Genomic DNA, 450,013 nt, shown 5'->3' on the forward strand with positions numbered 1-450,013 from the left:
TGCTCCAAGGAAAACAAACATAGTCTCTCCTCAGAGCTGAAGAGGTCCATCCCAAGCAACATCTTAGTAAATTTCCTCAACATTTCTCCAGTATAATCACATCCTAAGATAATGTGGTAATCAGGAAGGAAACTATATAAGGAAAGGAAAGACAAAAGGATGTTGAGACAGCATTCTCTAACTTAAAGCTTCAACAAATTTTTTTTTAGAAGTAGCAGTTTGTGTTCAAGGTACATTTCCTCCACAAAATAAAATGAACACATCATGTTAGCTGTGATGCAGATAAGGTAAAGGGATATCCTGATGTAAATACCTTCAAGTAGATAAAACAGTCAAGTCAATTAAACTGACATCATCTCTATGGAAGTAGAAGAAATATTTGCCTAAAAAAGACTTGTCAGGTCCACTTGAAAAAATTCAGAGATGAGGAGCTATTACAACCAAGAAAATAACCGACATTGCATAGAGCTGACAGTTAAACACCTCGCCATTTACAGTCGTGTAGAACAATCCATCACGAGAGAATCATCACAATGCCGTTGTATATTTATTTTTGTATTATTATATTGTGATACTTACAGGGTCATTTCTCTGTGATCCATAAAATCGTTCTATATTCCATGAGCCTTTAGGTAATCTGTGATCTTTGGGTGAAGTTAAAACTTTATACATAGAAACATAGAAAACCTACAGCACAATTCAGGCCCTTCAGCACACAAAGCTGTGCCGAACATGTCCCTACCTTAGAAATTACTAGGCTTACACATAGCCCTCTATTTTTCTAAGCTCCATGTACCTATCCAAAAGTCTCTTAAAAGAACCTATCGTATCCGCCTCCACCACCATTGCCGGCAGCCCATTCCATGCACTCACCACTCTCTGAGTAAAAAACTTACCCCTGACACCTCCTCTATACCTACTCCCCAGCACCTTAAACCTGTGTTCTCTTGTGGCAACCATTTCAGCCCTGGGAAAAAGCCTCTGACTATCCACACGATCAATGCCTCCCATCATCTTATACACCTCTATCAGGTCCCCCTTCATCCTCCGTCACTCCAAGGAGAAAAGGCCGCGTTCCCTCAACCTGCTTTCATAAGGCATGCTCCTCAATCCAGGCAGCATCCTTGTAAATCTCCTTTGCCTCCTTTCTATGGCTTCCACATCCTTCCTGTAGTGAAGCGACCAGAACTGAGCACAGTACTCCAAGTGGGGTCTGACCAGGGTCCTGCACAGCTGCAACATTACCTCTTGGCTCTTAAATTCAATTCCCCGATTGATGAAGGACAATACACCATATGCCTTCTTAACCACTGAGTCAACCTGTGCAGCTGCTTTGAGCGTCCTATGAACTCGAACCCCAAGATCCCTCTGATCCTCCACACTGCCAAGAGTCTTACCATTAATACTATATTCTGCCACCATATTTGACCTACCAAAATGAACCACTTCACACTTATCTGGGTTGAACTGCATCTGCCACTTCTCAGCCCAGTTTTGCATCCTATCTATGTCCCGCTATAACCTCTGACAGCCCTTCACACTATCCGCAACACCTCCAACCTTTGTGTCATCCGCAAACTTATTAACCCATCCCTCTACTTCCTCATCCAGGTCATTTACAAAAATCACAAAGAGTAAGGGCCCTAGAACAGATCCCTGAAGTACACCACTGGTCACCGACCGCCATGCAGAATATGACCCATCAACAACCACTCTTTGCCTTCTGCGGGCCAGCCAGTTCTGGATCCACAAAACAATGTCCCCTTGGATCCCATGCCTCCTTACTTTCTCAGTTAGCTTTGCATGGGGTACCTTATCCAATACCTTGCTGAAATCCATATACACTACATTCCTTCCTTCATTGATGTGTTTCGTCACCTCCTCAAAAGATTCAATCAGGCTCATAAGGCAGGACCTGCCCTTAACAAAGCCATGCTGACTATTCCTAATCATATTATACCTCTCCAAATGTTCATAAATCCTGCCTCTCAGGATCTTTTCCATCAACTTACCAACCACTGAAGTAAGACTCACTGGTCTATAATTTCCTGGGCCATCTCTACTCCCTTTTTTGAATAAGGGAACAACATCCGCAATCCTCCGATCCTCCGGAACCTCTCCCGTCTCCATTGATGATGCAAAGATCATCGCCGGAGGCTCCGCAATCTCCTCCCTCGCCTCCCACAATATATTGCAATGATACAATGTGTATCATTGCAATACGGTGTTGTGGTGTCAAAGTATAACATGGGTACAACACTGCTAGATGCGTTTCTATTATTATGACTCTAATGACAGTGTGTCTGGGTACAGATTGTCAATCTAACACTGGATTACAGTACAGGTAGGTACAGTTCAGTCACTATAACACAGTTACAGTGCTGCTCATTACATATCTGCCACTATATAACACCAGAATACAGTAATGATGGGACAGGTCAATCGTCACAATAACTGGGAACACTACTGATAGGGATGGTTCTGCCATTGTATAACATACGTATAGTTCAGCTCAGTACAAGTCTGTCACTGTGGAACATTGCAGTATAACCAGTTCCATTGCTACAACACTGGGTTGTATAACATAGGCACAGTACTGCTGGGTACAGGTCTGTGACTGCTCATCAGTGGAGTAGAATACTGTCAGGCACAAATCTCACACCGTATACTTCTGGAATGGAGTGCTGAAGGCTACAGGTCTGAATGTTTAACACCAGAATAAAGTACTGCCAGACACAGGAGTGTCACTATATCATTATGGTACAGCATTACTGGGTATAGGTTCGTAACTATAGAACACTGGGGTGTACTACTAGTGAGTACAGGGCTATAACCTTGATACAGTTATAGTACTGTTTGATTCAGATCTGTTACTATATAATACTGAGATATAATAATGGTTGTGATAGATTAGGTCTGTCGCTATAAAACTGGGGTGCAGTACTGCCGGGTAAAGGTTTGTAGCACTTATAAGGGGTACAGATCTGTCACTTTATCACTAGGATATATCACTGATGGGGATAGGTCTGTATTGTATAATTAGGCACAGCACTGCTGTGTACAGTTCTGTCACTCTATAACACTGGGGAATAGTACTGCTGAGTACAAGTCTGTCACTGTATTACATAGAACCAATAGTGCTGAGTACAGGTCTGTCACGTTATAACATGTGTACAGTACTGCAGGGTATGACTCTGCCACTATTTTATACAAGAATAAAGAACTGTTGGATACAGAGCTGTCACTGTTTAATTCATGGTTACTGTACTGCTGAGTATAGGTCCATCACTATAAAATGGATACAATACTGCTAGATTCAGCTCCGTCACTGTATAGCACTGCGATATGGTACTGGTAGGTTCAGATCTGTTGCAATAACACAGTGGTAGATGACTGATGAGGTCTAGCCTATCACTGTATTACACAGGCACAATTTTTCTGTCACTCAGTAACATTGGGAACACTACATATGGGTACAGTTTGCGGGGTTTAGGTCCGGTCACCAGAATAAACTACAACTCTGGGGTATAGTAAGGGAAGGTATGGGATTGTCACTGTGAAACTGTACTGGTGGAAGCAGACCTAATACTGCAATCCAGTAGTGATTTGAATTGGTCTGTTGCTGCATAAGATTAGGGAACAGAACTACTGGTAAAGATCTGATAGTGAATAAAATTATGGTACAATATTGCTAGGCATTGGTTTGTCACTGAATAACATTATAGTGCTGTTGAATACAGGTCTGACACTATATAATGTTTTGATACAGCACTGCAGGTGACAGGTCTGTCATCATACAATACGAGGATGCAGTTCTGGTGGAATCAGATCAATCACTATAATAGTGGGATACAGATGGGAACGAGCATGTCACTAAAACTACTGATGCATACAAGTATGCCACTGCATAAAACTGAAGTGCAGAACTGGTAGGAGCAAGTTTGTCACTGTATAAAAGTAAAGTACAGTACAGGTCTGCCAACATATAAAACTAAGGTACAGTGATCATGGAAAGTGGTCTGTCACTTTATAACACTGGAGTGCAGTACTGCTGGGGCTGGTCTATGTCTATCCAGCACACCTCTGCTGACTAACACTGGGGTAGAATACAACTAAGTTGGTTGTCTAAGGCTACAGCAGGATATAGATCAGATGGAAAGTTGGTCAGAGCATTGGCAGATGGAATTTAATCCTGACAAGTGCAAGGTAATGCAGCTTGGGAAGTCAAATAGGGTTAGCACATATATAGTAAATGGCAGGGCACTAAGGAATCATAGAATCATACAGCATAAAAATGGGCTCTTTAGGCCCACCTCATCCATACCAACCATGATGCTTATCTACACTAATCCCATTTACCTGCAATAGGCCCATATCCCTTTGCCTTTCCTATCTTAAGTACCTGTCCAAATGCCTTATAAATGTTGTAATTGTATCTGCCACTACCACCTCCTCTGGCAGCTTGTTCCAGATAACCACCACCCTCTGTGTGAAAAATGTACCCCTCAGATCTCCTTTGTTTCTCTACCTTAAACCTGTGCCCTCTAGCTCCAGACTCCATGACCTGTGAAAAAGACTCCATCTCTCCCATCTTTGCCCCTCTTAATTTTAAAAACCTCTATAAGGTCAGCCCTCAGCCTCCTACTTTCCACTGAGAATAAACCCAGCCTATCCAATCTCTCTTTATAACTACAGCCCTCCATTACAGACAACATCCTGGTGGATCTCTTCTGTACCCTCTATTGCTACCACATCCTTCTTTCAGTGTGGTGACCAGAACTCTTCTGTACTACCCTATCCACCTGTCTTGCCACTTTCAGGAAGCTAAGTACTTACACCAAAAGATCCCTCTGTACATCAACACATCTAAGGACACTGCCAGTTACTCTTTGTGTCCCACCAGAATTTGACCTCCCGAAGTACATTACCTCACATTTGCCTGGATTAAATTCCATCTGCCACCACCCCACACAACTTCCCAGCTGATCTGTGTCCTACTGTATCCTTTGACAACCTTCTTCACTATCTACAACCCCATCAATTTTCGTGTCATCTGTGCTCTTACTGATCAGACTGCCTACTTTCCCATCCAAGTCATTTATATACATTATAAACAACAAAAGTTCCAACACAGATCCCTGCAGTACACCATTTGTTACAGACCTCCAATCAGAAAAACACTCATCCACTACTACCCTCTGCCTCTTACCACCAAGCCAATTTTGGATCTAGTCTGCCAACATGCCTCGGATCTCCTTTGCCTTAACCTTCTGCACTGGCCTACCACATGGGGCTTTCTCAAAAGCCTTACTGAAGTCTACGTAATCCACATCTATCACGCTGCCTTCATTAATTTTCTTTGTTACCTCCTCAAAAAACTCAATCTGATTTGTGAGGCATGAATTCCCTTTCCCTTGTACAAAACTATGCTGACTTCTAATCAATCCCTGCCTCTAGAAGTAAATATAAATCCTGTCCCTCAGAATCTTCCAACAACTTCCCTACTATTGATTTAGGGCTCACCGACCTGTAGTTTTCAGGCTTATATCTACTGCCCTTCTTGAATAAGGGGACCAGAGATATCCACCAGTCTACTGGTACTTCACTCATGGCTAACGAAGATGTAAAAATCTCCATCAGAGCCCCAGCAATCTGCTCCCTTGCTTCCCTTAGTATCTTAGGATAGATCCAGTCAGGCCCTGGGGATTTATTCACCCTAATTTACTCCAATATTTCTAACACTTCCTCCTTCCTGATGCAGCTATGGCCCAGAGTATCAGCATATTCCTCCCCTAATCTCCAGCCTCCAAATCCTTCTCCCTGGTGAATACCAACAAATATAAATGTTGATGAATAGAGACCTAGGGGTCCAAATCCATAGTTGACTAAAAGTGGCAACCCAGATTGATAGGGTGGTGAAGAAGGCAAATGGCATTCTTGCCTTCATAGGTTGGGGCATAGAATATAGGAGTTGGAACATTACATTGCAACTTTACAAAGCATTGGTTAGGCTCACTTGGAGTATTGTGTGAAGTTCTGGTTCCCACAATATAGGAAATATATGATTCCCCTGGAGAGAGTGCCAAGATTCACCAGGATATCGTCTGGCTTGGAGGACTTTGGTTATGTGGATAGGCCTGTCTTGTTTGCCCTGGAGCAAGGGAGGCGGAGAAGTGACCTGATGTAAGTATACAAGATTATGAGAGGCATAGATAGGATAGATAATCAAAATCTTTTTCCTATTGTAGGGGTATTAAAAACAAGTGGGCAGAGGTTTGAAAAGGAGTTATAAAGGAGATCTGAGGGGTAAGTTTTCTTACACAGAGAATGGTTGATATCTGGAATGTGCTCCTCGAGGAGGTGCTGGAATCAGATACAATTACGACCTTTAAGAGGCACTTAGACACTTAAATAGGCAAGGCGTAGAAGGATACAGTCCTAATGCGGGCAAATGAGAATAGTGTAAATGGACAAAAAGGTCCACATGAATGTAGTGTGCTGAAGGGTCTATTTCTGTGTTATATGATTCTATGACTCTAAGTAGAGGTGTGTCATTGTAAAGCTGTGGTGCAGTGATAGGATAAGTCTGTCAGTATAACACAGGATGCAGTCATGTTGAGGACATTCCATAACTGGTCCATATAGATATGTCACAGTACCTCAGAGGTACAGTTCTGGCATAGACAAATCTGTGGCTTTATCAGTAGGAAACAACATTGCTGTGGTTGGGTCTCTCTGCATATGATGGAGATAGTACAGTTCGGTACGGGTTTGTAACTGTATAATACTGGGATTGGTACTGGTAAAGTCTATCACTGTACATTGAAGTACAGTAATTCTTATGACAGGTCTGTGATCAATTCCTGTATAACTTACATGTGGTACCGCGAGATATGTGTCTATAACAATGGAGTACAATAGAATGGGAAATTGATCTGTCAATGTATAACATGTCTGCATTTCTGCTGGGTACAGGTCTATTAATATACACTAGGTTACAGTAATAGTGAGGATAGATCTGTCATAAAAGGCTGGGCAACAGTATTGATTGGGACTAATCTGTCTGCATAACAGATAAAATACTGCTGGGCATTAATCTGTCACTATAACACAGGCACATTACTGCTTGTAATAGATTTGTTACTATGACAATGGGGTACAGTACTGGTGGCTATAGCTCTGTTACTTTAGAACATTAAATTATAGCACTAGTGTGGACCAATCTGCCACTTTTCCATTGATAAACAGTACTGATGAGGTCAGGTCTATCTCTGTGTAGTAAAGTTTGGGGAGAGTTGGAGCAATAACGCAACCTCATTTGACACTAATCTGCACAGAAATTGGGTCTGCTGTGGACCCACAGATTAAGATCCTGGCAAGCATGCCATCATCTAGAAGATATAAAATAAGATGAATTTCTGCAGGCAACTGAATTTCAGAAGAATGCTCCAGTCCCTCTCAACTGATGGAATCAAAAGGTTTTGTGAAGCCAAAAAAGGCCACATATAGTGATTAAATTAAAGCTGCTTCCTGCATTACACTTGGAATGATGCACAGATTATGTTCATTGTGCCTGTGAATCTGTGGAATTCAGAGTGCAATTCGGGGAGTCGCTCTATCTATGTGGGTGTGTTAACACTGGAGTACACTGGATACAGGTCTGTCATTCTATCATGGGTATAGTAATGGTTGGAATCGGGCTGTCCCTGTCACACCAGGTCACAGCAATGGTGGGCAGGGCTTGCTACTGAATAATTGTTGGAACAGGTTTGTCACTGTATAAGACTGGGCACAGTACTGCTGGGTACAGGTCTGTCAATGTGACAATGGGGAACAGTTATGCTGTGTTTAAATCTGTCACTCTATGACACTGGAATATATGACTGAGGGTCCATGACAAAGTACCAGAATGTTGTTAAAATGCAAATCTCCTTCACTAATGGAAATATGCCGTTCTTACTCAGTCTGCCCTATATGTAACTCCACAAATGTGGCTGTCTTATCACTTGCAGGCAGTGCGTAATAAATGCCAGCTATGCCAGTGATCTCTCATCCTTCCATGTTTCCATGAACAAATGTGCTTCTTGCAGCAGGTGGATAGGACCTCATACCCCAGTCCTCTCTGCTTATTTTTTACTTTTTTACTACCTATTAAATACATTAACGTAGTTGCTGTTATAATGTAGAAAACAGAGCAGTCAATTTGTGCACAGCTGCCTCCAACAAGCATCAAAAGAAAAATAATCTTCCATAGTGCCTTTGACAACTATAAATATTGACATACCTTTGAAGTATCGGCCCTATTGGAATATAGAAAAAAGAGGAAGAGCAAGCTCTGGAAAAACAGCAATTCTCTAATGACCTGATCATTTCCTTCTTTTATTGGCATGAATAAATACCAACTTATGGAAGATTTCCCACCTTTTCTTCAAAATTGTGCCATAGGATCAACACAAACAAGGAGAGTATGAGGTTGCATTCGCAGTAGCTATTCCATTTCAGTAAGAAAAATTAAGAGAAATACAAGCTAAAGGGTTCAATATTAAATTGGTTACACTAAACATATAAAATCATTAGTTTAACTCCAAATACAATTAGCAAGAGAACTAGAAACAACATAATGGAAAACTACTTTTATGGAATTAGATATTAGTATTTGGAATGTACTCCCTGATATGGTGATGAATGCAGATTTAATAGTCGCCTCAGTTAGGAATTTGATAAATATCTGAAGGAAATAGTAAGTGCAGGGATATAGAAAAAAGTGGGACTAACTGTTCTTCAAAAGAGAACAGACTTAGAATCATAGAGTTGTATAGCATAGAAACAGGCTCTTTGTCCCACCAGTTCCATCTATTTTGTGCATCTACACCAACCCCATTTGCCTGTATTAGATCCTTATCCTTCCATGCCCTGCCTACTTAAGTGTCTGTCTAAATGTCTCTTAAACATAGTGATAGTATCTGATACCATCAGCTTCTCTGGCAGCATGTTCCAGATACCAACCACTCTCTCTGTAAAACACTTTTCCCTCAACTCCCCCTTAAAACTCCTTTCTCTCACCTTAAACCTATGCCCCCTTGTTTTTGATGGCAATACCATGGGAAAAAGATCCTGACTATCTACTCTATCTATTGCTCTCTTAATTTTATTTACCTCTATCAGGTCACCCCTCAGCCTCCTTCAATCCAGGAAAAACAAGCCTTGCCTATCCAATCTCTCCCCATAACCTAAGTCCTCCAATCTAGGCAACATCCGGGTGAATCTCTTCTGCACTCTCTCCAGCACAGTCATATCCTTCCCATAGTGTGGTGATCAAAACTGTGCATAATACTCTGAGTGCAGACTAACCAGTATTTAGTAACATAACATCCCAACTTTTATAGTCTATGCTCTGACCTATTAAGGTAAATGTGCCATTTGCCTTCTTCACCACTTTATCTACTTATATTGCTGCTTTCAGGGACCTATGGACTTGAACCCCAATGTCTCTCTCTGTTCATCAATGTTCTTTAGTGCTGTCTCATTTACTGTATATGTCCTACCCCTATTTGACTTCCCAAAATGCATCACATTGCACATGTTGGGATTAAATTCCATCTGCCAATGTTCTGCCCAACTTTCCACCTGATCTTTATTCTGCTATAGCCTTCGGAGGCTTTGTGGGTTTTGCTTCGTAAGACTTTGGAGCAGATAATTTTTTAAGTTTTACTTTTTTATCTATTTTTAATAGGGTTTTAATTATAAGGGTTAGTTTTTAATAGGGTTGTGATTATTAGGGTTAGGATTTTTATAAGGTTCTTTTTTAAGTGTTTCTATAAGTTTTAGTCAGGAAGAGTAGGGGCTGGACTGCACAGGCGTGGCGCAGGCATTTTAAAAAGCAAACCGCCATATCCAGTGGGCAGCGTTGGAGCGGGCAGCTGAGTGAGAGTGAGCAGAGTGGTCGGGCTTTGGCTTAAGGGGCTTTGGCGTAAAGGGGCAAGGCAGGTGAGTAGCTGGTAGGTAGGTAAAGGTAAGGTTTACCTGTTATCTGTGATAATTATTTAAGTAGGAAAAACTAGGGGGGAGAAAAAAGGAATTAGTTCAGATGGAGGACAGGGTGGTGTGCTGCAGCTGCTTGATGTGGGAACTCGTCGACCTTGCTGCGGTCCACGATGGCCACATCTGCAGTAAGTGCTTGAGGCTGGAGGAACTTCGGCTCAAAATCGATGAGCTGGAGTTACAGCTTCAAACACTGCGCAGCATCAGGGAAGGGGAGAGTTTTGTAGGTACTGTACATAAGGAGACAGTCACCCCACTTAGAGCAGGTAATTCTGGAGTCCAGGGAGTAGATAGAATGGTGACTGTCAGGGGAGGGAAAAAGAAAACAAACAGGCAGATAAAGCAGAGGACCCCGGAGGCTGTTCCCCTCAGTAACACACTTTCCGCTTTGGAGACTGTGGAGGGGGATGACCTGCTGGGGCCTAGCAGCAGTAGCCAGGTCTATGGCACCGGGACTGGTCCTGCTGCTAGGAAGGGAGGAGAAGAGAAAGGCAGTAGTGATAGCGGATTCAATAGTCAGGGAAACAGATAGGAGGTTCTGTGGCAGTGAGCATGAATCCCGGATGGTTTGTTGCCTCCCAGGTGCCAGGGTCTGGGATGTCACTGATCAGGTCCACAGGATTTTAGAACGGGAGGGAGAACAGCCAGAAGTTGCGGTTCATGCTGGTACCAACGACATAGGTGGGAAGAGGGATGAGGTCCTGAAAAGTGAGTTTAGTGAGCTAGGCAGAAGGCTGAAGGACAGGACCTCCAGGGTAGCGATCTCAGAATTACTGCCAGTGCTACATGATAGTGAAGGTAGGAATAGGAGGAGATGGCAGATAAATGTGTGGCTGAGAAGTTGGTGCAGGAGGGAAGGTTTTAGATTTTTGGATCATTGGGATCTCTTCTGGGGAAGGTGGGACCTGTACAGAGAGGACAGGTTACACCCAAACTTGAGGGGGGCCACTATCCTTGCGGCCAGGTTTGCTAGTGTGGTTCAGGAGGGTTTATACTAGACTGAGGGGGAAGGGAACTGGAGTAGGTCAGAGGAGGAAGGGGATGGGGAAAAGTCAGATCTGACAGGTAGAGAGGCTTTGAGGAAGGAGAAGCAGAGTACAGGCTACAAAAGTAGTAAGGTTGATGGGCTAAAGTACATCTACTTGAATGCAAGAAGCATCAGGAATAAGGGAGGTGAGCTTGGATAAGTACATGGGACTATGATATTGTGGCTATTACAGAGACATGGCTGACATCGGGGCAGGAATGGATATTGAATATTCCTGGTTTTCAGTGTCTTAAAAGGGATAGGGAGTGGGGGGGAGAAGAGGAGGAGGGGTGGCGATACTGGTCAGGGACACTGTTACAGCTGCAGAAAGGGTAGATAATGTAGAAGGATCCTCTCTAGAGTCAATATGGGTGGAAGCTAGGAATAAGAAAGGGGCAGTTACCCTCCTGGGAGTATTCCTATAGGCCCCCCAGTAGCAGTAGGGATAACTGAGGAGCAGAATTGGGAGGCAGTTTTTGGAGAGATGCAAAAATAACAGGGTTATTATAATGGGAGACTTCAACTTATCCAAATATTGATTGGCACTACATTAGTGCTAAAGGTTTAGATGGGGCTGCAGTTTGTTAAGTGTGTCCAGGACTGGATTCCTGACGCAGTATGTTGACAGGCTGACTAGAGGGAATGCCAGATTAGATCTAGTTTTAGGTAATGAACCGGGACAGGTGACAGATCTATCGGTGGGGGACAGTGACCATTGCTCCATAACCTTTAGAATTGTCATGGACAGGGATAGGAGCAAAGAGGATGGGAAGCTATTTCATTGGGGGAAGGTGAATTGAGGCTATAAGGCGAGAACTTGGGAGTGTAAATTGGGGTGACATTTTTGAAGGGAAATGTACTATGGAGATGTGATCGATGTTCAGGGATCTTTTGCAGGATGGTAGGGATAAATTTGTCCCGGTGAGACAGAGAAGGAATGGTAGGGTGAAGGAACCGTGGATGACGAGAGAGGTGGAACCAACTAGTTAGGAAGAAGAGGCAGCATACATAAGGTGTAAGCAGCAAGGATCGGACAGGGCTCCTGAGGAATATAGAGTAGCAAGGAAGGAACTTAAGAAGGGCTGAGGAGAGCGAGAAGGGGACATGAAAAGGCTTTGGCAAGTAGGGTTAAAGAGAATCCCAAGGCTTTTTTCTCGTAGTAAAGAGCAGAAGGATGGCTAGGGTAAAGGTAGGTCCGATTAAAGACAAAGGTGGGAGGATGTGCCTGGAAGCTGTGGAAGTGGGTGAGGTTCTCAATGAATACTTCTCTTCAGTATTCACCAAGGAGAGGGCTCTTGATGATGCTGAGAACAGTGTAGGTGAGGGTAATGTTCTAGAGTATGTAGATATTGAGAGAGAGGATGTGTTGGAGCTGTTAGAAAATATTAGGACATGATAAGTCCCCGGGGCCTGACGGAATATTCCCCAGGCTGCTTCGTAAGGCCGAGGGAGAGATTGCTGACTGTTGGTTAGGATCTTTGAGTCCTCGTTGTTCACGGGATGGTACTGGAGGATTGGAGGGTGGCTGAATGTTGTCCCCTTATTCAAAAACGGTAGTAGGGATAGTCCAGGGAATTACAGACCTGGTGAGCCTTACGTCTGTGGTGGGTAAGCTGTTAGAAAGGATTCTAAGAGATAGGATCTATGAGCATTTAGAGAAATCATGGACTGATTAGGGACAGCCAGCATGGCTTTGTGAAGGGAAGATCTTGCCTCACAAAGCCTGATAGGGTTCTTTGAGGAGGCGACCAGGAAGATTGATGAGGGAAGTGCAGTGGATGTGGTCTACATGGATCTTAGTAAGGCGTTTGACAAGGTTCCGCATGGTAGGCTTCTTCAGAAGGTCAGAGGCCAAGGAATCTAGGGAAGCTTGGCTGTATGGATTCAACATTGGCTTACCTGTAGAAAGCAGAGGGTTGTGGTGGAGGGAGTGCATTTGGATTGGAGGGGTGTGACTAGTGGTGTCCCACAAGGATCGGTTCTGGGACCTCTACTTTTTGTGATATTTATTAACAACTTAGATGAGGGGTGGAAGGCTGGGTTACCAAGTTTGCAGATGACACAAAGATTGGTGGTTGTAGATAGTGTGGAGGGCTGTAGAAGCTTGCAGAGGGATATTGATAGGATGCCGAGCTGGGCTGACAAGTGGCAGATGGAGTTTGATCCAGAAAAGTGTGAGGCGGTACACTTTGGAAGGACAAACTCCAAGGTGGAGTACAAGGTAAATGGCAGGATTCTGGGCAGTGTGGAGGAGCAGAGGGATCTGGGGGTTTCATATCCACAGATCACTGAAAGTTGCCTCGCAGGTGGATAGGGTAGTTAAGAAAGCTTATGGGATGTTAGCTTTCATAAGTCGGGGGAGAGCCGCGAAGTGATGATGCAGCTTTACAAAACTCTGGTTAGACCACACTTAAGAGTACTGTGTGCCAGTTCTGGTGCACCTCATTAGTAGGAAGGATGTGGAGGCGTTGGAAAGGGTGCAAGAGGAGATTTACCAGGATGCTGCCTGGGATTAGAGAGTATGCATTATGAGGGAGAGACTAAAGAGCTAGGGCTTTCTCATTGGAGAGATGAGGGATGAGGACAGTGATAGAGGTTTACAAGATATTGAGAGGAATAGATAGAGTGGACAGCCAGCGCCTCTTTACCAGGGCGCCAATCCTCAAAACAAAAGGACGTGGCTTTAAGGTAATGTGTGGGAAGTTCAAGGGTGATATCAGAGGGAGGTTTTTCACCCAGAGAGTGGTTGGCGCATGGAATGCGCTGCCTGGGGTGCTGGTGGAGGCTGATACATTGGACAAGTTCAAGAGATTGTTAGATAAGCATATGAGGAATTTCAGTTAGAGGGATATGTGGGAGGAAGGGGTTCGATAGTCTTAGGTGTGGTTTGAAGGGCGGCACGACATGGTGGGCTGAAGGGCCTGTATTGTGCTGTATTGTTCTATGGTTCTATGGTTCTTAGACAACCTTCCTCACTATCCACAACACCATTAATGGTCGTATCATCCACAAACCTACAAATCATACCTCCTACATTCACATCCAAGTCTTTACAGTATATCACAAACAACAAAAGTCTGAGCACCATCCCTTCATTTCACCACTGGTCACAGACTTCCAATCAGAAAAGCAACCGTCCACTATTACCTCTGCCTCCTATTACCAAGCCAATGTTACATCCAATTAGCCACCTTGCCTGGGTTTCATGTGCCTTAACATTTTTGACCAGCCTATCATGCAATACCTTGTCAAATGCCTGTTAAGGTCCATATAGATAGCATCTACCACCCTGCCTTCATCAATCTTCTTAGTAAGCTCCTCAAAAACTTCAACTAAATTCGTGATACAGGATTATTGACTGCAATTATATTATTATTTGAATATGATTTTACCGTTGCTGTCTGTAAGGAGTTTGTACGTTCTCCCGTGGTCTGTGTGGGTTTCCTCCGGGTGCTCCGGTTTTCCTCCCACATTGCAAAGACGTACGGGTAGGTTATTTGGGTTTAAAATGGGCGGCACGGACTCGTTGGGCCGGAAGGGCCTGTTACCTTGCTGTAAGTAAAATTTTAATTTTAATTTTAGAAGTCCTTCAAAATATACAATGTGGAAACTCTGAAGGTGATGAGGTCAATATAAAGAGGTCAATGCAAACAAGTGTCTATATTCATAACTATCATTGCATTTCAAACAGCTTCCATGGAAAATCAAACCACTTTCTTCATACCCCCAGGAGCCACCATAACATTGTTGTTCAGGATGCTAGTGGGGAAAGTAGCTTCCAGAGTATGACAAAATGAGATTCAATGTCATTCACCAGCTTCCAACTGTTCTAAGCATCAGTCAAGGTATAGAAAGACCTATCAAAGCAGCAGGCAACAATCAAATACTTTTAAAGACAGAAGCAAGGAAGCTTGTGTGTCACATCCATGTCCCCTTCTTGGTACCTGTAGGAATGGAAGCTGCATACCCCAAAATCTTATAAAGAAATAACATATAAAGAAATAATGCTGGCAGAAGAAACTGCAACAACAACTAAGAAATGTCTGCAGAGCATGGTTATTATGGTGCTTGCAAGAATGAGGTGTTGTTTATGTTGGGCCTCATTGTAACAAGATAGGAGCCCACAAACTGAGAGGTTAAACAGGGAGTGGGATAGAGAATTAAAATGGAAGGCAAATGGACACACAGGTCCACTACTGTGAACTGAGCAGGACAGACAGGAGTAGTAGGTGGGCATGAAGAAGCAGATCAGGGAGTTGCAGGCCTCTGCTGAGGACTGATTGGTGTTAGAGAGGGAAGGTCAGAGGGGATGGTGAAAACATGGCAATCGGTAGGACTGGTGGGGAGAGAAGGGGTCACAGGAAAGCAGAGAGGAGAGAAAGGTCAGGATAAGTATCAGAATTCAAGAGTTGTTGAAGTTTGTGATCTTTGGCATCAGAAAAGAAGGAAAAAGGTCATCTGTTGTAGCAGCGAATGCAGCGGAAAATATAATGGAACTGTGGACCATGAAAGCTTTGAGATAAGCTGGTGATGTTGTAGACAAAGATCAAGATTATGCATTACTTTACAAGAACACAAGAAAATAGGAGCAGGAGTAAATTACTAGGCCCCCTCAAACTTGCCCCACCATTCAATATGGTCAAGTGCTAGTTCCCCATAATCTCAATTCCCTGACCTTTCAAATATTTATCTATCTCCACCTTAAATATATCTGTTGATCTGGCCTCCAACACTCTCAGGAGCAGATTTCCAGAGATTCACTACCTCTGAGAGAAGAAATTTCTTCACACATCAGTTTTAAGTGACTGGCCCTTTATCTTGCAACTAAATCACCTTGTTTGTGACTCTCCCACAAGTGAAAACATCTCAACATGTACCCTATCAAGTTTCCTTAGGATCTTATATGTTTGAATAAGGTCACCCCTCATTCTTCCAACCTCCAAGGAATACAGACCCAAACTGTTACCTCTCTGATAGGTCAACTCTTTCATCCAAGGAATTCACTGATGAATCTCCTTTGGACTGCCTCCAATGCTATCATATTACTTTATAGGTAAGGGGACCAAAACTGTGCACAGTATTCCAGGTGTGGCCTTATCAACACCCGATATAATTGTAATGAAATCTCCCTAGTTTTAAACTCCAATCCCTTCATAATAAAGGTCAAAATGCTGTTGCCTCCTTAATTACTTATTGGACCTGCCTACTAACTTTTCGTAATTCATGCATTAGAACACCTGAATCCTTCTGAACTTCACTCATTTGCAGTCTCTCTCCATTTAGAAAATCATCTGCCTTTTTTATTCCTCTTACCAAAGTGCATGACCTCACAATTGCCCACATTAAATTCTATTTGCCAGTTTTTCGCCCAGTCTCTTGATCTATCTATATCCCCTTGCAGAATCACTATGTCTTCATCACAGCATGCCCTTCCACCTATTTTCGTATCATCGGCAAACTTGGAAACCTTACATTTCATTCCCTCTTCTAGGTCATTAATGTAAATGGTATACAACTGAGAGCCAAGAACCAATCCCTGGGGTTGGATGCAGGGTTTCAACCGAAAATATTGACAATTCCTTTCCCCCCACAGATGCTGCTCAACTCACTGAGTTCCTCTGGCAGATTGTTTGTTGCTCCAGTTTCCAGTAGCTGCAGTCTCTTAGATCTCTGGGGTACCCCACTAGTTACATCCTTCCAGCCTCAAAAGGATCCATATGTTTGGTCTTTCATAAAACCTTGTTGGCTAGGTTTGACTATATTCAGCTTTCCCAAATGATTAGTTATTTCCCCTTTGATTACTGATACTAGAATCTTGCCAACTATAGATGATATACCAATTGGCCTATAGTTCCCCACCCTCTGTCTTCCTCCCTGTTTCAACAAGGGAGTCCCATTTTTCTAATCTTCTGTTATCTTCCTGAGATTTAGCAAGTTTAGAATAATTTCAACAAATGGGTCCACTATCTCTGCAACCATCTCCTTTAAAACCCTTAGGTACAGTACGTCAGGTCCTGACAATTTATCCATCTTTAGCCCTGTGAGTTTCTCTAATACTTTTTCAAGTACGTAAAGGTAGGTCCGATTAAGGACAAAGGTGGGAGAATTTGCCTGGAGGCGGCGGAAGTGGGAGAAGTTCTCAATGAGTACTTCTCTTCGGTATTCACCAGGGAGAGGGGTCTTGATGATGCGGAAGGGAGTGCTGGTAGGGGTAATGTTCTCGAGGTTGTAGATATCAAGAGAGAGGATGTGTTGAGGTTGTTAAATAATATTAAGACAGATAAATCTCCGGGGCCTGACGGGATTTTCCCCAGGCTGCTTCGAGAGGCTAGGGAGGAGATTGTTGAACCACTGGTAAGGATCTTTGAGTCCTCGTTGTCCACGGGGATGGTGCCAGAGGATTGGAGGGTTGCGAATGTTGTGCCCTTGTTCAAAAAAGGTAATAGGGATAGGCCAGGGAATTACAGATCGGTGAGTCTCACGTCTGTGGTGGGTAAGCTGTTAGAAAGGATTCTAAGGGATAGGATTTATGAACACCTAGAGAATCATGGACTGATTAGGGACTGCCAGCATGGCTTTGTGAAGGGAAGATCTTGCCTCACAAGCCTGATAGAGTTCTTTGAGGAGGTGACCAGGAAGATTGATGAGGGCAGTGCGGTGGATGTGGTCCACATGGATTTTAGTAAGGCGTTCCTCATGGTAGGCTTCTTCAGAAGAGTCAGAGGCCAAGGGATCCAAGGAAGCTTGGCTGTGTGGATTAGCAATTGGCTTGCATGTAGAAAGCAGAGGGTTGTGGTGTAAGGAGTGCCCTCAGATTGGAAGGCAGTGACTAGTGGTGTCCCGCAGGGATTGGTTCTGGGACCTCTACTTTTTGTGATATTTATAGATGACTTAGATGAGGGGGTGGAGGGCTGGGTTAGTAAGTTTGCGGACGACACTAAGATAGGCGGTGTTGTGGATAGTGTGGAGGGCTGTCAGAGCTTACAGAGGGATATTGATAGGATGCAGAGCTGGGCTGACAAGTGGCAGATGGAGTTCAATCCGGAGAAGTGTGAGGTGGTACACTTTGGAAGGACAAACTCCAGGGCAGAGTACTGGCTGAATGGCAAGGTACTTGGCAGTGTGGAGGAGCAGAGGGATCTGGGGGTTCATATTCACAGTTCATTGAAAGTTGCCTCACAGGTGGAAAGAGCAGTTAAGAAGGCCAATGGGATGTTGGCTTTCATAAGTCGCGGGATTGAGTTTAAGAGCCGCGAGGTGATGATGCAGCTTTACAAAACTCTAGTTAGGCCACACTTAGAGTACTGTGTTCGGTTCTGGTTGCTGCATTATAGGAAGGATGTGGAGGCGTTGGAGAGGGTGCAGAGGAGATTTACCAGGATGCTGCCTGGATTAGAGAGTATTGAATATGAGGAGAGGCTTAAGGTGCTAGGGCTTTATTCACTGGAAAGGAGGAGGATGAGAGGAGACATGATAGAGGTATATAAAATACTGAGAGGAATAAATAGAGTAGACAATCAGCGCCTCCTTCCCAGGGCACCAATGCTCAAGACGAGAGGGCATGGCTTTAAGGTTATGGGTGGGAGGTTCAGGGGAGATGTCAGGGGGAGGTTTTTCACCCAGAGAGTGGTTGGTGCATGGAATGCACTGCCTGGGGTGGTGGTGGAGGCAGATACATTGAACAGGTTCAAGAGCTTGTTGGATGGGCATATGGAGGAGTGTGGGATGGGGAGATATGTGGGAGGAAGGGGTTAGGTAGTGTGAGGGTGGTTTGATGGACGGCACAACATGGTGGGCCGAAGGGCCTGTTTTGTGCTGTATGGTTCTATGGTTTACCTCTTGTCATTGGAAATTTTTACAAATTTTTCCATGTTATTTGAAATTAATCTATCTGTTATCTTAGAGATATTTGCAGTATCCTCCATGAGAAGTCTGATGCCAAAAATTGATTTAATATACAGTATCTAGCTTCTTTGTTTCCTGTTATTAATTCATCAACCTCATTCTCAAGAGATCCCATACCTTTTGAGAGATCAGGGGAAGAAGGCATACTTAGCTGCCTTCTTCCCATTCATATATCTATAGTTTTCTCTCAAAATCTATTTTCTCCCTTCTTATGAGCTTTTTAGGCTTTCACTGCTGGATTCTAAAAACTCCCAGTCCTCTGGCCTACCACCAGCCCTTGCTACCAATTTTGCTCTGCTTTTCAATTTGACATTATGCTTGACCTTTGTTAACAACAGATTGTGCCTCTTTCTCATGGAATCCCTATTTCTAATTGTGATAAATTCCTGCCTGGTGTTATGGACCAGCTGCCTGAATATTTGCCTCTGCTCATCTACCAACCTGTCTCTTGGCTTACCTTCTCAGACAACTCTATCTTCATACCTTTATAAATGCCCTCAAGTTGAAGACACTGGTTTTGGTCCTGTGGTGTTCACCCTCAAACTGCATCTGGAATTCTATCATATTGTGGTCACCACCTCCTTGGGGGATCTTTAACCACAAGATCTGTAATTACTCCTTCCTCATTACAAACCGCCATGAAGTGCTTTGAGAGGTTGGCCATAGCACACATCAACTCCAGCCTCCCAGACAACCTGGACCCACTGCAATTCGCCTATCGCCGTAACAGGTCTACAGCGGATGCCATCTCCCTGGCCCTACACTCAGCTCTGGAGCATCTGGACAGTAAAGACACCTACATTAGACTTTTGTTTATTGACTACGGCTCTGCCTTCAATACAATAATCCCAAGCAAGCTTTCACCAAGCTCCGAAACCTAGGACTCAACACCTCCCTCTGTAACTAGATCCTTGACTTTCTAACAAACAGACTGCAATCAGTGAAGATAGGCAGCAATACCTCTGACACGATTATTCTCAACACTGGTGCCCCACAAGGCTGTGTCCTCAGCCTTCTACTCTACTCCCTATACACTCATGACTGTGTGGCCAGATTCTGCTCTAACTCCATATACAAGTTTGCAGATGTTACCACCGTTGTAGGCCTTATCTCAAACAGCAATGAGGCGGAGTACAGGAAGAAGATAGAGAGCTTAGTGGAATGGTGTCATGATACAACCTTTCCCTCAATGTCAACAAAACAAAAGAGCTGGTCATTGACTTCAGGAAAGGGGGCTGTGTACATGCACCTGTCTACATCAATGGTGCTGAGGTTGAGAGGGTTGAGAGCTTCAAGTTCCTGGGAGTGAACATCACCAACAGCCTGTCCTGGTCAAATCACATAGATGCCACGACCAAGAAGGCTCACCTACTTCCTCAGGAGGCTAAAGAAATTTGGTTTGTCCCCTTTAACTCTCACCAACTTTTACTGTTGCACCATAGAAAGCATCCGATCTGGATGTATCATGGCTTGGTACAGCAACTGCTCTGCCCAGGACCACAAGAAACTGCAGAGAGTTGTGGACACATCCCAATGCATCACAGACACCAGCCTCCCCTCCTTGGACTTTGTCTTTACCTCTCGCTGTCTTGGTGAAGCAGCCAGCATAGTCAAAGACCCCACCCACCCAGGACATTCTCTCTTCTCTCCTCTTCCATTGGGTAGAAGATACAGGAGTCTGAGGGAACGTACCACCAGACTTAAGGACAGCTTCTACCCCACTGTGATAAGACTATTGAATGGTTTCCTTATACAATGAGATGGACTATGACTTCACGATCTACCTTGTTGTGACCTTGCACCTTATTGCACTGCACGTTCTCTGTAGCTGTGACACTTTACTCTGTACTGTTATTGTTTTTACCTGTACTACATCAATGCACTCTGTACTAACTCAATGTAACTGCACTGTGTAAGGAATTGACCTGTACGATCAGTATGCAAGACAAGCTTTTCACTGTACCTTGGTACAAGTGACAATAATAAACCAATACCAATACCAAATGACAAGATCTAAAACAGCCTGTTCCCAGGTAGGTTCTGAAAATATAATGCTCTAAGGAGCAATCCCTGACACACCTCACAAATTGTTCTTCTACTATACCTTAGTCAGGTTGGTTTGTCCAATCAATGTGTAGATTAAAATCTCCTATGACATCAGAATCAGAATCAGGTTTATTATCACTGACTTGTATGTCATGAAATTTGTTGTTTTGCAGCAGCAGTACAGTACAAATATATAACATTACTGTAAATTGCAAAATGAATAAATAGTGCAAAAAAAGGAATAACGAAGTAGTGTTCATGGATTCATGGACTGTTCAGAAATCTGATGGTGGAGGGGAAGAAGTTGTTCCTAAATCACTGAGCATGGGTCTTCATGTTCCTATACCTCCACCTCAATGGTAGTAACGAGAAGAGGGTATGTCCTGGATAGTGAGGGTCCTTGGTGATGGATGCCACCTTCTTGAGACACTGTCTCTTGAAGATGTCCTTGATGGTGGGGAGGGTTGTGCTCACTACCGTACATCTATGACATACCAAATCTCAAACTCCTAACAAAGTAGGGCTGCTGGCGTGCCTTCTTCATGATTGCATCAATGTGTTGGGTCCAGGATAGATCCTCTGAGATGTTCACGCCCAGAACATGAAGATGCTCACCCTTTCCACCACTGACCCCTCAGTTAGGACTGGTGCACGTTCTCCCGATTTCCCCTTCCTGAAGTCCACAGTCAATTTCTTGCTCTTCCTGACACTGAGTGGGAGGTTGTTGTTGTGACACCACTCAACCAGCTGATCTATCGCACTCCTGTACGCCTTGTCATTCCCATCTGAGATTCTACCAACAACAGTTGTTTCATTAAAAAATTTATAGATGGCATTTGAGCTGTGCTTAGTCATGAATATAGAGAGAGGAGAGAGTAGACATTTGCAGTTTCCTTCAAACATGTCCTAGATATTTCCCTATTTATGCTCAACCCTATTGAGAGGTCACATTTTGGGGGCCAGAGGTTACTCCCACCCACATCTTCTTTCCCCTGCTATTTACGATTTCAACCCAAACTGATTCTTTATTACTATCCACTACCTCTATATCATAGCTCAACACCACTCTGGTACTTCCTTGATTAACAAGGCCTCCCCACCTCATTTCCCTTTTGGCCTGTTCTTTAGGATCATTGCATAACCTGGAATACTATGCACCCAGTCCTGGGCGCAAACACATCTCTGTAATAGCTATTAGATCATTCTCATATGTTGCTATCTGTGCTGTCAATTCACCTATCTTATTGCAAATACAAATGCATTCAATCAAGATCATTAAGCCTTGAGAATAACAGCTTTTACCAACTTTGAATTTGCACTGTGCGGCATACTTTTGTTTATATTTTCTGCCTCAGCCTGTCACACTTTGCTTGTCAATTCACACACCTCCACCACCGCTTCCCCCCCCCCCCCCCCCCCCCCCCACCGTCACTATCCTGTGCCATTTTCTCTTAGTTTATTAAACATACAGGTTTTGGATCCCTCCCCCCACTTTCCTATTCCTGTCTACAACACTATTTTTACAATTCGCCAGGAAACTAGCCCCAGCACAATTCAGTGGAAGCCCATCCCAGCAGAACACCTCTCTTCTTCCCCAGTACTGGTGCCAGTGTCCTGTGAATTGATACCCATTTCTATCACACCACACCTTGAACCACACATTTACCTGTCTAATCCGATTTACCCTTTGTCAATTTGCACGTGGCTCAGGTAATAATCCAGGGATTATCACCGTTGTGGCTCTGCTTTTCAATTTTGCCCCAGGCTCCTCAGCATTCCTCAGCAGAACTTCCTTCCTAATACTACCCATGTTGTTAGTGCCTATGTGAACCATGACAACTGGATCTTTCCCTTCCCACTCTGAGTTCTTCTCCAACCCAGAAGAGATCTCCTTAACTCCAGCACTAGGCAGGTAAAACAGCCTTCAGGACTCTTTGTCCTGAACAGACTTTGTCCTGAAGTACTCTTTGTCCTTTCCTTAACAGATGCTGTTAAGGGAACAGCATCTGTTCCCTTAACTATGCTGGCATGGATCTCAGGATGTGATGAGAACACACTACCTCAAGATACAATGGATAATTTGAACATACTTGTGATCCTGTGTGGATCTGAATTGTGAAGAGTGGAATTTGAGTAAAAATACCCTTTCAGCATTTTAATGGGATCACTCTTTGTGATTCCCTGGTCCACTTTTCCATCCCCCCCATTGTAATAGCACTTTCCCCATGCAACTGCAGTCCTTCCCAGCATCCAGAGACCCAAACAGTCTTTCCAGGTAAGAGAGTGATTCCCTTTCAATCTAGTATACTGCATTCAGTCTTCACAATGTGGCCTCCTCTGCGTTGGAGAAATCAGACGCAGATTGGGTGATCACTTTATGGAGCACCTGTGCTCAGTCACAGAAGTGATCTGAGCTTCCAGTTGCCTGCGATTTTAATTCATCATCGCACTCTGATCTGTCATTCTTGGCTTCCTGTATTGTTACAATGAGACCCAATGCAGGCTTGGGGAAGAACACTACATTTTTAGACTGGGCGCATTACAGCCTAAAGGGACTCAATACCAAATTCCCCAACTGCAGATAACTTGCTCTTTCTTTCTCTTTCAATCAGAACTGGTCATTTGTGTTTGCCATTCCTCTGTCCCCATTTTTCTCACTTTTTTTCTTCCATTTGTGTATTCCGACTTGCTCAGCACATCCCAGTAGGACAGACTCTACAAAATCACCCAGATTTCCCAACATAAGTAACATGCTACACAAAGGAGCTTAGCTGTCCCTTCAAAGGCTACATCATTTCACCCTATTACAGACATTCCCTTTGTTCCACTCATTGCCCTCCCTGACCTTCCTTGCCACTTGGACTAACTTGCTTTCTTTCTGTTGAAGGACCTTCAACCTGAAACGTTAACTGTTTCTCTTTCCACTAATAGAACCATAGAACACTACAGCACAGAAAACAGGCCATTCGGCCCTTCTAGTCTGTGCCGAAACTTTATTCCGCTAGTCCCATTGACCTGCACCCAGTCCATAACCCTCCAGACCTCTCCCATCCATGTATCTATCCATTTTATTCTTAAAACTCAAGAGTGAGCCCGCACTTACCACGTCAGTTGGCAGCTCGTTCCACACTCCCACCACTCTCTGAGTGAAGAAGTTCCCCCTAATGTTCCCCCTAAATCTTTCCCCTTTCACCCTAAAGCCATGTCCTCTCATACTTATCTCTCCTAATCTAGGTGGAAAGAGCCTACTTGCATTTACTCTGTCTATGCCCCTCATAATTTTGTAAACCTCTATCAAATCTCCCCTCATTCTTCTGCGGTCCAAGGAATAAAGTCCTAACCTGTTCAATCTTTCCCTGTAACTCAACTCCTGAAGACCCGGCAACATTCTAGTAAATCTTCTCTGCACTCTTCAATCTTACTGATATCCTTCCTATAGTTTAGGTGACCAGAACTGCACACAATACTCCAAATTTGGCTTCACCAATGTCTTATACAACCTCACCATAACATCCCATCACCAATGTCTTATACAACCTCACCATAACATCTAATGTTTGCATGACCTGCCGAGTTTTTCCAGCATTTCTGTTTTTATTTCAGATTTCAAGCAGTTTTTTTTTTCACCTCTCTATGTTGCATTTGTTGACCTTCAAAAGGCATTTGATATGTTAGCAGAAACAGTATCTAATAGATCCTGTTGAAAATTGCCCGTTCACAAAAAATGTGTTATCCTTTTTCACAGAGATTCGTGAAGGAATGAAGGCAACCATCTAGCATAGAACAAAACATCATCTGAGTACCTCACTGATAATGTTGTCTTAGTGGCTACCAGTCTTGGCACCTTTTCCATTGTCAAATATGCTTTTCAAAATAATCACACTGCCATACTAACTGAATTGATAATGGATCAATGATTGTTCAATGACAAACTATTTCAGAGCAAAAAAATGTCACAGCTCACTCTTTGGGGTCTGCTCATTGCAGATGAAGCTACTTCCATCTCTAACTCATCTGATGAATTCCAAATCTTCATGAACAAGTTCTTTGATGTATGGACCAAATTCAGCATGACAATCAGTAGCAAGAAAACTGCTGTCACGTCACGGGGAACTTACATTCTTTCAACTACTACCCAGCACCAATGACTGATTTAACTTTGTCACATCTCCTTTCACTGTCAAGTTCTGAGGCAGCCTTTTTGTTCACCTGCATTTGATGTCAGCCCATGTTTAATATTTTGGTCTGCAGAAGGATGGTTTGGTATTTTAGGGCAAGACTGCCATAAAAGCAAAAAATGCTATAAGTTCTCAGTAAGTCAGACAGAAACTATTGAAGGAAACAGAGGCAACACATCAATCCCAAGCAAACTTTTCACCTAACTCCGAGACCTGGGACTCAACACCTCCACCTGCAACTGGATCCTTGACTTTCTAACCAACAGACCGCAATCAGTGAAGATGGGCAGCAATACCTCCAGCACGATTATTCTCAACACTGGTGCCCCACAAGGCTGCATCCTCAGCCCTCTACTCTACTCCCTATATACTCATGTCTGTGTGGCCAGATTCTGCTCTGACTCCATCTACAAGTTTGCAGATGATACCACCGTTGTAGGCCATATCTCAAACAGCGATGAGTCGGAGTACAGGGAGGAGATAGAGCACTTAGTGGCATGGTGTCATGACAACAACCTTTCCCTCAATGTCAACAAAACAAAAGAGCTGGTCATTGACTTCAGGAAAGGGGGCGGTATACATGCACCTGTCTACATCAATGGTGCTGAGGTCAAGCAGGTTGAGAGCTTCAAGTTCAAAAGAGTGAACATCAATCACAATCTACCTTGTGACCTTGCACCTTATTGCACTGCACTTTCTCTGTAGCTGTGACACTTTACTCTGTACTGTTATTGGTATTGGTATTTGTTTATTATTGTCACTTGTACCGAGGTACAGTGAAAAGCTTGTCTTACAAACTGATCGTACAGGTCAATTCATTACACAGTGCAGTTACATTGAGCTAGTACAAAGTGCATTGATGTAGTACAGGTAAAACATTAACAGTACAGAGTAAAGTGTCACAGCTACAGAGAAAGTGCGGTGTAATAAGGTGCAAGGTCACAACAGGGTAGATCGTGAGGTCTCATTGTATAAAGGAAACCGTTCAATAGTCTTATCTTATTGTTTTTTACCTATACTACCCTCAATGCACTCTGTACTAACTCATGTAACTGCACTGTGTAATGAATTGACCTGTACGATCGGTATGCAAGACAAGTTTTCACTGTACCTCAGTACAAGTGACAATAATAAACCAATAATAATAATAAATACGAGCAGATGAATTAGGAGGAGGAGTGGGCTAATTGGCTTCTCAAGACTGCTCCATGATTTAATAAGATGATGACTAATCTGAATATAACCTCAACTCCACATTCCCATCTATCCATAATAACCGTTCACTTCCCCTGTTTATCTGGTATCAATCTCTCTATCTCAGCCTTAAAACTATTCAAAGACTCTGTTTCCATTGCCTTTTGAGGAAGAGTTCCAAATACGTATGAGATACAGAGAGAAAAAAAATTCTTATCATCTCTTTCGTAAGTGGGCAACCTCTTATTTTTAAATAGTAACCCTTGTTCTAGTTTCTCCCATTAAAGGAAATATCCTCTCCACTTCCACCTTGGCAGGACTCTTCAGGATTTGATATGTTTCCATCAACACCCTCCCACCAACTCTTCTAAACTCAGGTTTGGGCTAGCCTGCCCAACTTTCCTCATAATACCCATTTCCAGATATTAGTCTCGTAATTTCTCTCAACTGCTTCCAATGCATTAACATCCTTTCTTAAATAAGGATACCAATAGTGTACACAGTACTCCAGATATAGTTGCACCAATGCCCTAGATAACTTAAGCACAACCTCCCTACTTTCTCACTGTTCCCTTCATAATAAAGGGTAATATTCTGTTAGCTTTCCTAATTACTTGCTGTACCTGCATTTGAACACATCGTGAACTTTGCATGACAACACCCAGACCACGCTGCATCTCAGAGCTCTGCAATCTCTCACCATTTAGATAATATATATCTTTTTTTAGGTTTTCTGTCAAAATGGACAATTTTGAACCTTCCACGTTGTCAGACCTTTGCCCATTTAAGTCTGATTTCTCATCAGACTGACCTATCGTCAACCCGAAATGTTAACTATTTTCCCTCCAGAAATGCTGGGACTTACTAAGGATTTCCTGCATTTTCTGCTTTATTTCAGATTTCCAGCAACAACAGAATTTTGCCTTTATCATTAAGTAGATTTATGTGAAATATTTGTGCATGGGCATATTTGCTTGTGGTTATGTGCATACATTCAGTTACAAATAAATATCTGATACATTGTATTAGTGTAAGATAAATATCAAGGTAATTACAAATTCAATAAAAGAGCAAAATAGGTGCGGCACACCTTTACGTTGGTTTTGATATTGATAAGTGACAGTCCTTTGCTTGACATGCTCCTTAACAATTCTTTGAAATTTATAGACATTTATGTCATGCATAAAATCTAAACCTTCTGAAAAATCATCAAACTATGAGGATCATTATGCAATTAAATCTGTTCCTTAAGAAAGATGACAAAATTCAACAAATCATCGAGAACCATAAGCACAAATGCCAGGGAAAATATCTTGGATCCTAAATGGGATTTCCAGGCTGAGGAACACTTGAGCTTGGATATATTTTATTAGATTCAACTGTAGCTCCCCCACTGATATATTAGCCAAATTTATTGGGTTCTCTTTAGCTTAATCTTCCATAAACTAGGCCATCCAAGCAGATATATAATTTAATACAACAGTAACCTATACTTTTATTTAAATATAATTATGCTCAATTTCAGGTGTTGTGGTTTGATTAACATTTTGTGGCTTGATTAGTTTGCTTAACGAACAAAAAGAAAGGCCTGGATTTGCTTCCCAGTGGAGCCTCTAATTTATTCAGACTAACCTTTATCTGCAATTTACAGTGAGGACCTCAGAATTTGGGAAAACAGTGGTGCTGCCTCACAACTCCAGAGACCCAGATTTGATCCTAACCTCCAGAGATGTCTGTGCATTCTCCATGTGAATTCATGGATTTCCCTCAGGTGGTCCCTTTTCTGCCAGCATCCCAAAGACATGCTTGTTGGTGGATTAATGACTATGGTAAATAATGGCTATGGTGATCAGCAATTTTGATACTACAGCCTTATCAATCTGAACCAATAGTGAATTACTCAATCCTGTTCATATTTGTACTCTTTAATTGTAATTTAAACTTTGTATGTTTGGATGTCTGCTTCATTGGAGGTTTGCTTATATATTGGTAGATAGCTGCTAAATCAAAATACCAAAACTAATTAACAACCATAATGTAATATAAATGTAAACTAACAGAAATGATTAAATATTCCCAAAGGCATAGAAGTATTTATTAATGCAGTACTTGGAACAAAATGTACAACTAGGAAAGGAAGTATCAACCATAACTTCCAATTGAATGCTGTCTTGTGACCTGCTACAAAGTACAAATGCATGTAGATATGTAAAAAGCAAATAGAAACAAGATATAGATTTGGCAGTGAATTTACATTTTCCTGGCACATATGTTTATAGATAAATACAAATTACTTTTAATGTGAATGGAAGTATTTGGAGAAAATAAGATTTTGATTTTTAAATTTGCTTTGAAATATGAACAGAAATGCTGCAAATTTCCATAGATACACATTTGATCAATACCATGGTTTCTTTTAAAATAAATTGTCAATGCCTGAATTTGGAGTAAATACAGTTCTGAAGTGAAGGCAATGTAAGCTGAGCACTTCCTTATTTGTCCTGTAGGTTGGCTCCAAACCTGTGGGAAGCTTGTTGGGGCTGGTGTAATACTGCAGCAAAAAAAGATTGAAAAATGTGTAGGAGAGATAACACTGTCACTTCCCTAGATTGGATATATTGTCATGAGGTCTTCTGTTCATCTCTGATGAATCATGGTGTTAGCCATGACAATGAAAATGAAAAAAAACTGCAAATACAAGAAATCTGAAATAAAAACAGAAACTGCCAGGAACACTCAGCAGGTCAGGCAGAATCTGTGGAAAAAGGTTGAAGACCTTTCTTTAGAGTGTTTCTCTTTCCAGTATTTGTGTTTCCAGTATTTTCTGTTTTTGCTTTATGAAAGTCAAATGGATTTTATCATGTGGATTTTATCATGTGGACTCCACTATCCTTTTCCCCATGCCCTCATTGCATTCACCAAAGGTTTGCATCCTTTCTAACTTTGGGACAGGTGTCATACAGAAGAATCAGTTTGTCTCCCTCTAGGATGCAGATCAGTGTGGAAATTCCGCCTTGAACTCATCTTGAGGTTTCAAGGATTGGGACATATATGCTGATAAGTGTAGCATGATAGTTCCTCAAGAGTATGAACTGGAGTATCATTCACTGAGACAACGGACTAGCTCATTCTTGATGGTGAAATCCACCCCACAGCATTCCCCTTTTGGTGCCTTTCCAGAATGTGTATCCATAGCCTTGTATTTTAAGATAGCTTGTCTTTTGCCCATTGTGTTCCACTCAGGGTGACGATACCAATGTCAGAACATCTGAGTCCTAGACTGTGATAGCAGGGTGGTGCTTGGGTTTGTCATTATTGGCGTTGCCCATATGGGTCCTGACATTCAAGGTCTCAGACTTCATATCTGGCAGTGGAAGGTGCTTGTGGATGATTTCATTTAACATGAGGATAGCCATTGCTCACCAGCTATATTAGAGGACTTTGCACAGTCTCCTGGTATGACAATTCCAATGCACAGGAATGTAAGAGGCTGCAGAGAGTAATGGGCACTCCCCAGTCCATCATGGGTACAGCCCTCCCTAACACTGAAAGCATCTACATAAGGCACTGCCTCAAGAAGGCGGCATCTGTCATCAGAGATCCCCACCATCTGGGTCATGCCCTCTTCTCACTGCTACTTTCAGGCAGGAGGTAGAGAAGTCTGAAGACCCACAACACCAAGTTCAGGAACAGCTACTTTCCTACCACCATCAGGTTCTTTAACCGACCTGCACAACCTTAATCCTACCTCAGCAACAGAACACTATGGACCACCTCTAGCACTACCTTGGACATTTGTTTGATTGTGTTTTTTTTGCACTAACGTCTCATTTTGCACAGTAATTTTTCCTTCACTATATTGTATAATTTATGTATAACTTATGTTCTGTATGTTGTTGTCCAAATCTATGTGCCTGTGAATCCATTTTACCTGTATCTTGTACATATGACAATAAAATCAACTTGTCTTGACTTCCTCCCTGCACCCTTCCTGAGACCCCTCATTCTGCATCCTCCCAACCCCAACATCCTCGCATCCTTTCCCAGGCCATTCCCACTCTTCAAAACCCCACTTTACCAATCAGTCCCTGTTCCCCTTCCCTTCTCCAGGGACCTATCACTCACTCTTTTCCCTGATCATCCACTCTCCCTCCATCTCACTGCTTCTATCTTTTGCAGTCCTCCTGATGTCACACTATCACCCTCTTTTGTGCCCTACTCTCTACCCTGAAAATAAACCTCAGCAAGAGTTTGCTGTCCATTTGATACAGTATGATGAAACCCCAGGATAGTTTTCAATTAGCTGTTCAATACTGTTTAAGTAAGTTGAAAACTTCATAAAATTTCCATTTGACCACTTGATGGTGCCCAAAACTAGTCAAATGATGTTTCTAGTGGTCCCAGTGGCCATTTTGTCTGTAGCCTGAGGTCTGTCAGGGATCTTCCTTGAGCTTCTGAAGGAATTGCCTAACGCTGGCACTGTGCAGTGCCCAATGTGCTGCAGGTAGATCACTAGGTCCCAATGACTACTTAATGGGGATAGATTCATCCTCAGTCCAAGAGTATGATTCACAAAGGCCAAGGCTACATAACACTGACAACTTTGGCATTGCTGAGCCCGAGGGCAGGGCCTCATTGATTGTCAAAACTCTTCTGTGAGTGCAGCTGGCTATCTGTGCTGAAACTAAGCTGCACTTACCCATGCCTAAAAAATGACGGCTAGGTTACCAGTAGAAGACTGCACCAGCATGACCCATAGACAGGCGGACAGCGATTTTGGTGCAATGGAAGATCCACTCTTTGATCCAATTTAGAGGCCTGAATGCTAACCAGAAAATCAATTATTATAAATAAACCAAAAACAAGCATTAATTAGGAACATTGGAATATGAGAAGATTATCTAGATCGTCATTTGCACTATCCTATCAGATCATGACTGAATCTTAACTTCATCGCCATTTGGTTCCATAACACTTAAAACGCTTGCTTGTTGAAATCTATCAATCTTGGATGTGAATTTTAAATTAACCTTGAGATTTGATTTTTAAAAAGAACATTGCAGGTTTCCATGATCCTTTGTGTGACTAAGTGTTTTCTCCCCATCACTCTTCATGAGTTTACCTATAATCTTAAGGTTATGTCCTTGTACAGGTTGTCTCTGGGTTCCTTTTTTACAGACATCCATAAGTCGAATCTATTCATAAGTTAGAAAATATATCTGTATGTACACAAAGTCACTCGATATGGTAACCATGTCTCCACGGTACTGAGGCAGATGCAACTGGTTCTAGAGATGCTGCTGAGGTGAAGGCGACTGGTTCTGATTTCCTTTCAAACTTTTTAAGAACCATATCAAGTGAAGATTAAACTGCTGGTTTTCTCTTTTGTCCTAAAATTTCTTTGTAGCATCAAATATTCTCATTGACACTCCTACAAGATTTGGTGTACCTTGCTAAGTTAGGGTCTTACTCTTCTAGCATTGACAAACCTGCTTCTAATTTCTTCAAAGCTGCTGCCAATTCTTTAGCATGAGATTCAACTACTCATTATCTCAAGCTGAAGTTGACTACCAAGGGCCACCACTTTCTCCTTCATATCTTCTACTGTATCGGAAAAACCTCGGAAATCATTAACAAAGTTAGGGCAAAGTTCCTTCTGTACATCTGCAATCTCTTGTGTCACCATTCATACCTTTTTGCTTTACTTCAGCCCAAGCATCTGCAATATTCTTCACTGCATTGTAGATTTTGTATGAGTTTTAAAATTCCCTTAAAATCTTGCTTTCTGCTGCATGGGTTACTTTAACAGCTTCAGAAATTGTCTTCCAGAGGTAGTATACTTTAAAAGATGCAATTACACCTTGATCACTCGGATGGAGAACAGCTGCTGTGTTCAGTGACAAGTACACAACCTTGACATTTGAATGAAAATCATCCAAAAGTGCAAGATGCCCAGGGACATGATTGAGAATCAATAAAATCTTGAATGGCAAATTCTTGGAAGCACAGTATCTCTCCATCGCAGGAAAAAAATGGTTCAAAAACCAGTCTTCAAAATGGGTCAACATCACCCTAGCCATTCTATTGGAATTCCAGATGACTGGAAGAAATGCTTTCCAAATTCCTTCAAGTGCGGAGGCTTCTTGAATGGATAAACAAGCAAAGGCTTAAATTTGCAATCTCCCGCAGCATTTCCATCAAGCAATAGGGTCACTTTCTCTTTTGTTGCTTTATGCCCTGAAGCAGTCTTTTCCTCCCTTGCAATATATGTACATTCAGACAAATGTTTCCAAAATAATCCAGTCTTGTCCACATTGAACACTTGTTTGGCACAATAAACCCTCCTCCCTAATTATCTGAGCCAAAGCATCAGGAAATGCATTTGCTCCAGTATGGTCAGCACTTGCTGCTTCCCCTTGCACTTTAATGTTATGCAAATTAAGCCATGCTTTAAGTCTGTTAGACCACCCTTTATATGAAACAAATTCTTCACTTTCTTAATTATATCTTTTCTTTAAATCTATGAACAGGCTCTTTAATCTTCTTACATTAGAACATAATACAATTGGAGTAGGAGTAGGCCACTTACCCCCTCAAGCCTGCCCCAGCATTCAATATGATCATGATTGGTCTACCCCAGGCCTCATCTTCTCTGTGCCAGTTTCCTATATCCCTCAATTCCCCAATCTTTCAAAAATTTATCTACTTCCTCTTTAAATAGCTCCAGTAATCTAGCCTTCACAACCCGTCAGGTACAGAATTCCAGAAATTCACCACCCTCTGTGAAAAGAAGTTCCTTCAAGCAGCAGTTTTAAATGACCATCTTGTAATGATGTCTCCTTTGTTAAGGTTCTCCCACCAGCAGAAATATTTTGACATCGATCTAGTCAAGCCTCCTTAGTATACAGATTTCATTAAGATCACCTCTCATTCTTCTAAACTCCAAATAATATAGATTTAATTTCTTTAGCTGCTTGCAATAGGACAACCTTCTCATCCTAGGAATTACCCGACTGAATCTCTCTTGGGCTGCCTGCTGTGCCATTAAATCCTTTCTTAAATATGGGGGCCAATACTGTGCATAATGCTCCAGGTCCAGTCTCACCAATTCCACCTGAACAACTGTAACATTATTTCCCCATTTCTTAAATTCCAAACCTCTTAATCTGCCAATATGCCATGTGCCTTCCTAACCACTTGCTTCACTTATCTGATAACTTTTTAGTGATTTGTGCACAAGAATGCCTAGATTTCTCTGTACTTTGCTCATCCTTAATCTTTCTCCATTTAGAAAATAGACTGCCTTTAGATTCATCTGTCAAGTGCATGACCTCACACTTTCCCATATCCACTTGCTAGGTTTACGGCTACTCAGTCAATCTATCTTTATCCTGTTGCAGAATTCAAATATCCTCATCAAATTCAAATGCCCTCCCACCTATTTTCACGTTGTCATTAAGCTTGGATACCTGATACTCCGCCCCCTCCACCAAGTCGTTAATATAAATAATAAATAATTGAGGGCCAAGAAATGATCCTTGAGGCACTCCAGTAGTTATATCCTTCCAGCCTGAAAAAGATCCAACTCTCTGTCTTCCATGTGATAACCAACCTTCAAGTCCTGCTAACACACTTTCCCAAGAGCATGAGCTCTTGTCTGATGCAGTAGCATTTTATGTGGCACCTTGTCCCTCCCTCCCTTTGCAACTGGATCATTGACTTCCTGACGAACAGATCGCAATCAGTAAGGAGAGGCAGCAACACTTCTGTCATGATTATTCTCAACACTGGTGCTCCACAAGGCTGTGTCCACAGCCACATACTCTACTCCCTACACACTCATGACTGCATGGCCAGATTCTGCTCTAACTCCATCTACAAGTTTGCAGATGATACCACCATAGAGGGCCCTATCTCAAATAACAATGAGTCGGAGTACAGGAAGAAGAAAGAGAGCTTAGTGACATCATGTCATGACAACAACCTTTCCCTCAATGTCAGCAAAACAAAAGAGCTGGTCATTGACTTCAGGAATGGGTGCGATGCACATGCTCCTGTCTACATCAATGGTGCTGAGGTCAAGAACTTTGAGAGCTTCGAGTTCCTAGGAGTGAACATCACCAATAACCTGTCCTGGTCCAACCATGTAGATGCCATGGCTAAGAAAGCTGACCAGTACCTCAACTTCCTCAGGAGGCTAAGGAAATGTGGCATGTCCCCGTCGACCCTCACCAATTTTTATCGATGCATCACAGCTTGGTATGGCAACTGCTCTGCCCGGGACAGCAAGAAACTGCAGCTCAGTAATTCATGGAAACCAGCCTCCCCTCCATGGACTCTGTCTATGCTTCTTGCTGCCTCAGTAACTCAGCCAGCATAATCAAAGACCACACACACCCTGGACATTCTCACTTCTCCCCTCTCCCATTGGGCAGAAGATACAAAAGCCTGAAAGCATCAGGCTCAAGGACAGCTTCTATCCCGCTGTTATAAGGCTATTGAACAGTTCCCTAGTATGATACAATAGACTTTTGACCTCACAATCTAACTTGTTATGACCTTAGTGTCTACCTGCACTGCACTTTCTCTGTAGCTGTTGCACTTTACTCCGCATTCTGTTATTGTTTTCCCTTGTACTACTTCAATGCACTGTGTAATGAATTGATCTGTATGAACAGTATGCAAGACAAGTTTTTCACTGTACCTTGGTACATGTGACAATAATAAACCAATTCCAATTCCTTCCTATAGTGTGGTGACCAGAACTGCACACAATACTGCAAGTACAGTCTAACCAACACTTTGTACAATTGGTACATGACATCTCAACTCTTATACTCATTGCCTCAGCTGATGGCAATGAGTATAAGACATCACCACCCTGTCTACCTATGTTCCAATTTTCAAGGAACTATGCCCCAACAATACCCCAACAATACTCCCCAAGGCCCTGCCATTCACTATGTATGTCCTGCCCTGGTTTCATTTCCAAAAATGCTTCACTTCTTCCAGTTAAATTCCATCTGCCATTCCCTAGGCCATATTCCAAGTTGATCTAGGTCCTGTTGTCAACTTTCCAGTACACGACCAATTTTGGTGCCTCTGCAAGCTCATTAATCATGATAGCTATATTCTCTTCAAATCATTAATATATATGTCGAACAACAGTGTATCCAGCACCAATCCGCTGGTCATAGGCCTCAAGTCTGAAAACTAATCCTCTAACCACCATCCTCTGGCTCCTACCACTAAGCTAATTTTGTATCCAATTTGCTAACTCACCCTGAATCCCATGTGTATTCTAACCTTTGGGACCAGCCTACCATGTGAGACCTTGTTAAAGGCCTTGCTAAGCTCTATGTAGACAATGCCCTCATCAGTCCTCTTGGTCTCCTCATCAAAAAACTCAATCAAGTTCATGAGGCATGATTGCCCATGCAAAAAGCCATGCTGACTATCGCTAATCAGTCCTTGCCTTTACAAACACAAATAAATTCTGTCCCTCAGAATCCCTTCCAATAACTTTCCCATCACTGATGTAAGGCTCACTGGTCTGTACTTCCCTGACTTATCCCTGTTGCCCTTCTTAAATAAAGGAACAACGTTAGTTATCCTCCAGTTTCCCAATGGATGAGTTCAAGAGACATGATTTCCCATGCAAAAAGCCTATCACTAATCAGTTCTTGCCTTTACAAATAAATTTTGTTCCTCACCTATGGCTACCTATCCCTCACCTGTGGATTACCTATGGCTAATGAAGTTACAAAAACCTCTACCAAGGCTCCAGCAATCTCCTCTCGTTTCCCCTAAATCCTAGGATACACGTGGTCAGGCCCCAGGGATTTATCTACCATTATGTGTTTCAAGAGCTCCAATACTTCCTCCTTTGTAGTGTTGATATGCTCCAGGATATCACTGAACTCACCAGCTTCCATGTCCTTCTCCATGGTAAATCATGGAATCCCTCTTTCCAACTGGGATAAATTCCTGTTGAACTTAATGAACCAGCTGTTTAAAAATCTGACACAGCTCATTTACTGACCTTTCCCTTGTTCTATTTATCCAGTCCACTCCAGATTACTCTACCTTCAGACCTTTGTACTTGCCCTTATTTAAGTTGAAGGCATTGATTATGGATCGTGGGTGTCCAACTTCAAACTGTATCCAGAATTCTACCATGATAACTAATTACTCGGGAATTCCAAACAACAACATTTTATATTAATCCTACATCATTACACATGTCCAAATCTAAAGTAGCCTGTTCCTGGATAGTTTCTATGACATTCCGCTCTAAGAAACAATCCCCAGCACACTTGAAAAAAACCCCTCTTCCACAGTACCCAGGCCTGTTTGATTAGCCCAATCAATATGCAGATTAAAATCACCGTTATAGCGGCCCGGACCCGCAGGACTTGAACTGCAATCGGTGGCTACGGGCACATGCGCAGGAGTGCAACGTGAACTAACTGCAGGGCAGGCCTTCCGGCGGGGACCGCACGTCACGTCTGCCGGAGAGGCTCTCGGTTACTTTGGCGAGCGCGCGCTTTGTTTCAGTCAGTAAAGTGTGCTCCAGCCCAGCCGCCGGTCTTTGCGTTTTCCTTCCTGCTGCGCGCTGCGTTCAGCTACATTTGGTGACCCCGACGCTCCCAGACAGCATCTGGAACCTGAGACATGAATCCCAACAACTCGCTCAAGCTCCTGACTTTCTGGGCTGCTCAGCCCCACGTTTGGTTCGAGCAGGCTGAGGCCCAGTTCAGCATCAGAGGCATTACAGCCGACGCCACGTGGTACTACTACGTGGTCAGTGCGCTCGACCAGGACATGGCAGCGCGTATCATCGACTTCCTGCACCATCCGCCTATGGAGGACAGGTATATTAAAATCAAGGCACTCCTCCTCCACACTTTCGGACTCTCCCGCCGCGAATGAGCTGCGCGGCTCCTGTGCATGGACAGCCTGGGCGACCGCAAGCCATCCGAGCTGCTGGACGACATGCTGGCGCTCATGGATGACCATAATCCCTGCCTCCTTTTTGAGCAGCTGTTCCTCGAGCAACTGCCAGAGGATATTCGCCTCCTCCTCGCGGGTGAAGATTTCAGTGACCCGCGCAGCCTTGCGGCCAGGGCGGACATTTTGTGGCAGAGTAAGCAGCGGGGAGCAGCCTCCATCTGCCTAACCACGACCGCGCAGCCTAAGGCCAAGACCCCACAACCGAAACCGCCGAGACCCACGGGGGACACAGACGAGGGTTCAGACCAATGGTGTTTTTACCATCAGAGATGGGGGTCAAACACGCGCCGCTGCCATCCACCGTGTGCCTTCCCGGGAAACGCCGGGGCCGGCTGTCGCTAGTGGCTTCGACGGCTGGCCGTCGTGACAGCCTCCTGTTCCTCTGGGACCCATGTTCCGGGTGACGTTTCCTGGTGGACACCGGGGCCGAGATCAGCGTCCCTCCCCCCTCAAACATGGACACCCGTACCACGGCCCCAGGCCCTGACCTCACCGCCGCGAACGGCACCACCATCCGGACGTACGGCTCGCGTACCATCCCGCTGCGTTTCAGCCCCAGTTGTTTTACCTGGACCTTCACAGTAGCAGCAGTGTCGCGGCCGTTACTAGGGACGGATTTCCTACGGGCCAACCGCCTTCTGGTCGACCTGAAAGGCCGGCGTTTGGTCCATGCCAAGACTTTCCAAAGCATCCAGCTCGGGGAAGCCCAGTTCCCGGCCCTTCACCTGGACTCCGTCACGCTCTCGGGTGACGAGTTCACCAGGGTGCTGGCGGATTTCCCCTCCATCATCACCCCACAGTTCTCCACTACCGGCCCCAAGCACGGCGTACAGCACCACATTCCCACACAAGGACCACCGCTGCACGCCCAAGCCTGTAGGCTGCCACCCAACAAGCTTCGCCTCGCCAAGGAGGAGTTCCGGAAAATGGAGGAGATGGGGGTCATCCACCACTTGGACAGTCCTTGGGCATCGCCGCTGCACATGGTGCCCAAGTCCGCAGGAGGTTGGAGGCCCTGCGGGGACTACAGGAGATTTAACGATGCCACAACCGCCGACAGCCACCCGGTGCCCCACATCCAGGACTTCACGGCCAACCTCCACGGGGCGGCCATCTTTTCAAAAATCGACCTGGTCCGAGGTTATCATCAGATCCCCGTGCACCCCGACGATGTGCCCAAGACAGCCCTCATCACCCCTTTCTGGCTGTTCGAATTCCTAAGGATGTCCTTTGGCCTCAAGGACGCCGCTCAGACTTTCCAGAGGCTAATGGACTCAGTTGGGCGAGGCCTGGATTTCATCTTCATCTACCTAGACGACATCCTGGTGGCCAGCAAGTCACGCAAGGAGCACGTGGCACATCTATGCCAGCTCTGCCAGTGCCTGAGTGACCACGGACTGGTAATCAACCCGGCGAAGTGCAAGTTCGGGCTGCCGGAAATCGACTTCTTGGGCCACCGGGTCAACCAGCATAGAGCCGCCCCTCTGCCAGACAAAGTTCAGGCCATCCGCCAGTTTCCCAAGCCCAGCACGGTCAAGGGCCTACAAGAGCTCGTGGGGATGGTGAATTTCTACCACTGGGTCATGCCGGCGGCGACGCGCATCATGAAATCCCTGTTCGATCTGATGGCTGGCAAGGCCAAGGAGGTGGAATGGGATGCAGAGTCCACTGAAGCCTTCGAGCAGACCAAAGAGGCGTTGGCGAAGGCGGCCCTCCTAGTACACCCGAGAGTCGATGTACCCACGGTGCTCACAGTCGACGCTTCCAACATGGCGGTCGGCGGAGTCCTGGAGCAGCTCGTCGAGAGCCAGTGGCGACCACTCGCCTTTTTCAGCCGACACCTGTGACCGCCGGAGGTGAAGTACAGCGTTTTCGACAGGGAGTTACTAGCGCTCTACCTAGCCATCCGGCACTTCCTCAAAGGACGGGATTTCACCGCGTATACAGACCACAAACCCCTCACCTTCGCCCTCGCAAAGGTATTGGACCCATGGTCGGCTCGGCAGCAGAGGCACCTCTCGTTTATCTCGGAGTTTACCACCGACATCCGCCACATCGCGGGGAAGAACAACATGGTCGCCGACACGCTGTCTTGTCCCCACATCCACTCAGTGACCACCTCAGCCCCAGGGGTCGACTACACGGCGCTGGCGCAGGCACAACAAGCAGACACTGAGATCCCGACCTATTGCACCACCGTTTCGGGACTCCGGCTGGAGGATGTCCCCGTCAGCCCTACAGTGGTTAGGCTCCTGTGCGACACGTTGACTGGCAGACCTCGGCCTGTGGTACCAACAGCATGGAGGCGGCAGGTATTCGACACACTACATGGCCTGGCCCACCCGTCCATCCGGGTGTCCATCAAATTGGTCTCAGACAAATTCACCTGGCACGGCCTGCGCAAGCAGGTCGTACACTGGGCCAAGACCTGCGTACACTGCCAGACTGCCAAAGTCCAGCGGCATGTGAAGGCTCCCCTCCAACAGTTCCAACCGATGCTCGGCAGGTTTCAGCACATCCACGTGGACATCGTCGGCCCCCTGCCCGTCTCCCGAGGCGCCAGGTATATCTTCACCATGGTCGACAGGTTCACCAGATGGCCAGAAGCCGTGCCGCTAGCGGACACATCCACGGAGTCCTGCGCCAGGACGCTCATCGCAAGCTGGATCGCCAGGTTCGAACTTCCAGCGGACATCACCTCTGACAAAGGGGCACAGTTCATGTCAGGGTTGTGGACAGCACTGGCACAGCTCCTGCGCACCCATTTACACCACACCACGGCGTACCACCCACAGGCCAACGGTTTGGTCGAGCGTTTCCACAGGAATCTCAAGTCAGCCCTGATGGCGCATCTCAGAGGGCCCAACTGGGCAGATGAACTTCCCTGGGTTCTACTGGGCATCCGCACGGCCCCCAAGCAGGACCTAGGCACTTCCTCGGCGGAGTTGGTTTACAGCACCCCCCTGACAGTCCCGGGCGAGTTCATGCCGAAGGCCCAAGTTCCAGCAGGGACTCCGGCAGAAGTGCGGACGAAGCTGCGGGACAAGATGGGGAGCCTGGCACCGATTCCAACCTCCAGACATGGAACTACACCGACTTTTGTTCCTAGGGATCTCAGGGACTGTATGTTTTCATTCGCAAGGGCATGCACAAGTCCCCTCTGCAGAGGCCATACGAAGGACCCTTCAAGGTGATCCGGCACAACGGATCTACGTGTATCGTGGAGGTGGGGGGCCGCGAAGAGACCTTCATAGTGGACCGCCTCAAATCAGCACATTTGGACATTGGACAGCCCGTGAAGGTGCCCTCACCGTGCCGGCGGGGCAGCCACCCAAGGTGGACATACAGACTGGGGATCCCACGCCCCCGATGGGCAATTCTGGGGGGGTGGGGTGGTGTAGTGGCCTGGACCCACAGGACTCGAACTGCCATTGGCGGCCGCGGGCGCATGTGTGGGAGCGCAACGCGAACTAACTGCGACACGGACTAACTGTGGGGTGGGCCTTCCAGTGGGGACCGCATGTCACATCCACCGGAGAGGCTCTCGGTTACTTTGGCAAGCGCGCGCGCTTTGTTTCAGTCAGTAAAGTATGCTCCAGCCCAGCCGCCGGTCTCTGCGTTTTCCTTCCTGCCGCACGCTGCGTTCGGCTACACCATAATAATTGAATTTCCCTTTCCTTTTGATATTTCCTCATTATTACTTTGTCCTTTTTTGAATCAACACCATGGGACCTATAGTCAACTCCTACTCATGCCTCCTTTCCCGTTATTTATTATTTCTATCCAAATTGATTCTGCATCTCTATCCACTGCATTTTTATCACTACTCAGCACCATGTTGATACCTTCCTTGATCAACAAAGCCACCCTAACTCCTTTCCCCTTTTGCCTGTAAATTTGGAATCTTGAATAACCTGAAATATTGGCGTCCTGGTCATCCTGCAACCACATCTCTGTAATTGTTATTATATCATACGTTACTGCTTATTCAGTTAACTCATCTAATTTGTTACAAATTGAATGTAATTTGGTTAGATTCATGTCAGCATTATCAAGTGTTATTAGATGTAGCAAGGTTATATAACAGGATGTGTATCAGAAAGAGTGAGAGATCAAGAGAATTTTTATGCCACTATCAAGAACTCTTAGTTCTGAATCTAAAGGCCACGAGTTCATATCTCATCCTAAATCCTTTTTCTAGAAAACCAATGTCAACACTTACGTGGAGAGTGTCCTGCACTGTCAGGGATAATGACTATACCATCAGCCATTTTATTTGTTATTTTGTAGCTATCCTCTAGCTTTCAGTGCTTTTTCTCTGAGGTCCCTTAAATATGCCCACTCATCAAAGTTCCCAACATCTCATAATTTAGAAAATTTTCTTCTTACTGAAACTGAAAATGAATAACTTCACATTACCACATTAATCTTCATGTTTCACTCTTCTACCCTTTCAGAAATTCTTTCAATATCCCTTTGCAATGTTCTGCTTTCATCCACATTGTTTATTGTCCTGCTTCAGTGATTTCAGCAAACTTGAAAAATAACATTTTATTCCTTTCAGTGAGTCTCAGATTAGTAAAAAGCCAATATCCTGGAGCAGAACCTATCAGTCATCTGCTGCCAACCTGAATATATAAACTCTATGCCCATTGGCTATCTCTCATGTCCTAAATAATTCTCTTTCCATATCAAAAGATTATGTCCAATTTCCAGTACTTTTGTCTCGTTACTTCTCTGAATAACAGATCTCTGCCTGAACAATAAAGGACACACGGGCAAGTTGGTTACATTACTAGATTAGTAATCCATTGACCTGGGTTTACGACGCAGAGATGTGATTTCAATTTAAATTTAGTTGATTAAACACATCATTAATGTTGTCCATGAAACAACCAGATTGTTGTCAAAACTATCTGGTTTACCATATTCTTTAGGAAAGAGTTTATTTGTTGCTATCCAGTCTGTCTTCCTGATGTGGGCAATAAATGCTGATCTCGATTGCATCCACTGAAATAGTTTAAAACATGGATAATAACAAAATATGATCTAGTTTCTACCCAGTCTGGGGTGACTCCAATGTGGTTGACACTTAACTGCCCTCCTGTATTTTTCTACTTTATTTAATATGTCCGTTCCAATGTTGCAAGTCATTTCTTACCATCTCAGAGGAGTTGGGGAGGTGCCTGACCAACATTCCTTCCTTATCCAATAGGACACCTTTGGGACACTCTGAGGGTGTTATTTAATTTTTAAAGTTTAAGAAATGGACATTATTGTCACTTCATATTGTCACAGGCAGATGGGATTTTGACATCATGGTTGGCACAGACATGATGGACTGAAAGGCCTGTTCCTGTACTGTACAGTTCTGTGTTCTATGTTGCCTTTGAGGAAGGTGGTGGTGAGCCATCTTCTCAGTCCTTCTGGTGAGGGTGGTCCCATAATGTTGCTGGGGAAGGAGTACTACGATTTAGACCCGGTGTTGAAGGATGGGTGATATATTTCCAAATCAGTGTGGTGTGTGACTTGGAGGGGAACCTGTAGGCAGTGGTGCTCCCATGCCCTGCAAAGTGGTGGCACATCTCTGCATGCAGCTTCTTCATTCTCTGTAAATATTGCAGTGTCTTTCCAAAGGATACTGGCTGCTTTAGCTAGAAATGATTCTATCAAGAAAACAATTTTTAAAAATCTAAGTTTTTGTTTCAGGTTGCCATTGTGTTCGATTTCCTCCACTTACTTTGCTGCAAGATGCCCAAGGGGACTAAATCTGCGGGCCGCCAAATGCGAACCATCAATTCAATTTTTATAAATATGATGATAAGAAAACACAGTATAACCGATCGCCCGAGGCTGCCGGCGGCGTCCCAGTAACGGCTCACGGTTCCACGGCCGGAAATCGGCGGGCGAGAGAACCCCGGGGTGGGAGGGGGAGGGCGGGGTTCAGCGAGAACAGGTGCGATGCACCGCCCCACGCCGGAGCGTGTCTCCGCCGGGTCGCGGGCAGTGACGTACCGACGCTTTGCAGCGACCGGGAGGGGGCGTGCGCGTGCGCTCGCTCACCCGCTCGCCCGCTCCCGCTCGCTCCCGCTCGCTCCCGCCCGCCCCCCCTCCAGTTGAACCGTGCGCGGGCACTGATGTGTGTATTGTCAGTAAGATGGCGGATCATTGGTAGACAGTTACTGTGTGTGTCCGTGTGAGGGAGGGAGCAGCACTATCAACGACAACACGCAAGAGCGAACCGGAATCTCGCTCAGTAATGGTGTTTAGTTAGCAGATGTCCCGAACTCACTGCTGGCATTTTTTAAATTTAGAAAGAACAATCTTCCACCAATCATGAAATTTGCCGAACATTTATCAGCTCACATCACGCCGGAATGGCGCAAACAGTACATCCAGTATGAGGTGAGCACCGAGCCGGGCGGGCAGGGGGCGGATGGGTTAATAGAACCGGGGACAGCTCGCGTTCCGGGGGGAGAAAGAGGAGGCAAGCGAGAAACTGAAAGTGATGAAGAGAGGGTGAGAGGCAGGAAGAGAGGAGAGGGCTGTGGAAGCACGGGGATGTTGGAAGGCGGTGGGCATAGACGAACGCTGTGAGGGTGACAGGGAAAGGAGGAAGGAGGTGAGGGTGACGGGTGAGGAAGAGAATGCTAAGTGAGTGGGTGAAGCTGGTGAAGAGGCAGGAAGAAGGGTGAGGGTGATAGGCAGGGGTGCAGTTGAACAGGAAGGGGTGATGGGCAGGAGAACGGGTGCAGGTGATGGGCGAGGGTGACAGATATTGGTGAGGGTGATGGGGTGGGGGTGAAGGAGATTGGTTTAGGATGGGTGAGGTGGTGCAATGGGTAGTGGGCAAGTAGGGGTAAAGGTGACGAGTAGGCGTGTGGGTAGTAATGGGCAAGAGTGGCAGGGTGACAGGTGGAGGCGATGTAGGGGCAAGAGAGGGTGACGTGACAAGTGGAGGAGGGAGTAGGGATGGGTGAGGCTGATGGGTGATGGGGTGGCAAGTAGAGGCAAGAGTGACAGTGGGGGTGAAGGTACCTGGATTGATGCATATTGGGCAATGGTGACAAATGGGTGGTGAATGTGCCTGGGATGATGGGTAAGGGTGAAGATGATGGGCAGCTGAGGGGGCAATGCTTATGGGCCTGACAGGTAGGGGTCCAGGTAATGGAATGAAGGATAGGGCATAAGAGTGTTGGGATGCTGGGTAATGGTGACATGTAGGAGCAACAGTGGTGAATGGTGAATGATGGGAGATGGGATGATAGGTGAGGGGCAGGGGTGATAGGGTGAAGGATACAGAGCAAGGATGTTAGTGGTGAAATGTTGGGAGGGAGGATAATGGATAGGGGTTGAGGGTGGCAGGTGATGGCTACGGAGCGCAGTTAATGGTGGGTAGGAACGGGGTGACGGGCAATGGATAAGGAGCATGGATGACAGGAGACTGGTGGGTTGTGGGTGAGAGTGATAGAGGAAATAATGGGTGGAGAGGCAACATTAAGGGGCTGTAACAAATGGAGGGAGTGAAGGTTACAGAGAGAGACAGCACAGAAACAGTCCCTATGGGCCCACTGAGTCTATGCCAACTGTCAACCCCCCATTTACACTATCTACATTAAAGGTGATGGGAATGACAAGTGGGAGGCGAGACTGACAAGAATGATTAATGGGGGTATAATTACAAGTACAATAGGTAGGCATGCAAAGATAGTAAGGGATGATTTGCAAACTGGGGATGCCAGGAGGATGATAGGTGGGGGTTCAAGGGTGATGGGTCATTGTATCAGGATGACAGGTAATGCTGAGGGGTGTAAGGATGGTGTTGAAAGAAGGTCAATATCATTCGTAATTGCAATAATGTATGTTGTTGGTAGATGAGCCTTTTGTAGTTTTGATACAAGTTGAAAAGATTAGAGTAGTCAAAGTTTTATGTGTAATATTTCTCGGTATTGCAAATATTATATTGTGGTTATATTCTAATATTAGCTGTGTTGTGCATTTGAGTTTTTTGGTGTTTTGCTGAGATTTGAAGGAAAGATAAAGAAAGAAATGATGTTTGCATTTAGATGTTTTTTATTGTGTCCCTTTTAGGGCAACCCAAAGTATTTTATAATCAATTAAGTACTTAAAATGTAGTCACTGTTCTGATACGAAAATTGACTAAGCGTCTCTACAATAAGAGAGAAAAGGAAAATCATTTTGAGTCACAGTTATATTGAATGAGATCAGAGATCTTGTGGTTGATTTTTCCTATCTCCATTTGGGACTATTCAGCCATAGTCCTACTTCTGTTAACTGTGAAATTATGTTCAATAGTTGAATAGTTTAATGGAATTAGATAGCACATTTGGCCCATTGAGCTTGTGCTGGCTTTTTGAAATAGTTGTCCTTCAATCCTATTTTCTCAATCTTTCCTTTATAGCCCTGCAAATCTGATTCCTATTTAAAGTCATTGAATGTGCTTTCAACAGCCTTTTGGGTGGTTCATTTGTTGCGTGGTACAGTGACGAAGCTAGTAGAACTGCTGCCTCTCAGCTCCAGCGACCCAGGTTCAATCCTGACCTCCAATGCTGTCTGTAAGGAGTTTGCATGTTCTCCCTGTGATGACATGTCTCTGGGAGCTCCAGTTTCCTCCCACGTCCCCAAAATGCGCAGTATGGTAGATTAGTTGACTACCATAAATTATCCCTATTGTGCAGATGAGTGGTCAAATAAAGGAGGAAATTGATGGGAATGTGAGAATGACAGGGGTTAGGTTAGTGCTAAATTGTGTGCCTGATGGTGCGTCTGACTCGATGGGCTGAAAGGCCTGTTTCAATGATGTCTCTCTCACTGACTAAAAGAAATAGCATGTTAGAACTGTGCTGTTGATGCCCATAGACTTTACAACCTTTTGAGGTAGTGTGAGTTGGGATTGGGATAGAAAAGGATTAAAAGGGGTGAAATTTGCACATCAGGGCAAATCTATATCCGGGCAAGATATGCAAATCACCGTATAGCATGTAATTAGATTTCACCAAAACAGCAATTGTCAATGCATTTGACTTGATCACTAACTTACATGTATGTGTTAATTAGGTATGCCAGACTTAACCGTGCAGTTATTTATAATTCAGCGACTTATAATGCTATCATTGTTCTAATACTCGGCTCACTTCAGTTTTATGTCACCATTCATAATTTCACCTTCAAAAAATAATGTGAAATTGTTTTGGGATCAATTGCATTGAGTATCAGAGTACATAGCATAAAATTTAAAAAAAACCTAACAATGCAAGGTAACAAAGAGCTTTGTTTGAGACAGATACAAATATTACAAAATAAGAGAATTAGAAGCTGAATGATAGATTCACTTAGTGTTCCCTGCAATTCAGTTTCCTGATCGCAGTGACCACGACCAGCAGAAGGGTGCTTGAAGCATATGCATCCAGCTTGTGTTTTGTTACCATTGCCTTGAGTTTTACAGGCTGATTTCAAACACTTGGGAGTTTTGTCTTGTTTCCATTATTGTAACACAGCTGATATTTTGCATTGGCAGCAATTGTGGCTCTCATTCTATGAGAGTATGCAGAATCTTGGAAAAATATTATTCATGGAAATGTGTCCTGTACATTGCCACTAAATTAGAACAGATATTAATCACTGATAGAAACAGGGATGGGGGAAAATGTTTATATCCTCTTGATTGCCTGTTGTTTTTTCAGTTGTTAGCAACTTCTTTCACCTTACTATGGCTTGCTTTTTCATCATTTAATCTCCTTCCCCTATTTCTTATGTCTGAAATTTGTTCTTCTCTAATATTTCCCAATTTTGATGAAAAATCATTGACATGAAATATGCTGAGTATTCCAGCACTTTCTGTTATTTCATTTCTTCATTAAATTATGTTCACCCATCAACCTTGCAGTGTGATTCGTGTCCTAATCCTTAACTTTCTCCAATCTCTTTCAGTTGGATAAACACTTTCCTTTTATTTTTGTATGCATGCTGTTTATCCATGAATAATGACAAAGCTATCAGATTGTAAACTCTCGAATTCCCTTCCTACACCCACTTAAGTAGAGCCCAGAAATGGGCCCTTTGTCTCACCATGCCCATGCCAACCTTTTTGCCCGTTTGCACTAATCCCATTTGCCCACATTAGGACTATATTCTTTTATGCCTTGCCTATTTAAGTGTCTATCTAAATGCCTCTTAGACATAATAATTGTATCTGATTCCACCACCTACTCAATCAGCATGTTCCTACCAATCACTTTCTGTATGTAAACAAAAAAATCCCCAGATGCCCTTTAAAACTCCTTTCTCTTACCTAAAAACTTATGCCTTGTTTGTAATACCCCTATCATGGCTAAAAGATTTTGACTATCTATCGTATCCATGCCTCTCATAATCTTATATACTTGTATCAGGTTGGCCCTTAGCCTCCAGCTCTCCAGGGAAAACGAGCTCAGTCTATTATTCCCATCTCTTCCCATAACTAAAGGCCTCCAATCCAGGTAACATCTAAGTGAATCTCCTCTGCATACTTTCCATCGCAATCGCATCCTTTGCTCAATTCCACTGAAAAAGCTCAAAATCTGTTATAGTATTTTCCTTCCAGAGAAGTTATTTTTCTGAACTCTGTCAGGTGCTTTTGGACATGTTTACATTGAAAATGCTATATAAATGTTGTTGTTACATTATGGCAATCTACTATTCCAACTATCCTGATAGATTTCAAGTCTGATTTAGGGCTGAATGATAGAATATATAACTTGAGGAACAGAATTATTCAAGGTTTCGATGACAGACAGTAGTGGTTTACACAAAAGGAAACCCAGTATCATGATAATTATAGAGAGGAAGACGCCTTCGTAATTCACCAGGAGCTGGGAAATGAGTGTTTTAGGATGCTATTATCACTGCTTATGAATTGCACGAAGAGTACAGATGATGTCAGCAATTCTGTGAGCTAAGCTCTTGTGGTTTATTTGGCTGAATCCTGGAATTGGATTATTGCCTAGAATCATCACTCTGGTTTGTATTATTTATCTTAAAGGAAAGTTGGTGAATGTTAGTGAAAATTTTGTTTTCATTTCTAAATTTTTGCAGTTTAATGAAGATTTTTTTGGTCATGGTCTTCAGGATTCTTACCACTTTGTTCTGAAAATGTTGCACCCTGGCAGAGATGGTAATTTTGCTTGGACAAGCAACAAAGATCTTTGCTCCATGCTGTATGCTATAAGTCTCACACTTTTACCTGGTGAAACTGCAGCAGTACTGCTGTGTGCACCCTTTTACAAACTGGCACCTCAGCTTTCAAGTCTCAAGTGCCTGAGATGCATTTCTCGAGTGCCTTGTTTATGCATTATTGATCAAACTGAGCTCCTCAACAATGAATTTTCAAAAAAGTTTTGAGACTTGCAAATGGTGATGTGTTTCTATGCTTTAGTCACAGCCATTCAAAACAGTTAAGAGGCAATAACACATTCATTGATTTAATGAAGGTATTGAGTGTGTTTGAATGAGTCATTTAAATTCTTTCTTACTGGAATATGAAATTTTAATTGGTGATGATTCGTGTGAGATGGAAAGTATGGGATTTTAAACGAGTGTTGACTTACCATACCTATTTAACAGGCTATCATAAGTATATTTAAGTTACTTAATGTGCCACCATAAAGGTGCCATTCAATTGAGAACTGGTCCTTAATTGGCATCCCATTGTCCATAAACTGAGCTCAGTCTCTTCATTTCCCTCAGTGTCTTAAAATTCCTCCTTTTTTGTGTTTGGCTTTTAAGGCTATATGCTGCTTATGAAGTGCAACTTGGAGCTTAACACAAGTCATAGAAATTGAACAGTTGATAATACAGCAGCAAAAGCAATATCACCTTTTATTTCAGTTGGCCCTAAATAATTTCTTCCATTGGCTTGAATAATTTAACCAGAAATCATTGTGAAAGGATATTTTAACAGTAACATTGTTTTCAATTCAGGTTCAAAAGTTCAAGAATTTGAGCTCTGTAGCAAATTGCTCCATGTGTACTGTTTTCCATTGTTAAGTGAGATATTTCCCAACATTGTGAATGAGGCAGATAGTGATCAAGACCCATTGTGAAGTGTTGGTTTTGATCTTGGCAGAATGCTACTTAGTGTGAGAAACTGCAAACAAACAGTTTATTCAGTATGAAATTGGGTGCTGAGTACTGTATAACATAGTGTTTTGAGTATTAAAGTAATATTAGAATACAGCAAGTATCACAGTAGCACAAACATGGCATTGATTGATTTAACTAGTTTTGCACTGTAAAATTTTTGTTACATGGAATACTTGTATGCTTACCCTAATCGGTCAGGGTGTTGAGTACAAAACAACAGGAGGTCATGTTGCAGTTCTTTAAATCTTTGGTTCAGCCACATTCGGAAAATTGTGTGTGACTCTGGATGCTGTATTATAGGAAGGATGTGGAGGCTTTGGAGAGGGTGCAGAAGAGGTTCACTAGGATGTTGCCTGGATTAGGAGAGGTTGGGCAAACTTGGATTATTTTCTCTGGAGTGTTAGAGGCTGAGGGGCAACCTGATAGAAATATATAAAATTATGGGAGGCATAGATAGGGTACATAAGAGTTTTTTTCCTCAGGGTGGAAATGTCAAATACTAGGGAACATACCTTTAAGGTGAGAGGGGGAAAGTTTAAAGGAGATTTATGAAGCATGTTCTTTTTACACAGAGTGGTAGATGCATGGAATGTGCTACTAGGGGAAGTGGTGGAAGCGGATATGATAGCAACATTTAAGAAACATTTAGACAGGCACATAATCAGGCAGGTAATGGAGGGATATAGGCCATGGGCAGGCAGATGGGATTAGTTTGGATTGGCATCATGTTTGGCACAGACATTGTGGGTGAAGGGCCTGTTTCTGTGCTGTACTGTTCTATGAATAAATTGGGTTCTTTGCAACATTTGTGATGTAATTGGCTTCAGATTCCTAGTTAAAGAGGAGAAAATAATTCTTCTGTTCCGCTGCTAATATTTGTTAACTTGGAAAATGTAATTGTGTTGATGTTAGGTGAGAATAAAGGTCAGACTCAACACTGAGACATGAGATTCTGCAGATGCTGGAATCTGGAGCAATACACACAAAATGCTGTACTGAGCAGTGGAGTTCTCCATGGTTTAATAACCCACAGCTTTCACTGACTAGGTTTGTAGATGAAGAATGGCTTTCTGGAAGATTTAACAACTGTGGGATTATATTTTACCACTTCACTGCCCTATGAAGAGCTTGGAAGAAATTTAAAAGGTGGAAATAGATAATCACATGACATTATAAAGGGAGCATATAGTTGATAATGGTTATAGGTATCGAAAACTTAGCCTGAGATGGCGGTGAATGTTAGATTGCTTTCCTCCATGTTTCCAAGGTTATTTGTGATGTGTGAATAGTGCTGAGCATAATCAGGTTCTTTTCTGTGGGGGAAGAAATTATTTAGGAAATATCAATGTAGTCATGTGTCACTCAAAACAGCTGATCATGATGAAGTTTCCTGATAGCTGGGGATCTAGCCATCTTTCCTGATAGATGAAAGTGATGAATATTGAAGGCGTAAAGGGCATCAAAACTCAACTTCACCTACGTTCCCACTGTGTGGGGCAGACACTGATACTTGAGCACAGGGTATCACAGGGCTGGCAGATGAATTCTGATTTCATCATTTACCTTGCTGTCTGTTTCCAATTATGTTTAGAAGATGCAGAATTAATCAGGGTCTTGAAATCAGCTCATCTGGTCTCTAGAGAAATGTTAATTCATGAGAGATCTGAAAAGAAAGAAGTAATGGTGAATGCATAAAATGAGAGGAATAAATAAAAGAAGTAATTTGAAATGCTTAATAGGGATCAACTGTCATTAATGGTTCTATAAAAACTGCAGTTCTTAAAGTTTTATACTGAAATTATAATATTGTTAGATGTAAAATTCATTTGATTTTTTTGAACCTAGTTCATTTGGAATTGTGACTAGGTTGGAGAATTTTCCACATCTGGTTAAAAATGCTAGTTAAGGTAATCATTTGAAGAAATTAGTACAATAAGTCATCAGTTTTGTAAGAATCTTTAGGTGTAATTAAAAAAATTACTTCACTGTTTCATATCAAATCCTGCATTGCCAGTTAATGGAATTTCATGGCACAAATCACTGAATAATCAAGTCTGGGAATATTCACTCCACAGTCCCCCTGTTCTACACTTTCTAGTATCCAACCATTTATTATGTATTTCCTTGCCTTGTTTAACCTCCCCAAATATATCAGCATGCACTTTTTCAGAATGAATTTTATTTGCCCACATAACCAGTCTTTTGATACTTTCTTGGCACAAGAAATAGCTTTCTCAGCAGTAACTACACTGCTAACTTTGGTATCATTGGCTAATTTCTTTGTCATAGTCTCTACATTTGCCCGAGTTATGAAAAACAAGGGGTTTACCACTGAGCTTTGTGGATCTCTATTACAGAGAGCCTGCCAGAGCAGATTTTTAGTCCAATTTGTCACTTTCCATTGAATCTCATGGGGGAGGGGTGTTACTTTCCCAAGCAGTCTGGCACATATGTAGGAGTTAATCAAATGCTTTGCTAAAATCCATGCAGGCTCAACTTTTACTGACCCTCCTCATTGCCTCTCGAAAAAGTTTCAAATGTTAGCCACTCATGACTTTCTCTTAACAAATCATGTTGACTTTCCATGAATAACTTGTCTCTTTTAAAACTCATATTTTTAAAGGCTAATGCAATCTCTAGAAACATTGCCTAAATTTTATTTTTCATTTTTTTTTTACAGCTTTTGTTTCCTTTCCCTTATGAACCCATCATCTGCCTTGGAGGTTTGTTTAATAATCCCCTACCATGAGGCTTCTATTACACCTCTCTCTTCTAAACATTGTGTTCCCATATTCCTGCTGTAGCAGCGTAAACTTTCTTTAATATAATTTGCAAGGACATTGATTCTGCCCCTGTTGCAATCCAACCTGACTGATTTGGACATTTTCACCTCACTCAGAACCTGTTCCATTGGTGCAAGAATTCCTAGCGTGCTCGACAGGGTAGATATTTTCCTGAGCTGAGGAATCTAGAACTAGGGGTCACAGTCTCAAAATAAGAGGTAGACCATTTAGGACTGAGATGAGGAGAAATTTCTTTGCTCTGAGTGTGGTGGACCTTGGGAATTCTTTACCCAGAGGCTGTGGAAGCTCAGTTTTTGATTTTATTTAAAACAGGGATTGATTTCTGAATATCAATCAGGGATTCAAGAGATATGGGATTAGATGATATTGAGATAGATCAGCAATGATCTTGTTAAATGGCATACTGGTCTTGTGAAGCTGAATAGCTTATTCCTTCCCATGATGTTCCAGTGATGTCACCACCCTGACATACACCAACTCTATGAAAATTGCCCCTGTTCATCTTGTTCATACAAACAGGTTAATTCCAATTCAGCCGATCACTGGTTAATTCCAATTCAGCCGATCACTGGTCAATTAGTCCACTCTCAGACAGCAGCAAAGTAATGGAAGCTGTCATCAACAGTGCAGTCCAGCAACACTTGCTCACCAGTGATGTCATCAATGCCCAGTTTGCTCCAGACTTTAACACAGCCTTGTTCCAAACATGGACCAAAGAGCTGAATTCCAGAAAGTGTGCCTTTGACTTCATGGCAGCATTTGAGTGAGTGTTGCATCAAGGAATCCTGGTAAAACTGAAGTTGATGGGCATCATGGGGAAGACACTGCAACAGCTCAAGTCACTCTTTGTGCAAAGGAAGGTGGTTATGGTTACTTGAGGACATTCATCCCAAACTAAGACATCACTGCAGGAGTTCCTTAAGGCAGTGTTCTATGCCCAGCCAGTTTCAAGTGCATCAACAAAGACCTTCGTTCAGTTATAAGGTCTGAATTAGGGATTTCCATTCACACCTCAGAAAATGAAACAGACCATGCTTGCATGCAGCAAGACCTAGAAAGTATTCAGGCACAAGTGCTAAGCAATGATGATCTCCAAGAGAGTCTAATCATCAACTTTAGACGTTCATTATCATTGTCCAATATCCCCTCCTTCCGCCCCCCCCCCCATCCCATTAATATCTGGAGATCACTAATGACCAGAAAAATCAACTGGACTAACCACATAAATACTGAGGCTACAAGAGCAGGTCAGAGGCTGGATATCCTGCAGTAAGTGATTCATCTCCTGATCTTCCAAAGTCTTTCCACCATCAGCAAAACACAAATCAGGAGTGCGGTGGACTACTCTCCACTTATTTGGATAAGTGCAGCTCCAAAAACACTCAAGACTCTAGACACCACCAAGATGAAGTAGCCTGTATTCTAAACATTCACTCCCTCCACCACCATTATCACAGTGGCTGCCATAGACCCCAACTACAAAATGCTCTGCAGTAGTCACCCAAGTTACTCTAATAACGCCTGCCAAACCCTTGATTACCACCGAAAAGGACAAGGTTAGTAGGTAATTGGGAACACTATTTCATGCTTGTTCCTTTGCAAATTTACATGCCACCTTGACTTGGAAATATATTGCCATTCCTTCATTGTGTCTGGATCTAAGTCTCTCGGCTCCCTACCCAGCAGCGTTCTGTACTCCAACTATCTTCTGTAGAAGGACTGTAGGAATTTCATTCAGGTGACTTGCTACCACGTGACAAGAGCAGTTAAGAATAGGCAATAAATGCTGATCAAGAAAATGAATAATACAAAAAAGAAACGTATGTTCAACTGCTGCTCAATAACACACTTGACCCTGGTACTAGGGAGTCACATGCGCAGGCAATGAAAACACCCATCATCTCTGCTAACACCTAATCTTTGAATTATTACATCTTTTTACCCCACCCCATATGGCTGAGATCCATAAGATTTTGCCCTGGCTGTACTCTCCTGAAGAACCATCATCTTTTCCATTATTCAGAGACATGAACTTGGTTAGAGAATATGAATCAACTCTATGGACTCCTTGCACTTCCTACCTGGTCCTCCTGGACTGCCTAACAATCAGCTATTGCTTTTCTGTGTACAAACTCATTAGCTGCATGGTGACAACATTGTGAAAAGTCCATGAAAAGTGCTATCCATATAACACTCAGTTTTGTGGATGTGCTAACGATATGGCAGCTGCCACCCTAGGGTGAAGTCTTGAGCTCTTTTAATTGGACTCTTTCAGTTGATGATGCTGCTTGGATGTGTCCAGCTTTTCCCACATGGTGCCATTTGTGCACTTACTCTGCCATGTCTCTGTTTACCAGAATAAGAAATAAAATTCTAAAAATTCTCTCAGCTCAGAACTTTACACCTGGTTGTTTTAATACTTTAATTACTTAAATTATTCTTGTTCTTATATTTCTACTACCAACCAACACCTCTTTCCCCTCTGCCATACTGAACAAATTCCTGACCTTTGCACTCTGTTTAAGCTGTGCTTCTTTTAACTCACACTCTCAGCTCATGGTATGTAGTTTTATCCTTACACACAGAATTAGATTTTTCCATGCCTGTTGTGTAAATTTTTCAACATGAATTAAAAATCTTTAGTTGAATATAAGCTACTGTGGAGACAAGTAAATAATATTTAAGTTCTTCATGTTTACTACACTCATCTGTTGGACTTCTGAATTAGTAGGGGTATATAACTCTACAGGAATCTGTACAATTACAAAAGGAGTGACAATCATGATATAAGTTCCCCAAAGCATCATTTAAAATTACCACATACTACAATGAAAACAAAATCTACTTTTTTTTGGGTCAATGACTATACCTAATACTGTCACAATAAATCTCCAGTGGCAGACAGAGGTTTATAAATCTTAAAACTGTGAAATTGTGTTAAATTATGATGTTGTGGAATTGGTTCACAGTGTGCTCAGAGCAGCCACAAATGATCAAATGATGAATATCAATGTTAAATCTAATGCATGTAACATAAACGAGATTATGACTGTGTTTGAACTTGTCTGCTTTATGCAAACAGAACTTTTATTTACATAATTTGACAGCTGCCTTTTTCACCTTTGATTATAATTTGCCAGTGTAAATCAAATGCTAAATCAGTACTGTTGAACTTCTCAGGGAACTTCTTTCTTTTGAAACTTTACAAAGTGTGTATCTGCAGGGAATTTTGCTAGGCTGAAAAAAAAAGTGTTTGCCCAGTCACACTTGCAATGTCCTCTGCCCAACATCTGGGATCATCGTCCAACTTGGGATAACTGCCTTACAATCTAGATAAGCAACAGCCTGATGTAGTTATACTCGTAGCTTTTCATCATACTTTACAGATAACAACATGTTGGACTCATCCAATATAATCCTTTGGTACATCTTCTCCCCTCGGCAGACAAACTCACCGGGGGAATGGTAAATTTATAAAAACTGGAAGCTGTAGCCCTGGGAGTCCTCAAGCTTGACTTCAGACACCTTGCAGTCTGTCATCAGCTCAAATGTGGGGAAGGCTTCTCCTAATGACCAGTACCACCCTCCCTCATTAATGACTTGGTGATCTGCCATGTTAAACAGCACTTGGAAGAATTACAGAAAGTATCAGGAGAACAGAATGTATTTTGGGTGGAGGTCTTCAAAGTTCATTACCAAGAGAGGCCCTGTAGCACAATCACTGACCAAACTAAGTGGATCCCACAGGAAACAGTTGCCAGACAGGGTATATGGCAAATAGTGGGCAAACCAAAGGAAGGAAACTATCCTTCATGTCATTATCCTCACCAGTGTGCCTGTCAGAGATGGGCCTGTCCATGGCAGTATTGCTAGTAGTCCTTGTGGAAATAAAATCTCACTTTCAAACCGAGGACACCCTCCATTATGTTGTGTAGTAGTGCAATAGTGCTAATTGGAATAGACTTGGCACACCTATGGAGGCTCAAAACTGGGTATCCATGAATCACTGGACCATCAGCACCAGCAGAAAAGTACACCACCACAACTTGGAAGCTCCAAAATATTCTTCACAGTCAAACAGGGAATTAACCCTGTTTCAGTGAGTACAGAATGGCATGCTGAGAAAGCAGCAGGTATATCTAAAACTGAGATGCCAACTGAAATTGCCACATAGAACTAAAGAGCAAAAACAGCATATAGTAGGCAGAGATAAGTTATCCCTAAACAATAGATCGAACCACAGCTAGGCAGTCATGCCACATCAAGTCATGAATGCTGGTAGACAATTAAGCAGCTATAATGGGAGGAGTAAATTCATAAAGCATCACTATCCTCCAAGGTGGAGCTAGCGTGTGCAAAGCTGAAGTACTCAACCATATTCAGCCAAAGTGCAGTGTTATGATCCATCTTAGTTTCTTCTTGCAACCCCCACTGTTTTAGAAACCAGTCCTCAGCCAAGTTAATTCATTTCAAATGATATCAACAAATGGCTGAAAGCTGTAGTTACGGGACATCCCAGCTTGTAGTACTGAATATTTGAACACTGAACTAGCTGTGTATTCAGCTAAGCTATTCCACTATAGTTATAACACTAATGTCTACCAATAGTGTGGAAAATGGCTCAGATATGCACTGTTCATAAAAAGCAGGACAAATACAATCCAGCTTATAGCAACCCAATCAGTTCAATATTGGTCGTTAATAAAGTGATGGTGTTGTTGACAGTGCTGTTAAGCGGTACTTGCTCTCTAATAACCAACTTGCCGATACCCAGTTTGGCTTTTGCACAGGACCTCTCAGTTCCAGACCTCATCATAGCCTACATGATAGAGCTGAATTACTGAGGTGAGGTGAGAATAGTTGCTGTGTACAAAAAAAAAATTTGACTGTGTGTCTTTGAGGAACACTGGTAAATCTGAAATCAATGGAATCAAGAGGAAAACCCTCCAGTAGTTGGAATAATACCTCAGGTAAAAGAAGATGGTTGTGTTTGTTGGAGCTCAATCAATCTAACCCTGGGACATCACTAAAGGAATTCCTTAGGGCAGTGTCTCAGGCCCAGCCATCCTTGGGTGCTTCATCAATGATCTTTCAGCACAGGTCATAAGTGGGGATGCTTGTTGATGATTTCACAAAGCTTAATTCCATTTGCAACTTCCCAATAAATGAAGCAGTCCATGCCTGGATGCAGAAGGCCTGAGACAACATGCATCCATGGGCTGAAAAGAGTTGCCAGGCATTAAGGGAGAGTCCAACTACCTGGCATTACTATCAGCAAGTTCACCAGCATTAATATTCTGGGTGTTAGGAGTGCAATGGAATACTTTCCACTTGCCTGACAAACTGAACACAATCCAGGATAAAGCAAACTTCCTGATTGGCAGCCTATCCACTAACCCAAGGATTCATGCCCTCCACCACCATCACACATCAACAAAATGCATGGCAGTTGCTTGCTCATGCTACTTCAACAGCACTTTTTCAAACCTGTGACCTCTACCACTGAGGGCAAGGGTAGCATATGCATGAGAACACCACCATCTGCAGTTTCCCTTCTAGATTGGAAACTACCCTGACTTGGAAATATATTGCTGTTCCTTCATAGTTGCTGAGACTGAACCTGGAACTATACTCAATAGCATTGTTGGAGGTTTGTTGCACTAGTTGTAGAAGTTGGCTCACCACCAACTTCTCGAGGACAACTAGTGATGAGCAATAAATACTGGCCTACATACTGGAAAATGAATGAAAAATGCAGGTATACTGTAAAAGAGGACTGTCCATTCAATTTTCAGCACCATCCAGCCACTTTACTAGATCTGGGGCTGCAGTTTAGCCTGGCACTGGGTCTCTGCCCCTGATATTGATGATGACAATGATTAGGGTGTTCACTTAAGGAAGCCAGTCACCAAATCTCAGACCTCACAAATGGGGCTAATGACAAGCTGGGTGCCAGAGCTCTGGCCCTAGGAAGGCTAGGGTCAGAATCTGATGGCAAGCTGTCGATATGACTTTTATAAGTATATTATTGGTGAAATGGAGAATTTGATTTGGTATGCCTTTTAAAATATATTTAAAGATTAATGTAACTTCTGGTTACAATATATGTTTGCTGAATTGACTTTATGTTCTGATACACCAAACATATGAAATCAGAAAATTATTTAGAAAAGTGATAATTTTTAAACATTAATTTAACTAAGTTTTCTGAATTAATCTTTCAGTTTAGTGCAAGATTGTTAAGTACCTGATAAGGCTTGGTGCAGTGAAGGTACAAAGGCCAGAGGTTCAGATGCTTCCCAATGGCCATTAACTGAGTAGTCAATTACCTCCATTTGCCAGGGTACAAAATCATTAATATGTTTGTAAATAATGAATTTATGAGTTAACTGCATGTAGTTCACAGGCAAAAAAGGGAAACCTTCCCAACTGATATGGTGCTGACTATGTGGACCAGAATGCTTGAATGCACTTTATGCAGTTAGGCTATTGCAATTGTTTTTCCTGACAGCTGAAATTTCTGCTCCTGATTTCTATCCAGCAACTCGAAGTGAATGGCCCATTGAACACAGTATTTGCCTTGTCCTTTACTCCTGTACTGTTAGCGTCTTTAAGAGAGTAGAAGTAGTTAAATTGTGAGAGAAGTTGTTCACAAACATGATTCCAGAAATACTTGCACTGCAACTTGTACTTCTATAAAAGCATTTATGATAGATATTTTTTTCTGCAATGAATTACAGCAAGCATAGATTTGTATATGTAGTATTTTCTAGCCCTTAACCAGTTCTTTGGGATGAGAGAGAGCCTGGTGCAGAGTGTAGATACCCCACATCAGAGAGGGAAAATTACAGTGGTAATCTGTATAATTTTTGTGTACCTCCACATGTTTAACATGTCCTTCAGATCTTATCAATTGTAGCCAATTTAGTAGTCTCACTTTTACTTACTCTCCTGTTCATGATTCTTTCAGATGCACACTTGTTCTTTCTAGCTTTTTCTCCAATTTTTTGCACCTGACAAATTGGAGTTCATCCAAAGCTTTGTTGCCTGCATTCTATCATGAAACAAGATCTGCTCCTTTATCACCTCTTTCTGACCTTCATTGCCTCTTGATTCCTGAGCACATGAATATCAAAATCCTTGTCTTCATTTAAAATATCCTGTCATCCCTTCTGTAACTGTGTAACTTGGCTCCTTTATGCATTTTGCTTTTTTCTGCTCTTGCTTCCTTCAAGTCACCCTACTCATCCAGACTCCAGCTTCAACAGTGAAACCAAAAGAACTTATCCCCACAGTTTGGAATACTCTTCAACCAACTCTGCCTTGCTGCTTTTTCCCTCTCCTTCAAAAACTTCCTCAAAGTTCTCCTGTTTTAAAGGAGAGGATATATGACATAAGCATTTTACACCTCCAATCAGGTATTGTAAAATGGTTGTTGCTATTCTATTAGTTAAAGACATCTGTAAGTTGCAAGGAGTTGTCCACGTGAATAGTGAGGAAATAATAGAATAGAATAAAACAAATGGAGGAGGAAGGAAACCATAAACTTTCCAGGGTAACTTTTGAAAATATGCTGCGAGTGTGCTTGCGTAATCATTAAATGTCTTAATTTTGATTTTACATATAACTGTATTCCTGCAGTGTTTCACAATAATTCACGTGCTTGGAAAATGCATGACTGATTCCTGAGTCAGGCTGTTTCAGTTACTGGAAATTACGTTAATGGAGTTCCTGTAATGGTTTAGTACCAGATGTGAAGGTTAAAAAAAAATTGTGATGCAAAGGTTATTTTGCACAAAAGTTACTGTGCAAATAAATTGTCTGGAAAAATACTTGGGAAAAATTTACTTCTTATACAATTGGGAAAATTTCACAAGAAGTAAGTTTTGATGAGGGAGGATCTCGCATCTCTTTCATATTTGTTTCTGCTTTGTGCTGCCTTGTTCAGAGTTACACTACGTAATTAACAGCTCAAAGTAACACTTTTCTGCTTTTGAGCCATCCATCTTGCAACTCTGACACTCTTTTTCTCTGAGTTATTCTGAGAAACAATTTAGAATCCATTAGTTTTTAGTTCTGGGAACTTTCAGGGCAAGGTCCTAATAGATCAAGCATTGAAATATCACAGAGGCCTGTCCACATTGACTGAGCCTTTCAACCTTCAGAAGTGTCGGCAAAACCTACCTTCAAAAGATCTGACTGCATCTGGAAACAGAAGCACTGTTGGTTCAAAAGAAAGTAGCTGAATTTATGTAGCATGTTTCAGAAATGCAGGTCACCCCAAAGCACTCCACAGCCAATTAAATGCTTGTGAAGTTGTAACTTATATAAAATAGGAAATCTGGTAGCCAATATGCACTCAGAAAACAGCAATGAGATAGTGAGCAAATGTTTTCTGAAGTGGTTGATTGATGAATGTTAGCCAGGACAGGAGGAGAACCATCGGATCTTCTGCATTCACTTGAGAAAGCAAGCAGGGCCATGACTTAACATCACATCCAAGAGACGGTAGTACATTTTTAGTACTAAATGGAAATGTAGGTTAGATTGTGAGCTCTTTATCTCATTATCACTGTGAAAGGCACTGTAAACAGTAACGTACAAATTAAAGACAGAATTAGAGTAATCAAGACTGTGACTCCACCCCCTTCTAGCCAAAACTCTCGCCTAATGTGTTGCCCCTTTGTAAGGCAGTACTCATCTCTGATGGATGGCATAACTGAGTTATAGTTTACCATATAAGTAATTATGAACATGAACCTCCTTGCTGCCAGAGATTAATGTTACTTAAATTTAACATTTTGCTCTGAAGTGATTTATTGGAAAACAAATTTCCCTCATGCTTATTAGGTGAAATTCAACACATCTGTCTGTCCGTATCTATATACTTAAAAAGAAATATGATATTTAGTACAGAATTCAGAATGAATTGGAATCAATTCCCCTAGAACTTCACCTTCTTAGAAAGCTGTCTTAGTGAGCAAAACCATTGATCTTTAGAAGAAGCAGTTGCATTTTCTCCTATGCAATTTTATCAGTGAGAATATTGCAAGTGAATGTGTGAACTCCATACACCCACCAAGTTATCTGTTGTTTATAGCGGTGTTAAATATTTTCACTGTTTTAAGATTTTAATAGCCTGGATTGTGTGGTTAACGATGAATGAACAGAGCTAGTTAGTATACTTGGCAGTTGCCCACACACTTGACATAGTCTTTTGAAGTGGAACTTGCAGTGATTAGAAACTAGGGAAAATGAAGTGGATGATAATATTGGCAAATAATGATGTTTAACAGCAGTGAGTAATATTGAATTGAAACATACTTGGCTGGTGACATCCACTTTGCAGATCAAATTTTCATACCTGTACATTGAGAAGAGGACATCCAAATCATAGAAAATTTACAAAACAAATCTCTATTTAGCTAATTATGTGTGTGATAAAATACCTAATTGAATCTTACAGACTCGGTCTATAACCCCACAAGTACACATTCATGTACCATTTCAATATTTTGAGAGGTTTTGACTCTATCATTCTGTCAGGTAGTGAATTCCAGTTTAGTACATGTTCTGGATGAAATAAGTATTCCTCATCTTGTCTATCAATTGCTACAAAATGTATGCTTCCTGGTTTTGTCCCTTCTGCCAAGGGAAATGGGTCTTTTCTATTTTGTTCAGGCTCCTCCTAATTTTAACACACCTCAGTTAAGTCTCCCCTCATCTTCCTTTGTTCTTTAGTAAACAGCCTTAATTTATCCAATCTTTACTTATAGCTGCAATTTTCAAGTTCTGGCAACACCCTAAAAAAAAATCTTTGGATCCTCTCCATTGCAATCACATCTTTCCTTGTCACATGGTGACTAAATCTATATGCAGTACTCTAGCAGTGTCCTAACAAATGCTCTGTACAGTTGTATTATTACATCCCTGCTCTTATAGTCTATGCCTCAGCTATCATCCCAGATATCTTTAATCACCTCATTGACCTATAAGGATATATGGATCCAAGATCCCTCTGTTGAACCATATAAGATAAAATATCTTTATTAGTCACATGTACATCGAAACACAGAGTGAAATGCATCCTTTGAGTAGAGTGTTCTGCGGGCAGCCCGCAAATGTCACCATGCTTCCGGCGCCAACATAGCGTGCCCACAACTTCCTAACCCATATGTCTTTGGAATGTGGGAGGAAACTGGAGTACCTGGAGGAAACCCACGCAGACACGGGGAGAATGTATAACCTCCTTACAGACAGCAGCCAGATTTGAACCCGGGTCACTGGCGCTGTAAAGCGTTACGCTAACCACTAATATCCTTCTATTTATTGTATATTCTTTTGCCTTATTGCACATCCTTCAATTTATTATCTTGCACTTCTCTTAATTAAATTCCCTTTGCCATCTTTCAACCAAACTATCCGGATCATCCATTACTTCCTCCAGTCTAAAAGTTTCTTTCTCACTATCAACCACAGAGCCAATATTTGTATCGTCTGAAAACCTCTTCATATCATTACACTTAAATCTGCACCATCAACAAAAATTACCAAAAGCAAGGGACTGAATAGTGAGTCTTGTGGAACCCCAACACACAGAATCACCAATCAGTTTGTTTCCTGTTGCTGAGCCAATTGTATGTCCAGTTTGTCACTTTTTCTTGGATCCCATGGTTTTTTACTTTTTCAGTCAGCTGGTCTTATGGGGCTATATCATGTAGATTGCATTAAATGCTTAATCTCATTGACCCTAAAATAAAAACAGAAAATGTTGGAAATACTCAGCAGGTTGGGCTGCATCTGTGGGAAGAGAAACAGAGTTAACATTTCAGGTCGAAGTCTGTTTCTCTTCCCACAGATGCAGCCTGACCTGCTGACTATTTCCAACATTTTCTGTTTTTATTTTAGATTTCCAGTATCATCAGTTTATTTTTATCTTCCCCTCATCAACCCTTCTTGTTACTTGCTTAAAAACTTCAATTTAGTCAAGCATGACCCTTTTTAATGACTGTTCCTAGTTAACCTATGCCTTTTTAAATAAAACATTACACTGTTCATCAGAATGGATTCCAATAATTGACTCACCAGTGAAGTTTTACTTGCATGTAAGTACTTGGTTTGCCCCTTCCACCCTTTCAAAGCAGTAATACAACATTAGAGTCATCCATAGGGAGAGAGCAAATAAACCAATCAAACTCACTGGTCCAGATGAAAATATATCCGCATTTAAAAAGAATTTAGGGAAGAGATAGCAGAGCCACTATTACACAAATTTAGCCATTTATTCATGATGTATTGATAGGGACAAACATTATGCCAAAACTTAAGGGAGGTAGAACATGTCCAGGGAAGGTGTACATAACTTAAGGTCATTAGTATGGAAAGAAGGAGAAAATAGAAAAGCATCTAAAAACCAGACTTATTGAGCCAAGTTGTCTTTATTTGCAGCCAGCTATCAGACATTCCATGTCCAGGATGTCTTGGGCATCTGTGCATACAGTACCAGAGCATCTGGCGTTGTGCTCCACTGCTGGACTCATTGTTGAGTCCAAAGGACGAACACTAATATGCCAGAGGGGAATGCATTTTGGCAATCATGGCTGGTGTACAAAGGGCAACCAGTTAAATTGAAAAAGATCAGTGCAGGTAATTGAGTCATTTTGTTTTAATCCACTACTAATGTGTTTTTATTAAAACTTATTTTTAATTTTATTTTGTTTTAATAGTTTTTACATGTCCCTGACAGTCAAAAATGTTTCAAAATAGTTCAAAGTCCTTTGACAGCGGCGAGCATTCACAATCTACTTGGGTGCCTGATCACCTCTTGGATACCATTCTGCTTCTTTGGTGTAGTGGGTCAGCTTGTTCTACCATCCCTATCTGGAGAAAGTAAATCCAGAATGGACTGGAATGTAGCAACATATCGCATTGCCTGCAGCATGATTTGGCCCAGAAATACTAATCATCAGTGTGAATTTTAAAGGGAAAGCAGTGTTTGACCAACCTCATTCAATTTTCGGAAGAGTTAGTAAAGAGGTTAGGTGGTAATAATGCAGTAAATGCAATATATCTTGATTTCAAAATAATCTTCAACGAGATACTACATATTAGACTAATGCAGTCGGAGCAAAAATTCATAAAGATTGGAGCAAGGATAAACTATCTAAGCTTAATGAGATGGTTGTTGAATCCTTACTTCAAGTCCATCTTCCTGGCTGATTTGCGCATCCTTTAATTGATTTGAATTTACTTTGTGACAAGCATCCACTTGGCTTTGGGTGGAGAATTACAAGAATTCACAAATTTCCTCATGGGATTACGTAAAATATGTAGGCACGTAAACAGGCCTTTTAAGTCCAATTAGCCTCTACTGGCACTTATGTCTTACTCAAGTAATTTTTGTATTTTCCTCATATAATTTTATCAACAGTCGTCCGTTGCCTTCTCCCTTGAATGCTTGTCCAGCCTCCCCTTTATTAATATTCGCTTCAATCACTCCCTGTTATGGCAAGTTCCAAATTCTCACCACTCTTTGGACTTCTTCTGAATTTTCTGTTGGATTCCTTTGTGACTATATTATAATGATGGTCTATAGTTGTGCTCCTTCACAAGTTGAAATATTTTCCTGCATTTGCTCTAAAAATGTTTCATTATTTTAAAAACATCTGTAAGATTACCCTTCAGATTTTCTCATGGACACGGTCTGTTCATTTTTTTCTGATATGTACACCCTCACACTTCTAATATCATCCATGTCAATTTTCTCTGCATCCACTCCAGTGCCCCTAAATTGTTCTTAGATATACATTTAGAAGTACATGCAGTATACCCAAGTGCTATCTAATCAATGTTCAGTCCTGGTTTAAGTATAACTTTTGTCTGTTCAACTTTACCTTTTTTTGAAATAAATACTAGTGCTTGGTTTGCTTTTTTATGGCCTTGCAAATCTTTGTGCAACTCTTGTGGTAGGTATATTTGTACCCTGAGATCTTTTCTTTAACCCCGACCCCATGTAGACTTGTACCTTCCAATAATCTGACCTCTCTATACTATTCCACATTTATCTTTGTTGAACTTATTTGTCAATTATTTACCCATTCTGCAAGTCCTTCTGTAATTTGTTGCAGTCTTCTTCAGTTTTAACTATGCCACCAATTTGGAATGAGCCACAAAATTTAGAAACAGGATCTTTGATTCCACAGTCTTAATCATTAAAGTAAATTATAAACAGCAGTAGATCCAGCACTGAGCCTTGTATAATATCATCATCCACCCTGTTCCACTGCGAATTACTAGTCCTTCCTCCTACTCTCTACTTTCTGTCCTGAAGCCAACTACATCCATTCTGAAAATTGTTAAAACTGCAGATGTTGGCTATACTGGCTATTTCTCCTCTATCTTTCAGTCCAGATGAAGGGTCTTGACCTGAAAGGTCACGTCAACTATCCATTACCCTCCACAGATGCTACCTGACCCACTGAGTTCCTCCAGCATCTTATTTGTTACTCCAGATTTTCCAGCATTTGCATTCTCTTATGTCTGAGGAAGTTGGAAGTCTGAAATATAAGCAGAAAGTGCTGGGAATTATCATTAGGTTAGACAGCATCTACAGAGAGAGAAACAAGTTAATATTTTGGGTCAATGATCTATTCTGATGAACAATCATCAGTTTGTAACGTTAACTCTGCTTCTGTCTCCACAGATGCTGTTTGACCTGATAGGTATTTCTACGGTCCTCTGTTCTTATTTCCAGCATTTGAATGCTTTACTTCTCCAATTTGTTTCTCTTAGTTCTAGCATTTTGTGTAGTTTTTTTTTGTTCTTCTCTCTTCCTTACTCTTCATTCGCCTCCTACAACTTCCAGACAGATTATCTGCAGTTAACAAGTCTTCACTGTCCTCTACGAGCCATTATTGCTAACACCAGTATCATTCAATCTCTCCAGGTGTCCGTCCAAATGCAGACATTCTTTTTGTTCTCTCCACCCCATTTAAAACATGTTGTACTTCTAAGTTTTTTCAGTTCTGATGAAAGGTCTTCGACCCGAAATGTAGGTGGCACGGTAGTGTAGCGGTTAGCACGACGCTATTACAGTGCCAGTGATTGGGGTTCGATTCCCGTCGCTGTCCGTAAGGAGTTTGTACGTTCTCCCGTGTCTGCATGGGTTTCCTCCGGGTGCTCCGGTTACCTCCCACATTGCAAAGACGTACGGGTAAGTTAATTTGGGTTTTAAATGGGCGGCGTGGACTCGTTGGGCCGGAAGGGCCTGTTACCACGCTGTAAATAAAATGTTTAAAAAAATTTAAAATTTAAACTCTGTTTCTCCTTCGACAGATGCTCCCTGACCTGCTGAGTATTGCTAGCATTCTCTGTTTTTATTTCTCCATGCCTTCGCAGTAGTGATTCCATTGTACCTGTTGGACAGGATCACTCCTTAACCTCTTGTAAAACCCTGCCACCTGTTAGAGCCAATTGAATGAACAGATTTCCCCTCACCTCAAACTGTTCTGTGTGCATTCTATTAACTCATCCGCTCAACTGCTTCTGCCAATTTGATTTGTCCAATCTATATGAATATTAAATTCCTTATGTTTATTATATTGTCCTTGCTATGAACACATCTTATTACTTATTTAATTCTCTTTCCAACCAACATCCATAAACTACTCCAACCGATTTTTATATGTTGCTTTTTATCCCTTATGTGCACCCAATATGACTTCCCTATTTGTTGTGGGACAGCATCATTTCTCTATTCTCCCCTTGCATCATCTTTTATGATCAGTACCCACTCCCTTTTCATTGTCCTTTTTGCCTATGCTTTCTAAACATCAACAACTGCAGACTATTTCCAAACTTGGTTGTCATGCCACCACAGCTCTATTCTGGCCTTTTGTTCACAAGCATATGGAGTCGGGGGTAAGTGTCAGAGTGGACTTTTCCGGATGGTTTAAAAACTATAAAATATTTTAATAACAGCAGCAAAGGATCTACTCTAATGAGCAATAATGTGAGCACACATGCTTGTGTTGATCATGTTGTGACAAATTCAGTTGCACGATCTAAACTTTCTGCTGAATTTACTTGGTATCTTTCATGCAAGTACTTCAACCACAGTTTTCCAAGATATAGGTAGCACAAAGGTTCTTGAAGAAGAGCTTTATCGTTTCCCATGTTTAATCACACATGTAGGACTGGAAGTTGCTGTTTAATAACCATAAATGCTGGCAGCTTCTCAATTATTTCTAATCGCAAAACCTGACCAATACTGTTTCAAGACAGCGTTACCAATTACTCATTATCAAAGGAATTGCACACAAGAATGATTGCAGGAAACGCCACTGAGCTGTTAAACTGATATTGTTTGGCTCTCAAGTCTATTCAAAGCATTTACTTACGTTTAATCCAGGCCTATTACAAAGACTCATTATCTTATCTAATTTTCTGCTCAACTTTGCTTGTTTGGCACAGGTAATTATTCTCCATTTTGTGCAGTGTTTACCTTTTTTAAAAAAGGAATACTTCCTTTTGGTGTAGCTCATGTAGTGAAAATATAACATGTAACAGAAACAGAAAATGCTGAAGACACCCAGCAACTGTGGAAGAAAAAATATTTCAGGTCGAAGACACTTTATCAAAACTGGGAAAATGAGAAAACAAGTTAAGTTTTGAGTAGCACAGAGGCTGGGAGCAGCATGGTAGGACAACTCTGATAGACTGAGGCAGGATTGTCCAGGTAAAGGCAATGTTTATAGAGCTATCTGGTTAACAGATTAATAAAAGTCGTTAAGGAAGGAGACAAAAAGGAATAAAAAGGAAAATGTTGAGGCTTTGAAATGCATGTGAGAGTGTTGCTGAAACTTGAAACCAAAAGGAGAATATTGGAAATATCCAGCAGATCAGGTAGTATCTATGGAGAGGGAAAAAGCTGAGTTAATATTACGGATGGGTAATCCTACTGTGGAACTGGTCAGTTCTAATACTAAATATGGATTATTAGTTTGATGGGTTAAGTAGACTTTATTCTCACTTCATAATTTATTTGCATCACCATTTGTTGCTGTTTTATAGGTGAAACAAACCATGCTTTTAATTTGGTATGCGGTTCGTGCAAATTGAGTGCCGTTTGTAAACTATTTGTACAGCCATTCAGTTTTTTATGCAGAAAAAATCAGATGCAAACAGTTAATTTTAGATTTGATTTTTCCAGTTAGTTAACACTTTATTTATCGGATGTTCGTGCTTACACATTTATCAGCAAATTGCTGCCTTTAAAGTTATCTTGCAATTTGCAGAATGAATGCAAGCCGCATTGGAATATGTTATGCTAATAAGTAATAATTTTATAAAGGACATCAAAAAAAGTCTTTTGTCCACAAAACATTTCACAAAACACTTGGAGCTTCAAGCTTAGAATTCTCATAGCATGAATGAGGTGCTGTATTTTAGCTTGCAAGGATCTGCAGGTATCTGTGACAGAGGTGAGTGAGTGACTTTGAGACGTTATGTTGATTTTATTTTTAAAAGGTTGATTTTTATCAGACTTTTTTCTTTTTACAATATTCTTATTAAATCCATGAAAAAAAATACAGAGTACAAGCATCAAGAAAGAGAGTAAAAGTACTACTGAATACATTGTGTTAAATCGTACTTAGGATTACAATACTCTAAATCAATAATCAGATATAGTAGTTAGTTAATAAAGGAAGAAAAAATTGAAATATTTTATTACAAAAAAAAATCTACCCCCACTACCAAAACCCGAAGCTGTTAGATAGAAGAAACAGCAAGGAAAAACCTTAAAAAACGTAAGTGTCAGCCAATATCTGTGTTTTAGTTCCCAAATCAGAGATTTTGAAAATAATTCAAAAAGGCTCCCCAAAGTGAACAGCGAATCTTCTCTAGATTCAAGTATGACATAACATCCCGTAACCATTGAACATGCGTAGGCGGGGTAGCTTCCTTCCATTTAAGCAATACTGCTCTCCTGGCTATAAGAGAAATAAAAGCCAGAATATGTAAATCAGAAGCTTTCAAAGTTATATCTTTTTCTCCAACAATCCCAAATAGTGCAGTCAAAGGATTAAGTTTAAAATTTATTTTAAAAAGTACAGAAAAAGTATGAAAGACCTCTGTCCAATATTTTTTAAGACTCTGACACATCCAAAACATATGAATTAAGGAAGCCAAGACTTTTTAATCATTTTATGAATCTGGGAATCTGGCAATGTCAGCATTTATTGCCCATTTAAATTGACATCTTGAACAGCATATTGATGAAGATACTCCCAGAGTGATGTTGGACAGAGACTTCCAGGAATTAGGACTGGTCACATATTTCCAAGCCAGGATGTTGCATGATTCGTAGGAGTACCTTGTGTTCCCATGCTCCTTTTGGCCTTGTCCTTGCTAGTAGAGATCATGGGTTTGGAAAGTGCTATGGGCGTAGCCTGAGTGAGGAATTGATGGTGGAAGTTGTGGCAATAATGCAGGCTGCTTTGTCCTGGATGATATTAACTTTCTTGAGTTGTTGATGTTGCATTCATCAAGTGGAGAGTTCCTCATCACACTCCTGATTTGTGCCTTGTTAGATAGTGGAAAAGCCTTGGGTGTCATGAGGTGAATTATTTACAGCTAGATATCTAGCTGTAATCTGTTTTTGTAATCACAATATTTATGCGGCTTATCCAGTTGAATTTCTGGTCAATGGTGAATTCCAACCCTTCCCCCCCCCCCCCCCCCCCCCCCCCCCACACCCACCTCCTCAAAAACCTGGCTTCATCTGCCCACCATCCCCCTCATCTTGTTCTACCTATCACCTGGTAGCCCCTCAGTCCTGCTGCAGGGTCTCAAACCAAGTTGTTGACCATCCATCTGCCTCCATAGATGCTGCCTAACCTGCTGAGTTCCTCCAGCAGTTTTCTTTCCTCCAGATACAAAATCTGCAGTCTCAGATTTGCCAAGATGCCTTGATGTCATACTCAATCAAATGCTACCTTGATTCAAGGGTAGTCACTCTCTCTTCACTGCTAGTATCAGACTCTGTCTTGGTGTAGAATCTCACCCAAAATGTCTTTTAAATCAAAAACTCAGTGTCTGTGGCAGTGCAAAACATGCTGACACTGTGGTGTTTTCAACATATCCTTTATTCAGTTATTTTCCTGAACTTCTGAGAACATATTAATGCACTTTTCTATTTATAATGTTTGAGAGTGTAAGAACAGTTGTCAGGAGTTGTTCTTTGGCAGGTGTTTCTCTTCTTTACACCAGAAAATATTTTTTCACTCAATTACGCTTTTGACAAAACTCATTCACTTGGTTTTGATGATATATATCATCATCGTCGTCTTTGCCAAAACAATGACCTTCCCTTGCTTTCTAACTGAAGTGGTCACATTGCTGCTTAAGACAATATTTTATATTGCCTTCCTTTAAATTTGAAAGGCTATGACTCTTGATGCACATAGTTTTATGGGTGCTGACAACACATGAAAACTTAGGCAATATCAGCAGACTCTTAGAGCACAGAAAGTAGCACAAGCACTTACACTAACTATACCAGTCAGTTGAGGCGATCTTATCAGTATAGACTAGCAATGAAATATGGAAATCACTGATATTTAGTTCCATAGAAATGCAATAGAAGTAAACAAAACTGCCTTATTGTCAGAAGCTCTTGAGACTCTCCTTTTCCACCTCACATGCTGACCAGGGGTTTGCATGCACATTCACATATAAAAACCTTTTCTATGCCATCTCATTTTAAGGTGAACAATTGTGCAGAGCATGATGCAGATTGTGGAAGTGGGAGATGAGATCATCCATGATAAAATAAAAAGAGATTTTGTAATAGGAAGGACTAAGAGGCTCTCGGAAAGACTGGAGCAGAAGAGAAGACAATGAGCGTCAGGGAGATAATTGGGAAGTAGGGAGTCTATTCAAGGGCGTCAAGAGTGAAAGTTAGGGAGGAGAGTTGGGGGTGTTGAATATAAGATCTGGCATAGGAGGGCATTGAATGAGGAGAGATCTGAGCGGGAATGGAGGATGTCAGCAAAGAATGGTGTCCCGTTCTGGGTGAGGGAGGGACCAGATTTGGAGATAATACTGAAAAAAGGAAGATATGTATCAGAAAATCTCCACTGCCAGACTCTCTACCAGTTGGTTCAAATAAGGACAGACCATACCAGGATTAAAAACCTGTTCCAGTGTTTGAGGGCTACACCATTCATGAGTTGTGGAAGCACAGTAGTAATCATGCAAGTAGCATTAATTGTCTTTTCTATGCTGTATGTGCTCATTGGCCTTTCTGTGTCTATGTATTATAAACAGAGAAGACTGGGATACAATTTGAATTATAAAACTCTGTTTCAAGTGAGTTCCAGGCCATAATTCTTTACCGAGAAATTAGGGTTGCAAAACTGTTCCAGTTTAGATGTCATTAGAGGAGGTATGCTGTGATTTGTAACTAATATTGAATTTAGATTTTCAATACCTTCAGTTTATATTTAGAGCAGATATTTGACAATCAAATGTTTTATATTCCAGGCATTCAAAGAGATGCTATATGCAGCCCAAGACCAAGCACCATCTTTAGAAGGTAATGATTTTCATATAATTCTAATGATGAACAAATTTGCATTTCAATACTTCTGACTGCATAATGTTATATAGACAACCCTATTTATGGAATCATTCAGATCCCCATGTCATAGCATCATGGAAAAACAAAATGGAGAGAATACATACATTAGGAAAGGGGAATACATCAGAGCTGAACAAAATTTATCTTTAATAGTTGGAAGATGTTTACTGTTCATAGCAGAATAATTCTGATTAGTACTCCTGCATTAACACATTCTCTCATAAATAATTATTTCATCAGGTAGGACCAAATTTAAAGGAAGCAATACAAGTGTTGGTTCTGAATGGGTTGCATAAGAGAACAACTGTAATGCAATTGCTTTTACACTGTATATTTATGTTTTGGAGCTGAAGGTAGTAACCAGATTCTCAACAATGTACTTGATACCAAGTTGGTGGTTGGTAAGAAAAATTGTGAGCTCCAGAGAAGAAGCAAAGGCAAAATGTCTTTGGAATGGTTGGAAAGTGACTAATAGAGACAAATGTCATATGTTCTGGACAGGTACAAAGTAATGATGCATTAAATTTGGCAGAATAAAAACAGATGAATTTTTTTGAAGTGAGTGTACATATTATGTTTTTGCAACCTTTTGTTCCCGACTTTTGGTACCATCCATATTTTAGCTGAAGTAACCATGGACTTGCACCTGTTCCTTTGTTCTACATCTTCAACTAAGGAAAGGTGGTTCTGATCAATTTTGAATTTTACTTTTGGTTCTACAGTATTTACAATTACATGTGGATGGGGAATTTCCCTAGTCAGTCAAACCAATCTACATTCACATCAGTGTAGCTTGTTTGGCCATAGACAGTAAAGCAGGGCAGACTGACTCTGACCTAGACTGACTCAACCCAATATTTCTGCTTGCTTCTACTTGGGCAATTCCTTGATTGAGGAAGACTTGCTTATGCTCCAGTTCTTTTTATTCTGAGGTGGCTGATGAGGTTAGTATGGGGCCTGCTGACTCTGCCACAGATGATGCAGGAAGTGCTTGATGGTGGAGCCTTTGGGAAGTGGAGCATTCTTTATGCCATTTTCACTGGATTTCTGCATGCTTGCAATGAAGAAACAGGATTCTCAGTGCCATTCTAGATGCCAGGAATTCCAACAGTTTGTTGAGGATGTTACATTTTTTCAAGGACACTTTGAGAAAATCCATGCATTATTTCCTTTATCCTTCAGGTAATCTCTTGCTGACATGATGCACAGAGTAGAGACACAAGAGACTGCAGATACTGGTATCTGGAGCAACAATCAATCTGCTGGAAGAACTCAGCGGGTCGAGCAGCATCTGTGGAAGAAAGAAAGCTGGTCCTGATGCAGGCTTCGACCTGAAACGTCGACAATTCCTTTCCTCGCACAGCTGCTGCTCGACCTGCTGAGTTCTTCCAGCAGATTGTTGATGCACAGAGTAGATTGCTTAGTTCTGGAATTTGATGGTGGGTATGAGACCAATGAGGCCTGTACGTGAGCTGGCTCAGTATGATTAAACAGTAGGGCTGATGGTTTTTGCTTTGCTTATCCTGCCAGTGGATTTGAAAGTTTTTATGGATTCAGCATTGGTCGTATCTCACTATTGCATTAAGGTGTCTTGTGTAGGAAGTTCAAATCTCTGAAGCATAGAAGAGGGTGGGGATCACTGCTGCCTGTGTAACCATGAGCTTTGTGCCAAGTTTGAGGTTTTGACCTATGCACACTCTTTACCTCGGATGGCCAGAATCTGCGACATTGCATTAAAGGTGATGGTGAATTTTTTCATTATTGTCTGCTTTGCTGAGTGGTGGCTCCTGAGTAGTTCATGTTTTCCAAGTAGAATGGAGACACATTTCTGAGGCAGTCAAACTTGAAAAGACATCTTTATAGTCTTTCAGTTGGCAGCACAGAGGGTATGATTCTTGGTGGATGCTGCTTCCTGCATTTTTCTTGGAGTTGTCGCAAGGAGAGGATCATGTCCATTTTGTCCCTTGGTGGAGAAATGCCACATGCATTTCATGGAGCAGCTCTTTGACCACTTGGAGGGCCCTGGTGATGATGTTCACCATGTTCTTTAAAGAAGGTCACAATTACGATATTTCTGAAATCCCTTGGCGTGTCACCATCTTCCCAAATGTGAGAAATAAGGTTGTGAATTTATGACTGAAATTATTCTTTGCTAAGCTTTCGAACTTTAGTAGGGATCTCAAGACCTTGTATTTTTTAGTTGACAAAGTCTTTTTAACTTGTTGATCTGTAGTGGCAGAAAGGCTAGACTGAATAGTTTAGTGTGGGATAGGATCAAAGATAGTCTTGTTAAGGACAGAGAATGGTTGAAGAATTCTACAAAGTGCCTTTTCTAGTGGGTTCTAACTAGCTCTCTGTCCTTGACAAGGTCCCCTCCATTCATGGCTGTTAGTTACAACACTCAAAAATTCACATTTGTCATTGTTGTCAGTGAATTGCTGTACCTCCTGTACTCTTTCCATCCAGTATATGTTCTTTAGATCACTGGTTGCCTTTAGGACCTCAGGCTTCAGCTGCTTGCACAGCTGTTTCTTTTCCCTTGAGTAGTGGTGGATGTTAAATATTAAAAATTTGATCAAATATCCGAATCATTCCATTTTTACCTGTAGCATATTCTAACTTAAAAACCTCTTTCACAAGTAAAAGTAAGAACCAGTAACAGTTGAAATATGAAATGTCAACATTTTGCTTTAAAATGTGAACGTTAGCATCCTTAAAGAGGGAAGAAAAAATAAACTCTTGTACAATATGATGAGATGATTGAACCTACCTTGGTCCATGCACTCAAAACAAAACATATTTGCTGAAACTCTTCTGCTTATTCCGTTCTGGTCAAGGCTGAGAAGTCTGAGCTCTTCGATCTCTTCCCAGAAATATGTCTTAAGTGCCCAGTGGAACCATTCATCCTTTTCTTCTGAAGGACCTTTCCTGATCAATATTCTATAAGTTAATTACAGTTTGTTTAGCTCACCCCAGCATGCTTTCTTATTTCCTAATAATCTAATTTTTAACCATTACTTGAAACCCTTAGCTTAGCTTACAGAAATTTTTATACACGTGACATGGCTCAGTTGCAGGTTAAGATCATCCGAAATGATAACAGAAGCTCAAAGTACACAAGTCTGACTGCAAATGTTTTATGTTATTTGAAAAGGAAACTTAAAAACAAAAAAATACTGGAGAAACAGAACTGCAGATGGTGGAATCTAGATGAAAACAACCACAAGATGCTAGAGGAACTCAGCAAGTCAGGCAGCATCCATGGAGAAAAGCAGATGGTCAACGTTTTGGGTCAGGACCCTTCTTCAGGACCGAAGATAGGAAAAAGGGAAGCCTTTATTGGGGGAGGGGGAACAGAGCACTGATAGGTGGACAAAAGAGGGAAGGCGGGGTGGGCACAAGGTGGTGATAAGTAGAAGGTAGATCTACCTATCACCACCTTGAAGGGTCCTGACCCAAAACGTTGACCGCCTGCTTTTCTCCAGGCATGAATATTGAATTCTCCCACCACCCCCTCCCTTCAAATCGCACCCCCATGCTTTTTCTCTTCTTCCCTTTCCTAGCCCTTTTTTTTCCTCTCTCTCCTTACCTTTTACCCATCCCCTGGTGGATCTGCTCTCCCCTCCCCTGCACCTGCCTATCACTATCTCTTACCTGCATCTACCTGAAGTAGGGTCCTGACCCGAAACGTTGACTGCTTGCTTTTCTCCACGGATGCTGCCTGCCCCACTGAGTTCCTCCAGCATCATAGTGTTTTTCATCTAGATTCCAGCATCTACAGTCCTTTGTTCCTCCAACTTAAAAACAAAAATAAGATGCTAGAAATACTCAACAGTCCAGGCAGTATCTGTGTAACTTTTCAGGTGGATGACCTTTCATTTGAACTATGAAAAGTTAGATTAAAAATGTGTTTTAAGATGCAAGTAAGTGTGTGGAGAAGATTATGTTGTGTATATAACGGTAAGGATGTGTTTTAAGAATTGTGTGCACCATATGTTTTGACCTTGATATGTTGTGCCAAGCATTCTTGGTTGAGAGTTATTGCCTTCAGTAAGGGATGTTCTGTTTCTAGCTGTACCGCTGTCTAATCATCCATGCTTGAGGCAGTAGAAAGAAACTCTCAGACTCTTGAGTTTGAGAGATTGCTGCTTAAGGGAGTAGCAAGACCATAATAAAATGTGAGTGAAATAGAAAATGGGGTTTGCTAACCAGAGTAATGATGGTACCAGGCAGTGGATGTGCTGGATACATTAGGGAGCTCAAAATGTAAAAGCAGACTCAGCCATTTGACCAGTGCATGAAACACAAGGAAATCTCCTTGAAGGCTAACAATATCATCTAGAGAGGACGTAACAAAGAAATGCAACGATACGTGAGGGGAGGAAAGAGTTATTCTTGCTGGTGACATATGTGAATTTACTTAGAACATGAACTGTAGAAAAGGTATCGTGTGAACGTAGAAAAAGTCTTGAAGGGACATGTTAATCCAACAACCTCAGTGACTTCTGAGAGCTACATATTTAGCACATGCAGACTGCCTGTTGATAAAATTCAGACAGAACTAGTTAATATGGCAGGCCTAATATTTGAAGGAACATGATTTGTCACCAGTGTGCCATTTAGGAACATGAAGTAGATTCACTTCAGATGTGATTATAGAGTGTGAGCACTGAGCAAACAGAAATGTAAGATAATGGTGGCATCCTCTTCCTTGTCCAGTGTCAGGTCATGTGGTCAGAGAAAGAAACTTTGTAAAAATTCCTAAATTGTAAGGGCCCAAAAAGCAAGAACGATTGGAACAGTCATGACAGAAGTTGGAGTGACATTCCCCAGACTGGAGTGCTACATACATTATGGACAAACTTGAGAATTCAAGTCAAATCGAGTTTATTGTCATGTGCACAATTACAGTGAAGTACAGATACAATGAAAAGCTTGCAGCAGTATTAGAAGTCCGTAGGTACAGACACACAAAGAATACAAATTGTACATAAATTATACAAGACAGTGAAGAGAGAGGAAAAAAATACATTAGTGCAAAAAAAAGTCACAATCAGAGACAAGTGCATGGTGATGCAAGAGGTGGTCCATAGTGTTCCTGAGGTAGGGTTACGGTTGTGCAGGTAGGTTCAAGAACCTGTTGGTTGTAGGAAAGTAGTTGTTCCTGAACCTGGTGGTGTGGGACTTCTGGCTTCTGTACCTCCTGCCTAACCATAGCAGCGAGAAGAGGGCATGACCCAGATGGTGCAGATCCTTGATGATAGATGCTGTCTTCTTGAGGCAGCGTCTCCTGTAGATGCTGTCCATGGTGGGAAGGGTTATGTCTGTGATGGACCGGGGCTGTGTCCACTACTCTCTGCAGCCTCTTGCGTGCCTGTGTGTTAGAATTATGTAACGAGTCAGGATACTTCCAACAGTGCATCTGTCAAAGTTTGCAGGAGTATTTGGTGACATGCCAAATCTCTTTAAGCTTATTAGAAAGTGGAGGAGCTGGGGCGCCTACTTTGTGATTGTATATATGTGCTAGTCTCAGAACAGCTCATCGGAGATGATAACGGCCAGGAATTTGAAGCTGTTTACTCTTTTCGCCTCTGACCCATGAATGAGAACTGGCTTGTGGAATTATTTGATTATTCATCATCATGGATACAGGCCCATTACACTGTGATTGATGGCAAGGTTAATGTTGTGATAAATAGTCATTCAAAGAAGACAGCAATTAAAATGGGTACTGATTGCTCATGAACAAGTCATAATGCTTATGAGCAGTTACTCAGTGCAGCTCTGTTGGCAGGCTGCAGTATCATCAGTAAGTGCATTCTGGAGAAGTCATGCAGGATCTTGGGGGGCCGGAGGGAAATCATGCATGGTCCAGTACATGGGAGAGAAATAAGAACAGAAAGTGCTGGAAAAACTCAGCAGGCACACAGCATCTGTGAAAAGAGAAACAGAGTGTTGAATACCCTTCATCAGACTGCTTGACCTGCTGAGTGTCTCCAGCATTTTCTGTTTTTATTTCAGACTACTTCATTTGCAGCTTTTTTGATTTTTCAGATGTTATATGGATGCCCCTTTGAGGTAGCTAAATGGACATGCCTTGTTAGGTTGGAATAATCTGAGGAGACACAAGAGACTGCAGATGGTGGAATCTGGAGCAACAATAATCTGCTGGAGGTACTCAGTGGGTCAAGCAGCATCTGTTGGGGGAAAGGAATTGTTTGTTTATTGGAATAATCTGAGATGGGAGTGAGTGTGGAAATCTGACCCTTCTGGAGGAGGCAGCAGAAGGTGCTGGTGAATTAAGAATGATGAAATGTCACAATGGCAGTTCTAAAAGTACGACAAGGGCACCTACTGATGGATGTCCATGTCTACCACGTGCAGATCATCCATATGAAGGTGGAGGCCAGAAGCTATATAAGTTGGCCTGGGATTGATCACAACATTGATGATTTAATGAGGTCCTACTTGATGTGTCAGGATTGTGGGCCACAGCTCTGATGCAAACGTGAAGGTGGCTGGTTGATCACCACCAGGGGTGCATATTCATTTTTTTCAATTGGGATTGAAACATTTCTTGATATCTACTCAGACTGGTTGAATGTGTTGACATTTGGGTTGTGCACCACTACAGTATCAACCATGGAGGCTCTGAGCTTTCTGCAACCTCCTCCTCCTGTGGGCTGTCTATCATCTACTCAGTGCAGATTATTGTGTTGTCTTGCCCAAGTCCTCACCCATAATGGCTGCATCAAAATCACCCTGCAATCCAAATCCATGAGGAACTGATTTCTGATCGTGGTCGACAATGCAGATTGACACGCTATGTCATGTTCCTCCACTTTAATGGCATCCAGTATGGTTTAATTTCTCCATATCAGCCAGTCGCGAAGTCCTATGGTTAAGGAAATAATAAAATGAGAGTTGCTAGTCAAGACTCTGAGTGGTTGCATTGTTTCTTCTTATGAACCGGACCACCCCTCATTCTAAACTATTTCAGAGCTTAGGTGCTGAGTGGTCATCAATAATTGAGGACACAGGTGGAGGAAAAGAAGAGGAGTCAGGAGGTGCTGGGGGAGGTGCTTTCAAGTGGAAAATACTGTGAAAGACCTATTATCATCAGATAGTGAAGAGTTTTCAAGATGGAGCCCTGGAGTGATTGTAAAGAAACTGGGAGTCAGGAACTACATAGTAAAGATGAACATCAGAAGTCAAAAAGCCCACACATATAAGTTAATACATAGATATGGTACAGAGAAGATGTTGATTGAAAACAAAAGGACAAGCATGGATTTGGACTACAGGGTGATTTTGATGCAGCCATTATTGGTGAGGACTTGAGCAAGATAACACAATGATCTGCACTGAGTAGATGATAGACAGCCCACAGGAGGAGGTGATCCACCAGAATTAAAAATACTTCACCTAGAACTTCAGTGATGACAATTGCACTTTTACAATTGAGATTACAAAGGCCAACAAGACCAAATCAAATTTATTGTTGAAACAAAAACAGAAGATGCTGGAAACACTCAGCAGGTCAGGCGGAATCTATGACGAGAGAAACAGGGTTAACGTTTCAGGTTGGAAACTGTTCATTTTGGTTTTAAATTGGTAAATTGGTTCATTATTGTCACATGTACCGAGGTACAGTGAAAAACTTTGTTTTGCATGCCATCCATACAGAACATTTCATCACATCAGTACATCAAGGCAGTACAAGGGAAAAGCAGTAACAAAATGCAGAATATAGTGTCACAGTTACAGAGAAAGTACAGTGCAGGCAGACAATAAGGTGCAAGGCCATGACGAGGTAGATCGTGAGATCAAGAGTCCATCTTATCATACAAGGGGTCTGTTCAGTAGACTTACAACAGCAGGATAGAAGCTGTTCTTGAGCCTAGTGGTACGTGCTTTCAAGCTTTTGTATCTTCTGCCTGATAGGACAGGGGAGAAGAGATAATGTCTGGGGTGGGAGGGGTCTTTGATTATGTTGGCTGCTTTACTGAGGCAGCAAGAAATATAGATGGTCCATGGAGGAGAGGCTGGTTTACATGATGTGCTGAGCTGTGTCCACAACTCTGCATTTCTTGCGGTTTTGGGCTGAGCAATTGCCATAACAAGCCATGATGCATCTGGATAGGATGCTTTCTATGGTGCATCTATAAAAATAGGTGAGGGTCAACAGGACAGGCTGAATTTCTTTAGCCTGCTGAGGAAGTAGAGGCCTGGTACATTTTCTAAGCCATGGCATTGGGGTGACGTTGAAATACTGTATTTCTCCAAGGTCAAGAGATCATTTGGAGTTTTATAACAAGCATGCATTGCATTAAATGCAAACCTTTCATTTTGAATAACTTCATGAATTTCAATGCAATGATTGATTTTAGTGGGATACCTGTAATATGTTGGAGAAAGCCCAAGCTTTTCTTTAGTATGCCACTAAATCTGATATTCTAAACTATGATCAAGTACTGAGGTGACGTTTGGACCCGCAATTTGCTGAGAAAGCTGTTGTGTGACCTTCAGCCTGAGAACCCAAAATGGGACAATAAAAGCATTAGTTCTTAACAGTAGCTTTCTCAGGAGTCAGCAGATCGAGAGTTCGTGTGTTGCTTCAGGACTTGAATGTAGATTAGAATGTCGGCTTTAGAGGCAAATTGAGGGAAAACTATACAATTAGTAGTGTTGTCCTGTCAGTGAGGTGGGAAATTAGATTTCTTCAGTTGAATGTTAAAGATCACGTGGCACTATTTGAAAAGGAATGTGTTCTCCCAGTCCTGATCAGATTTCAGCACTCAATCAAAACAAATTAACTGCGCAATTATCTGTTTTGCTCTCTGATTCCCAGTGCACAAATTAATACCACATATGCCTACATAACTGAATAGTTAATCCATAGATTGGCAAGTGGTTTGAGAAATCCCACGAACATGCAAGGTATTATACAGTATGAATATGAACTTTATTCTTTCTAAATTTTCTGTGCTACTGCATGTTTACTGTTCTGTTGAAAACATATTATTTGAAGGTCACCTACTTGTTCTAAAGTAGTTAGGAATGTCATTGAAGTGCTATAAATACCATGCCATGAGTCCTGCAATCCTTGGTATTCCACTTTTGACACACTGTTGAGAGAATAGTGATGTACTGCAACTTCATTCTTCTGGCTAGATGCAAGCAAATTATTTCATGTCATTGAAATATTTTTAATTACTTTTAATTAAGTAAATTTCTGTCAATGATTTACATTAAATTGATTATTGTTATAATAAGACTTGTGGAGCACATTAATAATACCATATTGGAAAAATAACACTTAAACAGCTTTAAACTTTGTGCAAATGTGATTCTTCTGCAATACTTCAATTTGTCACCTGTTCTTAGCCCTAACTGTTCTCCACATACACCCAAAACTATAATTCTACACTATTTCTCACACTTGGAGTGGACAAAGCAAAAAAGTTTCACACACCCAGCATTAAACTTTGAATTCCAGTGCCAGCAAAAAGAGAATTTCAATAGTATGAACAATAATTAGTATGCAATTAATTAGTATGCAACATATCAATCTTTGACTTATAACTTACTGCATTAAAGTTTTAGTGTACTCCGTGTCATTAGAATCAAAATACATTTTGGTTTACTTTGATGTATGGAAATCATTTAGTGACTTTAGTTGCAGTCACAATGCAACCATGGTGCGATTGTAATCTAGAGAGATTCTCTCCAAGCCCCAAGTCTGTCAGGCTTCCATTATTCATCTTAACCGGATTCAACAGAACCAAGTTAATTGCTAATCAAAAAATTGCAGATGCTGGAAATCTGAAAATGCTGGCAAAGACCTTCAGGCAGCATGTGTAAAGAGAAATAATCAGTGAAAGATTACAGACCCAAAACGTTGACTGTTTCTCTTTCTACAGATGCTGCCTGATATAAGTTTTGCAAGTCTTTTCTGTTTTTATTTTAAATTATTGTGTTACTCTGCTGTATTACTGATTTAGATTTGATCTACCACATTCCCTGTATCCCTTTTCTGGCTTCCAATCGGGACAAAATGCATATTTGGAACAGGTGGCTATTCCTTATTTATGTCACTGATTCCACTAAGCCTACCTAATTTAAACAAGAAAATCCAATGATATGGATAAGAACAGTGCCAACAGTTCCAGCTTGGCCTCCTTCCTTTTCTTAAGTGTGTCAATCGAGAATTGAAATGAGAAGGGGAATTGCATACTGATGCACGAGAATAATGTGCAGTTGAAGCAAACACCTGCAGAAATGCTGGAAATCCAGAATGAAAAAAATGGAAAATGTTGGAAGCACTCACCAGGCACAGTGGAGAGGAAAGCAGAGTTGATTTTTCAGATATAGGTCCCTTTGTCAACATTAGAAAAGTGTTCTTTGAGTTAGATAGGGGAATGGGTAGAGGGAACAGAGAATGTTTGTGGTAAGGTGCAGACCAAAATTATCAACGTAACAATTACTTTAAAAACTGAGAGTTACAGACTGAAGGGAGAAAAAAAATTGAAACAGGTACAGGCACATCCGTGAAAAGAGAAAAAAGAGTAATGTAGAAGGCTGGCATGGTTTGGTATCTGTTCTCATGGAGTTTAGACTATTACAAGCACCTCTGGGAGTCTGAGAGTCAGTGAGATGAAATTGAGCCAACTGCATAAATTTTCATGTGTGAAATTTCCAATACTTCATTGATCTCTTTTGACTGTAATACATCAAGAATTTGCTTCAGGTTAGGTGTGCAAATTACAAAGCACTAATTTCTTTCTTGGGATTTGGTGACATTCTTGAGATTTCCAGGTTTTAGTTTTGCGCTATATATTCTTATCTGAACCTATAATGGAATTTTATCAGTCTAAAATTTTCCTCTGGTGTTGCATTTGTATGTCCTAAACTTAAGATCAAAAGTAATATAGAAACTACATCTGCATTATAGATTTTAAAAGTGCCTTCTATGGAATACATAACCTGTTTTTGAGATGTTAAACACTAGAGCAGCTGAGTGCAAGTTTAAAGATAATATCCAAAAGCCTGACTGCAATCTTAAATGCAGTTGCTGTTTTCAAAAAAATGTAATAGACATTTTCTCCCCAAATGAATACATCTAAAGAAAAGATTAACTGCCATGTATATGTATGTCTTTGTAGAGTGCTCTGTAATTTGTGGAAATTATTTATGGGCCCTTAAGTGGTTGGTAGATTGTGTGTTCAAAAGAAACCCTGCTGATAGTGGCATTTGAATGCCAAACATGCAGGTATTCCCCCAGGGTCTTTTCCTCTTCAATTAGATGCTGGGTTGGTGCAGATGAAAGCATGTGTATAAATTATTCATGATGGTTATCCATTTGAATGGCTCATAAGGGATGACGTTTTTGAAAGTGCTATTCCCTTCATTATAATTGTGTTCATCGAGGTTGTGCTTTTTTTCCCCTGATTTTAAAAATTAGTTGATTCTCAAATTTTCTTGAGCATTGCTTTTCATTTATTAATTTTTGGGGGAGCCAAGGCCAGCATTTTTTGCCCATCCTTAATTGCCCCAGAGGAGATGGCGGTGAGCAGCCTCCTTGATCAACTGTCTTCCTTCTGGTGAAGGTACTCCCACAATGTTGTTGAGAAGGGAATTCCAGGATTTAATCTCAGTGACGATGAAGTAATGGAGGTATATTTCCAGGCCAGGATGGTGTGCAACTTGGAGGGGAGCATGCTGGTGGGGATTTTCCCATGGACCTGCTGCCCTTGTCCTCCCTGGTGGTAGAGGTGGTGAAATACAAGGTGATGTGAGAGTATTTCAGGCAATATACAAGCACATGAATTAGGAGCATGGTAGAGTAGTGGTTAGCATAACGCCATTAGAGCACCCGCGACTGGGGTTCAATTCCCACCGCTGTCTGTAAGGAGTTTGTACATTCTCCCCATGATTGCATGGGTTTGCTCCGGGTGCTCCGGTTTCCTTCCATATTCCAAAGGCGTACGGGTTAGTACGTTAACATATGTGTAATGGCCGGAAGGGGCTGTTACCATGCTGTATAAATAGTTTTAAAGTTTTAGGAGCAGGAGTAAACCACTCGGCCCCTTAAGCCTGCTCTGCCATTCAGTACAAATGGCTGATTCAATTGTAACCTCAGCTGCTGTATACTGTCTGTAACCTTTCAGCCCCTTGCTTATCAGGAACCTCTCTCAAGAATTTTGCTTCATCTTTGTTTTAAATGGGTGACTCCCTTATTTTTAAAAGTAACTATTAGTTCCAGAATCTCCAACACAGGAAATCAGAATCAGGTTTATTATCACTGACTTGTATGTCATGAAATTTGTTGTTTTGTGGCAGCAGTACAGTTCAAAGACATAAAGTTACTATAAATTACAAAATAAATGAATGGCTTTAAAAAAAGGGCTTAACGAAGTAGTGTTCTTGAACTGTTCAGAAATCTGATAGTGGAGGGGGATAAGCTGTCCTAAATCACTGAGTGTGGGTCTTCAGACTCCTGTATCTCTTCCCTGATGGTAGTAACGAGAAGAGGGCATGTCCCAGGTGGTGAGGGTCCTTAGTGATGCACTGACTCTTGAAGATATCCTCGATGGTGGGGAAGAGTTGTGCCTGTGATAGAGCTGGCAGAGTCTACAACCCTCTGCAGCTTCTTGCAATCCAGTGCATTGGAGCCTTCATACCAAGTTGTGATGCAACCAGTCAGAATGCTCTCCACTGTACACCTATAGAAATTTGCAAGTCTTTGGTGACGTACCGAATCTTGTCAAACTCTTAACGAAGTAGTGCCTTCTTTGTGATTGCATCAGTGTGTTGAGCCTAGGATAGACCCTCCGAGATGTTGACGCCTAGGAACTTAAAGCTGCTCGCCCTTTCCACTGCTGACTATCTCCACAACCACACTGTCAAGGTCATTCAAGATTTTACATGTTTCAATTCAGTCACGTTTTGCTCTGTTAATCTACAGCGGATACAAGCCTAGTTTGTCCAACTTTTCCATGTAAGACAACCCATTCATTTCATGCTCCAGTCATGAGGAGAGATTGGATAGGCTAGGCTAGGCTTCTTTTCCTTGGAGCAGAGGAGGCTGTGGGGAGTGGGGGATTGCTCTGATAGAGGTATTCAAAATTATAAGAGGCATAAACAGGGTAAATAGTAAGAAACTTTTCCCCATGGTGGATGTGTCTAAGACCAGAGGGCATAGGTTTAAAGTGAAGCATAAGAGTTTAGAAGGGACCTGAGGAATAACTTTTTCATCCGGAGTGTGGGTGGAATCTGGAACACACTATCTGAGGGAATGATGTAGGCAGGTACTCTCACAACATTTAAGAAAATCAGGACAAGCACTTGATTAGCCAAGGCATGGTAAATGGGATTAGTACAAGTACTTGATGTACATAGTGGCTTGAAGGGCCTATTTCTGTCCTATATAATTTTGAGTCCAGTGAATTTTATAGATGGCACACATTGCAGACACTGTTTCAGTGGAGGAGGGATTAAATGTTCTTAGTTGTGGATGGAGTAGTTTTTATCCTGGATGGTATTGATCTTGAGTACAGACAGAGTTATACTCATCCAGGCAAGAGGAGTGACAGATATTTCATTACACTTTTTTCTGCTTTGTAGATGATGGAATGGTTTTGGGATGTTGGAAGGTGAGTTGCTCAGTGAAGGACACCTAGTCTCTGATTTACTTTTGTAGCTGCGGCATTTATGTGGCTGGTCCAGTTGAGTTTCTAGATAGTGGCGACCCCTAGTATTTTGATAATGGAGTACTCGGCATCAAATTTCAAGGATAGATGATTAGACTTTCCTTTTGTTTAGAGATAATCATTCCTGCCATTTTTGTTACTCATCACTCATCAGCCCATGCCTGAGTATTGTCTAGGTGTGGACAGCATTATTGTTGAGGAATTGCGAATGGAATTGAATATTGTGCAATCATCATTTAACATCCCCAATTTTGTTGTTATGATGGAAAAGCAGTCATTGATGATGCAGCTGAACATGGTTGGATTTCAGACCATGCCCTAAGAAACTATCACATTAATGTTCTGACTGACCTCCAACAATCACAACCACATTCTTTGTGCAAGGTATAACACTGGCCATTGAAGTTTATTCAAAAGGCAAAAAAACTGCAGAGGCTGGAAACCTGACAAGAAACCAGAAATGCTGGAGGTTCTCAGTGGGTCGGGCAGCATCTTTGGAGAGAGAAACAAGGTTGACCTTTCAGGTCGATAACCTTTCAGCAGAACTTGGAAAAGGACAAAACAAATATGTTGTAAATTGCAGAGATGGGGAGGGGTGAAGAGAACAGAGGGGATGCTTGTGTTAAAGTGGACACCAGGAGAGTCCAGTTGACATGAATGCCGTGGTGCTGTCTAAGAGAAGGTGGTGAATAGTTGTTAATTATAACAATCTGTCTGCAAGAGTTTAATAGAGGTAGAGGGCAAAATAGAAAAAATAGCAATGGAACTGTGGGACAGAACTGTTGCTAGAAATCCTGAAATAATACATACATGTAGTCCTGTATCCGTTAGGTTAGCACCTCATTATTAGGTATGCCTGGTGATGCCTTTCTCATTGAACTAGGGTGATCCACTGGCTTGACAGTAATGATTGAGAAAGGGATAAGCCAGGTATAGAGGTTATAAATTGTGTTGGTGTGGTGTACTTTTTTGCTGCTGGTAATGGTCCAACTCATGGATCGTGAGTGCCTCACGGATGCCCAGTTTTAAGCTGCCAGAACTGTTCTGTGTCTTTCCTATTTAGTATAGTGAGAAACACTGAGATCAAATGCAAGGTTTCAGTTGCAGTCTAGTCTTGGGAGCAAATACTATATTAGGCAAATCAGAGAAAGCAAGATAATATACTGTCAAGAGCACTGGAATGTATTAAACACAGACAGCAGAACAACTTAACCAGCAAAAAACAAAGTTTGAACAAAGGGAAAAATAAAGGTACCTGCAATTACAGGTACATAACAACATCAGGAATAGTGGTGACACAGCTGTTAGGTTGCCAGACTGGTAATCCACAGGATTTACTAATAATGCAGAGATTCAAATTCAAGTTCCATTCCAAATTCAGTCAGTAATCTGGAATTTAAAAAAAAATTTCAATAGTAATGATGGCACATCAATTCTGGATTGTCACAGAAACCCATCTGGTTCATGACTATCATTCATGGGAGAAAATCTTCCATACTTTACCCATTATAGCCTCTGTGTAACTCCAGACCCAGCAATGTGGTTGACTTTTAAATGTCCTGTGAAATGTCTGAGCAAGCCACTCAGCTCAAGGGCTGTTTGGGATGGTTAGCTCAGACCCTGAAATATAAATTTTTAAAAACTGGCCACTTCATGAAACAGTGCTGGACTCTGCACTTCAGAGCATTCTCTGAAAACCAAGGTAAGAAGCTGCAAATCTATTTTGCCCAAATTGCTAGCAAATTGTTTTGTACTTCAAACAGGCATCAAAGTATACAGTAAATGAAAATCAAAGATTGGAGATGCTGAAAATTTGAAATGAAAACAAAAATGCTGGAAACACTCAGCAGGTCAGGCAGCATCTGTGGAAAAAGATCTCCTATCAGACTGGGAAAGACTAGTTAGTTTTAAGCTACAGAAAGGGTGGGGCAAGATTAGATAGGACAAAAGGAATACCTTTGATGGAATGAAGCCAGGGTTGTACTGGGGACCTAAAGAAAGAGAGATGGTCGTGGAAGCGAGTTTTGGTCAACACCTATCAAGCACAAGAAACAGAAGCCACTGAGGGTAGGTAAGGCAAAAGAGACGGATGGAAATCCCATCAAAGAGCTAATCTTCTTCAAGGTTACCATTCCTGGAAAAGAAGTGGCAGCAAGTTCAACAATAAACGAAAATCACAAAACTGCAATGATGTTACCTCACTCAATAAGGCTTTAAAAATGTTGTTTACCGTCGTTGGTGCTTTCCTTTCACCAGGGTATTCAAGAAGCTTGACCAAGCTTTATACATTTTTCTATGCCACCATCCTGCAAACTCCTTTCTTCCCAGCCCAACACACAACTTGCCAAAATAATGGCAGGTTTCTTTTGGCTCAGCTTTCTACCATTCACATTCTACTGATTATCTTGTATCACTTATAGGTAACATAATCCGGCCACAAATTTCTTTTCCAATGAAGCTGGAGTTGCAACATTTCATCTTTATACCAGGCACTTTGCAGCTCTCTGGCAGTGATTTGCCTACCTTGTGAGCTTAAGTACATTTTCTTCGACTTCTGACAATGGAAGAGAACTGTGTTTCTTCAAGGCCGGAGGAGGATTATTCATTGGTATAAGTGATGGCAATCTTGTATCACAACACAGTGCTAGTGAGATGGTTTGAACTCTTGTTATCTAACAACTCTAGTTAGGATGCTGTAAACCTGCACCAGTTTACAGTGTTTCAATGACTAGCTACTATATTAAGCTGTTTGCATGATATCTATGACTTTTGTCATCTTTTTGTTTGAGTATATGATAGGATAGTGATTATACTACTGAACTATTAATCCAGAGGCTTGGATCAATGAACTGGACTGTAAAATCCACTAAGGCAGCTCATGAATTTAAATTAATTAAATAAAAGGCTTCTAAGAGACTACCTGAAAACTATACACTTTGCTAATGCCCTTCAAGGGAGCAAAATAATGGCTTGAAAGCAATAAAAATGTGATTTCCTTTATGGATAAAACTATTCCAGTGGTTCAAAACGGCAGCAAAGAGCACTTTGGGATGGGCAGTAAACGTCAACAGCAACTCAAAGTGAATGAGTAAAAGTTTTTTTGATTTCTTTGAATCTGCCTTCTATTGCTTCATGGCAACGTCACTTATGCCACTTAATCATCCCATTTTACAGTTTAGCACTTCACTGGTTGTACCAGTTTTTTTCTGCTTATGCATTTTCTTTTCCTCTTGCTCAGTACCTTTCTGCAATATCTACAATGCAGAATTCTGAACCTTTCCATGATCCAGTATTTTTTTTAATCATTGGAGGAAATTTCACTAATCCTAATGAGAAAGTTGTTATAGAACACAACTTTGAATAAAATCAAGTATGGACAGGAGTTTCGTTGTACGGTGTTGATGTTATATTTAGCTTCTTCCTCAAGTTTTTGAGCTCTTTAATATCTTATTTTCCCTTTTAGAATTTATGTTTCGATGATCATGTTTTCCTTTCCTGACACAGTGACATGTCATAGATTTGGGATAGGATCACTGAAAAATGATTGAAAAAGGAAAAGGTTCTCTTTCTCAGTCTGGGACAGAAGGAAGGAGGGGGTGGATGGGAAATTAAGTTAGTGATGGCAAGATTGCTAGATTTTCTGACAGCATATTTGTAATCCTAAAAAATGCTGCATTAATAATGACCAGGTTTCACCTGGATGCATCCTGTAGTATCTCAGTCTGAATATTTTTTATCCTTTGAATTTGTTCTTCAAATGGATTAACAACCAAAATGCCCCAATCATTCAGAGCATATCCCTGGCTGCGCCTTGCATTACTGATCTGGCGGGTGTTTTACTGTGCAGGGGCAGGATGATATGGCTTCATGCATGTTTCCATAATGCCAATAAAGACACAGTTGTGAAACGCCACCTAAAGTTTTTATGGCAGCCACCAGTGAAGTGAATAAAATGTTATAAGAACACATGAATTTTGGTCACGCAGTCTTCAGTGTGCATTAGTAATATCTATGTGGCACTTATTTCAGTCTGTTATGGGCTGCTGAATTCTACTGAGGATTTGGCAAAATCTGTGAAGGTTGTTCAGTGCTCTATGGCCGTAACTATAGGGGAAAAAAAAATCCAGTGAACTCATTCTCCTTGTGTAGAATGATTCATCAACTGGCTGGAATATTCAAGGATATCTTCAACCTCTCACTGCAGCAGTCTGAGGTTCCCATCTGCTTCAAAAGGGCAGCAATGATTCCAGTGCCCAAGAAGAGCAGGGTGAGCTGCCTCAATGACTATCATCCAGTAGCACTGACATCTACTGTGATGAAGTGCTTCGAGAGGTTGATTATGGCTAGAATTACCTCCTGCCTGAGTAAGAACCTGGACCTGCTGCAACATGTCTACAGCAGGTGCAATCTCACTGGCTCTCCACTCTGCTTTGGAGCACCGAGACAACTGCAAGACATATGTCAAGCTACTGTTTATCGATTGCAGTTTGGCGTTAAACACAATCATTCCCTCAATACTAACAACCAGGCTTCAAAACCTGGGCCTCTGCACCTCTGTCTGCAACTGGATCTTCGACTTCCTTTAGGGAGACCACAATGAGTGCGGATCGGTAATAACATCTCCTCCTCGCTGACTATCAACACAGGCGCACCTCAAGGATGCGTGCTTAGCCTACTGCTCTACTCCCTCTACACTCATGACTGTATGGCTAAGCGCAGCTCAAACACCATCTATAAATTTGCTGATGACACCACTGTTGTTGGTAGAATCTCAGATGGCGATGAGGAGGTGTACAGGAGTGAGATAGATCAGCTGGTTGAGTGGTGTTGCAACAGCAACCTCACACTCAATGTCAGCAAGACCAAGAAACTGATTGTGGACTTCTAGAAGGGAAAGTATGGAGGACACACACCAGACCTCATTGAGAGGACAGCGGTGGAAAGGGTGAGCAGCTTCAAGTTCTTGGGCTTCAACATCTCAGAGGATCTATCTGAGCCCAACACATTGATGCAATCACAAAGAAGGCATGCCAGCTGCTCTAGGACTTTGAGGAGATTTGGTATGTCACCAAAGATTCTTACAAATTTCTATAGATGTATGGCGGAGAGCATTCTGATTGGCTGCATCACAGCCTCCAATGCACAGGATTGCAAGGGGCTGCAGAGGGTTTTAGACTCAGCCAGCTCCATCACAGGCACAACCCTCCCACCATCGAGGACATCTTCAGGAGGCGTTGCCTCAAGAAGGCGGCATCTATCATTAAGGATCCTCACCATCGGGACATGCCCTCTTCTCATTGCTACCATCAAAGAGGAGCTACAGGAGCCTCAAGACCCACAGTCAATGACTCAGGAACAGCTTCTTCCCCTCCAGATTTCTGAACGATCTGCTGTTTGTGAGATAGATATATATATTATTTATAACATATATTTTATATATATATATATATATGTAGATGGGTGAGTTAGCAAGTTTGCAGATGATACAAAGATTGGTGGTGTTGTGGATAGTGTAGAAGACTGGCAAAGGATACAGCGGGATATAGATCAGTTGCAGATATGGGCAGAGAAATGGCAGATGGAGTTTAACCCGGCCAAATGTGAAGTGTTGCACCTTGGGAGATCAAATGTAAAGAGACTGTACACTGTTAATGGCAAGACCCTTAACACTGTGGATGAGCAGAGGGATCGTGGGGTCCAAGTTCATAGCTCCCTGAAAATGGCTACGCAGATTGATAGGATGGTAAAGAAGGCATATGGCATGCTTGCCTTTATTAGTCAAGGCATTGAGTTCAAGAGTCAGGAAGTTGTGCTGTAGTTTTATAAAATTCCAGTTTAGGCCAAATCTAGAGTATTGCATTCAGTTCTGGTTGCCCCATGATAGGAAGATATCAATGTTTTGGAGGGAGTGCAGAAGAGGTTTACTAAGATGCTGCCTGGATTAGAGGGCATGTGTTGTAAGGAGAGGTTGGAGAAACTTTGGTTGTTTTCTCTGGAGTGGCGGAGGCTGAGGGGAGATCTGATAGAGGTTTATAAGATTATGAGAGGCATAGATAGAGTAGACAGCTGGTATCTTTTTTCCAGGGTTTCAGAGGGCATGCATTTAAGGTGGTGAGGGTAAGTTCAAAGGAGATATGTGGGGCAAGTTTTTTTACCTAGAGAGTGGTGGGTGCCTGGAATGCGTTGCCTGCGGTGGTGATGGAGGCAAATATGATAGAGGTGTTCAAGAGGCTCTTAGATAGGCACATCAATGTGTGGGAAATGGAAGGATATGGGCAGAAGGAATTAGTTTAGTTGGGCATTTGACTACTAATTTTAGTTCAGCACAACATTGTGGGCCGAAGGGCCTGTTCCTGTGCTGTACTGTTCTTTGTTCTACCTCCTTATTCCTTTTTGTTTGCACTATTGATTTATTTCTGTAATTTATAGATTTTTATGTCTGTATTGCTGCCACAAAACAACAAATTTCACGTCATATGTCAGTGATAATAAATCTGATTCTGATTCATGGTCATCTTGAGTAGGAGCCTTGGTTGTTTTAACCTTTCTATAAAGCAATGGTATTGTAGCTGATCATGCTATTATTATTAAGTTTGCTGTTGTCTATGGATTGAAAGCAGGGTTTTGCTGGTTTCTATGATTCAAAGAAGGTGACTGTCATTGCACTGACTATTGTTGTGATTTTTATATTAAGAAGAAATTAACTTTATGTCTGCTGAAAGATAATTCATTCTCTTTGAGCCGGCAAGAATGGTTCCTGGAATATATGAAAGCAGATAAACATTTTATTTGTGAAATGCTCTAATATTCTTCTACATACAGTCATTAAATGAAAGTATAATCAAAAATCAATCCATGCTAATTAATATACAGCCATATGGAATGAGAGAATACTCTTCAAATTCCTTACGATCTTTCGAACTTCACAGAACAAAGTAGTAACTCTCAATGTTTTCTTTTACTGTTGCCAAACCAAATGATTGAATTTTTTTGAGTTGTGAGGTTTAGCAAAGTTATTGTACTGATATTTCACCTTTCTTGTCTGACCAGCCTATGGTAGAAATCAAATTGCTTTGATGCAAGGTTTATTTCAGTAGAGGCAGCATTAAGGGAGTTGTTGTGAAGATGACCAGATGAATAGAAAGAAACTACAAGCTAATTTAAATTGAATCTATGTGGGATAGAAGCGTTGCCTAGGAAACCACTTGAGATCCACGTAGATTAGAAACTGAAAGGTTTGGTATTGATACAAAGATGCAGCAAATCTGCTTCACGTGTAAGAATTTGTTGTTTTATGGAATGAAAATTCCAAAGGCTACAACATTTTAAATAAAAGTTATGTACTTCATGACTCTACAAGGTTATAAAATAAAGGGAAAAAATGTAAAACTGAAAATGATAGCAGTACAGTGAGTGCATCTATGTTTGAATGGGATAACATGTTTTGGGTTTTGTTTGACAAAAGATCTTAAACTAAAATCTGTATTTCCCATTTCTGTTTCTGAAAAGTGTGCCATGTATTTCCATAATTTTCTTAAGACTAAGGAATCTTCAAACTGCTAACACAGAACAATTTATGTTATTTGTAAAGTAGGCATTTTATAGTGTGTCACTTTTTGCAATTGTGCATCCTTCATTTATAAATAATGCCAAATTGCAATAGTGAATTAATAGAATGGCCTGAAGGTGTGTTATTTTTACTTGTCTGAATTAAAATTTTCCACTGTCTGAATTCTGAAATGAGATCTCACCTTTTCTCCGGTGAGCAATTTTCTACAATCACGGATAATTGTTAGAAAAGAACCTTGTGTGTAGCGGATTGAAGGACGTGATTTGCTGCTTAGATTTTAGATGTTTTTGCCATCAAACCGCACACATGCAATAATAGGTATAGAACCAGTTTCAAAAGCATTGGAACGATTTGTGACACAAGGTTCCAAGAATTTTGATTAGCTTTCAGCATGTATACACGTCTTCAGCCTGGCGGCTCTTTATAATTTGTTTTCTTTTCATCTACCTTCATTCCCTTCCCCCATCTTTTAAAACCTCCCCCCCTCCTCCCATCAAGCCTATTCACACCTCCCAAGGTTTGGTAGCACAAAGAATCGATTGCTTGCAACTGCACTGTGTCACTTCTTTGTTTGAACTCAATGCAAAGATCTAGCTCTGAATGTTGGTGTTACTTTACTGTAAAGGTTATGATGAATATCATCAGAATATTTTGATATATGGTTCTAGAAATAAAGCAGAAGGTTTTAATTTAATCAAAAGATGTCAGGAAATGGCAGTTTTGCAGCATTTATTTATTGTTATGACCATTATTTTGGTGAATGCTATAATTGTAACACTGTATATATGGGATAAGACCTCAATGCGGTTAGACCATTAAGAAGAAATTCTAAAGGAAAAATTGGTGGTAGAATTACTCTCGTTTGTAAACTGATGCATTGATTAGAGTGCTGTTTCAGAAAATAAGGAGCAATTCACCTGTGCATACATTTTAGAACCATAGAACAATACAGCACAATACAGGCCCTTCGGCCCACCATGTTGTGCCGCCCTTCAAACCACACCTAAGACTATCTAACCCCTTCCTACCACATATCCCTCTATCTTAAATTCCTCCATATGCTTATCTAACAATCTCTTGAACTTGACCAACATAAGTATAGAAGATGATGTGAAGATCAATTCTACAGTGAGAGTAATACAAGAATGTAAATTAGCTATGTATATTTGCAATGCATGTACAGTGCATTATGCACTTTTCAAAAATAAGTAGCATTACAATTAGTGCAAGTCATTATAAGATGATCTCTGGATATCACTGCAGTGATTGAAGGAAACGAGTATGATTTGTTTCCATCTCTGTTTGTCAGAGAGACAGGTCCGAGACCTTGTGGCAATACCCATGATCCAAGGCACAGTTAGATTATGTCATCATTCAAGTGAGAGATCGCAGTGTTGTCTGCATCACCCAAGCCGTGACAGGTACTGATGACTGTTGGATTGGCTACTATCTAATCTGGTCTGTTATCTCCATTACCTTCCCGCCCCCCCACCCCCCCAAAACAAAACATGGGAGAAACAGAACAGAATTTGGACTGCACTAAACTCCACCGTAACTAGCACTTAGGAAGAGACTCTTGGCCTCTCTGTCAGAAAGCACCAGGACTAGTTTGATGAGAATGACCAGGACATCATGAAACTAATTAACCACAAAAACAAGACATTCTTATGGTCACAGAGTTATACAGCATTGATACGGGCCCTTGAGCCTGCCATGTCTATGAGTACCATGATGCCTTTCTGTACTAATCCACTTGCTTGGATTAATTCCACATTCCCTCTATGCCCTGCTCATTCAGGTACCTGCCCTCTGAAATGTTGTTAATGTCTCCAATACCACCTCTGGCTGTTCATTCCAGATACCAACTACTTTTTGTGTGACCTATGCCCTCTAGTTTTAGACACCCTACCATGGGAAACAGACAATGGCTATCTACCCTATTTATGCCGTTCATAATTGTATAGACCTCGATCATGTCACCTCTCAGCCTCCTTTGCTGCAGGGAAAACATACCATACCTATTCAATCTCTCCTGATAACTCAAACTGTCCAGTCCAGTATCCTAATAGCCTGAGCCCTCCAATCCAAAGTAATCTAACTCGTTCAGCAGTGTTTGCAATGTCGTGGAAACTTCTCCATGCCTAAAGACACCTGAAAACTGAGATTCAAGAGAAAACTCATGACCAGAAGAACAGATGGTGGTTGTAAAGAGCACCAAAGGTCTGACAGGTTGCTGATACAGTGGGATAGATCGATTCCTCAGAGCTGTCAAGATGGTCTACAGCCCAGATGCTTCTGGGCATACCCTGCTGAGAGCCAAAACTGTAGGTGAATTTGTGAGGGAGAGGGAGTACTAATGAGATTTTGCACCAGCATGTAGGCACACTTATAAAGGACACAGAGATAACCAGCCTAATCCACAAGATACACTTCAAAGAATTCTCCAACCATCACTCTGGTTTTTGACACAAGCATCCTTGACTCCATCTTACAATAAACTATCTGGTCCAGCCATATAGCCACCCTAGATAGAGAAGAAGTTTCAAAGGTTATTTACCAACTGAAAAACAAGTGGCCTTGGGCCTACCTCTGAGCCCATTCCATCTATTGGTCTAATAAGCCTTCTTTGACTGCTTTCAATGCCATAACATCCTTTCTAAAATATGGAAAACAATACACAGTACTCCAGATGTGATCTCACCGGTGCCCTATATAACTGAAAAATAACTTCTCTATTCTATGTTCTGTTCCCTCAGCAATAAATTAAAACATTCTATAAGCTTTCATAGTAATTTTTCCTGCCAAGGTGAACAATTTTTTTCCATATACTTCATTTTTCAGATCTACTCAGAATTATTCTATATCGTATGGAATCACTCCCTATGTCCTATTCTAACTTGCTATTCTATCTGTCATCGTGTCATCAATAAAGGATACCGAGGAGCAGATCGGGAGGCAGATTTTGGAAAGGTGCAAAAATAACAGGGTTGTTATCATGGGAGACTTCAACTTCCCAAATATTGATTGGCACCTGCTCAGTACCAAAGGTTTAGACGGGGCAGAGTTTGTTAAGTGTGTCCAGGATGGATTCCTGTCACAGTATGTTGACAGGCCGACCAGAGGGAATGCCATATTAGGTCTAGTATTAGGTAATGAACTGGGTTAGGTGTCAGATCTCTCAGTGGATGAGCATTTGGGGGACAGTGACCACTGCTCCCTAACCTTTAGCATTGTCATGGACAAGGATAGGAGCAAAGAGGACAGGAAAATATTTAATACGGGAAGGGCAAATTATGAGGCTATAAGGCTAGAACTTGCGAGTGTGAATTGGGATGACATTTTTGAAGGGAAATGTACTATGGAGATGTGGTCGTTGTTCAGGGATCTCTTGCTGGATGTTAGGGATATATTTATCCCGGTGAGGCAGGGAAAGAATGGCAGGGTGAAGGAACCATGGGTGACAAGAGAGGTGGAACATCTAGTTAGGAGGAAGAAGGCAGCATACATAAGGTTTAGGCAGCAATGATCAGATAGGTCTCTTGAAGAATATAGAGTAGCAAGGAAGGAACTTAAGGGGCTGAGGAGAGCAAGAAGGGGACATGAAAAGGCCTTGGCGAGTAGGGTTAAGGAAAACCCCAAGGCATTTTTCACTTATGTGAAGAGCAGAAGGATGACAGGAGTAAAGGTAGGACTGATTAGGGATAAAGTTGGGAAGATGTGCCTGGAAGGTGTGGAAGTGGGTGAGGTTCTCAATGAATACTTCTCTTCAGTATTCACCAAAGAGAGGGGCCTTGATGACGCTGAGGACAGTGTTGGTATGATTAGCATTCTAGAGCATGTTGATATCAAGAGAGAGGATGTGTTGGAGCTGTTAGAAAATATTAGGACAGATAAGTCCCCGGGGCCTGACGGAATAATCCCCAAGCTGCTCCACGAGGCGAGGGAGGAGATTGCTGAGCCTTTGGCTAGGATCTTTGAGTCCTCGTTGTCCATGGGAATGGTTACTGGAGGATTGGAGGGTGGCAAATGTTGTCCCCATATTCAAAAAAGTTAGTAGGGATAGCCCAGGGAATTACAGACCAGTGAGCCTTACGTCTGTGGTGGGCAAGCTGTTGGAAAGGATTCTTAGAGATAGGATCTGTGGGCATTTAGAGAATCATGGTCTGATCAGGGACAGCCAGAATGGCTTTGTGAAGGGCAGATCATGTCTCACAAGCCTGATAGGGTTCTTTGAGGAGGTGACCAGACAGACTGATGAGGGTAGTGGAGTAGATGTAGTCTACATGGATCTTAGTAAGGCATTTGACAAGGTTCCACATGGTAGGCTTCTTCAGAAGGTCAGAGGGCATGAGATCCAGGGAAGCTTGGCCATGTGGATTCAGAATTGGCTTGCCTGTAGAAAGCAGAGGGATGTGTTGGAGGGAGTGCATTCAGATTGGAGGGCTGTGACTAGCAGTCTCCCACAAGGATCAGTTCTGGGACCTCTGCTTTTCATGATTTTTATTAATGACTTGGATGAGGGGATAGAAGTGTGGGTTGGCAAGTTTGCAGACGACTCAAAGGTTGGTGGTGTTGTGGATAGTGTAGAGGATAGTCGAAGATTGCAGAGGGACATTGATAGGTTGCAGAGCTGGGCTGAGAAGTGGCAGCTGGAGTTCAATCTGGAGAAGTGTGAGGTGGTACGCTTTGGAAGGACAAACTCCAAGGCAGAATACAGGGTTAATGGCAGGATTCTTGGTAGTCAGGAGGAGCAGAGGGATCTGGGGGTTCATATCCACAGATCCCTGAAAGTTGCCTCACAGGTGGATAGGTTAGTTAAGAAAGCTTATTGGGTGTTTGCTTTCATAAGTCGTGGGATCAAGTTTAAGAGCCGCAAGGTAATGATGCAGCTATATAAAACTCTGGTTGGACCACGCTTAGAGTACTGTGTCGAGTTCTGGTTGGCTCATTATAGGAAGGCTGTGGAAGCGTTGGAAAGGGTGCAGAGGAGAGTTACCAGGATGCTGCCTGGTTTAGAGTGTATGGATTATGAGGAGAGACTAAGGGAGCTAGGGCTTTACTCTTTAGAGAGAAGGAGGATGAGGGGAGACACGATAGAGGTGTACAAAATATTAAGAGGAATAGATAGAGTGGACAGCCAGCGCCTCTTTCCCAGGGCACCAATGCTCGATACAAGAGGGCATGGCTTTAAAGTAATGGGTAGGAAGTTCAAGGAAGATATCAGAGGAAGGTATTTTCACTCAGAGGGTGGTTGGGGCATGGAATGCCCTGCCTGAGGTGGTGGTGGAGGCAGGTATATTGGTCAAATTCAAGAAATTACTAGATAGGCATATGGAGGAATTTAAGATAGAGGGATATGTGGGAGGAAGGGGTTAGATGGTCTTAGGTGAGGTTTAAAGGTTGGCACAACATTATGGGCCGAAGGGCCTGTATTGTGCTGTACTGTTCAATGTTCTATATCTTCAGTATCTTCATTCAATTCACTTATATAACTTGTAAAAAGACCCCTGCAATCAATCTATGTTGTGTACCACTCATTGTATTTTGCCAACCAGAAAAAGACCCATTTATTCCTACAATCTGATTCCAGTTATTCATCCAATCTTCTATCCACACCACTGCTACCTCATGAGCTTTCAGTTTCTTGAAAGACCTTTGATGCAGTACCTTATTAAATGCCTTTTAGAAATCTTAGTACGTTCACCAGATCCCATGTATTCACACCACGGTACTACAAAGAAATTCAATATGTTGGCCAATATGATGGCTTTGTGGCCAAGTTTGTGGATGATACAAAGATAGATGGAGGGGCAGGTAGTCTGTGGAAGGACTTGGACAGGATGGAAGAATGGGCAAAGAAGTGGCAAATGGAATAGTGTTGGGAAGTGTATGGTTATGCACTTTGGTAGAAGGAATAAAGGCGTAGAATATTTTCTAAACGGGGAGTTCAGAAATCAGCAGTGCAAAGGGACTTGGGAGTCCTAGTGCAGGATTCCCCAAAGGTTAACTTGCAGGTTGAGTCAATTGTAAGGAAGGCAAATGCAATGTTAGCATTCATTTCAAGGCGACTGGAATATAAAAGCAAGAATGTAATGCTGAGGCTTTATAAGGTGTTGGTCAGAGCACATTTGCAGTATTGAGTAGTTTTGGGCCCCATATTTAAGGAAGGAGAGGATCCAGAGGAAATTTACAAGAATGATCCAGAGAACGAAAGGGTTAACGTATGAGGTGTGTTTGATGGCCGAACGGCCTAATTCTGCTCTTATGTCTTATGGTCAAATGTGGTTTCCATGTTGACTTTATCTGGTTACGTTGAATTTTTTTTAAGTGTTCTGCTGTAATGTCTTTAATGGTTACTTTTCAGATTTTCTCTTTGACACATATTAAGTTAATCAGTTTGTAGTTTCCTTCTATCGCCCTTTTTGAATCAAGGAGTTACATTTGATGTTTTCTGATCAAATGGAATCTTCCCAAAACCTACGGTGTTTTGTAAATGCATTACTATCTCACCAGCTGGTTTGTTCAAGACCCTAAGATTAATTTGTTGAATACCACTTCCCAAGTGATTGTAATCTTCCTAAGATCCTCCCTCCAATCCATTTCCCAGCTATTTCGGGGTGTTACTTGTATCCTGTAAATGAAGGCTGGTGCAAAACATTTGTTCAGTTCATGTACCCTCTGCATGTTTTCCATTATTAATTCCCAGACTCATCTTCTATAAGATTAATTGGAATTGGTAATTATTGTCGCTAGTACCGAGGTACAGTGAAAAACTTGTCTTGCATATGGTTCATACAGATCAGTTCATTACACAGTGCATTGAGGTAGTACAAAGTAAAACACAACAGAATGCAGAATAAGGTGTAACAGTTACAGAGAAAGTGCAGTGCAGGTAGACAATAAGGTGCAAGGTCATAAGAAGGTAGATTGTGAGGTCAAGAGTCCATTTTATCGTACTAGGGAACCATTCAATAGTCTTAAAACAGCAGGATAGAAGCTATCCTTGAGCCTAGTGGTATGAGCTTTCAGGCTTTAGTATTTTCTGCCCCATGGGAGAGGGGAGAAGAGAGAATGTCTGGGGTGTATGTGGCCTTTGATTGTGCTGACTGCTTTACCAAGGCAGGGAGAAGTATAGACAGAGTCCATGGTTTCCATGATGAGATGTGCTGAGCTGTTTCCACAACTCTGTACAGTTTTTTGCAGTCACAGGCAGAGCAGTTGCCATACTGAGCCGTGATGCATCCAGATAGGATGCTTTCTATGGTGCATGAATAAAAATTGGTGAGTGTCAAAGAGGACATGCTAAATTTCTTCAGCCTCCTGAGGAAGTAGAGGTAATGGTGAGCTTTCTTGGCCACGGCATCTACGTGGTTGGACCAGGACAGGCTGTTGGTGATGTTTACTCCTAGGAACTTGAAGCGGTCAACCCCCTCGACCTCAGCACTGTTGATGTAGACAGGAGCATGTGCACCACCACCCTTCCTGAAGTTAATAACTAGCTCTGTTATTTTGTTGACATTGAGGGAAATTGTTGTCATGACACTATGTCACTAAGCTATCTCATTCCTGTACTCTGACTCATCATTATTTACATAAAAAGTTCTTACTTTGAACCATAGAACCATAGAACAATACAGCACAATACAGGCCCTTCAGCCCACCATGATGTGCCAACCTTCAAACCCCTTCCTCCCAGATATCCCTCTATTTTAAATTCCTCTATATGCTTATCTAACAATCTCTTGAACTTGACCAACGTATCAGCCTCCACCACCACCCCAGGCAGCGCATTCCATGCACCAACCACTCTCTGGGTGAAAAACCTCCCTCTGACATCTCCCTTGAACCTCCCACCCATTACCTTAAAGCCATGCCCTCTTGTATTGAGCATTGGTGCCCTGGGAAAGAGGCACTGGCTGTCCACTCCATCTATTCCTCTTAATATTTTGCCAACTCTTTTCTACATATCTATAGAAACTCTTACCTTATTTTTATATTCCTGGCTAGCTTTGTTTTTTACTCTTAATTTTTCCTTTCTTATTGATCTTATAGTCATTCTTTTACTTTTTTTTTACACTAAGTTCACTCTTCCTCCCTGCCATCTGACTTTGCACAAATATATACTAACTTCTTAAGCCTGATACAATCATTAACTGTTTTTTGTTAACTACAGTCCTCCCCTTGGAATGTTTCTTTCTCTTTGGAGTGTATTTATTCCATATTGTCTGAAAGACTCCCTTCAATATCCACCATTGTATCTCGATTAGCTGATCCCTTAATTTGCCTCTTAACTGGATCTGCTTTCTTGCCCTCTCAATTGCTGTTTCTTAATTTTAAAATACTCATCCTAGACCCATTGTTCTCTTCTTCATGGTAAATATTAAACTCAATCATTATTATAATTGTTGCTACTTAGAGTTGCCTTTATGACGAGGTCATTATTTAATCTCAAGTGTATGCCTTGTCACGGATGGTGTTGAGCTACTTGAGCATTTCTCTCAAGGCAAGTGAAGAATATTCAGATAATAGAAAGGCCTCATCAGGACTTGTCACTCACTGCAAGATACCCAGCCACTGACCCATTTTGTAGCCAGTTTTATGCGGCTAATTGAGTCAGTTTGTGGTCCGTCGTGACCGCCAAGATCTTGATGTTGCCATTGAATGTCATGGGTAAGTGGTTAGACTCTCTTTTGTTGAACATGGTCATTGCCTGGCTTTTGCAGAGCACACACACATTATTTGCTCCTTATCAGCTCCTGCCTGAATCCAGGTATGAATGTTTCATTTTCTGAGGAGCTGCAAATGGAATTGAACATCGTGCAATTACCGGTGAACATGCCCACTTCTGATTTTTGTTGGAAGAAAGGTCATTGATGAAGCAGCTCAAGATAGTTTGGTCTAGGATACTGCTCTTTTGCAGTACTGTCATGAGGATGGGATGGTTAACCTCCAACAACCAAACCATCATCTTTTGAGAAAGAAATTACTGCAAACAATTGATTGTTTTTATCAGGGTTCCTTGATGGCACACTTGCTCATATACTGCCTTGATGAGAAGAGTCTCTCCCTTCACTTCTGGAATTCAGTTCTGATAGTTTATCTACTGATAATTGAGAGTAGACTGGGCAGTAATTAACCAGGTTGGTTTTGGATTTGTCCTGCTTTTTATGGACTGAACACCAAACCGTCTTCCACATTGTTAGTAAGGTGCCAACTTTATAACTATACTGAATAGCATGACCAGAGGTGTGGCTAGTTCTGCGGTTATTAATACTACAGCAGTGATATTGTCTAGCCCTGTAACCTTTGCTACATGTAGTGCTGTCAAACATTTCTTTACATCATGGAGACTGTAATCTGGAGCAACAAGCAATCTGCGGGTTGAGCAGCATCAGTGAGGGGAAAGGAATTCTCATGTTTTGGGTTGAAACCCTGCAGCAGGACAGTCCATAATTCTGTGTTCCAGTAAAGCCTGGTTACAGCCTTATTTTGGGTACACGTGATGCTGCAAATGCCTTTCTATTTTATACTGTTCATGGAACCCTGGCTTGACGGTAATGGTAGAGTGAGAGATATGCAGAGCCAACACATATTGGATGGAATAAAATTCATCTTCTGCTAACAGCCTTGTAGTGTTGTGTTCAATTCACACTTGTATTAGAGATAAATCACTGACAAATAGTGAAAGGTATACTGAGATCTTAATTGCAAAGGCAACATGTAAGCATTCACACCTTGCACAGTATGCTACCTGTCAAGACATGAGGTGATCAGTTTTGGTCAGACTCATGGCTTCTCTTTTTTTTCTCTGGGTTTCAGACTTAGCAGAGCTGGCCCCGGGGCTTCTCTGCGATCCCAAGTTCTCTTGATGTTCCAGGGCTGGGAAGGAGTTAAGTTCTGTTTCCATGACCTACTTCCTTACTATTCCATCTGTCTTCCTCCAGTTGTACAGTATCACCTCAACAGTCAAGTCTAGGTCTGACCCATTTCATCCATTTTCCAGTTGCATCTGGGGACTAGTTGTTGCTATACAGGGGTCTTTCAACCAGGTCTCACCACATAAGTATTTCACTGTCTTAACCTAGGCCTCTAGTTATCTCTTATTACTTTACGAACAACTAACTCTGCTGCTTGCTGTTGAGGTCCTGGATACCATTGGAGATATCTCCAATGATCCATTATTCCTAATTAAGCTTTGAGACCTTGAGTCTTATTAAAGCAAGCTAACTTCCCAATTTATAGCTGCTGCTTAGTGAAACTGAGAGGTTAATTCGCAGTATTGTTCCTTATCTTGTGCCTGACTGGTTCATCCTGTGGTTAATCAATCTTTTTTTTATTTACAGCATGGTAACAGGCCCTTCTGGCCCAACGAGTCCACACCGCCCATTTTAAACCCAAATTAACCTACCCGTACGTCTTTGCAATGTGGGAGGAAACCGGAGCACCCGGAGGAAACCCACGCAGACACGGGAGAACGTACAAACTCCTTACAGACAGCGACGGGAATCGAACCCCGATCACTGGCACTGTAATAGCGTAGCGCTAACCGCTACGCTATGGTGCCGTCCTAAGGAATCTTGGAGATTCACTCCTTCAACTAAGTTGTTAACAATCTCATTGCTTATAATTTCTTGATATTGTAAAAGAACTTCACAGACCATTAGCCATTCTTGTTTGTGACAGCCTTCAAATGTTGACTCACTGAAAACACTCTCCATTCTCTTATCCTGGGATGGTTGCTTTTAATCTTCTGACGACCCCCATGGATATCCAGTTTTGATTTGTTTCAGGTCCATCGCTTAACACAATGATAGTGTCACACAACACCACAGATGGTATCCACGGTATGTAGGTTGGACTTTGTCTCGACAAGCACTGTGTGGCAGTCACTTCTCCTAATGCTATCAAGGACAAAAGCATCTGCAACAAGTAGATTGGAGAGAATAATGTCAAGCAAGCTTATTCCATAAATTGTTCTGGTCTGTACCTGCTGTAAATCTACACTCAGCAGAGCTTAAAGTTCAGGCAGCTCAATAACTGGTGGTGCTATGAAGTTGCTTGCGATGATGAACATTGAAGTAACCCACCCAGTACATTGTATACACATGCTCATTTTGAGTTTTTCTAGGACTATTTGGCCTGGACCTCATTACAACCTTAGTCTAAAACAAGGACTAAGGAATGTCAGAGATGAAGAGAAAGTGACTGCCTTTGACGCCAAGATAGCAGTTGACTGAGTGTGATGTCCAGGTGCCCTGAAGTCATTTAAGTGTCAAAGGAAAAACACTCCAGTGGTTGGCTTCGCACAAAGGCAAATGGCTGTGGTTGTCAGAGATCAATCCTCTTAGCCCCTGGAAATCACTGAAAGAGTTCCTCAGGGCAAGCCCCAACCATCTTCAGCTGCTTCATCAATGACTTTCCTTCCATCAAAAAGTCAGAAGTGGGGATGTTCATTGATGATTGCATAATGTACGAGGCATTCTCAGCTCTTCGCAAAATGAAGCACCCATGCCTGCATGCAGCAAAATCTTGACAATAGTCAGGCATGGGTTGATAAATGGCAAATAACGTGTGCTACAAAACTGCCAAGCACTGATCATCTCTTACAAAAAAGAGTCCCACCACCTACCCTTGACATTCATTGCCACTGTCATTGCCAAGTCGCCCACCACCAACCAAAAACTCAACTGGACATCCCACTCAGTCAACTGCTGTCTTGGTGTCAAAGGCAGTCACTTTCTCTTCGTCTCTGACGTTCCTTAGTCCATGCAAGTTAGAAGCCATGACCGAAGGGCTTGTATTGTGCTGTATTGTTCTATGGTATATCTGAACAGCAAATGATGACGTTAATAGCAATGCCCAGACCTTGAAAAAAGAATGGATAAAATAAAACATAGAGGTGCAGTGAATCATCTGCCAAGGAAGGACAATAGGCAGTAATTGGAAGGAGATTTCCTTGCCAATGTTTCTCCTGATGCTGTGACCTTCATAAGGTTTGAAATTGCGTTGAAATCCTTCCTCCCTTGTACCATGTACCTGGCACTGGATGGTTTGTCTTGCTGGAGGTACAGGTCATGCCCAGGTATTGTGATGTCAGAGTAAGGCATGATTTTATGAGTATGACTGTGTAAGGCAGTTGTGTGACTTGCTTTGAGATAATTTGCATACCCTTCTGTAGAAGACATAATATGGTGATGAAGTCAAACATTCTTGTGCCTTTTTTATAAAAAAAACTTGGTTGTTGGTGATCAAATCTCTCTTCCTTCAGTGGGATTTTCAATTCGTAGATCAAAATGTCTATTTCAAGAGGTACATCTGTGTCGTAATAGATTTTATGATGCGATGAATGCGAGTAATTTTTGCACATGAATGTATATCTCCTAGATAGTGTCTTTTTATGATTTATCTTTGCATCAAATGGTTGCTGAAGTTTGAAACAAATGTATTGTTTTACCAAATTGTAATGTGGTTTAAATTGGTTATTAAAGTATGTAATGATAAACTGATAATGTTTTCTTCAACAGAAATCTTGTATAGTATTTTAGAGCTTAGAAGTACAGCAAAAGAATTCCAAACCCGCAGAGGAATCCTGGGTTTTCACAATAACTATGATGGGAATTTAACTTTTATTTCACTCAATATTAAGTAAATCCTTATTTTAACAAGGGCTTCAGGATAGGTTGGAGTTCCCCAATGTTTGTTATCTTATGTGATTTTGTTTGCTATTAAGAAATAGGCATTGTTCGGAACATCTACCTTTTTCTTCCTATTCATATGTAGCTTTACTTTGTGCATGTTAAATCAGTTATATAGAACATAGAACAGTACAGCACAGGATTGTGGAAGAAAGAAAAACATTTCTGATCAATATATATCTCATTTGGTTGCAATTTACTGTGAATAATTTCATGTCCATGAAGATTCCAGTGTGAGGTTTTTCACCTTTGGCTCTCAGTTGAATTAATATTTCCCTACAGAATTTCTAATTGTACGATTGAGTAAACAGTTCCAAGCACATGCGCATATAATTTCACTTTTTGTTGCTGCCTTAGGTTTGAATTTTCCAATGTCATCTGTATTGTACCCATAGCAATGGCCCTTGAAAATTGTGGAACAATTTCAGGTGTTTTGATGTGATAGAATTCAAATATTAGCAAAGGCATGAGAATGTAATACTGTATTTATATTACAACAGTATCTTTGGACCCAATTCTATGATAGAAAAGGCAGCTCAAAGCACAGATCATCATTAATAAGGGATTTTTACTTTCTGCTCCTAGTCAAACTAACATATACAATAAATATAAATGGCTGTTGAATTTTGTCCAGGCTATCTGTTTATTTTGGATGATAGACTCTGAATATAGATGTTGCTGGCCTGTAACAAATCTTTCTCCTAAAATAGCAGTACAGTTATTCTGATGTTGTCATCACTCTTTGCATCCTATAAATGAACTGTAATATATAAACTGGAAAGGACCCCCAAAGATTGACCTGCCTCTTATCAAGCTGATCCAGTCCAGCCACAACACTGACACCTATTCATTAATGGAAGATCACACTGATATGTCATATCCACAAATAGAAAGAAAAATCCAATGCAGTTAATTACTGTCCCATTATTAATCATCATCAAAGTGAAGGAAGCTGCTGTCAACCACAGTTACTCACCAATGGCCTGTTCTCACATGACATTTGGGTTTCACCAGGACTATTCATCTCCAGACCTCATTGCAGCCTTAGCTCAAGTAATAGAGGTGAATCCAAAAGTGAACCAACAATGATAATGAGGTAGCAATTGACCAAGTGTGGCATCAAGAAGCCCTGCTAAAACTGAAGCCAGTGGGCATCATGGGGAAAACATTCCTAATAGTTGCCATCATACCTTGCACAAAGATGGTGAAGATTGTTTAAAGTCAACCGTTTCAGCCCTAGGACATCAGTGCAGTGGTTCCTCAGGGTAGTGTCCTAAGCATAACCACCTTCAGCTGCTCCATCAATGACCTTCCGTTTGTAAGGTCAGAAATGAGGATGCTTATTGATTAGTGCATAACATTCAGTTCCATTTGTAATTCCCAAGGTAATGAATCAAATCTGTGCCTGGGTGAAGCAAAACCTAGAGAATATCCACACATGGGCTAGATGTGACAAGTGATATTTACGCCTCACATCTCCCAAGAAAGGACCATCTTCAATAAGGGAGTACAGCCTTGATGAACTGCATTACCTTCACCAATTTCCCCGTCACTTACATCTTGAGGCTTGTCGTTTAATCAGAAACTTAATTGAACTAGGCTGTTAATACATGGTAAATAGAGCAATCAGGAACTGTGTATTCTGCACTGCAGTGCTTTGACTCCCCATACCTGGATAAATGCAGTTCCAGCAAGAAGTTTTACACAATCTAGAAAAAGCATTCCAGTTTTTTTGCTCCCTCTACCATCAGTGCATCTTGGCTACAATATACTATCTTTAAACTGCTTTACAGCAACTTGCAAGGCTGCCATTTGTAAATGACTTGGGAATATATTGGCATTTTTTCATATAACTTAACAGCATTGTGGGAACATCTATAACATTATTCTGCAGAAGTTCAAGATATTGACTCACCTCAAAGGATGGTTTGTATATGATGACCTTGTCAATGATTCCCATATCCCATGAATGAATAAAACAATCCTGGGATTCATAAGTGCTTATAGTGAGGATAAAAAGGTAGATTATGTACTTGCATTCCAATGCTCTACCAACAGTCAAATGAAAATGTAAATGATATCTGAACAAAAGCAAAACTCTTCCTCAATCAATTCAAAAAATCCATAATAAAATTTAGAGTAATCTAATTTGGAAAAAGTACTGTTTATTTCCTGGCTATCTTGCTCAGGTAATTTGTTGTCCTGCTGAGAATGCTTGCCAACTAGTTTATGATTATGAATGTTAATTGGGATAATGATTTTAAACCTTGACCTTCAGATGTTTGTGTTTCTTGGTATTGCCAATCTGAGTTGAGGACTTTGCTGATTCTGCATTTGGTTTGATAATCTTGCATGTATGTGGTTGAAACAGGGCTATTCAGATATGGAAAATACTTGAGTATTTGTAGATCCTATCTGTGCAGTTTAAAAGCATTGCAATTTTGTTTTTGCTTGAAATCTGTTTGATTAAAAGAACACAAAATCTAATTAATTATTGAATAAAGAATAGAGTTAGTAGCAGTTTAAATTGTGTGCTGATATGCAAAATTAAACAAAAGTTGATGGACATAATAACCCTGGCAGCTGAGTTGAATAAATTCTGCTGAATTTCCCTAACCCCTACCTTTCCTTCCACCATGGATTCTTAAAAAAAAGGCCCTTCACATCTTTCCAAACTTTTCATTTTCGGTGAACTTCGGAGCAGCTAAGTGTTTTTTTTCTCTAATCGGGAATAGTGGGGCAAGACTGCACAGGCGCGTGACGTAAGCTGGCAGTTTAAAAAGAAGACCACCATATCCAGTGGGCAGCGTCGGAGCGGGCAGTGGAGTGAGAGGGAGCAGAGTGATTGGGCTTTGGCTCAACGGGATTAGGCGGTAACGGGTCGTGGCAGGATCCACTTATCTGTCATTCTCTTTGGCATCAAGAGGCAGAGGCCATCTGCAACAACACTGATGAGTAGCTGGTAAGTAAGGGTAAGGTTTACTGTTATTATTATAAATTCTTAAGTAGACTACATGTAGGTAGGGGGAAAAAATTAGTTCAAATGGAGGGCATGGCAATGTGCTGCAGCTGTATGATGTGGGAGCTAGTGGACCCTGTTATGGGGCACAGTGACCACATCTGCCATAAGTGCTTGAGGCTGGAGGAACTTCGGCTCAGAATTGATGAGCTGGAGTCGCAGCTTCAAACATTGCGGATCATCAGGGAGGGAGAGAGATATGTAGATGCTGTGCATCGGGAGGCAGTCACCCCCCTTTGATTAGGTACTTCTAGGGTCCAGGAGGCAGAGAGGTGGTTGACTGTCAGAGGAGAGAAGGAGAAGGGGAACAGGCAGACAGTGCAGAGGACCCCGGAGGCTGTTCCCCTCAATAAAAGGTATTCCGTTTTGGATGCTATTGAGGGGGATGACCTACAAGTATCAAGCGGCAGAAGCCAGGTCTCTGGCACTGGGACTGGTCCTGCTGCTCAGAGGGAAGGGAGGAGAAGAGGAGGGCATTAGTGATGGGGGACTCAATAGTCAGGGGAACAGGAGGTTCTGTGGACGTGAGTGAGAATCCAGGATGGTATGTTGCCTCCCAGGTGCCAGGGTACGGGATGTCTCTGATCGGGTCCACAGCATTCTTGAGCGGGAGGGAAAGCAGCCAGAAGTCATAGTACATGTTGGTACCAACTACATAGGTAGAAAGAGGGATGAGGTCCTGAAGAGTGAGTTTAGGGAGCTAGGTGGAAGGCTGAAGAACAGGACCTCAAGGGTAGCAATCTCAAGGTTGCTGCCAGTGCCACATGATAATGAAGGAAACAATAGGAGGAGATGGCAGATGAATGCGTGGCTAAGGAGTTGGTGCGGGGGCAAGGTTTTAGATTTTTGGATCATTGGGATCTCTTCTGGGGAAGGTGGGACTTGTACACAATGGATGGGTTACACCTGAACTCAAAGGGGACCAATATCCTTGCAGGCAGGTTTGCTAGTGTGGTTCGGGAGAGTTTAGACTAGTTTGTGAGGGGGGTGGGAACCAGAGGAGTAGGTCAGTGGAAGAAGTAAAGTTAGATCTAGCATATAGAGAGGCTTTGAGGAAGGAGAAGCAGAGTAAAGGGTATAAAAGTAGAAAGGTGGATGGGCTAAAGTGCATTTACTTAAATGCAAGTAGTATCAGGAATAAGGGCGATGAACTAAGAGCTTGGATAAATACATGGAGCTACGATATTGTGGCTCTTGCAGAGACTTGGCTGTCACCAGGGCAGGAATGGATACTGAATATTCCTGGATTTCAGTGTTTTAAAAGTGATAGGGAGTGGGGGAGAAGAGGAGGAGGGGTGGCGTTACTGGTCAGGGATACTATTACAGCTGCGGAAGGGGTGGATAACGTAGGAGGATCCTCTCTGGAGTCAGTATGGGTGGAAGTTAGGAACAAGAAAGGAGCAGTTACTCTACTGGGAGTATTCTATAGGCCCCCCGGTAGTAGCAAGGATACTGAGGAGCAGATTGGGAGGCAGGTTTTGGAAAGGTGCAAGAATAACAGGGTTGTTATCATTGGGAGACTCTATAACCTTTAGCATTGTCATGGACAAGGATAGGAGCAAAGAGGACAGGAGATATTTAATTGGGGAAGGGCAAATTATGAGTCTATAAGGCTAGAACTTGTGAGTGTGAATTTGGATGATATTTTTGAAGGGAAGTGTACTATGGAGATGTGGTCTTTGTTCAGGAATCTCTTGCAGGATGTTAGGGATAAATTTATCCTGGTGAGGCAGAGAAGGAATGGCAGGGTGAAGGAACCATGGGTGACAAGAGAGGTGGAACATCTAGTTAGGAGGAAGAAGGCAGCATACATAAGGTTGAGCCAGCAGTGATCAGATAGGTCTCTTGAGGAATATAGGGTAGCAAGGAAGTCCGGGGAGAGCAAGAAGGGGACATGAAAAGGCCTTGGCGAGTAGGGTTAAGGAAAATCCCAAGGCTTTCTTCACTTATGTAAAGAGCAGAATGATGGCGAGAGTAAAGGTAGGACCGATTAGAGACAAAGGCGGGAAGATGTGCCTGGAAGCTGTGGAAGTGGGTGAGGTCTTCAATGAATACTTCTCTTCAGTATTCACCAAGGAGAGGGGCCTTGATGCTGAGGACAGTGTTGGTAAGGTTCATGTTCCGGAGCATGTAGATATCAAGAGGGAGGAAGTGTTGGAGCTGTTAGAAAATATTTGGACAGATAAGTCCCGGGGGCCTGAGGGAATATCCCCCAGGCTGCTCCGCGAGGCGAGGGAGGAGATTGCTGAACCGTTGGCTAGGATCTTTATGTCCTCGTTGTCCATGGGAATGGTACCGGAGGATTGGAGGGTGGCAGATGTTGTCCCCATATTCAAAAAATAGGGATAGTCCAGGGAAGTATAGACTAGTGAGCCTTACGTCTGTGGTGGGCAAGCTGTTGGAAAGGATTCTTAGAGATAGGATCTATGGGCATTTAGAGAATCATGGTCTGATCAGGGACAGCCAGAATGGCTTTGTGAAGGGCAGATTATGTCTCACAAGCCTGATAGGGTTGTTTGAGGAGGTGACCAGGCAGATTGATGAGGGTAGTGGAGTAGATGTGGTCTACATGGATCTTAGTAAGGCATTTGACAAGGTTCCACATGGTAGGCTTCTTCAGAAGGTCAGAGGGCATGGGATCCAGGGAGACTTGGCCATGTGGATTCAGAATTGGCTTGCCTGTAGAAAGCAGAGGGATGTGTTGGAGGGAGTGCATTCAGATTGGAGGGCTGTGACTAGCGGTGTCCCACAAGGATCGGTTCTGGGACCTCTACTTTTTGTGATATTTATTAATGACTTGGATGAGGGAATAGAAGGGTGGGTTGGCAAATTTGCAGATGACTCAAAGGTTGGTGGTGTTGTGGATAGTGTAGAGGACTGTTGAAGATTGCTGGGGGACATTGATAGGATGCAGAGCTGGGCTGAGAAGTGGCAGATGAAGTTCAATCCGGAGAAGTGTGAGGTGGTGCACTTTGGAAGGACAAACTCCAAGGCAGAGTACAAAGTTAATGGCAGGATTCTGGGTAGTGTGGAGGAGCAGAGGGATATGGGGGTTCATATCCACAGATCCCTGAAAGTTGCCTCACAGGTGGAAAGGTTAGTTAAGAAAGCTTATGGGATGTTAGCATTCATAAGTCGTGGGATCGAGTTTAAGAGCCGCAAGGTAATGATGCAGCTCTACAAAACTCTGGTTAGACCACACTTGGAGTACTGTGTCCATTTCTGGTCGCCTTGTTATAGGAAGGATGTGGAAGCATTGGAAAGGGTGCAGAGGAGACTTATCAAGATGCTGCCTGGTTTAGAGAGTATGGATTATGAGGAGAGACTAAGGGAGCTAGGGCTTTACGCTTTGGAGAGAAGGAGGATGAGAGGAGACATGATAGAGGTGTACAAAATATTAAGAGGAATAGATAGAGTAGACAGCCAGCGCCTCTTTCCCAGGGCACCAATGCTCAATACAAGAGGGCATAGCTTTAAAGTAATGGGTGGGAAGTTCAAAGGAGATATCAGAGGGAGGTTTTTTACCCAGAGGGTGGTTGGTGCATGGAATGCGCTGCCTGGGGCGGTGGTGGAGGCAGGTACATTGGTCAAATTCAAGAGATTGCTAGATAAGCGTATGGAGGAACTTAAAATAGAGGGATATGTGGAAGGAAGGGGTTAGATAGTCTTAGGTGAGGTTTAAAGTTCAGCACAACATTGTGGGCCGAATGGCCTGTATTGTGCTGTACTTTCTATGATTCTATGATCAATCTTCTTATTCAACTGTCCTCTCTCCATGAAATGAACACCCCTTTCCTACCTCCATGAGATAAACACCCCGTCCTTCTTTTCCAATCCGCCATTCTCCATGTAAGATAAATTTCTTTCTGTCACTTCCAATATTAGTCACAAATGCTCTTGCCTTCTCCACCTCTTTGAGAAAACTGAAGGGACTATTCTTCTGTGACACCCTGGTCCATCCATCTATCTCCGCTAATGGGAACCACCTGAAGATATTCATGTTTTCTTTCCTATAGAGCGCTGAGCCAATATAGTCTATTGTGGTTTGGCAAAATTTTCTATCTTCCTCCCCTCCTGCTTATTCTACTATAACAACCTTCTCGGATTTTTTTTCCATTATTGTCTGCAACACCACCTCACCTTCATTTACCAATCGCAGACTTCACTACCCATTTTTCCATAGCTTTATTTTGCCTTGTAAGGTGTTCATGTATAGTGATCAAGGCCAAAGGGCAGCATCCTAAATGCCTCTATCTATGTCTGTCACCTTAATTTTAAACACGTCAGTTTTCCTCACAATCTTCTCTTGCTCCAGTAAGAACAACCTTAGTTTCTCTTGTCTGTCCACATTCCAAAGTATCTTGTCGCTTGACTCAATTTTGTAAATCCCATCTGCATCCTCTCTAAAGCCTTTACATCTTTCTTACAGTGTGGTGTTCAGAAATGGACACAATACTCTGTCTGTGTCTGAACTAGGTTTTTATAAGAGTTCACTGATAGAATTCTCCCGGTACTTAACTTCCACCCCACCAGCCTTCACATTTAACATATTATCCTTCACAATTTCCATCAGCTTCAACATGAAACTGTCACCAACTGCATCTTCCTCTGTACTCTTCTTTCTGCATTTTACAGAGTCAGCTCACTTTGCGACATCCTGGTCTGCTCTTCCATCTCCATCTACCACTCTCCATCCCATTGTACCTTTCCATGCAACCAGAGGAGGTGCAACACCTGTCCATTCATCTCTTCCCTTCCCACCACCCAAACAATCATTCCAGATGAAGCAGCAATTCACTTGTACTTCCACTTTAGTCTATTCCTTCACTGTTCACCGTGTAGCCTCCTCTACATTGAAGAAACTGAACGCAGACTGGGTGATCACTTTCTGGAGCACCTACTTTCAGTCTGCAGCGGTGACCCTGAGCTTCCTTTGTGTGCAACTTTAATTTTCAATCTCATTCCTATTCCAACCTGTCTTGTGGTGAATGATCGCAGCCTTTCTGCCAGGGTATGGGAATCTCAAACTAGAGGGCATAGATTTGTGAGAGGAGAGAAATTTAAAGGGGATTGGAGGAGGAAGTTTTCACACACAGGGTGGTGGGTGTGTGGAACGAGATGCTAGAGCAGGCAGTAGAGGTGGGTACAATTACAATGTATAAAAGACATTTAGATAGGAGTATGGATAGGAAAGGTTTAAAGGGATATTTGCCAAAACGTGGGCACTTTGGTCTGTATGGACAAGTTGGGCCAAAGGGCCTGTTTCCATGCTGATAACTACACGAGAAGTCAAAGAAGGGAAGGAATGAATGGAACATGTGAGGTGAGAGCAAGGTAATATAATTAATTAAATCTTCAAATCTGGAGCAAAAGTAAGAAGCACCACCAATATAGTCACTGATAAACCTTTCCATAGATATAACCTCTCATTCTCAGTATTATTCTAGTGAAAGTTTGCTGCATTTCTGATATGGCTCAGAATTGCAAGCAATATTCCAATTGTCTGATTAATGTGTTGTACTGATTTGCTGTTGTTTTCTTTATTTATGCTATTGCTTTCTCTATTTTTATTTATATTTAACTTTTATTTTTAATGCCCTTAAGCATAAAGTGTAGAATTCTATTTATTTCATTGGAATTAAAATCACAAATGGTTTTATATTTATTACAATTTTTATTTTCCTTTATCTTTTTTGATCATGCCTAAAAACAAAAAATAACATCAAGTATTTTTCTGAAACAAAATATAAATGAAAATGATGAATCAGGTTCTGGTATTTTGGAAGAGGAACTATTTATACAGCAAGAATTTGCACTCATCAGTTATTAAGAGTTTTAAACAGAGTAGGAACATAAAGCAGATAAACTATATGGAACTGAAAGTCTAACATTTAGTTCTTGGTGTATGCTAGGTCAGCTTAACTCAGCAAAGATGTCATTAGAAACCCTCAGCTATTATTCCTCTGAACTACAGTTTAAAGAAGGTACCAGCTGGAGTTCTCATTCCTGGTTAGTCAATTGGCTGTGTGTAAAATTTCTTTTTGCAGAGGATGGCGAATCTCTAGAATTCTCTTTCCCAGAGAGTGATGGAGGCTGAATCATTACAGGTATTTAAGGTGGAGGTAGATAAATTTTTGAAAGACCAATGAATTGAAGGCAATGGGGAACTGGCACAGAAGAAGAGATGAGGCCAGCATAGATCAGCCATGATCATATTGAATGGTGGGGTAGGCTTGAGGGGCCATGTGTTTTACTCCTGCTCTACTTTTCTATGTATTCTTTTGTTTGCATGAATGCAGATCCAGATCAGATCTGGCTCAGTGGTTAATCTGGTACCATTGTTTAGAAAGGGCAGCAAAAGCAAGCCAGGAAACTACAGATCAGTCTGTCTGACATCAGTGGTGGGTAAATTGCTGGAGGGGATTCTGAGGGACAACATTTGGAGAGATAGTGTCTGACTTGGGACGGTCAGGACAGCTTTGTGTCTGACAAATCATGACTGTCTGACATGACAGGTCGGGACATGTCTGACAAATCTCTTAATGCTCTTCAAGGAGGTAACCAAGAGGGTAGGGCAGTGGATCTTACCTATATGGACTTTAGCAAGGCCTTTGACAAGGTCCTTCATGGCAGGCTAGTGTGGAAGGTTGGATCACGTGGGATCCAGGAGGAGATAGCGGATTGGATTCATAATTGGCTCAGTGGTAGGAAGCAGAGGGTGATGGTCAAGGATTGCTGTTTCTCAGGGTTGTTTCTCAGACTGGAGGTCTGTGTCTTGTGGTGTGCCACAGGGTTCGGTGCTGGGAACTTTAGTTGTTTATAACTTATATGAACGATTTGGATGTGAGTGTAAAAGGCAATGTTAGTACGTTTGCAGATTATACTAAAATAGGTGGTGGTGTAGATAATGTAGAAGGTTATGAAAAATTACAGGGGGATCTTGATCAGCTTTGTATGTGGGCTGAGGATTGGCAAATATCTTTCAATCCAGATAAATGTGATGTATTGCATTTTGGGAGATCAAACCAGGGTAGGACTTGTACAGTGAATAGTAGGGCCCTGGGGAGTGTTATTGAACAGAGGGACCTAGGAGTGCAAGTGCATAGTTTGCTATAAGTGGCATCACATAAGGTGGGGAAGAAGGCATTTGACATACTAATCTTCATCAATCGGGGCATTGAGTATAGGAGTTGGGAAGTTATGATGCAGTTATATAAGATGTTGGTGAGGCCTCACTTGGGAGTATCATGTATAGTTTTGGTCACCCCATTATAGGAAAGATATTATTAAACTAGAAAGAATGCAGAAAAGATTTACCAGGATGTTGCCTGGACTTGAGGGCCTGATTTACAAGGAGAGATTGCATAGACCATGACTTTATTCCCTGGAATGTAGGAGCTTGAGGTATATGATAGAGGTATATGAGATCATGAGGGGCATAGACAGGGTGAAAGCACATGGTCTTTCTCCCAGGGAGGAGATGCTAAAAACAAGAGGGCATAGGTTTAAGATCACAGTCGAGAGATTTAAAAGGGACATCAGGGGCAATTTTTTCATGCAAAGGGTGGTGTGTATTTGGAATGAGCTGCCAGAAATAGTGGTTAAGGCAGTCACATTGGCAACATTTAAAAGCCATCTAGATAAGTAAATGGATAGGGGTTTAGAGGACTATGGGTCAAATGTGGGCAGATGGTACTCGCTCGCTGGGCAATACAGTCTGCATGGATGAGTTGGGCCGAAGGGCCTGTGACTCTATGACTCTATGGTCAGCCCTACTGGGTAATAGGGGAACAATGTTATTGTGTATTAACAGCTGCTGTCACATAATTTAGCATCCTGTTCATCTCACACATGCAATTAAATTTCCCACCATCCTAGTAATCCAATTCCAATTACTTAGGCTGATAGTATCACCAAATTGTGTAAAGTCAGCCTTACCCTTGTTACAAATAAATTTATTTGAAAGTGACATGGCAGGGAGAGCTACTGCCTCACCGCTTTCAGTGACCCTGGTTTAATTACTGATCTCCGGTGTTGGTTGTGTGGAGTTTGCACTTTCTCTTCTAACCAGGTAGGATTCCCTAGGTGTTCCAGTTTCCTCCCACCTCCCAAAGAGCTAACTGTAAAATATGTTAGATGATTAAGAGAATGGATGGGGGGGGGGTGTTAGTGGGTGTGAGAAGGAATAGGTTGTAGGAATTAAGTGGGGATTGATGGAATGATCAGATAGTTGGCGTAGATTTGATGGGCTGAATGTCCTTGTATAGAACATATGTCGTAAGGAAGGAAAATATAAGAAAATAAAAACAAAATGCTGAAAATGCTCAGTAAGTCAGGCAGCATATATGGAAAAAGAAACAGAATTAAAGTTTCTGGTTGAACATCCTTTGTTAGAAGTAGGAAAGAAAAACAATTTAGCTTTAAATTGCAGAGAAGGTGGGGGAGGGATGGATAGGACAATGGGAATATTTCTGATGCGCAAGGCGAGGGTTGCCGTGGTGATAAGCTGTTGATGAAACCATCTGGTTGATAGGTTAATGAGAGTAGTTACAGAGGGAGAACACAACCAAAAGGAACATATAAAAGCTATAAAATGCATATCAAAACTGTAGGAAATGCCCAACAGATCAGGCAGTGCTAGCGCAGAGTGAAAAAAATAAGTTTGCTATCACAAATTGAACTACAGCAGAATTATCTAGTTCTGATTCAAACAAAGTGAGTGACCTGGAATTGTTGAATTCGAGTCTGAAAGGCTGCAGCATGCAACAGAAGATGAGGTGCTGTTCCTCAAATTTACATCGCGACTCATTATGACAGTGCAGGAGGGCACAGAAAGATAGGTCAGAGTGGTGTGCCCTCCACTACTTTGATTGTTCCCAATTTCTTCATCTCTGTTGAAGAATTTTTGTTCTTATTTTAGATTTTCAGTCCCTGCAGTTTTTTGTTTTTGGTACTGTAAGTTAGTAGTTATGTTTGATGCAGTCCACAGCCTATCTGCAATGCTCTGCCTTGCTTAAGAAATTAATGAGCTTGGTTTATTCATTCAGTATTACTCTGGCCAGAAGTTAAATTATGCGGTCTGCATGCTCTTTCCCCACCAACATAACCTATGCTCACTTTACTCTGAGTTTCAAGGACTATAAACTCAATATTCTTAGTGAGTATAGAATTTCTCCTTCAATGTTTTTGTTTTCATGTTTGAAATCCATGGTTGTAATTGACTGTGTATTGCATTTTTGATGTTGAGAGGTTTAACACATTAAGTCAATGCCCAATCCTTTTCTTAAAAAGGAAAACCAATTATATTTCACTCTGGGATTTTTTTATGATTTGTGACACAGTAATGGAAAAGGAAAGAAATCCCTTATACCGTATGCTAGTTATTCAAAATTACAAATAGTGCATCAATTGCTTATGCTGTGATTCCTCAATGTTTCACCTTTTAATAGTCTTAAATTTAGTTTCATATTCATAGAATAGCTATCAGGTAGTTTCATTTATTGCTAATAATATGCACTGTACTGCACACATATAGACACAGTTTTGTGAAAATGCTTTCCTCTATGAGGTTAGTGGGATCCATATTATGTGGAAGATTGCTGCTGCTTCACAGCAATAGATCAATAATTGAAATCCTGAGGCACTCTAGTGTGTCACTTCAACAGTGTTTTACTAATTGCATTGAGTGGATCCAGTGGGCACAGTCTTAATTAAAAAATATTGCAGAAGCCCAACATTACAATCTGGCCATTAAAATTCCCATTTTGTTTTTGCTTTTGTTTAAGCTTTCTGCTTTTGAAATTATTGACTCTTTTGAAGATGCCATTCCAGGAATGCAGATGGCTTGTCTACGTCTCATCTAAACTGACCCCTTTGTGTATGAAGCTAAAAAGCGAGACTTGGCAGAATATTGAACTGTCAAGGGGTGGGCAGAGAAAGGTTGGATCACATCTGATCCTGTCATGACCCAATATATAATGTTCAGAAACTGGAATACTGATTAATTTCCCCAGGGACACTAACCTCAAATTAGCATTCTCACCATTGCTCAGCTCACATCAGCTAACTCTGCAGAACCAAGGGTCAAATCTAAAAACCCTTTGGTCCAAGTAAATCATTAAACTTCTATGTTTAACCAAACAATCATTATAAGATCACTGCGGAAAATATGATAGGGAAACCAGATGAATGTATAAAATAAGAAAGAGCAAAATGAGACAGTGAAACTATAAATGATGGAATGTAGAGTCATTGATATTGTGATTCTGTGCCGTAACATACTGCAACAACTTTGTTTAACCTGCCTCTCCCCACTTAGGGGAAAAAACATATTTGAAATAATGCTTGGGATTTCTTTTAATTATTGGTATCTTTTGAAACTTTATGGAAAAACATAATGCATACTGTACAAGAGGATTTACGGTAGGTGCCAAAACACTGGCACACAGATGGTTTGTCCTAATGAATTAGTTTCACTTTTCCTAAGTAGATTGTGCACCTGGTGCAAGTGTTAAAAATTAATACTGATTAAGCCATGGTCGGCTGTCATGTGATCGCAGCATGCCATCAGTTGGGTTTATTTGGGCCTCAATGATGTGTACCCAGATATAAATTTTAATTCTTGACTGACGAGCATATCTCCCAAGGCACCCTTCTGGGATAAAGGAACTGGTGCAATCAGAGATGCTGAAATACTTCCTTAGTTGTTAGCTTCACCATGGCAAAGGGCATTTGCTTTGCTATGGATTTAATAATCAAATATTAAGCTCTCAGTTCCAGAGGTTAATAGTGGTATTTTTATATTTTGCTGATCTGTCTGGACATTCCTGTGACATTAAAATAGATGCAGTTATGGTCATTTTAAAAATTAAAGTGTGAACATTAGAATAATGTATTCGAACAAAAAACATCTGAATTTCCTTTAAGTAAATTTGTACTTCTCAACAGTTTATTCACTGAATGTTCTGATTGTTATGATAAGATAACACTGTGCTTTTGTGCTTATACTTAAGATATTGTTGCCAACAATATCTTAAGTATAAATTGGGTAAATTCAGTACCAAGGAAGGCAATGAGTGCATCTGAATGTATTCTTCTGTGTAACTTGAATTTCAACTGAATCTCTCTTTCTTTCCATATGTCCAAATTATATAATTGGTTATTGGTCTTGCCATTCTGTATAACGGGTAGTTGGATTATAATCTGATAAATATAATTAGGGAATGTATTTGCTGATTAATGGATTGCATCCAGTGGGTACTGTTATGCATTATATTTCATTATTCATTTTCCAATTTCTTACAAGGCTTCAAATCTGGACAACTGGTTTGTTGACATATACCTTTGAATCTAATCCTTCAGAGCTGTATTTCCTGTGGTGTAGTGTTTCATTGATGATCATGTGACAGTTCTAAACTATATGACTCTAGTCAGCCTGATTTTTGTCAAGGATTAGATCTAAGAAGAAATTCATTCCAATAACAAAAATTAATCATGCTCATATCCTTGGAGACAACATGAATATTTGAGATAAGTGTGTTCTTTGGTACTGATATTGAAACTTGCAGCCAGCTATGCAGTGTTATTTTGCAGCTTTCAAAATAGAAATTGCCTGGGACAACTGGAAAACTGCAAACACTTGAGGTACTAGCAGGATTTGACATTAATATTTAGTATTTTTTCAGTTAAATTTTTGCAGAAATGAAGAAACTGTAGAATGATATAACATTTACGATAGAGATGGAGGCTCTTCAGCAATTCTGTCTGTGCTTGTCGGAAAATAGCTACCCAGATTAGTGGCACCTTCCAGCACTAGGTCTGTATCTCTGCAAGTCGTGGCTCTTCATTTCCAAAGCCAAGTAGATTTCAAATGTGAAGAGGGTTTCTGCCTCTTTCACCTTTTCAGATAGTGAATTTCAGACCCCTACCTCTTTCTGGGTGAAAATATTTTTCCTCAGCTCCACTCTAATCCTTCTATTTATTGCATTAAATCTCTGCTCTTTGGTTTTTGACACCTAAAAGGTCCTTCCTATTTACGCTGTGTGGGCTCCTCATAGATGTTATATTCTTTTGTTTCCACTTTAGCCTCTATTCCAAAGAAAATAAATGTAGCCTAATATTTCCTCATTATTTTATATCACATCATTCCTGTGATGTGATAACCAGAACTTTTACATAGTATTTAAGCTGTGGCCCAACTAGTCTTTTAGCATAACCTTGTGTACTGTGCTTTAGCTAATAAAGGAAAGCATCACATATGTGATATTAACCACGGCATTGACCTGTCCTTCTACCTTTAAAGACCTTTGATGTAAATCCTAAAGTGACACTGATCCTCCATAATTCATGCAGCCTCCTGTTTATTGTGTATTCCCTTGCCTTATTGCACATCCCCTGGATTACCTCTCATCCCCTGGGTTGAATTCCATTTGCCGTTTTTCTGCCCAACTGATCAGTCCATCAATATCCTACTGCAGTCTTAAGTTTTCTTTTCGCTATCAACTGTACAGCCAATTTTTTTTAATTGTGCAAATTTCACTTAAGTCTAAGTTAATAATGTTTGTTACAAAAAACAAGAGGTCCAGTATCAAGCCCTGTGGAACCCCACTAGAAACAGCATTCCAATCACAAAAATGCCAGTCAACCTTGTCTGCCTGTCACCATGCCACTTTTGGTCAAACCACTCATGTATTTTGAAATGTTAAAATAGCACTAGGGGACAGTTATCTCACATTTTTTTTATATTCAGAACCTCCACCAATAGAACAAACAAATTCAGGGTGAATGTTACTGTCTTTACCATCAAAATAGCATTTGACTAAGTGTGGCTTCAAGGAACTCTGGTAAAACTGAAATCAATGACAAAGAAGAGGAAAAAAAACATTACAATGGCTAGAGTCATAGCTCGTATAAAGGAAAATGGCTGTGGTTATTGGAGGAATTTGAAAATGATGAGAATTTTAATTGCAAAGTGTTATTGAACTGGTAACCACTGTAGGTTGACAAGGTCAGAGGTGGTGGATGAACAGGCCTTGGTGAGGATTAGTACATTGGCAGCAGAATTTTGGAGGACCGGAAGGTCACAGAAAACGAAAATAAAGGGTGACTAGCCAGGTGTCAATTGGAATATTTGCCTAGAGATAAAGTCATGGATGAAAATTGCAGCAGCAGATGAATTGAAAGGCAGGGGCAATGTCTGGCAGTGATACAGCAGTAAAATTAAGTTGTCCTGTCGGTGGTGTGAAGTGACCCAAGTTCTGGGATAGGGTACACTGCCAAGCATGCAAATTGTCTGGTTCAGTGTCAGACAGTTGACTGGGAGGAGCAGTGGTTTGGTCACAGATGAGTGAGGTTTATGATGACACCCAAAATCAGTGGTTTGATTCTTCCCAATATTTAGTGGGAGGAAACTAATGCTAATTCAGAACTGGAAGTTGACAGTGGAACAATCTAAGTTTTCAACCTGAGCCACTGTGCAATCAAAAGAGACGGTGGTGAGTTAGAGTTGTATGGGGAAATTGACCCTCTGCTTTTTGATGATGTCACTGAAGGGCAACACATGATCGTAGACCAAACAAAAGCTGAAGATAGATTATTGGGGATTCCTAAGGTAACTCTGACACAGGAAGTGAAGCACTGGCAGGTGATTCTCTGGGAATGAATAGATAAGAATGGAACTAGGCCAGCACACTTCCAACCAGTTGAATGACAGTGGAGAAGTATTCGAGGTGAGCATTGTGGTCAATATGTTAAAGGCTGCAGGCAATTTTAAAGGATGAAGAGAGAGAAATTGTCTTTACTGCAATCAAAGGATATCATTAGTGACTTCAATAAGAGCTGTTTTAAAACTTCTATCAGATTAGATTAAAAAGTATATGATTTTAAGAGAAAAAGGCCATAGACTAAAGTTTCTGAGTGGAATGGAAATCACAGACAGTTCTGCTGTGAATAGAGAAGAGAGACAAAGGACTGCAGATGCTGGAGTCTAGATGGAAAAAAAACAGTAAGATGCTGGAGGAACTCAGCAGGCCAGGCAGTATCCATGGAGAAAAGCAGACGGTCAACATTTCAGGTCAGGACCCTTCTTCAGGACCGCTGTGTTTTAATACCATGGAAAGTGTGAATGCCCAATTGGTAAAATTTAGGTGAGAAGTTCTAGGAATGGTGGGCATGATTTTGGGCACGGTAGTGTAGCAGTTAGTGCGACGCTATTACAGCGCCAGCGATCGGGGTTTGATTCTCATCGCTGTCTGTAAGGAGTTTGTACGTTCTCCCGTGTCTGTGTGGGTTTCCTCCGGGTGCTCGGGTTTCCTCTGGGTGCTCCAGTTTCCTCCCACATTGCAAAGACATACGGGTAGGTTAATTTGGGTTTAAAATGGGCGGCGCAGGCTCGTTAGGCCGGAAAGGCCTGTTACCACGCTGTAAATAAAAAAAAACATATTCTAAGATACTAGAGAGGAAAGGAAGGTTGGAAGAAAGGCAATAGTTTGCAAGGGTCATTGGTCCAGGGTTGAATTTTGTGGAGAGATTTGAATTCCACACCACCCCCCCCCCCCAAAAAAAATCTCTCATTGTTATTGCATTACATTTTGTTACAAGAATTTCATTAATTCTTGACTAATGCTTTGGTCAATACCTATCTGTATCTGGGGTGGGAGGGGATTCCTACAATTAATTTCCACCAGTGTTTTCTGCACTTTATTATTTTTTATCTTTACCTAAAGTCATTTTGTTTGTCATTTTGAAATATAACATGGAGTATTCAGTTTTCAACCTAAGCCACTGTGCAATCACATCTGCCTGTTAGGTATTGTAGCAAATACATTTTTCTCCATTACTGGCATTAGTTTGTGTGTCTTATACAAATCCTTCACACACCCTTTAATTTTAGTACTTAATGATTTTTCCCTGATTTGACTTTACTCACTTACCAGTCCCTTCCTGTCACACGTATCATTATCCAAATACTTCAACTACACAGGTCTGTGACCTTATAAAATTCCCTTACCTGAACATCTTCCCCACCTAAGTTTTCAGATTTTAAGTAATGTAACTGATAATGAAGTGTAGAGGAAATGTTTTATAGTAATTTTTGTGGTCATCTGTGATTCCCAACGGAAGGATATTAATAGCACTCTGATATAATGCCTTGGGAATAACAAGGAAAGTAGAGCTCAGATAGATCAGTCATAATTTTATTGAATGGCAGAATAGGCTGTAACAATTGTACAGCATAATCCTCCATACGATCATCAGTATTTTGTTGATTGGCAGTAAAAAAAAGCCAATTGTGATTGAATATTAATTTATCCTTTATCATCCTCTTAAAGACAGTAGACAATAAAGTTTCAACTGGAGGTTGTTGCATTACGAGCCATTTATGCAGTCTCAGTCACCTCCAATGTTGTTGTTACAAAGCTTGATGGGCAAGGGAGTTACTCAATCATTTTCTCTTTGGCTCACTATAGCTATGTCACTATATGTGGCCTTCATCAAATTGACAAAGCAGGCAAAACTACACAAGAAGCGATTGTATTAGAGCGATACACAAATAACAGCAATAAATATATGCCAGCAGAGGCAGCATGGTTTACTTCTGCTGCACTGAACAACTGATTACAATTAATCTACACTGGGCCAGTGAAGCAGCTTTGCTTACGTAGTTGTTTACACATGGATTACAGCTTTAAAAATAACCTTGCAACATAATCAATTACCCCTCATGTTACAGTGACTCTGAGGCACTGAACTGGGAGCAGCACTCCTCATTCATATTATTTTAGATCCAGAGTTTGAAAACAGATCATAAATAAATTAAATGAGACCAATTAACTGAGACTGCCAAACCGATTTTTATTTTGCCTTTTTAAAGAAAATATAGGTAATCCAATCTCCTCTAACCCCGAGGAATAGAGCACAAGGATAAGCAAAACAAAATCTAGCACCTGTAATGTCCATAACAAAGAAATAATATCATACAATTTAGAAAATATATATTTAACTAACAAAAGCTGAAAAGTCCCCACATATTACACTTCCAATTGGAAACTTCATTGCATATAATAATTATTATAAATTTGACTTGTTTTGTGTATCTCAGGTCGGTACACTGTACTAAACAACAATGTTACTTTGCTAGATTTGCTGTATTGCTGTATTAGATAATATAATGAGAGAGAGAGTGTCTTCACTGGAGGAAATGTCTCTGCATGATTAGATAAAGCTGAGATTAGCCAAAGCAAATGATATTCATACAGATGAACAAGAACAATGTCAAATACCCAGGTTTAAGGAGTAACTTAATTGTAAGAAAGAAAAATGACGTGATGAGGTTTGGTGAGAGAATTCCAGGCACCAACCTCAGACTGCTGAAGAAAGGTTAACAGCAATGGGATGAAAGGAGTTGGTGATGCACTAAAGCCCAGTGTTACAGAGGAATGCCGAATTGCCAGAGGGTTGAAGGGAGATCGAGTGATTTTTTTAAAAAAGTAACTGATTCTATTTTGAAAATATCAACCACAAAAAATACTTTAAAAAAACTGTAATTTTACAAGAGTTGCTTTTATAAATAATAAAAATAAATTAAAAGTGAAGAGAAAATACAGAATGAGCTGGAATCCAGAAAATGCGAGGAGATATTCACCCCCTAGCAGAAAAATCACTGTCAACAAACACCAGTGATACTTATCATGTACAAAGACATTGTGCAGAATCAAAGAGTCTGAGGAAACCCAGCATGAAATGGAACATCTAGTAAGAAAAGAGGACTGGTTTGAAAACATAAAAACCATGCAAAGGGCATCCCAGAGGTCCCTCAGGATTACAAATTAAACAGTTTGCCTTATCTGTCCAAACAGTCCAAGCTGCTCTATAAGCATATCTAATTAACCCTCCAGAGGGATATTGAAAATACAGTCCTGATTTACAACACCTCAATATTCTTACAGCAAACTCCTCTGATCTGAAATTAACTGCTCTGAAAATCCCAACTGACAAAAAGGCCTCCCAGGCAACTTCCACCCCCATCACAAACTCCTATCATACCCATCACAACAGTGAGGGTGACAAAATAAATATAAAAATATCACACCACAGATAATTCAGATCATCTCAATGCCACCCTACTTTTAAAAAAACAAATAATGAAAGAATTTCCATTTTTTGCAGCAATATTGTACATCCAAAGCACTTCCCAGGCAATTAATTATAGTGTAAAAGCAATCCTTGTTACATCAACAAACAGAAGTCATTTCTGTACAGCTAGGACCCATAGGCATCAATGAGGTTAGATGAGATAAATGTGGTTAAGCTGCATTTGGTGATGTTTGTTAAGAGATAAACACTAAACATATGAAAAAGAGAAGTAGATATAGGAGTAACCAATCTGACCCATCAAGCCTACATTGCCATTTGCTGATTGATCCACATTTTCTCTGATTCACATATGTGTTAATAAAATCTATTGATTTCAATCTTGAATGCTCTCAACAACTGAACACAATCTGAGGTAAAGAATTTCAAAGAAGTTCAAACCTCTACACACAAAGAAATTCCTCATCTCACCCTTGGGTTTCTAAGCCTTTATGCTCAATCTATGACCCCAAGTTCTAGACTTCCCACCTAGACAATCTATGTCTCATCATCTTCCTTACATTCATAGAGTTAAACAGCTTGGAAACAGGCCTTTCAGCCCCACTTGCTGACAATGATGCCCATGTATGCTAATCCCATTTGCCTGGCTTTGGCCGATATCCTTCTAAATCTTTCCTACCCATGTACCTGCCCAAATGTAATTTAAACATTGTAACCTGCCTCTACCACCACCTCTGGCAATTCATTCCATATACCCACCACACTGTGTGTGGAAAAACTTGCTCCGCAGTTCCCATTTAAAGTTTTCCTCTCTCACCTTAAACATACGCCCTCTAGTTTGGACTCCTGTACCCTGAGGAAAAGACTGACTATCTATCCTACCTCCCCTCATAATATTAGAAACCTCGAGAAGGTCACCCCTCAGCCTCCTTTGCTCCAGGGAAAGCAGTCCCAGCTTATGCGATCTCTCCTTATAACTCAAGCCCTCCAGTCCAGGCAACATTCCTGTGAATCTTTTCTGCATCCTCTCCAATGTAATCACATCCTTATCAATCTCTCTCAGAGGCTTCTTAATTTTTATTAATATGTCTTTAAATTTTCCAAATAACCCAGCAGTCATAAGCCAATCTTGCTCCGTCTCTCTTCAGTGGACAATATCATCACCTTAGAAGTCCAATTTTATCCACCCAAGCATCATAATTTATGCATTCAGACTGTGGCTTAACAACTCAAGTTGCAGCCACCAACTCCCACATTTTGCATGCACAACACATATTCCCTTGCACTTCTTGGGAGAACACCATGCTCTTATAATTGTACTGTGAGATCTTTTATTTCTAACAGAACATGCAGTCAGGATTTGTTTTAAGGTATTAGCTGAAAAATGGCTCCACTGACCTTGTGTGCTAAGATAGCCTTGACTCCAAAATCCCCGGTATCATTGGTAGTGTGCCAACCCTGAATCAAGTTTGCATTTAAAATGGTGTTTGTTTCCATCGTTTGTTTAGTTTTAAGGGTGTGAACAGTAAGACTGGGAAAGATCAGAACAGGAAGAGTTAGTGTGCCTGAAGATAGGGATGAGTTAACCATGTCATATGTTGAGTTGAAGTGGAAACTCCTGAGGTGTAATGGGTCCATCTTTGCGTGCATTATATCAGCAACAAACTCAGTAACTGCTCCCTAACAAATCATTGCTATTCAGTACTGAGAAAAGGCATTGAAAAAAGTTGAAAGTATTTGCTTTTCTGTCTGACTTTTAAACATCAGACCCAAAGAGAATTCTAAACAATTGGTCTTTCCATTCATGTAACAATTGCTAATTTTTTTTTCCTGTGGAAATTCTCTTAGTTTGAAGGGATTGTTGACCATGCATCATTTCTACAAAATCAGACCCTCCTGCCAAAATGATTATGAATAATATATGGCATCCAATAAGTGCCTTAAATCCTTTTGTTTGTAATTCAAATGAGAAGATTTTAAATTGGTATTGGTTTATTATTGTCACTTGTACCGAGGTACAGTGAAAAACTTGTCTTACAAACCAATCGTACAGGCCAATTCATTACACAGTGCAGTTACATTGAGTCAGTACAGAGTGCATTGATGTAGTACAGGTAAAAATAATAACAGTAGAGTAAAGTGTCACAGCTACAAAGACAGTACAGTGCAATAAGGTGCGAGATCACAACAAGGTAGATCATGAGGTCATAGTCCATTTCATTGTATAAGGGAACTGTTCAGTAGTCTTATCACAGTGGGGTAGAAGCTGTCCCTAAGTCTGGTGGTACGTGCCTTCAGGCTCCTATATCTTCTACCTGATGGAAGAGGAGAGAAGAGAGAATGTCCCAGGTGGGTGGGGTCTTTGATTATGCTAGCTGCTTCACCAAGACAGCAGGAGGTAAAGACAGAGTCCAAGGAGGGGAGGCTGGTGTCTGTAATGCACTGGGCTGTGTCCACAACTCTCTGCAGTTTCTTGTGGTCCTGGACAGAGCAGAAATACAAAGACAGCTCCATACTGTCTGCAGCTGCAGACTTGCTGCAATAAAAATTGTGTTCGCAGCAATGCTTGTAACTTGCAGCAGTACTGTTATCCAGCTGTTTATTGTACACCCCAATAATGGTCTGAATATTCACACTAGAATAGAGAGCATCTGTCATTCAGGCTTAACATCTACATTTTCCCAAAGGATATTTTCTAGCCTTCTAGTAAAAGAGCTTTAGGGCAAAGGAAATGTCTCACAGCTATTGTTACCACATTGCATCTGCCAAAAAGCATAATGGTACAAATCTCATAAGGATTCACATGCTTTTACTTTTAGAGGGAATAAAACAGACTGCTAATGGAAAATGCTTAATGTCACACCACCTGTGCTTGCTGGCAGACCCACTATGGAAAGCAACACTTAGGGGGACATCTTCACCACATGCTGTTTTACAGTGAATGCAAGTTATGCACTTACAATCACTTTGAAGTTATATCCATGAACATTTAAGGCATGCGTACATTGTCACTATATGCAGTCTTCTTTCAATGTCATATTCAGCTGCAGTGGAAGTATTTGGGTATTTTCCCTGTTAATCAAGCCTGGTAATCACAAAGATTGATTTTACACACGTAGATTATATTTGTTGAAAGCATCATAACTGCTGACACCAACAAAGTAAAGAAATGAAAATAATTAACGCCCTATTTTCCTAGCACCCCTTACTCTCTCACAACTTCTTTTATGCAAATGCAGGAGATTCAGTACCTTTTAGCCTCTCCCTTCCCAATATCCAAGCCCTTGAGCATTCCTTCCAGGTTAAACTTCTTTCAGTTTAGTGTACTACATGTGGTTTTTTAGATTCGTTGTTGTATACACTGGGGGGACCAAACTTCGATTGACTGACCTCTTCCTGAACAATTTGCAAATACAATTTATGAGCCTTCAGCGGTTTGCTGTTTTCCCATCCCGCTGACTTTCCGTTCCAGTGAAACTCAATTTAAGCTCAAGGAACAGCAGCTCATCTTTCTGTTAGATATTTTACAGCCATTCAGAGTTGACATGGAATTCGACAATTCCAAATCATCACTGTCACCTGTTTTTGGACAGCAGCTGTTCATATTTACACCTTCTCTGGACCTCCCTCTTGTTTCTTTTCCATCTGTCAATCCATTTTGCACCCTGCTGGTGTCATTTAGTCTTTCCTCTTGCCTTTCATCCTTTTACAGCCTTTCTTCAAAATCTACATTACTGTCTTAAATGAAAGGACAAGAACATAATATAACCAAGTTTGTCTACAATGCAAAGCTGTTTAGACTCTGGAAAGAGATTAGGTTAAGTGAGTGGGAAAAATGGAAGTTTGGACACCAAGTGAATAGGGGATGGGAAAGTGAATAAGGAAGTTGGAGTGGGAGGTTGGAGTATACTCTCAGAGAGGGTACAAGGTAGATCTGGCAAGTATGGTTAAGGAAAATCCCAAGAGGTTCTATAGCTATATTAAGAGTAAAAGGGTGGCTAGGGAAAGAGTAGGTCCCCTCTGAGGCTATTGGGGCCACCTATGTCTTGACCTGCAGGAGATGGGTGGGACTTTTACTGAATATTTCTCCTTGATGTTTACTGAAGGGAAAATTGTGGTTGCTCAAGAGATAAGGGAAACAAGTGGAGGTGTTTTGGAGGACATTTGTATTACCAAGGAGGAGGTATTTGCAGCCTTACAGCGCATTAAGGTGGATAAATCTCCAGGACCTGACCAAGTGCATCCTTGGACTTTGTGGGAGGCGAGAGGAGAAATTGCAGAGCCCTTGCAGAGATATTTGCTTGATCGTTAGCCACTGGTGGAGTTCCCAAAGGCTGGAAGGTGGCTAATGTTGTTCCGTTGTTTAAGAAGGGTAGCAAACACAAGCCAGAGAACTACAGGCCAGTCAACCTGACATCAGTAGTGGGGAAGTTACAGGAGGGAATTCTAAGAGACAGGATCTACCAGCATTTGGATGGACAGGATCTGATTAGGAGGAGTGCTAATTAGGATTAGCATGGCTTTGTGTGTGGAAAGTCATGCTTGACGAACCTTTTAGAGTTTTTTGAAGAGGTAACCAAAAAAGTAGATGCGGGTAGGGCAGTGGATGTTGTCTATTTGGACTTTAGTAAGGCCTTCGATAAGGTCCCACATGGTAGGCTGGTCTGGAAGGTTGAGTCCCATGGAATCCAGGGGAGCTAGTTAGGTGGATTCAAAGTTGGCTCGGAGGTAGGAAGCAGAGGGTAGCGGTTGAAAGTTGTTTCTTGGAATGGAGGCCAGTGACTAGTGGTGTGCCACAGGGATCGGAGTTGGGACCTTTGTTGTTCTTTATTTATATAAATGATTTTGATGCAAATGCACAAGGCTTGATTAGTAAGTTTGTGGATGACACGAAATTAGGAGGTGTTATTGATAGTGAAGAAGGTTACCATAGATTACAGGAGAATCTTGATCAGTTAGGGAAGTGGTCCAAGGAGTAGCAAATAAGTTTCAATAGAGAGAAGTGTGAGGTGATGCATTTTGGAAAGTCAAACCAGCATAGGACTTCTACTATGAACGGCAGGGCACTAGGGAGTGTAATGAAACAGAGTATAAGTGCATAGTTCGCTGAAAGTGGCGTCTCTGGTAGACAGGGTGGTGAAAAAGGCGTTTGGCATGCTGGCCTTCATCAGTCAAGGTATTGAGTATAGGAGTTGAGACATTATGTTGCAATTGTAAAAGTCGTTGGTGAGGCCTCGCTTGGAGTACTATGTACAGCTTTGGTCACCCTGTTATAAGAAAGATGTGGTTAAACTGAAAAGGTTTGAGGATATTGCCAGGACTAGAGGGCCTAAGTTATAGGGAGAGGTAGGCCAGGCTAGGTCTTTATTCCATGGAGTGTATGAGAATGAGGGGTGACCTTATAGAAGTTTATAAGATCATAAGGGGCATAGATAAGGTGGATGGTGGCAGTCTTTTCCCCAGGGTAGGGGAGTCCAAAACAAGGGGGCATAGATATAGGGTGAGAGGGGAAAGATTTAAAAGGGACCTGAGAGGCAACTTTTTCATGCAGAGGGTGGTGAGTAGATGGAACCAGCTGCCAGAGGAAGTGGTTGAGGCAGCTACAATAATATCATTTAAGAAGCACTTGGATAGATACATGCAGGGACAGGGCTGAGAGGGATACGGCCCTAACATAGGAAATTGAGACTAGCTGCGTAGACGACATGGTCAGTGTAGACGACATAGTCAGCATAGACTGGTTGGGCCAAAGGGGCTGTATCCATGCTGTGTTGCTCTATGACTCTAATATCAACTAAGATCTTATCAAGATCTTATCTAGATAAGCATATGGAGGAAGTTAAAATGGAGGGATATGTGGGAGGAAGGGTTTAGATAGTTTGTAGGTGAGGTTTAAAGGTCAGCACAACATTGTGGGCTGAAGGGCCTGTATTGTGCTGTACTTCCTATGATTCTATGATTATGATTCTATAAATAGTGAAAATGCTGGAAAAACTCAGCAAGTCAAGCAGCATCTGTTGAAAGAGAAACTGTCAACTTTTAGGATTGGCAAACCTTCATCAGAACTATAGAAGAAATTGACACAAGTAGGTTTTCAATAAGAGGGAAGGTTGGAGAAGGATGTGTAGGTGAGGGGTGTCTCTGATAGCATGAGTTGAAATGGCTTAATGGGGACAGTTAACAGCACAGTTGACTCCCTTGCCACCATCCAAGGACCCAAACATTATTTCCATTTTGCCTACCATTTTAATTCTCCATCCCACTTCCACTTTGACTTGCCTTTCAGTGGTCATCTGCGCTGTTACAATGAGGTCCAGTATAAGCTTAAGGAACAGCACCTCATTTTCCATCTGGGCACACTCTAGCCTTTCATACTCAATGTCAAAATTTATAATGCATTAGGGGAGGTGCAACAACATGAAGGAATGGGAAGATATTGAGAAGAATGGAGGAACAGAAGGCACCAGGGAATGTATTTCAGCTTTTGGTCATGTGTTTGTAATATTGGCTCAGATTTCCTCTGTCCATTAGCATGGGTGAGCATTTCCTACAGCTCTGCATTTTGTAGCCTTTTTACATTTCCTTGATTGTGTTCTCACACTTTCTCTCAAACTGTCCTTATTTCATAGCTTGTACGTTCTTTTGTTCATATTCTCTCTCCAGCTGCCCTCATTAACCAATTGAACAGATGACTTCACCTACAGCTAATCCCCACGCATCCTTGGCTTCACCCTGTAGGAGGTATTCCCTTTATACTATCCATCCCCCCGACCCTAGATAACTGAAAACATTAACTCTGTTTCTTTTCCATATCTTTCCTGATCTGCTGAATCTTTCCAGCAGTTTGTGATTTTATTTGGTTCTTCAGGGGAGGTGGACAAATGCATGGGAGTGAAAGAAATAAAGGCTATGTTAATAGGTCCAGATAAAGAAAGATGGGTAGAGTCTTGAATAGATGATTTAGCCCCAACCGTTCCATTATCTATTTCTGTGGCAGATATTCTGTGTCAGAATGAAGGGTTGCCTGGAATGTACAGCAGTGTGCCTCAGACTCGTGCAGACACAGAGTGTCATCTTCAGATGGCCAACGGGATTCTGCAATGGGATCTTGGTGGTGTCCTTTCTTTCATTGTAGTGATGTTCTGTAGCAATTGATGGAATATGTACATGAATGAAGCCATGGAAGCAAGGGGTATCCCTTATTATCCAAGATCCACACTTGAAAATTTGATTCTGTTTCTCTTTTCACCGATGCAGTCTTTCCAGCCTTTTCTGTTTTTCTTCTCTGCCTTGACACTTGTTTAAAGTATGTTGCATCTCCACATTTTGCCAGTACTAGTGAAAAGTAATAATCCTAAAATATTAAAAACATTTCTCTATCCACAGATATTGCCCAAGTATTTTCTCTCTCCACTTCAAATTTCCAGCATCCTCAATATTTCTCTATAAATTATGAGGCAAGAATAATGCCGGTCTGTAGGTTGCTGTTTCTTTGGGTGGTGTTCAATTGTTCAGACTGCTTGTATCAAAACTCATTTTGCTCATCTGTTTCCAGATGTAGCATTGAATCAGCATCTAAGGTAATAATGTGTTAGAAATTGAAAACTGGCTACTTTGTGATTTGACCCTGATAGCTCAACTACTTTGTTTATAGTGTTTTCCTGATGTTAGAGAGATTCTTTTTGCTTAACCAAGACTAATGTTATTTTTGAGCAAGTGCAGTACTGTAAGGTAGAATAGTCATCTTTCAACATAGTCTAAGACATCCTGTATATTTGTTATAAAGAAAGAAGGTGCACTTTAAGAGAAAAAAACTTCTTTTATATATTACATCTTTCACAGTTTTAATTTTTCAAAGTGCTTCACAGTCTTTTGAAGTGTCCTTTTGGAAGTGTCACTATTGTAATGTTGAAAACATAGCAGGCAATTTGTTCAGAGTGCAATCCTATAAACAGGACTGAGTGAACCAGTTTTTCTAAGAATCGTTAAATTATAATTATTGGTCAAGTAACTGGGGAGAATGTCCTTGTTTTTCTTTGTTGCAGTATCTTTTACAATCACCTGGGAGGGAAAAATGAGGCTTGGATTTAATGCATCAGACAAGAGAGTGCACCTTCTGCAGTGCTGTGCTTCCCTCAGTATTGCAGCATAAGAAGTGCTTAAGTCTGTGAAGTGGAGCAATACCTGACAAACTGTATGATACCTGACAAACTGAGAAATGACAGATTATCATTACACCACAGTTCAAGTGATTTTTTACGAAGAATTATCTCTTGTGGAATAGTACAATGAGGATGGGAGCCCTTTATTGTCAACACAGCAAATGCTTGATTTCATTTGGATTATCGAAGATGCAGTGTAGATGCCAGGCCCTTTCTGACATAGAGAAAATTGGGTGAAGTCCCTTGAGCTTCTTTCCCGAACCTTTTAGTCAACAATTGGAATGGACTTTATCTTCAAGCACAAAAGCAATGTATTTGATTTAATCCTTTCATTATGGAAAGACTTGGCAAGTGAGACAAATTGAAAGACCTAACCTTTTATTGAAGCAACCCATGCACCTGGTTACATCATAAATCAGAAATTCGTGATGATGCATGGCAATCTTTCCTCATGTTCTTCAGTTTTTAGTTGTAGTGATCACATGATGTGGGTGCTACTAGTGAAGCCAGCATGTGTTGCTCATTGCTAAATGCCATTGAATATGTGATGCTTTGAATCACTGTAGTCCTTGTGTTGTAAGTTTTCCTATTGTCGTGTTCATTAGGAAGTTCCAATCAGATCAACTGACATCAAGGGAATGAAATAAAAACAGAAAATCTGGAAACATTCGGCAGGTCAGGCAGCATCTTTGGAACGAGAAACAGTTAATGATTCAGATCCAGGACTCTTCAGCAGAACTGAATCAAAGGAATGGAATAAAAATTCTAAATTGGAGTAAGGAACATTTTACTAGGTTGAGAAGTAATTTAGAAAAATGGACTGTAGCCAACTAATTGATTATAAATCAATCTCAGAGTAATAAGAAACTTTCCAAGAAGAGATTTAAAGGTAAACATGTGGCCACAAAGAAAAAGGGTAGGACTGCCAAATTGAAAGACAAGATCTGCAGATGATAAGGCAAAAAAAAAATCAAAGTTTCTGTCATAAATTGAGAACCTTACACTGCAGAAAGGTAAGAAGAAGATAGAAAATGTAGTGGTGATTTTAAAAGGAACTTTAGGAATCAAAGTGAGGGATCAAGAACATTGGCAGGTATGATCAAAGAAATTCTGTAGATGTTTTGTCAGTATAAAAAAAATGAGAAGATAATTAAGGAAAGAGTAGAATTTCTGAGGGGCCAGAAAGCTATGAGGAGGCACATCTAAAGAATATTAAATACCTTGCAGCTGTTTTCATAAAAAGGGGGATAATGCCAATATTACAGTGAAGGATGAAGTGTATAAGTGGATGGAATAAGCATAGTAAAAGAGGAAATATTTTCAGCATGCTAAGTATCTTTGAAAACAGATAAGTGACCATTCCCAGATGAAATATATCCCAGATTGTTAAAAGAAGCAAGGAAGGAAATTTCAGAAGCTTTGACCATCATTTGGAAATTATCTCTAGCCACACGAGTGCTGTTGGAGGGTTGCTAATGTTGTGCCATTGCTTAGGAAAGGAAGAAAGGGATAAACTAAGTAGTTACAGGCCAGTTATTTTAACTTCATTGGTGGACAAATTACTGAAATCAGTTCTGAGGGATGGTATAAACCTCCATTTAGAAGGGGGTAGATTTTTTAAAGACAGGATGGATTTGTTAAGGGAAGGCCGTATCTGACTAATGATTGATTTTTTTGTGTGGTTGGGGTTGGGGGAGAGGTTACAAGGAGGATAAATGAGGGCTGTGCATTTGATGCAGTCTAATAAATTTCAGCAAGGGTTTTGACAAAGTTCTCCATAGCAAGCTGGTCAGAATGTAAAGGCACATGGAAATTTAAGGGAGAGTGGTAATTTGGATCCAAAATTGGCTTGGTGGCAGGAAGCAGAGGGTAATAATTGACTGGTGATTTTGTGACTGGAATGCTGTTACCAGTGGGGTTCAAGAAGATTCCGTACTTCATCCAGTACTTTCTGCTTTTATTTCAGATTTCCAAATTTGCAGTTTTAGTTTCAACACTCAAACCCTTGCTTATTGTGTATATTAATGATAAAGATTTAAATATAGGGGGGGTATGCTGAAGAATTTTCCGGATTTAAAAAAAAATTGGCTCTCTGGTTGATGGCGAAGAAGGCTCTCAGCTTGAGGAAGATTAGGCAGGTCAATTGAACAGGAAAGTAGCAAGTGGAATTTATTCCTCAGAAGTGTAAGGTAATGCATTTGGGAAGATGCAGCAACAGGAAGGACTGTACACTAAATGGGAAAAGATGAAGAAGTGCAAGACAGGTCGATAAAAAGACGTGTGGGATGCTTTCCTTCATTACCTGAAACTTGAAGTAAAATATCAGGGAGGTTTACTGGAATTCTACACAATCTTTTTTTTAATACACCTTGTGTATTTTGTGCATTTTTGGACCCATATTTCAGGAAAGGTATGATTGCATTGGAGAGGGTAAAAGAGGTTTAAAGAAGGTATTGCCAGGATTTGAACAGCTCTGAGGTAAGATTATATATGCTGAGGTTGTTTTTCTTTGGAACAGAAGATGCTAAGGGAAAACAATTGAATTGTGTAAAATTATAAGTGGCTTATTTGGTGTACATAAGGAGTACCATTTTCCCTTACAAGGTCACAAACCAAGGCAAGTACATCGTATAAAACTAGAATGGAGATGAGGAAAAGTATTTTCAGCCAGTGGGTGAAAGGGTGGTGGAGGCAGAAACATTCATTTAAAAAAGTGCCTGAATGTGATCAAGCATTAGAAAGTAGGAGTTTTGATGGGTTGCTCTTTTTGATTAGCAGAGACAATATAGGCCAAATGTTCTCCTGTGTCACAATTTTTTTTGATTCTGTTCTTCTACCATCTTCTGTTTACCAGGGCTCCTTGATGTTACATTGACTCACATTGTGCCTTCTTGTGAAGGTTTGTCACTGTTGCCTCACTTCTGGAATTCAGCTCTTTTGTTTACATTTGGGCCAAGGCTGGGGGTCTGGAGCTGAGAGGACCTGGCAAAACCCAAACTGAGCATTAATGAACATGGTGTGGTAATTAGCTGATTGGATTTTGTGGACAGGGCAAAGCTGGACAATTTTTCTTTCATTGGTACTTCCCTATTAAAATCATACCACCATCTTAGAAAACTATAGTGGAGATCATTGCTTCTACCTTTTCCATGCCAATAATAGAAGAACTATCCTGACTAACCCAGCTTCTCAGCTCTATTGAAAGCTTCATAGCTTACAGTAAATTGAATGCTCATCCAAGTAAACATATTGAGGATTTCTGCCTCTACCACTCTTTTAGGTTGTAAGTTTCAAACCCTCCCCTTGCCCCCACATCCTCTGAGTAAAAAAAATCCTCAACACTAAATTAATATCCATAGCTCTGTTTACTCTGCCAAGGGAATTAGGTCCTTCCTCCTCATCCTGTCTAAACCTTCCATTATTTTATGCATCTCAATTAAAGTTCCCCTCAGCCTGTAATCCAAAGAAAAGAACCCCATTACCAGCCATTTTTTCAGGATAACTATTGCTCATTATCTTCCTCTTGAAGGTTTAAAAACGTTGAAAGCTAGTTCAAGATTCTTTTGTTTTAATTCTCCCTTCTGATCAATGGCTGATGTTCTCTCCTACCTCCAACAGTGTTCCAGGACCCTGTTGCCTTCCCACTGGAGAGAGGAATCAATTGTAGTATACAGATTGCTGTCATGATTGAAGTAATTAACTCAACAGAGACTATGAAACACCATCCCAGTGATATTTTGGAAATCTAATGGGCAGAACTTATTTGGGCTCTGGTTTATATTGTGTTGTGTATTCCTGTCTTATCAATGATCTCTATAAAAAGAAAGTAATTCAATTTTAGGAAATAACAGAAAAGACAGTGGAAAATAATAAGCAGATTCCACTGGCAAATCAAATTGTTGCATCTACAAACTTAATTTCATGGTATTTTATAAAAGCTGCTTAATGCTTCATCCATTACAATTATATTTAAATTTGCAGACTCTTGTCTGCACTGTATCCTGGAATATTTTATGCAGTTTCTCTGTTATAACAGGTTGCCCACTAATCAGGTGAAATTTCATCTGATATCAGTAGGCTTTGTTGCTCATGGATTGTACACATACAGGGCTGGCTCACAGTATAGTATAAAAGAAAATATGCCAGCTATATATGTCTTACTCTTTGTGATTTTTATAAACGACCTGGATGAGGAAGTGGAGGGATGGGTTAGTAAGTTTGCGGATGACACAAAAGTTGGATGTGTTGTGGATAGTATGGAGGGCTGTCAGAGGTTACAGCGGGACATCGACTTGCTGAGAAGTGGCAGATGCAGTTCAACCCAGATAAGTGTGAAGTGGTTCATTTTGGTAGGTCAAATATGATGGCAGAATATAGTATTAATGGTTGGACTCATGGCAGTGTGGAGGATCAGAGGGATCTTGGGGTTCGAGCCCATAGGATGCTCAAAGCAGCTGCGCAGGTTGACTCAGTGGTTAAGAAGGCATATGGTGTATTGTCCTTCATCAATCGTGGCATTGAGTTTAGGAGCCAGGAGGTATTGTTGCAGCTATATAGGACCCTGGTCAGACCCCACTTGGAGTACTGTGCTCAGTTGTGGTCCCCTCACTACAAGAAGGATGTGGAAGCCATAGAAAGGGCGCAGAGGAGATTTACAAGGATACTGCCTGGAATGCAGAGCATGCCTTGTGAAAGCAGGTTGAGGGAACTCAGCCTTTTCTCCTTGGAGTGAAGGAGGATGAGGGGGGACCTGATAGATGTATATGAGAAGATGATGAGAGGCATTGATCAGGTAGGCTTTTCCCCAGAGCTGAAATGGTGGCCACAAGAGGACATAGGTTTAAGGTGCTGGGGAGTAGGTATAGAGGAGATGTCAGGGGTGAGTTTTTTACTCAGAGAGTGGTGAGTGCATGGAATGGGCTGCCGGCAACAGTGGTGGAGGTGGATACGATAGAGTCTTTTAAGAGACTGTTGGATAGGTACATGGAGCTGAGAAAAATAGAGGGCTATGGGTAAGCCTAGTAATTTCTAGGGTAGGGACATGTTCGGCACAGCTTTGTGGGCCGAAGGGCCTGAATTGTGCTGTAGGTTTTTCTATGTTTCTATGTTTTCTATAGGCCATTCTCACTAAAACCTCTGAAATTAAAGCTTGTGGGATCAAGATCCTCTCCAGTGGTTTGAGTACAAATATATAGGTTGTCATTCCAATGCGGTACCAAGTGAGCACTGCACTATTGGAATTGCCATCTTTTCCTGATATTTTAACAATCTGCCTGCCCTCTCCAGAAGGTTGTACACCATTGCCCCATGTGTATTTGCTTTCCTAAGCTATCTATAATGTCTTAAGGTTGTTGTTCTTTTAATGGTTTATTACATTTTGTGATATCTAAGTCCCTTTCATAATAAATACTGCCTTTCATTCTCACAAATCATTTCTTCATTTACAGTTTTCACCTGTCCTCATCTTCAGAACATATTGATTCTTCCTGGATCAACTACATAGAATTTCATCCAGTTGCAAACAAATACAAGCTGCTTTGTTAATTGTATCCACATGATTTATGTCTATTAATTATATTTATGTGGTTTGTATCAATTGTAAATTAGTTTATTATTGTCACATGTACTGAGATACAGTGAAAAACTTTGTTTTGCCTGCCAGCCATACAGATCATTTCACCACATCAGTGCATTAAGTTAGTACAAGGAAAAACAATAACAGAATGCAGAATAAAGTGTTACAGTTATAGAGAAAATGCGGGTAGATAATAAGCTGTAAGGCCATAACGAGGTAGATTGTGAGGTCAAGAGTCAATCTGATCGTACGAGGGGATCGTTCAATAGTTTTATAACAGAAGTATAGAAGCTGTCCTTGAGCCTGGTGGTACATGCTTTCAGGCTTTTGTATCTTCTGTGTGATACGAAGGGGGAGAAGAGAGAATGACTGGGTTGGGTGGGGTCTTTGATTATGTTGGCTTGCTTTACCAAGGTAGCGAGAAGTGTGGACAGAGCAGGAAGCAGGCTTGGGAAACCCAAGAGCAGTGGTGCACAGTTTTATAAGGAAGAAGGGACAGATTGTCAATCCAAATAATTTATGAAAGCAAGTGAAACAGGTTTTATTTTAACCACACATAATAGGATACTGATAGTTTTAGACACATAGATGAAAATGCAAATGCTAGAGTTTATTAATCTAGGTACCAGGCAGCAAACCATCAAAGCTTCCCTTATTTGAAATGCTTGGAGAAATGACATTTTTTTTTAAGTGTTTGACTGCATAATTTGTTTCAAATCATTTTGAATCTTTAACAATGCTGGTTGACTAAATGGTCTGAGTCTATATTTAAGTAACACCTCAGCTTCAATTTAAAATATTTGATGATTTACAAATTAAATTAATGTTTGAAATTAACATCTTCAACCCTTAGCAAAGTCATACCCAGTACTCATCAGTTTTGGTTTACTAGGTACTTGGCACAAAAAAAACCTTGTCATTAACCATTTCTAAATCAAACTACTGAAAAATCTGAATTTCCAGAATTTCTGTTTGCCTGATATAATATTTTGTATATAATTATCTCCTTTCATCCCAATTTCTTGGTACTGTCAATTTAGAACTGCATTTTCTGAACATGATGCATGGAATTTACAAATAATATGACAGGAGTATAGGACCAAAATTATGCTGCTTGAGTTTAATTAACTAAGATCAGAGTCCAAGTCAAGTATATTGTCATCTGCACAACTATATGTATGGAAAAACATTCTTGCAATGGCAGCACAGGTACATAGCATTAGATACACAACATTAACAAGAAAAACATAAATTACACATAAATTGTACACAATTTTCACAAGAAAGAACACAATTAGAACAGAAGAAACAAAGTTCTTTGTAGTGCAAAGTGGTTGTGGTGTTGCTATACTGAACTAGTGATTAGCATTGAGCAGGTTGGTTCAAGAACGGAATGGTTGAAGGGAAGTAGCTCTTCTTGAATCTGGTGGCGTGGAACTTCAGCCTTCTGTATCTCTTGCCCAATGGAACCTGCGAGAAGATGGCATGGCCCGGATAGGCCATCAAGCTTCTTAACTCAGCAGAACAAGAGCAACCTTTAAGATTCAACTGGCAGGATAGGACATTTATTTGAGAAGTGGATAGAGTTTATTATGCACCCACCCCTTCCATATTGTATAGACATTTTCAGCAACAGCATCAGTGCCTTGTCCCAGAACTACACTCAAGCCACCCAGCAACCTAAAGTAGTTGTACAAGCTGACAAAACCAGGCAGGTTGTCAAAGATTATAAGAATTCATAAAGGAATTCACAAAAAGCTGGGGGAACTCAGCAGGTCAGGCGGCATCTGTGGAGGGAAATGGACGGTCAATGTTTCTGGTTGAGACCCTTCATCAGGACTGAAAAGAAAGAGGGCAGATGGCCAGTATAAAACAGTAAGGGGGAAGGGGTGGAGCAAGAGCTGGTGGGTGATGGGTGGATCTAAGAGAGGGGGGGTGAATGGGAATGATACAAGAAGCTGGGAAGTGATAGGTGGAAGTGACAAAAGGCTGAAGAAGATGGAATCTGATAGAAGAGGACATGGAATGGAGGGGAATTGGAGGGAGGAATGTGTGGGTCTTGGGCAGATCAAGAGGGCAGGGAAGGGGAAAGAGATGGGGTGATGGGGGCTGGTGGGATAAGGGACAAAAGGAACAGGGGAGTTGTTACCAGAAGTTAGAGAAATCAATGTTGATGCCATCAGGTTGGAGACTACCAAAGCAGAATATGAGATGCTGTTCCTCTAATCTGCATCTAGCCTCAACTTGGCAGTGGAGGATGCCGTGGACAGACACATTGGTATGGGAATAGGAGGTGGAATTAAAATGGCTGGCCCCAGGAGATCCCGGCTGGTATGGCAGACAGAGCGAAGGTGCTTGATGAAGTGATCCCCCAATCTGCGTCGGGTCTCACTGATGTAGAGGCTGCACTGGGAGAACTGGATGCAATAAGTGACACTGGATTCATGTATGAAGGACTACCTCACCTGGAAGCACTGTTTAGGACCCTGAATATTGATGAGGGAGCAGGTTGCAGAGATAAGTGCCTGGTAGGGGAATCAGTGGGGAGGGACTAGAGGACAAGGGAGTCACAGAGAGAGCGAACCCTGTGGAGTGGGGGGAAGGGGGGATGGCGGGGAAGATGTGCCCGGTGGTGGGACCCTGTTGAAGATGGTGGAAGTTATGGACAATTATATGTTGGATATGTAGGTTCATGAGGTGGTAGGGGAGGATGAGGGGAATTCTATCCCTGTTATGTCTGGGGGGGTGGGGGGCCAGGATGGGGCGAGGGCAGATGTACGGATAATAGAAGAGATACAGGTGAAAGCTACATCAATAGTACTGGGGAGACAGGGGAACCCCTTTTCTGAAAAATGAGGACATCTCGGATGTCCTGGAGTGGAAAGCCTCATCACAAGAACAGACGTTGCAGAGACAGAGGAACTGAGAAAAAGGAATTGCATCCTTGCAAGTGGCAAGGTCGGAAGAAGTGTAGTCGATGTAACTGTGGGAGTCAGTGGGTTTGTTGAAGATGTTAGAGGATAATCTGTCTCCTGAGATGGAGACAGAGAGATCAAGAAAGGGGAGAGAGTTGCCAAAGATGGACCAAGTGAATTTGAGGACAGGGTGGAAGTTGAGAGTGAAGCTGATCAAGTCTGCATCAACGGTGCTGAGGTCGAGAGGGTTGACAGCTTCAAGTTCCTAGAAGTGAACACCACCAATAGCCTGTCCTGGTCCAACCACATAAATGCCACAGCCAAGAAGGCTAAAGAAATTTGGCATGCCCCTGTCGACCCTCATCAATTTTTATCAATGTACCATAGAAAGTATCCTATCCGGATGTGTCAAGGCTTGGTATTGCAACTGCTCTGCCCATGACCGCAAGAAACTGCAGAGAATTGTGGATACAGCTCAGCACATCACATCACGTCATAGAAACCAGCCTCCCCTCCATGGACTCTGTCTATACTTCTCGCTGCCTCGGTAAAGCAGACAGCAATGTCAGAGACCCCACCCACCCTGGACGCTCTCTCATCGCCCCTCTCCCATTGGGCAGAAGATACAAAAGCCTGAAAGCATGTACCACCAGGCTCAAGGACAGCTTCTATCCTGTTGTTATAATATTGAATGGTTCTCTAGTACATTAAGATGGACTCTTGACCTCACAATCTACCTCATTATGACCTTGCACCTTTATTGTCTTACCTGCACTGCACTTTCTCTGTAGCTGTGCACTTTATTCTCCATTCTGTTATTGTTTTACCTTGTATTACCTTGAAGTGTAATGAATTGACCTGTGTGAACAGTATACAAGACAAGTTTTCACTATACCTCAGTACATGTGACAATAATAAACCAACTCCAATTCCGATTCAGTGGTGGAGCGAGTGAATGGTTGTGGATTGGGTGCCTGTCAAGCAGACTGCTATGCCCTGTATGGTGTTGAGCTTCTTGAGTGTTGTGGCAAGTGCAGAGTATTTCATCACATTCCTGACTTTGTAGATGGTGGATGGACTTTGAGGAGTTAGGAGATGAGTTACTCACCACACGATTCATAGCCTCTGACCTCTTGAAGCCACATTGTGTATACGGCTACTCCAGCTGTGTGACTATAAGAAATCACTTCTGACCATGAAATCCCATTGAAATTACCTGGCATGGACTGAAGAGACATTCCCTAGCAAGATTTGGCACTGTTGTTGGACTGTACATGGAGTATAGTGAATGAGCTGAGTGATGTGGCAGAGAATCCAGGATTTATTTGCATGGGATGGAACTGCTGCCATAGCTAACATGTTTTGGTATGCTATCTTTCCAGTACTGGGAGAGCTCATTCCCAGTTACTCTTCAAACACCCAGCTATAAAATTTGCTGTAGCCACTTATGCCCCATTTGAAATATTTTCACAGTACAAACCAGTTTTTGTTCTAAAATTGGATGACCTTTATCTGTTACATCAGAATGAATACTATATTCTTTCCAATGTCCCTTTGTTTTGTCTCTATTACTTGTTTGTCTTTTAGTTTATTAATGACTCTTGATCTTGATGTGACTGGTCTTGCCTCCAACCCACTGCAACCTATTTAGTCTGGCCTTGCCAGCACTCTTGAGTGACAAGAAGTCGAAAAGTCCATATGTCAACTGAAGCTTAATGACCTTAGGAGCACACAGTATTCCACTGAAGTTCTAAAACCTGGTAAAGACTTCTATTACCAGGAAGAGGAGAATATACCAGGGGGCATTAGAGATGACATAATTGTGACCATGTTCAAGAAGGCATTAAGTTCAACTGTGCTAACCGCAGAAAGGTATCCCTGCTTAGCCATCACTGTGGTCCTCATCAACGACTAAATGACCAAAGAACTGCTCCCCAAATTGAAGAAATCAACAGAAATCAAAATCTTATCGTTATGATAACAACCATATTCTGATATGTCAGCAATAGCAAATTGCCAGTGTATAAACAATGATAGCCAGTTTGATCTATAGACAGAACGGACATTATGTTCCCATTGGTGGACACGACAACTTTAAGAAAAATGCAGGGAGCAGTGTAAGCCACTATAAATGACCTTTGTTGATGGCACTCATGTCTTTGACTTCATCAATTGGGAGGGACCATGAAGCACTCTATAAATTCAGCTGCCCACAGAAATTCATCAGCATTTTACATTTGATTCATGATGGCTTGCAAAACATGAGTCAAACCAATGGTTCTATGACAAAACCAATCTCAGTGAAGACCAGCCTCAAATGAGGCTATGACATTGCCTTGACACAGGTAAATATTTATTGAATTATTATTTATTCACTGTACTAAGCATCTCATTCAAGCCCAATCTACCCTCACTACCCTCACCTGGTCAACACAGAATATAGGACGACTCAATGGTGATGGCAAGAGTAAAACTTAGTTGATTTCCCCCCTGCAAAGCACTGAGGCCACTGTTGAGGTTTAACTGCACAGGTCAAGAATTAAAATCAAGATTTTCCAGTTCGTGTGGTTCAGTACCACCCACTTTTATTGGATCTGTATTAGAACATTCAGAAATATGTGATCTGACTTTCCTTTGAAGATTTTAAAGGCAGAAAAATTACAGAAGAAAATATGCACTGAACTATTTGTACTTTTTGGTTGTCAACCAGTTCTCCTACCTGAAAGTAAAAAGTTCTTCATGGTGCCTTTGCAGATACATTGACACTAGGCAGTCTCTGCTATCTTGCCCAAGTGAACCTTGATCATTATTTTATATGAGATTCTTGACCATATTTCTTGATAGGATGGAATGCATTGGGCTTGCACGTTGGAGTATAATCAATGCTCATCTGTTATACCCTTTAAGCAGACATCTAACAAGTATCACCAAAACATATAAGCAGAAACCATGGCTATTTTCACTCTCCCCATTCTGCTCAGTAAGCTAAGGACACCAAGAAGCCCTCTACTATTCATTTAATTTCACAAGCCAGAGATTGAATATTGAGCCTTTAATGTTTATATAGTTCACTAAGACACAAAGGAGCTTTTTTTTCATGATGTCATCTGCAATGGGGAAACAAGGAAATTGTGCTGGCCTTCAAATAACTGGTCAAAGGCTAGAATGTAGTTGAAGTTTTAAGAGACAGAAAAAGCTTGATTTTGATGCACAGCAACTAGTACCTGCCTGCCAACAAAAGTACACAAAAAAAAAGTGTAGATGAAGCTGCAAGGTCAATTTAATACAAAATGTAACACCATCCTACCTAATTATCAGATATTGTACAAGATCAAACTTAATGAGCTTTTTTCATCTAGACCCTTCACAGTTGGTATCAATTGGCAGACCATGTGAACTATTTAATTTAACTTGTGTTACAATAATGTGTATTAAATATGTTGCTCAAGACTTTTTTTGGAAAATTCATAAAACCTGTGCTCCTACTCCCATTGCTAATGGCAGCGGCACTGAGTGAAATCATTAAGCTAAATGCAACTGGGAGTTGTCATTCCGAGGGGATTTACTTTTCTTCTCAACTTCCAGTTATTGCATTCTCTGTCGAATTGCAGGGAGTGAACTAAGGTCTCTATGTGCATCTATATTCGCATTTCTCTGCTTCTTTGTTTGCTTCACTGCAACAAGGTCTTTCTGTGCTAGCTTTGAACTGTTGCTTTGACAGCTGAGCTTCTGAAATATTCACTTAATCTTAGTGTTATTCCAAAAGTGGAACTGTTGTTCTACAGTTATGAATGGTGTATGTATTAGTATTACCCAATCCTGTCTATTTTATGATTTCAAATTTTGTCTCATATTAATAGAAGAATTGTAGTCTGGAGAACAAAGAAGCCTGACAAGAGTAAAACACATTTTCAAGACAGCAGGATAAATAGATTTCTCACTGATTCATTGACTTTTGCAGTCACGTGAATTTATAGTCCAAAGCTGCAAAAGATGTTGACTATTAAGTAGGAAGGGAAGTAATAGTGTCCAGAAATAATAATGGCTGGGCTTTAAAATAAATCGGGCATGCAGTGATCGATTATAGATAGGTTATGTTCTATTCCTTTTGCAGATTTTACATACAATTTTGTTAAGCTGCCTTGATGTAGACAAGAGTGAGATGTAATTCTGTTTTTATTCACTCATGCAAAAGCTGCAATTTCCTAGTTTCCTGTCCATTTTTAAACTTCCTGATACATTTTTTGATTGGAAGTGTTGGTTTGTAGTGTAGTTTTACAGGTGCCAGCAGGCTGCAGGTACCACTCCCAAATTGCCATTTTTTGCCTCTTTTACTTGTATCTCACTTTCAATGTCTAATATGCAAATTTACACATACCGATACTAGTAGCCAAAGCACAGACGAGTAAGGTCCTACCAGAAATAATTTTGTGTAAAGGCAGTTTTCACAATAATATGTCTCTGCCACAATCTTTTGCAGGCAAGCTATCAGTGTCAATTGATACCTTTCCATCCCTTCAAATTCTTCCTCACTTGCTGTTTTTTGCTCTCTGTTACTTTCTTTCACACACTTTGACAATCTCTATTCTAGATGCCAGAAATACAGTGACAATGGAGAGACCATGCTAGTAATCTAATGGGACAGCTTACCAAGGGATCAGTGCATCAGGCCCACATCGTTTATTGTCAGAGAGCAGAAAAAATGGTAGGTCCCAAGGACTGCTTGCAGAAGTTTAGTGTAGTCAGCCTACCACACTGGTGAGGAACAGTTGCCAGGATGGTCACGGCTCAGTTGGGCCAATGTTTGGGGACTTATTTCTCCATCCTTAATGTAAAATAAGGTAAACCAGCCTCCCCAGTCCTCCTCCCAACCTGTGGGCCATGACTGTCCCACCTACTCCCTGATCCTCATTGAAGAATGATGGCTGACAGCTGAGGAAGGAACCACAAGACAACAATAGGTATAAAATGTTGTTAAAAAAATTAAAAAGGGTTTTGTGGTTTAACTTGTCCCCTCTCCACCCCCAGATAAAGATATGCCTCCTGAGTTTTGCAAAGTACTGCTATGAATATTACTTAAGTTCAATTTGTCTTGTCCAGAGCTCACCTGCAATTTTTTTGAGGCTCATAGTGCATGTTAGGCGCGGCCTTGTAGATAATAAATGGACAGATCTGCATCCCACCTGCCAATGTAAATTTTTGATGCACCTTTAACATTACTTGTTTATCTATCGCAAAGGCCAGCCACCAGAAATTAATTGATATTTTTGTAGCTTCCAAGCAATTGTGCGTCATCACAGTTCCCAGGGTGCCGTCCCCTTGTTGCCTGTTGAATTTGATTCACTGTGTAATTGGATAGATTCCATTGCTCTAATCCTCAGTTGTGCAGTTCCATAAATAAGGGTTATGATCAAGCAGAGATAACATTAATAATTAGCATACTGGTGCTGACTGTCTTCTTTTAATGAAATCCTTCAAATCCCCAATTAAGCCTGCAGCAATGTCATTGTACTTCTAGGTTTCATTGATTCAATACCATGGAACTTTATTCCTGAAGTGTTTTATGGCTTCTCACTTAAATTTCTGGCAGACTTGATCTGCACTGAATTTACTTTGATATTACAGCAAATATGTATTCTGAGTTCATTGATCAATCCAGTGGATGTTAAAATAGAACCATGGAAAGGACTTCTACTTTTGATTCACTAAAAAGTTTAAGTTGCCACAACTGCAGAAGATGCCTCATTTAACTTGCAATTGTAGCGGTTGCTACCGCGGAATAAAACAAGACTCTACTCGGAGGATTGCCAAACAGAACTGGTTTATTTTCCCGCCTTGCGCGGGCCCTTTAAGGGAGAAAACTCCCGCCCAAAAAAACCGGCAATGACGTAAGTCCTACGTCATCAGGACTTTCCCGCGCGCGGGTTCTCCCCGTCGCTCGGAAAGACGAGGCCCGCCGCCATCTTGGGCCTCGTCGCTCCGACACCGCGCGACCCGACTGCCGAGCCGGTTCGCCCGACTAGACGGTGAGTCGCCACACAACCCCCCCCAGAACCGGCGAGACAGTCCCCAAGGTCCGTGGGCTGTGCCAGCTGCCGCTTAGGGGGGCGGCCTCTGCGTCGCGGCGTGGCAACTTCGACAGGCTGTTGCAGATCCAAATGGGCCGGTTTGAGGCGGTCCGCCGTGAAAACCTGTTCCCTACCTCCAATGTCCAAAATAAAAGTGGATCCGTTATTCCGTATGACTCGGAACGGTCCCTCATATGGTTGTTGCAATGGCGCCCGAGGTGTGCCCCTGCGAACGAAAACAAACTTACAGTCCCATAGTTCCTTGGGCTGGCAGGATGGGGCTTGACCGTGCCATGAGGTGGGAATCGGGGCCAAGGCGCCAAGCTTCTCGCGCAGTCTTTGTAGGACTGCTGCGGGTTGTTCCCCTTGGTCCCGAAGGGCAGGTATGAAATCCCCGGGGACAACTAGTGGCGCCCCGTATACAAGCTCAGCTGACGAAGTGCGGAGGTCTTCTTTGGGGGCAGTGCATATGCCAAGCAGGACCCAAGGCAGCTCGTCAACCCAGTTAGGACCCTTCAGGCGGGCCATCAAGGCCGATTTCAGATGGCGGTGAAAACGTTCCACCAACCCGTTTGATTGAGGATGGTAGGCCGTGGTGGTGTGCAGCTGCGAGACGGTGAGTCGCCACACAATGCAGGACTTTATACAAAAAGCATGAATCTCTGAATAAGTGTCTTAATTAACAACTTTATCCATCTGAAACTTGTACTTTCTTAAAACTAGAGAGCTGTTGTTTCTGTCACAAAATTCTGATGGAACCTTTTAATGAGGTCCCACTACCAGAGACATTTCCCCCTCTCCTCTCCTTTCAACATTCCGAAGATTTGTTCCCTTCACAACTCACTGATCCACTCTTCGTTCTCTACTGACCTTTCTCCTCCTCATGGTACTTCCCCTTGCAACACATATCCTTTTACCCTTTATCTTCTGTCCATCTCCAGAACGAGGCAGCAATTTACTTGCACTTCTTTTAAGATTATGTATCGCATTCAGCATTCAAGATTTGATCTCCTCTGTGTTGGAGAAACCAAATGCATATTGACGATTGAGACCCATCTTTTATCCCTGTGCTTTCTGTTGCCTGTCACTTTCACTCTTCCAGCAGTGTTCTAAGGAGTCCCAACGTAAAGCTTGAACAAAATGCTGGAGGAAGTCAGCAAGTCAGGCAGCATCTATGGAGAGAAATGAACAGTCAATGTTTTGGGTTGAGACCCTTCATCAGGGAGCCCAGCTGGAGGGTCTCAACCAGAATTCCAGCATCTGTGGTCTCACGTCTCCATAAAGCTTGAGCTGACTATTTTCAGTATTTTCTGTTTTCATTTCAGATTTCTAGCATCTGCAGTTTTTTTTTGCATTTGCATTTTCATCTAGATCATCTAGATAACTGTGACAAAAATTTATTGAAGGTAAAAAGCTGAAGCAGCAAAGAACTAATTTCAGTGAATTACAAATTGACCTCAAGCAGGTTGACTTTTAACAAGGCAACTGAATGATTAAGCAGTCACACAGCAAGGCAGGACACTTGGGCAAACTTTCAGAATGGTTCAGGTACAAACTAAAGGAATGAATTAGAGCAGCTAAAGCCAATGTAACATAAATAAAAAAAACTAAAATAAAACAGAAAAACATACTTGAAATTAATGTAAGGAAAACATTCAATCTCTGGGTATTCCCTGGGAATTACAGACCAGTGAGTCTTACTTCAGTGGTGGGCAAATTACCGGAGAAGATTCTTAGAGACAGGATTTATGGGCATTTAGAGAAGCATAGGCTGATTAGGGACAGTCAGCATGGCTTTGTGAGGGGCAGGTCCTGCCTCATGAGCCTGATTGAATTCTTTGAGGATATGACAAAGCACATTGATGAAGGTAGAGTAATGAATGTGGTGTACATGAATTTTAGTAAGGCGTTTGATAACGTTCATCATGGAAGGCTTATTCAGAAAGTCAGGAGGCATGGGATTCAGGGAAACTTGGCTGTGTGGATTCAGAATTGGCTCGCCCATAGAAGACAGAGGGTGGTGGTAGAAGGAGCATATTCTGCCTGGAGGTCGGTGACCAGTGGTGTTCCTCAGGGATCTGTTCTGGGACCCCGGCTCTTTGTGATTTTTATAAATGACTTGGATGAGGATGTGGAAGGGTGGATTACTAAGTTTGCTGATGATACAAAGGTTGGGGGTGTTGTGGATAGTGTAGAAGGTTGTTGTAGATTACAACAGGATATTGATAGAGTGCAGAGCTGGGCTGAGAAGTGGTAGATGGCGTTCAACCTGGATAGGTGTGAAGTGATACACTTCGGGAGATTGAATTCGAAGGCAGATTACAAGATTAATGGCAGGACTCTTAGCAGTGTGGAGGAACAGAGTGATCTTGGGGTCCACGTCCATAGATTCCTCAAGGTTGCCACGCAGGTCATTAGGGTTGTTAAGGCATATGGAGTGTTGGCCTTCACTAGTCGGGGTATTGAGTTCAAGAGCCGCAAGGTGATGTTGAAGCTCTATAGAACTCTGGTCAGACCACACTTGGAGTATTGTGTTCAGTTCTGGATGCCTCATTATAGAAAGGATGTGGAATCTCTAGAGTGGCTGCAGAGGAGATTTACCAGGATATTGCCTGGATTGGAGAGCATGTCTTATGAGGATAGGTTGAGCGAGCTAGGGCTTTTCTCTTTGGCAAGAAGGAGGATGAGAGGTGACTTGATAGAGGTGTACAAGATGATAAGAGGCATAGATCGAGTGGACAGTCAGAGACTTTTTCCCAGGGCGACAATGGCTAACACGACGGGACATAATTTTAAGGTGATTGGAGGAAGGTACAAGGGGGATGTCAGGGGTAAGTTTTTTTTTACATAGAGTGGTGGGTGCGTGGAATGCACTGCCAGCAGAGGTTGTGGGGGCAGATACATTAGGGACATTTAAGAGACTCTTAGATAGATAAATGAATGATAGAAAAATAGGGGGCTATGTGGGAGAGAAGGGTTAGATAGATCTTAGAGCAGGACAACATTGTGGACCGAAGGGCCTGTAGTGTGCTGTAGTGTTCTATGCTCTGATTAAGAAGGTAATGTGAGGTAATGGAGGCAAGCACTCTCACAGCATTTAGGAAGCATATATTTGAGCACTTCAGTTGCCAAGGGAGAGAAGGCTATGGACCAAGGCCTGGACAATGGAATTTAGTATAGATGGGTATGTGATGGCCAGCATTGACACAATGGGCCAAAAGCACTGTTTCCGTACTGTATGACTCTATAATGGATATTACAGGAAGGAATTTAACAAGTTAGTATTGTATGTAGAGAGAGTTAATGAGTATTGGTAGCGGTTTATTTTTGTCACCTTGTACTGAGGTACAGTGAAAAACTTGTCTTGCATACTGTTCATACATATCAATTCATTACACAGTGTATTGGGGTAGTGCAGGCTAAAAACAATAACAGAATACAGAGTAGAGTGTCACAGCTCAGGGAAGTGCATAGCAGGTAGACAATAAGGTGCAAGGTCATAACAAGGTAGATTGTGAGGTCAAGAGTCCATCTCATTGTATAAGGGAACTGTCAATAGTCTTATCACAGTGGGATAGAAGCTGTTCTTGAGCCTGGAGGTATGTGCCCTCAGGCTCCTGTATCTTCTGCCTCATGGGAGAACGGAGAAGAGAGAATGACCTAGGTGGGTGGGGTCTTTGATTATGCTGGCTGCCTCATCAAGGCAGCGAGAGTTATAGACAGAGACCATGGAGGCTGGTTTCCATGATGTGCTGGGCTGTGTCCACAACTCTCTGCCGTTTCTTGCAGTCCCGGGCAGAGCAGTTGCCATAACAAGCCGTGATGCATCCAGATAGGATGTTTTCTATGGTGCATCGATAAAAATTGGTTAGTGTCAAAGGGGACATGCCAAATTTCTTTAGCCTCCTGAGGAATTAGAGACATTGGTGAGCTTTCTTAGCCGTGGCGTCTGCGTGGTTGGACAAGGACAGGCTATTGGTGATGTTCACTCCAAGGAACTTGAAGTTGTCAACCTCTCGACCTCAGCACCATTGATATAGACAGGTGCATGTACACTGCCCCCTTTCTTGAAGTCAATGTCTTGAAGTCTTGCTGACATTGAGGGAAAGGCTGTTGTCATGACACCATGCCACTAAGCTTCTCTATCTCCTTCCTGTACTCTGACTCATCGTTATTTGAGATATGGCCTACTATGGTGGTATTATCTGCAAACTTCTAGATGGAATTAGAGCAGAATCTGGCCTCGCAGTCATGAGTATATAGGGAGTAGAGTAGAGGGCTGAGGACACAGCCTTGTGGGGCACCAGTGTTGAGAATAATTGTGCTGGAGCTGTTGCTGCCTATCCTCACTTATTGCAGTGTGTTGGTCAGAAAATCAAGGATCCAGTTGCAGATGGAGGTGTTGAGTCCCAGGTCTCGTAGTTGGGTGATGCGTTTGCTTGGAATTATAATATTGAAGGCAGAGCTGTAGTTAATAAACAATAGTCTAACGTAGGTGTCTTTACTGCCCAGAAGCTCCAGAGATGAGTGTAGGAACAGGGAGATGGCATCCACTGTAGACCTGTTTCGGCGGTAGGCGAATTGCAGTGGGTCAAAGTTGTCTGGGAGGCTGGAGTTAATGCGTGCCATGATCAGCTTCTTGAAGCATTTCATGATAGTGGATGTCAGAGCCACCGGTCGGTAGTCATTTAAGGCATGTTACCTTGTTTTTAGGTACCGGGATGATGATAGTCTTCTTAAAAGCAGGTGGGAACCTCAGATTGAAGCAGGAAGAGGTTAAATATGTCTGTAAATACCCTTGCCAGCTAATCAGCACAATGTCTGAGCACGTGGCCAGAGACACTATCCGAGCCAGATGCTTTCCTCGGGTTCACTCTCCAGAAGACTGATCTTGCATCCTCAACGGTGACCATGGATTCAGTTGCATTGGAGGCTCTCAGGTGGGTGGTGACATTCCACTCCCCTTCTGTTCAAAACGTGCATAGAATGCGTTAAGCTCATAGGGAAGGGATGCGCTGTTGTTGACTATGCTGTCCAACTTCGTTTTGTAGCCCGTTATAGCATATAAGCCCTGCCACAATTGACAGCTGGTCTGGGACTCTATTTTGAACCAGTATTGTCTCTTAGCATTCCTGATAGCTTTATGGAAGTCGTATCTTGATTTCTTGTAAAGGTCAGGGTCACCCGATTGGAATGCAGCAGTCCTCGACTTCAGTAAGGAGTGGATCTCCTGGTTCATCCATGGTTTCCGGTTTGGGAACACCCATATTGTCCTCTTTGGTGCACAGTTCTCAACTCACTTGTTGATAAAAGTCTGTGATGGTGGTGACATACTCATCAAGGCTGGCAGCTGAGTCTTTGATCATGGACCAGTCCGCTGACTCAAAGCAGTCGCGTAGAAGCTCATCTATTTCCTTAGACCAGCGTAGCACAACTCTCTGTATTGGATCCTCCCGTTTCAGTTTATGTTTGTATGCAGGGAGGAGGAGCACAGCCTAGTGGTCAGATTTACCAAAGTGAGGGTTAGGGGTGGCTTGGAAGGCAACTTTGGTTGTATAGCAATGGTCAAGGGTGTTAGGGATCCTGGTGGGACAGGAGACGTGCTGGTAGAACTTTGGCCTGGTTGAAGTCACCTGCTATAATGAAGAGGGCCTCAGGGTATCCTGTCTCAAGGTTGTTGACCACACAGAATAATTCATTGAGTGCAGGCTTCATGTCTGTCTGGGGTGGGATGTAGACTGCCATCAAGATAGCTGAAGTGAGCTCCTGTGGCAGGTAGTATGGTCGACACTTCACTGTTAGATATTCCAGGGTGGGTGAGCAGGAGCTTGCCAGGAACATCATGTCCAAGCACCACAAATTATTGATTAAGAAGCAGACCCCTCTGCTTCTCACTTTGCCCAGGGACACTGTACGGTCCATTCAGTGGATTGAGAAGCCCTCAGGTTGTATGGCACAGTCAGGTGAAGCAGGTGTAAGCCCCATTTTGGTGAGACATAGCACACAGCACTCCCTCAGTTCTCTTTGATAGGTCAGTCTTTCCCTTAGTTCATCAACTTTGTTCTCAATGTTCTGAACATTAGCTAGTAGTATTCTGGGGAGGGGGTTCTTGTATCCATGCTGTTTCAACCTCACCTGCAGCCCAGCCCTCTTACCACGCTTCTGAGATAAGCAGCTGCAACTCATCTGTCCTGGAAGTCCTGGAGTGGAGCCACTTGGTAAGTGATTGCTGAAGGACAGACCTAGAAGACCTGGAGCGGATTCACCTGGACTGATAGGTAAGTGATTTCTTCTGGGCAGACTTTGAAGACCTGGAGCGGGTTCACCTGGAATTACCAGACCCGAAAGTAATTTATAAAAATACAGAAGTGTAAATGGTTCACTGGAGTAAAAGTTGGATCTACAAAGACCCTAAAGAGAAACCTTGGGTCAATCAGGGAATGCAACAGAAGTTTGCATCTATCTTCATGGGAAGCATATGATGTGCAGGTTACACTAATAGAGATAGAAGTTATAGACAGGAAAGAAATAGCTGGAGAAAATATCAGTCCTTCCAGAAAATGTTTTATCACTTTTCTTTACACTGAGCTCTAACTGCCATGCTACCACCCATTTCACTGTCCTCTCTGTCATCCTAAAGCATACAGTTATTATCCTCATGATCTACTACTCTTGCCAAGCTTTGCATCATCTGTAAACTTTACAGTCCTGCTCACTACATCCAAGTTCAACTTGTTTATAAAAGTGAAAAAAGACACTGACCCAAAAGGGACCGTTGATGAACATCATACTAAGGCATTGCTATCTGATAAACAACCAGCCAGCAAGACCACTCCTATGTTTCACTGAACTAATTTTGCACCCCTGCTCCCACTATCCCCTAAATTCCATGGGAGTGGCAGGGGGACGGGAACCACAGCAGCAGGGCAACAGTTGGTAAGGTTGAGGGCAAGAAGGATGGTATGAAAAGTAAGACTGAAAGGAAGGACAACACAGGGTAGGCTAATAAACAGGGTGAAACTGATGGGCTGAAATGTATTTATTTCAATGCTTAGGAGTATTATGGTTAAGGGGGATGAACTTAGAGCTTGGATCAGTGCATGATGTTGTTGCCATTATAGAGACCAGGTTATGTGAGGGACAGGGTTGGCAGCTCAACGTTCCTGGGTTTCGTTGTTTTAGACGTGATAGAGAGAGGAGTAAAAGAGGTGGCAGGGTTCCACTACTGATAAGGGAGAATGTCACAGCAATACTCAGACAGGACACACTGGAGGGCTCATCCACAGGGGCAATTTGGGTGGAGCTCTGAAATAAGAAAGGTACAATTACATAGGCCCTCCCAATAGCCACTGAGAGAGGTGGAGGAACAGATATGCAGACAGATTATGGAAAGGTGCAGAAACAACAAGATTGTCATAGTGGGGGACTTTAATTTTCACAGTACTGATTGGAACTTCCTTAATGCAAGAGGCTTAGATGGGGCAAGAATTCTTCAGTGCATCCAAGAAGACTACTTGAAACAGTTTGTGGGGAGTCCAACTAGAGGAGAAAACATACTGGACCTAGTTTTGGGAAATGAGCCAGGCCAGGTGACAGACCTGATAGTGGGTGAACCTTTTGGGAATAGTGACCACAACTCATTAAGTTTTAATATTGTTATGAGTAAGGATAAATCAGATCTGGCAGGAAGGTACTAAATTTGGTGGGCAAATTACAACAGGATAAGGAAAGAGCTAAGGGGCATTGACTGGGAGCAGCTGTTGTCAGACAAGTCCATGTCTGACATGTGGGAGATGTTTAAAGACTGGCTGATCAGTGTTCAGAATTGGCATGTTCCACTCAAGAGTAAGGGTAAGGATGGTGAGGTAAGGGAACCTTGGATGACCTGAGAAAGGAAGCATACGTGAGACTTAGGAAGCTAAAATCAGACTGGGACCTTGTAGGATATAAAGGAAAACACTCAGGCAAAAGGGGAAATATCCTTGACAAGTATGATCAAGGATAATCCCAAAGCATGTTAAGAAAAAGAGGATAACTAAGGAGAGGGCAGGTCCACTCACGGATAAAGGAGAGAATTTGTGCTTGGAGTCAGCACACGTGGCTGAGGTACTAAATGAGCACTTTGTGTCGGTATTTTCCAAGGAGAAGGATTTGGAGGATAATGAAGGCAGTGAGGCATGCTACTGTGCTGGGACATTTTGAGATTAAGGAGGTGGTAGTGCTGGGTCTTCTGAAAAGCATTTTGGTGGCTGTCCCCAGGGCCTGATGGCATGTATCCCAGAATACTGAAAGAAGCAAGTGAAGAGATTGCTGGGGCTTTGACAATGACCTCTGAGTCCTCATTATTAGCAGGTGAAGTCCCAGAGGACTGAAGAGTAGCAAATGTTGTGTCTTTGTTCAAGAAGGGAAATAGGAATAATCCAGGTAACTATAGGCCAGTGAGCCTCACGTCAGCAGTAGGGAAGCAATTGGAGAGGATACTGTTGGATAGGATTTATGTGCATTTGGAAAAGCATGGCCTGCTTAGGTACAGTCAGCATGACTTTGTGCGGGGCAGGTCATGTCTTACAAAATTGATTAAGTTTTTTGAGGAGGTGACAAAGGTGATTGATGAGGGTAAGGCAGTGGACGTTATCTACATAGACTTTAGTAAGGCATTTGACAAGGTCCCTCATGGTAGATTGATTCAGAAGATAAAGATGCATGGGATCCAGGGTAAATTGCAAGTTTGGATTCAGAAGTGGCTTGCCCATAGAAAACAGAGTAGGGGTGGAAGGCTGTTATTCTGGCTGGAGGTCCCTGACCAGTGGTGTTCCACAAGGATTGGTGCTGGGACCTCTGTTGTTTGTAATATATATCAATGATTTGGATGAAAATGTAGGTGGGTGGATTAGCAAGTTTGCAGCTGACACCAAGATTGGTGGAGTTGTGGACAGTGTAAAGGACCATCAAAGAATACAGTGGGGTATAGATCAGTTACAGATATGGGCAGAGAAGTGGCAGATGAAGTTTAATCCGGGCAAATGTGAGGTGTTGCGCTTTGGGAGGTCAAATGGAAGGAGAAAGTATACAGCTAATGGTAGGTTCCTTAATAGCATAGAGGTACAGAGGGATCTTGGGGTCCTGGTCCATAGTTCACTGAAAGTGGCTATGCAAGTGGATAAGGTGGTAAAGAAGGCATATGGCATGCTTGCCTTCATTGGTAGGGGTGCTGAGTATAAGAGTAAGGATGTCATGCTGCAGCTATATAAAACTAGTCAGACCGCACTTGGACTATTGCATGCAGTTCTGGTCACCCCATTGAGAGAAAGGATATGGAGCAGGTGCGGAAGAGGTTTACCAGGATGCTGCCTTGATTAGAGACTATGAACACAAGGAAAGGTTAAACAAACTTAGGTTGTTCTCCCTAGAGCGCTGGAGGCTGAGGGGATACCTGATAGAGGTTTTTAAAATTATGAGAGGCATAGATAGGGTAGAATCTTTTCATCAGGGTAGAAATGTCAAACACCAGAGGACATGCTTTAAGGTTAGAGGGGGGAGGTTTAACGGTGATGTGGGGGGCAAGTTTTTAATGCAGAGAGTGGTAGGTGCCTGGAATAAATTGGTATTGGTTTATTATTGTCACTTGTACCGAGGTACAGTGAAAAACTTGTCTTGCATACCAATCATACAGGTCAATTCATTACACAGTGCAGTTACATTGGGTTAGTACAGAGTGCATTGATGTAGTACAAGTAAAAACAATAACAGTACAGAGTAAAGTGTCACGGCTACAAAGAAAGTGCAGTGCAATAAGGTGCAAGGTCACAACAAGGTAGATTGTGAGGTCATAGTCTATCTCATCGTTTAAGGGAACCATTCAATAGTCTTATCACAGTGGGGTAGAAGCTGTCCTTAAGTCTGATGGTACGTGCCCTTAGGCTCTTGTATCTTCTACCTGATGGAAGAGGAGAGAAGAGAGAATGTCCCAGGTGGGTGGGGTCTTCGATTATGCTGGCTGCTTCACCAAGACATCAAGAGGTAAAGACAGAATCCAAGGAGGGGAGGCTGGTATCCGTGATAGGCTGGACTGTGTCCACAATCTCTGCAGTTTCTTGTGGTCCTGGGCAGAGCAGTTGCTGTACCAAGCCGTGATGCATCCAGATATGATGCTTTCTATGGTGCATCGATAAAAGTTGGTGAGAGTCAAAGGGGACAAAATGAATTTCTTTAGCCTCCTGAGGAAGTAGAGTTGCTGCTGAGCTTTCTCGGCTGTGGCATCTTCATGATTTGACCAGGACAGTCTGTTGTTGATGTTCACTCCCAGGAACCGGGGTAGTAGTGGAAGCATGCGGTTTGGTGAAGTTTGAGGCTTTTAGATAGATACATGAATTTGAAGGGAATGGAAGGATATAGATGATACACGGGAGGTGGACATTCAGTATAAATTGGCATCAAGGTCATCACAACATTGTGGGCCAAATGACCTGTCCGGTGCTGCACCGTTTTATGTTTATGTTTATGTTCTATGTTTAATCAGCATTCTGTTTGATATTTTATTACTGCACTTTTGTGGTACAAATGTCACTTTATAGCCCGAACTTGAATGCAAATTTCACTACATGCAGGCATGGATTGAAGACAAAAGGGACTGCAGGTGCTAGAATGCTGGAAGAACTCAGTGGATCAAACAGTATCTAGCCTCCACAGATGCTACTTTACCCCTTTGGATTGAAGGGTTTTCGACTTGAAACATTAACTGTTTCTCTTTCCACTGATGCTTCCACAGATGACCTGATGTTTTTCCCAGTGTTTTCTGTTCTTAGTTTAGATTCCCAGCATTTGTGTTTTTTCCTATTTTCATTGAATAGAGTAAACATTGATGAATATCACCACTTCTAACCTTATGATGGCTGGATGGCCATTGAAGAATATGTTGGCTCTACTGGCATTATTCACAAAGCAATATCCTAAGGTTGAGAGACTGGTCTCCAACAAGCACAACCGTACACTTTTCAGTTAAGTTTGACACTAGCCGTTGGAGAGTTTCCCCTCGACTTCAATTTTGCCAGGGCTCCTTGATGCCACAATCAGTGAAATGCTGCTTTGATGTCAAGAGCAGGCAGTCTCATGTAGCCAAGGCTTTAATGAGGTCTGAATCCAAGTGGCCCAGATAGGATCCAAACAGGGGGCAAGTTATTGGTAAGTGCCATTTGTAGCATCAGCATTGATACCTTGCATCACGTTATTGAGTAGACAGATGGAAATAATTGATTGGATTCTGTTGGACCTCTCCTTTGTGGGCCATAGCTGTGCAATTTCCCACTTTGTTGGGTGGATGCTATTGTTGTCGCTGTACTAGATAGAGGAATGGCTAGTTATGGAGCACCAATACTGCATACTATAACTGGGATGTTGTTAGGACCTGTAAATTTTGCTGAATTCAATCCACTCACTTGTTTTTAATATCAGGTAGAAAACAGACCAATGAGGGAGAGAACATTGAAGAGATGCTGTTTATACCATTACTTCTTTCAGCAATATAGGATGCATTCTATTTGGACCAAGTGATTCCTGGCTGAAGGTGGTTGCAAATGCTTGAGCCTTATCTTTCATATTCATTTGCTGGACTCTGCCATCACTGAAGATAGGGTTATGGTGTAGCATACTCTTCCTGTTATTTGTGAAATTGTCTGCCAGCATTTATATCTGGATATGGAAAGACTGTAGAACTTAAAACTGATCACAAGTTCTGCTGTCACTTAGCTGTGCCTTTCACATCCTGCATCTGCCGCTACACATGCATGCAATCCTGTGATGTTGGTATCCTGGCCAATTTTTCTGTTGCCTCATTAAAGAATTCCGTAAACTTAACCAGACATTGTTTTACCAATAATAAGTTCATGCTGGCTCTCCTTAATTAACTCGTGCATTTCCAGTGAAAGCTATTTTATCTCTGATTGTTTCCAGTACTTTCAACTCCATTGATAGATTGACTGACCTCACCATGAAATCATAGAAACATTGTACCACAGAAGGCTATCATTGTAAATGCAATCAATTCCATCCCCATGCTCTCTCCACAGGTAGCGCCAGAGATCAGGATTGAACCTGGGTGGTTGGAACTGTGAGGCTGCACCACTGTGCTGCCCAAAATTGTTTGATATCAGCTGAGTAAGAACTACACAATGAATTCTAGCAGTCAGTGCTAGAGTCACAGTTTCAAAAATCGTGGATCAATCCTTCTTTGCCGAATTTGTCAGTTCTCTCAGTAACTGTGTGGGCTTCCTCTGGATGCTTCCCACATCCCATAAACAGTGATAGTAGGTTAATTGACAACTTTAAATTACCCTTGCTTAAATTACTAATGGCAAAAAGAATTTTAAAAAATCAAAGCAGTGTTGATGGATGTGTGAGGGAGAATGAGTTACTGGGGTGCAGGAAAATAAGGAGAGAAAGAAAAGGACTAATGGATTGATTCCCTGGAACCAGCATGCATATGAGGAGAATGGCTCCCTTACTTCTTGATAAAATTATAAGATAACTTGTAAGGTAGGCTCTCAGTTCTCCTGTGTGACAGAACTGCTTGTTTTATTAATGATTTCATCTAGAGCAGTGGAAGGTGACATCAAATTAATGTTCTGCTTTTCTCATTTATTTCACATCATCTGTTAATCATGGTGGATTTTTTTGTGATCATTGATGTTATCATTCTTGATGTAAACTAACTGTGTGATAAACTTTGTTGTTTTTAGTGTTGTTTATTTAGCATTTTTCAGCTGTTTATATCCTAAAGCAGTGATTTTATGCATAACACTAACCTCAGGAATTTATTTCTTACCATATCTGAACCATTTCCACAAATTAAAAGGCGTAAAATATACTTTTTTTTACCACAAACCCACCACAAATAAAATTATATTCTGTTTCCTTGTCTCCTGAAAATAAGATAGAAATGTTGTAATGCAGCCAAGAATTGCCTAATTCAAGTTTCAAATATTTACCACTTATTTTAGTATGTACTTAAACATTTAGTACAGTTGAGAAGATTAATTTTTCATGTCACATTGTCCAGTTTCACCCCGCTATCACCTGAAGAGTGGGTTCTTCTGATGCGTCATTCTGTGATCACCTTTTCTCCTTCATCCGACTGCCTCTTCTGAACAAGTGATCATAGGCAGTGAAAGAAAGCAAAAAAGGAAGAAAACTTGCATTTTTAAGGAGCCTTTCATGACCTTGATTTTATAGCCAAGAAGGTCCTCCGTACCTATTTCCACATAGTCAACACTCTATTTTTCCCAAAACAGAAAATATAAATTACTTTTATGTCATGGCCTACTTTGCTCAAATCGGTTGCCATGTTTCATTTATTATATTTCAAAAATAGTTTTTTTGACTTTAAAATGCTTTGGAGTATCTTCATGTTATGAAAGGTGTTAACATAAATCTAAATCTGTCTGTCTGTTTTTGAGTGTGAACTGAGACTATACATAGAAACCTATGGTGATTTGTGTAGCCATGATCTTCTCATTCAGGTAAAATACTACCAGTAAGGCATGTTTGATTCTCTTAGTACTTAATCTCATTGTTGTTTGCAGAATTTTGCTCATTGTAAATTGACTGCTGTTTTTCCTATATTACTGCACAATGGGGTGTATTAAAATGCTGGGGCACGTAATTTCATTTCAGAGAGCGATAGGTTATTTCTGCCAGAGCTAGTGCAAGCGTGAGCAGTATTCTAAATGTCTGAGTTCAGAACCTTGATTGAAGTGTTTGTTCTTTGTTTTGCCTTGTGACTGCATTTTCCATATTGGAGCACACACTGGGTTGTGGGGTAGGACTTGAACCTATGACCTTCTGAATCAGTATAGAGTTCTAACAGAACCGGGCAAATGGATCTTCTTATTATAGACAATAGGAGCAGAAGTAGACCATTCGGCCCTTCAAGTCTGCACCGCCATTTTGAGATCATGGCTGATCCTCAACAATCAATATCCTGTTCCTGCCTTGTCCCCATATCCCTTGATTCCCCTATCTATAAGAAACCTATCTAGCTCCTTCTTGAAAGTGCCCAGAGAATTGGCCTCCACTGCCCTCTGAGGCAGTGCATTCCACAAATTCACAACCCTCTGGGAAAAGAAGTTTTTCCTCCCCTCTGTCCTAAATGGCCTAGCCCTTATTCTTAAATCATGCCCCCTGGTCCTGGACTTCCCCAACATCTGGAACATATTTCCTGTCTCTATCCTGTCCAATCCCTTAATAATCCTGTATGTTTCAATCAGATCCCCTCTCAATCTTCTCAATTCCAGCGTGTACAATCCCAGTCTCTCCAACCTCTCAGCATAAGACAGTCCCGACATCCCCGGAATTAACCTCGTAAACTTACGCTGCACGCCCTCTATAGCCAGGATATCCTTCCTTAACCCTGGAGACCAAAACTGTATACAATACTCCAGGAGTGGTCTCACCAGGGCCCTGTACAACTGCAAAAGAATCTCTTTGCTTTTGTACTCAATTCCTCTTGTAATACAGGCCAACATTCCATTATCCTTCATCACTGCCTGCTGCACTTGCTCATTCACTTTCAGTGACTGATGAACAAGGACTCCTAGATCCCTTTGTATTTCCCCCTTACCTAACTCCACACCATTCAGATAATAATCCGCCTTCCTGTTCCTGCTCCCAAAGTGGATAACCTCACACTTATCCACATTAAACTTCATCTGCCAAGTATCTGCCCACTTACCCAACCTATCCAAATCACCTTGAATTCTCCTAACTTCCTCTTCACACGTCGCGCTGCCACCCAACTTTGTATCATCAGCAAACTTGCTAATGTTATTCACAATGCCTTCATCTAAATCATCAACATAGAACGTAAGCAGCTGTGGTCCCAGCACCGAGCCCTGTGGCACCCCACTAGTCACGGCCTGCCATTCTGAGAAACATCCATTCACCCCTACCCTTTGTTTCCTATCCGCCAACCAGTTTTCTATCCATGTTAATACCCGCCCCCCAATTCCATGAGCCCTAATTTTACCCACCAATCTCCTGTGCGGCACTTTATCAAATGCCTTCTGAAAGTCGAGGTATACAACATCCACTGAATCTCCCTCATCTATTTTCCTGGTTACACCCTCAAAAAAACTCCAGTAGATTAGTCAAGCATGATTTGCCCTTAGTAAATCCATGTTGACTCGACCCAATCCTATCATTGCTATCCAAATATGCCATTATTTCATCCTTAATAATGGACTCTAGCATCTTCCCCACCACAGATGTTAGGCTAACTGGATGATAGTTCCTCATTTTCTCCCTCCCTCCTTTCTTAAAAAGTGGGATAACATTAGCCATTCTCCAATCCTCAGGAACTGACCCCGAATCTAAGGAACATCGGAAAATGATCACCAATGCATCCACAATTTCTAGAGCCACCTCCTTTAGTACCCTGGGATGCAGACCATCTGGACCTGGGGATTTGTCAGTCTTCAGCCCCATTAGTCTACCCATCACCATTTCTTTCCTAATGTCAGTCCACTTCAGTTCCTCTGTCACCCTCTGCCTTTTGTCCATCCTTACCTCTGGGAGATTTCTTACGTCTTACCCCGTGAAGACAGATCCAAAGTACTTATTAAATTCTACTGCCATCTCCCTGTTTCCCGTAATAATTTCACCCGATTCGGTCTTCAAGGGCCCAACATTGTTCCTAACTAACTTCTTTCCCTTCACATACCTAAAAAAGCTTTTGCTATCCTCTTTAATATTCCTGGCTAGCTTGCCTTCGTACCTCATTTTTTCTTCCCGAATTACCTTTTTAGTTAAATTCTGCTGCACCTTAAAAATTTCCCAATCTTCTATCTTCCCACTCAGCTTGGCTCTGCCATACTTCTTCCTTTTTAACACAATGCTATCTCTGACTTCCTTTGTCAGCCACGGTGGCCCCTTTCCCCTCTTTGAGTCTTTCCTTCTCTGGGGAATAAACTGATCCTGCACCTTGTGCATTATTCCCAAGAATACCTGCCATTGCTGTTCCACTGATAATTCTGCTAGGATGCCCGCCCAGTCAACTTTAGCCAGCTCCTCCCTCATGGCCCCATAGTCTCCTTTGTTCAGCTGCAAAATTGACCCTTCTGATTTGCTCTTTTCCCTCTCCAATTGCAGATAAAAACTTATCATGTTATGGTCACTACCTCCCAATGGCTCCTTTACTTCGAGTTCTCTTATCAAATCCTGCTCATTACGCAGCACTAAATCCAGAATAGCCTTCTCCCTGGTCGGCTCTCGTACCAGCTGCTCCAAGAATGCATCCCGGAGGCACTCTATAAACTCCCTTTCCTGGGGTCCAGTACCAGCCTGATTTTCCCAGTCCACTTGCATATTGAAATCCCCCATAACTACTGTGACATTACCCTTGCCACATGCCAACATTAACTCACTATTCAGCTTGCACCCAATATCCATGCCACCGTTCGGAGGCCTGTAGATAACACCCATTAGGGTCTTTTTGCCCTTACAGTTCCTCAGTTCTATCCACACTGACATCTATTATAGTAGATGTTCCTTTTATCATTGTGAAACTATCATTGCTCCTAAGTTCTAAGATACTTAGTTTCTTCTAAAAATATTTATTTGAAAGAGAAAATATTGCAATTTACAGGTTCAAAACAATTGTGGGGATAACTGTATCGATCAATGGGATGAATGGTTTCTTCCTGTGCTGTAATGTTCCAAAATCTATTAAAACTTAATTGGCACAGACATTGTAGGACTAATGGCCTGTTCCTGTGCTGTACTGTTCTATGTAACAAAACTTGTTTAATTCCTAATCACTGCTTGCGTAGTCTCTTCCCATAAGAGAGAATAATCAATGGATAGGTATGTGTCTTCTGGGCAGCTGGCTGAAGAAAGGAATTAATGACAGCCCCAGTGTAGGTTTGCTACAGGATGCACTAGCCTTATAAATGGAAAATTGGTTTATTATCACATGTACTGAGGTAGAGTGAAAAGTTGTCTCGCATACTGTTCATCATGCATATCATTTCATTACCCAGTGCATTGAGGTATTATAAGGTAAAACAATAACAGAATGCAGAATAAAGTGTTACAGTTACAGAGAAAGTGCACTGCAGGTAGACAATAAGGTGCAAGGTCATAACGAGGTGGATTGTGAGGTCAAGTGTCCATCTTATCGTACTAGAGAACCATTCAATAGTCTTGTAACAGTGGGATAGAAGCTGTCCTTGAGCCTGGTGGTAAGTGCTTTCAGGCTTTTGTATCTTCTGCCCAATGGGAGAGGGGAGAAAAGAGAATGTCCAGGGTGAGTGGAGTCTTTGATTATGCTGGCTGCTTTACTAAGGCAGTGAGAAGTTCAGACAGAGTCTGTGACGTACTGAGCTGTATCAACAACTCTCTGCAGTTTCTTGTGGTCATGAGCCGAGCAGTTGCCATGCCAAGCCGTGATGCTTTCTATGGTGCATTGATAAAAATTGGTGAGGGTCGACAGGGACATGCCAAATTTCTTTAGCCTCCTGAGGAAGCAGAGGTGCTGGTGAACTTTTTGGCTGTGACATCTACGTGGTTGGACCAGGACAGGCTATTGGTGATGTTCACTCCTAGGAACTTGAAGCTCTCAGCCCTCTCGACCACAGGAGCATATGCATTGTGCCCCTTCCTGAAGTCAATGACGATGCAAAAGTACAAGGAGAAATTAAATTACTTCTGTTCTTCGAAAAATAAAACCAACTTGTGTAAGAAATGCATTTTTTTGTAGAGACTGATAAACACTAAACATACAGTGGCATGCAAAAGTTTGGGCACCCCTGGTCAAAATTTCTGTTACTGTGAATAGCTAAGTGAGTAAAAGATGACCTGATTTCCAAAAGGCATGAAGTTAAAGATTTTTTAAGCAAGATTACTTTTTTATTTCCATCTTTTACAGTTTCAAAATAACAAAAAAGGAAAAGGGCCCGAAGCAAAAGTTTGGGCACCCTGCATGGTCAGTACTTAGTTACACTCCCTTTGTCAAGTATCACAGCTTGTAAATGCTTTCTGTAGCCAGCTAAGGGTCTTTCAATTCCTGTTTGGGGGATTTTCGCCCATTCTTCCTTGCAAAAGGCTTCTAGTTCTGTGAGATTCTTGGGCTGTCTTGCATGCACTGCTCTTTTGAGGTCTATCCACAGATTTTCAATGATGTTTAGGTCAGGGGACTGTGAGAGTCATGGCAAAACCTTCAGCTTGTGCCTCTTGAGGTAGTCCATTGTAGATTTTGAGGTGTGTTTAGGATCGTTATCCTGTTGTAGAAGCCATCCTCTTTTCATCTTCAGCTTTTTTGACAGACGGTGTGATGTTTGCTTCCAGAATTTGCTGGTATTTAATTGAATTCATTCTTCCCTCTACCAGTGAAATGTTCCCCTTGCCACTGGCTGCAACACAAGCCCAAAGCCTGATTGATCCACCGCCATGCTTAACAGTTGGAGAGGTGTTCTTATCATGAAATTCTGCACGCTTTTTTCTCCAAACTTTCCTGCATCCTCACCACAAAATTCAGCGTCAGAAGTTTGCAAAGGAACATCTAAACAAGCCTGATGCATTTTGGAAACAAGTCCTGTGGACTGATGAAGTTAAAATAGAACTTTTTGGCCACAATAAGCAAAGGTATGTTTGGAGAAAAAAGAGCAAAGTGGAAGTTGGCTGCAAAAGTAATGACATTGAGTTCTCCTGTTCCTCAAAATCGTTCAACAAGATGTTGGATCTTTAACTTTCACCTGAGGCAGAAATGTCACCCAATGTAAGTTTTGCTGCTGTTGTTAAATTCTGCAATTGGTCAGCACAGTAACTCAGAAAATGGTAACAGAACTTGATGGGTCATACTTATTTTTCTTCCTGCTGCCCTGCCTGTGGAAATATTCTAGAAACGATTCAATTTATTCAGTGTGTTTTTATTTTGTTTCTACGTGCATTAAGGCTGTGGTTATTGGCTGTCCCCAATAAAAGTAGGAAAATAGAAAATGACATACACCCATCCACATCAGGAGGGTCTGAGGGCCATCAGCTTCTTCTCTGAATAGAGGCCGAACTTGTTCCTCTGTACCAACACACTCATTCATGTAGCTGAACTTGTTCTCACGTTGGAAAAACTTCTTCAACACTACTTGCCTTCTGCAGACCAAGGTAAAGTACTTGCATGGGCCCAAGCTGCTTCTGTCATTTTGTGAGATTTATGGTATAGACTTTGCTTCGACCCTACTTGGGTCCACTGCCCCCACTCTTTTTCCAATATATTGACGTCTGCATTGGTGCTGCTTTCTGCACTGATGCAGAACTCAATGTCATTACTTTTGCAGCCAACTTTCACCTTGCTCTCACATACATATGGTCCATATCCAACTCTTCCCTTTCCTTTCTGGATATCTCTGTCTCCATCTTAGAGAATACTTGTGATAATAAGATTACTCTTCATGAATGCATTTGTAAAATGCAAGAAAACTCCCAAAATTTCCTTTTAGTGTTTAACATAGAACATTACAGCACAGTACAAGTTCTTCGGCCCACAATGTTGTGCCAACCTTTTAGCCTACTCTAAGATCAATCTAACTATTCCCTCCTACATACCTCTCCATTATTCTATCATCCATGTGCCTATCTAAGAGTCTCTTAAATGTTCCTAATGTATCTGCCTCTACCAACACCCCTGGCAGCACATTCCACGCACCCACCAAAAAAAAACTTACCTCTGATATTCCACCTGTACTTTCCTCCAATCAGCTTAAAATTATGCGCCTTTGAGTTAGCCATTTCCGCCCTGGGAAAAAGTCTTTGGCTGTCCACTCAATCTATGCCTCTTATCATCTTGTAGACCTCTATCAGGTCACTTCTCATCCTCCTTCGCTCCAAAGAGAAAAGCCCTAGTTCGCTCAACCTATCCTCATAAGACATGCTCTCCAATCCAGGTAACATCCTGGTAAATCTCCTCTGCACCCTTTCTAAAGCTTCCACATTCTTCCTATAGTGAGGCAACCAGGACTGAACACAATATCCTAAGTGTGGTCTAACCAGGATTTTATAAAGCTGCAACATTACCTCACGGCTCTTGAACTCAGTCCCCTGACTAATGAAAGCCAGCATGCCGTACGCCTTCTTCATACCCTGTATTCTGCCTTCAAATTCTACTTTCAAATTCTACCTTCACAAAGAGCAGGGATCCCAGAACAGATCCCTGTGGAAGATCACTGGTCACTGACCTCTAAGCAGTATACGCTCCATCTACAACCACCCTTTGCCTTCTATGGGCAAGCCAATTCAGAATCCATGCAGCCGAATTTCCCTGGATCCCATGCCTCCCAACCTTCTGAATGAACCTATCATGTGGAACCCTATAAAATGCCTTATTAAAGTCCATATACACCACATCCACTGCTCTACCCTCATTGATGTGTTTTGTTACATCCTCAAAGAATTCATTCAGGCTTGTGAAGCATGACTTGCCCCTCACAAAGCCATGCTGACTATCTGTAATCAGACTATGCTTCTCCAAATGCTCGTAAATTCTGTCCCTAATTTGCCCACCACTGAAGTAAAACTCACTGGTCTATAATTCCCAGAGTTATCCCTACTCCCTTTCTTGAACAAAGGAATAACATTTGCCACCCTCCATTCATCTGGTACTACTCCTGTGGCCAGTGAAGACGCAAGGATCACCAAGGGCTCAGAGATCTCTTCCCTCACTTCCCATAGTATCCTGGGATATATCCCGTCCAGCCCCAGGGACTTATCTGTCCTAATGTTTTTCAGAAGTTCCAGCATATCCTCCTCCTTAACATCATGTTCTAGCTTATCAGCCTGTTTTATGCCATACTCACAAACGTCAAGGTCTCTCTCTCTGGTGAATACTGAAGCAGTGTATTCATAAAGGACCTCCCCTACCTCCTTGGACTCCAGGCACATACTTCCTCCTCTATCCTTAATCGGTCCTACCTTCACTCTAGTCATCCTCCTGTTCTTCACATACAAGTAGAATAGGATTAAGGGTTTTCCTTAATCCTATTCTCCAAGGCCTTCTCATGCCCTCCTTCTAGCTCTCCTAAATCCATTCTTTAGCCCTTTCCTTGTAATTCTCTAGAGCCCTGTCTGATCTTTGCTTCCTGAACCTTAAGTAAGCTTCTTTCTTCCTCTTCACTGGATATTCCACATCTCTTGTCAACCATGGTTCCGTCACCCTACCATCCTTTTCCTGCTTCCATGCGACAAACCTATCCAGAACCCCTTGCAAGTGATGACTAATCAACCTCCACATTTCCATTGTGCATTTCCCTGAGTACATCTACTCCCAATTTACACTCCCAAATTCCTGCCTAATGGCATTATAATTCCCCCTCCCCCAATTAAATACTTTCCCATACCATCTGCTCCTATCGCTCTCCAAGGCAAGGGTAAAGGTCAGGGAGTTGTGGTCACTGTCTCCAAAATGCTCACCCACTGAGAGATCTGACACCTGACCAGGTTCATTGCCTAGTACCAGATCCAGAATGGCCTCTCTCTAGTCAGCCTGTCTATGTATTGTGTCTGGAACCCTTCCTGGACACACCTAACAAATTCCGACCCATCCAAACCTTTTGCACTAAGGAGGAGCCGATCAATATTAGGGAAGTTGAAATCATCCATGACAACCACCCTGTTATTTTTGCATTTTTCCAAAATCTCTCTCTCAATCTGTTTCTCAGTGTCTCTGTTGCTATTGGGGGGTCTATAGAATATTCCCAATAGAGTGACCTCCACCCACACTGACTCAGTAGATGATCCCTCCAGGATGGCTTTCCTTTCTGCAACTGTGATACTATCTCTGATAAGCAATGCCGCTCACCCACCTCTTTTACCTCCCTCTCTGTCCCTTTTGAAACATCTAAGCCCCGGAACATCCAGCAGCTATTCCTGCCCTTGTGACAGCTAAGTCTCTGTAATGGCCACAACATCGTAGTTCCATGAACTGACCCATGCTCTAAATTCATCACCCTCGTTCCTGATACTTCTTGCATTAATGTAGACACTACTTCAACCCATCCAACTGACTGCAATTTTGTTGAATCAAATGCCTATCCGTCCTCACACTCTCTCTACATGCTGCATCAACCTGTACACCAACTGCCCCATTCTCTGACCTATCAATCAGGTTCCCATCCCCTTGCCAAACTAGTTTAAACCCACCGCAACAGCTCTAGCAAACCTGCCCACGAGGATATTGGTCCCCTCCAGTTCAGGTGTAACCTGTCCCTTTTGTACAGGTCATACCTTCCCCAGAAGAGACGCTAATGATCCACAGATCTGAAACCCTATCCCCTGCACTAATTCCTCAGCCACACATTCATATGCCAAATCAACCCATTCTTACCCTCACTGGCATGTGGCATACGCAGCAATCCAGAGATTACTACCCTTGAGGTCCTGCTTTTCAGCTTCCTACCTAGTTCCCCATATTCACTTGTCAGTACCTCATCCTTTTTCCTACCTATGTCGTTGGTACCAATGTGTACCCCAACTTGTGGCTGCTCACCCTCCCCCTTTAGAATGCTGTGGACCTGATCTGAGACATCCCTGACCCTGGCACCTGGGAGGCAACATACCATCCGGGAGTCTCCTTCACGTCCACAGAATCTCCTGTCTGCTCCCCTAACTACAGAGTCCCCTATCACTATTGCTCTCCTCTTCTCCCCCCTTCCCTTCTGAGCCACAGAGCCAGACTCTGTGCTAGTGACCTGACCGCTGCGGCTTTCTCCTGGTAGATCGTCCCCCACAACAGCATCCAAGGTGGTATATGTGTTATTGAGGGGAATGGCCACATAGGTACTCTGCACTACCTGCCTATTCCCTTCCCCTCTCCTGACAGTCACATAGCTACCTGCCTTCTGTGTCTTAGGTGTGGCTACCTCCCTGTAGCTTTTATCTATCACCTCCTCATTCTCCCATATGAGCCAAAGGTCATCCACCTGCAGATCTAGTTCCCTAACACAGATGGATGCACCTCTCATAGATGTAGCTATCAGGGAGACTTGAGATCTCCCAGATCTCCCACATCTGGCAGAAAGAACACACTACTGACCCTGGATCCATTGTCACTTCTTTAGCTAAACATTAGAGACCAAGAGTCCTGCTTCTCACTCCGTCACGGCCCTTGCTACCTGGTAAAGAACTGGGTCCCGACACTCACCTCTTTTTATATGGCTTCCACTTCTCGCACTGAGAGTCCTGCTTCTCGCTCCAAGTTACAGCCCTCACTACCTGAAGAAGGTAGATGGGCTGTATTATAACAATTCCTTTAAATGTGTAATGACGATTATTAGCCTAATGAGTATCTATCACTGAAAAGCTACACAGTTGAAAACATTGTGGACATCGTAAAACTAATTTTATAACTATAAAGTTAATCATGGATCAAATGGATGCTGTGGTTCTCAGTAAAGTGGCGGTGCAGTGGTTGAGTTACCGGACTGATAACCTAGATGTCTGGACTAACGGCCCTGGACTTTGATATCCAGAATCATACGTGCCTTAAGGGTTATTGTTATTGGAACACAATGCAAATCCTTCCAATGTGCTGAGCAGCTGTGATATTCACATCAAGTCAACTATTACAAGTAACTGTAATTGCTTGGGAAACTTGAAATACTTCCCTTTTAAGACTATATGATGTGATAAAAGAATATACGACTGTTTTATTACATATTTTTAATTTAAACAGGGCCTTTACTGATGTCCTGTACTCAGTTCTGATGCAGGCTTTCGACCCAAAATGTCAATAATTCCTCCTGCCCCTGCTCAGATATATATACATCCGGATATATATAGACAATGGGATCGCCTATTCCTGTGCTGCATGAAGGGGAGCATAAAGTTTGTTTGTTTGTTTGTTTCTCTGTTGCCTCTTTCCCTTTGGATATTTGTTGAAATGAATGTACTAACTTGTGGAATTGAGTTTTTCATTTACACTGGCATCAGAAAAGTCACAGGATGATTTGAAATGTTATCAAGCAACTTGTAAGCTCATAGGCTTTTAAAGGTAGTCTTGTATCCTAGGACTCAAAGGTTACTAGTGCAAATTTGTATCCATACACCAAGAATTGTTGTAGGTTAAAGGTGGAATTGTCATTGAGTTAATACAAAACAAAGAAAGATTGATTTATGAATATTAAGGAATCAAGGGATATGGAGATAGTGCAGGAAAATGGAGTTGAGGTAGATCAGCCATGATGTTCATGAATGCTGTAGCATGCTCAAAGGGTTAGAAGACCTGCTCCTGCTCCAAATTATTGTATTCTTACATCTCTAGCAAAACGGCAAGTATAAATAGATTAAAAATTTTGATCTGGTGTGTTTTGATTAATATTAACTGGAGTAATGAATTGTAAATAAATTGAGTTACATATTTGCATTTATAGTGAGAGGGCCTTCCCGCCACAGATGCTGCTTGACCCACTAAGCTCCTCTGGCAGATTGTTTGTTGCTCCAGATTCCAGTCTCTTGTGTCTCCATAATGAGAGGGTTGTTAGGTGTGATATCTGTGGGTGCTCCTTCTAAACCCTAAAGGAATTCAAAAATTATATTAGTAGCATATATAGGCAGTCGCCAGATTACTTAAGGGTTATGTTCCTGAGAACTGTCTGTAAGCCAATTACACCGTAAGTCAAAAACATCCATTTTCTAGATACCCTTATCATATCGCTCTATGCATGCTTCCATCATTTCATCGAATATTCACCCTAACACTATCCATAAGTAAACTAAATGAATATACTGTATCCATTAATTAATGAATACTATGAATAAAATTATGATTATTATTATTACTATTTTGAAAAATGCTTTAAAAATGTATGGGAGAATTTGTGTAAAGTCAGATTTCCATAAGTCAGGTCATCCGTAACTTGGGGAACCCCTGTACTGCAATCTACAAATAATTTGGGAATGAGCAGTAAAGAACACCCAATGACTAATTTAAACTGGCTTTGGAGGTTTGTTTTAATATCTTATGAATATGTAAATTGTACATTTTTTAAAAAATCATTTATTCCAAGCTTCTTACCACTATCATTTGGCCATCCAACATCTCTAATAACATTAGAGATAGCCTTCAAACATTACATGAAAACTGGTTTCCAAATTTTATTTCATATTTTCCTAATTTCATAATGACATAGCAAGAGACCAGTTGACCCATCGAGGCTATGCCAGCTCTCAGAACAATCCCATCAATCCCATTCCCCTTGTATTTCCCTACAACCTACTCTCTTCCCTACCACTCTGAAACTCCGAGCACCCACCTACATTAGGAAAATGTACAGTAGCCCATAAACATTTCTTTGAGACGTTGGAGGAAACTGTAGAAGCTATAATACATAAGGCTACAAATCTGCCTGTCAGTCTTACTGTCTGCCTTCCCATTTCTTAGCAGTTCACCAGGAGCAGGGAACTTGATAACTATGCCGAAGCTATTCAAACTCAAAAACTGCAGTGTCATTTCTACACAACAATAATATATGTAGTTTTAGTGGCACACTTATTTCTTTCCAAAGAACACTGAGTGGCAGCGGAGTACAGGGATGAAAGCTTCATCACATGGAAACAACATAACCAATTTTCAACATAAATATTTTCAGTTCCACGTAAAATGTAAAATTTACAAATACAGCTGGGATATAAGTTCCTTGGAGGGCAAATTGCTCTTAATATTGAAGGTTCTGAGGTTTTACATCACAGCAGGATAGGACACAGCTTAATTAAGATAAACTTGTTTAATGCTCACTGTTTGGGAACTCAAATCATTTACAGATGACATTCTGGAATGATTCTCTCATTTCGCATCTTAAATGTTCACACGGTCTTTTGCAATGTACAGCCATTGAACATTAATCCTATCTAAAACCATGTGCGCTGATAGTGTAAACACAGCAATAGAAAGTTCCAAAAGAAATCAAAAACCAGTGTAAAAGGGTGAAGGGAAGGGGTGGACCCCTATCACCCCTCCTCACATGGATCCATCTATCACTTGCTAGCTCTTGCTCCACCCCTTCCCTTCACCTTTTTATACTGGCTACCTCCTCTCTATCCTTCACTCCAGATGAAGGGATTCGAACCGCAACGTCAAATGTCCGTTTCCCTCCACAGATACTGCCTGATTCACTGAGTTCCTCCAGCATCTTGTTTGCAACTTGCTTTTTTTGTTTGTATCAGAACTGCTCAGTTCTTCTGTAAGATTATCCATCTGTACTGTTAACTCAGTTTTTTTTCTCTCCACAGACATTCCCTGATCTGTTGTGTATTTCCAGTATTTTCATTATTATTTCAAGTCTTGGGAACATCTCTGACCTGTATTTCACAACTTTTGCATGTCCTTTTGTTTTGTCTTTTTCTAGCTGTCTTCATTGATTACATAACCTGGCGGCTGTGAACAGTGGAATCACCTCGGCAGTAAAAACAAAAAATACTGGAAATGCTCAGATCTTTGACCTGAAACATTAACTCTGTTTCTTTACCGACAGATGTGGCCTGACCTGCTGAGTATTTCCAGCATTTTCTGGTTTTTTTGGTGTCTAGTATCTGTAGTCTTTTTTATTGTTCAATCACCTTGGCAACTTGACTGCACTCTATCAGAATTACTCCCTTTGTTCTACCCATCTCTCCCCCAACCTCTCCACAACTTGAAGCTAACTTGTTTTCTCCATTTCCCAGTTCTGATGAAGGGTCCTCAACCTGAATTCTTTCTACAGATGCTTCCTGACCTGTGTTTCCAGTTTTTATTTTACATTTAAGATGAGACTGGACAAGTATAGAAGGGAGGAAAAAAATAAAGGGCTATGTTGATTTGGATCAAAAAATATAGGAGGAGGCTTGAGTGGGCAAAGGACTAGTTGGGCCAAATGCCATGCTTCTGTGCTGATGTCCTTTGCCAAATGCATATTTGCTTAGGAGGTACTGCAGGGCACGCCAGACTAGTGCAGACAGCAAAATCTCACATTGAGATGGTCAGTGGCGTTCTGCATTAGAATCCTGATAGTGTCATGGCTTTCATTGTTGTTGCAATGTACGAGAATGAACTGAGTGTGCCATTTATCTCTGCGATATCTTGGTAGTACTAGCCTGAGGAGACATTGCTCTTCAGAGGGACTGAGATAGGAACATGAACATGAACTCTGAGGATAGGATCTTTGGATGCAAACATTGGTCCCCAATCTTGCCTCTGCCACCTATAACATTTAAAATTCAATAATCACTGCCAGTGGGATCACTGCAAAAGTACCCATTGTAAACAATTTAAATAGAGCTCTGTACTTTTTAGTCTATGAAAACAGGCTCCAGAGAGTCCTGCACATACTTGCAGACGTCTGTTATTTCAGTATGAATGTCCCTTTCAACAGCATTTGCTATAAAGTATTACCCAGTCAAATTTTCAAGAGGCACAATGTGACCAGGAAACGGTCGCAATTGTGCTTCACCTTGTAATTGCCTGCCCCGCTGCTGATGGAAATAAAACACTGTGCAGTTTAATCTTGAGGTATTTATTTTTGGATAATATTCTTGAGGGGTAGAGAAGGAGGAGAAGGGTCTTGGGATAGATCCTTCCAGGGCTTACATCGATAATGGTGGAGGCATGGGAAAAAGAGATCATTACCAGGCTGTGAGTGGATTGTTAAAACAGGAGCCCAATGAATGCAGATTCCATCCAGCTGAACAGTGGTGGAGGGGCAACAATGATGGAGTATTGCTAACAACTAAGGCCACAGCTAGGTTACCTTTGTCACAATCGCAGGGTGCCATTAGCGATTTAAACGTTAATTTGTAGTTCTAGTAGGAGCCAAGAACTGGTTGGAGGAATTTGAACAATAAATTGTGGATAAAATGGTCACAAATTTAGGAGACTGCAATGTGTTCAAAGACTTTGGAGTGGAAAATGGGGTTGGTGGGGGAGCAGGGCTAAGTTGCAAAGGTGGAAGCACCCAAGAGTTGTTTTTTGATAGATGCATGTTTGATAGGAGATTTGAAGGAAAGAGGGAACCATTCCTGAGGAGAGAGAACAATTAATATCAGCTGACATGAGGGCCAGGAAGGGAAGTTAGGGTGTAACTAGTTTAGAAGGAATAGAGCCAAGGGAACAGGAGGTGGACAAGATGAATTTGCAGTTGTGTGGAGATAAGAGAGAATCTGAAGAAAGATTTGTTTGGTACATGCACTGCATGCGAGCATTGGAAATTTGCTGGAATAGAGGAAGGAAGGAAGATGCAGAAGACAGAATCATCTCAATGTAGTGACAAAAGAAAATCCATAAATTCCTCACGTTTGTTATTGGAATTGAAGTTGGATAAGACAGGAGAGAGGCATTTAAAAAAGATAAACAATAGCTGAATACAGAGCTATAATCATAGGTATTAAACAGCTGCTAATGTGATCCAAATGCAATAAATGGCATTGTGGTCTTTGCATGAAGTGTAGTTGTACAAGTGTAGTTGCACCAATTGAAGTCAAAGTTTTTCTGAATTAGGTGCCATCAAAACTGAAGGATTCATTTGTATTTAGAAGGATCATTACAGTTGTCCTGCTGATATTCCTTTAATTCAAACCTGATACAATATGCCTGAATCAACAACCTGGAGATTAAGAGCTCACCAGAATCAGCAGTTTTTTCAGTTGCCAAATTCCGTTCCATACATTTAAAGCATCCTGGTCAAATTCACATGTGTACTTCACACTTCAAAGTTACATTTGGAGCACTGTAAATATTATTTCATTGACAAACTACCACAAAAAATGTGAAAAAAATTGAAAAATTATCATTTGAATCTCCTGAGAAATCCTGATGGCTAAGGCTATTTGTAGCGAATACTTTGGTTTGTTTATGGTGCTCTGTCAGCGCTGGTCCTTTAAGCTACTGGGTGTACTTCCTTTGTGATTTTTGTATGAATGAAGTTGTGTTGAGTGGAACTGTTACTCAGACCATCATCAAAGATTGAAGGAGTAATTGAATTGTATATCTTTTATTACCCTTATTTGAAAAAAATCTGAAGAAGTTTGGAGGGAGGGAAAATTGCCAAAGGATTTGTATTTCATGAAATTCAATGAGCAATTATAATTCTGCTGTGCTTGCATTTGGAAAAGTTTTAAATAGATAATGGTGCTTTTAATGAGAAATCCAATCAAATTTAAACATTTAAGTGCTGGATTTTATTCAGGTGGTAGGCTTTCAAAAGCTTTCACAAAATCAAAATCTTGCTCTTAGCATTGTAAAGGATGATTAGCACACTTGCTCTTTGTGACATCAGATCTGGCTATTATGACAACTTCAGTGACCCACAGCAATGATATCAAAATACTGAATGTAAAAATCAGAGAGAGCTGTGAGTCTACAAACCACCCAATAGAGAATATAAGCTTTCAGAAGCAGTAATGTATCCAAACAAGATTCAAATTGTTATTGGTAGTTTTTAACTGTCACAGTAATAACTGGGAGTACAACACTGCCACTTAAGATGGACAGTGGGTGGAAACTTGGGCAAGACAAACAAAGATGAGCCATATTCATGACCCCAAGCTCTCTCCGAACTGGAGAGACTGGGGAAGAGGTGTTTGGCTCTCAAATAGAGAAAGCTTGTAGACAGTATGAGAGGGAGGATAGGCAGGTGATAGAGAAGGGACGTGCTCAGACCGACGTTTTGAGATGTGTCTATTTTAACGCAAGGAGTATTGTGAACAAGGCGGATGAGCTTAGAGCTTGGATAAATACTTGGAGCTATGATGTGGTGGCCATTACAGAGACTTGGATGGCTCAGGGACAGGAATGGTTACTTCAAGTGCTGGGTTTTAGGTGTTTCAGAAAGGACAGGGAGGGAGGCAAAAGAGGTGGAGGAGTGGCACTGTTGATCAGAGATAGTGTCACGGCTGCAGAAAAGGTGGACGTCATGGAGGGATTGTCTACAGAGTCTCTGTGGGTGGAGGTTAGGAACAGGAAGGAGTCAATAACTTCACTGGGTGTTTTTTATGGGCCGCCCAATAGTAACAGGGATATCGAGGAGCAGGTAGGGAAACAGATCCTAGAAAGGTGTGATAATAACAGAGTTGTTGTGATGGGAGATTTCAATTTCCCAAATAGCAATTGGCATCTCCGTACAGCAAGGAGTTTAGATGGGGTGGAGTTTGTTAAGAGTTCAGGAAGGATTCTTGACACAATATGTAGATAAGCCTACAAGAAAAGAGGCTATGCTTGATTTGGTATTGGGAAATAAACCTGGTCAGGTGTCAGATCTCTCAGTGGGAGAGCATTTTGGAGATAGTGATCATAATTCTATCTCCTTTACAATAGCATTGGAGAGAGATAGGAACAGACAGACTAGAAAGCCGTTTAGTTGGAGTAAAGGGAGTTATGAGGCTCTCAGGCAGGAAACTGGAAGCTTAAATTGGGAACAGATGTTCTCAGGGAAAAGTACAGAAGAAATGTGGCAAATATTCAGGGGATATTTGTGTGGAGTTCTGCATAGGCATGTTCTAATGAGACAAGGAAGTTACGATAGGATACAGGAGCCATGGTGTACAAAGGCTTTAATAAATCTAGTCAAGAAGAAAAGAAAAGCTACAAAAGGTTCAGAGAGCTAGGTTATGTTAGAGATCTGGAAGAGTATAAGGCTAACAGGAAGGAGCTTAAGAAGGAAATTAGGAGAGCCAGAAGGAGACATGAGAAGGTCTTGGTGGGCAGGATTAAGGAAAACCCCAAGGCATTCTACAAGTATGTGAAGAGCAAGAGGATAAGACACAAAAGAATAGGACCTATCAAGTGCAACAGTGGGAAAGTGTGAATGGATCCGGAAGAAATAGTGGAGGTACTTAATACTTCATTTCATTATTCACTACGGAAAAAGATCTTGGTGATTGTAGTGAGGACTTGCAGCAGGCTGAAAAGCTTGAGTATGTAGATATTAAGAAAGAGGATGTGCTGGAACTTTTGGAAAGCATCAAGTTGGATAAGTCGCTGGGACCGGATGAGATGTACCCCAGGCTACTGTGGGAGGCAAGGGAGGAGATTGTGGAGCCTCTGGCGATGATCTTTGCATCATCAGTGGAGATGGGAGAGGTTCTGAAGGATTGGAGGGTTGCGGATGTTGTTCCCTTATTCAAAAAAGGGAGTAGAGATAGCCCAGGAAATTATAGACCAGTAAGTCTTACTTCAGTGGTTGGTAAGTTGATAGAGGAGATCCTGAGGGGCAGGATTTATGAACATTTGGAGAGGTATAATATGATTAGGAATAGTCAGCATGGCTTTGTCAAGGGCAGGTCCTGCCTTACTAGCCTGATTGAATTTTTTGAGGATGTGACTAAACACATCGATGAAGGGAGAGCAGTAGATGTAGTGTATATGGATTTCAGCAAGGCATTTGATAAGGTACCCCATGCAAGGCTTATTGAGAAAGTAAGGAGGCATGGGATCCAAGGGGACATTGTCTTGTGGATCCAGAACTGGCTGGCCCACAGAAGGCAAAGAGTGGTTGTTGATGGGTCGTATTCTGCATGGAGGTCGGTGGCCAGTGAGGTACTTCAGGGATCTGTTCTGGGACTCTTACTCTTTGTGATTTTTATAAACGACCTGGATGAAGAAGTGGAGGGATGGGTTAGTAAGTTAGCAGATGACACAAAGGTTAGAGGTGTTGTGGATAGTGTGGAGGGCAGTCACAGGTTACAATGGGACATAGATAAGATAAAAAACTGAGCTGAGAAGTGGCAGATGGAGTTCAACCCAGATAAGTGTGAAATGCTTCATTTTGGTAGGTCAAATATGATGGCAGAGTATAGTATTAATGGTAGGACTCTTGGCAGTGTGGAGGATCAGAGGAATCTTGGGGTCTGAGTCCATAGGATGCTCAAAGCAGCCGCACAGGTTGACTCTGTGGTTAAGAAGGTATATGGTGTATTGTCCTTCATCAATCGTGGAATTGAATTTAGGTGCCAAGAGGTAATGTTGCAGCTATATAGGACCCTGGTCAGTCCCCACTTGGAGTACTGTGCTCAGTTCTGGTCACCTCACTACAGGAAGGATGTGGAGGCCATAGAAAGGGTGCAGAGGAGATTTACAAGGATGCTGCCAGGATTGGGGAACATGCCTTATGCAAACAGGTTGAGGGAACTCTGCCTTTTCTCTTTGGAGTGATGGAGGATGAGTGGGGACCTGATAGAGGTGTACAAGATGATGAGGGGCATTGATCATGTGGATAGTCAGAGGCTTTTTCCCAGGGCTGAAATGGTTGCCACAAGAGGATATAGGTTTAAGGTGCTGGGGAGTAGGTATGGAGGAGATGTCAGGGGTATGTTTTTTACTCAGAGAGTGGTGAGTGCATGGAATGGGCTGCTGGAAACGGTGGTGGAGGCAGATACGATAGGTTCTTTTAAGAGACTTTTGGATAGGTACATAGAGCTGAGAAAAATAGAGGGCTATGGGTAAGCCTAGTAATTTCTAGGGTAGGGACATGTTCGGCACAGCTTTGTGGGCCAAAGGGCCTGAATTGTGCTGTAGGTTTTCTATGCATCTCTATGTTTCTAAAAAAGCTTCAGCCTTGACCTCATATTTTTGAGATAATTTCAACGTAGTTATGGACCCAATCACAGATTCTCCACACCATCGCTGTCCTGATGTAGAAAATTCTGCATCAGGTTTCTGATAACTGCAAAATTCAAGACTAGACCTATTCCTGATGTTGATCAACTTTCATTCTCTTTGAAATAGGACCTTGATATTTTTTCCATTCGTTTGAGAGAGTGATGGGATGCTAGTCAAGATTTTAAAGACCAGAACAATATGCTGTGACTTTACAGCACTATACTCTTGATATGGGCTGCACCCCTCTCCCTATCGACTGTCAGATTACAATATCAGCACCCTGTTTTACCTTGATTTAAACTTCTAAACCCCATGTGTTCTCCATCGCAAAGGCAGTTCCTTTCACAGTTATCATTTGTTTCTGTCAAAATCTTGGTCCGTTTCTTGCAAAACCCTGACCGATCCTAAAAGGGACCTGAGGGGCAACATTTTCACACAGAGGATGGCGAGTATATGGAATGAGCTGCCAGAGGAATTGGTTGAGGCAGGTACAACAACTTTCAACTCTTGTGCAGTTCCCATTTTCTTACCTGAACCATCATGTTCCTTTCAGGTCTCCATGCTCTAGGCTTTGGAATTCTCTCACTAAATCTCTCTTAATCTTTGCTGCTGAAAAATAACATCTTGAACCAAGCTGTGGTAACTCATCTGAATAACTCCTTTGGCTCAGCATTGATTTTTCTGATTACATTTCTACAAATCAATTTGGGATTTTGTTTCAACTTTCTTAAAGGCACTTCACAAAAGCAAGTTGTTTTTCGGTTTTGAGTTATCAAAATTGCGAAGAGCTCCCTTCAGAATCTGATTGTCCACTATGAAATAGATTAATCGTGCCAGTGTTCCCAGGAACTGGGAATGGTACAGTGGTTGAAATTCAGGTGCAGTTTATTTGTTCTGGCAACAATCCTTCATCCAGATAATTACATCACTTAGATTCTGTATTTGATCACTAACTGAGGATATTTGTTATATAAAAGTAGCTTGCATTCTTTTACCTCAAGAACTATCTAATACAAAAGATGTTTTTTTAAGAGTTCTGACTGTCTCAGTCTCCTTGATATTAGTGGCATCAGTGAGCACAAGGAAAAGCAGCTGGTCTGCAGCCCTCACAGTAATGTAGTGCTTATAGATGCTGTAGGGTTAAAATAAAGTGAAAGAGCATGCCAACCTCAGGAAAAAAAACCTCACAGACAATATAATTGAATCTGAGTTTTTCACAATACCAGAACTAAACAAGACATTATCCCAAATCTTGGTGACAATGAACTGATTTATTGCAATTTAGTGTTGTCCTATTTGTTTGAATAGATATATTTGTTCCTGATTGAGTGCTTAAGATTTCTCTGTTTGTTGGTAACTCATCAAAGAACCCATTCAACATTTGTATCTTTATATAGTGAATTTTGATAGGCTATTAGGCCTTGTATTGCCCCAATTACATTGCAAGGAGGGCATTTTGTGACATGCATGGAACACTGAATTTCTTCTGTCACCCTGTGGTTCAAAATTTTTTTCCCTGCATGTTCCTGTAAATATAAGCTGAGAGTGTAGCAAGAACAAGAGAGCTTCTGGGCCCTTGGACTCTTAACCACAGTGTATGAAGCATTGACAAAGAAATAAGAATAACGGTTAAGGAAAAAAAACAAATGAGAGTCAAGTTAATTGCTGAGAAAAATAAATGGAAGAAAAAGAATTTAAAATTTCCAACAATTTTCTAAGGAAATAAAACCACCTATATTTTCTTTTGTTCTCTTTCTTGACTGAGGAAGGAGGGTGATGTTTCAGAAACATAAACCTTTTCAATAAAAAACACTGTTAAACAACAGCACCAACTTTCTGTGGCAATTCATGATTTATGTATCTCTTCCTTGCTGCAAGTGTTGGGTGAATTAAGCAGTAACAGCATGCACATGAAGCTTGCCATTGTTTTGGCAACAAAATCTGGATTGCTGTGTTTTTGTAGTTTGCAAATCTATTTTCCACAGTTAATCAATCTATGTGTCCCGTTTGTGTGCAAAGGAGATAAAAACAAGTTTGTGTTTGGGATTAGAATTGATTTTTAAGCATACTTATGAATGTGCAATCTCTTAAAGAGAGGGTAATAAATATCTTTGGAAGAGTGGTAAATGAATGCTAGTTGTATATTTAGACCTTTCCTTTGTACTTTAGCAGATGCTGAGCTTGAAAATGTAATTCCTATTCGTCCTTTTGCTGAAAAGTTGGCCTTGGGTATAAACACACTTGAATATTCACAACTTGCATTCATGTATTCTTATTCTGCTTTTATTTGAACAATGTGTATCTTTTGGATGAGAATTACTTGATTTCAGGGGAAATGAATGCAGGATGTTTTATCAGTCAGAGTTCTGTATTTATAGATTTGAAGGGAACATTTTGTCAATTAGTATCCAGTTTTATTTAAACATTAAGAACCTAAGGAAGTACAAATATTCAGCACAGATCACCCTTGTATATTGAGAAGTTTGCATTACTGTGGAAAATTGGAATTGGTTTATTATTGTCACTTGTACTGAGGTGTAGTGAAAAACTTGTCTTGCATACCGATGATACACAGTGCATTGAGATAGTACAAGGTAAAACAATACAGAACGCAGAATAAAATGTAACAGCTACAGAGAAAGTGCAGTGCAAGTAGACAATAAGCTGCAAGGTCATAATGAGGTAGATTGTGAGGTCAAGAGTCTATCGTATCGTACTAGGGAACCTTTCAATAGTCTTATAACAGCGGGGTAGAAGCTGTCCTTGAGCCTAGTGGTACATGGTTTCAGGCTTTTGTAGCTTCTGGCCAATGGGAGAGGGGAGAAGAGAGAAGGTCAGGGGTGGTTGAGGTCTTTGATTACATTGGCTGCTTTACCGAGGCAGCAAGAAGTATAGACAGAGTGCACGGAGGGGAGACTGGTTTCTGTGATGTGTTGAGCTGTGTCCACAACTCTCTGCAGTTTCTTGCTGTCCCAGGCAGAGCAGCTGCCATACCAAGCTGTGATGCATCCAGATAAGATGTTTTCTATGGTGCACTGATAAAAAATTGGTGAGTGTCAAAGAGTCGTGCCATATTTCTTTAGCCTCCTGAGGAAGTAGAGGTGCTGGTGAACTTTCTTGGCTGTGGTGTCTATGTGGTTGGACCTGCACAGGCTATTGGTGATGTTCACTCCTAGGAACTTGAAGCTGTCAACCCTCTCGACCTTAGCACTGTTGATGTAGACAGGAGCATGTGCACTGCCCCTCTTTCTGAAGTCAATGACCAGTTCTCAGCACCAGGCACATCCCACCACCCCTCCTCCCCTCTTCCCACCAACCCCCCCCCACACCCCACCCCCCCCCCCCCCCCACAAACACACCCACACACACACACACACTTTCTACAGGGATCACTCTCTCTGCAACTCCCTTGTCCACTCATCCCTCCCCACCAATCAACTGTGCAAAATGTTATACCTGTCCCTTTACCATCTCCCTCACCTCCATTCAGGGCCCTAGACAATCCTTGCATGTGAAGCAGCACTTCACCTGTGAATCTGAGCACGTCATTTATTGCATTCGGTGCTTTTGGTGCGGCCTCCTCTACATCGGGGGGGGGGGGGGGGGACCCGACACAGATTGGGTGACTGCTTAGTCGAGCAGCTTCGCTCCGTGCACCGCAAAAGCCAGGATTTCCCGGTGGCCAGCCACTTCAATTTCACTTTCCATTCCCATAATGACATGTCTATCCACGGCCTCCTCTACTGCAACGTTGAGGCCAGACGCTGGTTGAAGGAGCAACACCTCATATTCCGCCTTGGGAATCTCCAATCTGACAGCATCAACATCGATTTCTCTAACTTCCGGTCACCCCTCCCCTCTGTCTTCTCCTTCCCCCCACCAACACTTTTTCCCCCCTCATTCCTGTATCTCTTTCACCCCTTCTCTTTCCTCTCCACCACCTTCAACCTGCCCATCGCCTCCCACTCATTCCCCACCTCCTTCCCTTTATTCCATGGTCCACTGCCCTCTCCTACCGGATTCCTCCTCCTTCAACCCTTTGCCTCTTTACCTATCACCTCTCACCTCTCACCTTCTTACGTCACTCCCTTTTATCCCCCCTTCCCCACCCACCTACATTCTCCCTCTCACCTGGATTCAGCTATCACCTGCCAGCTTGTGTTCCTCCTCCCACCCCCACCCCCATCTCCACCTTTTTATTCTGGCTTCTGCCTTCTTCCTTTCTAGTCCTGGTGAAGATGCTGCCTGACCTGCTGAGTTCCTCCAGCATTTTGTGTGGTGCTCCAGATTCCAGCATCTGCAGAATCGCTTGTGTCTCGGTCCAGCTCTTTTGTTTTGCTGATGTTGAGAGAGAGGTTGTTGTCATAACACCATGGTACTAAGCTCTCTATCTCCTTCCTGTAGTCTAGCATCGTTATTTGAGATGTGGCCCACTATGGTGGTATCATCAGCAAACGTAGGTGGAGTTGGAGCAGAATCTGGCCACGCAGTCATGAGTGTATAGGGAGTAGAGTAGGGGGCTGAGGACTGAGCCTTGTGGGGCAGCAATGTTGAGAATAATCGTGGTGGAAGTGTTGCTTCCTTTCCTTACTGATGATTGTGGTCTGTTGGTCAGGAAGTCAAGGATGCAGTTTCAAAGGGAGGACCCGGGTTCAATTCTGGCCACTGTCTGTAAGTTTGTATGTTCTCCCCGTGTCTGCGTGGGTTTCCTCCGGGTGCTCCGGTTTCCTCCCACATTACAAAGACATACGGGTTAGGAAGTTGTGGGCATGCTATGTTGGCACAGGAAGAGTGGCGACATTTGCAGGCTGCCCCCAGAACACTCTATGCAAAAGATGCATTTCACTGTGTGTTTCGATGTACATGTGACTAATAAGATCTTTATTTTGAGTCCCAGGTCTCGGAGTTTGGTGATGAGTTTGCTTGGAGTTATAGTATTGAAGGCGGAGCTGTAGTCAATAAACAATACTCTACAGTAGGTCCCTTTACTGTTCAGGTGCTCCAGAGATGAGTGTAGGGCCAGGGAGATGGCATCCACTGTGGACCTTTTTCGGTGGTAGGTGAATTGTGGTGGGTCGAGGTTGTCTGGGAGGCTGGATTTAATGCATGCCGTGACCAGCCTCTTCACTTCTTGATGGTGGATGTCAGAGCTACCAAGAGTTAGTCATTAAGGCACGTTACCTAGTTTTTCTTAGGTACTGGGATGATGGTGCTCTTCTTAAAGCAGGTGGGAACCTCAGATTAAAGCAGGGGGAGGTTAAAAATGTCTGCAAATACCCCCGCCAGCTAATCTGCACAGGATCTAAGGACACGGCCTGGGACAACATCCGGCCAGGTGCTTTCCGCGGGTTCACTCTCCGGAATAGTGCAGGAATGAAGTACTACATTTAATTTAATTACTAATTAAGGAATCTTAAAGTGGTGAAGTTGGGTTATTATATTAGCTTCAAGTTAGGAAGATAAGATTTTGGAGCATCCTTCCATAGTCATTGGTTTCATTTATGAAATTTTAATCAGGGATATTAAAATAAAAATTGAACACTAGTTTCTAAAATATAAAAATGTGAAATCATAGGAGAATAGGAGTAGGCCATTTGGTCCCTTTCATCTGCTTTGTCATTTAGTGAGCTTATGGCTGATCTGTGATCCAGTTCCATGTATCTGCGTCTGCCCCATTTCTGGTTATATCCTTATTAAACAATATATCAATCTCAGATACAAAATTAACCTAGCATCATTTGTTGGTTGTGGGAAGGGTATTCCAAACTTCTATCTCCCTTTGTCTGCAGGTTTCCTAATTTCATTCTTGAAAGGTTTGGCTCTGATTTCTAGGCATTATCCCCAAGTCCTACATTCCCAAACCAGAGGACATAGTTTCTCCCTGTCCATCAATATCAAGATCCCTTTAATATCAATCATCTTTCGTAAAGTCTGGAAATAGAACCAAAGAACCATACAGCACAAAACAGGCCCTTCGGCCCTCCGTGTTGTGCCGTCCATCAAACCACCCTCACACTATCTAACCCTTTCTTCCCGCATATCCCTCTATCTCACATTCCTCCATATGCCTATCCAACAAGCTCTTGAACCTGTCCAATGTATCTGTCTCCACCACCACCCCAGGGAGTGCATTCCATGCACCAACCACTCTCTGGATGAAAAACCTCCCCCTGACATCTCCCCTGAACCTCCCACCCGTAACCTTAAAGCCATGCCCTCTTGTCTTGAGCATTGGTGCCCTGGGAAGGAGGCGCTGACTGTCTACTCTATCTATTCCTCTCAATATTTTATATACCTCTATCATGTCTCCTCTCATCCTCCTCCTTTCCAGTGAATAAAGCCCTAGCACCTTAAGCCTCTCCTCATATTCCATACGCTCTAATCCAGGCAGCATCCTGGTAAATCTCCTCTGCACCCTCTCCAATGCCTCCACATCCTTCTTATAATGCGGCGACCAGAACTGAACACAGTACTCTAAGTGTGGTCTTACTAGAGTTTTGTAAAGCTGCATCATCACTTCGCGGCTCTTAAACTCAATCCCACGACTTATGAAAACTAACATCCCATAGGCCTTCTTAACTGCTCTATCCACCTGTGAGGCAACTTTCAGTGAACTGTGAATATGAACCCCCAGATCCCTCTGCTCCTCTACACTGCCAAGTACCTTGCCATTTACCCTGTACTCTGCCCTGGAGTTTGTCCTTCCAAAGTGTACCACCTCACACTTCTCCAGATTGAACTCCATCTGCCACTTGTCAGCCCAGCTCTGCATCCTATCAATATCCCTCTGTAAGCTCTGACAGCCCTCCACACTATCCACAACACCGCCGATCTTAGTGTCATCCGCAAACTTACTAACCTAGCCTTCCACCCCCTCATCTAAGTCATAGCAATCCTTATTTCTGTGAAAATCCAAAAAACTACAGATGCTGGAAATCTAAAATGCTGGAAGCACTCAGCAAGTCTATGTGTGAAGAGAACCTGGGTTAATGTTTCAGGTCGAAGACCCTTCATCAGACGATTCTCCCTCCTCTCTCCAAAATTATATAAAGTCAATTTGAAATGCCTTTTCCCCTGTTATCAGATAGGGAATGTATCATCTGAGACTTTGCTTATTTACAAAGAATAGTCTGTTTTTTTCTAATTGTTGAATCATAGAAATAGAATAATAGCAAGTTTATGACATTGAAGTCAGCTATTCAGCCCATTGATTTATGCCAATCCAAAAATTCAATTCCCACTATCCAAGAGAGTTTCTGTCTGGTCCACTCTTTCAGGCAGTGAGTTTCAAACATTACCTTCCAATAATGAAACATTGTTCCTCATGACTCCTCTAGGCCTTATATAAATCACTTTAAAGCTGTGCCTCCTATTTTTTGACCTCTCTGCTAAGTGAAATAAGTCCTTCCTATATACCATATCCAAGCACTTCTAAAATTTTATACATTTGAATTAAATCTTCCCTGAACCTTCAAAGCAAACAACTTCAGCTTTTTCCAGTTAGTCCTCATTGCTGAACTTTTCCAAGCCTGCTAATATCCTCATTAATTTCCTTGGAATTCTTGCTGGTGTAGTAGCTTCTTCTCTGTAATGTAGTGACCAGAACCATACATAGCACTGAAGCTATGGTCTAATGACTGTTGTACACAGGTATAAGATAACCTCTCTGCTCTTGTATACTGTGCCTCAGCTAATAAAGGAAAGACCCATATGTTGCTTTGTGACCACCTTCCTAACCCATCCTGCTACTTTTAAAGTCTCTCTGTTCCTCTGCATCCCCCCACTTATTGTATATTCACTTCCTTGTTTCACTTCCCCAAATGCATTTTCTCACATTTCTCTGGTTTGAATTTCATTTTCCATTTATCTGCCCAACTGACCACCAATATCCTTCTATGGTCTAAAGATTTCCTCCTCACTGACAAACACAGCCTATTCTTTGTATCATCTGCACACTTCCTTATTATGCCCCTTACATTTATGTCTAAATTATTTATGTAGACCAGTAACAACGGGAGACCGAGTGCTGGTCCTTGTGGAACCCCATTATTAATAGCCATCCAGTGATAAAAACAGCTGTCAGCCATTACCATTTGGCTTTCTGCCTTTGAACCAATTTTCAATTCAGTTTGCCACACTCCATTTGATCCCATGAGAATTTACATTTTTGACCGGCCTGCCATGTGGTACCTTGACCAAAATCACATTGAGTGCACTGTCCTCAATGATCCACCTTCTTACCTGCTCAAAAAAATTGTATCAAGTTAACAAGGCAGGACTTTCTCTTAACAAATCCATGCTGTCTTTCCTTTGATTAATCTGTGCCTTCCTAAATAAAGCTCGACAGTGTCCTTCAGAAATGATTCTAACAATTTGCCCAGCACTGAAGTTAAGCAAACTGGCATGTCATCACTTGCTTTAGCCCTGTCAGAGCCTCTGCACTTTTCTTCCTCATAACAACCTAGGATATATTTCACCTGGACCTTGATTTAGTTTGTTAAATTGTAGTTTATAAATTTGCTAAATCACTTAGTACTTCCTCTCAAAAAACAGAACGCTGGAAGAACTCAGTGAGTCAACCAGAATCTGTGGAGCCAAAAGGTGTAAGTCGACATTTCGGATTGAGACCCTGCATCAGGACTCAGAGGGAAGTGGAAAGATTGCCAGTATTTGGCAGTACAGTAGATGGCGAATGGGATAGAGGCTGTTAGGTGAGAGGTGGAACCAAATGGGGAGGGGATGGTAGGCAGATGGAACCAGGTGGGGGAGTGGGGGTGGAAGAGGTGAAGGGGAGAAGAAAACTAGGGGAATGGGTGAGTGTGTGTGGGAGGAGAACACCAAGGGTGTGGGTAAACTGAAAATGGAAAATTCAAAGTTCGTACCATTGGACTGTAGGCTACCCAAGCAGAATATGAGATGTTTTTCCAATTTGTGTTTGGTCTCTCTGTAGCAATGGAGAAGCCCAAGGAGAGACATGTCAGTGTAGGAGTGGGAAAGATGACATGCAACCTGGAGGTGGTTGCTCGAGGTGGCTGTTGTGGACAGAGCCCAGGTGCTCTATAAAACAGTCGCCTAGTGTATACTTGGTTTCACCAATGTAGAAATGGCCACATAGTGTGCACCAAATGCAGTAGACCAGGTTGGAAGAAGTGCAGGTGGACCCCTGCCTCCTTTGGAAGGGCTGGTTACCTCTCTGATGGTAGAGAGGGAGGAGGTGAAGGAACAGGTGTTACACCTATGGTTGCAGGGGACCCATACCAGAGGGTGGGGAAGGATAAGTAGACCCTGTGCAAGGCAGAAGGGTGGTGAGAGAATGTGATTGGTGGTGGGATCATGTTGGATACCACCACCTCTTCTTCCCTGTTTATCCCATCCAATATTTCACACTCTTTTTAACTACAATATTGGCAATCGGAAAGCAAAAAAACTGTGGATGCTGGAAATCTGAATTAAAAACAGAAAATGCTGGAGGTAGTCAACAGCTCAGACAGCAACTGTGGAAAGAAAAACAGTTAATGGTTAGGGTTAATGACCTTTCAAGGAAAAGTGAGAAAGTTTTAAGTTGCAGAAAGAGGGAGAGGTGGAGAGAACAGAGGGAACATCTGTGATAAACTGGAAATCAAGGTTAACTAAGTGATTCAAATGGTGTTGATGCTTTTTAAGAAAGGGTGATAGAAATGTAGAGAGAGGGAAAAAAAAACAGTAGTGTATCTGTGAGATGCCTCACATGTTAATTCTGAAATAAAAATGAAATATTCGGTAGGTAAGCTAGCAGCTGTGGAGAGAGAAAACTGAGTTTCCATCAGAATATTGTGTTCGAACTGGCCAGAACTGTTCTGATGAACTGAAATACTTATGACATGACAATCTGGTAATGACCCATTTTGTTGAAGATAGCTGCAAGGATTCATTAAGAACTATACCCATTTCTTGATCCTTCACCCATAGGTTCCCTTTTTGATCCTTGATGGGCTTATTCTTTCAGTACTTATTTTCTTGTTCTTCATACAGTTATAAAACAACTTTTAATCTTCTTTGATGTTACTTGCCAGTACTTGTTCACATCCTCTCTTTGCCTTTATAATTTTATCCCAACACTTTCCATACTCAATAGGCTTTCTGCTGTATTTAAGCTTTCAATGTCTGACAGTAGCTTGCCCTTTTCACCTTGTGCTTCTCTTCCTGAAATCAAAGAATGATACGCTTCTAGTCCAGTGCTGATGACGCTTGATAGAGCCTCTGTGGGATCCAGAGACTACCACAGGTGGGGCAAGAGGTAATTGATGAGGCAGATGGGTTGGTTGTATGGGAAGTGCTGCATTCCTTCTACTGCTTTGTTCAGCTTCTGGATGTTCCAATGAAGAGACTTGAGGTTTTCAGTGTCACCCTGATACACTTTCTCCATTTCGAGCAGAGATGAACCGGGATTCACACAATTCAGTAAAAATGCCACATTTATTTTACAAGGAGTCTTTGAAAAATCCTTGAACTGTAGCCAGGAATATTGATCTGCCATTTCTAACCCTCTATGAGCCTCTATTCATTGCTTGTTAGGATTTTTAATTTATTCATTTATTAGGCTCTGAATCTTGCTGCTCAGCCCAGCTTTTATTAGAGTCATAAAGTCATACAGCACAGAAACAGGCCCTTCTACCCAACTCATCCATGCCAAGCAAGATGTCTATATGAGCTGGTCCTATTTGCCTTTGTTTGGTCTGCATCTTTCTAGGCCCTTTTTATCCATGTACCTGTCCAAATATCTTTTCAACATTGTAATTGTACCCCCCTCTACAGCTAACTCTGACAGCTTGTTCCATGTACCAACCACCCTCTGCATGAAAAAGTTGCCCCTCACTTCCCTTTTAAATCTTTCACCTTAAATCTATGCCCTCTAGTTGTCCATTCCTACTTGCTCTTGAGAAAGTGGTGGTGAGCCATCTTCCTGAACCCTGACAAACTTTTGGTGCAGGCATTCCTCAGTGCTGTCCGGCGGGGAGTTTAATGAATTAAACCCACCAACAGGGGAGCCTGCAAGTGGGATATCTTCTACATGCCTATTGCCCTAGCCTTTGCAATAGAGGTTGCAGATTTGGAGGTTCAGATTATTTTGTTGTCATATGCACTGGGGTGCAATGAAGTTCCTTGCTCACATGAAACTCACAGAGTAAACACTATACAGTGACATGCAAAAGTTTGGGCACCCCTGGTCAAAATTTCTGTTACTGTGAATAGCTAAGCGAGTAAAAGATGACCTGATTTCCAAAAGGCATAAAGTTAAAGATGACACATTTCTTTAATATTTTAAGCAAGGTTACTTCTTTATTTCCATCTTTTACAGTTTCAAAATGACAAAAAAGGAAAAGGGCCCGAAGCAAAAGTTTGGGCACCCTGCATGGTCTGTACATAGTAACACCCCCTTTGGCAAGTATCACAGCTTGTAAACGCTTTCTGTAGCCAGCTAAGAGTCTTTCAATTCCTGTTTGGGGGATTTTCGCCCATTCTTCCTTGCAAAAGGCTTCTAGTTCTGTGAGGTTCTTGGGCTGTCTTGCATGCACTGCTCTCTTGAGGTCTATCCACAGATTTTTGATGATGTTTAGGTGAGGGCCATGGCAAAACCTTCAGCTTGTGCCTCTTGAGGTAGTCCATTGTGGATTTTGAGGTGTGTTTAGGATCGTTATCCTGTTGTAGAAGCCATCCTCTTTTCATCTTCAGCTTTTTTACAGAAGGTGTGATGTTTGCTTCCAGAATTTGCTGGTATTTAATTGAATTCATTCTGCCCTCTACCAGTGAAATGTTCCCCGTGCCACTGGCTGCAACACAAGCCCAAAGCATGATCGATTCACCCCCGTGCTTAACAGTTGGAGGGGTGTTCTTTTCATGAAATTCAGCACCTTTCTTTCTCCAAATATACCTTTGCTCATTGCGGCCAAAAAAGTTCTATTTTAATTTCATCAGTCCACAGGACTTGTTTCCAAAGTGCATCAGGCTTGCTTAGATGTTCCTTTGCAAACTTCTGACACTGAATTTTGTGGTGAGGATGCAGGAAAGGTTTTCTTCTGATGACTCTTCCATGAAGGTCATATTTGTGCAGGTGTCGCTGCACAGTAGAACAATGCACCACCACTCCAGAGTCTGCTAAATCTTCCTGAAGGTCTTTTGCAGTCAAACGGGGGTTTTGATTTGCCTTTCTAGCAATCCTCTGAGCAGTTCTCCCAGGAAGTTTTCTTGGTCTTCCAGACCTCAACTTGACCTCCACCGTTCCTGTTAATTGCCACTTCTTAATTACATTACGAACTGAGGAAACGGCTACCTGAAAATGCTTTGCTATCTTCTTATAGCCTTCTCCTGCTTTGTGGGCATCATTTATTTTAATTTTCAGAGTGCTGGGCAGCTGCTTCGAGGAGCCCATGGCTGCTGATTGTTGGGACAAGGTTTGAGGAGTCAGGGTATTTATAAAGCTTTGAAATTTGCATCACCTGGCCTTTCCTAACAATGACTGTGAACAAGCCATAACCCAAACAAGCTAATGAAGGTCTGAGACCTTGGTAAAAGTTATCTGAGAGCTCAAATCTCTTGGGGTGCCCAAACTTTTGCATGGTGCTCCTTTCCTTTTTTCACTCTAAAATTGTACAAAACAAAAATAATACACTAATCTTGCTTAAAATGTTGAAAAGAATGTTTCATCTTTAACTTTATGACTTTTGGAGATCAGTTCATCTTCTACTCACTTAACTATTCACAGTAACAGAAGTTTTGACCAGGGGTGCCCAAACTTTTGCGTGCCACTGTACATGGTAATAATAAAAATGACAATAAATACAGTGATGATTGCAAAACAACAGAATGGTGCAAAAATTGTAGTGCAATCTGAAGTAGTGCAAAAAGAAATGCTAAAGTGACAATAATGGAATAACCAAGAGAAGTAGAATTAAGAGTTCAAGAACATAGCACCACCACCAGGAAGGGGATGAGAAAGAGGTGATTGGTTCAGAAGTCTGATAGCAGTGGGGAAGAAGCTGTCATTGAGCCTGGTTGTCTGGGTTTTCAAGCTCCTGTATCTTCTCCCAGAAGGTAGAAGAGAGAAAAGGGAATGGCAGGGTGGGAGGCAGCCTTGACAATATGATTAGCCTTCCTGAAGCAACACACCATAAAGATGGACTGGATGCAAGGTGAAAAGCCTGTGACGGGTGTGGCAGTGTTTACCACTCTCTGACTGTTCTGTCAATCCAGAGCAGAGCAGTTGCCATACCAGGTTGAGATGCAACCCATCAGGATACTTTCTACACCACATTTGTAGAAGTTTGCGAGAATCCTTGTGGACGAGCTGAACCTTCACAGACACCTACGACAGTACACACCCTGATGCACTTTCTTGACCACCGCATCAATATGGAGGGGCCAGGAGAGGTTGCTGTTGATATGGGTGCCATAGACTCAGCCAGCTCCATCACGGGTACAACCCTCCCCGCCATCAAGGACATCTTCAAGAGGCGGTGCCTTAAGAAGGCGACATCCGTCATTAAGGACCCTCACCATCCGGGACATGCCCTCTTCACGTTACTACCAGAGGGGAGGAAGTACAAGAGCCTGAAAACCCACACTCAGTGTTTCAGGAACAGTTTCTTCCCCTCCGCCATCAGATTTCTGAACGGTCCATTAACACATGAGCACTTATTACTCTTTTGCACTATATTTATTTTTGTAACTTATAGTTATTTTTGTCTTGCACTGTACTACTACCGCAAAACAAATTTCATGACGTGCCAGTGATAGTTGATTCTTGATTCTGATACCTGCCACCTAATTTAAACCCTTGTCAACATCACACACACGTGCACTGTTTTGCCCCTTTAACTTGTGTACACAGCTTCAATTTTAAATCATTGGACTCGATTCCTGTCCATTTTCTGGACAGTTGTCATGGAGAGAGTCATAGAATCATACAGCATGGAAACAGGCCCTTTGGCCCAACTGGTCTATGCTGACCAAGATTCCCATCTAAACTAGTCCTATTGCCCACATTTGGTCCATATCCCTCTAAACCTTTCCTATCCATGTACCTGTCCAAGTGCCTTTTAAATGTTGCCAAATGTACCTGTCTCAACCACTTCCTCTGGCAGCTTACTCAATATACTGATCACTCTTTGGATGAAAAAGTTGCCCCTCAGGTTCCTATTAAATCTCTCCCCTCTCACCCTAAACCTCAAGAACCTCTAGTTCTTGATTCTCCAACCCTGGGAAAAAGACTGTACACATTCACCCTGACTATGCCCCTCATGATTTAATACATCGCTATAAGATCACCCTTCATTTTCCTATGCTCCAATGAATAAAGTCCCAACCTGCTCAGCCTCTCTCCATAACTTAGTCCCTTGAGTCCCAGCAACATCTTTGTAAATCTCCTCTGCACTCTTTCCAACTAAATGGCATCTTTCCTTCAGCAAGGTGAACAAAACTGAACATAATATTCCAAAAGTAGCTTCACCAACATCTTGTATAACTGCAACATAACATCTCAACTTCTATACTCAATCCCCTGAAGGCCAGTGTGCCAAAAGTCTTCTTCACCACCACAGAAACAAGTCCTTCAGTGCACTAGATCCATGCCAACCATCAAACATCAATTTACAATAATCCCACATTATTCCCAGTTTTTATTCTCCCCACATTCTCATCAATTCCCCCCAGATTTTACCACACACCAACACACTGGGAACAATTTACAGTGTCATGAATGACATGACTATATGTATATCCTGAAGGTCAGCACAGACTTCATGAATGAAATTCGCATTGAGATGTAAAAAATAGTTTTCATGTTCACATTGGCTCATTCTGATTAGATAACTGGTTTATGTTCCTTTTGCAAATATCTTTCAGCTCACTATTCTAATCAATAGTTAACTGGCTTGGCATACACAACTGGCTTCGTTCCATTACCGTGGCAGTTGCATTGATGCACTCTTTATTTGCATGTATTAAAATTTACTGGAACTAAATGTTGTTTAAATGTAATATAAATGTTATTTTTACACATTGACTGGTCCAATTAATTGCCTTCTCTTTTATGAATTTTGGGTATGAAAGTAGGCAATAGAAAATTTGGATATTGGGTAATTGAATTATATGCATTACAACATCAATAAATATCAGTTGATGTTAGTTGCTAGAAAAATAACAGTATCACTAACTCAAGTGAAAGTAAAAATGGATTACAAGAGTTAAGGAATCTTGAGATGGAAATAAGCAAAACATTAGAAGCTGATAACAATGTGCTGGTTCTTGGTCAGAATGCATTTGGAGCATTGTGGATAGTTCTTGTTTCTTTTCTCTTAAAAGGACAATGAAACAAGGAGAAAATGTAGAAAATTTTGCAGCTTTTCACTTTAGAAGAAAATTGGAGGTGAACTGCTAAAAGTCTATGAAATAATGAATGGGTTGGATGTGGTACTTTATGGAGAAAATGTTTCCACTTGTAGGAGAATCCAGTTAGTGTAACATAGTTGCAAAAAATCCAAGAATATTGTGATCATTTTCTTCATTTAGAACGTGGACCTCAGAGTCACAGTAAATGCTTCAGGCAGATAACTTCAGGCAAATAACTTTTGGTGCTAGCCTAAATAACTCTTTTCTTATTTGATGAGAAATAAAGCAGTTTAATTATCTCTCAGCTGTGCCATCTCCAAACATTGATTCTGTTTCCCATTGGAAGGTAGAAAGGAAAACACTGTAATAGATAATGATATCTGATTCAGGTTAGAAAGTATTATACCATTACAGTTCCATGTCACAACTTAGCAAAAGTAGAGAAAGTGTAATGTGAGCCAACTTCCATAAAAGACTCACATTTTGCTTGCAGATGCATGTTGAATCCAAAAAATTATTTACATAAGCCTGAATTTGAAATGTCTGAATAAACTTGGAACATTAGTAATATTCTTCTATTTACTTCCACAGTTACAGATGAAGATACTGTTAAGAGATATTACGCTAGGTTTGAAGAGAAATTCTTCCAGTGTTGCGAAAAGGAACTTGCCAAAATCAATACATTCTATTCAGGTAATGTTTGATTCAGAAGAAAAATCGGCGTGGGGTAACATGGTTCTATCCTCTTGTTATCTGCAAAAATTAGGAATAATTGCAAATGACTTAACCGATGGCATTTTATTCCAGTTATCTCACTAAAACTTACTATTTTAGGTCTCCCTTATATCTGCCCTATTGATGCATGTTTACTGTTAGAATTATTATGAAAAATCATGGAATATGAGGTAGCATAGTTAGGTAAAGACTATCCAGCCTGCTTCATAATATTGTGGTACATTGTGTATTATTTCCCACCTCACCTAAAACCATATGATCTTTTGGGAGAGGGGAAAAAAAGTCACATTTCTTGGCCAAATTTAGGAGGGATACTTGGGAAATTCCTCTCCGAATCTCTAGGATGATTCAGGTTCTTTGCAGAACCCAACTTCTTTACAAAGTGATCTCTGCTCCAGCCAAAACCAGGTCCATCTCTTCCATGAAATACCATTCTGCATGATCTGGAAGCTTATTGTATAAGCCCACTGCTCTCTGAAAGATGAAACTTGGACCTGGCATGATGTCTCTTACCCAAATCTTAGTGTCATCAGCAAACTTGCTTTTGCAGTTGTGACAAAGGGTTTTCAACTCTTTCCACATATGCTGTCTGACTTGCTGAGTATTTCCAGCATTTTCTGTTTTTATTTCAGATATCATGCCCTTAATACTCACATTTAGATCATTAATATAGATAGGAAAGATTATTTTTCCCACTATGAGTAACTTCAGAGCACAATAGGTGTCTAAAGAAGTCCAGCCCCTCTATCATTACTGCTCAGTCATTTCTCAGTCCACTTCAATATTTAGTGACAAAAATCATGAAGCTATATTGATTGTCCCCAATGTCCTCTATCTAAATCATCAAATATTGCATCACAACTGATTTTCTCAAGCATCTTTCAAATTGATACGGGTTCAAAACAACACCCGTGCAGTACTGAGAGTGTCCAGCACTGTCTACTGCTGTCTTTCAAATGAGATGGCAAACTGAGGCCACATCAGGAATCTTTGATGGACTAAAAGATCTCACTGCACTATTTTAAAGAAGAGCGGGAGAATTATATTTAACCTTCTATGAATACTAATAAAATAGATTATCCTGTCAGTATTTCACTGCAGTTTGTCAGAGTTTCCTGTGCACAGATTAGTTGTCACCTTTTCTGCAAAATACCTGACTACACTTCAGCATGACTTCATTGATGGTAAAGTGCTTTGGGATACTTTTTTCATTGAAAGGTGCACTTTTTTTTTCCTGTATTAATGATATGAAACAATTGGACCTATTTATACCTATTTATGTTTTTGTTACATAAGAAATATCATGAGTTATTCCATTGAGCAATAAGCTATTATAATTCAAGCAAGGAGGTTCCCGAGGACACGCATGTGGATAGCATTTAGCCTAGTTGCCCCATCGGTTTTAAAGTTTCTAATTCCATCAAAAAACATTGGTTGATAATAGTTATTATTAACATTGTCACTAAATTTGAACAGTTGAGTATTGTCTTCAAGAATGAAGTTTGATGCTAAATAGTTATTTAACATATCCACAATGCCCTGGGAGCCTGTCAGTCTTCCCTCGAGCTTCCTTCAGCCTTTAACAATTCTGAGTCTTTACCTAACTGAGAAAAGTTCTTCCCATAATTCCACAATTTTCTGCAGGCCTCTTTTCTACTATCCTGTGAGTTAATATAATATTGTTCTTGGATATTGTGTGGCTGCTCCTAATACCTAGTTGATGGAAGCATCATGGTCATGGTTCACTTGATCCAGTTATCTATTTTACTATAGGAGCATGCATTGTGTAGATTGGCTACAATGTTTCCTGCATTACAACCATGATGTCCTGAGGTTCATAAAAAGCATTAAATATGCAAGTCCTGCCATTAGCTACACTTATTACATCATGAGAAGGAGGATGAGGGGAGACAAGATAGAGGTATACAAAATATTAAGAGGAATAGATAGAGTGGACAGCCAGCACCTCTTTCCTAGGGCACCAATGCTCAATACAAGAGGGCATGGCTTTAAGGTAATGGGTGGGAAGTTCAAGGGAAATATCAGAGGGAGGTTTTTTACCCAGAGAGTGGTTGGTGCATGGAATGCACTGCCTGGCGTGGTTCAAGAGATTGTTAGATAAGCAGATGGAGGAATTTAAAATGGGGGGATATGTGGGTGGAAGGGATTAGATAGTCTTAAAGGTTTAAAGGTTGGCACTACATGGTGGACTGAAGGGCCTGTATTGTGCTGTATTGTTCTATGGTTCTATGTCATTGTCCAACCTAACAGATTAGTCAGCACAAATATAGCTTTGAATATAGGCTACATCACACTGTTATCTTCAATCTTGCACTGTGACAGGTTTTACTCCTACATCATTAGCCTGGGCTATAAACCCTTGTATTTCTCTTGGAGGCTTTCTTAATGTTCTGTTTAAACACTGTGTCAATGGGCATGGTAAATATAACAAAAAATATATCAAAAAGTAGCTTCATCGAATATATTTATTTGAATATTTATTTAATATATAGTAAGAACCTTTGAAAAGTAGATTGTTTTTTGGTCAAAACTTGGTACAGTGCAAGAAGGACTTCAAAGAGAAAGACACAAGTAAAACTAGGACCCCACCTGGTGGTAAACTGATAAGATAAGATTTCTTTATGTACATTGAAACACACAGTGAAATGCATCTTTGCGTAGACTGTTCTGGGGGCAGCCCGCAAGTGTCGCCGTGCTTCTGATGCCAACATAGCATGCCCACAACTTCCTAACCCATATGTCTTTGGAATGTGGGAGGAAACTGGAGCATCTGGAGGAAACCCACGGGGAGAACGTACAAACTCCTTACAGACAGCGGCCAGAATTGAATCCAAGTCACTGGCGTTGTAATAGTATTATGCTAACCACCACACTACCATGCCTGCCCCAATAGATATGCAAGATTCTACTTGCATATATTAAACTGATCTCAGCTGGGGGCAGTAACCGTGTGTTAAAATCAGCCTAACTATTTAGGCTCAAATGGGAAAAGAGTCATGATTCCCATACCTATGCACTTTTCAGCTTGAGGGCTCCATACATGGGGACAAAGGTAGATGATGTTATATAAGTGGAAATAGGCACTCTGTATGATGGAGTGGATACAGAGCTTGGGATGTCCCATTTGGGATACTGAGTTTGTCAGGTGATAGCAGGCTGGACATTTCAAGGAATCTAATTTTGAACGAGGTACCAAACTCACTTGAGAATTAGTAATTAAGCATCTAATTCTACCTCAGGCTTTTAATGGTTTGGGTACGTGCAGTCTTTTGAGATACATCCTTTAAAGGTTCAAATTGTCCAAAATTCAGGAATGTTTTGTCAGATTGGGAAAAAAAAACATGCATTTCACTTTACTGTTTAAAAAAAGATATAAAGAAAACCAGTTAACATCTGCTTTGTTGGGAAATTGCTAGAGTCTGTTGTTAAGAATAGAATGACTGAACAACTTGAAATTCTTCATTTGATTATGGAGGTCTAACAAACATTTGTAAAGGGTAGTTCAAACCTGGTGAATGTCTTCAAATTTTTGGATGACTGAAATAAATGGGCATGCCTATAAATGTTATTTATACGAACTTCCGGAATCCACTTGATTACGACCCTCATAAGGGATTAGCTGGAGTTGAAGGAAAGTTGTTGAGGTGGTTAGAAAATTGGCTGAGTGGCAGACAAGTAGGGATAATGAGCAAATAAATTGGCATGCTCTCTCACTGGGATCTGTGTTGGAGTCCCATTATTCCATATCTATTTATAAATGACATAGCTGGTAGGTTAGGAAGCTACATATTCAAGATTGCTAATCACACAAAGCTGTATGGCAGTGTACACAGAGACAGAGATCCTGTCAGTTTAGAAGCAGCTTGTGAGAAAGAGGCTTATTGTGTTTAAGACAGAACCAACGTGAACTAGTGTCATTGTATGTGCTGAGCGATGGTGGCAGCTTAGAGAGTTGTTTCCACTGCTACAAGATGAATTTGCTTCTATCAGCCAGGAAGTTGTACACTAAGCCCTATTAGTCCATAGGCAGAGCATGTAGAGACCCCAATCTACTGATATCACGCAGGACTGGGTGGACAGTTGAGGATTTCTATGAGATTATCTCGTTGACATTAGTGGTCTGGGTCAGAGTGCAGTCTTCAGACTGTGTAGCTGCTGGCACTGGGTGATGTAGATGAGGGGGGAGAGTGATCAACAATCAGGTAGCTGCCTTGAAGAGGACAAGTAGCAGCAGTCGGTGGATGGCCTCAGTCCGGTAGAGAACAAGCAGCTGGGAGCTAGAGAGTGCAGGGAAGCCAGGATGGTGTTGTGAGGGAGAGAGCAGGGGTATCAAAGACAAAAGGAAGCAAGAAAGGGTTAAGAGAGAAATAGGTGTGTGAAAGAGAGCTAAGGTGTATAGCGGCAGAAGTAGGAAGACTGAGGGAACTGAAATGGGGTGAGATCAGTGTAGGGGAACTGAAATGGGGTGAGATCAGTGTAGGGGTGCAAAGGAAGGGGGCTGAGGAAGAAGGTGGGCCTAAATCACATGTGTGTCTGTATGTGACCACGTGTGTGCTAAGTCTGTGCAGCATCTGATCGCTAATTTTCTTGGACCCTCTTGACATCTTGACCTCACTCTTTCAAGTCTATGTGGTAGCTGGTATGCATCAGCAAACGCATGTTAAAAGAATTCATGCACAAGCATCTAACACTTCTCAGAACTGGAGTAGAAATAAATCATCATCCATTCTGAGGAAATGCCCATGAAAAGGCAAAGACACATTTGGGCACTGGGTGAGGACATTTGACTCAACAATGATGCCCTTCTGAGGTAAATAGCATACTAACATGCACTGTCTTCAGATCACAGAGAAGAAATAACTGTTTTGACAAAATAATCTGTAAATGATGCAGATCATATTGCATTGGGATTTTGGGGTCACATGATTGACAAGTGATGTTTAATTTGTATAAATCAAGTGTATATGCATGTAGACAAGGTGAATGCTCAGCCTTCATACTCCTGTCAGGGAAAAGTATTAAAGAAGGTAGGGAAAAGTATAGAACATAGAAAAGGAGCTCTGGATGCTTCTGTGTGCATAACTCTAAAGTTGCTTAAGCAGTGTTTTGATGAGAAAGCTAGGAAAAATAGTGTAGGATCCTGTCTGACTAATTTCATTGAATTTTTCAGAGTCAAAGAGATAACTAAATGTGTAGATGAGGGTAGTGAAGTTGACAAGGTACAAGGTACCACATGGGAGACTGATCCAAAAGATAAGAGGCTATGGAATCCAGAGCAATTTGGCAGGTTGGATCCAAAATTGGTTTGTTGATAGGAAGCAGAGGCTGATGGTGAATGGTTCTGTTTGCAATTGTAAATCTGTGACCAGTGATGTACCACGAGGATTGGTGCTGAGACCTATGCTGTTTGTTATGCACATTAACAATCTAGATGCAAATGCAAGAGGTATGATTAAATAAGCTTGGTGATCTTGTTCATAATGAGGAGAATCTTCAGCTACAGAATATTATTGATGTGTTGGTAAAACAGATATATGGAGTTTAATCCTGAAAAATATGAGGTGTTACATTTTGGCAGGACTAATAAGGCTAAGATATACACAATGAATGGTAGGACCCTAGAAAGTACTGAAGAACAGAGGGACCTTGGTGTATGTGTCCATGGATCCCTGGACTAAGTTAAGAAGGTATATGGTATACTTGCCTTTGTGGCGACTCACCGTCTAGTCGGGCGAACTGGCTCGGCAGTCGGGTCGCGTGGCGTCGGAGCGACGAGGCCCAAGATGGCGGCGGGCCTCGTCTTTCCGAGCGACGGGGAGAACCTGCGCGCGGGAAAGTCCTGATGACGTAGGACTTACGTCATTGCCGGTTGTTTTGGGCGGGAACATTCTCCCTTAAAGGGCCCGCGCAAGGCAGGAAAATAAACCAGTTCTGTTTGGTAATCCTCCGAGTAGAGTCTTGTTTTATTCCGCAGTAGCAACCGCTACACCTTCATTAGCCAGAAGAGAGAATATAGAGGGGGTGAGAACCGAACTGAAGAGACTGGGGAAGAGGCAGTTGACTCCCAAATAGAGAAGGCTTGTAGACAGTGCAAGAGGGAGGATAGGCAGGTGATAGAGAAGGGACGGGCTCAGACCGACAGTTTGAGGTGTGTCTATTTTAATGCAAGGAGTATTGTGAACAAAACGGATGAGATTAGAGCGTGGATCAAGTACTTGGAGCTATGATGTGGTGGCCATTACAGAGACTTGGATGGCTCAGGGACAGGAATGGTTACTTCAAGTGCCAGGTTTTAGATGTTTCAGAAAGGACAGGGAGGGAGGCAAAAGAGGTGGAGGAGTGGCACTGTTGATCAGAGATAGTGTCACGGCTGTAGAAAAGGTGGACATCATAGAGGGACTGTCTACGGAGTCTCTGTGGGTGGAGGTTAGGATCAGGAAGGAGTCAATAACTTTACTGGGTGTTTTTTATAGGCCGCCCAATAGTAACAGGGATATCGAGGAGCAGGTAGGGAAACAGATCCTGGAACGGTGTGAGAATAACAGAGTTGTCATGATGGGAGATTCTAATTTTCCATATATCGATTGGCATCTCCCTAGAGCAAAAGGTTCAGATGGGGTGGAGTTTGTTAGGTGTGTTCAGGAAGGATTCTTGACACAATAAGCCTACAAGAGGAGAGACTGTACTTGATTTGATATTGGGAAATGAACCTGGTCAGGTGTCAGATCTCTCAGTGGGAAAGCATTTTGGAGATAGTGATCATAATTCTATCTCCTTTACAATAGCATTGGAGAGAGATAGGAACAGACAGACTAGAAAGGCATTTAGTTGGAGTAAAGGAGGCTCTCAGGCAGGAAATTGGAAGCTTAAATTGGGAACAGAAGTTCTCAGGGAAAAGTATGGAAGAAATGTGGCAAATGTTCAGGGGATATTTGTGTGGAGTTCTGCATAGGGACGTTCCAATGAGACAGCAAAGTTATGATAGGGTACAGGAATCATGGTGTACAAAGGCTGTAATAAATCTAGTCAAGAAGAAAAGCTTACAAAAGGTTCAGAGAGCTATGTAACATTAGACATCTGGAAGATTATAAGGCTAACAGGAAGGAGCTTAAGAAGGAAATTAGGAGAGCCAGAAGGGGCCATGAGAAGGCCTTGGCGGGCAGGATTAAGGAAAACCCCAAGGCATTCTACAAGTACGTGAAGAGTAAGAGGATAAGATGTGAAAGAATAGGACCTATCAAGTGTAACAGTGGGAAAGTGTTTGGATCTGGAGGAAATAGCAGAGGTACTTAATGAATACTTTATTTCAGTATTCACTACGGAAAAAGATCTTGGTGATTGTAGTGAGGACTTGCAGCAGATTGAAAAGCTTGAGCATGTAGATATTAAGAAAGAGGACATGCTGGAGCTTTTGGAAAGCATCAAGTTGGATAAGTCACCATGACCCGATGAGATGTACCCCAGGCTACTGTGGGAGTGGAGGGAGGAGATTGCTGAGCCTCTGGTGATGATCTTTGCATCATCAATGGAGACAGGAGAGGTTCTGGAGGATTGGAGGGTTGCAGATATTGTTCCTTTATTCAAGAAAGGGAGTAGAGGTAGCTCAGGAAATTATAGACCAGTGAGTCTTACTTCAGTGGTTGGTAAGTTGATGGAGAAGATCCTGAGAGGCAGGATTTATGAACATTTGGAGAGGTATAATATGATTAGAAATAGTCAGCATAGCTTTGTCAAGGGCAGGTCCTGCCTTACTAGCCTGACTGAATGTTTTGAGGTTGTGACTAAACACATTGATGAAGGAAGAGCAGTAGATGTGATGTATATGGATTTCAGCAAGGCATTTGATAAGGTACCCCATACAAGGCTTACTGAGAAAGTAAGGAGGCATGGGATCCAAGGAGACATTGCTTTGTGGATCCAGAACTGACTTGCCCACAGAAGGCAAAGAATGGTTGTTGACGGGTCATATTCTGCATGGAGGTCGGTGACCAGTGGTGTGCATCAGGGATCTGTTCTGGGACCCTTACTCTTCGTGATTTTTATAGATGATCTGGATGAGGAAGTGGAGGGATGGGTTAGTAAGTTTGCGGATGACACAAATGTTGGAGGTGTTGTGGATAGTGTGGAGGGCTGTCAGAGGTTACAGCAGGACATAGATAGGATGCAAAACTGGGCTGAGAAGCGGCAGATGGAGTTCAATCCAGATAAGTGTGAAGTGGTTCATTTTGGTAGGTCAAATATGATGGCAGAATATAGTATTAATGGTTGGACTCTTGGCAGTGTGGAGGATCAGAGGGATCTTGGGGTCCGAGTCCATAGGACGCTCAAAGCAGCTGCACAGGTTGACTCTGTGGTTAAGAAGGCATACGGTGTATTGTCCTTCATCAATCGTGGAATTGAATTTAGGAGCCGAGAGGTAATGTTGCAGCTATATAGGACTCTGGTCATTCCCCACTTGGAGTACTGTGCTCAGTTCTGGTCACCTCACTACAGGAAGGATGTGGAAGCCATAGAAAGGGTGCAGAGGAGATTTACAAGGATGCTGCCTGGATTGGGGAGCCTGCCTTATGAAAACAAGTTGAGTGAACTCGGCCTTTTCTCCTTGGAGCGACGGAGGATGAGAGGTGACTTGATAGAGGGGTATAAGATGATAAGAGGCATTGATCATGTGGATGGTCAGAGGCTTTTCCCCAGGGCTGAAATGGTTGCCACCAGAGGACATAGGTTTAAGGTGCTGGGGAGTAGGTACAGAGGAGATGTCAGGGGTAAGTTTTTTACTCCATGAGTGGTAAGTGCGTGGAATGGTCTGCCAGCAACGGTGATGGAGGCTGATACGATAGGGTCTTTTAAGAGACTTTTGGATAGGTACATGGAGCTGAGAAAAATAGAGGGCTATGGGTAAGCCTGGTAATTTCTAAGGTAGGTATATGTTTGGCACAACTTTGTGGGCCAAAGGGCCTGTATTGTGCTGTAGGTTTTCTATGTTTCTATAAGAGCAGGGAGATAGATGATGGTACAACAATATGAAACATTAGTTTGGTCACAACTAGAGTACTATGTGCAGTTCTAGTCACCACATTATGGAAAGGATGTTATTGCAATGGAGAGAGTGCAGAGGAGATTCATCAGGATATTGCCTGGAATGGAATGGTTCAGCTATGAAGATAGGCTGGGTTTGTTTTCCATAGAGCACAGGATACTGGGTGCAATCTAATTGAGGTATACTCAATTAGGAGGAGTATTGACAGAGAGATAGAACTTTTCCCCTCAGCAGAGGTGTCTGTAATCAGCAGGTGTAGATTTAAGGTAACGGGTAGGAGATTTGGAGGAATATGAGGTAGAACCTTTTCCCCTGGCGGGTGGTTGAAATCTGGAACTCAAGGTCCTGTCCTCTTTTGGAAAAATATTGGGAAGACATTTTTAATATTATTTCAACTGTATTGAATATTGATTTACAACCCCATCCTATTACTGCAATTTTTGGGTTACCAATGATGGATTCTGGCCATTTATCTGCTTCTGCTTGTCGTATGATTGCTTTTGTTACATTAATTCTATTTAAGTGGAAGGACCCTATACCTCCTACCACATTTCAATTGTTTTCTCAAACTATAACATGTTTAAACTTAGAAAAAATTCGGAATGGTACTGTTGATCCTTCGCTTAAATTTGAGGAAGTTTGGAGTCCATTTATTCAGTATTTCCATATGATATAAACTGACCTTTTTCAAATCCCTTTCAATAACCTTTGAATATAGAGGAGCAGAACTAACGACATAATAATGTTTTTTTTAACCGAAGAAATATCAGTCCAAGTTTTTTTTTTGAAGTTTTTGGTTTGTTTTTGTTGATTATTATTATTATTTTTTGATTTGGGGGTTCTCTTTTCATATAATTAAATTTCTTCTCAATTTTTTTTGTATCACGCTCACTTAGCAAGAGAGCGGGAGGTCTAGATTATATATTTTACTCCTTGTGAGTGTAAATATTAACTGTTATTATTGTTATCCCGATCTCTTCGAACCATATGTATAATCATTAATGTTATGTATATTAATTTGAATTAATTTGAAATTCAATAAAAAGATTGAAAAAGAAAGAAATCTGGAACTCACTATCTAAGGAGATGATAAAGTCATCAATTTTCACTACATTCAAGAAGTACTTAGAGGAGCACATGAAAGGACATGGAACAGATGAATACAGGACAAGAGCTGGAAAATTGGATTAGTATAGAAAGGCACTTCGTGGCCATCACGACACAGTGAGCCAAAGAGCCTGTTTCTGTGCTGTATAATTCAATGACCCTAGTTGGCTATACAAAAAGAAGCACACTATTTTATCTTTTATATAGGATCTTGGTCAAGCCACACATGGAACATTGCCTTCAGTTTTGGGCTCTTCAAATGATGTTTAAATATGGAGTTTTGGAGTAGATACAGAAAACAACCACTGGAATAGTTCCCAGAATGAATCATGGTAATCGTAGTGGCCTTAAAGTGTTGGGATGCCATATTTAGAGAAATGGTTGAACCTTGAGAAATGATGAAGGGAGTACACAGTCATAAAATCATGGAGAGATGCTCCACAGAAACAAGACTTTCAACCCACTGAGACTGCACCAACTATCAACCACCCATTTATACTAATCCTACATTAATCCCATTTTATACATTCTCACCAATTCCCTCCAGATTCTACCACTCACCTACACTTTAGGGGCAATTTACAGTAGCCAATTAACCTGACAACCCACACATCTATGGGATATGAGAGAAAACCAGAGTACCCAGGAATAACTCTACACAAACAGCACCCGGGCTCTGGTGCTGTGGGGTAGCTGCACCACTTGTGTTCCAATTGACATTTTATTCCAGTTGCTGAATTGTTTAGAGCCAGATCTGAAATAGATGTTCAAAGGTGTTATTTCTAATAGAGAAAAATAGACTCTTGAATCCCTTCAAGCAAGAACTGAATATGTTTTATTTGTTTGAGCTGGGTATCATCTTTATTTTATGAAAACCTGAAGGAAACTTAAGGCCAGAATTATGTCCATAACTAATTTCTATTGTTCAGCTGAGTAGGAGGAATTCCGCACTTCCCTGTCAAAAATAAATGACGAGGGTTTTATTTGATTTTTTTTTGTCTTCCTTTTTGGAAGGTTTGGACAGTTTATATTTGCTATAATGCACAAACTATCACAGTTACATAAGATAAGCTAGATGTATCAGAGGGTCTTTATCTGTCCATCCTTATTGTGTACATGTTAGTGTTCACTCTGGCCACTGTATTGTCTGCATACTTGATCTCCCTAATACATTTCATAGAATCACTGATTCAAAAGATTGTTAAGGTACAGGAGGATGTGATTTAGCTAATTTAGCCCATCCAGCCCATGTTGACACTTGCTCTAACCTTGCAGCCCACATCACTTCATTTTCTTCAAATACCTTCCTGGAATCACCTTCCACCACACTTGATGGCTGTTATTTCCTGATCATAACTCATTGCTGAATGGAAAAAAAATTCTTCATGTCAGTTTTGGGTCTTTAAATCATTTTAAATCTTTATCTTCTAGTTCTCAATAAATCTACTGATAGAAGCTTTTTCTTTTTGTTCTCTTTTGTTAGACTTTTCATGATTTTGAACTTGTAACAAATCACCTCTCAACCTTTTCTGCTCTAAGGAGAATACCATGCTGAGGTCCTGCATGGCAGGATGGTCAGAGAAGTAAATCCCCATGGGAATCAAGGGAGAGTAGCAAATTGGATCCAAAATTGGCTCAACCGCAGGATGGGTAATGCAGAGGGGAGCAGAATGGGGTACCACAAAGGTCAGTGATGGGGACCCAGCTGTTCAGTCAATTTCAGTAACTTGGATTATGCAATATATCCAAGTTTGCTAATGATACAATGCTAGGTGACAGTCTAGGCTGTGTAGAGAACGCAGAGGGGCTTTCTATTTGTAAAGGAAAAAGTTTCAACTATCCTTTGTTCTTCAAATATGATTTAGTGAAGCCCTAGATTTCTGTGCAGGTTGCAGCAAGGTAGTTTGCTTCAAACACTTGCATCAGGTATTTGAGGCCCTTACGTCATCAATATAAATTAATGGAACATGTTTGAAACTGTTTGTCAGACTTCTTCCAAGACTTGTACCTGGGGTAATTAATCAGCAGAGTGTTGGTGTACATGTTTCAAAATCTCAGGTTTACACTTATTTTTAATTAAAACAAATCCAATGCAGCAGTTTTCTGTAATTCTATGAAATTGCTAACAACAGACGTGGTGAAGAATAATGAGACAGATGTTTGCAGTTACCTCGAGTGGTGTGCTCCAAGTAATAATTACAGTAGTTTTTTAGGGGAACCTCTGGGATTAGTAACACATTTGAAGAAATATTTCACCAGTTACATAGATACAGGATGGATATTCTGGTTAGCATTCACTGGTGCCTATTGAGAGTACATAGATTAAGAGCGCAAGGTACTGGAGGAAGAGTTGACTGAAAACTGATTGTCACATAGAAAACAAAGAGTTGGAATAAATGGGTCCTTTTCAGGCTGGTGAGATGTAACTAGTGGAGTACCCCATGGATCAGCTCTTGGCTATCAATTGTTTACTATTTACTTTAATTACCTGGAAGAAGGAACAAAATGCAATGTTTCTTTTGAGAAAATTATGTAATAAGGAGACCCTATTATAAGGAGTGGCACATCTAGTGGACCCAGATTCAATCCTGACCTCTGGTACTGTCTGTGTGGAATTTGCATATTCTTCTTGTGAGTGCATGGGTTTCCTCCAGGTACTCCAGTTCCCTCCCACATCAGTCCATGCTAGTTAGCAGGTTAATTGGCCACTGTAAATTGCTCATAGTGAGTAGTTGAGTGGTAGAATGTGGAGGGAATAAATTAGTTTAGGGCAGGATTAGTGTAAAAATGGGTGCCTGATGGTCAATGTGGATTCAGTAAGTCAAAGGGTCTGTTTCTGATTTTATTACTGTTTCCTCTCTCCCCTTTCTTGATCTCTCTGTCCCCATCTCTGGAGACATTATCTACTGCCATCTTTTACAAACCTACTGACTCCCACAGTTACCTTGACTACACCTCTTCCCACCCTGTCATTTGCAAGGATGCTATTTCCTCTCGGTTCCTCCGTCTCCACCACACCTGTTATCACAATGAGGCTTTCCATTCCAGGACATCCAAGATGTCCTCTTTTTCTCAGAAAAGGTGGTTTCTCCACTGCTATCAATGCAGCCCTAACCCACATCTCCTCCATTTCCCACACGTCTGCCTTCACCCCGCCTCCCCCCCCCCCCCGACATAACAGGGTTAGGGTTCACCTTGTCCTTCCCTACCGCCCTACGAGCCTCTGTATCCAATATATCATTCTCCACAACTTCCGCCACCTCCAATGGGATCCTAGCACCGGCACATCTTCCCCTCTCTACTTTCCACAGGGATTGCTCTCTCTGTGGCTCCCTTGTCTGCTCGTCCTCCCCACCAATCCCCCTCCAGGCACATCCCTGCAACTGTGCTAAGTGTTACACCTGCCCCTACACCTCCTCACTCACCACTGTTCAGGACCCTAAACAATCCTTCCAGGTGAGACAACACTTCACATGTGAATCCATGGTCATTTATTGCTCCCGGTGCGGTGGCCTCTACATCGGTGGGACCCGAAGCAGATTGGGGGATCATTTCATTGAGCACCTTGGCTCCATCTGTCGTAACAGCCAGGATCTCTCGGTGGCCAGCCATTTTAATTCTACTTCCCATTCCCACACTGACATGTCTGTCCATGGCCTCCTCTACTGCCACATTGAGGCTAGATGCAGATTAGAGGAACAACACCTCATATTCCATCTTGGTAGTCTCCAACCAAACGGCATCAACATCAATTTCTCTCATATCTGGTAACCATTCCCCTCTGTGGTTCTCCCCCCCCCCCCCCCCAACACCTCCCCTTTGTTTTCCCTTATCCTTCTGGCCCCTTTACCCCTTATTTTTCCCCTCCCTGCCTTCATGACCTGCCCATCACCCACACCTTCCTCTGGTTCCCCACCTCCTCTTTATTCCATGGTCTACTGTCCTCTCCTATCAGATTCCATCTTCTTCAGCCCTTTGCCTCTTCAACCTATCACAGCTTCTCACATCATTCCCACTCTTTCCCCCCCCCCCACCCCCACCTACCTTCCTCCTCCTCTCACCTGGAATCACTTATCACCCGCCAGTTTGTACTCCTCCCCCTCCCCCCACCCTTTTATTCTGGCTTCTGCCCTCTTTCTTTCCAGTCCTGATGAAGGGTCTTGACCTGAAACGTCAACTGTTCATTTCCCTCCATGGATGCTGCCTGACCTGCTAAGTTCCTCCAGCATTTTGTGTGCATTGCTCCAGATTTCCAGCATCTGCAGTCTCTCTTGTGTCTGTTTCTGTGCTGTATCTCTCTATGACTCTAGCAAAATGATAAATTAATCCTGGGAAACTTCAATCTTAATGTGGATTGGGCAAATTAAACTTGTAAAGTTAATTTGTAGGATGAGTTCCTTGCTTGTATTTAGGCATCTTCTTGGAGCATTATGCCATGAAGCCAATCAGGAAACAGCCTATTTTATACCTTGTGTTGTGAAACCGAATTAATTAGTGATCTCATGATTAGAAAGAAAATTATATATCAAGTTTGAAAAGAATACATTTCAATCTGAAACTATAGTGTAGAGTTTAAATAAAACCAGTTGCATACATGTCAGAACTGAATTGGTTAAGGCAGAGGGGAAAATTAGATTACAACGTTTGCCAGTGGGTAAACAATTCTACTGGATGGCCTGTGACATCCCAAATAAGTGCCTAAGTGGAGCCCCATGAAGAAACTACCTTGGTTAAACTTCAGAAGGGTATGGTTTACCGTAAGTCACATTTAATCAACACGGGCAAGTGCAGTTTTCCTTTTACAAATAGAAAATGAAAAGATTGTCCTATTGAAAATGTGGTGAAGTGCAGTTCATTCATCACGTAACCAACCACTCCATACTTGCACAGGAGAGAGAAGTGCTATACATCAACCAAATTTTGATATGAATTGCTAAATTCGACAATCAGTAATCAGACTTTACATCAGATGATTTTCAAGTGCGACCCAAATCAATAAATCAGATAATCTTTGTGAATGTACATATTTGGAGAGTATATAGGTGCCACCAAATATTTGTTCTTAATTTTGTCTGAAGTTCATAAATTCAGTGCAGGCAAAAGAAGTAGATTTGTCCTTTATAATCTTGATCTCTGAACTAAATATTTGCTATCTATTTCAATTGGAATGATGTCAGTGAAAATTCAATTTGAATACAGAAGACTTAGAACATTAAACCAGCATCAACATAAAGAACCAAGGATGTCTCTGGTAACAGGAACCTACTGCATTTCAGCCATCTCATGATTGAATCTTCTTTAACTCTTTTAAGTTTATATATGTACATGACAGTTACATGGCGTATGGATGGGGCTGGAAACTTTTGTTCATCAAATACCCAAAAGGAAAATTGTGAAAGCAAGGCAATTTTTTTTTAGAGTGCAGTCACCTTTGCTGAGTTTAGCAGCCAATTTGTACACATGAACAGCAGTGGGATGAATGACCATTGAACTGATTTGGTAGTGATGGTTGAGTGATGAAATTTGGCCAGAAGTCTATGCTCATCTTTTACATTCACTTGGTTGGCGGTGTCTTTATTTCAAATCTCACCTGAAGGACAGTATCTTTAAGCTTTCCTTTAATGTTGCATTGAACGAGGAGGTGGCTGGAGGCAGGAGAGCATTTCTGATGCCAATCTGCATTTACAACAATGGGCCACTGGATATGCATCTTAAATGAAAATGCTGTCAAATTTTATGGCTCCCTTTTGAAGCGTGGAATTTAAGCCAACGGTGTCCCCTGCTGTCACCTGGGATAGAACCGGTTAATGAAGCAGATCTAGCACCGTATTTGGGACTCTGATGGTCTGTACCACAACGTGAGCACTGAACTATATTGGCCTCTGCCATTGTTTGGTCAGAGGCTTTTGCTTTCAGGTATATTCTCCTCTTCTTTAATAGGCAGTCTAAAAGTGAAATTAAATTTAAAAGGAAATGTTTGAGTTCTTTCCCAGCTGATACTGGGTTGGATAAAACTGGCTCTGAAGAACTCTGAAATTTGACCAAAAATAACATCAATAGAGATGTTCTGAACCACTGACAATTGAAATAAAAATATTCTTTGTACGCACATTTAAAAGTGGTTTGTGAAAAATCTATAGTACAGTGAAATTAGGTGCATTTTGAATTAATTCAAAGCTACTTCAGGCAATGTATTGCTCCTGCATTTAGTCCTATTAATTTACTTGTAGGAAGCAAATATATCTGCAGTTTGCTGGCTCTTACATTGGCTGTTCTTCCTGAGTGAGTCTAGGTAGCAAATGTTGAACTGCTAGAGAACCACGTTTCCAGAATTAGCACTCAGCTGCTATGTGGTAACATGCAACCAGTCTGAGATTGTAATATATGTGAGTTATGTATCAGTGTTAATACCAGAAATCCGTAGCTGCTCATTTTCAATTCTCTGTGCCAAGAGCATTCACTTAGCCATCAAATGCTGTATGTTAATGAATTTATCCATGTGAATTTTCAGTCCTCTCTTGTAGATGTGCAATGATTTTTTTCTCCAACCATATTTGGAAATGGCATCAACTATTTCAAAGCGCTTTTTAAGGAATGTAAATATTACACTATTTTGAAATTTACACTGCTTTCATATAACAAGTAAGAAAATGTCTCAAAACATTTAGAAAAACTGAGAGTTAGAGATGAAACTCTGATTGATTGAATGAATAAATAAATAGTTACTTCAGGCAAAGGATTGATTCTGTAGTTCTATTATGAGTGCAAAAAGTACATACCATTGTTCTCCATAAATACTCCTGTGACTTGTTGAATTTCCTTAGAAATATTCTTTTACCTCACAAATATTTTAAGGACCAAAATGTGTCAGGGGTTATTTGGAAGTGTTATTTGCGTGTTTTTTTTAATCATCGTCAAGCTAGAAGAAGCTGAACTAATTCATGTTCTGTACTTCAGCTGGGCTTCCTCTCATTTCATCAAGAATTGTTTGCTTTAGGGAAGGAAATGTGACTGGCTGCTTTATTGGTAGTTGTGTTGCACCCTTAGTTAACCAGAAGGGAGCAATAGAGACAAAAAAAAACTGCCAGACTGGCTGAATGGTAGCACTTTCACCCATTGAGTTAATGGATGAGGGCTCAAGGTCCACTCAGGACCTTTTGAATAAATTCCCTTGTAGCTTCTCTGACTCCACTACAAGAAGTTCAATATTCAGGTAATCTGCAAAACAGTGGCAGAGCAGAGGATGCTGTGAGGAGATTTGCCCATAACTATGATACTAAAGATCCATTTTCCAAATTAAACATTAAAGCAAACCCACAGCTTGATATAAAAGATACCACAGCACTATTGGAAGTTCTCTTACTATTCAGGCCAACATTTATCCCTTAACTGATACCATGTTTTTCCAATTGTTGGACCTTGCTATATGCAAAGTGGCTGTCATGAGTAACTCTGGCTGTGACATGCTTTAGAATGTCCTGAAGTGATTTAAAGGTTTTATACATACTGGGAGTTGCTGGGTTACGTAGGGATTATGTTCCTGAGAACTGTATGTAAGCCGATTCCTCTGCAAGTCAAAAACTACAGTTTTCTTTAGCTACCCATATCATATTGCTCTACATTCACCTGCTATAATTTCACTTCATCAAATATTCACCTTGACACTAGCCATTAGGTTAATGGAATTAATGGAATATACATTATATATTCCGTTAACCTAATGGAATATATACTGTATACAGTCATTAATGAACACCACAAACATTTTATTTTCATCATTATTACCATTTTGAAAAATGCCTTAAAAATGATTGGGAGAATTTGAGTAGAGTCAGATTTCTATAAGTCAGGTCATCCGTAACCCAGAGAGCCGCTGTAAATGTAGCTACGTTCCCTGTTTCTTTTAATTCCAGAAATTCTGGAGATATTGACCTTGTTAAAGAAGCTAACTGAATAGATATGAGAAGTATTGTGTACAAATGAAAATCTGTTCATCTCCATTGTAATGTAAAAAAAATGGAAGCTTTTTCCTGTGGTGCAGCCATCTTTCTGACTCCCTTATTTTCTGGCTACAGTTGCATTTCCTAGTAAAGCTGCAGTATAAAATTCCCTTTAATTCACCACTAAATTGATTGCTTTTCATATAGACCACAGATGTTAACTTAAGTGCAATAAGGTCCATTGTCCTCTCGCTGGAGCAGAATTAAGTGTATATACCTATTAATTTTTAGTATATCCATGTAGCCTCCCCTGACTAGAGTCTGTTCAGAAGCCCAAATACAGTTTTTTTTGGGGCATTGATGGGGTGGAATTAGCATTGTCCCCAGTACTGTTACATCTCACTTTAATGTGTGCACGTGTTTCTTCCCCCTCTCTGGCTATTTAAAGAACTTCAAAGCTGAATTATTTTGGTACCTAGAATAAGGTAATATTGGAAATTTGAAGTGGCATATTTTCACTGATGGCACAGGATTTTGTACAGGTTATGCACCTAAATGATGCTAGTAATCAGTTTGGTAGAAGGTGACTTGTCTAATAGTAAAGTTTGTTGACATATCTGATGGGATGGCAGAAGCTTGAATTCTTGGTGTATTTGCAGGGGGTTCATCAGAGCTCATTTAAATGGTGTGGATACCTTTTGTAAGTGTTCTTATTATTAGCCCCAAACATTGCCTATATGGTCCCTGGTGTATCTGCATAATTTGTATCAGATTTAACAACTCATCAGTGATTCCTAGAACATACATAGATATGAATTAGGAGTAGGAGCAGCTACTCAGTCCCTTGAGGCTGCTCCACCAAACAATAAGATCATGGCTTGTCTGATGAAACTCCAGATTCTCTTCTATCACTACCTACTGATCCCCAGCTTTTCAAACGTTTGTTACCTCTGCCTTAAAAATATTTAAAGACTCTGATTACACAGCTCTTTAAAGAAGAGAATCCAAAGACTCATGAAAAAATTACTTTACCTCTGCCTTAAATGGGTGGCCCCTTTTCTTTTCTAACAGTAACCCTTTTGTAGCTTCTTCCTCCAATGGAAATATCCTCTCCATCTCCAGCATGTGAAGACACTTCAGGATTTTGTATGTTTTAATCAAGTCTTCTGTGAATACAAGCCTGTCCTGTCCAGCTTTTCTTAAGACAACCTGTTCATTCTAGATATTAGTTGTCTTCTTTGACAGTCCCTCAGTTTCTGGAAGGAGTGCAGAGAAAATGGGACTAGCTTGGTGGGCACCATGGTTGGCATGGACGAGTTAGGCCAAAGGGCCTGTTTCGATGTTGTATTACTCTATGATTCTATCGACAATGACTTGCTTCCACTCTAGCCACCTCAAAACCTATAATATTAATGAGGTCAATGTGGAAACCACAGATTTCCACAGGTAGAGCAGGAGGTTCCTAATAAAGTGGATAGGTGGGCAGTTTGTGGGGTGGTGCGTTTCTTTCACTACTTACACAGGATTTCTGTGTGCTTCCAAAAATAACATCCCAAATGCTTCTTTTCCACATTGAGCAGTCCTGGGCCAGGGATTCCCCAGATTCATTAACGATGTACATTTCTGGTGTTAGCCTATATGAATAATGTGGCCTGCCTGATATACCCGACTGAGTGTAACTAAGGCCTCAGTGCTGTTGATGATAGCCTGGGTGAAGACAGTGACATTGGTACACTCATCCTTTCAGTAAAGGTGGAGGACTCTGTGGAGACAGCATTCAGGTTATCTTTTCGTTGCCTGCTGTAGGTAGTCCAGGTTTCAGGAGGATATCGGATGGCAAGGACAGTACACCATGAGTTTTGTGTCAGGGCTGAGGTCTTGATCTTTAAATACCTTTCTTCTGAATCAACCAAAAACTGTGCTGTACATTAAAAGTGGTGGTGAGTTTCAACATCAATGACTTCCCATTTGTCTAAGAAACCTTCTCTAAACTACTTCCAATGCACTAACGTCCATTCTTAAGGAAACAGTACTCCAGATGTGGTCTCACCAATGCTCTTTATAACTAAAGCATAACCTCCCTGTGTCTGTATGCAATTCCCCTTATGATAAACAATAATATTCTCTAAGGTTTCTTAATTAGTTCTATTCTAGTGATTTATGAAACGTGCATTAGGACACCAAGATCCCTCTGCAATCTCTCACCATTTAGATAAAAAGCGTCTTTTCTATTTTTCCTGCCATACAGTGTCATATTTTCCCATATTTTACTCCAATTTCGAAATCACCAGCTTAACTTGTCTGTTTCCCTCTTGTAGCCATTAAGAATGTCATTCTCAACAATGTCAGGTTCCAGCATGTGAGTGCTAAAGACAAGGCTGATGTCTTTGCAGCTATTTTCATCCTGAAGTGCCATTTTGGCTTCTTTCTGAGATTTCTCCCATTGCAAAAGCCAGTCTTCAGTAAATTAGATTTCCTCCACAAAATGTCAAGAAAATGCTGAGAGCAGTTTCACAACACAAGGGATGTGAGGCCAGACAAGATCTGGGCTGTATAACTCAAGGCTTTCAGTCCTTAGATGAGCAGTTATGGTATATTTATAACACTGACATGTACCAGACAATGTGAAAAGTTACCTGAATGTGTCCTGTACATAAGAAGTAGGACAAATCTAAAATTGTCCTGCCAAACTTATTTCTTCCTACCTTGACTCCATCCTGCCTCCCCAGTGCAGTCTCTTCCCACGTACGTCCATGACACCTCTGATGCCATCAGCTATTTTGTTGGCTTCCAATTCTCTGGTCCTAACTGGTTCATCTTTCTACACCTCTATCCAACACCAGGATGGTCGAGGACCCTACACTACTTCCTTGAATAGAGACCGAACCAATTATTCTCCACCAACACATTCATTCTCCTGGCTGAACTCATCCTCACATTGAACACCTTCTCCTTCGACTCCACTTACTACTTTTAGATTAAAAGTGTAGTTATGTGAACTCATATGGATCCAAGCCAAACCTGTCCATTTGTGGAATACTTGGAACATTCTTGCTCATATTGACTCCCTCAACTCTCTTTTCTAATACATTAATGACTCTGTTGGTGCTGATTCCTGAACTTGTAGAAAACTCAAGAATCTCATTACTTTTGCTGTCATTTTCCATCCTGCTCTTACCTTCACATGGTCTATCTCTCCAAGAGCTTTATCCTTCTTGGATCTCTTCGCCTCCATCTCAGGGAATAACCTAATAACAAACACCCATGAGAAACCTGCAGATTCCCAAAGCTATCTTGGCTATACTTCCTCCCAGCCTGCTTCCAGTAAGGACTCTATTCCATTTTCCCAGTTCTTCCGCCCCATCATATGTGCTGTAACAATGAGACTCCATTGAGCTGCCTCTGATATGTCTTCCTTTTTCCTGAACTTTGGCTTCCCCTCTACCATAGTTGACAGTGTCCTCTACCTAATTTATCAATTTTCTGCACTCCTGCTCTTATGCCCTTCCTGGATAGAGCAAGGATCAAATTCCCCTGATCAGCATCTCCCCATCAGCATCTGCAGTGATATCCACATCCTGAAAAACAAATTTTAAATACATTTCAAATTCAAACATTCCTCTTTCACTTTCTTCTGACTCTATCTCTCTTCCAAATCTTGTCCCTTGCTGTGCTTTCACTATTTCTTCTGACCTTGCCCTCTCCATCTCTCAAATTTGCTGCCTTGCCCATTTCTTTGACCAGGCATCTTCACCTCTGAAAGCAAATCCTTACTCCTATCTTCAGAATTCATGATCCATCTGGAACCCTCCCTCTGGCCTCTTACCCTTTTTAAAATGTTTTTTATGACAAGTGTGATATTGATTGTTTCAATTGTTCCACTCTACTTACTCACTTCGTTGTATCACTCCGCTCTGTAAGTACCTACCCCAAAATTGCCTCTAAGCCTGCTGAAGGAGAGCAGTGGTGCGCTGAGGTTTAGACCTGTGCCACTCTGAGACTGAACAGCAATTCTCAGATAAACCCTTGCAGCTTCCTTTAGTTCATAAACCCATTGTGGAATACTAGGCCATTGTTTCCAAAAAAAATTATTTACTGATCTTGAATTGAGCAGTGATATTGATTCTGCAATTTTCTCCTTCGCCCTCTAATGCAAGAAGGCCATAACTACCAGGTCTCTCTGGAGACCTGAATAGGAAGCATGCATGAATGGATGTTGGGTAACAAAGATGCCTGTAGTCAAAGAGCTTGTCAATGATTGTTTAATTGAGCATTCATTTGGCATGTACATTGGCCATTCTGACAAACTGAAGACTCCTGTGGAGTTGTATCAAAACCTGACTTAGCATCTTCAGGAGAAAGCACAATTTTGATAAGTGATGCACTCTTTATAAATATCTAGAATTGTTTCGGTGATTTCATAATTTAAGTCCATGGATTGTGACTGGATAATATTGGGAAGATGATGGAATATCTTTCTAGCTGTGGCTGTTTATCAGGCAAGGATTAATGAAGGGGAAGAGAAAGCAAGGAGGATATGGTTGCTGGGTTTCATTGCTTCCAAGCACTGTAAGCATGACAAATGAGTGCAACTGAGAATTGTAGCACTGGAGGGAAGTTGGTTAACTTGCATGCAGTTGATATTTCCAGCAGCTCACTTAAGATAATTACTGTAATAATTGAGCTTGTGAAAATGAGCATATATATTATATATATATATAGCTTGCTGTGAGACATTGGATGAAGTTGGCCAACACTGGCTAAAAATTGTCTATTCAATGAAGATTGACAGCTTTCAACTAAGCTGTCAATCTTAATTGAATAGAAAAATTTTAGCAAGTCAAATATATAATGGTTTTTCCCCACTTCTGATTCAAAGCTTTGCAGTTAATAAATTTCTTTTGAAATATGAGCTCCCTCGTAGGAAAATGTGGTAGCCAATTTGCACGCAAGACAACTCCGCACGCAAGACAACTCCACACGCAGCCATCAAAAAACTGACAAATTAAACTTTTTTTGTTGGTGTTGTCTGAAGGATCAATTTTGGCCAGGGCACAGAAATCTCTCCTGCTTTGATTATCTTTTATATTTACCTGAAAGGGCAGTAAGAACCATGGTTTAATATTTCACCTGGAAAGCTGGGGCTACTAACTGTCCAACACTCAGAAAATAAAAGCCTTTGGGGTGAAAATCAGTGCTAGAATGTATAATGCCGTCTTCGATCCACTCTCCTTTCTTCCCAAAGGCACTGCAGAATTACTGAATCAGCCCTCTAATATAGCAGCAGTGCTGAGGAAATATCTTGGATTATAAGAAATGCTGATCAGGGACTCTGCAATGAAAGAGTGGAACTGTTATACTGCTGGAATCTTTTATAAATGTAAATATTATCAGTTTAGTTATTAACTTTCACAACATTAAAGTGGCTGTGGCTGGGTATGATAAGCTTAAATCTGTTTAAGTAATCTTTCTGCAGATTGAAAACACTAATCAAAGAACAAACTTTCTTTTAGATGTAAATTTTCAAAGCCTTCAAAAGGTGTTGCTTGGTTCTCCAATCTTCATTACTAAAGAGTTTTTTTTTAATTTCTTTAAGCAAAATTGATAATTTATTTTCAAGCAAGGCAGTTGTTTATTAAAACAATTATGAAAGTATTAGGAAAAAGCTTTATATATAAAGAAAATCTTGGCACTTATCTGGCTACACCTCCTTCAAAATCAACTGAATTGAGAAACATATTGACCTTTCTACACCGTTTCACAATGTTAACTGACAACTGGACAGCACTATCTGCTTAACCCATGAAGTTGCATGATTTTGCCCCTTGCAGAATAACAAAATTGTCCCTGGCCTGAATTTAAACTTTAAAACCTACTGTCACTATATCATAGTCTAAGAACACACTTGTCTACTTGTTTGATGTAAGCTACCACTCCATTTCCAGTCTCTTTCTTCCCTTCAAAATCTTTAAATATGTGTTGCTTCCCAACTCTGCCAGTTTTTGCTAGAGTTCCTTATTTAAATCTCTCTGGTTATCTCCTGTATCTATGATGTATTTTCCCTTATTATTGTCTTTGCAGTCCTTGAAAGTTTAATTGCAAGGAAGGAACAAAACATCTTGCTCCTTAAATGTTGACCTCACCACCATCCTCCTCTGTTGTCTAACTCTGTGGGACAGCCTTGCTTGGTGCTACTCTTACTAATTCAATCATAGGCAGGCCGTCTCCTGAAATGGTTTCTATTCCAACAATACATCATTGCCTCTTCGGAGTCTATCCTTGAGCCCTTCCTTTTCCTCACTCTGTATGCTGACCTTTGATGCAATCTAATAAGAGGTCAGCTCTCACGTATATGTTGATGATGCCCATCACCACCTTTTCACATTTATTCCTCTGTGCTCCCAGATGACTTGGAAAATCCTCCAGCTGTACATGAGGGAGCAAAAGTACTGGTCCTGTCACTAACTCCATAATTATCAGACCAGATCCATTCCATTTACAATTCTGATCTGGACCATTTGCAATCTTAGCATTTTGAGCTAGATTACAAACAGGGGGCATGTGTACAAAAATATTAAGATCTAAATGTAAAATGCATAATTATTGTTATTTAAAATTTTACTGAATTCCTTAATATTATAAATTATGAGAGCAAATCCCATTTTCTTTAAAAAGCTCACTTGAACCATATTACTCCCAAACATTTATTATAATTTTTTTCCTGATGCAGATTGCAATTGACTTTTGTGATTCATTTCTGAGTGGTTTTTTTCCCTTTCCCTCCACTGCATCAGTAGTCGGGAAACTCATGTCACTTGTAAACTGTGGGAGAGGCAGAAAAAGTGCAGTAGTTTATTCAGCCATAAATCCTCCTCCTCTTTGTGTTGGCTTTTTTAATATCCACTTCCTGTTTTCCATGTCCCTACTTATTCTCCTGCCCTTTTCTTTTTAAATGTCTCAAATAACTGTGTTTGTTTTTCTGAGGATATTTCCAGGAAAGAGGTTATAATTAACAGTATAGACGGAAAAATTATGACAGGTGGGTGGGAATGTTATAAGATCAAGTTCAAATGACGTCTTAGTCACACAGGCTTTCCCCTTGTGGTTTATGATGTAATTGAATCCCTCATTACACCAGCTTTATGATCCACATGTATCCATGTCTAATTCAGTATGGAACTAGAATGTCATCCTGGTCTGTTAAATGGAAGAGGACACCTTAAGAGGACCATAAGAACTGAGAACAGAAATAGGTCATTCAACTCCTCAAGCCTGCTCCACCACTCAGTAAGATCATGGTCGATTGGACATCCCTAGTCCACTTTCCTGCTCTTTCCCCATAACCATTGATTCCTTTGCTCATTAGAAATGTATCTGCCTCAGCCTTAAATATAGAAAAGTACTATCCTTCCTCTGGCAAGGAGTTCTCAAGATTCACTACCCTCTGAAAGAAGAAAATTTTCCTCATCTCAGTATTAAATGGGCATCCCCTTATTTTGAAATCATGCCCTCTGATCCTGGAAACATCCTCTGAGCACTTAACCTGTCTAGTTCCCTGAGGATCTTACATATTTCAATAAGATCGCCTCTCATTCTTCTAAACTCCAATGATTAGAGTCCCATCTTGTTCAACCTCTCCTCTTATAGCAGTCCCTCCATACCGGCAATTATTCTATTGAACCTTCTCTGAATTGCCTACAATGAAATAATATCTTTCTTTAAATAGGGAGATCAAAATTGTTTCTAGTACTCGAGATGTGGTCTCACCAGTGCCTCGTACAGCTGCAGTAAGACTTCCCTAACCGTTAAACTGCAAGGGCCAATATTCAATTAACTATCCCAATTACCTCCTGCAATGACAACTTTGTGTTTCATGCACAAAGACCCACAAATTCCTTTGTGTTGTATTTTTCTGCAGTTTTTTCCTCTATTTGAATGATACTGATCCTTTGTTCTTCATTCCAAAATGTATGATTTTCCCAAGATCACAACACAGCTATAGATGAGAGAATCTTTTCTGCTCTTAGCTTGTATGTCAAGAGTGAAAGACCATGATACCCAACATATTTTTACTTTTTACTTTTTTTGAAACTCAGATTTTTATTAGTCACTCTTTTGCACCAAGATGCCTTTCTGACTTACGTCCTAAATTTTACTTTCACCCATACATTTCTATTTAGTGCAATAACACAGTATGAAGCTCTGAATTAACAATGAAATCACTAATAGCTTGTATGGTTCCATAAGATCACTCTTCTTCACCCTGTCTCAAGCCTATGGAAATTTAGCTTTTTTAAGATTTCTGCACAGAACAATTTTCTGACAATAGGAATCAACCTTGCAGCTTTTCACTGCACCGCTTGAAGGTTTTATTGTGTCTTGGTGACCAAAGCTGAACCCAGTTTCAGCAAGTAACTGTACAATGTCAGTAGGTCATTTCCTGATTTTTGTTTTACTCAAGTAAACTTTCAAAATAATGAAATATTGTACTTGCTTTCTGTTGCTGCCACAAACTGAATTGACCAAATCAGTGCCATGTTTATTATTAACTAAATGCACCTGTTGATACTTCAGTTCAGAGTCAAGAAAATGCTGTAGTGTTGAAGATGCTCCTTTGGATCAAACGGTGAAACAATGCCCTGTGTCCCTTTAGCAGGATCGAAAAAATTCCATTCTACTATACAAAGAAAAGCACTGGCTCAAACAGAATATGTCCTTCAAAGATTGTATTAAAATAGATTACCTTGTCATTTATTTAATTGCTGTTTATGGGAACAAATTGATTGCTGTAACTGCAGAGTTCTCACAAAATGTTCTGGGTGAATGAAGTAGTGACACTGCTTTAAAAAAGAACTTTTTTGTTTTTCTCAGTCATTACTTCATGGGCAGTCTTTTCGTCCTGATTCAGCTGGTCGTTGGTTTAAGCCTGATTTTAGGGATTCAAGCAAAAAAGTTATGTTACTAATTCAGTGTAGTTCTGATGCAGTGTTGAACCAAAGTACATTCTGACCCCTCTGTATCATACTAGACAATCTTACACATTTAACTAAGGAGAACGAGGAGTTCTATTTGGTGTCCCTACTAACATTTAGTCAACATCACTAAAGCAGATTATCTGACTATTATCACTTTGTTGTTTATAGGACCTTGGCGTATGCAATTTAGCAGCCACATTTCCTACATTTCAACTACTATACTTCATAAAACAATTCATTGGTTGTAAATGTTTTATGTCACCCTGGTGTCATGAAAGGTGTTGTATGAATATTATTCATTTTTATTTCTTTCTATATCCCCTCTCTGGTTTGTCTGCAACTTGCCCATTTGCATTGGGCAATAATATTTAAGTCCTTCATTGTCAGTAACAACAAGCAACATCCCCATTCTAAATCCTGAAGTGCTGCACTTAATTATTTTCCTTCTGAAACAACCTGTCACTACTACTGCAACTAGGTCACAGCTTTCGTCTATTTCCTAATGCCGTTTTTTCAAAGACTGTTTGAAAATCAATGATATATGTGTTCACACCATCAGCTTTAATATGGTGCATCTTGGCATGTTCCACAAGATGGTGTTCCCTTTCAAAAGATCTGTTATCAGAATCCGAATCAGACTTATTATAATTGATATTTGTTGTTGTTATAATTGTTGGTTTGCAGCAGCAAAGACTTAAAATTGCTTTAAATTAAAAAATAAATATTGCAAAAAAAAGGAATAACAAGTTAGTGTTCATGGGTTCATGGACCATTCAGAAATCTGATGGTGGATGGGAAGAAGCTGTTTCTGAATCATTGAATGTGGGTCTTCAGGCACCTGTACCTCCTCCTTGATGGTAGTAACGAGAAGAGGGCATGTCCTGGATGGTGAGGGTCCTGAGTGATGGATGCCGCTTTCTTGGCACACTGCCTCTTGAAGATGTCCTTGATGGTGGGGAGGGTTGTGCAATAAAATTCTAACAACAGAATATTGTTGTCCAGGTAATCTTCAAACCTTCTCTCTGGCACCAAAGTAATCAGTCCCATTATTTATCGGGCATTGATGTTACGTTGGTGGACTTATAGTTGCCTGAGTTGTATTTGCCTCTTTTCTTGAATATGAGCACTGTGGTAGAATACTAGATGAATATGTTTTTAATCTAGTAGCAACCCCATTGTATTCACTGGAACAGCAAGCTGCTGACCCATGCAAAAAAACATATCTGCTTTTGTACATCTCCCAAGGTTGCCTTGTTGCACAGTGCTGACAGAAACTTGCATGCTGTTATCTTATTACATGGGGAGGGCAAGAAAATGCCCCACCCTTAAAAAGGTTGCAAAACCTTAACAGCTGGCTCAACCATATCTTCTGCTGTCAAAACTAGCAGAAACACAACATTTCTAATGTTTGGAATCATTCAGAAATGGTTTAGACTTTTTAAAAATGAAATTGCAAAAACTGTAACACTTAAATTGAAATCATAATGTTATGTAAACATTTAAAAACACAAACTATTTAACTAAAATAAATCTTAAAAACTAATCGCTCTCAGCCATTCTTTTCCACTGAAATCATTGCAATTCCTCTCAAAATCCTATTCATTGTAAAGCACTTTAAATTGAGTTTATTTGTCAGAGCTTCATGTGAGCAGGTTCCTCTGTACATTGTTCTTTTAATGGAAAAAAGCTAAAGGAACAGAGCACTGCTTAATATTTCATCAGGTACTAACCTTGCAAATCAAACTGAACTTTGCATTTTAATGGAAATTTATTTGTAGAATCATAAAAAATTACAGCACAGGTGGAGACCACTTGGCCCATAAAACACATGCTGGCCAAAATGGACATCATATTAATCCCATTTTCTGCCTCTTGGTCCATGGCTCTGCAGGTTACAGTCCACATACTTCTGCAATACATTCTAATTGTGGTAATGACTTCTGCCTCCAGGCAATGAGCTCCAGACCCACGCCACCCATTGAATGAAATAATTTTTTTCTCAACTTGCTTATCAATTTACTTAAATCTAGCCTCCTGATTATTGACATCTCTGCTATAGGAATTAGAATTGTACAGCACAGGAAATGGCCCCTTTCGGCTCACCTTGTCCATGATGCCTATCTACGCTCTACAACTTTCCTATCCAAATGCTTGTCCAAATGGCTTTTAACCATTGTAATTGTGTCTGCCTCCACCAGCTCCTCTGGCAGCTCTTTACGGATATTTACACCCTCTGATCTCTTCTAAATTTCTCCTCGGTCACCTTAAACCTGTCCCCTCTAATTCTAGATTTTCCTGCCCTGGGAAAAAGGCTCTGACTATCTTTCCTATCTATGCCCGTCATACTTTTATAAGCCTCAGCCTCCTGTGTTGCAATGAGAATAAACCAAGCCTATCCGATCTAGCCTTATAACTATAACCCTCCATTCCAGGCAACGTCCTGGTGAATCTGTTCTGCGCTGTCTCTAGTTGTACCACATCCTTCCTGTAGTGTGGCCACCAAAACTATTCACAATACTCTAAGTGTACCTTACCAATGTTTTATACAGCTGCAGCATGATGTCCCAATTCTTATACACAATGTCTCAGCTGATTTTCACATTGTCTTTAACTTTGCCTGTAACTGTGCTAAATCTCACTGAATTTTGTTTACTACCACCTTTCTCCCTAGACTAAGGGCCAGCGCCACACCATCTTGTTGGGTTTGCCATGCCATTGCTGAATTTATCACCAGAAACTCAACTCGACCAGGAACATTAAATAGTGGGGCTACAAGAATAAGTCAGAGACTGAGTGTTATGTGGCAAATGACTTGCCGCCTGACATGCGAAAGCTTTTCCACAATCGACAAGGCACAAAAGGATCTTGATGGAACACTCTTAACATGCCTGATGAGGGCAGCTCTGGCAACTTCCAGAAGCTTAACACAAGAGTGGTGGGTGATCACCTAGATAAACATTCATTCCTTCCACTACTGTCACACCATGGCTGCAGTGTACTATCTGCAAATACTCATCTAGGTCAGACTGACAGCAGGTCTCAAACCTGCATCTTCCACCACCAAGATGGACAGCAGGAATCACACAAGAGTAACATCACATGCAGGTTCAAAGTCAAAGTTGAGTTTATTGTCATATGACAGGTATATGTATGTATAGGTGCAATGGAAAGCTTACTTGCCGCAGCATCACTGGCGCATGGCATCATATAAGCAGCATTCATAAGAAAAACATCTATTAAACATGAATTATACACAATTTTTACAAGAAAAAAGCACAACTAAAATAAAAAAAATGTCCATTTTAGTGCAAAGTGATCAGAGTGCTCACTGTTGCTAAACTGTAATGGTGATTAGAGTTTTGCCAATTGGTTCAAGAGCCAAATGGTTGAAGGAAAGTAGCTGTTCTCGAACCTGGTGGTGTGGGACTTCAGGCTTCTGTACCTCCTGCCTGATGGTAGTTGTGAGAAGATGACATGGCCCGAATGATGGGAATCTTTGATGATGGATATTGCCTTCTTGAGGCAGCGCCTTTCTCAACTTCCTCACTTACAAAAATTTAATTAATCTGGAAACAAAATTGCTTTTGTTTAAATAATTGAGCATCTAAGGAGAATTATCAGATTAAGCAACCAAGCTATAGTGCATTAATAATTAAGTTTCAATGAGGGATTTAGATTATAAAGTACTTAATCTAACATGTTGTATTTTGAAATCTATGAATTAATAATACAGTGAACGGAAAGGATGATGGAGAAGAGTTGAAAATTAGGTTCTTTTGTAAAAAAAAGTCAGAACTATCTACTATCTGAAAAAAATTATGCACATCATGGAATAATAGAAAACCATTCAGATGCTGGCTCTTTGACCTAAGTGAACCATATGCTCTTTATCACATTTTCTTAAGCTTTTTTTTACTTTTCAGGTCCTTGTTCAAATATTGTTTTAACCTTCCTTCCATGCACATGTGGTAAAGCATTTTGTGTGAGAAAGGCTACTGCCTCTTCCTCTTTCTTTAGCAATAATCCTGAATTTATACATAACTAATATCTTGCATATGTTTGGCATCACTTGCTTTTATGTTCAACACCCCTTTAAAAACTACTAGAATCTGGTTGATTTTTTTTACAGCCTCCTTTTAAACCCATGGTTTTGTCTAAACCAGAATTCTTCTCTACAGTGGATCCTCCCATTACCATTCATTTCTTTTTGTATTCTTCCCCCCCACCCCCCCCCCCAAACAAAAAATTACTAATTTGACTGATATGTAAAGGAACTGATTATTAACTTATCTGGCCTCTTGTAGACTTGCTGCACATTAGGAAATAATTCATTATCAGTGATGAAGATTTTGTAAAATCATGAACTAATACCTGGTATACCAAAAGTTTTCTTCCAAGTATTGAACAGTGTGGAGTCTGTGCAGTTAATGCAGTGAAGATTTGAATATGTATTTACTGTGGAATACACATTCTTACTTCTCTTGTCACGTGAGGCTGAATCCCAGCATCAGTGATCATTTTCCTGAAATGGTATGCACACTGTTCCATGCTTTGATGGGTGCATGTGGCCTTTCTCTATGGTGTGTAAAAAAACTGGAAGATTCTGGAGGGAGGTGTTGTAGGAATGTAGATTTTTGGCTATGCATAAGAACAAAGTAGGAATTTGAGCCAGTTACCAAAAAAATATGCACACTTGCTCATCAAGGTAATTGGGAGTGGGATACCTAGATCACTGAAAGCCATGCTGTACACTTGCTTTTCTTCTTTAAGTATTTAGCAAATCTTCCTTTACAAATCTCTAAATAGATTCTGGTCCCACTACTGTTTTAGATGGGGCATGAAAATTTCTTCCTTAATAAATCTGCTAATTTATTGTTTTGAAAACCATGATAGCTTTACAAGGCTTCAAGCAGACATTTTCTTCAATTTCCGTGCCGTAAAGAGCTCTTGTCTCTTGTACCTATGGACTATTTTCCCTGACATCATTCTCTATAAACAATTGTATCTTCTCCAATTCCTTTATCTTTCTAAAACAGCATGTCAAAAACTGCAGTATTTGAACTGGAGCTTAACCAGTGATTTATATGTTTAGCATCATTTCTGCTTTTTCTGTGTAAGTCAGATCTTCTGCCAATCTATTTAGCTAGTCAAAAGAAAGTCTTTACTGCTCTTCAGTAAAGAGTGGCTTGAAGGATTGTTAAGGTTGGCTTAGCTATTTAGAAAATAAATTATTGAGGGCAAAAAATGTATTTAATTTAGCAATTAATATTCTGGCTTGGGCAAGTTTATGAAAATAGCAAATGCTAGAACTTGAGCTTTTTTTAATAACATAAGGCTTGGAGAGAAGAGGGGTCAACAAACCTAACAGAGTTGCAGAAATGGTTATCGGGCAATTTAATGCAAACTGGCATTTACTATGTTTATATTTTTAAAGGTTGGTGGTTGAAGGTTGTGCAGGGTGTCTCTGTAAGACAGGTGGGCTTCTTAGACCTAGTAGGTTTCTCCTATTTTTAAAGCTTTCTCTCCTTTTCTGACACCCCCACTGAGGGTGTTCATACAAGAGGAGCAGATGGAGAAAATTTCAGACACGTTTTAATATACTGGTGCTTTTATTTTGTAATTTTATTTCCTTCTCTCTCACAGGCTCTGACTATTGCAGGGTATTAATGGCACTCTGTTGCCACAATAACATTGCCACTTCTTGTGCATCCATTGTGTGCAAGTTGCTAACTTTCACTTTCTCATTGTAGTTTCCCTTTATGTTTTTTCTCTTCACCTTGGTTCTACAGATAAAAGTCATCGATGCCAACTCACCATCACTCAGATGTGGACTCAATAATGAGTGTTGTCTGCCTATCTATGATTGCAGAGGATAAGACTGAGCCTGTCCTCGGCTACTATCCTTATGGGTGCACTATTGCATATTAGGAACAGGAGCAGGCCACTCAGCCCCACGAGCCTACTCTGCAATTTAATGAGATCATGGCTAACTTGAATTGCAGTCTATCTGTGGTAATCTATTATCTCTGTCTTAAAAATATCCAAAGATTCTGCTTCCAGTGAAGAAGAGAGTTGTAAACGTTCATGCTTCTATTAGAAAAAAAATCCCTTCATCTCTGACTTAAATGGGCATCCCCTTACTTTTAAACAGTGACCCTCTAATTCTAGATCTTCCAACTAAAGGAAGCATTCTCACTGCATCCACCCTGACAACACTCCTCCTGATCTTGTAGGTTTCAATCGAATTCCCTTTCATTCTTCCTAACTCCAGTTGATTAGCTTATCCAACCTTTCCTCATAAGACAACCCAGCAGTTCTAGGTATTAGCGTAGTAAAGTTTCTCTGAATTGGTTCTGATGAATTCCTATCCCTCCTTAAATAAGAAGACCTATACAGTGTACGGTACTCCAGATGTGGCATCACCATTACCCTAACTGAAGCATAACTCTCTACTTTTGTATTCAATTTCCCTCACAGTAAACTATAACATTTTGTAAGCTTTCCCAAATACTTGCTGTACCTGCATACAATGTACTTTCCTACCTATTTTTATGTCATCAGCAAATTTAGCGATTGTATCTTCAGTGTGTTCATCCAGCTTTATGTAAGTTGTAAAAAGGTAAAGTCCCAGCATTAATCCCTATTTTTTGCATCTTGCCAAACAGAAAAGAGCAACTGTCTGTATTCAATTTTCTACTCATGCCAGCATTATGTCCTTCTATATCACGAGTTTTTGTTTTTTGCAATAACCTTATCAAATGCCTTGTGGAAATCTGTGTCATACATCCACTGATTCTCCTTTATCCTTAATACATGCTGTTTCTTTAAAGAACTGTAATAAATTGGTCAAAAATGCTTTCCCTTTCAAAAGATTATGAAAATTATGAGTTTGGAAAATTAAAACCAATGCATTAACCACTGACATGTCACTTCTTTTGAGATATTGGGATGAAGTCCAATGGGGCTTCAGCTCACAGCTACAAATGTTTGTTCAGTCCTACATCCCTGGTAAGTGTTATTTTCCTGAGGTCCTCCTTCCCCTCTAGCACCACAGTGGCATAGCACTTAGTGCTGCTGCTTTGCAGCTCCAGCACCCCAGGTTCAATCCTGACCTCCAGTGCTATCTGTGTGGAGTTTATTCTTTCAAACTCTAACCATGTGGGTTTATCTCAGGTTCTCCGATTTCCTTCCACATCTCAAAGCTGTGCCAGCTAATTGGCCACTGTAAATTACCCTTTAATGTAGATGCGTCACAGACAATCAAAGTGAAGTTGATGGGCAGGTGAGAGAGAATAGCTCTGAAAGGGGGCATAAACTCAGTGGTCTGAATGGCTTCCCTCAGCGTCATGAGCAATTGGAAATCTCTTCCAGGGGCATGATCTGGTCCTTCTTTGAATCTATTGCCAAACTGATCTCTACCATTGAACCTCATAAATACACAAATAATCATCTCAAATAATGAAGCAAAAGTAGCTGGTGTGTGGTTGAATAGGGGATTGCAGTTCACGTAGATAAAAGCAAGGATCTGAAATAAGGAGCCCAGTTTCAGAAATGACATGCTAATGTGATCATTTATCTGACTTACAGAAAAGCTTGCTGAAGCTCAGCGCAGGTTTGCTACGCTCCAGAATGAGCTGCAGTCAACGCTTGAAGTGCAGATGGACCGCAACACATTTTCCAACTTGCGGCAGCGGAGGATTGTGTTCCCTCTCTCCCATAAGGAACGCGTACATCATAGGAACATTCGTGACCTAAAATTAGCCTTCAGTGAGTTCTACCTCAGCCTGATCCTGCTCCAAAACTACCAGGTAAGGGAAGATCACCAACCCTACAGAAAATAAAATATCCTCACGTTGTAAAACAAATCAATGTTCATAGTCTCAGCTGTGATTTTAAAATTGCATAAGTAATGCTGCTTTCTTGGCCATGTACTACTTCTGATGATCAGACAGTACTGAATGTTGGTATATGAGATCATCTTTTATCACGTATACAAGTTGCAAAAGATCCTACTGTCTATAGTAGTCTTTTATAATCCTGGTTGATCAGATTGCCAGTGGAGGTTGACATCAAGGCCATGAAAAGCTGCAGATTCAAACCATTAATTGCTTATTTCCTGTGTTTCCTAGTGGACAAAATGAAGGAAAAAAGGAAGAAGTCTTGACACTCAGTCCCTCAAACGTTAGATCGGTGGGGGGGAGCACAGACGGGGTGGAATCTCTACGTTAACTCCCCATGCTTGCCTTGGTTTATTTCCCCGATTATCCTTGTCAAGAAAAATCTATCAGTCTTGATTTTGAAATTTTTATTTGACCCTTGGCTTCAATTGCTTTTAAGAGGGGATTCCAGATTTCTCCTACCTATTCTATAAGGAAATCGTCTTTGACATCATCCAGAACTGGCCTAGCTAAAATGTTAATGTTATGTTCTTTGTTGTTGACTCCACCATCTGAGGAAATAGTTTATCTCAATGTACCACAGGAAGTCCTTTAATCGTATTAAACACGAGAATTTGATCATTTATTTACTTTCCATATTCACAGGAAGCCAAATCTATGCAGAGTTCACAGAATAGTATAGCATAGAAAGAGGCAAGGCCCATCAAGTCTGAACCAACCCTCTCAAAGGGCAAAAGTTAATCACATGGCCCTGTTCTTTTTCCATATCACTACTATCTTCAAGTATTTACCCAATTCTTTTTTTGAATGCTACTATGAATTTGTATTCACCTACCTGTCAGGCAGAACATTTCAAAGTCCTGTTGCATTAAAAAAATTTTCTTCATTTCAATTTAGCTGTCACTTCAAATTTGTGTCTCATGGTTTTTGAATTGAAGCAGTTTCTCTCTATTTCTTTATCCAAATCATACCTGGTTTATATTCTTAACTATCTCATTTTATTCTTTCCTGCTGTAAGGAAATAATCCCAGCTGTTGTCAGTCTATTAACATAACTGCAATTCCTCATCACTTTTATATTGCTCCAAAGTGTTCATGTTGTTTGTAAATTATGGTGCCCAGAATTGGGACTGTAGTACAGTTGGGTCACTGAACTAGATATGAACTTGCTAATTTGGAGGACTATCCAGGGGCAAATTCCTAAAGGTAAATCAATAGCAATGTCCATCAGCTACTTTGTGGCTTTTGTGGATTTCTAAGCTTTGAGATCCTGGACTACTTCAGTCATAACTTTCATCCACTTTTCAATCAGGATTGTCATTGCAGCAAATGTCAAAATTATAACCTACTTTATAAATGACAAATTGAAGCATGGTTAACAGCTTGCCTGGAGTATTACAGTTTAATTTGGAGAGCATAGGTTTAAGGTGAGAGGGGAAAGTTTTTCACACAGAGGGTGGTGAGTGTATGGAATGAGCTGCCAGAAGAAGTGGTGGAATTGCGATATTTAAAAGACATTTGGACAGGTATTTGGATAGAAAAGGTTTAGAGGGATATGTGCCAAATTCAGGCAAATGGGACCAGCTCAGGAAGGCATGTTGGGTCGGCACAGACAAGTTATGACAAAGGGCCTGTTTCGATGCTATATAACTCTTTTGGTATCAAAGTCATTTTAGGATTTTAAGGTTTTAGTGAAAAATGAGATAGAGCAGTGGGTGGTGGAAGAAAATTGTTTCATGGGCACACCAGAAAGTTCTAGGGAAAATTTTCATGTTCAGAAGGAAAGTTTAGAGGAGTGATAAATGCAGTTGCCTTGATAATGGGAAAGATTGCAAAAGGTAGAGTAGGTCAGTGGAGAGAGAGGGATCACACATTAAGTGGCAAGCTTTTACGTATACCCCAGCAAGGAGAGTGAGGAGCCTTTGATGGAGCCTAGGAGCAATATTGTATTTTGGATAGCTGTTATGAAGGGAGTCAAAAATACTCAGCACTGCACAGTGACCTCTATTTTGAGGAACTTGGTGATATTTTAGCATGTTATGTCAAAAAAACATACTGGTTGAATGTTATAATAGTGTAATAAAAAATATAACTTTACAGATAAAAATATAACTTTACACCACTTATGCAGCTTTACAAAACTCTAGTTAGACCACACTTAGAGTACTGTGTTCAGTTCTGGTCGCCGCATTATAGGAAGGATGTGGAGGCATTGGAGAGGGTGCAGAGGAGATTTACCAGGATGCTGCCTGGATTAGAGCATATGGAATATGAGGAGAGGCTTAAGGTGCTAGGGTTTTATTCACTGGAAAGGAGGAGGATGAGAGGAGACATGATAGAGGTATATAAAATATTGAGAGGAATAGATAGAGTACAGTCAGCGCCTCCTTCCCAGAGCACCAATGCTCAAGACAAGAGGGCATGGCTTTAAGGTTACGGGTGGGAGGTTCAGGGGAGAAGTCAGGGGGAGGTTTTTGACCCAGAGAGTGGTTGGTGCATGGAATGCACTGCCTGGGGTGGTGGTGGAGGCAGATACATTGGACAGGTTCAAGAGTTTGTTGGATAGGCATATGGAGGAATGTGAGATAGAAGGATATGCGGGAGGAAAGGGTTAGATAGTGTGAGGATGGTTTGATGGACGGCAGAACATGGTGGGCCGAAGGGCCTGTTTTGTGCTGTATGGTTCTATAGTTCTATATCTTCAATAGATATATCCCTTCCTATTTTAAATGTGTGTTGTATAATTACAATGTGTGTTCATATCTTGTTTAGTCAACTCAAGCTCACCTTGATTGGATTTATTTTAGCTGATAATATACCAGTTATCCAGAGGCTAGAAATTACATCTTCTGCAAAACAGACTCCGAGCAAGCAGATCTGCATGTGCCCAGATGCACGGACATATAGATATTGTGCTTTGTAATTATTTGTTCATTCATCTGGACTTATTTGCATACTGGCATGGTAATCTTATTCTGTATTGCTTCACTCCACACATTTGACCATGGTTCAAGTGATGGTTTTGGCAGTAATTGAAAGGTTTTAATATTTCAAGTTGGCCCATGAATTGCTAAATAATATCCAGGGAATTGTATGCACTTAGTGCGATGGTGTGCTGTAACAAAGGCCAGCTCTTGTGTACTTTAGCATTATCACATACTTTTGTTTCATGTTGAGTACTTTTCTCTTTTAGAAAAGTTATTTCAAAAATGTGTATATTCCTTAATGCTTTCAGAATTTGACATGTGGTTTCTCTTGATTTCATCTGGTGTATAGAAACTACAAGAATGAACTATGAATTTTTTTGAGGTTTGGTGCTTGTGGAATGTCTTATGCACCTCTGAGCTGTGTTCAGTGTGATCCATGAAGTCCATTTATTTGTAACTCTGAATAAATGGTCATACAACAGATTTTATTTATTGTGTCAGAACCACATACAATTTTAAACTCTTATCAAATCTACTTTACATAGCAGTATGAATATAGTAATTAGTCCCAAGATGTTTCACAGGACCATTAACAAAACAGAGTGATATTAAACTGCGTCAAAAGATACTAGGGCAGGTTTTGTTATGGTAGGTTTCAAGGTATGTCTTGAGGGAGGGAGAGAGCTAATGATGACACAAAGCTGTGTGGGTTGTTTGGAGAATGCAGATAAGCTTCGGGAAAATATAGACAGGCTAAGTGAGCTGTCAAAGACATGGCAGATGGAATATAATGTGGAAAATCATAAGATCATCCACAGTAGAAAATAGAAAAGTGAAATATTCCTAAATGGTGAGGGATTGAGAAGTGTTGGTATATTAAAATCATTGAAAGTTAATGTGCAGATACAGCAAACAATTAGAAAGGTAAACAGCATTTTGGCCTTTATTGCAAGAAGCTTTGAGTACAAGAGTAATGACATCTTACTACAATTATATAATGCCCTAGTGAGACCACACCTAGAATATTACACACTGGTCTGGTCTCCCTCCCAAAGGACAGATATACTTGCAATAGAGGGAGTACATTGAATGTTCACCAGATCAATTCCTGAGATAGCAGGTTCATCCCATATGGAGAAGTAAAGCAGACTGTGCTTAAAACACTCAAATTTAGATGAATCAGAGGTAATTCACTTGCTTATGGAGCTGGAAAGAGTAGATACAAGATGATGTTTCCCATGGCTAGAGAGTATAGAAGCAGGAATCACAGTATCAAAATAAAGGATAAGGACTGAGATGAGAAGAAATCTCTTCACCCAGAAGGTAGTGGATCTCTGGAGTTGTCTCAGGAGGTTCAGTTGATGAAGACAGAAATAAATAGATTTTTGATATTCAGGGAATAAGGGATATGGGGTTAGTACAGGAAGGTGAGGCAAAATATGGGCCATGGCCTTACTCCAAGGTGGAGCAGGTACAAGGGGCTGAATGGCCTACTGCTGATTCTGTTCATTATATTCAAATGTTTATGTTCTTTTTGTGATGTCAGTTTGCTTGTTGCCTTTCTCTGGATTCCCTACTGTCCCACACATTACTCTTTCACTGGTGCACTCCATACTCCTCTGGGGAAAAACATTGTGAGAATGGGGATAACTTAACAGTCTTCTGAGGATTACAGCTTAAAAGGCAGGGTCATCTCTACAATCTACCATCGGGCAGGAGGTACGGAATCCTGAAGTCTCACACCACCAGGTTCAAGAACAGCTACTTCCCTTCAACCATTTGCTTCTTGAACCAACCAGCAAAACCCTAATGACCAATATAGTTTAGTAATACTTTGACCACCTTTGCACTAAGATGGACTTTTTTTTGTTCTAATTGTGTTTTGTTTTCTCTTGTAAAAATTGTGTATCATTTATGTTTAGTTTATATTCTTCTTGTGAATGCTGCTTATATGATGCTGCTTGCAAGTAAGTTTTTCATTGCACCTGTGCATACATGTACTTGTGCATATGACAATAAACTCGACTTTGACAGGAATGTAAAGAAAGACTAGGGTTTTATTCCTTGTAATTTAGAAGATTAAGGGGTGATTTGATTGACATTTCTATATATCCAGGGGCATTGATAGGGTAGTTGGTGATAATATTTCTGCTGGATTTTAAATCTAGGTCTGGGAGCTTTAACCTAAATATTAAATTCAGGTATTTCAGAAGTGAAATTATGAAACACCAGCATGTAAAAGCCAGTAGAAGTTTAGAAATCTATTCCACAAATAGCTGTTGATTATAAATATAAGGCAATAATTTAAAATCTGATGTGGCTTAAAAAGGGTCAGGCCTGGCTGCTGCTTAATTATTACTGAATTACTAGATTTGCAAATGAGATTGAGAGCAGGATAGAATGGAGGTAGGGTGGCACTATTGGTTGAAGAAACAATTACAGCTGTGGAAAGGGTTTGTATGTAATGTGACTGCATGGGTTGAACTGAAGAACAAAAGTGGTTCTGTCATACTTTTGGTGGTATACTATATTCTTCCAAATAATCCAACGGAGATAAAGTCAAAGTCAAGTTTATTGTCATATGCACAAATATGTGTATGCACAGGTGTAATTAAAAGCTTGCTTGCAGCAGCATCACAGACACATAGCATAATATAAGCAGCAATCATAAGAAAAACATAATTTAGACATAAATTATACACAAATTTTACAAGAAAAAAAGCCAATTTTAGTGCAAAATGATAAGCGTGGTCATAGTGTTGCTCAACTGTAGTGGTGATTAGGGTTTTGCCAGCTGGTTCAAGAACCGAATGATTGAATGGAAGTAGCAGTTCTTGAACCTGGTGGTGTGGGACTTCAGGCTTCTGTACCTCCTGCTCAATGTTAGCTGCAAAAAGATGGCATGGCCCGGATGGTGGGCATCTTTGATGATGGATGTTGCTTTCTTGAGGCAGCGCTTCCTGTCGGTACTACTAATGGTGTGAAGGGATATGCCTGTGAGTATTGGGCTGAGTCCACTTCTCTCTGCAGCTTTTTACGTTCAAAGGAAGTTTGTTGGTAAGTTTCTGACAAGTGCAAAAATATTAGGGCAGTAATAATAGAGGTTTTCAATTTCCCTAATGTTAACTGGGATACGGTCAATGTAAATGTTTTAGAGGGCACAGAATTCTTAAACTGTATTTAGGAGAACTTTTTAATCCATACGTAGAAAGCCCAGTGAGAAAGAGGTGCTGGGCAGGAAAGCTATTCTGGGTTTAATTTTGATGATTGAAGTTGGCAAGTGGAAGGAGTATCAGTGGGAGAATATTTTTATAGTTGTGCTCATAATTCAATTAAATTTAACATTGTTATGGAAAAGCACAAATATAAAATAGGAATAAATCTTCCAACAAACTGGGGTAAGGCTAATATTACTAAAATGAGGATTAATTTAGTAGAAGTGGACTAGAAGCAGCTACTGTAAATCAGCATCAAATAAATGAGAGGTATTTAAGGAAACTCAAGAAGTTCAGGGTAAACCTATTTCTGTGAAAAAGGATAATACTACTAAATCCAAAGCCCACTGGAAGACAACGTGCTTAAAAAGGAAAATAAGGCAAGAAAAAAGGAAGCTTTTGTCAAACACAGAACTTAATGATTTTGAGAAGTGTGGAAGTGAAATTAAAAGTGACAAAAGAAACATATAAAGGTGGTATAAAAATTTTAAAATAAAATCTTTTAAATGTTTTGTGAGTATATTAAGAATTAAGAGCAAGAAGATAAGTAAGGAAAGAGTGAAGCCTGCAAAAGTCGCAGACTCATACAAGCAGGGAAACAAGTCCTTTGGTCCACTGAGTCCATACTGACCAGCAACCACCCATTTACACTAATCCTATACTAATCCCAATTTATTCTTCCCACATTCCCATCAGCTCCCCCAGATTCTACCACTCACCTACACATTAGGGGCAATTTACAATGACCAATTAACTTACCAAGCTACATGTCTTTGGAATGTGGGAAGAAACCCATTTGGTTCTCTCCCCATTTCCCCAGGTGCTCCGTTTTCCTCCCACGTGGGATCTGTTGCCGTGGCTCATGCAGAGCAGCATCCCGATGACATAAATTTTAATTGCTGGAAATCCAAAGAGGCACAGTGCTGCTGCCTCATAGCTCAGGGTCACTCTTGATCTCTGGTATAGCCTGTGCAAAGTTTTCATGTTGTCTCCGTGACCACATGGGTTTCCTCTGCGGCTCTGGTTTCCTACCACATTCCATGGACATGTTGATGGGTTAATTGGCTACTATAAATTACTACTAAGAATTAAAGGGATGAGCATATCTGACAGTGAATAAATTGCAGGGGTACATGAAAACCAGGAGAGAAAGAACAGAACCAATACAATTATTCCCCTGGAAGCCAGCATGAGCCGAATACCTCTTGAGTTGTTATAAAGAAACGATATGAACACCAAGAATAGAGGGGGGAACAGTAATACAGAGGCACAATTCATAGGTCCCATAACCTAGGTTACTATGCCCTGAGATCCACAATAACAGATAGGATTAATGTTAGTTCAATTAACAATCAGCAATACACATAGGCTGAGTTTGTCACTAACAAGGTCAATGTTTACCCGGCTCTAATTATTCTTGAAGTGATGATGAGGTGCCACTTTGAATGCAGTACATGCAATGTTGGTATTGCAATGCAGTACATGTAATGTTGATATTCCCGTAAGGGCATTTCAGGAATTTGACCTTATGACAAGGTGCAAAAGGATTCTCTGTAAATACAATAAAACAATATTCAAGGAAGATAATTTCACTTGCTGACAACTTGAAGCAAAGTTAAAAATGTATAAGGAAAACTACAACGTCACAAAGAACAAATGATGGAGAAGAATTGTCAGTTGCAGGAAGATTAATGTAAAACAGTGGATCTGTTAGCAGTTTGATGAACCCAGCATTTGTACCTGGAGTCAGTAGTTTCAACTAGAGCAGCAGCACAAATCATTTTGGGGCTTCTTAAAATCTGTCCAAAAGGTATTACTGAGATAAGGCATTCAAAAGGGTGAAATTATCTGTTTTAAAAAATGTCATGTATGGAAAAATATACATCTTTTTGAGGGAAGGAGATATATTGACGAATTGAACTGCTATCTTATTGGGACATCTTTGTTTTTAAGTCTTATTGTGTCACTTTTTTGAAGTACTGAATCGTTCTGGTGAAAGTACTCCCACAGCTGTTGGATAGGGAGTTTCAGACGACCCAAGGGACAATGAAGGATCAGAGATATATTCCCAGATTTGGATATTGTGGGCCTTAGCAGGAGGTGGTTTTCCATAAGAAGTAGAGACAGGAGTAAGCCATCCAGCATTCCTTAAGTCCACTTTCCTTCCCTTTTCCCATAAATTTGAATTTTATTCTGCATTCTGTTATTGTTTTACCCTGTACTACTTCAATGCACTGTTTTAATGAATTGATCTGTACGAACGGTATGCTTTTTTCTCCAAACTTTCCTGCGTCCTCACCACAAAATTCAGCGTCAGAAGTTTGCAAAGGAACATCTAAACAAGCCTGATGCATTTTGGAAACGTCCTGTGGACTGATGAAGTTAACATAGAACTTTTTGGCCGCAACGAGCAAAAGTATGTTTGGAAAAAAAAGGGTGCAGAATTTCATAAAAAGAATACCTCTCAAACTGTTAAGCACAGGGGTGGATCAATCCTGCTTTGGGCTTGTGTTGCAGCCAGTGGCACGGGGAGCATTTCACTGGTAGAGGGAAGAATGAATTCAATTAAATGCTGGCAAATTCTGGAAGCAAATATCACACCGTCTGTAAAAAAAAAGCTGAAGGTGAAAAGAGGATGGCTTCTACAAGAGGAAAACGATCCTAAACACACTTCAAAATCCACAATGGACTACCTCAAGAGGCACAAGCTGAAGGTTTTGCCCTGGTCCTCACAGTCCCCTGACCTAAACATCATCGAAAATCTCTGGGTAGACAGCCCAAGAATCTCACAGAACTAGAAGCCTTTTGCAAGAAAGAATGGGCAAAAATCCCCCAAACAAGAATTGAAAGACTCTTAGCTGGCTACAGAAAGCGTTTACAAGCTGTGATACTTGCCAAAGGGGGTGTTACTATGTACTGACCGTGCAGGGTGCCCAAACTTTTGCTTCGGGCCTTTTCCTTTTTTTGTTATTTTGAAACTGTAAAAGATGGAAATAAAAAAGTAATCTTGCTTAAAATATTAAAGAAATGTATCATCTTTAACTTTATACCTTTTGGAAATCAGGTCATGTTTTACTCGCTTAGCTATTCACAGTAACAGAAATTTTGACCAGGGGTGCCCAAACTTTTGCATGCCACTGTATATTGTAAACCATTGCAGTTCTAACAGTGATCCCTGTGATACTCTACTGGTCACAGGTTCCCTACTTGCTCCTTTCTGCCCATTAAGATAAGATACCTTTATTAGTCACGTGTACATCGAAACACACAGTGAAATACATATTTTGCGTAGAGTGTTCTGGGAGCAGCCCGCAAGTGTCGCCACACTTCTGGCACCAACATGGCATGCCCACAACTTCCTAACCCGTACGTCTTTGGAATATGGGAGGAAACTGGAGCACCTGGAGGAAACCCACACAAACACAGGGAGAACGTACAACTCCTTATAGACAGTGACTGGAATTGAACCCAGGTCACTGACACTGTAAAGCTTTACGCTAACTGCTACACTACTGTGCTTGCCTTCTTTGCCTTCTTGTTTGAGGAGCCTTCTAGGATATCCTTCCTCACTACTGAAGTAATGCAATCATTGACTAACAGTGCAATACTTCATCCCCTTTTACACCCTCCTCTGCCTCGCCTGAAAATTCTATGCTCTGGGATACTAAGTTGCCAGTTCTGCCCTTCCTTCAACCATGTCTCAGTGGTGGGAACAATATTGTAAACCTCATGTTAAATAAAGCTTTGAGTTCATCTACCTGACTAGTGATACTCCTTGCATTAAAATAGATGAAACTTAGCTTTGAATTTTCTTGATGTGCACTTACTCTCATATTCTGCCCTCTGGAATTAATAACTATTTCTCTTCTAGGTTATTGTACCTCTCCATCTGGACAAATACTCTGACTAATCCCCCCCCCCCCCCACTTCTCCTGCTAACTCAGTTTAAACCTTCCTCAACAGTGTTCACAAACCTCCCAGCAAGGACGTTGGTCATTGACTTAATTTCCTCCCGAGAACTTCAGTGTCCTCCACACCCTCCAGCCTCATAATTCCCTAATCCTGCACAACCCATTTGTACTTTCTTTCCATGATCTCTAAGCAGGATTAACCTTGTAGACCCAATATTTCAGCCAGTTTTTACCCCCATAGAATTTATTTTTTCCAATATTTATTACAGCCCAGAGCATCATGGACATCAGCCTCCCTTCCTTGGACTCTGTCTTTACCTCTCATTGTCTTGGTGAAGCAGCCAGCATAATCAAAGACCCCACCCACCTGGGACATTCTCTCTTCTCTCCTCTTCCATCGGGTAGAAGATACAGGAGCCTGAGGGCACGTACCACAAGGACAGCTTCTACCCCACTGTGATAAGACTATTGAATGGTTCCTCTATACAATGAGATGGACTATGACCTCATGATCTACCTTGTTGTGACCTTGCACCTTATTGCACTGCACTTTCTCTGTAGCTGTGACACTTTACTCTGTACTGTTACTGTTTTTACCTGTACTACATCAATGCACTCTGTACTAACTCAATGTAACTGCACTGTGTAATGAATTGACCTGTACGATCGGTTTGTAAGACAAGCTTTTCACTGTATCATGGTGCAAGTGACAATAATAAACCAATACCAATATTCTTTCTTTCTCCCTTTATCCAGTCCCCCCCCCACTTACAGTCCACAATTTTTTCAGTTTCCTGATCCCAACCACCTCATCTTTGTTATGAATATCCAGACCTTCTACACCACCCCCATTCTAGACCAGTCACTTCCTTGAATAGAGGCCCAATCAATCCTCTCCCACTAGTGTTCTTCCTTGCCTGGCTGAACTGGTTCTTACATTGAACAATTTTTCCTTCACTTTCTCTAAGTCAAAGGTGCAGCTATGAGAATTCATATGGGCTTTGCTTTTTTTTGTTGGATATGTGGAATAGTCATTGCTTTACTCCTACACAGGCCCCTGTCTCATCTCTTTTTTCCATTACGTTGATGACTGCTGTACAGAACTTAAATTCCATTATCTTTACTGCCAATTTGCACCTTGCTCCCACTTTCACATGGTTTATCTCTGACTCTTCCCTTTCTCAACTGCTCTTTCATTTCTATTTCTAATTCTATTTCAGGCAATAGATTAGTGACCAATATCCATTATAGATAGGCCCACTAATCCCACAACTGTCTTGACTTGTGAAAGTTGACCCACGCTCTGTAATAAATCAGACAACAGCAGAACCAAGGAGCGTACAAAAAGTTCTTTACTGTTTCACGCTAGCGGGAGTGGGGGGTACATGGAGGAGCAAACAGTCAGTGCTGGTCTTCCCTGCATGTAGCTCGACTCAAGGAATACAGGGTGCTAACGCACTTAAATACATTGTTCTCTGGTGGGTGTCCACCTACTGCACAGGCATACCCATATTTGCGTATGCTTGACCAGCTCACGCTACCATTGGTCAAGCCGAAGCTGCTGTGTGCAGCCAGACAGGTTGACACATCTTTCACAGTTAATCTCAAACATCCCTGTTCTTATGGCCTTGGAGCTCAGCAATTCCTTATCAGCCAAACTCAGCAACTCCTTACACGAGCAGGTGGCTCAAGCTGTTTACCAATAGAGAGAGAGTAACCCTTTATTCACCAGAGCTCCCTTCCCATTGTCTTCTACAGACTATTACCTCTTCCCATCTACTTTCTGAGTACTCCATTCCATTCTGAAATGAAAAATGAAAGCATTGGAAATAATCAGTAGGTCAGGCATAATTCTGTGGAGAGATAATGTTTTAGTTTGCTGTTTCATTTCAGATTTCCAGCATCTGCAGCCTTTTGATTTTCCATTCTATTCTGCAGATTCTCCATACTAGTTGTATCTGTTTTACCAACGAAACGTGGCTTCCCCTCAACACAGTTGACAGGATTCTATGCTGTGTCCCTCTTACTTCCTGCATTTCTGCTCTCATCCCCTCTGCACTCAGCCAGAACAAGGGTACAATCTTCACCTTCTGCCCCACCGACCTCCATATTCAACACATCATGTTACGTAATTTCCACCAACCCCCAATAGATCCCCATCCCCTCTCCTTTGTATAGGAAGAGATCATTCTCTCTATGATTACTGTTCTGTCCCCACCAACCAATTGCCTTCTCATAACACATGCCCATAGGAGATGCAACACCTTTCCCAGTAACACTTCCTTTGCTACTATTCAGAGACCCAAATAACAATGCACTTGCATTTTAGTGTATTAATTTCAGTGTTCATAATGTGGTCTCCTCTACAAACACAGATTGGGTGGCCACTTTTAGAATACCTCTATTTGGTCCACAAGATTAACCTTGAGCTTTCAGTCACCTCTCATTTTAATTGTCCATCCCACTCCCACTGACCTCAATGTCTTAGCTCCAGTGATGCCCAATTGAAGCTCAAGGAGCAGCACCTCATCTTAGCCTTCAATATTGAATTTCAGGTAACCACCTTTTTTCCCATCTTTCTCCCGACAAATGTGGCTTACCGGGCTGTGTCATCTCTTTCTCTTTTTTCTCTTCTGTCTCTAAATGCTGATTTTTTAAAAGTAATTATTACCCTGATGATGATCACCTTCACCCTATCACAGACATTCCCTTTGTTCTCTCTGTCCCTCCCCCTCTCTGCAACTTAAAACATGCCTGTTTATTCGCTTTAGCACTTCTGATTAAAGGTCAAACTAAAGCGTTTACTGTCTTTCTCTCAGTGGATGCTGCTTGACCTGCTCAGTGTCCCAACATCTGCAGTGTTTTTGCTCCAATTATCTTGGTTTTGTTGCACACAAGAGCGGACTGCTTCATTTCCTGAGGAGTTGCAATGTGTAATTATCATGAAACATTCATAGTTCTGGCTGATCAATGAAGGTTGGTCATTAATGAAGCAGCTAAAGATGGTTGTGCCTAGGACTCCTGAGGCTCCAGAATACTTGCAATGATGTCTGAGGTTGGACTGATTGATCTCCAACAGCCATAACAATTTTCTCTTGTGTAAATTCTCTTGTGCACTCATTGGAACATTCCCCCTTGATGGCACTAACTTCAGCTTTATTGGGGCTTCCTGATACCGCACTCAGTTAAATACTGCCTTGATGTCGAGTGCAGTCATTCCTATCTCACCTCCAGAATGCAGTTCTTTTTCCACATTTGGATAAAGAGTGTGGTGAGGTGTGGAGCTGTATGCATATGGCAAAACCCAAACTAGGCATTGATGAGCAAGTTATTGGTAAGTGACTATTGATAGCAACATTATAGGTACTTTCCATCACTTTGCCGCCTGATAAGAGAATAGCAGTTAGCCAAGTTGGTTTTATGTTTTTTTATAGAAAGGTAATAACTGGAGAAGTTTCTAAGTAGCTGCCAATGTGGTAATTGTACTGGAGCAACTTCGTTCTGGAGTGCAGGTCTTCATTGGAATTAGAATTGGTGTATTATTGTCACTTGTACCGAGGTACAGTGAAAAACTTGTTTTGCATACCATTCATACAGATCAATCCATTACACAGTGCATTGAGGTATTACAAAGTAAAACAATACAGAACGCAGAATAAAATGTCACAGCTACCGAGAAAGTGCAGTGCAGGTAGTCAATAAGGTGCAAGGTCATAACGAGGTAGATTGTGAGGTCAAGAGTCCATTTTATCAAACTAGGGAACCATTCAATAGTCTTATAACAGTGGGATAGAAGCTGTCCTTGAGCCTGGTGGAACATGCTTTCAGACTTTGTATCTTTAGCCCGACGAGAGAGGGGAGAAGAGAGAACGTCCGGGGTGGGTGGGGTCTTTTATCATGCCGGCTGCTTTACCAAGGCAGCAAGAAATATAGACAGAGTCCATGGAGGGGAGGCTGGTTTCCGTGATGTGCTGAGCTGTGCCCACAACTTTCTGCAGTTCCTTGCGGTTATGGGTAGAGCAGTTGCCATACCAAGCCGCGATGCATTCAGATAATATACTTTCCATGGTGCATCAATAGAGGCGCTGGTGAGCTTTCTTGGCTGTGGCATCAACGTGGTTGGACCAGGACAGGCTAATAGTGATGTTCACTCCTAGGAACTTGAAGCTCTCAACCCTTTTGACCTCAGCATCATTGATGTAGATAGGATCATATGCACTGCCCCTGCTCCTGAAGTCAATGACCAGCACTTTTATTTTGCTGACATTGAGGGAAAGGTTGTTGTCATGATAACATGTCACTAGGCTCTCTATCTCCTTCCTGTACTCCGACTCATCATTATTTGAGATACAGCCCACTACAGTGGTATCATCTGCAAACTTGTAGGTGGAGTTAGAGCAGAATCTGGCCACACACTCCTGAGTGTATAGGGTGTAGAGCAGGGGGCTAAGGACACAGCCTTGTGGAGCACTAGTGTTGAGAATAATCGTGCTGGAGGTGTTGCTGCCTATCTTTACTGAATGCGGTCGGTTGGTCAGGAAGTCAAGGATCCATTTGCAAAGGGAGGATTTGAGTCCCAGATCTCAGAGTTTGGTGATGAGTTTGCTTGGAATTATAGTATTGAAGGTGGAGCTGTAGTCAATAAACAATAGTCTAACGAAGATGTCTTCACTGTCCAGATGCTCCAAAGATGAGCGTAGGGCCAGGGAGATGGCATCTGCTGTAAACCTGTTTCAGTGGTAGGCAAATTGCAGTGAGTCAAGGTTTTCTGGGAGGCTGGAGTTTACGCATGCCGTGACCAGCCTCTCGAAGCACTTCATGATGGTGGATGTCGGAGCCACCAGGCGGTAGTCATTATGGCATGTTACCTTATTTTTCTTAGGTATCGGGATGATAGTGGTCTTTTTAAAGCAGGTGGGAACCTCAGATTGAAACAGGATGAGGTTAAAAACATCTGCAAATATCCCTGAAAGTTGATCTGTACAGGATCTAAGGGCACAGCCAGGGACATTCTCCAGGCCAGATGCTTTCTGCAGGTTCACTCTGCAGAAGACTGATCTTGCATTCTCAACAGTGACTATGGGTTCAGGTGCATTGGGGGCTGCAAGGGTGGGTGGTGACATACCAATCCCCTTCTGTTCAAAACGTTAAGCTCATCAGGAAGGGATGTGTTGTCGACGATGCTGCCCAACTTCGTTTTGTAGTCCGTTATAGTATGTAAGCCCTGCCACAACTGACGGCTGGTCTGGGACTCAATCTTGGACTGGTATTGTCTCTTGGTACCTCTGATAGCTTTACAGAGGTCATATCTCGATTTCTTGTAAAGGTCAGGGTCACTTAATTTGAATGCTGCAGTCCTAGACTTCAGTAGGGAGCGGATCTCCCGGTTCATCCATGGTTTCTGATTTGGAAACACCTGGATTGTCCTCTTTGATACACAGTCCTCAATACACTTGATGATTAAGTATGTGATGGTCGTGACATACTCATCTAGGGTGGCAGCTGAGTCTTTGAACATGGACCAGTCTACCAACTCAAAGCAGTCGCATAGAAGCTCACCTTTTTCCTCAGACCAGCACTGTACAACTTTCTGTGCTAGATCCTCCCATTTCAGCTTCTGTTTGTATGCTGGGAGAAGGAGCACAATCTGGTCGTCTAACTTACCAAAGTGAGGACGGTGGGAGGGGAGGGAGGGGAATGGCTCGGTAGGCATCTTTGGTTGTATAGCAATGATCAAGTGTGTTTGGACCTCTGGTGGGACAGGAGATGTGCTGGAAGTATTTTGGTAACACACTCTTGAAGTTGGCCTGGTTGAAGTGACCAGCAATGGTGAAGAGGGCCTCAGGGTATCCTGTTTCAAGGCTGTTGAGCACAGAGTACAGTTCATTGAGTGCAGGCTTCATATCTGTCTGGGGTGGGATGTAGACTGCGGGCAGGATAGCTGGTGAACTCCCATTCACCAGCTATCCCGGTGGTCTTGGAGTGGAGTGGAAGGTAAGTGACTGCTTTAGGACAGACCTGGAAGACCTGGAGTGGATTCATCTGGATTGGAAGGTAGGTGATTTTTTCTGTTATAGCCAAGTTATAGTTGTTATAGCCAAGATGTTATCTGGTCCCGTAGCTTTTGCTATATGTGCTCTCAGCCATTTCTTTATTTTGTGGAGTGGATCAAGTAGGCTGAGGACCAGGTTTTGTGATCCTGAGGACCTTGCATAGGTGGCAAGATGAATCATCAATTTCGCACCTCTGGCTGTAGTTGGTTGCTGATGCTTTAGGCTTGTCAATGCAGGGGGTTTTCTTGGACCCTCCAGATCTCATTTGCTGTCTGATTGTCCACCACTGTGGTTCCAAGGCCTTTGGAGAGTCCCAGCTTCATTTCATACCAGAGGGACTTTACAAAACAGTATGTTGAGGACTAAATTAGAAGAGCAAAGGAATCAGTGGGGGACAATAGAGAATTGACAGAAGTCTTTGGCCTGGAGGCCTTGAAGGCAAGGGAGGCTGATCCATTATGTCCAAAAGCCATTGAACATTGGTCAGCAAATGTTTTATACAGCAAGTTGATCTGATCGCCAATGCACCACCTGAAGGCATTGGAAACAGAATCAGTGGTAACTTTTGTAAGGAAAGGAAAGTACTTTTAACACTATGGAGAAGGAACAGAGGAGTGAGACTAAATGCTAGCTCTTTCAAAGAGCTACCACAGATTGAAAGGCCGAATGTGCTGTTATACTACATGGATCTATGAAGTCAATAAATACTAATATAAAAGTCAAAAGAGGATGTTATCAGTGTAATACTGCACTCTATTCACATTGTGCTTTGTACCATGTCTAATTCTGATCACTGAGATACAAGAGACACATTCAGACAGGGTTGGCAGAGAAGAATCATGAGTCTAGTCCCGTGTCAGGTCTGAATTAAGAAGCAACGCTGAAAAGAGAGATCTGTAGATTCTCAATGGTAAGTGCAAGGTAAGTCTGGGCAATTACTTGAAAATATCTTGCAATCGTTGGGTAAAAGGTCACAGGTTAAACTAGTTCAATAGCCATTTTAGGATGTTTCAGGAAATTGTTTATCACATAGTGTAATTTCACATACAATGGATTTATGGCTATTTAATGGAGCTACAAATCCTGGATTGATTTTAAAACCCTATTTCCCATATCTGGAATGTTGAATTAACTTGGATGAAATGGTCTTTCCATACTATGATGTTATGTTTATCTCGATAATTATTACATATATAATGTATATTTTGGAGAATATTTTGAATAATTACTTCCCCTTTAAGCTATTTATTTCTAAATTGATATTAGTATTGGTTTATTATTGTCACTTGTACTGAGGTACAGTGAAAAGCTTGTCTTACAAACCAATCGTACAGGTCAATTCATTACACAGTGCAGTTACATTGAGTTAGTACAAAGTGCATTGATGTAGTACAGGTAAAAACAGTAACAGTACAGAGTAAAGTGTCACAGCTACAGAGAAAGTGCAGTGCAATAAGGTGCAAGGTCACAACAAGGTAGATCATGAGGTCATAGTCCATTTCATTGTATAAAGGAACCATTCAATAGTCTTATCACAGTGGGGTAGAAGCTGTCCTTAAGTCTGGTGGTACGTGCCCTCAGGCACCTGTATCTTTTACCCGATGGAAGAAGAGAGAAGAGAGAATGTCCCGGGTGGATGGGGTCTTTGATTATGCTGGCTGCTTCACCAAGACAATGAGAGGTAAAGAGAGTCCAAGGAGGGGAGGCTGGTGTCCGCGATGCGCTGAGCTGTGTCCACAACTCTCCGCAGTTTCTTGCGGTCCTGGGCAGAGCAGTTGCTGTACCAAGCCATGATACATCCAGATAGGATGCTTTCTATGGTGCATCAGTAAAAGTTGGTGAGAGTCAAAGGGGACAAACCAAATTTCTTTAGCCTCCTGAGGAAGTAGAGGTGGTGGTGAGCTTTCTTGGCCGTGGCATCTACGTGATTTGATCAGGACAGGCTGTTGGTGATGTTCACTCCCAGGAACTTGAAGCTCTCAACCCTCTCGACCTCAGCACCATTGATGTAGACAGGTGCATGTACACTGCCCCCTTTCCTGAAGTCAATGACCAGCTCTTTTGTTGACATTGAGGGAAAGGTTGTTGTCATGACACCATTCCACTAAGCTCTCTACCTCCTTCCTGTACTCCGACTCATCGCTGTTTGAGATACGGCCTACAATGGTGGTATCATCTGCAAACTTGTAGGTGGGGTTAGAGCAGAATCTGGCCACACAGTCATGAGTGTATAGGGAGTAGAATAGAGGGCTGAGGACGCAGCCTTGTGGGGCACCAGTGTTGAGAATAATCGTGCCAGAGGTATTGCTGCCTATCCTCACTGATTGCAGTCTGTTTGTTAGAAAGTCAAGGATCCAGTTACAGAGGGAGGTGTTGAGTCCTAGGTCTCAGAGTTTGGTGACAAGCTTGCTTGGGATTATTGTATTGAAGGCAGAGCTGTAGTCAATAAACAATAGTCTAATGTAGGTGTCTTTACTGTCCATATGCTCCAGAGCTGAGTGTAGGGCCAGGGATATGGCATCTGCTGCAGACCTGTTTTGGCGATAGGCGAATTGCAATGGGTCCAGGTTGTCTGGGAGGCTGGAGTTGCTGCGAGCCATGGCCAACCTCTCAAAGCACTTCATGATGTCTTATATACTGTAGAAAATACAGTAAGCTAATTTTTTTTGCAAGAGACTAATGTTCCTCTTTGAGTTTATTTAGCTTATTTAAAAAATTGTTGGCTTTTATCCTTACGTCGTTCATCATGTTTATTTCCACTTGCTGCTGAATCATAATACGACTTTTTGAGTAGATTGCACAAAGATTTCTCAGTTCGAAGGCCTGGCTTTGCTGCAATACACAATCAAATTTAGGCAATCTCTTGAAATGGAAGCCAGGTCCTGTGAGCTCATGCAGCTGCATTAAGCAGACACTGAGAATTTTTTATTCATTCATGTGATGTATAGACAATGAGATCAGAAGCTGAGTGGTACTCGTGGAACTTAAATTGAGCATTGGTGAGCGAGTTATTGGCGAATAAGTGCTGTTTGATAGTTGTGTCAATTATACCTTCCATTAGTTGCAGTGAAAATTAAGAGTAGGCAAATGGAGAGAACATTAACAAATGAGAATTGATCAGCTTTATACCTATATTGGAGCAGCTTAGTTGGAAGCAAAGCTTGCTTGGGCGCATTACAGCTATGATGTTGTCCATTGTCTTTGCTGCAACCATTGCAATCCAGCATTTCTTGGTATTACATTGGTTGAATTGAATTGGCTGATGACAGGAATCTGTAAAGGTGTGGACCTCATAAGTGGTCAAGGTGGATCATTCTCTCACTACTTATGGCTAAAGGTGTTTGCAAATAACAATTTTACAAGGCATAGGGAGGGATTTGTAGCATCATGATATGGTAAAGGAATTAATGGCACAAATAGAAGTAAATAAGTCTTATCTCGTTGACATTACAGTGTGACCAAAACTGCCAACTACATATTCCAGGGTACTCGACATTTAGGAAGAATAAGGAAAAGTGGATGGCGTAGCACCATTAAAAAAAAAGATCAAGGCATAGTCAGAAATGATCTTGGCTTGACAGATCATGGTATACAGGTAGAATTAATTTGGGTTGGGTTAAGAAATAGCAAAGGGCAGAAAACATTGGTAGGAGTATTTAAAGGCCACCAAATAGTAGTTATAATATTGACCATGGCATAAATTAGGAAATTAGAGGTACATGTATATTCATGGGAGACTTTAACCAACATATGGACCAGACAAATAAAATTTGCTGCAGTACGATGAAAAGTAAATTCATGGAATATAAAGGAGATGCTCAGCCAGATCAATATGTTGAGGAAATGGGCTATTTTGTTTTGTGCAGTGACAAAGGGTTAATTTGATAACCTTGTTATCAAGGGGCCTTTGGGCAAGAGTGGCTATAATATGAAAAAAATTTGACATTGAGTTTGAAAGTGAAATAGTTCAATGTGAAACTGGGATCTTAGGTCCAAATAAAGAAAACAATGAAGGCATGAGAGGAGAGGACAAGTTGCAAGAAATATATATTCCTTTTAAGGAAAATAAAATACATCAGTGGTTGACAAGAGAAATTAAAGGTGGTGTTAAATTCAAGGAAGAGTCTTCTAAAAGTGCCAAAAATGGCAGAAGGCTTGAGGATTAGGAGCATTTTAAAACACAATGATGAGCTACAAAGAAATTGATGTCAAATACTAGAGGGCATAGCTTTAAGGTGAGAGGGGAAATTTTAAAGAAGATGTGCAGGGTAAGTTTTTTTTTCACACAGAGAGTGGTAGGTGCTTGGAATGCACTGCCAGGAGTGCTGATGGAAGCAGACACAATAGTGGTGTTTAAGAGGCATTTAGACAAACATGTGAAAATGCAGGGAATGGTAATTGGTTTATTATTGTCACATGTACTTGCATACCATTCATACAGATCAATTCATTACAATAGTGCATAGAAGTAGTACAAGGTAAAACAATAACAGAGTGCAGAATGTAATGTGACAGTTACAGAGAAAGTGCAGTGCAGGTAATCAATAAGGTGCAAGGTCATAACGAGGTAAATTGTGAGGTCAAGAGTCCATCTTATCAAACGAGGGAACCATTCAATGGTCTTATAACAGTGGGATAGAAGCTGTCCTTGAGCCTGGTAGTATGTGCTTTCAGGCTTTTGTATCTTCTGCCCGATGGGAGAGGGGAGAAGAGAGAATGTCCGGGGTGGATGGGGTCTTTGATTACGCTGGCTGCTTTACTGAGGCAGTGAGAAGTGTAGACAGAGTCCATGGAGGGGTGGCTGGTTTCTGTGATGTGCTGAGTTGTGTCCACAACTCTCTGCAGTTTCTTGCAGTCCCAGCCATACCAAGCCATGATGCATCCAGATAGGATGCTTTCTATGGTGCATCGATAAAAATTAGTGAGTGCCAAAGGGGACATGCCAAATTTCTTTAGCCTCCTGAGGAAATAGAGGTGCTAGTGTGCTTTCTTGGCCGTGGTATCTACATGGTTTGACCAGGACAGGCTGTTGGTGATGTTCATTCCTAGGAACTTGAAGCTCTCAACCCTCTCAACTTCAGCCCTGTTGATGTAAACAGGAGGATGTGCTCCGCTCCCACTTCCTGAAGTCAATGACCAGCTCTTTTGTTTTGCTAACATTGAGGAAGAAGTTGTCGTCATGACATCATGTCACTAGGCTCTCTATCTCCTTCCTGTACTCCAATTCATCATTATTTGAGATACGGCCATATGCTGTGCTATCATCTGCTAACTTATAGATGGAGTTAGAGCAGAATCTGGCCACACAGTCGTGAGTCTATAGGGAGTAGAGTAGGGGGCTGAAGACACAGCCATATGGGGCACCAGTGTTGAGAATAATCGTGCTGCCTATCCTCATTGATTGCAGTCAGTTAGACAGGAAGTCAAGGATCCAGTTGCAAAGGGAGGTGTTGAGTCCCAAGTCTTGGAGTTTGGAGATGAATTTGCTTGGAATTATAGTATTGAGCAGTAGACAATAAATAATAGTGTAACGTTAGGTGTCTTTACTGTCCAGATACGCCAGAGGCGAGTGTAGACCAGGGAGATGACATCCGCCGTAGACCTGTTTCAGCAAATGGAGGGACGTGGATCATGTGCAAGCAGAAGAGATTAGTTTAATTTGGCATTTTGGTCAGCACAGGCATTGTGGGCTGAAGGGCCTGTTCCTGTGCTGTACTGTTCTGTATTCTTAATTGACTATCCCTAATTGCTCTTGAGAAAGCAGAGGTGAGCTACCTTCTTGAACCGCTGCAATTCTTGAGGTATACCCACAAAGCTATTAGGGAGAGAGTTCCAAGATTTTGACTAGGCAACAGTGAAGGAACAGCAATATATTTCCAAGTTAGAATGGCTTGTGGCTTGGAGGGTAATATCCAGGTGCTGATGTTCTCATGATTTGCTGCTCTTGTCCTTCTAGCTGGTCAAAGTCTTGGGTTTGGAAGCTGCTGTCTAAAGAGTCTTGGGTGCAGTGCATCCTGTAGATGGTACAAACTGCTATTACTGTGGAGTGCGTGAACAGTTGTGGACCGGGTGCCTGTCAAGCAGCTCTATATGGTGTCAAGCTTCAGGGGTGTTGTTGAAGCTGCACTCATCGAGGCAAGTGGAGAGTATTCCGTCACACTCCCAACCTGAGCCATGTAGATGATTGGCAGGCTTTGGGGAGTTGGGATGCAAGTTACTTGCTGCAGGATTCCTATCCTCTGACATGCTGTGGTGGCCACATTGTGAATATGACTATTCTAATTCAGTTTCCAGTCATATTGATGATGGGGGATTCAGTGAGAAAAATCTCGTTGAATGTCAGGGGGCTGAATTGTCTCTTGTTGGATATCGTCATTGCCTGCCATTGGAGGTAATATACTGAGATGGATTGAGAATTTGCTTTCAAACGGAAAGCAAGGAATTTGAAGAAATGGATCGTTCTCAGTGGGCAGGCTGTAAATAGTGAGGTACTGTGGGGTCAGTTCATGGGTCACTGCTTTTCATAATCTATATCAACAATTTGGCTGAGACAGCCAAATGTCATATTTACAAGTTTGCTGGTGATACTTAACTAGGTGGAATTCTGAGTATTGAGGAGGGTGTAGAGAGGCTCCAAGAGGATCTGGATGAGCTGAACGAGTGGGTGTAAACATGGCAGGGGGAATACAATGTAGAAAAATGTGATGTTATCCATTTTGCTGCACATAATTGAATTATTTGCTAAATGATAAGAGATGGTGATGTTGAAATTCAAAGGAATCTCTTTGTGCTTGTACACGAGTTGCTGAAGGCCAACGTGTGGGTGCAACAAGCAATAAGGACGGCAAATAGTATTTAGCCTTTATTACAAGAGGATTTGAATGCCGGAGTAAAGAAGTCTTATTGCAGTTGTATGGAGCCTTAGTGAGACCGCACCTGAAGAACTGTGTACTGTTTTGCTCTCTTTACCAAGAGAAATGGGGCACAGTTTCAGAATAAGGGTGGGTTATTTCTGGGATTTAAGGAAATCAAGGTTATTGGCATTAGTGCTTGGAAAGGGCTCCAAGATAGATGATCAGCTATGATCTTAATAAATGGCGATACAGGTGTAAAGGCCTTCATGCTGCTACTTTTTGTGGTATTAGTAGACTCTGGGAGTCGACTGAAAGTAACGTTCACAGATTCATTCTAGGTCAGACTGTTTGTTGATTATGCTGTGGTGCAGCTTGAGTTACCTTTTTTGGATAATAGTGATGAGGTCTCTTCAGGATTGATTGGCTAGGTATGCATTTGCTTTGTCTAAATCTGATCTGAAGAATATTGCCTTTTTTATTATTCATAGAACCATAGCACAATATAGGCCCTTCGGCCCACCATGTTGTGCTGACCTTTAAACCACTCCTAAGACTATCTAATGCCTTCCTCCCACATATCCCCCTATTTTAAATTCCTCCATATGCTTATCTAACAATCTGTTGAACTTGACCAACGTATCTGCCTCCACCACCACCCCAGGCAGGGCATTCCATGCACCAACCACTCTCTGGGTGAAAAACCTCCCTCTGATATCTCCCATTAACTTCCCACCCATTACTTTAAAGCCATGCCCTCTTGTATTGAGCACTGGTGCCCTGGGAAAGAGGTGCTGGCTGTCCACTCTATCTATTCCTCTTAATATTTAGTATACCTCTATCATGTCTCCCCTCATCCTCCTCCTTTCCAATGAGTAAAGCCCTAGCTGCTTTAGTCTCTCCTCATAATCCATACTCTCCAAACCAGGCAGCATCCTGGTAAGTCTCTTTCCAACGCTTCCACATCCTTCCTATAATGAAGCGACCAGAACTGGACACAGTACTCCAAGTGTGGTCTAACCAGAGCTTTGTAGAGCTGCGTCATTACCTCGCGGGTCTTAAACTCGATCCCACGACGTATGAATGCTAACATCCCATAAGCTTTCTTAACTACCCTATCCACCTGTGAGGAACTTTCAGTGATCTGTGGATATGAACCCCCAGATCCCTCTGTTCCTCTACACTACCCAGAATCCTGCCATTAACCTTGCACTCCGCCTTGGAGTTTGGCCTTCCAAAGTGTACCACCTCACACTTCTCCAGATTGAACTCCTTCTGCCACTTCTCAGCCCAGCTCTACATCCTATCAATATCCCTTTGCAAGCTTCAACAGTCCTCCACACTATCCACAACACCACCGACCTTTATGTCATCTGCAAACTTGCTAACCCACCCTTTTACCCCCTCATCCAAGTCATTAATAAATATCACGATAAGTAAAGGTCCCAGAACTGATCCTTGTGGAACACCACTAGTCACAGCCCTCCAATCTGAATGCACTCCCTCCACCACAACCCTCTGCTTTCTACAGGCAAGCCAATTCTGAATCCACACGGCCAAGCCTCCCTGGATCCCATGCCCTGTGACCTTCTGAAGAAGCCTACCATGTGGAACCTTGTCAAACGCCTTACTAAAATCCATGTAGACCATATCTACTGCACTACCCTCATCAATCTTCCTGGTCACCTCCTCAAAGAACCCTACCAGGCTTGTGAGACATGATCTTCCCTTCACAAAGCCATGCTGGCTGTCCCTAATCAGTCCATGATTCTCTAAATGCTCATAGATCCTATCTCTTAGAATCCTTTCCAACAGCTTGCCCACCACAGACGTAAGGCTCACTGGTCTGTAATTCCCTGGACTATCCCTACTACCTTTTTTGAAAAAAGGGACAACATTTGCCACCCTCCAATCCTCCAGTACCATTCCCGTGAACAACGAGGACTCAAAGATCCTAGCCAATGGTTCAATAATCTCCTCTCTCGCCTCACGGAGCAGCCTGGGGAATATTCCATCAGGCCCTGGGGACTTATCTGTCCTAATATTTTCTAACAGCTTCAACATATCCCTTCTCTTGATATCTACATGCTCTAAAACATTAACCTTACCAACACTGTCCTCAGCGTCATCAAGTCCTCAACGTCATCTTTAGTGAATACTGAAGAGAAGTATTCATTGAGAACCTCACCCCCTTCCACAGCTTCCAGGCACATCTTCCCACCTTTGTCTCTAATCAGTCCTACCTTTACTCTCGTCATCCTTCTGCTCTTCACGTATGTGAAAAAAGCCTTGGGATTCTCCTTAACCCTACTTGCCAAAGGCTTTTCGTGTCCCCTTCTTGCTCTCCTCAGCTCCTTCTTAAGTTCCTTCCTTGCTACTCTATATTCCTCATGAGCCCTATCTGATCCTTGCTGCTTACACCTTATGTATGTATGCTGCCGCCTTCTTCCTAACTAGTTGTTCCACCTCTCGTCACCCATGGTTCCTTCATCCTGCCATTCTTTCTCTGCCTCACTGGGACAAATTTATCCCTAACATCCTGCAAGGGATCCCTGAACAACGACCACATCTCCATAGTACATTTCCCTTCAAAAATGTCATCCCAATTTACACTGTCAAGTTCTCGCCTTATAACCCCATAATTTGCCCTTCCCCAATTAAATATCTTCCTGTCCTCTTTGCTTCTATCCTTGTCCATGACAATGCTAAAGGTTAGGGAGCGGTGGTCACTTTCCCCCAAATGCTCACCCACCGAGAGATGTCACCTGACCCGGTTCATTACCGAATACTAGATCCAATATGGCATTCCCTCTAGTCGGCCTGTTAACATACTGTGACAGGAATCCATCCTGGACACACTTAACAAACTCTGCCCCATCTAAACCTTTGGCACCAAGCAGGTGCCAATCAATATTTGGGAAGTTGAAGTCTCTCATGATGACAACCCTGTTATTCTTACACCTTTCCAAACTGCCTCCCAATCTGCTCCTCAGTATCCCTGCTGCTACTGGGCGGCCTATAGAATACTCCCAACAGAGTAACAGCTCCTTTCTTGTTCCTAACTTCCACCCATACCGACTCTAGAGAGGATCCTTCTACATTATCCACCCTTTCTGCAGCTGTAATAGTATCCCTGACCAGTAACGCCACCCCTCCTCCTCTTTACCCCCCGCCCCCCATCCCTTTTAAAACACTGAAATCCAGGAATATTCAATATCCATTCCTGCCCTGGTGACAGCCAAGTCTCTGCAAGAACCACAATATCATAGTCCCATGTACTTATCGAAGCTCTCAGTTCATCACCCTTATTCCTGATAGTTATTGCATTTAAGTAAATGCGCTTTAGCCCATCCACTTTTCTACTTTGATACCCTGTACTCTGCTTCTCCTTCCTCGAAGCCTCTCTACATGTTAGATCTGACTTTTCCACATCCACTTCTTCCTCTGACCTTCCCCTCTGGTTCCCATCCCCCTCGCAAACTATTTTAAACCCTTCCGACCACCCTAGCAAACCTGCCTGCAAGGATATTGGCCCCGCTCGGGCTCAGGTGTAACCCGTCCTCTCTGTACAGGTTCCACCTTCCCCAGAAGAGATCCCAATGATCCAAAAATCTAAAACATTCCCTCCTGCACCAATTTCTCAGCCACACATTTATCTGCCATCTCCTCCTATTCCTACCTTCACTATTCATTTTAGAACTGTTTGAGTGTAGTTTGCTCTGTTATTTCAGAGGACAGTCAAAAGTCAACTGTTTTGCTCTGGGTCCAAAGTCATTTAGGCTTTCTGATCACCAATACTGATATTATCTTATTCAACTGAAGGAACAAATTTGTAAACTGCCATAGTCAGATAAGAGCCAACACCTCTAGATTATTGGTGCAAGTCATGAACTTCCAGTTGAGTAATGTTACCACAGTATTGGATGATATTGGACAGGGATAGGAGCAAAGAGGACAGGAAGATATTTAATTGGGGGAAAGGTGAATTATGAGGCTATAAGGTGAGAACTTGAGAGTGTAAATTGGGATGACATTTTTGAAGGGAAATGTACTGTGGAGATGTGGTCGTTGTTCAGGGATCTCTTGCAGGATGTTAGGGATAAATTTGGGATGGGGATAAGTCAGATCTAACAGGTAGAGAGGCTTTGAGGAAAGAGAAGCAGAGTACAGGCTATAAAAGTAGTAAGGTGGATGGGCTAAAGTGCATTTACTTAAATGCAAGAAGCATCAGGAATAAGGGTGATGAACTGAGAGCTTGGATAAGTACATGGGACTATGATATTGTGGTTCTTGCAGAGACTTGGCTGTCACCAGAGCAGGAATGGATATTGAATATTCCTGGTTTTCAGTGTTTTAAAAGGGAATGGGAGGAGGGGAGAAGAGGAGGAGGGGTGGCATTACTGGTCAGGGACACTATTACAGCTGCAGAAAGGGTGGATAATGTAGAAGGATCCTCTCTAGAGTCAATATGCATGGAAGTTAGGAACAAGAAAGGAGCAGTTACTCTACTGGGAGTATTCTATAGGCCTCCCACCCCCCCCCCCCCCCCCCCCCCCCCCCCCCCCCGCCCCGGTAGCAGTAGGGAAACTGAGGAGTGAATTGGGAGGCAGATTTTGGAAAGATGCAGAAATAACAGGGTTATTATCGTGGGAGACTCCAACTTCCCAAATATTGATTGGCGCCTGCTTAGTGCCAAAGGTTTAGACGGGGCAGAGTTTGTTAAGTGTGTCCAGGATGGATTCCTGTCACAGTATGTTGACAGGCCGACTAGAGGGAATGCCATATTAGATCTAGTTTTAGGTAATGAACCGGGTCAGGTGACAAATCTATCGGTGGGTGAGCATTTGGGGGACAGCGACCACTGCTCAATAACCTTTAGCATTGTCGCGGACAGGGACAGGAGCAAAGGGGACGGGAAGATATTTAATTGGGGAAAGGCGAATTATGAAGCTATAAGGCGAGAACTTGAGAGTGTAAATTGGGATGACATTTTTGAAGGGAAATGTACTATGGAGATGTGGTCGTTGTTCAGGGATCCCTTGCAGGATGTTAGGGATAAATTTGTCCCAGTGAGGCAGAGAAAGAATGGCAAGATGAAGGAACCATGGGTGACGAGAGAGGTGGAACAACTAGTTAGGAAGAAGGCGGCAGCATACATAATGTGTAAGCAGCAAGGATCAGATAGGGCTCATGAGGAATATAGAGTAGCAAGGAAGGAACTTAAGAAGGGGCTGAGGAGAGCGAGAAGGGGACCTGAAAAGCCTTTGGCAAGTAGGGTTAAGGAGAATCCCAAGGCTTTTTACTCGTACGTGAAGAGCAGAAGGATGGCTAGAGTAAAGGTAGGTCCGATTAAAGACAAAGGTGGGAAGATGTGCCTGGAAGCTGTGGAAGTGGGTGAGATTCTCAATGAATACGTCTCTTCAGTATTCACTAAGGAGAGGGGTCTTGATGACGCTGAGGACAGTGTTGGTAAGGGTAATGTTCTAGAGTATGTAGATATCAAGAGAGAGAATGTGTTGGAGCTGTTAGAAAATATTAGGACAGATAAGTCCCCGCAGCCTGACGGAATATTCCCCAAGCTGCTCCGCGAGGCGAGGGAGGAGATTGCTGAGCCGTTGGCTAGGATCTTTGAGTCCTCTTTGTCCACGGGAATGGTACCGGAGGATTGGAGGGTGGCGAATGTTGTCCCCTTATTCAAAAAAGGTAGTAGGGATAGTCCAGGGAATGTCAGACCAGTGAGCCTTACGTCTGTGGTGGGTAAGCTGCTAGAAAGGATTCTAAGAGATAGGATCTATGAGCATTTAGAGAATCATGGACTGATTAGGGACAGCCAGCATGGCTTTGTAAAGGGAAGATCTTGCCTCACAAGCCTGATATGGTTCTTTGAGGAGGCGACCAGGAAGATTGATGAGGGTAGTGTAGTAGATGTGGTCTACGTGGATTTTTGTAAGGCGTTTGACAAGGTTCCACATGGTAGGCTTCTTCAGAAGGTCAGAGAGCATGGGATCCAGGGAGGCTTGGCCGTGTGGATTCAGAATTGGCTTGCCTGTAGAAAGCAGAGGGTTGTGGTGGAGGGAGTGCATTGGAGGGCTGTGAATAGTGGTGTCCCACAGGGATCGGTTCTGGGACCTCTACTTTTTGTAATATTTATTAATGAGTTAGATGAGGGGGTGGAAGGGTGGGTTAGCAAGTTTGCAGATGACACAAAGATTGGTGGTGTTGTGGATAGTGTGGAGGACTGTCAAAGCTTACAGAGGGATATTGATAGGATGCAGAGCTGGGCTGAGAAGTGGCAGAAGGAGTTCAATCCGGAGAAGTGTGAGGTGTTACACTTTGGAAGGACAAACTCCAAGGTGGAGTACAAGGTAAATGGCAGGATTCTGGGTAGTGTAGAACAGCAGAGGGATCTGGGGGTTCGTATCCACAGAACACGGAAAGTTGCCACACAGGTGGATGGGGTAGTTAAGAAAGCTTATGGGACGTTAGCTTTCATAAATTGTGAGATTGAGTTTAAGAACCGCGAAGTAATGATGCAGCTTTACCAAACTCTGGTTAGGCCACACTTGGAGTACTGTGTCCAGTTCTGGTCGCCTCATTATAGGAAGGATGTGGAGGCGTTGGAAAGGGTGCAGAGGAGATCTACCAGGATGGTGCCTGGATTAGAGGGTATGGATTATGAGGAGAGACTAAAGGAGCTAGGGCTTTACTCATTGGAGAGGAGGAGGATGAGGCGAGACATGATAGAGGTATACTAAATATTAAGAGGAATAGACAGCCAGCGCCTCTTTCCCAGGGCACCAATGCTCAATACAAGAGGGCATGGCTTTAAAGTAATGGGTGGGAAGTTCAAGGGAGATATCAGAGTGAAGTTTTTCACCCAGAGAGTGGTTGGTGCATGGAATGCGCTGCCTGGGATAGTGGTGGAGGCAGATACGTTGTTCAAGTTCAAGAGATTGTTAGATAAGCATATGGAGGAATTTAAAATAGGGGGATATGTGGGAGGAAGGGGTTAGATAGTCTTAGGAGTGGTTTGAAGGTCAGCACAACATGGTGGGCCGAAGGGCCTGTATTGTGCTGTATTGTTCTATGGTTCTAATATCTAACTATTAATGCCTTAAAGTTACACCATTTTGTTGCTGAACTGAACTTGTTGGTCGATCCTTATGTCATGGTTTACAGTATGATTCATTGAATCACTTCCAAATGTTTGAGGCAGTGAAAAGAGATGCATTTACGAGTGCAAGGTTTGAGAAATAAGGGAAAAATATGTAACAGCCACAACCAATTTGAGCAATGCTGGTAGGTATGTAAATGATAATACCATTATCATGAAAAGGAATAGGAATGGGTATAGACAATTAAGTCTCATGAGTCTATTCCATCATTCATTTAGAGCATGGCCTTTCTGTGCTCAATATCATTTAATTACTTTTACACCTTAGTTTTCGATCTCCATACCTAATAAAATCTAGTGAAATAACTATTGATTCCATTAATCCACAGTATATAAATATCTTAGCTGAATGTATAAGGAAGTGTACCTCTTTGGGTACACTGCAAAGTATAACAGCAGAGTGAGTAGTAGCAGTAAGGAATGGTTCCATGGAAAGGACCTCACATTACTTTTCAGCTTACTGTTCCAGCAATCTCAACTAGGCAGTTAAATCTGTGAAATAAAGATGATGTGCATTACTAGTCTAAATTCTAAATTACCTCCTACTATCTTTCAGAATCTGAATTTCACTGGTTTCCGAAAGATTCTGAAGAAGCATGACAAGATGCTGGAGACGAGTCGAGGCGCTGACTGGCGAGTAGTGCATGTAGAGGTGGCTCCATTCTACACCTGCAAGAAAATCACTCAGCTCATCAGCGAAACAGAGGTGAGAGACACAGAGTATTTCACACGGTGAAGTAAAAGCAAGGAATCTTCCTGAAAATTGTCAGTTCACTTTGTAGTATTGATAATGCTTTAGTTTTTACCATCAAATAATTGTTATGTTCCATAGCCATTGACCTATTCTGGTGAACCAGCTTTACAAGTGATTTTGATGGGTTTTGTCACTTCTCAGTGTATGTGCGAGCAAGTTGAGCATTAGAACATGAATTAGGAAGTCCTGAACTTAATGGCCAAGTTCCAGTTAGCAAGATATTCATTTGTATCAAAACTGCTACAGAACAATAACATAATAGGAATGAAACAGTATGACCACCTAGTAATGCCATAGTTACTGGATTCTAGCAATGTCCTCCTTATGAGAATCTGAGGAATTATGTCTAAATTATGTGACCTGTCCCACATTCCAATCATAATGTTACATAGTTGTACTCATCAAATCGTCCCTAACAGCCAGCACACAAATCTATCCTTCACAATTTCCAGGTATGTCTTGTCACACCAGTAGGACAGACCCATAGGAGGTGGTAGCACAGTGGTATACAGGTGGGAAAGAATGTCCTGAAATGAATGACTCCAGACCTCATGAAGTGTCATAACAAGTGGTCAAACACAAGCAAGGAAAGAGCTTCTTCCTCCGGCTGATAAATAAATACTCCACATTGAACAGCATTTCGAAGCAGCACTGCGAATAGCTAGGCCATAAAAGGAATTCTGGATAGAGGACTTGAAATGCCTGTCACCAAGGATGGCTTGATAGCACAACCACTGACAAATTCCAGCTGCCAGGCTGGATCTGCAGCAGTGGTGAGCAAATCAATGCAAGGGCTAAAACATGACCTGTTGCCTCCTGACCTGATTAAAATTTTAGACTTTCTGTGGACCTAATAATTGCTTTAATGTCAAGGCAGCATTTAACGAAGCATGGGTTCTGAAAACTTTTGTAAAACTGAAGTCAATGAACATCAAGGGGAAAGCACTCCATAGATTACGGTCATACCAACTTCATATGGGGTGGCTGTGATTGTTTGAGGTCAGTTGCCCTGGCCCTAACACGTAATTGAAGGAACCAGAAAGCAAATTCAGAAATAAAAACAGAAAATGCTGGAGAGGTTCAGTAGGTCAGGCACCTGCGGAGAGAGAAAACCAGGATTTCAGGTTGATGACCTTTTCAGTTGTGATGAAATGTTTTTAACCTGAAATGTTTAACTCTGGCTGTCTCTCCATAATGCTGCCTTACCTGCTGAGTATCTCCAGCATTTTTTTTTTACTTTGCTACAGCTCTTCCTCCAGGACCCAATTATCATTAGATAATCAGGAATGATTAATCTTCCATCATAACGTCAGAAAGTGAGATGGTTTGTTGATGACTGCATTATATCTAATTCCATTTGCAACTCCTCTCCAAATGAAGCAGTTCATCTCTCCATGCAGCAAGACTTGGATATTATTTAGTGGTGAGTTTATGAGTGTCAATTGACATTTGAAGGCCAGGCTATGACCATCTCTAAAAGGAAAGAGTCTGACCATAAACTATTGATATTCAATGGTCTTTCGATCACTAAGTCCAGGGGGTCACCATTGACCAGTAACTGAACTGGACCAAATATACAAACACTATCAAGTACATCAGAGATTGGTATCTTGAGCAAGTAACTCACCTTGACATCCCAGAGTCTTTCCACCATCAGCAAGTCACAAGTCAAAAGCATGATGGAATACTTCCCACTTGCCTGGAACCCTCAATAACCCTCAGGAAACTTGACACCATTGAGAACAAGCTTGATTGGCACCCACTCCACAACCCTGAATATTTACTCCCTCCACCAACTGAGCACTGTGATTGTATTCTGGAGAACTTACAAAATGCATTGCCGCTGCACCCCACAGCTTCTCCAGTGGTACTTAACAAACCCGCAAATGTTACCTCAAAGGAAAACAAGGATAACAAGTTTATGAGAATGCTACCACTTCAGGTCCCTGTGCACGTCACACACCATCCTAATTTGGAAATCTGTCACTGTGCTTTTGTTGTTGCTGGGTCAAATTCCTGAAACTTTTTCCCAAACAGCACAGAGTATCTTCACCAGGACAGCAGCTTTTCAGCACAGTGACTCATTACCACCTTCCCAGGGGACATTAGGATAAGCAATGATTGCTGGTCTTTGTACTGACTCCCACATATCTTAAGTGATTTTTAAAAAGAATCTAACTTCAGTTCTGCTTCATATGGCTGACTCTTGGTGTCCTATTCATGGATTAGCAGCTGATCAATTGTAAAACAACTAGGGCCAGGCAATAAATGTGTGGATTGCAAAAAAAACAAAATAAGAATTTAGCAGGTATGGAATAAATAACTTCAGGTAAAGTGGCTCAGAAGACCAATTCCTTCCAATTATATTCAATGTGTACCTGTAAGACCATTTGTAATCTCTGTCTTATTCCTTGATAGGCCCTTGTTACCACAGAATTGGAAGGAGGTGACAGGCAGAAAGCCATGAAGAGATTGCGAGTGCCGCCCTTGGGAGCTGCTCAGGTTAGTTGAGGTTAAATCACAAGTATGTCACCTTTCATTTGTCGTATTGATTCTCAAGCCGGTGTAAGCTGGTTCTCTGAGGTATGTTGATTGATGCAATGTGCATCTTGAGCACTTTCTTCCAGTGAATGTTTTGTGCTCAACGTGAAAAATGCCTACTAGTCCCTGCTCGGCATAATAATGGCTCTGACCAGCATGCATACTCCAGGCATAGTATTCAAGGTGGATGTCAAAAAGCTGCAGATGCTGGAAATTTGAAATAAAACAGAAAGTTCTGTAAATATTTAGCAGGTCAGGCAGCATCTGTAAAGAAAGAAAAACAAAGTTAACTTTTCAGCTCAAAGACTCTTCGTTATTTCTCATTTTCTACAGGGTAGTGTTTAAGTTATTGTACTAGTACCCAGAGAGGCATGAGTTTAAATTACATCATGGTACCAGGGAAATTTAAATTCAAGTCATTTAAATACATCTGGTATAAAATTACCAGCTTTCTGGGAAACCCCATCTAGCTGATTTGTACCTTCAGGAGATGAAAACTGTTACCCTTACCTTGCTTGGCATGATTGACTTCATTGTGGTTTCCTTGCCTCCTAAAAATCCTAGCAAACAACTCAGTTCATGGCATGAAGTATTAGGCATTTAGGACTGGACTAAATGCTGGCTTTGCCAGTAATGACCACATCTGATCAAGACATGTTTTAAAAAAATGAGTTGTTAGCAGATGGGGCGTCACTGTAGGTTGCTGATGGATGATTGGAACAGTATAAGCCAAACCAACAGTTTTAAAAGAAGTGAATTTTACAGGAAAGAACAGCAAAAAAGTTCTCCTAGTGGCATGCCTAACATTTCACCTAGACCAACACCTGAAACTAGATTAGTGAGTCATTTACCTCAGCACAGTCCATGAAGTTCCTCTTAGAGATGGTCATCGCTAATCAACTAATGTGTTTATAATCAGACCTCCCAACATAGCAACAATGGTTGCAGTGGACTTTGTTTTGATTTTAAAAATGCAATGAAAATGCAACCTGTTTCTTTTCTGCTGCTGGCATGTGGCACACTTTCAATTTAAAGTGCTTTGTATCCATTGAACACTCCAAGATCACCTTCAGCACACTTAGATGTAATGACGCTTCATCTACTCTGCCCCTAACAATGCTACTGAGCCACTCAGCTTGTGAGTGTTATCTGTTGGATCAAGAAAATGTTTTCTGTTTTGCATCAACAGACATGATTTTGGGGGCAATTTTGTGCTATGAGCTCTTGCCTCATTTACAAGTTGATTAACAATGCCCAAACTTCATTCACATTTTACCTTTTAACTGATAAACTGATTTGTTCCACTGAAAATCAAATAACTGCAGATACTGGAATCAGAAATAAAAACAGAAGATGCTAGAAATACTTTGTAAATCAGGCAACATCAGTGAAAAGAGAAACAGAGTTAACACCTTCACCAGAAATGGGAAAAAGAGAAAACAATTTGGTTTCAAGTTGCAGAGAGGATGGGGGAAGGATGGATAGAACAAAGGGAATACCTCTGATTAGGTGAGGCCAGGGTTGTCATAGGGATAAGCTATAAACGAGGTCAGGTATTTGATGGGTTTAATACAAGAGAATCTGAACAAAGGAACAAAAAAAACTATGAAATGAGAGCAATGAGAGAGTGTGAACACAAGGGAACATTCAAGTTATGAAGTCCGGAGCAGTAGGACATGTCCAGCAAGTTAGTCTGTACTAATGCAAAGAGAAGAACTTGGCTAATATCATAGGTATTTCTGGTGCAGTCCTGATAAAAACAGATTGTGAGTTACCTGAGGCTGTAGAATTTATTATTGAGTCTGGAAGTCTGCAACATGCCCAGATGGGAGGTGAGATGCTATTTCCTCAGGCTTATGTGGGAACTCATTATAACATTGCAGGAAGCCACAGACAGGTCAGAGTAGGAGTAGGATGGGGAATTAGAGTGGGAAGCAGCAAGAAGTTCAGGTTCATTTACACTTCTACCAATCTAGTGTACTGCATTCAGTATTCACAATGAAGAAGCCAAACGCAGATTGGGTGACCACTGTCTGGAACACCTGCACTCAGTTCACATGAGCAACCCTGAGCTTCCTCTATCCTGCTACTTCAATTCTCCATCTCACTCCAACAACTATATTCTCTTTGACATGCTGCATGGGTACTTAGCAGGAAGGTGAAACACTGGTTGAAGATCCATACGTTTTTAATAGCATTTTTTGTTCCTTCATGATGACGTGAGTGTCTTTGAAAAGATTCTGTGACACTTGCAGAATACACTTTGGAGTAATGCTGGGCTTCCACTTGTAACGTAATCACATGGTGGGTCTCAGTCTAATATTCCAAGGTATATGTTTAATCAGTCATCAAAAGTTTCTCATGGATGTCAGAAGTATAGCATAAAGGTAAGTAATTCATCCTGTTAGGTAAATTCTTATCGCATCACTTATGGTAGATATATCATGTGCCTTAGGCTTCCTAAAAGGAGCAAAGACTTGTGAATTATTACTGTTTGGAACATTTGAAATTATTTAAAAAATACAGTATTATTCCTCAGTGTTTTTTCCCTGATTTGTCAGAACTTCATTGTTTCTCAATTTTCTTTTTACAGCCAGCTCCTGCCTGGACCATATTCAGGGTGGGAATGTACTTTGGAATATTTGTTGTACTACTTGCTGCTCTGGTTCTCATAGGTAAATATCAGATGTATTTCTGCACTTATTTTCTGCATTCAAATAGATCAGATTTTGTGCTTGCCCTTACTGAATTGACAGTACCACATCCCTCCATTTTGCACTGATTACGAGACCCAAGTATTTTCAGGGAAAGGATGCCAATTTAGTAATTTTAAACTGTAGATCATGACCCTGATCATATTTATGTTTGTACCATGGCTTCCCTTGCTGAAACTGCTCACTAAAAATATCACCAACAAGAACAAAAATAGAGTAACCAGCAAACTGGGAAGGTTCAGCTTTTTTCTGTGCTTTGTCATAATTTGAGCCTCACCACAGAATCAGCTATAGTGATGCCCAGACTCTCTTGCAATGCAATGAGTCAGTTCCATGTTTCTGTTGTGGCTGTTTTTCTCTGACCTTTTGCAAAGGCAGTTTTGTGTATCAAAAGAATAACCTGCAATGTATAATGTATATTTCATTGTCTCACGGACTATATGCAAGGGTTAAATAATAATACTTCAGAATTTGAAGGACATGTCAGAGCAACTGTCAGATATCACTGATATTACCCCATATGATAACTCCATATTTATATGTGTGTGAGTGCAGAAATGTGGAACTTGTTGTTGACAGTTCACCACTGGGCCCTAGATTTCATGCCTCTTCAAGCGGTTCAGCTTGTGAACGGATGGGCAAAGTGTTTTCTAATTACTTTTCACATTTAGTGAAGAATCTTGCAATGGGTCAAAGGAAACAGGGTTCTTACACCTTGGTTTCAATGGAAGAGAATAACTGCACGAACCTCTAAGGATATATAATATTCTTATATAAAGCATGTAAGAAAACCTTTAGGTTCCTGGTGTAAAACTACTCTTTAATTTTTCTTCTTGCTTTAAAACATCCAATGATAATTGTTAATATGGTGTAAAAAAAAAGTTAGTGTTTTTGCAAGGATTTTATTTGAGTTTTATAAAAGTCTTCTAATGATACCGGTCTTCCATTTTATCAAGTTTTTAAATGATTTTTCTCTATGCTCCCAAAGCAGCCAGAATGCCTAATGCTTTGATGGTCCTCGACAGCTCTGGCTGTTAGGGACATGACTTGGCTATCAAAGTTATTCATTCTCTTTTTGTGTCTACTCGACCTGATCACATTACTGTGAGCAAGGCCATTGCAATGCAGCGCCTTGTTACCCAGCATTTCTCCCAGCAGATGGGTGGGTGGGGTGGGTGTCATCGTCTTGCCCTGCTATCTTCATCTAATCACAAAATAAGTTACCACTAAGCCCTGAATCATGTATAAAAGTTGATTGTTTATGCATCATGTATGAGGTCTGTAACTAAGTCTGCAAAAGTTTCTAACAAACTGAGCTTAATTCTAGACAGTGCTCATAGTGTGTGGTGTACCTAATGATTTGTAGGATGGAAAGATATATGTGTCCCACATTGTAACAGTTGGTGGAGTTGAGGATGCTGAGCAATTATTGTGTGAGAGTGTGGCACATCACATTAAATCACACTGATTCTTGCTCCTGTAATCAGTTATAGAGAGGTATTGTTGGATGGCAATAAGGAGAACAGTGTTTTTAAGCTAGCTAATGATGCACAAGATATATTAATCCAAGTAGTCATACAAAGTCAATACAACAAAAAAGTAATGATTTCACTTCAAACTATATGAAAAATGTAGCTAACTGCTCTCAAAAAGAAAGAATTAAGGAAATGTTTTGGTAGTTAATCTGCAACCCGTGGACTTAATTTTGCTAGGAAATGCCACCAATTTTATGTTAATATAGGCAGTGAGATCAAAAGATCCTTCCAGATGAGAAGGTACATTAGCTCTTATTAAGACATTCATCCTGGTACACCCTACATGTACCTCATGGTGGCACCTAATAGTTTATTAAAAATCCCAGAGGTTTTACCAAAGCCTTTGCAGGGAATTATTCCAAATGTTGGTCATTCTGTGCATTTAGAATTATCTTACCAATTCTAAAGTTGCTTTTTATCAGTTTGATCAGTATCCTTTGTCCTACCAACACAGGTTAATGTTAAATGATATTATGAAGTTACCTTCCCCAAGATTTTACTATATTGTACAAGATTATCCCTTAAACACCCCCATTGCCCCCCAGTGAACACCCCTGGTGAAAATTGCAAAGTCTCTTCAAGTTCTAGTTTACTTAGGGAGAGACTACTTCCTTTTGGCTGATGGTCAGTGCAACATACAGAGTGTTTCCTGTTCTTTTCACCTTGATGACAGTTAAAGTGAGTTGTAATCAGTACGGTAGTGAATTATTGGAAGTTTGATATATGTTTATGACTTTTTTTTTCTTGATGTATCCTAAAGCCTATTGTCAAGCTGAGTTTACCAATGCCAAGTAGGATGATTTTCTGTGTAAGTAACATCAAGTACTTGCCCATGAGAAAGATGCAAGCTGAAACCTCCCAAAACAGGGAACAGCATTTAAGTATCCGAAAAATGTTAAGAGAACTAAGTGCTTTTGCAAAAACAATAGTTTTCCATAAAAGAAAAACCTAGCTACTTAGAGCCATTTTAGCACTGCTTATGTTGTAAGATTAGAGTAAATAGACAATATAGAACTTTACCACACTGGCAGATTTTCTGGACTATTGGATGTTACTCCTAATAATACCCAATCACCTTTGTTTCACTTTTTTTTTAAACGTGACGCAATAGTTAATAAAGTTTCAAGTGAACTCAGTGAGTTTAAAGTGAGCATGGGAAACAAGGCCCATGTATGTTTAAAACAATAATGGGAAACAGGGGCTCAGTGAGATTAAAAGGAGCACAGGAAACAGAACCTGATGTGTTTAAAGGGAATGTGGAAAACCATGCACAGTTGTGTTTAAATGGAGCATAGGAAACAGAGCTCAGGTGTATTTAAGGGAGCATGGGAAAAGAGGCAAGGCAAGTTTAAAGGAAGCACAGAAAATGGGAATTTAAAGGAAGCGCAGAAAATGGGGCCCTGAGTTTAAATGGAGTGTGGGAAACAGAACCCGGTGAGTTTAAAAGGAGTGCAGGAAGCAAGGCTCAGTTTAATGGAAGCATGGGAAGCAGGACCCAGATATCTTTAAAGGGAACATGGGAAACAAGACCCAGGTATGTTCAAAGGAAGTATGGGAAACAGGCCCCCGGTGAGTTGAAAATGAGCACAGGAAGCTAGGCCCAGGTGTGCTTAAAGGAAGTGTGGAAAACAGGGCCACATATGTTTGAAGAGAGTATGGGAAACAAAATATGATGATCTAGATTTCTGAAAAATCAAAAACTACATTATTGGAGTTTTACTCTTCTAGAAAGGGCAGTAGTAAATGGAGGTGAGGCTTGAAAGCAGTTAGCTATATATCTTCCTATTTTGTAACATTCCCAACAATTCTCCCTAGATCTCTACATTCCTCCAGTTCTGGTTTTACTTGGAACCTAATTTTTAGTTTTCTGCTATTCACCAATAGGTGAATGTTTCTTCAGCTACTCAGGCTGCTGCTCTGAAGTTTCCTTCCTAAGCCTCTTCCTATTTTGAAGATGTACCTTAAACCTCTCTGATCATGCTCCTAATATCTCCTCATGTGAGTTGATGACAGTTTTCCCTGCTGGTACAATGAAGTGCCTTGGGAAACATTTCTGTGTTAAAGTGCCCTATATGTATGTATATATTAGTGTTGAACTGTAAAAGATATGGAGTTACTGTGCCTTTAACAAAAATCAGACACAAAGTGCAGTCCCCACATGAAAGATGCACAGGTGATTGAGATTTCATAGTTCAGCAATTCCTGTAGGAAACATGTTGGTTCTGTGCACTGACTGTACACTGAACCAGGTACAGAAATTCCCAAGTTTAGTCAGACACACAAGACCAATCAGTGACTGGGTAGGATGGTAGTAGAGGACATTGAAATGCAGAAAGAACTGACACAAGGTTACATTTAAAGTGAATCAGAATGTTTGACCTTAGTCACAGCCTAGATAAAGATTGGGATAGTTGGAATGGATCATCATAAAAGTGGCGTTGGTGGAAAATGATGCATTGATGAGTTGTTTAGGAATTCATAGTGACAGACCTCATTAAAGATTTTGTAGATTGACAATGACAAATAAGAGTTCAAAAATAGAGGGCCTGAAGTGTTTAAATATAGATTAAAGAATCGTTAATGGCATAGCCAAGCCACAAAACCATTGTGATGATCACTGGCTAAAATAAAACTTCCCAAGTGCTGTAAGATATGTCGAGTCAGTTAACACTATATTTGGAGCCACCTTGCTGATGGATGATGTTGATTCAAATAAATTTAAAAATTTATTTAAAGTCAAAGAGTCTGAAAAAAATAACAGAGCAAAGTTTGAAAATGTCCAATTTCAGGGCAGTCAAAGGCAGAAGACTTAAAATTTAGAAAAAGTGATCTTTCTTGCATACGTAGGGAATAATCACAGCCCCATAAAGACAGGATTGTTTCTGAAGCAAAGGGGCGCTATGATATATTTTTCATGACAAGCACCAGTCCTCTCCAAGAGGTCCAGCTAGCAATAATTGACTGAGAACAAAGAGGTCCATACCACATGCTGGTCTGGTATTTCCTGTTTTTCTGTATTCTTCTCCATAACCTTAATGACTACCTTAAGCAAAGGGAGCTTATGAAGGCTGTTTTATCTTTGATCGTGACTGTACTACCTGAAACTTGCCTTTTCTGACATTTCTAAGCAATTTTATATGTTCTATTTTGTTTAATGTATTCTAAGTCTCAACTGTCAAATAGTCATTTCTGATAAAGAGAAGATGTGTTGTAAATTGATCCTTATTTCTTAATATGAAAAGAGCAGTTGTTAGCATGTCAGTTGTTCTGCTTTAACGAGCATTTGCTCCATCTTCCAGCTAAATCAAAAGAGGAAAACATTTGGCCCTTGGTGCGTATTTACCGTAGTGGATTCCTTTTGATCGAGTTTCTCTTTCTTCTTGGCATCAACACATATGGCTGGCGACAAGCTGGAGTGAATCACGTGCTGATTTTTGAACTCAATCCCAGAAGCAATCTCTCTCACCAGCATCTCTTTGAGGTTAGATACTCCATATGTGATTGGAAGGATTGCAATGAGCATTATCTGGAACACGGGTGTGGAACAATTTAGAAGAAATTGTGAATCTCTTCATTCTCAAAGCCTAGTTTCATTGCTCAGCACTTCAAGCCCATAATCGTTGAGCTTACAATAACCTTATTTCATGTACGCATCTTGGAGATTATTGTTATTACCCTTTTTGTTAATTAATCCCTAACCTAGCTGCTAATGCTGGAAACTGTGGGAGAAGCAAGAGCTAGAGCAGGTGAAAAATCCATAAACATTTCAAGTTTATATTTGAACCTTTGCCTAATTATCCTGGAATTGGTAATTGTATTGATGAAGTCTCCTCTGAGGCTATTTATCTTAAGAGGGCTAGCTAACCCTTGCCATACTTAGCACTGGTAACACCAGCCCACTGACACCATGGGGTTATATTGAAGTATATTGCCATTGTTAATTGCGTTATATTGAAATATACTTACTGAAGGAGAATCATTCCACTGGTGTGTAAGGATCGTATAGCTCTATAAAAGTAGATATTATACACATGTAAACTATCTGTCTTTTTGCAGATTGCAGGATTCCTTGGAGTTCTTTGGGGCTTGAGTTTATTCATCAGTTTGTATGGGCAATACATTTTAATTCCAATGTCATTCAACCCTCTCGTATTGTATGGGTTCATGTTCCTGTTTCTGATCAATCCTACAAAAACTTGCTACTACAAGTCTAGGTTCTGGCTCTTAAAACTCTTGGTAAGTTTTTTATGAACTATTATTAACAGCTTTACCTTTGTTTTTATAGTGGGAAAAATCTTTAACAAGAACGCTAACATTGAAAGTGCTAGAAGTAAAATTTGTTCATCCTAAAAAATGTGTTTTGTAAGTTATAAAGTAAAAACTGACAGATGCTGGAAATCAGAAGTATAAACAGAAAATGCTGGAGATACACAGTGGGTAGGGCAGCATCTGTGGGGAGAGAAACAGAGTTGGTGACCTTCCATCTAAACTGAGAAAATGAATGTGTTTTAACTTGCAGAGAGAGGGAGTGGTGAAAGAACAAAGGGAATGTCTGTCGTAGGGTGAAACAAATGCTTTGATTTCTAAATGATGAAAGCCTCTGAATCACAGCTGCTCTTTCTGGAGGAGTGTAAAATGATAGAAATGAATGAATGAATGCAGTAGAGCGAGAAGGAAAAAGTTTGAAGTGAAAGAAGCAGAAACAAGCTTGATGAGATGGCGGCACAAGTAGAAGCAAATGGGTTTGGTTTAATAAATATTGCAGTGCTTGCAGGGTAACCAAAGCTTGGTAATCTTCCAAAAGAATAAGCAAAAAAGGGAAAGGAGATAGGGTAGCATTGTTAGTCAAGGGAAGGTATCAATGTGGTGATGAGTAGTGATAAGATGGAGTGGATCATGATGTGGAATTGGTTTGGGTGGAAGTAGTGAATAGCAGGGGAATAAAGACACATGAGGAAGTAGTCTGTAGGCCACCAAAGTGTGGCCTCTCAATCAGACAAAGCATAAATGGTGAAATATCAAGGATATGTAAGAAAGGAACTGCAATTATATTGGGTGATTTTAATCTGTATATGGATTAGATTAATCAAACTGGCAAGGGTACTGTGGAAGAGGACCTTGTATAGTGCATCAGAGTTTGTTTCTTAGAGCAATATGTTACAGAACCTACCTGGGAACAGGTTGTTTTAGATTTGGTCATATGTAATGAGTCAGGATTAATAAGTAATCCTTAGTGAAGGATGCTCAAGGGAGTTATGATCACTATATGGTGGAACTCCAGATACGGTTTGAGGGAGGACACAGTGGGTCCAAAACCAGTGTCCGCAATTTAAATAGGGGAATTCCCAAAGGTATGAAGGAAGGGTTTAGAGTGAACTGGTAAAAAAAAAAGGCTAGAGGAAAAGTTAGTAGATAAGCAGTGGCAGACATTTAAGTAGCTACTCCATAAACTCAGCAGAAATTTGTCCCAGTTAGAGAAACATAGAACATAGGACATTACAGCACAGTACAGGGCCTTTGGCCCACGATGTTGTGCCAAAATTTTATCCTGCTCTAAGATCTATCGAACCCTTCCCTCCCACATAGCCCTCCATTTCTCTATAATTCATGTGGCTGTCTAAGAGTCTCTTAAATGTCTCTAATGTATCTGCCCCCACAAACTCTGCTGGCAGTGCGTTCCACACACCTACCACTCTCTGGGTAAAAAACATACCTCTGACATCCCCCTTGTACTTTCCGTCAATCACCTTAAAATTATGCTCCCTTGTGTTAGCCATTTTTGCCCTGGGAAAAGGTCTCTGACTGTCCACTCGATCTATGCCTCTTATCGTCTTGTAGGCCTCTGTCAAGTCACCTCTCATCCTCTTCCTCTCCAAAGAGAAAAGCCCTAACTCACTCAACCTATCCTCATAAGACATGCTCTCCAATCCAGGCAGCATCCTAGTAAATCTCCTCTGCACTCTCGCCAAAGCTTCCACATCCTTCCTATATAACAATGGACTCCAGATGCTGGAATCTGGATGAAAAGCACTATGATGCTGAAGGAACTCAGCAGGCCAGGCTGAAGACTGACATAAATGTGATGGAGTAGGAGGGAAAGTTGAAGTGACTGGCAAGAGGGAGATGCAGATCACGGTTACGGACAGAGTGCAGGTGTTCTGCGAAATGGTCACCTAGTTTACGCTTGGTCACACCAATGTAAAGGAGGCCACATTTGGAGCACCAAATGCAGTAGATGATATTAAGGGAGGTGCAAGCAAATCTCTGTCTCACCTGAAAGGACTGTTTGGGTCCCTGGATGGAAGTGGTGTAGGGGCAGGTGTTGCACCTATGGTGGGGGCATTGGAAGGTTCCCAGGGAGGGACCGGGATGAGTGGGGGAGGGGGGGGAGTGAACTGAGGAGTTGCAGAGAGAGTGGTCCCTGCGAAAGGCAGAAAGGTATGCTTGGTGGTGGGGTCACGTTGGAGGTGGCAGAGAATAATGTGTTGGACACACAGGCTGGTAGGATGAAATGTGAGAACAAGGGAGACCCTATCCCTTTTGGGTCTGGGAGGGGTGGGGGTGTGAGCAGAGGTGCGGGAAATAGCAGAGATGCAGGTGCGAGCTCTCTCGACCACAGTCAGGGGAAGGCATAGTTAGTAAAGAAGTTGGACATCTCGGATGTAACCATGATTGGCATCTCCCCGTTGCCAGTCACTTCAACTACCCCTCCCACTCCATCACAGATAGGTCAGTCCTCGGCCTCCTCCACTGCCAGGAGAATTCCAAGTGCAAACTGGAGGAACAGCACCTCATTTTCCATCTTTGAACCTTGCAGATTAACGGCATGAATATTGAATTCTCCCACTTTAGGTAATCCCCACAACACCAACCCCCCTCCCCCACACCCACCCCTAACCATGCCTCTTCTTCCCTTTCCTAGCCTATCTCTTTTCTTTCTACCCCCTTTTTTCCTCCTTACCTTTGACCCATTCCCCCGTGGCTCTTCTCTCCCCTCCTCCCCTGCACCTGCCTATCACTATCTCCGACCTGCATCTACCTTTCACCACCCTGTGCCCACCCCGCCTCCCCTCTTTTGTCCACCTATCACTGCTCTGCTTTTCCCTCCTATATATTGGGCTTCCCCCTTGTCCTATCTTCAGTCCTGAAGAAGGGTTCTGACCCAAAACGTTGACTGCCTGCTTTTCTCCACGGATGCTGTTTGCCTGCTGAGTTCCTCCAGCATCATAGTGTTTTTTATTACAGTTAGGCTCATTAAGAAAGACGAACCATCTGTGGTTAACAAAGGAGATCAAGGAAAATATTAAATCAAAAATTAGGGCGAATTAAGTGGCAAAAGCTAGTAGTAGACCAGAAGACGAGGAATATTTCAGGAACCAGCAGTGAGAGACTAATAAGGAGAAAGAAATTTGATTATGAGACAAAACTGGCAAGTATTATCAAAACAAACAAGAGCTTCTATGGATATATACAAAAGAAGAGGGTAGCTAAGGTAAGAGTGGGACCCCTGCTGGAGAATGAGACTGGGGAATTAATAACAGGGAAACAAAAAAATGGCAGATAATTTAAGCCAATATTTGGTGGAGGACATTATAGATATCTCAAAGATAACAGATGGGCTAGTCTCAAATAGCATGGAAGATTGGTTACACTCCCAAACATGAGGACAAAGAGTTGGAAATACTAATGGGAGTAGAGACAACCAAGTAGCTAGAACCCAATGGCCTGCAACCAAGAGTTATAAAAGAAGTGGCCACAGAGTTTGTTGTAGCAGCAATAGCTGCAGACTCCTTTGTTCAAAAAGGGACAGAGACCAAAAGCAGGAAACTATGGACTTAAAGTCTGTTGTCAGCAAGTTGCTTGAATAGGTTATCAAGGAAGAAATAGCTCGTCATTTAGATAAGCAATGCTATCAAACGAAGTCAACGTGGCTTTGTGAAAAGGAAATCATATTTGACAATTTGCTAGAGCTCTTCGAAGATATAACATGCAGAGTCGATAATGGGGAACCTGCAGATGTAGGCATTTGATAAGGTGTACATTAAAAAGCTGGTGCACAAGATAAGAATTTGCTGTATTGGGGGAAGTTTGTTGAAATGGATCAAAGACACAAGAGACTGCAGATGCCAGAATCTGGAGCAACAAACAATCTGCTGGAGGAACTCAGCGGGTCAAGTAGCAGCAACAAACAATCTGCTGGAGGGATATGGATTGAAAACTGGTTATGACATAGAAGAGAGAGAGTGGGAATAAGTGGGTCTTTATCAAGTTGGAAGGGTGTAACTAGTGGAGTGCCCCAAAGATCAGTTCTTAGCTCTCAATTATTTATTATCCACATTAAATGACTTGAAGCAGAAAGTGTAAAGTATCCACGTTTGCTGATGACATGGAAGTAGGTGGGAGGACATGCTGCAATGAGGATATTAGGACTCTGCGACAGGGTAGAGATAGAATGAGTGAGTGGCAAAAGTTTGCCAAATGAAATTAACTGTAGTAAACTGTCAGGTCATGTACATTAGTCAGAGCAATCAAAAGGCAGACTGTTATCTAATTGGAGAGTTATTGCAAATGAGTGGAATAGAGAAGCTTCCAGATATTCGTGTACATGAATCACAAAATGTTAGCACGTGGGTGAAGCAAGTAGATAAGGAAGGCCAGTGGCATATTGACCTTTATTGCTAGGGGCTGGAATTTAGAAATAGCGAAGCATTGTTATAATGAAGCCACACTTGAATTACAGTCCACAGTTTTGATCTCCTTATTTAAGAAAGAGGTGTACGAACATTGGAGTCGGTCTAGAAGAGGTGCACTCAGCTAATTACTGGGATGAGACAGTAGTCTTATCATGAATGGCCAAATAAATTAGATCTTATTCTTTGAAGTTTGGAAGAATGAGGGATAATTTTATTCATAGTATATGCCCTAAGGGGGTAAATGTTTCCACAGGTGGGAACTCTTGAATGAGGGAACATAATTGCAAGAAAGGGAGATGGTTATTTAAAAATGAGGTGCAGAGGAATTTCTTTTCACAGAGGTTGTGAATCTCTACTACAACAGATTTTTCCAAATGGATTGCTTATTAGAAATTGCCAAAAGTGGAGCAATTTTTATTGTTTTTATCATTCATAAAATGGGTTCACGTGCAATGGGCTTCTAGGGAACTTGCATTGAGCAAAGGGTAGCATCCACTAACCTATTTAAAAACCCTTAGTTACCACTATAAGTTACAAAATGTTGCTCTTCTTAAATACGCTAAAAAATTGTAATGTTACATTTAATTTTCTTGCCAAATTAATTGTCATCAATGCTTTAAGGAAAATGATTGCATGGGACAGTAAATTGAAACACTGAGATGTTTTTTGTATAAAACACAATTTGTCATGAAATTGTCCACTACTACTGTGCAACAGTATGCATTTGGTAGAAGTTTACAATATGCCGATCTAAATAAGCTACATAATAAGAGTACTCAAATAAAGCCCCTACCTTACTGATGTATTTGATCCAGTCAATGATTATTTTAATGGCACACCACAGGTCTTTGTACTGTGAGGGTTTTTTTATTTGACAGTGGTATTTTTAGCATACACTAAAGTGTAATGCTGTATTTATTCAGCCCTTGGGAAATCTTCAATATTGTTTATGCAAAGTTGTTCTGTCTAATGCATTTTTGAAAATATTATTTGGAATCATAATTTGTTTATTTTCATACCTCATTAGAAATATTTGAAATTTGATGGAATTAGATTTCCTGAAGTGATGCACATTCATTATTAATGCAGACCGGCGTTCTCCATAGGGCATTCTGTCTTTTAAAGAAATAATGCAAAAGCTGCTTTTGATGCTTCAGTACGTGCTAAAGATGTGCGTAATTTTCTTCCTTTGTTCATTCTGAAGGAATCATCAGGGAATTAAATTGATTCATTATCAAGCCTTCTCATACTGTTCTCCACACTCCACACAAATTCATTTATTTTTCTCCTTTTTCCCTCTGGTTCTCTCTTTCTCCCTTTGTTCTGCTCTCTGTTTGCTCCTTCCTTCCTTCCTTTTCTTTCTCTCCTCCATTCTTCCTCTGATCCAAATCTCTCTACTGTCCACCCCGTCTGTATATGCCCCTTCCTCTATCTTCACTATTTCCCATGTGCCCCATTTCATACACTTTTGCCTTGATCTGTCCCATCTTTTCTGAATGCTCCCTGTTTCTGACTCTCATCATTCTCTGGCACCGCCTCTCTTTTCTGAATGCCTCCTTCCCTTCGGCTTTTTTCCCCACATTTGACCCTAGTTGGATCCCCCGACAATGGTTCTACCACACTTTGTCACTTCCCTACTTTGCATTTCCCTCATTTGTCATTCCCCCATGTGTGCCACCTCCCTCCATTTACACCTCCTGCTCAATCCCCTTGTATCTGCTCCACACTGCCTCTCCCACTGCCCCATACTGTACCCTCCACCTCTTTGCTACCCCTCCCTTTCACTGCTTCCACCTCCCCATCTTCCACTGTACCTGTCTGTGCCAAGTTATCTCTGCGTTCCTTTTGCTACTGCCCTCCCTGTTTTCTGTCACTCCCCTGTTACTCCCATATTCAATTTACTCCTTCAATCTAACCATCTCCCTTTTCCTCTCTTTCTGCCCAGTTTTCTCACTGCCATTCAACTTGCCCCTTTTCTCTCTGCCAATGTTTAAGCCTCATTTCTCCATCCTTTTGGAAAATGGAATTTGTGTCCTGAAATAATTTTATTTAGCTTGCATGATCAAACACATTGCCATGAAGAGCTCTGCAGTGCTTATCTGATAATTATCATTTGAAACAGATGAATTCAGTCATTACTTTGCATAATGTATTTAGTGAAACATAAACTTTAAGTGGACAGAGTTTTTAATTATCATGTGTACAGTAAATTCAGTAATGCAAATGTGATACTGTGACCTAGTCCAAAAGTATATCACCTGGTGTAATACCAAGCACTTGAGCTCTGGAATATATTAAGATTTTTGATATATTATCTCAGTCAGATATCAGTTATGGACTTCAGCTGTTATTATTGTTCCTAACAAGAGTCAGCCAGGATTTCCACCTCAATTTAATAACCAGGAACATATGCTTAAATGAAGATCAGATTCAGCTGTTTTGCTGTCCATTGTTAATTATACTTATGCTTGCTGACAGTAATTGTTCGTCCCAGTAGTGTAATAATTGTGCCTAATGGCTTACACCAGGTTGTGATGTTGGTGTTCATCCTCCATATGAACTTTAATTCTACACCCATGTACATGCCCTGTTCTCCTGTCTCTCTGTCAAATTTTCTTTCAGTCACATATGTATCTTTGAATGTTGGTGTGAGCTCTGCTTCTGTCACCAGCTCATGAAAGTAGTGGGTAATGAAAGTAATGAAATTCATTGTCCAATTAATTACTAATTTCTGACACCTCTGTCAAGCATCTTAGTTCAAACAAAACTTTAAATAATCTTTGCCTCCTTTAAGTAACCATGCCTACACAGATTGAACATAGTCCTAGAGGTTTCTTGATGTGATCATCTTCGTCATGTAGGCATTCTCTCCCCCCTTCAATATTTTTACAACCAAATAAATTTTCTTTAAAAAAGGAAGCCCTTATGAGTTTTCTCCCTTTCACTTGTTCAGAGTAATGTCCAAGCTGTTAATTTTTAATTTCTGGAGACAGTTTGGGAGGGTTGGCATCTCTAATATTAATCCTGACTTTAGGAGGGTGTGTAAGCCTGAGACTTTGCATTGCTTCTGGCCAGCAATTGTGGGCATGCCCATTTTGAGTAATAACTGCATGTGTCAATATTCCATAAAATATTTACAGAGGAACGTTCTTGCAGATGCTGTGGGGAAAAGAGATGTACTGAAGGGATATAAAACCAATTGAGTAATTACTTTTTGTAATTGGTTTTCTGAAGAGCTACTGTGGCATCTGGTTGTGTGCAGAACTTGAAATAGTGTAACAGTACACATTTATAGATGATTGACAGGACAGTAATTGCTTGAATTTAATGCACTATCTTGCTAAAACAGCACAAATACTACAAAAGCTAAAGAACATTTTTCACAGATGTATTTAGCCAGTGATAAATCACATAAGAGAGGAACAAATGTCTAAACCATTGAACTGTCCATGTATTGTGTTCAAGTAATAGTGTTTTCCCACTGAAATGAGCAGTTGTTGAATGGAATTACTAAAGAGCTGTCATTTTTATTGTTTCTCTCTTTCCCAGTTTTTGTCAGCTACTCTGTGAAGCAATGACATCATTGGGATTCAGTTTTACTGTCTTGTACCAAGCCCAGATGGATAGTGAGCATAGGAGACACTGACATTGAATGTTAGTAATCATAGCTGATCCCAGTCCATTCTTTATGCATTCCACTTTTTTTTCCTCATTAAGCAGTTCCTCAGGATTAACGATGACGTGCCTCTACTCCTATTCCACATGTTCGGAGACTTTCCAGACTTTTATTGTGGATCTTTATTAGCTGGTGTACTGCAAGAGCAGAGTTTTGCAAATGTTATGTGTATACCCTGATCGCTCGTGTGTTTCAGTCAACAATGGCTTGGAATTCAGCATCCTAATGTGTATGCACACAGGCTCAATGGTTGAAGTTGATGTGACCTTGCTTCTAGACTGGCGATGACATTGGTTGAACAGTTTCCCATTTGTACTGTAGATTAGCTCCTCTCCAGTTGGAAGCTTTCTGAAGCTGAGGAGTAGCTAGAAAATTTGAGAAACGTCTTGGGCAATGACACAGCCTTGCTTGACGCCAATCTGCACTGAGATTGAGAGTGCCAAAGATCCATTGGTTAACATCGTGGAAACATGCATAAGATGGAACTGAGTTTCTGCAGGCAGCCAAATTTGAGAAGGAAGCTCTACAATCCCACTTGATGAATGGAGTTAAATCTTTTGTGAGACCAAGACCATGTGTAACGGTTAGTCGTACTCCATGCATTTGACACGTGTTGAAGATCATGTTTGTTGTTCCTCTGGAAGGATGGAATCCACATTGCAATCTGGGGAGCAGTTCTTGAGCCACAGGGAGGAGACAGTTGATAAGGACCCTGGTGATACTTTCCCTGTGGCAGACAACAGAGGTCCCTCTGTAATCCACCCTGTTGGACTTGTCTCGTTTCTTGAAAATGGTCATGATTGCAGATTTTCTGAAATCCCCTGGTTTGTTCTCCTCTCCCCAAACATGGGAGTTGTGATTGTGAATTTGTGACTGAAGTTCCTCTCTGCCAAGTATTAGAACTTAAGCAGCGATACTGGCTGCTCCTGAGGCCTTGCTTTTTAGTTGTCATATGGCCTTTTCAACCTCTTGCCAAACAGGAGGTGTATATGAATCAAGAACACTCATGAGGAGTTCTTTGAGGTGTTCCTTCCAGCAAGCACTAACTGACCCTCTCCTTGATAAGTTCATTTTCGTTCTTAGCTGTCATTGGAGTCGGCCCTTGCATGTTTGGGCATTGACAGTGCTGAAGGAACTACGCATTGTCATGGTATGTCTTTGCACTGTACTGCTGCTGCAAAACAACAAATTTCATGACATATAAGTCAGTGATAATAAATCTGATTCTGATTCCTGTGCTCTTTCTACCCGCTATCTGACCTTGCGGTCTCAGATTGTCTGTTGAGCCTCAGCCTGTTCAGATGTTTCTTTTTCAGTCCAAGAATTCATTGCATTTGTTATTCATTAGTTCCTGGATCTCCTGTTGTTGTCATCAAACCAGTTCTGGTGCTTTCTGGTGAAGAAGCCATGAATCTTTACACAGTGCTAATTATAGTCGATTTGAAGGCTGTTTAGTTAGGGACATTCCATGGCTCCTGTTGGTTGGGAGTGAGTTGGGGAGGGGGGTGGGGAGGGTCATCAGTTTGAATAAACCCTGGTCCACATCCCAGATGAAGACAAGCTGGTCCACCTGGGTGACTTCAATATCACGTAGTAAGAGACTTATTCGGGTTAGGGTTGTTCATTAAAGTATACATCAATTCTGAGGCATTTTGTCATGTAAAATGTTGCACAGTCCAACGTGCCTAGAGGGAAGGTGAGGTGTTGTTCCTCAAGTTTTTGTTGGGCTTTATTATAACAGTGCACGAGGCCACAGACAGAAGGGTCAGAGTGGGAATGAATAGAAAATTGAAGTGGCAGATAACAGGAAGCTCAGGGTCACTCATGCAGACTGAACACAGGTGCTCAACACAGTGATCGCTGAATCTGTGTTTGGTTTCTCCAGTGTAGAGGAACCCACTTTGTGAACTAGATTGGAAGAAGTGCAAGTGAGTCACTGCTTCACTTGAAAGAACTGTTTGGGGTCCCTGGTTGGTAGGAAGGGAAGAGATAAAAGGACACATATAGCATTTCTTATGATTGCATGGTAAAGTGGTATGAGAAGGGGAGTGGTAAACAGAGATAGAAGAGCAACCTAGGGGGTCATGGAATGAATGTTGAACAAGAAGGGGAGTCTGCTGTGTTGAGTTGATGTTAGCAACACAATTTGAAGAAGAACTTCCTTTGCTGAAATTAATAGTTCATCAAAGTATTCGTCAATTTTGAGGCACTTTGTCGTGGAAAATTTTAAGTCATTTAAGATGTACACAAAGCCAAGTTCTTTCTTTCCAGGTAGAATTTTATGGTGATCACTCTCAGTGAAGTACCTGATCATTTGTTGTGAAATATTAAGTATGCAGAATGCTGTGTAGTCAAATGAATCCATACAACTTAAATCTTAATTGGAATAGACAAAATATCATGAAGTAATTGCCCAGCTTTGACATGATAATGCATACAGTCAGGCTAGCCTAGTCATTTTGTGACCCTTTTATACTATAATGTCACATTTAGAGTTTGGCATTAGTAATGAGCCAATAGATTAACAGAACACTAAACCAGGCAGGAAACCTCAATGAAAAAGATTCTCACAATTTTTCCCAGAATTGTAAGGGGAATCCTCAACAATGCAAGCAGGGGTATTGAGGGTGAGTGCAGGTATTGTCCTGAGTGACTTTAGTAAAAATTAATTTTGTTTTCAGAGAAATTGTGGAACTCAATAATGCAGTGTGCACCATACTTTGCCATGTCTTAACCATGTGGTCACTAGTCCCAAAGTGACACGTCAACCACTTGCCTTGCCTCATTTCCTAAGAGGAGGTTGAGTGTAGCCCCTTCTCTAGAAGAGCCATCTACATATTTCTTCATATTTCTAGTCTTAACCATGTGATCAGTAAAATTTTTTTGTATTAATGTCTTATTCAGATGAATGTCCTATTTCCAAACCAGTCACCAAAAGGCAGGTTAACTGATTATTCCTATCTTTTTCTGAATGTGAACTCTTACTGTTTGTAATAAATGTCCATATTTAGCTGCCTAAAAGGCAGCATGACAAAAGTACTAAAGCAGTGAAACACTTTAAGACATTGTGAGGACATTGTCTCCAAAACATTTTATAAGTAATAGAATCAGGAGTGGGCCATTTGGCCCCTTATGTCTGTTCCACCATTCAATAAGATCATGGCTCATCTTTTCCCTCATTTACTTTTCTGCTCCATAATCCCATTTCTCTTGATTTTCCTGATATCTAATTATCTAAATATTTTCAAGGTACAGCATTTTATATAAGGTATAAAATGATTCCACACGATTCCACAGGAATATCAGACTGGCAGGAAATAGTTTGAAAGAACAAATGGTAAATCTCAAAATTGTGTGTTCAACCATCTCTTTCCTGAAGTGTGGTTAGAGTTTTAACAGAAGCCATATCTCCATTGGTTTGTAAAGCTGCCCCATTCCACTGGAGTGCACATGCCCTGGATTCTGGCATGGAGAGAGATCTGGTCAGGGAAGTGTGGGATGACATCATTTCAGTTTCTTAAAGCAGCATATTTTTTGTGGGAAATGTTAAGTCGCCTATTTTTAGAATTCTGAAACATTTTGTTAAAGAGATCTACTTAAATGGATGTTCATTTTTCAGCTGAATCACAACCACCTACAATAGCCAGAAACATACATTTAAGAAACAGTCCATTCTTCAGCCCATCAGTAGTGAATTGACGACATCCAGTGAATCACTGAACTTTTTTAAATCTAGGGCTGTGGTTGAGGTTTTACAAGTTAAGAAGTAAAAGTTGGCTACTTGCTGATCTGTTTGAAAATAGAGAATGAATCTTGGATGCGTAAATAATCTCTTATTGTCCAGATATTGTCAGAATGTGATTTTCTTAATTTTAGAGGAAAGCAACTCGCCTCTTCTCTGTGCTTAATCTATTAATCTGCTTTACTTAATTGCTTGTCTTTGCTGCCCTGTTAAAAGGTTTTTTTGCAGTAGTTAATGAATCTTATTTAATATGGGTGCTGGGGGTTGGGGACGGGTGAAAGGCTTTAGGTTTAAGTTATTGCTGATCAGTGTCTTTTTTCTGTTATCCCCACAGTTCAGAGTCTTCACAGCTCCATTCCACAAAGTAGAGTTTGCAGATTTTTGGCTGGCTGACCAGTTGAACAGCCTGGCCACAATCCTGATGGATCTGGAGTACATGATCTGCTTTTATAGCTTTGAACTGGATTGGAGCACAGAAAATGCCCTTACTGAATCTCCAGGTAATCTATTGTACTCAGTAACCACAGTTGGCCTCCATATCAGTCAAGTTTCTGCCTCATATTATCTCAGCATGTCTGTAGAACACTACCAGTGACGGTTTCCCGTCATCATCCATATATTGCGCTCCTTCATTGTCACAAGGCCTAAATCTTGCAACTTCCATCCATTAGCATTGAAGGATTGCCTTCACCTGAGGATTGCAGTGGTTCGAGAAGGGGCTCACCATTACGTTCTTGAGATGGAGGATAAATACTGGCTTTGTCAACAATGCCTAGGTCCCAAAAAATAATGGAATTGAGGTACAGCTCAGTTAAAGTCTAATTGGGTGGCAGTGCACACATGAAAAGCAGAATTGTGTTCTTCATGGTTAAGTGCACTACTTGATAAATGTTTGAACTAGTTTGGCAGGGGGCTGTGACCTAAAGTAGGAGTGAATCAGATGAGAAAGATGAAGCAAACATAGAAGTTAAAGCAAGTGAGGCCAGTAGGCGGGGGCAAGACAGGGAATGGGATGGTCTGATCAGCTAAATTGCATTTATTTTAAATGCAAGAAGCCTCACAGGTAAGGCAGGTGAACTCAGAGCATGATTCGGCACATGGGATTGTTATAGTATGGCTATTTCAGAAAAACATGGTTGTGGAGTGGGCAGGACTGACAGCTCAATATTCCGGGGTACTGATGCTTCCAGCATGACAGAGGTGGAGGTAAGAGAGGAGTGGGAGTTGCACTGTTGACTAGGGAAAACATTGCTGCAGTACTTAGAAAGGATATCCTGGGGGGAATGTCCAGCGAGGTCAAATGAGTAAATCTAGGAAATTAAAAAGGGGGAATTCACTTTGATGGGATTATACTATAGGTCCACTAGTAATCAGTAGGAATTAGAGAAGTATATATGTAGGGAAATCACAGATGGGCGTAGGGATAATAGGGTTGTAATAGAAGATGATTTTTAACTTCCCTGATGTTGACTGGGATTACTTTATATGCTAAGGGATTAGATAGGGCAGGATTTGATAAGTGTGTTCAAGAATGTTTTCTAAAAAAATATGTAGATGGCCCTTCTAGAGAAGGGGCTACACTCAACCTCCTCTTAGGAAATGAGGCAAGGCAAGTGGTTGACGTGTTACTTTGGGACTAGTGACCATAATTCAATTAGTTTCAAGATAGTCAGGGAAAAAGATAGGATCGATCCTCAAGTGAAAATTCTAAATTGGGGAAAGGCTCATTTCAATGGCATTAGATGGGAACTCTCAAAAGTTAATTGGGAGAAGCTGTTTGCAGGTAAATGGCATCTGGCAAATGGGAGCCTTTTAAAAGTGATGTAAGAAGAATTCAGGGCCAGAATGTTCTGTTAGAGTGAAGGGCAAGGCTGGCAAGATTAGGGAACCTTGATTGATGAGGGATATTGAGGGTCTGATCAGGAAAAAGGAAGCATATATCAAGTATAGGCAGCTGGGATCAAGTGAGTCCCTTGAAGAATATAAGGGATATAGGAGCACACTTAAGAAGGAAATTAGGAGAGCAAAAAGCGGACATGACATGATATCCCCAGCAGATAAGATAAAGGAGAATCTTTAAAGATTCTATAAGTATATTAAAAAGGTTGCTAGGGAGAGAGTAGGTTCTCTTGAGGATCAGCATGGCGATCTATATGAGGAGCCAAGGGCAAAGTCTGAAATGAATACTTCCTATCTCTGTTTACTGTGGAGAAGGACATGGAAGGTGGTGAGTTCAGGGAGAAAATGGTGATATTCCACTGCACGACAATATTATATAGTAGGAGGCGTTGAAGGTCCTGAAATGCAAAAAGATAGATAAATCCCTGGAACCTGACCAGGTGTATCCTACGATGTTATGGGAAGCAAGGGAGCAGATTGCTGGGGCCCTAGCAGAGATTTATGTATCTTTGTTAGTCACTAGTAAGGTACCAGAATATTGGAGGATGGCTAATGTTGTACGTTTGTTTCAGAAGGGCAGCAGGGATAAGCCAGGGAACTACAGGCCAGTGAGCCTTACATCAGTTGTGAGAAAGTTATTGGAAGGGATTCTGATGGACAGAATTTATTTGCATTTGCATAGGTAAGGACTGGTTAACGATAGTCAGCATGGCTTTGGCTTTGTGCATGGGAAATCATGCTTCACAAATTTGATTGAATTTTTTGAAGAGGTGACCAAGAGGATTGATGAGAACAGGGTAGTAAACGTTGTCTGCGTGGACTTTAGCAAGGCTTTTGATAAAGTCCTGCATGGTAGGCTGGTCCAGAAGGTTAGAACACATGGGATTCAGATTAGAGGCCCGTGAACAGTAGTATGCCACAGGGACTGGTGCTGTGTCCTCTGTTGTTCGTTATATATATTAATGGTTTGGATGAGAATGTAGGTGGCATAATTAGTAAGTTTGCAGATGACACCAAAATTGGTGAAGAAGATTGTCTAAGGTTACAATAGGATCTAGATCAATTGGGAAAGTGGGTAAAGGAATGGCAGATGGAATTTAACTTAGACAGTTGCAAAAAGATGCGTTTTGGGAAGTTAAACCAGGGCCTATCGAATCAATGTGAAATCGGTAATTTCAGTGTGCTCATTCATAATGTGATTCAGAACTATGTGTATGACTTCTGCAATTACAAGGCTGTCCTCTGTGTTGGAAAAGGGATGATACAATAAAGATGAAAAAAAACATTCAGGATGGTGAATGACTTGCATTTATTCCAGTTTTCTGGGTTCTCATGAGGCCAATGTGGCAACTGCAGACTCTTCTGCAGGTGGCTGACAGGACAGGTGGGTGGGTAGTAGAGTTGTGTTCATATATAGGGCTCCTGTATGCTCCTGATGCACAGCCTTGAGGTTCTTAATACCATCCCAAAGTCTCCTTCTCCACTTGAACCATTATGGCCCAGAGATTCCCAAGAGTTGTCGGAGATGTTGCATTTCTTCAAGAAGGATTTGAGCATGTCTCTGAATCTTTTTCTCTGTCCACCTGGTAATCTTCTTCCATGACAGAACTCAAAAGGGAGTGCATGTTTCAGAAGTCTGATGTCAGGCATGCAAATGATGCAGCCAGCCCTACATAATTGAATGAGAGTAACTGGGGACTCTGGTGCTGGGCATGTTGGGCTGGGGGCAGACACTGATGTTGGTTCGCTTATTCTTCCGGTGAATTTGGAGGATTTTCATAGAGCCAGTGTTAATGGTATTTTCCCAGAGCCTTGAGCAGATTGACTGATCTGTCCTGATACAGACAGAGAAAACAAATCATCTGAAGTTGTTGAATGCTATATTGAGTCGATGGGACTGCAATGTGCCCAAATGGAAAATGAGGTGCTGTTCCTCAAGCTTGCTTGGGCTTCACTGTAATAGTGCAGGAGGCCACAGACAGAGAAGTCAGAATGGGAGTGGAATGGAGAATGAAACTTCAGGTTGCCACAAGCTCAGGGTCACCCCAGCAGTCTGAAGGCAAGTGCACCACAAAGCAGTTAGCCAGCCAAGGTTTGAATGAAGATACCACATTGTGAACACCAAATGCAGTTAGTAAATTGGAAGTGAATTCCTGCTTCACCTGGAAGGAATTTTTGGTGGGAAGGGAAGGGGTGCAAGGGCAGGTATTGCATCTCCTGCACTTGCATGGAAGAGTGCCATGAGAAGGTTAGTGGTTGATGGAAAAGGGAAGAATGGATCAGGGGGTCATGATGGGAACAGTCCATGGGAAGATATGTCTGGTGGTGGAATCTAATTTCTCTGGTGAATGGACTTTGTTTCTCTTTCCACAGATGCTGTCCAACCTGCTAATTTTTTTCCAGCATTTTATTTTTGTTGTTCAGATTTCCAGGTTTTTTCCAGCCTTTTTTGATTTTCCTCCATATAATATGGCTCTGAAACTAGAAAACTGAGTGCTAACCAATAAATTACTCTTGGAAGTGCACATAATAATTGTGTTAGCTTCAAATAAAAGGGTTTGTGAATTGCAAGAGAAAATGTAAATTGAATTTGGTTCATACAACACAGAAGTACTTTATGTACACGTTGTTATGGGGAGAAAGCAGGAGAATGGAGTTGAGAGGGAAAAATAAATCAGCCATGTTCGAATGATGGAGTAGACTCAATGGGACGAATGGCCTAATTCTGCTCCTATGTCTTACGGTCTGACAGGGTTATTTCAAGTTTTGTTTATTTTATTGTTAAAACGTAATCAGTTCTGAATTCTGGAGCCAGGAGAATATACAAATTACAGAGTGGTCTGACTGCAGAGTGAATTTAGAAGATCTTCATTATGTCTTATGAGGAATGCTGGAAATTGATTTTGAATGTAAATATTAACCATTCTATTCCATTTGTACTATCTACTTTAAATGCAAGCTCTGTACTTGCTATCAGTTCATGTTTTGTTGGACATGGTGTTCAGGACCATTTTGGTAGAGCCAGCCTCCACTTCATGTAGTCTGGAAGCAGAAATCTTTAAACACTCAAACTGCAATTTTGTACACAATTGAACTTGCTAAGTATTGATGTTGTGACATCCATTAAGCCTGAGCTCAGAGAGAGAGCATGTACTAGGTCAAGATGCAGGAGGGCTGTGAATGTCTTTAAAACCATACACCATGCGAAACAGCATCTTGCTGTGTGAAACAGTCATTACAGTTCTACCCTCTTCAACCTTTCAGTTAGGGGTGCCATCATTTGTTTGTCTTCTGTAGTTTTCAGGCTGTCCTTTGTGCTGAAAAAGGGATGATACAAGGAAACTGAAGAGAATCTCTCTCATTTATTTTTGCTTCCTATTATGGCTGGGTGCTTCCAGTTAGAAATCTATCATTACTCCTTTAAATTTTGAGACCATCCATTATAGGGAATCATTTAATAGCAACATGATTAAAATGTATCTATCAATACCACAGTAAAGGCAATGTTAGATAAAGATAAGTGCACTAACTGCTGCCTTCCACTGTCATGAGTGAACGTTTACAACAGGAAGACTTACATACTTGATGCAAAGAATGCTTTATGAAGTCCCTCTCCAGTTGAGATAGCTGTTCTATTTCAATAAAACATCTGCCAGTATGTGAGAATCAAAGCCACTGTCCATATCTGAATTTCAGACATATGTTTTGAGTATTACATTTTGTTACAGCAGTTGTAACCTCAATGGGAAGGAGGTTATCATTGCAGATTTAAAATGATTTTGTTTAATTTGAACATATATTGCTGTTGTATTGGTATCCTGGTCAAAATACAAGTGGTGAAACTGGATGATTTACAAACAGTCCCTTGACAAACGTTTGCAGTTACTTACTCTGATTCCCTTCTGCTTATTCCAGATGTTCGTACATGCAACAGCTACTCCTATGGAGTAAGAGCTATCATCCAATGTCTGCCTGCATGGCTGCGCTTCGCCCAGTGCCTTCGCCGCTACCGAGACACCAAACGAGCATTCCCTCATCTGGTCAATGCCGGAAAGTATTCTACCACCTTCTTTGTAGTGACCTTTGCTGCTCTGTACAGTACACACAAAGGTAAGCTGCTAAGAAATGATTCCAACCCTCTGCCATTCTAATGAGCCTGTCCATTACAGATTGGAACTCTGAACTGAAGGCACTGTTTTAAAAATGTAATTTGAATGCATTTGTAATAGTGAGAATCAAAATGTTTCACAGGGAATGTTATTACTGAATTGATTCTCGGTCATCTTCCTCTATGATGTGAAAAGACTTCATTTCAAATCTGCTATTTCTCCCCCAGTTCAATCAGCAAGCTCCAACTGTTAAATCTTCTTTCAATGTGATGAAAAGCCTTTAATTTGGTGCCTGTAGGCAGATGGGATGTGTATAGGTTTCTTTCATGACTTATCTCCTGAGATCAGAATAGGGGGATTGTGTAAATGTATCATAAAATGCCAGAAGGCACTGGATAATAAGAATATCCTACCATTGTATCTACAGTAAATTGCAAACCTGTTAATCTCTGTAAAGGAACACTTTTTCCAGTTCTTTGTTTCTTTCCCTGTTACCTGGCCTGCTGCTTATCCCCTTTTTGAGCTCTGCCATTCATTCTGCATTGTCTCTCTCGAAAACTTATCCCTTCACAATTTTCTGTATTAAATTTTACCTGGCATTTATCTACCCATTCTGCCAAGCTATATCTTCTTACTGACCGCTTCACTGTTTACAGCATAGCACTGTTTACTATGCTTCCAAGCTTTGGAAATTTGGAAATTTTACTCTGCACACTCACATCTACCTCATTAACATAGATTTTAAAAGACAGCAGCCCAGTGGGGAACACCACTGCCTACCATAGTCCCGTCTGGAAAAACTACAGTTTACCATTACTCTCTCCTTTCTGCCTTAAAGGCAATTTCCTATCCATGCTATTATTGACCGCTCAATTCCAACGGCTTCAATTTAGACTTTTGTGCAGGAATTTATCAAATACTTTTTGAAAGTCCACATAGACAACAACTACTGCATTCCTTCCTGTTACGTCATCAAAAAATTCAATCAGGTTGGCCAAACATGATTTGCCATTAATAAACCTTGCTATATTGACAGAAACCTCCAAGTGCCTTTTAATTATTTTCCCCAGTTATTGTTTCTAAAAGTTTCCCCACAACCAAAGCAGTTTCTGGGAGTGTTCTATTCTCTCTTCTCTCCTCTTCCATCGGGTAGAAGATACAGGAGCCTGAGGGCACATACTACCAGACTTAAGGACAGCTTCTACCCCACTGTGATAAGACTATTAAACGGTTCCCTTATACAATGAGATGGACCATGACCTCACGATCTTCCTTGTTGTGACCTTGCACCTTATTGCACTGCACTTTCTCTGTAGCTGTGACACTTTACTCTATACTGTTACTGTTTTTTACCTGTACTGCATCAATGCACTCTGTACTAACTCAATGCAACTGCACTATGTAATGAATTGACCTGTACGATCGGTTTGTAAGACAAGCTTTTCACTGTACCTTGGTACAAGTGATGATAATAAACCAATACGAATAGCAATTGCATTACATTTGTCATTTTCCATTTCTTTGTTACTCTCCCTGTATTTCAGGAGGATTAGCAAGTCTTCTGCAATCTAATTCTCAACTCCATCACCTAGCAGGAATTCCATCTGGACTAAATGATTTGTTTACTTTAAGCATAGCCAGCTCTGTAGTTCTTCCTTCTTATAAATTTTCACCCCTTCCGTTATCTCTTCTACTTCATCTTCTCTTAAGATTTTGGCCACATTATCTACATTGGCTAAAAACTGTTCTGAAAAGACCAGAATTTAGCATAAGTACCATAACTAGAAGTCTCATGGCTGATAAATTTGGGTGATCTATAGTTCTGTGACCTTCTTTACAGTGGAGCTGTTGAAACCATTAACTGTCATAATGTACATACCTTTGCACACCCTTTCACTAATGCCAGCGGCAACTTGTCCCATTTTCTCAATTGTCGAGATCGATGTTGAAGACTCTTTCACTAACATCCTTAAAACAGTTCTAGGCGCCCTATTCATTTTCTTTCTCCTCAAGGATACCATGTTTCTTTCTGTGCATATTGTCCCAGTGTAAATGTTAAATTTGTACATAATATGTAAGTTTCTTACATTTGGTTTAAGAAACCATATTCACGAAACTTGCATATTATATACACATTTAAGTGGTGAGTGTCATATTAATGGTAAGTCTGTAAGATCAACATATTTATTTGTATCTTTACTTTAATATACTACTTTTAATGTAGCAGTAGGTTTCAAGGTGCTACACAAGGCAAAATTTGACATTGTACCACATAAAGCAGGCTATGTACAAGTGGCTAAAGGTTTGCAGAAAGATTTTACGCGGCATCTGAAGAGAGGCAAGCAGAGAGGTTTAAGGAGCAAATTCCAAATCTTAAAGCTCAGCCAGCAGAAAGCATGGCCAGTCAGAATTGCCCAAGATTTGGAAGAACAAGGAAATCTCAGAGGGTTACAGGGCTAAAGGGTACATGATTAAGGACGGATGAAACCATGGAGGGATTTGTACACAAGAATGAGAATTTGGAAAATATGGTGTTTGAATAGCAAGATATGTAAACAGAAAATACAGCTCTGTCAGCAAAAGCAATCACGGAAGATGTATATAGCATCTCCCAGAGTCCTTGTCAGAGATAAAAATCAAACATCACTTGTCAGTGAATACCTAAAAAGATGACAGCTAGATGCAAATAACTGCCTGAAATAATCAGCCTGGGTAATGCCCACCTCCGTAATTCAAATTTGTAACTAGAACAGGTAATGCTTACAATAGGTTGCCTTTGATGTTGAGATTATATCAGCATTTAAAAAGGAAATGGTAAATCATTTGAAGATTATGTTGATGGGCTGAATGGCCTCCTTTTCCATTGTAGAAACCTATGAGTTATTGGCTTCAAGATTAAAGAAATTTGAACGAGAAAACAAAGGCAAACAACAAACTCCTTTTGAGCCTGACCGCAGCATGCTCGCTTAATATATATTTTTTTGCTTTGTTGCTCATGCATTACATCATTCTCATTTGTAGAAATCTAAAAGCTGTCACCCTGTTCTCTATGAGTGTGTACTTTATTAGCAGTCAATGTGAACCCACATATCTAGTAAATGTGACTAATGACATTTAATTGCCTCATATTGTGAGTGGAGCACAATAGACTGTGCTCCAGACTGTTACAGTCTGTTCAATTTTAAAAGATATTCATATTCTGGAAATCTTTGGAAGGGATCATTTTTCCAGCTTTTTACTCCAAGATATGATCAGACAAGATTTTACATTACTTTTAAGCAAATTTAGCAGCTGATTTACATTTACTTTATGGATTTTTGTAGCTTCGGAAAATGATAATGTTGTTAGATGCAGATGACCAAGCAAAGAGATCTGATGCCTTATGTGGACATTAGGGACTTTAACACCCATAACACTGATAACTGGCAGTGTAATACATGGCAAATTGTTCTTTTAAATTTTGTTCCAATTATGCAAATACTAATGGCTATGACCAATGACTATTAAATGAGCCTAATTCCATTTTCATTTCGCAAGACTTTAATAATGGTATTAGTGTATCAAGAGCACACACTAGATTTTGTGTACTTTTTTTTAAAGAAAGCACAAACCAGGGTTTTACTGACTAGGTACAAGCCTCTTGTCTGCACTGTAACGTGCAATTACGTGAAGGTGTCTGAACCCAGCTCTCATTGTACATATTCTACAACAAAAAAATTGTATATGATTCATTGAGAGTAAAGAAGCCTGCCTGGGTGTATTGAGATAGAAAAATTCATGTTGGTGTACAAGGAGAACAAGATTTGTTGGCAAAGAGTAAAGGGAACTATATGCTACTTTGGCATTAAAGTGTATGATAAGAGACTTTGGGATCTTGGCAATGGAAATAAAAGCTATTCCATTCCTAGTATTGATCAGTACAACACATTTTCTGTAGATATATAAAAAATAATCTGCAATGTATGTCCAGTGACCATTGTTGTATCCAATATTGATCTGAAATGCAGAGCTTAAAATGAACAAAGGCCTACCGCATCAATATCATAGATACATATTTTGTCCTAATCATTCATAGAGATAGAAGGGAACAAAGCTATTTGCAAGAAGACAGAAATCTGTGCTTGACAACTCTGTTGCCATTCTTTTGTGATTGCGAAAGATGATTTTCTTAGCACACAGATAGCTGTGGGTCTCATCCCAAGCTGTAGAGTGCCAAGTTTCCATAAAAGCCAGCAACGAGTGAAGCTTCTGCACTTGATGGCAGTGCCCATGGACTAGGGAAAGCAGAAACAGTTCACATTCCAACCCTGTTGTTCTTTCTGGGAAATATCATGAAGGCATAATTGATCACAATTGTGATGGTCCCTGCAAACAAAATCTCCTGATATTCACTAAATGAGTTTACACAGGGAGAATTCTACTCGAGTTATATAGTGAGGAAATGAACACTGGTTCTCTGGGCCATTCCCAGCAATAAATGAATGCAAAATCATATGACTTATTTCAGGATCAAAACAGAAAATGTTGGAAATACTCAGTAGATTTGGCATCTGTGAGAAGAGAAACAGAGATAATGTTTCAGATTGAAGACCCCTATTTCAGGAATTGAGAATACAGCCCTTGATCCAAACACACAACAAAACAGCACTGTATTTTTTTAACGTTTAATTTGATCATTTATTAATAATTATGGAATATACATTCCTAACCTCAACTTCTTTCTTTCATTTTATTAATTGTTCTTTGTTCACTGGTGTTTTCTTTCATTATAATATGATTTCATCTCTGCAATACTCCCTTATTTATAAGAAAAGAAAGATTGTACTGTACAAAACCTTCAACAAATATTGGATGGCTCTCTATAGTATACATATTTCTAACATTCTGCTGCTCATATCTTAACTCATACCAAGTCTCATTTGCCTATCTCCCCTGTATTAAACAACCTTTACTGGCTGCTGGTCTAACAACAGCTCAGTATTAAAATCCTCAAATTTGTTTACTGATAATTCTGTGGTCTTGCACCTCCCCACCTCTAATCTTAAGCCCTGGATAGCTTCAAGTCTGCATTTCTCTAAATCAGATCTCTTGAGCATTCCTAATTTAAGTCATGTCAGTTTTATGGAACTAAACTCTGGAACTGCCTCTTTCCATCTCATTGCTTCTCTCTTTCCTCCTTCAAGACCCTCATTAAAACCTACCATGATCAAGCTTCTCATCACATCCTGATACCACCTCTTGTGGCTGGTATCATGACTATTTATGATTGCTAACACTCTTATTAATCACCTTGAGACATTTTGCCATATTAAAGATGTTATTAAATGAAAATTGTTGTGGATCAGCTGAGCATAGTCATAAGCTATGTGTTGGTACCTGAAATAAAGTTTAGTATCTAAGAAATTATGCCTCCTTAGTGTGCATTAGGATTAGTGCATTCTCTTATCATTTAAAGTATTCCCATAATAATGCTTGACCATCTCTGTCACTTTGTGCAGCTGCATTAAATATGTATGTATCGGAAAAACTAACAAATCAAAGAAGTGACTTACATTTATACAGCATCACAACCAAGAATGACCTAAAAGCTTAATAAGTCAACATTGAGCTATTAACTTTAAGACAAAATTGTTGGGGGAAACTCAGCTTCTGTGGATAAAGAGAATTAACATATCAAGTCAATGATTTCTCACTACAACAAATGTGTTAGAGGTTTAACAAGTTAGCAAGTAAGAGAAATTATGATAAGGTACAGGGCAAGAAAAAAATTTAAAAAACAAAATGAATGATGGCAAAAGGCACTATAACAGAACAATAATGAAACAACAAATGGGTCTGAGGAGATATAAACAATAACAAAACTAAGTCCCAGCACTATTGTGGGTGCAAGTGGGAACAGTGATTGTGTTCTAAAGTTGCTGATCAATGCGAAAGGCTGTAAAATGCTGAATCAAAAGATGAGATGATTTTTGACCTTTCATAGAGTCGTATGGCACAGAATCAGGCCCTTCGGCCCATTGGTCCATCCTGACCAAGATTCCCGTCTAAGCTAGTCCCATTTGCCTGCATTTGGCCCATATCCCTCTAAACTTTTCCTCCATGTACCTGTCCATGTGTCTTTTAAATGTTATTAATATACCTGTCTCAACCACTTCCTCTAGCAGCTCATTCCCTATACCGACCACCCTCTGGATGAAAAAGTTGCCCATCAGGTTCTTGTTAAATTTCTCCCCCTCACCCTAAACCTATGTCCTCTAATTTTTGATTCCCCAACCCTGGGAAAAAGACTATATATTTTTATAATATAATATTTCATAACCATTGAGGGGTATAGATAGGTTGAATCTATCTATACCCATGAGCGGTGTAGATAGACTCATCCTTTCTATACCCCTCATGGTTTTGTACACCTCTATAAGATCACCCCTCATTCTCCTATGCTTCATTGAATAAAGTCCCAGCCTACCCAACCTTTCCCTATAACTTAGTCCCTTGAGTCCCGGCAACATTCTCGTAAATCTCTGCACTCTTCCCAGTTTAATGGGATCTTTCCATGATAAAGCAGGATGACTAAAACTGACAACAAGGGAGAATGAGCCTAATGGGATTGCTCCACTGGAAGGCAGCAGGGACTTGACAGGCTAAATAGCCTTTTATGTCATTAGAAGAGCTGGATCTTTTGATTCCATATGGATTCTGATTGCATCGTTGCTTAAATAAATTAATGAATGACATCTCTTACTTCTCGTTTACTTTTCATTTAGGTTACAGTGTCAGTGATGCACTTACTGGGTTTTTTTAATTTTATGTGCAATGTGCTGAAATGCTCTGAAATTTGACAGGTGGTCTGTCAGAACCACAGAAGTAACTTTGCAGTATTTACAGATGAGTTCTGGTTTACACTTAATTAATTTTTCAGCAAAATCTTCATTTTCTTTTAGAACATCACACGCACCTTTGGTTTTCAACCCATTTCTGCCTGAGCTTTTACTCTTCAGTTTCTTTTAAACCACTCCGCTGTGCATTCCACAGACTGGTTAGTAGTTTGCATATGCACTGTGAAACCCATGTGCAGCATGCTGAAAGCAAAATGTACATTTTGCACATTGCTGGCAGGGAGTTTCATAGGTGAAAAAAGATTTTTTTTCAATTCAGGTTGTTGGTTCATAAAATGCAAGGAACTGGAAATTTGTTCAAATAGCTACAAAAAAAGGTTGAAATTTGGATTAACCCAAGGAGAATAATTTTGCACATATTTATGGGTACTCCATCTCCAATTTTCAATGGGATTTTTCTTCAAAATGGAAAACTCCCCCAAATAAAGCCAATAACAGTGCAACATTTCATGTAAGTGAGATTTCAACATCACTGTTCTGAAAAATAACGCTTGTTATTTACTCGCACTACAGCCTGATTTTACAAACCCCATGAAACAGTGTTACTTGAAGGCCTAATACTCAAAGTGCCAGGAGTGTCTTACTATAGCCATGAGAAGTTTTCATGGTCCTGATGGGCAGAGGACATCTGCCACTGTTCCAAGAACTGTAGCTTCTCCAGTAAATCCACATTGTTAAAGGTCTCACACCTGGAATCATTTTAGTAAATCTCTTCTGCACGCTCTGCAAAACATTTCTTTCTGAAAGCAAGTCACCCAGAAATGGGCACAATTTCAGTTGTTTCCAAACCAATGTTCATCGTGACTTCCTCGCTTTTGTATTCTGACCCCAAGATACTGTATGTCATGCATTTTAACCACTTTCTCAGTCTGGATGCCAAATAGAGTTTATTGTCATGTGCACAAGTACAGGTACAATGAAAAACTTGCCTGCAGCAGCATCATAAGCACGTAGGTACAGACAACACACAGAATATAAATTATACGTGAATTTATATTCCCTTGCCACTTTCAATGAACTATATATATATTCCCCCAACATCTTTGTTCCTGTACAACTATTACAATCGTGCCTTTTCTCACTCTTCTCACCAAACTGTAACACTTCATATTCCTCAGCATCAAATTTCATCAGCACCTATCAGCCTGCCTATTTCTCCTTGAAGTCTGTTACTATTAGTTCACTATACCTCCATGTTTTGAGTCATCTGCACATTAGGATATTATGCACTGCACATCCAATCCCCAAGTCATTATTATATATTTTAAAAACATTGGTCATGGTGCTGACATCAGAAGAAGTTCACTGTACAATTACCTCCAGTCTGATTCACAACCTTTCACTATTACTGTTACCTGTTACCCGGCAATTTACTATCCAAGCAGTTACAACTCTTTTTATTCCAGGGACTTTAACTTTGATAACAAGCTTATTATGTGGCACCTTATTAAATGCCTTTTGGAAATCCAAATATGCCACATCAACTGCATTCCCATCATCAGCCCTCTGTTGCATCATCAAAAATCTCTATCAAGTTAGTTAGACACAATTTGACTTTAATATATCTAAGTTGTCTTTCTCTAATCAATCTCCAAATGATTCTGACCCTGATTTTTGTTTCTCGAACTTACCCCACTACTCAGGTCAAACTGACAGATCTGCAGTTACTTGGTTTATCCTAACAGCCTTTTTGAACAAGGATGTAACTTTTACAGTTTTCCAGTCCTTAAGCAGCACTCTTGAAATTATAGATACTTGGAAGATATAGTCAGAGCCTCTTCAATTTTCTCCCTTAGTTCCTTCTCCCAAGCCAGATGTATTTCATCTAGACCAGGTAATTTATCTACTTTAAGTGTTGTTAGTCTTTCTCATAACTCCTCTTTATCAATTTTTAGCCCATCCAGAATTTTAGCTGAGACCCCAGCAACATCATCTTCTTTGGTTAAAAAAAACGGATGCTAAATATTTATTTATTACACTCCCTCCTTGAGTAAATTTTCTTTTTGATTTCTGAACAGCCCATCTCTTTTGCAACATTATCAGATGTTTATTATTGGATTCCCCTTTCTGTTGCTGCCAATTTTTCTCATACTGTCTCTTTGACTCTCTTATTTCCCTTCCGAACTTTCTATAATCAGCCTGGTGTTAATGGCAAGGCATCTGTCATATGTTTTTCTTCTGCTCATTTTTACCCTATCCTTTTTGGTTATCCAGGGAATTTTGGCGATAATTTTGTAGGATATTAGGATTGTAATTTAAACTAAACCTCCACCTTAAAAAGCTTTCCATTGTTCAATCACAGTTTTGCCTGCCAAACTTTGATTCCCTATTCTCATCCTTTGAAACTGGCTCTTCTCCAATGTACTATTTTTACTCTATAGTGGTCTCTATCGTTTTCCATAGCTATTTTAAACTTTATGATGTCATGGTCACTGTTCCTACCTGCTGATAATTACTCCACTTGCCCTGCTCATTTCCCAGAACAGCAAAGCCTCTTTCCTTGTTGGGCCAGAAACATACTGATCAGCAAAGTTAACCTGAATGTGGTTAAGAAATTCCTCCCCCTTATCATTTTATGTTATTGCTATTTCAGTCAATGTTTGGATAGTTCAAGTCCCTCATCATCACTACCTTTGCACATCTCTGTAGTTTCCCTCAAAATTTGCTCCTAAATATTCTTTTACTAATTGGCAGCTTACAGGAAAGTCTTAGTGGTCTAATTGCATGATTGACAAGCAATCAAATAACAAACCTTTGCCACCAGTTTGTCTGTATCTGAATTGGCCATTTCTGCTCAGTTTTTCTTTTTCTATTTGTATAGTCTGGCCTGCCAGGCATGTCTCTCAGCATTATTATTAGCAACGCATTAAAGATGAAATTTCAGAGTACTTGGAAGTACATGACAAAATAGGGCAGTCAGCACGGTTTCATTAAGATGAGATCTTCCCTGACAAATCTGGTAGAATTCTTTGAGGAGGTAACAAGCAAGTTAGACAAAGGAGAGTCGGTGGATGTTATTTACTTGGATTTTCCAAAAGCATTTTACAAGGTGCCGCACATGATGCTGCTAAACAAGGTAAGAGTCCATGGTGTTAGAGGCAAGGTACTAGCATGGACAGAAGATCAGCTGACTGGCAGAAGTCAGAGAGTGGGGATAAAGGGGTCATTTTTAGGATGGCTGTCGGTGACTAGTGGAGTTCCGCAGGTGTTAGTGTTTCCACTTTATACATTAATGATCTGGATGAAGGAACTGATGGCATTATGGTCAAGTTTGCAGATGATACCAAGATAGGTGGAGGGACAGGTAGTGTCTCGGAGGCAGGGAGTCTGCAGAAGGATTTGGACAGGTTGGGAGACTGGGAAAAGAAGTGGCAGATGGAAGACAGCAGAGGGAAGTTTGGGGTTATGCAATTAAGTAGGAAGAATAAAGCTGTAGACTATTTCCTAAATGGGGAGGGAATTCAGAAATTGGATGTGCAAAGGGACTTGGGAGTCCTAGGTAAGGTTAACTTGCAGGTTGAGTTGGTTGTAAAGAAGGCAAATGCAATGTTAGCATTCATTTCGCGAGGACTACAATATAAAAGCAAGGTTGTACTGCTGAGGCTTTATAAGGCATTGGTCAGACCGCATTTGGAATATTGTGAGCAATTTGGGGCCCCGTATCTAAGGAAAGATACGCTGGCCCTGGAAGGATGAGGGGGGATCCCTCGGAAGGATGAGGGGGGATCCCTCAGAAGGATGAGGGGGGGATCTCATTGAAACCTACCAGATACTGAAAGGCCTGGATAGAGTGGACATAGGGAGGATGTTTCCATTAGTAGGAGAGTCCAGAATCCAAGGGCACAGCCTCAGAATAAAGGGATGTCCCTTTAGAACTGAGATGTGGAGGAATTTTTTCAGCCAGAGGGTGGTGAATCTGTGGAACTCATTGCCGTAGAGGGCTGTGGTGGCCAAATCATTGGGTGTATTTAAGGCAGAGATTAATAGGTTCTTGATTGGTTAGGGGGTTAAGGGTTAAGGGTTATGGGGAGAAGGCAGGAGAATGGGGTTGGAAAAAATCAGCCATGATTGAATGGCAGAGCAGATTCGATGGGTTGAATGGCCTAATTCTGCTCCTCTATCTTATGGTCTTGCGGCATTACACAGACAGCAGCTTAATCTGGTCTTAACTGCTACATGAATTCATTTGGCCTCACCCTTTTAGAGTTATTTTCTTTGCCCTAACCATCCTTCCCCCACCTTTTCTGCTACTGAATATTAAATTGTTTTTATCTCTTCCCAGTTCTGATAAAGAATACCAAACGTGGAAGATTACCTGCTTCTCTTTCCACGGATGCTGCCTGACTGCTGAGTGTTTCCAGCATTTTTTGTTTTTTATTTCAGATTTCCAGTTGTGGAGTTGTTTTATTTCCGCTTTTGATTACCCTGCCTTAATACTTTTTGTAATTGCCAATGTTTCTCACTATCAAACTGAAGTGAAATTTTGTCATGTTAGGTTCACGTTTCCCCAGAGGATCTATTACAAAGAGATCCTTAGTTAATCCTGTTTCATTGCATAAAACCAAATCTAAAATAGCCTGTTCCTTGATTGATTCAGTATATTATTCTAAGAAACTGTTGCTTACACACTGATGACCTCATCAAGATTACCCTTGTCAACTTAGTTTTGTCCAAACTGTACTTAAAGTCATCTTTGTAACTTCCAAGCCCCTTTGTTTATTGATTAATACTCTGTCATGCAAAGTAGCCACTGTTGAAGGACCTGTAACCTTTTCCCACTGTTAACTTCTTTCCCTTGCATTTTTTTTTAGTTTTAACCAAACTGATTTTACATCTTGATCTTCTGAAGTAAGGTCATATGTCACTAATTACTGATCTCATCACGTATTAGCAAAGCCACACCACCACCTTCTCCTTTCTACCTATTCTGCCAAAATGTCAACTACCCTGGAATAATCAGTTCCCAGTCTTGGCCATCTTGCTGCCACATTTAACTAATGGTAATCAGATCATGCCCATTTATGTCTGCCAGTGCCATCAATTCATCTATCTGGTTGCTAATGCTGTGTTACGCAGGGCGACCCCTGCATAATGGCAGTTCGCCCTCATGGAATATTCACAAATCCCTGCCCAAAATATTTGAGATACAAATAAAATTCACTCTCACTGAATTCATGTGGAGAAAGAAAAGTAAATAAATACAAATTTCTTTTCAACTCAAGTTTCTTGGCTTTGTGCTATGGAAAATCACAATACAGACCATTTTCTAGGAACATAATTCCCCTCCGCTGTAAAGAGCATTTAAATTTGACTCAAGATCACGTTTTGCCTTTATATGCTCTCTCTCTCTTCCTATTGCATTCATGATCAATTATTGCATTCCATTTTCCTAACCTACCACCTGTTCCTGCTCTTAAATTTTTCTGAATTTCCCCTAACCTGAGCCCTCCCTCTCTCACCTCTACCCCAGCTCTCTTGACAGGTCCAGTTGCTTAATTCGTCAGGATGTTGGTTCCAGCTAATTGAAGTGAAGCCTTTCCCAAAACAAAAGTTCTCTCTTTCCCCAGTAATGGTGCCAGTGCCCCATGAATTGAATTTTGTTTCTCCCAAATTAGTTCGTGTGTCATGCTTAATTCTCTGATCTTGTGACCTGATGCTAATTTATATGTGGCTCAGACAGCAGTTCAGACATTATTATTTTGTGCTTTTGTTCATACTCCCTCAGAGGAACCTCTTTCTTAGTCCTAAGTATATTATTGGTACCCATGTGGATCATGATAATAGGATCCTTCCTGTCCTAGGCCAGTTCCTATCCGGCTTCGAATCAGAATCAGAATCTGGTTCATTATCACTGACACATGTTGTGAAGTTTGTTGTTTTGCAGTAGCAGTACAGTGCAAGACATAAAGACATAAAAATTACTATAAGTTACAAAAGTAAATAAACAGTGCAAAAGAGGAATAACAAGGTAGTGTTCATGGGTTCATGCATTCAGAAATCTGATGTCGGAGAGGAAGAAGCTGTTCCTGAAACATTGAGTGTGGGTCTTCAGGCTCCTGTACCCTCTCTCCAATGTTAGTAATGTGAAGAGGGTGTGTCCTGGGTGGTTAGGGTCCTTAATGATGGATGTTGCCTTCTTAAGGCACCACTCCTTGAAGATGTCCTCTATGGTGGTGAGGGTTGTGCCCATAATGGAGCTGGTTGAGTCTACAATGCTCTGCAGCCTCTTGCGATCCTGTACATTGGAGTCTGCATACCAGGCGGTGATACAACCAGTCAGAATGCTCTCCACCATGCATCTGTAGAAATTTGCAAGTCTTTGGTAACATACCAAATCTCCTCAAACTCCTTAAGTTAAGAGATATCCTTAACCTTGGCACCAAGTAGGCAATGCAGCCTTTGGGATTCATCATCACAGCTGCAAGGAGCAAGTATATGCCCCCTAACCATGTTATGTATAAAAACCTTTACATTCCTTTTCAGTTCCCCATTCTGGAATGCACCTAGAACCATGGTGCTGTGGCCAGTTCACCCATCCCCTCTGCAGTCTCTACTCTTGTTCTCAAAGGATGCAGAAACCACTCACCGACTGAACAAGTGCAAGTGCTGAGGCTCTTCCCAATCTCCTTTTCTGCCTCATTCATAATCACACTATTGTTTCCCTGTCCACTGACTATTTATAGAGTCCTCAAACTTAGGGGTATGACTACAAAGTACCAGATAGCTTTCTCCCTCACTGAAGCATCACAGTAAACCTGCAGCTGGTGGTGTTCCCCTGCACCTGCTGTCCTTTGCCTTTCTTGATAGCAGAGATCGCTGGTTTGGGAGGTGTTAATGCATGTAATGGCGGTGTATTTTGTAGATGGTACACACTGTAGCCATGGTTCACTGGTGATGGAAAGTCTAAATGTTTCGGGTGGTGGATGGGATGCAATCAGGTGCTTTGCTCTAGATGGTCAGTCTCAAGAGTTGTCGGAGCTGCACTCATCTAGGAAAGTAGAGAGCATTCCATCATGCTCCTGGCTTATCCCTTGTTTTATGGTCAAAAGGCTTTGGGGTTTCAGGAGGTATAGCATTTATGTGGCTGTTTCAATCGAGCTTCCAGTCATTGGTGATCCTCGGGATGTTGATAATTGGGGACTCGACTTTAGTAATACCATTTTGTTTCAAGGGTAGGTAGGTAGACGCCTTTCTTGTTGGAGGTGATCATGCCTGGCACCGTTATGGCATGAATAATACTCGCCACTTATCATCCCAGGCCTAAATGTCGCCCAGGACTTGCTACAGCAGACATTGTCTGCTTTGCTTTCTAAGGAGATGGAAATGGAATTTAATATTGTGCAATCATCAGTGAATATCCCCAGGTGGTTGGACCTGGGTCACTTCCTTGAGGAATTCCTGTTGGACTGAAACGACTGACTTCTACACGTCTTCCTTTGTGTGAAGTATGACTCCAACCATTGCAGTGTTTTGTTCTTGATGCTCATCGATTTCAGTTTTACCAGGACTCCTTGATGCCACACTTAGTCAAATATGCCCTTGATGTCAGAGGGAGTCACTCTCAACTTCTGTTCTTCAACTTGGAATTCAGTTCTTTGTTCCATGCCAAGGCAGAGATGAGGTCTGGGGCCAAGTAGCCTGGTGAAACCCAGACTGAGCATCAATGAACAGATTATTGATGAATGAGTGACACTTGTTAGTATTGAGATAACTGCATCTCACCTCCAATATGTTTCCAGCTCGAATAGAGATGTTTTCCAAGGCTGGAAGCTCGTCATCCTTTGTTGTCTCCACTACAAAACCAGGATCACACTGATTCATTCTGATTAGGAAACTAAGCAATTCATTATCTCTTTGTAGGACGTCAAAAATAGTCAGGCATTGTAATCTGAATGATTCTGTTCACAGGGGAACACACTTGCATCCTTTACTCCTGAGAATAGGGTTGTTTGCTTAATTGGCAGATAGAATGATAAATATGCATTTTTGACATATTTTGCCTTTAAAATAGATTTCCATCATTTTTTCCTATTTTATGGATAATAAGATATGCATATTCACCTCATTTCTGTTCATAGGACATTATGTAAATTGGCAAGCATATTTGCCCACTAGCAATTTACTATGGATGTGCATGTCACACGTCCTAGACATTTGCAAGATGTGCATTAAGCATTGGTCCTTTATTTTTATGCAAATGCTACTAAACATCTGGGGGGGATTATTTTGGGTCAACTTCAAATGCTTGATTCCAAATCAGTTCATCAAAAACCCACCTATTTTAATTTACAGATATAAATTATGCCAATTAAGTTTAAAAATGTGCTGGACTGCCTGTGGGATCCAACTCAATATGAAATGTAAATAATCTGAGCAAACTTGTTTTTTTCCTCTGAACTACAATTTTCAGTATAATTAACACTTGTGATTTTTGATGAAAAATGTCATTTAGGTGCTCAAAAATTCTCTGCTAGTGCATTATAGCCGCTGGTGCATAAACCATATAGTGTTATTTAGTTGACTGACAAGCGATGAAAATTATCATTGACACAGTCTGTGTTGCTGTGAAGTGCCTGAGGTTAGAATAGAATGACTTTGAGTTTTGTATAATAAATGGAACTGCATGCCAGAGCAGAATACCGTTGCTCTTGTTTTTTCCAATGCTGGCTGTGTACAGGGGCACGAGAATAAGCCGGCAGTGATTGAGTTGTAATTGCTTGCCTGCAGTGATAACAGCTTCTAAAACCTGCTCTGAATGATAATGAGATAAATCGGGGGAGGGTTGGAGAAAATGCCTGAACGAATGGAAGTGCAACAAAATGTAGACCAGCAACCGAATGATCTTTCATTCCTCTTGTAAATGTTTTGCTGAAACAACTATAGCCAGCAATTAAGGAGCTGCATTCAGACACTGCTGTTTTATCGACATTCAGAGCTGTGCCCTATCTCTTCGGGGTAAAGAGGGTAATGTATCCCAGGTCTAATTGAACATGCTGCTGTCATTTAGGAAAGATAAGTACTTATATTGTGCCATTCACAGGGTCAGAATTGTCCCAAAGTACGTTTTGAATAATAAGGCACTTTTGTTATTCTCTGCTATAACATCAAGACTTATATTAACTATTTTCCACATGGCATCTCCTACAGTTAGCATGTTAATAACTAGGTATTCTGTTTTATTGAAGAATAAATATTGGCCAGGGCACTAAGAAAAGCTCCCTGCAATTCTTTTAAATTGTATCTTGGGATCTTTTACTTGCACCTGACAGGACAGGCAGGGCCTTAGTTTCAAGTTCTGTCTGAAAGGCAGAGATGTATCCCTCATTCAACACTGCACTGGAATGTCGGCCTAGATTTTGATAATTGGTTTATTATTGTCACGTGTACTGAGATACAGTGAAAAACTTTTATTTTGCATGCCATCCATACAGATCATTTCAAAACATAAGTACATTGAGGTAGTACAAAGGGAAAAGCAATAACAGAATACAGAATATAGTGTTACAGTTACGGAGATAGTTCAGTGCAGGTGGACAATAAATTGCAAGGGCCATGACGAGGTAGATTATGAGGTTAAGAGTTCATCTTTATCATACAAGAGGTCCATTCAAGAGTCTTATAACAGTGGGACAGAAGTTGTCCTTTTCAAACTTTTTCAAACAAAAAAGTTTTCAAACTTTTGTATCTTCTGCCCGATGGAAGGATGGTTTTCTTGATAGACTGAGCTGTTTCCACAACTCTCTGCAGTTTCTTGCGATCTTGGGCAGAGCAGTTGCCATACCAAGCTGTAATGCATCCAGATAGGATGCTTTCTATCATGCATCTATAAAAATTGGTGAGGCTCAACGGGGACATGCTGAATTTCTTTAGCCTTCTGAGGAAGTAGAGGTGCTAGTGTGATTTCTCAGCCATAGCATCTACATGGTTAGACCAGGACAGGCGATTGGAGGTGTTTACGCCTAGGAACTTGAAGCTCTCAACCATCTCCACCTCAGCATCATCAATACATACAGGGGCATGTGCTTCACCCCACTCCCTGAAGTCAATGACCAGCTCTTCTGTTTTGCTGATATTGAGGGAAAGGTTGTTGTCATGACACCATACCACTTGGCTCACTATATCCTTCCTGTGCTCTGTCTGGTCATTATTTGAGATCCAGCCCAGTATACTGGTGTTATCTTCGAACTTGTAGATGGAGTTAGAGCAGAATCTGGCCGCACAGTCATGAGCGTATAGGGATTAAAGTAGGGGGCTGACGACACAACCTCGCAGGGCATCAGTGTTGAGGATAATCATTGTGTAGGTGTTGCTGCCTATCCTTACTGATTGCAGTCTATTGGTCGGAAAGTCAAGGATCCAGTTGCAAAGGGAGGTGCTGACTCCTAGTCCTCAGAGTTTAGAGATGAGTTTGTTTGGAATTATCGTATTGAAGGCAGAGGGGTAGTCAATAAATAGAAGTCTGACATAGGTGCCTTTGTTATCCAGATGCTGCAGAGATGAGTGTATGGCCAGAAAAATGGCATCCACCGTGGACTTATTTCAGGGGTAGGTGAATTGCAGTGAGTCAAGGTTGTCTGGGAGACTGGAGTTCATGTGTGCCATGACCATCCTCTCGAAGCACTTCATGATGTGGATGTCACAGCCACTGGGTGATGGTCATTAAAGCACATTCCCTTATTTTGTTTGGCACCAAGATGATAGTGGTCTTCTTAAACCAGGTGGGAACCTCAGATTGGAGTAGGGAAAGGTTAAAAATGACTGCAAGTACCCCCGCCAGCTGATCTACACAGGATCTGAGGACACAGCCAGCTTTGATCTTGAGGTATCGCACAGAAATTGAGCCCACAACCTTTTGACTCAATGTTTAATCTGCTTCCAGTAGCTGCACAATTTGTTCAAAGGTTTAGTGTATCGGATACCAAACCCTCATTGCTGACCACATTTGGAATCCCAGCATCTCATTTGTTTGGATCCTCTCTTATACACACTGCTCAAAAATGTAACCTCATTTAAAGTATCCCTTGAAATGACCATAATTTTGCAGTCTGTCTCTTCCTTTGTTCTCATAAATCTGACTTTAGGCTTAGCAATTCTCCTTTACTAATGACCCCAAACTTCTCCTGAATTTTAGCTTCCCACTGTCACTTAAAACTGTCTAAACCCTCTCAGCTAAAATTAGCACCAGAATGGCAATGAGATGGCTGTCACCCAGGTCCAAGGTGAGCCAGCTTGTTCAAAATTCTGCCAGTGTCTCATCTCACCTAAATAAAACTACTTCTTTAAAAATCCCTGAGTGCATTTTAAACGTCCTTATTTTTTAAACATGGATTATTCTGTAGAGTCAACTGTAGATACAGGTAGGTGTCATAGTCCTTAGTGTATGGTCGTAGCATAAGTTTAGAACTACAGAATGAATCTTTCAATGATTTTGGAGTATTTGAGTGCCTAGAGTTATGAATGTTCAATTAACGGATTTTTGCTGGAACGCCATTGGTTCTTTGGGAGGCATATTTTTAATTTACAAAGCTATTTTTTACTATCACAAAAACTGTTCCCCATCACACACACAGGAATGCATTGTCCTAAAATGCCCAGAGTCCATTTTGCTTAGGCTTTAGAATTTATAAAATCTTGCTTAACAAAACATTTTCCAGAAACATCTTCCTGAGTGAGAGAATATATTGCATGACATGATGCTAAGGACTCACCAATCCTTTCCTTACTTAGTTAATCTGTGCTACACCTCTAGTCTGCAGAAGTCAAAAATCAGCAAAGTTCCCCACTCTGCCAACCTGTCCAATGATCTTTGCTGGCATCTGTTTGCATGAGCATTAAGATAGGACAGATTGGATTTGATGTTAATGTACAAAACATAGAAAAACTACAGCACAATTCAGGCCCTTCAGCCCACAAAGCTGTGCCAAACATGTCCCTACCCTAGAAATTACTAGGCTTACCCATAGCCCTCTATTTTTCTCAGCTCCACGTACCTATCCAACAGTCTCTTAAAAGACCCTATCGTATCCGCCTCCACCACTGTTGCCGGCAGCCCATTCCACGCACTCACCACTCTCTGAGTAAAAGACTTACCCCTGATATCTCCTCTATACCTACTCCCCAGCACCTTAAACCTATGTCCTCTTGTGGCCACCATTTCAGCCCTGGGGAAAAGCCTCTGACTATCTACCCGATCAATACCTCTCATCATCTTATATACCTCTATCAGGTCCCCCCTCATCCTCCGTCACTCCAAGGAGAAAAGGCTGAGTTCCCCAGCACCTTAAACCTATGTCCTCTTGTGGCCACCATTTCAGCCCTGGGGAAAAGCCTCTGACTATCTACCCGATCAATACCTCTCATCATCTTATATACCTCTATCAGGTCCCCCCTCATCCTCCGTCACTCCAAGGAGAAAAGGCTGAGTTCCCTCAACCTGCTTTCATAAGGCATGCTCCGCATTCCAGGCAGCATCCTTGTAAATCTCCTCGGCACCCTCTCTATGGCTTTCACGTCCTTCCTGTAGTGAGGCGACCAGAACTGAGCACAGTACTCCAAGTGGGGTCTGACCAGGGACCTATATAGCTGCAACAATACCTCTCGGCTCCTAAATTCAATTCCCCGACTGATGAAGGACAATACACCATATGCCTTCTTAACCACAGAGTCAACCTGCACAGCCGCTTTGAGCATCCTATGGACTCAGACCCCAAGATCCCTCTGATCCTCCACACTGCCAAGAGTCCTACCATTAATACTATATTCTGTCATCATATTTGACCTACCAAAATGAACCACTTCACACTTATCTGGGTTGAACTGCATCTGCCACTTCTCAGCCCAACTTTGCATCCTATCTATGTCCCTCTGTAACCTCTCTCAGCCCTCCAAACTATCCACAACACCCCCAACCTTTGTGTCATCCGCAAACTTACTAACCTACCCCTCCACTTCCTCATCCAGGTCGTTCATAAAAATCACAAAGAGCAAGGGTCCCAGAACAGATCCCTGAAGTACACCATTGGTCACAGACCTCCACGCAGAATACGACTCTTCAACAATCACTCTTTGCCTTCTGTGGGCCAGCCAGTTCTGGATCCATACTGCAATGTCCCCTTGGATCCCATGCCACCTTACTTTCTCAATAAGCCTTGCATGGAGTACCTTATCAAACGCCTTGCTGAAATCCATATACACTACATCTACTGCTCTCCCTTCATCGATGTGTTTAGTCACATCCTCAAAAAATTCAATCAGGCTCGTATGGCAGGACCTGCCCTTGACAAAGCCATGCTGACTATTCCTAATCATATTATACCTCTCCAAATGTTCATAAATCCTGCCTCTCAGGATCTTCTCCATTAGCTTACCAACCACTGAGGTAAGACTCACCGGTCTATAATTCCCTGGGCTATCTCTACTCCCTTTCTTGAATAAGGGAACAACATCCACAACCCCTCAATGTTCCGGAACCCCTCCTGTCTCCATCGACGATGCAAAGATCATTATCAGAGGCTCCGCAATCTCTTCCCTCGCCTCCCACAGCATCCTGGGGTACATCTCATCCGGTCCCGGTGACTTATCCAACTTGATGCTTTCCAAAAGTTTCAGCACCTCCTTCTTTCCTAATATCTACATTCTCAAGCTTTTCAGCCCGCTGCAAGTCCCTACTACAATCCCCCAGATCTTTTTCCATAGTGAATACTGACGTAAAGTATTCATTAAGTACCTCCGTTATTTCTTCCAGATCCATATACACTTTCCCACTGCTGCACATGATAGGCCCTATTCTTTCGCACCTTAACCTCTTGCTCTTCACATACTTGCAGAATGCCTTGGGGTTTTCCTATATCCTGCCCACCAAGGCCTTCTCATGTACCCTTCTGGCTCTCCTAATCACCTTCTTAAGCTCCTTCCTATTAGCCTTTACTCTTCCACATCTCTAACATTACCTAGCTCTCTGTACCTTTTGTAAGCTTTTCTTTTCCTTTTGACTAGATTTATTATAGCCTTTGTACACCACGGTTCCTGTGTCCTCTCATGACTCCCCTGTCTCATTAGAACATGCCTATTCAGAACTCCACAGAAATATCCCCTGAATATTTGCCACATTTCTTCCGTACTTTTCCCTAAGAACATTTGTTCCCAATTTAATCTTCCAATTTCCTGCCTGAGAGCCTCATAATTCCCTTTACTCCAAGTAAACACCTTTCTAATCTGTCTGTTCCTATCTCTCTCCAATGCTAACATAAAGGAGATAGAATTATGATAATTATCACCAAAATGTTCACCCACTGAGAGATCTGACACTTGACCAGGTTCATTTCCCAATACCAAATCAAGCACAGCCTCTCCTCTTGTAGGCTTATCTACATATTGTGTCAAGAATCCTTCCTGAACACACTTAACAAACTCCACCCCATCTAAACCCCTCACTGTCTGGAGATGACAGTCGATATTTTGGAAATTAAAATCCCCCATCACAACTACTCTGTTATTCTCACACCTTTCTAGGATCTGCTTCCATATCTGCTCCTCAATATCCCTGTTACTATTGGACGGCCTATAAAAAACACCCAGTAAAGTTATTGACCCCTTCCTGTTCCTAACCTCCACCCACAGAGACTCTGTAGACAATCCCTCCATGACATCCACCTTTTCTGCAGCCGTGACACTATCTCTGATCAACAGTGCCACTCCCCCACCTCTTTTGCCTCCCTCCCTGTCCTTTCTGAAATATCTAAAACCCGGCACTTGAAGTAACCATTCCAGTCCCTGAGCCATCCAAGTCTCCATAATGGCCATCACATCATAGTTCCAAGTATTGATCCAAGCTCTAAGCTCATCTGCCTTGTTCACAATACTCCTTGCGTTAAAATAGACACATCTCAAACCTGTCTGAGCACGTCCCTTCTGCCTGTCATACCTACTACTAGCTTTCTCTATTTGAGAGCCAAACACCTCTTCCCCAGTCTCTCCAGAGACTGCAAACTGCAGATTGGAACAATTTAATAAACTATAGTGTTGTCTTATCTTACGCTACATTTAGAATGTTCCAGCAAGGGTTAGCATTTTGAGGAGAATGAGGGAGAAGGCACAATGAAAGAGAGCACATCACAAATAGACCAAACATAATGATCCTGTAACCACCTTTTATGTATTTGTACAAGCCATCAACTTCAGTGCTTCTCTTGAGAACAGAAGTTTTCTCTATAAAGAAACTATAATTTCTTACTGAAAATATATAGGCCCTGATGAGACTGTCACTGGAATATTGTATACAGATCTGATGTCCATACTAAAGGAGGATCAAGGGAGTGCAACAAAAGTTCACAGATTGATTCCCAGAGAGGATATGCAGATTGGGTGTATGCTCTTGAGAGTTTAGTGGATGAGAGACAATCTCAGTGAAACATACTAAAATATAATTATGCTTACTAGGGAAGGTGCAGTGATGATGATCCCCATTGCTAGGAAATCTATAACCAGAAATCGCTGTCTCAAAGTAATGGGTTTGCCATTCAGGACTGAGATGAAAAGAAATTTGTAGAGAATAGTGAATCTTTAAAATTCTCTGCCCATCTACTTCATTTTTGTTGGGTCAAAATTGTAGAACTTACTCCACATTAGCTCCATGGAAGCAGCTTAGCTGTTCAAGAAGTCAGCTCATCTCCACCCTCTCGAGTGCAGTGAGCCATAAATGCTAGCCTTGGCAGGGATGCCCAGATCCCCAAAATGAATAAATAAGAAGAAATTCACAATCAGAGCCTGGAAGATAGGGAGTTAGTGAAGCAAGGAAATGACAACTGCTCGCGTAAACAACAAAGAAGATAATGTCAAATGACAACTGAGTTATTTCTGCCTTGTTTTTATATTTGCAAACAGTAAATGGGTGAGCTAATATGTAGGAATTTTGATAAATGAATAAGAAGTACATTCTGATATGCATTTGCGCGATATGTCATTTGTTCCATTGTTTCAAAGTTTAATGCAGTGCATAACCCTAATGAGACATGTTTTCATACTGTCACAAACCAGCAACAAAAGAAACACACTGAGCATGATTCAGTGTTAAAAACTATTTTATTAATTACTACTTATGATAATACATAAAATAAAAGTAAAAATGTTAGTATGTTAGAATTCAAGAATGTTAAACCTCGAACGTTAACCCCAAAACTAAACTCTTCGTGTGTGTGTGTGACAAAGTCCAAAACTCCCAGTTCCTGAATGGTTCTTAAAGTTCAGTTCCACAAGCCATAAGGTGAAACATGAGCAAGGGCTTCTTCAACAACCACCGTTGTCTGAAGATAAGATGTAGATGTAGAAAAACATAGAGAGAGTACATACGAAATCCAAATGTTCCAGGATGGAACCCAAACGACACTTCAGTGTTTACTCGGTAGTGACTTCCTCACCCCGAAAAGCATCCGAACCGTGGTCGTCCACACACAAATACCTGTTTCCTTCTACAGGTCAGCAACAAAGTGAACTCCACCGGATTACTTCCAACTTCCATACATGGATTTCAGTGGCAAACACAGTTATTGTTTCTCATCCATCGATAGAGAAAACAAGCAGGCTGGTGTCTCTCTCCCTTCTCTCTCTCTCTTTCTTCTTCTAACTTCTTCAACAACGTCATTACGTCCTTTATCTTCTATTGACGTAAGCACGCCCCACACACACATACACACACACTCTCTATCTTAAAGGGACTTTCCCTGAGTCCATAACACCTCCCACCTAAAAAAAAAATTTCCCAAGAAAATTTTAACCGCGCATAGAGTTAGTAATGTTAATAATTATCACGCTACACAACTACAGACTATCAGATTAGTACAGATACATGTTTCCCATTTAACATCGAGAAAGACAATCAGCAATCACATTATCTTTGCCTTTAATGTGAGTTATCATGAGATCAAACTCTTGCAAAATTAAACTCCAGTTTAACAGCCTTCTGTTCTTGTTTTTGACTCGGCTCAGAAACACCAGTGGGTTATGATCTGTATATACAGTCAATGGTTTCTGAGCGGTGCAAACATATACACTGAAATGTTGCAAGGCTAAAACAAGCGACAGTAATTCTTTCTCTATGGTGGAATAATTCTTTTGATGCTCATTAAATTTCTTTGAAAAGTAAGCTACAGGATGGTCAATATCATCAAGGTCACCCTTCTGCAACAACACAGCTCCTGCAGCTTCATCACTGGCATCTACTGCTAATGAAAATGGCTTTTCAAAGTCAGGTGTTCTGAGCACAGGATGGTAGCATAAAATGGCTTTCAGCTTCTCAAATGCTTCTTGACAAGAATCTGTCCAAACAAACTTTACTCCCTTCTTCTGAAGATTAGTTAGGGGAAGAGCAATATCAGCAAAATTTTTACAAAATTTTCGATAATATCCAACCATTCCCAAAAATCTTCTAACAGTCCTCGTACCTGTGGGAATAGGGAACTCAGATATTGCTTGAACTTTTGCCTGAACAGGAGCTTGCTTGCCTTGACCTACAACATAACCAAGATACGTCACAGTGGCATGGCCAAATTCACTTTTAGCCAAGTTAACTGTAAGGTTAGCCTTGGAAAGTCTTTCAAACAACCTTTCTAACGCAGAGATGTGATCTTCCCAAGTATCATTCCCAGTCACTAAGTCGTCAATGTAGGCATCTGTATGTTTTAACCCATGAATCACTGAATTAATCATTCTTTGAAATGTTGCCGGAGCATTTTTCATTCCAAATGGCAAAACATTGTATTCATACAATCCAGAAGGGGTTACAAAGGCTGAAATTTCCCTTCCTCTATCTGTTAATGGAACACACCAGTACCCTTTTAATAGGTCAATCTTTGTAAGAAATTTTGCCTTTCCCACTCTATCTATGCAATCATCCACCCTAGGAATAGGGTAAGCATCTGACTTTGTTACAGCATTCACTTTCCTGTAATCTGTGCAAAATCTAACAGTTCCATCAGGTTTAGGTACAATAACACAGGGCGAACTCCAATTTGAACTAGAATGTCTAATAATATCATTTTCCAACATGTATTTGATTTCCTGATCAACAAGTTTACTTTTTTCCACATTCATTCGATATGGGTGTTGTTTGATTGGTTTTGCATCCCCAACATCAACATCATGGGTAATTATCGATGTTCTGTTTGGAACATCTGGGAACAGATTTTTAAATTTTAAAATTAATTCTCTCATCTGTTGTTTTTGTGAAACTTGTAAATGGTCCAACTTCGTTTCAAGGTTCTCCATGACATTTTGGTTTTTCAGTTTCGATGGAACAATATTTGGTCTAAATTGGCCTTCCTCAACATCAACATCAGGCATTCTAGAAACAACCTTTTCACCATCCACCAAGGCCACAACTGAATCCCTCTCATAATAAGGTTTTAGCATGTTTACATGACAGAGTTGTGTTTTCTTGCGTCTATCTGGTGTTTTGATTATATATGTTAGATCAGTCACTCGAGATTCAATAACATAGGGTCCAGAAAAACGAGCTTGCAAGGGATTATTTTGGCTAGGGAAAAATACCAACACCTTTTGCCCCACTGCGAATGTCCTAGGCCGAGCACGTCTATCAAAATATGTCTTCATTCTTATCTGGCTTGTTTTCAGATTCTCTCTCGCTAGCTGGCAGACTCTCTCCAACCGAGTTTTAAATTTTTGGACATGGGGAGATCTCCACTTCCTCATTAACACTCCGTTTTTGACATAATATCCAATTGGTACTTTTTCAATCTCCTCACATGAGAGTGCTTTTTCTTTCAATTCTGTCAACTCAGGGTCCTTTGTCTGTTCCACCATAAAATCCTTCCTTGACAAAGACAAATCTTTAAATTCAGGCTCACTATAAGGATGTTGATCCTCCAGTGAAGACAGAAAAGTCTCAGATAAGGCATCAAAATTTTCTTCCTGTTTAGGACTGTCACAAGGAACTACATCAGACTGCACCGGACTGTCTGTCTTGGCTAATTCTTTAGCTCTAGCTCGAGTCACCGCACATGATGGGTAAACATCTGAATCATCCTCAGACTCATCAATCCTTGGTTTGGTTGTTAACCGTACCACAGGATCACTTTCTCCATTTGCAAGGTCATTTCCCAATAACAAAGAAACTCCTTCCACTGGCAAACTAGGTCTTATCCCTATCTCGACTGGTCCTTCTACGAACTTTGACTTTAAAATCACCCTGTGTAAAGGGACAGACGTGGTCTCACCTGTAATGCCTCGTACTAGATTTACTTCACCAGTGTCACTTTCTTCACCAAAATTTAAAACACTGTCCAGCAAGAGAGATTGACTAGCCCCAGTATCTCTAAGAATTTTCACTGGCACCTGGGGTGACTCATCATTCAGTGAAACAAAACCCTCTGATACATACGAACGGAATTCCTTTCTCACCTCCTCCAACTTTTCCGCTTTTCCCTCTTGCAAGGACTGATCTTTAACAGCATCTCCTGAACCTTTTTGATTTTTAATTGCCTGAAAACAAGCATTGGGCCCAGCTTCCTTCTTTTTCTTCAAAAGGGCACAATTAGATATCACGTGGCCAGGTTTCCTACAGTAATAACAAGTACGCTCAACAGATTTCTCCAGCCCTGGCTTCTTTTCATCTTTTCCTTTTTGATTACCTCCCAATTTAATCTCTGGTTTACCTGGATTGTCTTTGTAACTCTTTTGAAAGGTTTTAGGTTGTCCCCATTTGGATTTATGGGTTAAAGCATAATCATCTGCCAACCTAGCAGTTTCTTGTAAAGTTTCCACTGCCTTTTCATTTAAATATGTTGTTAATTCAGCTGGAACACATCTTTTAAAGTCTTCCACCAGTATCAATTCTGTCAATTTATCATAATCCCCATCTACATTTTTAGCCAGGCACCATCGTTCAAAACATATTCTCTTTCCATTGGCAAATTCCATATAAGTCTGATCTGCAGATTTCCTCAAGTCTCTGAATTTTTGTCTATAAGCCTCAGGGACCAATTCATAGGCCTTCAATATAGCTTGTTTTACCTTGGTATAATCAGCTGCATCCTCAACAGACAAAGCAGAATAAGCTTTTTGAGCTTTACCTTTAATCACACTCTGTACCATAAGAGCCCATCCTTTCCTTGGCCAGTTTGAACTCACAGCAACCTTTTCAAAATGTTGGAAATACTGATCAACCTGATCTTCTTCAAACGGAGGGACTAATCGAACCTCCCTGCTGGCTGAAAAATCATCATCAGAATCAGATTCCGAACTCCTACGCTTCATTTGTAACTCATGCTGCCTCTTTTTCTCCTCGTTATCCAGCTCCATCTGCTTCATTGCTAGATCAGCTTCTATCTTCATCTGAGTTAGCTTTTGTTCAGCCTCTAATTTCTTTTGTTCTCGTTCAGCTTCTAATTTATTTTGCTCTCGTTCAGCCTCTATCTTTGCCAGCTGCACCTGTGCCTCAGAAATTGCTATTTCACTGCCAGGAAACTGTTTTAACACTTCCTTCTCAAACACTTTCTTTTCCACATAATGGCCAGCTATCAGTCTCTGAATATCTGCCTTTCTCATAGACTGCTTTACTTCTGTAAGGTTTAGCCTTGTAGCAATCTTTATCAAATCATCCTTTTTCGCCACTTCCAATCCCTTTTGGGTTGGTGACTCCAAAAATGCCTTAATATCCATTGCTGCTGGTTTCCACACACACAAGCCAATTAAAAAGAATTTATCAGACCTCCCTCAAAAATCTTTGGATTGAATCCCGAACAAATCTCGTCAATCTGGGGTACAATCCCAGACGACACTCGTTAACCTTGGGAACTATCCCGGACGAGCCCCCAATTTTGTCACAAACCAGCAACAAAAGAAACACACTGAGCATGATTCAGTGTTAAAAACTATTTTATTAATTACTACTTATGATAATACATAAAATAAAAGTAAAAATGTTAGTATGTTAGAATTCAAGAATGTTAAACCTCGAACGTTAACCCCAAAACTAAACTCTTCGTGTGTGTGTGTGACAAAGTCCAAAACTCCCAGTTCCTGAATGGTTCTTAAAGTTCAGTTCCACAAGCCATAAGGTGAAACATGAGCAAGGGCTTCTTCAACAACCACCGTTGTCTGAAGATAAGATGTAGATGTAGAAAAACATAGAGAGAGTACATACGAAATCCAAATGTTCCAGGATGGAACCCAAACGACACTTCAGTGTTTACTCGGTAGTGACTTCCTCACCCCGAAAAGCATCCGAACCGTGGTCGTCCACACACAAATACCTGTTTCCTTCTACAGGTCAGCAACAAAGTGAACTCCACCGGATTACTTCCAACTTCCATACATGGATTTCAGTGGCAAACACAGTTATTGTTTCTCATCCATCGATAGAGAAAACAAGCAGGCTGGTGTCTCTCTCCCTTCTCTCTCTCTCTTTCTTCTTCTAACTTCTTCAACAACGTCATTACGTCCTTTATCTTCTATTGACGTAAGCACGCCCCACACACACATACACACACACTCTCTATCTTAAAGGGACTTTCCCTGAGTCCATAACAATACCAATTGCTATTGATCTGAAATTGTTCATCCAAATGTATGTGTGCCGAATAGATGCTGACCCATCATTGTCCATTAACATTTTTGGGAACTCTATCAGCTGTTAAACAGACTTAGTCACATCTGTCAGAGCAATACACTACAAATTGTATTGCTGATTGGGTAGAAGTTGCCATTCAGTGGGTTCCCCCCCAGAGCTTTGCCTCTACAGTGTGCATATTTTGGTATCAGAGAGTGAAATTGGGACAACTCTTAATGAGAAAAATAACATCATGTTAAATATGCACATTGTTATAAATGCACAATTGCACAGCAACTTCAGGATTTAAGAGTGTGAGTCTTCAGAAATATCTGACTATTTACACAATCTACCATTGGCCTCCCTGCTATTTTTAAGAACTTAATGGATTTGCACATTAATTTCCCATTTGCTGCAAACAATTAAATCTGATAATAAACATAGAAACATAGAAAACCTACAGCACAATTTAGGCCCTTTGGCCCACAAAGCTGTGCCAAACATGTCCCTACCTTAGAAATTACTAGGCTTACCTGTAGCCCTCTATTTTTCTCAGCTCCATGTACATATCCAAAAGTGTCTTAAAAGACCCTATCGTTTCCACTTCCACCACCGTTGCCGGCAGCCCGTTCCACACACTCACCACTCTCTGAGTAAAAAACTTACCCCTGACATCTCCTTTATACCTCCTCCCCAGCACCTTAAACCTGTGTCCCCTTGTGGCAACCATTTCAGCCCTGGGGAAAAGCCTCTGACTATCTATCCGATCAATGCCTCTTATCATTTTATATACCTCAATCAGGTTCCCCCTCATCCTCCGTCGCTCCAAGGAGAAAAGGCCGAGTTCCCTCAACCTGCTTTCATAATGCATGCTCTGCAATCCAGGCAGCATCCTTGTAAATCTCCTCTGCACCCTTTCTATGGCTTCCACATCCTTCCTGTAGTGAGGCGACCAGAACTGAGCACAGTACTCCAAGTGGGGTCTGACCAGGGACCTATATAGCTGCAACAATACCTCTCGACTCCTAAATTCAATTCCACGATTGATGAAGGACAATACACCGTATGCCTTCTTAGCCACAGAGTCAACCTGTGCAGCTGCTTTGAGCGTCCTATGGACTCGGACCCCAAGATCCCTCTGATCCTCCAGACTGCCAAGAGTCCTACCATTGATATTATACTCTGCCATCATATTTGACCTACCAAAATGAACCACTTCACACTTATCTGGGTTGAACTGCATCTGCCACTTCTCAGCCCAACTTTGCATCCTATCTATATCCCGCTGTAACCTCTGATGGCCCTTTATACTATCCACTACACATCCAACCTTTGTGTCATCTGCAAACTTACTAACCCATCCCTCCACTTCCTCATCAAGGTCATTTATAAAAATCACAAAGAGTAAGGGTCCAAGAACAGATCCCTGAGGTACACCACTGGTCACCGACCTCCATGCAGAATATGACCCGTCAACAACCACTCTTTGCCTTCTGTGGGCTAGCCAGTTCTGGATCCACACTGCAATGTCCCCTTGGATCCCATGCCTCCTTACTTTCTCAATAAGCCTTGCATGGGGTACCTTATCAAATGCCTTGCTGAAATCCATATACACTACATCTACTGCTCTCCCTTCATTGATGTGTTTAGTCACATCCTCAAAAAATTCAATCAGGCTCGTATGGCAGGACCTGCCCTTGACAAAGCCATGCTGACTATTCCTAATCATATTATACCTCTCCAAATGTTCATAAATCCTGCCTCTCAGGATCTTCTCCATTAGCTTACCAACCACTGAGGTGAGACTCACTGGGCTTTAATTTCCTGGGCTATCTCTACTCCCTTTCTTGAATAAGGGAACAACATCTGCAACCCTCCAATCTTCTGGGACCTCTCCTGTCTCCATTGATGATGCAAAGATCATAGCCAGAGGCTCCGCAATCTCCTCCCTCGCCTCCCACAGCATTCTGGGGTACATCTCATCCGGTCCCGGCGACTTATCCAACTTGATGCTTTCCAAAAATTCTGGCACCTCCTCTTTCCTAATATCTACATGCTCAAGCTTTTCAGCCTGCTGCAAGTCCTCACTATAATCACCAAGATCTTTTTCCATGGTGAATACTGATGTAAAGTATTCATTAAGTACCTCCGCTATTTCTTCCGGATCCATTCACACTTTCCCACTGCTGCACTTCATAGGCCCTATTCTTTCGCATCTTATCCTCTTGCGCTTCACATACTTGTAGAATGCCTTGGGGTTTTCCTTAATCCTGCCCACCAAGGCATTTCTCATGTTCCCTTCTGGCTCTCCTAATTTCCTTCTTAAGCTCCTTCCTGTTATCCTTATACTCTTCCAGATCTCTAACATTACCTAGCTCTCTGTACCTTTTGTAAGCTTTTCTTTTCCTTTTGACTAGATTTATTATAGCCTTTGTATACCACGGTTCCTGTATCCTCTCGTGACTCCCTTGTCTCATTGGAACATGCCTATGCAGAACTCCACCCAAGTATCCCCCAAATGTTTGCCACATTTCTTTCGTACTTTTCCCTGAGAACATCTGTTCCCAATTTAAGCTTCCAATTTCCTGCCTGAGAGCCTCAGAATTCCCTTTACTCCAAGGAAACACCTTTCTAATCTGTCTGTTCCTATCTCTCTCCAATGCTATCATAAAGGAGATAAAATTATGATCACTATCTCCAAAATGCTCTCCCACTGAGAGATCTGACACCTGACCAGGTTCATTTCCCAATACCAAATCAAGCACAGCCTCTCCTCTTGTAGGCTTATCTACATATTGTGTCAAGAATCCTTCCTGAACACACTTAACAAACTCCACCCCATATGCACCCCTCACTGTATGGAGATGCCAGTCGATGTTTGGAAAATTAAAATCTCCCATCACAACAACTCTGTTATTATCACATCTTTCTAGGATCTGCTTCCCTATCTGCTCCTCAATATTGCTGTTACTATTGGGCGGCTTATAATAAACACCCAGTAAAGTTATTGACCCCTTCCTGTTCCTAACCTCCACCCACAGAGACTCCGTAGACAGTCCATCCATGACGTCCACCTTTTCTGCAGCTGTGACACTATCTCTGATCAACAGTGCCACTCCCCCACCTCTTTTGCCTCCCTTCCTGTCCTGTTCATCTAAAACCTGGCACTTGAAGCAACCATTCCAGTCCCTCAGCCATCCAAGTCTCCATAATGGCCACCACATCATATCTCCAAGTATTTATCCAAGCTCTAAGCTCATCTGCCTTGTTCACAATACTCCTTGCGTTAAAATAGACACATCTCAAACCGGTCTGAGCACGTCCCTTCTCTGTCACCTGCCTATCCTCCCTCTCGTACCTACTACTAGCTTTCTCTATTTGAGAGCCAAACACCTCTTCCCCAGTCTCTCCAGTTCGGATTCCACTCCCCAACAATTCTAGTTTAAACTCTCCCCAGTAGCCTTTGCAATCCTCCCTGCCAGGATATTGGTCCCCCTGGGATTCAAGTTCAACCTGTCCTTTTTGTACAGGTCATACCTGCCCCAAGAGAGGCCCCAATGATCCAGAAATCTGAATCCCTACCCCTTACTCCAATCCTTCAGCCACGCATTTAACCTCCACCTCATTCTATTCCTATACTCACTGTCACGTGGCACCAGCAGTAATCCTGACATTACTACCTTTGAGGTCCTGCTTCTCAACTTCCTTCCTAGCTCCCTATAGTCTTTTTTCAGGACCTCATCCTTAGAGGCATAAATACCCCTTTAACAATAAGAAAATTGTTTATGAAATGCCAATCAACCTCTATGATTCAGCAAGGTAGCAATCTAAACTATGCAGTCTATTTCTGCTACTCTACCTGGTTTAATTATATTTCACCCTAATTCGTTCTTTTTGCCTCCTTGTGATTTCCCAGGACTTGTTAAGTTCTTAACTTTCACTAGTCAAGGAGATAAACTTGATTCATTAAGACATCAGAGCACCATTGTCAGCTATCACTTCAAGCAAGTTAGGCAGCAAAAAAATAATTGTGATGAAGGCTCCAGGAAAAAGTACAAAAGCACCAACAAGGAATTTCAGAGTACAATAATAAATGTACCTGTCACTGATGAAAGACCAGTTTGTTGGTGGGTGTAGTGATATATAAATGACAGTCGGAAGACTTTGATAAATTGTTCTCCAGTTACACTTGAACAATTTAAAAAGGTGTTCTGGAAGCTGCATTACAAATGATAGGTACATTTGTGCGACAATTTTGTTTTGGACTGGTAATCCAGAACTACAAATTCAGAGAACCTGAGTTCAAATTTCATCATGGCATTTTTTGAACTTACTTAAAAAAAATGTTATTTCTTGACTCTTAACTGCCTCTTGATGTGAGAGGGCAAGCCTCTCAGTTAAATAAAATCTCATCCAGTCATACAATGAGACATCACTACATCACTAAAATTAGATGGGCAGGTACTAAAATCAAAAAGGGTAATGGAATTCTGGTCTATATATGTAGACAAGAGTGCAAGGGGATTGAAGTTATGCTACAGCTATGCAGATTCTGGTTAGTCAAATCTTAACATTCTGTAATTATTTGTGGGCATACACCTTGTAACTGTACATTAGCCTTGGAAGGGATGATGTGCAGATTTCACAGAATGCTACCTGCACATCTGGGCTTAACTTGAAAGGAAAGATGAAGAAAATTGAGGGTTTTATTTGCATTGAGAAGGTTAAAGGATTATTTCTTTTAAGTTTACAAAGTATAGGGAACTAAAGTGTCGATGGAGATAAAGGTTATCCCTGCTAATGGAAGAGACTAGAAATAGTGGACATAGTTTAAAAATTAGAGCCAGTGCTCTCAGGAGTGAAGTTTGGAAACACAGAGGGTTGTAGAAATGTGAAACTCTCTTCTGTTAATGACTGTTGATGCGGGTCAGTTGAGTTTAAATAAGGCTGATAAGTTTTGACAACTAAATGTATTAAAATGATAAGGGAAAGAGACATCTATAAAGGGTTAGATCACAGATCATCTGTGATCTCCATGATTAAACAGGCTAAACAGACTACTCCTGGCTGTATATTCATATAATCATTACTTAAGGAAAGCAATTTTTTTTATATTGATTTAAAAAGGAAAAGAAAAAATGAAAGAATACCATCAATATAACTTTCTCTTCTACTGAAATTAATTTGTTTTCCAGTTGACATACATGCTCTATGTTAAACTCCCTGAAGATCAGCCAAGAGCTGTTTTCAATGTAGACACAGGGGACTGCAGATGCTGGAATCTGGAGCAAAAAAAAAACAAAATGCTGGAGGAACTCAGCAGGTCAGGCAGTATCTGTGGAGGGAAATGGACAATTGATGTTTCAAGTCAAGACTTCATCTGGACTGAAAGATAGAGGGGCGATAGCCAGTGTAAAGAGGTGACGGAGGGGTAGAGCAAGACTTAGCAAGCGGTAGGTGAATCCAGGTGAAAAGGGGTGATAGGCAGATGGAGGAGGGAAGAGTGGAAATAGCAATGGAGGTGATAGGTGGAGGTAACAAAGAGCTGCAGATGATGTAAAGGAAGGTGGAGCATGGAACTAAATGAGAGAGGTGAGGTGGGCAAATGGGAATGGTAGGGGGAGTGGACCCAGTGGGAGGAGTAAGTGGGTGACAGACAGATGGAATGGGTGAAGAAGGAGAAGGAAACAGGGTGATGGGGATTGGGATGAGTGCAGGAAGAACTGGGTAGATCAGGAGGAGAGAGAAAAGGGACAGAGGGGGAGCAGTTTACCTGAAATTGGAGAGTTCAATGTTCATGCCATCATGTTGTAGACTACCCAGGCAGGATCTGAGGTGCTGTCTCTCTAGTTTGTGTTTAGCCTCATTCTGGCAGTGTAGGTGGCCGAGGAGCTGTTTCAGTGAATAGTTATTCACTCAAAACTAGTTGTGTCTGATTTTCATGTTGGAAATTATGCTTGCTGGTCCCTTGTAACCTATCTTGTTCCAAGTATATATTGAAAATCAAAAACTGCATCTGCTGGAAATTTCTGAAATGAAAAAAATTACTGGAAACATTCAACAGGTCAGGCAGCATCTGTGGAAAGAGAAGCAGAGTTGACATTTCAAGTTGAAATGGGAAGGTGAGGAAACAAGTTGGTTTTAGGTTGCAAGAAGGGTGTGGGAGTGATAGTTCAGGCAAACTTGTTTCCAGTCCGGAATGCTAGCCAACATCTTTGGCTGGAGTACATGTATACCCAGGCTTTAGATGAGGACTGCCTCTGGTTTAGCTGTAATGCTGCCTGCTTGCTTTGATCACAATAATAATGTCTGTCATGTACATTCCAGGGCTGAGAAACTACACATTTAATGTTGATATGTTATTTCTTTGTTGGTGATGCAGTAATTATTTGGTGCAGAATCACATGATGAAGGTCAGCTCTGATCTGGTTGATTGGTGGAGCAGGTTTGAGAGGTTGAAGAGCCTACTGCTGTTGCATTGAGAGAGATGTTGTAATTTTGTTTACATATTCATAAATCCTGTGTTTGGTGTGCTGAGTTGTGTTGTGGCCAGCACCTAACTTACCACATTGGAAGGATTGCAAAGTGAAGAAGTGCCAGCTTTCCATGGGAAAATGATCAAGTAATACGTAGTTCCTTTCCTTTAAAAAAAAATTTTGCAGGTTTAGCTATTAGACACTGGAAGGCTGGAGGTGAAAAGGCAAGTCGCCCCAGACTAATCCTGCATTCATTTTCTCCATTTGATTTTTATCCTGTCTTCCCAAAGCCACTAACTTTTAACCAGGGTACCTTTCAATGGTCAGTGTTGGTTCTCTGGTGTTTTACCCTTCCTAACCTAGCATGCTGACGCCTGTTAATGTACTATAATATGTCATTTAAAACATCCATGCTTGGGAATTCCTTCCCTCAATTTCTCCAGCATTTTAAGATATTCGTTAAAACTTTTCTCCTTGACTAACTGTTGTACAATGTCCTTACGAGCCATGCTTGATTATTCCCTGTGAGGTGTCTTGGAACATTTATACAAATGTATGTTGTCATTGTTTAAGTCAGCCAGTTATCCATTACATACTTCCAAAATTTTTAGCCTTATGTCTGTGGTGGGCAAGCTGTTGGAAAGAATTCTTAGAGATAGGATCTATAGCCTTTTAGAGAATCATAGTCTGATCAAGGACAGCCAGCATGGCTTTGTGAAGGGGAGATCATGTCTCACAAGCCTGATAGGGTTCATGGAGGAGGTGACCAGGAAGATTGATGGGGGTCGTGTAGGATATGTGGTCTACATGGATTTTAGTAAGGCATTTGACAAGCTTCCACATGGTAGGCTTCTTCAGAAGGTCAGAGGGCACGGGATCCAGGGAGGCTTGGCCATGCGGATTCAGAATTGGCTTGCCTGTAGAAAGCAGAGGGTTGTGGTGGAGGGAATGCGTTCAGATTGGAGGGCTGTGACTAGTGGTGTCCCACAAGGATCGGTTCTGGGACCTATACTCTTCGTGATTTTTATTAATGACTTGGATGGGGGGGTAGAAGGGTGGGTTGGCAAGTTTGCAGATGACACAAAAGTTGGTGGTGTTGTGGATAGTGTGGAGGACTGTCGAAGATTGCAGAGGGACATTGATAGGATGCAGATCTGGGCTGAGAAGTGGCAGATGGAGTTCAATCTGGAGAAGTGTGAGGTGGTACACTTTGGAAGGACAAACTCCAAGGCGGAGTACAAAGTTAATGGCAGGATTCTGGGTTGTGTGGAGGAGCAGAGGGATCTGGGGGTTCATATCTACAGATCCCTGAAAATTACCTCACAGGTGGATAGGTTAGTTAAGAAAGCTTATGGGGTGTTAGCTTTCATAAGTTGTGGGATTGAGTTTAAGAGCCGCGAGGTAATGATGCAGCTCTACAAAACTCTGGTTAGACCACACTTAGAGTAGTGTGTCCAGTTCTGGTCACCTCATTATAGGAAGGATGTGGAAGCGTTGGAAAGGGTACAGAGGAGATTTACCAGGATGCTGCCTGGTTTGGAGAGTATGCATTATGAGGAGAAACTAAGGGAGCTAGAGCTTTACTCATTGGAGAGAAGAAGGATGAGAGGAGACACGATAGAGGTATATAAAATATTAAGAGGAATAGATAGAGTAGATAGCCAGTGCCTCTTTCCCAGGGCACCAATGCTCAATACAAGAGGGCATGGCTTTAAAGTAATGGATGGGAAGTTCAAGGGAGATAATCAGAGGGAGGTTTTTTACCCAGAGAGTGGTTGGTGCATGGAATGCCCTGCCTGGGGTGGTGGTGGAGGCAGATCCGTTGGTCAAGTTCAAGAGATTGTTAGATAAGCATATGGAGGGATTTAAAATAGAGGGATATGTGGGAGGAAGGGGTTAGATAGTCTTAGGCGAGGTTTAATGGTCAGCACAACATTGTGGGCCAAAGGGCCTGTATTGTGCTGTACTGTTCTATGAACAATTTGAACTCAGTTTATCTTGGACAGAAGTAGCTATTTTCAGAATCATCCCTGTGATATTACAAAAATGAAATGCATATGGAAAAACCAGCAATTTTTCAAATATATTCAGCTTTGTGTGACTTTTCCACTTCTATAAGTTGTGGCGCTATAACGCACATAAAGTCCTAAATTTGAATGCAGTGAGAAAATTGGAGATGAGCTGGAACCACATCATAAATAATTCACGTTCTGACTCCTATCAGTGATCCACCAAAGAAATGTAAGAAGGAGCTTACTGAGGGTTTGTCAATACCACTATGGATAGTTTGGTAAATAGTGTTACTGCTGCCCTGAGCTCATTAACCACCTGCTCCTGGACCATGCTGGCCCAGGACAGCACAGAACCTTGCCTGGCACAAAGCCAGCAATGCTACTGAATTTAAGTCTTGATGCAGGGTTTCGACTCGATGTCAATAATTCCCCCCCCACCCCATTCCTCCCCCCACACAGATGCTGCCTGACCCACTGAGTTCCTCCAACAGATTGTTTGTTACTGCTATTGAATTGATAGATGTGAATGCCTTTGATATTCACAAATGTACAAAATCATTGCCCACCTATTGAAAAATGTTTTAAAATGTCGAAAAATTAATATTATTAAGAGGTATTTTAGAAGACAAACATTTAAAAAATTATTAAAACACGTTTACACTAACTTAATTCAAATAAAGAGCTCTATTGACATTTCTACCAGTAGCTGATCTCTCTTGATCATTTTAATGGGAACGCTGTACTTGAACCAATCTCAGTGACCAGATTTTACAGCCCAACATGTGTGGAATTTTCAGAAGTTGACGCTGTGCTGGTGGACTGCATGGGCAGCACAGGCGTCCTAGAGTTAACGTTCTGGGGGGATAAAACTGCTGTGTAGCCTACACTTAGCAGTAGCACAGGAATAAGCTTCCCTGCCAGCAGGTATGAGCAGATCTTGGTTGTACATCTATGACAATATTTATGGGAAGTATGCTGATATTATGGTAAGGCAGTCCTAAGGTTTGACATGAATGAAGCCAATTTACTGTGGCAAATGAAGGACTGAACAATGAGAAATGATAAAAATGCAGTCACAACATCTCATGACATCAGGTCAAACATGAGCAAGGGAAGCTTCTGATTACCACTTGCCATCCTCTCTTAAACTTGGAAGAACCATGGAAAGTAGCAAGGCCACAGAGTGCACTCTGGGTGGGGGATTTAAATATCAGCACCAAGAGTAGCATGGTGGCACCATCTCCATTGCCTGAGCTAGCCAAATCCTGTACAAGATAACAACCAAACTAGGTCTGTGGCAGGTAGTAAGTAAACCAACACAAGGGATAAACCTACTTGACCTCATCCTGTGGCAAATGCAATCTGTCCATGACAGAACTAGTGGAAATGACCACCAGGCAGTCTTTATAGAGGCAAAATCCTGTCTTTACACTGATGACAGTCTCCATTATGTTGAATGACATTACAAACGTGTTAAATGGGACAGACTCAGAACAGATTTAGTGGCTCAAAACCAGGTATCAATAAGGCACTACAGTAATCCACCTAACATTGTGCAAAATTGCCCAGGAATGTCCTGTTCACAAAAAGCAGAACAAATCTGATCTAGATAAATCCAATTATTCTACTCATTTATCAGCAATGGAAGGTTTCATTAACAGTACTATCAAGCAGCATTTACTCAACAATGGCATGCTTACAAGTGGCCATTTTTGGTTACACAAGGACCAGTCTTTTTCTGACCTTGTCACAGCCTTCATTCTAAACTGGACCTAAAATCTGAATTCCAGAGGTGAGATGAGATTGATTGCCCTTAAGTTCAGGCAACATTTGACCAAGTGTAACAGCAAGAAATCCTGATAAACTTGAGAACAGTAGGTGTCAAAGGAAAATTCTCCAGTGGATGGAGTCATATCTCATGCAAAGGAAGATAGTTGTCAGAGGGTCAAATTATTCCAGCTTCAGGACATCACAGAAGAAGTTCCTCAATAGTGTTTTATGTCTGACTGTCTTCAACTACTTCATCAATAACCTCCTTTCCATCATAAGATTTGGTGAGGATGTTCACTGATAATTAAATAATGTTTGCTGAGGTTTGCTAATGTTTGCAAATTAGCAATTTGCAACTCCTCAGCAAATGAAGTAGTCCATGCCTATGTATAGCAAAAGAGTGAGACAACATTCAGGCAAGTAATTTTTGTGGCAAGTAATATTTGCACCAAGCATTGACCATCTTGACAAGAATGAGTCTAACCACCTAAACTTGATGATCCATGGCATTACCCATATCAACATCCTGGGGGTCACCACTGACCAGAAACTCAACTGGAAGTGTCATGTAAATATGTTGCTACAAAAGCAGGTCAGAGGCTGGGTCTCCAGTGGCAAGTAACTCATTTTCTGACACCCCAAAACAGCTCCATCATCTACAGAGCACAAATCCTGAACAAAACATCCTGCTTGACTGTTTCCCAACAACAATCTGAACAGTTATTCCATCCACGACTGGTGTACAATAACTGCAGTGTGTTCCATCTACAAAATGCCCAGTAGCAACCCCCAAACCCATCGCCTCTACACCAAGAGGAACAGGGGCAACAGGTGTGAGAAAATACCACCACCTGCAGGTTTCTCTCCAAGTCTGACTAATAAATATATCACTGTTCTTTCCTTGTTGTTGCTTTTAAATCTTGGAACTTCTCCCCAATGGCACTGTGAGAGCACCTTCACCAGAAGGACTGGTAATTGGTTTATTATTGTCACATGTACAATGAAAAACTTTGTTTTACATACCATCTATGCAGATCATTTCACCACATCAGTACATCGAGGTAGTACGAGGACAGTAGAATGTAGAATATAATGTTAGTTACAAAGAAAGTGCAGTGTAGGCAGACAATAAGGTGCAAAGCCTTGGTGAGATTGATAGTGAGGTCAAGAGTCCACCTTATCAAATGACGTCTGTTCAATAGTCCGATAATAGAATAGAAGCTGTCCTTGAGCCTGGTGGTACGTGCTTTCAGGTTTTTGTATCTTCTGCCTGATAGGAAGGAGGAGAAGAGAGAATGTCTTGGGTAGGTGGGATCTTTGATTATGTTGGCTGCTCTACCGAGGCAGTGAGAAGTATAGACAGGGTCAATAGAGGGGAGGCTGGTTTTCATGATGTGCTGAGCTGTGCCCACAACTCTATGCAGTTTCTTGCGGTCTTGGGCAGAGCGGTTGCCATACCAAGTCATGATGCATCTGGACTGTAGTGGCTTATGAAGGTAGTTCCTCAATGGCAGAAAATGCCGACCTTGCCCAAATCCAAAAAAAATGAATAAATAAACTAAAAGTAAAGCTGCCTCTTCTCCTAACTGAATATCAATGATTTGTTTACATTATGGATTTTTGTTTGCATTCTTGGGATTTTTTTCATGGGATGTGAGTTTTGCTTCAAAATTTAGATCCTGCTATTATCCTTCAAATTAATTTTTTTCATGGGATGTGAGTTTTGCTTCAAAATTTAGATCCTGCTATTATCCTTCAAATTACAGAAATACTTTTAATCTTTCTGCGTGTTGCTAGGCTTTATTTAGGAGCAGGCTCCCTCCATCAAGTACGTACCAAAGCAGAGAAAAAATGTGTTAAGTCTGTTGCCTGTGTCTTGTCTCGGGCTGCCCTCTACTGACTATCTTTAAGAGGTTCTCCAAAGTTATTTTCAATTCATTTATTGCCCGTTCCTTATGACCTTAGTAGGTGGGTAATGTGGATTCTCTGTGAAGTGTTACAGTTTTTCTTTGTAGCCTCTCATTAATTTTTTTCATGGGATGTGAGTTTTGCTGGCAAGGCCAGCCAGCACTTATTGTTCACTCCTAATTGCTCTAAAATTGAGTGACTTTCCCAGCCATTTCAAGAGCAGTTTACAGTCAAACAAATTGTGGGGCTAAAGTCGGATGTGAGTCAGGTCGGGGAGAATAGTAGATATTTTTCCCTAAGAAATTCCTTTCCCTGAAAGAGTACGTGAACTGAATGAGTTTCATGATAATCCGATGGTTTCAAGGCCATCATCATTACTAATGGTACATTTTCTTCTTATTTCTTAAATGTACAAAATAGAAATATTCCCAGCTACTGAAGTGGGCAAAGGAATCTCTTCCTGATTACTACCAACCAACCTCTGTCATTTGATGAATCAGTACATCTTTTTGGAAAAATCACTGAGAATAGCAAGTGCACAGAAAGTATTCTATGCAGTGGTCACCAATGTCCATCACCAAGAGTTTCTTAGTAACATTACCACTGGCCAATAACTTAAGGACATAGCTGCCACACTGGGTTCCGCGCTTGTAATATGTGAGCTAACAAAAGGAATAAATGTATTTGAGCTCATTTTCACCAAATGCTTGCATGTGTGGCAGTATTGGTAGGAGTGATCACCACACTAACCGTGTTAAGGCAAAATATATCGATGTCATGGACTCCCCACCCCCCCCCCCCCCCCCGTCATGTTATAGTACCAAGGAATATAGGTTCCGCTAATTATTAACAATTGCCAGTATCCCACCTTTCTGCTCTGTTTCCACTTGCTACTTTCATGCCCACTCAGATGATTCAGTCTTTTGCATCTTCCTCACACCTCACTTTTCTACCTAGCTTTATATTATGAGAGAACTTGAATTTATTGCAAAACCCTTCCAAAATTCATTGATACTGTTGTCATAAATAGCAGGGACCCAAGCTTTGGTCCTCATAATACCCAAGTAGATCCAGTGTGCCGTCCTGAAAATGACCCACTTATTCCTGCTATTTTCTGCCATCAATTCTGCAAGCTTCAATTTCCCTTTTGTATGCCATCTTATTGAATGGTTTTTGAAAATCTAGACACTCCACACTACATTCACTGGTTCCTCATTATCTGCACTGCTAGTTTCAACCTGAATAAACTATTGAACTCGTCAAATATATTTCCCCTCATAAGTCTGTACTGACTCTACCCTGACATATGAATTTCTGAATGTACTTTTCTATGTCCCTAAGAATGAATCCTGGCAAATTCCCTGTTACTGATATTAAACTAACTGGCCTATGCATCTCTACATTCTCTCATCAGTACATCAGATACTGCAAAGGTAAATACGCACCTTTCAAAACGTCGCCCACCACCAATTTCTCTAGGGCACCAATAATCCCCATATCTTGGCAATAAATTATTCTAAGAGAGCAAATGTTAATCAAGGCACTCTGAAGCTTCCCTTGAACCTCCAACATCCAGCTGGGCTACTTCAATAACAAGTGGAATCTTAGTTTAAAGCCTCATCCTTGGGTTTGGTTTTTTCTAATATACTACTTCCTTAGTTATGCAGTGAAATATCAGTCTTATTATTCATTTCAATCTCTGTCATAACCTAGTGAACAACTTTCTAACTTAAGTAATAGTGTTTCCAACTCCACCAAATTGTTTTACTCTTTATCGGTTGTAAAGGGCTAAAACCCTTGGTAAAGGAAGGCACTTTCTGAAATTGCCCTATTCCACAGTCATGTTACATCCAAACAAAGGTGTAATTTAAAAGAAACTGTCTGATTTACTTCAGGAAGAGGCGTTACCTTCCAGCTGGGTGTAACCATTATGATTCAGGATATCAGTTTGGCTAATCATTCACAATATGGCAATACGCACTAGTTAATCTGGAACACATTAACAGAACATCAGATTAATCTCATAGTGTTTACAGTAAAAGTGCAAGCCATTCAGCCAAATGGGCTACACCAGTGTTTATGCTCTGCATGAGCCAGCTCCAATTTCTTTCATATCATTATCTTTGCATATTCTTCTCTACCCTTCCCTTTTGTGTATTTATTTTGTTCTGCAATGCATTTGTGTTGTTCGCTTCAACTACTATGTGGTAACAACTATTTTATATCTGCGACACCAAGTTTGGATTCTTCAATAGCAACATCTTCTCAAATGATAATGAAGGAAAGTGTTCCATTGCATTGATTACGTAAAAATGTATCCATTACAATTAAATCCTGTTTGCATCCAGACCGACCACACAATTAAGTTACTATTCCATTCCCAGTGCCTTACACAAATTATTGTTTTTCACCTTTCAGCCTGAGCAGCGACTTCAGCAATCAACAACATGATAACTGAGAACGATATTGTCTTCAGCTAATTTCCATGAGTGCACTTGCTTATGGCAGATTGGTTATCTGTCATGACCAAGACTCTTTTTAATTTCTTCTTCCTCGGCCTGGGAACATTCTAAACTAAATGATCTCCAAGCTGAGATTCACTAACTCAGCCGAGACTCGGAATTGAAATTTCTGTATGCTTAGCTTAGTGTAGTTGTTCAAAGTATTAAATCTACAAGTTGACAGCATTTTTTTATCATCAGAGCTCACTTCCCTAATGCTAGCTAGAGTCGGATTTCCAACCAGGTTGCATGAGTATGGTCATGCTCTGATGTGTTCAAGCATCTATCATGACACTCTGAGTTTTAGGCACAATTGCATAATGAGGAGGAAATCTTAAGTGTGCTTTTAGAGAAAAAGATTAACAACCTCTGTGTAAAATGAGCAAAAGATAGGCCTTGTGTGACAAAACAACCGGAGTCCCTCTTGTATTCATTCGAAAAGCATCGATGTTGTAAGGGCCAACTAGATCGCCTTGTTAAGAAAATGAAATCACCTGTTCTGTGCAGTGAAGTTATTGTATTGCCCATTTTTCCCACAGTAGGTGGCTAACATAAATCAACCAACTGTAATTAATGTTCTTAACTTATGATATTAAGGTAACAGATCATTGGTTAGGCTGCAGCTGTACAAAACATTGGTAAAACCACACTTAGAGTATTGTGTATAGTTCCAGTTGCCACACTACAGGAAGGATGTGGTAGCAATAGAGAGAGTGAAGAAGAGATTTGTCTGAACATTGGAGGGCAGTAGGTATAAAAAGTGATTGGATAGGCTGGGTTTACATACACTGGGATGTAGGAGACTCAGAGGTGACCTTATAGAGATTTATAAAATTATGAGGAGCAAAGATAGGCTAGATAGAGTGTTTTTTCCAGGGCAGGGGACTTTAGAACTAGAGGGCACGGGTTTTAAAGTGAGAGGAGAGAAATTTAAAAGAGATCCGAAGGGTAAGTTTTTCACACAGAGTGTGGTGGCTATCTGGAACATGCTGCCAGAGGAGATGGGGTATAGGCAGATACAATTTCTACATTTAAAAGGCAATTGTACAGATTTTTATAAGATTGTATGATTCTAAGTATAACACAGGACTGTGCTGACCTGACAGCGGTAAAAGGTGCAGATATATTGCAGTTTCATTCCCCTGTGACATAAATAATCCTAAGTACAGAAATGCAGCAACAACCACACCACATTGTTTTTGCCAAGGTTCATATAAGTTAAAGGGAAAGGATGACTTCACTTAATCATGTGGCAGAAAGTAATGCTTTTATTTGTGTCTGTCTTTCAGAACAGAAGCACGATGATGCGGTGGTGTTTTTCTACCTATGGATCACCTTCCTATTGATCAGCTCCTGTTATACTCTCACCTGGGACCTGAAGATGGACTGGGGTCTCTTTGACAAAAATGCTGGAGAGAACACCTTCCTGCGTGAGGAGATTGTCTATCCTCAGAAAGTATGTGCTTGCTTTCTTTACTGGGTAGTGAATGACATGATGTACCAAAGTATTGCCCTGCGCAGTTGCACTGTGACAACAGTCAATGCTTTGATGGAGAAGGAAGTAGGGGGGAAATAATCAACAGAAACGGTTTGTTGTCTTCAGGCAAATTCTGGATATGTATAAATTGAGTGACTTCCCATAGCCACCACATAATTCTCCTTTTCAATAATTTAAAGCTGGTGCCAATCAGAGATCCTGTCCACAGCACCTTTACATATGGCTATACACACAATGATGGTACCCGCAAGTGGTTGGATGGCTCCACTACTACTGTTAAGAAATGGTAGTAGCGGCAGCACCAACACAGAGGGGAGAGTGGTGGATAAAGCTAATTTTACAGTATGATGGTACAATGATTAAATTACTAGAATAGCAGCCAAAGTTCTGAGTCACTGAACCAGAGACAAGGGTTTGAATGCCATCCTGGCAGCTGGGGAATCTAAATTCAAGCAACTAAATCTGGAGTTAATCCTAACATCAGTAAAAATATGTATGAAACTACTAGATTGTTATAAAACCTATCTGGTTCACGTTCCTCTGGGGAGGGAAATCTACCACCCTTACCCAGTGTGCCTAATATGTGACTTAAGGGATAATAGCAAACGTTTCAAGCAACATCCACATCCTGTGATTGAATAAGTAAGAAAAGATTAAGTGCTGGCCTCTGCTGCAAATGAGATGTATAATAATGTAGCTTGCCTTATAGCAGTGATGTTCAAACTAGAATCCCAAACCTAGACAGTTCTGCTTCTAATGGCTTGCCGTTGAATATAATGAGTCTAAAAGTTTGGGAAAGGATACTTACTGAGGATGCTTTATTGGTGAATATATCCCGAATCACAACACCAGGATCCATTAGTATCAGTAAGCTGAGATAATTCCATGGAAGTTGTCTGTACAGAAACGACAGTTTGTCTCAACAGGTCTGTGCTGATGTTTATTACTAAGTCAGGCTGTGAATAAATTGTTGCCTGCATTTCTTTCATTACAACAGTAGCTAGACTTCAAAATTACTTCATTCCCTGCAAAATCCTTTGGGTTGGCCTAAGGCTATAAAGGCCACTATACAAATGAAGAAGTAACTTTTTAAAGCCACAGAGAAACTTCCCCTCTCCTGATTCATCTCACCCTTCCCTTCTGCCTTTTCCATCTCTAAACCTATCCATTGCTAGTTTCCAATGCAACATTGACTGTCTCAATTTTTCCAACACCCTTACTGACTCTAACCCACCCCTTCATTCACTGAAAACCAACTCCCGATATCATCATCAAACCCATTGACAAGGGAGGCACTGTTGTGGTTTGGTAAACTAGACCATGACCCCACCACTGGACATGAGTTATTGAGCCCCAGATAGTTATGGACCTCATTTCCTCGGGAGATTTTCCCTTTGTTCCCTTTGTGGTCTCCCAGCCTGCATCGCCCACTTCTACCTCCTACCAAATATCCATTGGCAGGACATTATGAGTAGACGCATTGTTTCAACGTGCTTATTTCTTCCTTTCTTGACTCCATTCTTTCTCCACTGGTCAACTGCCTTCTTGTCTATGTCTGTGACGCCTCTGATGCCATCCACCACCTTGACCTGGCAGAGGGAAGGGCCCAGGTGGATGGGGAATTCTGGAGAAATGCAGTCTAGTTTGAAGATCCTGGCCAAAGAAATGAGCACAGACTTGCTATTGGTTTATTATTGTCACTTGTACTAAGGTACAGTGAAAAACTTGTCTTGCATACTGATCGTATAGGTCAATTCATTACACAGTGCAGTTACGTTGGGTTAGTACAGAGTGCATTGATGTATTGATGTATGGGTTAGTACAGAGTAAAGAGTCACAGCTACAGAGAAAGTGCAGTGCAATAAGGTGCAAGATCACAACAAGGTAGGTCGTGAGGTCAGAGTCCATCTCATCGTTTCAGGGAACCATTCAATAGTCATCACAGTGGGGTAGAAGCTGTCCTTAAGTCTGGTGGTACGTGCCCTCAAGCTCCTGTATCTTCTACCTGATGGAAGAGGAGAGAAGAGAGAATGACCAGGTGGGTGTGGTCTTTGGGGCTGCTTCACCAAGGCAGCGAGAGATGCCTTGGAGATGGTGGAGAAAGAGCTCAGCATCATACTGTGCTTTAATTCAATAAGATGGGGGGGGAAAGTGAAGCTGAGGCCTCTGGTGAAAAACGTGGAAAGAGGTTGACATCCATTTCCCAACAACATTACATTTTTTTGTTAAAAGACTTTCTAATACATATTTTACACCTTGCATCTAATGTGTCCCCCAAGTCTACCAGTGCAGTCTCACTTAGCCTGCTTGTGAAAGTGGCCTACTTTCATTCCCCCCATCCCCATCTCCCCAGGGGTATTTACCTGTTGTCTGCTCAAACCTACCACTGAGAATAAATTCTTTTTTTTCTGACTGGTGCTTTGTCATATTTTCTGCACTGATTGTCTTATTAAATGCCTGGAGATGTTTTTCAATGTCAAAGGCATGATATGATTGCAAATTGTCATCAGTAATTTGAGAAGTGTTTACAAAGGAGAGTAGGATTAGGATTTCTGCTATCAGTCAACTCAAGAGCATGGAAGAAAAAGAAGGGAAAAATTGTTTATTCAAGTCATGCAGTCATAGTCTTGTATCCTGTAAGTGTACTGATGCATTGATATTTTGCTTTTATTTACAGATCTACTACTACTGTGCCATAGTGGAGGATGTCATCCTGCGATTTGCGTGGACTGTGCAGATTTCAGTCACCTCAATGAGCACTTTTCCTTCAGCAGGAGATATAATTTCCACTGTGCTGCCTCCACTGGAAGTTTTCCGGTAACATCATTTATAGTCATACTGTGATGGATAAAATGTTATGGAGTGAGAGTTGTAAGAGCCAGGAGCAGTTACATTGGAACCTGGTACTATCTCGTCTGCTGAGAGCACATCAGCCTAGAAATGGATATTTTGTGTGAAATGAAAACTGTTTTGAAGTTATTCTTCTTGGACAGAAACTTTAAAACCCAAGAAGTCCACAATGTGCTGAAGTTGAATGTCAGAAGTCAGAACAGAGAGGAGGAAAGTTAAACGGTGCCCTATAGAAAGAATCTATAAAAATAGCTGTCATTGGAGGGATTCAATTTTATTTGACTACATCTAATTCAATAATTTATCCACCCATAATTTAACCATCTGTAGCCGAGCACAAATATTTCAGCTTTGGAGAAGAGAATGACTATCCATGAGACAGTTTTTGATCAAACTCATGATATGCAGCCAGGGCTTGCTAAAGATGCTCGTTATTGGCACATATGGAAACTTCTCTGATCAAATCCCTGGAAAGCCATCTGAGTATTGAGGGAACAAGATTACTGGAGACACTGATCTCAACATGTGTGGCCAATGTACTAGGGAGGGATGGTATTTTAATCTTACAAAATATTAGTAAAATGTTTTTTAACAAAACAATAATTAACTTTCAACTTGGTCTCCCAAAAGTTCATCACTACCTACCTTCATAATAAGCAAAAAGGACCTTGAGATTGTGCTATGAATGAGGACTTTCAATTGAAAAGTTGTTGAGTGTCCATTACAGTGTTGTGGTTCACGAGTAGATCATGTGCTTGTATATTTAGAATTGTACGGGAGTGCCAATACAATGTACTGTCCATGAAAGATGGATGTTACCACAGCTGAAAACATTTATCCTAATAGTAGGAGTGGGGACGAATACCTAACAAAAAAAAATCAGTTGCTAGTTTCTCATGTTTTGTGTATTCATTAAACACACACCTTTGTTAGTATTGAGTTGTGTTTTGCTGCAGCCGGTTTGTGTGGAATTTCTTTCCGTCTGGAGAATGAGCATCTGAACAACTGTGGTGAATTCCGTGCCGTGCGTGATATCTCTGTGGCACCTCTCAATGCTGATGACCAGACCCTTTTGGAGCAGATGATGGACCTTGAGGATGGAGTGCGGAACCGCCAAAAACCAAATTGTGGAAGCGTACTTACAGCATCTCTTTGCGTAAATCACTGTACGTACTGAAGCTGAGGAGGGCTTATTCATAGCCACAGCAATAGGGGCTTGTGTATTTAGAATGGCAGAGTGTTATTGTACGGGAGTCTGAAATACAATGTACTGTCCATGAAAGACTGGTGTTTTACCACAGCTGAAAAGTTGGAAGAGAGAAAGAAGTAACACTGTAATGAAGCATAGCTACCTTTATTTTCCATCTTTAATGACCAAAACCAAAGTGCTTCACAGTTGATTGTACTTATTTTGAAGTGTGGTTATATAATTCTGCTAACACAGAGTATGGTCCACCAGCATAAATCTGATCATGGCCAGATATTCCTTCATAAATATGTCAGGATACCTGGGAGAACTAAATTAGAAGTGTACCCATAGCTCACTTTCATATTTAATGCCTCTTAACGAACTTTCATCATCATGTTACAATCTCCGGTAACCTGTCCGCGTGTAGTCTGTGTGCTGGATAGACTGCATTGTGATAATGGACCACTTTTATTTTTGAATTGTTTTGGAGGGAATATAGATACAGGAGGCGAGAAACTGACGCAAAACAGGAAAATGGTGTACTATTGAAGGGACTTTTCTTCCACCACTTTTGGTTGGGTTGGGTTGTGGTGGGTCTGTAACAGCTAATGATGGAAAGATGACATCCCCGAAGACTGAGTGCTCAGCTTCTCTGTGGCACTCCAAGCTCCATAGATAACACTTGTATGAAGTGTGGCTCCCATCATCATCCACAGGTCCCTCAGGCCCATCACTTGTCATTCCAATCCACACTGCTCTCAGCCCCTCAGCAATTGGACTTCCCCTCCTTTTATTTAAACCCTTTGTGGCCTCCCATAACCATCCAGCATATGCTCAGACTTCAAATTACTCCTTGTTCCCTGCTCTATCAATTATTGTTGCTTTTTCACTCATAATGTTCTTATCTGTTGGACCACCTTCTGAAAGTTTCCCTTAAAACTTTTTTGTCTCAATGAACCTTCAATTCCCTGCATAACACCACTATTGACTCCTCTCACCATAAGTTTCTTTGAGGGCTCAGCACCATGAAGATTTAAGACATTATATTTCAAGAGAACCTTTTGCCTGTGAAGTACAATAGGAAGACCTGAGGACACAAAATGCACTGTAGAAAAGCAAGTCCTTTTTTTGTGCCTCAGAGTCATTGACAGTATTAACGAAGGGATGGGGGAATGTAATAATGGCATCTACTGCATAATCTTGCATCAAAAGCTTAATTGACCCATTCAAGATGGCCATTATCAAATGAAAATTTGAATAAGTTTATTTCATGCAGAAAATAGTGAAGTATTTTTTCATTTATTCCTTAAAACCAAAGCTTAACTAGTGAAGGATTCTACTATTAAAATTGCAACTCTAGTACAGAATATATAGACTCTCCAATGTGAAAAGGGCTTATTATTAGAGGTCTGAAATTGACCTTAGCCCTCAGATAAGTCCAGGGAAACATACAAGATTCACACTTATGGTGCTGCCGAGTAATTCTTGTTGCATAGTTTGGGAATGTGAGGATAACGAGTGATCAATATCAGCAATGTTATCTACAGTAAACAAGTAACTGTTGAAATCTGCTCTCTCTTTGTGGTGTGCACTGTCTCCTTTCAGATGATATGTTTTCCATAGAATTCCTTTTGTCACAGCTCAACTTGGTTAGGAATATCACAGCAGGGAGCTAGCTGTATTCTCAGGAGATGAAGAGAGGAAATGTAAAGGAAAGGCAATGCAGATTGAGAAATTAGGTGCACAAAACTCCTCCCTTCTGAATTAATTTGATATTGATTATTGATGTCTCCATGAATGAGCAGGAGATCCCTTCAGGTATTCAGGTCATGATGAAGTTTTCCCACAGTGTTGTTGGATAAGTTGTTCCAGGATTAAGATTCTAAAGGCGTACGGGTAGGTTAATTTGGGGTTTAAGATGGGCGGCACGGACTTGTTGGGCTGGAACGGCCTGTTACCACGCTGTAAATAAAATCTAAAAAATTTTTTAAAAAGATTCACCCGATGGTGATGATGGTGTGTAACATGCAGGTGCTAACACTCCCAAGCGCCTTTGCTCATCTAAATGGTAGAGGTTGAGAGTTTGATGGATGTAGCCAAATAAAATTGTCTTAGTGAATAACTGCAGTATATGGTTCACACAAGAGCCACAGTCAAATGGTGGTGGTGGGTTAATCAATGTTTAAGGAGGTGGATAGGTTGCTTGTCAATTGGACTGTTTTGTCCTGGATGCTATCAAGTTGCTTTAGTGTTCAAGCTGCACTCATCCTGGCAGGTGAAGTGTATTCTATCACACTCCTGACTTGTGTGTTGTGGATGATGGAAAGACTTTGAGGTATCAGGATAGCAGTCACTTGCAACTGATACTCAGCTTCTGACTTGAATGAGCATCTGCCGTATTTATAAGACTTTGTAAGTTGACATCCACGATGTTGTTGGTAATGCTATTGAATGTCAGGGTTAGGTAGATCAATGCTCTCTAGTCAAAGATGGCCAGTGCCTGGCACTTTCCTGATGAAAGTGTTACTATTGCAGAAAGTAGAGTACTCTTTCCTAGTTTCACAACAGCAATATGGGTCACTGCTATTTCTCACTCAGCCCCCCTCCCTCCCAATCTTTCACATATTCAAACTTATAACGTTCCCTAACCATGAGAATTCTCAGCTTCTGTCCTCGTTTTCCCCATTCAGCCACAAGTAGAACAATCTATCAGCATTTATGCATTGTAAGCTTCCTCATTTCACTCACTCCCTGACCAGTTTCTCTTTCAAATTTTAGAAGCGTGGTTTTCCCAGCTCTTAGACACAGTCCCCTGTAGATTTGTATCCTTTATGATATTGCACAAGAACCTGAACTATAGCACAATGCAGATTGGTAAAATTTTATCACAAGCCATGAGTGAGTGCAAATGGATGTCTGGAGGTACTGCAACAGATATATATACCTTTCTGGTGCAGAAGCGTAAAAGAAGTAGCAACCCAACTATGACTAACAAAAGAATAATGTTAGATCTAGAAAGGAGTCATATAATCTTACCAGAGAAAGTGCCAAACATGAGGATTGTCAGCAATTTAGAATTCAGCAAAAATGAAAAAAGAGACTGATTAGGAAAGCAAAAGCTAAACTCACAAGGAACACAAATTTGTACTGTAAAAGCTTCTACAAAGAAAAGAAAACTGTAGGCCCTTAAATCAGAAACAGGGGAATGTAAAATAGGGAAGAGAAGAACCAGTTGATTCTGCCTTCTGTCCTCCTAAAGAACAGAAATAACTTCCCAGAAATGATTGAGAACCAAAAATCTAATGGAAAGGAGTAAATTTGGTATTAGTTAAAAACAAAAACTGCTAGAGAAATTAATGGGATCAAAAGCTGATAAATCCCCAGGACCTGATAAAGTGCATCCCGGAATACCAAAAGAGACAGTAGGTACATTGATTAACATCTCCCAAATTTCTGTTGATTGTGGCGTGGTTCCTGCAGATTAGAGGGTGGCAAATATAACCACTCTATTTAAAAAAGGAGGGAGAGATAAAACGGCACTACAACCTGGTTACCAACATCAGTAACAAGGAAAATGCTGGAATCTACAAGAAGGGATGTGATAACAGACACTTAGAAGATATCAATAGGATTAGACAAAGTCAGCATCAATTTATGAAAGGAAAATCATACTTGACAAACTTACTGGAGTTTTTGAGGATGCAAGTGGTAGAATAAATAAGACCAGCGGATGTGGTGTATTTGGATTTTTAAATGGCCATTAATAAAGTCCCACATAAGAGGTAAGTGTGCAAAATTAAGGAATATGAGACTGGGCATAATATACTGGCATGGATTGAAAATTGGTTGACAGGAAACAGAGAGTAGGAATAACTGGATTTTTTATAGGGTGGCAGACATGACTAGTGGAATACCACAGAAATCAATGCTTGATCCCCAGTTATTCACAATGTACACCAATGATTTGGATGAAGGAAGCAGCAACACAAAAATGGATGGCATAATGAGTTGTGAGGAGGAGGCAAAGAAGTTTAAAGGTAATTTAGACAAGTTGAGTGAGTGGGCAACTACATGGCAGATGCAATATAACTGGAATAAGTGTGGTTATCTACCTTGGTAGGAAAATCAGAACGGCAGGCAGTTATTTAAGTGGTGACAGATTGAGTAACGTTGGTGTACAAAAGCATATGGGTGTTCTTTAACACTAATCATTAAAAGCTAACACGCAAGTGCAGGAAACAGTTAAAAAGGCAAATAGTATGTTAGCATAGTAGTCGAAACACATCTATCTCAGAATATTGGGTGAGAATCAGTACAGGCTCAGTATTTGATGCTATCCATGGCTAAGTGTGCAGATGGAGGCTACTGTGGGTCAAGCACGAAAGGGCAGCCACAGGAGTCAACTCAAAGCTGTAAAAAGTACAAGTAAAGCTCTGGATATCATCTGAGGAACAACAGAGAAATTACCTGAAACCTTTTGAACCTTTGGTACACCATTCCTGATGTGAAAAGTATTAATAGGGTAGACGTGTGAGAGAATCCAGAACCAAGGGCCATAAATATAATGAGGTCTGGTTAAAGGATATAATTCAACCCAATGGGGAATGAGGGATTTACTACTTCACCCTAGTAGCAGCTCCCATATGCTGTGGTTAAGATGTGTGGAATAAATGCATACAAGGTTAAGCAAGTTCAGTGCACAAGGGACAAAGCATGGAAGGAAACACTGTTGGGATGAGATGCATATGGTGCCAGAAATTTTGTGTGGAGTGAAATCAGCAACGTAGGTCATTTGGGCCATTTCTGTGCTCTTAATCCTATGTAAAAGGGCAGCAGCTTCAGCTTATAGGAGATTGGCTTGGATGCAGGTAGTGATTTGGTTTGTATTGTGAATTCAAGTCTTAATTCTTACGTTTACCACTTTCTGACCTGCAGAGTGAAACCTCGTGATGCAGCCGTGTTAATTGAAGACACAGATGATGAAGCATACACATGAAAATCAGCAGCGAGCAGGCACTGTCCTTCACACGTTCCAGTTCTACCAAGCACTGAACACAATCTGCCAGCGCATGTGGCAACAGACTTGATTCCATTTTTCTTCCTTTGTTTTAATATATTAATTTAAACCGATTCAAGAAGGTTGTAAAGAACAATTTTACAACAGACAGCAAAACATATCCACATGGATCAAATCAAATGGAACAGACTCTGAGCTGGAAAATACCAATTTATTTTTTTTGTTTCGTCTTGTATTATTTTCTCTCTCTCAGGCTCCGTATAGCTAGGGCTGGTTTTAGCTGGGTTCTTCAAATCTTTCTAACCAGCTCATGGCCCTGGTTGCACTTGCAGGGAAAGTGCACTTAATTGTACTTCCTACGTGAAGTTATGGTGTTAAAAAAATTAATTTTGATATGCATTTGTTCTGTTCCTATCGGAAATATTCATATTATTTATGAGAGAAACTTGTGCCCTGTATGTTGATGCAGAATTTAGTCTCAATGTTCGTTGAACTTATTTTTTGTGTTTTGGTCAGTGATCAGATTTCCTGTTGCAAGGAAGCAAAACATCTTTATTAAGAGCACTTCAAAGCTTTCTAGGTGGCAGATCCCACAGAGCTATCAAACGCAGGAGTCCTGCATCCAACACAGATCACCAGACTACATTCCAAATGCCACAAGATATCCACAACAGGCTGGTAAAAATAACTTTACAGGTGCCACAAACTGTGTTTGCATTGTTTATAAGTCATATCTAAAGCCAGTGGCATCAAGGGATATTAAAAGAAATGATTCATTTCAGAATTTTCTATCAATGAAACTTGCATATCCCTGAAGCCATTTGCTCCAAATTTTCACAACAAATTCAGCATAAGTAATAATTCTGTTTTTACCAAAGGTTGAATGTCAAGTAATGGATTCCCTCAGTGCATGGATGTAATCCATCATTGACAGGATTTAGATATTCTTTTTCAATTGCTTGTGCCACTCTTGGAAGCTGCTAACTACCCAGCCTGTTGTAGCGATGGGAATGTTGACTTGCGTGAGGAACATTTTCCCCAAAATGATCAGTGCTGTCTTTCATAAAGCTGCCCTTCCTCTCCATCCTACAGAAATACACCACATCAGATTACTCCAGCAATATACACTGACAGCAGTGTAAGTGATATCTAGCCCCTTAGTGGTATACTTCAGTGGAGCCACCTTAAGATCTAGTTCAGTCGGCCAGTGCCAGAGAGATTTTAATGTGGTGTGTTGTTTTAAAGGGATAGTTGTCCTATTACCTGTGCCAATGGTTGCTGTATATGTCAGGCTTAGAATTCACTAATAATGTGTGTCACAGTGAAAGCTCACAATGAAGAAGTTCTGTAGTGCTCGGTGACCGTTCATGTCATGTTCTGAATTCATTTCATCTACTTGATTTTTAACAGGGGTTTCTGTTTTTTAATATAGTTGATTTAGCTGGATTGGGACATTCAGAAATTACCTTGTAATAATGACTCTCTTCAGACATAATCTTAAGTGGGCTCCATTGTAACAAAAGACAAGATCCTTGGCATGCAAAGGAGATCAAGGTAAGAGTATACCTGGCCATGGACCTCCATCAGGTTTTGCTCTCTGTCAGACCACTTGGCAAGTTTGATGACCCAGCCTGGTTAAGGAGTGATTTGCAATATGCTGGAGATGCAGGATGTTGTTGTGGAATGGGGGAAGCTGCTAATGCAAAGGGAGCACTGGGTTTGGCTTGCTTGGATGCAGGACTGCCTTCCAAAACAGTATAGCCTAGCACATACACTTAGAGATAGAAGTTGAAGCATTTTTTTGATGAATCATTAATAGACAGAATAATGACAAAATAAAAACACTGTCCAAATCTCATTCACTGGCACATTTCACAATATTCACCCATATTTCGGTTTGCAAGAATAGCTTACTTTGTACAAAATTTCACATTCCTGTTGCCTTCTTTTAATAAAATGCATGGAAAATGGATGCAATTCAATTACGTTTTAGCACCTACAAAGATGAAGAGAGCAAACAGGCCCAATGTGAACCTTGGAGTTTGGTGCCTCAGGAAATGAGTTTTGAGCAGTTCCACGTTACAAACGGAGGCAACCTCTGCTGCTCTTTTCATGTTATTGGACTGCTTCCGGTAAAAGCTCTTCCCTGATGGAATTGGTCCCCATGAAATGGTCCCCATTATGACTGGATCTAATGGAAGACAGGGCACAGTTGAGAGCAATCACATTGGTGGATGTGGCCCTTCATTGCTGAGTCAAGCTTCCTATTGCTCAATGACATAGGGAGTCTAAATTGGGACAGGCATTATAAGTTACAATAAAGGATGGAGAGAACAGAGGTATAAAGGAGCTTTCTTTTCCTGCCTATAATGTGAGATAGCGCATGGGGAAATGGGTTGCTCATGGTGGTGTGCTGGGTGACCATTATCAGAACTGCATTGCACTATCAACTCGAGATGAGTTTGGATGAAGCAAGTACCAAGAATCAGTTCAGCATTACTATAGCCCAGAGTATCCTTTGAAATAAAAACAGTAAATGCTGAAACACTCAGCAGGTCAGGCAGAATTTGTGGAAAGAGAAACAGAGTTAACCTTCAGGCCTTCGACCTGAAACATTAACCATTTCTCTTCCCACACATGCTGCCTGATTGGTTGAGTGTTTCCAGCATTTCCATTTTTATTTCAGATTTCCAGCATCTGCAGTTTTCTTGATATACATCCATTATCTGTCCTTGTTTGAAAGCAACTTGGCTTCAAATCAGTTTCACAACCTAGTTATGAATGAGACTCAAATCAAATTGAAACATTAAAAATATGAATGTCAAGTCCATCCCAAAATGCCATATTTACATCTTTTTCTTATATGATTCCTCTTTATCGGGATAGATTTTGCTAAATGGGATTGTGATGCAGAATGAATAGCTGACACAAAAGTGACAATACATTGGTTAAGTTTTCTTTTCTGAATTTGAGATTCAGAGATCCATTTTATGGTGCTTCCTTCTCCCCCAGCTAAAAACAAAAGCCAACCAAACCTTGCAGACTCAACAGATGAAAGAACGAACCTTATGTATAGCAGAAGTGAGCAGTTCTGAATCAGACACGGGACGTACTAGTATTGCACTAATATTGATGTTTGAGTGAGCACTTGAACTCCTGCTTTGTTGCTTTGCTGATTCTTCACAGGGATGGGAAAGCTGTAGCTTAAGGAGGTTTGGAAATCCGTTGCCTGTTTCTGTACAATCACACAAACCCCCAACTCTTGTAGAAGGATTGAGTTTTTGGAAGTTTTCAACAAGATTATGCTTCAAGTAAATCCCTAATTTCATTGTGGGCAAAGGCGCTTACACTTTAGGAATAACAATGTTTTATATAGTTGCAGTAATGCTGCACATGGCTGATTAAATCTGAACCACTGAATCTGATTGAACCTGATCTATGCCTTGCATAGAGAAAGCTAGAAAAGGCAAGAAGCATCATTATGAATCAAAATACAGAATCAAATACAACAGCATTGATCATTACTGTAGCTTTGGCACTGTAGATAGCAGGAACTCTCTAACCAAAGACTGATCTGCTCTGAAATATCCACTGCTTTGGGTTTGCATATTGTCTGGATAACTGTGCTCTATTTCATCGATGTGCTGCAGGTAATCAATGGCTCCCTTGACCTGCAATGGTTTTGACAGCCTGCAGTTCTTTGGTGAAGGAACCGATCATTGCTCTGAGTCCCATGACTCCCTGTCATCAACTATCATTTCACAGTCAACATATTCCCAAACCAACCAGAACAGAGTGGTTAAAGTCTAAAAAGGGCGAGGGTGATTAGGGGTCCATGATGACTCAGCATGTTTATCTGATATTTCTGGAAGGGATTAGAAAACTGTGAAATTACTTTTCCTGTGTTCTGTCCACAACTTCTTGGTTCTTACTGCCGATGGCAGTGTGGGAGTACAGGAGGGCATCCTAACCGTGGAATCAGTACTGGAAGGTGGGGCTCTCCAAGTAAAGGTCTAAAGTTGCCTTTAACAAAAACACCCATGCTTCCTCTGTACCTTGCTGCTGCTTCTTAAGTATCCCTTGAGGTCGAGGATAACTTGCTTCCACCCAGCTCTGTGAGTTTTGAGGTGACTGTGGATCTGTGGACTCTGCCCAGCAGTCAGGATGAGTTTGATGGGACAGACAGGTGGGTTGTTTGTGAGACAATGCACACCACATGCTCCTGTTCTAGGGGCTTGAAATTCCCTGTACCTTCCTGGGTGCTGCTGTTCCCCTTTAGGAGTCACATACAAGGAATTCCCATGAGTTGGTGATAATGTTACACTTTTTTAAGGAAACCTTGAACACTCGTAAAGCATCTTCTCTGCCCTTCTGCAAATCTCTTCCTAGGACAGAGCTCCAAGTAGTCCAGTTGTTTCAGCAATCTGGTATCAGGTATATGGACAATGTGGCCCACCCATTTGAGGAGTTGATCTGAAAAGGGGTATGCAAAAGATGACTGACTTGACTTGTCTGAGGGTGTATAGCCGCCTGCAACAAGACAGTCCCAGCCATCCCATTTGGCAAAGTGAGACACATTCAGGAACTCATGATGCCTGGGAGTGCAATGTACACTTTCAAGAGAAGAGTCCAACAACAGTGGACAATTACAGGAAAATCAATCTGCTTTTCTTAACCTCCATGAGTTGCAGAGGTGTATAAGCCACAGAAGTGTCCACAGTTGAGATTATTCCACACCCTGTCAGTACAGTAGCACATCACTTTGGGAAGACCAATGCCTTAGGTTAAGGTCATACAGTATAATGAATTTGATGCCATTCCATGCAGTGGATTTAATGAGTGCTGTCACACTGTATTAAGTTGATAAAACATTAACTTGTCGAATCACATAACCCAAAATGTAACTGCACTAAATAATAATCACTTTTTAGCTATTGTTTAACTTGTATTAAATAAATAATTAAGTAGTAGGCAGTCATCAGTGATTTGGAGAAAGCAGCATAAACTGAGTTACAGTTTCTTTGCCCCCTGCTGCAGGTCCCATCCTGCTCCCAAAGATAAGTCTTTGTCAATCTCTGGCATGACATAATGCTGTGAGTGTTGTTGCACTTCAAAGTGATGCTGCTGGATCCAGAAAGAATTACATGGCACCAAACTCTCTGCCCAGTTGGCAAGTCCTGTCACCCACAAAATAATCTAATGCTTCCTTGACTGATGTCTTGGGGAATAGCTATCACAGTTGTAACCAGAAGGGGTCAAACTCCGGGATCAAGCACAGTTTTATTATCGGCTCAGTGGTCTGGTCACTCTCAGTTGATGATGCTCCATTTATTAATTCACTTGCCTGGTTCTTAGCATGTACTGTTGACTTGGACTTTGTTTCAGAAGGTCTGTCGAGAAGGCCCCAATAAGCCCATGTCGCAGCTAACCTCAACAGCAAGCACACATTCATGGAGTTGTAGTGTAGGCTCTGCACTCACCCTGTGGTGGCCTTTCTCCTTGCCCCTCTGCCTGGGCACTGTGCAACGATGCTCCCACCTCCACCCTCCCCTGGAATTAAGAGTGGAAACTCCTATCTGGCTGTACTTTGTAAAGTAGCAGTAGAATCCAGATGCCTCAAGCTGCAGAGGCTTGGGACTTCTAATGTCATGGCCTTCAGGATGCTCAGCCTTAGGCAGGTGGATCAATATTGCAATAAGTAGTTTTTTAAAACTTTATAAGGGAATGGGTTGCTAATTAAACTATGAGACTCATCTATGAATATTCTTTCAATCCTCTGGTTAAAGCTAGTTGGCACCTTAACTTAGTAAAAGCTTTATAGGAAACTGTTCTTACCCAGGTCCTTGTTTATCAGGGACTCTGTGAAAGCAGACTCTGGAGCAGTTATGATGCGATGGGAAGGAACATGGACTAATGGCAAAGTTGATGAGTAGGTGTGTCCGCTGAGCCAAGAAGACCACCTGTCCCTCTCATCTGATGGCAATGTTGTGAAGATGACCTTGGCCCCCTGCTACAGTACCGTGCTATACAAGTGACAAAGGAAATACTTTTATCTTACAAAGAGCACATTGGAGGTTTGTCCAACAGGGGCCCTCTGGTAATCATGCCTCCACCAGTCCTACCACTCAAGCTGGGACAATTATTAGGACACCAGGCTTTTGCTTCTGATCTTTGTTACCTTTGCTCTAAACATTGATGCAGACATCCAGGAAAAAAAACCTGCACTTTTCACATCAGTTTCTGTTCAAGGAGTTGTGGGATTTTGGGTGCAGACTTCGAATAATCTCTGGTGGCTGTCACTGGCATCGGGGTCAGAGGTGCCAAGGTGTGCTCCTGGAACAGACCAATACAGTGTCTTTCAGTTATTATTTTCCTCTAAAATATGTTGTCTCTGTTTTTAACCAGATAAAACATATTCAAATGCATCAACACTGCATTGAGATGGAACTGTTTTCAACAGTACTCTAACTTGATGGAGCATTTGAAGTCTTTGTGCTTTATTTTACTCTGTATCTGTTTTAAATGCACTATCTGTATCTGGAGCATAGGATGAGTAGGAGAGTGGAGTGTCGTGTCGTTGTTTTATTTGTTGTCTGAATAACATGCAGGCTCTAAATGTACAATCGTGTGTTAACATCTTAAAAAGGTGAACATACAGAGAAATGAGGGAAGATGGAGGTGGAGCAGCCTCGTTCAGCACAAGGGTCCAGCGCTGTGTTACCAGGAGCTCAGTGTTAGCCTGTCGGCAGTAGGAGAGGTGGACCTTAAGAGTCTGAGTGTTAGGACTCACTTCTACTTCACCCATGAGGCTGAAATCAGTTTTAAAATTTGGCATGGACCCAGTTGCAACCTAATAGTTAATTAAGATGGAAGGAGACCGAATTTCTACAAGAGACAAATTAGTGACAACTGACAGTGTACTCTGACATCTCCCAACCCCCTCCCTTGTTCACACATTCCCCTTTTTTATATCCAGATGTGCTTCTCAAATATCCTTGACGTTCTGTATACACTGGGCACCTCCCCTCACATTCTGCTGCCGTTCCCACATTGCCTGCAACACAAATCACTCTGTTTTAGCAAATACACTGCACCACCTGGACTTTATTGCAGTACTCAGGTCAAAGCACGAGTGGTCCTGGAGATGGTTAAAACTTATACCATTTAAGACCATAGCTGAGAGTTGTTCTTGTAGCTATCAGCTTGCTTGTGAAATAGTTTTTGTAACAAACCAGGTTCACACTTTTTGCAGGAAAATGTCCCTACAGACTGTTATCTTTGAAATGTAACTGGCACATTCTAGGTAGAAATAGCTCCACTTTTTAACTGAATTTATTTTCAGTTATTTGCAATACTTTCTATTAGGTTGCAAGATTCACAACGAGAATCCTCATGCTGTGAGAGTTTAGTTCAAAGAATTAAGTTCCTAGAGGAAATCTGTAAACCTGGCTCCTCTAATTAGAGCTTTTCATAGTGCCACTTCTGAATAGTACGTCAAAAGCCAACAAACCAAACCGTGACACCCTCATACAGTTAAACCCTGCTGGTTTTGGTTGTTGTTAGTATTAGTCCTTGTACGCAATCCTAGGAATCAGAACACATATTCTGAAAAAAGTGATAGGTTAGATCTAATATAGTTGGGCTCTCATTTAAAATATATTATTTTAATATTGTTTAAATTTGATCAAATGAGAAATGGAATTCAATAATTATGATCTTTGGTCAATGCCAAAATAAAGTTGCTCAAGAGTTAGGACATCAAATGAAAAACCAAAAAGTGCTGTAAATAACACAGCAGGTCAGGTGGAGAGAGTGAGAAACAGAGTTATGTTTCAGGTCAATGACCTTTCATTAGCTATTCATCAACCTGAAATATTAACTCTCTCCACAAATCCTGTCTTACCAACTGCAAATTTACAGCATTTTCTGTTTTTATTTCAGATTTCTAGCATCTGCTGCTTTGTTTTGCTCTTCAATCATTTGGACCATGGTGTCTGAATTAACCAGTTTCACTCGGTCGGGTTAGTTTATTTTTTAGGGACACAATTGCTTTAGTGATACATAGGTTAATGGTCTATGTATTTATCTATCAATGCTCAGCAGAATTAGTCCTTCTTGTACGTTACAAATGTGATGACATTCCAAAATTACTTCATCGGATGTAAACAGTTTTGGGATATCCTGAAGCTGTAAAAGACGCTTTACAAACGTCTTTTATTTGCTACCAATTCTGGATTTTATGCGACTCTGGAGCACTTCTAGACCTTGGATAATACTGCTCATGTATCGCACAGATTACTCCCAGGGCTGGTCACGCTGCTGGTCACGGTTGGTCACTGCTGTTCCCTTCACACTGTGGATACTCAATCTGCCCTATCCAGCTGTGGGCTCATATGGGAATCCAACTGATTGTTGGATTTCTGTGCGTGCTTTACCAAAATGTATGGAATTCTACACGAAGAGGGTTCTTCTCTTCAGGGCTACCTGGCGTATCACATGGTGTGACACCTTATGTCAAATATTCACACAGGGATTTCATTGCCCCTATCTGGAGCTCCATCTCCTAACACACCAATAATGCACAGGCAATTATATATCATTGTATTCTGGTGAACATCTTAACTGGAGGGAGGAACTGAGCATTAAATGGTGTGATCCTTTTTGATGTTTATGCTCCATTTTTTAAAATAAAAATCAGTAACAACATTTAATAATCATCACCCTTCAAATGTCAAGTTGAAGTGTTTTCAAATTTATATTATGGCTGGTAGAATCTTTAAACAGAGTGATAAAAATTCTAATAAAATGGAGTGAACAGCTCACAAAACTGGTATACCAGGAAGGGGATGGTGCGTATTAATTCTGTTAATGATTTTCTTGTATCATTTCAGATGTAGGTCAGTTTCTACATTTCCTCCTGGGCATACGGGTATGTCCACATTGAGGCAACATATTTTAAAAGTAGCACTCTAATTCCTACTGTTGTAGCCCTGTGATGGGTCCCAGGGTCACCACATTCTGGAACAGTTGGCTTCCACAGACCAAAGTTCAGAGCTCACACGATGAACAGATGTAAAAACACCAACGCAGCAGTCCTTTATAGTGTTTTATATCTATATGTACGTATATTTGTATCCTTGGGTATTTTGTCCCATTTTGAAAGGACACTATTTCACGTTTGACATGTACAGTAGCTTTTACCTGCCCACAGTACATTGGTAGTATAATGCTTACAAGTCCTGTTAATTGAATGAAGTGAATGTGGAATGTGATTAGTCCTATGTTGGTGCTCTCTTTTCTTGCTCCCGTCACTGTTGCTGACTAGTTGCTTGCAATTCCATAATGTAAAAGCAAAGCTTGCGATGCAGTCTTTGTAGTCTGTGGCGTGCCCTGTGAACGATGCACATTGTGATAATTGATGTATGTGGAAGATAGATGCTAAATAGATTTCTGTGGTTTAAGTGTTGATCTTGGAGAAGGATGCCTTTTCTCCATCTCCCTTTAATGGAATCGTTTGTAAAATGGTGACTGGTTTTTCTGCTCTGTATTCTGATGGTACCTGGTGATCTCGAGTTGTATTTCTGTACACACCATGATCTTGTCATTGTTTAGTTTAATAAACAACTTTGTTTTTCTTTTCATGGGGAACATTTGAAATATACAACTCCATTTTTTCTTTACTCCATTCTGCATTCCTTTGTGAAAACTGCAAGTTGGTATGATTTTGCTGAATTACTTAACAAATGTACATATATCTCATTTAAAAGGTATCCAACATTCCTTTGGTACTCATGCATTGCTTTTGTTACTAGTTCTGAATGTCCTCTTCAACCAGTTCCCCATCACTACTTTTATTGCATTGGCATCAACAGTTGTCTGAGCTCCAATAGCTAAGAAAGCAAACCCATACAAGGCTACGCCTCTTATCTGCCCAGTCACCCTTGCTGTAAGGGGTTAGGATTCTGCTGGGCTTTGGTGCCTTGAATTCACTGCCCGTGCTCGCCATGAAGTATAATCAACTGTAACCACCTCCCCCCCCCCCCCACCCCCCACCCCCCAATTTTAACTAAAATCACTATGCAACTAGACTGGGAATCAAACATAGGCAACCACTGCTGCAAATGACTTGGTTTGACAATAGTTTTTTTCAATCTCCAGTCCACTGAAAGGAAGATGAGAATCCTGCAGAAAGTGGCACCAGTTTCTTGATTAAAATAAACAAACCCAAAAGTTCAGAATATTGATAAACAGCTCTCTAATGGAATTTGCAGCACAGAAATGAGTGTTCAGCCCAACAGCTTCGTAGTGGTGTTTACACGGCAAGTATCTCCTGCCCCATCTCATCAACATATCCTTCCACTCCTCATGCCTTAATCCCTGAATAGGATTGAATTAAATTGTAAATATTTAAAATAATTATGTGATGGCATTGTCAGCAACCCACCCTCATATTTACATTGGATCTGTTCAATGGCCCCATTGGTAAAAGCTGGGTGCTGCTTAAATGTTGGGCAGGGAAGGCTGAGTTATTGGTGTGGGCTTAGTTATCATGATCCAAGTAGGGCAGGCACTGCAATCAACGTTAGAGGATCTGCTTATCCAGGATCTCTGTGGGAAGTCTTTGTGATCGCTACCTCAGTTCATCCATTGGCCAAGGCAGTGGGAAAAGCTGTGTCCTTAGGAGAACTCTCCTCTAAAGAAGATCAAGTTGTCTTCTTTCTCTGGCTAACTGTGATTTGATATCATAAAACACTCCAGATTAATGTGGCAAATGATGTTGCTAGCCCATTGCCAGTGACCGAACAGAAACCTAACATCAGCGGAACCTGCTTTCTTCTGTCCCACATTTCTCGTCTCTGTCCATCTGTTCCTTCTACTTCCACTGTCTGAAGTGGCAGATAAGCCACCTGTTTTTTGGCCTGGTACAACAATTTCTGGGGCAACTGTGCTCTGTACCTGAGGCTGCTGTCTTTATCAGGTTTATTAGCTTCCCGCGTTTGTCCAACAGCTTCACAAGGCGGCACCACTACCGCAGTTGTGGTGTGAACACACCTCGGTACCTTGGGATGAAGTGGCAACTTTTGATCCAGACCGTGCAATGGTTTATCTGCCTGACTTGGAGTTGTATACTGCATGTGTTCCCTTTGTTATCAGTGCACCTTGCTTTCTCAAATGTCACATTTATCGTCTCTCAATGTTCTCTTTTCACTCGATTGAAAAGACGAAGTTTTCTGTTTTTTGCCAAATTGATACCGCCCACCAGAAAAGTCACAAGGTCACAAATGTAAACGTACGCGTGAGGGTTTCTATCGTACAACTGTAATCAGTGTTTGTGCAAAGTATCAATGACCAGAGATCAGTATTGACTCTAATGTACACAGGTCAATGTTAAGACCACTTTGCTCTTGTTACTTTGTTTTAGATGATATTTATGTGGACTTCCTCTCTCACCCAACTCTTGGAAATGATGCCGTTTCTCTTTATTTGTTCTCCTTACATGGTAAATAGAAGTTTGATCTTTATATGTAAATCAGAGCAGATGTAAAATGTGATAATCCGTTTCACTTTTGATGTCAAATATTGGAATAATCCTTTTGCCTTCATCTTATTAATCAAGTTCCAGAGCAGGGAGATGGCCAGCGAGGAACGCACACTTCCTCAAATTAAATGAGTTGTGAAAGCTTACCACGAGATGGAGATGATCACGATGGATGTTACATATCACAGCGTTCTGACAGTCCTCTTACTGTTCCTGGTGCTGCTTGTTTTAAATAAGAATTGATCTGATGTCATGTGTGTTCATTTGAATGTTATCCTGGGCTGGCCTTGTCTCTGATCCCAACGTTCTCTCTCCGTCCCAGAGGTGTGTTTGTGACAGTGGGAGAGGGTTTGGTTTTGGTCTCAGTGTTAACCCTTGTGAAATTTTATATTGTACCGTCTCTAAACGGGATTTTTACTATCGCGAATTGTTAGCCGTTAGTTCTGAAATAAAACTTTACTCCTGAAATGGGAATTGGAATACTTGGCCTGGTCACGCATGGCTTTGCCCGCCGCTGTTGCAGTGGGGTTGGGAGACGGTCAGTGTTTGTTTCGACGAGCATTATATAAGAATTAAATTTCGGGCCGGTAGGATAAATCCCCCTCCCGCCACCAACCAAACACTAACCAACCACTCCGTGGATTTCTTGTTAGAGAGCAAGATGGGTGAAGTGTTAAGTTAAAAGGGCGGTAAGCAAATTTGCTTTAAAGGACTGAATGGAGAGAAGTAATTAATCAGGTATGGTTACTGGTATCACATCCTCTCAGTGTTTTCCCAATGTTCTAACGTGACGTGGTCTGTTGTCATGAGTCCTACAGCAGAGAAACAGGACCTTCGGCCCACCATGCCAATGCTGACCTTTTTGCCCATCTACACTAATCCCATTTGCCCTCTTAGGTCTGTATCCTTCTGTGCCTTGCCTATTCAACTGTTTGTGTAAATGTCTCTTAAAAGTAGTGATTGTACCTGATTCCACCACCACATCTGGCAGCACGTTCCAGATATCGACCACTTTGTGTAAAACAAAACCTTTCCTCTCAAGTCCCCTTTAAAACTCCTTCCTCTCACTTTAAACCTGTGACCTCCCCACCCTGGGAAAAAGATTCTACCATATCTATGCGTCTCATAATCTTATAATACCTCAGTCGCCCCTCATCCTCCTCCACTCCAGGGAAAACAAGCCCAGCCTATCTAATCCCTCCCAGTAACTAAAGTTCTCCAGTCCAGGCAACATCCTGGTGAATCTCCTCTGCACTCTCTGCAGTGCAATCACATCCTTCCTACAATGTGGCATCCAGAACTGCACACACTACTCCAGCTGTGACGCAATCACTGTTTTGTAAAGTTGCAACATAACATCCCAACTCTCCAGTTCTATGCCCCTATATTTTAGGTTGATAAACCACTGACATGGTGAAAACTTAGGCTGTCCAAACCACCCAGTGTAGGGCAGACTGCAATCTATTGGAAACAGTATTAAACAATAATGGACAGTTCTTCATCCCCCATCCAATCAACACTTTCACCCTGATGCCAATGATGAAACCGTCTGCCAAAAGTTTTCTGTAAACTCTATTTAAAAACATGCTTGGATCACTGAATCCACACCACAAGGGGAAGCCATTCAGTCCATTTTGCCTGTACTATGACCACATGAAAACCACCCACTTCTTCCCACACATTAGCATTTCTTTCTTGCTCCATTTCCAAGTTTCAAGATGTTTTTTGCCTGGATCTGAAGTGACTCCAAAAACTGTGAACTCAGAGCAGGGAAAATTAAGTAGATTTTTAACAGCTGTTCAAAATTATGGAGGGATTTGATAAAAAGGGGGAATGTTGTTTTAATTAGAAATGGGTTAGAATGCGGAGGACACAAACTTAGCATAATTGGGGAAAGAATCAGATGGAAGATGAAGAGCATTACTGTTTACCCAGTAGGAATGCATTGACTGAGAGGGCGGTAAAAGGAGAGAATTTGATAAACACTTAAGAATCTCTGGACCAATGAAAAAGGAACAGGGGATTAGGGTTAGCTTTTTCTAGATGAAAGGAGTAGCTATGGGAACTTGCACAGACCCAAACTATGTCTCTCTCTATTGGAACAGTTCACGTGTCATTCCTACTCGGGCCCCTTCCTTATCTCTTTTCCCAGTACATTGCCGACTTCCTTCATCACCTTAGTTGACAATTTCCAGCCTGCTCTCACCTTCACGTGATGCTTCCCTTCCTTGACTTCTATCTCCATCTCAGCAAGAGCAGAAGAGCAAGAAATAGCACAGTTAAGTTACAAGCCAAGGGGCTTCCATAGCTACCTCCACTACACCCCCCCCCCCACACTGCCTCCTGTAAAGACCTCCAATGCATTCTCCCAGTTTCTCCACCTCTTTCACGTCCTGTTCGTATGACGAAAATTTACACACCAGTGTTTCCAAGATTTCTTCAATTTAACTGAAATGTTCTCTCCACTATAATTGTGTGTGCTCTCCACGACATCGGTGCCATTTCTCACTGTTCTGATCTCGGCCCCCCCCCCCCCCCCCCCCCCCCCCCCCCCCCCCCCACACTCCCCATCCCCAAGACCAAGAATAGGGCTCTCCTTGTCCTCAGCCCACCAGCCTCCACATTCATCAGATCATCCTCTACAATTTCCATCACCTGATACATCTCCTCTCTTCCCCTTTCAACAATCCATAGGGACTGTGGCATCTGCAACTCAATGGTTCACTCATCCATCTCTACCAAATACTCTTCTCGCATCACCTTCCCATATATTACTTGTACTTCTTCAAATGTAACAGATAGTCATGCATTGGATAGTCATGGTGTTGGGAGAAACTGCACTGGAGGATCAAACACAGATTGAGTGACAACTGATGAACAAACAAATTAAGAGCAGGAGAGGAAGGACCTGATCATATCCTCTATTTTTCATTCCTATCTACCCCAATAACCATTCACAACCTTGCTTATTCACCTTAAAGGTATTCAAAGATTCTGCTTCAACTGTCCTTTGAGGAAGAGAGTTCCAAAGACTTGCAACCCTCTGGGGAAAAAAAAATGCACCTTATTTCTGTCTTAAATTGGCAACCACTTATTGTTAAAGAGGGACCCCCACCCCCATCTCTTGATTCTCCCATTCAAGGAAATATTCTTCCAACATCCACCATCTCAATGCCGGACAGGACCTTACATGTTTCCATCACATTGCCTTTCCCTCTTCAAAACTCCAGTGCACACAATCCTAGCCTGTCCTAGCCGTCAACGCAACCTGGATATTAGTATGGAAAATTTCCTCTGGACTGTTTCCAATGCATTGACATCCTTCCTTAAATAAAGACACCAATACTGAACACACAATTCCAGATAAGGTCTCACCAAAGTTGTGTATAACTGAAGCATAACCGCCCTACCTTTGCATCCAATTCTCCTGCAATAAATGATAACATTTCTAAATACTTGCTGCATCCTATCCTTTTTGTGCGTCACTCAGATTCCCCCCTACATCGCAGAGCTCTGAAACCACACACCATTTAGATGACATGCTTTTTTATTTTTCCTGCCAAAATAGGACAATCTTACATTCTCCTGCATTGTACTCAATCCGCTATCTATATCCCTTCGTAACTTCCTTACGCCCTCTTTTGTAGAACATCTCCATTCATTCTGCAAGGGTGACCCTGAGCTTCCAGTTGCCTTTAATTCTCCATCCTACTCCATCTCTGAGCTATCTTTGGCCTCCTAGACTGTTCCAACAAAGCTCAGTGTGGGCTACAGGGGTGAAACCTCATCTTCCATCCATGCACGTTGCAAAGCTTGGGCCTCAATGACGTAAGCTAACTAGCCTTTCTGGTTTGTATCAGAGCTGGCTGGTTCTAGCATGAACAAGTGCTCTGCAGTACAGGTGGTGCCTGTGGAGCTTGAGGGGGGGGGGGGTTTGGTGGGGGGGGGGATGTTGGGGAGGAGAGAGGGTGATGGTGGAGGGCAGAGTTGGCATTTCAAGTCAACAACCTTTTGTGGAGGCTGGGGTCGTCAGCCTGGGGAATTGACTCTGTTTCTTCTCCCACGGATGCTGCCTGATCTGCTGAGTATTTCCAGCATTTTCTGTTTGTTTTGGATTTCCAGCAACTGCAGTTTTTTTGCTTCATGGTGACTGTGAAATTCTATCGTGTTTTGTTCAGCCTCTCCCAGAGAATTCATTACCATGATTAATTCCATCAGATTATAAATGAGTTTATCCAAAAAAAAGTTTGTTCCTTGGTTGGATCTGTAACATAAAGTTCTAGGGACCACCCAACATCAAAGCCATTCCCACAACCTTCTCACTAACATTTGGGGACTTGGGCCAAGATTGGGAGAGTTGGCTCATATACTAGTCAATCAACAGTTTGACATCATTTATGTGGATTGGAGGTAAAACTAATAGCACTGTAGTCAGGTAATGAGCTGAATCAGCGAACAACTGTTTTCACGCATTACATGGACCAGCTAAGGAGATAGTCGACTGCAAAACAGTTGCCAATTCCATTCCTGCCAATCATTGTCACAGTGGTCCCAACATGGCTTCTTCTTTGTTCTCCCAAGTACAGCTCAGCATTTGGCTTCTTCACTCAGACCAAGAAGGAATGGATAGAACCATAGAACACTACAGCACAGAAAACAGGCCATTCGGCCCTTCGAGTCTGTGCCAAAACGGTATTCTGTTAGTCCCATTTACCTGCACCCAAACCATAACCCTCCAGACCTCTCCTGTCCATGTATCTATCCAATTTATTCTCAAAACTCAAGAGTGAGCCCGCATTTACTGCATCAGATGGCAGCCCATTCCATACTCCCACCACTCTTTGAGTGAAGAAGTTCCCCCTAAACTTTTCTCCTTTCACCCTAAAGCCACGTCCTCTCGTACTTATCTCTCCTAATCTAGGTGGAAAGAGCCTACTCGCATTAACTCTGTCTATGCCCCTCATAATTTTGTCAACCTCTATCAAATCTCCCCTCATTCTTCTGCACTCCAAGGAATAAAGTCCTAACCTGTTCAATCTTTCCCTGTAACTCAACTCCTGAAGACTCGGCAACATTCTAGTAAATCTCCTCTGCACTCTTGCAATCTTACAAATATCCTTCCTATAGTTAGGTGACCAGAACTGCACACAATACTCCAAATTTGGCCTCACCAATGACTTATACAACCTCACCATAACATCCCAACTCCTATACTCAATACTTTGATTTATGAATGCCAGGATGCCAAAAGCCTTCTTTACAACCCTGTCTACCTGCGACACCACTTTCAGGGAATTATGTATCTGAACTCCCAGATCCCTTTGTTCCTCCGCACTCCTCAGTGCCCTCCCATTTACTGTGTATGTCCTACCTTGATTTGTCCTTCCAAAATGCAAAACCTCACACATGTCTGCATTAAATTCCATCTGCCGGTTCTAACACATTCATGTTAGAAGCTGTAGACTGGTGTGGGAAGGAAAGGAAAGAGCTGCATAGCCTGGCTTCCATGCCACCAAAGTTGTGCCCTCTTCATTTTGTGCCAACTCCTGAGTTTGACTGATGTACATTTTGAAGATCAGGGAGGGCCAGACCTTTGCAGGCAGCTGCTCGAGGAAATCCACTCTGTGATCTCCCTGCACTCTATGAAAACGACAATCAACTATCTAAACAGCTGATAATATCTTGATTTTATTGTAAAGGTGCAGATCATGGCTCTTGAACCACTGCCACTGCACACCTAGGTATGGAGCTATGTTCAGGTGTATCTGTATGGAGGCAATAATATGGCATTAGGAATCTGGGTTCCAGTGGACTTGAAACTGAATTCTAATCTCTACAAGTGAAGAAGGTTTTAGAAGTTTGGGTAAGTCTGTGCTATAAATGTGAATGGTTTTCATTACTTCTACAAAATAATTTGAAGTAATGGAAGTTGATTCCCCCGATATATTCTGCTGGGGCCCAATCCAGCCCTGTTATTCATCAAGCACCAGCAACCAAGCCTCTAAAATGGCTACTCAATAAAACAAGTTTCACTCTGTCCCTCTGCTTTCAGTTGATTATTTTATTACAAAACTTTTTATGCATTCACACAAAGTACCTTTAATTTTATCTGTTACCATTTTCCCCTGATTTGGTCTTCTTTACACACACTGTTACTACTAGAGTCGTTGTATCTTCCAGTCACACTCCACTTATCTTTTCCTGAACTGCAACTTTTCTCTGTGGCTTTGTCTTTGTGTTTAAAGTTAATGACATTTTCCCTGGTGTGTACGTATGTAGATACGTGGACACACACACAGTCTAAGGTCTAAGCAGAGCCCATCCCAACAAAACAGCTCCCCCTTTCACCAGTACAAGTCCTGGTACCCCATTCATAAATCAAAACCCACCTCCCACACCACTCCTTGTCCAGGGGTTAATTCCCTCTCCTCTGCCAATCACTGCAGATCCATACCCGAGTTGTGACTGCTAAATAATCTGTCTCCCATTCCAAGCTCTCCTGTAACCAGGGGATATCTTTAACCTTGACACTGGGCAATGTGGCTCTTAGACTCCCAGTCATGGCTGCAGAGAACATCGAACAGTATAGATCAGGACAGGCCCTTTGGCCCACCATGTTGTGCTGAACTAATTAAACCAATGCCTCCTAATTAATCTAATCCCTCTTCCCCACATATTGACCATATCCCTCCCTTCTCTGTATATTCATGTGTTTTTCAAAGAGTCTCTTAAACACTCCTGTGCTATCTGCCTCCACCACCACCCCTGGCAGTGCATCCCAGGTCCCAACCACTCTGTGTTTAAAAAAAAATTGCCCCACACATCTCCTTTGTACTTTCCCCCTCTCAATTTAAATGCATGCCCTCTAGTACTGGACATTCCAATCCTGGGAAAAAGATACCAGCTGTCTATCTATGCCTTACATAATTTTATAAACATCTATCAAATCTCCCCTCAGCCTCCACCACCCTAGAGAAAATAGCCCCAGCTTGTCCAACCTCTCCTCACAGCACATGTCCTCCAAACCAGGCAGTATCCTGGTAAACCTCCTCTGCATCTTCTTCAAAGCCTCCACATCCTTCCTATAATGAGGTGACTGGAATTGAATGCAACACTCTAAATGTGGCCTAACTACACTTTTATAAAGCTGTAACACAACTTCCTGACTCTTGAACTTGGTGCCTCGATTAATGAAGGCAGGTATGCCATACACCCTCTTTACCACCCTATCAACCTGTGCGGCCACTTTTAGGGAGCCATGTACCTGGACTCAGATCCCTCTGTTCATTAATGCTGTTAAGGATCCTGCCATTAACTGTGTATTCTCTCTTTATGTTGGATCTCCCAATGTGCAGCACCTCTCACACTTGCCTGAATTAGCCTACATCTGCAACTGATCAATATCCCACTGTATCCTTTGCATCTTCTATGCAATCCACAACACCAGTGTTTGTGTTGTCTGCAAACTTACTCACCCACTCTACCACATTTTCATCCAAATTTTATTTTTATATATATATTGTGTGTATGATAAACAACAGCGGTCCCACTAAACCAGTAGTCACAGACCTCCCTCCAGAATAAGACCCATCCACCACTACCCTCTGTCTTCTATGGACAAGTCAATTTTGGATCCAATCAGCCAAGTCACCATGGATCCCATGCATCCTAATTTTCTGGATGAGCCTACCACGCAGGACCTTGCCGAATGCCTTACTAACATCCATGTATGCAAATCCACTGCTCTACTTTCACCATCTCCTCAAAAAACACAGATTAGTCAGACATGACCTGCCCTGCACAAAGCCATGCTGACTGTTCCTAATTAGAACATGCTTCTCCAAATGCCCATAAGTCCCATCCCTAAGAATCTTCTCCATTAGTTTCCCCACCACTGACATGAGACTCACCGGTCTATAATTTCCAGTATTATCCCTATTTCCCTTCTTGAACAAAGGAACAACATAAGCTACCCGCTAGTCCTCCAGGACCTCACCTGTGGCTAGAGAAGATACAAAAATCTTGGTCAAGGCCCCAGCAATCTTATCTCTTGCCTCTCTCAATAACCTGGGGTACATCCCCTTAGGCCCTGGGGACTTATCCACCTTAATGCTTTTCAAGAGACCCAACACTACCTCTTCCCAAACCTTGAAATGCACCAGCACCTCAGCGTGCTCCACCCTGATCACACTATCCTCATTCCCCAGTACAAGGTTCAGTATCGCCTCCCCTCCAGCTGGACTATCCACATGCTGCTTCAAGAAACCCTCTTGGACACACCTAACAAATTCTGCTCCATCCAAACCTTTTACACTAAGGAGTCCCAGTCTACATCGGGGAAGTTGAAGTCACCCGCAATGTTGTTTTTGCTCCTTTCCAGAATCTGCCTGCATGTCTGCTCCTCAGTGTCCCTATTGGTTATGTGGGGGTTGATAGTATCATCCCATCAGAGTGATGGCACCTTTCTTATTTTTGAGTTCTACCCATGTCGTCGATGACCCCTCCATTCCTTCCCCTTTGAGTGCAGCTGTGATACTGTCGCTGACTAGTAATGCAACCCCTCCCTCTCTTTACCTCCCTCCCTGTCTCTTCTAAAACATCAAAATCTTGGAACATTAAGCAGCCAGTCCTGTCCCTCTCTCAACCAGGTCTCTGTAATTGCCACAACTTCACAGTTCCATGCTCCAAGTTCGTCACTCTTGCATTGAAATAAACACATCTCAATCCACCTGTCATGTTGTTTATATCCCCTAGCTCCTGCCTATCCTTCCTTACAGTATTGCTGCTCACTACATCTAACTTAGCTTCAATCCCTCCGTTCTGTGACCTGGTGCTTTAGTTCCCACCCCCCTGCCAATCTAGTTTAAACCCTCCTGGGTAGCAGCAGTGAACCTCCCTGCCAGGATTTTGGTTCCCCTCCAGTTAAGCTATAACCTGTCCCTCTTGTACAGGTCACCCAATGATTCAGAAACCTGAAACCCTGCCCCTTGCATCGGCTACTCAGCCACACATTCATCTGCTCTAACTTTCTGTTCCTATCCTCACTAGCACATGGCACTGGGAGTAATCCAGAAATCACTACCCTTGAGGTCCTGCTTTTAATTTCTTTCCTAACTCACCATATTCAATGGGCAGGCTCTCGTCCCTCTTTTTACCTACATCGTTGGTACCAACATGTACCACAACCTCTGGCTGCACACCCTCCCCCTTGAGAATGTTCTGCAGCCACTCTGAGATGTCGCTGGCCCTGGCACCCAGGAGACAACACACCATCCTGGTATTTCTTTTGCAGCCACAGAATCTCCTATCTGCCCCCCCTAACTATTAAGTCACCTACCAATATCACCCTGCCCGACTTCTCCCTCTTACCCTCTTACCCTCTAAGGTCTCAGTGCCACTGACCTGGCTGCTGCTGTTTTGCCCAGAAAAGTCACCCTCCACCCCCCAGCAGTATCCCAAGGGGTATACGTTGCTGAGGGGAATGACCACAGGGGAACCCTGCACTGTCTGTTCCCCTGGCCTCTCCTGACAGTCACCCAACTATCTGCTGCCTGCACCTTCGGAGTGAGCACCTCACTGAAACTCTGATCTATGCTACTCTCAGCATCCCGCATGGTCCTCAGTAAGTCCACCTCCAGCTCCAGTTCCATAACGTCTTTCCAAGTACTTTCCATTTCATCTTACCTGGCAAGGGGCAATTGGTGATCACAGTGGCTGATCTACAAAGCTGATTCGCAGGCAAACTCAAACATTGAAATTGAAGAAGGAAGACAACGAGGACTCTTCATGATCAGGTGGCTGCCTGACGAGAGCTCAACCTGCAGACGTAGGGGTGGATCCTAATGCTGATTGGGAAACCAATCTAACACCTCTTTCCAGCAACTAAACCTGCTATAACCAACCAGCTCCATCAGGATGGCTGCAAGCACCTTGGGAGGAGGACAGGGGATTTGAAACACTGTCAGGGTGACAGTGAAGGATCTCAGCGAGGGGAACCCCTTGACCCAGGACCTCTTCACCAAGAAGGTCCTGCTGGAGTGCTGCAAGTTTGAGGTGAAGGACATCTACTGCCTCCAGGAGTTCCCGGGTAATGGGTACGTTGATGTTATCTTCAAGTACCCGGTGGGATGGCAGAAGACGCTACAGGACTTTTGAGAGAGGGGGAAGGAGGCTCCGCTGTCACTGCTGAAGGTGCAGCCACTCTTCACCCTCCCCACCCAGAAGGAGCGTGAGATAACGGAGCACATGTTTAACCCACACGTGCCCGTTGTGCATGTCCTCACCTTGCTGGCCCATCACGTTGAGGGAGCAGGAAGCCTCGTGGAGGTCAAGGACCTGTTTGGGATCTGGACAAGCAAGTGCCAGGTTAAGGCCAAGCTAAGGGTGAATGCAAATGGAGCCATCATCCACCGTCCCTCAGTGTTTGCTATCGGAGGGAACCATGGTTACATGGCACATGCAGGACAACCCAGACTGTGTCATAACTGCAACAAGCCTGGTCATGTGGTGGCCCAGTGCAGTGTAGTCATCTGCAAGAACGGCAAACAAGAAGGCCACCAGATCGAGGACTGCAGAGAAAGCAAAGGTTGTAACCTGTGTGGCGAGGCAGGCCATCGCTACAAGGCCTGCCCAAAGCGTGCCTGTACATACACTCAGGGGGAGCTGGCACCAACAACACCCAGAGGAACGCTGGCGCACCTCCTACCAGTGCAAAGGCGCCAGCAGAGACTGAGACCAGGACTGAAGAAAGGCCATCCACCTCCAGCTCCCAAACCCCAGCCACAGCCCCCAGGCCCCTCCCCAAAAGGAGCCGTCGATGGAAGAGGGGAAGGCAGAGAGACAAGAAGGAGAATGGCAGCTGGTGAAAAGGAAGAAGTCTCAGAAGACACCACCCAAGAGACAACGGGCTTCTGCGAGTAAGAGTAATAGGAAAAGGGCAATGCGACAGACAGATGCCAGCAACATCTCCTCGTCAGAGGACGAAGTAAATGTGGCAAACCGAAGACACAGACAGAGAAAGCATCAAAATGGAGGGGACAAAGAGGAGGGAAGCCTGCAGACAAATACTGGGCAAGGGATAAATTCAGCCTGCTGCCCACCCCCCCCCCCCCCACCCCCAGCTCTGGGGTGCCGGGAGCAGCACAGTGCCCGACACACCCCAGCCCTGGGTGACCGGGAGCAGCACAGTGCCCGACACACCCCAGCCCCGAGAGACCGGGAGCAGCACAGGAACACAGACTGATCTCCCCCCATCGTCACACCCTGGGGAAGACCATTCCCAATACCTGAGTCCAAAAACAGAGGTGCAGTTCACCAAGGCTGTGGGCATGAGGGCTCAGGCTGATTGACAATGGGCTGTATTTGCAAACCCTGAACTCAAACAACAATGGAAATAAAACTGGCCTCACTAAACATGCGCAGTGTGAAGAGCCTTTCAATACCTCGCCAAGGTCAAGGCAGATGCAACTTTTCCACAGGAGTGTGGGCTGCCACACCTCCACAACAATCGGAGGTGGTTGCGATGGTGGTCCCAGAAATTGTCTATGTGATCAGGGGACAATGAGAGTCGTGCACCCAGCCTGGGTATCCTGTTGCGGGGAGGCAACTTCTTAATCACTGAAGTCAAAGAGGTGGTGGGTGGGCCTCCCCTTGTGGCAGACGTAAAGTACCGGAACACTCCGCTCCGGCTGATCAATGTGGACGCCCCGCCTGTGCTGACCGAACAGCTTGCTGTCCTCCAACAGCTCCCACCGTTGCTGGCGACGTCCCTACCTGTCGTTCTGGCCAGTGACTTCAACTGCATCATTAATACGGTCGGACAATCCGGCAGTGCCGACAGGAGACTGGACAGCCAATCCAGACTCCTGAGGTTCTTCATCCTCAAGCTTGTTCAGAAAGCAAAACAGAGTCAGAGGGAATTGCACCAACTCCAAACAGACTTGCAATAACAACTTCTGCAGTCAAAGGGGGTGGATATAAGAGTGGAGCTCCGAGAGGTGAAGAACCAGCAAGCTGCACTCTTTGCCTCCAAATCCTCAAAGATCATCTTCAGATCCAGGGTCTGCTTTGTAAAGCAGGATGAGATGTGCTCACGCTGCTTTTTCGAAAAGGTTCACAGGGGGAGCTCTATGATCTACAGTCTTAAGGAAGAGGGCGGCTCAGTAACACCCTCACAGACACATGGAGGATCTGCACATCCTTCTATGCCAGTCTGTATGACAGTAAGACCACAGACACGCAGCCTCCCAGGACTTCCTGTCCTCTATCACAGAGGTGTTAGACAATAGCAAGCGGGAGAGTCTGGATCAGCCACTGACCCTGGAGGAGCTGACTGGCTCCATCCATTCCCTTGGCATTGAACAAATCTCCCGGAAGCGACGGCTTACTGGCCGAGTTGTACTCGGCTCTGTGGGACCGGATGGGCCCGGACTTGCTGGAAGTGTACAACGCTAAGCTTCTGGCAGGCAGCATGTCAGACCCCATGGGGAAGGGCATCATCACCCTCATCAACAAGCAGAAGGGGAAGAGGGAGGGCGTCAGGAATTGGAGACCCATTTCACTGTTGAATGTGGACTATAAGATCCTGTCCACATCCATCGCCAATCGGGTCAAGTCTGTTCTGGGACAGGTGACCCACCCAAACCAAACCTGTGCTATACCAGGCAAGAAAATCTCTGACAGCCTTGCACTGTTCAGGGATACCATTGCCTATGTGCAGGACAGAGGGGTAGATGCCTGCCTGGTCAGCTTGGGCCAGGAGAAGGCCTTCGACAGGATATCACACACGTACATGATGGATGTGCTTGCCAAAATGGGCTTTGGGGGAGCGAATCAAAAATTGGATCCAACTGCTCTGCACTGGTATCCGGAGTGCAGTCTAACTCAATGGGTGGGAGCCAGATGGCTTCCCCATCAAGTCTGGAGTCAGGTAGGGTTGTCCACTCTCCTGTTTTGTTTGTGTGCTGCATCGAACCCTTTGCCGAATCCATCAGGAAGGACAAGAGCACAATAGGGGTGACATTGCCAGGCAGTGGAAGCACCCAGGTGAAAACCTCCCTGTATGTGGACGATGTCACCATCTTCTGCTCGGATCCACAGTCAGTTCGCAGATTGATCAGCCTCTGCGACCAGTTTGAGTTGGCATCGGGGGCCAGAGTTAACCGCAGGAAGAGCAAAGCCATGCTCTTCAGTAACTGGCCCGATTGATCCTATGTCCCCTTCACGGTCAGGTCTGACTACCTGAAGGTGCTGGCGATCTGGTTCAGAGGGGCTGAGGCGTGTAACAGGAATCGGCTGGAGCGGATGGGAAGGTAAAACAAAAATTGGGTCTGTGGAAACAGTGTTCACTGTCAATAACTGTGAAGAACTTGGTCATGAAGTGCAATATGCTCTCAGGTGTGGCCTGTTCCCCACTCCTCTGCCTTGGTAAATCGCCCAGGATGTCTTCCAGTTTATCTGGGGGTCCAAGATGGAGCAAGTCCAATAGGTCATGCTGCATAAGTCCCCAGAGAATGGGGGCAAAAGTGTACCCTATGATGCCCTCATCCTGATGACCACCTTCATGTGTGGCTATCAGTCAGTGTATGGACCCAAAGTACATGGGCACCAAGTGTCACTACATGCTAAAGGTCCTACCTGTCCCTGGTGTTGCAAAAGATAGGTCTGGTCCCATTACTGCACAACGCCCCAGTCAGCTGGACATTGCCACACTACTTGTCCTTTCTAGAAGAGTTTTTCCAAGTAAACACCTTTGACCACAAGTCCATCAGGCAGTGGTCAGCACAGAACATACTGCAGACTCTGTGGGACAGGGACACTATGGATTCTGTGGGTTTGTTCCCTGAGCAAACAGTCCAAACCATCTGGCAGAACACCTCATCGCCAGATCTGACCAACAAGCACCAAGACCTCGGTTGGTTAGTGGTGAGAGGTGCCCTCCCAGTCAGAGCTTTCCTCTACAGACGACATATCACCCCCAATGTATGCTGCCCTCGGGACGGCTGTGGTGGGGAAGAAACGGTCACCCACATCTTTGCAGACTGTGGATTTACAATGCAGGTGTGGAGACAGATGCAAGGGTCTGTGTCCCCAGCAGCTGCGTAACAGAAGACTCTCTGATCTATGGGCTGTTCCCGGGGACACACACTGAGACAGACATCACGTGCTACTGGAAGGTCATCAACTCAGTGAAGGATGCCCTTTGGTCTGCCCGAAACTTGTTGGTCTCCCAGCACAGCGAGATGTCCGTAGGGGAATGCTGCCGACTGGTATAGTCCAGGCTGCAGGAGTACGTGCTGAGGGACGCACTGAAGCTCGGTGCAGCCAATGCTAAAGCTCTGTAGGGAAAGACCACAGTCTGGGCTCCTTCCGCTACCGCACATGGAGGGGCAGAGTTGGGTGTCGAAGCCCCTGGAACAGTGAAAGGGGTATTACCTCAGGGAGCCACGTGAGTAGCAATGGTGCTACGCTTGTGTCATTTGTTTTTCTCTTTATAAGTTTACACTACTGAATGCAACAACCATGAATGTAAAAGTTTTTTTTTTGCACTGTTTCTTCCTTTGTATATATTTTTTTATTGTGAAAAAAGTCTACTTTTGAAAAAGAAGTTCCATAATGTGGTCAGTGAAGAGCTGGAGCTGGGCGCACTCCCCACAGGTGCAGTCCTCAGGGAGAATGAGAGTCTCCCTGATCTCCACAGCCTACAGGAGGAACACACCACTGCCCTAACTGACTTCCCCACTGCACTCATTCTGAGAGTAAAGTTGAAAAGCAAAACTTACCAAATCGTAAGTGTCTCTTCTCAGCGTCGTCTCACCAAAGCCCCTCAAGCCAAAGCTGCAACTCCCCACTCTTACACTGGCCCACTCTCACACTGGCCGCTCCACTTAACCTCACTTTCCTTTTATTGTTTAAAGTGCCCTCCAATTAGCCAATCAATGAGACTTGCCTTCTTAAAGGTTCCCGCTGTCACTCTCACTCCCAACACCTGTAAAAATGAAACTAACAAGCAATGAGACTTGCCTTATTTATATATTTATTCGCCTGAATATCCCCACCACAACCACACCTTTTGCTTCTGCTATCACACATCTGCTACCACAGTGTTATGGTGAGATTCCTCTTCTCCCTGCAGTTTTTGCCATCATCCACACAGGTACCTGTCAGACAGAGTCAAGAGTTGAGGCTCTTGTATTACTGATTCTACAACCCCCAAACCTGTTTGGCGTATCCTTGGCCCTGACTGAACTGGCCTAACCTGTACCTACCTCCTGGATCAATCCATCTAACCAACTCTCCTCTTCCACAATTTCTGCAGCTCAACAACAACTTGGAAAATTTGAATTAAAGTGAGATCCAGACATTTTGGTTGCTTAGGATCCCATACTCTCCATGAACCCCCACACACTGCAGTTACAACATATCACCTGCGGTTTCACCCTACTAAATTTGATTTATTCAATTAAGATCTGTATCCACGAAATATTATTTACTTCATAAAACATGTGTAATGATAAAGGATTAATTAATGATCTGGTAATTAAGGGGCCATGAAGGATAGTGATTATATGGTAGAAATTTAGATAAAAATTGAATGTAATTTAATTCAGTCTGGAACTATGTTCTTGCATCTGAATGAAAGCAATCTCCAAAGGCAAGAAGTATGGGTTGGCTATGTTAGACTGGCAACAACATTTAAAAGCTATGACAATAAACATGCAATGATTAAGATCTAAATAATTAATGTGTAGTTTACAAGTGATGAATATCTCTTTAAGGCAAAACAAAAACAGGAGAAGTGATCCAGAGATCAGGAATAAAGAGGATATTTTTGCATTGGAACACTATGTGATTTGGATGAGGACATCAAGGGTAATATATCCAACTTTACTGATGATACAAATCTAGGGCAGGCACGGTAGTGTAGCGGTTAGCATTACACTATTACAGAGCCAGTGATTGGGGTTCAATTCCGGCCACTGTTTGTAAGGAGTTTGTACGTTCTCCCCGTGACTGCGTGGGTTTCCTCCAGGTGCTCCGGTTTCCTCCCACATTCCAAAGACGTACGGGTTAGTTGGTTAACATGGGTGTAATTGGGTGGCGCGGGCTCGTTGGGCCGGAAGGGCCTGTTACCATGCTGTATAAATAAAAGTTTTTGTCTTTTTCGCAAAAGAATGCATGTACAATATTGAAGGTTTCATCAGGGAAAAGAAGGGAGTGGGATCCGGTATAAGAAATGGTTATCAAACCAGCCATTTGAGGTTTATAGGGGATATAGGAGAAAACCAGAAAGAAAGTAGGAGGACAAAAGGGGGCCATGAAATGATGTTGGCAAGTAGGATTAGGGAAAATCCAAAAACCTTTTATATTAGAAGCAAGAAGCTGGCTAAAGAAAGGAACAGGTCCCTTAAGGGAGCCAAGGGATAAGAGTGAGATTCACCAGAGAGAAGGAATAAAGGCTGAAGAGTTAAGGGAGGGTACGTTAATATTCTGGACCATGTCTGAATCTGGAAGGAAAAGGTACTAGAAATACAGGAACACACTAGGGTGGATAAGTTCCCAGAACCTGATGGGATGTATCCCAGGACACTAAGGGAAGCAAGGGAGGAGATTGCCAGGGCTCTGATGGAGATTTTTGCATTTTCATTAGCCATGGGCGAGGTACCAAAAGACTGGAAGATAGCTAATTGTCTCCTTGTTCAAAAAGTAGGGATAAGCCTGGAAACTACAAGCAGTGAGCATCACATCAGTGGTAGGGAAGTTGTTGGAGAAGATTCCAAGGGACAGGATTTAGGTTCACTTGGAAAGGCATGGACTGATAGGAGAAGCTGGCGTGGTTTTGTGCAGGGGAGATCACATCTCAGAAATCTGAAAGAGTTTTTTTGAGGAGGTATCCTGGGAGATGGATGAAAACAGGGGATTGATGAAAACAGGGTGATAGATGTTGCCTATGTGGAATTTAGTAAGGCTTTTGACAAGCTTCCGCATATATATTTCAATGAGATCAGATAAAAATTTCATGAATCTTTGTTGCCTCAACAATATGGATGTGAATTGTTAGGTAAAATGACTAAAACTCTCCTGTGTTCCAGATTTGTCCTCACTACAGCCCTATATATTTGCAGCAACACTTTGAGGGCCATCCTGTAAATGACCTCAACCCTTCATCAAGGTGGTTGAAACTTAATGCTTCCAATGTCCCAGGAGGCCACTCAGTCCAAACAGGGACAGGCAATAAATACTGGCTTTGCCAGTGAAAGCCACATACCAAGAATGAATTGACAAAGTACCATCAAACCTTGACAGTCTGATCTACAATGCCAAGAAGTAGGGAATGATGACCACAAACATTCTTACTTCACAGCCAGAGGCCAGGCTTTTGCTTTGAGTCTAAGAATTGATTGCAGAGCCCCAACTGGAATCTATAGGAGGTGGGGTGGTGGAGATGTGTGAACAAAGCTGGAAATCTCCTCGTGGTTATTTCCCACACATAACCCAATGAAACAACAGGATGTAGCTTTTGTACCTCTCCGGCAATCACACCCAAAATCTAATCTCATACAGAAAAATGATGCAAGAACTTCAAATATGAAGGACACTGCTTATGAGAGCTGTCAGCTACATTTGTATTCATACATGTTATTCATTTAAAATAATACATACAACAAACACCAATGGGAGCACCACAAGATACAGTATCACACCAACAATTAGCAGGTCATTTCATTGCAGACCAGGACCTCAAACAGGCTGGTGTCCCATTGTGTGTTAGTAAGGCCACTGGAAACTGGTACAATATTCAAAGGGTCCATCAGAGCTACTCCTACATGCTAGATTGGCCGTACATAAAAGGAACATGATTCATGTCTTGCAGCCAAACCCTTCGACAAAATGTTCCCAATCACATAACCTACAATTTTTTTTCATGTCATTAGCAATGGAGATCCAAAATACACTTTACATTCCTAATTGCCAAATCACAAATACACTTTCACTGCTGATTCATGGACATAAGGAGCAAACACCATTCCAATCTACAAGTATCTTGCCCCAAGCCCGGGATTTTGTCTGCATGCAATAGTTACCAGAAGCATTTCAAACAGGAAGGCAGGGATGTTTCAATGTACACTTGTACCTATGACGTTAGTGGAGAATTTGACCAAGGTAGTGAGCCTCAGCGATTAATGCCAACTCATTCTCTGCCAAGCAAACTCCAACCTTACATTATTCCCACTCCTGCCTCTTCTACTCCTCCCAAACATTTGAGGATTTTGTCTCCTCTTACCTAGAGTCATCACATTTTCAGGTTGGGTTTGCCTTGCAGCCAATATATTTGTTTACTATTTCAGAAAGGTGGGAAGAGATAGGACCAGCTCAAAAGCTGTGACCTTCAGCCAGAAGGATGGCGAGAAACTGGGTAACAGATAAGGGGCTGGTCAGAAAAATTCAGGTGGTTGATTTTTTTTTTATAGAACATTAAAATAAGTTCATCATTCGCTCCATTTCAAAAGACATTACATGTATAATAATTTGAAAGACAGACTTGCATTTCCATGGTGCCTTATAACATTACTCAAACATCTCCACAGTCCTCATACATTGATCAGCTTCAAGTGTGGTCATGGTCAATACAGATATGAAAGTGAAAGATACCCTGTGAAAACAAGATAATTGTCTTGCATGAAGGAGGAATCTCCACCAGGACACAAGTAAAATCCCTTCCATTCTTCCAATGGTGTTATGGGGATGCTGGGATCACCGGAACAGGCAAGGCTTAGTATGGCCTACAGCATTGCAGCTTCCTGCTTAACCCTAACCCTACCTGTCTGTAACAGCACTAAGACTCTCCCACTAGGGAAGGGCACAGGGATAGAGGTTCCCTTCTACTTCTACAACTCTGCCACACCAGATCAAGGAATTTAAAACCCAGTCATATGGAGATTATGCAACTGTTTGCAATATAATGATCCACAAGACTGGCCTTCCTCCCATACCAAATTAATCATTAATCAACAATTAAGGGGATTTTTATTAAATAGCCTGGCTTGTGGCCATTTGATGAGGCTCTAAAAATGGATTTTTTTTTAGATGCCTGGACACTAATGGGCGCATTGTCAAAACTTTAACCCAGGACTGTGACCAAACTGAATCAAAGGTATTGGTGAAGTGTCTGGGCAGCACACTGGCACTGCGGTTAGTACTGCTGCTTCACAGCTCCAGTGACCCAGGTTCAATCCTGACTTCCAGTGTTGTGGTATCACAGATGTTGCCAAACTTTTTGCCCATTTACACTGAGCCCACTGGCCTGCTTTAGGACGGCATCCCTCCGTGCCTTGCCCAGTTAAGTGTCTGCCTAAATATCTCTTAAAGGGAGTAATTGTATCTGATTCCACCACCTCCTCTGGCAACAAGTTCCAGATACAAACCGCTCCCTGTGGGGGAGAAAACCTGCTCTTCAGATCCCCCTTGAAACTCCTTTCTCTCAACATAAGCCTATGTTGTTTTGTTTTTGATACAGAAAGATTCTTATATACTTCTATTTTTGGGTCACCCCTCAAGCCTGTCGCTCCAGAGAAAACAAACCCAGCCTAGTCATTCTCTCCCCATAACTAAATTCTTTCAATCCAAACAACACCCTGGTGAATCTCCTCTGCACCCTCTCCAGCACAATCACATCCTTCCTCTAGTGTGGTGAGCAGAACTGCATGCAGTACTCTAGGTGTGGCCTAATTGGCACGTTCTCCCTGTGAGTGCATGGGTTTCCCCCGATTACGCTAGTTTCGTCCCACATGCCAAAGATGTGCTGGTTGGGAGGTTAATTGGCCACTGTAAATTACCCCTAGGTGGGTAGCAGGAGAATTGGAGAGTTGATGGGGATGCAAAAAGAAAAATTTGAATTAGTGTAGTGATCTAACTGGGTGCTGGATGGTTGGTACAGATGCAGTGGGCTGAAGGGCCTATTTCCATGCTCTCAGTCTTTAAGAATAACGAAGAAATTAAAGACTGTGTGCTTGGTCTTGTCAACACCTTAGTGGTGGGTAATGGATAACATTCTTGCTTCTATCATAATTCCTCCAAGACCTGGACACATAATTCAGTTTTACAATCCTGTAGTGAAGAAGTGCTACATCATCACGGGGCCCCCATCTGTCATCTCAAGTGGTTGTAAAAGATCCCATTACATTTTTTAAAGAAGAGCAGGGAAGATTTTTATGGTTTTCTGACCAGTATTTCAGATTATCTGGACAATATCACACTGCGGTTCACTGAGACATACTGGTGCAACTGTTGCCCTTTTTCATCCTACAGTGACCACATTTTAATCGTATTGCTTTGGAAGATCTGTAGGAAATGAAAGGCTGATATAAATGCAAGTCATTCTTATTCTTTATCTACATTTGGGGCAGTCTCTCCAAACACACATGCCTAGAAATTGGTTAATTAGCACCTTTTTATGTGTACATTGTGTGATTTAATCCAGATTAGATTGTGGTCATTTTATACTTAATAAAACCACTATTCAAGAAAACCCATTTCCACCCTTACCTGAATAACTGGAGCTGTAGGATACAACTTACGGGTTTTAAAATAAGCCCGTATTTATGTCGTAGTACAATTCAGAGCACACGGCACTCATCTGCTGATCTCCTCACTATTTAAAGGTACACTCCACTGACATCAAGGGCTCAGACTGGAAGCTTCAGAACACGACAAGCTGCTCAAACACCTCCCAAAGCCCCCAGTGTGTGCTGTAACACGGTGAGTGCTTTCTCCAGCACAGAGCTGCTGAGTTCCTCACCCAGTGGGGGTCTCGGTGTTGACGCTGTATCAGGGGTTTCGGGGCAGGAGTCGTGAAGCTACCTGCTGCCTGGACTTCTCTGAGGGGCAGTGCGTTCACAGGCTCAGGTTATCCCCAAGGATCGTCACTGGGACACACCACACTCCGCGAGATGATCCTTGGCCCCTCTCGTGCCTGGACTGCTCCCTCTGTGGAGATCAAGGTAATGTTGACTCTGAACTTATTCCCACAGTAAACCACAGCCATGTCTCCATCTGCTGGAGAGATCACCCAGGCACTGCCTTCACATGGAGATGGTGATTTCCTCAGCTTCGATTTCAGTGAGAAGAAGCTGGAATCTCAGACACTGACATTTAACATAAACAGAAGCAGGAGCAGCCGATGATGGGTGGCTCCTAGTGCCCAACACCCTATTTCTGGGAAGCACAGGTGATGCCTTCATCCAGAGTCCACCCCTCTGGCCATTGCTGGGAGACTAGAACTACCCTAGCTCCTCACACCAATACACAGTCCCTCGACTGCTGCCCTGTTTCACTACAACAAGATCCACACAAATACCAGGATCATTGTAGAAAATGCCAGGTCTTCTGAAAATGAGATTTCAATGCCCACATTTGCAGGGGGATCCCTGCAGTTCAAGCCCAGCAGCTGCGGATACTTCAGTGCTGTTTGCCACACAGCAGGATCATGAGGACAAGGAAGTCCACCAGGGCAAGTCCCCGTGGAACAGTGCCACCCTCCGCTCCCAGCAGACAACATTGTGGGACAGTGACTGCATGGGCAATATGGACTCCCTCATCGAGGGAAGGTTTTCAAGAAGAGCCTACAGAATCAGTCCCCGCTCCAGATAAAGTGCACACACTCCAATCATTAACGCCAACACAGTCCACCCGTCATTGGCCAGGGGAGCCCAGATGGCACAATAAGCCCTCACCTTCCTCCTCTCCAGACCACCTGCACTGAAACCCAACGTCAATGGATGAATCCCTGCCCAGTGACACGACCCACTACAACTGGTGGGCAGCTCACCCTGATGGTTCTCATGGCGTAAATCTTATTTGTGTTTTGTCTGACTGGGTGGGGGTTCTCACAGCCAGGACAGCTGGAGCCATCTCCTCCCTTTGGTGGTCTCTGTGGGGGACTCCTGGCCCTCACATCCCCACACACAGGGCCTCCCTCCCCGCACTGGTGACAACATCCAGCTCTCTTCCACTAACTGTAGGGGGTCTCCCCCGCAGCCTCCATCTTCACAGCAGCCATAGGGTCCAGCTGCCATGGGGACTGTGCCTGTAGGAGCAGCTGTCCTTCTCTGATTGGTGCTCAGTAAATTGTCAGAAGCTGTGGTCAACCAAGAGCCCGGTCCCATTGGAAACCACACAGGTCCTGTTTTAGCCCCGTCTCCAGGCGTAAACCATCCCAGGCTGTTGCAAATGACGCTGGATAATCTCATGGTGCTTTGCAGGGACACACAACACTGGTTTACCACACCAAAAAAAAGGTGATACCCAATTTCTAGGCAGTTATATCCAAACCAGTACACGAGTGCCCAGCAGTGAATGGGTTAATGGTGTGATGGTCTCCTTCACTGACACTGCACAGACTGAATCTCCAGTTCTCAGTCCATCACCACTAACACCCATCAAATAAAGAGGCCAAACACAGAACCCTACAACATGACAGACTCCCTACGCCCTACGCCGTGGGTTTCTCTTGGGGGGAGGGGGGTGTGACAATTGGGACCTTTTAGTTTGGAGCCTCTACAATCCCACTCCCAGAGTCATCTAAAGCGTCTGGGAAACCCGTCTCGTATCTGTGACCAGTGCCAGTGGCTCGCATCCCACCGGCTTCATGCCTGTGCCCAGTGCCCGGCAGCTCCATGTCCTGGTTCCCAGATGCTCCATCTGGCAAGCCTCCGCCAGCCACGTCAGTGATGACCGAGCGATAGACGCCATCTCCTTCTGCGAGCATCAGCTTGAGCTTGGGGATCCAGTGTTTGCGGACCACCCTCCGGGCATTGGTGCACATGTCTGCAGCGATGGCATTCATCTCACTCTCCTTGAAGTTCGGAGCAAAATTCTGACAGTAAACTGCAAGAGAGGAAGGAAAAGAAAACATTTTTCTTTCACACCTTTCATAACTGACAACCAGTGAAATGTTTCTTGAAGGTGATGGATGCTGCAATGCACAATGTCACAGGCAGCAATGTTATAATGACCAGACAATCAGTTTTTAATAAAGTTCACCAAGGACTAAATTTTGTTCAGGATAACATCCAGTTCTTTAATTATTCACATTGCTACTTAAGAGATAAGCAGAGCCCAGTTGAATGGCACTACTCTAGTTAATCTCTTGAGAGACAATAAGTTCCAAGTGCTCTATATTTTTAATTCTATCCCCCAAATACTTCCACATTAGCTTTCTGCTGTTGGGACAGTCTGGGTCACGGTGCTCGGGTATCGTACTTTTTAATTACTCTGTGGAATGATACTGATCTGCTTCTCCTTTTCCCTTTAACACAGATTGTTTCGATATCATTTGCATCACCTCACTATCATAAGAGTGTTCAGCCCACTTTTACTGAGGCCAGGCTCTACACATCAGACTGGTATTTCACTGAAGTACAAAGGGCTGACCTAGACCAGCCAACCCTTCAGGCCAATTTTATCATTCAAATAAACGATCTTTTTCTAGTTTTAAAGTTTTATCTCCTTGCCCTAGACTTCCATCACACCATGTAAGTAAAAAAGACACCAGAGACCGCAGATGCTGGAATCTGGAGCAACAAACAATCTGCTGGAGGAACTCAGTGGGTCGAGCAACATCTGGCGGTGGGGGGGGGGGGGGGGGGTTGATGGTAGGAACTGTCAACGTTATGGGTCAAAACAATTGAATCTGATGTCAGTCCTGATGCAAGGTCTCAACCCAAAACGTCAACAATTTCTTTCTCCCAACAGATGATGCTCGACTTGCTGAGTTCTTCCAGCAGATTGTTTGTTAATCTAAGAAAAAAAGGCTCTCCCTCCCCCCACCCAATTCCCTAAACTTCAATCAAATCCTTGATATTCAAGCCTAGTTTATGTAAACTTCCCTGATGAGTACCCAAGAAATAAAAGTAGGAGTTGACCCCTCATACCCACTCTGCTGTCCAATAAGATTATGGCAATCTCTACTTCAGTTCCGGTATTCCCCAATTCCTCCAAGTCCAAGATTCTGTCAATCTTAGATAGATTTTGGAACATTCTCAACTAATAGCCAACTAGAGCTCTCTAAAGTAGAGAATTTTAAAGATCTATAACCTCTCCAGGTAAAGAAATTTCTCCTAATCTCAGTCCGAAATGGTTGACCATTTGTCCTGGGACTATCCCTTTAGATCAGGAAGCAGCATCTAAATATCTACGCTGACAATCCCATTCAGCATCTTATAAGCCCCTTCACTTCTGATTCTTCCAGATCCCATACCCAGTACCGTCTGTCACCACCTAACTGATCTAACAAGTTCAGCCACTCACCTTCAATTCCACTCTGCTAACAATGACTGCCTTCTGGAGTTCCTAATTGTGTTTAATACCATTCAAGGATTTGTTATGATGCACACAGAGAAAATACTGCCACACATTGATATGTCCAGAACAAAGGGGAGGATAGTCTTGGTTCGAATAGGATAGTCTTAGGTTACAAAATATCATCAGTCTGCTAGTAAATTGGGCAGGGAGTGGCAGGGTGATGCATTCTGGGAATTCTAATAAGGGAGCACATACACCATGAATGATAAGCCCCAAGGGAATTCGGTGTCCAACTCCATATATCCCCAAAGGTGGCAATACAAGATGGTGAAGAAGGCATACAGAATGCTTGCCTTCATTAACTGGGCATAGAATGCAAGAACACAGAGTTCACATCCCAAAGATGCATGGGTTGGTAAGTTATAAATTGCCCCAAGTGTATAGATGAGTGGTAGAAGCCAGGTGGAAGTTCATAGGATCATAGAACAGTACAGCACAATACAGGCCCTTCAGCCCACAATGTTGTGCTGCCTTTAAACCATGCCTAAGACTATTTAACTCCTTCCTCCCACATATCCCTCTATTTTAAATTCGTCCATATGCTTATCTAACAATCTCTTGAATTTGACCAATGTATATGCCTCCACCACCACCCCAGGCAGTGCATTCCATGCCCCAACCACTCTCTGGGTAAAAAGCCGTCCTCTGACATCTCCCTTGAACTTCCCAACCATTACTTTAAAGCCATGCCCTCTTGTATTGCGCATTGGTGCCCTGGGAAAGAGGCGCTGGCTGTCCACTCTATCTATTCCTCTTAATATTTTGTATACCTCTATCATGTCTCCTCTCATCCTCCTTCTCTCCAAAGAGTAAAGCTCTAGCTCCCTTAGTTGATGGGAATGTGGGGAGAATAAAATGGATTAGGGCAGGATCAATGTAAAAATAGGTGCTGATGGTTGGCAGGGTCTTAGAGTCATACAGCACGGAAACAGGCCCTTTGGCCCAACTCGTCTGTGCTGACCAAAATGCCCACCTCAGCTTGTCCCATTTGCCTTTGTTTGCCCCATATCCCTCTCAACCTTTCCTATCCATGTGTCTGTCCAAATTACTTTTGTTGTTATTGTACCTGCCTCAACTGGCTGAATTGCCTGTTTCTGTGCTACATCTCTCTATGACTCTATGAGACTTTATAAAACATTGGATTGGCACTGCTGGAGTACTGTGTGCAGTTCTGGTTGCCACACAATATGAAGTGAATGCACTGGAGAAGGTGCAGAGGAGATTTACCAGCAGCATTTCAGTTATGTGGAGAGACTGGACAGGCTGGGTTTACCTTGGAGTGGAGGAAGCTGAGAGGGGACCTGAATAGAGGTATACAAAACTGTGAGGAGCATAGATACGGTAGATAGTAGGAAACTTTTCCACATAATAGAGACATCTAAAACAGGAGAGCAGGGCTTTAAGGTGCAGAGTAAGAGATTTACATGGGATCTGAAGAAAAATGTTTTCACCTAGAGGGGTGGTTGCAATCTGGAATGCACTGTCTGAGAAGGTAGTGGAGGCAGAAGGACTCATAGTATTTAAAAGATATCTGCATGAGCCCCTGAATTGCCAAGGCACAGAAGGCTATTACCCAGGTGCTGGTAAATAGAATTAGCGTAGATGGGTTTTTGATGATCAGCATGGACATGGTGGGCTGAAGGGCCTGTTCCTGTGCTGCATGACTATGAAAGGAGCTATTACTTTAACATTAGAGGTTGACCATTAGAGGCGAAGTGGGAAAGCTTGCATCCAAACAGTACTGAAACCAAGAGTTCTCACCCCCAGAAAGCTGTAGAGGCTGGGAATCTACTGAAAATTTTAAAACAAGGATTGACAACTTTTTTGTCAAGAGCATTAGAGGCCTCAGAACCACATAAAATGGTGGTGAAGGTCCCTCCCAAACAATACATGGACCCAAGTTTATGAACATGGTGGCTTTGATAAGTTCTGGTCCAAAGTAGGAACTCGCCAACTGCATGTTTTGAAAATTGGTAATGTGAGCAAATGGTGGGATATCTTTTCATTGCTACCAAGTGTCAGCCAGCAAGAGGACCGTTTTCTCAAGTTAGATAGGTCTGTATCAGCAGGCCAAGGGAGTGAGTGTTTGCAATCACACCTTTCCTGCAATGTGGTGACCAGAACTATACACTGTACTCGAACTGTGGAGTAGTAAGCATCATACTGTCAGGGGAGGGAAAAGGAAAAAGAAAACGAACAGGCAGATAGAGCAGAGGACCCCGTCGCTTTGGAAGCTGTTGAGGGAGATGACCTGCCGGGGCCTAGCAGCAGTCACCAGGTCGATGGCAATGGGACCGGTCCTGCTGCTCAGAAGGGAAGGGAGGAGAAGAGGAAGGCAGTAGTGATTGGGGACTCGATAGTCAGGGAAACAGACAGGAGGTTCTGTGGCAGTGAGCATGAATCCCAGATGGTTTGTTGCCTCCCAGGTGCCAGGGTCCAGGATGTCACTGATCGGGTCCACAAGATTCTTAAGCAGGAGGGAGAACAGCCAGAAGTTGTGGTTCATGTTGGTACCAACGAGATAGGTAGGAAGAGGGATGAGGTCCTGAAAAGTGAGTTTAGTGAGCTAGGCAGAAGGCTGAAGAACAGGACCTCGAGCGTAGCAATCTCGGGATTGCTGCCAGTGCCATGCGATAGTGAAGGGAGGAATAGGAGTTGACATGGCTACATTCTTAAAAAATACAATGCAAATAGAATTTGTGTGAAAAGACATTGACAATGGTTAAAATGTTTAAAAGCGTATCCAGTTAGTAAAGCAACGGCTGATAACTATCATGCTGCAGGATTACAGAAAATGACATTAATAAAGATACATTTTTCCACTTAACACCGGGAAAGGCAATCAGTGATCACGTTATCTTTGCCTTTAATGTGAGTTATCATAAGATCAAACTCTTGTAACATCAAACTCCAGTTTCACAGCCTTCTGTTCTTGTTTTTGACTCAACTCAGAAACACCAATGGGTTATGATCTGTGTACACAGTCAGTGGTTTCTGAGCGGTGCAAACACATACACTGAAATGTTGCACAGCTAAAACAAGCGACAGTAATTCTTTCTCTATGGTGGAATAATTCTTTTGATGCTCATTAAATTTCTTTGAAAAGTAAGCTGTAGGATGGTCAATATCATCACAGTCACCCTTCTGCAACAACACAGCTCCTGCAGCTTCATCACTGGCATCTACTGCTAATGAAAATGGCTTTTCAACATCAGGTGATTTGAGCACAGGATGGTGGCATAAAATGGCTTTCAGCTTCTCAAATGCTTCCTGACAAGGCTCTGTCCAAACAAACTTCACTCCCTTCTTCAGAAGATTAGTTAAGGGAAGAGCAACATCGGCAAATTTTTTACAAAATTTGCAATAATATCCAACCATTCCTCGAAACCTAACAGCCCTCGTACCTGCTGGAATGGGGAACTCGGATATTGCTTGAACTTTTGCCTGAACAGGAGCTAACTTGCCTTGACCTACAACGTAACCAAGATAATGGTAAAAAGTGTTCTAGATTCTATGTTCACACGATGACCAACCCAGTTTATCCAATACAGGTATATATTAAACACCCTTTTCCTGCTTTTTTTTGACATCACTTTCATTCAATTACCTCTTTCAATTCATGATAAACACTTATAAAAGCAATAAATAGCAGATAAAATAAAGCACACTACACAACGAAACCTGCAAAAAAAATGGCAAATCAAGGCTTGACTACACTTGATATAATCTCCCTGTTCTTATTTTCTATGCCTCAGCTAATGAAGGAAGATATTCCACATGGATACACAAGATTTTTGCACATATTCTCCATTATCCTCATTTCCTTCACATTATCCTCCCATTTGCTCCCATTGTACCAAAATTATCCCACTTCTCAGGATAAAATTCCATCTGCCCAACTGCCCAGTCCATCGATATCTTCCTGCAGTCTGAAGTTTTCCTCCTGTCAACCTCATGGCCAATATTTGTATCATCTACAAACAATAATATATATAAATATAAGGGCATGATAATGTAAGTAACATATACAACACAAAAGCAAGTGACCAGGTACTCAGCTATTATTATTTACTAGGTACTATTTATTAATGACTTGGATGAGGAGGTAGAAGGGTGGGTTGGCAAGTTTGCAGACGACACAAAGGTCAGTGGTGTTGTGGACAGTGTGGAGGGCTGTCGAAACTTACAGAGGGATATTGATAGGATGCAGAGCTAGGCTGAGAAGTGGCAGATGGAGTTCAATCCGGAGAAGTGTGAGGTGGTACACTTTGGAAGGCCAAACTCCAAGGCAGAGTACAAGGTTAATGGCAGGATTCTGGGTGGTGTGGAGGAGCAGAGGGATCTGGGGGTTCATATCCACAGATCACTGAAAGTTGCCTTGCAGGTGGATAGGGTAGTTAAGAAAGCTTATGGGATGTTAGCTTTCATAAGTCATGGGATCGAGTTTAAGAGCCGCGAGGTAATGATGCAGCTCTACAAAACTCTGGTTAGACCACACTTGGAGTACTGTGTCCAGTTCTGGTCGCCTCATTATAGGAAGGATGTGGAAGCGTTGGAAAGAGATTTACCAGAATGCTGCCTGGTTTGGAGAGTATGGATTATGAGGAGAAACCAAGGGAGCTAGGGCTTTACTCTTTGGAGAGAAGGAGGATGAGGGGAGACACGATAGAGGTATACAAAACATTAAGAGGAATAGATAGAGTGGACAGCCAGCGCCGCTTTCCCAGGGCACCAATGCTCAATACAAGAGGGCATGGCTTTAAAGTAATGGGTGGGAAGTTCAAGGGAGATATCAGAGGGAGGTTTTATACCCAGAGTGGTTGGTGCATGGAATGCGCTGCCTGGGGTGGTGGTGGTGGAGGCAGGTGCGTTGGTCAAGTTCAAGACATTGTTAGATAAGCATATGGAGGAATCTAAAATAGGGGGATATGTGGGAGGAAGGGGTTAGATAGTCGTAGGTGTGGTTTGAAGGGCGGCACAACATGGTGGGCCAAAGGGCCTGTATTGCACTGCATTGTTCTATGGTTCAGCCTTGTGAAAGTCCAGGGGTACCAGCCTTCAAACCTTAGATTATCTTCTGAGTAGGGACTTGATTATACTGTCAAGTTGAGGGCCTGAAGATGCCAAGACACTCCAGCAGAAAGGAAAGGAAGCTCCTTTGTCACTCCTCACTGTAGAATCTCTACTCCCACTTGCGCAAAGGGGCAGTGCTGACTTTGCATTTGTTTAACCCACACGTATGTCTCATGGATGTGGTCCAAGAAGATGCATCAATGGAGCAAAAAACAGCGTAGACATTGCAGATATGCATGGTGTCTGGACCTGCCAAATTATCAAGAGGAAACTAGAGGCAGATAATGATGGAAACATCATCCACCTGTCACAAGTTAGGGCCAATCTAGAATGTGCCATAAACCTGGTGGCCTCCTGTTTCTGCTGTAGTGGTCTGCTGAGACTATAGGAAGGAGGACCATCAGATATGACTGCCAGGACGTCAAATGCTGCAACTTGTGTAGGAAGGTTGACCCTCCTTCCTGCCCAAACTGCTAGTGTAGACAAGCACAGGCAGTGAGACAAGTGGATGCAAAGCAGCAGACAATAGTAGTCACAGCACCTCCAAGGGGGCACAGAACTCCAGCTTCCACCATGTCAAGAAGCAGGAAGATAAGAAGGAGGAAGATAAAAAGTAAGATTCCAGCACAGAGGAGGAAGGTAACAAACTCCTGAGAGCCACCACCACACCAGACTGGACAATGCAGAGGAGATGGAAAGCAACCAAAGGCCAAAGGAAGATTGATGACATAAGGAGAAAAAGAGGAATGCTCGGAAATCCAGACACAACAATGTTCAAGTAGTCGCTGGCAGTAAGAGATGCCTGGAAAAACTTTTGGGTAACAGCAACATCTCCTCAACTGAAGATCTAGGAAATCAGCAGAAGCCTGGGGGGAGGTAAAATATGCTTTGGTGCTAATGCACCCCAGGCAAAGGAGAGCTCAGGCAGCAGCCAATAACACTAACGCATTCCATCTCTGGGAAACTGGAAACAAAAAGAGACAGTGCAGTGTTCAACCAAGGCTCCAGGAATTTGGGAGTAGCAACCTTGAAGTGAGAACCAAAAGAGGGTGATGTGTCCCAGCAAGAACCAAGCAGGTCTCCACCATCAGCTGCTGCATTTAGCAGAACTCAGCCAGCCCCCATGGGAGTCGAGGACTTGTAATTCATCCAGGGCAAGTAGTGCTGTTTATGCTGAGACAGAGGAACTGACTGTTTGAAGCAACATTGGATCCTACTTTCACAACACAATGGCTTTAAAGATTGCATTGACCAATGTGCACACCATTAAAAGCACCACGTGAAATGCTGCAACCTGGCAACTATTGGTGATTAGCGACTGAGTGAAGGACACCCTCTGGTCAGCCTGAATCGCACAGGTCTTTCAGTGCAAGGAGCTGTCCATGGCTGAACAGTGCAGACTGATGTGTTCCAAGGTCTAGGACCACATACCGAGGGACACTGAAGCTTGGGGTAGCCGCCACAGAAGTTATTATGGTGAAAGGGCCAGAAAGAGAGCCAGAACCCATGCTAAAAAAGACCATTCAAGTGGTTGATTGTGGAATGTAAGTAAAAGAACAAATGATGTAATGCTGATAGAACCTGAACCTTGTAAGAAAGTAGGCAGATCTGCCTTGTACTGTGAATGATGATGCATAAATGTACTGAATATGTTTGTAAATTTTATGAACAAGGTTTATTTTTGGAACAACAAGTGGCTGGGAGTCCTTAGAAGAGGGAGGAAAGGACAGAAGGTCTAATTTTATGCGGTTCCCGTTTCAGGAATCACTGTGCAACACTGCAGCGGGCTGGTTTAGCCACTGCTGCTCCTTGGGACAAGACACTGCTGCCATCATACCTCCATCATACTCTTTCTCTACGCTACTCTCTCCCTCAATCTAAACCCCTCATCCTCACATCCATAGTCTGGCTTCTGCCATCTTCTCAGATCCTCCAGCTTCCAACACCAGATTCCCGTTTGGACAATTAATGGCTGAGTCTTTGGCTGCCCTAAACCCACACCAACTCTCTACACTGCTCTGAGCCCACACTACTGAATGTAGCGGTGCCTATTCCCCTCTACCTTTTATTTTTTGACATCAAAAATAACTTGTGGCCGACTTTCCAGCATCACCCCACACACAGGCTTACCTTTGATGGCATTGAGGATCCGGCTATCAAGCGGCTTCCGACTAGGATCGCAGAGGGAGGAACGAATTCCAGTGCCACAGCTGTTAGCCAGAGTATTCCTATTGGGGTCAGATTAATAAAGAATTAAACTGAGTGATGGAAATTGTAGACAAGCTTATACCACAGTGCCTGGTGGTTTGTGCTATAAATTGCAACTGAGAATATATTCCTCAAGCATCAGTTTGCAGTCTTCTGTTACAATCACAGAACTATTATGCTCCAAAGGATGCCATTTGGCCCTTGAAGTCCAAACAATCCAGTCAGTGCCATTCCCCATGGCCCTGAGAGTTATTTTCCCTCAAGTATCTAACTGATATTCTTCTGAAAACCCTGACTGAACTTTCCACACCTTACAGGCAGCAAGATCACATCATAAACACTCTTTGCATAAATGAAATGCTTTTCCTCACAGCCCCCTTGTACCTTTAAATCTGTGTCCTTGAACCATCTGTTAATGGGAACAATTTCTCTCTATCTACCCTATCTAAATCTGTCATGGTCTTGTACGCCCGTCAAATCTCTTCTCAATCTTCTTTGCTCCAACAACACCTAATCTAACCTATGACTAAAATTCCTCATCCCTCGACATACCATCACCATCTGGAAACCTACTGGGTCTTTTTGTCAATAAAATTGCTTAAAACTATCCTCAGATATCTCAGTCATCAGCTGATACTTAGATTTCATCTCCTGAAGTTACAAACCCCACACAGAGTTATAATTGGTTCCAGAGCACCATGACCTTTTTTTATACATTTATAATTGGCACTGTAGAGTTCCCAACCCAGGACTGGCTCACAGTCTCTAAACTTGGAAGATTAATTTGCACAATACTGCTGCAAACAAAGGTTACATAAAAAAAATGATAGAGGCATTTAGAAGAGTTTCAATGGCTCTCAAGGATTATCCAATCAACGTAGAAAGAATTCAATGGTTTTCCAATTAACTGTGGGTAGGTAATGCATATGTGGTGAGAGTTTGGGACCCTCCACAGCTCACTCCCCACAGACCAGACAACGACTTCAATCTGCAACTTACCGGTCAAAAAATGCGGCCAACAACCTCCGAAGCAACACTTTGTGCCTTGTTCCTGCACAGATGTGACAATTCATCAACTGAGCCCGTGTGATGTACACACTTGTACCTGCAGATTCAATGACAGCAAGAGGAAACATCACACAGTGCATTACAAGCACGCCTAACACTTCTATCATGTTTAAGATTGGAGTAATGAATGGGAAGCAGCCATAAGTTAACTAGAATCCTGAAATGTCAGGCTTTACAACTGCAGGGGAGGTGGTTACCTTGTTCTCACCCAGGGTGTAGGGTTTCACTTTTACTTCAGGAGTCACAGCAGTCAATTGGTGACATCAGGAGAAAAAACACAATTGATCTGTACCTCTCCACTGTGCTTTTATGAATGACTGCCAGAGTTTTCATACTCTGTCCTCCGTACACTTATTTGGACCCCTCCACATAAGATACTGTAGACCTCCTGCATCCCAAAAATCCCCTCTCTGTGGCTTTAAATACATGGGCCTGGTCTGTGAAACCAATGCATCTGGCACTTACTGGGAGAGAATGGGTCAACTCGGTCTTCTCAGGCTGAGCACCGCCACACCTGGGTCACCCTCCCTGGGCGCCGCCACACCCAGGTCACCCTCCCTGGGCACTGCCACACCCGGGTCACCCTCCCCGGGCACTGCCACACCCGGGTCACCCTCCCCGGGCATGGTTGACCAAGATTCCACCTACCCTCCAATTTTTCAGTCCGGTCCCCTTAGTTTGAGGACACACCAAGGCGCCGGGCTCTGCTGCTCACCTGTCACTAGCTCGAGTTTCTCCGAAGGGTCTCCCTCCACGTACAGCTTGGGGTGGCAGCGGTGTCCAATCTGACTGATGAGGTCAGCCGGCAGCACTGCCAGGTCGTGCCGGATCCTCATCCTGGAACGCCCATCAATGTGATCAGGCAAGGCTTCCACCCGCTCCGGAGTTGCTGAAAGGGTGAAAAACAAAGCACATCTGGGAAACACATAATACGTTCAGTAATCACAGGTCATCTCACTAAAAGATGCTCAGTTGAAGATGTACCATTTCCCATGGGGGCCTTTTACATCGTCAGTGTGAACTCCCTTACTTCAGCAACCTGGGAATAGACTTGCTTCTTCTAGCCTATTAACTAATCACAGTTAACATACATGATCAACACAGTCATCCCTGTTCCTTCCCCCCTTCTCCTACTTCCAATGCTTCACAGTGTGAACACTACTGATGGAATGGAAAGCTACTTATTTGATTTTGCCAACATCACAAAGATAGGCAACAAAGCAAGCATTTGGGATGGAAGGATTAAATTACCAAGGGGCATTCATACAATAATGGGAATGGGAAAGACTGTGGTAGATGAATTTTAGCGCAGGTAAACAGGAGGTTGTTCATTTTGGGCCTGAAAAGGATAGAATGCAGTACTTCCTAAAAGGTGGAAAGCAAGATCAGTAAAAGCCCAAGGAGACTTGAAGCATCTACATCAGTAAAACGTCACAGATAGGACAGAAGATAATCAAGAAGACTATTGGAATGGTGACTTTATATCTAGAGGAATAGAATACAAAGGGGTAGAAGTTATGCTACTGTTACCCACGAACATGGACCACATCAGTAATAGCTAAGTATGTAATGGACCTAGGGGATGCAAGGTAGATTTACCAGAATGAATACTGTACTCTAGAGGATTAATTGTGATGAGGGATTACAGAATGTAAAGTTATACTCCCTGAAATTTAGAAGATTATTTAATTCAAGTGTTCAATATATTAAAGGAATATATATTCGATGTTCAGGGATCTTATGCAGGATGTTAGGGATAAATATGTCCTGGTGAGGCAGAGAAGGAATGGCAGGGTGAAGGAACCGTGGGTGACGAGAGAGGCGGAACGACTTGTTAGGGAGAAGAAGGTAGCATACATAAGGTATAAGCAGCAAGGTTCAGACAGGGCCCGTGAGGAATATAGAGTAGCAAGGAAGGAACTTAAGAAAGGGCTGAGGAGAGCTAGAAGGGGACATGAAAAGGCTTTGGCTAGTAGGATTAAGGAAAATCCCAAGGCTTTTTTCACGTACGTGAAGGGTAGGAGGATGGCTAGGGTAAAGGTAGGTCCGATTAAAGACAAAGGTGGGAGAATGTGCCTGGAGGCGGCGGAAGTGGGAGAAGTTCTCAATGAATACTTCTCTTCGGTATTCACCAAGGAGAGGGGTCTTGATGACACCGAAGGGAGTGCTGGTAAGGGTAATGTTCTCGAGGTTGTAGATATCAAGAGAGAGGATGTGTTGAAGTTGTTAAATAATATCAAGACAGATAAATCTCCGGGGCCTGACAGGATTTTCCACAGGCTGCTTCGAGAGGCGAGGGAGGAGATTGTTGAACCGCTGGTAAGGATCTTTGAGTCCTCATTGTCCACGGGGATGGTGCCGGAGGATTGGAGGGTGGCGAATGTTGTCCCCTTGTTCAAAAAAGGTAGTAGGGATAGTCCAGGGACAGGCCGGTGAGTCTCACGTCTGTGGTGGGTAAGCTGTTAGAAAGGATTCTAAGGGATAGGATTTATGAATACCTAGAGAATCATGGACTGATTAGGGACAGCCAGCATGACTTTGTGAAGGGAAGATCTTGCCTTACAAGCCTAATAGAGTTCTTTGAGGAGGTGACGAGAAGGATTGATGAGGGTAGTGCGGTGGATGTGGTCTATATGGATTTTAGTAAGGCGTTTGATAAGGTTCCTCACGGTAGGCTTCTTCAGAAGGTCAGAGGCCAAGGGATCCAGGGAAGCTTGGCTGTGTGGATTAGAAATTGGCTTGCCTGTAGAAAGCAGAGGGTTGTGGTGGAGGGAGTGCCCTCGGATTGGAGGGCAGTGACTAGTGGTGTCCTGCAGGGATCGGTTCTGGGACTTCTACTTTTTGTGATATTTATAGATGACTTAGATGAGGGGGTGGAAGGCTGGGTTAGTAAGTTTGCGGACGACACTTAGATCGGCGGTGTTGTGGATAGTGTGGAGGGCTGTCGGAGCTTACAGAGGGATATTGATAGGATGCAGAGCTGGGCTGACAAGTGGCAGATGGAGTTCAATCCGGAGAAGTGTGAGATGGTACACTTTGGAAGGACAAACTCCAGGGCAGAGTACAGGGTAAATGGCAAGGTACTTGGCAGTGTAGAGGAGCAGAGGGATCTGGGGGTTCATATTCACAGTTCACTGAAAGTTGCCTCACAGGTGGATAGTGCAGTTAAGAAGGCCTATGGGATGTTAGCTTTCATAAGTCGTGGGATTGAGTTTAAGAGCTGCGAAGTGATGATGCAGCTTTACAAAACTCTGGTTAGACCACACTTAGAGTACTGCGTTCAGTTCTGGTCTCCGCATTATAGGAAGGATGTGGAGGCGTTGGAAAGGGTGCAGAGGAGATTTACCAGGATGCTGCCTGGATTACAGCGTATGGAATATGAGAGGTTTAAGGTGCTAGGGCTTTATTCACTGGAAAGGAGGAGGATGAGAGGAGACATGAGAGAGGTGTACAAAATATTAAGAGGAATAGCGCCTCCTTCCCAGGGCACCAATGCTCAAAACAAAGGGGCATGGCTTTAAGGTTATGGGTGGGAGGTTCAGGGGAGATGTCAGGGGGAGGTTCTTTACCCAGAGAGTGGTTGGTGCATGGAATGCACTGCCTGGGGTGGTGGTGGAGGCAGATACATTGGACAGGTTCAAGAGTTTGTTGGATAGGCATATGGACGAATGTGAGATAGAGGGATATGTGGGAGGAAAGGGTTAGATAGTGTGAGGGTGGTTTGATGGATGGCACAACATGGTGGGCCGAAGGGCCTGTTTTGTGCTGTATGGTTCTATGGAACTGATTGGGTAAAGAGGGAGGGAATATCTCTGTTGATTTGGGAGTCTGGGACTGGGGCATTGTCTAAAAATTAGAGCCTGCTGTTTGGGTGGTAGAAGTTCATAACTCTCTTTACCAAATGGCAATCAATGCTCACTCAGTTGTTCATTTTGAATCTTGTTAACGAAAGATTTTAAGGGAAATATGGCAAGGGAAGATAAATGTTGTTAAATCAAAGTGTGTCATAATCACACTGAATGGTAGAATGGGCTCAAGGGCAAAATGGCACACTCCTGCTGCTACATTTGTTTATTCAACAGCTTTTCCCAGTTACTATCATAATCTCTCAGCAACTTAATGCTCCTATCAACTATACTTAATAATCTTAAAACCTTGTTTTGGAACATAGCCTTCTCCCTCTCAGATTTTATATTTAGCTCTTTTCATTATGGGCACTGCTTGGTCACTGCTCCTGTACTGTTGGGCACACAAATCTTGACCAAACACTGAAGAGCACACCCATAATCCTTTGAGATGGTGCCACCTGATCTTTCCCATACATCCAAGAGGGACGACTCTGTCTCAGTTAACCCAGTGTGTCAAATCTGAAAGCTGGCTCTTCTGACAATGCAGAACTCACTTATAAATGACTCTTGATACAGCAGCAGTCTCTCAGAGAAGTCTTCCAAAAGGGAAGCACTCCCGAAGAAAAGTACCTCCTGACAGTGCAGCATTGCCTCAGTACTGCCCTTACAACAAACAGCGTGGTGCTCTATAGGTATGGCACTCCCCTACAGATCCTCCACATAGTGAGGTGCTGCCTCACAACAGCCCTTCACAAGGGGTAGAAGCACTCCCTCAGCACGACCCTGGGTCTAGAGGGCGTCACCGCACCCCTTTGACCAGTGTTAGCTTACCTCCATGTGGGACGCTCATGATGTTGTACATGCTGCACATCTGAACATACTGTTCCTCCGTCATGTCCTCCAGTCCCTCCTCTTCGGCCTCCTCCTCCTCGTCATTCTGACAGGAGAAGGGGCTGTCACTGGGGTGAAGGCTGCTGGCTCCAGGGCTGGCGATGTCCCGCGGTGCATTGACAGGGCAGCCTTGCCCGCTCCCTCCCTCGTGCGCCAGGCGGGCTGACTTGGCGCTGCTTGCTGTGGACCCCTCGGCGGCCCGCCTGCCCCGGCCACAGCCCACGTCGCTCTGCTCCACTTTGACACGGGACGGGAGCGGGAGAGGAAGGGCCAGGGGTAGGGGCGGGGCCGAGCTCTGAGGCTCCCAGCCAGGTTCTTCAGCACTCAGCCCCTGGGAGTCACACCTGGGCGAGCTGACCTTGGACAGGAGCTCAGTGCCCCTCTCCACGATGCGTTGGATCTGCAGGAACCCCGCTGTGTACATCAGCATGAACTGCTCGCCTGCCTTCATGGACAACCGCCCTGTGTAACAGAAGTTGAGAATGTTCTGGAAGCTCTGGGGTTGCACGGCTGCCGGCAGTTCGAAGGCTGCCCGTGTAGTCCCAGCGAAGAGGTCCCGGAAGTAGGAGCTGTTGGCGGCCAGCACGGCCCGGTGGGCCTTGAACGTCTGCCCCTTCACCATGATGGAAGTGTCGCAGTAGAGGCCCTGCAGTCTCTGTTCATTCAGGCACTCCAGTAATGTGTTCCCAAAGTTGGGAATCTCCAGCTGCAGTGTCTGTGCCATGGTTGGGTTCAAATGTCCACAGCCTTCAAAGGGAAGAGACAAAGAAGCAGACATCAATCTTCACAACCCATTTCATAAGCACCCAGACTGGGCCCACAGAAACCAAGGAGGGTTTGGGTCAAACCACAAACAGCCCTCACTACTGCTGGCCTCTATTATTCTGTATATAAAGCCTCACCTAACCCTCTTGATTCTGTGACTAACACTCCAGAGTTGGTGCTAATCTATGTATAACCAACCAATCCCCTGAACTCGTGCCTCAGTTATCCTTGTTCTATATATAAACCCTGGAACCCCCTCAACTAGATTTCATGCTGTATCTCTCTCCTGGGTTAGTGTTGTTGTATGTATGAAACCCTCAACCCTTGAACTCACTCCTGGTTTAGTGTTTTTCTATATATAAACACCACCAATCTTTGCCACCAATATAAACACCACCAATCCATAGTCCTGAGTTAATGTTGTTCCATATACACAAACCTCACAAAACCCTTTAATTCACCCATGGGTTAGTGTATTTCTTGGCTATGTTTTCTATATAGAAAAATCCTCCAATTTCCTCAGTTAGGTTCCATCTTGCAACCCACTCCTGCATTAGTTTTATTCTTTATAAAACCCCAACCCCTCAAACTCATTCTAGGGTTAGTGTCGTTTGGCAAACAAATCCCACTTCTCTTTAAACTTTCTCTTCGGTTTGTCTAATTCTTCATAAAAATCCGACATTCCACAAAATCATTCCTGGGTTAGTGTTGTTCTACGTATAAATCCCACATCCCACAAACTCACTCCTGGGTTAATATTGTTCTATTCATAAATCCCACATCCCACAAACTCACTCCTGGGTTAGTATTATTCTATATATAAATCCCACAAACTCACTCCTGGGTTAGTGCTGTTCTATATGTAAATCCCACATCCCACAAACTCACTCCTGGGTTAGTATTATTCTATATATAAATCCCACATCCCACAAACTCACTCCTGGGTTAGTGCTATTCTATATATAAATCCGACATCCCACAAACTCACTCCTGGTTAGTGCTGTTCTATATATAAATTCGACATCCCACAAACTCACTCCTGGTTAGTGCTGTTCTATATATAAATCCAACATCCCTCAAACTCACTCCTGGGTTAGTGCATACTCCATTCTGTACTCATTCACAGGTTTTTCGGCAAATTGAGAAAGATAGTTAATGCAACAAGAAATGGTGTGATGTGAGAATCCTAAATGTACATAATTTGTGGTGCTACCTCACAAAGGGAATTTTGGATTAAAAAAAGTGTTTGAAGAAGAACTTACAAGGCTATATTGAAAGGAAATCCTGATGGCAATGCTGCTGTAGTTCTTACTCCTAACACAGGATGGGGATAGTGAGTAAGGTGTCTCCCAGAGTGTTGGCTAGTGCACATTGCCCACTACCATAGCAACTCATTTAATCAAAGCCACAAATCACCCAGAATATGGGTGAGAGGCAAGTCACGATTGGGGCAGGAAATTTTTAAAAATACCTCACTTTTGTTAATTGTTTCCAGCGTTTTCTGCTCTTACCTCTGTATATATATATATGTGTAACCCAATAAATAAACCAGTTAACATCTGCCATGGTAAATAGCTCCTGATAAATATATCCTGACAGATCTCTGGTTATTACCAAATGACACGAGTCAGGAGAGTACGAAGTCTTGCAGCATTCATTCTACATTATAGTGCAGTGCTTCATGTTTGTACCAGCGTGGATGGGCTGGGTCACAAACACCAGCAAGTCCAACAAAGTTTTGTATTCTTTTCTAACTAGAAGACTTGTATTAAAGAGCATCGTCTTATGAGATCTGAGCAAGATCTCGAAGTACTGTATGCAGAATATGACAGTGCTGGATCTCTGGAAAGCATGTTCCTCTGCCGCCTCCCCTGTAGCTTTTAAGTTCCTTTTCCAAAAGGTAGAGGCACGCAAAAGGTAATTGCATAAAATAAGAACTCACAAGCCTGGCAGTAATGTGGAAGATGGCACGTGGACTGAAAACCAAAAGAAAGAACATACAGATCATTTTCAGGTGAGCTGCCTCAGAGATCAGTCCTGGAGCCTCCAATATTCACATTCTATACAAGTGGAACATTGGCCTTCATTGCAAAGGGCATGAAGTACTAGAGTAAGGAAGTCTCACTACAATGGTTGGTACATTAATTGGCCACTGTAATTTGCCTCATGTGCAGGTGAGTGGTAGAATCTGGGGAAAATTGACAGAAATGGTGGGGGGGAAGAATAAAATGGGATCACTGTTGGACTAGTGTAAATGAGTGCTTCATGGTCAGTGTGGACTCTGTGGGCTGAAGGGCCTGTTTCTCTGCTGGATGACGCTATGATTCCATAACTGTTCAGAGCTTTGGCGAGATCATACCTGGAGTACCGTGCAGAATTTTGGTCTTCCTCTACAGGAAAGGATCTTATGCCTCAGAAGTGGTGCACTGTAGATTCACAAGACTGAATCCTGCAATTGAGAAGAGACTGAGTAAGTTGGGCTTATACTCTGGAGTTCAGGATATACGATTCCAAGAGGGATTGATACAATAGATGCTTTAGGGCTGTTTGTTCTGGATGGAAATTTAGAACCTTGGCCGAGGTATCAGGATAAGAACTTAGGCATTTAGGCCTGAGGTGAGGAGAATCATAGAAAATTTACAACACGGGAGGCTGTTCAGCTCATAGTGTTTGTGATAGTTAGATGGCAGTGAATATTTGGAAACTTAAATCCCAGGCAGTGGAGGATGATCAGTCATTAAAGTTAAGGTCAATAAACTTTTGCAGTAAAGGAATCAATGAATGTTAAATGAGAAAGTACACAGAATTGAAGATCAGATCTAATCAAAGCAGGCTTGTGACCCCAAAGGACCTCTTCATGCTCCCATTTCAGATGTTCTTAAGAAGTGCCATGAAATCTTTTGCACCAAGCAAGAGCTGCTTGGCCATGGTGGAACTTCTTAAGCAGATTCACTTATCCAGTTCACTGTTCCCCTCCCGGGAAAGAGTTTCACAAAACTGCCCCTTTTCAGCTTACTGTAATGTGTGATATTTTTTCTTTTGAAAATATAATCATCCTTATCTACATTTCAATTAATGTGCCAATTTTATACCTTTCAGAAGTTTGCTAGATTTACAGAGTTGGATACAGAAAAGCTGCAGGGACAGCACCAGTTAAGTCCTCTCCCTAACCCATGTTGTCCCTGCGCATAAGGAGTTTAAATAGAGAGGGCAGATTTCATGATAGCATAAGGGTATATAGAGTATGGGTGGCAACTAAATGAGTGGGTGGAATCCATAATGAGGGAGGGTGGACATAGGGAGTGGAAGGAGATTAAATAAGTGAGTGGGGTTTGTGATTGGGGGAAATGGACATGAGGAGTGAGAGGGGATTGCGATCAGAGGAAGAGGATAGGAATCAAATGGGTGAGTGGAGAACTGGGAGGAAAAGTAAGATAAAAATTAAATAGTTAAAATTTGGAAACCCTAAAATTCTTAAGAACAATTCACTAAAACAGGAAAGAGATTCAACAGATTAGCTTGTCCTTTGCACTGGCCTGGAGAATGGATATGGTCTGTGGAAAGGGACGGACCACTGTTTGAAAAGCTCCTTCCTATTTAACCAGATTATTTCTTCCACTCAGTCACTGTTCTGCACTCGTCATTCACAGTCAATGGATGATGATTGCAAATGTGCTGTTTCTGCATACACAAATGTTATTTTTGTCTGGATATATATTATGTGTGTATGCATACAGTATTTCTGTGTGTTGGGAAAAGAGTGTAGAAATGTTTGTGCATAGGTAGAAGAATTTGTGTGTTAAATCTTGTGGTTGAACTTAAGACTGCTGCTTACTACAAGTTAAATTAAATTACCGCATACATTAACAGAAACAAGAGCATCAGTCCCTCTATATCAGTTTTAACAATTTCATAATCAGCAAACATCACTAGTATTTATTTGCTATCAAGTATGCCCCCAAACAGGTGGAAAAACATGACAATTTACTTCAATTCTAAGTGTACTACTAATAAGAAGCAAGCATATACATACCATGTATATTACATATAATACATACATACATATTCCAGGGTTTACTTAAAAACAAGCCACTGAGCCAAAATAAATCATTAAATATCCCAAGGGAAAACGTAATGGCACAGGGCAAGGACAGCTAATAAAATACCTTACCACTTGCAGAAAACTTCTACCAACAGTTCAAATATTTTCTACCTAATTAGCTTTTTATATACACAAGGGCACAGGTGGTTGGGGTGGGGTGCGAGGAGTGGAATTCAACTAGGCCTGTCTGTAAGCAAGTGGCCAACAAAATGACTGTTGTTTGACGGGGAAGGAGGGACGTTTAACAAGTTGTAAAGTTTTGTCCTGCTCTGGAACACCTCACTCACTCTGCCTGTGCCACAATGTTAGTTAATGCAGGGAACACAACGTTTCTGGGGGGTCTGTAAGTGTTGAAAATGTTCCCGGCAAGTGTGACAATGTAATTAGCACAACTGGCACCTGTGCCCACACCCCTGCCATCTCCTCGGCCTCCTCCCACCCTCCCTTCGGTCCGCCCTGCCCCGGGGTGAGCTGCCTACTTGGACTTACCCTGCCCTTCCCTTCCCTCCTGCTTGAGCTTCACTCCTGGTTTCCTGAATTCACTCCCTCATCGCTGTCGATAGCTCGGTGAGGAGACAGAGAGGGGAGGGGAGGGGGTGGGGTGGGGGGGGGGGGTAGTGTGTGGTAGTGGTGGACGAACGGGTGGGCCTAGCGCTGAGGCCGCCGGGATCCGTAGTCCTTCTACCCAGTCCTCCCACTGCCTCCATCCGCAACCCGGACTACAGCTCCCGGCGGCCCCCGCGGCAGCCGGCGCATGCTCAGCAGCCGATGGGGGGGGAACTGGCAGGCTCATCGCCTTCCTTCGATGCCCATGTTAAACAAGATGGCAAAGGATCGGCGGCGCAGGGAGGGGGAGGTAGGGTCCGTGGCCAAACGGGGTCCTCCGCAGATGCAGCGCCGCGGATCGTCTTCCAGAGGGAGGCGGCGGGAAGTTCGCTGGCGGCACGGACGGCTGCTGGGCAACCTCTCCGCGCTGCCCAAGTGGCCCTGTCTCCCTGCGTGATGCCATCTTGCCTCCCCACAGCCTTTCTCCATCCACATCGTTTTCAGAACCTTCCAGAAAACACTTCGCCCCACCTCACCTTCGGCTGGTTTGCCAATAAATAATTGGACCCTGATTTCTGTAACTCGTGGGTGGGAAACTTTTGTGGCAGTAATGGGATAGTGGGTAAAAAATGCAACACTTCTAACAGTGATGGATCAGTCCTGCCAAGTCTTTGGGATGTCTGGGCCTTGCTCAAAATGTATAAATATGGTCAAAAAAAGCTCATCTGGTAGCCTTGCATTGTCACCATTGGAGGTTCTTAAACAAAAATGCAAAATGTTCCAATGAAAGTTGTTCAGCCTTTTTATTTTGTTTTATAAGGCAGGTGAGGTTGTATGAGTGTTTGCACCATTTTAATCACTTAAATCACAAAAAAATAATTATAGTTTATGCCTGGCAATGAACTACGTGTTTATGTTGTTGCAGTGAATTGAGAAACACTTATTTCCCCCTTTCTTTTGTTCAACATCCCCATTTCCCTTCAAACTCCACATTGCCACCCTCACAATACCTAAGACATAAATTTTCAAATTTCCCTCCTTGTTATTCTGCATATCCCTCCCCTTTCCTTCCCATAACACACCCTATATGCCCTTCCCTCAATATACCCTTATCCCCCCTTTGATATTCACTAATTGTTCCCTTCTCTTCCTCAGATAATCCCCATTTTTCCATTCATATCATCTGATACTCCTCACTACCCTCTTTTCTGACCCTCCCAATTTGTCCAAAGCCTTTTTCCTCAACATTTCTATTTCTTCCATTCTTTGCCCAAACCCTCTCACCCGTTATTTTCATTAATACTAACTCTTTTCATTTACCTTTTTGCTAACATTCGTCATTTCCCTTACCCACTTCTCTCTTACTTAACATTTTCCTATACCCCTTCCCTTTCCCACAAAATATCCCATTCCATCTTCTTTCCTACCAAAACTCCCAATTTCCCCCTCTTAACAATAATCCCCATTTTCTCCCTCTTCCCTTGTCACTTCCCATTTCTTCTCTCTTTCCTTCAAAACTTTGGATTTTCTTCTTCTTTGACTGCTCATTTCCTCCTTTTTGACCCGTTCCTTAACTGTCTACCTGTGGCAGGTGCATCCATTTATGACAGCTCTAGTAAAAGTGATCATCTGTCCGTGTGGAGACAAAGTCCCATATTCACACAGAACACTCTCCATCAAATGTGTACTCAATGGGATAGACTTAGAACAGATCTGGTAGGTCAGAACTGGGATCCATTAGGTGCTGTAGACCTTCAGTAGCAGAAATGTACACCATCACAAATGGTAACATCATGTCCTGGCATACCCCTCATCTTACCATTAGAGTATAGCCACAGGATCAGACCTGGTTCAATCAAAGTGTCAGGAGCAAGCACTGGGCATACCTAAGAATGAGTTCCCACCCAGGTGGAACTGCAACTTAGGACCAGAAGCAAGCTATGCAATCAAATTGCCATCCAGTGTACAGAATTAACAGATGCCAGCCCAACAGATCAGATCTGATTAAAGTCTGACATCAAGGAGTGACATCAAAAAAATGTGCCATATCTGAATGTAAATGGTGGTAGACAATTTAACAGCTAACAATAGAAAACTTGAAAAAATTCCCATCCAAGATCACTCTGGGTGCAGCATTGAGTGCCAAAGGCAGGGCTGAAGCATTGGCAACCACATGCGGCCAGAAGTGCCAAGTGGATTATCTTTCTTGACTTCCAGAGATTCCCATCATCACAGAAGCCAGTTTTCAGCCAATCTAGTTCTCTCTACTTGGTGTCAGGAAATGTCTGAGAGTACTGAATGCTGTAAAGGCTCAGTTCACTCTCAATCATAAATAAAATGAGATAAGGTATCCTCAAGCGTGTGATCAAGCAACATGTCCTTTACACCTGCTCACTGGTGCTCATTTTGGATTTTGCCAGACACCACTCAGCTCCAAACCTCATAACAACCTAATCCTAAAGATGGATCAAAGAACTAAATGCCAAAGGGAAAGGGAGAGAGATAAAGGTAGCATTTGATTGAGTGTGGCATCAAGGACTCCTGGTAAAATTGAAGTTAATTGAAGAGAATAGGTTATAGGGAAATAAGTGAGGAAATGGGACTGATGAGTGTGCTCTGAGAGCTGGAATAGACTCAATGGGCTGAATTGACTCTTTCTTACAAGTAAATAGGAGAAACGTTGGCCAATGAGCATCAAGGAGAAAACACTCCAAAGAAAGATGGTTATGGTAGCTGAAGGTAATCATCCCAGCCCAGGACATCACTGTAGGGGTTCCTTATGATCAACCATCTTCAGCTGTTTCATCAATGATCTACCTCCCAACAATTAATTGATGGGATATGAGGAGAATAAAATAAAGTAAAATATAGGATTACTATAAGATTAGTGTAAGTAGGTGCTTGATGGTTTGTGTGGACTTAGTGGACTGAATGCCTCATTCTCTTCTGCATGACTATGACTCCAATTTGGATATGTGTAGGAGATATGATTAGTAAATTCACAGATAACATGAAAATTGGTGATGCTGTTTATAGTCAGGAGGATAGTCTTAACCTTTCTTAATTTCCAATTCTTCTTTCTATTTTCCCCTTCCAAAACACACCCCATTCTCCCCTGCCACAGACATATCCCATTTCCTCTTTCCCCAAATCTTTCAATTATGCCTTCCCTTCCCTGACTCTCCCTGTTCCCTCATCATCATCCCCTCCTGCCTTTATGGGATACATTCCATTTATCACTCATCCAACCATAGTGAGTACAAGATTGTTGTTAACATTTTATTGGTAATCTGGAGCCATGAGTTAAAATTCCAAGGACTGTGAATTTTAATTGTTACTGAAATAAATCCGGTGACCCTAAAACGAACAATTGATGGAAGTATCTAACTAGTTCATTAATGAACTTTGGTAAGGAAATCTGCCATCCTCACCCAGTCTAGCCTATAAGCAACTTCAGATCCTTTGGAAGGTTGTTGATCTTGATGTCGGATCTTGACCCAAAACGTTGACCTTTTGCCTCTGCATATGCTGCTTGACCTGTTGAGTTCTTCCAGCGTTCTGTTTTTGTTCTAGATTCCAGCGTCTGCAATCTCTTTGGTCTTCTGGCTTTTGAACTTGTTGAGCCAGCCAATCAATTGTGTCAGTCAGTTACAAAGGAATATAATAAGAATAAAACTAGATGGATTGAGCTAGTCATCTGATCTGGAAATAACAAAGGCACAGCTAACCCAGCCTATACCACAAAGCCCTTGCCATAAATATTTGGGTGCCTATGCTAGATTTTGGAAACAGTGCAAATGACAGTGTGCCAGCTAAAGTTGCTCTCAAGGGTGATTAGTGATGGAGAATAAATTCTAAACTTGTCAGAATGCCCATATTTCATGAATCTAATTTTCTTTTATTTTGGAACTTTCCATTTCCACCTCCCCCTTCTCTTGAAACTCACATTTCTCTTATCTCACATACAGATACTCCAATCTCCCCTCTCCAAACACTCTTTGTTCCTGCCTCACCTCCCCTGACATTCTTCATCTTGTTTGGCCAGGACAGTAATGTTGTGTACAAACATCACTGCTCAATCGTTGTTGTTGCGTCAAAACCCAGCAACTGTTACCTAATAGCAGTATTGGAGTGCAGACTGGATTAGTTCCTCCCTTTTTTCCACTGTAGCGATGGGCTATGCACTGAACTAGAAATAACGACGTGCAGTCGGTAGGTTGCACCTGAGACTGGTTTATTTTGAACCTTGCCGCACTGGCTTTTAAGCAGTTAAGTTCCTGCCCTCTCCGGGCGGCGATGACGTCAGGGGTGCGTCACTAGAACCTCTTCCCGCACGCAGGCTTTCTCCCCTCGCTATTGGAGAAGAAGGCCCAGCGCCATTTTGTGGCTGGCCTCTCTGCCGACGCGCGCGCTGTTTTTGGAGTTGGTTCGCCTGCGTGGAAGGTAGGTCGCCACATAACCACCACCACCCCCCTCCCTCCCCCCAGAACCGGTGATACACCTCTCAAAAGTCCACAGACTGGATCAGTCGCTGTTTGGGTGGTCTGCCTCTGTGCCACGGGGCCTGAACCTCAACCGGCTGTGCCAAGTCCACATGGGCCGGTTTGAGCCGGTCCACCGTGAAAACCTCCTTTTTCCCCCCAATGTCTAGAACGTACGTGGACGCGTTGTTCCTGAGCACCTTGAATGGCCCCTCGTACAGCCGCTGTAGCAGTGTCCGGTGTGCGCCCCTCTGTACAAATACAAACTTACAGTTCTGCAGGTCTTTGGGTATGCAGGTCGGGATCTGTCCATGCCATGAAGTCGGTACGGGGCCAGGTTGCCGAGCCTCTCACGTAGTCTGTCTAGGACTGCCGCGGGTTCTTCCTCTTGCCCCCTTGGGGCTGGTATGAACTCCCCTGCACCGTACACCAGCTCGGCCGACGAGGTGTGCAGATCCTCTTTGGGTGCTGTGCAGATTCCAAGCAGGACCCAGGGAAGCTCATCCACCCAGTTAGGCCCTTTCAGGCGGGCCATGAGAGCCGACTTCAAGTGACGGTGGAAACGTTCCACTAGTCCACTCAACTGTGGGTGGTAGGCAGTTGTGTGGTGTAACTGTGCTCCCAACAGGCTGGCCACAGCCGACCACAGGCTGGAGGTGAACTGGGCGCCTCTGTCGGAGGTAATGTGGGCCGGTACCCCGAAGCATGCTACCCAGATTGTAATCAGCGCCCGGGTGCAGGAATCAGCGGTGGTGTCAGTGATCGGGGCCTCCTCTGGCCATCTCGTGAACCGGTCAACCATAGTTAGGAGGTACCACGCTCCCCTCGATACTGGCAGGGGCCCCACAATATCCACATGAATGTGGTCGAACCTCCAGCGGGTGGGTTCGAACTGCTGCGGCGTGGCTTTGGTGTACCGCTGCACCTTGGCCGCTTGACACTGTGCGCACGTTTTGGCCCATTCGCTGACCTGTTTGCAAAGGCCGTGCCACACGAACCTGCTGGAGACCATCCGGACGGTTGTCCTGATAGATGGGTGTGCCAAGCCGTGTATGGAGTCGAAAACTCGCCGCTGCCAGGCTGCAGGGACAATGGGGCGAGGTTGGCTGGTAGCCACATCGCACAGGAGGGTCCTCCCACCTGGGCCTACCAGGAAGTCTTGCAGCTGCAAACCCGAGATTGCGGTCCTGTAGCTGGGCAACTTGTCATCTGCCTGCCGCGCCTCCGCCAATGCTGCATAGTCCACCCCCTGAGACAGGGCCTGGATAGCTGGCCTGGAGAGTGCATCCGCCACGACGTTGTCCTTTCCCGAGACATGTTGGATGTCCGTCGTGTACTCGGAGATGTAGGACAGATGTCGTTGCTGGCGGGCTGACCAGGGATCAGACACCTTCGTGAATGCCAAGGTCAACAGTTTGTGGTCCGTGAACGTGGTGAACGGCCTGCCCTCTAAGAAGTACCTGAAATGTCGGATTGCCAGATATAGTGCCAACAGCTCCCGGTCGAAAACGCTGTACTTGAGTTCGGGTTGCCACAGGTGCCTGCTGAAGAACGCCAGGGGTTGCCAGCGCCCCTCGATGAGTTGCTCCAGCACCCCACCGACTGCCGTGTTTGATGCGTCCACTGTGAGGGCGGTTGGAACATCCATTCTGGGGTGCACCAGCATCACGGCGTCTGCCAAGGCTTCCTTGGCTTTAACGAAAGTGGCCGCGGCCTCTTCATCCTAAGTAATGTTCTTGCCTTTACCCAACATCAGGGTGAACAAAGGGCACATGACGTGGGCTGCTGAGGGGAGGAAACGGTGGTATAAGTTGACCATACCCATGAACTCCTGCAAGCCTTTGACTGTGTTGGGCCGGGCGAAGTGGCGGATCGTATCTACCTTGGCAGGCAGGGGTGTTGCCCCATCTTTGGTAATCCTGTGGCCCAGGAAGTCAATGGTGTCGAGTCCGAACTGGCATTTGGCCGGGTTGATCTTGAGGCCAAAATCACTCAGGCGGGAGTAGAGCTGGCAGAGGTGGGACAGATGCACCTGACGATTTCTGCTGGCTATGAGGATGTCGTCCAAATAGATGAACGGGAAGTCCAGGTCGCATCCCACCGCATCCACTAGCCACTGGAATATCTGTGCGGCATTCTTCAGGCCAAACGGCATTTGGAGGAACTCGAACAGGCCGAATGGGGTAATGAGTGCTGTCTTAGGGATGTCGCCAGGGTGTACCGGGACTTGATGGTATTCCCGGACGAGGTCCACTTTGGAAAAGGCGCTTGCCCCGTGGAGGTTTGCTGCAAAGTCGTGTATGTGCGGCATGGGGTAGCGGTCTAGAGTTGTAGCCTTGCTCGGTCGACGGTAGTCGCCACATGGTCTCCAGCCCCCGGCTACTTTGGGCACCATGTGCAGGGGGGAGGCCCATGGACTGTCTGACCTCTGTACGATCCCCAATTCCTCCATCCTCTTGAACTCCTTCTTTGCCAGGCGGAGCTTGTCCAGGGGAAGCTGTTGTGCGCGGGCCTGGAGGGGCAGTCCCTTGGTCAGAATGTGGTGCTGTATTCCGTGTCTGAGTATGGCTGCCGTGAACTGCAGTGCCAGAACCGATGGGAAGTCCGCCAGGATTCTGGTGAATTCGTTGTCTGACAGCGTGATGGAGTCCAGGTGTGGGGCCGGCAACTTGGCTTCACCCAAGGAGAACATCTGGAAAGTCTTGGCATGGACCAGCCTTTTCTTGTGCAAGTCAACCAGTAGGCTGTGAGCTCGCAAAAAGTCCGCCCCCAGGAGTGGTTGGGCCTCTCGTGAAGTCTCACGTGAACCGGCTGGCACCAAACTGCGGCTGCACTGTGCGGGCGCCGTAGATCCGTATTGTGCTACCGTTTGCGGCCCTCAGGGTGGGTCCCGGCTCCCTGTTGCGGGTGTCATACCCCGTCGTGGGTAAGACGCTGATTTACGGTGTCGACCAAGAAGCGGCATCCCAACTGTTTGTCCCAGACGTACAAGAGGCTGTTCTGGTGGCCAGCTGCCATAGCCGTTAGCAGCAGCTGGCCTTGGCGTTTCCCGGGAACTCACAGGGTGGGCAACACCGGTGGGCTTCTGTGCCACACTGCTGGTGGTAGAAATACCACTGTGCATTGGCCTCCTCACTCCTGCCTCTGGGTTGTGTGCGTTCCGTTGCCAGGCCTGGTCTGTCCTGCCGTTGGGTACGTGGCTTGGTAATCTGTCTGACGAATGCCCCACTTTCCTTCTTGGCTTTCCACAGCACATCTGCCCGGGCCGCCACCTCCCGGGGGTCACTGAAATCTGCATTGGCTAGTAGCAGATGTATGTCCTCGGGCAGTTGCTCTAAGAATGCCTGCTCAAACATGAGGCAGGGCTTGTGTCCATCAGCCAGAGCCAGCATCTCGTTCATTACTGCCGACGGCAGCCTGTCTCCCAAACCATCCAGGTGCAGCAAGCAGGCACCTTGCTCCCGTCGTGAGAGGCCGAAGGTCCTTATGAGCAGCATTTTGAATGCTGCATATTTGCCTTCCTCCGGGGGCGACTGTATGAAATCCTCAACCTGGGCGGCTGTCTCCTGGTCAAGGGAGCTCACCACGTAATAGTAACACGTGGAATCAGAAGATATCTGCCGAATCTGGAACTGGGCCTCTGCTTGGTCAAACCACAAGCATGGTCGCAGCGTCCAGAAAGGTGGCAGTTTTAGCGAAACTGCGTGAATGGATGAAGAGTCGAGCATCTTCGGTTCAAATCCCGTTTGGACCGTCGGGGTCACCAATGTAACAATGGACTACGCACTGAGCTAGAAATAACGACATGCAGTCGGTAGGTTGCACTTGAGACTGGTTTATTTCGAACCTTGCCGTGCTGGCTTTTAAGCAGTTAAGTTCCTGCCCTCTCCGGGCGGCGATGACATCAGAGGTGCATCACCAGAACCTCTTCCCACGCACGGACTTTCTCCCCTCGCTGGTGGAGAAGAAGGCCCAGCGCCATTTTGTGGCTGGCCTCTCTGCCGATGCGCGCGCCATTTTCGGAGCCAGTTCGCCTGCGTGGAAGGTGGGTTGCCACACCACCATTAATTCTGTTCTGGGGTGTCCTACTTCTGGCTGTAAGAGCAGGACTGATGGGATGTCCTTGTGCAAAGTAAGTACCTGAGCTGGTGAATACTGAGTGTTACATTGAGTGATGTGGTATCTTCATTTTCCTCTTGCTACTGTGTGGGCTGGTTGGGTATCTGAAAGGGAAAGGTACATGTGTAGTGTTGATGTGACAGATGGTAAGGGAAATGAGAGGTGCATGCTTACACTGCAACCTGTAAATCAGAAGAGATGAGGGGGAGATGGGAGATCAGAGGGAACATGAGGTTACCGTTATCTTCTGTTGTCACAGCACAACCGCTGCCAGAGCCTCAAGCAATGGTTGCTAGAATGAGGATGAGCATAACCAGCACCATTGGATAAGCACCTTTCACCCGTTGTTAGATGCAGCTGTTGTGAACTGAGATTAACGACCCTGCATCTAGGTGCTTGCAGCTTGACTCCTGGCAGTGGCCTCCAAGGCTCTACTGCCTTCAGGGCTTGGCTGGAGGGCTTCTGGCTCTTGTAGAAACAACACACCCCTCCTTTCTGTACATTGGCGGCACGGTAGCGTAGCGGTTAGCGCGACGCTATTACAGCGCCAGCGATCGGGGTTCGATTCCCGTCGCTGTCTGGAAGGAGTTTGTACGTTCTCCCGTGTCTGCATGGGTTTCCTCCAGGTGCTCTGGTTTCCCCCATACATTCCAAAGACGTATGGGGAGGTTAATATGGGTTTAAAATGGGCAGTGTGGACTCTTTGGGCCGGAAGGGCCTGTTACCACGTTGTAAATTAAAAAAAAATCTTCAACAGTGCCTCAAGATCAATGTCAGAAATTCTTGAAGTCTGTTGTCTGCCACATTGTGCCGAAATTACATTTTATTTTATGCCAAAGAATGACTTCCTCAACAATTTCCAACACTTGCTGCATGACCTTCATGTGCTTGTGGTAATGTAGAGGAAGCTTTACTCTGAATTTAACCCTTTCAGTTTTGTGTGCGGGTTTTTTGTGTGGTTAGCTTTATGCAGAGCTAAGCACCATGATCTTGGCCTGCTGCCGAGACGTGCAGCCAGTGAACATTGTGGTTTGTGCTGACTACATGCAACAATAGCAGGCAGCACCAGGTGAGGGTTAATCCTGTACTGTAATCCCTGTACACTTTTTAAGGGTTATCAAAATCACTCCTGTTAAATCAGAGCCTGGCAATCTCATTAAAATACATAAGTTGTCATCCCATCTCCTGGAAGTGGGTTCGAGTTTGTAGGGCTCCTCAGATGTTGGTGCAAATGTACTCCTTCCTGTCTGATCAGATGTGTAGCCATTTCCAAACTCTGATCTGTAAAGATACCTTTTTTCACTCAATATTTCACAATTCCCCTCCCGTTACCAATCTCCACCCTGCCCCCTAATGTCCCACCCCTTCCCTTCATACATTTCACCCTACTTTTCCACTGTCACTTCTTATTTCTTCCTCCATTATCTCACTACTTTTCAGACTCCCATTCATTAACACAGAAAGTTATGCAAGACCTTGATAAGGGTGACGTAACCTAGCAGTTAGAGCTATTGCTTCATAGATCTAGGGACCCAGATAAGTGAAGTATTCCATTACCCCCTTGGTATAGGTTAATGGCAAAATGACTTAAAGGAGAGTTAATGGGCACAGGTGTGAGACAATAAGTTGCAGAGATACAGGGAAATAAAGGGGGTAGAATGGGACCAAAGGGATTGTGTCTCTGGGAGCTGGCATGGACTTGATACACGGGCAGCCTCCTGTGTCATTATAAGTACTATAAGATGAAATACTGGATAGACTCCATATGGGGTAATATAGTAACCATACTTTAAGGTTAAGGCCTTAAAAAGGGTGCAGAGGTGAGTTATTGGAATGGCACCTGGGAGGAAAGACTTAAGGATTTTGTTATCTATTAATGGAATGTGAGGGTCACTAGCAAGGGCAACATCTAATACTCATCTCTAAGTTCAATAACAATGTGCAATTCCATTTGCAACTCCCCAGATAATGAAGCTGTTCATGTCTGCGTGGAGCAAGACCTCATCTACATTCCAGATGATTTTAGAACTGCTAGAGTTCTTCTGGTGAAGCTATTCCCACAATGTTGCTGAATTGAGAGTTCCTTAATTAATAGTGACAATGAAGGGATTTCTAAATCAGAATGTTTTGTGATTTGGAAGGAAATGTGCAAGAGGCAGTGTTCCTTTTTCTGCAGTGAGGGAGGTTTTGGCTTTGGGAGATACTATTACAGAAACTTTGGCAAGTTGCTGCAGTGACTTTTGTATATGATACACACTGCAGCCACAGTCCACCAATGGTAGTGAGTGGATGTTTAGGGTGGTAAATGGGGTGCCAATCAAGCAGGCTGCTTTCTCACTGTTTGAGTTGTTAGAATTGCATTCATCCATACAATGGAGAGTATTCCATCATGCTTCTGACTTCTGATTCGTAGATGGTGGAAAAGCTTTGGCGTGTCAGGAAATGAGTCGCTTCCACAAGATACTCAGCCTCTGACCTGCTCTTGTAACCACAGTATTTATCTGGGTGGTCCAGTTATATATCTGGTCAATGATGATTAAATTTTGCCTCAGTCTTGCTGCAGGCATGTAGAGATTCATTTCTTGCAAATAGAATTAAACATTGCACAATCATCAGTAAATCATACCCACTTGACCTTACAATGAAGCAGCTGTACATGATCACCCTGAGGAACAACCTGAAGTGATGTCCTGGGGCTCAGATGATTGATCTCCAATAACCACAACCAGCATCTTTGAGTTAAGTTTGAAACTCACAATGGAGTTTTTCCCTTCAGTTCCCATTGACTTCAGTTTCACGTGGGCTCCTTGATGTCGCACACAGACAAATGCGATGATGTCAAGGACAGTCAATCATTTGTCACTCTGGGATTCAGCTCTATGGTCCACGTTTAGAATGGCATAATGAGGTCGGGACCCATGTGGCAGAACCTGAACTAAAGGGTGTTCTGGAGTGATTAGAGACAATCAGGTCCTATTCCTTACAACAAAGAACTTTTATTGAGATGATGAAAATCATAAAGGTTTTTAAGAATGTAAATAAGGAGAAATTATTTACTAAGGTGAGTAACGAAGCAAAGTGTTTCAGTGGTGTCAGAAGAAATATAGCCAAATAAGAAAAAAAAGTAAATGAGATGTTATGATCTGGAGTGCACAGTTTATAGCTCGTAGATTCAACAGTAAGTTTCTTAGAACATAGAATGTAAAATATAGAACAGTACAGCACAGGAACAGGCCCTTAGGGCCATGATATTGTGCCAAACTAATTTAACTAGTAATTAGAAGCCTTCTTAACTGGTTCCTTTGACCTACACAATGTCCATATCCCTCCATTCTCTGCACATTTATCTAAAGAGCCTCTTGAATGCCTCTATTGCATTTACCTCCACCACCACCCCTGGTAATGCATTCCAGGCACCCACCACTCTCTGTGTAAAAAAACTTGCCCCGCACATCTCCTTTGAACTTTCCCCCTCTCACCTCAGAAGTCAGAAGTCAGAAGCATGCATGCCGACCCTGGGAAAATGATATTTCAACCCTGGGATAAAGATACCAGCTGTCTGCTCTCTCTATGCCCCTCATAATCTTATAAACTTCTATCAGGTGTCCCTTCAGCCTCCGCTGCTCCAGAGAAAACAACCCAAGTTTGTCCAACCTTTCCTCATAGCAAAAGGGAATTGAATAAATACCAGCAGGAGGGCCATATTGAAAATCCCAAACACCTCTGAGGACCATTACAAGAACAGAGGAGTCTTTAATTTCCTGAGAGGACCTCACTCTGATTATGCTCCAGTGGGGAACTCCTCATGAAATCAATGATAGAACACCAACTTCCTGCTGTTTCCCAGCAGTTTCACTGAATATCGTGAGTACTGATTGCCTGCCAGGTTAAACCAGCTGCAGGTTCAGCAACTACATTCATTTAATGAATGATAATGGCTCCTAGAGAGAGAGAGGCAAACTTCAGGTCATTTGTCATGAATGTCTTGAACTGATTGACTTAAGAAATGTATTTAAACATCTTTGTATTTTCCAGTTTTAATTGGTTTACATTTTATTTCAAATATGTTTTAACAGGTTTGATTCATTTAGTAGTTTTGATTCATTTTTGAGTATCTCTGTTGTTTGCAGACATTCAAACATTTCTGATGACTAGTTCCGCTGAAGGAGGTGGTATAACGAGCTGCTAAGGGTCCACATGGCCTTGCTGATTAGGATCTGGCTTCAGGAGCCTAGCTGGTCTGCTCAAGCTGGTTTTTGATGTCAGTGGCAGCCATGCTGCACCCTTGCCCATCCAGGAGTTGCAGGTGTAGGAAAGGCATGAATGGCAACTCAGTACTCACTGAGCCAGGCTGTACATCACAAACCATGAGTTGAACTAGATAGAAGTGCTGGTAGAGGTACAGTTGGCCAGTGGCTTCCCTCTGTGTGGTGTCATTCTATGAATCTATAACACTCTAGTGACAAACAGAAAGCAATACTGTTTTACTTTTCTCTCCAAGTTATTATTCTTCTATTCTGGAAGGCTTTTAAGGTTAGAGGGGCGAAGTTTAAAGGTGATGTGAGGGGCAGGTTTTTTACGCAGAGTGGTAGATGCCTGGAATGGGTTACCGGGGTAGTCGTGGAAGCAGGCAATTTGGTGGAGTTTAAGAGGCTTTTAGATAGACACATGAATATGAAGGGTATAGAGGGTACAGATGATACAGAGGAAGAGGACATTTGATATAACTTGGCATCAAGATCAGCACAACATTGTGGGCCAAATGGCCTGTCCAGTGCCGTACTGTTCTATGTAAGTCTACAGGGTCATCCAGTAGGATTCGTGACCCTCAGACATCTTCTGATCGCTTTCATCTTCTCGTGAGCCTAAGTTAGAATAACTTATTAATAATGTGTAATTTGTTTTTTATTCTTATGATCAAATTGTATACAGCAGGAATCCACAGTCAATGAAAATCAAAACAAAACTGCAGATGCTGGAAATCTGAAGTAAAAACTAAAAAAGGTGTAAACACTCAGCAGGTCAGGCACTGTCTATGGAAAGAGAAACAGAGTTAATATTTCAGGTCGAAGACTCTTTGTCTGAACTGACCAGTCAATCTGTTTTTGTTGTTGATTGAGAGAGTAATGTTGGTCTGGACAATAGTGGGGATCCCTTGTGTGTTAAATAATGCCATGGTAGCCATCTTGTCATTCCAAGCTTAACACCTCTGTCAGTGCAATATCCCATCAGTTATCACAAGTAGGGTCAGGATCTTAGGTGCACTTTAACAATTGGTTTCTCTGCTGCATCAGACTGCTTTAGAAACGAAGGAAAGGATATCTGTGTTTTAGTCCCAAGTGCAGTAAACCACACAAATAAATGCAAAAGCAAAAGCTGCAGACAATCTGGGATAAAAACAGAGAATGCTGGAAACACTCAGAAAGTTAGGCAGAATTTAGTACATTTCAACATGGTCCCTTCTCATTCCTGATCAATTCAAACTCTCCTTATATGTACAGCCTATCATCCCAGAGAGTCTGGTGAACCTTCACTGCAATCCCTCTATGGCAAGCATATCCTTCCTTATCTTGGTTTCCTGTGGTTAGCTGAAGTTTGAATAGCCTGCAGGGAGTGGTTGCACTACTCCTGAATTGCCTTAGAGGCTCTTCAGATCTGTTGAACAAATTGATGATCTGCTGTGATGCTGTGAAAGCACCTCTGAGCGTTGGCACCAAGAGCCACAATGGCAGCATTCTGAGCATGCATTGAAACACACAGACCTTTGGTGGAAGCTTTGTTGCAATATAACCTGAGGCACTAGATGTCAGATGCTATATTGTAGGTTTCACAAATTTCTCATGAATGCTCCTTTAACTTAGTAATTTGGTACAGGACTAATGTTCAACCTTGTCTTCTGAGTTCCCTGGCCCTCTGGTGTAACTGCAGTCCACCAGTGTCGCCTGAAGCAAAAAATCCCCACCTCTAACATTGCCTGCCTCAATCATTGCCATGGCAATATCTGAGCTAGTGTTTGCTGGTGTCAGCATAGTGTCTTCCTCCTTTGCTTCAGGTTAAAAGTGCCACAGGAGTGGGATCTTCAGATCCTTGGGACAGGTTGTACCTCACAACACTGGAGTCACTGTCCTCATGTGGAGGTTTTCCAGGTTTCCATTAAATTGTTAAGGTCTGAGTGCAACAATAAAACAGCTGGAAAAAAGAATAAGGTTCACATAGATATGAGAGTGACAGATGGTGTAAGAGTAGGAAATATTAGACAGGAGCAGACTAAGAGAGATGGAAAGAAAGGCAAATTAAGAGTGCATGTGTGTGAACTGTAGACACAAATAGGCTTTTGGAAAATGTACGTCATTTTGGCGTTATCAAAGGTAGCAGAGACTTTGATGAATGCAGTGGATTTAGTCAATATGGATTTTCAGAAGGTGTTCACATTGAGATAGGGCAACTAAGAGTAATAAGTGTGGAGGACAAATTCATGGATTGTACACAAGATGGTTTCTAGATCATTATGTTGAAGAACCAACAAAGGAGTGGGTTGTTTTTCATTTGGTATAGTGCAATGGTATAATTAATAGTCGTTGAGAGGCCCTTAAGGAACTTTATATGAAGCATAAGCATGATTTAGTTCAATCTAAAACCAGGGTCTTAAATCTAAACACAAATTAGTTGAGTTGGCTATGCTAGATTGGGAAGCTACATTAACAAGTATGACAGTATACAAGTAATGGATAACATTTCAAACAATTAATACATAATTAACAAGTGATATATGTCCCTATAGAGCACAAAAACTGACAGAAAAAGTGTCCAGCTGTGGTTATCAACAGAAGCATTAATGGTATTAGATCAATGGAAATAGTTTCTGATGAGGAGTGGGAAAACCTTAAAATTCAGCAAATGAGAGTCAAGAGTTTGAAAAGAAAAGAGAAGGTAGAATACAAGTGTAGAGAGAAATATGAAACTATGTTTCCGTAGTAAAAAGGAAAAGTAGCAAAAATAATGTATTGGTCTTGGTTTATTATTATCACTTGTACCTAGGTACAGTGAAAAACCTACCTTGCATACCGTTCGTACAGATCAATTCGTTACACGGTGCATTGAGGTAGTACAGAGTGCATTGAGGTAGTACAGGGTAAAAACAGTAACAGAATACAGAGTAAAGTGGCACAGCTACAGGGAAGTGCATTGCAGGTAGACAATAAGGTGCAAGGTCAAACAAGGTAGATTGTGAGGTCAAGAGTCCATCTCATCGTATAAGGGAACCGTTCAATAGTCTTATCACCGTGGGATAGAAGCTGTCCTTGAGCCTGGTGTATGTGCCCTCAGGCTCCTGTATCTTCTGCCTGATGGGAGAGGAGAGAAGAGAGAATGACCTGGGTGGGTGGGGTCTTTGATTACGCTGGCTGCTTCACCAAGGCAGTGAGAGGTATAGACAGAGTCCAGGAAGGGGAGACTGGTTTCCGTGATGCGCTGGTCTGTGTCCACAACTCTCTGCAGTTTCTTACAGTCCTGGGCAGAGCAGTTGCCGTACCAAGCCGTGATACATTATGGTGTAGGAGGTAATGTACTGGTATTATAGGAGAGTAGATATAAGTGGGTCTTTATTTAGTTGGTAAGACATAATGAATGGTATGCCCCAGAGATCTCTGCTGGGACTCTAACTTTATGCAGTTTATATAAATGGCCTGGATGAACGAATTGAAGGTATGATTAGTAAATTTGCTAATGATGCAATGATAGATAAGAAGGTAAGTTGAGATCAGGACATAAGGAGGCTACAGAGGGATACACCCAGGTTAAATGAGTGGGTAAAGTGAGGGCAATGTGAAATTTCCCATTTTGGCAAGAAAAATAAAAAAAAAACATATTAAAAGGTGAGAGGTTGTAGAGCTCTGAGATGCAGAGCGATCTGGGTGTCTTAGTTTGAGACAGATATACAGGTACTGAAAGTAGTTAGGAAAACTAACAAAATGTCATCATTAGGCGACCTGTATACAATTCTGGGGAGGTTACAGTTAAGTTATATAGGACATTTGTGAGATAACAAATATTATTGTTCAGGAAGGATGTCAATGCAGTGGAAGCAGTTCAAAGCTTGTTTTGTAGACTAATACCTCCAATAGGTGGGTTGTCCAGTGAAGAAAAGCTGGACAGGTAAGCTTGTAGCTTTTGGAATAAAACAGAATGCTCAACAGGCCTGGCATCATCTGTGGAAAGAGAAACAGAGTTAACAATTCAGGTCAAATACTTTGTCAGAACTGGGAAAGAGAGAAAACAAGATATTCTAAATGGGGAGAAATTTCAGAAATCGGAGGTGCAAAGGGATTTGGGATTCCTCGTGCACAATTCCCTAAATATTAACTTGCAGGTTGAGTCGGTAGTAAGGAAGGCAAATGCAATGTTAGCATTTATTTCGAGAGGACTAGAATATAAAAGCAAGGATATAATACTGAGGCTTTATAAGGCATTGGTCAGAAGATGTTTGGAATATTGTGAGCAGTTTTGGGCTCCATATCTAAGGAAAGATGTGCTGGCATTGGAGAGGGTCCAGAGAACATTTACGAGAATGATCCTGGAGATGAAAGGGTTAACATGTGAGGAGCATTTGATTGCTCTGGGCCTGTACTTGCTGGAGTTTAGAAGGATGTGGGGGATCTCATTGAAACCTACCGAATATTGAAAGGCCTGGATAGAGTGGAGAGGACATTTCCAGTAATGGGAGAGTCTAGGACTAGAGGGCATAGCCTCAGAAAAAAAGGACATCCCCTCACAACAGAGATGAGGAGGAATTTCTTTAGCCAGACGGTGGTGAATCTGTGGAATTCATTGCCACAGACAGCTGTGGAGGCCAAGTCATTGGGTATATTTAAAGCAGTGGTTGATAGGTTCTTGATTAGTAAGGGCATCAACGGTTATGGGGAGAAGGCAGGAGAATGGGGTTGAGAGGAAAAAATAAATCAGCTATGATCGAATGGCAGAGCAGACTCGATGGGCTGAATGGCCTAATTCTGCTCCTGTGTCTGTGGTCTTGTAGTTTTGAATTGCAGAGAGGGTGGGAGGTATGGATAGCACATAGAAAATAGCTCTGATAGGGTGAGGTCAAGGTTGCTGTGGTGGGAAACTGTTGATGAAGCCATCTGGTTTGGAGGTTAATCTGAGAAATTAAAGAGAGAGAAAATAAACAAAGGGACATGAAAAAGATGTGAAATACAGGACAAACCTGTAAGAAATGCCCAGTAGATCAAGTGGTGTCTTTAGAGGAGGAAAAACTAAGTTAATATTAAAGAAGGTCAGGGTCACCTCTGCAGACTGAGCAGATGCTTCACAAAGAAGTCACCGAATCTGCATTTGGTTTATCCAATGTAAAGGAGATCACATTGTGAACTCCAAATGCAGTACACTAGATTGGAAGAAGTACTCATGAATTTGTGCTTTACCTAAAAAGACTGTTTGGGTCCCTGGATGGTGGGAAGGGAGGAGGAGAGAAGAAAGTTGTTGCACTCTTGCAGTTACAGAAAATAGAAATGGAAATAGAAGAAATGGGCTAGGAAGTCATGATGGGAATAGTCTGTTCGATTGCTGAAAGGGGAGGGAAGGGGAAGATTCCTTGGATAGGGGATTCATTGGTTAGGGGAATAGACAGGAGTTTCTGTGGACGAGAACGAGACTCTTGGATGTTATGTTGCCTCCCAAGTGCCAGGGTCAGAGATGTCTTGGATTGAGTCCATAGCATTCTTAAGGGGGAGGGGGAGCAGACAGAGGTTGTGCTACCAATGACATAGGCAGGAAAAGTGACGAGATCTTGCAAAGTGAATTCAGGGAGTTAGGTGCTAAGTTAAAAGACAGGACCTCCAGGGTGGGGATGTCAGGATTGCTACCCATGCCATGTGCTAGTGAGGCAAGAAATAGGAAGATAGTGCAGTTTAACACATGGCTAAGCAGATGGTGCAGGAGGGAGGGCTTCAGATTTTTAGATCATTGGGCTCTCATCCAGAGCAGGTGGGATCTATACAAACTGGACGGTTTGCATCTGAACTGGAGGGGGACCAATATCCTTGCGGAAAGATTTGCTAGTGCTGCTCAGTGGGGGTTTAAACTTAGAGTTGCGGGGGGGTGGGAGCCAGAGTGGCAGGACAGCAAGTGGAGGGGCTGTGGGGAAAGTAAATTTTAAGACTACAGGCAAAGATGAAAACCGAAAGGTTGAGTGTGGTGGGACTAATGTTCTGAGTTGCGTCTATTTCAATGCAAGGAGTATTGTAGGTAAGGCAGATGAACTTAGAGCGTGGATCCGAATGTGGAATTATGATGTTGTAGCCATTAGTGAGACTTGGTTGCAGGAGGGGCAGGACTGGTAGCTCAATGTTCTGGGGTTCTGTTGTTTTAGACATGATAGAGAGGGAGGAATTAAAGGGGGAGGGGTGGCATTACACATCAGGGAAAATGTCACAGCAGTGCTCAGAGAGGACGTACTAGAGGGCCACTGAGGCAATTTGGATGGAACTGAGGAACAAAAATGGGACGACCACGTTAATGGGACTATATGAAAGACCTCCCAATAGTCATCAGGATTTAGAGGAGCAAATTTGTACAGAGATAGCAGATGGTTGCAGGAAATATAAAATTGTGATAGTAGGTGATTTTAACTTTCCACATATTGACTGGGACTCCCATACTGTAAAAGGATTGGATGGGATCGAGTTTGTCAAATGTGTTCAGGAAAATTTCCTTAATCAATATGTAAAGGTCTCAACTAGAGAGAATGTGATACTGAATATCCTCTCAGGGAATGAGACAGGACAGGTGACAAAAGTGAGTGCAGGGGAACACTTTGGATCTCGTGATCATAATTCCATTAGTTACAAGATAATTATGGAAAAGGATAGGACTGGTCCTAGGGTTAAGGTTCTAAACTGGAATAAGGCCAATTTTGATGGCATCAGAAGGGATCTGGCAGGCGTGGATTGGGATAGGTTGTTTTCCAGCAAAGAGATGCTTGATAAGTGGTAGGCCTTCAAGAGTGAAATATGGAGAGTACAGAATCTGTATGTTCCTGTTAGGATAAAAGAAAGGCTAACAGGTTTAGGGAACCTTGGTTATCGAGGGATATTGACAACCTGGTAGAGAAAAGGAAGGAGGTACATATCAGATATAGGCAGTTAGGATCAAATGAGGTGTTTGAGGAGTATAAGAGATGCAAGAGAACACTTAAGAGAGAAATCAGGAGGGTGAAAAGAGGACATGACGTTGCTCTGGCAGACAAAGTGAAAGAGAATCCAAAGGGTTTCAATAGCTATATTAAGAGCAAAAGCATAGCAAGGGACAAAATAGGTCCTCTTGAAGATCAGCATGGTCATCTATGCGTGGAGTCAAAAGAGATGGGGGAGATTTCAAATGGATTTTTTGCATCTGTGTTTACTTGGGAGGCAGACACAGAGTCTATAGAACTGAGGAAAAAGAGTAGTGAGGTCATGGACCATATCCAGATTACAGAAGAGGAGATGTTTGCTCTCTTGAGGCTAATTAGGGTAGATAAAACCCCCGGGCCTGGCGAGGTGTCCCCTCAGACCTTGTGGGAGGCTAGTGCAGAAATTGCAGTGGCCCTGGCAGAGATATTTAAAACATCCTTAGCCACGGGTGAGGTGCCGGAGGACTGGAGGACAGCTAATGTTGTTCCATTGTTTAAGAAAGACTCTAAGAATAAGGCAGGAAATTATAGACCGGTGAGCCTGCCGTCAGTCGTGGGTAAATTATTGGAAGGTATTCTGAGGGACAGGATATATAAGTATATGGATAGACAGGGCCTGATTAGGGATAATCAGCATGATTTTGTGCATGGCAGGTCAGGTTTTTCGAGGAGGTTACTAGGAAGGTTGATGAAGGGAAGGCGGTGGATGTCTACATGGACTTTAGCAAGACCTTTGACAAAGTCCCACATGGGAGGCTGCTCCAGAAGGTTAAGTTGCTTGGCGTTCAGGATGAAGTAGTCAATTGGATTCAACGTTGGCTTAGCGGGAGAAGCCAGAGAGTGGTAGTAGATGGTTGTCTGTCTGATTAGAGGCCTGTGACTAGTGGTGTGCTGCAGGGATTCGTTCTGGGTCCGTTGTTATTTATCATCTATATTAATGATTTAGATGATAATGTGGTAAACTGGATCAGCAAATTTGCAGATGACACCAAGACTGGGGGCATAGTGGACAGCGAGGAAGGCTATCAAAGCTTACAAAGTGATCTGGACCAGCTGGGAAAATGGGCTGAAAAATGGCAGGTGGAATTTAATGCAGACAAGTGTGAGGTGATGCACTTTGGGAGGACAAACCAGAGTAAGCCTTGCACAGTGAATGGTAGGGCACTAAGGTATGTGGTAGAATAAAGGGACCTGGGAATACAGATCCATAATTCCTTGAAATTGGCATTGTAGGTAGATAGGGTTGTAAAGAGAGCTTTTGGGACATTGGCCTTTATAAATCAGGGCATTGAGTACAGGAGCTGAGATGTTATGTTGAAGTCATGTAAGATGTTGGTGAGGCCAAATTTAGAGTATTGTGTGCAGTCCTGGTTACCTAACTACAGGAAAGATATCAATAAGCTTGAAAGAGTGCAGAGAAAATTTACGCAGATGTTGCCGGGACTTGAGGACCTGAGTTACAGGGATAGGTTGAATAGGTTAGAGCTTTATTCCCTGGAGCGCAGGAGAATGTGATAGAAGTATACAAAATTATGAGGGGTGTAGATAGGATGAATACATGCAGGCTTTTTCCCCTCAGGTTGGGTGAGACTAAAACTAGATGTCATAGGTTTAGGATGAAAGACGAAATATTTAAGGGGAATCTGATGGGGAACTACTTCACTCAGAGGGTGGTGTGAGTGTGGAATGAGCTGCCAGCAAAGGTGGTACATACGGATTCAATTGTAACATTTAAGAGAAGTTTGGATAGGTACATGAATGAGAGAGGTATGGAGGGCTATGGTCCGGGTGCAGGTAGATGGGATAAGGCAGAAAACCAGGCCGGCATGGACTAGATGGGCCACAGGGCCTGTTTCTGTGCTGCAGTGCCCTATGACTGGTGGCAGAATCTCAAAATTTCTATCACTTTCAACAAGATTCACCACCAGAGTGATATGCAACCAGTTATTCCAAGAAGCATGTACACTGACTTTTTTGGTTTCATTTATCTGCAGTAACTCTGACCTGCATGTCATTGCTTTACATGTCCCTTTGCTTTCTCTCTTTCTAATTTCTGTCATTAATTGATTAATCAGGCGGCTTCATAAACAGTGAATCCCCAACCCTGACCAAGATCTATCAGAGTTCTATCCATCCATGCACTCTTTTTGGAATTTGAAACTAACTTGTTTTCTCACCTTTCAACCTCCGATGATGGATTTCTGACATGAAACATTCATTTTGTTTCACTTTCCACTGATGCTGCCTGACCCGCTGAGTATTTACAGCATTTTCTGTTTTTATTTTGAATTTCTGATCCCTCTGGTCCAACTTCAGTCCATTAATGGTATTTGAAACACCTACTTCTAACGTAGCCGGCTCAACCCATGGGGTCTCATTGTTTGAGCTGGTGATTGATAGTGTCAGGCACAATAATGCAGGCCTGTAAATGGATGATCCATCCTTGGCAAACTTAAGGAAGTTGAGGATGGTATCAAGTTGAAAGAAAACAGTACAATTTTTCAAACATTAGTGGCAGTTCAGAAAATTGGGAACATTTTAGAAACCAGCAAATAATAATTTTAAAAAGGGAAAGAAGAGGAAACAATTTTGAGAGCAATCTAGCAAGAAATTTAAAAACTGTAAGAGCTTCTACAAGTACATGAAAAGGAAGAGAGTAACTAAAGTAGACTTTGTGCCTAAGAGATAATGGGAAATGAAGGAGACTTTGAACAAGTGCAAGACACTAAGAGTATTCCAAGAGTAATAGAAAGTCAGAGGACAAAAAGAGAGAGGAACTGAATACAATCACCCATCACTAGAGAAGAGATACTAGCCAAAACAAAACTCCTGAAGTCTTACATACCCCCCGGATCTGTTGGCCTGCAACCTAGAGTGTAAAAATAGTGGAATTTATTGGATATTATCTTCCAAAATTCCCTGGATTCTACAAATGTTCAGTGGATTGACAAATTACAAATGTAACACCCCATTTTAAGAAAGGACGAGGTTAGTTATCCTGACATCTGTCACTAGGAAAATGCTGGAATCTATTCTTAAGGAAGTAGCATTGAGAATATCATAATACTATCCGGCAAAGTCAATGTGGTTTTATGAAAGGGAAATACTGTTTGACAAATTTATTAGAATTTTTCAAAGATGTAATGAGTAGGATGAGGGGCATAGATAGGGTGAATATACTCAGTTGTTTTCTCAGGGAAAGGGAATCAAAAACCAAAAGGCATAGGTTTAAGACGAGAGGGGTAAGATTTAAAAGGCACTCAAGGTGCAACTTCTTCACGCAAAGGATGGTGCATATATAGAATGATCTGCCATAGAAAATAGTTGGCAGGTACAATAACAACATTCAAGAGACATTTGCATAAGGAGATGGATAGGAAAGGTTGAGAGGGATATGGGCCAAACACAGGCAAATGGGACCAGCTTCGGTAGGCACCTTGGTCGGCATAGACGTTGGGCCAAAGGGCCTGTTTCCGTGATGTATTACTCTGACTTCAGGGTGATAAAGGGGGAACCAGTAAGTATAATCTACTAAGATTTCTGGAAAATATTTGATAAGATGCTACGTAAACCTACTGCACAAGGCTCATGGCAATGGGGACCAAATGTGCTGACATTACAAAGACAAATGTAAAGTGACAGACACTTCAATAGGCAAGGCATGGAAAGTTGCAGTCCTAATGCAGGCAAATGAGATTAGTATAAAGGGGCAAAAAGGATAGCATGAACGTGATGAGCCGAAGGACACATTTCTGTGCTGTACATCTCTTTGACTTTGGGGAGGACACCACAGCAAGCAGAGGAACCCCACACTGTCACAGGAAGAACATGCAAACTCCACACAGCAGCACTGAAGTTCAGGATTGAACAGAGGTCACGAGACTTGTGAGGCAACAGCTCTATTAGCTATGGCACTGTGTCTCTGTAGTAGGAGAGCACATAGCTGTCACGTGGCAGTAACAACATTGATCCCTCTGGTTGGAGGACAGCATTGCTCCTCAGGTCGTAAGTGACACAAGTGTCAATCAAGGTATGGCCCCACCCCACCCATCAGGTGTGGGCATAGGGATTGGCCTAGGAGAGCACCTTTGTTCCTGAACCTGTCTGACCATTGGCCTTGGCAGGGACCTTTGTCCTTGACCTCCAAACCATTGGCCTGTCTAAATCACCTGGCCAGGCTCCACCCAGCCTCCCAGCACTATAAAGAGTGTTGCCATCCCCTGGCCCCCCCTCTTTCAACTGCCCCAGGAGTAGTGAGACAACATTGCAGAGACCACTGGTAAGAGTATGCATCACCACGTGGTTTGGGAGCATCTTAGTCAGATTCCAGGAAGTGTTAGGGCCAATGCTTGTTTGGGTCAAGGTATTCAGGCATTGAAGTATTTATCCCTTGATAAGCTGTACCTTGTTTATTGTGTGTGTGTGTGTGTGTGTGTGTGTGTGTGTGTCTCATTTTCGTTGCAATCCCCCCCTCACGTTCGTGGTCTCCTGCATGTGTGTGTGTGAGTGTGCATCTGTTCCCATTCATTCTGTCCCCACATTTGCCTTTGTGATTAAACTACTTTTGAAATCCAAAGCCTGTGTCCAGAGTCCTCCATCTTTAAGATTCCAAAAGAACCTTTTCACACAACAGTCTCCCATGTGCAATTTCATCAGCCTTTATCTACGATCTATCCCATCAAAGTTCTGAGTCCCCTAAAGCAGAACTGATCTGTGATCTTGGCCAACAGGAAGCTGGCACACAGGCTATTCTATTCCTCTGGCCTGGCTGCCAGCCATTCATGCCTGATGACTTACCACGTGTAGATCTGAAAACACCTTCCAAAGTCTACAAAGTGCCAGGATCTGAGCTGGTGGATGCAAGAGTTTGATGTGGTGACATAGCCAAGAAATTTGTTCATGCAACTCCAAAAAACCAAAGCTATGCCATTGAAAATTGGCTGAACATGCAGTAGGAATAATTTTGTGCATGTTTCTAGGTCTCTTGGCAACGGTCAGGAACTTCAGCTCCACACTTTACAACATTTGCCCTAGCATCTTTTTTTCATTACCAAACTCCTCCGGATCAGGTCAACACCTTTTGCCCTACTCCTCCCCACTACTCTTTCAGGCCCAATGAAGGGTCTCAACCTAAAATGTCGACTATCCATTTCCCTCCACAAATGCTGCCTGAGCCACTGAGTTCCTCCAGCTGCTTTTTTTTTGTGTAATATCTAAACTTGTCTCCAGTGAGATTTTCAATGGCTCTTATCTGTTCACAGTACAAGTAGGTTTTACAAATCTTGTTTCCCTGAAGCCATGCTATATAAAGGACAAAAACCCCTTTCTTTCTCCTGACTGAGATATGCAATCTGTGATTTTCAACACATCCTCATGCATATGCCTAGACTGTTCTGCTTGTGGAGGTCAGGGTCACTTCCAGCTTCCTAGCCTCAAGATCATTCCAGTCTGCTAGAGTTGATCTATGCCACATCTCACAGTTATGGCTCACTGCAGCTTCAGGACATAATCCAGGCTCCAGTATCAAGGAGAGGAAACTAGTCCACAGGAACTGACAGAATAGGTTTAGGATTTGCCTGTATTGTCGGCTTCCCCCAAGTGCCTGTATTTGGAGATTGTACATTATTTTCCAGACCTAGCTGAAACCCTTCACTAGCCTAGCCATTGTCCCGCTGACTCTTTGCCCCTCTATCCCTACCACAACTTCTTTATTCATTTAGCATTGTCAGACATTCATTCAAAACTGGTTCCAGAGTTTGCACTTGCTGGGTTAGATACCGACAGTTATACCAATGTGTGACAGATCAATAGGAAGGGCATGAACCTTATGGCTAAAGTTCTGAGTTTCACAAATACCCTTAGCGAGTACGATATTGCAGTAGATAAATCAGTAAACTAGCAGGCAGAGCCAAGATTTTGAATCCTCCTGCCTCTGCCCGTCTGAAACACACCTCCTCCCCCTCCCCCCACTGCTCTAGCTGCATGGGAATTTAAATTCAAGTGGTTAAATAAATCTGGGATTTTGTGGGGAAAAAATTGGTCTCAATAATGGTAACCATAAAATTCCCATAATGTTGTAAAAAGTCACCTGGTTCTCCAGTTGCACATCATGGAAGGAAATCTGCCTCCCTTACCTGGTCTGACCGAAAAACGATTCCATCAATGTTCTTTCATTTCAAGGGAAATTAGGGATGGACAATAAATGCTGGAATTGCCAGTGACATCCACATCCTGTGAATGAATAAATAAAGAAAAGACCCACAATGCTGTGGCAGCAAGTAGGTTTCCAAGCCATGATGCTAGCCAACAGGTCAACAACAATGCCAATCTCAGTGAAAAGAGAGGTGTCAAACAAGGCTGCATTATTGTCCCAACAGTTTTCTCAATCTTACTTGCTACAATTCTGCCTCTGCAAACTTCAACAAACTTCCCATGAGAGTGATCTAATCTTCAGAATTAATAGGAAACTGTTCACTCTACTGTGATTACTCTCCAGAACCAAGACTCCCTGCAGTATACGGGTGAAGCTTGCGTTATACACACTCTTAGGACGAGTTCCAAGCCGTCAACAATTTATGCATTGAAGCATACCAGAGGATGGGCCTTACATTCAATAACAACAAGACAAAGGTCCTCTACCAAACTGCTGCTGCTGTGCCAGGATGGTGTGTTGCCTCCCGGATGCCAGGGTCAAGGATGTCTCTGAGCAGCCACAGAAAATTCTCAAGCAAGAGAGTGAACATTCAGAAGTCCTTGTACATGTTGGTATAAAGGATGAGGTCCTGCAGATTGAGTATAGAGAGTTAGGTAATAAGTTAAGAAGCAGGACCTCAAGGGTAGTGATCTCTGAATTACTCCCGGTGCCACGTGCTAGCAAGGTCAGAAATAGGATAGGCCAGATGAATTTGTGGCTGAGGAACTGGTGCAGAGGGCAGGGATTTAGGTTCTTGGACCATTGGGATCTCTTCTGGGATAGCGGTGACCTGTAAAAGAGGGATGGGTTGCACTTAAACCAGAGAGGGCCAATATCCTTGCAGGGAAATTTGCTAGTGCTACACGAGAGGGCTTAAACTAGATTGGCAGGGGGGTGGGATTCTGAGCAGGAGCAGGTCATGGGATAAAGCAGTAGCCAGCAAGAGCAAGTTTAGTAATCAGGATAGCCAGGGGCACAGTAAGGACAGGGAAAGGAATACCCAGTTAAAGTATATTTATTTATATGCACAAGGTTTAACAGGTAAGGCGGACAAACTGAGAGCGTGGATTGGCTCTGAGGACTGGGATGTTATATCCATAACTGAAACATGGCTGAGAGAAGAGCAGGACTGGCAGCTCAATATTCCAGGATACAAATGCTACCAATGTGACTGAGGTACAGGTAAGTGAGGAGGGGCGTTGCCTTTTTGATAAAGGAGGACATATGTCAGTATCTAGAGATAACATTCTTGAGGGATCGTGCAGTGAGGCTATATGGGTAGAACTTAGAAACTAGGAGGGGAGGGTCACTCTAGTGGGGCTGTATCATAGACCCCCCCCAGTAGTCAGCAGGAACTCAAGGAGCAGGTGTGTAAAGAAATTGCTGATAGTTGTAAGAATAATAGGGTTGTATTAGTGGGAGAATTTAATTTCCCCAGTATTGACTGGACTACCCAGACTGTTAAGGACACCAATCTAAAATTTGTGAAATGTGTCCAGGAAGGTTTCCTGAGTCAATATATAGGGGTCCCTACTCAGAAGGGTGCAATACTGGACCTTCTCTTAGGGAACAAGATAGGGCAGGTAACTGAAGTGGCAGTCAGGGAGCATTTGGCTCTAGTGACCATAATTCTATTAGTTTTAAGATAGTGAAGGAAAAGGATAGGACAGGTCCACAGGTCAGGGTCGTAAACTGGAGCAAGGCTAATTTTGGTGGAATTAGGCAGGATCTAACAGAGGTCGATTGGGTGAGTCTATTTGAAGGGAAAGGAACAAATGGCAAGTGGGAGGCTTTTAACAGTGTGATATCAAGAGTCCAGGAGCAGCATGTTCCTGTTAGGGTGAAGGGTAAACCTGGCAAGTTTAGGGAACCTTGGCTGATGAGAGATATTGAAGCTCTGGTCAAGAAAAAGAAGGAAGCATATATTGTGTTTAGGAGGTCGGGAATGAGTGAATCCCCTGAAGACTATAATAAGACTAAGAGGGAAATCAGGAGGGCAAAGAAAGGGTATGAGGTGGATCTGGCAGGTAAGGTTAAGGAAAATCCCAAGATGTTCTTTTGCAATATTAAGAGTAAAAGGGTGGCCAGGGAGAGAGTAGGTCCCCTTAGGGATCAGCAGCGCCACCTACGTCTTGAGCCGCAGGAGATGGGTGGGGTTGTTAACGAATATTTCTCCTTGTTGTTTACTGAGGAGAAAATCATGGTTGCTCAAGAGATAAGGGAAACTAGTGGAGATGTTTTGGAGAGCATTCATACTACCAGGGAGGAGATATTTGCAGCCTTACAGTGCATTAAGGTGAATAAATCCCCAAGGCCAGACCAAGTGTATTCTAGGACTTTGTAGGATGCTAGAGGAGAAATTGCGGAGGTCCTTTCAGAGATTTTTGCTTTATCGTTAGCCATTAGTGAAGTTCCCAAAGACCAGAAGATGGCTAATGTTGTTCTATTGTTTAAGAAAGACAGCAAGGAAAAGCTGGGGAATTACAGGCCTGTCAGCCTGACATGGTGGGGAAGTTACTAGAGGGAATTCTGAGGGACAGGATCTACCAGCATTTAGATAGACAGCTGAGGACAGACGTCAACTCTCAGACACCTTCTCTTACTTATCCCTCAACCTGGACCCCACCAAGGAGCATCAGGCTATTGTCTCCCGCACTATCACTGATCTCATCGCCTCTGGAGACCTCCCCTCTACTGCCTCCAACCTCATAGTTGGTATTGGTATCGATTTATTATTGTCACTTGTACTGAGGTACAGTGAAAAACTTGTCTTGCATACTGATCGTACAGGTCAATTCATTACACAGTGCAGTTACATTGAGTTAGTACAGAGTGCATTAATGTAGTACAGGTAAAAACAATAACAGTACAGAGTAAAGTGTCACAGCTACACAGAAAGTGCAGTGCAATAAGGTGCAAGATCACAGCAAGGTAGATTGAGAGGTCATAGTCCATCTCATTGTATAAGGGAACTGTTCAATAGTCTTATCACAGTGGGGTAGAAGGTTCCCTACCCCGCACTGCCCATTTCTATCTCCTACCCAAGATTCACAAATCCAACTGCCCTGGTAGACCCATTGTTTCTGCCTGCTCCTGCCCCCCCTGAACTTGTGTCCTCATATTTTGACTCCATTTTGTCCCCCTTAACTCAGTCCCTTCCTGCCTATGTCCGTGACACTTCGCATGCTCTCCACCACTTCAACAATTTCCTGTTCCCTGGCCCTGACCGCTTCATTTTCACCATGGATGTTGAGTCTCTGTACACTTCCATCCCCCATCAGGAAGGCCTTAAGGCTCTCCGTTTCTTTCTCGATAACAGACCCAACCAGTTCCCCTCCACCACCACCCTCCTCTGTCTGACAGAACTGGTACTCACCCTTAACAACTTTTCTTTCAGCTCTTTCCACTTCCTCCAAACTAAGGGGGCATCCATGGGTACTTGCATGGGCCCCCGCTATGCCTGCCTCTTTGGCTATGTGGTACAGTCCATGTTCCAAGCCTACACCAGTAACGCCCCCCCAACTCTTTCTCCACTACATTGACGACTGCATTGGGGCTGCTTCCTGCACCCGCGCTGAGCTCATCAATTTCATCAACTTTGCCTCCAACTTCCACCCTGCCCTCAGGTTCACTTGGTCCACCTCTGACACCTCTGTCCCCTTTCTGGATCTCTCTGTCTCCATCTCCGGAGACAGATTAACCACAGACATCTTCTACAAGCCCACTGACTCCCACAGTTACCTTGCCTACACCTCTTCCCACCCTGTCACTTGTAAGGACACCATCCCCTTCTCCCAGTCCCTCCACCTCCACTGCATCTGTTCCCATGATGAGACTTTCCATTCTAGGGCATCAGAGATGTCCTCCTTTTTTAGTAAATGAGGTTTCCCTTCCATCACCATCAATGCTGCCCTTAGCTGTATCTCTTCCACTTCCCGCACGTCTGCCCTCACCCCCCTCACCCTGCCGACATAACAGGAACAGGGTTCCCCTTGTCCTCACCTACCACCCCACGAGCCTCTGTACCCAACACATCATTCTCTGCAACTTCTGCCACCTCCAACAGGATCCGACCACCAGTCACATCTTCCCCTCACCCCCCCTCCACTTTCTCTGCGACTCCCTTGTCCACTCATCCCTCCCCACTGATAACCGCCCCCCCCCCAGCACTTATGCCTGCAACCACACCAAGTGCTACACCTGTCCCTACATCTCCTCCCTCACCACCAGTCAGGGTCCCAGACAATCCTTTCAGGTGAGGCAGTGCTTCACTCGTGAGTCCAAGGGTGTAATTTATTGCATCCAGTGCTCCCAGTGCGGCATCCTCTACATTGGTGACACCCGACACAGATTAGGCAACCACTTCATCGAGCCCCTTCACTCCATCCGCCATAACAGCCAGGACCTCCTGGTGGCCACCCACTTCAATTCCACATCCCATTCCTACATTGACATGTCTATTCACAGCCTCCCCTACTGCCACGTTGAGGCCAAATGCAGGTTGGAGGAACAACACCTCATACTCCACCTTGGGAGTCTCCAACCTGATGGCCTCAACATCGACTTCTCTAACTTCCGGTAACCCCACCCCTTCTTTTTCTCCACCCCCCCCCCCCCACCAACTCCTTTGTCTTCCCTTATTCCTGTGGTTCCCTTCCCCCCACCTTGATGGCCTGCCCATCTCCTCTCCTCCCCTCCCCTCCTCCATCCTTTATTCCATGGTCCACTGCCCCCTCCTACTGGATTCCTTCTTCTTCAACTCTTTACCTCTTCTACCTATCACCTCTCAGCTTATTACATCTTCTCCCCCTCCCTCACCCACCTACCATCCCCCTCTCACCTGGACTCACCTATCCCCTGCCTGCACATGCTCATCCCCCTCCCCCCACCTTCTTATTCCAGCTTTTGCCCTCTTCCTTACCAGTCCTGATGAAGGGTCTCGGCCTGAAACATCGACTGTTTATTTCCCTCTATAGATGCTGCCTGACCTGCTGAGTTCCTCCAGCACTTTTTGTGTATTGCTCCAGACTCCAGCATCTGGAGAATTTTTTTCTGTCTCTGTTTGGATAGACAGAGTCTGATTAGAAGGAGTCAGCGTGGCCTTGTGCGTGGAAAATTGTGCTTGATGAACCTTTCAGAGTTTCTTGAAGAGGTAACCAAAGAAGTAGATGACGGTAGAACCGTGGATGTCTATTTGGACTTTAGCAAGGCCTTCAACAAGGTCCGACATGGTAGGCTGGTCTGGAAGGTTAGGTCCCATGGAATCCAAGGAGAGCTAGTTAAGGTGGATTCAAAATTGGCTCAGAAGTAGGAAGCAGAGGGTGGTGGTTGAAGGTTGTTTCTTGGAATGGAGGCCGGTGACTAGTGGTGTGCTGCAGGGGTCGGTGTTGGGACCCATGTTGTTCGTTAGTTCTATAAATGATTTGGATGTGAATGCACAAGGCTTGATCAGTAAGTTTGCAGATGACGCGAAATTAGGAGGTGTTGTTGATAGTGAAGAAGGTTATCATAGATTACAGGGGGATCTTGATCAGTTAGGCAAGTGGGCTGAGGAATGGCAAATGGACTTCAACACAGATAAGAGTGAGGTGACACATTTTGGAATGTCAAACCAGCATAGGGCTTATACTATGAATGATAGGGTGCTAGGGAGTGTAATGGAACAGGGGGACCTAGGAGTACAAGTGCATAATTCATTGAAAGCAGCACCACAGGTAGACAGGGTGGTGAAAAAGCCGTTTAGCACACTGGCCTTCAGTCAGGACACTGAGTATAGGAGTTGGGACATTATGTTGCAGTTATATAAGTCGTTGGTGAGGATGCACTTGAGTACAGTTTCGGTCACCCTGTTGTAGGAAAGACGTGGTTAAACTGGAAAGAGAGCGGAGAAGATTTACGAAGATGTTGCCAGGACTAGAGGGCCTGAGTATAGGGAGAGGTTGGCCAGGCTAGGTCTTCATTCCTTGGAGCATAGGAGAATGAGAGATGATCTTATAGAGATTTATGAACTCATGAGGGGCATAGATAAGGTGGATGGTAGTAGTCTTTACCCTAGGGTAAGGGAGTCCCAACACTAGGGGGCATAGATTTAGGGTTAGAGGGGAAAGATTTAAAGGGGACTTGAGAGGTAAGTTTTTCACGCAGAGGGAGATGAGAATATGGAATGAGCTACCAGAGGAAGAGGTTGAGGCCAGTACAATGGTATAATTTAAGAAGCACTTGGATAGATGCATGCAGGGGTGGGGCTTACAGAGATATGGGACACAGAAAATTGGGACTAGATGGGTGGGCACCATGGTCGGCATGGACTCATTGGGCCAAAGGGCCTGTATCTGTGCTGTATTGCTCTATGACAACTAAAAGTGGAGAAGAAGCATTTGGGATGATATTGAAAAACTGTCCATGTTTCAGGAATGGAGGGAGGCTCTTCATAAGTGGCGAAAGGAGCACTTCACCTCACATGCCAACTCCTGCTCTATATATGGAAGAGTCTGTGGATCCCACATTGACCTCATCAGCTACCTCAAAACCCACAACACCAGAGTGGAAACAAGTCACCTCTGATTCCGAGGGGCTGCCTAAGAAGAAAAGATATTTAATTTGATTCCGAGGGGCTGCCTAAGAAGAAAAGATATTTAATTTACTTGCACATTATGGGGCAGAAGAAATTGCGAGAAAAGGGGAAACGAGAGGTGAGGACTTAGATATGAACACACAGTCATCTACAGTTGCACATGGGTGAATATAGGTGCAACTGATATGTATGAATGTGTTTTGCGAGTATGAGTGTGTCTGAATCCATGCACCAGGATGAAAATTCCCTTCCCCTTAAAGGAAGGTTAGCTGGGAGAGTGAATCCAGCAGGCAGACAACTGATATACATGTTTGTGAAGAGTCACACTGGGATGAAGTAATTGTGAGTGTGTCTGCAAACATCAGCTGATGGCTTCCCACCACAGATAATGTACAGAGAGCCAGCATTGATCATCAAAATGGCCTGAGGGGCCCTGTTCTGATTGATTTCACAAACAGAAGTGTCCTCATTTTCCCTTCTGCTTCCACCCTCACCCATCTTTTGCATTAATTTTGAGTGACAGAATTATTCATCAAACTGGCACAATGAGTGAGGCTGGAAACCTTGGAAGAGGCCCTACCACCCACTGTCAGAGCAGTGAGTTAGCTCTGCTTTGCCTGACTTCAATCAGTGCCCCTGCATTAAAGAAGGAAAATGTTTAAAAGAAAATATGAAATGAAAATGTGTTAAGCCTCTGCAGCTGAATAGCCCATAGCCAGAACACCCTAGCATGACTTGGTTCATCGATTAGAGTAAGTTGCCTCAACGGCAAATAATGGAGTAGGGAGTTTTTGCAGGTGTTGCATGTGTAATTTTATAATGTCACAAAAGGAGGCCATTTGCCCCATCATATTCACACCAGCTCCCAGGAGGCAACCCTGTCAGTCACCATCACCTCTCCCTATTTTCCTGTACCCTTGCAACTTATTCTCTCTTTCTCATGCATGTCCATCAATTCCCTGTTGATTTTTAATGCCATTAACCTATACTTACAGTTGCTGATTAACCTACACCTCCTTCATTGCATGTGTGATCTTTGTCACCATAGAATTACTCCACCAGGAGTCTTTTGGTGGCGCTACATGGAGTAGGTCGTATCTTGGCTCTGCTCCACTCACCTTTTAATTCCTCATGCACCACCCTTTAATAAGACTTCTATAATACTCTTACAAGATTGATTTTGACTTTTAAGTGTCGGAATGAATACCAGAGCTAAGGCTGGAGCTGATAGCAAGGGTAACGGAGACCCTCAACACACTTTAGAAACTATCTCTAAACCGAATAAAAAGCTTGACCAGATATTTGCCACTTTGGAAACGCTGTTAAAAGAGATTGAAGACAGACAAAACACACTCATACAGGAGAGTGCTAAACAACAGCAATTAATTGCTGAACTGGATCAAGCTGGCAAAGAGAGAGATCGCAGGCTGAACTTACTGGAAAAAGATTTAACTGTGACTAAACAAAGACTGGAACAGCAAAGACAGAGGATTATTGATTTAGAAAGCTGCAGTCGGAGAAATAATGTGAAGATCATCGACCTCTCTGAGAACGCTGAATCTGGTAATCCCATTGAATTCTTTTCTAAACTTCTGATGGATGTGTTTGGCCCTAAAGTGTTTTCTATACATCCTATACTTGATTGTGCCCATCGAGCGTTAAGACCAAAACCTCCAGCAGAGCAAAAACCACGGCTAGTAATATTGAGATTTCACTATGTGAGTACTAAAGAACATATGATTCGAATTGCTCGTCGTCAAGGAATGATCCGATATAAAGATTGGAAGTTTCGTCTGGTTGAAGATTACACCCCAGAAGTTATGAAAGAGAGACTGCTTTACAAACTGATTATGTCGCGGCTTTATCGAGGGAATTATCAACCTGCATTACTGCTCCCAGCCCAACTGAGAATCCTACTTCCTGACAAATCACGCCGATGGTTTAATTCCGTTAAAGAAGCCAAAGATTTCCTCCAAGGTTAACTTTTTGACTACAGATGGTCAAGAAATGTGCTTTTCTTTGACTTTATACTTAATTGGTCTACTAAGCAATGATTAATTTACAAGTTTAAACACTTTTTAAGCCCAAAGATACTTTCGCCCTTTATTAATATTTTCCTGCTTGGTTCTGGAACATGGATACTAACCATGTTTCAATTCAATTTTTTTTTCTCTTTATTATTTTACTTTAATATTTTTAATGTCCTGTTTGGGTAATAATTAAGAATTTAACTGAGTGACTGATTGCTTTTTTCTCTTTGAAATTAAAATAAGACTGTATTTCTTAAATGTCGACCGTTTATATTTGTGACTTTGATGAATTTTCTTTGCAAGTCTGTTTACATTTTGAAAATTTGTTTTCATGATTAGACTATTGATGGTGCCTTGCATTCTTTTCAACTTGGAGATTTGTCACCAAGAGAGTTGGTGTTAAGTAATAGTGGGTAGTATTCTGGCTGCCTATTGGCCAGTTTTCGGGCTTTGGTGGGTGGGGGGTGGGGCTGTTTTTAGGTTAGTTGTTTTTTTTCTTCTTCTGGACTGATAAACTACTAATATGTCTGAATTGTCGTCATATCCGGCTCCTCTTTGAACCTTTTTTCCTCTTCCTGTTAATGAATCTCCCATGCAATAAGGTTAACCCTTTACATACCATATGTTTTTTTAGTCTATTAAAATGGATAAGATGATTAATTTTGTTACATGGAATACAAATGGCTTGAATAGTCCAACTAAGCCTAAGAAGATCTTTAAAGATTTTCATAGACTGAATGCTCAGATTATTTTTGCACAAGGGACTCATGTGAGGAGGGAGGATAATCAGTGCTTTTTTAGATTTTGGAGGGGTCAACAGTTTCATTCTAACTCACAAGCAAAGACCAAGATCAGGATCAAATCTTTATTAGTCACATGTACATTGAAACACACGGTGAAATACACCTTTTGCGTAGTGATTTTGGGATTAGTTCCACTTGTTACTGACTGTAAGTATGATGCAATTGCCATTTCCGATCATGCGCCATTGAAATTATCAATTAAATTAGTGGACGTACCCTCTGGTGCTAGACAATGGTGACTCAATCCTTCTCTATTGCAAGATTTAGACCTTGTCCATTTTATTAAAGAACAGATTTCTTTTTTCTTCTCAACTAATTTTACTGAAGAAATTTCCAGTGGGATATTATGGGATACCTTTAAAGGTTATATCTGCAGTCAAATTATTTCATACTCTGCTGGACTGAAGAAACGAACTAATAATGAATTACGTATGTTGGCTGATAAGATTAAAGAAATCGATTAAAAAATACTCTGATGCTCCTAATTTGGAGCTCTATAAAAGGAGAACTGAACTTCAATTACAACACAGTTTATTATTAACATCTCCAGTTGAAAATCAGTTACTCAAAACCAAGAGTCAGTTTTATATACATGGTGATAAATCTGGTAAATTGTTGGCCAACCAACTGAAAGCTGCTTCAACTAAACGTCAGATTAATAAAGTTCGTAAACGAGTTGGTAATTACACTGTAGACCATGATCAAATTAACAAATCTTTTCAAGAATTTTATACTTCTTTATATCAGTCAGAATCTCCTGAGTATTCTACATCAATGAATGAATTTTTAAGGAATTTGAATACTCCGAAATTATCACTTAATGAACGTTTAATATTAGATGCACCCATTTTAGAGGAAGAAATAAAGAAAGCAATTTCTTCAATGAATTTGGGTAAAACACCTGGTCCCGATGGGTATACAGTTGAATATTTTAAATCCTTTTCTGACCTTCTTTCTCCCTGGTTAGGTAAAATTTTTAAAGATGCCCTATCAGTGGGTAAATTACCACAATCCTTTTATGAAGCAACTATTTCTTTAATTCTTAAAAAGGATAAAGATCCCACTGAATGTGAATCTTATAGTCCTATTTCTTTATTGAATGTGGATTCTAAAATTTTTTCCAAAATATTGGCTTCTAGACTGGAAAAGGTACTTCCACAAATTATTTCTGATGACCAGACAGAATTCATTAAGAATCGTTATTTGCATTTTAATATTAGGAGGTTAATGAATATTGTATACACCCCTTCATCTGTAATTCCAAAATGTGTTATTTCGCTAGATGCCAAGAAGTGGTTTGATAGAGTCGAATGGGAATATTTATTTAACACACTTGAGAAATTTAATTTTAGCTCAAATTTCATATCCGTGATCAAATTGATTTACCACACACCTATGGCTTCAATACTTACTAATAATCAGAGATTCCCCCTTGTTCAGGCTTTTTTGAGGCACTAGACAGGGTTGCCCTTTAGGTCCTTTATTATTTGATATTGCTTTGAAACCATTGGCAATTGCCATTCGTGATTCTTCTAACATATTTGGTATCACTCGTGGAAAGGGGACTCACGAGATATCTCTTTATGCAGATGACCTGTTACTTTATATCTCTAACTCGGAGAAATCTATCCCTGTAATATTATCATTACTTGCTCAGTTTAGTGTTTTCTCTGGTTATAGATTAAATTTTAATAAGAGTGAACTTTTCCCATTAAACATGCAAGTCCCAATTTATAGGCAATTACCATTTAGATTAGTGACTGATTACGTACCTGGGTGTTAAAATTACCAAGAGACACAAGGACTTATTTAAAGTTAACTTTTTACCTTTAATTGATTACATTAAACAATTATTTACTAAATGGTCCCCATTCTCCCTATCATTGATTGGCTGAATTAATGCAGTTAAGATGAATATTTTACCAAAATTTTTGTATTTATTTCAGGTGATTCCAACTTTTATCTCGAAGTCCTTTTTCGACACTATTGATTCCAAAATTCTTTCATATATATGGCAGAATATAAACCCAAAGTTAAGTAATAAATATTTACAAAAATTAAAAAAGGATGGTGGTATGGCTTTGCCTAACTTTAGATTTTACTATTGGGCAATTAATATTAGATACTTAATTTTCTGGGCACAAGATTTAGATGCAATTCAATGTCTTGTTGGGTACACCTTGAGTGTGAATCAGTGCAAGGATTTTCATTAGTTTCTATTTTAGGAGCTTCACTCCCTTTTGCACTTACTAAATTGAGTAAACAAATGACTAATCCAATAGTTAAACATACAATACATATATGGTTTCAAATTCATAAATTTTTTGGATTGAATAAATTTAATTTATCAAGTCCTATTCAATTTAATTTTTTTCTTTCAACCATCCAGAATTGACTCAGCTTTTTCTTTATGGAAAATGAAGGGAATAACATGTTTTCATGATTTATTCATTGATAACTTTTTTATCTTTTGAACAGTTGTCTAATAAATACAATCTACCTAGATCACATTTTTTTTGATATTTACAGATTAGAAATTTTTTAAAAGTTACTTTACCTTCTTTTCCAACACCATATAAAATTGAAATTATGGAAAAAAATTTAGGTTTTAATCCTTATCAGAAGGGCCTGATAGCAATAATTTATGATTGGATTATGAAAATAAGTCCAGAGGAACTTGACAAAATTAAGAATGAATGGGAAAGAGAACTCCAGATACTTTTACCCACAGAGACATGGAAGAAAATTCTCCAATTAGTTAATACATCTTCAATGTGTGCTGGACACTCTTTGATACAGTTTATGGTGGTTCACAGGACCCATATGTCCAAGGACAATTTAGCCCGTTTTTATCATATAAATCCTATATGTGACAGATGTAATTCGAAGGTGGCTTCCCTGACACATATGTTTTGGTCCTGTCCCCTTTTGGAAAAATATTGGAAAGACATTTGTAACATTATTTCATCTGTATTGAATATTGATTTACAACCTCATCCTATTACTGCAATTTTTGGGTTACCAATGATGGAATCTGGCCATTTATCTGCTTCTGCTTGTCGTATGATCGCCTTTGTCACACTACTAGCCAAGCGATCCATTTTGTTCAAATGGAAGGATCCAATACCTTACACCACTTTTCAGTGGTTCTCTCAAACTATAGCATGTTTAAACTTAGAAAAAATTAGGAGTGGCACTGTTGATCCCTCACTTAAATTTGAGGAAGTTTGGAGTCCATTTATTCAATATTTCCATATGATATAAGCTGACATTTTTCAGATCCCTTTCAATAACCCTTGAATACAGAGGAGCAGAGTTAACAACATAATAATGTTTTTTTTTGAATTGAAGAAATATCAGTCCAGTTTTTTTTGAAGTTTTTGGTTTTTTTTGGTTTATTATTAATATTTTTTTGATTTGGGGGTTCTTTTCTCATAATTACAACTCTTTTCAATTTTTCTTTTGTATTATGTTCACTTAGTAAGAGATCGGGAGGTCTAGATTACTTTTTTTTTACTCCTTGTGATTATATATATTAACTGTCATGATTGTTATCCTGATCTCTTTCCACTATATGTGTAATTATTAATGTTATATATATTAATTTGTACTAATTTGAAAATTAATAAAAAGATTGAAAAGAAAAGAATTACTCCACCATGAAGACATGGCTTGATTTGGAGTTTTGTAGGCTCATGTCATTGATTACAATCTTTACAGAGAACAGAACCAGGTATATAGAAGTCAAGAACCATTGCTCCACCCCTCCTCTTCCTCCACCTGCTGAATGAGCTCTGCCTTCTTGTTGATTTCTAGATAGTGTAGTTACTGTTTAGGATTTTCCAATCTCCCACATGGGAGACTAGAGTGGACTTCATGGATGAATCTGTTAACAGAAACACAAGGATGCATTGGTGTAGAGGCCTGTCTGTGGCAGAAAATCTGCCCCGGATGCACAATGTGCAAGATGCAGCTGGCACCTGAAATTTGTGCATGCATTGCTTGGTAATAACTGTGATGTTCTTTACAAGATTCAGTACAACTCACATTAATGGGGTAAAATGTTAGGAATCATGAGCATTAACTGACCACAACTAATACTGAGTCATGCCTGCATTTCATAAAGGGAAGCTGCTCATTTCACTGCTGCAAGTCATTTTAAGCATTGGGAAAGTGCATAACACTCCAGGCAGGGCAGCTCAGCACCCCAATTCTCAGATGCCACACTCGAGACCTTGAAAAGAGCTGGAGGGGAGGAGAGAGCTTCCTCACACTCTGAGAACTAAGAAGCTCTACAGGTCAGCAATGAAGCAGCAGTGGGAGGAAATGGGGAGGGAGGTCAACTCCAGAAGTAAAGTCTCATGAATCTGGATGCTGTACAAGCAAAGATCTCACAAGTGTGATCAGGTCAGTCAACACACCAGCAAATTCCATCTACCTACAGGATACTCTACTGACCTGTACTCCTTGCTATATACAGGTACCTTCATGCATTAACAATCTGTTTCATTTCTGCCTAAAATCCAAATGCTCCATCATATCAAATATTCATACCTACATCTCACAGTTCATACAAACTCCTAGCAGCAACAGACTGGGGTATCACCATGTATAGAAGCTCCATGGTCTGGAGATGTGATAGACAGAAGTGGCCCAAAAGTGTTTGGAAATGGCCGTAAGCTCAAATATAAGATTAACCACCTTTGAACATCCTGCTTTCCTCTTGTTTCACAATCTGTTATGGTTTATAAGATGCAGATGGTGAACTTGTCCCCTCCTCCACAAGATAGTACCATTGTGGCCTTCTCTTTTCAAGTATTCTCAGCTACCTTGGCCCTAGCTACTGAGCCAGAAGAAATTGAATAGGATTCCCTGCCACTTGACTTGGCACTTGTCGCTATCAGTTCCAACACTGGTACTCTGAGGACAGCAGAAGATAGTTTAATGACAGGATCTGCTCATGTAGAATCACCAGGCACTTGCAGCCTCAGCCAAGGGTGGAAGAAAGGAAGCTCTTTGTGCTTGCTCTCTGGAGGTTAGGATTGCAAATGATGTCTGCACCAGACAACTCAGACAAGGATTTTGATGGGACAGCTAACAGATGGGCATGCAGGACAGTGTCAAAATGTCAGGGAACATAGCTCCAACCTTGCACATTGGCTTTGCTCAAAGTCTGAAACTCATCTTTTCCAGCATGGAGGTGGCTGTCTACTCAACAACAACAAGTGTGGAAGTAAGTATGGCACAGTGTCTGATGGCCAAGATCATAGCATTCAATACAACACAGGTATAAGTTACAAAACATACAGGTGCTGCAGTGGAGACATAGTTTGCTTCCATTCAGTCTCTGACTCCTGCCATCATGGCATTGTCCCGGATGTTATCAAGTCCCTTCATCATGAAGGGAAGTATAGAATATTCTTTCACTATTTTTGTTCCTTGTAGATAGTATAAAAGCTTTGCAAAGTTTGGATTTAAGTTCCTTGCCAAGCTAGTAGGCTAGGTGGCGGTGGAGGCTGTGAGAATGATGCAGAAAGGTTTGAAGGGAATATAGACAGTCCAGGTGAATGGACAGATGGAATAAAATGTGGAAAAATGTGAGATCATCCACTTTGATAGAAAAAATTGAAAGACAGATTATCTTTCAAATGGTGAGAGATTCAAAGCAATTGGAATTCAGAGGGACCCTTGTGTCCTGGTACACAAATTACCAAAAGTTAACATGCAGTTTCAGCATGGAATTAGGATGGCAAATAGTCTGTTGACCTTTATTACAAGAGGATTTGAGTGCAAGATTCAAGACATCTTTCTGCACTTATATGGAGCTTTTGTGAGACTGCATCTGGAATATTGTGTACCGGTCTAGTCTCCCCACCTAATAAGAATATGCTAGTAACGGAAGAAGGGCAGCAAAGGTTCACCAGACTGACTCCTGGGATAATGGGATTGTCATATGAGGAGAGGGTAAGCAGACAGGGCCAATATTCTCTTGGGTGAAGAAGAATGAGAAGTGATCTCACTAAAAAGTACAAAAACCTTCAGAGTCTTTACAGGGTAGATGCAGAATTGATGCTTCTCACCTTCCCGTGGGTCAACCACATTGATGGGTCTGGAGTTACCTGTTTGGGGTGTCTACAGGCAGGGCTCAGTGTCTCAAAATAAGGGGCTGGCCATTCAGTATAGAAATGAGAAGTCATTTCTTTACGTAGAGGATGATGAATCTTTGGAATTCACTACTCAAAGGGGTTATGGAGGTTCAGTTACCAAGTATGATCAAGACAGAGATTGATAGATCTTTAGATATTAAGGGAATCACGTGATATTTTAGATAATGCAGGAAAATGGATTAGATAATCAGCCTTGATCTTATTGAATGGTAGAGTGTGCATGAGGAGTTGAACGGCTTGCTCATGTTCTGTTTTTTATGTTCTTAAACAGCAGAATATGAGCTTATAAAGTGTTTTTGCAGTCACAATAATTAAGCCTATAAAGTGTTTTTGCAGTCACAATAATCAACTCCTCCAGGTCTGTTTCTGATCAATGGTGAGGTGGACACCAGGATGTCAATGATGAGTGTCTGGGTAGTTGTCAAGGGGAAGTGGTTACACCACTCTTGTTGAAAATGCTCATTGCCAGGTACTTGTGTGTCATGAATGTAACTTGTACTTATCATCCTATGAGGCATACTGCTGCCAACTGCCTCTTTGTCTGAGCTCTTATTGGTAGAGTGGGGTCCTCTGCTGAACCACAGGATGATTAGGTGCACCTCACAGAAATATCCAGAGAGTCCCTTCTTGTCATCATTTGCCTTGCTCTTCCTTCTGCATTTTGCCTGCTCTTCTGCCTCTATCTGCTGTGGACATAAAGAAAGAGTTATGCCTGCATAACAGCCAGATTCTGGAAGCTGAAACAGGAAATGATGAAGCAGAAGTGTACTACAGCAATCTTCAGACAGATCCATGAACTTGAATTGCCACCTGAAGATCCCAGTGGCTGTCACGTTAGGTACTATCCTTGTGCCTATCATGTTATGTCTGCCGTGCAGTGCGTGTACAAACCATACTAGAGTCAGGAGTTATAGATTCAGCAGATAGCACGTGTGCCTTTGGACATCTATTGGTCTGGAGCAATGATTGAGAAAAGGATGGATATGGCATACTGTCTCAGAATGAGCCTTATGTTGACCATTAAGATCTGCTAGTTTTCTATCATCTGCTTGTTGTTTCAAAGAGTGTGTGTCCTATATTTACCAGGTGCCTTTGCCTGACTAGAAATTGCTTTATTGCCTTTTAATGGCTTTAAAACAGCAATGTGAGTCACTCAAATACTATTTATGAAAGTTGCTTTATTACCTTTTTATGGCTTTAAAACAGCAATGTGAGTCACTCAAATGCTATTTATGAAAATTGTATAAAGGACAACATCATCAATCATGTGGTTCAGAGAACAATGTTGTTTGCTTTACCTATGTAATGTTACATTGAAACTGACGTGGTTGATTTTAGCAGAGCATTCTCTATTCATATATTGCAAGTTCTCACCGCTGCCAGCATTTAGCTGAGCAGATACATCACAGCAGCTAGCATAACCTGCTGGATATACAATACTGCAAGCATTTTAGCTACAGAGGACTGTTGTTTTTGAGTAAATAGATGCTTCAATGATAGGAGGGGTGGAGATTGGAGAATGATCCCACTGGATCAGAGGCATGTGAACAGGCTATTGAAGAACAGTGCCTGCAGGAGGCATGTTTTTTTCACAAGAGACCTCCAGAGCTACAGCTAAGTGCTCCTAGCAGGAGTTTGTCAGGAAGACCTTTGTGAGCAGATGAATGCCATCCATGAAAACCTGTTCTCTGGGGAAGCCTGCAATACAAGCAAATCCCAGTGCTTGCTCAGCTTGCTCCTATGGGCTGAAGGAAAAGTAGACAAAGTCTCTCTTGAATGTAGAACTTGAATGACATCCCTAGTGCAGCAGTGTGTAGCAGGCTGTGAAATGTAATGAGATCAGCAGCAGCAGTAGCCTGGAAATGTCCTGAGATAGGAAATTGAGAGTGACTGAGACACCAACATCAATGGGCAAAGCAGTCTAGACACACATGGAGCTTCCATTTGAGGTGGCAGGAAGTCATAGATCAGCATCTGCATAAAGAACGGACTTTCAGTGTTGCCTCTTGAAGTAGCATGGTCTCAGAGGAAAGTCTTAGTAAAACCTGGTTACTCAGGTGAGTGTTCAGCAACTGTCCTTTTTTTCAAACCAGTGAGGTTGAATATCTAAATGGAGCTGAATTTTGCATTTGCACAACTGTTGATGGCATTTAGATAGAGATCTTTCTGCGAATGTAAACTCCACTATAATGTCAGTTTTCTTAATGGCCTCTGAAACTCTTAGAAGTTGTGCAAAACTACTCTGCTCTGAGTTAAAGCCATTTTACAACTGCACAGTAAGATTTTTTATTGGAATCGGTGAATGAATTTCAAAGCCAAATCTAATGCCTTTGTTTCTTAGCTTGCATTTTAATGTGGTTTAGCCCTCATATTATAATATTTTTCTATCATGTAAAGGTTTTGCTTTTTTTTCAAGGAGTTTGTGTTCCATATTTGTAAGCAGTCCTGTTGAAAAGGTTACATTTAGCTGATCTAGGATTGTGAAATGCTTCGGTGGAATCTAGGGAGGAGGAAGAAGGGTGAGGCAGCAACTGGTAGCAGCTGACTCAGCATGGAACAGGTGCATTGCGCGACAAGATAGAAATGTCTATATTTAGCTGATACTAACTTTAGACCCAGATTAAGTTACCTTTGACAAAGTCTGAGAGGATTTGTGGGGCATTGAGCTTTTAACTATTCAGTTGCATGAGGTTCTATTCAAGGGGCAGGAACAGGAACATCAAGGCCATTGAGCTACTTAGATTACAAGAACAGGAGTAAGCCACCAGGCCTTTTAAGCCTGCCCCACCATTCAATGTGATCTTGGCTGATCTATGCTGGTCTCAACACCTCGTCTGTGCCAGTTGCCCATAACCCTCAATTCCTTGAACTTTCAAATATTTATCTATCGCCACCTAATGATCTGGCATCCATCACCCTCAGGGGAAGAGAATTCCAGAAGTGTACCACCTCAGTTTTAACTGATCAACCCACTTATTTTGTAACTGTGTCCTCTTGTGCCAGATCTGCTCTGACTCCATCTACAAGTTTGCAGGTGATACCACCGTAATGGGCTGTATCTCAAATAATGATGAGTTGGAGTACAGGTAGGAGATAGAGAGCTTAGGAACATGGTGTCATGACAACCTCTCCCTCAACATGGTGTCATGACAACAACCTCTCCCTCAATGTCAGCAAAACAAAAGAGCTGGTCATTGACTTCAGGAAGGGCGGCAGTGCACATTTTCCTGTCTATGTCAACAGTGCTGAGGTTGAGAGAGTTGAGAGCTTCAAGTTCCCAGGAGTGAACATCACCAATAGCCTGTCCTGGTCCAACCATGTAGACACCACAGCCAAGAAAGCTCACCAGTGCCTCTACTTCTTCAGGAGGCTTATGAAATTTGTCATTACCAATTTTTATCAATGCACCATAGAAAGCATCCTATCAGAATGCATCAGGGCTTGGTACGGCAAATGCTCTGCCCATTACTGCAAGAAGCTGCAGAGTTGTGGACACAGCTCAGCACTTCACAGAAACCAGCCTCCCCTCCATGTTTATACTTTTCTGTCTAGACTTCTCACTGCCTTGGTAAAGCAGCCAGCATAATCAAAGACCCCACCCACCCTGGATTTTCTCTCTTCCCCCCTCTCTCATCAGGCAGAAGGTACAAAGGCCTGAAGGCATGTTCCACCAGGCTCGAGGACAGTTTCTATCCAGCTGTTGTAAGACTATTGAATGGTTCCCTAGTATGGTAAGGTGGACTCTTGATCTCACAATCTGCCTCATTATGATGTTGCACCTTATTGTCTACCTGCACTGCACTTTCCCTGTAGCTGTTACACCTTATTCTTCATTCTGTTATTGTTTTACCCTGTACTACCTCAATGCACTGTGCAATGAATTGATCTGTATGAACGGTATGCAAGACAAGCTTTTCACTGTACCTTGGTATATGTGACAATAATAAACCAATTCCAATTCCACTAGTGAAAACATCTCAACATCTACCCTGTCAAGCCCCCTTAGGATCTTATATATTTGAATAATGTCATCCCTCATTCTTCTAAACTCCAAGATAAACAGACCCAATGAACAATCTAGAGGAGGAACTCAGTGGGTCGAGCAGCATCTGTGGGAGGAAAGGAATTGTCGATGTTTTAGATCGAAACCCTCCATCAGGACCCAAACTGTCTAGCCTTTCTTGACAGGACAACTCTCTCAGCTCAGGAGTTAGCCTTGCAAATCTCCTTTAGACTGCCTCCAATGCTACTATATTCCTTTTTTAGGACCAAAATTGTGCGCAGTATTCCAGATGTGGTCTCAGTGTAACAAAACCTCACTATTCTTAAGCTGCACCTCCTTCATATAAAGGTCAACAAGGGATCTGAGTTGTATTGGCAAATTGGATCCAAAACTGTCTGGGTGATAGGAAGCAGAGGGCAGTGGTAGATGGGTGTTTTTCTGACTGGAAATCTGTAACAAATGGTGTACCTCAGGGTTTGATGCTAGGACATTTGTTGTTTTTAATACATAGAAATGATGGATGAGAATGTAAGGGGTATGATTAGTAAGTTTGCAGATGATACAAAAATTGGTGGAGTTGTATATAGTGAAGAAGGAGACATATAAGACTGCAGATGCCAGAATCTGGAGCAACAAACAATCTGCTGGAGGAACTCAGTGAGTCTTGATTCAGGGTTTCAAACCAAAATGTCAACAATTCTTTTCCTTCCACAGATGCTGCTTGGCCCGCTGAGTTTCTCCAGCAAATTGTTTGTTATTATAGTGAAGAGGTTTGTCTAAGGATCACCAGGGTGGAACAGTGGCAGATGGAAGTTAGTCCAGACAAATGTGAGGTAATGCACTTTAGGAGATCAAATTCTGGTAGGACATATAGAGTTAATGGGAGTGACCTTAGGAGCGTTGATGTATGAGAGACCTTGGAGTGCAGTCCATAGCTCCCTGAAAGTGGACACACAGGTGGATAAGGAGTGAAAAAGGCATTTTGTAATCTTGCCTTCCTATTTCGAGGCATTGAGCAAAAGAGTTGGGACATCACGTTGCAGTTGTACAAAACATTGGTTAGACTGCACTTGGAGTATTGTGTAAAGTTCTGCTCGCCACACTGCAGGAAGAATGTGGTAGCAATAGAGAGAGTGCAGAAGAGATTCACCAGGATATTGTCTGGAATAGAGGGCTGTAGTTATAAGGAGAGATTGGATAGGCCTGGTTTATTCTCACTGGAACATAGGAGGCTGATGGGCGACCTTATAGTGGTTTATAAGATTGTGATAGGCAGAGATTGGACATGGCAGTCTAGAACTAGAGGGCACAGGTTTAAGGTGAGGGGAGAAATTTAAGGGAGATCAGTGGGGTAAGTTTTACTCACAGAGGGTGGTGAATATCTGGAGCTTCCACAGGAGGTGATAGAGGCAGATATAATTACAACATTTAAAAGGCTTTTGGTACTTAGATAGGAAAGGTGTAGAGAGATAAGAGCCTAATGTGGGCAAATGGGATTAGCATAGGTAGGCATCAAAATTGGCATGGACGAGGTGGGTCAAAAGAGCCTGTTTCTGTGCTGTACATTTCTATGATTCTATTACATGCTGTCTCCCTTCTTAACCACTTGTTAGATCTGCCTGCGAACCTTTTTTGTGATTCATACACTAGAACACCTAGGTACATCTGAACTTCAGTCATTTACAATCTCTCTCCATTTAGATAAAAATCTGCCTTTTGATTCCTCTTACCAAAGTGCATGGCCTCACACTTCCCCATTTCAAATTCCATTTGCCAAGTTTTCACTCAGTCTATATCCCGTCGCAGAATCACAATGTCTTCACCACAGCATGCCCTTCCACCTAATTTTGTATCATTGGCAAACCTGGAAACCTTACATTTTGTTCTCTCCTCCAGGTAATTAATGTAAGTAGTAAAGAATTGAGGGCCAGGGACTGATCCTTGGGGTATTCGATTAGTTTCGTCCCTCCAGTCTGAAAAGGACCCATTTATTCCAACACTTTGCTTTCTATATGACGCCCATTCACACAATCCTTGATTCAAAGTTTCATCCAAAGATTACTGTACTTCAACTGTATATTTCACCTTTGACCTTTGATACTATGTATGTGAGGTAGTTCCTGGTTTATCTTCTGGATGGTTTAGTTCTCATTTTAAGGTTAGTTTGACCAAATATTGAATCAACAGAGAAGGCAGCCATTTGACATGGACCAACTCATTGGAAATCCAAATTCAAATTTTTTTCTTTAAGCATTTATCTCTTTTGAAAGTTGTCATTGAATCTGCTTCTTTCAGGCTCTGTTTGCCAGCTTCAAAAATGATATCAATCCATATTAGAAATCAAGATATGACCTCTGTAAAGCTATGCCAAGAGACAATACCAGTCCAAAACCTGAGTCCCAGACCAGCGGTCAGTTGTGGCGGGGATTACATGCTACAGTATAATGGGCTATGAAACGAAGCCGGGCAGCATCGCCGACAACAGCATATCCCTTCCTGATGAGCTTAACGCATTCTGTGCATCTTTTGAACAGAAGGAGATTGGAATGTCATCACCCTGACAGCCTCCAATGTACCTGAACCCACAGTCACCGTTGCAGAAGTAAGATCAGTCTTCCAGAGAGTGATCCCATGGAAGGCATCTGGCCCAGATGGTTTTCCTGGCCATGTCCTTAGATCCTGTGCAGATCAAATGGCAGGGGTATTTGCGGACATTTTTAACATCTCCCTGTTTCAATCTGAGGTTCCCAACTGCTTTAAGAAGGCCACAATCATCCCAGTATCTAAGGAAAACAAAGTAACGTGCCTTAATGACCACTGCAGTGGCTCTGACATCCACCATCATGAAGTGCTTCGAGAGGTTGGTCAGGGCATGCATTAACTCCAGCCTCCCAGATGACCTCAACTCACTGCAATTCGCCTATCGCCAAAACAGGTCTACGGTGGACGACATCTCCCTGGCCCTACACTCTGGAGAATCTGGGCAGTAAAGACATCTACATTAGACTATTGTTTATTGACTACAGCTCCACCTTCAATACTATAATTCCAAGCAAGCTCATCTACAAACTCTGAGACCTGGTACTCAACAGCTCCCTCTGCAATAGGATCCTTGACTTCCTGACCAACAGACCGCAATCAGTAAGGATAGGCAACAACACCTCCGGCACGATTATTCTCAACACTCGTGTCCCACAAGGCTGTGTCCTCAGCCCTCTACCCTACTCCCTACAGACTCACAATTGCATGGCTAGATTCTGCTCTAACTGCATTTACAAGTTTGCAGATGATACCACTGTAGTGGGCCGTATCTCAAATAATGATGAGTTGGAGCACAGGAAGGAGATAGAGAGCCTAGTGACATGGTGTCATGACAACAACCTTTCCCTCAATGTCAGCAAAACAGAAGAGCTCGTCATTGACTTGAGGAAGGGGGGCAGTGCACATGCTCCTGTCTACATCAACAGTGGGTTCATCAACAAGAGGGTTAAAGGCTTCAAGTTCCTGGGAGTGAACATCACCAATAGCCTGTCCTGGTCCAACCATGTGGGTGCAATGGCCAAGAAAGCTCACCAGTGCCTCTATTTCTTCAGGAGGCTAAAGAAATTTGGCATGCCCCCTTTGACACTCACCAATTTTTATCAGTGCACCATAGGAAGCATCCTATCTTAATGCATCATGGCTTGATATGGCAGCTGCTTTGTCTGAAGAACGCAAGAACCTGCAGAGATTTGTGGACACAGCTCAGCAATTCACAGAAACCAGCCTCCCCTCTATGGACTCTGTCTATACTTCTCGCTGCCTTGGTAAAGCAGTCAAAGACCCCACCCACCCTGGACATTCTCTCTTCTTCCCCCTTCAATAGGGTAGAAGATACAAAAGCTTGAAAGCATGTTCCACCAGGATCAAGGACAGCTTCTATCCCGCTGTTATAAGACTATTGAACAGTTCTCTGGTATGATAAGATGTGCTCTTGACTTCACAATCTACCTTGTTATGATGTTGCACCTTATTGTCTACCTGCACTGCACTTTCTCTGTAACTGTAACACTTTATTCTGCATTCTGTTATTGTTTTAATTTGTACTACTTCAATGCACTGTGT

General features: G+C 42.0%; 2 protein-coding genes across 3 annotated transcripts; one reads left to right on the forward strand and one right to left on the reverse strand.

Annotated features, from left to right (window-relative positions):
• Window positions 1-43,582: 43,582 nt before the first annotated feature.
• LOC127567921 (xenotropic and polytropic retrovirus receptor 1 homolog) lies at window positions 43,583-354,853 on the forward strand. The gene is given in 16 exon segments (XM_052011129.1): window positions 43,583-43,809; window positions 71,895-71,946; window positions 197,358-197,459; window positions 232,172-232,392; window positions 263,169-263,318; window positions 265,785-265,868; window positions 268,501-268,582; window positions 273,456-273,637; window positions 274,213-274,392; window positions 286,602-286,767; window positions 292,082-292,276; window positions 336,690-336,856; window positions 339,576-339,715; window positions 340,705-340,723; window positions 340,725-340,914; window positions 345,873-354,853. Coding segments are annotated over 16 exon segments (2,001 nt in total). The 5' UTR covers window positions 43,583-43,740; the 3' UTR covers window positions 345,875-354,853.
• A 20,257-nt stretch (window positions 354,854-375,110) lies between these two features.
• Window positions 375,111-400,431, reverse strand: LOC127567922 (nucleus accumbens-associated protein 1-like). 2 transcript variants are annotated; one of them, XM_052011130.1, is made up of 7 exons: window positions 400,298-400,431; window positions 398,066-398,155; window positions 394,882-395,688; window positions 390,918-391,091; window positions 390,134-390,239; window positions 389,057-389,154; window positions 375,111-380,377 (listed from the first exon to the last, which is right to left on the reverse strand). In XM_052011130.1, exons 3-7 carry the CDS (start codon window positions 395,663-395,665, stop codon window positions 380,034-380,036), a joined length of 1,506 nt encoding a protein of 501 aa, XP_051867090.1. In that variant the 5' UTR covers window positions 395,666-395,688; window positions 398,066-398,155; window positions 400,298-400,431; the 3' UTR covers window positions 375,111-380,033. The 2 variants fall into 2 exon arrangements, with proteins under 2 accessions (XP_051867090.1, XP_051867091.1); XM_052011131.1 differs by lacking the exon at window positions 398,066-398,155 and having other exon boundaries at window positions 400,298-400,387.
• Window positions 400,432-450,013: the final 49,582 nt, after the last annotated feature.

This window comes from Pristis pectinata, chromosome 3, assembly GCF_009764475.1.
Source record: "Pristis pectinata isolate sPriPec2 chromosome 3, sPriPec2.1.pri, whole genome shotgun sequence".
Lineage (NCBI taxonomy): Eukaryota > Metazoa > Chordata > Chondrichthyes > Rhinopristiformes > Pristidae > Pristis > Pristis pectinata.

Excerpts from the sequence above, each read along its gene's own strand:
- LOC127567922 (XM_052011130.1), bottom strand. The coding sequence starts at position 395,665 with ATGGCACAGACACTGCAGCTGGAGATTCCCAACTTTGGGAACACATTA. Across the intron at positions 390,240-390,917 it reads GAAACTCGAGCTAGTGACAG|GTACAAGTGTGTACATCACA; the intron begins GTGAGCAGCAGA and ends TTGAATCTGCAG. Across the intron at positions 389,155-390,133 it reads TTGGCCGCATTTTTTGACCG|GAATACTCTGGCTAACAGCT; the intron begins GTAAGTTGCAGA and ends TGACCCCAATAG.